This window comes from Hippocampus guttulatus, chromosome 19 (assembly GCF_054856545.1).
Source record: "Hippocampus guttulatus isolate MCC_2025c chromosome 19, RoL_Hgut_1.0, whole genome shotgun sequence".
Lineage (NCBI taxonomy): Eukaryota > Metazoa > Chordata > Actinopteri > Syngnathiformes > Syngnathidae > Hippocampus > Hippocampus guttulatus.
In genome coordinates this window covers 8,770,996-9,246,887 of record NC_141279.1, presented here as the reverse complement: position 1 = coordinate 9,246,887, position 475,892 = coordinate 8,770,996, and the positions used below count along the sequence as shown (strand labels likewise).

The following is a 475,892-nucleotide window of genomic DNA, read 5'->3' as shown; positions in this document are numbered from 1 at the left end:
CCTGACAAGGCAATAACCGTGCGATCCCGCGCATGCGGCGGGTTGAGAGCCGCTCAAACCACAACCCGGATATCATGTCAATTCATCGGCAAAGAAGCAGCCAGTTGCCAAATTTATCGTGTGTGCCTCTCGTGAGGACTGCTCCATAATTAAGTGAGCATGCTATATTACACCGGTGCAATGGGGACTAGCCTGAATAATACAAGAAAAAGGAAGAGTCAAACTACGATATTTGGTGCCAATACTACTACTACAAAAAACAGTGAGCTCTAGTTACAAAGTACAATGCGCTGAACAGGCGTCCAGTCGCCGTGGTGCCTTTGGAGCAATCTGGCCATCTTTCTAGGCCACGGGATGCTAACGGCGGGAATTGGCAGGCCGAGATAGCGGCGGAATGATTTAAGTAGCCGCCCGCTCTACTGAGCGATGAAACTTTCATGACAACTTCATGAATTAAAGCACGACGGTGGAAAACTTGAAATTTTGTTTCAATGATCGTGATTACAGTACGTGATTGCACTAATGAGCCTCTGGGCCATTTTGCGTTTCCAGTATGGAGAACATCGTTGGGCATGAGATTTGCATTTTGTTTGTAATATTTTTTGGAGGTAATATTTTTGCATTTTCCGTCTAACATGAAGATTTACGTGTAGTATTTTCTCCCAAATATCGGTGTATTTTTCTGTTAATATTTTTTTTATTTTTGTATTTTCGTAAAGGGTGCACACCCCTCTCATAGCGAGCAAGTGGCTGCGCTCAGAATGAAACAATCATATTACAACGCATGTGAAATGGGAGTCAGTAGGGATGTGGAGAGATTTTGCATCCGCTGAAGGTGATTATTTGCCTTCCATCTTAGTTTTTCAGTTCTCGAGCCTGTGGCCCATGCAGCCTGCAGCACAGATGGGGCGGACAGAAGGGGAGCGGCGACGGCCCACTTGCTTTCTGGTGAGACGAGGGGGGTGAAAGAGGGGGCGGGGCTACGCGAGAGGAGAACACCACAAGCCGCAACGCCGGAGTCACATGTTGGAAGCTAATCTGACAGAGTCTGGTGGTAAAGAAAAACCAAATCTTGAAATGTGTTCTTTGTCAAGGTGATGTTTTTTTGGAGAGCTACTGTACGTATTTTTGGGAGCCGGGGAGTACTTTGGGTAATACCGATTCAGAATTGTTCAAAAAGGTAAAGGACACCTTCCTATCTGATGAAAGCACTTTGTGTGATGAGAGGGTGAAACGGGGAAAGAAAAGATAAGGCAGCGGTTGCTTTGGCCGGCGCAGAAAGCACGGCGTCCGTCTCCGTGGACGCTTTGTCAAAGACAGCGCTTCACATTTCCCTCTTGAAAGAGAAGAGCGTCCGTCGCTCCTTCATCTGCTCTTCATCTGCCTGCCAACGGTGCCAAACTGGATCGCGATGAGTCACGCCAGAGAGGATTCTTAGCCTCACGCCAGAGACAATAACCAATTCGGGCCTTGCTCCGTGTTCACTTTCTCCTGGAGCCGAGATTGTCGTCATAGAGGCCTTATCGTGCTGCTACATGCGATTGGTGGGAGAACCCCATGAGACCCTCTGTTGGGACCAGTTTGTTTTTCAAGCAGGTTCCCATTCTTCAAATCACATTTTCATGATTTTTTTTTTCATTGTGTATTTTACATTATTTTCCAATATTTTCATTGTTAGATTTTTGGAATATTTGCACGTTTACACTATTCTGTATCCTGTCAAGAATTTAATTGACGGTACATGGACTCACTGAAGAAAGTGGGCGCATCCACGATAACCGCAGAAGGACTGAGATGAGATCCTTACCTTCACAGATTCGGTCCAGCCGCTGCCTCTTTACTTTGTGCTTGTCGGTGAGAGACATGGCCTCCAAAAAGGACGTCTCGGCAAAACGGGCGGCGGCCGACGGGGTGGTTTCGGGTTTACGACCACTGACAAGGTTCAGATGCCTCTAGTGCACTGTGGGCACTGCTCCCCGGGGCATAACGCCTCGGCACGCACACCTGAAGCAGGGGAGGGAAACAACTGATGAACAAAAAATTGTTTTGACTTTGTACAATAGTCTTGTCTTAAAATTTATCGGGGTCTTTTTCCACCCCAATATTCGTGCAACTATTCCAACTACTTTGGCTTTTTCTGGGGGGGCATAATTTCTGGTATTATTTTCAAATATTTTGCTAGTAATATATTTTTGTCACTCCCTTTACATTAAAGTTCCAATAAACCGCATTCTGACAAGAATGTACTAACAAGGAGACGGAAACCCAAGTCATGCACTCACTGAATGATTCGCAATGCATCGAGAGAAGACCTGCCGAGTACAGTATTGCAAAGAAAGTTGTGAATCCAAGAAGAGCGCACTCCCTGGAAGACACGGACAATGTAACAACACATTGAGCCCAGTAGAGGGTAGTTAATAGCAACTCACAGAGCGGAACTCAATCGAGAGGGAATCAATGCCCCGTCTCTTTCCACTTGAATGACTTTAAACAGGAATTCTAGCAGAGTGAAAATGCATCTTATTTGCTAATGGCCGGCCCGCATCACGGGCAACGGTGCACAAATGCGTGGTTGCTCGAGAGAACACCAGAAAATGAGGCAAGCTGGATTTTTTTTTAATCCCCTTGCTGGCACAAGTACAATGCAAGTGCAGGAAAAAAAACACACAATCACACACACAAAAAGGATTAATTGCTGCACTAAGAAAACTGCTTGTTCAGTAGCAGAGGCAGCCTTCCTCCCGCCGACTATACACATTTTTGTCTGATGTTAGCAAGCACGCAAGAATCAGGAATAAAACGTTGGGGTGGGAATCGTTGCCCGAGGACTTGAAAGTCCTCGGTGAAAAAAAAGTAGTCCAAAAACAGAGCCATCAAATTGCTTACAATGGGGAGGAAGCACTCTCAAGAAATTTAAGGTCGCTCAATAGCAGTTCAAAAAGTCAACACTTTTTTTTGCAACTGACATTTTCTTGCTAGCGATAGGCAGATCAATTGGGAGATATCGACGCCTACCTTTTTTCCGTACGGAACACTTTTAGAATGTAATGTCTCGGAGCCATCAAAAAGCTTCGCCGAGTCTTGAATGGAAAACATTTGTGCATCATTGCATGGAAAACGAGATGTTGGATGAGTGGCCACCGTGGCTGTCCGTCAGCGGGGGAATTGAGGGGTGAAGCGCTGGTTTCAATTAGCCACGAGCCGAAACACTTTGCGGCCTCAGTTAGTCGATTAATGGATTTAGCGGCAGACGGCTACTCGACAAGTGATCGATCGCCATTGTTGCTTGTGGTCCTTTTACCGAGTGCTGGTGAAACGCGCTTGCGGCTCTTTGGTCAGTGGCAAAACCCCACCTGGGCATTTTCAATATTAAAGAATCATCAAACGACTTGGCGGTTGCAAGATGATAAATGCGAAAGGTTTAGTCTGAAGAGGCTAAGACCTACGAGAAGTGGGGAATTACTTAGGTCGAAGATGATTGTCCCCATCGTCGCCAGAGTGATGACGGGGGTGGTATCAATTAGCCTGCAGCAGAAATACTTCGCAGCCTCATTAGTCGATTGATGGATTAGCACTTGACAACTGATTGATCGCCCTTGTTGCTTGTGGTCGCTTAAGTGAGTGCTGGTGAACTGCGCTTTGAGGCTTTGGTTTTGGATTTAAAAAAAAAAAGGGGGGGGGGACCTAAGGCTGCACAATTAATTGGGTTTCTTTTGTTGATTAATTGAAATTTCTTTGTCAAAAAGAAAGGAAATCTAATTTCAATGCGGGGAAAAAAACAGCCAAAAAAATTCGGATTACGGCTAACACCAAGCTGATTTGAGGCCATCCATCTTCGAACCAAGAAGCAAATACTGACTGATCCGAATTAACCGACACTAGCCTGTTGCAAAGACAAATTGTCCACGGGAGACGACGCTCAGCGGGCATCGGCGGATGCGACTGAATTATTCAAAAGGTCACGACCACCTGCTCGCTGCGCGGGGCCGAAGCTTACTCGCCGCGAGAGAGGCACAACGCCAAAGAAAGTCATTCGGAGGACTCATCAATTTCACCCTCAAACGCATCCAGAGCTAATTGGCCACAATTAGCTGACATTAAGCCACGAGCGGTAGGTGGCAGGGTTCTTTCCAATAAATCTCACGACGGAAGGCGACGGGGGGACAATCGCGCCGATGCACCAATAGCAATACGTCTCCACGGGTGTCAGTCAAGTGTCCCGTACCTGAGATATACTCCATCTTACGCCCGAGTGATGGATGAGTCCGGAAAATCTATACAGCCTTCTATTAACATCGACTACAACGAGGCTCATGCAAATAGTCTTCCTGTTTTTTATTCGAATAAAAGTATCCCTGCACGATACCTTTTTTTATGGGGAGACTAGTGCAGAAGTGGTTCAAAACAAATAAACAAATAAAATAGTTTGATAGCATATCAGTGGTGCAGTACAAAAATTACAATGCAAACAAGTTACAATTTAACACTAAAATAAAAAAGACTGTCAATAAAGATGATCGGTGAATCAATTCAACACAGTCCAAGTACTAAAGGCAAACTTTCTTACTGTGCAACACGTTTCTAAATACGTTCTGCAAAGGTTTTCAAGAGTTGTCAGAGTAAATTTAAAAAGGGATTTCTCAACCCAGATCCTAAATTGACCAACTTCTGATCTTTTTAACTATCCATTTGGCAAACTTTTACCACCGATGGCAATTTCAGCTGATTTAAGGTCAACATTTTTGGGCAATTAAATTGGGATGAAATCTGCAACAGCAGCAGCACTGGTGGCGGCGGCAGCGGCGGCGAGCACTTCATTGTTCATCTTGACACTGCACTAATTTGACAGTTTAAAGCTCTCGAAAGATTAAAGTGAAGTCGGATTAGAGAGGGGAGATCTTTCACGCGGAGTGGTTGAATGGGTTGCGTGTTACGCAATAGCAAATGCTTAACACAAAATAACTAAAAGAAAACCAACAACACAATCGCGGAATGTTATCAATCAATAGATGACAAATGATCTAGAAAAACGGTGTTATGGGGGAGGGGGGCAAAACAAAACGCTGTGCCCATTTTTTAGTTAGTTTAGTTAGCAAGATGCCTTAACTTGGTCATGACTGTCTCAACTGCTCAAAGTCAGCCCTTGACTTGGCCTCGGATCCTCAAAGTCTTGATTTTGACTGTGTTTCGGTTCCTTCAAGTCTCAGTGTTGACTTTGGAGTCTTGACTCGGTCTCAACCCCTCAACGTTTTAGTCTCGGCTTAGTTCCAAAGTCTTGGTCTGGACTTGGTCTCCACTCTTTCAAATAAATCTGTCAGCACTGTGCCAAAACAAAAAAGAGAAAACAGGAAGGTGTGGTCACCTGGCAACACCAACCCAGCTCATCTATTAATATCCCATGGCCGGCCGCCTCCTTGTGCACCGTAAAGTGTGATTTTCGTGCTCTGAATGAGCTGCGCAATCCGCGTGGGCAGGTAACAACTTGACGCAATTGTAATTTGCTGGAAAACCGTGCCAAAAAACACCCCAAAAATAAATAATAATAATCACGCTGCCCACATGCACGACTGGCGGCACCGGGAATGAAAGTTGCATTGAAGAAAGATATTGCAGTCCACCGAGCGCTATTTACGTCCAATCAATACACTTGCAAAGTTCCAGCAGGCGAGGTTATCTGCGCGGCAGAAGCTGGAGCAAAAAAAAAAAAAAAAAAAAAAAGCCCTGGAGCGTGCCAACTTGTTGAGCGTGGGGAAGGTGTGGCGCTACCCACTGGTACCCCCAACAGCAAGAGCCCAAGGCTCAACCCGGCTGCTTGGCCACAGCCGAGCTCGCTTTGTGTCCTTCCAGGAAAAGGTGATTCAGAGACTCCCATTGCAGAAACTGAGGTGCTTCCACTACCACTCCCACCCCCTCCACCGCCCCAACCTTACCGGTCCTCCCTGGAATGTGCCCACAAGTTCCCAGCGGGATGGTCGAGAGCGCCTGTGCTGCTGTACACGAGGTTTGTATTGGGAGCGTGCCAATTCAAACAATGTGCCGATAGAGTCCGGAGTACAAGTGGTGAACCGGGTTGCAAAACACGAATGAGGACTCACGCAGCCAGGAATGCTGAAAAGCATAATTGCAGGTGGTTTCAATGTCGGGTTTTTACGACTGAAATTTGGCAGGCGGAATAACACAATGAGTTCAGAAAGAATTATTTCACTGACAAAGATAATTTGTTCCAGGAAGCTCACATTTGAATCTTGCACGTGACAAATTCCCACCGTTGAATTTAGAAAACAGCGTAAAGGGAGTCCATGGTTATGGCGGTTCAGCGAGTTTTTCGAGATTATAAATGGCAAGCAATAAATGAGTTGGCGTTAGAGAATACGGGGTCGCGCCGCGTGAAAAGCCACGCTCAATTTCTGCTGCCATTACCGTTTTTTATTTGACTGAAGTGTTTTCATGCACTGTTTCTGGCACGCCTTCATAAAGCGATGACCCCCCCATAAAGGTAGCATTGTTTACTGTCCCAAAGTGCAAAGAATTTGTTCTCCTAAACCCAAGACCCGATTTACACCCAAGGCCCGGTGCGCCACTAATCCCTTCCACACACGTATTTTCTACAGCCCTTAAACCTGAGATAGGCGAGTAAGTTTTAGTTAGCATCCTGGCACAGCCGGAGCTGCAAATTCGCTCGTCTTTTAAGCCTGAGCCGGCTGCTTTTGAAAGAACGACCAAGCCTGTGGCACAGCTCTTTAGTGCGACCCCTGCCGATGACTACGGAGCGCCTCCTCTGCCTCATTCTTGTTCTCTCTCTACCACACGGTCCTATCATCTCAGGCTCGACTAAGACACCGTGCTTCAAGTCACCAGCACTAACACATACACACTTGCGCTTCTCACTCAATTAATCCTGGCCCAACCCTGCAGCTGGGAGATAAACGGTGTGGAGTCTCACTCAGCTGGCTTTTTCCTGCTCCTTGTTCTCTGCATGTAGAACAGCTCCCCAGAGGATGGCAAGCCCCTCCGCCACCAATCCCAAGCGCTCCTACACTAAAAGATGACGACCAGGACGGGGTCAACACAGCTTTTTTTCCCCCTACCTTTTGGCCGTGTCACTGGTGTATAAACAGAGGAAGCAGGCCTGCCAAGCTTCTGAGACAGTATCAGGGTTGTAATGGATGGGAAACCACCTGAAAGTAAAATGCAAGAGCTGAGCCGTGTTTAACATTTGACACCCATATCTTACGTTCGTGTACATAACAAACAGGAAGCATTTTAGATACGCATATTACGCACCAAAATCTGGATAAATGCCAGGTCTTTTGCTGGGATACAGCACTTATGCAGGATCCGTGGTCTTGGCTTGATGACTTTGTTGTTCGGAATCCGGAACTGATTGCAGTGGGGCGGCACGGCGGCCAAGTGGTTGCACATGTCGCGCCGACGTGTTACGCAATCGGCCATTCCCATTCAGAGAAATGTAATTTTAAAAAATATATAAGAAAAATACTTCCTCGAACACAGACCGTTGATAACTGCGACAATTTGGAATGCGGTTTTCTTTTATTTCTTGATTGCATCGCATTGGAGAGGTAATGGATCGAGACTCTGTACCGGCAGATACTCGCATACAAGGGACTTGAAGTCAGGTGCAAAAAATATTTTCTTTCCAATCCTGTGACAGTACACCATCTCTTGTTAAGCCTCCGATAATGCATCAAAGTTGTCAAATTTCTGGCTGGTCTTCAAGCCCTCCATTGGTACCTTCCACCCCGGGCATCACGCCGAAAACGGAAAGGAAGAGCTTAAATGACGATGTTGGCGTTCCCGTGACGGCTGTAGGAGTCCATTTCCCGAGGCCATCCGAGCAGAAAGCCTGTCGTAAATCGTGCCATTGAGCCATCTTATCCGGACAGACATGACAATCCTTTTAACGCTTGACACCCCCACCCCCTCCACACCCGATAATGGTCCCTCCCTTCTCGGAGCACTGCACCTGACTCCCTTTCATTTTCGTTTACAGGCGCCACTTCAGTCCGGAGCGGCTTGGATGCCGGTGTTAGAATTACAAGTGAAAAATGACCGTCAGAGTGCACTTGGCCCGACGGATTAACTGCAGAGCGAACGAAAAAGTGCTGATGGGCGACAAAAGAATAAAAACGGCGATTCATCATCGTGACACGGGGATCAAACCCGCGCGTTTCTCAAACCGCACCGCTTGAGTTATCGCGCGGCGCCGACGGGGTGGCAGCTGCAGAGATAAAGATGCCTCAAACTTGGGACTGCTTCCAATGGGGCCACTTCCTCTGCGTCTTAAGAGGGAGCATGTTCGCTCTCCTAAGATCATTTCATCAATTTTTCCTCAAACAAATGCAAAGTGGCTGCCTTTCCAGCAGCTCCTATATTTTGTTGTTCTACTTCTTCCTTTCATAACTTTGCCGCTGTGAATTGGGAATTTCTCCATTGCGAGACTAATAAAGGTTTTCTTATCTTAAAAGCCACACCCCTCCCCCTTCAAAACACACCATTGCTGCCGTGCGTTTATGCCGAGATGGCATTTCCGCTCGGCCGCGGATATCAGTGTGGAAATTAAATCACTTATTACACACACACACGTTTTGATCCTCGCTGCAACCCATTTCGGCACAAAACTAGTTGGGCCTAAATCGCGGCACACGTGAATTAATCCACAGGAACCTCGCTTACTAGCAATAGCGTTAAATTACTGTTGTGGTGCTCTTAGTTCCTCTTCAACCCATCTAGGCAGCAAATGGATGTCTAATATTAGCAAAACTCACACAGCGGCTAAAGCGACCACACTTAGTTGGCCTCCATTTCAACTTGGTCACCATGCATGTTTTCTCTGATGCAAAAAAAAAGAAAATAAAAAATTTCTCCCGATGCCAAGAAGCAGCGCACTGCAACGGCATTGCCAACAAACATGGCCGCGACCTCCTCCTCCTCGTCGACGGGACTCCCACTCACCTCTACCTGGCTCGCTCAGTATGCTGTGCAGAACCCTCTGAGTTCTGCACCCCTCAGCTTGTTTACAGCAACACTACTCGTGCTCAAACTCGACTCCAAAATACAACTTTTAAGTTGTTATGCTTTTATCACGGCATCCAAATGCCGCAAAACAGTGTGACCAACTGAAGTAAAATGTGTCCATTTAACGCAGTATGAAAGAAGCCACCCAGTCCCATAGTGATCAGTTAACCCCCAAAAAGTATTGTTCGTTAGCGCTTCACTTGCGCTGTGCGCGTTTGATATTTTATGAACGATTCGGTGAAACCAACCTATTTTCGAGTGTTGATTACTAAAGAATGGAAAAGGCTGGAAACAAACTTTTTCCCGGTGAGAGAAGCGAGTCGGAGGTTCTACAGTCACAGACCACAACATTGTGTGGGTCTGTTTGTTAAAACTCTTGAAAGCGGCTTCTGGCCATGACCGAGTCCCTTTTGTGAACTCTCTGGTATTCCCAAACACGTGATGTCTTGCGAGGTGCGACCCCCAGCTCCCATTTATCCATCCATCTGCTCCGAGACTAAACCGCCCTCCACTCGCCACACACAGAGGGGCCGGATTAAATCAAGTGCAGTGGAGAGCGGGTCCCCTATTACCCTTGCAGGAACCACTTGAGCATCTGCTTTACTAGCCAACGTCGGTTGCACCCCCTCCGTATTATGAAAGCAGAAGGCTTAAGTCAGCCGGGAGGTCAGGAGTGGGCCCCTGGATGGGGGGCTTGGTGAGCGCGACCTCGACACGGTGAGGGTAGGACGTGACCGAGATAACGGGAGGGCTCGTTTGGTCATTGTTTTACATCTGATAGAAAGTAGAGGCGGATGCGACAGGACACACAGCGCCACTTTAAGCTCGCTTGAATGATTGCGCAAAACTAGCCGAATTAACTCCGTGTATCAAGCCCGGTCGAAGGGGCCTGATCTAATTGGGGGGAGGGTCGAGCGAGGGTGGGGGGTGCAACCCAATAATTCTATCTCCCGCCATTAAAGTTAACCACTTCTTCCCCTTTTTCTCTCTCTCCCTCTCCAAAGCCATAAAGCTGCCAGGAGGACGTCTGATTTATCCCGCACCCTGGCCTGGGCTTCTGTCCTCACTATCTAGCCTCCAATTAAATTTTTTTCCGGCACCCCCTCTTTCCTAAATGTGATGAGATTGCGGCATACCAGGGCGGAGGGGAGGTGTGGTGGTTTGAGAAAAAAACGCTGACTCGGGTTCATGCAGAATTTCCTTAATAATGCCGAAACCTGCCTGCGAAAGCACAAAGAAAAGAAAAAAAATAATCATACAAAATGTGTTCCCTTGCTGCGGATGTAATTAAAAGAGTCATCAAGGCAGCATGTTATCAAACGTGTAAATGACAAAGTGACTGAAGCAAACACAGCGGAGGCATCTTAGAGCGATGGACGACCCGAAATCCATTTGTCCGCCTACCCGCCGCCCACTCGTCGCCGCTTTTGTACCTGACGCCGCCAGTCAGACAACTATGAGGAAGACCGAGGCTGAAACCCCCGGCGATGAAAGAGAAACGTTAGCAGAATCATTTGGACTCAGGCGCACGATGAGGGATCCGACTGGCTGCATGCAATGGCATAGCCGAAGCGATGCAGCTGGCAGGTCTTAACGTGGAGAGCTTCACTCGCGTCTCAAGTGTCAGACACAATTCGCCGAGACCTTCCTCCAACACAGCAAACCGACTCTCGGATGGCCTTCTTGTCATAAGCAAAAATAAAGTCAAAAAGATTCGGTTCATAATGTCTCTCTATACCAGGGGTGGGTAAACTTTTTGGCTCGGGGGCCGCATTGACTTTTAAAATTTGACAGAAGGGCCAGGTCAGCACGAGCTATGGTACATTAAAAAAAATAAACTGCATTTGTTGACAGTCCATATCAAACATCAACAGAACAAAAGCATGAAAGTACTGTATTAATATACTTTTTTAAAATGACGACAGTGTTGTTGATGACCTATTTTAGCCTGTGCATTTCTGCAGATGGGTTGTGATCAGACCAGTAGAAGTAGAGCGATACAGAGGTCCTAGGTGGTCGAAAAGATCCCGCCCCCCCTCCCTGTGTTATGCAACTTCAAGTCAATGCACCACCTGGCGGTGAAATGCCTGTCATTACAAGTCCAATTGAAATGAATGCAATCATTTACATCGAACCTTAATTGTGGACCGACCTTCGGCGGGCCGGATTAAAAGGACCGACGGGCCGGATTCGGCCCGCGGGCCGTAGTTTGCCCACCTCTGCTCTATACCTTTAGAGTCCAAAAAGTACTACGATGGCTAATAGCAAAGCAGTAATTGGTATTTTTACAGGTTGCAAAGGAGCGGTGCATTTCTCAAAAGCCCTTTGACTGAGTTCTGTGGTTTGGTCTTGATTTTCTTATTCAGTGGATCACGTGTCCGACATAAACTGAAACAAGATGTCGCCTCATCTTCGCAAGTCGGGAGGATCTTAGCTATTTTCCTCAAGTCACTCGATACTTCATCAGTGTGTTGCGAGCGTCGGCTCGATTCCCACAAGGGCAGCCGGATGGATTCTCACTGTGTCTCGCGCTGCTTCTGTGGTGGCGAAACAGAAACTATCCAAGCGAACGAGCGCTACTCGTCTTCTCCGGACACATCCGTACAAAACATCGCGCCGGGGTCCTAATGAGACTCGGAAGCCGCGCTTTTGGAATTTCTCCCACCTAATTTGGCATTCTTCACTTGAGCTGATTTTCTCTCTCGCGCTCTCAGCAGACTTCAAATCCAAAACGCTGAGGCCTAATGAAACTACACAAATAAAAAGACAAACACATTTTTCATATAGCAGCTACGACGAAAGGCTAAAAGGTCCGCAATCTAACCATGAGGTATTATCGCCAGTGTGGTTCAGCGGGAAGGATGTAAGCGCTACATCACTATTAGTGTCAAATACATAATCCGAGTGTGAAGTGAATACACGGTTGGCGCTCACTCATTACTCTGCTGACCGGCCTCCAGCAAGAGTAGGCGACCCTGTGAAAGGGGGCCTCCGTCACACTTTCCAGCCAGCAAATGGACTGAGGCCCCAAGCGGCTAATGGCATAATGAGGCCTGAGGCAGCCCAGAGTGATTTGGGGGGGGGGGGGGGGCTTGGCCACTGAGGGCGAGTTAGCTTAGCATAGTAGCGGGAACAGAAAGCCAAAACAGACACGTACGCTGGTCATTTTTTGAAACATACCGTCAGGGTTGAAATATGCAATTTATGTCTCGGGAGCAGATCCCGTAAGCAGCATTAGAAGCAGCATTTAATTTATTTAAACAAATTAAATTGGTGGTTTTATTCCTACATTTTTTTTCTACGACTGCATAAACTCTATTTACAATGTTGGTTTAAAAAATAATAATTAAAAAAAAACAATATAAAGCATGAGCAGTGGTGCCTTGAGATACGAATGACCGTTTTTTTTTTACATTCAATTATGCCATTAGAATATAATAAAGTCAAAACTGAATGACTAAAGTGTTTGACACACTCTTTATGTATGCATCTGCTTACTAGGCAATACGTGGGAGTGCAGGCAAAGCTTTCTGACAAACTTCAAATGCAAGTTTTTAGTGCGAGATCAAATCAGCTTGTACGAAGTCATGGAGCCTCATGCTGTCTGCAAAAAAAAAAAAAAAGAAAAGTAGGGCCTAAAGTTCAGCTCCCCCCCTCCCCATTTTTTGACCTACTTGAGCATGAGCACGTGGCTATGAACTCTGCCTGAGTGCGCAGGGTGGTCCCGTCTGATTTGTGGATTCACCTGGGATGTTGTGCTCTTTTGCGCGCTCTCGTTTTTGCTGTGTTTTGTTTCAAGGGGAGTCATGAGAAGTGGACCCCACGCAGGAACGATAGCACTAAACACAAAGAGACAAGAATGGGGGGGGGGGGGGGGGGCACAGTCTAGCCGGTCAGGCAGAAGTGGGCCAAGCTGGTGTTGCACTCAGGAGATGACACACATTCGAGCGTCTGACTGGACTCATTCTCTTAAACACACACACACACACAAACACACACAATCCCCCGGGTCTTACATGCTGATATTGTGCTCCACACACATCAAGCTGACTAAACAAGATGGAGAGGTGCGAACAATGTAATTGTTTTTTTTTTGACTTAGCAGTTTGATCAATGATGGTATTTGCTCAAACAGCAGCCCTGGCTGGTGAATTTAATTACCTTTGCTATGACTGATGTCACTGCGTGTAGTGCTAAATGTAGAGCTGCGGATGTCAAGTATTTTTTAGGATAGATTATTCTCCTGATGAGAATAAAAACAAAGATTTTGCAGGATGAAACAACAATAGCACACTACGTGAGGTGCAGGTATGATTTTGGTCTACTTGGGCGTCATCTTCTCTTGACGTGGGAGTCGGTGAAAGAGAGGTTAACAGCTGGCTGTTAATTGGCTAACCGTTAGCCAGTCTACATGTTGTGTGACTGGGCGTCAGTTATGGCGATGGTGGCCAAGCAAGCTTGAAAAAAAAGAAAAAGTTCATTTCATCACAAATTAAATCGCAAGAGGAAAAAAAGGAAAGGACACCGAAAACATGTGGCTTAGCGCAGGCGAACCTACTCTTTAAGGAGCTTTTTAAACCCTCCGAGAAGACCATTTTTTAAAGGCCTATACGGTTATCTCCATCATAAACGCTCTCGATCTCAAGGACCCATAAGAGGACCCGCAAAACATAACCCCAGGTGATCCAGCTGCAGATTGAGCTGTCTGCTCTCTTAACAGCAGCCAGGCTCAGGCCCAAGTGGAGCAAACTGATTACATTTCTCAAGAGGCAATGTTAGTGGCCTAAGGCCTGCCATGAGTCAAGCCAAAGCTCGCTCCACTGCCGCTTGCGGCGTTGGCATGAAGCGACTCGGACTATACTGATAAAGCGCTGAGATTCTAATTTAAATGAGCATTGACATTTTGCATCGCAAATCATACGCGTAATGCCTCAATCGCATGTGCAAGTAGGGCATGAAGGCAACATTTTGTAAACACAAACCCAATTAAAACCTACTTTTGTAATTAATTTTCCATCTCCAGGGACGACGGACGGGGGGGAGAAAAAAAAACCCCATTTGTGACTCTGTATAGATATTCGGCAGCTGCGGCGGCGTTAGCGCAAGCCGGGCTGGCGGGGCAAACACGGTCAGCCGCCGCTCTCCTCCCTTTGCGTACTTCGCACAAGCAAACTCTGCAAGTCATTACCCAACATGAGCTCATCGTTAGCGCAATCATCATTCACTGTTAAGGATTATGTAATTGCGCCATTAATCAGGGGGAGCCACGATAGCAGTACACGCAAGCTTGATAGTCACAAATGTGCGCATTAAAATAAGATGACAGTTGTAGTGCAGCGCTGGATGTACACGTCATGGATCAAGGGATACAATTATAATATTTTGAACAAATTGGATATGACTTGATATCGCCGTCATTCGCGGAGCAGCCGCAGTTGTACTGGCAAATATTTGACCAGCGTCTGACTTTGTCCAATGTTAGAAGAGGCCAGATTCTGACCTGAAGCTATCCGAGGATCTACGCTATGGCGCACATCCCAAAAATACAAAACCCGAGGAAAAAATACACCAAAGACGTACATGTAGTAATTGCCGGTGCAGATATATTAAAAAATAATTGGTAAAGGCCGTTTTGGAACACAGAAGTGTGAATCCATCAGTTCAACAAGGGGGGAAAAAAGTGGACAAAGGGACAAAAAAGCTTTTGCTGCATAATTTATCGACACGCAGGCAGCATGAATGCATCTCCGCGCAACGACCATTGCGGAAGTGCAGACGCGTCGGTGCTTGTCATCTGATTGCAGCATCTGGCATGCCTTGTGAGGACTTAATCCAGCGGTGTCACTCGCTATTTGACAAGGAGGAGAAGAGAGATGGAGGGCGTTTAGGTGGGAAAATGAGCGGCAGTGGTTTACTTTTGACCCTTGCCGTGTCTTCTAGTCCTTGTTAGAAAGGTCAGTGACACTCTGAGCTTCCCCCTGTGCGCGCTCTTCTCTCAAGCGCTCTCGAGTGCTGTCAAGAAATAACGCCGGGCGGGAAAAAATGGCGGCGCCGTAATCAGATATTTTTCCTCTGCTGCCTTCCTCCCCCGGATTGCACTTAAGGCAATGTCTTTCTGACTCGTTTTCAGAGTGGGAGAGCTTGAAAATGTATATGTCGCACCACAAAATGGGACCCGAGTGCTTGGCACCTCAGTCGCAACCTACGCACAAAGCAAACAAGTCAACGGTTTGTGGTTACAGTCGAGGTGCTGGCAGAGCTTCATAAGATTTAACGCCGGCTGCCGGGGCCCGACGCATAAGCCCGGAATGGAGAATGGCAAGAAACCTCTCTTCTATTGTGGTGCATTTCCTATGTGATGCTTGGGGAGCTTATGCATTCACCTTGCTCAAGTGACATTTAAATAAGCAGCAGCTATTTTCTTCTCTTCTCACCCCCCGCCTCCCGTCTCTCTCTTCCTCTCGGCTCCATGTCTGCCGCAATAATTTGAAGCTGTCACAAACAAATCCTCTGCGCAGAACCTTGACAAATGTCAGGTCCCATCAAAAGGGGATGACGTGCTTCAGGAAAAAAAAAAAAAAACGGGACCATGGAAACTTTTTGTCGACAAAACGGGAGTCTGAGCGCGCGCCCTATGAATATTTATGAGCGTCCGCCATTCACTTCCTCGAGACGACAGACTGAGCTGCTGATCTGACAGAGTCACCCGACTCCAAATATTCTAAGTATGGCTCAGCTCCAACTTACACCAGGTACACATTATATCAGTTGGCAGGAAACGACAAATTCTCCCCCTAGCCCCATGTTGGAAAAAAATGTCTCTAATGCTGCTTACGGAATCTGCTCCCGAAAACCGAAACTGAATCGTGAGATGCAAAAGCGGCACCCAAAAACCGAGCATAAAATGCAACAAGAGCAATACTGATCAGATGCGATTTCATCCGACCGTTTGAACACGATGAATCGGGCGGAGACTCTAATATTTTTATTTTGTGGTGTTTTACATGATTAATGTATTGTTTTAAGCGTCTGTTGTCTTATGACTAGATTTGCTCCATGTACAGCAGCGGTGGTTGCTTTCAAGTGCTCCATAAATAAAGTTGAGTTGAGTCAAACGATATATGGGTGCTTTTGCCTCATTATTTGTCCAAATATGGTCTGAATTGTCTTCAAAGTCTTGTGCAGTGCCGCTTCTTCACCCTATCTGCACGAGTTATGCATATTTTTGAAAATGGATCACATCACTGTTTTGTATATGAAATTAGCGACTCAACCTGATTTGGGGGCGGGGTTATGTTGACATTAGTACTAAAAACGATGCTGCGGGCTGACTCTGGCTCCCGGGCCAGGTGACGAACACTACAACTCAAGTCTGTCTTGCGTGCACTCCTCTTGAAGGTTCTGTGACAAATATGGTGTGAGAAATGTGATGCCCTGTTGGGAGGGCACATTTTTCCAAATGAGATCATCAACGTGCATGGATCCAAAACGGCCTTCAAGATGGAGCTCTTGTCTTTCGGTCTCTTCCTGCTGTTTGCGCTGCCATCGTCTAATCTGTGCTGTTGCAGCTGCACATTATGTCACCGAGTCCAGCGGGCCAGACTTTTTTCCAGACAAGGGTGGGGGTGGAGGGATAGTGTGGTAGTGCAAGGGGGGTTTGGGGGGGGGGGGGGGGGGGTCCTCCTTTCTCTCTTCCTTTTCTTGCACCGGGCAAAGGATCAGAGGCTTTAATATGGCTGCCAGGGAGGCAACAGCCATTTAATAACAATGCAATCGTTGCTCACAGCAGTAGTCCGGTGTCGCTCAATACGCCCCGCCGTGTGCAGATGGTACATTGTCTGCGCTAACCCAAAACATCGCCACCCCCCCCCCTCTCTCTCCCTTTGAGATTTGTTGTCAATATTTAACCCACTTCCTGACAGAATCAACAAGCAATCACACTGCAGTATTGGTAAGAGAGGAGTGATCTTGTCTTTTTTTTTTTTTTTTTTTTTTGGCGTGCCTCCCGCAGTGTTGAGGACATCTGGGGGAGGCGTTTCCATGTACAAACAGAAAGAGTTGAGAGCGCAATTGTCATCCAACCAAGGACGTAACAGGGTTTCATTAGCATGCAAAAAAAAGTGGAGGGTGGCGCTCGTTCCATTCAAATCAACACAGTTAATGTCGCCATAAGCCAGTCACCTTGCCAAGTTACCCTCAAAACTCATTCGAAGGCAATTACGCCACATTTTGATGAAAACGACCGGTATTACAGCGTTTCGCAAAGGTGGGTGTTCATTACGTGCAAAGCAGGGAAGAGCTTGGCCTTAATAGAGTGCTGGCTATAAACATCGCTCATCATCACCGGGCCTGCCATTTGATCTCCCATGGTGGGGATTGTGGCGGCCGGGCGTCTTTATTTCTCTGTGTGTTTACTCGATAATGGACTTTGCCCAAAGAGTTGCTCGCAGCGGACAAAGCCAACGCGCCTGACAGAGCGCTGATTAACGACCGAATTACAAAACAACTCCGGGTCACCTTCCTTAACTCCGTGATGGATGGTCCAAACGTGGGGATTCCGATGGCATTGGCTAATAATGGCGGCACGCCACCTGTGAGACGCTGCGTTCTCGCTCTTAAAAGATGAATCAATGCTTCCATAAATCAGCCAATACTACAATTCGCAGTCATAACACCGGAGCCGGCGATGCTTTACAGCCTGGGTGATGCAAGCGACCTTAGTCCGGCGTCTGCGAGGCCTCCGTTAGCGCTGCCCCGCTTTGTCGCCGCCGTCACGGGCAGTTTGCGAGGCTGCAAATGAGGCTCGCCATCTGTCCCACCTCGATGAGAGTTTTGCGCCGCTCTGGCATGCCTGACTTCCCCGAACGCCGCACAAATGTTTGGAGACATTACATAAGCAGCGAGACCTTCACTGGGGTCAACGGGCGAGGCAAACTTTATAGTATTTGAAAACGGAGCATATTCGACTGAGGTGAACTTAAACCGCTGTAGGTGATGCGAGCAGAATTTGCATGAGACGAAGAGCGAAGCAATTTTACGTGCACATTAGGGCACGTTTAAATATCTGACAAAAAAAAGAAATCACGTGTTTGCTGTAAAAACTGATTCCGCATGTGGATTTACCACTAGAGTTAATGAACGAGTCATGTGCAAATATTGGCACTCCATTAGCGACAACCTCCTGCTACCACCAAGGTAGAGTAGGTGCTTTAATATATAGGCACTGTGTCCTTTCTCAGCAAGCCACATTTTTATTTAATTTTTTTTCCCAAATCGCACGGTGTCTTCCGTAATTTATCTTTTGGCCAATGTTAGCTTCAGGCATCCTTTCGGGAGATTTGGGAAATTACGTTTGCTTTGTTTTGAGCTGTGACAAGGCAAATTTGTGTGGGCCATTCCGGAAGAGTAGCATTATTAACTCCGATTCTGAGAGTTAGCCTCTAAGACATAATAGGGATCTAAAGGGAGGAAGGACCTACCTTTTGCCAGGGAGTACAAAGTTCAACTTCTGTGACAGCAGCCTCGCATGAGTTGAAGCCAAATCCGGCACCAGGGGAAACAGTCAAGTCTCTCTCCTTACTGGTTAGTTGCCAGCATCAAAAGCCAAGGGTTCCGGTCGGGTCCTTCATGATGGGGATCCCGCCACACCAACCAAGTCCAGCTGAAAAGTGGGATCACATATTTTTGGTTAGCCTTACATCGAAAGCGAGCGATGTGCATTTACAAGTAAAATTCCTGAACTGACAACTGGGAAATAAGCACTCAGTCGTAGATTTAGCATATTATATATATTGATATATAGCATATTGACTCTTACCGCTGTGGCGTGCGCACCGAAGGAGGAGTCAAATATTTTCGGACCCTCATTTACACAAAATAAAATGCATAGGCAAACCTGACCACTTGTTGGAAACGAGGCTACCATTGCTTCCGCCGGTCTTGGCTTCCAGACATGATCATTAACTGGACTGATCTGCGGATACAAAACTGCTGAGCGGCACATTGCGGGAGACAAAGTAGCAGCGCAGCCATGCCGCCGTTACCATGGCGGCCCTTCACCCCCATTTGGCTGCCTGCGCTGTAATTAACCGTGCTCAGCAATTTTCCTCCTCTGTATTGGGCTCATGTTTTGCTTATGTGCATAAGAAACAGGCTAATTCTCTCAAAATAAAAATCACAGCTGAATTGCTATTTTAAAAAAATAAAAAATCACACACAAAGCTGGGGCAATGATGGCTAATAAGGATGACCCACATCCAATAAATCCACTCAGCGGTCCTGTAAACACTTGAAAAAGAAAAAAAGCCTGTTGAGTTCTTATCTCCAGAATAAAAACCAAGGGCAACACAGAGGTGGATATCGCAAATCACATTACAGGGACATGAAATTAGCCCGTCCTCTCAAAACATTTGGCCATCGCACGGTACTCGTATGACCCTGAAACCGCATTCATCTTCTTTGCGAGGGGAAGCCATAACCTCCCCCGTTTCCCCCAGCTTCTCGAAAAAGAGCGCCTTGGCATTCCTACAATGGCTCCGGTGAGGTAATTATTCAATATGATCCTTGGCTGCGCTTGCGATACCTTGTAATTTCATTTCACTTACCTCTGTTTAGCGGCGCAACGCACAACGAGGTGTCCCAAAAGACCACTTCCTCCATAAGCTAATAAAGGCCTTTTGTGCTCGCCTTTGAGAAATCCTTGGTGGATTACGCCAGAGCACATCAATTAATATAAATGAAACGTGTATGACGTTTTAAGAAAATAATCAGCCTCAATTTACGCCGCCGCTCGCCCTGATGACACGACGGCACCCACGGGGGCGGGGGTGCTCTGAGCTTGACATAAAGGCATGACCTAGTAAAGGTACTGTAGAGGTAGCCCATCTGCTCGCCGACCACATGAGGTTCAGCGCCACTGACTTGCGCTGAAGAAAAAAAAAAAAAGGGAGAGACATCTGTTTAGCAGCACATATAGCCTTATGTAAGACGTATCGCTGCATCTTCTCCCTTTGAACGGAGCTGAGCTCTCACTGTCACCGTGATAAGATATCCATAGCTCCAATTATCCTTTCACCTCAACATCACACAATCGCATCAGCTGTCAGTAAAGTGCATGTGTGTGTGTGTGTGTGTGTGTGGGACGGGGGGGTCGGGGGAGGGGGCAGATCACAGCAAGAAAGTGCAATAACTACCTTCCACTCAGCCAGACAGTTTCTCCGGTTGTGTGCAGGAGAAATGAAGACGCCAAACACCCCGAGAGACCAGACAAGTGACATGAAACATGTTTCCTTCAGCAACGTTGCCAGCGTCCATCCAATTTGTGGCGCTTACGCTAAGAGAAATAATCCCTGGACAGTCAGTCTCTTTATCATCAAGATAAAGTTTACAATACGAGAAGACCTTAACGAGAGATGCTCTTACACTCGTCAGTCCCTTAGGTTTATGAGTCAAAAGGTAGATTTTGAGTTTCAAAATTGTGTCCACAATGAAAACAAACCCTCAATCATAGCGCAACTCCTCTAACGACTTTTAATTAGCCTTACTTGACATCAACAGTGAAGAGTTGTCACAAAAAAAAAAAGAAGAAAAAAAAAAGCAACAGGTAAATATCCAATATGCAACGTATTTGACGCCTCAGCCCGGCAGGTAAGCCACCGCGCTGACACACGCTCCCTCTCGGGCACTTCCAAGAGAAAGCTGCCACCATAAATCCCAGCTAATGGTGGCCAGTGAGGGAACTTTTTAACGTGGAACTCAGAGAAGCCACCGTTATTCACCCGTGGGGGAGGAGAGAGCGGAGAAGGCGGCGGGGAGGATTTCGTTCGAGGGTTTGACTGATGGTAATAAATATTGCACGGCACCAACAGGGGTCCCTCTTCGAGAGCCGTTCAATTGCCATGAGTGATAGGTCGCTGATGGGCAACACACGGTGGAGGACGGCAGAGGGCACATTCCTCACGCAGGGGAGTCTGTTCTAAAAGCTCGACAGTAGACATTTTAAACGCAAAGGGATAAGAGGAAAAAACAGGAAGCAGGCCGCTCGTTTAACTTCTGTCGAATAACTTTGTAGGATTAACAGCCCACTTTAATGGACTTCATGGAACTGTCCACCATTTTAACTACTTCCTTGGCAACAATGGAGCTGATGGAGGACCCTTATGCATTTGACCAGTGGGGAACTTAACTGAGCCCCTATTTCATTACAGGGTCATTTAGTGGGGACCAAAATGGTCTTTTAGTTCCAGCAACTACAAATATCCAGAACCTAAAGTTACTGAGACTCTAAAATAAATTTTAACGCTGCACAACAGATAATTATTTCGTTTGCTTTCGGGATCTTAAAAGAATTTTTTTAAAAAACACCAGATATCGTTTGATCTCGAAACGGATTAAAGCCTGATGAGGCCCAAATTAGTGAATTTGTAAAGTTAAAAAAAAAAAAAAAACAGGAGTTGTCATTTCCTTGTTTTTTCATGCCTGAAGATATGGTCATTTAATATGCATCCTGTATACCACATGAGAATGCTCATTAAGGCAGCAAACGTGCAACGACCACTGTCACGCCATTCACAAATGAATGAGACATACTATTGCATGTTGTTGCAGTAGGTTTAGTTTCTGTGGTAACGACAACAACAGCATCTTCAAAAGGCTTTGAGGGGGGCTTTTTTTTTTTAAATGTTAAAAAGTTTTGCTCTCCAAAATGTAGTTCAACTTGCGGCCAAAACTAGAAGGTAGAATAAATAGAAGAGAGGTCAGATATGCTTTACAAAAATTTGTGAGTAGGTGAGTCAGTGTATAGTTGTTTCTACCAAGTGTGAAGGTTGGTCACCCCCAAGAAGATGACTAATATTAAGAGGAAGGAAATAACTATTCTGAGGATGGTAGTAGAAGACAGCAAACCGCAGCAGCCAACGCTTAGCGCAGACACTAGCTTGTTGCATAAAATGCTGCATCAAAAATCAAAACAAAGCAAGTCTCAGAGACCTGGAGGCCCTCCCTCATCATCCAGGGAGAGGTCATGGCAAGGGCATCTGACAAAACACGAGGTCAGGGTCATTTCCACATGACAGATGCGACAATTTAGCTGCTAGCTGTCTCCTCTTTCAGTGATTGGGAGCCATTTTGATTGTGGTTAGAGATGTTTGACGCCAATTTGGACATCCTGCAACAAGCGTTTACCCAAAAACCCTGCAACATATACTAATAAACAATTGTCCTAATGTTTTTATGTGTTTATAAGAGTCTCGGTCACAGTGTCATACCTTTTTAAGTCGACTTTCATCTCTTTCTGTGACTTAATGACCAGGTCAGCTGCACTTTTGAACTACAGCACTTCAAGTACCGGCCAAAAAAATCAGACAAATGAGTACTGTGGGAAAAAGAGCAACATTTTGTACTTGTCGGCTTGTTTGGCGGCTTGCGGACGAAGCCCGGCCGATGAGCTCCACCACGGGGGCCAAAGTGAGCGAGGGCTAGTGGCGGTGGTGCAGCTGGGAGGGGTGGTGGGGGGCAGAAAGAGGATGGCGTCGTTCGCTGCACGATTTAACGGCCACAACTCAGAGTGCGACCTTTCAGGGGCCACCCTTCTGACTACATTACTAACTTCGCCATGCTAACATATTGGCTATTTTCGCTGAGATGGAGGGATGGTGGGGTCAGGCTCGCCCTTGCCTCGCAACGGTGGTAATGGAACAAGGTGGCGGACACTAACGTAGGGGGGAGGCGCGCTGTCAGTCGGACCGACCCGCTGCTTCCCTCCGCGTTAAGGTGGCCGCACATGGCCGCTCGACCGAAGCCGTCTGCCCACCTCGCCGCGAACTCAATTAAAACGCCGACATTCGCTTCTTATACCTTCACGAACTGTGAAAAGGGGGAGGCAAGTTGACTTTTTCTAGGCGCACGTCGCTGTCGTCGTCGTCTTGATGGTCAACGGCTGGGGTAGCATCATCACCATCCGTAATTCAAGATTCCACTTTATTAATCCTTCCGGAAAAAAAACGGAATCTTCTCCCTTTTCTCCTTCTTGCTTTCCCGGTCGCCTAAAAGGTGCCGATAGAATACACGCCACCTCCTTGTTGATTAAAAGCCGAGTCCAAGTCCGCTTTATTTTCTTCCCTCCGCCTCTTTTTTTGCTCACTATGTGCAACTCTAGTGTGTGTGTGTTTTCTTCTCTTTTTTTTTATCAAGGCGGGGTCTTGGCTCGTTCAAGCCAATGACAGACACCAAGAATCCCCCCCCCCCTCCTCTTTTTATTCATATGGTCAAAGCATCTCAGACTCAAGCAGATTCGCACTTTGACAATCATCCTTTCCTGACAGTTAACAATGCTTTTAGTATACCTGCTTTTTGTTGCAAAATAGCATGTACTTTCACATTTTGAATTGGTGGACTGAGTAACTGAAGTGCAGTGTCATTTTTGATATGCGCGTCTGAAAGCCGTTTTTTGCTGTGCAGTTTTAGGCGAGGATGACATACAAACTATTACCACCTATCATCCTATCCATCGCGGAGGTATCGTTTGAACAATGTGTAGTGTGCACGCCACCGCCCTCGAGAGACACAACATCTGCTAATGAATTATTGACGCCATGTTTCTTTCATTTGGTGGATTTAGTCGCTCCTGCCAACTACACTGATCAATTGGAATTCTAAGGGAGAAGGATCTTCACATTTTCATCATGCTCAGTCGGCGTATCTTATCAAAATAATTTCCCACTGCATTACGGAGTTGTTGTCGAGGTCAACTTTACCCCACCCCCCTGACAAAAGCTGCCCAAAAGTGACACCCCTGTTTCCATGACTTTCTCATGACAGCTCTGTTGCAGTGACAGTTGTTCCTAAAGTGCTCCATACTTTGGAGTCGCGTCGAATAAATAGGAATCGTAATCATCCTAGTCCCTGTAAATTGAAAGTAAATACGTCTTGTAAATTTTACACACCACGGTTAAGAGTTTAACAACCCTACCAGACGTGAATGATTAAAGAAAATCACCAAGGACAGTCGTGTATGTGTGTGTGAGTGAAGCTCCTGTTCACACGCTGGCTGTCACATTGGAGTTTTTCTCCTTGCTCCTCTACCTTCTCACTGTGACATGCCTTCACTCACGACAGGCAACGATGCGCTCTAAAGCACCCATGCCAGCGCACTTGAAGGGAAAATGCCCTTTCAGGTCGGAGGCATAACTCCCGTCGCTAGTTAACTGCACGTCTCAGTTACGCCAGATAACCATCAATGGAAACTAAGGCGCTCAAATTCTTCCAGTCAGTCAAGGACGACTTACGCTCGACTCCAAATTGCATAACGTGTCCACACCCGAAATTCCGAAACACTGAAATGGTTTAAAAAAGAAAGCAAAACAAAGATTTAACACTGTATCTCCACAACTGAGCACGACATAGTTCTTAGTGCTTGCTTGTTTTTCGGAATTATCTTTAAATATGAATGAGGAAAATCAAAACTCTTGCAGTGTCTTTTGATGCTCCGGCGCAACATGCTAACGTCTCAGTGACATTCTCCGCCAATCGTATGAACTCAAGGGCGTTGCCTTCAGCCGTATGATATCTATGCCTTTATGGATGTACGCCACGATGACTCCCTCCCGCCCACTTCCCTCCTCTCATTAATATGCAAATGAGGCTATCATTGTTGCGCGCCAGGAAGAAAGCTGTCATGTCTTTGCTAGTGTTTGGATTTTTTTTTTTCCCCTGGCGAGTGTGTCTTATCTTTGTTTAGCCAAAGAATCAAACATGTAAACATCGCGTCATTAGCGATCTGTCAGCAAGCGATGGCTTTCAATATGCTCGTTTCATTGTTGCTCTCCTGCTGATGGGTGACCAACTTATTTTCATTTCCTGGAGACCCAAACACTTTGAGGGCTTTTTAAAAGTTAAGCCTCTTCAAAAAGCATCCCTGAAAACGAGAAACCTATTTTAACCTTTTTTAAAATGGGATCAAAGAGGGGGACCGATGCAAACAATCAAGGAGGGGGAGGGGGGTTGATTTTGGAGATAAGAGGATTCCGCCCGACTGACGATATGTAATAATTACAAAAATAGTAAAACATTTCATTATTTTAATTTTTTTTTTGGGTTGGTTATCACGTGTTGCATCCAAATTGGGTAAATATTTTGGAGTGGCTGTTGAGTTGATGGCCTCCCCGAAATAGCGGCAATTTCCACGGCGCGGGAGCACGTTAAAACATCCACTGATTGAAAAGGACCCTTTCCAATTACAATGCGCCATTTTCAAAACGACAAGCTGCACATGAAATCTAAGACGCCTGCCACGTTTTATGACTCTCGAGTGCTTTGATGGAAAATGCGCTTTATTATTGCGGCGACACCCAATTTGTTTCCCCCCCGGCGAGCGCTTGTTGTTTATTTTCATAGCCTTATCTTTTACTTGTGACGCGTTGTCGTTCACGAGGAGAGTCGAAGAAATACGCCGTTAACGCTCTCTCGCCCCTTCATGAATCATCACTGACATGAAAATGCGAGCGGGAAATAGACGGCGGGATACGGATGCGGCGTTAACCCCTGCGCCGCCTAGAATCAATGACACTTCCAACAAACATTCAATTCAAAGCAGGAGAGCACACTAACACACCATTATCCTCAGCTTCGGTAAATACATTTATGACTGGAGTCATATTGATTCATGTCTTTGATGAATGAGCTTGTATTGGCACCGTAACAGAGGTGGGACGTTTTCTGTTTGGAAGTCGACGATCAAACGCAGAGACATTTTGACCCTGTCGGCCAGTGGTTTTGCAAACTTCTGAGACCAAATACGAACTAAGAAAATATTTAGCTCTCCAAGTACAACCATAATGATCAAGATTGTGCTGGATATAGCAAAGCAGCCCCAGAGAGGGTTTTTTTTTTTTTTACATTCTCAGTTCTGTTTTGTCTGTACAAAAAGCACTCTGGCACCGTATAAGGGTCACCATGTTGTGAGAGGTTTTACTTCGAGCGATAGTGCTGCCGGGCAGGAGCTAACAGACAGCAGAAATTGGGTCGGAGTATGGCGAGATTGGGGGTGGCGGCGTGCTGGGACACTCAGTCTGGTGTGGAGGTACTGGACACGCACAAAAAAACAAAAGGCCTGCCTGTGCCCCATGGCACAAAATGAACGACTGTCATCTTTTCTGGCCCTCAGTAGCCGAATGCAGTTGACTTAAGAGTGCCCCACATTCACAGTTTTTGCAGTTATGAGCCATCACTCTGTAGATTTTATTTAATTTTTTTGCTTTGCCATTCGGTGTTGACACAGTTTACGCAGAACCCAGCGAAGCCAGATACTGCTGCAACTGTCACAACAGCAGTCCAAGTTTACGTTTTCAAAACGGACTAAAAACAAACACTGAAATGTCATCAGATTTGAGCCACTTGCTCCATCGCCGCGTTAAAACCAAACTCAATGGAGGACGGGTTGAAAAATGGACACCAGCCTTTCAGCACGTGTGTGGAAAAAATCATTACAGCGTGCGCGTCTATGCCAAGCCCGGGCTTGCCGACTTGTTATTGCGCCATTAATAACTTTTTTTTGCGCTGCCAAGCAGACATCATCAGGCCCGCTCGAGGGAGGCGGGAGGGGCTAAATTAAAACCATCAGTGTTACTTTTTCACCGCTTTCCCTTCCCATCACAGTTATTGTGAGTTTGTTTGACCTCCGAAAAGGCTGGGCGGCGGTGTAAAGTTTGACACGTGACTCTCACTTCCAACATATTGGTCGCGCTCCAGCAATTTTCCGCCTGTCTCGCGTCCTGAGGCCTTTTTCTCACTGTAAGTTGCCACTGACGAGCCCATTTAAGTGGGCCTGAGGATGGAATGCCATCATGTGACACGCCCTCAAATTGAAAAAAAAACCCCCGTTAAATTCCAGAGCAGATCAGTCATTTAATGGCTCTAATTCTCCCTCTGGAGTTGAAAAATAAAAAATAAAAAAACGACGAGTCTTCATCGACCTCCCTATTGCATACTGTGGGATGTTGCCACATCTTTCAGAAAGACTATTCTTTCATTTCATTTCTCTCCATTCCACACTGAGGGGAATTGACAGTGACACAAGACTGCTGCGCTGTCAGGCTCTCACACGTAGTGGAGATTCTGCTGACGCATCTTTTTTTTTTTTTGCAAAAAAAAAAAGATATATTTTTTTAAAGCAGCGAACTCAAGTGTTTTACACAGCGGAAACAGACGGTAAAGCGGGAGGAGGGACGGGGATGGCGGGGTCGAAGGATGCTCTTATTGTGCATTCCGGCCACATTCCTTAACTTTAACTTCAATTGGCCTTAACCTTAACTTTAACCAGAATACAATCGGGCAATTGGAAGAGGAAGTGCAGTGTTTTCCTAAGAGCCACCATGAAGAAAAAAAAAACATAATCAAATGACGGTGAAAAATATAGAATATTAGCGCAACTTCCATTCATCCATTTTCCGATCCGCTAATCCTCACAAGGGTGCAATTTGGTGATGCCACGACACTCAAGCCCATGAGGGACGAATTACTCGGTTTCATGATGTCATTATGGTCGCCGTGGAAACCATACACGCCGAAGGAAGTAAGCCGACGTACGAAGGAAGGCGAAGGGGCGGCACTCGTGTCAGGATTGGGAGAGGTGGCACAAAGTGTTAATCTGTGAAATTGGATGAATTTAAATTGCCTGGCAAATGGGATTAAATTGTATCGGCTGCACATGGAAAAGGGGCTGAAAGGAACGGATATGCGTGTTATGCTATTAAAAGAAGCCCCCCCCTACCCTCCCCGCTGCTCCATATACAGTACATTTCAACCGGTGGGAGGTTCAAGTGTCAGATCGAGAGAGATGCAGCGTGGGACGCCAGATGTACACAATGTAAACATTGAGCATGACCTTTGTCTTGAGTTTCTATCCCGCCCACGCATAGGTCACGCCGAGTCAGTTTAACGGCGAGGTAACCGCGAGCCAGGTGATAAGCAGACAAACGTCGTCAACCGGAAACTCACGGGTCAATGAGGGGACGATTTCAAAGGAAAACTGCAGCGCGATGGATGGATGATCACTGGAAAATCATCCACGATCTCGCCAAATAGGGGTGTCACGAAAACCAGGCCAGAGGATAAGAACTCTGTTTGTCATGAGCCGAAGTAATTAACCGGTGCCACCCGGGGTTAAAAGGTGCCGATGGTACATACTAAGCCAGTCCGAGCGGGGCTCATAATGAAATCACATCCAGGGCCCAAACGTCCCTCGCGGCTGTCAATTGAATATCGGCAAGTTGCCGCATTTTTTTGTGGCGTGAACCGTGACAAAAGCATCGGAGAAGAGCATTTGAGATCAGGCTTCTGGTTGTTTGAGTGCGCTTTCCATTTGGATATAGAGCCATTCATGGAGCCAAAGTCGCCAAAATATATATTTAAAAAAATAAAGGGCATCACTACATCGAATGGATTTGTGGCACGTGAGTCGGAAAAAAAAAGCCTCGTCGCCTCGTTAATAGTACACTGCCTGAAACTGATTTGGCCTTCAGTTTGACGTGCATCTTTTATCGGCATTATTCATGTGAGTCAGAGTACAAATGCTATTATGGGGTTTGCTCCGTTGGTAATCTTAAGGATGAATAATAATCCCCGCACCACAGCGCTGTATATAAATTGCGACAAGGGTGTGGCGGTAGGATGCAAATGAAAAACCTTCAAAAAGTGTTCGCATTCGGAGCCAAAATGGCGGGTCAAGTTTTCTCGGCCGACTTTTATAAGCCTCTCATCAGAATCGTCTTATTACTGTATATTGATTGATTTATTGATTTATTTGTGGGATCTGTTTTGTTTTTGCCTCCGCTCCAATTGTGGTGGCACGTTGATTAAAAAAAAGCATGAGGCTCGTTTACACATGTTCACCGCTGAGCAAATATTGACCTTTCCCTCTCTTTCTCTCTCTCTCGCTATGCTGGAGACATTTCTCCAAACGACGGCATCTGCTAACTTTTCCGTTTAATTTCCCCTCCCCGGCGTTAACAGAGTGTTTCTGGCACACGCAGATGGACGTCGGCGTCAAACTGTGAACGAGGCATGTCGGTTTTATGGCATCGGAGGCGATTAAGCTATAAACGAATAAATAAATGAGGGAGGGCTCATTAGAAGACGAGATTGTCTCATTTGAAGGGCGATCAATGAAAAGGGCATCGCATCATAGACTGGGAACCGTATTTCGTTACTTTAGGGCTCAAAATCGCTGCCTCGCTATCAAACAGTCGACAGAAGTGTATGATGATAGTCTAGCGATATCGAGAATGACACCAAGTGCAGACACACACCCCCCGCCCCCCCAAGGCCAGAGTAAAGATTCACTCAAATATGGGTTTATTTTCTTATTCGCCGTTTGTTCCTAAGCAGGATTCATCGGGCGCAACTAGAATTGCCCCGCAGCCATGCTGGGAACCACATTTGGTTCTTGAACTGCTTAAAATGGCCACCTTGTTATCAGACAGAATCAGCATACGAGATGCTGCGGTCTAACGACAACTCGAAGGCAATACAAACGCCTCCCAGGGACAAAGATAAGACACGTCATCTGAAAAGAAAAGGACGTTTTGGTCATTTTTGTGAGAAGAGTAAACAATGCAAGCTGTTATACCTACTGGTGGTGGTGGCGGAGCATTGCTATAGCAACCCCCATTTCCTGGTCATATCTTTAATGAAAAGGTAATGAGAGAAGCATAACAGTCCCGACTTCATTACAGCGGTAAAGATTGGGCAGTAAAAAAAAAGTCAATTAGCGTGTCCGTCATGTGCTGCGTCTACAGTCAGGAATGGGAACAGAAGGTTTCCTCTGCCTAAGCATTCAAAATGAATCTGGTCGGGTATTTTTTTTTTTTTTAAATAAATTTCTCACTTGTCACTGCTCCCAACGTAAGCCTCATTTAGCCTCACAATATTAGGTATGCCTCCATTTACAAACCTAACAATGTCATCTTGTATGTTCTCAGGGGGGACATGTGCAATTTTTTTGCTGTAACAATTGGCCAGCACCTGCTTCCATGGATAATGAGGCTCATCTTTTATTTTGTACGAAAACCGATTGCCACTTATTGTTTGACAGACTTGGATTTTTCCAAGTGGAAGCATCTGGAAAAATCTGAGTAATTGACTCCCCACCCCAAATGTTTGTCATTTTAAACAACCATATAGCTTTGCTTGATAAGTACATTTAGGCCAATGCTAACAAACAATGTAAAACACCATAGAAAGGCTAATGAATAGCATCTGTATCGCAGCGTTATAACCGTTGAGGCAACATATATTTGAACACAAGCCATGGAGCAACACATGTTGACGGATAATAGATCAGTACTTACAGACATGTCTTCTTTATCCTCGGTGAAGAATAGCGCATCTTCCAGGTAGCCACAGTGCGACGTGTGCACTGGAAGGAAGCAAAAAAAAATTGTTTAATTCTTGACATTTTATTTAGTTAAGTCATTATTGTATTTCTTTGCCCTCCCCCCCACCATCAAAGAGTACAGAAGGTGTGCCTTTGACAATCGCTGACTTTTAAGCCCTGCTCCACAATGCACGCTGGTCCAAATGAAAACAAGTCTGTAATTACATGTCCTCCCCCCGGGGAGCAACCATCAAACACCGGAATGAGGAATCTCAATCACGCCGCTGTAATTAAGCATTGTGCAGCCTCATGCGTTATGTAGCTTTTAGCCCCTTGCTAAGTAGCTAATCAAGGCGACGGATTCGCTCGCCCCCCACCACCTTGCCGGATGCATTTGCTAATTGGTCTCGGCGTATCCCGCTCCTGCTCCAAGTTGAACCTTCACCTCTTGCACATCCAAGAGGGCTTCGACGTTGTCATTTTTGAGTGGCAGCTGTGAGTCATGAATTTCATGTACGATATAAAAAGCACGAGTGCCCACATGACTTCGGAAAGTGCATCACCGCCGACCGATAAGGACGGACTGATGACATATGCCCTCCCACATGAGAAAGGAGAGCCACAGTCGACGAGTGTAGATTGCGCGAGACTAATCCAAGTGTCCGGTGAGCGCGTCTATAAAAACGTAACAGGAGGTTGCCCGCCTCGAGTGTATGATGATATAGTTTGCCTTGTTGTTTTCCATCCGCCAGGCTTATAGCCCATGCGCCCTTGGTGTCCCGCCACCCTCCCTCCGGCAAACGGGCATATGGCGCTAACAAATTGTCATGAAGAAAAAAATCCTTCCAAGCTTTGGCCGCGTTTCCTTCCCCCCCTCCCTGCAAATGGAAAGTGTCATGGAACACATTTGCATGGTGTGATGCGTGATGAAATGCTGCTGCAATTGGAACTTTGTTTTATTCACCGCGGTGGGGTAAGAGTTGTCAGAAATCAGGAGTGTCGGACAAGGAGTATTCCGCATGTCACTGTCGGCCAATATGTGCCCTCGCTCACTTGTGTCAAAGCGCTGCAATGAATTATGCACGCTTTTCACCTTGAGGGGCAGTCGGGGTGGAATGACTTCAGACTCTTTGAAGTCAATGCTAAGGTCATAATGCTCAAGTCGACGGCGATTAATCGATGATGTAAATTGACTTTTTTTCGCCCCCCCCAAAAACCCCCAAAACGTCTTCAGTCACTTTCGCCACGCTCCTCTTTTGCAGCAACTTTCCATGAAACGCATCCCGCAAAATCAGGCTGGAATCTGACTTGGGATTTGCACTCTGGCTCTCTCGCATGGAGGTCACGCCTTATTGTTAAAAGAGCGCTCTTGAAAGTTCTAACTTCCTTTTCTTCCCTTGCTTTTTGGATTTTGTTAGTCGTTTGTTTGATCTCAAGATTTGTTTTGGAGGAGTAGCGAGGGGGAGTGGAACACCCGGGTGATGGAGCGCTGAGAAATCGGGAGCGACGTCGCCACCTCGCCGGGCCGCGCTCGTGCCAGGCGTCTGTTTTGTGAGGGAGATTAATGTTGCGTCAGTCACATTCTTTGTGAAAAACGGCTCGCCCGGAATCTAGCGACATTGAAAACCGACGGCGGGGGAGAAAAAAAAATAGAGGAGCCCGGCATTTGGGGGACGCAATGCCAAATTTACTTGACATGTATGGCGTCCCGCTGTTTTCCGCCAGTCAATGCTCGCTTGCCGTCGGTGGCGTCATGAAAGCTGCTCGTGGGCGGGACGTGGCTCGGGTATGCAGCTCTACGCGCCCAACAAGGCAGGGCTTTTATTTTTTCCCAACAAGGCTTTGCTCAGGGGCATGACACATTTCTGAGGGGCTTTTGGATCTCCTGGCCTGATAATTCCTTTAATTATTCAACGCTTTGCTGGCAGATGTAGTGAGGCCATGAAAAAGGAAAAAAAAATCTTGGGGGCAGCACACACGTTGCATGAATTCCCATGGAGTGGACTCTACTCAAAAATAAAGGTGGTGGAAATTCGGACCAGATTACTTGACATTTGTGTCCAACTGTTTCCGACCTCAACTCATCACAAACAATTTGGATTTTTTATTTACAAGGAGGGGCAAAAAAATTCTGAGGTAAACTTAGCAGCGTTACCCCAAACACAAGTTCGTGCAGCATTTCATCACGAGCCACCAAAAACACGAAATAAATGTCGCCCCACCCTCCGCTCCTCCAAAGGATTCCGTAAAAATGGTGATTTGTTTTGTACCTGCGCTCATTTCCTTTGTTCATGAATAATACAATGTCTCCTTCCACTGAAGTGGAGATGAAGCGACCTCTCTTTGCCTTTCATGTGCATCCTCGAAATGCAAACCCCGCACCTGTATGGAAGCATGAGAGGGTCGCGCATACAGACGAGTGTGCGCACGGCTACCGGGGCAGCCGTCCATCCCGCCGTCCCTCCCCACCGCCACCGCAGACTCCGCTCGTGCAGATAAACAGACCCAAAACAAATGAGTCTTTGTCGAACCTTCTGCATGATAATGACACAAACGCAAACGTAGACGCTAACTGGCCATATTCTACCAGATTTCATCACGCATCCATTATGTGACCTTTCCACTCTACGTTTTTTTTTTTAAAGTCTGTATAGTTCGACTGTGACAAAGTGAAGATCTCAGCTGTCATGGTGTTTGTCTTCCTCTGAAATTTGCCTCATTTTCTTTTCATTTCTTTCTCCTTGCAGTCATTGGCGGATACCTCAGCTCGACCGCAGCATTGGGCTTGTGATCCGACTCCCACCGGGGGTCTCACACTGAATTAATAAGTGTTTCGGGTACGTATCGATTCCCCAATCAATGTCTTGTTTGTGTTGCGCCGCACTGGCATGATGAGATTGGAATGGAAACGGCACAGAGAAAAGCAACGGCTCCTTTTTCAGTCACATTTAATTTAAAGGACACCATTTTGATCGATAGTGGCAAAGAAATCACCGGTTCGAGTGGCAAATGGGTTATGAGATTTTTCTTTCAATGCACAAAAGACTTGAGACTAGCCAACAAAATTGTTTTTGTCAAAATTTAAATGGAGTTCATTTTCGGGAATAAGCCTGTCACGAAACGAGGAAAAAAAAAAAACAAGCAAGCGCTGTAAATACTTTAGGATACGTTGTATTATCAATGGATTGACTTCCAAGTACCTCTTCATCTAGTTAGCGTGAGTGCGGTCGGGTGGACGTCGCAGATGTCGAACCAGTGCTGATCCACTTCCTTGTGCGGCAGCAGGCCATTCCGCGGCAGGAAGGGGCGTCGGCGGCGATCGCGGCCGCTCACCACCTGCCAGAAGCGCCGGCCCTTGAAGAGGAAGACGGCGTTGTGTGCGTACGAGAAATAGGCAACGTCGATGTTACCGCCCGGGTGGTCTCCGCCAGACACCGGCGGGAACGCCTTTTGGATGGCTTTCGGAAAACCCGGTGCCACGCCGTTGGACTCCACGTTAAAGGCGTACACCTGTCAGAAGACGTAACTTAAGTTTACGGCCATTTCATGTTTAAATCTGCCGCCGGGATGACATCCTTACAAGGGTGTTTTTGAAGAAGTAAATGCACGAGTCCCTTCGGTCGTACACGGCCGTATCAATGGGACCGGAGATTCCCGGGAAACCCTCGGAAATCTTCCTGGGATAACGGTGGCCCTCCGGGTCCTGTCCGAAGACCTTGTCGTTGTCGCTGTCGTACTTCCAGAACCGAGTACCTGTCACAACAGGTGGTCCAGGACTGATAAAGCATCACACATTGGGAATTCTACCCAGGTTACCTCGAACATGACCACTTAGCTTAAATATTGGAAGATTTTGACAGTCTCTAATGGAGGTGAAAAGTATTGGATGAGAAAGTGGAACTCTACCTTTGAAGAAGTAGACGTCGTCTCGCTTCAGAGACCAAACGTGCACATAGGCGTCCACTCCATCCGCGGGGAGCCCCCGCCAGCCGATCCGCAGCGGCACCGGGTCGCCGTAGCGCGTCCGGTTGTTGCGGTTCTCGTACAGCCAGTACCAGCCCTGCCTCATAAAGTAGGTGTTGAAACGGACCACCACTTGGCCGTAGGGGCTCCTCTCCCGTCGGATCCAGTCGAACGCGGTGCTGAAGCGGCCCTTGCAGGCGCCTGTGGGCAAGACCCAAACGTGGGTCGAATCGAGGACTTCCCGTGCCCGTTCGAAACCTGGACGGCGGGCGATGCTCACCGTAGAGGTTCTGTATGGCTTTCCTGTCCATCCAGCCCATTTCAAAAGCAGCCTCCTGGGGCAGGTAGCTGGGCTGCATGATGGATCCGGGTCTGTAGATGTGGGGTAGCCCTAAAACGTGTCCGATCTCGTGAACTGCCACCTAAAAAAAAAATGTCCGGGCAGGATGTCAGACCCACAAAGATTGTGATCCAGGTGTTCCCTGGACACTCACCTTCAGGAGGCTAATTCCACTGCCGGTGTTAGGTGCTGTAAAATGTTCGTCGTCATCGAAGTGGATGTCGCCCAGAAACCAGGCGTGAGCAAACTCTTGACCGCTGCCATCAAACCTCTGATTGCAACCAAGATGTCTTCCTAGGTGCCACACAATTTAATCACATGATGTTCTGTAGTGTGTGGAACGCAAAAATTGTTCTGCAGTCAAATGGCTCAAAATGCCAAAGAGGCAAAAAGTCTGACAATCCGCAATCCCAAACGGGATCTTCCTATCTCTAGTTTTCCTTTGTAGAATAGTTTTCCATCAGAAAATTGTTAACCGCCAAAATAAAACTAAAAACAAACATGAAAAAAAAAAAAGCTCAGTGGCAAAAGTGGCACCCAGTTTGTGTTGAACAAGGCGTTTTGCCCCACCTGTGCCAAAGCCCAGCCTGATGTCGATGTCCTCCAGCGGTGACCCGTTGTCCTCCATGAACTGGAGCGGTGACACCTCGCTCCACATGCGGAAGGCCAGCCTGAAGATGTAGCGCTGCTCCTCGATGGACAGCTGATTGCTATAGCCTTCGCCCATCAGCCGCCACCTCAGGACGTTCTTGCTGAAGGCCACGTGGCCCATCTCGCTCAGGTCCCTCCTGTGCCGCCTGCGCTTGGTCACCAGGGCGGCCAGGTGGCGTTTCCTGCGTGTCACCGCTGGGCCTGACCGCATTTTCGCCAAGTGGTAATCCCGGGAGGAGCTTGTCGTGAAATCGGCGCGGAAATTGGTGGCGTTGGTGTCAGAGAGAGCACTTACCGTGCCGTTAACGTTCACCGGGTCTGTTTCAGAGTCATTAGCGACACGAGGGGGTGTGTCGCTTGTTGTGTAGTTGCTGTCAGTCTCATTGAAAGTGTCTAAAGTGGTGCTGTTTTCAGCATCCAGGGCCAGACTCTCCTCAAGTTCAGGTCCAGGAATGGACACTTCCATAGGGTCCTCCGGTTCCTGCTCCATTTCCTTGTCGGGGACGCCACACCTTGGCTTGTTCATGGCCTCTTTGGTGGCGTCGTCAAAAGCGCCAGTCACTGGAAGGCCAGACAGCCTCTGGAAGTCTTTAAGTGCTGCAGTCAACGCTTGGTTTTCTCCTTCTGGAGGAGGGCGATCCCTGAAATGAGGCACCGTGGTGCCCTCCTGGATGCTCGCTTGGAGGTCGTCAAGGAAATCATTATTGTCGTCGAGATCCTCATACCTGTCCCGCGTCTCCTCCCACCTCACTGGCTTCATGAAGCCGTATCTCGATAGGAAGAGCTGATCAAGACACGGATGAATCATTGTCATGGGGATTCCACTCCACACCTACGTTTGTTTTTTCATGATTTAATATACATTTACCTCTGCTGTGTATTCGTCCGTTATGGTCTGAGCTTGCTGGGCGTTGAACATCTGCAAATCCGAGTGATCGCGATGGTGGAAAAGCTTCTCGCCGGTGCTGGTCCAAAGAAGCAAAGAAGTGATCAGCTGGATGGAAGTCAGCATCGTGATGGCGTTTCAGGTCTGTTTGCCTGCTGGAAAAAAAATGTTGGCTGTGTGGCTTTATAGGACCAACCGGCACAGGTGCGCTCACCCGGACGGGGAGGGCGTCCCACGGCGTTGTGTGAAAAGCAAACACAACTTGTTAGCGACAAATTGTGCGGATATGCCGTGCTGTATAACGCTCCGGTGGTTTCCAATGGACTTTGAAGAACACCCACTTTGAAGAGTGAAGCAAAATGAATTAAGAAGACCACACAGACAACAACAACAATAAAAGCTTCACCATATACTGTCGATGAATAGAATATAATGTCCACCTAGATGTCATGGTTTTGGGATCCAGTGCAAATTAATACAATTGACAGACAAAACTAGCGAGAATAATTTCAAATGGACATTCACAGGACACTTTATTAGGTACACTTGCAGGGTGGGGAACCTTTTTCCTTTTCCGGTGTGACCAATTTACATAAAATCCGTCAAATTGAAAACACCAAAATGTATATTTTGGCAACAAATTACCTTTTGGGCTAGTGAACACACTATACTGACCAAATCTTGCGAAAATTGGGATCCTGGCAAATAATACACTATTTTAGATGTACAACATATTACAGCACACAAACAAAAAAAGATCTGTGAATAGGTGAATCCATATGTAGCAAATCACAAAAATGTACGGGGACACTAGTTACTAAATATTAGTGGCCGTCACAATTGTGTCCAATTGACGGAATCCCACACACACATTCAACATGACAGGATCCACAAAAATCTATGTAGAACCTATGCTGTGAAACGCACAGGTGCTTGGCCATTTTGGTTTCACGGTGACATGAACTGCATCTGCCTTTTTGTCCATATCTGACCATAGTCCTCCTCAACCAATTGATAACGGTTAGGTGTACCTAATAGTGTCCAGTAAACACACTTGACCGATAAAGTTCAGATGGTCATTTTAGCGCTTTGCTGATGGCCTCCGCCAGGTGCTGCGGCGTGGGCTTCTCGGCGGTGCAGCTGACGCTCAGACCCTCCGCCAGCATGGCGTCCCGCGTGGTGGGCCCGATGGCGGCCAACTGCACAAAAGATTTGTCATTTGTCTTTTTGCAGGGGGGATTAAATTGTGCATGTTTGTCGCACATCCAGATTTACCTTTATTTGCGGAAGCTGCTCACCGGCCAGCCCAAGCAAGGCCTGCAGACAGAAGTTGACTCCCGACGGGCTGAAGAAGGCCACACTTGCTGGGGGGCCCTAAGGGTGACAAGCAGGAATTCCCAACCACTGTGCCTTGATATATTGCACAACATAGCATGAGTTATGTTTGACCTGTGCAGCAAAATAGTCTGTAAGATTCTTCACCACGTCAGGATGCACGGCTGTTTGATAGACAGTCAACGTCTCGAGGGGAACCCCTAGTGGACGAGTCAGGTAGTGATCATCACAGGTTCCACTGTAGTTCAGTGACTATTTTCGATTGATACATCCTTTTTACCCATCTGCTTTAAATATATATCTACTCCATAAAAAGGACATTTTACCATTCTCCCTCAAAGCCACAGGCAGAACTTCTCTTTTGATGGAGCCACAAGGGAAGAAAAGAGGGAGGATACCGGTGTCCTCTCCTACATAGAGAAGGAAGTGTGCCAATTTGCAGTACTTGTAATTAAGGCAACTTGACGAATCACAATCCTTCGGATTAATGTCTTATTCGGATCAAGTAACTTGAATTAATCAATAGATAACCCAGCCGTTCTTCTGAAAGCACGCCACCGTACGTTCAATGATGACACGCGACAGGACTTCCGCCGTCCCCGCGTCCTCACCGAGTGGGTTCAAGCCAAGGCGGCGTACTGCAGGGAAGACAAAGAAAGAAAAAAAATAAAACTTTTTTTCCCCATCATTTTCTATTTAAGTCAGCAACAGTGAATCACGTCCTGCCACTTAGAACTACCAGGTGCCTTGTTGACAAACATGAGGAAAAGGTCTATAGGTCGTAAAAGAACAACAAAAGAAGGTGGGACACACTTCAGGAAGGCACCTAACCTGTTCGGAAACAAAAAGAGGGAATCGCAACAAGTTGTCACCTGTGCTAATGGCACCTCGCGTGTTCATGTCGGTGGCAGGTGACTTTACCTAAGGCAGCCGTCGCTTTCCCCACCACATAAACGGACTTTGCATTCCACTTGTCTTTCGCTATGCGCTCCCATTCTGTAGAAAAAGACACAAAAGCGTAGTTTTGTTCCACTTGTGTGACAGTTGTTGCATTGTTTTTCACATTTGAAACAGGGCTGGGTTGTCCATATTAAGTTCTCCATCTGTTTTCACCTTCTCTTCTGTCCCCAAGACACATCTTCACTGCTTCCACTGCTCTTGGGCTTGTAAATATAAGGCCACCATATTTTTCCGTTTGGAAAACCTTTGGGAAAGATAGGAATTGTCTTTAATGTAAGAGGACATTCAAAAGAGACTAAATTGAGCATACAAAATGGCTGGTCACCTTTTGTGATAAGGTGTTTAGTGAAACAAACTTAAACGATAGCACAGGTAGAAGGGTTGCTCGCAGGCCAACGTTCGTCATTTCCTGTGGTATTATAAAAATAGACAAGCATTAAAATATGACAAAATAATGAGGGTTTGTATTGATATTGTTTTCGTGCCTCTACCTGGTTGTAAGGATCAGACCCTTGGTCTCCATCATTTGGCTCTTTCAGAAGCAGCACGTTCATCTTGAGAAAGACTGTAGAAACTATATATCATAAATTATTGAGAATATACTGGATATTTGTGGGAAACTGAATGGAGCCGTCATAAAGAATTCAGTGAAGTGAGAACGGAGGGCGTGAATGCACACAAACCCAAACTACACCCAACTGTCAGGTTGCTGATAACAACGTAGCTTGGATATATCATTTTGGGTGATACTAACCACTCACAACTTATTCAATAAAGCCACAAAATTCAACGAGGTGAAACCACCTAGTTACATTACCCGTAACGTACCATGGCGTCTGCGTTACACTACGGTCGCAAGGATAACATTATTCTTAAAATGTTTTTTAAGACCTTTGTTGGGTTTTTACCCAACAAATGTTGCTAGCGTGATTATACAGCTGAGCACCTATAGCCCGCTAATTGTACAGGGGAGTACCATTAATTTAATGTTGACTAACGTATTTCTCCCAGGCATGACTTGTGCGTTGCAGCTAATGGGTACTTTAAAAAAAAGTATGAATCGAATTCTCTAAGACTCAAGAACAAATGTGTAACTTCAAATTGCGGATGAAGCGCAGTTTGAATAACCGTCACCCCTGCGCGATTGGTTTATCCCAAGTCGCCATTGACCCCGACCGAGCTACCGCGAGGCAGTAGGGCCGAAACACATTTTGAGCCCAAATGGCGTCTGAGTAAACAAGTTTCCTCCAAATTTTCGCGAAACTTGTAATGTGAAAAGTCTGTAACGGGGCAGTTCATTTAAATATTGAATAGTGTTTAAGTCACTTGTAAATAGGGTGACTGTTGATGCACCGCTGCATATCACGGGTGAATGCAAACCCCCTTCGTTCACGACTGCTTTATTACATTTGACAGCGAGCCATTGGGGTTCTCCGCCACGCCCACCCCTGGCGGATCGACCCACACGCTCGGTGCATGTTTGCAGCATGGCCTCGTCGGCTAAGAAGAGGGCGGTGGGTCTAGGGAAGAATCCCCGGGAAAGCGATGAAAGTTCGGACAACAGTCTGGGGAGAGACGGCGATTCCTCCAGTGAGGACAACGAAGCGTCTGAAGAGGAGATTAACGAGGTGGGGATGATATTTTAGAGTGGGCTGGGTGAATGCTATGTTGCTAACGCTAACACGGTTGTATGATAACAGTGCGTGACTAGACTTGTATTTGACTAGTTTGTGCAACTTGTAAGTGCATTAAAATAAACAGAAGTCTTTGCTATTCAGGAGGTGACGGTGGACTTCGAAGGGCACGCCGTTACGCACAACGACTTCAATGGCATCAAGAAGCTCTTGCAGCAGGTTGGTTGCATTCAAAATAACGAAAACAAAACAAAGTGTCTTAAAGTGGTGGTTTGCTGCGCTCCAAGCTGTTTCTAAAGGCTCACGTCAACACGTCAGAGATGACCGACATCATTATCCAGCAGAACCACGTGGGAAGTGTCATTAAAGTAGGTCCACTTTTAGACAAAAAGATTATTTTATACTTATTTATCCATCCAGCGGGGTGGTGCAGCCTATTCCAGCTGTCTTCGGGCGTGAGGCGGAGTACACCCTGAACTGGTCGCCAGTATACTGTATCTTTGAACTTGTCTCGACAGTACAGTGTATTATTTTTATTTCCAAGCAAGCAGAGGTGCCCGAAGACAGTGACGATGACGACCCAGATGAAGTGTTTGGCTTCATCACCATGCTGAACCTCACAGAACAAAAGGCAAGATTCTCCGTCGTCCGCTCCCAACAGTGTCGTCAGGCTTGTGTGACGTGTGTCGTCATCGTGCGCAGGGCGTGCAGTGCGTGGAGCAAGTGAAAGAGCTGATCCTGGACCAGTGCGAGAAGTGCTCAGGTCGCGTCGCCGCCGAACAGCTGGAGCAGATGCTCGGCGACACCGCCAAGCCCGTGGGTCTCCTGCTGAGCGAGCGCTTTGTCAATGTGCCGCCGCAGATCGCCCTGCCGCTGCATAAGCAGCTACAGTGAGTTGCTGAACTTACATAATGTGTATGGGGATGGGGTGGGGGCGCAATCTTAAAATGAGTCTCAATTTTGGGAGAAAGACCTATAAGTGAAAAATCCTTTTTATTATAAATAATATTTCAATGACAATATTTTTGGGTGGAGGAAGAAAACGATCCCAATCAAGTGTTCTAATTGCCTTTATCTTGATAGGGAAGAAATCTCTGAAGCGGAGCGGACAAACAAGCCCAGCGGGAAGTACCACTACTGCCTGATGATCAGCAAGACCTGCAAGGAGGCCGGCAAGGCCATTCCCGCCCCCAAGGACAAGTACACATTCATCAATGCTGAGGAGGAGTTTTTCTATGAGGTGCTGAAAACACGGTTTGGCTTGACTTGCAAGTGCTCCCGACTAGCTATTTTTTTTCCTGCTTGTGAGCTGTACTTTGATCCATTTCCCTTAATTCCACCTTGGAAAAATTACTTTGATTTGGATGATTAAGAAGGTACACTTGGTGTCAGTTAAAATTATGACAGGCAATTATGCTATCGGGCTAGTTAACAAACCTTTGCCGAGGTCAAACCTGATGTACATTTTCCAATTTCTTCTCGCAGCATGCCGTCTCCACGTTCCACTTCTCGGTGCAGGACGACGCAGACTCGTGCCTGAGCGGCCGCTGGTCCTTCGATGACGTTCCCATGAAGCCGTTCCGCACGGTCATGTTGATCCCGGTGGACCGGATCCCCGCCATCATGGACAAACTTAAAGAATATCTGACCGTGTGACGACTGGTTGCATCACAGAATAAACGGCGGGGGGGGGGGGGGGGGGGGGGGTTCACCACATCCCGGGGAAAAAAACAAACAAAATGGTCAGTCATTGTAAAGATTTAATGTGGTTATGTGAATGTGCAGCAGGATGGGGGAGGAAACCTATGGAAGGACTCGGAAATTGTTGATTATACTTTTACCATCATGGTTTTGGGACTTTTTAGAGGATTTCAGAAAATGTACTCGACTCAATTCAATTTTCTACTCCGTGTTTACAAAACTATAAAAGTCTGGTGATGATGAAGGCAAAATAAACTGGACTGATTAGTCTGCAATTAAATTTCTTACATCATGCTCTCCGAGTCCTGTTTGACAAAGATTTTGTTTTTCCGACCACTCCGTTGTACCCATTTGTGAAATCGTGTCATTTCATATTAATAAGCGTCACTGAATGGCACAGCGATCGGTCGACTGCACGTTGCCGCCGCTCTCGTTCTCGAGAGCATTGCCGCTGGCTTTGTGTCCGTCATCTTCACGAGTGGCGTGCGGGTCCAACATGTGCTGCAGGATCTCTTTGCTCTCGCTGTGGGGCAGGTTATAAAAGTAGTAAAGCGGCGCCATTTGAGTGAATCTACGACAGGGAGACCAAATGAAAAAAAACTAAGCGTCTGACGAAGATGATTTGATGGTGGCGATGAATCGCAAAGACTCACACTTGGGGTGAAATCGCCGTGACGATCCTCATCCAGTTGTTGTCTGCCAGCGTGTATTCGTGGAACAGCACCCACTCGGGCACCCCCGTCTGGTCGAAGCGCGGCCCGTAGACGGATCGCGGGTGCACCTGGGCCACGTGCTTGTGCGCCAGGATCAGGTAATTTCCTGAGCCGTCCACGTCCCGAGCCACCTTCAAGGCCGCGGCGAAGGGAGGGGGACTCGAAAATAAACATTTGCGGAGAATTGTGGGATTTGGGCAACGCACCTGCATGAAGAAGCCCGCGAGCAGGGCCCGCTTCAAGTCGGCCGAGTTTTTCCCTGTGCCAAACGCCGGTTCCGAGACGGGCAGCTCGATGCGGTTCAGCGTGTCGGTCAGCTCTGCCCTGATGCTCTCCGCCATCCGGAGGGCCGAATAGTCCAGGAAATTGTCCCGACACCATTTTTCAACACGGACGTCTGCAGGGAAAACTGAAAATCGTGAAATAAAACAAAACTGGGAGAAATACGCTTGGCTCAGAATTTGACACCGCGTCTTACACGGCTCCTTTTGGCTTCTCTTGAAGGCGTTGAAGACGTTAATGAGAGTGAAGTGGTCGCCTTCTTGGTGCTGGAATTTCCAGTGACGATGCGAGGCCTCGTGGCTCAATCCAGACGGAGGCTCCAGGAAGCAGGTCGGAGCTGAAGGGAAGAAAAACACACGAGCTGCATGTGAGTTGTGCCATAAAATAATATGTGATTGATCGATTATGATTTGGGTTACTGGCGTATTATCGTCGTGTCTTTGTAAATTCCTGAGGTCTCCGAAGGCTCCATCATATCGATAAGAGTGATTGGTGGGGAAGCAGGAAGCGAGTGGGCACACCAATCAAATTGGCGTCAAATGTATTTTTATTTTTTTTCGTAGCTGAATTCGGCAGCTACCTGAAAGCATCGCCGCGACGGTCAGCATCTCGCTGACGCAGTCGAACTCGCAGGAGGCCAGCAGCGCTTTGGCCAGCTGAGGCTCCAGGGGGATTTCGGACATGACGATGCCGATCTCGGACAGGTTGCCGTCATCATCCAGAGCGGCGAGGTAGTCCAACTCCTCCAGGGACTGCATGAGACTCTCGGGATCTGTGGCGAGGGAGCAGAAAAGCCCCCCCCCCCCCGAGAGTCAGGACCCATGAAAAGCTCCATGTTGAAATACAGAGCGAAGTGTGAGGAAGCGTATGCATAATGATTGACACCAAGATCGGCCACCGAAGAGCCAAATGGGGTAACCGGCCAATCGCGGAGCGTGAGCACCTCAACGTTGTTTCCTAACAAGACAAGAACGTCTGCGTGATCACTAACGAGTTGTCCCACTTTTCACCCGACAGTCAAAACAATGCCGGGCAGCCCGGCTCATGCCGGCTTGGGTCAGTTACGCCTCAACGGGCCCAAACAGACCGAGTTCAACGGAGAACAAAAAGGCCCCTCCGTGGGAACCAAAGCACCTCTCGCAATTTGCTTTTCCTTCCAGACAATTATCAAGGGTTTTCCCGCCAAGCTCACCGGGTCGGTCGATGAACTCGCAGTGGCCCAAACCTCCGATTTCCATCCTCTTCAGGAAGAGCACGGTGGCCGTGATGTTGAACTCCAGGATCTGCGGGGATCTCCCTGCGGGAAGTTGGCTGTCCGTCGCGTATAAACAGAGACATTTACCTGCGGTGGAAAAAAAAATTGTTTGAAACCAGGACAAGAAGTTCAGCCAGAGCACTTTTCTTCCTTTTTAGACAAGGTACAGCCTGACGAAATGAAGCCCCCCCCCCCCCCACACACACACACACTTCAACGTAGCCGCTTGCTATGTACCTGCTGGTCGGCACATCTTTCTGCGTAGTTCTGCCTGGCAACGACTGATGGGCTGGAGCACCTCGGAATTGGCTCTTATTCTCGGATTGTACACCTGGCAAAGTGAAGAACACCAACTCTGACTCGCGAGAAGTGAAAAGCGTAGGAGCATTGCAATTTTTAGGGTAGCCATTTGTAGGAGTCGGACGAGATGCTAGCATTTGCATTGTGGGCCGTGGGGAGTAAGTCACTCGCTCCAGAACCAACCTTGATGGAGGTAATAACCTGTCATCAGAGATTACCATTTTCTTCTGGACTCCGCAGTCGACGACAAAGTTGACAGACTCCGCGGCGCACCACGCATCCTCTGCGTGACGGGTGGCAAGGAAAACTCTCCTGATTTTTCGACACGTTCCTCCCTCATCTGGCGGCGGCTCAAGAACACCCCGGCCAGGAAGCAGGACCGCGGGCAGCATTTGGCCCAGGTGTGCCCCTAGTCTGGTTCCTTCTTTCTGCAGGATGCTGCGGGCGCAACGCACCTCCTGCGGAAGGAGTCAGATGTCACACTGTCCAAAGATAGCCGTGCCATACTTGCGCCAAACGGACCTCCTCCGATGCCAAAAAGACGACGACGTCGCCGTCCTCCTTGGCGCGGTGGATCTCCAGAACCAGCCTCAAAGCGGAATAGAAATAGTCTTTTTCTTCCCCGCTGTGCACCACCTCGGGGAGACTCGCCGAAGCTGAGTCCAAGTTGAGGATCGGGGCTCTGCGGAGGTGATTCCGAAGGCTCTCTGTCAGGGGCGGTGCGGTGAGGACCACCACCCGGAGTTCAGGCCTGTGCACAAGGATGTCCTTTAAAAGTCCCAGCAGGAGGTCGGTGCTCACCGTCCTCTGGTGGACCTGGTCAATGACGATCACGCCGTAGTGCTCCAGAAAAGGGTCGGACATCATCTCTCTGAGCAAGATGTCATCGCTGCAGTACCTGAGAACGTGCCCTCAAAGGTTCGACCAGGTTTCTACTACACTCGGTGTGCATCCGAACGGTTGAGTGACTGACCTGAGAAGAGTGTCGGAGCAGCAGCACGTCTCCCGGCCAACGCTGTAGCCCACCTCATGGCCGACGTTCACGTCCATTTCGTCTGCCACGCGCAAGGCCAAGTCCACGGCCCGCTGCCCGCAAGCCTGCGTGCACACCACCGTGCCAAAGCGGTAGCGGGCCGACAGGCACAACTCTGCGCACCACTGAGGGATCTGTAGATTCAAGAAAAAAAAAAAAACTGAATGGCAACATTTGCATCTGGTTTGGATATTTTAAACAAACATTCTGTTGGGACTAAATTTATAATTCACTGTTAAAGTAACAAGCGACAGCTATCATTTTTGGGGGGCTGCTGTTTTGGTGTACCTAATAATGTGTCCACTCACCTGCGTGCTCCCGCCGGCGTCAGCGTGCGCGCACACGACCAGCAGTTGCGCGCGAGCGAGCGCGTCGTCGAAACGTCGCCGCAGCGTCCATACGGGCAGCTTTCTCCTCTCGGCCAGCAGTTTGTAGTATCGCGACGACAAAGGTAAACCGTCGAAGCGGTTCAGCTCCAGCTCGTCTCCGAAGTAAAAGGGAGCCTCGCCGGCCCGTTCGGTCGCACTTTGGCACGTCTTCTGAGCATCGTTCGTGGGATTTTCGTTGCAACTCATGATGCGTTCAGTGCAAGTCCGAAATGTCAGCGTTACTGGTTGACGTGACGGAGGTGCTCCGTCCTCCCAACTGCACACGATGGTCTGTCCCGACTGACAATGAACGCCCCACCCCCGCTTTGCTGTTGCGTGCGTTCTCATTAATTACTATTCAATCAAGCATCTTTAACGCCATTATGAACGTATATATGTGTCAAAATCATTGGCAAATATAAACACGCGTTCATGAGAAATGCTACTCTTAGTTTGCTTTGGTTCATATCAAGAAAGGTGTATATATTTTTTTAAAAAAGGCTGGAATAAATGAATGTATTTTGAAATGTTTGCTGCAGCATTTCTTAAATGAGACTTTCACATAATAGTGCACCAAAAAGGAATAGACACGTGGAGAGAAGGACCCTGTGGACAGTGTTTACTGCACATGGGATGTATCAAACATTTGGCATAGAAAAACATGTGTTCACCTGTAACACACACACACACACACACACACACACACACACACACAGGGTGCTTCCAAGCACACAGACATGTGTTTTGTTTGCAGTAAAACTAGTGCATGGTCCCAACCTAAATGTTATCAAAAGTAACAAACGTTCAGTCCCATTTTAGGGTTTTTCTGTTTTTTACGTGTGATTTAACTAACAAAACAACAGGACAAGAAGAAATGACAAAATAATGCAGTATGTTTGCATGAGATATGAACAAGACAGGAAGGAGTATTCTACGAGGTGTGGCAGTTCAAAGCAGAGCAGTCATTTGCAGTCATCCACTGGCTTCAAGTTTAGTTTAGCATTGCACGAAATTTGACAGCCAGTAACATAAAAAACAAAAAATAAAGTTGGTAGAATTCACAAATGGTACTTCTTACCCAGGCTGCTGTAAGGATATATGGGGGAAGTGGGTTGGAACCAAAAAGTTGACAATTCTGACACATACAAAAAAGTCACATTTTAAAGCAAAAGTGACCCCAAAAAAATGCAACTGCGAAAGTAAAAGGTGGAACTCGTAACTTTCCCTGACGTACGAGTTTGCCAAGCTCTTGACTCAATGTATTCATATGTCAAATCCAATGTGCCCATTGAAATTATTCATTCATTCATCTTCCGAACCGCTTCATCCTCACTAGGGTCGCGGGGGGTGCTGGAACCTATCCCAGCTGTCTTCGGGGAGTAGGCGGGGGACACCCCGAATTGGTTGCCAGCCAATCGCAGGGCACACAGAGACAAACAACCATGCACGCCCACACTCACACCTAGGGACAATTTAGAGTGTCCAATTAGCCTGCCATGCATGTTTTTGGAATGTGGGAGGAAACCGGAGCACCCGGAGAAAACCCACGCAAGCCAGAGGAGAACATGCAAACTCCTCACAGGGAGGCCGGAGCTGGAATTGAACCCGGTACCTCTGCACTGTGAAGTCGACGTGCTAACCACTGGACTACCGGGCCGCCCCCATTGAAATTAATTGAAATTAATCTGTCATCTGTTCTAACCTTTAAAAAAAAAAAAACATCCCTAAGCCAAGGCAAGAGTGTTGCTCACAGAGTGGCGAATCCAACAATCTTCTTGCTTTCCTAACATATAAATGAGGTGATGACAAACAAGACAGCATGGCTGTAATTCTTGGCTCCCGATGTAAAACAATAAAAGTGCCAGGCACAGTGCACTACGTGGCGACAAATAAATAGGGATCAGATAAATAGTTCACTTGCATGTACCTGAACTCTTAGCACCAAGGAGGCATGTCAGGGCCGCCATTTTGAAGGCGGTTCCAAGTGCAAACAATTCCACCGCTGCCGCAACGTCATCATCTGCCAAACTTGACGTTGGCCATCACGCGGGGCTTGGGCAACGTGGCGGGCTGCTTGGCCACGCGTCTGATGGAAAAAAAACAAAAATGCAATTGAATAAAATGCGTCATTTCCATTAGATGCCACAAGATAGTGGGAGACTCACTTTGTCGACTGAGGGCGTACAGGTCTGGGTCCAGGTTCAGGTCTGGGTGCAGGTCCAGATCCTGGTCCTGGTCCAAGTATGGCGTGGGAGGTCCGGGGGTCTGCTGGCAGGGGCTTCTGAGGGGGGCCAGGCCGCTCCGTTTCCTGACGTGAGGACAATAGCATGAAATCCCCACAAGAGGGCGACAGAGTCGACAGGATTTTTTTTTTTTTGGAAAGATAAAATTGGGGCGGGGGGGGATTTATTAGTCATGTAATACACTCCAGTAATTACTGATAGAATCTTTTCATTAAAAAAAAAAAAAGTAATTTATTTTTAGTTGAAAAAATGTCATTGTATTTGCATCAGTTAATACGATGAAATGTATTATTTATTTACAATTAAGACTTAATTTATGGATGAATTTGTCCTTTAATGAATGAACATTAGAAATATAACCTGAAATGCCGCTACTTGGTATTTATGATTGACTTCATAAAACATTTTTCTTATTTCTGGATGCTCACCATTCTGCAGCCGTTGAACGCCACAGCCGTCCTTCTCGCCACCGCCACATGGACGTGAGGATGAAGATGAAGAGGAGGAGGCGGCGCCACCGCCGCCGCCGTGGCCAGTGACACGCTAAGCGAGAGAGGCTGGCACTGAGGCAAGCGGCGCAGGCTGTGTGACGGGTATGGCGGCGGCGGCGGGAGCTGCGTCTGTGGCCCCCGATGAGGGGGCTGTGGTGAAGATGGAGAACTGTTAACATCCAGGTAGGTCAGTAACCCATCCCAAAGCAAACATTTAGTCTCATTTTGGGAGCCCCCCCGCCCTCCCCTAGGCAGAACCTCCTGAGAACCAAGCAAAAAATAAGACTACTTGGTTGACGTCCTTCCTGATCATGTCTGCCATGTCGAAAACACATTCTCCCCATTTGTCATTTGTAAGTGGGCCACAGCTAAGCAGACCCCGCCCGTCGAAGCAGAACCACACTGGAACCTGGCCAAAATATCAGCGCTTTGTGTTTCGTTTGGATCAGGCTGTGGGAAGATGAAACTTTTTTTTTCCCGGTCATCCTCATGCGGTCCCATTTGGAGGTGGCCCACAGAGAAACGGACCCCCCCGGATTGGCAGAAACAAGCCAAAACATGAGTGCTTGGTGTTTAGACCAGATGTTGGAAGTGTACACATGAGCTCATGTGCACCCCCCCCCCCCCCACCACCACCGCTGGAGGAAGAGCAGGATGACCTCACCTGCACCACACACCACATCAAACATCCTCTGGAAAACCTTCACGACGAGAACCACATGATTCAAACCCGACTAATGTGCAGCAGCTGGAAGAGGCAATGATGGGGGGTCCGCCCTCTTGTGCTGTTCGGGTGAGTCAAGTCCCGCAACACCATGGCAGATTGAACGCCTTGAAGGGTGTTTTAAAACCTTTGGATGTGTTTCAAGTGTGTCGCTGTATCGCAGATTTTCAGTCTGGAACCGCTGACGCTAAAATGGGGATTCCTGGTACCTTGAAGATGGTGGCGCTGTGGGGCGGAGGTGGTGCCGGTCGAGACGGGGACGGCACGCTCGTTGGCTGAGGCCGCTTGGGAGTGGATGCCACGGCCGTTGAGGCGCTTACGGATCTGTCGGAAACGAGGGAGGACAAACAGCCATCAACTACAAGATAAAAAGTAACTGGGTTTGGATTAAAAAAAACAAACCAAAACCTGAACTTGTCAGTCGGGGCCTTCTTGGTGCCGGAGAGCACCCCCCGCAGACTTTTCCGTTTGATGCACACCACCACAGCGGCGGCCACCAGTGTGAGGAGCACCGCCAGGACACCCACCGTCACACGGATGCCATCTACCCTCGGGGAGGGGGGGGGGGGGGTCTTAAAGACAGCGCAGCGAGATAAAAGCAACCTTTGGTGAGTTTACCTGCCAGTCGGACGGGACCGCTGTCCACGCTGCCCCCGAAACCGGACGTGTCGCAGAAAGGTGGTGCACGGTGCGCCTCGCAGTGACAGTTCTTCTTGTTGTTGCACACCTGCCAAAAAAAAAAAAAAAAAAAAGCAAGAGGCTTATTCCCCCATCCACAGAAACGGCACTCGTCTTTATAAAAAAGACACTTAATCGTCTTTATAATTTTTAGAGGAGGAAAAGACGAAAGGTTTACCGAATGGCGCTGGCATCAGTTTGTGTGTGTGTGTGTGTGTGTGTGTGTGTGTGGTGGTGGGAGTGGGGGGAACAAGGACGACCGTCCGAGACTATGATGAATGGCATTGGGCGCTAATCATAAGTGAAACCATTACGCTTAATTGAGTGGGCTGCTTTTGGCGTCCCGGATGATTGATTGTGCGGCTCTTGAATGACTCCCGAGAAGAAAAAGTGGAGCTGCGCACTCAAGTCAAGCCATCATGGCTGTTCCGTTTGTAAACAATAGACGCCAGGGTACATCCGGAAGCGACTGACTAACATTGACCCGAACTGAAACGGTGACAAGGACGAGCGGATGACGTCGTGGTGCGCTCACCCCTCGCCCGTTGCACTTGGCGGCGCACTCGTGCACGCCGAAAACGCTGACGTTCTGGCACCGGCGGTTCAGGCACATCTAAAAGGCGACACACACGCGAGAGTCTTTGAGAAGATCAACCAAAATGGATCGTGTGGGTCTCGGTGGCTTTGGCGGGGCTCACCATTCCACCGCCGCACTTGGTCCCCGTCAACACCAGGCCCGGGTCGGGCATGTCGTCGCCCAAGTAGACGTGCGTGCCGCGGCACAGGATCCTGCCGCCCTCTTGTAAGGGGATGTTGGTTTCTATGGAGACGGCGTTGGTGCCGATGACGGGCCGATTGGCGCCCCCTTGGCATTGGATTTTTCCGCACTGGGCGTCCCTGCAAAAGCAGACGCACGATGTCATTCCGGACACAAGTCATTAAGGTGGCGTCAGACACTTTGGAGCGCCTCGTTGTTGGCCGTAAGTGCACACGTCATGCAAAGAAGGAGTGAGGAGGGGCAGGGTTTGTCCCCCCCCCCCCCCCCCCCCTATCCATTTTCCATCTTGACAGCCAGCATGTGGACTGGGGCTTCAGGCGAGCATGGCCGCTTTAGAACGCCTCATTGTTGCAACCGGTGACTTTAATCAGCAATTGAACATGTAGCCGGTTACCCTGCATCACATTTGGCAAAGGATCCTTTTGCGTCTTTGCCGCAGTTGCCGTAAGGATCGCCCGCCGAGTTGACTCTCTCGAAGCAGATGCCAGGTGCGGCCTTGGCACCTGCCAAACAGAAAAGTCATTGCCGGACCAGCCAAAGGAAGCGGCATTCGCGCTGGGGGGGGCGTCTTCTCCCTCCCTTACCCGGGCCCCACAGCGTCACGCACTGCTGCTCGTGCGTCTGGCACACGCCGTTGTAGCAATAGCCGTCCACGCCGCTGCAGGCGTGCCCGTCATGCAGGTAGACGTTGGCGGGGCAGTGCGGCCCGCCGCCTGTGCAGAACTCGGGCAGGTCGCACGAGTTGCCCGAGTCGCGGCACGGAGTTCCCGCCGGTTTCAGCTGGGAACGACACGCACGCACGCACGAAAGGGCAAGCTGTGAGCCGACGAGTCGGCGCAGGCCGACGGGCCGCCGTACCTGACAGTCGTGGCAGCACTGGCCGTGGGCGCACACGGCGTCCCCCTTCAGGGTGCACGTGGTGGCGTTGCAGCAGGGATTCGCGCATTCCTGGCCACAAAAAACACATCAAGCGTTCATTGAACAATTCAATGACGTTGTCATTGCGCGGCGATGGAAACCTCGGGCTCGCCGCAGTCGCACTCCTCGCCCTCCTCCACGTAGCCGTTGCCGCACTTCTGCCCGCCGTAGAGCACCTTGACCTCGGGCATGTTGAAGAGACACATGCCCACGCCCTTGTCCAAGCTGGCCACCAGGTCCTTCTTGCTGCAGCTGCTGAACAAGGTCGGGAAGGGATACCTGCGCCGGTGGGAAAGCGCTCTCACAATTGATGGCCGGATGTCAAAGGTTTTTCCCTTTGGCGAAGGGAAGTCAAACCAAACGGCAGTTGCTCAAGTGTGCGCCCCGCCTAGTCACTGCTCTAACAAGTGCATGATGGAGTGCGTTTCATATTGTTCCTGGATGAGATCGCACGTCCACGCCCGCCTCGGAGTTTCTTCTCGAGCTCCTCCTCAAATGACGTCTGTGTGATGGTATCAACAGATAAAGAAGAATCTTCGGAGATGTTTTTCCCCCCAAAAAAAAAAACACCATCGAGCACACGGGACACAAAGGGCGGCAGCGCATGTCATATTTCTCCTGACAAGAGATGACTAACCCCCACCGTAGGAAAATGAAAACCAAGCGTCATAAAATATTTAATCAGCCAGAAATGTCCCGAAAGAGACGCCACAGCCCCCGTCACCTGCCTATGGCCTCCAAAGTGAAAACATAAACAATTTCTCGGCACGCTAAGACGATCATCAAACATCAACAGCATGCAACGGACGATACTTTCCAGAAATGAATATGCTGGGGTTCACTGCGGTGCTGTTGCGGATGAGCAACACTCAAACGTTGACAGTTCACGGTGTGCTAATCCTCGTGGCCTTTTAAAGAAATTCAATGGTTGTTGCCAACAAAGAAGTGATAGCCGAGCTGTGCGTTTGACAACATGAATGCCTTCATCCCGGATTAAAAAGGCGCACTCCGCAACACGAAGGAATCTGGATTATTTGCACGCCAAACAAACCTCAATATTCACGTCTGAATTGTACGTGATTATTATTTCTATGTTTAGCCCTCTGCACGCGGCGGCGTATTTCGAGAGCCGACGCGCAAACAACAACGCCGGCTTCAAAATTTTAAAAGCGGCCAACTTGGAAGAAAAAGTGCGGAACAAGACGGTTTTCAGGCTTGCTTAAGTATTTATCAGTCACCGCCGAGAGATTTTTTTTTACCGACATTAAACTTGCATGCGTGTCAAAGAATAGCGGCTGGTTTCGAACGGGGGAAAAGACAGATTTTATTTTTTATTTTTACAAGAACAAAAAGAAGCCTGAAAAAAGGGTGAAATACCAATTGATCGTTCACACTGTGAACCGTGTCATCGTTTATCACGATTTCTAATCTTTGTCTTCCAGCTCAAAAGCTGCGTTGATCTCAATTCCATATTGATGCGACGGCGCCATCTACAGGGATTTATTCATCATTGCAGCGGTTTACAAACTTGATATTCAAGGACAAACAAGAGTCCCAGTTGAAAGTGAATAGGCGCATTGATCGTTCAAATGGGATAAGTTCAATTTTTAGGGATATTCGAGGGCCATAATTTAAAAATGAACGCCCCTTTCTAGCGCCTACAAACTTGCACTTATGGCGTCATGTGCGCTGTATGTGAACTAATCACTTACACACTTACCAAGACTCAACTTAGCTGCGGAATGCGAGAGCAGCTGTGGTGGTTCCAAAAAATAACTAAATAAATAAAACGGGCCTGAAATTTCATGGCCCACTTTTGTAAAAGACGCAACAAAAGCTGACGGTCGGTCGGCGTGCAAAAAGCCCGTTTGAGAGGGCCGAGACGCGCGGCTCACCCGGTGGAAGGAGTCATGATGCAACCGCCGCGCTCCGCCGTCACTCGGCAGCCGCACCCCCGCTCGGGCGTGTCGTGGTTCATGCCGAAGTTGTGGCCCAGCTCGTGGGCCAGCGTGACGGCGGCGCCCAGGGGGTTGTCCGAATGATCCTGAAAAGCAAGCGGAGGTCAAGACGCGTCCCCAAACCTGCAATGTGAAACGCCGTCGACGACCGGCCCGCCGAAATGAGCCGAGACGTGACCGGAAGTGGAATGCGTACAAAGAGGGCATACGGCGATGCGGGAGTGCAAATGATAAAGCGGAACAAATGATAAGAGTTTGGAATAAGGCTGTTAAAAAAAACATGTGCGCGAAAATGCTTGCGAGCAGACTTTCACATCCAACGTACGTTGCTCGAGGCGTGCCTCATAAAGTGGATGCCAGGTGTTTAAAAAGAAAAAAAAATCGCGTGTCATCATGTCTGCCAATTTGTGCCATTGCGGATGCGGAGAGCATGGAAACATCTGGAACGGAGCCGGAAACGTGGAGAGAAACAATCGGACGGCGAAGGGACAGAGCGGCCAGGCTTTGGTTTTGGCCGTCAATAAAAAAGTCGCCGGCCTTGTTAGCATGGAAGTTTCCGCTGCGGCGCAGCGACGGCATCCACTCGATTGCGCCGGTGTCACGTGAGGTGCAAATAAGATGACGTACCATGACGATTCCTCCGGACTGCTCCGCCGTGCACATGCTCATGATGGGCGCCATGCCGATGGTGGTCCCTTGGAAGTAGACCCCGCTGACGAGGGAGACCACTTGATCATGAGACCGTTTTCCCACTCATTCCGAGACGCAATCTACGCATGAAATCCTACAGAGGCGCTTGTTCAAATCCTGCTCAATTCTTTTGAGACCAGATTCCATATTGGCAAACACGAATGAAATGACAGTGATGCGCCGCGATCCCCCCCTGCCCCTCCCCCAAAAAATTACAACTGGCGCCCACCCAAATCCGTTCTCATCACAGATGACACAAGATTCAAGCAAGCGCCAAAAATCCCACAAAACTCTTGTCCGAGGATGTTCAAAAGCAAAAAAGTTCAACATCCCGAAGTGAAAACGTTACGATCGCAACTCGTGAAAATCCGCAAATAACCGCTGCCTTATTTTTTTGTGGCTTAGCGCAGGTAACGGCGAAATCCCACCTGATGAGCTGCGCGTTGTCGTGAGGCTTGCGAGGGAGCAGCTTGACTTTCCTCCAGTCCAGGAACTCGTGCAGGGTGGTGAAGGGGTCCTGCGTGACGGGACACTTGTCAGCGTCGCTCCAGACCTCCAGGCCCACCAGGGCCACGCGGATATTCAAGGCCCTGTAGAACTGATCGGGAGGTAGGGGGGGTTGTCATCAATCATATGAATCCTCCCTCCCCCAAGGCTGCCGATTGGTCGGTTACCTTGTCCACGTAATTGGCAATCTCGGCCAGCCGCTGCTTGACTTTCTCCAGGTCTTTGCCTTGCTTCTGAAACTGAGGGCGGCCGGCGCCGAGCCAACCGTTGAGCGTTTTAGCCAAAAGAGACATCGCCGACGCCGACGACGCCGGGCTTACCTCGCGGTTGTCGGCCACGATGACCAGCTCCACGTACTTGGTGGTGCTCTGGATGTGACGCTTGTGCTGCCAAGGAGAAATGGAGAGTTTGTTTTGTCAGTTAGCAGGTTTCTTCCTGCTTGATGCATTGATAGTATTTTTTTTTTCAAAACGATGGACCCAAAAACTCCTTTGGTAGCCTTGCCACTTGCTAGTTGACTCCGAAAACAGTTCGTTGGCGACCAGTCGTTCTCCCTCTGAGGGCACGTTGGCGCGGGACGCCTTCTTGTGAGTGGCCGAGCATTCCGGACCTCTTTCAACCTGAGCCATTTTCATCCTGATGGCCAACGTCGCGCCCTGCCTCTCATCAGCTTCCTGCTGCGCTGGGCACACGTGCTCCAAATTACAAGCCCCGCCCCCCCGGGGCCGTTACGCATTGAACTTACGAACCGGAATTGCGGGGACAAATCCCAAAGCGCTTGTTCCGCTCATATCGGCCGCATCCAATTTGTTTGCAAAAATTGGAAAAAACTGTGCATTTCCTGATGGATTTGGAGCAACATATGGTCTTCCCTCAGGTCCCGCTGCGCGGCGGCTTCTTCCATTTTTTTGGACAACTTTTTACCAGAGGGACTCTTCATGCCTCAGAGCGTTATGGGGCCGATAAAACGGATAGACGAAGCGAAATAACATGAAAAAGGTCCGTGTAGTATCACCTCAAGCAACGTGGCTTCTCAAAAAAAGGCCTGTGCGGACACATCGAGTCAACTTCATTGTTTTATTCAAAGAATCGAATAAAAATGGATTTTGTTTCGAACGCAATGTTGCGCATGTATTTTGTGCATCCGCTCTACTGTCGTGTCTGTGACATATGGGTGTCAGCGAATGGGAGTGTCGTCTTGTCTGGCCCGCGATCTAGTCGGGACGAAACTCCAATTCTTGGCCACCTAGAGGAAAATAATCATCCGCGTTTATTGTTAGATGGCCGTCAACTCCCCCGCTGAATCATCGGCATGTAATTGTTTTGCGCCATAACAAAATGGGAGAATTGAGCAAGACACTCAAGTGTTTTGAAGCGCCATATGTTTGGCGTGCATCCCGAGAAGCAAGCAAGCAAGCATCCAGGGAATGATTTACAAAAAGATGGAAATCATTTTTCGAGGTGGGGTGGAAAGTCCCAGACTTGTGGGATGTGCAGATGGGAATCACAAGAGTTGCCTGCTTTTCGCCACTGATCACGCCTGACGTCGAGTCTTGGCAGTGAAAGGGAGGAGAGAGGGGGAGCTGGGGGCCGGGGGGCGGGGGTCGCATGAGGTGGACTCGAAAAACCGAAGCGGGCGGCCTTTTGCGGGGCGAACGCCACCGTTTAGCAACATTCCCGCAGCTTTTTGTCCCCTCCCGCTGCACAATCCTAATGGCCGCCGTTCGATCCGTTGGACGACTCGGGTGAATAATTCAAACAAGCGGCAGCGTGATAAAATATAAAAAGACAGCCCCTTGAATAATTTGCAGAATCTGCAAAGCAGGAATCAGGTGAGGCGTCATTATTTCGCATCCGACCGCGGGGTTATGTGCTTTTAAAAAATGTAAAACTCCAGAAAATAAAATAATATTTCAAGACGTGGGTCGGAACGAGACGTTTTTTTGCCACTGCGGCAAAGTGGACACCGTGGAGTACGACGTTGCCGTTTGGTTCGTGAGTCATTGCATCTTGAAAATTGAGAATGAGAGGCGCAAACGTAGATAGAGGTCGATTTCGGTCATCCTTACCCTGGCGCTGAAGGATTGGAACGGGTCGCGGTCAGGCGGGGCGACGGCTTCGGACGTGTTCCAATGATGCCCGCATGTGCCGGCAGCCAAGCGGAGGTGTCGCGTTGAGTAGATCCAGTGAGCTCCGCGGGGGCCCTGGGCCGCCGGCTCAATCACGTACGATTTGCCGTCCACGGTTATCAACCCCCTGCACGCGCACAAAACAAGGCTGACGGATTTCAAATTAGGGGGCTTCAAGCCAGGGTTCGGCTTTGAAAGCAGTTGAGCGTCTTCGGGCGGCAACAAGCCGGCCGATAATCACGAAAAGGGCGGCGGACTCACTTGAGCGCGGCGTTGCAGGTGCTGAGGCTGACGTCCGAGTCTGGGCGACGCTCCACCTCGCCGTGGTAGTAGCAGTGAGCCTGGGGGAACGCCACGAGACACGCGCGGCTCGCAATTGTTTACATGAGCGTACCACCGACATCATCATCAGCATCATCATCAAATGGGAACGATGACAAGTCGGAGCAAAAGTAACCAAAACATTTCCTCCAGAAGAATAAGGACGTCATCTCCATGGTGATTAACGAATACGAACAGACAGATGGATTGCTCGAAACCCTACTTTGAAACCCTGAAAATGGCTTGAAACCCTAATCAGAAATTCTCACCCTTGCTTGACAACTCATTTGAAACTTGAATCCTGGCCCGAAAATCCAAATCTTTGTTTTCAAAGCAAACCCAAGCCAGGAACCCGACTTTCGAAACTCATACCCGAGGAGTTTGAAACCCGACCCGGCGAACGTTCAAGCCGACAAGACTTGAGCAGCTTGACGAGCCCCACGTCGGTTTTGAGCGAGGAATGCAAGCGATGCCCGCCGACAGCTGCTTTTGAAATGAAAAGCTGAGCATGTGTGCTTTAACAAGAACAAGAAGAGCTGGTGAATATTTCATCTCTTTTGACTTTTCAGGCACACTTAGTCTTCGATTCAACACTTTCACTCCACCAAAATTCCTTTAAGCGTATCCATTATGAATTAAGTCCCCCGCACCCTCACCCCCCCCCCCAAAAAATGCAATTTGTCTCTCTGACCTCATCTGACCCCCCCATTCATCAATTATGAATTTTGTGAGCACGGCAAATGAAGATTGCCCTTTTTTCGTTCTTTTCCTTCCAGTAAGCAACATGAAAAAAAGTCATTTTTACTTTCATACAAACAAATTGTCTTCTCTAAAATACACAGTTTGTCTTTTTTTTTCACTCGATGCTTCAACAGGATGAAAAATGTCCATACCACGGAGTTGTGTGCGCCTGTGACTGCAGTGCCATCACGTAGGTAATGAGTTTCTTTGTAGCCAGTTGCAAACAGACCCCTGGAATGAAAAATAAAGACAAGAAAGGATCAGCGACGACCTTAAGGAGCGTGCGCAAAAATCAATTGCACAGCGGGATCACCGAAAATGCCTTGGAAGAGGCCGCCTGGCTTCAAGGAGACGTAAATTGAAATGGAGACGAATAAAAAATCTTTTCATGATCAATAAAGTGAGCCCGAGGTTAGCCAGAGAACCATTTACACTTTCATAATCTTGACAATGCAGCAAATCAACAAAACAAATGGAACCTGCGGGTCTTTTTTTTTTCCCCTTCTTGCAACGCGCATTTGGTGTGTATGTGATGCCAGACTACTCCAAAAGTAGCTCTCGCGCAATAAAAGTGTGACGCCTTTCATCTGTTTTTCGAGCAAGGGCAGCGAAAGAAGCCAACACGCGCACGCTCATACGCGGGGGAAGAAAAACAATCGAGCATTTGTGAATATTTTCAACGATTCAATTAATTAACAATAAATAAAAACAGATGTACTGTCTTTTAATAATGTAACAAAAGAAACAAGCTAGCCCCGGGCTAACACGCCTTACCTGACCCGCGAGTTGTCATCACCGTGAAAACAGCTCGCAGTCATTGGAACGTTTTTAAGTGTGACTCACGCAATTGTTCCACATCAACAGACTCCTCGGTTTCAACCACCACGCCAACCCGCTAAGTGCCAAGGTCGTACGAGGAGAAATATCTCGCGCGCTGCGTGACTCCAGCGTTGTGAGTCCGAACCCAGCGATGACGACTAAAGGAGAAACACATGCTTGCATCTGGCCCATTTTTCACTCCCCGGGACTGGCTTTTGATGTGCAGATGATTATTAGCAGCTCTCATTTGACGGAGCGGGACGGGTGCGGACGCGCGAGTCCCACCGCGAGGCTTCCCAAACTAAATAACCTGCGGGCGAGTCTGGGGCGGGTCGTTCAGCTGTCCGGTCGGCTCGCGCCGGTTGATCGACCGGCGGCAAATATTTTCGCTCGGACGAAGAAAATTTCTCATCTTTGGGTGCTAACTGGAGAAATCCCTTTTTGTGTGACAGTTGGTCGCAATTGTCTCCCTAAACGCCGAATTGAGGAGACCACAAAAAGTCCAAAGAAGATTCCCATTGACGACAACACACGGCCTTGCGGAGGCAGACTCAATAGGACCTTCAAAAACACACACGCAGTGTCATAAAAACACATTTTCAACGGATTGAAGAGTTCAAAGTGCTCGCTTTGAGAAAAACAACAACAAGTGCTCATGCTGTGACAAGCCAAAGCGGAGTAAAGAGGGCAAACGAGCGTTCCCAAGCGTGAGAACCGTCAGGCGGCTTATGACGGAATCGAGCGCTCTGAGGAAGATTATTGGAGAAGAGGAGAGACTCGCAAAAGGATTGCAAGGGGGCTGGGGGACAATAGGCGAGATTTGGCATCCGGGAATCACAAGTTCAATCCCTTCCTGGCACTTTGTGAGCCGCTTTGAGAACCAGACGAGACAAAAGCAGCGGTGGCTCTTTGTCAGCGGAGCTCTTTTGCGCATTCGCGCCGCAGCCTCCGTCGCTGCTGTGGAAATATGCGTCTCATTTGATCCAGAGGAGCGCAAAAAGCGCCGCGAACCCTCTTGACGGCATCTCCCAAGGTAATTGTGACAAATGCGAGAGGCATTGAGTGCATAAAAGTTCCAGTGCGGATCAAATGGAAAGATGTGGAGAGGATGAAATCATTTAAAAAGTGATGTGAGCCATAAAAGCCAATCTTGGAAGGCCAATTAGTGCAATAAAAGCCATCGGGAGAGATTCACGAGGCAACGTAGCAAGCTTGACTTGTGGAAAAAAACTTGTGAATGGTGACCCTTTCCCGAGGAGGAAAAAAAAAATGTCTGGGATTGAATCATTTTTCCAGAAGCACGGCAAGCGAAGCCAGCAGCCCCGCTGGCTGTGATGCGTCTGACATCGGTGCCAAGTAGAGCAGACGATTCCCAACGATTATTCGGATCCCGACACTTACGGTAACTCCCGGAATTGCGTGTTGCCAACGGCACAACTGACAATTATTTTCAGGCAGATGCCGGAGACGCCATTGACTTCGCCCCGCCCCGCCCCCTCCACCTTCGTCACCTCTGAATTCAACTGGTCTGAGACCACCTTTGACCGGTTGAATTCTAATTCAACCTCTTGCGGACGGTCAACTGCGACTCCCAAGCAGATGTTTTAAAATAGCTGAAAAGTTTGAAGAAGGAATTTTTTTTTTTTTTTTAAAGTCACGGCACTGCAGATGAGGAGAGTTGAGCCGCTGTGGCAAAAGCCAGCTCCATTTCTTACAAGGGGCCTCATTATTATTCTTAACACCCGCACAGGCATCGCGGAGCAGAAAGACGGTCAGGCGCGATAGCCATTAGCTTCTGAGGCGACGCAATTATCGCAGTGACAGTCACCTGAAGATTGATGCGCCCGAGCCCAGCCGTGCCGACGGAAATCAATTAAGTGTCATCTCTGCGCGGCGTCCGCGAGGACGGATGACTGGAGGGATCCCAATTACGGGCCGGGCGCTGATGAATACCTCCCCCCCGTCCTCGACAAAAGGATGAAATAATGGAATCGGCGGAAGAGGCGACAACAAAAATACCCGAAGACGATGCGGAGAGACGCGTCTGTCGGTGGCCTTATTGAGTTTCTCAATTGGCTGATTATCCGCACACAACGCAGTTCATTCGCCACATTTAATTACAAAACGAGGCAAAAAAAATGTTCACGGCAATGACTCTGACCCTTGTGGAGCTGACTTATTTGAGTTAGGTGAGGCATCAAGATTGATCTCGCAAAAGGAAATTTAGTCAATCCCTCATCACTGGCGACGAATTTTCCCAAGGTTCAAGCCGGTTTTCAATATTTCATATCTGGGAACCAAAGCCAGAATGAATTTGCCTGCCAAATGTGAAATTTTGAGTGCGGTAAATAATGCTCATTACCTTGGCAGCAATTCCCATCTCAAGATGCGAGCGGATCAGCGGAGGAGAGACACTCCATCCTCCCAGATGGCCCCTTGGCTTCTGTTTCTTGCTTGTTTGTTTGTTTGTTTGTTTTTTTAATCAGACCGCCATTTGCATTGAAGAGCGACGGCCGGTGCTGCTGCAGAGATTTCCGCACGTTTGCTCAGGAGTTTACCGTACGCGCTGACAGATCGCGTCAAGTCGCGGGCGGATTGGCGCGAATCTTGAAAAGAAAGCGGCTCGGCTCAAAGTTAGCGACGAGCGCTTGCGGGAGGAAAAAAAAAACGGCCGTGAGGTTTTTGGAGGGTTATCAAGGGGACAGCTCAGAGCTGAGATGCTGCGGGAATACGATTTAGCGCCGCGTTTGGTATCAGGAGAAATAACGCAAATCCCAGAAGGGGTGGAGAGAAACAACAGAGCAAAAACCAGCAAATCCACACTGTCGTCGTCATTTGCGTTTTGCAGACGGTGGCAAAATTGAGCAGAAATCCAACTTTGGTGACAAGAGCGTTCAATGTTACATTTGAATTCAATCCGAATAATGAAGCTCTGGTCACGAGGACAGAAATTCCAGAAACATGACTCCAATCTCGAAGCAAAATTCAAAGAATGAAAGCTGGAATACAAATCAACTGTTCCTCCCTTCATGCCTTTCCTCCCCCTTTTTTTGTTTTTTGGGTGGCTTGCATTGGGTGGGCTCGGTTGCACACCCTGACCAGCCGGCGCTCTGATAGAAATCTTGAGAACGTGCAGAAAAAGGAGGAGGAGGAGGAGGAAAGACAAGCAAATCAGAGCGCGAGCAGAAGATGCCAAGTCCAATTCATTAGGGAGCCAAAGCATAAATCTTCGTCAGCGTCCGTTAAATTGGATTTTGCCGACAAAAGAGCTTTGCGGGACCGCGCTGTTTTCAATCAGCTCTCCACGTCCATTCATCTTAAGGGGCACAACGACATGATTTCAGGCCCTTTTCCAACATCAAGCAGTTAGCTTAGCATAGCTTAGCTTTCATAGCTGCTCGCCGTGACGCGAACGCAAACTTTGTCGGAAAGTGCCCCTCCGCCGCCGTCAACTTCCAAAGGATGGACACGTCATATTCATCTTTTAAATCTGCTTTGGACTGAACCAAAATTAACCTCAAGCGTTTTAAGGAATGTATTCATTATTAAGATGGACTAATCATTCATTCATGATCCAGTCTTAAGACTGCCAAAAAGGCCGGGCCTCTGGTTCCGATTAGTCACTATCCTCACGTATTCAAAACCGGGCTAAGCGATGCAATCGAACGCGATGCAACGCGACGCTGCCGCTGACCAGCATTGAAAGCTATTCCAAGTTCATGCGGGCAAAAGGTCGGATGAAGTCTCCGCTTATCTGACAACAAGCAAAAGACAAAAAGCAGATGGCCGCTCCCCCCTCAAGGCCCGTTAAGCTTGACGAGAGCATCCTCCGTCGCCCCGACAAGGTTCGGCCGGAGCTTGGCCGAGACGAGCCGCGATACCCTCGACATGTCGTGCTCAGCAACTGGAACCCATTTGAGACTCCCGTTGAAGCTCCGACATGACCTTCGCCAAGGCCAAGCCACAAGGAAAACTTGCCGGCTTATTTGGGACATTGGAGTAGTTACAATCCAGTCCTGCAGGGGGCAGTAATAAGGTTTGCACACCCCCACATATTATATATATATATATACACACACACACACACACACACACACACACACACACACACATCTTCCTGCGAACTCCGTGACAACAAATGGTCCAAATCATCCTTATGGTGGCATTGTTATTCTGCCGGAAAGTTTGGCAAAAGAAAGGCCAGAATACTCCGCCCACGCCTTCCGTCACACATGCCCGCTGCATATTTCTGCATATATTGCAGATATTTGCCATTAAACACGCGCAGAAATGCTCGGCGGGGGTCGCGACGCCGCACATTCACTTCTGAGGGGGAAAAAGCAGGCCGAAGCAGGCAAGCAAAATTGAAACAATCAGTTGAACGCATGAAATTGGATGATGAGTGCCTGGAGTGCTTTCAAATGGCGTTACGTAAGGGACAGGGGGGCTCACGCTTGCGCTCTCATTTTTCAAGCGGACGGATGGGCCGGTTCATTCATCTCACTTACAATTATTTTAATTAGACAATTGTTTCATCAAATAAATCCATCCAGAATTAACCAAAGCGAAGGGGGGGGGGGGGGGGGGGGAGCATTGCAACAAATATCAGCTTGTTGGTGAGCTGAACAAGATCGCGCTGGATTGTGCCGATTTCCGCCTTGGGGCAGCCGTCCGTTCTCGCCTGTCTGTTTTTGGAGGGGCACTTCGCACAGGTTGACGCGCTCGCTCCAGGCGCCGCGCGCCCTTTTCGCCAGCCCAAATCCTCAGCCTCCGCCCGTCTTAATGTCAAGGGCCAGACGCCTGGCAGACACTTTCCAAATGTCATGAAACAAATGCCGTCTCCTGACCAGCAAACCTCCGACGCTGCCTGTTCGCCCGAGATTGTCTCCGCTGGCCTTGTGCGGCGCCGCCAACCGAATCAATCACTCTCCAAATAAATCCGCATCCCTTCTCGATCAAATATGACTTCCATTGTATTTCTGCTCTTTGCCATGCCGTCTTGGTGATTTGAATAAACTCGGGAGTTTTGACTGTATCTTCCGCAAGCCTCGGCGCAAACCTGCTGCGCCGACGTTGTTATGAGTTCGTCTGGTGCGCTGGTGACTCGGCTCTGAGCTCCTGATGAACTCCAGATGTCCAAACACAGACATCGTCAGCTGGAGGGAGGTGCGGGGGGTGAAAAAGATTTCAATGAAAGCCGCAGACTTGTTTTCTTGTTGTTTTGTTTTGGCTAAAAAGGCCCGCTAGCAACGTTGAGTGGATGCGGCGCGAACCTTGCCGGGATAACATCAGATTTCATTTTCAAGCGAGCGCAACTGCGATCACCGCTGTTGAAAGCCGGAGGGCGCTACTTACTCGTTTTTGCGTAGCGTCAAAAGCAGTTGTCGGCCTTCCGCCTCAATCAGCAGCTTCAACGTTGTCGGGTGATTCTGCGGAAGCAACGCCCGCACGGAGGTGTGAATTGGAATTTGACATACGCCACGTGTCTCAATACGTCAAACAAAACGGCCCAAAATGGTGTCAGAAGCGGGCTCATAAATAAATCTGGCCACAAACATCATGCAGCAGCACTACACGTCGTTTCCCCGCTAGAGCTTGCGCAAGAATTCTGTCTGGAATCTCCAGTGTCCTGCTTCCACTTCCACTTGATGACACTGACGCAATAGTGGGGCGATAAGGGCGCGGCGCGGGGGGGGGGGGGTGTTTAGGGGGAGGGTGATGGATGACTTAACCCAGAGCACTTCTTCTTGTCACAGTTGACCGGGAACGAACCGCACATGGCGGCGCTGATAGCAGGCGACGCCACGCCGAAGTGCGCGCACGTTAACGCTTGCGCGTGGCAACGATGCGCGACTTGCCGCTGCTTTTTCGGAAAAGAGGCTCCAAGATGCCGAAAAGAGGCCTCCCACAGCACCAAAAAAACTTTGTCCCACTTCTTACACCAATTGGGACATGTTCTTGACGCGTCACCACACTTGGCAAAAATATCCGAGATGTCCCACGGCCAACATTTTTGGCCGATGTTTTTCGAGATGCGTATCCCAATACTGACACCATGTGGTACGTTTTCTTGTATACGTCAGTGCTCATATTTCGACTTTGGACATCATTTACAGTCAATGAAGCTTTTATAGGTTGATGCGGAGTCAACTCGAACGCGTCGTTCGTTGTGGTTTTTGCCTGACCTGCGATTGGAGCAGGTGCATCGCTTTCCAGTCCCGTCCAACGAGCTGGAGAGGTATCGTCGTGCCGCCGCCCTTCTGCTCGGCAGTGGGCCCGTGTTGAACGGCGCCGCTCCCTGCAAGAGAGAAAAGGGGGAAGCGCATAGCTCGGTTACACGAAGAGCGCCGCAGACGACGGCCGGCGAGACTTTTGACGTGCAACTTGGCTCGGCTCTCTCGATGTATTTTGGCGGGATTTATCCTCAGCGAGCGATCTCGCGGAGATTGTCCTGCGAGGAAGAATTGCTTTTGATTCTGAAGTGAACTTTGGAGAGGAAGTGAACATTCCAAACCTTTTCAAAATCTTTCTGGGATGATTATCTGATCAAGCTTTTTGGACGACATTCAGACCACCGAGAACTTTTGCTCCGGCGGATTCAGACCTGTAGCGCTCGTGTCCTTTAAGCAAGACTCGTGTTTATTTGAATGATATCTGATCCAAATGGCTGAAGGCAAATCGAGTCAAGGGTAACACCGGTCTGCTGTCATTTCTCCCCCCCCTCCCTCGTTAATAAGCCACTGCGCTGTGGGGTCGACCCAGCGTCATCCGCTGCCAGTTTTTAGTCTCCGATGAGTTGCCCCGCTTAATTGCCGAGTCTGCTTATTATCCGGCGTTGTGAACCAGCTGAGCTTTGTTCAGCGGGAGAAAAAAAAATCGCTCTCTCTGGAGTTCATCATGGTGTCTCTCTGGCAAAGCCCCCGCCCCCGCCCTACCCGTTGCGGACCCAGTGGGAGAAGGGCATCATTAGTGGTGGAATACCATCTCATCTCATCTCAGGAAGTCGGGAATACATGACAAGCTATCGGGAAGGACTGCGTAAACGCAAGCAAGATCAAGGTCCTCTTGGGGGGGGGGGGGGGGGGGTGCAGTACGAGTCTCGAACACCGCACTTTAAAGTTTCCTCAAGTGGCAAAACAGTTCATTTGTTCTGAGCGTGAAAAAAAAAAAAATCAACCGAGGAGGAAGCGCGGGTCTTATTTACGCATTCAGTCAAATAAGCGCGCAAATAAAGCCGAGCTCTCGACGCGATAAGCTCCCTTTATTGCGGCGCTGGACACAAAGACACCTTGTTCCGTTTTATATGAGCGAAATAAATCTGCGCTAGTTGGCGGACGCTTTGTACGTGGGACCGAAATGCAACTTAAGTGCGGCTTTGTGACCGTTTCGCCCGCAGACGCTGACTGCTTGAGCCTTGACGCCGGTGAAGCAAAGGTCACTCTTTCGGGATCCGATACCGCGTGACTGCAAAATACAAGCAACGGCGTGGGGGTATTTTTGGGGGTGGGGCATCACCAGGAGAGCGTCTGCAAAATGTTGCGCGTTATACGGAAATATGTGGACCCGGAAAAGACCCCGCGCAACCCGCTCGCATGAGGATTGCCGCTGAGATGCGAATGCGAGCCTCCGAACGGTGAGGCAGACGTGCAAACCGCGACATGGTGTTCTTGCCGTGTTGCCAAAGTTGTGTCTGGGAAGTTTTCCTGCATGGGATCCCCTCTGCCAAAAAAACCTCATCGTTCATCATTCCGGGTCTGCTCTTCTCTTTGTTTGCTTTTGCTTTCAACTCATCACTATGCCCTAATTTATTCCACATGCGCCTTATTTCTGGCATATTTCCTCCTTGTGATTCATAAGTGAAAGCGTGTCCTCCCGTGCACTTATTTGTATACCATGCAAAGGATTCCTGCTTTCCACAGACATTTTCTTTTCAAGAATCTGACATACTCTCAAGAGCTTCAAACGAGTGTCCTTGTACGCCTTTTTTTTTTTCCCCCCTTCCTCAAATACTGTAATCAGGACTAGTTTGTTGATGTGCCCGTATCCCATTTCGGGCTCCACGCAGGGGCCGCGGCCTCATCAAGTGCACATGAAGGGAGCGAAGCAAGCGCCACATGTGGCAGATAAGCGAACGTCGACGCCAACGCGTCGTGTCATTTCATGCCTGGCGGCGGGTGACGGCGTTGAGAGAACAAAGCCCTGCGAGGCTTTAATAAATCCGCTGTTTGGGGGGGGGACAAAGTGAGCGGCAGAAAAAGGCCGTCAAAGATGAGTTATTATTTTTATTATTGGATGTGGAAAGGTCGCAAGTAGATACCAAGTCTCTATCCTATGTGTCTGAATTGTTGCGCCAGATTCACCCGAAAAACATGCACAGAAATATTTTGTTTACAAATTTACAAAGCTGTGACATTGCAAAAAAAAATAAAATAAAAATAAAAAAGAAGCTTCAGTCCATCAGGCCATAGCTTTGTCTAATAGAAACAAGTGCTTGGCTGCCATCAAGTGGCATCTTTAGGCAATGACCAACCTTTGTGTGTGTGCCATCAATGACCATTTGTCGTAAATAAACAATCATTTTCAGTCCACTTAAGTGAAATTGGATCATCTAACGTGCTTGGGAATAGCTGATCAACTATCGCTAGCTACCGTGCCCAAACGGATTCAATCAGAGGGAAAAAAAGGCTCTGTCATGAAATGGAATCTGTTCAGGGACTGATGATTGTTTGAGGCATAATCAGGACATTTAGCACCAAGCTTCATCTAGTGGTAAATAACCTTTCGTAGTCGTTTTCTATACTACCCCCCCCCCCCCCCCCACGCCTTTTTGTGTAATGAACCCATTCACTGTCACACAAGCGGGACTTTGGCACATAATCACCGTCGGAGGGGTGGATGAATGGCCCCGCAGCCAAAAAGTCACTTCGGTCTCAGCGAGAGGTTAATATTGTCCCAGACGACGAGAGTGCCAGGTTAAGACCACCGCCAACCCCCCCACACACACACTTTCGTCTTACTTAGCCTGAGCGATGAAGGTCAGCTTCTGGGTAGCGGGCTGTGCGAAAAGTTAATGCTAATGCGCTTCCCGTGATGGATTTCATTTAGGGCCGGCCTGGAAGCCAAGCGCACGTCTGGCATCCATTAAAAGGGAAACGCTCAAATCGGAGAGCCAAGTCCTAGCGCCAGGTCGCCGCATGGTGGCGGCCTCGCAAACGTGTCGCGGTGCTCGCCAACTTTGACCGTGACCGAGATGCCGATCATCTTTGACAATGTCGAGACTGCGCTAAAACCGAAAGAGACAATCATTTGTCGTTTTGCAATTACGACAATCAGCGAAGAAGAACTGCACTGTCGGTATCCTGTCGCCTCATCAGTGGCCGGTCATATATTGTCTTGACATACAAACGTCAGCTAATTTCTGAGCCCCGCTTTCCATTATTTCTTATGCAGATGTAAAAATAAAAGATGATCAAGGAAGAAAATAGGAGGATTGTGGGTTTTTTTTTACATCCACAAAAAATTATTACATATCCAGCACTCAATGATGCACAAGAAAGGAAGAAGCGGCAGCGTTTGAGCATGCTGCCTCTGATCCGCGTGCTACTCATGAATTAATTGTCGTGTCGGATCCACGCGAGCAGGTAAACAAAACAGGCCTAAGAGTGACGGCGGAGGACGTGTCAGGCGGGGGAAGAAGTGCCCGCGGGAAACACGACCAAGATGAGGGGGAGGCACCATCAAGGCCAAACGATGACGTCTCGATGACTAAATCAGCACTGCTACCACACACATAACACAGACGCACACACTTGTCCTTGTTGCCTGCCTCTTAATTAAATCGCAGGTTTCATCAATTACAAGAGTGAGTGGGACGGTGTGGAGATGTGAGAGGTTAGACACCAGTCCCAGGTCCCAGCCCCACATCATGTCGCCGCCTACACCTTCAAGCGCATCAAACAAGGAAGTCCAATCAGCTGTTCTGAATATTTTCTCTCAGCTGGTTTTTGGGTGAGGTTGTGGGGGCGGTGTGGGAGCGAGTGGACTGGGGATTGGAGGGGGGGGGGCACAAGAAAGGGTCGATATGTTAGGAACCGGTCTCGGTATGATGCAGATAGATATTTTTTTGGGGTGTGTGTGTGGAGGGGGTTCATGGTTACATATTGTGTACACAATCATTTTTCATATAATTAAGCTACAAATGCCCCAAATATTGTCGAAAAAAATTCAGGTGCATTTATTTATTGCCCAAAATGTGAGAATATTTGAGATTTAAATTCCAACTACAGTCTTTCTCAGAGCTGTATTTTAAAAGTAAATGAAAAATGAGTCACAAAATGTTGACAATTATTTCATTGCATTATTGGGTTGAATTCATTTAATGTTATGATTTCATTCTTGATTTTGAAGATTTTTTTTCCCTTACTGCTTTCAGCTGAATATTTTTGAGTTTCCACAATATTTGCATTAGTTATGAATATTAAGTTCTCCACAGTGAATTAAGTTCTTTCTAATTCAATATTACTAATCGTTACAGGATACAGAAAAGATATTGAATGCTCATATTATTTCCCCCAAAGACTGGAGTGGAGTTGTACTGTACATCCACGACCGTTTCCATACAGAGCTCTCAGGCAAAGCTGCACACACGTTACATCGTTAACTCATGCGCACGCGCGTTCCATCCGTCTTACCTCCTGCAGGGTGAGGCGCGCTCACGCATAGACACGCTAGGAGTGCAGCCCAAATCCCAAAGTTCCCACCGGCCATGGCGCTGCCTGTGCAGATCAGTGCTGTCGAAGCGTCATCTTCATCTGCAGCATCATAATGATCATCATCATCATCATCATCATCATTCGAGTCAAATGACGTCGTGAAACGTGATCAAGTTGCAAGGGAAATCCCATGGACGGCGAGCCATTGTGAGGGAGTCTGCGAGAAAAAGGACGGCGGGCAAGTGGAAGCAAGTGAAAAGGTGACGAAAATGAAAATTCGCAAGAAAGAGAAGGACAAGAAGTGGTTTTGTATCTTGTGAGCTTGTGAGTGACTGACCATGTGCGAGACGAACTCTACATGGTCCTAAAACCCGCCCAAACCGGAAGCTGGGAAGGAAGCCAGCAAGCGAAAGTTTGCAAGGATGTTTCACAATAAAATCCATGGGCGTTTCAGTCTCTAAACAAGAAATATCCACCCCCTCGCCCCCCCGCCCCCCAAAATAAGAAAGCAAGACCATGACAAGGAAAAGTATCTTTAATTAATTAGTTTACATATCCAATGAATAACAAATAAGTGAACTAAACTTGAGTTGGACAGTGCCACCTTAATGACTTGACTTACAATTTTTATTTTTAGTTATGGAGAGTAGCCTACTAACATCCAGATGCATTAGCACCCAGACTGAAGCAGCAATACTGTACTTCAATTTCTTTTTGAGCCTTCAATCTGTGACTTTCTGGCATGCTTTTGGGGAGCTGAAGCCGGATTCTTGGGTGGGGCCATCTTGGAAATGAGAGTGGCACAATGTCAGATGAATGAATCAGGAAAAGTGTTCAGTGCAATAAAGGATCGCACCCTCTATGTCAATAATTAGAACTTAACCTTGATTTAGACCAGTATTCGTCCGATGCCTGCCTTCACTTTATTTTTGCACTTATCTGCAAAGTGAGTTAGTCCATTTTTGGTCTCAATATCTCAGCTGTGGTTCTGAGACATACTCATGTACTTTGGCTGAGCTCTGTAAGAAACAGCCAGTGTGCACTGGGACAAAGACACCATTCTAACCGGTTGCTCTTCATTAAAATGTAGCAGAGAGGTCACATTCGGCCATCTTGCCACTTAATAGCTTGGTACCGCCGCCACGGGATGGCCGTCTGCTTTGCACCACCACGGGAGCACAGCAATGGTTGATTTGTTGGCCAGGATTTGATCATCTGCCACGCAACAACAATGAAAATCACCGATACAAAAATGTACATACATAGAAAATCCCGTCAGTTCCCATTCAGTTGCTGCTCCTGTGGAGAATCTGATCCAAAAGTTTCTGAAAAACAGAAAATATGAACACGTGGAGCAATACCAGATATAAAATTAGATACACTCGTGCCCCCCCCCAAAAAAAAAGAGAGCAAGAGATTTGCCTTGAAGCAACTCTCAACACATCCCCAGCCACAAGAATGGACACCTTTGTTGCAATGTGGACAAAATAGGACACATCGTGGAGGGGCAGGAAGTCAAAACTCATAAATCTCATCGGTTGTTTATAATACTTGTGATGCTACGTAGCAGACGCTCAAATTAATGACGACCACACAAATAGGAGCATTGTTTCGACAAACAAAAATGGCTTTGTGGCATTCGAGACTGGCAAATATGAGGCAACACTACTCTCTAGTGGAAAAAAAAGAAAATACACAAACATTACAATTTTTAAAACCATCGAATCCTTAAAAATAACAAAACAAATATACTATCCCAAAACACAAATATTTTAGAACCACACGTCTGTGTACAGTAGGTGTACGGTACCTTTTTGAAAAGCTCCACGCGCTGTCTGTTGGTCAAACAGGCCTCCTTCTTCTTCTTTGCTTCCTCTTTGCGCTTCTTCACTTCTGTTAGTGGCCTGCCATAAAGGAAATGGGAAAAAAGGCAACGTTTTTTCCAACATAATATTACCTTCATATTTAATGCATACATCACAAATTCCTGACCGATTTGATTTGAGCTCCTTGGATCCCTCTCTGGATTTTGACAGATTTTCTAGAAAAAAAGAAAAACATTTATACATTCGTTGAATGTACGAAAATCTTCAAATATTCGTGTAACGGTCTAAAAATGTGAACAAAATGCACCAAACGGTGTAAAAAAATGCGCTCCGAGAAATGGTACTGTTGTAGTATTCCCCAATGACCACAAGACGGCAGTAAGTACATCCATCCATCCATCCATTTTCCGAACCGCTTGATCCTCACTAGGGTCGCGGGGGGTGCTGGAGCCTATCCCAGCCGTCTTCGGGCAGTAGGCGGGGACACCCTGAATCAGTTGCCAGCCAATCGCAGGGCACACAGAGACGAACAACCATTCACGCCCACACTCACACCTAGGGACAATTTAGAGCGTCCAATCAGCCTGCCATGCATGTTTTTGGAATGTGGGAGGAAACCGGAGCACCCGGAGAAAACCCACACAGGCCCGGGGAGAACATGCAAACTCCACACAGGGAGGCCGGAGCTGGAATTGAACCCGGTACCTCTGCACTGTGAAGCCGACGTGCTAACCACTGGACTACCGGGCCGCCGCAGTAAGTACATCTTTACTGGAAATGCTTGATCATAGCTGGATGGTTTACCCCATAAAATATACATGATAAAAATACGTAACATACATCAAAACAGGTGCTTTTATGCAAATTGTGCTTTTCTTACCTAACACATAAGTCAATCAGAGTATTTCCAAGCTGCATGGCATATTAATGAGTTAGTTCCAATTATGGTGTCCATTTTTTTTTTTTAGTAACTGTCCAATTTGCTCCTCTTACCGTTGATGGAGCGAGCCTGTTGGTGAGCTCCTCTGGGGGTGCGAGGGGCAAGCGTTTGCGAGGCTCCTGCCCTGGAGCGCTCTTTCCTTTCCTGGGCCCTCCTCGCCATCTTTTGCACGCGCTCCTGCGAGCGTGCGATGAAGCGTGGCCTGGACTTCAGCAGGGCTTCCTGCACACATCCAAATCTTATTTTTCTTTTCCCCGTGATAAAAGCTGCTTCCGAGCATGCTAAGTTCACATAGCCTCGAGATATTTCCCACAGAGGAAGTCTCTGAATAACCCGTGATTCCATTTTGGGGATAATGAAAAACATCGAGAATGAGCATAATAGCGGCACAGTGAACGCTGGCGCGTTTTGGCTGCCGCTGCTCAACCCATATTGTTTTGTGTTTTTTGTTATTGTAAAGTGTCCTTGGGTGTCTTGAAAGGCGCTTATAAATAAAATCTACTACTACTACTACTACATGTTTCTCTTTCCAATGTTTTGTTCTTTGGAAAGACACGTTTTGGTTGGCTTTTAATGTAATTGCCTATAGCTCCCACAAAACGGCAGCAAAGCATATATTTTCTGTGCCATTAGGGGCGATATGGCGTGACAAAGCGAAGCTGTTCCCCTCACTGTGACTTGCTAGGATACCACAAGAGGGCGCCAACGTAACATTTTTCTGTTGGACGCGACTTTGGCCTCAGCACAAAACGAAAGAAAATGTCAAACATTTTGAAACAAAAACACTACTAGATACTAGAAAACCGTCACTGTTTAGGTCCACAGAAGCTCAATGAAAGATGGAGATTCTTAGGTAACTACCAAACTGAGCAGAGAAGTACCGGTCCCAAAAAAAAACCCATGGTATTGCAGTATCTTTTGTAGTACCAGTATCCTGTGCAACTTGGGTCCTGTTCATTTTTTCAAATCTGTCTGAAAACAATGTGGGCCTTTTTCTCACAAAAATTCAGAAAACACTGCCCTAGCATGTAGCTATCAGCGTGATAGTGAAACATTGTGTTTGATGGCGAGTCATTGAAATTTGATTCCCTGCTCCATATGCCTCCTTGTAAATCAGCGAGTCTATGTTGAAATTTAGACGCAGTTAGACAAAATCTCCTGGACCAGTTCAATTTGGAAAGACCCCTAAAAATAGCCAAAATGACCCAAAACATGTTTTTAGGATTTTCTCACCTGGAGAGAAACAGTGGGACGGGATTTTTGAAGGTCGAGAGTGGGAGGTGCAGGTTCAGGGCAAGGCTCGTCCCGGGTAGGAACGTTGCTGTGAGCCTGTGCGCACCGTGCCCTGACTGACGCCGCCGCCGAGGCAGAGAGAAGCACATTCTTTTGACTTTCATTTACACACGGCCGGCGGGTGCGGATGGCGTCGTTCCACACCCCCGCGAGCCGTCCCCAGGTGTCGCATTCAATCAAAGGTGCCGGCTCTGGAAGCAAAACTGCGGCGCTTGCAACAATTTCAGGTCATTGTGACCGAGATCGATGTTTAATCAAGGCGGGAAGTGATTATTACATTTGAGGAGTAATAAGAGCACCTGAATCTCCCTGCGGGGAGGCGGCGGGATCCCCCTCCGAATCGCAAGCCGCTGGTTTCTTCTGACTGAGCTGCCGCTGGAGTTTGATGTTCGCGATGATGGCGGCCGCGTTTAGGGCCAGGACTTCCTCCGGAGACTGGTGAGGGTCTGCAAGGCAAGCAAAAGCCGATAAAAAACACTCACTCTGGAATTTACATTTTGCAATTTGTAGGCCTCGTTCAAGTGGACTCTCTTTTTTTTTTTATGATTTGGGTTTTTTTTTTCCTTCTTTGGGTGCATTTTTGGTTGGTCAGTAACCAACATCAGTTCTTCATGAACGCACTCACTAAGTTAAATAACAGCCTCGGCTTCTCATGAACAGCACCGAGGCTTCTTTTTGGCCACGTTGATATATCCGATGGTGCGCTGAAGGAATATTTTATTCACTGCGCATTGTGAACGAGCAACACGCTCACTCGCTGGCTTCGTTTGCATAATCAAACAAATTTGTTGGTGCGAGGACATCATGCTGACTAACATCTTTTCCCCCTCAAGGACACGAGCGAGGACCGTCATGAAGTAGCAATATTTGGATTTGTTTAACATCTCAGAGGAAAATTACACAGCGGATTTTGAGATGACAACCGAAAAGCGATGGTCGGTTTAGGCCACTTTGATTTCCATCCATCAGTTTTCTACAGCGCTTGTTCTCAAGGAGGGGGGGGATGAAATGGAGTCAGTGCGATAGTTCAAGAATTCGGGCCCTGGAGTGTTTAACAGCGGCACAAAGCGGCGGTATTTTTAGGCTTTGGCAGCCTTTGAACATGCATAGAAAAGAAGTGCTGATCCAAAGAAGCCTGTCAAACCTACCCGGAGTTTGAATGAGGGTGAGGCATGGAGTTGAGCTCCATCGGGCGGCAAACGCCTCCCGGTGGGCTTTCTTTGGGGTCTCCTGAGGGAGTCCCAAGCTCCATTTTCTGACAACCGGTCCCTCTGGTTCTTGTGCAGCAAACTCAGCAGGAGTAGATTCACCATTTTGTACTCGAGACGTTTTTCCAGCCCCGACACGAGTCGGACTTTCCAGTTGCCTCCAGGTCTCGTTTTCCTTGCCATCCGCTCCGAAGCGGTTCCTGCTCGGAGTCCCTGGACTGTAGCTCTCCTTATGCTCGATCACTTTGATGATTGCGGGCTTTCTCCGTAGGAACACGGGGGCGGAGCTGACGGTGGTCCTCTGCTCGGTTACTTTGACGATGGTGGCCTTCCTCTGGTCCATGGGATCGGCGGGCTGAGGGTTGGCGGTTTGAGGCCTGTCTGACGCGGTCAGACTGGCCGAGCGGCTGACTTTCCGGCTGCAGATGGTGATGGATGAGAATCCCACTTTGGTACGGGGGATGAGGGTGGCGGGCGTGGACGTGGTCTGGATGTGTTGCGGCTGTAAGCTGTGGCGCCTGTACGGAGCGCCACTCGCCCCGCGGGACGGATCAGGCACCTTGGACTGAGGGGAAGTCGTCAGTGGATGACATATCGGGGGTTCCTCGACTCTGGTTGGCTTCCTGTGGGGGTCTACGGGCAGAATATTTGAACAGGAACGTGAACAGCGATTGACACACAATGAATGTTTGTTTGTTTTTAAAGTGGAAGAGCGGCTACTTACCAGGAGAACGACAGTACCCATGTTGCACAGAGTCAGGTCGGCCATACTCGATTAAAGTTCTCACAGGACTCCGCGGGGGATCTTCTACTCTGGTTCTTCTTACAAGAGGTGAAACCTGATGTGGGTCTGAAAGGATCTCCGTCGGGGGTTGACCGGACTGAGTCCCTGACACCCTGTTACTATTCCAGCCTCTTCTCAGTGCTTTCCAGATTCCAGTCCTTCCCTGCTCATGAGCAGCGCAGCTTTGCTTGCCTAACACCTGAAGATGAGATTGGAGATGAAAACCAGTTTCAGAACGCCGATGCCACCCATGTCTTGATGTCATGTAACACAAGCCGCCCTCCCCCCGCAGAAAATGACCCTCGTTTCATTTATTAAGCGTGAGGTCTTGACAGCGTGACTGCTATTCTAAAGAGCGGCTCAGCTGCCTTGCCTTCCTTCGGGGTTTTTGCTGTTGATTCTACAGTCAGATGACTCCGGGCTCGACACACTCGATGCCCCGCCAGCTACGGAGGCAGCGAGCGAGACCGATGCAGCACACGGCGTCTGCGCCTCATCCCTCGCAGAATAACAATGAGACTCCAGGCTCAATAAAGAGGCCAGAAAGCAAAAGAGCGGCACGTCTTCAGAGGCCTCTGACACCGTTTATCGAGCACGAAGGAATTACTGATGCACCGTGTCCTGGCTTGTAGAGGCTTTTTGCCTCTTGTACGACACTTGTTGGACTAAAACAAATGCACAGCTTGGTTCGGATCTAATATTTCAGCAGGAACGGGAACAGTAAAAAAATGGCGGGGCGTTACAAACCAGGAAAACTACAGAACCGGGTATTGCAATACGGTATTTCGATACCGAGCAACGAAACCTCTCATACTGCAACAACTAAGATATATTTTTTGGGCTCAGACCGCCACTCTAATCACGCGACAACTTTATTGATCTTGGTCTACTTACCAAACAACCCACTAGTCTACGTGACACGTTCTAAACTTGGGGGCCTCCAAAAAGCTAAAGCTTGGACTTTTTTTTAAAGCAAAGTTCGTGTCCACCAAGCACGTTTTTCAGTAGTTTTCCACAATCCTCATTGACAGTGGTCAAAAAATGCACACATGGGTGTCAGGTACCTGTTTGATGACAGGTGACGACCGGTCGGGGGTCCGCCACGTCCCGTGCCGACTCCTCTCCGCTTGGCCCTCTACGACAGAGTGTGTCAAGGCAAAACAAATGGTTACAACGTGTACTTCTCCTTCCCGGTCTGACACATGCGCACATATATTTGTCTTACCTCGCACTCCACAGTGACAGTGTTGACACTGTCAATAATGGATGTTAGCTTGGAAAAGTGAACGCAGCATCGACCCCGTGACGCTCTTTCGAGTAGCGTTTCTCATACTGGGGTCAGCAAAATAATTGCAGGTAACTTTTTGGGTCAATTCATTTTTTTAAAAAGTGCAGCGTTAAAATCTCGAATTGTGATTTGTCCCACATAAAATCCGACTTGTAAAGATTTACTTGAGAGCGTCGTATTTCCATCTGCTGCTGCCTCTGTTGCCATGGCGACAATTTGGGGGGGAGATAACCCCCCACCCCCAACCCCTCACCCCATAGCCTCGTTTAGTTTGCTTTGGAGATGATCTGCAGCCATTCTCATTCCGGCGGGAGACAACTTTTGAAAATGGCACCACTTTTGCACCATGTGATTGCGGCAAGAAAAACACAAATAATGTGTTTTCCGTGATGCTGCCAGACGAGAAAGTGCCTCACCGCGTTCCAGCTGACTCACCCGATGTCTCATTTGCGTCTCGGCAGCAAAACCAACCCACCCCCCACACCAATCGCCCTTGCAAAAAAAAAAAAATGCAGCAGACTAATTTGTGCCTCCTAGAGAATCTTGTCATGACTCCAGCGGCGTTAGTGCCCATCCTCCCAATCTATTCCTCACACTGACGGCCCGTTAAGCTTTAGCTAAACAGAACGTGGGCGGCGCACGGGTGAAAATTGGCCAGCAAACCTGAAGCCTTATCTCGGTGGCCGTCATTTGCTCATTACCGTCAGGCAGTTGTCAAGTTTGGACGATGGGAGATTTCGATGAGGCAATTCCTTTGTCTGCATTCGGATCAGAGCGCGAAAAGCAAAATGACAGCTAGGCTGATATCGTGCACATCATCAACTAGCTTTGAGGAGGCCAAACCTGTTATTCACCTCCTCGCTATTGATTATCTTCTTTCAACTGTGCTTATATCCGTATTCCCGGTCGCCCAGGATGGATTACTTTGATTCCTGCGAGAGGTTCCGGGGGTCTTGACGGGATAATCGATGTATAAACAAGGAAGGGGGTTGAGGGATCAAACCTGGGATAAAGGCGGCCGAGTGACGGACTGCCATGCTCAAAGATTAGTGGCGAGAGGGCCCCTACTCCAATCAGTCGACATCTCGTCTTATCTTTCCGCCGCATCTCTTTTTTGGTCGTATTTTCCGGGCTGAAAAAGCCTCCTCTCCTTCAAAGGCAATCCCGCCAGAGTGATCGTGACATCGCAATGGGCAGCAGCCGCTCTCCAAACGAACGTGATTATTTTTCATCAGCCTTGAACTACGTTCCTGTTCCGGGAGCGGGATGAGCACAAACCTTGGTGCAGGCTGACCGCTCCTCGACTCTTCAGAAACGTCGGCGTGATAGGTTGTTTCAGTTTCACCTATAGATCAAAGTTGAAAAAGGAATTAGCCGCAGTCAAACGCACTTTGCGGTATGACGCGCCGTCATCTGTCACAGCATCATTTACAACACACTTGGTGAAGTCAAAACATCTGTCGGATTCAGTTCAACTGCGTAAAGAGTGTGGCCGAAGGAACCTGAGCATGTTCGACAATCAAGCTTTCACACTTGGTGGAGGTCAAAGGTCACGAGTGCTCCCAAGGATACCAGAATAAATAAAAGGTATTTCAAACTCTGATTCACCTGTGACTACCTGAGTCACAGGGCAAATGTTGCCGTTGTCCGGCAGAAGAGGCCAGTCCGTTAGTTTGTGAAAAGCAACCGATCAGTTGCAAAGTCACACACTGGGTAAGGCGCCGAAAGAATTTGCTGCACATGAAGTGGCTTTTTCTCAGGGCTTCGAGCGCAAACTCTCGCGCCGTAGCTCCACAGCAGTCGTAAACCTTAAGAAATAATGCGCAGTAAGCTCTTTTCAAAAGGATGTGTTGCAGCCGGGGGTGGAGGGGGGTGCCCACCAAGACTTCACGAGAAACAGCTCCCTGTGGCACTCTCTTTCTTTTTAGTCCCCACTTTGCAATGTTACCTTGAGACTTGCAAACCTGAGAGTCCACAAAGCCGGTGAGGATTACAGTAGCAAATCCTCCGGGGCTGAATCTTGACAATGACGTGCTTAATACTACCGCAAAGACAAAATACTCTTGAATCAAGGTACCACTTCAAATCTGTCAGAAACCAGGATACCGCCATCACCTTTGGACATTGCGTATCGTCAAAAACATGGCAACAGTAGGAGTCACTGGATGAAAAAGTCGAGTCAGTTGGACGTGAGGTGCCTATTGCCTCACCTGGGCAGCAGAGTGTGCCGAAGCATTTTTTCTTCGGTCCTGCGAATCTTCCTCCTTCATCACTCTTCCTTGAATCGGGAGCCACCCGCTTTTCACCGGCGCAACATCACTGAGTTGGGACTGCTCCTTTTTGGGCGTCTGCGAAATATGAACCCTTTCCAGATTCCCCGTGCGCCCCACGGGGACAAAGAACTCACTTTGGAGGGACTCCGGGCTGCCCGCAGAACTTCTCGTCAAGTTGCCGCAGGACGACGAGACCCCGCCGAAGGAGGGAGTCCGGTACGGTCTTTCACGGCTTGGTTCTCTCCCACGGCTGCCGCCCTGCATTCTGTGGAGTTGCTGGAGCCAGCCGTCCAGCTGGCTGCCCTCGATGGCGCTCCGAGGCCGAGCGGCTCGTCGGGAGAAACTCTCCCCCTTGGAGCTCTGCGTCTCCCAGCGGGACTCATCTCCGGATCTCCGCCAGCCCATCGGCAGGTGAGCAGCTGGCCTTCGGAGAGTCATCCGTTCAGCGGCTCAGGTAACGACGCCGAGTTCTCCGGTTTCAGGCTGTGATCAAAGACTTTTACAGCGGAGGCACTCTTTTACCGCGAGTGGACACTCTTTTTTTTTCGCTCGCGCCCAACTTTGGACGTTAGATGTACATGGTCTTCAAACAACGAGATGCCACAGGGCGCCGTCTCCAGTCAAGGCATGTAGTGTGAGGGGTGCTCAGCCGAACAAAGGCGTTACTGAGCACAAGGGAGGGAGATGGCAAGATCCAAGAAGGGGGGGTGGGGTAGTTTGTGGAGAAAACAAACACTTGTTGATCCCAGAACAAACCAAATAATGATTTTGTAACACTTTTTTGAATCCGTCAATCTGTGTTCTCATGAAACATTTGGATTGCCAGATATGCCACATGAAGATAACGTCCCAGATGATACGACTATAAATGTTATGCTATACTTTCCTAACAGCAAAAAAATGCACCCCCCACCCCCCTTCTTTGTAGACCCCCCTCCATTTGGGCCCGTCCCAGGGATCTTGTGATCGGCAGATGATGATGAGGCTCGTTTGTCCTGCAGCTTCTGTCTGTACCATGTGACCCTCGCAAAGCTGTCGGAAGAGTCAACAGGGATGCACGTGGCGCGCCTCAGTGCATGAAAGGCTGACGGCGTCAAGATTATCTTAAAAAACAAACAAAAAAAAAATCCAAGAAATTGTTTTTCACTTTGATGTGTAATGAAATTTGTTGCTTCACAAGGGACCGAAAGAGGAATGCAAATTTTCCAGAGGGCACTTTTGTTTCTTTGTACATGTTTGGGAATGTCAGTGTCATATCAAAAGAGCTGATGTAGCAAAACTAAAACAATAACATAAAACAACATTTAAAAAAAAGGGTTTTAATTATCAGTCATAAACTTCACTTTAAAAGATGGCTCTCATTGCACCAATAACTACGTGACATAAAATAATCTCACAGTAAAACAGTAAGAAATTGCCATTTTCATAGACACGTTCAGTATAGGTGCGTTTTATAATGACTTTTGGTGGTGTAAATATATTTTACTGCTTTAATTAATCTCCTCTCGTATATGAACCACCGTAAAGCTGTTGTCTTTGCATGTTTTCTCTCCTCCCAACAGTGCATAAAGCTTGTATATTGTTTTACGAGGGAATACAAGCACCCCTAAAAACATTAGCCATCTGGGGTGTGGGTGAGGCGGGAGGGGCATAATTGAGAGAGCCCTCACACAGCATGAGAACGTAATGTGCGCATAAACAGCAAATGAACACTGGTGATGTGGTGGAGTACCTTAAAACCGCACAATTTAATCGCACACTGTATTTGTCTACCAACAGTTGGGGATTTTTATGTCTCGTGATCATTGTTCCACAATAAACTACATAACCGTTTGTTGAGAAACTTAGGCCCGTGGTAGAAGAATTTATTACAGTTTCAAGATTTTTAATTGAAGAATAACAACAACAAAAATCAATAAATCAGGTATATGCAGATGATGGGTAACAATAAGGTGAACGTTTGTTTATCTTCTTTAGGTTTGTATGTTTTTATACTTGGCCCGATACAGCCTTTTGTGACAGAACATCTATTTGTTTGAATATAAAACCACCCTACCTGACCTTATCACACTGTTAAATTTTGAAGTGCAACTCAAATTCTGCCTAGCAACAAGTGAGAAAAAAACCCACGTTGAAAGATTAGAGTGATTCAATTGGTTTATATGCTACACCTGCTCGCACGCTAAAATGTGATTTCAAATGTTTAGAATAAGATAATTTATGTAATAACCCATACATTATTGATGTACCATAGATTTGATTCAATATAAAACAAAAAAGTTTAAATAAAGTGATTGAAATGGTTGCACCTCAAAGTCTGCCTATCAACAAGAGGCAATCGGACGAAAAGCGACTCCATTGGTCTACGTAAACGCACCTGCTGGATCGCTTTTGTTTTTTCCAATTAAAGAATTTTAAAAATATCTATACTTTAATATGTTAGAACCCGCTGAAATTAATGGAGAACTGCAGGTTCATTTTTAAAATAAAACGCCAATTCATAAGTATTACAGTTACGTGATTGACTAGTTGACCGCATGACCAAACCAATTTCCGGTAATGCTGTTGAATGGAGTCAAAAGGAGTGATGTGTGCTTAATGACAGAAAAATTAAGAAATATTCACCTGGTTTTCGCCGCTTGGTGCTTTTAGGATCCTTCCCGGCTAGGTGGGGAAAAAAAGTTTTGAAAAAGTTCCCGTGGTTCCCTCTAGTGGAAGAGTCAGCGGCGGAAAAAAAAACATGGCGACCCGGAGTAGCTGCTCAACTCTCTGCGGAAAGTGAGGCAAAAGTCGGGCGTTTTGCGAGCGACGGGGTCTCGGTTGTGAGGCCTCGTGGAAACGGGGGAAGGAGGTCGGAGGATGTCTCGTTGGGTGCCCACCAAGAAGGAAAAGTACGGCGTTGGTAAGTACAAATCAAAAGCAGCAACTCCATCGTTAGCGCCGTTTAGCTCTCACATAGAACAAGTTTGGGAAGGGAGGGGAACAGAAGGGACGGTGAAGCCGAACACGACCGCTACTCTCCGGCTTCTCCTTCCAGTTCGGAGACTGGAAGGAGAAGTTTTGAAGCGGAATGGCTGAAAATGAGTCTGCTTTTGCGCGGTGGCAGTGGCGGTGAAGACGCTGGGAATTGTTCCGAGGCGCGCCTCGGTTGCTGTTTCCTGTGCGGACGGACGAGAGGGGCCTGAATCACGACCTCGCTCCGCTTCCAAACTCTTCCACTTGAGCTTTGCGGAGGCAACTTTTTACAATGCAAACTTTGGCTCATTTCTGCTTTTTTTTACTACGTCTCTTTTATAATTGAGCGGTCTGACTTCACTGTTCCACTTTACTTCACGTCCCTCGACAAGGTAGGTGTGTTGTTACGTCCATGCTAATGTGATAAATCACTCCAGGATTAGCTCAATACCTGGAATGTGTCACAAATGACATTCTAAATCAGGGGAGTCCAAACCTCTTCGTTTGCGGGCCGCATACAAAAAAATGCAAGGAGGAAAAGGCCACTTTAAAATTCGTCATCTTTTTGAAACACACTGAAGTCAGTGAAGAATGTATCTCATCATTGATTTGCACGTTATTCAGCATTTCATATAGATCAGCATTTTGTCCACTTTTATACCCACAAATTGGTGATGAAAAGTTTCTGTCATCAGTGTCCACTGATTCTCTTCCAATATAAACAGCAGTACGCAGAAATAAATTTCCTGCAGTAACTGTCTTGTGATAATTACCTTGACTTAATTTTAAAAATATATGAACATTCAGGGGGAAAAAAATGTTCTGGAAGTGAATTCCTGTAGGTTAGCATCTCTGAGTCGGTATTGGTTGGCGGTCTCATCGTTGAAAGATTGGATTAGTGTTTCCGATTGGTGGTTGCGGTTGTCTGCCCCGCAGACGGCGCTCATTTGGAACAGCCGGTGACACAGCCGAGCGATGTCGCGACCGTAAGTCACAAGTCGCCCTTCACCCAAGGCAAACAATCTTAGATGCGGGTGGCTGCCAAATATGTTCGTCATTAAACCCTTACTGCTACCGTTCGAGCCATGCGTCTTAAATCATCAGCTCTGACCTGCTTCTCATGACGGATGTGACGTTTGCCCTCCTCTCACCGTCCGTTTCAGGTCCAATAAATATGGGGAAGGCTGTCTCGGCATCCCACATTTCACCGTGATGCCCGTTACTGTTCGCGACCGCCTTTGAGACACTTCTTCTTTTATCATGACACCACCGCGGTTGGTAATAGTGCAATAATAGGATTTTGGGGGGACGTGAATGAGGAATAATTGTAGCTCTCACTCACTAACTGCTCACACCAACAAGGGCACGGGCTCAGGGGTCGTTTCATTTTGCCCGCACTCACGACTTCCCCAAAAAAGCAGCTCATATTACTGTTTTGTTTTTAAAAAAAATTAAACTGTGTTATACCTTCAAACTAATAACCGACCCATGAAGGAGAAGGATGCATCAGGTGTTTAACTCCTGGGCGACTTGTCTCCCGGTTCCATGTCTGTGCCGTTTTAACAGAGCAGCGACTTTGACAGGTGGCGTCAAGGGGGCTTAACTTTGGGGCGACTCAAGAGACTGGCTAGCACTCCTTCTCCTTTTGGACAAAGGCTGCCAAAGATGCAGTGGAACCTGTGTGGCAGTGTATCACGCTCCCCCCTCCGCTCCCCTGCCGGTATTGATCCAAACAGGCCTAACATTGTCTGCCGAGGTGCCCCCGCCGCGCTTCTATTGCCGACTTGACAGATGGTCCAATGGCGTGCGCGGTGTCGGTGTGAAACGCAGTTCAACCACGTCGACCGGCATCATTACATAATTTAGACGGGCCTTGGTGACAATAATGCAGCAGAGCCGCTCGACTGTCAACTTCTATTAGGCGGCTGGTGGCGTGAAAGTGGAACCCCCCTCACCAGCCCCCAAGTTTCGCCTGATACTCTCTTTTTTTTATTTTCTTTGCCAATAATTGACAAAATAATGTCACCTTGGAAAACCACAGAAAAAAGGTTTCACACCCATTTTGATAAAATTCCTTGATGAAATTGACCCTACGAGACACTCATGCAAGCTCGTGTGACTCTCGAAAGTTTGGGTCTCACACAAGCTTGCAAAGTTTGTTAAAAGGTTAACGACAAACTTTTGGACATGAAGTGCTCGCAACCGCCCCCCCAGCAACGCTTTAATCTATCAGAGTTTTGCTCGCAAGCCAACGGGGGCTTCGACATTGGACAACCCGTCTTCTTCAGCGCACCAAGAACTAATCTCACAAGTCCGACACTTCAAGGCTGTCTATCAGCGCTTGTTGTGAAAGTCCCCAAAGCTCTTTGAAAGGAGGTTGCCTCTTATTTATTCGCAAATCAACAGGCTCAGCATCTCTTGGGCAATTGGGGTCATACTGTCAACATCAACTTAAGTCCTTGTTATTGTTGCGTTTGTCCCATGTTTTCCATGGCGCTGTCAGTCACTGTTTGGGTCCCTGGTAAAATAATTTGGGTCGTGTACGCAGAGTCCTCAGTTATGGTCCAGATGATCTACGTTTCTTTGTGAGTAACCTGCTGTTTGCAGCCATTTAGCCAACTCCACTCGCGAATGCGGAACAACACCTACGTATGGGTTTCGGCGAACAGTACATGCACGAGGGCGGCGGGAAAGCCAAATTACTTTCGAGTCTGTCGCTGATGGTGCTTAATGAGCACTTTCAGTCTGGAGCTCAAGGCCGCTCTTTTGCAGTCGAGGAAATCTCAACAGGAAGTCACCACCCCCCCGCCCCCCATCTCCTCTTGAGCCAATTATAAACAATGGCCCCTTGAAGACGTTTTTATGAAAGTGTTGGCATGATTGGGCTAAAATGTGTGAGTATAGCGAGAGGGAGAAAAGCTTCCTACTGACCCCCCCACCCCCCACCCCCTCTTCTGATCGCACACAAGCGAAGAGGAAATGTCGCTTGAGATATTAAACAAATCACAATGGATGGAGAGCTTCCAGTAAAGGCCGAAGGAAATATGATCCTGCGCAGGAAGATGAACTATGTATCATTTTGGCAAGTTGTCCAAAAAAGAAAATAAAACGGAGGGTTGCACACCAACTCTGAAATTTGCAGACTCCCGCTTTAACTTTTGAGCAAGCTGCGGTGCGAACCTGCGACCTTTAAATAGTCGTGCTTTTGCAACTCTTTCTCGGTGACTCATCCATTCCAAAGCAAACGCACTTCAAGTCGACCGCAGATCTCAAGACGAGGCCGAAGACTCTTCATCTGCATTGACGGCTTTGTAAAGACGCCGCCCCACGTGCTTTACCGAATTCTATCATCACCTCTGCCAACCTCAAAGCGTCCCTAAAACGTATGTTTGATTTTTGTCATGGGATGTTCCAAGCAAAAACTTACAAACAAAATGAGGTGATCACAAGTCAGAGGTCGACCAAAGCTGGGACATGGGATATTTCGACAGAGCATGCGGGCCCGCTTAAAAATAAACACACAGGCATTTCCTGCCATTAGCAATGGCATAATGGAGCGCTCCCTGTTGTAAAGTGACCGAACCCCTGTTCTGTTTTTTTTGTTTGTTTTTGTTTTATTTCACGGCCTTTGCCCCACGTCGGTACCTTTTGTGTACTTGAAACAAACCGCGTGCGTTTCCCGCTGGTAGCGCGGGTCTTTGTTCACGTGTCAGCAAGTGGCTCTGGTGAATTCTCGGGCCTGGTTGGGTTCTTTGAGGCCACAGAAAAAAACACTGGCGTGTATTTATTGATGGCAACCTGACACACGAGGCTAATTGAAATACGCAACTGCTTAGTCTCACACCGCCTCCAATGTTTTGGTCTTTCCCGCCGCCTGTTGATGATGTCGGCGTCAGCGTTAGCCGACGTGGGCGGACGTTGTAAACACACGCCAGTTCCTCCTTGTAAGACTCCCTCTGGTCTTTTTCAGCCATCTACAACTACGATGCCCGCGGAGAGGAGGAGCTGTCGCTGCAGATTGGAGACACGGTGCACATACTGGAGACACATGAACGTAAGAATCTTAATCTCATCTGACGTTTTCTCGATATAGGGAAGTACAATCTGTCAAAACTTCTCATTCGCTGTAAAAATTCTCCATGGGTTCCTGTATTCTTCACCATACTTGCCATGCATTTCCTATTTGTGTATGTTCTCTTGTCTTTTCTTTTTTTTCCCTTGCAGACTGGTACCGAGGGCATCGGCTGAGGAGGAAATCCAGAAAGGTGAGCGTCGGGTTAATACTGTCAAGTTCTGACCCAGTTCTTGACCCGTACATGTTTTGCATTGACCTGTCTGACCTGTGTTCCACTCTGGCAGGGCATCTTTCCCGCCTGTTACATCCACTTGAAAGAGGCCACTGTCGAGGGCAGCGGGTCAGTACTCGAGCAGCACGTTTCTGTGAATGCGCAATAACGTTGCTTTCCTGTTGGGCTGCCAGGTTCGAGACCTTTCAAATGAATTCAGAGATTTGCTTCCAGAGACATTGTACAGGTTGGAGGATCATTGCTGAAAACGTTCCAAGACGCAGGACGATGTCGTGCACAATTGTGGAGATGCAGAATTATTTTATTTTTTTTGTAATTCGCTAATCGTAAACCTTGAGATGCACTCGGGTCCCTGGCATGAGTTGCCCCTTCTCACAAGATACTGTAAAAAGTGGAGGAGATTGGTTCGCACTTTCCCTCACTTCGACATAGTTCCAAGATGCCACCGGATGGCGCCAACGCAATATTTTATTTCGGGGCCCGAGCGATGAATAAAATCGATTTTAAAAAGAGACAATACTGCCTTCGTTTTATGACATGCGGTTCCTTGTGAACAGCCGTCACCATGCTCTGTTTCGATTTGTGAGTAAACCATCGTATTTGCCTTCGGTCACCGCAGGCAAAAGGAGACGGTCGTTCCCACTGAGCTGCCGCTGGTGCAGGAAGTCACCACAACGCTGCGGGAGTGGGCATCGATATGGCGCGATTTGTACGTGGTAAGTGGCAACTTTCTTTTGTCGGTCTATGAATCTCGTGAGTGTGTTGACAGAAATTTGGGGTGCTTGCAGGGAGACAAACGCGAAATGTTCAACTCGGTCCGGGACATGATCTACGACCTGATTGAATGGCGTTCGCAAATCCTCTCGGGCACGCTGCCGCAGGATGAACTCTCCGAGCTCAAACAGAAAGTCACGTCCAAGATCGACTATGGCAACAAGTGAGGATTTGCTTGTTATCCTCTCTAAAACCTTTCTTTGATAGCACCACTCGTTAAAAAAACAACAACAACAAATAAACAAAACATCTTTATCATTTGACCAAGGCGGAGTGGTTGAGAAATAAAAACCGAATGGCTTAAATGAAGATTTAGCCTTCTTCAGTACCCATAAAGTGTGAATGTGTGACGTGCCAATGGAAAATATGATGTCGCGAGAATGATGTCAATTGCGCGGAAGGGGGATGGAATGCCGGTTGTCATTCATATTTCAACAGGTGAGTTGATTAAAAAATAGACGCGGTGGAAATTTAGTCAGAGTCAACACGGTCATGAAGAGTGTGACAGATTAATGGACTTTTCTGTAGCTGGGATTAATGACGCAGAAGGGAAAAGGATCGGGTGCTGACGTTCTTAATCACCTTTTGTGGAATATTTGGCGCCCACTACCAATTTTTTTTATTTCTACGAAGGAAGAATGTGTAACGAGAGAGCGAATTTGATCCTATTCTTTTTTTTTTTTTTTTTCCAGGTACTTGGATCTGGACCTGGTGGTTCGGGACAAGGACGGAAACATTCTGGACCCGGAGCTGACAAGCACCATCAACCTGTTTCGAGCTCACGAGACGGCTTCCAAGCAAATCCAGGACCGCATCCAAGAGGAGAAGGTGAAACAAAATCCCGGCTGGAGACCTGCAACCATGCTTTGAAGCTCGAACTCTGACTTCAAACCCTAATTTGAAACCCAAATTTGAAAAGCCAACCCAGCCGCCCTAAAAAAACGGTTTCAATGGAAATTCTTCTTTTTGCCTTCAGTCGCAGAAGCAGAATATCGACCTGAGTCGGCAGGCCAAGTTCGCCTCCACGCCGGCGTTTGCGCTCTTTGTCACGCTCAAGAACGTAGTGTGCAAGATCGGAGAGGATGCCGAGGTGCTCATGTCGCTCTACGACCCGGTGGAGTCCAAGTTCATCAGGTGAGTCCCTCGAGGAGGACACGCTGAGTGAGCGAGCCGTGGGGTATTGATTGATTTTTATTGATTGATTTTTTTTTTCTCTCTCTGGCAGCGAGAACTACCTGGTTAAGTGGTCCAGCTCCGGTCTGGTGAAGAACATCGACCAGCTTCACAACCTGCGTGCCGTCTTCACCGTGAGTTGCTTTTCAACTTGGAATGTGATCAGCGTTTCCAAACCTCCCCAAAACAACAGCACATGTATTTGTCATGTGTTTTAGAAAAATAGCGCTCCATATTTTATTTTACAAAACCCAACAGACACAATAAAACGGAACGTAAGGATTTTTATTGATTTATTTATGTGGACGTTTTGAATAGCTGTCTTTGTTTGACTGTAAACGTCCACTGGGAGTGGCAACTCTTTGCTGAATTGCTGCTTATTGTGAAGTGAGTTGCATTGCACCGCTGTGCTGTTTTGCTCAGTTGAGCGGCAGCGGTGGTTTTGCTGCTTGACGATTTGTTTCCTCTCAGGATTTAGGCAGTGAAGACCTGAAGCGCGAGAAGATCAGCTTTGTGTGTCAGATCGTGCGAGTTGGCCGCATGGAGCTTCGCGATAACAACACCAAGAAGCTGACGTCAGGCCTGAGGAGACCCTTTGGCGTGGCAGGTGAAGCCCGCCGTGCGGTCCTTTAAAGGATGGTTACCCGAAATGTCTTATCCTTTAATAGATCGGGGCAGTGGGACAAATAAACATTCAAAGTATCATCTACTGTATTATTATTATAATTATCACCCCTGGACACGATGTGCGAAATGAACGCGGCTTCCCCACTCTGAGGCCATTTTGTGTCTGTGCCCCACCAATTTTCCAATAATGCTCTCCTTGTCCCTCCTCCCTGCAGTCATGGACGTCACTGACATCATCACGGGCAAAATGGATGACGAGGACAAGCAGCACTTTATCCCGTTCCAGCCGTAAGTGCACAACGCGATCATTCTGTGGCCGGCCGCGGCGCCGCCCCCCTTCGATTCCGTTCCCCCTCCAGTCCTTGACACCTGATTAGCGCCGACCTTAAGAGGCGTGCGTTTCTCCTTTCCCCCGCTGACTCAATTAAGGCAATCTCATTAACGGGCTGCCACTCTCGCAGACAGGCGGAGCAACCTTTTGCTTAACGCCATTTTCCGCATAATTGCAAACGCTTCAACGGGGCCAACAGGTGACCCGGAATTTCATCCGTCCGCATAAATTATGCTCATTACAGCTCATCTACAAGCAGGTGCTTTATGTGTTTAAACAGACAAAGCATCAGGAAAAAAGTGCTACCTTGACTTGCTTTAATTCATTCCATGGCTAAGCTCTTAATTCAGTTTACCAGTACTCAGTTCTACTGTGATCCTTTTTTGTGACGCGGTTTTAAAACGGCGAGTAAAATTCAATTTAATGAAGGGAAACTGAATAAATGTGGTTTTAAAACAGCAGGTAAAGATCCAGTTCGATGAAGGGAAACTAAATAACGTTGGCACAATTACACAGAATAAAAATATGGAAAATAAAATGAGCAGAAATAAGACGAAATCCTTTATTTTAGGACTAACCCTCTCATGACATCAAAAGTACCCAAAAAGGAAAAGTCATTGACCTCCGCACACAAAGCACCTTTGTCCACAATCATCAACACTCGTTTTTATATTAGCACTTCAGTATCTGGCGAGGGACATTGTTCTCTTGATTATGCGGCGCCAGATTTTGCTCCAACGAGTTAAGCTACCACATTTTGTGTGTCTGACATTGTGTCCTGAGTACTTCCCGCACTTCGCTATCACCATTACACTTGTTTCTCTCAGCATCACCGGCACATCTGCTATGAAAACATGACGCCAAATGACGAGTACATAATTAGCATGGTTTTTTTTGATCGCCCAGGAAGTTTCCATCTGTGAAGACCCACCGACGCCAACTGGATGCTGTTTCCGAAACGATCATTTCTGCTTCACTGCTAATGAGCGGAATTGTGGGGGTCTTTCATTGCCCATTTCCTGTTTGTTTGTTTTTTTAACTCATTCAGGGTTGCCGGCGAGAGCGACTTCCTGCAGATGGTCATCAACAAAGTCATAACGGCCAAAGAAGTCAACCACAAGGGCCAAGGTAAGCGCCCATGATGTGTGATTGGAGCATAAAAACGATTGTATATTCAGGAAAAGCTTTTCATGCTCAAACGCAACATCGCTCTTTGTCAAGCATTGACACTGTCCCTGTACCTAAAATAACCTCCCGCGCATCTCCATGGTAGCAGCATTCTTCCGCTAATTAAGACACACGGCTCTTCTGCTAAGATATGATCACAGATTTGACACGTCTGCGCAGGAAGGAAGAACATGCAAGGTGTCTCCTGGCTCTGTCAGCAGCTGTAAAGCCCTCCCAAGATAAATCGAGCACTCAGTCGCAGCTAGCCTACCAAAAGGCTTCCAGCTAGTCTCATAACAACATGAGGCCTCTCTAAAGCCGATCAAAAGAAAAGGTTGAGGGAGATGAATTCAGTGCGGGTGGGGGGGCTTAAAGAAAAACACGCTCATTGAGTTGATCCTTCGATGCTTGCCTACGATGCGTGTCCTTTTAGTGATGGCATCATGAAAGATGCCAAAGTAAAAACAAAACACATTAAAGTATTTTCATTATTATTGTAATAACCTTTATAAATCGTTAGGCCTGTGGGTCACCCTCAAACTGCTTCCCGGCGACATCCACCAGATCCGCAAGGACTTCCCTCACTTGGTGGACCGCTCCACAGCCGTGGCTCGCAAGATGGGCTTCCCAGAAATCATCATGCCTGGTTTGTGGAACATCTTTTCCCGAATTTCACAATGTCTTGTCCACTTTTAACATCACACTGTTGTTTCTATTTGCCACAACTTCTGTACTAATTTCCGCTAGCCTACGCAGACATTTATTTGTTTGGTAAAATGATATGGATGATTCAATGTGCAATGTTGAATTCTGTTATCTATTAGGTATTTTTTAATATCACATCAGGGTGTGTAGATTTATTTTTCCTCTTTCAGTAAGCCTGACAATTGTGTTTTCCCAAATGTCACATGTGTGTTTTTCCTGTTTCCTGTACACTACAATGTTGCTGCTTGGCCACTTCCTGTTCCACTTATCTGTTGTTGCTTTCCAAAAGGTGACGTGCGAAATGACATCTACCTGACCCTGGTCCAGGGAGACTTTGACAAGGGGAGCAAGACCACCCCCAAAAACGTGGAGGTCACCATGTCCGTGTACGACGAGGATGGCAAAAAACTGGAGGTACGACATCAAAGCTGATCTAGTCAGCTAAACATATCTTCGGGTTGAAAACTTGTACGCCGAAATGTTTCCTTTTTAAAAAATATTATTATTTTATAGATATGATTGAAGGTATTTTGGTTTGCGTCGAGTCTCCAAAGCCTTTCACTTCCATTTGGACTCATCACTCCATCCAAAATTTGCATACCAGGTGCAAGATATTTTTTAATCATCTGCCAGTCCGTCCGTGTCTCGTGTCCTAATTAAGCTTTAGCGCCCTCTAGAGACTCCAGCCAGTGGCCGGCCTTTTTTTCTTTGCGCCGGATGTTTAATTATTGCCGACCCTTGCTGGGACGACACCTTTTGTACTGCAGAGGCCGTCGGCTAATAGGGCGCATGGGAGCTGTACACCCCAATGTGGGAGGAAGATTGTCTGTGGAACATAATTTACTTTATTTGCGAGCTATCTTCAACAAGAGTGGAACCTCCAACGTCAAAACCAACGACGCTCTTCTGTTGCCAGAAGGTTTTGTGATGCAGCCAAGTGACCTCTCGTCATCCTGGCACTCCTTTTTCCTTTTTTGGCTGCCATGAATCTCGGCAGTTTATAAAGTGAGTAGTGTGCCCCCCCAGTCACGTTCAACTGGGGGCCCTGTTATTCCTCATAATTGCCACTTGTCAGAAGGCATTAGCGTCGGATGAGCTCAGCGTCGGAGAGTCAGCTGGCATCGTGCGAAAACTCATCCGCTGTCGGGCCCTTGCCTCGTCGGTCCGCGGGATTTTTTTTTCCCCATATACACGCTGAACACCTTAAATAATAAATTTCTCATTTATCCATGAAATCCGCAAGGCTTTCGGGAGCTGCTGGCGGTGCTTAAGCACGGGGAAAAGGCCTGTACCCCGCAAGTGGAGCGCATTTTATTCAACAAGTGTGAACGAAACGCAGTGAGAAAAGCGCAGCCATTTTGATGATGTGCATTTGTGGCCAGGGGGCGTGTTTATTTACTCAACTGCAGAGTGGAGGAATTGGCACCAAGCCAGAGACCCATCTTTGTGTCACACCCAACAAGTTAAACACCCCCAACAACACTCCTATTGTCAGCTATGTATGCCAGTAGTTCCCAACCACTGTGCACACAAGTGTTTGTTGAAAGATTCTAAAGTGTGCCATGGTAAACGATTCAATTTCACTTCAGGTTCCCGCAAAGTGAAAATGAACATTTTGAATTTGACACATCATAGAGAAGTGAGTCCAAATAGGCTCAGCAGTTCATAAAAACATTTGGATAATAATTTTTTTTTTTTTTTTGTTCATCTGTATCTTCCAGAATGTGATTTTTCCTGGTGCCGGAGACGATGGGATCAGCGAGTACAAGTCAGTCATCTACTACCAAGTCAAGCAGCCACGGTGGTTTGAAACTATTAAGGTATTCCCTTAATATACCACTTAACGAATACAAGATGGCGTGTTTGCTGAATTGCTTACGAAAAGGTTTTTCCATGCGCTGTTGCTCCACACATTCCAGGTGGCGATTCCCATAGAAGACGTCAACAGGAGCCACTTGCGCTTCACCTTTCGCCACCGCTCGTCGCAGGACTGTGCGTACTGCTACTCATTTTTCTGCTTTCCTGTGCAAATGATCTATTCTCTTTCTTTTATTTAATTAAAAAAATTTTTGATCCGTTTGGTTACAGTGTTTAAAAAAAACAAAACTATTCCATTATTTGATTGCAACTTTTCTCCACAGAACAATCCATCTTTATTGATATACAAGGGGCAATTCAATAATAGAATCTGACTTTTTTTCTTGAACAAAAACCTGACATTGTCCTTTAAAAATATATAAATATATATTTCTTCAACTATGACTTTTTTTTTCTTGAAAACACAGACCATTGACATGACAGCTCGCCCAGCATTCTTGTTCAAGGGCGAGTTAATTCTCATGTATTTTTGTCCTTTCCCAAATGCACCTTCATATTTATGCTGGCAGTAGCTCCTCTGCTCTAAAATATGCGGCACAGCAAAGTAAACATAAATCTAAAGTGACAGCTTAACTTAAAGTCAAAAGGCAGCACACCTTCAGCACAATTGTAACTTTGATTGGCCCACAAAAGGAAATGTAGCCCAAAATGAACTCCTTTCCCTCACACTTACCTCAGCCGGATGCCGTGCACATTGCCTTCTTCTCTCCACTGGCCGCCAGCCCAACAATTATTCACTGCTAGGGCCAAACGGTCCAGCCGGAATTTATACAGATAGAATGCGCGCCACATCGGTGATGAATCACACCTGCCCCTTGCGTAAATCTACGCTTGTAGATCGTAATGGTGGATGCCGCCGCGACCTGAAGTTTCTCCAGAAAACGGGGCCTTAAAAAAAGAGGGGGGGGGGGTAAAATTAATTATCGGGTAAAAAAAAATTACCTGATAAAAAAAAATCTAGCTCCCCCCCAAAAAAGCCTTCATATTGTTGTTGTTTCGCAAAATAGGTCTTGAAAGTACGTTTTCAAGATCTCTCCATGGCTTTTGTGTCTTCTGTTTTTCTTTCCCCTCACAGCAAAAGACAAATCGGAGAAGATCTTCGCCTTGTCTTTCGTGAAGCTGATGAGGTACGACGGCACCACCCTGAGGGACGGCGAGCACGATCTCACTGTGTACAAGGTACGAGAGCAAACCAGCCCCTCCTAAAATACGCTGGAGTAGGAGATGTTGTTGCGGGCCGCTATAAATAATCCTTGTGAATTGTATCGCGCAGTCAAATTGATTTAAGATCCACTTTTGCTTGACTGTGGCCACTAATGTCATTTCAAATGTGTTTTCTTTCCTATTATTGGGAAAATGTTTTGAAGGACGTGCGCAATGAAAAAAAAATGAAACGGCGCCTCCACTCTTCTCCATTTTGCGTTTGCAAAAGGGTGCCTAAGGACATCCGCATTTGAGCAGTAACGGTCCAGATGTTGAGGGAAATTTCCTCTCGACAAACTTGCAGGCCGAAGCCAAGCGTTTGGAGGACTCGTCCTTGTACTTGAACTTGCCCGCCACCAAGCTGGAACTGGAGGAGAAGGGCTACTCCAGCACAGGCAAGAGCACCCACAACCTGGGAAACTGCACCGTCAGCAAGGACTCCTTTCAGATCTCCACTTTGGTGTGCTCCACCAAGCTCACGCAGAATGGTGAGCAACGCCACACACACGTCGCCATAACGTTCTACCTACCTTAACTTCTCAACTACCATCCTCAGGTTGCATTTTTACAAACCCAAACATGGTCGGGGGGAAAAAATCCTTTTTAGCCGTCCCCCAGGCTTTTAACTTGTTGAAGCTTTTTTTTTTTTTAATTACACGCTTTAAAAAATGTCCCTCCTATAAGATTCCCGCCCCATTATAAAGACGAGAGCATGTTTAACACCGAAGGTCATGGCCTGTGAGGCTCTTTGCGTGTTGGCTCATTGGAAGTGAACCAGTGCAGTGAGGCCGCTGGCGCGGTTCAGTAAATATTCACACGTTAATGCCGAGCATTTTCTGTTTCAATTGCGCCGCGGCAAGGTCACCTTTTTGTGCCAGAGCTATTTTATTCTTTTTTTTTTTTCCGAGAGCATTTGTTGACTTTAATGACTGCTAACAGCAGCTGTGCTCCTCTAATTTCACCACATTTTTTTAATGCGATTTAAGTATCAGCCTTAAAGAGAGAACTATTTGGTATTTTATTTTTTACTATATACAATATCTAATGAACCTATTAATTTCTGCCAGCACTCCTTAACTACCTATCTTATTGCCTTTCTTTCTTCCCAATTTCTCTTTCCAATCCTCCTCCGTCACTCTCATAACTTCTTAACTTCAAACCAACCTGCCTTCCATCCGCCTTCAGACGATACCACCTCCGTGCACTTTGGGTAAAGCTTTTGTCTTGGTTTGTTTTCCCAGTGGACCTACTCGGCTTGCTGAAGTGGCGCTCCAACACCAGCCTGCTGCAGCAGAACCTCCGACAGCTCATGAAGGTGGAAGGCGGCGAGGTGGTCAAGGTCAGGACTGGGCATTACCTACCGAATAGGGTAGCGGTTTCAAGACAGGGTTCGGGTTTCCAACCAGGGTTGGGTTTTCCAGCCTGGGGTTTCAGTGTTGGGATGACGTCAAGCCTCGTAGATTCAAAATAGGTTTTCAGGCTTGTGTTAGGTCTTCAAAGACCGGTTTCAAGTCCGGGCTTCCTTTCTGGATCAGAGTTTTAAACTCGTGCTCGGTTTTCAAATTGGAGCACAAGAATACATTTGTGAAGTAGTACATTTTTGCAAAGTTCTTGTTAATTAGGTTCCACAGAAAAACGTGCGTGTGTGCAGACTGCTGATGATTGGCGCCTTCTGTGTGCGTGTTTGCTGGTGTTAGCGGCGCTTTTCATATTAGTAAACTTTTCAGCAAGGCCGGCTAATACATCTCACTCGTCTGCCTCCGTATGACAGACAAACACGCCGGGCCCTAATGTGATTCATCATGTTTATGTGTCGCCAGATGGATTTGCAGTCAAAAAGAAGGAACGAAAGAAGCAAAGAAAGCTGGCTTTGTTGTAGTTATGGGATATGAGTCATGGAAGTGTTGAAATTAAACACATGCTGGGTCTTGGGTTCAGGCTTCAAACGAGGGTAAGGAAATCAAAGTTTAGGTTTGAAACTAGGGTTTGGGCTTCAAAATGGGGTTCCCGGCCAGGGCTGGGGTTTAAATTTTAGGGTTTAAAAGGGATTTCAACAACATTTTCAAACTAGGATCAGGGTTTAAAATGATTTGTTCCAAGTATGAGTTGAAGACAGGGGGTTTTCAACAAGGGCAAAGTGGGCTTTGGACACTTTGTGGCACATTGTGTCCTTTTCAGTTCCTGCAAGACACGCTGGACGCTCTCTTCAACATCATGATGGAGAACTCGGACAGCGACACCTTTGACACGCTCGTCTTTGACGCCTTGGTGAGTGAGAAACCGGAGAACTTAGAATTTTGGCACTTATGTAGAATTTGCTCTTAAATGTCAGCCATTGCTAATCGAGGTATATCGAACAACACATGTAAATCAGGCCCAACTCAATGGGCATGATGTGCGTGACTAAGAAAATGCCCCCCATCTTCTTTGCTCAGGTGTTCATTATCGGGCTCATCGCCGATCGCAAATTCCAGCACTTCAACCCGGTTCTGGAGACGTACATCCGCAAGCACTTCAGCGCCACGCTGGCCTACACGTGAGTTGGATGGCGCCACGAGGGAGCGACGCACGGATGACACGCCGTGTGTGTTTGGGCAGGAAGCTGACCAAGGTTTTGAAGAACTACGTGGACAATGCCGAGAAGCTGACGGAGCAGCTGCTGAAGGCCATGAAGGCCCTGGAGTACATCTTCAAGTTCATTGTGCGCTCACGGGTCCTTTTCAACCAGTACGTGATATCCAGGCTCTCCTTTCATAACAACAATGATGATGCTGCAGTGTACATTAAAAATACTAAATGCAAACATGACATTTACACAAAAATATTACTGGTATCAAAAAGATGTTAGGAAAGAGCACAAAATATTACAGCAAAAAAAAAAAAAAAGTATTTTTTTAATCTGTTCAATAATTAAAAGATAATACCAAATCACTGCAACAAGATTTGGTAAAATAATACCAAATATGGGGCAAAAAAATAAAAGAAAAACTATCAGTGGTACTCTTCTGAGTTCTCTATTCCTATTCTGAGAGCATCATGAGTGTAGCGCTGATGGCTAACTGTTAGCTGTGCTCCCCTGGCAGGCTTTATGAGAACAAAGGAGAAGCCGACTTCATGGAGTCTCTGAGGCACCTCTTCACCTCCTTCAACCACATGATGAACAGCAACTCGGAGAATACGGGCATGGTGAAGGTATTTGGATGCCTTCTGATTCCGATGCTCTTTGTTTCATCCTTCGCTGCGCTTTCTTTGACTGTCTTTTCTGCGTAAACTTAGTGTGTGAGGACTGCACAAACGAGCCGAATCATGCTCTTTGCTAGCCCGTCAATGCTGTCTCCCATCGTGTGTTAGCATCGAGCTAGTTATTTGCTTGTTTTATATTTAACACTAACTGCGAGTGGCACTTGACAGTTCAAAAGACTGAAAGATTTGTTCACTATCTGCCAAACTGCTGCTATCCCTCGGCATACATGGTCCAAAAAAAAGTCTTGGGCTTTACAGTATGTGCAGTCCAGGCTTCCCTAGATGTCCCTTTCATCACTTCATACTATTTGTTTGTTTCTTCTGTCTCTGTGTCTTTTCCTCCTCTCAACCTTGACTGTCCTGTGAACTGCTGCTCCTCTTGGCTTTTTGCCCTTTAGCTGCTCCTCAAGGTATTTATCTCATTTCATATAGCTTTAGTGTCAGCCATTGCAAATTGAAATGTAAATCACCTTTAATTCAGTTTGTCATCAAAACAGGCTGCGGAGGCCAGCTCGAATATAGCCAATTGAATCCGAATGTAGCTTGACATTCTTTTCCTATGACGGCACTTTGTTCAAAGTGGCACGAAATGGACATTTTTTTGACCAACAGTTGTGGTTGTTTGTCTCCAGGGTGCTGCACTCAAGTACATTCCCACTATTGTCAATGACGTCAAGCTGGTGTTTGATCCTAAGGAACTAAGGTAAGAAATGTCATACCTGAACATCCCAGATGCAAAACCAAGACGGCATTCGCCAATTTGTCAGACAAATAATCCCATTGATTCAGTCGGCCGTGGCGCTTTTCAGCTCCCTGCACTCTTTAGTTTCCTTCCACTCCAATGCGCCAACAGCACGTCTTGAGCCAATAAAGCTTTGTTAAACTCTGCAAATATTTGCTTCGCAGTCACTGGAGTCACAGACCTGGGAAATAAATACTCCAGTCAATCAGCAGCCGGCTCTTTGTAAATAAAACACAGAATTTGGAGTCTGACCACCTGCTCTGCAAATATATCAGGACATGGAACGATAAATCGTTCAAAACTTAGATGTGGCGACGCAATATTAAAGCTGCCGGTGATCCGTGCTTTGCTTTTTCAGGAACGGCGTATTTGAAGTATGACAAATAAATATTAGAAAAATGCAAACATTTTCAAAAAAATAAAATAAAAAGTAGACAAAATAGATTCAATAGAAGTACAAAAGGAGGTGGTCAAGGGGCTCCTAATGACCTTTGTTCTTTCTTCATTTCCACAGCACGCTGTTCACGGAGTTCATACTAAAGGTTCCTCCGGGTCGCCTGGTGAAGCAGAAACTGGACTGTCTGATCGACATCGTCCACAGTGATCTCTTTACCCATCACGGTACGAAACAGTAATGGAATAGGTCACGCCACCTGCCTGCGGGCTCACTCGCTAAAAAGGCCATCAGCCAGGGGTCTGTTTTCTCTTCTTACCACAGCAACACAGTGGTGAAAAATAGTAAACCCGAGTCCGCGCTGAAGTTTTTGCTTTTCGGAGATAGTCATCGAAGCTCGTTTATGTCACCTGTAAAAATCTGCATTTCCCCTTTTTGTCTGTGTGTCATGGAGTAGGGGTGACAAGTACTGACGTTATCATTTTCGAAAATGTACTTGGTAATTTTCCGCCTTGAGTGGTAGGATCTGAAGCCGTTTTGCACTGCTCGTACAAGACAGTGTTTTTGTACCTTGCTGTTCTGTGTAAACTGCAAGTACACAGAAGAAGGTGGTGAAACATTTTCTGCTCTCTGGGTGTGGTATCAGAAGCCCCTTTTACACTGCATGTAAAAAGATGGCCTTCCCCCCTGCCTTTTCCATGTTGCTGTTCTGTTAAACACCTGTGTGTCAGGGATTTCCTTGATGCCGGGTTGCGGGCGGAACACCTGTTGTCATGTTTCCAATTCGTCTGGTAAGTGCATTGTTTACATTGAATCCCCGAGCTCGGAGGAGGAATCCATTCGAGAGCGCCACCCGTCTGCATCGACATATGCCGCGCCACCCCCCCAGCCACCATTGGCGACTGTTTTGCGCTCTCCGCAGATTGCCGTGAGATTCTCCTGCCTCTGATGACGGAGCAGCTGAAGTTCCACCTGGAGAGGCGCGAGGAGCCCAAGGCCTGCTGCCAGCTGCTCAGCGACATCCTGGAGGTGCTCTACAGGAAGGACGTGGTGAGGAATGCCCGGGTTCAGGCGCTCCCTGTGGGCGACCCCCCCAAAAATAATCCAGTTTTATTGCAAACATGCTGCGCTGCCAACTGTAAGTTACCAGGAGTTACTTTTGTGCTCATGTGTTGCTCACCTGTATGCAGGGCCCCACCCAGTGGCATGTGCAGATCATCATGGAGAAGCTGCTTCGGACCGTGAACAGGACCGTCATCTCCATGGGACGAGACTCCCCCCACATTGTAAGTCGACATTGACGTGCACACACTCTAACTTTCAGAGGTTTAAGACGGTCTTACTTAAAACGGAATGCTTTCACTCACAATTTCACTCAAAGAGGTTTCGATCTATGGAGCAGACATTTTTTTTTTTTGTGCATCTTATCTTCTTGCATATGTCTGATCTCCAACTCATTAGACGATGGCCGATGCCTGGCAGCAACGTGTGCAAAGTATAAATACTCTGCACAATTTGCATGACTTTAATCCGTCTCCCGAGCAGTCTCCAAATAAAAGTACTTTTCATTTGTTCCCTCTTCGAATGCCGTGCCTTATCTCTGACGTGCGGTCTGCCTTTGTTAGTTTGTCATCGGACGTTGACAAGAGCGGATCATCAATGTGAAATTATAAAGTGCATTATTTTATTTTTTTAATGGAGGAGTTTTTGAGGACACTCAATATGACGCGCTTAAAATACAGCTACAGTGACTTATTTCCCCCCCAGAATGAGAAATAATGTACAAAATCCATTTTTGCCTGAATTCTCAATGGTAAAAATAACCAAGAGCAGCTGTCCTACTGCATTTTGCCCTTTTGGGTATTATCCGAAACCCCTTTCTATGCTGCCAATTAAAAGCTTGAAGTTGTTTCCCGCTTCGCTTTTCTTTAAAAAAGGCATTCACCGAATGGAGCTTGCCATTTTTATTCTAGTAATGCATTGCGACTTGTGTTTTGCCAATCGCTCTGCATAAAATGCTTCCTCCACAGTCTGGAGTCGGCCATGGACTCCCTCTACTGTGTCCTCTCCCAGCTTTCCTCTCCGATTCATTGCCGTCCAAGACTCTCTGCCGGGCCTTGTGTTGTGCAAATCTTAGGCGATAACGCCATTGTTCGCCGGCCAGTTTCATTTCCTCGTTCATTCAGAGCCCGCTGAAGTGGCCGTGTTAATTAGCCAAAACTGCCGGCCCGAGTTGAAGATCCACACATTGAGCGCGGACACAAAAGGCTGCATGTGTAATGTCATCACTTTAGATGAACCGCTTTTCATCTCGCGGACACTTTGCATGCTAATATGGCCGCCGGTAAACAAGCTTCGCACCGGATGACGTCTTGCTGTTGAGACCTTTGCCGTTGGGGCCTTTTGATCCCGCAGCCCCCGATACTGGGTTGGCCCACCACTTTGCCCGTAAGGCAATCAGCTCTCCTGCGTGCGGGTTGTATTAAACCATCCCTCTCTTGCGGTGCGCATTCAATGCAGGCTCCCTGGTTAATGAAACTCCTCTGCCTGCCCGTGACCACCCGCGGTGCCACCTAAGTGTGTAATGCTGAGCGATAGGGCCTTCAAGTAAGCATAAATCGATTGTATTGGTCTGTCCCCACGTGCTGTTTTGATTTTACGCATTATGAACCAATTTATATTTAAATGTATTTATTTTTGACAATAAGAATAGAAATAGTTCAGTTTGAGTAAGCCTGTTTTGTGAAAAACGTAATGCTTAGGTTCAAAAGAAACTTGTCAACCATGTGCAGATTAATTTAGCCACTAAAGAGAAAAGAAATTGGACCACAGAACGTTATTTACAAGTGTGAAAGTGGCCTGGAGCCTTGCTAAAATGTATTTCCTTTTCAAATCAAGGGGTTCTGCCTTTGAAACCGCTCCCAGAACCGTTTAATCATCAGTCAGGTTGAATTTTTATTTTTATAATTTTTTTTGAGCAGCTTTGGCAGTAAGCGCGGCCGTCATCTCCAACAGCGGTCACAGTATCCCGGCCGCTGACCTTGTCCCACTGAGTGGCATCCTCTCCCGTTTCAATTTATGCATTAGTGTTCTACTCCGTTTCCCTCCGCTCACTCCTCAGTTTTCCCTGGCGCTCGGACGGAATGTAGATGAAGCGGCGTCACGCAGACGGGTCGCCGCGCTGCCCTTCGGATGATGTCGAGCTGGATATTGCAGTGTTGCAAATTCACCATTCATGTGGGGAACATAACCTACCATCATTTGCTGAAAAATTCGCTATTTGTGTCTTTTGTGCCTTAGCCGAAGCCATGTGTAGTATATAAAAGTATTGCTTTGGCGCCATCTGTCACATGACCACTTAGCATCTTTGAAGAGCGAGTAGTTTGACTTGATTTTCGTATTACTAAACGGTGCTTGTTCTACACTGCCACGATCTCGTGTTATTTCAATACGTCGCCTTCCTGGATTGACATGCTGTTTGTTGTTTCCTGCGTGACAGCAGGCACTGTCACGTTTTCACGCCCCCAAAGCCCACAACTCCCCGCCCCCCAAAAAGGAAAACTTCCGTTTTTAGATCTTTGCCTCGCTGCCTTTTTCTCTTTTGCTACTGAACTCAAAGTGCTGCAGAGCCAAGAAGCAGAGCGAGAAATGGCACTGCATCGTAATCAGTTGCTCTCCCGCGTTCAATCTCTGAGTGTCTTTTTTTTTTTTTTTTTTTTTTTTTTTAAAGGCCCTGCAACAAAATACAGCAGAATAGAGACTGTTATCCGGTGTTTATCACTTGCGATTTGTAAAGGATACAGAAGACTTAATTGGCACATTTAAGAAAAGGTTTAGAAGCCTATTATGTTGTGTATAACAAATGCCATTATTTTGCACGGGGGGGTGAGTACATCTACTTGATTTGGAAAAAAAAGTAAATTAATTGTCGCTCAAGAAACCTGGCCTCGATCAAGATGTACTGTCAAATTTTAGGCCCCTTTCCAAACTGCGTTTCATTTCAAAAATTCAAGTCCATTTGTTAGGCGCGGAGGAGTCTCGCCCGGTTTGTGTATATATAATTTGTAAACCACAGTAATGACTCGCAGATCCTCATAGATGGCAGCGTTGTCACTTTGCATTCGGGTTCAATATAGCCTTTGAGTAAACGATAAAGATTAGGCAGCGAGTCTCGCTTTATAGTTTCGATCAGGGAGGGGATAAATGCCAATACCCTTGGAAGTCAGACAAGTTTTGGCACCTCACACTGGAACAGAGTAAACATGATGCAGAGCAAGATTGGAGATACCGTTTTTGGCACCTGATAGCGAAAAATGCAAAATGATGTTGAATGAAACCAGTGCAACATCATTTGGCTGTCTGGACAAATAATTCCAAGTTTTGTAGGTGTCTGCTTTTATTTTTTCATCGTTTGCATATTAAATTGTTTATTTTCCTTTCAACAGTATAAAATACACAGTATTGCACATAGTAAATCAATTGCACTTTTTTCAAGATACAGATAATCTCGGAGGTTTCTCTCAAGTGCTAATCATAATGTTAAACCTACGGACAAGGTTGGAGGTGTTCCCCGTAAAGTTGGGAGTAAAATCGTCCTGGCACTTCCTTTGTGCACTTGAAACTACTTCCTGTTTGTTGTTGTTTTTTTTGTGGCTTTGTAACTCTACAATCCTGTTCACAAATGGATTTTTGTTTGATAGGTATCAGCTATGCCTATTTGTAAAATCGAAGTAGCCCTATTTGATGTTATGTATCATATCGTAACCGTCAGAAAAGGTATTTATAAGAAATGCGAATGCCTTGGCTACAGTGCATGTATATTTTTATGATCTCCGAGCACCGTGTGGAGTCGCTAAATGGATGTTCATCTCGGGTGTAACGGCACACGCGTTTCGATTTTTGGGTAGGAGCAAACTCCCATGCGGAACTTATTAGGGAAGGGGGGCAGGAAGTGTAATTGCAAGCAAAAAAGAAAAAAATATTTCAATAATATGTTAAATGTTGATTTCTGTTTTTGTTTGTTTTTGGTGAATGCAGCCTTAAAACCAAGGTAGGGATCCAAACTGAACTTTTGACGTACCGTTACACCTCTAGTATTTATAGTTGGGATGGAAGTTTAAAAAAAAAAGACCAAAAGCACATTGATTTGTCTTTGAAAATGCAGTTGTTTCTTTTGAAGCAGTTTCAGTCCTGCTAAAATGCGAGGCTACACTGTACATTCCGTTCAGGTTCGGTTTACCACGGCAATACAATCAATCGCATGTAGTCGCTCTTACCCTTCAATGGTGTTCATTATTTTCAGGGCTGGAACAAAAATATACATATATTAGAGCCTCGACTCCATTTTAAAAAGATGATAGTACGGTAGCTTAGTGGCATTAAATGTGAACAGCCCCCCCCCCCCCCCCCCCAATTTCCTAAATATATTCGGCTAAAACTTTAAGATCTTTTTTTCATACAGCTATAGATAAAAATGTCCTTTGATGTCCAAAAATGCCATTAAGAAAATAAGTTTCATTTAACAAGACTCTTCTTATGTACATCTCCTTCAAAGTTAGTCGAGAAGTCAATGTGACATTTGAGAGATGGATAAAATTGATCGTAGCTTTCTTCCTTGAGACGGTATGAACAGTTTCACGCGTGAAAATAGTCTCTGTACTTGGTGGGGGAAGAAGTGTTTCCTGAACTGCGTTTGTTGTGCTTTGCTGTATGGTGAGAGGCAAGCCCATGTAGTCCCGACGTGACCCAAGTCCGGAATTTCATTAGACGTCAGCTTCGAAAGGAGCTGCTCATCACATTTTGTCAAAAGTGTGTCCCCGCCCCCTCAGGTGCGATTTCACTCCCAGTTTGACGACAATTACTTCCAAAATGGCTCCAGGCGGAAGTTCCCCGAGTTAGGAAAGCGTGACGTTCTGGCTCTCCCCCCGGCCCCGGCGATGCATTCACATGAACCAAAGTCTCCATCGGGCGTGCTTCTTGGACTCGGCTTTGGACTTGCGCTTGGGCGTGGATGTGAAGGCCTCGTGGGGGTACGGCAAGGCGGGGAAGTGGCTGTCGTCCGAGGGGCAGAGTCTTTTCATGAGAGGCTGCAGTTTGTCCTCCTGCTGCTTGAAATCCAGCTCCACACTGTCAGCAAAAGGGACGGAAACAGATTAGCCACCTCGGAAAAAAGGGCCATTTATGCACAACCAACCAAATGGGTGACTTGAGTACAGCGGACCCTTCCACGCAGCATTCGCAAAATTGATTTGGATGTAATTTCGAGCAGGGATTTAGTGGCTCTGTGCCTTGAAAAATCAGTCAAGAAGCACTAAATGGCTGGCAATTTGGCAAACTCTGTTTTGAAAATGGCTGGCAGGGAATCAGTTAAACTTCACACTGGTTGAGGCTGGTAGATTGTGAGTTACCTGCAGCAGCCATCTTTTTTTTTTTTTTATTAAATCCTGGCAGGCACTTGACCGCTAGCTTCTGCTAAATGGCGGGCTGGGGAGGACCGAGATTACAGCCTCGCTAAATGCGCTGGCACTTTTAATCTCACGGAGCGTCCTCCGGTACTACCAGCACCCGGATGGCTTGATGAGGGCCGTGTGGGGGTTGCAACAGGCTACACTTGCATAACGGCTACAGGATTTGATTCGTGATTGCTGGCTGGCTGGCTGGCTGGTGTGAAGGTGAGCTTGGCAGCAGGCTCTTCTGACACTTAGATTTTTTTTTTTTTTAAGATATTAAAAAGGGAGGGATGGAACGCAATCTTTTACCTGAAGTTGGCAGTTTCAGTTGTCAAATTTTAGACAGATGCCCACACGCAATGACAAGAACGACAGTGGTTTGAAGTAGGTGTTGTTTGAACGTGCCCTGGAAATGGCCAACATGATTCTAAAATGTCCGCGTTGAGCCAAAATGGATGACTTCCTGCGGCGGTGAGGCTATGCTCTCAGCACTTTGCATTTTCCCCCCGACTCAGGCCTTTTTTTAAATTCGAGGCTGAGACCACCGCAGTAATTGGCAATAAATCACAATCGCTTAATTAGTATTAAGCGATAAAATTGATTTGTGCCTGATTAATCGATGGGATGATCGGGGGAGGCCTCTTGCTCTTGCTTAACCTTCAAACCTCGCTAAATTCAGATCTGGGTTGCGCGAGTGGTCGACTTTCAGCTTTGATTCCCCACGCTTTTATATTTTCAGTGTAGCCCGCTAAAGGTTATTGACGCAGGCAGCAAAGTTTGAAGTCGGAGCTCAAATTAGCGCGACGTGTCGGTCCGGTGTGATCAATGACGTGGTGTGTTTTGTCTGAGGCTAATGAGGATTTGCGGCTATTGCCGCCAAAGTATTTCCGTGTGGCCCTTTCATCGCTCAAAAAGCCTTAATTGCGTCTGTGCCAAAGCATCCGAGAGGCACGTTCTCATCCATTGCTGCCGTTTTCTGTTTTCCTCCTTTTTCTTCGGGGATCGCTCGCACGTACCCACACACGCGTACGCCAACACTATCGCCATAATAGGCTTTTCCTTGCTCTTCGGAGTAAGCCCATAATACTGTTGAGACCGTTGTTGCTCACCATCTGTGGCTACAAGTTATTATTTCCCTGCATGGACAGAAAAGTCCATTTAAGCTCATTTCGAAAACGGCTATTTTTATAGTAATTAATTCGCCGGCGGCCATTTACATTTATAATCCGCGGCCGCTCTGCACATTTGCATAGAATTGCATTTAATCCCACCCTGGGTTTTACTGGTGTCAGGTCGCAGTTTGTTCGAAGCAGCAGTTGACCACTTGGAAAGAGTGAGTAATTAGGGGAAACCTTGGATGCATCTAATGAGATCATTAAAATGATTAATCTACGAAGAGAGAATGTTTACATGAGAACATTCAAGTAAAAGCAAAGGGGTGTTGTTTGGAATGGCCAAGAAATCTTGCTGCAAGTGGTCACACAAGGATTTGTTTGAAAAGAGCCCGCTGAAAAGATCATCAGGACAGTTCAGTGAAAGATTTATCGGCTCTCATCAGCTCAGTTATCAGTGTCTAAATGTCATCAGGCAAGCAGACGTCCCACACACCCCCAAAAATTGTAACGTATAGTAAGGCGACGCTGTGGTCCACAAAGACATGCGGCAAAATTCCATGACCGTGGTTCAAAATCTTCTCATCTGCCTCATTGACTTTCCGTTCGGTCTCTCTCCTCCCCTTCCACACCTTGAGGTATTACATCACCCGACGATATGCCACAGAGGCCACTAATCTTTTCATCCCTCGTCTCGCCCACTCCCGATTCAAAGCCGCGCACGTTTGTGTGAAAAAGTGCTGAATCCCTTCCCGTCGGCTGCGCTGCCTGAAGGCGATAACGCATTCAGGCGATATGGTTCAGGGATCTTCAAAAAAATAGGGGGGTGGGGGGGCTGGGGTTGAGGGAATTGAACCTGGCAAGGGCGGCTGCGTTTGCGTATTCTGCTTGAAGTCCTCGGACTCGGATGCGGTGCCGTGGGTCTGCGTTTTGATATATTGATTATGTGCAGGGTGTGTGGCGTCCCCTCCCTTCTCGCTCTGTTCTCGTCATAATGAATTGCCTTGGCCCCAAAGACCAAAAGCATATTTTATGGGTCCCCACATTTATTAACATGGACCAAGCGACTCCCATGCAGTACGAGTCATTCCGGGTAGGACAAGACGAATGCGCCACACGTACGAAGTTACTCGCATCGCACTCCGGGACGATCCGATTTCTCAGATTGACTCCAATCGCAACGCAATTCGATTCTCTCTGTTATGTTGTCGTGATGCAATATACCCGAACGATGATACAATTCAACATAACCTTACGTTGCTTCAGTAACAATCCGATTTCGCCCAACTCAAATGCGCTTCTCCGCAATGACTGTACGACAGCGATTCTACCCACGCGCACTTTGTTTCCCGTCACGGCTATGCTTCCGAACCGGGCTCTGCTTTCCTCCTTCTTCTTGTGTTCTTCCACCTCCGGAGAGGTAGCTTTCATGGAGATGGAGGTAATTAGATTGCCTTTTAATCCTCCAGCCTGCATCAATGCTTTTGCTATATTTGAGTCTGTGTCCAATCGAGATCATTTTCTCAAAACCAACGCTGATTTCGAGACTGGGCGCAGACCTTTTAAAAAGGAAACCCGGGTACATTGGGGGAGGGGGGGATTCTGTTGCTCTGCATGTCATTGGGAGACCAAGTGTTTTGCAGGCTTGTCGCAGATCGAGGAAGTGTTTTTTTTTTTTTTTTTGTTTTGTTTTTACGCCAATCAGCGTGACTTGATTTATACCCGGACGTATCCGCTTGCTACTGTGCTGGAAAAGTGTATTCTTGTGTTTAGTCACATCAGTCTTCCCCATTGTTGGCAAAGTGTTGTGTTATCGAATGGCGCATTATGCTGCTTCTTGGCTCATCCTGAGTAATGGCTCGACATAAAAGACGCACATTTATAAATCAATTGCTACGTCCCTATCGGCCAAGAATATCTATGAGAACGCTCAGTATTGAGTTTTTGAAGTTTGTAAGAGGAATCGTCATTTGTACCCACCGCAAAGGTTAGCGATGTTCTCCAGAGAGTCGCAGTCTGTCTCTACTCAAGCAGACACAGCAGAGAGATGAAGAGTAAGGATCGGAGGGAGCCGGAACGTGACTTCCCCGGGCCAAAATCGCACCAATTTCAACATGAAACGCGTTACGGACTCATTCAATGACACCTCGCGAGCTTCCGTGTCACTAACTAACTTGTCCACAGTCGTCACGCTGCTCTCTTTCTGTCTTTGACATCAGCGCCGTAATCCGGCTCATGTCGCACTGCCGCGCCAACGCTTTCAAATTATGTTCACCTCCGGGGAAGTACGTGATTTTATTTTTTTTTGCATGCCTGACTTGACGCACGCAAATCTCGCATGACCCCACACGTTTTCACTTCAAGCCTTTTTTTTTTTTTTTTAAAGTCAATGATTGTTGAGCGAGGGGGGGGGGGGGGGGGATAGATCACTGCAACCCCTAATGTTAAGCTCTCGGCCTCGCTCCGAAAGGCAACTTGTAACTCAAGCCTCAGCTCCCGCATTTGACCCCAAAACATGAGCCCCTTTATCAAACCTCAAACCCTGACCTCAAATGCCAACATGCATCTTTATCTCAAGCATCTATAAAGTCGCAAAGCGACCGGCAGAAAGCTCCGCAGGTGCCTGCTCACAATCCTGCTAAGACGTGCAGCACTGCGGCCATCAAGGACTGAAATTTGAGACCTGTGCTTTTCGGGGGTTTGAAAGTGTGCAAGGAGGCCGAGTTGACTGGACACCCTGCCCCAACCCCTCCCTCCTATCCTTCACTTTCCATGCTCCCTCCTTCGCTTCCCCGCCAAGGTCCTGTCACTTCCACACCTGCTCCTTCTCCCCACACCCCCAAGCAGGAACGATGGCACATTTGTGTCTTTGACGGGGTCGCGCCACTGACCTGTAAATAATGCATGCGCTGTTCCGGCATGTGTCGCAGTTGGCTGTGTCCTGTCCGGTGCGATAGGAGAGCCTGCGGGGGGAAGGAAGATGAGAGTGGTGAGTGTGTAATAATTACAGGCCTTGTTAAGCCGCTTTCTCGCCAGCGTACGTCTCCCGCTCATTAGCGGGGAGTCACGCCGCCCCGCTGAGCGTCCGGCAAGCGCGAGAATCGGGGGTGCGGGGAGGGGGGGCAAGAGCCACGCTTCGCTGATTGAGAGTGGAGGTGACTCTGCGTGCTGCGCTAAGGGCTAGCTTAATCAAAGCCTGACCACCCGATTGACAACATTAGCTCACAATTACACTCGGCTCAGAAGGGCGCAGAAGCTAATTATTTTCCTACGCTGTCATTTCGTCTTTTTATTATTGTTCTTTATTAGACGGCGAGAGGGAAGGGGCTAAATGTCAGGCGGCAGTTTACCTAAAGCCACATTTGCTCTTTTAATACGTTGACTTTCTGTCTGCACAATTCAGTTCTTTGTTTCAGCTCGATGTGTCATCAACTGAGCGTTCACAACTCTTTGGATGGATTGGAATTGATTTGAGATTGAAGCGAAAAAAGGGAGTGCACTTCTTGGCCGCAACCAGTACAGGTGCTGTTGAGTCAGTCTTGTCTAATTTTCTGCAAGATATGTCGTGACCTGTGTGACGTTAGGCCGCGTCCACCTAATTCAACACCGGCTCCGGAAACAGGAGTTCAGAACAAAGACAGAAAGATAACACCCTCATCCTATTTTTCGAACAAAGCCGACCACTACCTCTTATATCGCAATTAAAATTTCCACAATCCCCAAGTCCACTTCTCTTGTGTTTAGGCCTCGTAAAGAACATTTTTGATGCAATCGAAACCCTTTGAGTACACCGCAGGCTCAATTCTTCCTCAGGCAACAAAGCACTTCTATTGCTCCCTCCGCTCATACCCAGCCAGAAAGATAGCTCCCATTTTATGTGGGTTTAATGGGATGTTTCGCTCACATAATATTCCATCTTGAGCACTGCAGAAGGGGTTTACCTCTATTGTGTGTGTGAGAAGATATCTCCAAACTCTTAAATGGAATGTTCGACATTGCTGTTTGATGACCCCATCATCTCTTGCCGCTTTATGACCACGTCCGACGAATGCGTTAGCGATCGCATTTAGCTCATCATGTCTCCTAATCATTCTCTCCGAGGTGCTGCGCCAGTCAAAAAGGAAAAAATTAAACACCGATCATAAATTCCCCGCTCCTTATCGAATTCTTTTCCCGCCATATGCTCTGACAGATATATCGGGGGGGGGGGGGGGTGGAAGCCGGCGTGGTATTTCACGCCATTGCGGTCGGAGAACGGGATGAGCTGAAGGTGATGTTTTTGAGCGTTAATTAAAGGCGACATATTTTGGAAAAGTGGCTTTTTAATTGCTCGTGTACACATATTTGGGTCTCTGCCTTTCCAGTGACACGACCAAGTAGATAAGTTGTATTGCATTTTTTTAATGTTGTACTTGGCGGCCACTCGCGCAAAGGTCCACATTCGGACTTGGCAAAACCATCATTTCTGAGCCAAAAGTGTTTTTGGCTGCACAGACTAAGTTCCGAGAAGCGCCACTTCGTTTCATTACTTGGTAGCAGTTACTCGCATAGCCGCTGCAGCCTGACAAATCCGTGTGGATGTTACTGACGTCTCGACATTGCCAAAAAAAAAGGGAAGGCATGGAAGCGGGTCTCACCAAGCTTGTCGGTGAAATTCAGGTTTGTAAAGTACTGTAATGACTAGGCGGGGACTGTAGATGGCGTCCCAGCATCGTTTGGGATTTGCGATCAGCGCCGCTTTTGTCTCCTTTCATTTGGATTTTAATTTTCGTCATCGGGAACGCGGCATTGTTGGGAAAGTGGGAATTACCAAAAGTTAACCGACACCACATTCTGCTGTACAAACTCGTCATTGGAAACATAAAAGCCATCCGTCACCCAGGATTTACGCTCTGCAGTCGTCATGGTAACACAGTCTGCTGTAATTCTTCCTAGAGTTATGATTACCGAAGCAGACATTTTATTGAGACCCTCCTTGTTGTAAGTTGTGGGGGGAAAAAAATTGCACTTTTTCTCCCGCAAATTAGAGAACGCCGTAACGGCATGCCTCTATTTGTAAATTATTTTTTATATCGATACAGAGATACAAAAACAGCAATCTGGTTGCCTCCAAATCCACGCAAACGACCGTCGCAGCCCGTCTCACACTGAGCTAATAAGACAAAAAAGCGCCATTGTTGAGCAGGTCTTCCATGCGGGAGACTGAAAGCAAAGGCGCCATTAGCCTTATATTGAGCATATTATATATTTTTTCCCCCACCTTAAAAAGGTCACTGTGCGGGTGGGTGTAAAAAGCATGTACGCGATTCTTATTAGACAAGACAGCCACGGGACTTTGTGTTTTATTGAGCTGGTCTTGTGTTCACTGATGGCAAATTTCAAGAGAGAGCGAGATTTCGGAGACCTTGTTGAAAGTTTTGCACGTGGAGATCGATGGCGAGACTAAATGGCATTTCCACTTTTCCTCTCACAAAAAAATGAACAGCTCCCTTAGATGAGCGATTTGTATGCCAGTCCACACCTCAAAGTATCTGATTGCCCAGGGCCTCGCAATTCTCTCATCAAATTGCCCCCTTTGTTGGCCTCTTTTCTGATAAACAGTCCTCTATTTCCCAGCTGCCTCGATGTTATCTGCCTTTTTTTTATAAACTGAGTAGCCATTGAGCCACAAATGTGCATTTCCGAGGTCTGCCGGCACGCGCCGTAGACTGCTTGACCATGACGTCGTGCGTACTTCCAAGTGGCAGTAGCGACATCAATTGCTTGGAAAGAATGGCCTTCATTTTAACAGGTAGATTGAGTCCAATTTAAATGCGGTGGAATTTCAGACATAGTTAACGATCACTGAGAGAATGGCAACGTTTTTTTGGGGGGGGGGTGTCCACTTACCCCTCTCTGTGGGCCTCCCCCTTTTCCAGTTCTTGGATCACCCCCAGAAGCACCTTGATGGTTTCCTGGCTGGAGCTGATGAGGTTTTCCATGGCTTGAAGCTGTGCTTTAACATGCCCGTCCTGATCCACAGGCACGATTTGCTTACAGGCCTCCTGGTCAGCCGCCGCCATCCTTTGGGGCTTGTCGGCGGGATGACGCTGCGCCTGCGCGGCGCAGGCTCGGCCGGAGCGCGGCAACGTTTCGCTCTGCGGCCCGTCGGGCTGCAGGCTTTTCTTACGCTTGTGCCGTGCCGACAGGCTCTCCAGGCACTCCACTTGGGTGAGGGAGTTCCACGCAATTGGCCCGGTTACCTTGGAGGCCCTTTCCGGCAGGTTTCGCGAACACGGCATGATTTCCTCGCGATCGAGCGGCCGCCTTTCTCCCGGTGATAATCCCGCACCGGCTTTGGATGCTACGCTGCAGAGCTGGTAGTCCGCGTTGACGGCGCAACTCGGCGGCAGCGCATCGCCGCACGGGCCGTCGGGTGCCGTGTGCTGCTCCACCGTAGCCACGCGCTCATTTGTGTGGAGCAGCGCTTTGGTCCGCCAAACTCTGCTCCCCCCGCGGGCTCCCTCCTCCTCCTCCGCCTCGTCGTCGAAACACCGCGGCGCATCCGGCTTCACCTCCACGACAAAGCCGTTATTCTGACCTCTGTACGTTTCCGCGGGCGCCGCGTGCTTCAACGCGTGCCCTTTCTTGCGCTCGAAGGGGAACGTCTGGTAGCGCTTCTTCAGGTCGGGGGACGTTTGCACCCCGGTGCTGCGCGTGACGTTGGGAATGGATCGACGGGCCGGAACGGTCATGTACTTGCGGTACGCCGCTTTGTAAGAGAGAGGATTCCCGTCCTTGGCCAACTCCGCCTCCCTCTGCTCGTTTTGCGCCTCGCAGATATCCTTGAAACGCACTTGCAGGGCCTTGTTGCGCTTCCTCACCTGTCGGCTGGCGTCCACAGAATACTTGACTTGCAGCGCCAGCGAGGCAGTGGGTAAGGGTGCCACCGCCGCCTCCGAGTCAGATTCCGAGTTGGTGAGCATGTATCTGCCGCCCTCCTTGCTCACCATGGTTCCTAAGAGGCGTGGAGAAAGATAGGGAGTCATTTGGCGCTAATGACTGGGGCTTAGTCAGAAAGCTTTGTGTATTACAGCCACTTAAGCCCAAGTAACGGGGATAAACCTGCATAATTATGGCAAAGATCACAATTCTTAGCCTCGCAATTGCCTTGCTTACGAAACTAAATTTGCTAATCTCGTTAGAGCTCCTTTCAATCTTGTGCCGACCCTTTCTTGAGCCATAGCGCATATTTTACATTCGAAAAATCTCACGCGAGACCAAACTGCCACAAAAATTGTTTGTGTCGCCTTGTCAGCCGTGAGTGCACGTCGGAGAGAAGGTGGAAGGGTGCGCTATTTAAAAAAAAAAAGTGAACCTCTTTAGAGTGCCTCATTGTCACAGCACGAAAGAGCGCAGTGATGACCGGAGGCTCAAAATGTTTTTGTGGCTCAAACATGTATGTACAAGAAATATGCTGGCGAAAATAACTTGTTGAATAGCACAAAATATCCCTCGCATCCCTTCCTAAATTAAAACAAAACAAAACCAAAAAAATGCAAGAATAGCCGGGAGTCTTTGGTAGTACCCAAATGTGAAGGCATTTGTTCAGAATAATCTATTGGGGTTGCTCTGTAATCCCATTCTCTATGAAATCTGAGACTCCAATTATTTTGGGGGTCCCTTAATCCATGAAATCATCCAATCCATTTCGTGCTTGTTTCGGTAGCCGCCAGTTGCTCAAGGCACTTTGGCATCGACAAGCACTCCCTCAACTCACGATGGCATCACGCCATCGGTTGTTGTTAACAAAAGCCGCCTCTTGTTTCCTTCGCTTTTAATTGTCTGACCTTTTCCTTTCACTCTCAACCCAACTTAATGCAACCTGAGAAAAAGACGACTTGTCTGGTTTGACACATAAAAAGTGAACCCTTTTAAGCCACGTTCCAAAAATGTGTGTGTAATGGACATTTTATGACTTTTTCTTTTTTTTTGACTCTGTGATACCTCCATCCCCGCCAATAGCAATGTGGGACTTTATGCGCATCGTCTTGAGACGTGAACGGCGCTCCCTTCTCCTCAAATTTGCAAGTCGGTGAAAATTGTGTTTTACTCGACCTGCCAGCACAGCGCAAAACTAAATCCGACCTGAGAAGAAGGTAATAATTTCGCATTTCGCGGGCTCCTTAACTCCTGACACAAACACAGTCTAATTTCTCGCCCGCTGATTTACAACAAGCAAACAGTCTGCAATCTCATATAGATGTTGAATCAGACAGGGCAATTATTTCCCCTCAGCTTATCTTCCGTTGCTGTCGCGCTCTGTCAACAGGAAAAAGGAGGCCCCGTTCAAAGCGCTCTGTTTATTTACCTGCGAGCCACACAGAAAGAACGTTGCGCCCTCCGTCGCATTACCTCTCCGGCTATTTATCGTTGAATTATGCATGGGGAGGTTGGGGGGGCATCTTCTTTTTCTATCTGAACAATCTTATTGTCCACAGGCCGAAAGAGCCACGCCACGCCACACGTCCGCAGTCTCCTCGTTGCTGCAGCACTGTTTCCTTGTTGCCCTCAATCTCCAGGCATAAAGTGCGTCTCTTGAACGTGCTCTCGAAATGAGGTCACCGCCGTTCTGAATAGCGAGACGCAATGTTCGAGGTGAGGGACAATTTGAAGTGTCACCCCGCTCGGAAAAATAAGAATTAAACATGAATGAGCCTCCGCGCCCTCCCGCTCTGACTACATCGTGAGCTTCTTTTTGCCTCTGATCCTTTTTTGACATTTTGGCACCACTGCGAGCTCTATAAATCCTTATATTAATGTTTGAGAGCCCCCCGCCCCGCCCCCTACTGTCGGCCTCTTGCAGAAATCGCATGATTCATCGTGCGAAGCGTCTTCTTCTAAGACTAGACCCCTTTTTCTTGATTGGGGATGGGGGGGGTCTATCTCTCGGCTTGCTTGTCAGAGAGACGTTTCTTTACAAATCCAGATTCCCGCAGTAAAACAATTAATTGCTCAGTTATGGGAATGTTTTTTTTTTTTGGGGGGGTGCACATACTAATTTAACACGCCACACTTTGAATTCCGATATAGCCGTCGGCCCAACCCTGACTCAGCAGTTTTCCGCGTGACAGTCGTCACTGCGGGTAAACTCGTAAAGGGTTGAAATGTCAGCGCTCAGCATTTCCAACCCTGGGGCGAGTGAATGTTTGCCACTTTTTTTTCTTTCTTTATTACCCCAGACTAATTTTGTCTTATCTCTCGCGCTCCATCGAAAGGGAAAATTCATTAATGTTGTGTGCGTAGCAAAAAGCGCAGAATTAATTAATCACTGGCAAATGTGGCTATACATGTCAATGAGGGAGAAGCAATGCAAAGAAACTTTCTTGAAATCTTTGAGGGACTAAAACAAGCAAAGCAATTGGATGACAATTCGATTTAACTATGATGCCAAATGAAAGACTTTCTAGAACTTAACCCTGAAGGACACCCGTTTGATGGACTGTAACATTAGCCTCCCAGACGAGGGCGAACCATCAAATATGCCAAATAAATTGCCATTTTGAGCCCCCCCTTCATACGAGGCATGTCTATCATTAGCAGACCCACAAAAAAGTCTCTCGAAGAAGGCATGTCCAAAATGACACAGGAAGTCAAACAACTGAGCCGTTTTCAGTGGACCTTCCGAAACGAACTCCTTGAAATTTTTATTCGATTGCTCCCAAATTTAAACCACATCTCGAAATCTTCCAGGCGCAGCATCATGGTGTATTTTGGTGACTCGTGATAAAACATCGACTTCTTAACTCAACTCCCCGAGGTCAAAGCTTGACCAAAACATCTTGCGTGTGATGAAGGTTGCTGAGATTTGTCGTCGGAACTGGCCGGCAGCCCCCCTTCCCATGGCAGTGGCCCGTCGCCGCTTGTAACTTTGATTAATGTTGCGACTGCAATAAAGGCAGAGAAAATCCAGCAAAAACACGATGGCCTCGATGCCTCGATCCGCCGAGGAATTCCCACTCTCCTGCCGTGACAATTACAGCTGCGAGGCTGCCCGAACAAATGAGCGGCGCGGCGGCATGATGGAACTTCCCTGTAATCCTGCTTTATCTCGCCTTGTTTTGTCTTTCTCCCTTTCCCCCTTGTTTCTGATCTCATAATTACAAATGGTTACGAGTGTTTTGAAACATGTCGGATCCGCCTCTCAACCCTTTCGTGCTGCCTGCCTCAAATTTGATTGCAATAGGAATACCCAATTGTCATTCCTTTCACCTCAAGTTCTGAAATTGACAAATACAACATTGCGGACATATTTAAAGACCGTGCGGTATACGTATTAAAAGGTAATTGCTGACTTTTTGCAAAGACTGGGAGCTATGAAGAACTGAATTGTGAGTATGTGGCATTCAAGAGTTTTTCACCGTCAAATATTTTCACTTCGGATCAGCAGCTGACTTGTTAGCCCAGTAGCGTCTGATGGAGCCAGGCTTGATGGCCAGGCGGCCGATTTAGAGCGCCTTGTTGTTGGCCGTGAGTGCACGCATGTCACAGAAGGCAAAAACATATTCGATCCGTGTAGAAGAGGAATGAAATGCCAGGGTTAATAGGAGACTAACTCCGCGAGGGGTTCAGGAGCGGTGGGGCTGCAGGTTTACTCGGTCGGGATGGTTCGACAGCCGTCACGGCCAAGTGTGTTTTACAGTTCCTGATGGAGCCTCGCCGCTGTAGCGCGCCGCCAGTCTCCGGCCGGAGTGATTGACTGCAAAGGTCAGCGTGGAGGCACCATCAGCCGAGTGCCGCTATGGAAAATCCTTTGTGAGTTTAACGCCAGCTTAATACCTCTCAAGATTAAAAGGTGGCTGGAAATCGTGGGATTTTAAGGGATTGTTTTTCTGGCGGTTATCCCTCTGACCGCCTCGCAGAGCTGTTGCCAGGCAGCATCTTCAACATCTTTTTTTTTTTTTTTTTTCTATGCTGCGGTGAGGACTAGATAACAGAAGTGCCGTTTGAAGGACGTGCAAAAGCCCGTCACCTCTTCTATTGCAATCCCAGTCACATTCCGGCTCAACGCTTCAGATCAGATGAGGAACTTGGCAGTGGTGCCAGGGTAGGAGCTCCTTTGCATACCTGTTGAAGGCACTCAACAGGATTTATTGACATCCTTGCAACTCCTACCAAGTTCCTGACACCATTTTTTTTTTGTTCTAAAGTGCACTTCCCTAAAAGTCTTGTTTTGTTTCATGCATAGACTACTCTATGTTTACTGTGGCAGCATCCATTTTAATCCCCTCTGAGTGGAATTTTCTTGACTTTTCCCCACTGCCTTTGCTATGTGTTTGTTGTTTACTTTCCCCTTGCACCCAAGTGTGCCTCTGCTTGTCCTCTTTGAGGACTTCGCCCGTACGGGGATCAAAAGCGTCCACGCGGCTGCGGAGATCAAATCTCGCAGAAGCCGCTCTGTTCACCACGATGCGTTTCCTTGCCCTGCCCTCTCGCTTTTTTTCTTGGATTTGTTCCTTTTTGAAGAGGTACAGTGTTCTGGTCTTTTTGTTGCCTTCTCCAAAGCCTCTGGGTAACAGGAGTTTCCACCACGTCATGGCCAACAATTGCGGGGCGACGCGTGTGAATCGAACACAGCAGGGCGGGAAATGGAGGAGGAGTATGGTGGAGGATGAATCAGATCTTCTTCAGTGTGGGTCTTCCCCTCGCTAATGTTTCATCTCCTTGCGCTCGTGTGTAGGCGCCGTTCACACAAGTCACGGGCTGGATTCGGTTCCACCTTGCTTCAATTTCGTCTTTGCTGTGAGCACTCATTTTTGAAAATCAATTCGAAGCCATCGCTTTTTCACAACTCTCTCTGCTGCGCATGAGGTGCTGTCCTTTCAAGCTGCGGGTTGGCCCTCTTGAGTGACCAGCGGGAGGTTAAAGATAGACTCTCGAGTGACATACAAATGACGGCGTGTCGTTTCTACGTAGATGCAGGCATCCCCTTTTCACCCGTTCGCTACTACTTGGGATCGCTGGAAAGCCGCGGATCACTCTCATCATCTCCATCGCTCTGTGGATGATCTCGAGGGAAGACCTTCAAAATATGACTTGACTTTTCTTTGCCACAAATCGGTGGAGCTATTCTCCCCTTCCCTGCATTTTTCTGCTTCTTGACTTGTCAGTGGTGAGCTGGTGTCTTTCCCAGCTGACACCCTGGATTGGTCACCAAATACAGGGAGGAAACCAGAGCGAACCCATGTCACGACACAAAGCCAGAATCCATTGACCGCAAATCAAAGTCCCTCAGATCTCGACCATGCCCCAGGGATTCTTCAACTACTTTCCCCCCACCGAGGAGACTCACCTCAGTCAGTCGTGCAGCGCTGAGGGAAAAGATGATTTCCCACTTGCATGCCCACCGGTGGGCGGTAGAAAGGCGACGCCATGGCAGAAGTTGGCAGGGCGGGCGGGCATACGGCAGAGTCGGGAGTCGTCGATGCACATCGGTGTCCTGTGATGCACCGTCCACTCAGGCCCCCACCCGCCCCCCCTCGACTCCCCTTTTTCCTGCCCGCGTGACGACGGCAGCAGGGGCTCCTGCTCGCTCTCCCGCACACACACACATGCATCCATGCACACCAACATGCAACGGCAGCGTCCTTACGGGTAGAATCTCCCCAATGCGCTTCCCCCGCTGCCGCTGCAGCCAGCGCTGCTCCTCACGCTCCGGCTTTCCCCTCGTCTCTGCATGCAAGCGTCGGAGTTGTGTGAGGTGGAGTGAAAGTGCGAGAGAGAGGGAGGGAGAGAGAGAGGCGAGATGAAGGGCTCGGAGGGAGGAGGGTAGGACACGACATGTTGAGAAACTCCGAGTTGAGGCTTTTCAACTTGATAGTTCAATGTGTTTGGCAATACGTTTGCATTCAGTCTTCAAGAACGGTTTGTTTTTAAACGTGTGTTCGACATACATGAAATACATTTTAACGGATTGTTTTTTTTAAGCCTAGTTTTTGATTGACCTGTATTTTGTGGCTTTGTCACTGCGGTAGATTTTTCAGACATCTGTGCTTGAGTGTATATTTTCCGATGTTTGACTTTGAAACCGAGATCTGTGCATTTTAATTCTTAATTTGTCACTTAACCCGGAGCTGATTGGGTCGTTGTAGAATTCAAAAAACAAACAAACCAGACATTTTTTCAGTGCCGATTGTGTTATTGATCCCATCTTTGACTCTGAACTGACCTCGGATTTCCCCCGAGCACTTGACCTTGGAGCACGCAGGTGATCACCGCTCAGGGTTAACGGCTTGTCTTCTAATGCACTGACCCCCTTCAGAGATTCATTTCTCAGACTCAAGAAAAAGCTTTGCCATTTGCTTTTTTTTTGGAGCTCAGCGATGTGCTTGTGTAAGCAAACTGTTTCTCCGCTGGGTAAACCGCTGGAGTGACTCCTCTCTCTTCCGCTATTGATTTCATTAGCTCCGAGCCAAGCCCTCGTTGGGCGGAGGGGGGGGGGGGGGGTCTTCTTCGATGTCCTTGTCGCCCCGCCTGTGTAGCGCACGCAGAGCCGCGGGGTCAAAGGAACCTCCTTGCTGCCCTACCGCCGGCCCTGCTGGGATTGTAAATTGATTTATGGATCGCCTGCTTTGCAATTTAGAGAGCCGCCGTTGCCTTCTGACGACAGCAGCACGGCACGCGCTCAGATCAACTCCTGTCCGAGCTGTGTTTGAGCGGCCTTGCGGTCAATCACTCCGCCTCCTATCAAACATGCCCGCCGAGAGTTCCCTGGCGCATCCATGCGCGGGACACAGCTTTTTACCATCCCAATTTGTCTTTCCCACCCTGTAATCACGTTTTCTTTTTCTTTTTTTCCCCCCATTTCCACGAACAGCCCCCAGCCCCCTCCCAATTTTTCCCCCTCAAGCACGAGGTGGTTATTGAGCCCCTCGGGATGCGGTGATAGATGTCAGCACTCAGCTTTGCTTTATTGTCGCTCGGCGGGAGAAATCAACTAGATCAACACTCGAGCTCGGTGGGCGTCCATTAGATGATTGACTTGGAATGTTTGATGGATGGGTTGGAATAAAGGACGGGGGGGAAGTACAGTTTGTTTGGGTTCAGTGTGGGTTTGGACAGCAGGATCCATTTCATTCCAAAATTCAACGCCTGTTTCTCGGTTGGTTTTGGTGAGCTGGTTGCTTCTCTGATTGCTAAGTCACCTCGTCAATTGGTTGGTTTCGGAAAGTCGTCAGTCAGTTGGCGAGTTGGCCACTTGATTTGTCGGCCTGTTGTTTGTTGATTTTGATTGGCGAGTCAGTTACTTGGCTTGTCGGTCGGCGCGTTACGTCACTTGGCACGACTGCAAAAGTGTCGGGGGCTGGGGGGGAGGGTGCTCTCGGAGGTATCGCCATACATAGCCTGCTGGCGCCTGAGTGAGATTCCTCCTGGTGATGAGGTGGGGGAATATGCGCGGCTCTGTGTGTGAGGGGGGGGGGGAATAACAACAATCAAAGACTTGTTTGATGACAAGCTGTTGCGTCTTCATTTTCTTTGCCTAATTGCTAGATCCAACGTGTAGAGCTGGCATGAAGGCCACGCGGTAATTCCCGCCGCATTTGCTTTATTGATAAAAGCGGCGCAAACTTCAAAGCCTCCTTCACAAGTCCCCTCGCTGCGCACTCTCGCAACCAGCAACAGGGTGTCCTGCCGCGACTGCTACTCTTCCTTCTCAGCGGGAAATCCATCCGTACGATAAGGATCGCGCGAAGCCTCGACGCGCGGCTTGCCGTCAGGCTGCAGCCAGCACGAGCCACTTAAGCTAACGGGCGTGCGCTGGCCAATCTGACATTTGATTTTATGCCTGTTATGTGCGGCCCCCTGACTGATTCATCTGCGACCGGCCAAACAATTGCCGCCGGAGGCGCCGGGATCAGCTGGCGAGTCCTAATTGTCAAATTTAAACAGAGGTGAGGGACCTGGCGAGCGAGCGGCCCGACGCGCTTGCTTTTTCCGAGAGAAGCGCTGCCAAGAAAGTGTATCCCGGCGCTGTCACCCCGCCACAATTAAGATCTAAATGCAGAACGGGAGCGCATGCTGCGCCAGATGTTCAGGCGCCGTGTGCAGAAAAGAGATGTGAGGTGTGACGGCAAATATTGCAGGGACGACGCGGTGCCTTCTCAACGTGGAAGGAGAAGGGCGGGCCCAAGGGCTCATCTGTCTGCTTTTCTACAGAGACAAACCTTCTGGAAAACCTTACTTCGACTTCTAATGGGCACAAATAAGATGAATTAGTCAAGAGATCCCATCTCTTAATTTGGCTTTGGTAAGAATAAGATTCATTCATGTCATGAGGTGAAAGCAGCTTCAAGGGCAGAATTTTGGGAAGATTGTCTCGTCTCCCCACACCGTTGACGTTTTGTTGTTTGAAGTAGCGTGCGGCAAAAGTGCGTCGTGTGGTTTCCAAAGTTTTTGGCGGCGCAATTGCTCAGGAAGCTACCCGAGCCGCATACGCCATCCCGTTTATCACGCTGCTCATCGAGAGCTCGCCGCCGGTTTAAAGGACGCCTTCTTATCTGCACTTAATTTTCTCCTGATTGTCTCCATGATGTACGCAGCCTCTCGTCAGCGGTACAAATCATGCAAATTATTATTCATATGGGTTTCTAATTGCGAGCCACATCATTTCTGGCCTATTTAACTCTTAAGAGATCCGAGGGACATTTCATGCCATTCTTTTTTATTTATTTATTTATTCAAGCCATTGGCTGTGTTGAACAAACTTGACTAGAATTTTGCTGGATTAAGATTTTTTTTATGGTTCTAATTGTCATGTATGCATTTAACTGAGTGGTGGCTATTGAAAGGCCGTCAGCATCAAGAGTGTCCTTCCAACTTTTTGGCTGGGAAGGCTCTGTCGTCCATCCGTTCTTTTTGAAAGTTCCGCTGCAAAAACAACATGTCAGCAATCAAGAGCGAATTGAAGCCGGCACGTGACGGGCATCCGAACGCCTCCCCTCCGGTCGGTCGCCTATCTTCGCCGTGCAGCGGCGCGAACCTGAGCCAGCTGGGGGCGGCCCTTAAGGGACATCACGGGCTTTTCTAATCAGCCGAGACAGGGGGAGGCCGGCGGGTTAATGAGATCGGGCGAGCGCTCCCCCGCTCCCAAACTCCCGTCCAATCAAGTCCGCAAGCCCATCGCAATTCCGACCGCTTTTGACCGAACGCACTCCTTATACTTGTTGTTGCGCAGGGGAGCTTCGTGGCCAGCATGACCGCCACGCTGAGGCAGATGGACGACTATCACTACGCACATCTGATCAACACCTTCGGCAAAATACGGAGCGACGTGGTGGTGAGTGCCAGTACGAGTGTACGGAGTCACAGAACAAATGATGCGTCTGTATCTCAAGGCGCCGCGGTCGTCTCTCTGAATGGCTTTCGAAATCAGATCGGATTGCCCAATCCGTTTGCGTTGGTCGTCGTCGTCATTGTCGGAGGGGAGCGTCGGCACGCCCTCACCTACCGGCGCAGTGCAAGTTGAGCACCGAGAGCAAACTCTGTGCCCTTGACCGTGTTCTCCTGCGAGGCCACAGTGAGGCTGCTGGCAAGACAAACAATCACGGCGAGGAAGCTGGAATCTTTGCACAGATTGATTGTTTCTCTCGCAGCCATAGCCACATTTCAAAGATGTCTGCAGCGCATGTCTGTCATGAAGATTCTCCAAAAAGTCTCAGGAAATCATGTCGGAAAAGCCGCTGCAAGTCGGACATTTTGGTTCCAATTGGCAATTTTAGAGTCAATTTTGACCATTTGCAGCAGTCCTTCAAAAATGTACTTGCCATCAAAATTTCGTCTGATTGCTACCAATTTTGTGTATCCGATACTGGATTGACTTGTTTGTGAGGAACAGATAAAAATTCAGCGCCCAAACCTATTTGCACCCGAAACATTCAATTTGGTTGGTGCAGCTTCCATGCGTAGACCCTCAAAAAAAAATCTCAAGAAGCCATGTCAGAAAGGACACAAGACGCTCAACTTGCAAACATTTTGGGTTTGGTGTTGGTGGAGCATTTCAGCAAAGTTTGGTCATTTGCCGAAGCAATGTAAACTCAATTTCCTCAAGGTCAATGCTTGACCAAGCATCGCACACATGAAGCGAATGCTTAAATTCTGCCTGACTTTCTTTTCCAGGACTTCCTCATGGAAACCTTCATCATGTTTAAAGACCTCATCGGGAAGAACGTGTACCCCTCGGACTGGGTCATAATGAACATGATGCAAAACAAGTAAGTGGCGCGCCGCTGTGGCCTTGAGAGTACCAATGCTGACGTTGCTAAGGAACAGGAGTCAAAAGTGGGTTAGCATAGCTGCGCGTTGTTCCCCCCCACCCCACCCCACACCTCATCCCGATCCCGCCATGCAAATAACATCAACACCAGGCCTCGGCAGCAATGCGGCAATCAGATGAGCAGCCAGTAAACAGTCGCATGAATTATAAATGCTAATCGCTCAACTTTCAGTCCTGCCATTTTTCCTGACTTGACTGCTTGTCGTCTTTTATTCATTGTCAACCTGGCCCGGTGCCCGCCTGGTTGAAATATAAAACAAACAAAAAAAATCTGCGGTTTATTCAAGCGCTGCTTGTCGCGTGAAGTTAAGGCAAGTCGTCGAAAGGCGGTTGTTTATTTCATATTTTTCTCCTGAGCAGTTAATCTATATTTTAACCGCGGTTCGCCAACTGCTGCTGTCACCTCTTATCGCCTCCAGGTCACACAGGGACGTGAGCGCGACTTTATTTTGCCTTAGCGGCCACAACTTTCAGTTCAGACGCAATTTGCTTATTCCCTGGCGTCCTTTTAAAAACGAAGCGGTTGGCCAAATTTGAACCATCTTTAGCGGGCCGCTGGTGAAGTTTTGACGTTTGATGACAATTGGCCGTTTGTTGTTTTTGTGCAGTTGCCACCCAATTTGAACCAGATATGCACGGCAGGCGGGTCATCGGAATTTTCGTCATTCGGCGTCGGCGAAGCAGGGCGGCTCAGTTCGATGACTCGCTGTAAGACGCAAAGCTTGACGATCCATCTTCTCGTGATGCCGATCCATAAGCGCCCCCGACTCGTACGCGCGTCCCTTCTCTTTCGCCGTGTATTCTCTCAATTTGCTTCCCGAACAAGCTACAATGCAGCGTAGCCGTGTCGCCTTGTGCAAAATTACTTCTCGCCGTTCATTAGACGTCCAAGTGTCCCTTAGGTAACCTCGTGTCTTTGTTTGTTCTCGCGCTTAATTAGCAGACGTCGGCTTAAGCTTCCTCACCGGGATAGGAAGATTGTGCAACATGTTTTTTTTTTTCTTTCTTTCAACTTGTAAGCCAACATTTGTTTGCCCGTTTTGCCCAGTCGGCTGAAAGTACTCCCTCGCAGGCTAGTTTTGATAGTTCAGTTGCCGTGCCTCTTTATTGCTGCTAATGTGCTGACTCACAAAGCTACAGTAAGTCGTCGTCTTCTTCATAATCATCATCATCATCCTCTTCGTCACGTTCCCCTTTCGTCGTCCATTCGGTTCCCACAGCACTTCATTAGCAGATTGGGTTAGAATTAGAATAACGAGCGCAATGAGTTTGCAATGTTGCCACTTGTTACGAAGGGAATCATTTGAGCTAAATGCCGCCTCGTCGTGACATTTGGCACAGAAAATATTGAGTTTTCGCATCACCTCTGGAGAAAGGCGACAATCCTTTCCGTTGGCAGTTTTACAATTCGATGATGCGAGGCATTTGCGTTTTCATCTTTGTCTGCGCTAGCGGATCGTGCCGGCAAAGTTTGAGAACGGTGTTGTCACATCGGCGCGAAAGTAGCGTTGCAAGCGTGTCGATGTCTAAACGGACGGCGCGTTCATCATGTGGCTGAAATGGAGCTAATCGCCTTAATAAATTGATCTGATAACTAAGCCTTGTGACCTTGCCGTTATCTCTTTGCACACAACTTCTTTCCTAGCCGGCGTACGACGGACTATAGATGGGGGGGGGGGGGGGGGGATCATTCTCCAAGTTGCTCCCTGAACTCAATTAGCAAGTATGATCGGCTGATAAATGTTCATTAGCATACGTCGCTGCAAGGGGATGGAAGGTGGTTGTGGAGGGGGCGAAGGGGCCCCCCGACATACATTGAGGATTCAAAATGGCGGCCATCCATCTGCGATAATGAGGTGATTTCTACGACGGCGGCACATTGATTGAGTGTATTCATCATAACGACGAGGCGTGTGTACTGTATCCAAATGGCTCTTAATGCCGAGGGGCGGCTCCAAAGCTCTCAAGGTTCCTTCCGACTCGGGGGAGGCTTATTCGTCGCGCTGTTACCTGGGCGACCGGGACGACTTGAGCTGCGTCTCTAAGTCAATGTAAAGTAAAAATAGACGTCTACTAGATTTGACACGCCGTCGTGAATGTTCCTCTCATCCATTCTCAAGCTCAGTTCACCGAGCAACCTGAAATTTAGCAAGTTTGAAATTTTCATCTTGAAGCGGCTGCACGGCTGAAAAGGTTTGACCGAGGCTCCGTGACGATATTCAGTAAATCTCGAGGCTGCCTTTCAAACGGTCTTTTTGGAGCATTTCCATCATCGTGATGGCAAGAGTACATTCTATTTTCGGCCACCTCATTAGTTGTGTGTTTTTTACTTTTAATTAATGGCAGGATGCGCTCACGGTGGAACTGTCCTCCACCACCACCACCCCCTTTTTTTTTGCCAATTACATGTCGGCGCTCAGGCGACCTGCCTTCAAACACACATTCAAGTGCCGAAACTTATTACTGAGACTGAAATATTATACCTTCTCCTCCTGTGGTTCAGTCTTGATGAATATTTGTATTGTATAATATTGAGGGGGGTTTTTTTCTTTCATGTCCAAAGCTCCTTACGGCAACTCTCAAGTGTATTTTTAGCCACAGGTACACCATAGAAAATGATCCTACCCAATTCCTCCAACTTGAGCAGTTGTCATTAAAGTGTAAAAAGACTTCTAAATGAGGCTTCAAGCCACTCCCAAGTTTAAGGTTACTGTCAAGCTAAACATAAAACGAAGTGAATTAAAAGCACATAGCTTTGCTTTAAAGTCCACTTACAAAAAAGGTCAAATGTGGAACGCGCCTCAAATCTGTGGCAGTTGCAAGACTTTTTCGTTTTCTTCATTCTATGTGGATGTTGCTAATTATTTCTTTTAATCAGCCCCCAAAGTATTAGCTTCTCTTGCCGGCATGTCTATCACCAGTAGACCCACACACAAAATAAAGTCTCAAGAAGCCATGCCTGAAAAAACAGAGGAAGTCAACCAAAATGTGTTGCGGGAAGAGTCTCAAAATTAACGGCATGGCGCCTGTTTGCGTTTGTCTATTCTCCTTCCCCAAAAGCACCTTAAACGTCCTGTCTTAATATTTCCCCGCTGGTGGGGTGCAGCCATTGGAAAGCAATTTTAGCATTAACCCCGCCGTTAAGTATATCAGCTATATTGGCATGTGCACGGTAGCATAAAATTGAGTGAGACGTGCACAACGACAGGCTGGTAAAAGTCTTGAGCGCTGAGCTGGGCGGGATTTTTTTTGTGGCGTTCCTTGACAGGTGTTAACCTTTGCCAGTCATGATTAAGGTGACACTTAATATGTGTGGCACACCAACGCCAGATATGAATCATGTATCGCGTCCGTATTGGCGTTTGTACGCGTTCAAGGGCAGTGTTGGGCAACATGAGATTTTAATGATCCAACACGGTCGTGTGGTTCAATGGCCATCTTGAAATTCCAACCCATTTTTGAGGAGGTCCCAAGTCTTAGCTGTATCTAATATAAAACCCGGTGGACTGCTCCTCATTTTGTATTTATATTGCACTTAATTGAACGGTGTTTGTTTGTTTTTTCTTCTTTCTTCTTTCTACCTACATTCTTGCTGCTGGAGGCTGTAAATTTCCCCAGTGTTGGACAAATAAAGGATATCTTATCTTATCTTCCACAAAATCATCCGTTTTACGACGGACATTTGTCCTCCTGAAGATTTTTTTTTTTTTAATTTTTTTTTTTGCGGGATGAGCCGTGGCAGGGCAGGGGTGCGTTAACTAAAGTCTCGCCCAGCCTTTTAAAAGCTCCGTGCCGCTAAAGTTATTAACTTTTAATTGCGGGACATCACAGCAGATTAGTTAGTCGGACGATGTTGTCCCTACACGCTTTCTCCCGCCCCGCAGTCCTTCTGCTGCGCCGTCTGGATGCCGCGAGCTGCTTCGCTCACTCCACTTGATTCATTTATAGCAAAGGTGGCGGGGAGGGAGGAGATTATATCAGTCCTTTGAAAAATTTGCCGGCAAAAAAAATTACAGGGCAAAAATTACTCCAGCTACTTTTCAACATTTTTTTTACATTCTTTTCAGTTTGCTACTTATTTACTTTCCTTACGATACTTGACTTACCGGTACTATAAATGTCTTGAATTGATTAGATTCTTTTTTTTTTTTTTTTTTTTTTTTTTTTTATAAAGGTTGTACTTTTAATTTTGTGAGGCACAATGAGTTACCTTGAAAAAAATGTTTATCGGTCACATTCATGATAGAAAAAGTTTGGAACCTAACATTGGAACCGGGAGAGTGAGGTAGACTTATTTTTTTCAATTCACTTGTGCTGATTGGTCAAATTGCCTTGGAGTTCAAAGGGGTCCGTTTGACTTTGGATTTGCTCAGTGGGGTGTAACATGCGCTTTTTAGTTTGTTGGCATTTGCGAGACATGCCACTCACAATCGCTGTTGGCTCTTTTGTTTTACAAGGCAAAGTAGTTTCACTGGAAAGTGACCTTTTAAGGCTGCATAAAGGGGAACAAAATGCGATTATAAGTATGTGAGTTTTTTTTTTTTAAAGTCCATTTTTTAAAATACCATTTTATGGTGCACCCGCTTATCAGATGTGAGCGCCAAACACTTTTGTGCACCGCTTATCTGCGCAGGGTCTTCCTGCGGGCCATTAATCAGTATGCGGCCGTGCTGAACAAGAAATTTCTGGATCAGACCAACTTTGAGCTGCAGGTAAGAAATGAGCTCCTCGGCACCTTGACAAAGCCGTCAATGTCTGAGTGTTTATTCAAGCCCCCCTGCTGTTTGTACAAATCCTCCTTTTGCCGCTCTGCCTCACATCTGCTTTGTTTTGTTTGTTTCTTTGATGCGTGAAGCTGTGGAACAACTACTTCCACCTGGCCGTGGCCTTCCTCACGCAGGAGTCGCTGCAGCTGGAGAACTTCTCCAGCGACAAGCGGGCCAAAATCTGCCACAAGTGAGTCGACCCGGGCCGGCGCGCGTGCAGCGGTCACCTTCGGGTCTGCTCTTGTTTCAGTTGCATGACTGCGCTAATGTGAAAATATAAAGCCTGCTCTTCCTCCCCACCCCACACCCTCTTTTTTAAAATGATTGTATTATCCAGTTTCATTGGAATATTTTGTTCAGAATAACGCAATGAGCTGAGTTGACCCTTTTGATCCCGCTGATGCCTCCAGGTACCAGGACATGCGGCGGCAAATCGGCTTTGAGATCCGGGATATGTGGTACAATCTAGGTAATTTCACAAGCACAATGTTTTGTTTTCGGGGCTATTGATCATCGTCCGCGGTTCCCCATTGCAGCCGATAACTGCTGTCAAATGGGGAAAATGTACTTGAATGGGCTTTGTGTTGTTGTTGTCCAGAGAGGCACAAGTGGGAGCTCATTAGAATTCTTTACCTCAGCACCCCTGAAATGCTCTCATCTTACTGCTTGACCAGAGCTTTTTACCGTATGCCTCTGTTTTGGTTTGTTTATTTTTCCTTCCATTTGACTTGAAATGATGTGTCTCCCAATCCCCAAAAAGGGCCCCACAAGATCAAATTCATCCCTGAGATGGTGGGTCCCATCCTGGAAATGACGCTGGTCCCCGAAATAGAGTTGCGCAAGGCCACCATCGCCATCTTCTTCGACATGATGCAGTGCGAGTTCCACTTCACGTGCAGCTTCCAGAGGGTACGTCAGGGATTCATTTTTTTGTAGCCTGCGAAAATGTGTATTTGGTAAATGGCTACCCACTCTTCAGAAAAAGATGCCAAGTGTGCTTGCTTCATCCCGGTTTGATTTGACTGAAAAACAAAAGGAATTTTCATGTATTTATCCGCACAGCACAGCACAGTGTTCATTGAATTGAAGCATGCAGTCATGCCCCAAAAACTGTTGATTTCTTTAAATTCTTTTTAATTACGACTGCATTATTATTTTTTTAATAGCATACAATCAAATGCGATCACGAGTGCTATTTTTTCGCATTGAAAGAAAAATAATATACGGCTGCTGCACTCCAATCACACGGGAGTGAGGCGGGTGTCTCAAACAGGAATGTGAGGGATAATAAACGCTGTATAGCCGCGAGCTGGCTTGTAATTGGGCAAATCTCATTTTGTTGTGTTGCGCTGCGATTATCAACGGTGGCGCCGCGAGCACCCTAATGTTCTGCCTCGTTACGGCATAAAATGAAGCTTTTCTGCATGAGGGGAATCCACTTTGCGCCGCGCGCATAGGCACCTTTAAATTACCGTACACGGACCGTTTCAACGTCATAACTTATCACGCCGCCCCATTGCAGTTTGAGAACGAGATCATCACCAAGCTGGACCACGAGGTCGAGGGCGGCCGCGGGGACGAGCAGTACAAAGTCCTCTTCCAGAAGATGTAAGTGCGTGTCGGCGGCATTGCGCCTATAGATGGCGCTGAAAGGCTAACACTCTTTGGTGCCCGTCTCCAGTTTGCTGGAGCACTGCCGGAAGCACAAGTACTTGGCCAAAAGCGGCGAGAACTTTGTCACTCTGGTGGTGCGTCTGCTGGAGCGTCTGCTGGACTACCGCACCATCATGCACGACGAGAACAAGGAGAACCGCATGAGCTGCACCGTCAACGTGCTGGTCAGTGACACGGGGAGATAGACAGACAAACAGATACGCGGGTAGATGGACACTACATGCACGCTTTTTCTTTTCATCGGAAGGGAAAGAAAACACTGTTTTAAAAAATAAATGCATGTATTGATATGACTGCGAAAGTCCATTTTTTTTGTCGCATGACAAAAAATATAATAATAATAATCAGAAAGCAAGGAAACGTGATCGTTTCAATGTATTTCCAAAATAAAATCATAAGCCTATGAATATGTATGTATGAAAATGGATGACTAAGTATCAAGTTAGTATGAATAAAATGTAAGATTAAAAAAAAAATGCATTTCAAGTTTTTGCCTGATGGTGTCCTTTTCCTCCACAGAACTTTTACAAGGAGATTGACCGAGAGGAGATGTACATCAGGTAAGCGCTTCCGTCTTTGATGACACACTTGTGATTTTTAAAAACTAGATATAATGTACAAGTATACATAGATATAAATATATTTTTTTCTTCTTCTTCTTCCCAAAGGTATTTGTACAAGCTGTGCGACCTCCACAAGGAGTGCGACAACTACACGGAGGCGGCTTACACGCTGCTGCTGCATGCCAAGCTACTGAAGGTACATGGTTTTTTTTTTTTGTTTTTTTAAATGCTTTTTTCTTATGAGGGAAAAAATGGACTCGGCCCACTTTAGCTCTCAGCGGATCATTTGTGGCCGCGCGGATGGAGAGGTCAGCCGTGGATCAGCAGAAATCCTTTTAGCATGTACATGGCGCACTCCGGCTGTCGGCGAATCAATACGCAGCAGCAGCAGCGAAATGGATCGCATTTGTTCTCGGGTTGGAAGCAGTCGAACATGGCCACCATTCGCTTGCCTTGATGATGAAACTTTTTTTTTTCCCCCCCAGTGGTCTGACGAGCCGTGCGCCGCCCACCTGACCCAGCGCGACGGCTACCAGGCCGCCACCCAAGGCCAACTGAAGGACCAGCTCTACCAGCAGATTATCAATTACTTCGACAAGGGCAAGGTGAACTGCGCCAACGCACACACTTGGTTGATCGGAATGCGCCGTGTGATCGCCTGCTCTTGTTAGATTGTTTCGCAAACAGGGATTTGTTTGTGTGTGTGTGTGTGTGTTTGTTTGTTTGTTTGTTTTGCAGATGTGGGAGGAAGCCATCATTCTGGGGAAGGAACTCGCCGAGCAGTACGAAAATGAAATGTTTGACTTTGAGCAGCTTAGCGCATCCCTGGTACAGTAATATTTTTCATTTCTTTTGAATAAAATTGCCCAAATATGGTTGTACCTTGACTCTGGGGGGGAAAAAAAAGGAGTTGAGACAACCGCAAACATGAGCTTGGTGACGGAACGTTTGACATCCACGCATCCGCTTGCAGCGCAAGCAGGCGCAGTTCTACGAGAACATCGTCAAGGTGATCCGGCCCAAACCCGACTACTTCGCCGTGGGCTACTACGGCGTCGGCTTCCCGTCCTTCCTGCGGGTGAGTTCATGAGGCCTGGCCACCGGTTGCTATGTATTGATGTCAGTTAGTGTTTCATTTTCGTGTCTATACATGATGTATTTTTTTGACTCGTTATTATTCCACAGACGTTCGCTGGCCCGTTCGCTTCACTCCGTCTTCGTGATATTGCTCGTGCACACCATTTTGTCCTCTTATCTCAAGAGTTCTGGTGACTTTAGTGGAAGCGGCGATGTCTCACACACACACCCCAAAATAAAGAAAAAGTCCCCAAGCGTTCGTGAAGGTCCACTTTGAAGAGCGATTCTTCTTGTGTCGCGCTTTGATTCTTTTCATGTGTCCTCACAGACGGCAAATTGCGCCCCTCTCAACTTCGGCTCTGTGGAAACGTCTTTTGTCTCGCTTTCGCCTCTTCGCTCCTTCCTCCCTCACGGTAGCTTTTTGACCTTGTCGGAAAAGTAATCACCGCCGATCGTCTCCGTGAGGTCGTCCTCGTCCGGCTGACGAGTCGCCGACGCTCCCGGTCAAGTCGTACAGTGCCGAAAATGAAGTTGGCAACTCTGTCGTAATCGAATAGTGAAAGTTACGTTCAAATTGTTACAAGAATAAAATTGGTAACGTAACCGGGATGAATATTTTCAATTCAAGTCACAGCAGGAGCGACGTTGAAGTTACATAATTGTTGTCTTCATAAATCAATATCAATGAAAGTGGTCATGTCACCAAAATGAAACAGAAAGGAACAGGAATGAAGTTTATTTTCACGCCATATCCTGTAGTAGCACAGCCTCGTGTCGCAAGGTTATGTGACGGCTGTGTCGTTCCCCCCCCCCCCCCCCCCCCCCCAGAACAAAATGTTCATCTACCGCGGCAAGGAGTACGAGCGCTGGGAGGACTTTGAAGCCCGCCTCCTCACGCAGTTCCCCAACGCTGAGAAGATGAAGACCACCACGCCGCCCAGCGAGGACATCAAGAATTCCCACGGACAATGTATCCACCATCCAGCCACTCATCCGTTCAATTGTCGTCCCCCCCCCCCCCCCCCCCCCCCAGAAAAAAAATGTACAAATATTTCCTTAATGTGTCTGCGTGAAGACGTGCAGTGTTTCACGGTGAAACCCATCCTGGATTTACCCGCCAAGTTCCAGAACAAGCCCGTGGCCGAACAAATCCTCAGGTGGGCGGCGAGGTCAAGAATGTATTTGCAACCAAACTCATTGAGGTCGCAGGGTTGATTTTTATTTCAAAACTTCAAATTAACAACCTTGATGAGCACTTTTCCGCAGATGTTGTTTATTTGCCTGAATGTCATCCTCTGGACATTAAAGACCAAATGACATTTTTTTTTTCTCCCCCTTGATATGTATCATTGAAGGTGGCCCTTTTGCACGCGTGCGTTTGCCCGCTCCGCTCGCGCTCGCGTCGCTGAGGCGTATAAATTCCCTCAGATGCGCGAGCCGCCGAATGCATCAGTGGGCATAATTAAAAGGGGATGTTTACCCCGTGGAAACCTTTCTGCAAACACACCTGGACCGCAGCTTTTATCGCGCGGCTGCAGGGCCGCCCGCCCCTTCGGTCGCCTTATTTGCTCCCCGCCTGATTAGGATGCGCCGACCCCGGTCTCGGTCACGACGGCGGCCGGCGTTCCGAAAGCGAGTGTCTTCTGACCTGCCTTTGACCAAAGTGCCTCTTGGCCTGAATCAGGCCGGCGCTGCGTTAAATTTGCTCCGTTAATAATCTGTTTATTAGATGAAGAAATTCACGCCACGCTTTCCCGCATCACTTGGGTTCTTCGGTAATGTGATTAAAAGGCGCGGAGACGGCCAAGAAGGCCTCAGTCATCTGATGGGCACCCCCCCCCCTCCCCCGCCCTCCAGCGTGAGACGTCTCGTGTCATTGGTGAATCATTTGCTCTTCTGTCTCTCTTCCAAAGCTTCTACACGGTAAATGAAGTCCATAAATTCCAGTATTCCAGACCGGTGAGAAAAGGCGAAAAGGACCCGGACAACGAGTTTGCGGTAAGTCATTGGATCGGTTCAATTCTCACTTTGGTGCTTGTCGAGAGTTGAACTCGTGACAGCGCAGCCGCAGTCAACTTGCCGTCCTGTTTGGTTTTGTTTGTGCGCGTGTGTGTTCAGAACATGTGGATCGAGAGGACCACGTACACGACGGCTTATAAGCTGCCGGGCATCCTGCGCTGGTTCGAAGTCAAGTCGGTGTGCACCGTGAGTAGTGGCTCGTCCCGAGCGCCACCTCCTAATCTGATGAAGATGTTCAGGCCCGCCGATCGATTGGTCGCGATTAAGCGATTTGGACGGCCGTATTGACGCCATCACGAGGGTGCTGGAGACGTCCCCTTGCTGTCAGAAAAATCGATTCAGCTGCCTTTTTTTTTTTTTTTTTTATCATGCTCGCTTACGGAAAGCGTAGCGACCAACGCCACTCAAAGACGATAGAAGCGCTGGTTTTTGTTTCGCTCTCTCAATGGCTTGAAAAAAGGCAAAGTTTTTGTTGAACATTTCCAACCCCAAAAAAAGGATTTCAAAATTGTAATATTTTTTTATTTTTAAAGTGCAAATAAAGTAAATGGCAATGTTACTTGCCCCCGTCACTCCCCTGATCCGTTTGCGTGCGCTCAGGATGAAATCAGCCCCCTGGAGAACGCCATGGAGACCATGCAGCTGGCCAACGACAAGATCAGCAGCATGGTACAGAAGCACCTCAACGACCCCAACCTTCCCATCAACCCCCTCTCCATGCTGCTCAACGGCATCGTGGACCCCGCCGTCATGGGGGGCTTCGCCAACTACGAGAAGGTAGGCGTGACTTATTATTTTCTTCTTTGACTTACAAGCCAAAGAAAAACTCTTGAGAGCCCATAAGTTGTTTCCCTATGACAAAACATCTTTGATATTTTTTAATTGGGCTGGACTGTATTAATGTCATTTCTGTTCATTTTTTAAATGGATCCCCCAATATGCCAGTTGTCCAACGTGGCCACGGGTGCGAGGGCTCCCCCGCTCATCGTTGCTTGCAGCTCTCGTTACCCGATTATTGATGTTGTCAGGCTTCTCCTCCACATGATCCAAAATGTGAACAATTGCTGAGTGTGCGTCCTTCCCCCGCAGGCCTTCTTCAACGACAAGTACACGCACGAACACCCGGAAGATCTGGACAAGATCGACAAGCTCAAGGACCTCATCGCCTGGCAGGTGCAATAAATATGGAGAACGATAAACAAACAAAACAAATAAAATATGGAGAACGTCACTTTGAAACTGGCTGGTAGAGAATAACCGGGGACCGAGTGTGGTTTGGAAATGGCCTGAAACGCCAACCCAGTCGCCACTTTGATTTTCAAAGTCTCAACCAAATTCGGGCATTGCGCTGAAAGCTCTTCAACCTTGAGCGAGTGAGCGGTTGTCCGTCCACACGCTCCACAAATAGCCGACGCCTTCCTCTGCACACGCAGCGCGTTGCCATGCCGCCACTCGGACGCGCTCAATCATCCTCCATCATGCTCGCTCGGCTCTATAAAAAGGCCGCCGACGGGAATCCTGCCACGCATCTTTGTGTCTCCCGCTTCTCGCGCCGCCTCCGCAGTGTATTCGTCTCATCCTTCTCAGGACAGCGTTGAGCTGTCCGAATCGTGACGAGGGTGATGACGAATACATACAGTATGTATTACTTTGAAACATGGCCGAATGACGTTGCATGTTTTGGCATCGCGCCGTTGCGCAGATCCCGCACCTGGCCGAGGGCGTGCGCATCCACGGCGAGAAGGTGACAGAGGCGCTGAGGCCTTTCCACGAGCGCCTGGAGGCCTGCTTCAAGCAGCTCAAGGAGAAGGTGGAGAAACAGTACGGCGTCAAGACGCTGGTGAGAATGGAGCGCACGGGTTGGCCTGTCAAAGAACATGTCGTCGTTAGAATTCATATTTTGGTTTCAGGTGGGGGAAAATATTTGGAGCTTTTTTCACAGAATGAATCTCTCGCTGAGCTACATTTGAATAGCTCTGCATCATTTGAAGTGGAAAGTGTGTCAGATAGCCATCGGCTGCAAACATGAGCTGGAAAATACAAAAAGACCACAGCGCCACCCTCTGGCAGAGTGGGACAGCTACAATGAAAATCACCCAGGGTCCAGTTTTATTCCAGTCTTATTTATTCGCGGAAATTTTTAAATTAGCCTATTTTAATCATGCAAAATACTCTTGTGTTTGAATACTATCATCGTTGTCGATTTTCTGGTCTTTTTTTCTGCTTATTCATGTATAAATATGACAATGAATCTCAATGCTTGTGTCTTTTTATGAATGGCGATGGCCTCCCCAGCCGGCGGCGGACGAGCGTCGCGGTTCTCGACCTCACTCGATGGTTCGCTCCTTCACCATGCCGTCGTCGCAGCGGCCTCTGTCCGTGGCCTCCGTCACCTCCGTCTCCTCGGACAACTCGCCGTCCAGGCCGGGATCCGACGGGTAACTAGCTCCAAAGTACTGGCAAGCCGACGTGGATTCAAAAGTCAATTCCTCGGTCGGCGCGGCAATCATTCATTGCGCATACCCGGAGGTTCAATTCAATGTGCGCCTTGGCCACATGGGGGCAGTATAATGCGGACGTACGCATATACTATACAAGGAGCTCAGTAAGCCGCAGTAATATGTCATTCTTTCCTGAGGATAAAAAATGTGCCCGTCCAAATGTGTTAATCAGCCATTAAACAAGTCACAAATTAATATAAATCCTTTTTTTTTTTTTTCCCAAGTGCAGTCCCAGAAGAAAATGGCTTGTGATGGTTCTTTTCATCTTTTGCGTTGTTCCAGTTTTGCCCTGGAGCCTCTGCTCCCCAAGAAGCTGCACACCAAGTCCCAAGACAAGCTGGACCGCGACGAACCCGAGCGCGAGCGTCGGGACAAGAAGAAGGAGAAGCGCAACAGCAAGCACCAGGAGATCTTCGACAAGGAGATGAAGACCACCGAGATCCCGCTGCAGCCCGCCGAGGCCGTCATACTTTCCGAGACGGTATGGAGCGGGTCCTGGAGGACAATGGTCCGTTTCTCAATCCCCGATGCATTTTCTGTTCTTGCAGATCAGCCCGCTGAGGCCCCAGAGGCCCAGGAGTCAGGTGCTGAGCCAGATCGTCGGAGACCGTCGCCTGTCCGTGTCGCCGGGACCGCCCGCCACCTCGTCGTCCAACTCATCCTCCTCGTCTTCCTCGCCGGGACCGCCGCCCATCACGCCCCGTAGCAAACTCTCCTTCAGTCTGCACAGTGAGTTGTATTGTTAAAAGTCACCATCAACACAGATGGCTTCAGACTATACATAGATGGGGGAATGAAAAATTGAGCTCCCGTGGTTTCTGGTCAGGCGTGGATCTGAACGGGGTTGCCTGCGGCGACAAGGTGGACGTCCCGCCTCCGCTTCCCGTCAAAGGCAGCACGGCCGATTACGGCAACCTGCTGGATAATCAAGACTTGAGCGCCCCAACCGCCACCACGCCGCCGCATCAGCGGGTACGTACCAGTTCAAACGCAAAATCACAACACCTCCATTATTTTTGTTTTTCTTCTACCCCGAGGCCGACACGTTCTTTCGTGACATTCTACGTTCACGTTATGAAATGAAGAAGCTAATTTGGAGAAACATGTGAGCGTTGTCAATGAGCTGTTTTGTGCTAATGAGGCTTGTGTTTGCGGCGTAGCATTTACCGCCGCCGCTCCCCAGCAAGACGCCGCCGCCCCCTCCACCCAAGACTACCAGGAAGCAGACATCCATCGATTCGGGAATTGTACAGTAAGCGTAAAGACGCAGACAACCGAGACCGCCACAAAAAAAAAAAATGCCGGCTGCTGCCCCTTAAGACAGACACACGCACACACACACAGAAACACTCGAAGATACACACATTCCTGGCACTCCTCGCCCACGCTGACAAGATGAATACCTCATTGCAGACCTTTTGAGTTTTTACCCTTCAAGTCATCGAGACTTTCATCAACTCGAATGTCCCACTGTGTATGTACAGAGGTTTGTATATATGATTTTTATTTTCTGTTTTGTACGTGATTGTTTGAATTAACGCATGATTAGATCACACGAGGCATTTTTACAACTCGAGAAACAAAGCAACCAAAAAAAAGGCTTTCGAGTGACTTTACTGGTGAAATGTTTGGCGTGCGCAAAGCGGTTGACTAAACACGCGTCTGATTTTCCATCATGAACTGCTCCAAATTCACTACTGACAACACTTCTGAATAAACATTCACAGTGTATGAATTTTTCAAGCAAAAACATATCTGCTGCCTCCTTATTTTCACCACTCACTTAACACCAGTTGGTACTGATTTCATTTTTTCCCCAGTTTTTATATGTGTGACATGGGCGTCATCCAGCGATATTTTCTTCAGTTGTTTTCCACGGGTGCCTCGAGACATGGAGTGACCTGACTTTGAGTTTTTCAAGATACGCTGACTCAAATGAATGCAGAATGGGAAACGCCAGAGCCAGGCAGGAATTCAAACAAGCAAAATTGTCCAAAGAATAAATATCATAGGGCAAGTCTCTATAATTTTGTCAATTTATCGTGACGTTTTATGGAGAGGGAGAGAGAAATTAGCATTAATGTTATCATCTAATTGTACTTTATTGGTGCTGTAACTAAGCAGAGAAATTGAACCAAATCCCAATTGTGTGAAATACAGCCAATTTGTACAACGTGTCTTTTAAAAGTTTTTTTCTATTTTATTTAGCACGTTTCTTTGATGGTGACGTTATTATAATGGCTCCACTTTGGCGACGAGGCGCAGTAAGGAAAAAAAACGGACTAAAACGTGAGGCTCCCTGTGCTAAATGGAGATGGTATCGTCATCAAATGGAGATGGTATCGGTGCTCATTGAAAGGCAGATTGGGCCCGATTGAAAAAGAGGAGGTGTGACCGACCCCCTTTCAGAAAAAAAAATCTCCCCGGGAGCTCCACCTGGCCCCTTGCCCATAAATACGCCCCCCTCGCCGGGATGGGAGTTCACTTGAGTCGGGAGCGCTTCGAAGGTCGTGTGGTGCCGGTGGTTGTTTCGTGTGGGATAATGAACGCCTTTGGACCGCAGCAAGCCTCCAGCCAGCAGAGCAGCAGCGGCCACCCCGCGCACGACCTCCTGGACATGGCCGTGTACTGTGACAACTACGGCGTCTACCAGCACCAAAACCTCCACCATCTCCATCACCCCCAGAGACCCCCCAGCTACGGTTTGAGCGACTACGCCGCCCCGCCCACCAACCCCTACCTGTGGCTCAACAACTCCCCGGCCTCGACCTACCTGCCCGCCGGCTGCGGCGGAGGAGGAGGAGGAGGGGGCGGTGGTGGTGGTGGTGGAGGCTCCACTTTTTTGCAGTCGGCTGGCTACGGCTCCGGCGGCCAGCGGCAGCTCCTGGCGGCGCCGGGCGCCGACCTGGGCTGGTTGTCCATCTCCAGCCAGCAGGAGCTCTTCAAGATGGTCCGGCCTCCGTACTCGTACTCGGCTTTGATCGCCATGGCCATCCAAAACGCGCAGGACAAGAAGCTGACCCTGAGTCAGATCTACCAGTACGTCGCCGAAAACTTTCCGTTTTACAAGAAGAGCAAAGCCGGCTGGCAGAACTCCATCCGGCACAATTTGTCGCTCAACGACTGCTTCAAGAAAGTGGCCCGGGATGAGGACGACCCCGGTGAGTGCCGCTCGTTTTCACGCGTTTATTGACACTCTAAAAAGTGGCCCGAAAACACACGACGTATATGTTGAAAGTCACGGGTTTACAAATTGCTCTCATCTTATAATGAACGACTGCGCGCAGCTAATTTCAGTTTTCCAGTCAATATTGAAAACGTGTATTTATTTCAGCAATTCCGTTTCCTTTGCTCCTCTCAGGCAAGGGCAACTATTGGACGCTGGACCCCAACTGCGAAAAAATGTTCGACAACGGCAACTTTCGGCGCAAACGGAAGAGGCGAGCCGAGATGAGCACCGCGGCCGACAAGCCGGACTCGCTCGCCCGGCACAAGCTCTCGGACACGTCCAGCTTGCTGAGCTCGCCCCCGCCCAGCCTGCGCGGTTCGCCGGCCTCCACGGAGCCGCGTTCATCGCCGCCCGACTCGGCCGATCACAGCCCGTGCTTTGCCGGCTTCGTGGCTGGCGTCAACACGCTGCTGACGACCGGAGCAGAGGCCTCATCTCGGGCCCCGGAACGGGACTTTGGCACGGAGTCGTCCCAAGGTCGGGAGGGCACGTCCGGACTGGGTTCCTACTCGCCCTCCTTAATCTCTGACAGCAGAATGAACTATTACAACCTCAGTAATCATTTCACTGTCAACAACCTCATGTACAGCCGGGAAGGGACGGAGGTTTAACGCGGACCCATCTGAACACGGGACTATAATTATATACAGTCTATTGCGTGGAGGAAAAAAAACAAAAAGTCCACAATGGTGTTGAGAAATCACACCTTTGAAGTCAGACACTTGTCCTGTAGAAGGAGAAAAAAATGTACACACATTATTTTTTTATAAGAAAAGTGACTTGTATTTTGTTTTATTTAAACTCACATTGACGTTTGAATAAAATCCCTTTTTTTATTGGACTATGTGCTTCTCAGTGTTGTCTGCATTCGCAACTCTCATTTTTTTTCTTCTCATTATTCACCTTCTCCCTTTTTATGCCCACCCCAAATAAAAACCCCAAAACCCTGCCAGGTTGTCTACAGTCAAGTGGCTGTAAGTCATCAAAGTGTGTAAAACGGAGACATTTTCCGCCTGTCACCCCCAATCGGCCCTTTGAGCGCCACCCCGCCCCGGTTCACAAGTTCAGCTTTTTGTTTCCAGCTCGTTTCACGTGGACCTAGGGAGGAACATTTGTACCTGTCCCCCACCCAGCTGTTCCCGAACATCACACGTGAAGCCTGCTCACTCCTTTACGGAAGAGCGTCCGACAATGCGGAATCAAAGGGGAGCAAAATGGAGGAAACGCTTCTTGTCGGCAGGATAATTGAGTGCAGTGAGGCGCTGCGTGAAAAGGAGAATGAATTGAGAAGCACAATGACCGCTTGGCATCGGGAATGCTCCCCTCCTGGGCTCCGATGAAAATATTGCCATCTGAAGATGTGGGAACAAACCATCCAGGCCCTCGCCCCCACCCATCCCGAGGACACCTTTTGTGCCATTATCTGGGAACAAAGCGCAGTGTCGGGCAACTTTCCAAAGTTTGCACCCCGAAAATGTTTATTTCCGTCTGCTCTCCTCTTCATCGCTTGGTTTAACTTTAATGTCCTAGTAAAGTGAAATTAGTATCTTGTAAATTTGACACAGCACAAAGAAGGTTGTTAGCAACCCTGCCAAAATAGGAGTTAAAAAAAAATAGTAAAAATACAGAGTGAGGCTTTAAAATTGTGAAAAGTCAAGCAGACGTTGCGGGCATGTCCGCTGCAGAATGTCGCTGGGCTTTTTCAAGCTGCAACAATGAGGCGCTCTAAACCGGCCACAGCAACACAAAACCCCATCCATACTGTGGCTGTCATGCCGAGAGGCTATTTTTAGAACATATTCTAGCTTGCTCATTTGCATTCTCTCTGATGTCGGCGTATGCACGGCTGACAACGAGGTTCTCGAAAGCAGCCGCGCCAGTGCAAAGCCCCAGTCCACATACTGGTTGTCAAGTTGGCCTTTAAAAATACAAAAACAAAGCATATCACATCTCCTCGTCTTTTTTGTGTGAGATGCACACACTCATGGTCAACAACAAGGCGCTCTAAAGCAGCCATGACTACCAAAAATAATCCACCCTCCACTTGTCCAGTTTTCCTCTGTGACTTGGGCATACACATTGCAGACAACGGTGCACTCTAAAGAGCCTATTTGAAGGCCAAATGCACGTATCCGACTACATTGAAGAGGTCTCTGGCCGCCCGCAGTAAGCGGTACATGTGGTGCGTTGAAGACATGATGACAGCTCCAGGACCAGGGAAGATCTGTAATATATGTATGACTGCAGGGGGTGGGTGCGGGAGGGGCCGGGTGTCTGCGTGAGTGACAGGTGAGGAGAATGCCCATCAAAGTGCATGACCCGATTGGGTTTCATCACTTTGCTTAATCCAAGGCCTGGAAAATGGATGTATCAGCAGGACATGCACATTTTTTGATGTGTTTATAGGCACTTCACTCACTGGCAATGGACCCTTTGGTGTGTGTGGGGGTGGGGGGGGGGTAGCTAATGTAAATTCATACATTAAATCCATTTTTGATTTATAAAAAAAGATTAAAAACATCACATTCACAACAATAAATACTCCCCAAAGTTTTTTTGAAGTTGTCACCCCCTCACCCCTGTCTGAGCATAATTGTTTTTCTGTTAACACACACACACATTAGGGAATCGTCGGGGGGTGCGAGAGGACAGTTTTGGGGAGGATGGAGGGGGTTCGGTGGTGACAGCACACAGCTTGAAGCACCTGCACTCTGTCATTGCCTGCTCGTCGCAGACAGGAAGTGGTGACAGATGACACAGGAAGTAGCTCCGCACTGGAGTGAGTTGGGGGCGGTCGCTGTGGGTTCCTAGCCGGAAATCTTGGTGGGGGGGGGGGGGGGTGCACGTCTGACTACTTTGAACAACAATGTGGAGTTTCACCTGCTTCCATGCTGCACTGAGTGTGTGTATGTGTGATAGTGCCTCCCAGGAGAACCCCCCCCCCCCGCCACCTCCCCTGCCATCAAAACAAAACTCCCCTCAGGCCCTAATGAGACCCCCTACCTGCTCCTCTATTATGAGGGAGAGACAGCAGAGGGAAGACAGACTCAGGCTCAGAGACCTGGCCAGACCCTGCCCCTTCTACAACCAGTGCCCCCCCCCCATCTAAACTTTGGTTGTACAAATGTTTTCCTCCAAGGGCCACAAAGACATGAGTCATGTATTTAAGACAACCTCACAGATTTCTTTTCAATCTGCTTAGCGTAATGCTAACACACAATGCAAAATCACCTAGACGGGCTAACGAAACTAGCATTGGTGTCATGATCTTTTCACCGTTGAAGCAACCAACATTTGAACTCAAACGGTGGCGCAACATGTGGACATGGGTCCTAGTTTGGGCCCCCCCCACCCCACCCCGAGTGAAGCGTCAAATGCGGCCTAGCAGGGAGCCCTGTAAAGTGCTCCCACTTTTCCCTGTCAACGTTTGACTTTGAGTCCCTGTAAGCTGCTGACGATCTGGGGCCTGAAGACCCGAAATGACAGGCTTTCAACAGACTAACTCCGCCCCCCCTGCCCCCTCTTCAAAATGCTCTTTTTGTGTCGGCCCCCTAATCTTTCAGTCCACTTCAAGCTCCTCCGACTCACTTCTAACACACCTGGGGGAGGTGCGTGTGTTCGTGTTTGTTCATGCGTGCGCGTGTGTCCGCGTGCATTTGTGCCCGTCTGTGGCAAAAGTTGAGATGGCACCATCATGAGCCCCCCCCCACCACCTCCCTCCAATGTCTTTTGAGCAAGACAAGCCATGCAGGCAATGGTTTGAACGCTGATTTCAGCCTTCTTCTCTTCCGCCATTGTTTGAATGTGTTGAAAGTGTCACTCGAGAAGTTGTTAGGTGAGCTCAGTTGCTTGGAAGGTGAGAACCCACCGCCAGCCGCCATTTGCATCTCAACAGCAGTCGCTATGCTCATGGCGCTCGTGTGCCTCAGTTGCGCGGTGGCGGCAGGCGGGACGCGCCTGCACTGCGAGGCGGTCTCGGCCTCCGCTCACGTCGAGGAGTAAATCCTTTTCTTTACTACCCACCAGTGGTTGGTTGGCGCACCCCCTGCCCCACCGCAATACCGGGGCTCCTACCTCATAAAGCAACAGCATGATGAGATTTTTTTCTTCTTTTTTTAATAAAGCTGACAGCATAATAGCCCCATGTCCAGGTCTCTACGTCCTGCCACTATATTTAAGCGTTCATCTCAGGCGCACCTTCAATAAAGAGCACAATCAGCTATAATGACAAGGCGGCGCCACATAATGACGCAATCCGAACGCTGTCAAATTAAAGTGAAGCCTGCGCGGATTCCGTCGATGGCCTGGAATGGAACATTCCTGCGTTGAGCGATTGTGTCACACTTAAAGGATTGCTACGCTTTCGAGGATGATGGTGAGCGTCGGTGACGAAGCGTCGCAGTCAAGCGCCGCGTTATGAAGCCGTTTCATCGGAAGAGATGGCGGGCGGGAGAAAGCCGGCAGGAGGTGCTACGGATTGATTACAAGTTTTGACAGCGCCTAAAGTTTCCGTGGCCGTATTTCACGCCGTCACGCTCACCTGTACTTGACGTTTTACGTCTGCACGCGTTCAAGTAGCCAAGACGCGCCGGGATAAATCACGGGCGATGAGCACTACTCAACACGTTCCCATACGGCTCCGGTTTTATGGCGTCTCCACGGCTTTTTGATTTTTCCTACTGTAATCTGGTAATGCTGTGTGTTTCACGTTGAAAAAGAAGAAAAGGTTTATTTGAATTTTATTTGAAAAATTCCGAATATTTTACTCATTCAATTTAAACTTGTGAACTTTTCTTGGGTTTTTTTATTTTTTCATTTATTTTTTTTGGTTTTGGTCATTTTTAAGTCTGAAAATTTTCCGCATAAAAAAATAAATCCCTCTCATTTTATTTTTTTAAAAAATGTTTAAATTCAAACTAGAGTTGGATCATATATATATAAAAAAAACAGGTTCAATTTTGCAGAGTCTGAATTTAACTTCAATTTATAATATTACTAGTAAATATGTCAAATTTAAAAAAAACCTTGAAAACTAGCTATTTCTTGTTCTCCTATCTGTCCTTCTTATTCGCTTGAAGATGTTGGCGCTTTGAAAGCTGCCGATTACACCGCCGACCAAGCTTTTCGCCCTTCGGCTGCACGCTTCCACATTTTACGGCCGCGTCCAAAAAGTCGCGGCTCTTAATGCTTGGGAAGTCATCTGCAGGAGAAGGAGGAGAGAGGAAAAAAAAAAGACAGAAAGAAAGAAACTCGACTAAGTCCCGGAGGAATTTCCTCCCCGGGGGATCCCTGAGTGATGTCCGTCTCCTCCCAGTCCATCACGGCTGAAACTGGATCACTTGACACTCGCTTAAGTGACTTCAGTTCCTCGCAATCCTGCGCGCCGTCGCTTCTCAGGAACTTGTTGTTCTGGGATTCGGGAATTTGGACCACAACAAAGGGTCAGAATACCACCTCCCCTCCCAAAAAAAAGACGTCTTTATTTCTCTTACCTCTTCCGATAAGTCAAATGGACACATTTAATATTTTTACTTTATTTTATTTTATACCATTGAAAGTTTTTTGTTTAGTCATTTTATTTTCTAAAATATTTTTATGATATTTTCTAACACAGCTTGGATGGGAGTACCACCTTTCTTTTATTTATTTTCTTTTTAATTAATTGGATTTGACGGAATATTTTTGTACTCAATTGTATTTCTGTGGTCGGGCGAACTAATTATTTCTTGTATATTATGACATCGCAAAACTTAAAACATTTAGTTGAAGTTCCCAACTTAAAGGGGATTGCCTTGAAATTTTACTGGGTGTGTAATCCTCTTTGTTTTATGTTTAGTTTGACAGCAATCTTCACCAGGGAGCTGCATTCAACCTCTTGAAGTTTTTTGCTCACAAGTCAAAGCGAAAAAGCGGTCAAACGACGGCTCGTATCTTGAAAAATGTATCAGTCAGGGTCGAGCTGCATTTTGCTTCGGGTTGTTGCAAAGGAAGGAAGGCCGCAGATAAGACTGTCTTCACCCCGTGCGTCACCTCATCACCTTGCCGTCGCGTGTCAACGACGGACGGAAGAAGCGAGCTGGGACGCAAGGGGATGGACGCCGGGTGGGGGGGGGGGGGGGGGGGTTCACACTGACGACGCACACTTAGCATTCGAGCGGCCGGGCCCGACTTGTAGCGGGGTCGGGGTGGGGATCCGAGGGCGAGTGGGTTGTAGTCGCTCACCCCGGGGCGACACTCGGGCCTCCGCCTCGGCCCCTCCATTGTCATCAGGCCCGACTCTTCATCCGCCGCGCTTCCTGCCGCCGCATTCTTCCTCCCTCCGATACCCACACCAGCAGCGGCGCGGGACGAGGGGTAACTTGTAACTGCGTGAGCCCCCCGCCCGCGTCAAGGGTGATGTATGGAGCGCGGTAACACGACGCCTCGGATCCTGACCGCAAGAATAGGGGCCACGTGTAAACACTTGGAGCGCCGGCGCTCCCGTTTCTTTCCTCGCAGGATTGGCCGCCTGATGAGGACACAAAAAGACATCCGGCAAATCGGAGACATTTTTGGCACACTTACCTCAAAAGATTCAAATTGTCGTTCACACTCTGTTTATTTTTTCTCATTACAAAATACTCTGCACAAAATAAATGAATACATACATAACTAATCATGTTTTTTTTCCTCTCTCTCAAAAGGTCAAATTTTTGTTCTCGCTGCACCTTTTCCCCGGATGACTTTCTTCTTGCTTCTGATAGGCTGTTGGACGTCCACTGTGGGCCTCTAGCGCCACCTGTTGCTCTGGCATGCACTTGACAGCCTCATCGGCATACCGTGACACCAATGCAGCAGGATCATTTTGACTTTTAAATTGGGGGGGCCGGGACCGGGACGGGAGGGGTAGCCGAGGCGGGGGTCCGCCACGTTTGACTAATTGTGGAGCGGGGCCCCGAGGCCGAGCTGCGACCCCTCAAGCTGTCAGACGCCGTGTCTCCTCGCCCCCTGCAGGGCGCCGCCATTGTTGAGGGGCAAATGCCTTTTTGTCTCCATCGGCCTGCAACCTTTTTAGGGGCCACGGAGACATTTTCCAGGGTCTGGTTTGAGAAGCGCTGGCTCCGGAGGTCAAATGCCCGCTTCCGGAGCCAAATGTGGTTCCAGGATTGAGTTGCACGCGCTCATTTGTAGCCGCTTGATGGACGGAGCGGCACTCGGCACTCTTAAAGGAGCCCTGCAGGCCTCGGCTGCGTCCAGCCAGGTCCATTGGAAGGGATGATTGACAGCTTTATGGCTCGGCTTCTCGGAGCCATTCATAAACATCAGTCGGGGTGAGGGGGGTTCGCACTTCTGACAGAAGCTGACAAGTAGTAGTGGAAGTGCTTATCAGGTGTCGCCTTGCATCATGGGAAACAGCCAAAGACCTGTTAAATATTTACTTCCAACAATTTGTCTTACTTCGATTTTGTGTTGTTGTTGGGGTTTTTTTTCATTTCGTGTGGTTGCAAACATCAACAACGTTGCACTTGCTGCATCTCTTGGCGCTTTAGGTACCAACGTTGTCTTTTATGCCCTCCAAACACATGGAAAAGGTGCTGCACTCTGGCTTGCTCACCTCGTATATCTTTGCCATTCATCTTAATTTGTCACTGAGGGCTGGAAAGGAGAAGGGGGGGGGACATTGGGAGGGGGGGAGAAGTAATTGCACCCCTGCTGCTCCATTATGGTGTCATTCCTCTGTTAACAGGCGATAACATCTTCTCCAAAGCACCTGAAGCCAAATCTCCACTTTACCTGCGTGGCCCGGACACACACACAGACACACACACACACACACACACACAGATGAAAGAAAGCCAGACCAGCGGACTCAAAGTGGACCGGAACCCGTTCAACTGTTCTTGTGAGTCCAACAAGCCTGATGGATGGATGAGGCGGGGGCAGGCCAGCACTTTCTCTGCTGATTGGCAGGTGTGACGGATGACACACACACACACACACACACACACACACTCAGACGCGTCGTAAGCATAGAGCTCAATTGGCGCCATTTGACCCGACGAAACCTGAACAGAACGCTTGTCGAGTGCAAGGTCATTTTAAAAATGAAAATGTATTTGATCATGGGAGCACAGGCAAACTTGACAGATGTTATTATCCAATCTTAAAATCTTGTGTACTTTAAAAAAAAATAAAAATTTGAGAAGCGTTCATGTCGCAAAGTGTGTCAAAATATCTCCAGTGAACTCGCTGTACTTAATGGAGTGTCTCCGAGTCTCTCTCTCGAGTGAGTGTTTCCCCCCCACCCTGTGACCGCCCCCCTCCCCAATCCTTCCCCAATCCCTGCCACCTGCCCTGCAGCTGGAGGTGTCCATTTCACAGGGCGGGGTCACATTTCACACATCCAAAAAGTGGCCCTCGCTAATCCTATCACATAAAAGTGTCTTCATTTAATCCCGAAAGCATCCAAAGAGGAAGAGATTAGCGGCCATCTCTGATTTTATTCTAATGATGTTTGCAGGGGGCTTCACTTTCAATGCTGCCTTTTTGGGGTGGATGGGGGGGAGCGCTCCACTCTTGAATGACTCTCCTCTCATGATGAATGAGTTGCGAGATAAAAACGGCTCCCGCGGCGGCTGTTTGACACTCGTGGATGCTAAAGTGGTCGAGCAATGAAAGAGATGAGACTTTTTCCGACGTGCGCTCGGCTTTATTTGCAGATTGTGACCGTCAGACAGCGTGAAAATGGCGCACCCAAATGAGCACAATATCATTTGAACAGTGGAGCACAAAGAACAATTAGCTCGTGGCGCTGGCCAAGGGAGCTAATCCCAGATTGCAACTTTTTTCCGTAGCCAACCTTCAAAGACGGACGATGCAATGAGCAAATGTTTCGAGTCAAATGAATGAATAGTGCGAAAGGCTAAAAAATTTGCGGTACTTCAAGTTTGGTGCGGCCGCTTTAGAGCGCCTTGTTGTATGCCGTTAGTGTGCACACGTCAAGCACAGAAAGACAGAAGAGCCGTGGGGGGGGGGGGTTATTTGAAAAAGTCAGACTTGAGCGCCACCATTCGATCGATATGGCCACTTTAGAGTGCCTCGTTGTAGGCCGTGAGTGTGAACATCACTGGGGGAATAGCGAAAAGTAGCATCGATTTTTGTTGTTGTTTTTATAAGTTCAATTTGATAGCCGGGGTGTGGACCGGGGCGTTCAAGCGCTCCTCGTTGTCGTGACACAGAAGAGTTGAAAAGTTTGATTTGACAGCCAGTGTATGGACAATCTTGGGGTTGGCGTGGCCGCTTCAGAGCGCCTCGTTGTTGGCCATGAGTACACACAAGTGACAGAGAGAAGGCAGAAGAGAAGGGGACGATAGTGCAACACTATTAACCATCTTTGACCCACTTTGTCTTAACATTATTGCACTTAGTTTGGCTTCATCCTGCTTCATTCAACATCGTCCTGGCTTCCAACTGCCATATCAGCTTTGTCCTGCATTTATCCTACCTTAAAAAAAAAAAGTGGCATGTGAACAGATGACTAATTGCCACATCGGCAGATCAAACGGGGGCCCGCTTCCCGTTTCCTCTCGGCCGAGTGCACATTCTCCGAAACATAATCCATATTCACCCAAAAAAAAAAGCAAATTGCAAGGTCCCTCCGCAGCTGCCTTGAAGTGCGAGAGGCTCTTTGAAGGCAGTTAGCCGGCGTTACGAGAGCAACGTAAAGATGGACGTGTCCAAACAGGGTCCAGGTGACCCAGGTGAGTGATGGGACACAGGACACTTGAGCTCCCCGATGCCATGTCAGCACCAGCAGCTGGGATGAGAAAAATCGTTGCTTTGACTCTTTGGCCCATCTCCTTTGTTCGTTTGTTTGTTTGTTTGGTTTATTTTTTGGTCATATTTTCATATCTATTTCAAATAGTAACTGACGACAAGGACTTGCGTGAAATTCTTATCTGCCTGGTTGCTATCTTGCTATTCGTTAGCACATTGATAGGCTAGCTAAATGAATAATAACAACATTTTGTCCATCCACGTACATTCTCATTACAAATTCACACTCGCTATTTACAGTTCATACCCGCATGCAATTGGCCGTGAAAATAAGTTAATCGCCGTCCCCGCAGTTCGGGAGGGTCCTAGTACATCATGATCTCCTTGGGGGCGTCCTCGGTGGGCCGCTGCTGTTCACGCCGCTGCGTGTACGCGGCGTGGTCGTACATGTAGATGAGGCCGATGGCGAGCAGCGAGAGCGCCGCGTACGGGATGAGCAGGTAGTAGCCCAGCAGCATCTTGGAGGACACGATCTTCAGGTCCACCTGGACGTTCTCGGAGAAGGTCCTCACCAAGTCCTCCGCCACCGTGGTCACGCTGAAGTTGACCACGAAGACGACCAGCGCCAAGACGGACAAGCACGCTGGAGGCATGAAAAAAAAAAAAAAAACCTCTTCAGCCAGGCAAAATTCATTTTCAGGTTGTCTAATAATCGAATCAAATTCAACAAAGTGCCGAGTTGTTTAGCTGCGCGGCGTGGCTCACCGCTGATGGCGCTGCTGGCGTAGATGCCGATGGGCCCCATGTACGTCTCGTAAGGGTTGCTGACGCTGTTGTACAGCGAGATGAGGATGCTGACGGCCGAGCACAACAGACACAACGCCAGCAGGCACAACGTCACGCCGTGCAGGACCAGCGGGACGCCTTTGGTCTCCGTCAACTTGGGGAACACTGCCAGCACCACACCAAAACATTTCTTAGCATGTCAGACAATGTTGCGATTTTTTAATGTAAACTCTGAGCATGTTAGCATTTGATCCATCCTCATTTGAAATAGAACTCCATGGTGGACAACCAAAAACTTGTGGAAGTTTGCCTTAGTTTTTTTTTGCTAGTCCGCTACTCCATTTTGCAATTTGTTAGCATATCAACTGTTAGCATGTTTCTCAGATCGCAGATCCTGCTTGATCAGCTTTTGTTGCTTTCTCTCCTCATCTTATATGTTACCAGACCAAATGACTTATTATCTTTACAAACATATCAACCTTGGAAGTCAACGGGCGGTCCGAAAAGGGGACAAAGCTCCTGTTCGAATCTGCCGTCGAAGAGCTCCAGCGTGACTGCGGCCGAGCCGTTGAAGATGCCGCTCCCATCTCGGGCGCACTTCATGCCCTTGGTGGCCCACGCCGTGGACATGGCAAAGCCCAAGATCCCCACCGATATGCAGGTGACCAGCGCGCTGGACAGGAAGTGCAGGGTCTTGGTCCTGGATGGCATAGCGACTGCGCTTGGGTCTGAAAATGAAGAATTGTGCGTGTGCGAACGTGTTATCTTCCAGGGCGGAGTGAAATGCCGGCCATAAACCAGCCCTGGTTATGACTATGACCTTTGATTATTCCCTGAAATGAAAATGTGGTTGCCTAGGCTACTACAACGTCGTCCTGTTCGGATCCGCGCAGGGCCGTCCGTGTCTACAGAGAGATTACAAGCCAATTTCTTGTATGTCTCTGCGACACTTTTCAAAAAGGCCCGTGAAGTGAGCCGATGATTCGTTGTCCGAAACCCTTCTTAAAGGGTCGGGGGATCCCCGCCTCAAAGTTGAAGTCCTCTTTCAGGGTCATAAAGCACAATCGAGGTGAATGGTTTACTTTGGTATGCACGCCCTGCCTGGAAGAGCAAGCCCTCAAGGTGTTTGGGAATGAGTGAATGTATGTATTTCACCAGTGAAATGAATACAAATGCCATTGGATCCGTTCCAAGCTTCCAATCAAGTGGCTGGAATCTTGTTCAATTTTGATTGACACTTCCACAACAACATACTCTATTCTTTTTCTATTCACATTTACATACAGTATATAATAAAACACATACTAGAGGTCGGTGTGGAAAAAAGTCCTTTATTTTTTGTTATGTATTTATTTTTTCTTTTGATAGGATTTATACAATAAAACATCAAGTAATCCAAGAAAAAAAAGTCATTGAAAAGATTGCTTGTCGTCATGGTCACGTGTTAAAGCCACCAGGAAGTCCATGCCGATACGCCGGTTGTTGCAGTACATCAATGGCCAGCAAGCGGCGCCGTTGTTCGCGTTTTGGAAATGGCGGATGATGGCGGCCACTTGTGTTCGCTGGAGTAAACACGGGCTGACTAGCTGGCTTGCTGACTCCTCCTTTGACGCTGAGAGTCGGCCACGCCGAATGCTCCCACGGTCGCCTCGCCTTCTTTTTTTTCCGCGTCCCTCCGAGAAACTCTGCGCTCCGGGCACACATGTTGAAGCCTCCCAGGTGAGTTGAATTCAATTTGCTCGCTTAACTCGTCGTCGTCGTCGTCGTCGTCAAGTAGCCTTCGCGTACCGGGGAGCTTTTTTTTTCCTGCCTTCCACCTGTCTGTGACGCTCTCGGGGCGCTTTCGTGAAATGTGGATTTTACATCCCACATAAACCATATTTTGGATTTTCATCAATCCGTCGTAGTTTTTGTCCCCCCCTCCGAAGCCCCTGACCCGCTTCGTCATTGTTTTGTACTCTAAAAGCACCGAAAATACGGACGTGTGTTTAAAGTTGTCGTTAATGTTACTCGTGGCCCGATTAATTTGATTCGTGCCCCCCTCCCCCCGAGACGCCAGTGGTGAGCTGTCAGCATCCTTGCCATTATCTGCTTGAGAGGTTCCCCCCCACGAGTCACTGGAAAGTAATATTATTAATCCATGATTTCAATTGGAGCATTACCTGACTGCCACGGAGGCCATTTTAATAATTAGAACCAGGTTTTGCCTCAGAAATTATGACTTGTTTCCAAAATGGATTGGAGCATGCAAATACTTTGAAAATGCAGCATCAAGATACACTTAATTGTCGTTTCAAGAATAAAAATAACAGATATTGCAGGGCAACTAACTTGGTACTCCAAGAAGAAACAAAATGTTTCAATCAATACTGCAACAGGTGTTTATGGGACAGTGTGTAAAAAAAAAAAATGTTGACAAATGTTGGTGTCATTTAAAGAGGACAATATTGGAACACGTTGAGGGAGGTTTAAATCTAACAAACTACTCACTTACTGCCTATTTTGCCATTCTAGCTAATTTTTTACACAGTTCATGCTTTAAGCCAATCGACCTCATCCACTCCTCACTTTCTTCAGCCCCATGATTAGAATAAAATATTTTTATGACTTAACTGCATACCCTCAAGCAAAAACTTGGCTGGCGACTTAAAAAAATGGACAAATTGAGGCACTCTTAAATCAAGGTGCCACTGCACGAGAACACACCTTTCCCCTTATCCATCTTTTTAATCAGCACAGTCTCTTTGTACAAGTTGCGTTTCCAGACGCCCCACATGAAAGCCTGGGTCACGTGAGCAGCTCAACATGCAGGCAGGAAGCGGATTGTATCATCATGCGTCGTCCTCCCCGGAGAGAGGAAACGCCTCACTCGTAATCACGCCTTCCTTTTTGCATGACCGCATGTGAAGAGTGTGCGTAAAGACCACGAGAAGCGGCAAAGCACTCTGGGAGTTCGCAATACATATGTGTGGATGGGGTTTGTTAGCGGTTGGCATTATGTTCCAACGCCAGAGTGCCACTGCATGTCACCTTTGGTGATGGCATCAATTTCACACAAGCTGCTGACGTGATTGTTAGCTGCCGTCCGCTGCGGCGGATCAATTACCCGCTTTTAAAGTCTCCTCAACAAGATCAACTTCGTTTTGATTGAAGTGCCTTTTGCTGTTAAAGGCGGTGTGTTCTTGCTACTTGGAAACATAAAACAAGACAGTCGTCAAGTCCACTTTATTTATCAGAAATGAGGGAGAGGAGGAGTGGCAGTTCAACGGACCAAAATGTGAAATTTAAAACCAGTCAAGTACGTCTCATCAGCAACAACCTTATTAATGACAAATTTGATGTGTCAATTTTGCAGGATTCCTGTGGGGAACGTAAACAGGATTAAAAGTTGGAATTGGAACCCGCTCAGGTAAAATCAGTCTTGATTGTGTAACCATGGCAACGGTGGGGTTTCATCCGTTGACTCTGTGCCGACTTGCGGCATTATGATGGCGTGTGCGGGAATCTGTCTGGCCGGCCATCCATCAGCGCGGCCCGTTGCACCGGCAACACGTGTGCTTGTTTTGAACGGCCGCCATTTTTTCACCAGAGAGCAATTAAAGCCTCGGGTAGTAAACCGACCCCGTAGCAATAAAAAAGATCTTCATTCCCCGTTTGAATGCGTCTGGACTGAAATGCGCTGCGGCGTCTGTGAGCAAAAAACAAAACACAACAAAAAAGCTCGCGAATCAATTCAAAGCGACAGATCGGCCGGTTATTTGACTGGAATCCAAAATGATCCAATCGAAAGGGATCTGTGAGTTAATGCAACGGTTTACAAACGTCTTTGTCAATCAATCTACCGCTGTCGTTCCAGATTTGAGTTTGTGATCTGTCCAATCCCATCTAATTTGGCGACAGGGATCTTGGGGTCGCTCAGTCCCCCTTCCTCCCCCTCCCCTCTTCAATTTGGTAATCACTGTTGACCTTGTTTGAAATGAGTCGTCCTTTTGTTGTCCGCCAGGAACAAAAACCGCCATTGTCTCCCGGCTGCCGTGCGAATAATCTGCAGCTGTGCAGCCCGGCCTCGAGATCGCCTTTAATCCAGATTGGGTATTAATGACTGTCTAATCCGCGCAGCCCCCCCCCCCCCCCCCACCCCCCGAGGACGCTCAACATGGCGCCTCCGTTGTTCCTGTCAGTGATGGACTTTTGACACGGCTGGTTTCCCGGTGACACGTCGAGGGTGGCGGTGCTGTCCGATGCCGCGATTGCAGTCTCGAGCTACTCGATCTGCGGCAGTGATGCCCTGGAGGAGGGAGGCCCAAACAGTTTGGGTGATTTTTTTATGCCCCGCTGCCTAACTTGTGTCTACATTCCTCAAGGCAGGCGTGTTATCAGTGCGTGCCTGGAGTCAATAAAACCTTACAGGCAAGTTGTAACATGTTTGCGATTGAAGCAAAAACCGGAAAATCAAACTCTGACCGCGCCATTGCTCGCCCCTTTAAAGCCGCCTCTCGGCAAAGTGAGGAAAATGCCCGGTACAATTTCAGAGGTGAGCGCGGACATCAATTTAGCGGAGACTGACAAGTGGAGACACGGCCGCCGTAAATGTTCTAGGTCATATTTCCCAAATATGGCATTTTAGCGAGCCATTTCCTCCCGCTAATCTGGCTTAGTGTGCTGCCGAGCGGGGCCACGTGTAACGTCAATGTTTTTTTTTTTTTTTGGGTCGCCGCGCATGACTGGATGACTGCCGCGGAGACGTCCTGATTCCCAACTGTTTCCTGTTGGACGTAGCCTTGCGCCTACGAGCCAGCATTCAAATCCTCCCTCCGTTCTGTTTCACCACCATTGATAGAAACCCAAACAACAGCGCAGCGACTTGGTGTCCCAGTTCCGTCTCAATGCAACATTCAAACAAAATGTACAACAATGCCAATACAAAATATCCATGAAGTGCAGTTTTCTTTCTTTCTTTTTTATCTCACCATCCTCGCATTCAACACTCTCGTCTACATGACTTTGAATCTTCTTTGTCGCAGTCTGGCCAATTTTACCCATCCAGTCTTTGGTTACACATGCATGCAAAGGGGATGCGATCTAAAGTGTTTCTCTTCCTGCTTGTGACTCAGCTCGCTACAATGACAAAGTCACCAGGGGAGGAATTCCCCTTCTTAGAAGCAGCCGAAGGGGTACGAGAGCTTGGACTTCACTCTGTCCCCCGCGCAGAGCGTCTGACCCCGTCTGGCAGAGGACGACACATAAAAAACAAACAAAAAAAAGCCCCCGCCTCCGATGATGTGTTATTCCCACCGTATTTCCCACAGGTCCTCGTGAAGTACAGCGGCCATCTAGCACGTCCATGCATGGCAGGTAGATAAACACCCACACATCCACGAGTGAGTAGAGAATATTTCTGACATGAATGCTGTCTGAGACAGCTTGAAACCCCCCCGCCCCCCGCCCCAACATGACCTGCACTAGCATTCGCTGGAGGCAGTTCAAGTTTCATAGGCGGTTCAGATCGTTGGAAAATTTGGATCCACGGCCGAGCAGGTACTAGAAATGGTCCCATGTCCTTCCTGCTTTTGGCAATGGAAAAGCTCTCGTGGCCCGTAGGTAGGGTGGCGTGTCATTTGTGCAGTTGTGGCTAGCGAGCGCGATGATGTAATCGACAGCTGTGGTCTCTCGGGCCGATAACATCCAACAATGAGAGCCAAATCCTCAACGCTGTCCAGTCGCTCTCAAGGTCACTTCCTGTCGTTTTTTTTTTTTTTTTTTTTTTTTGCTTACTTCCTTTCCCTTCACTGCATCCTGTTTACCACAACACGAAGCGCTTTTAGACTACCTGTTCAAGATTAAATTCAGAGCCGTGTCTTGGAACTGCGTTTTGAAGAGTAAATGTTAGCGTGCACCCGTTGCCACGGTCTCCACTTTGCTGCCGCGCTGCTTTTATTTTACTCGCATCCCTCGATCCCATTTGAATTCGCCCCTCATGCATATGCATATTTTGTATTGGTATTGTTGTTTAATAATTCAGAATCAGTTCAATCCAATTCAACGAAGAAATTCTCAGCGTAACACTAGATTCTAAAAATAGCCGATATCTGCAGCCGATTTGAATGTTGTAGGCTTGTCACATTCATAATGACGCATCCACAGCGTCTTTTTAAATTTTTTTTATTTTTGGGGCGGTTTCCTGTCATACTAATGACAACATGCTGGAATGTTTTGACTCATGCCTTCCTCAAAATCTATTTCCAATAATGCGTACTGGGCTTCCCATGCCACCACTCGGCGCTCGTCCTCCGATGCGGCGAAGAGAGCCGTTTGTGCCTCTTTCAGAGTCGGGTTCAAAGGGCACTTTGTAAACACGCCGATGTGCCGGACTGATCGTCGCACGGTGACTCCACATTTCCTCTGGGAGAAGTGGCAGTTTGTGTGTCTCACGGCTTATCTCTATAAACGGATTTGTTGGGGGCACTCGCATGTCTTCGTTTGATGCGTTAATCTGATTGACCGCAACCCGAGAGTCGAGAAGGTGTCCAAGTGCGTCTGCATGTTTGTGTGACACCTTGGTGTAGAGGGACGTGACGACGGCGGCGGCGCTCAAAGAGCCAAGAGCTGTTTGACATTTCTCGACCGCACACATGCAAAATCTCCCCCCGCCCCCCTCATCCCCCGGCAGCAGCACCGCCGCAACCTGCAGACCACATGTGTTACCAACGGCAACGAGACGTTGTTGTTCACTGCTGTGACCTGACATCACCAATCAGGAACATGGCCAAAATGTGAAAGCAGAGCCTCGGCAAATGGATGCTCGAAAGCCTGAAGAGAAATATCAGACCTTTAGTCACTTGCACCATGTGGAGAAGGACCCTTCGAAGGCATGATGCCCTCGCGTGTGCTTCCTTCACACGCCTTGTGTCTGCTGACCTCTTTCTTCGAGAGGGAAGGCATGCCGCACATTTCGCACATTCATCCATCACCGCAGAGAGAGAGGCAAAAACGTCAACCCCCCCCCACCCCCACACCCCCAGCCCCGCTCTGTAATCCGCCTCTTCTGCGCCAGTCCGTATCCATGGCAACCGCTTGCCACGCTCCCCGCCACTTTTTTTTTTCTTTTGGGTGTTTCGATCAAATAGAGCAGCGTGGATGAGAAGGAAGATTTCCTTGCTGTGCTTTCAAAAGTTTAGAGTTGAGATTGTTTTTCAGGTGCATAAATTGTGCCACGCGCAGCCCCGCCCACCCCCACTGTAGCCTCATTCCGGGTTTCTGCCGGGGAGACTCTGGGATTATGGATCAGATGGCGACCAGTTGTGGACTACAAACAGACTCGTGGGATCAAATTGAATGTGATTGTAATGAGGCAGAGGGGGGAAGCTTGACGTGGAACTGGGCTACAAATCTGGGATGATTTTGTTATTATTTTGGTTTTTGCAGTTGGAGCCACAGTGGCAGGGTTGAAAAAAAACAAAACAAACAAACTTGTTGAACTCTTCGGGCTAATTTGAATGTCGCCTCCTCGCCGCATTTACGTCGTGTGACCATCTTCGCCATTTTATGAGGCTCCCCTTGGAGCTAAACGACATAATTATGCAGCAACTGTCGCCCACAGGCATTCTCTCCTCCTCGCCGCAGTTCTCTTTGAAAGCAAACACCAGTTCCTCTTGTCATAGAATTCCCTCCTAGAAATATTTTCAACGTTTATTTCCCAATTGAAATCAATGGGAACATCAACTTGGAGGCAGTTTATCTCAAACACGCGTGGAGACAGTCACAGCTGCTCAGTAACTTGCAGTTAAGCTGATTTTTTTTTCAGAGGATAAAGAATATGTGCCACAGTCTTATATCACAATGTGTAATTCTCTTTGTTTGATGTTTATCTTGAGAGGACACTTGGTGCTTGTTGTGAAGCGAGTTGAGGTCACGCTTGTATCTGAAATTTTTACTCGCAAGTCAAAGCACAAAAAAAAGAAATCCTCCGATCAGAAGATTGTACCACAAAAAATGTCAGTTGGGTATAAACAATATCAATACGATATGTCGTTTGTATTTGCGCTTAGCCAACATATTCGTAGAATGTCAAGGGTTCCGTGAAACACGGATGACCCAATGAATCTTTTCTGAAAGCCATTCTTTCTTCTCCCCGAAACTTTAGGTGGTGCACGTCCCTTTAGGGCCTGCAGAGTTGCCTCACCCGCTTCCAGGTCGGCCGAGGACCATGTGACCACCGGAAGTCTTCCAGCATCATGTGACCTGTTATGGAAGTCAGATTCGGCTCGCTTTAACAGGCACTGTCTTGGGTAAGGCTGTTTTCCGGTTTTCCTCGCAAAAAATACATCATTGAACTGGACTGGAAAACACAACATGGCTCCGCTCAATTTGCATTTTGTTTGTTTCAAAAATTGTCAGAAAAAATATATAATAGCTAACTTGGCAACGCTAATTGTGCTTCCGTAAACTCGCTCTAGCTGCAGCCATGTTGCTGGCGGAAGCAGTGAATATGTCGATTGTTTTAATCGTTGATTTCTGCATTGTACTTTGCAACCGGTAGAATAAAAGAGATGGGGCGTTTTTTAAACAGTAAAAGTCATCCGCTCAGACTCCCCCCCCCCCCCCCCCCCTTTTGGGCCTCGTTTTTGTCGAGGTGACTCAGATGTGCGTCTGTGATAAAATGAGCACCAAGGGAACACCCAGCGACACTTCAGGAAAGAGGACGGATGGCGATTTGTGTGCGTTTGTGCCGCGTTCGTATCTTATATAGATGAGGAATTTTCGGTGTGTGCGTGTGTGTGTGGCTGTCTCGCTCCCATTTCCCCTGCAGCACAGCAGTGTGCTTGACAGGAAGACCTGACATGCCGGTTGGCTGCAAAGGACAGGAAACTGTGTGTGTCGCACAGCAGATGGAGGACGCCGTGTGCTTACACTGCACAGTTACGCTCACGCCACACACACAACACACACTAGTGCACGCACAACTGGCGTCCATAGAAGCAAGATTGCGTTTTGTACCAGAGGCCTTCTTCCTCAAGATTCACTTCCTTTGCACATCCGGCTACTGTTTTCCGGTCAACTACTTTTGGGAGCTCCGAAGAGGCTTTTTGGAAAAGGAAACATGACAAACGTTGTCAGAAAAACGATACTGACACCTCACACTATACAACAGGCGAAATAAGATGGAGGAATGAACGTTTGATGTCAAAGTAATCATGTATTTGCAGAGATTTCGCGACTAACGAGGCGTGGAAATTTTCCCTGGCGTTCGCCATTCGCTCCGTCAACTCCGTCGTCTTTTCTCGCCGTCGTCACCCACACAGTTTCCGCTAAGTACTCCAAACACATTCATACCAGCGTACTCTCGAGTGTGAGGTTGTCTCCACGACTGCCAACGTCGGCGTTTCTTTGCCTCGCGGTCGACGGGACGAGCCGCGATTCACACCCTCTTCTTTATCTGCTACTCAAAGCTGCGTTCTCAAGCGCTACTTTTTACCGGCGCTGTGTTTTTAAAACACAATTTGTCTTTTTACAATTGCTCGTTCTTCCACAGAATGCGGGGAGAGAAAAAAAAATGCGCTGAAAATGCGCCATTGTCGGCAAGTGCGATAAGGAAGCAGGCAGCGGGCTTTGCTTAATCTGGGAGATGAATCGCGATACTGTGTCTTTTTGCCATGGCAACAGCAATTGTTTGCCCTCAAGTCACATGACCCCCCCCCCCCCCCCCCTCCGGTTGGCCAGAGGTGCTTTTATTTATTTTTTTCTTCTTTCCAAGAGAGAGGTTTTGTCAAACAAGCTCCCTCAGCATGGGCCCTTCACTTTGACCCCCCTCTGGTCCCCACGTCGCCTCCTCTTCTCCTTCGAGAATCAAGAGGCTTTTTGTTCGGCGGTGGCGGCGCTTATCGCTCTTTTCTCCACCGCTGCCCTCCCTCCCTCCCTCCCTGCCTCCGTATCTCGCTGCATGCTTTGACTCAGGCCATGGACGCATTCTGTTATTGCGGAGGATGGATGCCACGACAAGTGGGAGTTTGCCCCAGTTGAAAATGCCTAAATATAGATATCGAGAAGAAACTGTTGGATGCATTTTTTCTCGTCAACTCGTCTGTTTATGAACAAAAACGCAAAGATACGGTCGTCCTTCGTCTTATCACGGGTCGCTTTTTTTCAGTTCTGTGAGATCACTGATTCGTCAGTCAAACTCATTTTACGCGGTCGATTTTTCAATCGTGCAAGATCTATTCTTAGGCCAAATAATTGAGGGATGCTGTACTTCCCGCCGTGTCCCTCACTCCAGCTTCCGGCGTCCCACGTGCCTTCACGCACCGTAATTGCAGGTCATCGCGGCGGGCTCGCTCGTAACGACGCGCGTCACAGCCGCCGCTTTGGCAATTTTCAGCCCGGTCGCCACGCCTCACCTCGGGTGCTACGCGTGGCTCGCGACGATTGCAAATTGGCTCTCCAGAAGTGGGAGGAGAAGTTGGATTGGCTTTTTTATGAGCGACGGGTGACAATTTCCATTCAAATCGAGAAATGGGACTTTTGTCAAACACATGGGAGGTATTTTAAACCCTAACGCGCTTATGTATGCACACGCGCAACGTGGATGATTAAGCACGAGCAGAATGATTCCTGACACGTGCGTTTGTTGTTGTTTTCATGACAGTCTGGAAGCAGATTTGGTGCATGTAATGTGCAGGGGTGTAAATCTGTGGATGATTGGGGGGGGGGGGTGTCAAGCTGTTACGTACTCTGCATGCAGACACGGCAGTTTGTCAAGCAGACGCTAATTTCTCATCTGTATTTTATTTGCTTTACTCGCCACGTGCAAGCGTCCATGAGCGTGTCACCTCGTGCATTTCGCTCATGCCTTCCAAGATTTTGAAGGTGGAGCTGACGGGTAGGTGGGGGCGCAGTTGATACCGCAGCTCGCCAGCCGGCGGCTCGCCAAGGTCATTAGAGTCGAAGCCCCTGGGAAGGAGGCGGGATTGATTCATGGACAGTGTGCAAGGGAGCGCAGCAGGGCCAGCGACCCACATAGGAGCGCTTCATACTGCTTCTTCCGATGTACGAGTGTGACGGTTCTGGTCCTGTTATTCGCTTAAAAACTCCCATTCGCTGTTTTGTGCTCAGTCGAAATTCCTGTTTGATAAGATCATCGATTTGGTGCCACCTTGCAGTATTTTGGCGCCAAGGAACTATTTTGAAGTGAGTTGCGGAACTCCATCGGGTGCCTTGTCGACATCTCGCGTCTGCTTTAAGGCAACTGTAAATCTTTTCAAAGGGGCGCCGAATTTCTATTTGTGGCAGACATCGGTCCTTGTCATCCATGGAGAACAGGCCACACTGGATCCACCCTGACAAAATTTTTGGCGATTAGCATCAGGCAATATTTTAGTGCTTGATCATTCCGTTTTTTGTGTGTGTGTGTGTTTAAAGATGCACACCCAATCGAAAAGGAAACGAACTGTATGAGGTCACCTCAGGTCGCAGACAGACGCGTCCGAATGGGTAAACAAGCAGCTGGCAGTTGGAGGCTTTTCCGAGCACATCGTGTACCTTGACTGCAGGCTCCTCGCATTCCCCGCGACACCCACCGCCCACATTGCGAATTCCCCGGCCGATGTATGCGAGGAGACAGGGACGCTTTGTGCCCGGCGAAAACCACGTTCGGCTGTTCTGGATGCCGCTCTTGCGCGCAGGAAAACGGTGCGCTTTTGAAGGCGAGAAAGACCACCGTTTGGTCTGGGTGGCGCTTTTTTTTGTTTTTGTTTTGTTTGTCCTGAGTCACTCTGAATCGGAATTCTCACACTGTAATGAACAAAGACGTAGGACAAAAGGCTTTGATTCACATCCATTTTCTATTGTGAAGGCACGGCCGCGCTGCGTGTTAATCATACATATCGTTACTCGGGATAGCACGATGTCGATGTGTTATTAATTTATTATCCTAACGTGAGACGTGCGCTGTATGGCCGCCTGACGCTGAAAAATGAGGATGGCGCTTTATAAATGGCAATATTGAGGATATTCCGGAAGGGAAGGAAGACAGACAAATTGGCTTTGGTCAGGACACGGAGTGAGGTGAGGCAAAAAAGTGTTAACAGACGAAGATAAGTCGCTCGGCGGGTGGGGCGCAAAGACAGCCAGTTAAATCTCAATTTTGGGACTTTCCAGTCGAGCGTATGACATCATGAACCCTCCTGAATGCGCAACCTTCATCCAGGGCTGTTGGAACTTCCCGGAGAGCCTCACGAGAGGGAGGAGGGGGATGCCGAAGCCAAGATGAGAAGGAACCAGATGAGGGTCTCGGCTCCCGCCTCCTCCGCTCTCCTCTTTAGAATGCCGTCCTCGGTCTTTCGGCGGGGTCTCCTCGCATGTGGCGCTTTATTGATGGCCCCGGGAAGTGTTATTGACGGGATACTTCTGCTCCCTCGCTCAGCCGCTGCTGACTCCGAATTCCTCCGGCGTCCCCCCCTCTTCATGTGCCCCCTCACCCACACCCCGCCGATCCCCTTTTTACGGGCTGCCGCGGCGCGGCCTGGCAGCTCACCGCAACGCGAACACCTCATTGATTATACACTCGGCCCTTCATCTTTTTCTGAGCGCAGCTGCTGCGCACACCTGCAGCCTTGAGGTGATGCCCTTTCTCCAGCGGCTGGAACGCGTCGTGACTTTTTAGTGCTCGGGAAACACGATGAAAGCTCTCAAGGTCTGTTGCGTTTTAAGTCCTCGGCTGGCAGCCGCAGCCCTTAAATGTCGTGTAGACTCAAGATGCTTAAAACCGACATTGCGAGACGGTTTCGCTACCTTGTGCTGGTGCGCATGGACACGTTCCACTCGTTTTATTGATTATTAATCATGCGCAGCTCACGTGCGCATGTTTCATGGAGTCTGCTTTCCTTACAGCCTAACAAGGAGCTAACATTTGCTCCTTGTTAGCTTATTTTTTTTGCCCCGTTACCTTGGGATACACGCTTGTTTCAATTAACCTGCCATGCCTGTTTTTGGAATGTGGGAGGAAAGCGGAGTGCCCGGAGAAAACCCACGCAGGCACGGGGAGACACATGCAAACACCACACAGTGTGGCCTGAGCCGGAATTGAACCCGGCACCTCTGCACTCTTAGGTCGACGCGCGAACCGCTCGACACCGGGCCGCCCGGGGGACAAAAAGTCAGCTATTTATTGTAATTGTTCATCTTGACTGCTTTTCAGTTGCGTTTTCTCAATGAAAAGAAGCCATCCCGCCGGGCCTTCGCTTCCAAACGTTGCGCAATTGCGCCTCCTTTTGGCCTTTTACGCAAGCGCGGCTCGAATGAATGAGCAGGATATGAGCGTATCGCTCCATTGTGACTCCTTCTCACTGGATGAGCACATTCCTCCGATCTGAATGGGGCTAGTCTCCCTTTGGCGTTCCCATGCGGGGAAATTTAATATCCGTCTTGTTGTTGTTTTTCCCCCGCAGTCACAATGCTTCTGTTTTTGGTGGCAACCACAACATCATCGAATTTGAGCAGCAATGGCAACCACACACAAGGTGAGCAGCACACGAGTCACTCATCACTCTACCCCGTTGCAGTCATTTACAGCTTAACAATGCGGTTCGTGTACCGCTTCCTAAAGTTGGTAAACAACGGGCGCCAACGTACTTCTGGGTGACTCTCCACGACCTCATCTGACTTTGAGCGCTACCAGATAGACCACAAAAGTTTGAGCTTTTATTAGGATTGCCTTGGAATAATTATACTGAGCAACCCAAGCGTACGTGACGCCTCATGGTGACAAGCTGTCTAGGTGTGACTCAAAATGTGCTGAAGCGAAGTTTATTACCTCCGTGTTGGAGGAGCTTTTGATGAAGTATTCGCACACCTTCCTCCTCAGAGGGCGTTCCGTCCACTGGCCACCACGTCCTCCCCACTGTCCTGGTCCTGTCCCTGCTGCTGCTCATCGTCGTGCTGCTGGCCTGGTACCTCCTCAGGTAAACGCCACCCGGCCGCAACAGAACCTGAACACAAGATGGAGCCTTTCACACTCAACGCTGCTCTCAGATATGACCTCATAAAAGCAAACAGTCATGACATAATCAAATCGAAAATCAATTAGTTTGTGTCCGCTGTCTGCAGTCTATGACATACGTACGGATACATTCTCGATGAGAACGTCTCAAATACTCTCACCTCATCAGTACGGCACTAATATTAGTCGTTCTTCGCATAGAATGAAGAATATATGACTCTGCGTCTGTCCACGCCTGATGCTGCTTAAAGTGTTAAAGCACCGCGACATCAATGTTATTCCGCGTTAACGGACTGAAAGGCTAAGTTTCGTAAATCCAGTTCCCACTGTTGTTCTGTGTTTGGACTGAGTGGGTAGTAACAGGCAACCAAATGAATCTGAACAATTCTGTTGTTTTCAGCGTATTACTGAACCATGTCGACTCGATTGTGACTTAGTACATTGGAAGCGAAAGTATGCGGCCTTTACATATCGAATCTATAAACAAACGCCGCTGTCTTACCCCTCCTCCTCGACCGTGGGCCCTCACTGATTGGCTTGTAGCCAGATTCCGAGGCAGAGCTCCGGGTGACAAACACTTCCTCCTCTAGTCGCCGAGGCGGAGCCCGAGTCAGGAAGCGGCGCTCATTGCCTCCCTCTGACAGCCAAGCCAGCCAGTCAGTCAGTCAGTCAGTCAGTCAGTTGGTCGGCCGCTCGTTAACAGAGCAGAGTGAAAGAACGCAAAAAGGCCGTCTTCCCAACGCGTTAGCTCATGAGAAAGACGACCTTCTCCAGCTTCAGATGGTAGGAAGTTTTATTTTTTCTGTGTGTTGTATGTTTTTTCTGGATTTGCTTTGATTTGAACGGATGCGTGTTCTAGGTTAAAAAACCAGAGGAAAGCGGTGGTCACCACAGTCGACAAGAAGCTACCGAATGGCAACCTGGAGGAGCAAGGCAAGTGAAAGCGCTTTAGTGTGATGGAAGGGAAGAGAATGTGACAAGAGCAGCCGCTGCGTGACTCTCTCACATGGCTTCATTGTGGTCGTCCTTGACTTCCTGTCGCCAACTTGACAAAAACACAGCGACACGTTCTCGCAATCATTTTGTCGGACACAGACGCGACGGTGGTCCTCCTGCCCAGATCCCCCTCCGCCGCCAAGAACTACCCGCCGCTCGCCGTGGAACACCTGGAGGACGAGTACAGGCTGCGCTCGGCTGACGACGGAAAGCTCTTCCGGGAGGAGTACAACGTAAGCCCTCTTGAGTGCTGTCTTTGTCACGGAGGTCCTGCGTCTATTTGCTTGTCTTTTATGAGCGCAAAGAAGGGGCGTCGTGCTGCATCGATGACTCGAATATCACAAATAAACATTCATACACGATGGCCACAACTCACTGTTAGCCCGTGAACAGCTAGCAACTCTGCTTTTCAAGCCATACACACTCAAAGTCACCACTTGAGTCCCTTTTGCCTCCCCGTCCCCTGAGTGCTGTTGGTACGAAGTAGGGACATGGAAAAATGTCAAGGGACCTTCTTAGACTAACACTAAATATGGAAAACTGCCAGGCGGACTTTGTCTCCCCTTTCTCGTCAGTGCTGTTTATACAAAACAGTGACTTCGGGGGGGCGGGGGGGGGATGCTGCCTTTTGACGGTTGTCTAATGCGAGGCTTTCAATACAGCAGTGCAGGGGCGCCTAATTCTTTTTCCAAATCGGCCAAATGAGAAACTGGAAAAGTTGTCGAGGGTCAACACGAGAGCTGGCGTTGCTCTCCCCCATAATCGCCATGACAATCAAAAATTCACTCGGGTCACCTGTGTAGATCTGATTTCCAAAGTGGTGCGACGCCGCCATCTACAGGGACCGGGTTTGTTCACGAACCTGAATTCAATGACTCTACTGGGGAAAACTGCTGAGACTTTTTTTTTTTTTTTTCCGTGACTCATGCATACATCCTCGCATGAAAAATACCCCTTTCCTCTTTCAGCATTTGAGTCAGTATAACGTTTCGTATGTGACTTTTATTTCGCGTGCGCCGCTAATAGAGGAAGCGCACACATGAACGAACGGAGGAGGTGCGATGGGTGCTCGTAGCAGAGGAAATGACTCAACTGGAATAATCAATGCAGCGCAGCTAAATAGTCCATCGTCTGTTTTTAGTGTCGCATGCACGTGGGCTCAATTGACATGTCGACAATTTGTTTGGACAGTCGCTGCCGGGAGGGCGCGCCCAGGGAACGTACGAGGAGGCCAACAAGGAGAACAACAAGGACAAGAACAGATATCCCAACATTCTTCCCTGTGAGTATTCACGGCGCCGGAAGTGGATACATTTAAACGAAAAATATATATTTGATCGGGTTGTTTGCATTTCTGTTTTGACTGCCCCTCGTGAAATGCAATCTTGAAAGATGCGTGTTTGGTCGCTGCGTGCTAAGCTAAGCTAAGCACACCCCGGGCCTGTGACGTATTTGACTTCATTCTTGGATGTTATAATGAATTGAATTTCGTCCCTCAGATGATCATTCCAGGGTGGTGCTGACTCAGCTGGAAGGATGCCCCGCCTGCGACTACATCAACGCCTCCTACATCGACGTGAGCGGAAGATAAATCATCATGTGACTTTTTAATTTTTTTTTCAGCTATTTGACATGATTACGCATGTTTTCCTTGAACAGGGCTTCACCATAAAGAACAAATTCATAGCAGCACAAGGTACGTTGATGTTCACTTGATGAAAGTTACTTCAAACAAACAAAGCAACGAGATTTTGTTGCGCCAGGTCCAAAGGAGGACACGGTAGCCGATTTCTGGAGGATGATTTGGGAGCAGAAGGTGTCGACTGTTGTCATGCTGACCAACCTGAAGGAGAGGAAGGAAGTGAGTGGTCATCACGCAGCGAAGCAGGTGGCAAAACGGCAGCGAAAAAGGGGCTTCCGAGTCCCAGAAATTCCATTAGGATCCGACCCTAATTTGGACAAGCTAGAACTAAGATTCTTTGATGTTGTGATTGTCAAGAGGAATAGAAAAAGCGATGGTGGAAAATGAACATTCTAAGCGCTCTCAAATTGCGATTTGTACGAAATGGAAACTGTTGTCCATTGCCGCGTAGGACAAGTGTTACCAGTACTGGCCGGATCAGGGCTGCTGGACCTACGGGAACGTGCGCGTGGCAGTGGAGGACTTCACCGTGCTGGTGGATTACACCATCCGCAAGTTCTGCATCCAATACGTACGCTGGCGTGAGCACCAAACGGCTCATTCGGCGCTACGCTCGCCACGCCGACACTTTTGTTACGTCCCGCTCGTAGCAATCCAGCGACGCCGGCAAGATGCTGCGTTTGGTCACGCAGCTCCACTTCACCAGCTGGCCCGACTTCGGCGTGCCCTTCTCGCCCATCGGCATGCTCAAGTTCCTCAAGAAAGTCAAGGCGCTCAATCCGGCCTTCGCGGGGCCCATCGTGGTCCACTGCAGGTACACGAAAGGCGTCGCGCTTCCAAATATTCGTCTGGCTAATATTCAAAATAGAGCCGGTCAAAATATGAGGCGCAGGTCTGTCCGACCCCAAGTACAAATCAATGTACAGTTCCATTCATATCTCTGACGGCATCAATCCAAAGTTGACGTGCCCGATGTTGACCCCTCCCCCAGCGCCGGCGTCGGTCGGACGGGCACGTTCATCGTGATTGACGGCATGATCGACATGATGCACGCCGAGCAGAAAGTGGACGTGTTTGGCTTCGTTTCGAAAATCCGAGAGCAGCGTTCGCAGCTCATCCAGACGGACGTGAGTCGGGGCGCCGCCCCAAAGCGTCTCTCGGTACATGCGGCCCGGCGCGCGCGCGTGGTCAACGTTCACGCAGACGGTCCTCGTTCCTTTCCGTCCCGCAGATGCAGTACTCGTTCATCTACCAGGCGCTGCTGGAGTACTTCCTGTACGGAGACACGGAGCTGGACGTGTCGTCTTTGGAGGGACACCTGCATAAGCTGCACAACACCTTCAACCAAGGCGACCGCGTCGGCCTAGAGGAGGAGTTCAAGGTAAACTGGGAAGAAAAATAAATAAATCAGCCCTCTGACGCCTTTTCCACTGATTGACAGAAAGTTCAGTGGACATGCTGACAGGACATATTAGATCAAGATTGTCCGTTTTGGTTGGAAGCCGACATTTTGGGGCGGATTTCGGTGCTGCTGCTTATTTGGAGGATTCTCCATGTTGTGTTTGCATCTCAGAAACTGACCAATATGCGTATCATGAAGGAGAACATGAGAACGGGGAACCTGCCCGCCAACATGAAGAAAAACAGAGTGCTGCAAATCATTCCGTGTAAGAGAAGAGGAAGAGGAGGAACAATCGCGCAGAGGAAATGCAATCTTCTGTTTGATTTTGAAGCGTTTTTTTTTTTCTTCCTTCCACCTTTAGATGACTTCAACAGAGTGATTCTCTCCATGAGGAGAGGTCAGGAGTTTACCGATTACGTCAACGCATCCTTTATCGACGTGAGATCCTCTCTGTGATGCATGCCTCTACCTGAGCACTTCTTTTGCTCTTTCCAATAAATGATTTTTTTTTCTCTCTCTTGTCGACAGGGCTACCGGCAAAAGGACTACTTCATTGCCACGCAGGGCCCGCTGCAGCACACGGTGGAGGACTTCTGGAGGATGGTGTGGGAGTGGAGGTGTCACTCCATCGTCATGCTGACCGAGCTGCAGGAGAGGGAGCAGGTATGCCGTCGTCGTCTGAGCCGGTCCAAATTGACGACCAACATATTGCGTGTGCGTGAAAAAGAAACGTGACGTGTGTGTGTGTTTTCAGGACAAGTGTTACCAGTATTGGCCCAGTGAGGAGTCGCAGACGTACGGCGATTACAGCGTGGAGATGAAGGGCGACGCCTTGTGCGACGCCTTCAGCCTACGAGACTTGGTACTCACCTTCCTGCCGGTAAGAAGGCTTTTTCATCATTCGTGGCAAACAATTTTGATTTGGTCAAAATAGTCAGTCAATCAGCTACTTCAATTCCTCTTGACACGGCTTTCTTACGATAGGAGAAGGTGACGCGCGTGATCCGGCACTTCCACTTCCACGGCTGGCCCGAGGTGGGCATCCCGGCCGAGGGGCGGGGCATGATCGACATCATTGCGGCGGTGCAGCGGCAGCAGCAGCAGTCGGGCAACCATCCCATTGTGGTGCATTGCAGGTACACGCACTAGAGGGCGCCGCGGACCTTTTCACAATGGTCCGAAACGGTCGCCGACGGGTTACAGATGTGGCAGACAATTAAGAGAAGTCCGCTGAGCTCAATTCAAACTGATGGCAAAACCTTTTTGGTGCCGCGTGTGGCGTTAACGGCCCCGTGTGGCTTTGTAGCGCCGGCGCCGGTCGGACCGGTACGTTCATTGCACTGAGCAACATCTTGGAGCGCGTCAAAGCGGAAGGCCTGCTCGACGTCTTCCAAACTGTCAAGAGTTTACGAATGCAGAGGCCGCACATGGTCCAGACGGTGGTGAGTACCAGCACCAAATCTATTTTCATTTGTAGTTTGTCACTTTAAAAAAACTCATTCAGTCCAAATGCACTGTGGGTGCATTTTTTTTTCTCAATTGAAAGACCAACGTGAGTGAAATCAAACAACTAAATGGATTTTTTTGTTTGTTTGTTTGTTTGTTTGTTTTTTTGTGTGTGTGTGTTTATGGCTGACAGGAGCAGTACGACTTCTGCTACAGGGTGGTACAAGACTTTGTGGACATTTTCTCTGACTATGCCAACTTTAAATGAGCTGATTCTTTGCCTTATCAATGTTGTCGTTGTCCTCTTTGTTTTTTTTATTTCTCTCTCTAAAGCCGGTTGCTAAACTATATTTTTTGCTATGCACTTGCCCTAACATCAACTAAACCTCCGCCCGGCCTGTATTATATATAAAAAGAATTGTACATGGGTTAAATAAAACAAAGTGGTAATTTATATTTTGCAGTATGTATGAGAATTGTCTGATAAGTGCAGTTGTTATTATTGTATAATATTGTACCTTGCAATGTTTATGTCCATGTAATATTTTTTAAAGTTGTAAATGTATTTATCTACCGAAAGCCACCTTTTGTGTGTGAACTTTTTTTTTCTTTTTTTTTTTTCCCCTGGCATTTTTGATGACTGCGTGACATGTTCATCAAGTCCTCAAATATGATTCAGGCTTTGTTGTGTACCTCGCACACCTGCCGCATTTAAATCAAGAAAAAAAGCACATAAAACTCGGCCTTTTACAACCAAAAACTTACAGGTACCGGTAGTTTTTTTTTTGGGTGCTATTTTTTTTTTTTTTTTTTTTTGTGAACACTAACTTTACGGACTATTAATTCAAACGGAAAGAAAAGCACAAATTAGAATGCAGTAAGAGTCGATGATTTCAAAAGTACAACCGCATTAAACTCAACTTTGGGAAGAATTTCATTGGACAAACTTATTGTCTGTCTGTCTGTGTGTGTGTGTGCGTGTGCGTGTGCGTGCGCGCATGCATGCATGCCGTTGACATGTTTCTCAATGACAACAATAGTCATTCCAAAATGATTTTTTGTTGTTAATACTTCAAACCAGCTGAGGGCAGTGTTGTTGACTTTTCAGGGGGCCACTTCTAGTGCCTTTCTGCCTTCATAATGAGCATCTTGATTTCGTTAAAAAAGTGCGAGTTGTTGGTGTGATGGCATTTGAGTTTGCGGTGAAGCTTGAATCCTGACAGTCTGTCACAATTTGAGTACGTGTCCAACAATCCTGTTTCTTATGTTGCAGAGCATCGAAAAGCTTCTTTGTGGACTCCTCATAACACTTCCTCAGGGTCCTCATTGCCACGGTAACGCGCCACCAGCCCCCCCCCCCCCGCCCCAATTGAAGGTCAGCCGTGTGTCTCGAGGTCGTATGAATTATGGATTAAGCCCGCTGTTGTCGCTTGATCTTCTATTTTCGAATTTCTTTCCGCTCGCGATGCTCTTGGACTTTCATTGACTGCAAACATCATTGAAGGTGGCATAGCTGACATCTACGGTTGCGTGGCAACGTCTACACGACCCCAGTGTCATACTCTGCACCCATTGAAATAAGGCACACCCGACCGGACAAAAAGCCCTAAATGCTTCCACGCTTTTGGAGCCGGGAGCGATGCAATAAATAAAAGGGGGGGGGGGGGGACATCCCGACTTTGGTTCTTCAGGCGACATGCTGCGGCGCGGCTCCCGCAGAGCGAGTAAAGTGGCTTCTCAGATTTGTCAGGGTTTGTTCATGGTCGCAGATGTTTCCCAGCCGCTTGCAGACTTTTCTTGCTGCAAGGGAATTTTGAACATATTCAAAAATGTTCTCGCAGCAAGGAAAAAAAAAAGGGGGGCTTTGCGGACGCTATGCGAACATTTGCAACCTCGATCGAACCCTGAGGAACTCTGACGTGAACGCGCATTTTGCTACCTTCGCCGGCAGTCGCAGATGATGCCTGGACGAAGTGACACGTTGACTGACTCATGACTAATTATGTAGGCGGGGCCTAATGCGAAACAAGTCGTGGTCCAAGTTTCGGGAAGCCCTGTCACGACTTCCCAGAAGTGTGGGAGCTATCAGTAGCGTTCTGCTCCGTAGCAGATACATATGATCTGTTCTGTAATTACATTTTTTAGCTTTTAGTGCAAAGGAAAGTACATTGCCCTCGTAATGCGATATGAATATTTTATGTGATATTAATTTTTGTTAGGTGATACTAGGATCTTAAGACAGATGCTCTTATTGTGGCACCGTCGGCAGCAAACACCAAGTGAGTCTGACAAGCCTTCCCGGGGTCGCTTGAACACATTCAGACCTCCCCCAAGGCTTCTGACATGTCACACATCAAATCAGAACTGAAAAGAGGAGATCCGGGGAGACGTGTGGCGTCGCCTTGACATTGCGGCCGAATGTGCAAATCTAAAGCGGCTCCGGACTAAACGGTGAGTTTGCCAATGCAGCTTCAGATGAGCACATTTTGTTTCAATGCACCTTTTCACAGGTCGCATTTGACTTTTTTTCCTTCAAAACACCACTGACACCTGGTGCGCTCACGTGACGGACGCGCACTCGTCAGTCATCATACAGCAGGCCAGTTAAGTTCTACCCACACTCCATCACTTCTTCACCCGCTGTTGTGAAATGTTTCATTGAGATATTCTCACGCGTCGTCTTCTCGTCTTGGTATAAAATGGCCGCTCCTGTTTGTACTGTATTGCAAGCTAACGGGGCAAGTCGGGAAAACACTTTTTTGCATGTGTGCGCGTACTGATTAGATGGCTTTGACATTTAAAATGCCTTCAAACCCGCTCTCAAATATTTGGATTGTCATCAAAAATAAACAGGCTCAAGTTAAAACGCCTGATGGGAAATTTGTCGATTCCGTGGCTTACAAAAATGAATCCCAAATGCTCTCACTTTGTTGAGCTTGGGTTAAACAGGCCTCACTCTGTAAAATGTGGTCAAAACTATGACTTCGATTGCATTGATGGAGGGAGAAATTGACGATTTGCCCTCCCAGTGTGCCCTAACACTGCCCCTCTACTGGTTTGCTAGGGCACAGCCCCACCATCGTATTCCTGTTGACACACGATGTTTTTTTTTCCCCCCCACCAAAGTGCCATTGTTAGATATGCCCCATGCGAGAAAAATGTTCTTTTTAAATTTTTTTATTATTATACAGTCCCACAGCTCGCTTCACATGACAATGAAGCGCATTGTCACAAACAAGCCCGGAACCCTCGAAGTTCCTGCGGACCTTGATATGGCCGTGGACTCAAGGTTTTTCCCATTGGACTGGAATTTAGTTGCATAACAAGTCACACTGCGCCCACCCCCCGCCTCCCACTTCCATTTTAAATGGGCGGTGATAAGGCTGATGATGTCCTTCGCTTTCCAGGATTTTGGTGCCTCGATGTGTGTGCCACCTTTTACAGAGAAAGACAGTGAAAGCGGGGAGGGGGTGGGGGAGGGGGGCGGAGCAGAAGCAGATGGAAAGTTGAGGAAATGAGGGTGGGGATGAAGGTGTAGGGTCTGTCTGAGGAAGAAGGAGGGGGTTGAGCAGCAAGTGCATGTGAGAGAGTGAGCGAGAGAGTGAGAGACAGGAAGAGGAAGTCGTGAGAGAGAGAGAGAGAGAGGCTTTAAAAGAGCGAGAGAAGGGGATAGACACACAATTGTGTTGCTGCTGAGATGTCTGCACAAAGAGGTGAGTGCACTGATAACACAGACAAACACAAGGAGGTCTGTGTGAAAACAGGTGCAGTGTGTGTGTGTGTGTGTGTGTGTGTGTGTGTGTGTGTGTGTGTGCGGCTGAGTTAATGGCCAGCTTTTGTTAAATCAATCAGATAATTGCTTGACCATGCTGGGTGTGTGTGCGCGCCTGTGTGTTAGTTTTAGTCACGGTCGCACTTGTGATTTTGTACTTGCTGAGTGGGGAAAAAAGTCACATTTGTTTTTTTTTTCCTCTTCACGAAAAGAAAGTGCCACTGCACACCCACTGCAGTAGGTGGCAGTGGCGCTGCTATGAGTGTGAGCGCAAAGCTGTTTTGTTGTTGCTGTTTTTGCCGTTATTCTTTGCGCGTTGATTTGTATTTTGTTTTGGGTTTCTTTAATGTTAGGCTCACGGATAACAATTTTACAGACAAATGTTATTTATTGTTGCGGAGGAGAGCTGGGGGCAGGTGGGGCAAATATTTTCTTCTTCCATCTGTCTGCCATCCACCAGTCTATGGAGCCATTTTGTTCCTTCCAACGGTCACCTACAGGCTTTTCTATGTGCCTCGATACATGGACCAATTTGTCTGCCCATCTTCCAGTCTCGCATCCATCCATTCATCTACCCATCCATCTGCCATCAAAGTCTCTCTCTGCCTTCCCATCAGTCTGTGCACTGATCTGTCCATCTAGCGTGCATCCATTCTGTCATCGACCCTTTTAGGTTCGTCATCGTTGATTCAAACTGCTGTGCTAAAAATGGATTGCTTTGACGCTTTGGTGTGGAAGCAGAAATAGATGACAAAACAACTGTGGGGTTTTTGGGGGAGGGCCCAAGCATATGAAGGCCATTTCGCTGATGAGCGTGGCAAAGCGAGGCATGACTTGAGTGAGTGCACTGAGTTCATGTACGTAAAACCGTCGAACGATTTGACAATCTTTCTTGATGAACCTGCAAATGTGTAAAGAACCGCAGGCAGACCGTCTGCAGTGTGTGACTTCCTGATATCAGGACCGGTTTTTTTTCTTTCTTTCAAAGTTTCACAGTGGTGTCCTGCCCTAAATAAACCTCCATGCAGCGTCTGACTTGACTTGGGGGCGGGGGACCTTGTGACACACTTGACCTCTTGCTCTTCTCATTTCCCCTTTCTTCACATCTCCTCTTCTTCTTGCCGTCGCCAAACTTCCTCTTAGGTCCCGGCAGATTTCGAATTTGGTGCATTCAAAGTAGCCACAATTTTTTTTTCCCACCGCCTCCCTCCCTCAAAATTAGTAATACAAAGTTAGTTTCATCAAGGCCAAATGACGCCAATTCCAATCAGCAAGCAGCACTCTCACAGTTTTGCCCACCCCCTCTACCGTTTTGTAGAGGGGGTGACATAAAATTGCAGCTGACATTAGCATTTATGAATAATTAGGACTTACTCAAAAGTTGTGGCATTGCTCACTTTTCAGTGCACGCTGGATGTACTGGGGAGGAACTTGCGTAGAAAAAAAATGGAGGAAACAAAAGAGCGCTTTTATGAATGGCTCCACAAATTTGCAGGCTAGTCACACACACGCACGCACACACAGAGGGAGACGGGCAGGGGATCCCGATCCGTCACAGTTTGATGACATCATCTGGGTGCTAAACAAGAGCCAAACAAGGGAGTCCCCCGCTTCCTCCGCGCAGGCACGGCTGCTCTCATTGGTTGGCGGGGGTGAAGGTGTCGCCATGGAAACCTTGAGGAAGGCGGCGGGTTGTCCATTCCAAACTCACTCACACGCACACACAGTGGCCACTTGTCATGGTGGAGGGCTCTAACCTTCTCTCGCTTTTCTTTCACTTGACTTGAGTCAACAAAGCAGGTAAGGAAGCGACACTTTCTCATCTTTCTCAGTTTTTTTTTTTTCTCCTCCTTGTGCAAACAGCACACCGGCTATATGCGTGTGTGTGTGTACGGGTGTGCCTTTCCCCATCAGTAAACAGTCGGAAAGCCCTAAACACACGGGAAAGACGTGGAAATCCGGCGTGTTTCTTGGCATGGTAAAAAAATATAGCAGGCGTAACCTTTTCTGTTCATGTTTAACAACCGTGTGTCAACTCAACATCCGCTTTTAAGAATTTACTTGCATTCATTTGGGACGAAAAAAAGAGCTCAATGCCTCGGTTCGTTCAAAGCAAACGATCCCATGATTTCAATAGAATTTTGTGTTACATAATACATCAATTATTTTGTGGGATTTCATATACATGGCGTCACTTCAAACACTATCATATCAATGACGCAACCACCAAATTAAATCCTGTCAAATTCTTATGAGGGGATGCACAGTCTGCCCGCTTCCTCTCTTTTGGTGACTCGGCTCCAAAATTTGCAGGCACGCACAGGCGCATCTGGGCGCGAGCTGGTTTAGTGCTAATGCTAACTTCTCCTTTTTTGTACCCTCTGACCTCTGCTTCCTCTCCGTCTGGTGATGCACCGCCCCCACCCCCAGTCATGAAGGAGAAGAACCCGTGGCACAAGTCCGGGATTGTGATTGTGGCGGTGATTGCCGTGGTCGCCGTGGTCGCCCTGGTGGTGGTCTTGGTGGTCCAGAACATGCCCCTGCCACAAAAGTACAAGGTAAGATGGTAACGTCTACCACTTATGAACAAGTGCTAAGCGTCGTCATCGTCTTGTCTTTTATAGTTCATGCAGAGTACCCGTAAAATTGTGGAATTAATGCTGGATGCTAAGGTCGGATCTTAATCTGGCAGGTTTTGCATTACTTTTCTGGCATTTGTACACCAGATTGGGTCCATATGAATTCATAGTGACAAGTGACAATAACTTTTTTTTTTTTTTTTAGCTCCATGTATCTTTTATTGACCACGTGGTATATTCTTAACCCTTGTGTGAAGTCCCTTTCCTGGCCAGTGAGCCACGCGGCCGCCAAGTTGCCAAGGGAAGCGTCCAGTTTAGTTGCAATACAACTTCAGACTGTTGAGTAGCATGTAAAACAAAATAAAGAGAGCTATAATGGCTGATGATGTCATGACTTGACAATCCCTGGCGTCACATCTGGTCTACATTAGCAACCCCGAAGCTGTTTAAGTAAACACTTGCAGTTGCACTAAACTGTTTATCTGCGTGTCTGCAAATGCTCAATGAATCATTAGTCACGCTTCGAAGTATCAGCGCATCCCGCCACCACTCCCCCGACAAGCACACATTCAGAAGATGTTTTCAGCGGGAATTTATTCCCCCCCCCCCAACAGTATGGGATTGTACTGGACGCCGGCTCGTCGCACACGACTGTCTTCATTTACGAGTGGCCCGCCGAGAAGGACAACAACACAGGGCGAGCTGAGCAGAAACACTCCTGCAATGTCAAGGGTAGGCCGACGCACTTTTCACGCATCGCTGCTTAGGAGGGTTTGTTTACATTTCAAAACCATTTTTGGTACTTTCACTCGGGTTAGAATTGACTGTTGTTGGGCGATTAAAAAAAAAAAATTAACTCAAAAGGAAAATAGCATTGGGTAAAATGGCCCAATACAGCATCTCCAATGGTTCTATGCCCTTTCGACAGTAATTTTGGTCACCTTAATATCAATTTTAAGGTAAAAAAAAAATTACGAAGATGCTCAAGCAGTTGTAGCAGCGCGCTGACTTGACTTGAACTAAAACATGAATGTGAACTTTCCGCGTTGGCAGGTCCAGGTATCTCCAGCTACGCGGGGACGCCGTGGAAGGCCGGCCAGGCCTTGCGGGAGTGCATGCGGGAGGCCGAGAAGAACATTCCCAAGAAGCGACACGCCCAGACGCCCCTCTACTTGGGAGCCACCGCCGGGATGAGATTGCTCGAGTAAGGAAGGACGCCATCCGTTCAGGCAGGAATGTCCCCCGCTGTCAATTTTGCTGCTTTCCTGTGAATGTGAAGGAGGCCCTGTAGTTTTTCAAATCTTTCACACGAAATGATTAACCAGCCATCGATCGATGGAAACTAACGCATTAGTTTGTTTGTGCGTAGTTTACAGAACAGCTCGGCATCCGATGAGGTGTTCCGGGCCGTGTCGGAGACCCTGCAGACCTTCCCGTTCTCCTACCAGGGCGCCAGGATCCTCAGCGGCCAGGAGGAGGGCGCCTTCGGATGGGTCACTGTCAACTACTTGGACGACCGCCTCAAACAGGTCCTGACGCAAGTCCTCGTTGAAGTCCAGTTACTTTTGCAGAGGGGAAGAAAAACATTTCTCGAGCACTAGAAAAAAAAAGTCACCAGATTAAGTCGTAGCTTTTATTGCGTAATTGCTACTACATGTGTTCACATGTGGTTCGTGATTAGTTACTCAGTCATGGCTGTCATGTTTGTGGATCTCGTTTGTTGTTTATTGGCCAAGTTCTGCCGCACATCTGACTTTGCTGCTTCTGTGTGTGCACGACTGCAGGGTCTGAAGACCACAGGGGCCCTGGACCTCGGCGGGGCGTCCACCCAGATCAGCTTTGTGTCCAAAATGTTTGACGGCAGCGAGTCGCCAGGCAACTCAGTGACCTTCCGGCTATACGGAAACGACTACAACCTTTACACACACAGCTTCCTGTGCTACGGGAAGGATCAGGCCCTCAAAATGGCGCTGGCGCACCAAACTCAGGTAGACGCCCTTTCAGCTCCTTACTTTTTTTTTTTGCATTCATTCATAAGACTTGTAAGGTCAGAGGCATGGCTCATTTTTGGTTCATTTTAGTCATCGATTTTATTTTGAGCACTGGGAATTGTTTATACAAGAATTTATTTTATTATTATTATTTTTTTAGCTCTAAGATAAAAAGAATGTTGGAAAAAAAAGTCAGGTTTTGCCGAGTCGAGTCGGATTTTCACCGAACAATAATGGTTCCCAAAAAAAGTTACTTTTGTCAAGAGACCTTATTTTTGTTTTGGATGATTTTCACTTCCATTCCTCGTCCTCCCCCAGTCAGGTCCCCAAGCGATAAAGGACCCGTGCTTCCACCCTGAATACGTCGAAACCAAGGAGTACTCGAAGCTCTATGACAGCCCCTGTGTGTCGGACAGGAAGCCTCAGGGAGCCCCCGCATTTTTCCAGCACACGGGAATAGGAAACTTCCAACAATGTCAGGACGTAGTCCGGAGCCTCTTCAACTTCAGCCAATGCAAATATAGCCAGTGCTCCTTGAACGGGGTCTACCAGCCACCTCTGCAGGGGGGTTTTGGGGTAAGGAGGCTCTGGAGACGAGCACAATGTGTAAACATGGCAATGGACAAACTGATAGAAATCTAGAAAATGTTCCGGTTAGGCTTCATTTGGCTGACAGTTGGTTCTAAATTCTGCTGTGAAATTTCTTGGTAAACTTTAGGATTTTATTGAGCAATGTCTAGGTCCTGAGAATGCAAATCAGCCCCAAACCACAGTTGGCATCCATTCTTTTACGTCTCCTTGATTATTTTTTTTTTTGACAGAGATGTTAGCATTCACCAAAGATTTATATCAGTCTTTAGCCAACATGCTAAAATATGGAGTGACGTGAAAAAAAATCTCAAATTCCTATCAAATGAATTAGCTCAAATAAAGCCAAAGTCCTGCTGTGAAAATGATGATATATTGCACTATACATTTGCAACTTAGCACATGATTATAAAAATGGATTTTGAATGTAAGTCATTGTAGCAGTGATTATGCTTTTTAATATTTTGTTGGTGTCTTGTGTGTGATGGTAGGCGTTCTCAGCTTACTACTACATCATGGACTTCTTCAACCTCACAGACACGTCCATCCCTTTGGACACAGTCAAGGAAAGGATAGCACGCTTTTGCGCCACACCCTGGCAGCAGGTTAGCTATATGCCATATATACTGCCTGTGTGTGTGTGTGTCTCCTCACTCTCTGTATATGTGTGGATATATATATATATATATAATGTAGACACACACTTTTACACCCAGGTGAAGCAGCAGAATCCAGGCATCAAACTGAAGTATTTGGTGGGGTACTGCTTTGCCGGCACCTACCTCCTCACGCTGCTGACGGATGGATACAACTTCACCTCCGAGATCTACTCCAACATCAAATTCATACACAAGGTACGTTGCCCTTATTCTCCTCTTGGATAAAATGTATCCCGGCCCTTTGTAAATAACCATAGAATATGTAATCTCCATTTTTGCAGCAGCGCCCCATTTTCATGCTCCCCTTAGTCTCATCTGGATAAAATGTTTGATTACTGTGGTGGTGAAAAAAAAGAGAGCATCCTCAAAAGCGTGCTGATGAGATCACTTATCCATCGTGTGCTTCCCAGATCAAAGGAAGTGACGCGGGCTGGACTCTGGGGTACATGCTCAACCTGACCAACATGATTCCAGCCGAGGCTCCCAACGAACCGCCGCTGCCCTACGCCGGCTACGTGGTCATTGTCATGGTCATCGTCATCTTACTCGTGGTTCTCTTCTTGTTCATCGCGCACGCCATCAGGCCGAGCTGCTCCAAGCGGCCCCGCGTCGTATAGCCGCCCGCCCTTCAAAGGACTACACATGAACCTGTACATGAATATATGGCTGTACAAATCAAATAGCCCACCGTTTATACACACACTGATTCCTAATAAGTATTTTAATCCTTTTTTTTTTGGGGGGGGGGGGGGGACAGATCCATGTAATGTACAAAACAGTATATGTGGCTTTGTTTTGAGCAGGTTAAGTGAGCCGTACAGGATACAAAAGTTAATTGCTTCAAGGGTGGGATCAATTTCATTTCGTAAATCAGATTTCTGTGGTGAACAAAACAAGATGTTATTTTCAAGCTATGGAAGTGCATCGATTGTCCAGCACTACCTCGTTGAGAGCATAAATATGTTGCCCTCTTGTGTTCAAATCCATATTGCACATGAAAAACAATGTGCCTTTGCAAAGTTAGTCACAGTTTTGGATTTACACAACAATGTTCCTCACTACCTCTTGTCGAAACTAAGCTGTAAAACTGACTTTGGTTATTGGAATCGTGTGTTTTTATCAGCCACACTTTTAAGGAAATGATTTTGCACTTTGTTTCTGACTAAAGTAGACCTATTTGGTTTAACAGTGCGACATTGTAAGACTGCTTTTTTTGCCTTGCTTTTCAGTAACTCATGCAGAATCTTGGCAACCTCTTGGCAGAGGTGTGCTGTCAATGGAGTACCACTTGGTCATATTTCTGGTTGGTAAATGAAGTGATGTCAGGCTACAACGTGCAGGTCGGTGTTTTGGAATACGAGGTAGTGTCATGGCGCACTTGCTCTACCAGCCCCCGTTTTGACAGGAAGCGGGAACTTAGCAGCCCTTCCTTGGCATTCACGCCCCAGCTCTTATCAGGAGGGAAAATTCTGACAAGGGAAAAAATAAAAAAAATCACAGTGCTTTTCCAACACCTTATCAGATTTGTGAAAAGCATTTCCTAGCCTGTTACCTCAAGTCAAGTGTTCCGCTCGCTATCCATTTCCACGTCAAAAGACCACATTGCCATGAATCCGAGCAACAGAAAGGTCCATTTCAGCCGGTCCCTCAAAGAACATGTAAACTCCGCCCATTGCACAGCAGGTAACCATTTTCCATCGTGCTAGTTGAGCTTCCCGTTGAGGCTGGGCGCAAGCATGTACGGCACCGCCGGCCTGCCGCCGTCCCGCACGGTGTCGGTGTGCTCCGAAACAGACGGGATGACGTGGTCAGACGCGTCGGCGGTGTGTTCCCGCTCGATGATGTTGGCCGTCTCGGAGTCCAGCTCGCGCAGGTCGTCCCGGTAAAAGCGCTGGCGCAGGCGCTTCATCTGTGGCAGCTCCACGCACGTCTCCATCAGCACCAGATTGCACACCAGACCCATCAGCAGATACACTGAAACACGCCCACGCGCACACACTTTAGTGAAAAACTTAATAATAAAACCTGTTAGCAACCATTTTGTTAATATAAGCAGTCGTTGAACTATGGAGGCCACAAAAGTAGTAGATTTAATAAAAATCCTCTAAACAAATAAAACGAATTGATAGAACCCTGATCTGAAGCTAATCAAGTTTTTCTGATGGACTTCTATTTCCATGATTTCCTTTGTCTCAACAGATTGGCCTGTAAATAGCCCAAATCGGTGAGAAATTGACCTATGACCTGACTAAATGAGGCTCCGCCTCACAGTTCAACGACTCATTCGTAAAATAAGAATTGGCTTTGGGGCCCCAGGCACAATAACAACCCCCAAAAAAGAAGGTCTTTTCAAATGCTTGATTGCAGCGGTGACGCGTGGCCTTACAAGTGATGACCAGCTTGTAGAGGTCCCGGTGACGGTCGTCCTCCGTATTCTGAGTCTCTCCCGGGACGTAATCTCCGAGCCCGATGGTGGTCAAGGAGATGAAGCAGAAGTAGAGGGACTCCAGAAAGTTCCAGTCCTGCTCCACGGTGAAGAAGATACACGCCGGGATGATGAGGACCACAAGGGTCACCACCACGATGAGGGCCGCCGCGTGGGCGGCGGCGAACTTGGCCTTGGACACGGCCCAGCGGCGCGGGAAGTGGGCGAGGGGACGGCGGGTGACCACCACCATGATCCTCTGCACCACGGCAGAGAGGAAGAAGAGGGTCAGGGGGATTCCCACCACCGAGTAGATGATGCAGAAGGCCTTCCCTTCGTCCGACAGAGGAACGGTATGGCCGTAACCTAGACACAAACGCAACTGTTACCATATGACTTAAAAGTGGAAGCTCACTCGCTCAGTCAACTTGATGAACAAGTTATACAAGGCCTTCAAAACTGGGCAGTGTGTGGTTGTTAATAAATGTCATACATCACATTAGAGAACCATAAAAAAACCATTAAAAAATTGCTTTGACCTTTAACTGACTCTCTTATCACTTAAAACAAATGTTGCGTTTTGGGACCATTTTCGCCTCTAAACCTCCTTTCTCCATAAAACGTGGAAGTTGAGGGGTTTGTTGTTTTTATTGGATAGCTCTACTTTACGAACGACAAAAGGAGAGATGGAATCCTTTAATGCAGTTTATTAAAAGGGAAAAAAACATCTGCATCTCCGAACGGATGAACGAGAACATCTGGATGAACGAGAACATATTTTTCCGGTAACACAAACACTTCCTGGTTTCCTTCAGCCAATCAGACAATATCAACATCAACTTCCATCCATCCATTTTCCGAACCGCTTGATCCTCACTAGGGTCGCGGGGGGTGCTGGAGCCTATCCCAGCTGTCTTCGGGCAGTAGGCGGGGGACACCCTAAATCGGTTGCCAGCCAATCGCAGGGCACCAACATCAACTTGTTTAAGCAATTATTAAACGGAATACAACATAGGTAACTGTAACACAATATAATGCTAAAAAAAAGAAAATAATTAATAATTTAACATAAGCTTACAAAAGTATCACCGACAGGGCCTGTAAAACGTTTACACACCCATGTTCAAATGGCAAGATCCCAATGGCTTGTCCCGTAAGGTGTGACTCCAAAAATGTCAGCAACGACCGACTAGACTGTTTGAATTGCTAATCCTGAACACAGCCACATGCCCGGTTATGACTTATCACTTTGCAACCACTCACTTATTTTTACTTTCCTTTTCAAAAGGATTTCGTGTGTGGTTGTGGATCGATTGGGGGAAAAATACTGTCATTTATTTTAGCTCAAAATGTATCCCTAATCATTGGTCAAATACAATATCATATTCGTTTACATTACGTCCATCGCTAGTCTTTTTTAAGATCAATTATTATTCAATGGCCTCTGATGGGTGGCGGTTTTGTATACATGAGAGTCCCCCCCCCCCCCCCCCACACCACCCCTTTCCAGTGTGGTCGCCGCTCGAGCCCAAAATGGAGCGCTCGAGTGGGCTCCTCGAGTTTCGCCAAGGCTCACCCGTGGTGGTCAGCACGGTGCTGGTGAAGAACAGCGAGGATATGAAGTCCCAGTTGCGGCGGCTACTTTTGCCCAGCGCCGACACGCCGTAGTTGCTGGCCTCCAGCGCGTGCGCCAGTAGCTGGCGCAGGCTGTCGTCCGACACGCACGTATTGTTGGCCAGGAAGTCACGGCGACTCGCCTCCAGCTGATCGCGGAGTCGGACCTCGTAGGGCAGCTCCACGGCGGAGAAGATGCCGGCGCCGACGAGCAGGTAAACGGCGTAGGTGACCACCAGCAGAACAAAGTTGAGCCCCGGCCGATGGTCCTCGGCGAAGCGAGCGCAGACGCCCCCCATAGCGTGGAAATGGACACGAAATCCACCGCGGAAATGAAAACCCCCGCGGGGGGGGGGGGGGGGGGGGGTAAATGGAAAGAGCGAGCGGCGGTGAAGACGAGTGATGTGTTGGTCGCGAACGAGACGGTACAAAAGTAAAACTTTTGCAGTTAATACTCACTATTTTTGTTATGATGCCGCATGTTTGATTGTTGTTGGTTGAAGTTTAATTTTGTTGCTTGTTTATTGTTTGGAGCTTTTTTAATGTTCAATAAAATAAGAAGAAGCCATTTCTTTGCTGAATAATTGTTGCTATTTGCAGTCAGTAGAGTGCAATATTTAGTTCACCAAGTCATTTATCAAAATGTATGCTAAATTTGTCAAATATTTAAAAGAAAATCTAAAGTTCAAAGAGCTGTTTGAGAGCCAAAAGGAGCCGGCTCTTTTCACTGAGCCGAGCCAAATAAACCGGATCACCGAAAAGAGCCGAAAATCCCATCACTGGTGAAGACTTTTTCCTGGTTCATTACATCACCGAGGAGGAAGAGGAGACGTCACTTACCTGTACAGGTGCAAATTTTAAAAGACAATTTGACTCTATTAACCGCAAGAAAACAATTTTTTATTATTGCATCCTTGCTTTACGGCTGGTCACTTTGGTTTGTGAGTTTTGGTTTTGTTATTTTAGGCCGGTTTCAGTCATCACATGGCGATTCGAGCAACCGTCTGGAACCGGTTTAACTGGGTTTGTTTGAAATCACAACAATGGACAGACAGACGGGACACTTTATTAGGTGCTTGCACATCCCAAACCAATCAATGTCTTGCTCCTTGTTTTGGCCACAAAATAAAACCAAATTATTCAAATCTTGTACAATAAACCCTCACCCATTGTCAGTTTTTTGTCTCACAATCAAACTACGTTAAACTGAGTTGAAAAGGTTCACTGAGTCAAAAGTTGTGCTTTGCCGCCATTCTGTGGCAATGGCCAATAAATGTAACTTTTAAAAGGCACAATATAGAATAAATACCGAGATGTTTATAGGCGACGAGGGCTCTAATTTTCATGGTCTCTGTTTTTGTCAAACAAATTCTCCCCCGCTATCCCAAAATTGACATTTTTTGACTGGTCGGATTTAGAAAAAACACCACAAAAAGGTGCCAAAACGGCGAGGTAATACTGCGATATATTTAGTTATGGTCACAAATGAAAATATACGATATCCGAACCGCTAAGTAGCGAGTGAATTGCAATTTGGGATTGTGCAGGCGAAGTTTACCTATTGAAGTTTATCTTGCCTCGAAGTGACCACAAGAGGGCACTGCATACCACGTTCCCATGGTCTCAGTTGCCAAAGAATGCATTTTCATTCCCATATGGCAATAAATAGTTATTTACACTTGGAAGTTGTAAAAGTCAGCAAATGACCTTTGAAACACAGAAAAGGGGATAATGGACCAAATGATGGCGGATGGTTTCTCTTGTCCCAGCAAACTTAAACGTCAGTTATCTGAAGGTGGAAAGCAAAATTGCAGAGATGTTCAGAAGTCAAGATGAGGCAGGATTTGTGGTGATTTGTTTCTGTACCTCTGCACTCGTATCTGAGGTCAGAGAAGAGCACGTGTTCCTGGGAGAAGACAAACATTCCTAGTCGCCCACCGGCCAGCGTGTGGTCGTAAACGGCGCCCGAGTCCGACAGGATCTCCCTGCACTCGTACACCACCACCCTGTGCGAGGAAAAACATCGTATGTGCAGAAGCTTATTTTGCTCCCCTCCAAGGTTTGTCCATTTCGTTGCTCATTATCGTCGATCGTTTCCAATCACAACATCGGTGTGAATCACATTTTTCCATACCTGATGAAGCCCGTCTTAGGTCTGTGGATGAGGTGCATGCGGTACGCCGTGTAGTCCTTCCATCCCGTTTTGTTGGGATCGTGCCACAGTGTCCGGACCTGACGGGAGAGAAAGCACACGCGTGTTTTGTCGGAGCTTTTGAAGCATGAACACACACGTTCTTCTGGCGCGATTGAGAAAAACGGCTCAGTGGCTTGACATGAGCCCTTTGCCGTCTACCCATTCCCCATCGTAAAAATGTCTAGAAAAGAGTCGCTGCCTGGTTGCGGGTGTTGCCGGTGTGCCACAGGGCGTTGCGCAGGTATTCTCCCGGGCCCCGTGCTGGAGTTGACCAGTTTAATGGAGAACCCCGCTGTTCCGAAAGCCTTGGAGGGCTTCTTTGGAGAGCCTGAGACACCTGTTCTCAGAAAGAAAGTTGGTGGTTGCTTTGATTGCTGCTACGAAGAGCATAGACAGTGAGCTAGACTGCTATCGAACTCTCACACCTGTTTCCACATGACAACGTAGAAGCATCGACTGGACTGATAGGCGAAGACGATGCCGGCATAGTCTTCATCCCGATTGGTGTTCACGTAAAACGTCACGCTGAAGTCCACCGCGTTGAATTTGTCATATCCTGTCCAAACATTTGACCATTATTTCACATTTTTACAATGGTGTGATTGGAATTTGAAGGCGTCGGGCTGAGGCCGACCCAAAGCGATGCCGGGGTCCGAGTTGGCGGCCTGCAGCAGCTCAGTGCCCTGGCTGCGGATCACCCACAGCGGATCTGACTGGGCGGTGCCTTTCGGGTCCAGCAGAACCACCTGAAACTTGCCGAAGTCTGTCGACTTGATGTCGGGGTTGAGCGGACAGGGATCGAGCGCGTCGGGAATGTTGTCGTTGTCGAAGTCGTTGAAACAGGCGTCTCCGCTGCCATCGCCAACCTCTTCATTAATCAACTCGTCAATCACGAGCCGGACTAGATCTCTGAGGCCATGCCATTGTCCCGTAGGCCCCACCAAAATCTTCATTAAATGTGCACTGCAATGCTCAAAGCATGTCAGAGAATTACATCGGCTCTTAAAGTCAAAGGGTTGACAAGAGAGCAACTCGAGATTAGAGAGCTACCTTGAAAGAGGGGGAGAGAGAGAGAAAAAGAGAGATCGAGGGAAGCTGTCGCTTCACTTCATTTGTGTTCAGTTGGACACAGTCAAACGGATATTGATTGATAAATAATTAATGCTATGAGCTGATCGTATTGCAACGAAAGAGTACTTTCACTTCATTTTTGTTGAATTAGGCTGAGTGTGTGAGTGAGTGAGTGAGTGAGCGAGCGAGCGAGTTTATCCAGTCAGTCAGTTCAGGGTCAGTGGAAAAGCAGAGAGACAGTAATCCAGTTAACAGGCCATGATCCTAATATTCTGCACATTAACCGAAACATGCAGGCTGAAGGGGGTTCTGGGAAATGTATTGCCAAATAGGCACTTGACAGTAGCTGGCTGCATACAGGACTACTGTATAACACATTAGTGGGGATGTTAGTTGAGTTTATTATCAAATTGTGATGAAAATTGCACAAGATGACTCTTTGGTCTTCTAATACTCTGTTAAAGGCTTGATTTGTTGACCTGCTTTGAACCACTGCTGCACTAGACGTAGTCAGGTAGAAACGTACTGTATCATGTTTTGTTAAAAAAAAAACAACAACTTTAGATTAAAAAAAAGACAGTTGAGACAGTTTTGATGCGCTCTTTTTTATTGTATTGTATACTTAGAACACTTTTGTCACCTTTGGTTTGGGTAGTTTGGGTCAACTCTTTTGGGGCGCTGGCGTCGTGCGTCATGACGCGAACGGGGTGACGCAGCACCTGCCGTTGAGGGTCAGCGCGAGCGTCAATGCGGAAACGGCGGCTTCCAGCTGGCTTTACTCGACTGTACCTGTACTCAATTAGCGGTGACACACTTTCCCGCCCTGGACAGATCACTTCCCTTCTGCCCTGTGTGGCCGCGTGGATTAAGCCGTTCCAGCTAGCAAAGCGCTTCCATGACAGTACCTCGGCTCTTTTCTCTGTGGCAAACATTCGGATATGACCGTGGTTGGTACACTTTCCGCCGACCCCTCCGTGTTAGTTCCTCAGAAGGAGCTTGTCTACAATGGGCTGCTGCCGTACTCCGACCGGTTGGACCGAGAGGCCTCGGGGCTTTTGGCGGACATCAAGTCAAATCTGTCCAGGGCTGTCCTCCTACGGGAACTTTGGCCCGGGGTGGCTTTCTGGTGCAAGAAACTCTTGTCGTAAGTGACGAAACTCGGTATAGTTAAAGGTGATGAGTTTGGCAACAAACTAGAAGACTCTAATATTTAATATTTGGAAAATATATTTTCATAAAATGTTACTCTGTATTGGAGTACATGCGGCCATTTTCAATTGGCATGACGAACAGGGGGCCATTTAAAAGGGGAATTAAAATTGCCAAAATATGATTCTCTTAATCCCCCCCCCCCCCCCCCCCCAGAATAATGACAATTTCAAAGGTATTGTGTTTGAATCGCGGAAGCCTGAGATTGAACCTGTTCATTTGAATCAAGCGGCCCTCCAGGAACTGAGTTTGACACCCCTGACTTAGTCTCCTAATAGTAAGCTATACCTTGAGGGTGACATAAAGTGACATCCAACATATCCTGTACATGTACAAGAATGTCATCTTTGACAATATGGCTTAGTAGCACCTGATTGACTTTTCAGTGTGGCCCACCCGTCGCCTGACCCCACCTAACCTCACCTACTTTCGCGTCCTCGCAGGTTCCTAAAGCTCTATGGCCGGCGGTTCAGCAAGGACGACCACATTCTTTTCATTAAGCTGCTCTATGAGTTGGTGACTCTGCCTGGGCTGGAGCCCCACATGATGCAGAGCTACGCCCGGCTACTTATTCACCTCCTCAAGTGGGTATCACAAACATGTTCTGCTTTTGTCACTTGGCTATTTTTTCGCAAATTGATACGATTGGTCCTTTACTTATACTAATTATGAACCAATCTGTCAAAAATATCTTGAGAAATTTAACGACACAAATGACATGCTGTATTTTCAATTTTCTGAAAGACAAAAGCTGCAAGCATTCTGTCTGACAGCGGCGATATTTTGCCTACAAATTCAACTTAAACAAATAATAAATTTACTAATGTTCAAATGACCTGGGCTATTGGTCCATTATGAAAACTAAATGCGGCCTTGAGCACCAACGTTGGCCCACCCACTGCTCTCAAGTGAGTTGTCTCCAGTGCGGGCTTTACACACACGCAACGATGCCCCTTAAATCAGATGCCAGGACCACGTCAACATTCATCACTTGGCCTTTGTCTCGAGGTTGTTGCCGCGACGACCACATCCATCACTCTGCCATCGCATCTTCACGTAAACGTCAATGACTCAATTGGAGCTACCGCAGCTCGCAGGAGAAAGATGGATGTTGTGTTTTAGTCCATTGCTCTTCCACCTTATTGTGGCTTATTTTCCCAAATCTTCCCAATGAGCGTCTGCTCCTCATTTGCTGGACAGAAATAGCTGTGGGTCTGGCAAGCTTTTTATGAAGGATTTATATAGTTAACTACAGGGGCAGAACTTGGCAAATGAGCCCAGCACAGCCTGAGCAATAAGCCATCAAATTGTATGCATATTTAAGATAAGATAAGATATCCTTTATTTCTTATTTTATATTTAATATAAAAGGTAATATTTAACAGTGAATTACATTTTTCCCCCCTTTAAAATTTCCATTGAATTCATCAAGGAACTCCTTTGGACGTTTATAGATGGCAACTGGAATCCACCCGTTTACTGGCACTAATGAATATATTAATCACTGACATTTTTTCTCTCTTTCACCTTGTTTGTGAAATTCAGGTTTGTAAACAGGTGTAATAACTAACAGTTGCGTGTAGATGGCAGCGTTTTGAGTAAAAGATTAAGTTTCGGGACTCAATCTTATCGAGTAGTTTTTGAGGGAAAGAAGTGCCAACAAGTCGGACGTTTTAAGATATCCTTTATTTGTCCCACACTGGGGAAATTTACAGCCTCCAGCAGCAAGAATGTAGGCAGAAAGAAGAAAGAAGAAAAAACAAACAAACACAGTTCAATTAAGTGCAATATAAATACAAAATGGATCAATCGCAGTGCTATTTCCAGTTGTTTTTCACATCAGTTTTGGCACCTCATATTCAAACACAGCGTGTACATGAATAGTATAAGCCATTGACATTCAATTCGAGTCCTGCGGTGAGGCAGCATATCTCACGGTCTGTTTTTTAGTTATACCTCTGGTAAATAAACTATTCTTATTTCACCAAAAGCCCTTCGTCAGTCTCAAAATACTCCATTTTCAAAATGGCTATCAGTCTATAACTTTACTCCATATTTGTTATGTATTTGGATTGTTAACATTTGGCTATTGTTCAGAAATAGAAACGCACTTGACGTCCTGTCATCGCGCCAAGAAAAGGCCAGCAAGGGTGTAACAATTTTCCTGGCCAAACAGGAAAAAGGAACTGCTTTCAAGGGACGACCTCCAATTGCCATGGCGACCGCTCCACCAGCTCTACGAGAAGGTGGTCCACTCCAAAACGGAGCATCTGGGACTCGTCTGGTTCCCCAAGTGAGTTGCGCTAACTGTTAATGAAATGACATGACAGTGTTAGTGTGTTTTGCCGTTCCCGTTCAAATCAAATGGGCTTGGTCTTTGTTTAAAGTGCAGTGGATCACATCCTGAAGGCTTTGGTCAAAAGTTGCAGACCGTAGGTTTTTGTTTCGTGATTATCACCCTCAGCATCTTTTGGCATGGCCTGAATTCAGCAGTCCAGTCCATGTTTTCTTCTAGGTACTTCCCAGCGTCCTCCACCAAGGAGATGCTGGATGAGTGGCGCCCCCTGCTGTGCGTGTTTGACTCGGTCATGCAGAAGGCCATCAGCACCATGGAGCTCTTCCTGCCCACCATCATGCCCCCTGAGGAGCACGCCCAAGGCTTTCGGTGGGTTTCGCCTTGCTTGTTCTCATCCCCAAATTCAATTATAGGAAAAATATATTGAAAGGTTTTTTTCCCTTTTTTTCTTCACTTCCATCCATTATTGTTGTCATAAATATTAAAATTTAAATGAATTCCCTCATGTATAATTGGACAGGGGCTTGGTTGTTGTCATCATTTTAGAGCGCCTCATTGTCTTGGCGTGGAAAATCTTTGCAATGACTCTGAGATATATTCCAGTTACCCGGGGCTTGATTGACAGATGACATTTGAGTGGGGCGGGGTTTCAGCACATTCAGCGAACACGCCAACAGCAGAAAAAATTGATTGATTTGTTGTTTCCTTTTTTGAAGCCTTAATTTCCCAAATTTTATAAGCATTTACATTTGGCTGGCTGAACAATTATTAACTCTGTCCGTGGTGTCTGAAATTTAGACAGCGTATTTATTTTCACTTGACAGAGAATCGGAGGCTGTTGGATTGCTTGCTTGTAAGCCTTCTAACAGATCTGAGCATGCGTCATGTATTACAAAAACCGCAGGCTCCGTCAGCACCTTTGCACCATAAATAATATTCTGGCCATCAATCACGCTTCCCTCGGTCATGTCGGGCTAACAGCTGGATTTCTTGGAACACCTCGAGCCCCCCCCCCCCCCCCCCCCAATCCCAGCTACCAAGTTGAGTTCCAGCTCCTGGCAGCAAGCAACAAGATCTCTGAGTCAGTTTCTTCACCGTGTTTGGCCTTTACAGAGACATCTATCTCCACCAAGTCTTGGAGCAGCTTCCTGCAGTACATCACTTTTAATACTCTCCTTTTTTCCGTTCTGCTCCATTGTTGATAATGTCGTGTGTGTCTTAATATTTTTACCAAATGCTGTGCAGCAACCATGTTCTGGCTGGCTACCTTTAAAAAAAATATTTAGAAAATATAATTATAATCAAATAAAAAAAATTCATGATTGCTTGTTGGTTGGTCAAATTTGTTGAGCACAATGACAGCGCTCCACTTTGCCTTCATGGCAAATCACCACTTCATTTCATGTAATGTTTATTTGTCCGTTTCCCAGGCTGTGGTTTGATGAATTGATGGAATTTTGGCTGTCGGTGCAGAATCAGCCGAGCTGGGAAGGGGTGAGACAAAAACACACGCACATGTGCACACTTGTCCCGTTTATGTGCAAATGCAATATTAATATTCATATTGGTTGCGATTTATGTGCTCATTTCTTTCCCATAAACCTGTGAGGCCTCTGAAAATATTTCCATGTTATTTGAGCCATGAATCACGTCGCCTTTTACATTCCTCGAAATGATGGAGTCATCTCCTATGATGCGCATGCTCGTCAGACTGATTGTGAGTGCTTGTGTTTTTTTGTTTTGTTTTGTTTTTCCCTCGCAGCACTTGGTGAACCTCTTCGCTCGCCTTGCCAACGACAACATTGGCTATGTTGACTGGACCCCGTATATCCCCACAGTAAGTTTTTACTGGAACCGTGCAATCACTGAATCAGGTTCCATCCGTCTAGCAAAGGGTGTTTGTCTTTTGTGTGTTTAGATCTTCACCAGGATCCTGCGCAGTCTGAACCTCCCCGTGGGTGTCAGCCACATGGTGGGGCTGCGCTACCTGACCAACTCCTATGACATCGGACACCTGGTGCTGTGGATCACGGCCCTGCTGGTATTCTCGAGTTGAAATTTATTAGTGATGTTAGGCGTGTCAAAATTAATCGGCTCATCCACAACTAATCGATTTCTCAAATTAATCGACAGCCATTTTAACCATCCAAATCCTCTGAACAGTATTCTCTGAGTTTTGTCATCCTTCATAAAAGCAAACTGATTATCTTTTTATGTAATCAAATAATGTTCCAAAGTAGCGCCAATTATTCGCACTATTCACGGTCAGCCTTGATTCCTATTTCCTACGACTAGCGTATTGTATTACACGGTGCACTTGAAATTCTCTCGATTTAGAGTGCACTCTCGTTAATCACAAATTGATGAAACTTTGTGAAAAAAAATATGACTAAGTGGGAGATGAATGCGAAGGGCTCTCCTGTGACACTTCGAAGAAAAAGGACAGGGAGAGCTAGCAGGATGACGTAAATTTGCTGGAAGTTGGACCACTAACTTTTTTTTTCTCTCTCTCTGATGTGCAGGGTGGACCAGGAAATCTGGCACAGAAAGAGTTGAGCCGCCTGTTTAACAGCATCGCCTCCTTTTATCATCCTTCCAATCACGGTCGCTGGCAGGTTAGCAGCTACCTCAGAAGCTTGCACATGCATTCAAAGTGGTAACTGTTACTCTGGTTTGATTTATCACCTGTCATTCGAAGCGTGGCTCATTCTCGGCATCATAATGACGTGCGCACAACGTTTGCCGGCCGTGTGGCTCTCTGGCCGCTGACGCTAAAATTGAGTGTGTCCGTGCGGAAACAGTGTCGCCTCATGCGCCTGCTCCAGCGTCTGCCGGCGAGCGTGGTGCGCCGGGCGCACCGCGAACGGCACGCCGCCCCCGGCTGGATCACGCCGGTGCCCGAAAGTCAGCGACTGACCGACGAGGACCTGCAGGAGTTTACGCGCAGCCTCACAGGTGCTGCGCTGCTGGCCATGTTCAGGTACTGTCCAATCTGGCGGCGTCACGATTCAAACTTTCAGTTGTGACAATTTCCTGACACTTGAAGGCAATTTAGTGGTCATTGATAATCAAATATAGTTTATCCGCATCTAGTGGATATGAACATTTTCAATGTTTGTTTTTTTCTTCATAATTAGGACTCCAATTTGGTTTTGATCTGGATAGGAAATCTTATTTCAAATGAAATAGTTTATCATCAAATGTAATAAAATGTAACAGATTAGGTTTTGTTTTTTTTCTTCACACAATTGAGTCTAATTTGATGTGCAGTAAGACCGGCAGTACGGACGCCGCCTTCGCCCTGCAGAACTTGGCCCTCCTCGCACCACAACTGGCCATTCCTCCCGTGCTCGAGAAGTGAGGCTTCCAATCCCGCTGACAAATTTGTACGTTGGCTGAAATGCGACACTTCCACCTGACTCACACGTGCCTTGTGCAGAACGTACGCGGCGATGGAGACCCTGACGGAGCCCCACGCCCTCACTGCCACGCTCAGCTGCATGATCGGCATGGCGCGGAGCCTGGTGGCCCCCAGCGAGCACTACCCGCAGGGCCGCGCCCACGTGCTGCCGCTGCTCATGGGCTCGCTGCAGGGCGTGGACCCCAACGACTTCAGCAAGTGCATGGTGGGCGACCGCGTTTGATTTGGAATTGAACATGAGACCACATTGACTCTGGCGGCTGCTTTGCAGATCACCTTCCAGTTCATCACCACGTTCACTACGCTGGTGCCTTTGGTTGACTGTTCGTCAGCTCCAGCCCGACACGGCCATCTTTCAGAGGTACGCCACCGATTGAGTCACCAGGCACAACCTAACACCTTTCGCTACCACTTCTTAACTTTCTTGCGCTCAACAAATGAGGGCAGATTCAGAAAATGTAAATGTCCTGCGAGCTGCATTTATTGCCATCAAATCAACAGATAAGCAATCATAGGTGCGTCTCTCTTCTGCTTTTCAGATGGAAAAAGACTTGTGTTTTGCTTCCGCTGAGTTTGAAGACTTTGTCCTGCAATTTCTGGACAGGTAGCATCAAATCAGACACTTGTCGTTTCATGTTTGTTGTCTCGAGCGACCACACCCAAATTGGCTATGTTTTTTGTTTGTGCAGGTGCTTTGCTGTGATCGACAGCAGCTCTCTGGAGCAGACGCGGGACGACACGGAGACGGACACTCGGATGCAGCTGGAGAGCCTGGTGGAACTGGGCCTGTCCTCCACCGTCAGCACAGTCCTCACGCAGTGCTCTACACACATCTACATGGTAACACGCAGACACACACAGCGACACACACACAGCGTAACATCTGACACTTTTCTATCCTATCGTGTTAGGTGGCACTGCAGAAAGTGTACAACTTTGCCACCTCCAACATCTTTGAGACGTGCGTGTCAGGCAGGATGGTGGCTGACATGTGCAGAGCGGCCGCAAAGGTGAGTGTGTGCGTGTGTTAGGATTACTGTCTGGCTGTCTGTGTGTGCGCACGCATGTTTTAGTGGCTAGTCATCACATTTACAGAAAATTTCCGTCCTCAAAATACCAAATTGCTATATAATTCTTGCATTTTCAACACCTTTCTTGTCTTCCAGACTTTTCTATTCAATTTGCCTCCTGTTTTGTTGACTGATGCTTTCTTTTCTTTTTCTTTCTTGTGCATCTCCATCTGCTTTTGTGTGTCTCTGTGTTTGCCTTTTCAGTGTCATCCTGCTGAATCTCTTCGGCTCTTTTTCCCGCATTGCTGCAGCCTCATTTTCCAATTTACTGAAAGTCAGTGTAACATTGTATGTTTATATATATATATATATATATATATATATATATATATATATATATATACACGGTTTGAATTGGATAAAGCTTATTGACAAACATGCTAGGTCAACAAGTTTTCATAATGCTGTCAGCACTCGCTGGCTGTGACTCAAGTCTTTGCTTTAGCACATGTTCATTGTCAATGTGACACACTGCACATTTAACCATAGAGGAAAAAAAAAACAATCAATACAATGCAATTACAAAAGTACTGTTCAGTCAATTTGTAGTGCGATTATTTATTTATTTTAATTGGAAATTAATTTTGGGGCGTCAGAATACAAATGAGACATTCTGCCCATTGTCTCACTGCTGTGTGAGTTTATCTAATATATATTAAATATATTTATGCTCATTCTAGATTCATTTGATGAAACTGCCTCTGGTAAATCCGTAATTAGAAAGCTCAGCAAATGGTAGAGAAAATCAATCTGATTTTGTGTATGTGTGTGTGTAGATGAGGATCTCCAGGGTGAAGAGGAGTTGGATAAGGAGCTGCTGTGGAACCTCCAGCTGCTGTCTGAGGTGAGAGCGCGCATGTGCATGTGTATGCGAGGCAGATGTGCCGCCCTTGGGCATGCAGAGAGATGATGTTTTATTTCTGCTGAAAGTTTCTGATATTGCTTGAGAAAGATGGAAGGCTAGTGCCAGGGGGAAAAAAAAAAAGATGACTACGCGACATTTCTTGCAGCGATTCCCCCGGCGCGCCACGCTCTCGTAAATATCGGGCCACTTTGTCGCTAAGCAGAACATATTGTTACCTTCTCTGTTGTGTTTTATTACTCCTGGGAGAAGAGCGAGCCAAACGCTATGACTTACTGCACTGTTCTACGATGTGTTTGTGTGTGTGCGCGCGTGCTGGTGTTTTCAGGTGATCCGCGTGGACGGCGAGCAGCTGTTGAGGTATGCCGGTGAGCTGGAGCGCGTCCTGAGCACATGCGTGCGCCTGCGCTGCAAACGGGCTTACGCGCTGGCCTCGGTCCTGCTGGAGCACACGCTGCGCTCGCTCTCTCTCATTTACCCCACCGAGTATCGCAGCACGGCCGGCGGCTTCCCTGACGACCTCCCAGTACGAGTGGGTCGCTCGCTCACTCTACAAAAATGAACTTGATAACTTAATTATCATTGGTGGTTGTACAACTGCTCGTTATTGTGATGTTTCTCTACATCTGATCACTCATCTAGAAACATACAGTATTTTTTTTCCCAACATAGGAAAGCGCCTATAGTTTATGGTTCTTTGTCCAGGACTGGGGTCGGCCCGGTGATGTTGGTGCTTTGGGTGTGTGCTGGCACGTCCCCAGCCCGGAGGAGGAGAACTTTGTTTTCCAGCTCTTGTCCCGCCTGCTGAAGCCCGAGCTGGAGCGAATCAGGGGCCACGTCTCGGGAGACCAGCCGATGAGCAGGTGTGGAAAAAAAATATTTTGAGGTGTTGAGACAGAATTTGATTGCGTCCATTTTGAACAATTCATCAATAAATGAATGGGTTTAATCACAGTTACCTATTTGAAGGAGCATACATAACCCTTTCCCCGGGGTGTAATCTCTTTGTCCACAGAGAGGAACTGGTGCAGAGCCTTGCCATCGTGCAGCACTGCCTCCTCGGGGCGGGCAGCTTGCTGCCCCCTCTCGATGGACCTCACGTCGCCGACCTGTGAGTCTTGCCCATGCCGACACGCGCGCTTGAAACACACGCAGGGCCTCAATGCGGGGTTTCTTAACTCTCTGCCTGGCTTCAGAGTGCCCTCCATGGTGAACCTGGGGGAGTTCAAACTGCACATTGGGGTGGAGTACGGTGAGAAAGTACATACAGTGCAAATGACGGCTGCCCCTGTGTGACCTCGCTCATTTTTCGCCCCCTTTGCTCGTATAGATGATTTGCGCGAGAACTATCGAGCGTCGATCTGCCGCACCATGAGGCTGCTGCTGCGTAAGTGAACACGCGCACGCAGAAAAACACACCCGCACACAACCTGCATGCTACTGTAACGTGAGCTTCCTTTCCCACAAATCAGATCACATCCTGGAGCACACAGAGGATGACATCAAGTCACTCTTTGTCATCATTAAGGTGCTTTGTCTCGGTTATTACCTGCCCCAAGGCTGGTATATTTCTTTTGTAGTTTGTTGTAGTCCAAACTGAGTTGTGTTTTTCTGTCTGCAATTCCATTTCATCCATTTTTATCTGAATGCAGGAGGAAACCCAAATTCTAGATTTTAGCCATTGGGATTATGGCAGGCGACAAAGCCATGTTGAGGGCCCATTATTAGACTTGAAATGTGTTCCTCTGTGGCCTCTGGAACAAAATTCTGATCAACTCTTTACGGCTCGTGACCGCAGATCATCAGCGACATCCTGTTCTTCCGAGGCACGCACAAGAAGGAGTTTGACTCCCGCTGGAAGAGCTTCACGCTGGTCAAGAAGTCTATGGAAAACCGGGTGAGCCAAGATGCCAAGGAAAGCTGTCGCCAAAGCCTTTTAACGGGGAACTAACGCTTTGCTTTTTTGTTATCGTTTCTGCACAGCTTTACGGGCAGAAGCAGCACATTCGGGCGCTGCTCATCGACCGGGTCTTGCTACAGCATGAGGTAAACAAAGATGCCATCAAAAGTAAAACTGTATATTAAGGGTTGGACTTGATTATTTACTGTGAAATATGTCATATGACCTTTTCCATAAAAAGATGAGGACACTGGTGGTGGAGGGCAGCGAATACAGAGAAGTCCACCAAGAGCTGCTGTGCGATCTACTGCTGCTGTCAACTAGCACTTACAGCCAGGTACAACGTGCACCGATGCAAACAACATTCATACATCACATTTTAATGTATATTCTAGCTTTATTCCAAATTGGAATCAACCCCCCGGCAGGTACGTAGCAGGGCCCAGAATGTGCTGACCACAGCGCTGGGAACCTACAGCTTCTCATACCGAGACCTGATTCCCCGAATTGTGCAACTCTTGTCACCGCAACACGCTGCCGGCGCGCAACAGCAATTCAAGGTCAAGCTCACACGCACTTCATCTTTCCAGTTTGGTGTTGTAGCCCTCTTGATTGTTTTAAGGCTTATTCCCTTGTAATTTTTTGGCCTAGGTTTCACAAACGTCCTGAGTCTAACCCCAGTTTCACCCTCAGGGAGCGCTGTACTGCCTGCTGGTGGCGCACAGCGGCATGTGCTTGGCGAGCCTGCGCGACTGGGATTGCGTGGGGGCTGTGTGGCCGGCGCTTGTCCGCTGTGGACTTTCACCCGCCACGACCCTCGATGAGCACTCTGTGGGCCAACTCCTGGACGACATCGTCGACCGGATCCACCGGCAGCACGACACCATCGGCATCTTTTTCACCGTGAGCAAGCCTCTTTCTGATTGCATTCCTTTGTACCTCATTGTGCTAAAGCGTGCGCCCCGCACATCTTCAGGTATCTGAGAGCTGCGTGGAGATAGCCAAGAAAATGGCACCTTCGCATACTTTGTTGGCACCCTCGGTTGAGGAGCTGAAGGAGGGGCTTCAACGCCAGCGAATCAGAAATGTTGTTAATGCGCGGTAGGACAAAACAGTTGCAATTCATATCTCATTACTCATAGTCATCTAGACAAAAAGTCATATCGTTAATAACGAAACGTTATTTGCTTGTTCAGGAAATATGAGAAGCTGGTAAATGACCTATTAGACTGCCTTGAAGACAGAGAGCTGTAAGTGTTGCATGTGGACACTGGTTTTTAAACTTTTGAGACAAAGTGGATACGGAGTGACTTTGATGATACTTCATAGACATTCTCTCTTTCTGTCCGGTGCTCTAGGCCGTGGAAGTTTGAGCACACGGCCGCAGACTTGCTGTCACTGCTGCTGAGGGATGACCACCCGCTGCCGCCGGACGCCGTCCTCTATTTCACGCAGAGCCTCATACACGACTCCATCAGCATACGCAAGGTCTGCCGTCATCTACATGTCACAGTATACCAGCTGTTAGAAAATTTTGAATGGTCTCTTGGCCTCTTGGGGCATCACAGTCATAGATCAGTTTTTCAGCAAATTGCCAGGGTCGAGTGCCATGCAGAACAAAAAACGCCAACAGGGAAATTTGTGAATGGGAGCTGTGAATAATCGGCGAGCTTCACTGTACAGTTTACAGTTTTATATTCAATATGATTTTCTTTCTCGCTCAGGTGGCAATATCTGCAGTGGCGGGTATCCTGAAACAGCTCAAAAGACCAAGAAAGAAAGTAGCAGTCAAGCCGTCTGACATTAGTGAGTAGAAGAAGAGTACACTTGTTGGCCTCATGGTGTTCCTAATAAGGTTTGCATGGCACTAATGTGCCACGCAGGTGCCGCTGTTGATCTCTTGGTGCAAAGGAGAGCCACAGCTGCTGATGCAATTATAGCTGTTTATCGAAAAGGACAGCCTAACACACACACATTCAGAATGAAAACACTCATATGAAGCACATATCTTATCTTATCTTATCAGACGAGGCCGCGCGCGCCCCTTCAAGGCAGACCTCAGACATATAAATACGACAGGGTGTACAAGTAATTACACTTTGGGAAACAGTTTATAAATTTATATCACAAGCTTGTTCACAGAATAAATTAAACTATTATGTCAAAGAAGCAGTGTTTGAGTTTCGAATTGAGGCAACTCGGCGTTTAATTTGCGCACGCAGACGAAGTGGGGGACCCGGATGGCATGTGGGCTGGGGACCGCCAGGCCAACGGCTGGCTGCAGTACCGCACTGCTGACCTGCCGCTCAACGAGAAGACGTGGGACTCGCAGCTGCACGTGGAGAAAACGCACGTGGGCTACTACTCGTGGCCGAGGTGAGGAGGAAACTGCCGTCGGCGGCGTTGATTGGAGGTTTGGGGAAGACGGGAAGGAACGTTTATGTCTTTTTAACAGTGACGGCGCGCTAATGAGATGGAGCCACCGCATGGCCCGGCCTAGATATTATAAGCCTGACTGGATGACTTACAGCCTGGCCCAGATAAGACAAGTACAGGGGCGGTACTTCCTGTCCCCGTACGCGGGCAACTTGCTGACTAATGGACTTTTTCATTCATCCATCCTCGCCTCTTATCCCCCAGACAGGATAATGCCTCGTCCATGTCTTCTGCCTTGGTGTTCTTATTTATATCATAGGGGATAAAAAAAAAAAAGTCCACATCCGTTTACAATGGCAGATTTAAAAAATATATATATCTTTGGGCACTCAAAAATAAAATGAAAATAAAGATCAATACATAATAAAGATAAAGAAGGGTCTTCCCCCCCCCACCACCCCCATGTGTGGCATTTTTCTGTTTACTATTTGGCATCACGGTGTAGCTTCTCTGTCCTTTCTAGAGAAATGATGATCTACGCTCCTTCGCAAAAACTAAAAGATGATCTGCCGTATGAAGAGATGAATGAGGTACGCATGCTTGCATATAAAGCGGAAGAAATGTCTCATAATTGTCATTCTTATTTATTTTTTAGGCAGAAAAGATCATCTTTGAATATTTCTCCGACCCTGAGTTTATCGAGCAGCTTATGGATTTCCTCTCACTGGAAGAACGCAAAGGCAAAGACAGCTTCAACCCGCGGCGCTTCTATCTCTTTAAGGTACAACTCGTAGTTTGGGCCGCGGCCTGAACACGAGTGACCTATGCTGGTTATTGATCGGCAGGGCCTTTTTCGCAACTACGGCCACGTCTTCCTACCGCTGTTGTGGCCGCACTTGGAGCAGCTGGCCGCCGACCCGCACGAGAGCTCGCAGCGTTGCGTTTGCGAAATCGCCGCCGGGCTCATCAGAGGCAGCAAGCTGTGGAGTTTCAGCAAGGCACTGCACACGCTCGTCGTATATGCTGCATATACGCGACTGTGGAACCAAATTGTTTCCCATATAGCAAATAGATTTGACATGAGTAAACGTTATGAGATTGATTCCAGTTAAACATGAAAGTCAAGCTCGCACTCTTCCATTTGATAAGACCACTCAATATTAATTGTGAGTTTGTGTAGGTGGACATGCTGTGGAGCGTTTTGTGCCCGCTGATCAAGATGGCGTTGACCAACATCACGGTGGAAACGTACACCGATTGGGGCACCTGCATCGCCACCGCATGTGTGAGGAAAAACACCAACATTGCCCCTTTCTTCATTTGATGCGAAAGAAATATAACCCCAAAATGTCCATAGGAGGGTCGCGACCCCAGGAAGCTCCACTGGCTATTCGAGTTGCTGATGGAAACGCCGCTCATCGGCGAGGGGAGCTCTTTCCGAGACGCCAGGTGCTTACTCGTTCACGTCGTCGTTGGCGCTCTGTTGCAATTTGTAACCTCGTGCTTGTGCGCCTCAGTTTGCTGTACGTGCTTCAAGGCGGCCTGGCCCAGCAGCAGTGGCGAGTGTCGGAACTCCTGCACAGGCTCCTAACTTACCTGGAACCCAAACTCACACAAGTGTACAAGAACGTACGCGAGCGCATCGGCAGGTAACGACCACGGACGCGGACCGTACTTGACACGTCGTGATAAGTGATACACTAGATGTGGATACAAGGTTGTTAAGGTACATAATGTCGTCATGTCGTGCTATGCTCAAATGAACCCAGTATTTATTCATTTCTCAATCGATTGACATGGCGTTGACGTTTTTGTCAATGTCAAAACATGTGCTATCATTACACGACATTTGATAAAAAGGGAAAGATAGTTGCATCTGATTTGCATGCACTGTTTTTTTTCTATGTCTGTCTGAACTTGTGTTCGTTCTTATTTCGTTTTCTTTTCCCCCTCCAGTGTCCTGACCTACATCTTCATGATGGACGTGGCCCTGCCCCACACGCATCCCACCACCTCCCCCCACGTGGCCGACTTCGTCACCCGGGTGCTGGAGCGGCTCAAGCCCCTCACGTCCGAGGCAGAGATCCACAACCACGTGCACGAGGAGAACGCCCTCGAGACCGCCGACGACCGCACACAGCCTGTCAAGCTGCTCAAGACGGGTCGGAATACAGATTTTTCCTGCGTCTTGCAAAACTGAGCAAAAAAATGCAACAAAGAAAAAAAGAACAACAAAACTATTACTACAGTACGATAAAAAAAACAAACAAAAAAAAACATAACGAGTCGTCAGGTGGGAAGCTTACAAAAAGATTTTACAGGCCTAATTTTAGCCCGTGCTCCCGGTCACAAAGTGCTGCAGTATGCATTAGAATGTATTAATCATGGTCACTACAAAAATAGACTACATTAAAAAAAAAAAAAGTGCTATCGGTCCGTTTGCCTCCATTTTATGCGGGTTGGATTACAATCCGATTTAATGATGCGTAATGTGAGTTGAGTTCCCTGCACCCAACAGTTTGCATATTGCTGATTAAATTGGATTAATTATATTTGTGCAGAGTCCATAAAAAAGGTCAAAATATTCATCTATTGAAGTAATTTGATTTGTTTTACATAATTTACATTGCAAAACCTAAATGTACTGTTTTTCTTAATTATACTGTACAATTCAATCCCAAAAATCAGATTAATTTATAAAAAAAATAATTTATTGTAGCACATAGTTTTATCTTTTCTTAGTCGATTATTTATGTTGAACTATACTGTTTAAAAAATATTTTTTTCGATGTAAAACAAATCCTCTCCTTTTTAAAATTAAAAACCAAGATAAAAAAAAATAGATGCTACAACTTCTACTTTTCTAGAGCACGTCTGAATTCGCATTTACGGCAGAAGCATGAAAAAAAAATCTTTTAGAGGTCCGAATGAATACTATCGACTGCCGTTAACTCAATTGTTGCTTTGTCAAATGATGATGAATGCCGTGCTGTGGTGAAGGCGTCCCAGTGAGGTCACCGTGGCAACTTTACTTGATGAAATTGCTTTTCATTGTGTGTATGTGCATGCATGCGAGTCTCTTTCTATTTTTTTTTTTTTTTTTTTAGTCCTTAAATGGCTGATGGCGAGCGCCGGGCGGACTTTCACCACGCCTGTTCAGCAGCAACTTCAACTCCTGCCTCTGCTCTTCAAGGCAAACGCACACGCACACGAATGCGTGCACACAAACACGCAAAGAGTCCTAGTGCAACGTTATTACCCACTCCATCTTACTTGGCCATTAGACTCCATTTCTCTCTTCATTTACTCACAACGCTGCCACGCTGCTGTCACCCTACCTTTCCGCACCTCTTTCACTCTCACTCTTTCTCATTCTGTCTGTCATTCTCTTTGTCTCTCGCCCCGCTCTCACCCCTCCCCGCAGATTGCCCCGGTGGAGATTGATGAGAGTTATGATGAGATGAAACAGGACGCTCGCACATGCCTCTCTCTGATGTCCCAGGGCCTGCTCTATCCGCAACACATCCCTCTCGTCTTGGCAGCCCTGGAAGAGGTCACTCACACATGAGTTTTTTTTTTTACATTTTATCTTTTGTGTGTGATTTAATTTGCCTTTATATACACTGCACCAATAGATTTTAACTGTCCTGATAGGAAAGTGACATCTAGCGTAATCTAGTTGCTCTTAAAAAATCATTAAAAAAAATCTTTGCCTCAAGTTTTGATGTTTTGCCATTTTCACACAATGTCACAAATGTGAATGTCTGTTACTGTCCTCCAGTTTGTGTGTGAACATGTATGAAGCCCTACAGATTATTCCATCTGATAAATTTATGAATTATGTGTCGCATAGCTGGTCGAGAACGGCCTCGTTCTTCACGCTCCCGCTTATTAACACACTTTGACATTTGAAGGTTCTCTACATGAACACACAAGGTGATCGGCACTAGATATGGACGTGGTGTCTCTTGGCAAACGCTAACAGGCGCATTCACGTTTGCTCTTACAGATGGCCGGTAGCAGGTCGTGGCACGCGCGCTACTCGGTGCTGACCTACCTACAGATTACAGTCTTCTCCAATTTATTCACGCTGCTCAGTGTGCCCGTGGAGGTGCAGCGCATCCGCAAGCTGGTGATGCGTCTGCTGCTGGACGAGCAACTCGAGGTGATGTTAAAACCCCCCCAAAAAAACACTTGTTCTCTGGGCAGTTGCGAGCACACCGTGTCCTTTTGTAGACAAATCTAATTTTAAACATCAAAAGACACTTCACACAGAGTTGATTGACTGGTAATATAATGGGACATTTTTTTTTATTTTATTGAAAGCAATAAAAATGGCTGTGCTTTCTCATTTTGAATGAGTGGAGAGCATGTGTTGATCTCAATCACATTAAAACCGTCCAAGTCGATATTTTCAGCAACTGATACTCTAAATTGTTCCTAGGTGTGAATGGTTGTTTGTGTGCCGTGCGATTGGCTGGCAACCAGTTCAGGGTGTACCTTCCCCCACCCCCGATCCTTTCACTAAATTGATGCCTGTCCTTTGCTAAACCTGCTCTCCTGTGTGTAGGTGAGGGACATGGCGGGCACCACCCTGAGTGGTTTGCTGCAGTGCCACTTCTTCCCTCTGGACCGCAGTCTGCAGACTCAACTGCAGACGCTGAGTCACACGCGCCTATCCAAGGCCAAAGAAGAGCTGGCTTCCACGGGTAATCACACGCACACAAGCAACACACTGCTACAGTGTACACAGTTCACAGGTTTGAGGACCAGAGTTTGATACCTGTGCTATAAGATCAAAGGTCACCAACCTTTTTGAAACTGAACAAATTGAACATGACTGCTGCAGATTTGGTGCGTCGGCACGCGGGAGTATTGGGCCTGAGTGCGTGCATCCTGTCCAGTCCTTACGACGTCCCCAAATGGATGCCGCAGATTCTGATGGATCTGAGTGACCACCTCAACGACCCGCAGCCCATTGAGGTACTTATTTGCCCGTTAAAAAAAAACAAAAAAAACAACAACCAAGAAACGATGACTTGGTGGGCCACTTGAGGTGAGTCTAGTGCCCCGGGTCTCGGATGCACACAACGTGATCAATGAGAGTAAATAATAAATGAGTGTGCCGGGCCAGCCAGAGATAATCATTCAGTGGTTCATTTTGCTGCAAAGTCAAACGCAACGCAATTCAGTACATTTTAGACACCAACCCCACTTCATTGGAGAGGAAAAAAAAGTTTTGCAGGTGCCCGGTTTGGTGTCGATCTTTTATTCAAATGAATGTGGCCCATCCATAACTCATGAGTACATCTTGACCCATTGTGATCGCCATTTTGTGCTCTGGATGCGTGTTTTTTTTTTTCTTCCACCCTCTAGCCCTGCGACACTAATTCCAAGGCTTGCACGTGGCCTTTTAGCATCAATAAATGAAAAGCCTACTTGTTAGTTTTTAATCTCAAACAGAAGTGTTGCTACAAGGTTTGCTCGAAAGACTGAGGTTTGACTGTTATAGCCTTAAAAGATCCCCCACCCCAAAAAAATCAGCTTACCAATTTTTTACATTTTTCCCCCCTTTGCTTGGAGAAGAACCAAATGAGGATGAACCCTTTCTCCCGATATCAAACAAACATTTCAACTGTAGACAAATTATGTCACCACAAAATTGGAGGCCTGGATGCTTATTGGACAGCGGCAGGTTCAAATAGTTCTACTTTTGAGTAAGCCAGTTTTATTAAAGTTGGATTGTTGTTATGCTTCAGTGCAGAAGGAGCTGGCGAGCCACAAAGATCATCTTGTGGTTTTTATGTATTGCATCGCTGGAGTTTGAGAATCACTCCCGCTTCCCGTTTTGTTGTGGATCTCCACAGTTGGACATGTGATTTATTTGCTTTCAAGATGACGGTGAAGAAGACCTTATCGGAGTTTCGCCGCACGCACCACGACAACTGGCAGGAGCATCGGCAGCGTTTCACCGACGACCAGCTGCTGGTGCTCACTGACTTGCTGGTGTCGCCGTGCTACTACGCTTGAGTGAGAAAAAAACCCCCAACAATGCTAAGAAGTGTTTTGTTTTTCCCGCTGTCTGTTTGTTTGTTCGAGTGAAATTTAATGAAGCTGTGTGCATCGCTGCTGGGAGGCCGCCCAGTGACTCAACCTCCACCGTAACCAGATGAAGACAGGGACAAAACACTACCGAGGAAACTGGTTAGGGTTCATCTTTTAAAAGTAAATATTTAATTGTCATACTCATTAGAATGCCTCATGTGAGATACTGTAGTCAAGGTGTAACATAGCATACATGTTGTTTGCTAAACACCAATATTTAGCTTTGTAAATATGTATGCAATGATGTTATATCTTAGCGTAATTGAAATGGTGTACATTGCTTTATTACTAAGCTTTGCTAAAACGCTCACATTTTGCAAAAGATGTGCTTAGCAGACTTCAAATATATCATTCTGACCTTACAAATACTCAAATCCATCTATGATATCTGTGTAATATGTCTGCAAAAAAAAAAAAGTACAGGTACTTTGATGCGGTTCTGTTGAATAAATTGATAATCTGCAATTGTGCCCAGAGATGTCCTCTTTAAGTCAATGTTGCAGACAGTCCGTTGGCTCAAGTGCTCATCTTGCAAAAGAAAAGTCAGCATATCAAACCCAAGGTCCAGGTAAGGCTAATTTATTGTTTTGCATGTATAAACAAACACTTGAAGCTCCGTTCACAAATGTGTGTAATCCTGTTGAAACCCACAGGAACATGAGTGATTACTTAACTCCAAATATGTGCTCAGACCAGTTTGTTGCCAACTCAACTTTGTACTCACTGGTTAACTCAAAAAAACCCCCAACCCTGCGTAAACATGTGTGGCACAATGAAATGTAGCAATCTATTACCCTTTCGGGGGGTTTGTCTGCCATTTAATTTTTTATTTTATTTTTGTAAAGTCATCCTGTTTCCTGTCCATTTACATATACTGTACTCGACTTTTCAAGCAGTAGAAAGGGCAGCTTCCTCTTGGTCTGTTAGTTTGGCTTTAGGCAGCCACATCTTTTTTTTTTTTTTGCTCTTTTCGGTTTGTGTGTGATTTTGCATCGCTCCTCCACTTCCTTTTGTTCAAGAACACATTCAGGTAGCTTATTTACTTTGTGCTCGATATTTGCCACCATTACACAACACATGCAAACCCTGAGACTGATAATCAAATATAATACAGTAGTGCCTTGAGATATAAGTAACCCGACAAGTATTTCAAGAGATTTTTTGCTTCAAATGCAAGATGTGACGGTGAACCCAATTCACTTCACAACACATAGCTGTATGGCTGATGGTGAACTTGTTATAATTAGGATGATGATTTGGGGGAGCAGTCTTCCTCTAGTCTCTGGCGTACGAGCATCTCCAAGCGAAACAAGTGCGCGTCCTCATCCTCGGGCAGGATGTTCCTGACGGCGTCGGCCAGCTGAAAGAGATACTCCGTGTTCCGGCCGCTGGGCCCTGTGGAGCCCACGATCTGATTGGCTATCTCCTCCAAGGGGGCGGGACCCAGATAGTCGGGGTTGTCCTGCGAGCCAATGTAAAGTAGGGTCTGGCAAGGCGGCGGTGTCAGCGGCGGTCGCGGGTTGAAGGCCACAGCCATCACGCGGTAGCCGCCCTTTTCTCGGTGGTCTAGTTGGCGCTTCACTTCCTGCTCCCGGCCCGTGGGGAGCTTGTATGCCACTCCCCAAACACGACCCTGATAATGATCATAAATAGGGTTGCAAACACAAACAATGCTACGAAATGACCAGAATATAATTATGTTGTTTTAATTACACAATGTGTAAGGCTCTTCGTTTTAGGATTTTCTATCTACTGTTTTTCGACCTCCAATTCTAAGAATTTTATTGTACTTTTCCAGAAACGACATGCAAAAGTAAGGCTAACTTACACAACTACTGTATATGCAGCAATATTCAAAGATATGCATCACTGGCCTCTTCAATGCAGATTTTCTAAGCGTTATCGCCTCCCCCAGATGAGTGGGAAAAATTATCTCCCATCCAAGGTCGCGGTGTGAGGCGTCATCCTCGCTTTCGTTTCAGCGGGATACGAGATAACGTCTTTTTTTTTTTGTGCGTGCTGTGACCTTGGAGCAGTTTGACAAGGGAGCTCTTTTGTATGCTGCTCGGGTCAGAAAATGCGCTCATACAGTGACAGCTTACAAGGTAGTAAACGTTAGGATCATCAGACGCTAATTGGCGTTTTACGGCTGTATAACGAGGCGTTGTTTCATTAATCTTCATCTGCTATGATAGTACAGGTGAAGGAAAGCTGATGTCATAAACATCGAGGATCTGGCCTTGTGCTCACATGGGGGAGGGTGGGGGGTGGAAAGACTAACCTGGGGCTCTTCTGCTAAAATGGCAAAGATTCACTGCTTCATTTGATTTGATGTATTCAAATTTGGACTGTTTTTAAGTTGTTGTTTTTTAACTACTGTATATCACCAAAAGTTCATTTTCTGATCAACTGTATCTGTGAAATAGGCATTTTATTTCCACACAGGTCATTTTGATTCGCTGCCGTTTCCTTACCTCAGGGTCCTCCACCAGTGTCACCACGCGACCCGGCTGTGAAAAGAAAAGGTCGATGTGTCGATTATTTGATTAAATGAATTATTTTTTTAATCACCTTTTTTTCAGTATGCTTGAGAAACCAGCGTCATGGTGCATTTACGTCACTTAACTTCCACTGAAAGGAAACCGAGTTATTTGATGTTGGCTAAATGTGAAATTTGTCATGGGAGTCTGACAGACGCACTCATCACTAAATTTTTTCCTCAGAACTCGAGAGGGGAAAAAAGCGACCAAACTGTGGCAAGTATCTCAAAATAATTGTCAGGTAAGGCACTTGCATCTCAAAGCAAAACTCTTATCATTAAACACATTTTTACATTTCTATCAAACAGTGGTTGAGTCACTGTAATGAAATTACAAATATAATTTAAAAGTGAGAATGAATTATGACTATTTTACATTGTACGAATGACACGTAGGTGTTAAAATTAACAGAAGGAAATTTCCCTTCTGTCAAGTTTTCAAACTCAACGTGGCCTTTGAGGCTTTTCCTACCCCTACTTTTGCCTTAATATATTACATCCAGTAGTGTAATTTACAGTCTCTTGACAGACTTAATGTCAAGCTACTTTTTGTGAGATGATGCAACATGACGTTAAAGTGAGCGAGCATGGCGTGTAAAGACGTCAGACTCACCTTCCCCGGCACTCCGCGGTGGTCTGTGCTGCCCTGCCAAAAGCGACGACTGAAGCCATTAACGTAACCGATTCGCTTCTCCTCGTAGGGAAAGTCCACCTTCCAAATTAGCGATCCGTAGCCAAACACCCACATGACAACCCCCCAAAATAGCCCAATTACGCTGTGATATTAAAAAAAATAATTGCTTCAGTGGCTACATACGGGGTCATAAAATCATAAGCAATATTCCGGACATTACAAAGCCGTGTGTCGCGCACAGGTCAAGGTCGAGGCATCTGGCGTTTCTAAATCCGGTTGCGTTTCACGATTAAAGGATCAATCGTCGAGGGGAAGCTGCATTTTTAAGGCTTAGCACCCTCTAAAATCGCTACAAGTAATTTATAAATTAGGCACATATCAATTACCGAGGGTCATTACAGACATTTTCTATGCAGTGCGCCGCTCAACGCGAGTGGTTTTTGTTTTATTTTGAAGTCAGCTCCGTCACTGCAGGAAACGGAGCTCAAGCTAGAGCTAACAAGCACCTGTCGATGTGCGACATCGCCGACGACAAGCATCGTTTTTTTTTTTTTTTGTCGCCGTGCTCACCCGTTCTATGGTGTGTATTATTAATTCGTCACTTTTTCAGACCTCATTGCGTCTTTTAAAAATGTCTCCCGTTCGCTAAGGTCGACTTTTGAATCTTTTTATAGCGTCAGTGCACAGTGGCGGTTCTGGGGGGGGGCCAACGGGGGCCAGTGCCCCTGTAGCACCGATTCTGGCCCCCCCTCCGAGCGCAGATTACGCAGTCGTGCCGAGTGGCCGACGCGAAAGGTGGAACCAAAGCGCGTGATTTAACATTCTAGTCGGACCCTTTAAAAATGAGCGGGAAAATGAGAAGCAGTCCGCAGAGAAGGAAATTACCACGACACGAGTGCTATTTGCGTGTGTGTGTGCGTGTGTGCGCGCGTGTGTGTGCGTGTGTGCGCGCGTGTGTGCGCGCGTGTGCGTGTCTGTGTGTGTATGCGCGTGTTTGCGTGTGCGCGCGTGTGTGTGTGTGTGTAACTTTTTTAGTCTCCCTTTTTATTTTAATTTTTATTTAACAGGATCAATATATAAGACATTGCCTTTTAAAATTTGGATAATTATATCCATGTAAAACATTAGCTTCAGTGTATTTGCAATTTTTGTCCCCGGCAGGCTGGTACCATATCATCCCCTGGCTTGAATATTCTCAACAGACGTATTGTTACGCTTGCAGACATTTTAGCCCTCCTAATAATAATAATAATAATAATACATTTTATTTATAAGCGCCTTTCAAGACACCCAAGTCTGAAGAAATAAAAAGTCAAATAAGATTTCGAATCTGTCTTTTTAGCCCTGGGTTGAATGTGCCCCCCTGGCCCCAGCCCGGCCCCCTCAGTGAAATTGATCCAGAACCGCCCCTGACAGTGCACCTCAAACATAACTGTTCCCTATGGTCATTTCAGCGCCCGGACACCAGGGGTCGTTGACTTTTCCGTGAATTACTAACAGGTGCCCCCATACGTATGTTTTTCCCCCTCATATATTATCATTTAGAAGAAGCATAGTCTGCCTTTTTCACAATCTAAAAGTTGTCAGGTATCTTACAAACATGTCTGTGGCATGCTTTTCCCTCAAACACTCAAAATATATCAAGATTCTGACAGAATCTTTCTTGCCATGGTGAAATTAACTCGTTTTAGGGGCTGTCTGTCGAGTACAACCGAGCACCCGAGTCAATGAAGGCTGTTTAGTGCCACAAAGACAGAAATTCCCCAAGCCATTCAAGTAAGTGTTTTTCACAAGCAGTTCACTTGTGGATGCAGCATTTCATCACCAAAACACTTGTCAAATAGTGTACCAATGTGGCAACAACGTCGTCCCACACAAATACCATCAAGCCCCATGCCAAAGGCCAATCTGAACATGATTGTAACCGTATCAGAAGGAAGTGGAAGAATATTTAATGTAAATTGTGTTATTTATTCCACTTTTAAAAGACATTTTAACATTTGAACCTCCGGCATCTACCCAGCTAACCTCGTTGATTTCATGCTGCTACTGCTGAAATTAAGGTCAGGGATGGGGGTGGGCTTGATAAATGGTCCTCCAAAAAAAAGTCCAAAAGCCAAATGCATGCCAAAAAAAGACACTCTTGATCCTCTGACTCCCATCTCGGCAAGCGTTGATCCAAATGTGCTCTCTTGACATCCCTGAAAGGGCGTATTATGACCATGTAACACCGTAGTGAGGCGGATGCATGATAAAAAGCCAATGTGCGCGCTCTCCACTGACTACGCTGTAGGTAAACTACAAAATGTATCAAGAAAGAAAAGATGGAACATTTCTGAACTGAGTCTTGTAGGATGTGTCACATTTTATTTCCGTTATCGCATCAAGTTATGTGTTGAATTATGGTGAGTTATAAAATACAAAATATCCACTAAAAACCAACAGGTGTATATGTCTGAGGGAACCTATGCAAATGTGGGGAATACACAAAGTTCTTGGGACTGTTTTCAAACTACCGGTACCTTGTGAAGACTGTCCCATGAAAAATACACATTAGTTACCCTGCAGCCAAAATCTCGAATGTCAAGTGACATCTGTGGTGGGAGCTACTCCATCCATTAAGCAACCAGAGAAGCTGACGAGCACAACAAATGTCGCGTAAAAATTTTTTTTTTATTTGTTTTGTCGGTGTGTTGCAGCGTCCGTGTTTGTTAATACAAAGCTGTTGTGTGCAAAAGAGATTAGTGCTGATCTTAATTTGTTGGAGAATAAAGAAGCGTCGCCTGGCTTTCTCTCTCCGGCCGATATCAGACAGAAGAAGCTCCGTCAGCAAGTTAAATGATTGATTTTCTTTGTCATTTAATTTTTAATGAGCTACAATACAAAGCAAAATTGGGGTCATTGGATCCTGAGTTTATAAAACGTTTTAATTTATATTTTCAAGTTGTTTTTCCTCCTTGTTATATTAGCTCTCATAATTTAATTTTATCTGTAATTTACTTTATCTGTACATGCTATCATTTGATATAATTGTGTTCTTTACATTTAAAAAAATCCATAAATTCCATATATTCCTCCTGCATATATTTAAAAAAAATTATATATTTACATGAAGAGAGAGAGCTGTTGAGAGATTCGTTGTCTTCTCATCGTGTTGGTCTTTACACCGTAAGTGAGGACGCCTTCACTGTAGGCTCTACTTATCTAATTAGTTGTGCATTTATGTAGATGGTGAGTGTGTGTGTGAGTGTTTTCATGACAGCGCTCCTGCAGATCAATGATCCCAGTTGCTAAGCAACCAGCTGATGGCGAGGATGACGAAGGAGGAGGAGAGCGAGTGAGCAAAAAGGAAGACGCGCAGAGGCCTGGAGAAGGAGTAAATGGACGATAGGAAGTAAGAGTGTGTGTCAAATCACCAGCTCGCGTGTGTCATTGTGTTGATACTATGGCACTAGAAATAGAACATGGCGCTGCCAGGGTGACGCCAGCAGCTGATTGAATTATCTTTATCTTAAAGCAGGAACAAAGTGCTTAAGCAGGGGAAGGAAGGAGGAGGAGAAAGAGGTGGTGGTGGTCGGGGGGGAGCAGAAGAATAACACTGACGACGCATCTGGAAAGTCTTTTTGAATATGAGGCCACAAGCTTGGCGCACCTCTGGTCAGTTTTGTTCAACCCCTCATCAAAGAACTCAGTATTTACATTGGGAAAATGAGGCGTTGACAATACTCTCCGGGTCCATTTCACTTTTCCCACTGTCATTATTTTACAGCCATACTCTAAGTCAGTTTATGCTCGTGTGCCATTTAGGCTACTGTGAGAGCGAATATAATTTTGCACACACGGGGGTAATTTTCACTTCTTACCAAAAAAAAAATGGCTGTGCACTGTTTTTTACCCTCACTTTTAAATAGATTTGCAAGCATATATTTAAAAAAAAAAGTTTTTGTAGTTGTCATGATGGGGTGTTGGGTGAAGAATTTTGCGGAATAAATGAATTTAATCCATTTTGAAATAAGTAACATCATGAAATACAGTAAACCCCACTTATTCGGGTTTGACGTGTTCAATTTTTGACACTGAAATTTTGATTTAAGAGTGTCATATCACAAATTGTGGGTAAGTTACACTGTATGTATAGAGATGCTCAGAGAACCGGGTGGGAGGGGGCGGAGGAGGGCTGTGTATCCCAGGGGAGGCCTCCGTGACTGGGTTAGAATAAACGCCAGCAGCCATGGAGGCTCTTAAACTTTATGGAGGGTAGAAAATGGACAATTAGCATCTCCTATGTTGTCGCCATAGTAACCCTCCTTTCCCTGCCCTCTCTTCCTGAACTGTGAGCCCCTTTCAGGAACACCCCCACCCCCACTACCTCCACCACCACCACCCCCCCTTCCTTGCCACACCTTAAGGAAACTTGCTTTGTTGAGTCAATGAAATCTGTGATTGTGCTTTTTCTCTCTTTTCCTTTGACTGTGTTTTACCATTTATTCGTGATCTCCGCCTAGGACATCCATACTGTATGTACTGTATGTACTGTATGTATGTACTTCTAAGCAAATCATCAACAGCGACCAGCCTTCTGAAGGTTGTCATGCCGACGCAGCAGCTTCCTTGCAGCTGTGCTCAGGGTTAGTTTTTTTGTGTGTGTGTGCTCACTTTCAGAGCGGCTCATAAACAGCCAAGCCGATGACCAGCAGTATGTTGTCACCTCTTAGTTTGATTTGGTCTCTTGTTGAACAGTCACTCTCCAGCTGCTGGTCAGCCGATCAGTGCTACTTCCTGATGAGACCTTTAATGACACAGGGATGGACAATGTGTGTCTGTGTGCATGTCCAAGTTAGTGCACATGTGCTAAAGCTACAACTTGCAATCCTTAGATAAGGACAGCCCGTTGCTATTGTTATAAATGAGCAAGAGATTGCAGTCAGGTGACCTCTCTCGCACGCACGCGGGCCCACATGGCTGTTTGCACTATTGGCAAGCGGAATTAGTGAATGTACGAGCTACACAGAAACTCATTATCACGCGATTAGAGGCAAACCTTCCGTTTAATCTCATTTAGGACGAGGTGGCTGCCCATCAAGCGCAGTGGCACTAACTCAGGCCCGCGTGCACACATGCGCACCCCTTTCACAGCAGGTGTGTGCGAGTGAGATGCCCCTCGTGCCATGCTTTCATGTTTTACGCATGCTGCTTCGTTCTATCATATCAGCAGCCCTGCAGCCAACTCATATGTGTGAGTGTGTAGCGCAGAAAACTGACACACACATACGAAGTGTGGCTTGCTCACACTCAGGCTTGCATGCACAAGGATGCTGATGGTTGAATTTTTATTTGGGGCACTATATTCCAACACATTACCCTACCCCCATCCACACACACACAAGCACCCATACACTATATGTGATATGTGCACAGTGACCTTCTCATTGCAGAGTAGGCGAAGAGTCAGGGGCCAGTGGTTGCTGTCAGCTTGTCAAAGGGAATGACGTGAATGCAAGGGGGAGGCTGGATGATTGGATGGATGGATGGATGGATGTCCATTTTAGTGTTCCAAACGGGTGGAAATTTTCATGTAAATATCTGTGGGAATTTAAGCTGTTAAATGTTGGAAAAACTCCAAATTGATGATTAATTGATGGCGATAAAATGGGGGTTGCGTCTAATTTATCGGAGAATTATCTACTTAAGTGCTGGGTTGAAAGCGCACTGCCCCGAATGCAGTCGGTTTGTGCATCCTTTATGCAGTGATTTACGCTGCTCTTGGGAAAACATGGAGGAGCGTTATTTGATAACACCTTTGGCTCCAAAAGGTCAACTTGGTCTGGGGAGGGCGAGGACGGAGAGGAAAGCCAAGCAGTTAGTTTGATGAGGGGTGTTGGTATGTCCATTGGAAATGCAAACGGTGCTGATGCTGAGATTGTTACCATAGAAATGCCCGCTCCCGCAGTCCCCGTTTCCCTTTTCCCCCCCTCTCACACATCAGATCGCAGCTCCTCGGGCTGGCATTTAACGTCGGCGCGGCTCTCCGTGGTCTTAAATATGCTTAATATCTGCTTCACGGCCGCGCAGTGTGGTCACACAGATGCTGTTAATCAGCCCTTAATGCCTCGCCGGAGTAAATACGTCCACATAAGCACGTATTTGCCCAAAAGGGCGCGGAGAATGCCGCTATTATTGGAGAGTGTACGCGTGTGTTTGATTGTCTTTTCACAGGAGACAAAGCGGCCTGGTGCCAAATTTCCTCAACATGCTCGATAAAGGTGAGTGCTAAAGCAGAAACAAAATGTGGCCGAGCTGACACATGATTAACTTCAGTGTCACCTTGACCCAATCAGTCACATTCAGTGTTCTTCTCCAAATGTACATTTTTTATATTTAATAAATAGCAGTGACTGGGGCACGGAACATTTAACCCATTCATAAAAAAATGCCGATGACGCTGCTTCCACCTAACACATTTTTTCATTTGCCTTTGGAATTACCCGCCCGATCCAGCAGTTGACACCGTTTTCCCTCCCCCCCTTACAACGTACATTTTTAGATTTAATAGAGAGCCGATCAGCCTCGATTTTCCCTTTATGTTAAACCGTTATGTTGCTTTTCATGTGACCTTTTCATTGCTTCCTTGACCTATTCAAATGGAAACAAATCTGTTCGTTTTGTGTTGTGCTCATTAGCAAGCTTGCTCACGATCCTCATCATTTGAATCAAGTGTGGAGGAGCAGGGACACCTCAACATATCGGCCCTCGACATCCGACACCTGTTGCTTTGTACGAGTAAAGACAGACCCAAGAAAGCGTGTCGAAGACAAGCGAGCCCAAAGGATCATGAAAGCGGTTTGTGGCACGTCGCATCACAAAAATAAACATTGCTGTGGTCACCTGACTTGGAGAATTGGGAGGTAACCGATGCTCACGTTGGTGTTTTCGTCGGCGGGCACACTTGGGCTCAGCATAACGTGACTATCTCCGATTGCGTTTCGGCAGACCATGGGCGTTTTCTATTTAACGACCGTCATCGCACCTGACATTTTGTTGACAGAAGGAAGACTAGACTTTAGACCAGGTGACATCACAAGTCTTAGCTGTCTTATAAAAGTACTTTGCACGTGCCAATGTCCTACAAGGACTTCCGCAAGTCTGTTTCTGCTTCCGCAATGTAGACTACGCCTCTCGCTGAATTCAAATTGATTTGGACGAGCCGCTTCGATAGGCCAGGAATCAAGTCGGCTCTGTTCACTCCCACAATGGCGCAAACACCCAATTCTAGCTGCGGATGTCTTCGAAAATAGCAAAAGAGAGAAATCTCCATCCATGCGCATAGTTTAGGACTGCACTTGGCACTAGACTTGTACTGGGCACGAAAATCGGGCTGTGTCTGTCTTTCTCACTCTCTTTCACTGTTGGTCATCCGTTTCTCTTACCATCTCGCTCAAAGTTGCGCTTCTATCACTTCTCTCCATCTGTCTCACTCTCCCACTATTTTTTTCCTTCCCTCTGTCTCTTTACGTTCCGCTCTCTCTGTCTGCATCCGTCTCTAGCTCTGTCTCCCCTCTTTCTTTTTCAGTTCTGCTTCTCCAATCTCTCACTCTCCCCCTCTGTTTTGCGCATGTGTCGCTCCCTCTCTCATCTCTCACGTGATCATCTCTCGCCCTCTCCGTGCGTGTGTGCGCGTCTTTCCTCTCTCTCGGAGCATTGATCATCATCTGACTGCACCTTTTCCTCCTCCCGGGAGTAGACGGAGAAACAGTTCGTCGGTGAGGACATCCGTGTGGTCATTTGTGTGCGTGTGTGTGCGTGCGCATGTGTGTGTGTGTGTGTGTGTGTGATTGGAGCGGCTCTCGAACTGCCGCGTTAGCCACCCGCCAAGCAAGCACCGACCACCGCCTGCCGTGCAAGCCGCGGTGGGGTTCACCTCCGGCGGTGGCGTGAAAACGGGCGAAGTGGTGGCGGGGGTGGACACCATAGGATGCTCGCGAGGTAAGTGGACGCTTTGCTTCCGTTCTAAAATCATACACATGAGAAATATATATTCCACGTCTCTGTTTGGTGGTTGAAAAGGGTAATTAACGTGGAGCTAGGACACGACGAATGAATCGCAGAGAAAGGGAAAATGGAAGCAATGGCCGCAAATCGACAATCGATATTTCAACCGCAGTCGTTGCCGCCGTCTCTTAAGAACAAGCATGTCGCCCCCCTCTTCTGGCTTTATTCATCGCATACGTGTGTGTGTGCTAGACGATTTGTTAATTCGACGATAGTCATTCGCCGCAGCACCGCTTTTGTCTTTTGTGATCAAACCCTAAAAAAAGAGAAAGCGGGAGACAAAAAGGCTTAACGGTGCCGCAACATGTCGTATCGATCCGACAGCCACACCAAATCAAAAGGTAGTTTTGTAAAGAGGGGGTTCTGGAATGCTCTCTGTAGCCGTGAGAAGACACTCTGGGTCCAATCTGAATGTAATTGTAAAGTAACTTGATTGTACCATCTTGCTTTCTCGGTAGGTGGCTGGAGAGTGATGACAAGGCACACCTGATCCCCCCCCCTCCCACGCACACACTTGCAACCGTGCCCCTACTGAATAAGGAGGACTAGGAGGAGAATCCTGCAATGACTGTTATTTCTCTCTATTAGAAGCGTGTGAGCAGCACACACACACACACACACATCGGCGCTAAGCTCCGTGAGGAGTTTCCTGCAGGGGGGGCAGAGGGCCTGATCTAGGCCACCAAGATGGAGTTGGCGCCCAGCACAGGCAGACGTGCTCACCTGGCACAAGACTGAGAGAGCTTGATGCAGTGAAAGATGAGAAAAGGAGCTTCGGCGTGAGCCCAGAGCACAACCCAGGAGCCAGGGTCTTCGACATAGAGCGCAATGAGGCTGGCTGTCCAGCTCTAGCCTCCGCCCCACCCCCTTCCCCACAAAGTGCGTGCGTGCGTGCGTGCGTGTGTGTGTGTGTGAGAGAGCTGCACCGCAAGCGTGTGTATGAGTGTGATGGCCATGTGCGCCTGGGCGGCGGCCCCTCTGCTCTTCCTGGGCCTTTGCCTGTGCAGCGCGGGGGGCCAGGCCCAAGGCGAGGTGCTTGAGTTCGGCGGCGTGTCCAGCCAGTGGGGCCGCTTCCCCGTGTGGAACGCCTGCTGCGAGAGCGTACTGAGCTTCAGCCTGCGGACACACAGCCAAGAGGGCCTGCTGCTCTACCTGGACGACGAGGGCTTCTGCGACTTCCTGGAGCTGCTGCTGCTGCGCGGCCACCTGCGCCTGCGCTTCTCCATCTTCTGCGCCGAGCCGGCTGAGCTGCGCTCGGGCGTCGCGGTTAGCGACGGCCGCTGGCACGCAGTGCGCGTCAGGCGGGACTGGAAGAACACCTCTCTGGAAGTGGACGGGCGGCTGGAGGGTTGGGCGGAGGTGAAGAGCAAGCGGAGAGATATGACTGTGTTCAGCCACACCTACGTGGGCGGGGTGACGGCCGAGCTGCGCGCCTCGCCTCTCCGTCTCACCGCGCCGTCGGTGCGCGACCACCCCGCATTCCGCGGCTGGATGGGGGCGCTGAGCATCAACGGCTCGCTGGCTGCGCTGGATGCCTCCGAGGGCGTGACGGTGACGGCGGGCTGCGGGCCGGAGCACCAGTGCCAGAACGGGGGCGTGTGCAGCCTCGTCGACGACCGGGCCGTCTGCGACTGCTCTGACACCGGTTACCAAGGCAACGACTGCAGTGAAGGTAAGCTTCAGGAACCCTGCTGACCTCTTGACATGCATCTCATCACACACGCAAACAATGTCACAAAATCGCACACGTTCCAAATGCAGTTAAACAAAATTTGATTAGAAGACAAAGGTGCTCTTCACGAACCCAAGCAATCTTTCCCATTTAAATAAATGGAAGTGGAATTAGTTCTAGGCCCAGAATCAACACACACACACACACACACATACATTTTTCACACCACTGCAGCTTCTCTCGGTGTCTGTGGACCGGCAGCCTTCACAAACATGACAAGCGGTGCATTCTAATGCTGCCGTAAATGGATTTTTTGTTGCCGTGCCGGCCAATTATTTAATAGGTGGACCTTCCCTCCATGATCGTGATTCCCAACAACGGCGGTTGCCGTGGGAGATCATCGGGTGCGCTGCGGGAAATGATCAAATTATAAAGCTTGAAAATAATGTGTTCTGACACTCAGCTCCGTCGGACTTCATATAAAAAGCAGTAGTAGAACAGTGGCATATTTCTTTGTTCATGAAGGAAAGACTAGCATGTTTACATTGACACTTTTCTTTTTAAGTCCTGAACAATAATTTGTTCAATACAGACCCATGAGTCTAAACATGCTATTCTGATTAATATTGCGTATGTGGTACTGGACTTAAGCCGTGAAATCCATCCCTCTTTATCCATTACAAGGGGGCGGCCATTTTGCCACTCGCTGAACTGAAAACGACGTCGCAAACTGAGATGACATCATTTCTCTTCTTACTTTTTGTGACATTTTTGTTTGGCGGAAGCCCAACAGATTTGTTGATGTGCCTTGCCATAATAAAGGTTGGGAAACACTGCAGCCTGCCTTTGTGAAGCGTAGCCATTTGCTAGTTGAAGCGGAAGATTCTGCTCATTCTGTGACCGTCTGAGTCTTAAACGACGACCGTACGGACACTTCCGATGGCCAGACTTGAATTGGACTTAGTTGAAGAGGCTGAAAATCAACGCCACTTACATGCCTGTCACCTGCTAATGCATTCCCATCGATCCCGCTCGGCCTTCGCCCCACACCCAGAACGTAACTGAACAGCCGATCTTTTGGCCTGCCAATACTTTGAACGCTTTGCGGCGTTTTAAGACACCTATCTGAGTGCTCTCGTGCTCTTGCACGAGATTAGACTGAGCCAGTTACAAGTCATCAAATACTTAAAAAGAAAAAAAGAGCAGACTCCCATTGAAACGAGAACAGCGCTTCGGAGAGGCCTAACAATCGTCATTTGGATCTGCACCAAATTGCATTGCGATTCATGTATTCACTCAGAAGTGAAGAAGAATGTGAACAGAGCAAAAACCAACTCAGAAACAGACGGGGACAACAGAGGTAAATATTATGTTCTTCACTGGATGTTTTCTAGTGGCCCCTTGTTTAATACGGTCAAATCAGCCTCAGGCCAAAACAAGTGCCACTATAAGGAATCTTATTTTACGGTGAGTACTGCATATAGCGGAAGGCAGCCAAGGCCCTCCAGCGACTTTTGATCCTGCTCACCACGCGATTCCAAAAAACCCCAACAAGCCCCCGCTCCCACTTTTCACGGCAGATCTTCCAAAACCTCACACTTTGCCTTTTCTTGTTCAGTGGCATCGGCAAAATAGCTTCGCAGTTCGTTGTTTGATCCAGTTTGGGGAATTACCGACTGGATATCCCCGAAAACATGGTTTGTATTACTATTGCTAATTTGAATTGATGAATTCAAGTGCAAAAGCCAACAAGCGCCATTTGGACAAAAGAAAATAGAGCCATGCCTACCTAGCGGAATGCCCATCACGTAAAACCGTTCAGTTATCAACGTTTGATTTCACGAACCGTCAATTGCCAGAAGCATTTTACCTCCGCTTGCGTCACATCCACCAAAGCCATGCCCAAGTCCATTTGTATTTCCATCATCACGTGCTGTGCATCTTGAACCATGCCGCTGCTAATTGAGCTTTGATTGAGCTTGAAAGTGAGCACAAAATATGAGAACTTTCCACTCTGTTGTCTTGGCTTCATTGCATGAAACAGTTCCGGAGAGATAATGAATGTCATGGCTGAGATTGGTGATATACGATCAGTGCCGCAGCTTCTACGAGAAAGCCTCCGCCCGTGTTGGTCGCAATCAAGTGTGTCTATCGGATGTACACCTTTTGAGCTTGCCTATTTCGAAAGAAAATTAATTCCTTTGAATGGTGTGATTTTTGCGGACAAAGACGTCAGTTATTTGGGAAAGACAATTTCAACATCAACTTTCTAAATGAGCCTCTAAATTGTCTTGTCTTTCAAAGTAGCATAGCGGTACTTCGACTTGAGTTCTCCAACTTCCCAGATTTCCAAATTACATTCGGAGAATGAAATTACATAGACGCCGACGCACTCGACAAAAAATGTCAATATGGCCGATTGTCTCTGAGAGGACTTCACACCTTCACACCCCTACGCACTTCCCTTTCGACACCCCCCGCTCCCCCACCCTCTCCCTTTAAATTACCCAGAGCCTTTACACAGACTGGCCAGTGTTACCATGGAGACAGCACTAATAGGGGAGACCTCCTGCCGGCAGCGTATCTCCGTCCTTGTGCTTCCTGTCCCCATCGCCATTCCTTTGCCCCCCCCAATTCCCCGTCAGTCCTGCTGCTGCCTAAAGTTTTCGACTGTTTCTAATCACAACTGATGAGCAGGTTTTCCTGAAGAATTACTGTTGTCAACAACATCTTTTGGTCAAAGCAATCGATGTTCTCCTTTGTCCAAAAAATAAATAAATAATCCGCGAATGGCGAACCCACAAAAATATGGTGGTCCACTGTAATATCACCGATTTTGATTTATCCCCTATTTGTTGCGAGATGTTTTATTTAAGTGGAGATGAACCGAGGCACTTTTGCTACTTAATTAAAATAACATCACACTGTACGTAATGTTATCTTCAGCTTTACAGATGCCACACAGACAAGCGCATGCTGTGTGAATGACTGCAACAAGTGGTGCTTTCAATTACGGGTATTAAGATAATTACATCAGACTAGTTGGACCGCCCGCTGTGTTTTACTATTTGCCGTGAGGCGTCTTTTGTTTTTGTTTTTTTAAATCAAGTGAAGATGAAGTGAGGCGAGGGTTTCATCATTTCAAAGAATTTAAATCTTATTTTGTGTTGTTTCTGTTTGCGAACTGGGCGTCCGCGGCTTTATTGACTAAGTGACTGACTGACTGATATCCGAGAAACCAGTGGTGGCTAGTCAATGGGTGTGAATGCGTAGTTGCAGCGTTGAGTGCCATCTTTGCGTTTACTCGTCGAAAGGGAGGCCGAGCATTGATCAATGGTCCTGCAGAAGCTCGGGAATTACATGCAATCGCTGCAGTTACACACACACACACATTCAGGACGACGTGCGCATGCGCGGCCACGGAGAAACACATTAGCACGTTCCGCAAGGCTCCGGTATTAATCACAGCAGTCGTGCGGCTCTTCTGGCAAAACGCAAGTCGACGTACATTTTACACCCAGGCTGATATATACCGTACGGCGTACAACGGCTACTTTTAATGGCCTCTTTTATTTGCATACAGATGGATTCACATTTCTATTGCGATTGATGTTGCCGGCGGGAAGCGATATCCTTGCAGCAGGCGCGCTTTAATAGTGGCCGTTCCTTTAAAATGGATGTGGGGGGAGAAAACAATCCCCTTATGTCGGCAGTATGCTCAGAGGTTTCATTTTGTTTGTAACCTTTGTCGCACTCTAGACTGAGAAAACAGCTATTGTTCCCGTTGCAAGTTTTAATTATGCGAATACCGTATTTTAGTACGTGCAGGGGTTGGTGGATTTCCGGCTGACCTGTGCTAACGTCAAAGCACCGCTTGGCAACGAATGTCAAAGCCGCGGTATGTTCGATAACGAGCGCATAAAGAGTCGTTCCTTGAGGTGCTTTCACACAAGCAAGGTTTCCAGTTACCCAATCTTCTTTTTTTTCTGCGAATTGGCCTTTCTGGGAAGAAATCTGTTGATGTTAAACTCCGGGCCAGCTGGCACGGTTCTACCCAGAAATCTTGGCTGAGACTTGTCTCGGAGCGTTACACAATCCAGCTGTAATGGAGCAAAGAAAAGGGTCCCGTAAATGTGCATAAAGATCTAATATGCAGAAAAGGTCATTTGGTTCGTCTGCAAATCGCCAGGGAGATTAGTCACACAGTCCAAACATTTCTTTTTAACTTGACCGGAATGCTTTGTTTTCATACGGGCAACACAGAACCTATCAACACTTCTTTCATATAATACAAGCAGCAATCCACAAGGGGGTTGACTTTTCGTCATGTTTTGTGCTTTTGACACGGGGTCGGTCTGCTTTCAACGGCATTCTGTTGCTACGTCGGCGACTTTCGGAATGTGTCATTCTGTCCTCTTCTAGTTTTAATTTGTCTCAACCAGTGCGGTTTGTTTTGAAAGCTTGTTACGCTCATTCGCTGCATATTCCCTTTTTTTTTTTTTTTCTTTTCCACTGTGGGCTAAGAGGAAACGAAATGGGCGAATTATCAGCCATGGGCCTAAACCACGCTCTCAATTATTACTTTGAGCGCCTCGTTGCGTGTCTCCAGTCAAGAACTCCTCGGCCACATTTGCATATGCCAGCGCGATAGCGGCGCGTCTGCCAAACGTGTTCTTCTTGCTCATTAGCCAACCGCTGGCCTGTCGCTCTGAACGAGGTGGCGAGAAAGTCATTCGAAACGAACGTGAAACTCAAGTGAATGACTTCAGTGGCTACTTGAGATTTTCGATGTACTCGGACGTTTTAACACCATAAAGGAATACACTATATTCTTGACACTTTCATTCATCTGCAAGACTGTTGACAGGCCCTGAAAGGTCAATATCGATTTTTTTTTTCTTTTTTACCGATTGAAAATAGAGAGATGTTATTAATGCACTGAATAAGAACATCGTTCAATTTTTCTCAGTTGATGAAAGCAGTAAAATGTGTCGAATGAGTAGATGCATGAAGTACTGCGATGGAGAAAGCCATCATATCACCAAACTCAATTTGCAAATAAAAGTATACATTTTGGTAGCTAAATGAAATTAACTACTGTATTGAATGTCCACATGTGAAAGCTTGCTCACAGACGCTTTTTGAATAGCGAGGCTTCACCACATTGCGATATTGCCAATGTCATTTAAAAAAAGAAAATAAATAAATCACGTATGGTGGCGGCAGATGATTGACCGACCCCAGCGCGCCCCTCCGGTCAAGTCACAGTAAACCCGGCTCGCCTTGTCCTTGAGGCCTCGCGCATAATAAGCATGCTAATCGCTCCACCTGTTCTTGCCACGCGACTAGCACAGGGGCACAAACACACATGTAAATACATACACACATGCTCCAGTGATAAACACACGCGCACAATGTCACGCCGGTGTTGAACCTTGCATGCCCCTTCCTGCACTGCGACTCCATCCCTTCCTGCAATTTCACATCATTATAATGACATCATCATTTGTCTGCGCACGTGTGCACTTGTGTGTGCGTGTGTGTGCGCGTGTCTATGCGCAAGCCCATGTGTACGCATGCTATCTGTCTCGGGGTGGGCTCGAGGGAAAGGAAGCGGCCTCAAGGTAAGTTTGGAGGGTGACTGGCTCTCCAACCCTAACCTGCAGGTAGGAACGTGTACAATGGTGCTCTCTACCCACAAGTGTGAGAGGAAGTGAGTCCACATGCTTTTTTCTTTTTTTTCTTTCTTATTGCAGCTATGCGCGTTAGTGTGTGTGTGTGTGTTTGTTTGTGTGTGTGTGTGTGTGTGTGTGTGTGTGGACCAATCAAATGGTGGCGTCTGCATGCGCGTTGCCGCGGTAACCCCAGATCGGTGTGCATGTACAGTAAGTAGTAGCCATGGTAACCCGACGACTTAGCATGCATGTTAATGAATGTCTGTCTCTCTCTCTCCTCGCCTGGCCGTGACACCCACCACAGAGCACAGCTACACCCCAGGTAGGTCGCCCTGACGCACCCTTGATCTCCTCCAGCTGGTAATGCTGACGCCGTATTTCCTCAAATAGCGGGTGTTCAGCACCGACGGATGCCAGGCGTGCGGCCAGATAAATGGCTACCGCACCTGAAATAGTGGCAAGACAACGCCATGTGTTTTCACTGTAACACTTTACAGATGGCAGGCGCCGTCAAAGCCGAAGTTAAAAGTACATGGATTTGTACCTTCTGCATTTGAGTCAATAAGACAAAGCCAACCAGGCACATAAGCAGCGTACTCCAAAGAGGCCAGTTGCTGCATGCGTTTTATTTAAAAGAAAAAAACCCCACTGTGGTACAATAAAGGCTTTGCAAGTTACAGTAAATTAACACAAATTCAATTGAACTCTTTCAGGCACAGCGGTTACTGCAATGGACAGTTGATCATGTTATCAAATGTAAAAGCCTTACTCCTCACAGGCACCAGGTAACTTCCTCCCGTGGTTCAATAAATGAGCGCAGATTAAACGGAATTAGAGCCTTCCTCTTAATAGACACTTGTTGTGGGCGAGTGGACAGAAATGATGCATTGAACTCAGTAAGCACCTTACCCCCAATAGACACTTGGTACTCTGCTCTTGAGTAAGTGAGCCAAAAGGAAATGCATTTGTAGAAATAAGCGCCCTTCTCCCTGTGCAAGAAGTGCATTTGTCTCAGGGAGTGCCTGACTCCTAACAGACAATTGTCCAGTAAGTGAACACAAATTAAACCCATTTGTATAAGTAAGCGCCTTACTCGTAGTCCTTTGTAGTTGGCTAAATAAGCATAAAATGCACCTTACTAATAATAGACATGTAATGGTCGCTACTTTTAAGTAAATCAAGACAAAGCATGCGCTTTGGTATAAATAAGCACCTCACCGCTAATCAATGCCATGCTGTTGAGTAAGCAAACACAAATGAAGACCATTTGTCTCGTTTTAGCGCCTCACTCCTAAGAATCGCCCACTATGTGAGGAAATGCAGCATTCATTGCTTCTCTCGATCTATCTTCCTATCACATAGTCATCTGTATTTTCAGTTGCTCATTCCTTCTCTTTCATGTATAAAAGTTCAATTGCACTGCTTTGAGTTGTTTTTTTGTCTTGTTTTTTTTTAACTACGTCGTCATCCGTCATTGTTTTGGGTCTCCGACCTGGCCTTACTCGAAATGCACGGTGTGGCCATATAAAGGCTTAAAGCCGAGCCGGTAAGTGCCGCGTTTCTCTGTTTCAAGGTGACATGTTGTTAGACGCGCACTTAGTGCCAAGTATCCCATTAGCAGTCGGCTCTGGTGCTGCACCGGGACGAGTAAGTGTGGATGCCTCAGCGAGATCTTTGTAGTTGTAGTTGTTTCGACGCACCCGTCTAGTTTAGCGTGCCGCACGGCACACTTGACGCCCCCCATGATCCTTTGCTGTGCTGACTGTGCTCTTGTCTTCCTTTAAGGTCTGGCACACCTGATGATTGGCGACCAAGGTATGGGCTCTTTTTATTTCACTTCCTCTTGTTACTCTGCTACATACCAGCCACCCCCCCCCCCATCCCCCCCCCCCCCCCCCCACACACACCTACATATGAGCCCACCCCCCACCCTTGACCCAGCCATCTCCATCTTCATCACCACATGGCGCAGGGAGGAAGTTGTCTCTCTAGGCGCGGAACCAAGGTCAGTTCTTTCCTGTAATTGAGGTTTTTCCTCCGCTGCCTTCTCCCTTTTAAGCGATGCAGTGGAAACGATTATTGGCTTTTTAATTGAAGCCCAAATGGATGAGTTGAGCGTTGGCGCTGGAACTCATAAATACGGCTTTTCAAGATGATTTCAGGGGGGACGAGGGGGAGCGCAACTTCTGGCCAGCTCACTTAATTAGGTACAGCAGTGCGTCACCTGGTCGCCTTGTACCTCGTTCAGTGACACGGGAGCGCCTTTGCATTGCTTGCCTGCCTGAGATGCTTTTTTATATATGTATATTTTTGGGCCTTTATGCTTCCACCTCTGCAGTCGTCATCATGTGTGTGTGTGTGCGTGCATGTGTACGTGTACACGTGGACAAATGTGGCAACTCTCCCGGTATGGGCATTCATCCCCGTGTTTTTGCCGCCTTTTCATCGCCTTCCCATGATGCCCATACACTTGTGTTGGGGTTCTGGGGGCGGGTGTCATGTCTCTCCGAGCAGATGTTCCCGCAGTATATGAAAGCAATTCCGAGTTAGTCTGCTTCCCCCCTCCCCCTCTTCTTTTTTTTGAATGCGGCCCAAAAACAAGTCCCACTGACTCACAATGCCAAATGTTTGCATTTTTTCCCTTCCCTGTGCTGTCTTTGGACTGCTCACTGTGTGAATTTAGGAAAGCTGCGAGGTATTTCACTGATTTTCCCTTTTTGTGGCCCTCAGTGGTTTTGCTATGCAATGCACTAATACCATCAACAGGGGTGGGCATTCAGCCTGTTGCGTATAATAATGGAATACCCAAAACATTACTTTTTTTTTTTGCATGTTTAATATTTTACTTTTAATAATTAGTAAAAATTATAATAATTAGTAAACGATGAATTATAATTAAACAGTGCAAATAAAAGAATTCAAATGATTTGACTGTTACCGTTATCTAATTTACACCTTTTAGACTCAAATGTATTTTTTTATTTATTTGAAACCTAATCTGCCAATCAGCTGTCGTAATCCAACGTTGCCCGTGAGCAGCAAAGTTTGCCCACCACTGGTTGAAACTTTCCAGCTCATCGCTTTAGTGGTATTAATATTTGAACATGCAGGTAAGCTGCTGCTGCATGCGCGTGCGCATAGCGTGCATGTGTGAAGTTGCCCATACGCGTGCGAATGATTGGGAGCGCCGTTCTAAACGGTAGGTGCCGCGCCGCATGACTCTGATGAATGCGCTGATTGGCCCACATGACCTCCCCCCGTCCCACTGCGACCTTTGATTGGACAGGTCAACGTGATGACGGTTGCCACATCTCCGATACGAAACGCCCGGTTCGATGAAAGAACTGGAGGACCGAAATAGCTTGAATGCCGCGCAAATGACGCCCGTAATCAGCAATCACAGCGTCACGATTCAAAAGCTTTTTTTCTGGTTTTTGGATTGCCGACTGTATTTGAGTGCGTGAGTCGTGTGCCGCCGAGTCCTGGAGAAGAGAGTGCCACTGAAAGCGAAATTCCTTCATCCTCCCCTGCATTTTGAAATACTTGAACCAGGGCTATTTTAGTTAATGAAAAGAAAAACCAATATAAAAGACAATTGTTTTTTTTAAAAAAGATAACTAACCGAAACGAAATCGATCACTCCAATTATTTAGGGCAAGCTAGCAACCGTATAAAAGTTGTGCTTTTGTTTTAACTCGTCCTGAGTGTGAAGCCTAAATGCCACACGTGGTCCATAAGGGCGTATTGTGCCGTGTCGGGCGTACTGAACGCTACCGGCTTTTAGGCTGGTCCCATCGTTGTTGTGTAACGTGGCAAACTAGATCAGACCAGTTTCTTGTTTGGTGGAGTAGAACTTTTCTGCAGGGTTCCGGAGCCTCCTCCGCCTGCTCTATCTGCGACCGAACACACACGGCCGTGTCTGTGCGACGCGAAGGTCGTAAAACGGTGCCGACGGAGCCTCGCCGAGGTTAGCTGGGCGTGAAGAGGCTTTCTGAGGAGCCCGCAAAGCCCAAATGACTTTTTTTGAGTGGGGGGGGGGGCTGAGTGTCTTTGAAAGATATACGGCACGTGTGTCTGCGAGCGGGAGAAATTGAGGAAAAGGCGGGGGAACCGCGGCGGTGATAAAGCCAGCCGGCTCGCCTCCCTGTGATGCGCGGCGACCGGCGGTATCTGCAAAGGCGCAGCAATGCTGCCGTCTGCCCTGCGGGGCGTCGCTCCTTTGGCCCCGGGGGATGACGGCCCTGATGGCGTGTCCCAGACTTTCTCCTCCTCCGTATAAAACATTGCTATCTTTCCGCCGCGGGAAAAAACACACCACTTTGAGTGAGGGCGTGAAAACGCTCGCACGACAGAGAGGCAGCCTAAGTGGATTTTTCATTTCATTTCGCAAAGCATCAAGAATCCGCGCATCATTTCTTCTTTGCATTTTCTATTGGCAATCCAAAATTCCAAAGCGACAGCTTGTTATTTGTGTTTAAGATCATTTGTAGTGCATTGATGCGTTTTATTTCTTGAGCATACAAATGGCGCTGCTTTTTTTTTTTTGCTTTTTTTTCTTAATCGAACACAAAATAATGCCAGCTTGTTCACATTTCATGGTTTGCGTTTTGGTTGACTGATTGCGAAGCAGCGGCCTTTACTTGTCCGTCTGTCTGGCCGGGGAATCGTCTGCAAAGTTTTCCGGGGTCAAGCGGCCATTGGAGCGGCGACTCGGAGCGTCTCCAACAGCGCCTTGCGTGTCATTGGCTTGTTTATCGTGATAAATTTTGCGTGCTACCTCTAGAGTCCGTTTGTCCGGCTAATAGCGCTCGTTGGTGGAGGGTTCTCCACATCAAGCTGCGCGCGGCGTAGTGAAGTGGTCAGCGAGGTGACCTTTAAACGTGTACATGAAGCGGGGAGACCAAATGACACACGCGCGCTCGACGCTGGCACACAATAACCTTTAAAGAGTGCCTGCTGAGTAGGTGAGAGTGTGTGTGCGCGCGCGCCCGTGCGTGTGTGTAAATATGCATGAGTCAGACTGCCCGCACAAATTCTTCACGGTCAGCAGACGAAAGGCGCGGGAGCGAGGATGAGGTGCGTGCGCGCCGGCCCGTTGTGCGTGCCTGATGTGAGCGTTTGCAAAGCTCAGGGGAGGCGGCGGGTTGTGAGTCATCGCTTGTGACACATAAAGCGTCGGCAAACCGAGCCAACCCCCCCCCCCCCCCCCCTCGCCCCCAACACGTTTGTCTTGTGACGAGCGGAGCGCACAGATGGACGGGCGCTTCGCCGGCGCGTTTGTGTCAAAATCGGCCTGTTGTCTTTTCCTACCGCCTCCTCCTCACTCCGGGACACACGCACGCACACGGAAAGCTCTTTGCTGACTCCGCCATATGCCCGCGCGAGGCCGGTAACAGGCGCCAAGACGCAGAGAACCAGTCGGTACCAGTAAGGTACAACATGTCCTGTACCTCTTACTCATCCTTATCCCGGAGGGCTCATAAAAGTCGCACAGACCTGATTCAGGTTTCATAAGATTCAGCTTTGCTGAGGCTCAAAGGAAGAAAAATGGTATTCGTCATAGAAGTTTTCAGGCAACCTGTGGGAAAATGAAAATTAAGTGAGCTAAGATACAAGCTAGGCGTCATTAAATAGATCTTAATACTCACTCACTGCCACCATTTTGACATTTTCAAGATCCACAGGATGGTAAGTTCAATGATATATATTTACAGGCCAAATCTACCGAAAGAAAGAAAGAAGTTTGATTGTGACTTTTTTTTTTTCCCCCATCACATGACACTCTTTGGAGCCCAGTATGAGTCACCCCCGCCCCCACCACTTCAGAACTAGAAGGGCCTTTGTTCGTTTATGGCAAGCGGTCCGTTTGCGCGTTTATCCGAAGTACTTGATTGCGTCGAACTTAAAGTCGGCTTTAAAACAAATCTCACCAAAAGTCAAAACACTGAAATCATGCCGATGTCGTACCGCTGCCACACGGCGCCGCGGCTAAAAGTACACCGACGCGACACTCGCACGAGTGAGTGAGCAGCGGCTGAGAGGAGGTGTGAGGGCATTCCGGTGTTAAAAGGCCGAGTGTGGACTGATGGTTCGCTGTGATTTTTGCAAGTTGAGGCTGTGAAAATAAAACTGCCAAGACAGAGCGGTGCCCCCTGTAGTCATTGAGACTGCTGGCGATAGAGCTCAAACCCGAGCAAAAAAAATTTCTGAAATATGCCGTTGGTGAAGATGAAAATGAAATATGTATAATTTGCATTCTCCTCTGTTTTTCTGGCAGAGCGATCCTTTCCGTTATAGTCTACCTGTAGCCTACGACAGCCACTCGTATGTTATTCGGGCTCGTATGCCAGCGAATGTTAATGAGCCTGATGTGAAAGTGGTTTGGTGGTGTTGAGTCATTTTGATGACTCAATACTGTTGCTTATGTAACATGGGCTGGTGATTGTGCACATGCTAGATGCATTGCGGAGTTGCTTTATGATCGGTTCTGTTCGTTTGCAGAATGTCATCATTCGCAGCAGGGCTCGAATTCCCATGTAGTATTGCAGCGCCATGATCGTACTACCGTTTTTTTTTTTTGGTTATTGTTTTATTTTTACAGTCATTTATATTGCATGGGTTCAAGATGTTGTACATGTGAGATTTTTTAATCGCAAAATTCAGATATTTTCTCGCAAGGTGTCATTCTTGTAACAGTTACAAGATTTTTTTTGGTGTCATTTTTATGAACAAGCATACATCGTTAATGGGCGGCATACAACCATTTAGAGGCACCTGTAGATAGACAGCAGCCATTGTGGCGCCCGTTAGTCGGGGGGGGGGGGTAGCAAAGCGATGGTGAGCGCAGATACGGCTGGAGAAGGTCGGAGACACAAAAGGGAGACAGGAAGTGAGATTAGACTGCAGGGATTCTCTCTCCTTGGACGCGGTTGGGATTCATCAGCGATGCAGATACCTCCCCCAAGCTGCTGACGCACACACTCACTCACTCACACTCCTATTGTCTTTCACACGTTTTTTGGATAGCCTCATTGCAGGGTTTCTTCCACTTGTTCCTCCACTCGCTTATGTGTCACCACAAAGCTTTTTTTAATTTTATTTTTTAGATTTCACTGCATCCACAATGCTACACTGAAGCCTTTCTGCAATCGACGATTCACTCCAGTGCCCCATCTGGCATTTGAAGTTCATTTCTTTGCTGTTTGCCAGAACGGGCACACACACACCCACACGCGCACAACAAAAACTCAATTATTTTTGGCGCTTGTCTGGCATTAACACAACTGAAATAGCCGCGGCATCCATTAAGGACCTATTTCATTTCCCCCCTCACAGAAAGAGGTTGCTTATTATTTGCGAACAAGACGGCTTCATCAAGTGTGTGTGTGTGTGTGTGTGTGTGTGTGTGTGTGTGTGTGTGTGTGTGTGTGTGTGTGTGTGTGTGTCGTATTGTACAAAGCATATAGCATCCGGGGCTTGTGTGTGCATGTGCGCGCATGTGTGACTAAAAAGGATGAAAGTAGCTGTGATCTTATCCCACTTTAAGACAAACACATTGTTCCGCCCGCAGACATTGTCATGGAAACAAGCCGGTTTCCCTGGGTACCGACGGGGATGCGGCCAAAGCGGGGGGGTGAACGCAGATAGAGACACCCCCCCAAAAATACAAAATGGAACAAGAACTCAAAGATTTAATACGCCGCTAAACGCACCACGTATCGGAAGAAGCCAACCTTGAAATGCGCAAGACTTGGTGGTATTTCTCAGCTGATTTATGCGCCCGCTGCCTTTTCCTCCATTTGGTCCCTGTGAGCTACAGTCCAGAAGCCACTGTGAGCTCGCCGCGCCTCAGTAGATCTATAGATCAATAGAGACGAATTTTAGCACAAGTTGTAACCCACCAAAATGGGAGGAAACTGCATGCTTGACACATCAAACAGGCGACGTCAGTGAAGTAAAGAGCGAAGCATCGTAATATTGTTTCCTGGCTCAATTTATCACGTTCACCAAGTGTTTAAAAGCGATGACCGGCCGCCGCCAAAGCTCATATGCTCATTCCCGCTGCTGTCCGCTTCAACCTGTGAACATGTAAAAGTGATCGGCACAATATTTCGCATTTTATTGACACTAAATGTTGAGCTCCCGTTACGAAATGCATCACCTCAACAAAACGATACCTCGCGTAATCAGCATCTTTTTGACTGACACGTTAAACATCCAAACGACGGCGGGAGCAAAGACCGCTAAAATCCTCCTTCAAGCCATTCACGCCACGCCCCCTCCCCCCCACTGGCACTACCTTGGTCAAATGACAAGTACGCTTTCGTGACGCTTTGCACCGAAATGGTGTTTACGGTGCAAAATGTGCAGCCAACGTATTAAAACAAGTCAACCTTGAAATTCACAGGAAGCCCCTGAGCCCTTTCTTGTTTTTCTCAACCGATTTTAAATGCCCCTTGCGGGGTTTTTTTTTGGTCACCGTGCCGCGCAATCAAGGAAGCCGCCATTACCCGGTGAATCGATACGGATTCCTGACGGCGGCCATTTTAATCAGCGCCAATCAGCGTTACTCACTTGTGTCGCCCGTCGGCAAACTGAGTCTTCTTGGCCCTGACAACAAAAAGCTGAAATTAGTTACTTCATGGCCGATGAGTAGTTTTGTCTTATAACACATTCAATGAGCAACACCAAATGAGTGCTTTTACTTTGGCTTTGGATTGCCTGCTGTGGAGATGCCACAAGATGGCAGCAATGCATCTTTTTCCTGTTAGATCAGACTATGGCCTGACTTTAAAAAAAAAAACAGAAAAACTCCTCGCGTCACGCCAACATATTCCTTGGCCCTAATATGTCACAAGAGGATGCCGAATAATCCAGTTTGTCATGTATTTTTTTGACAAAAGAACATGAACATTCATTATTAGGGCAAGTGTTCTAACATATCGGTAGTTCGTGTAGCTATTTTTACACATGAATGCCACTTAAAAGCCCCTTTTTATATAAAAAGTTTTGGTATAAAAAAAAAAAAGTCAGCAAGAGCCAATCTGTCCAGCGCCGCAGCGACAAGCCAACATCCTCTCGCACGCAGCAACGGGTGAGTCGCCGCCGTTCTTCTCGGAGAGCAGCTGCCAGTGACTGACTTCTGACAGCTTTGATTTTTATTTTTATTTTATTTTTCCCGACAGTTTACCCGCCTCGCATACATTTACATACATTTGCAAGCCATTGCTCGTATATCTGTTTGCGCTAGTTAAGCGGATAGTTAATCCACCTGCCGGTTATTAAAGAAATGATGCCTTCGACAGTGTGTGGGTGTTTGTGTTTGTGTGTGTGTGTGTGTGTGTGTGTGTGTGTGTGTGTGTGTGTGTGTGTGTGTGTGTGTGTGTGTGTGTGTGTGTGTGTGTGTGTGTGTGTGTGTGTGTGTGTGTGTGTGTGTGTGTTGGCGGCTGATAGCAAAACTGCATCGTGGGCTAAAAACGAATGGAGGGTGGTGGGTGGTGTAGTGGGGGAATTGCAGCGTGCTATCTCCACAATGACAGGGGCGCTTTGATTGAAGCCCGCCGCACTGGGATTTACTGTAGATGGAGCAGAAGTTTCCCCCCCCCCCCTCCCTCCTTCACCTCTTCATCCATCCATCCATCCTTTTCTCTCCATTTTGTTGGCCGGCCCGCTGTCTTATTAAACACCCCCTTCCCAAACACACCTCGCCACCATCAGGTATGGCGTAATGTGCACTCCCCTGATGTGCGCCCAGCCGCCTCTGTCCGCCATTTTGATTCAGTGCAGCTGTCTGTGATCATGTACGCCTCACTCGATCACGCCCCCCCCCCCCCCCACCCATCCCTTAAAAAAAAAAAAAAAAACACAATCACTCGGGTGCCAGGGAAACGGGGAGAAATTAGACTGAGACAAAGACATATGATAAACAATAGAACGCGGCCGAATTAGTCGCCTCGACAAGTTCCGGAATGCCCAAGTTTTGCAATTGGTGAATTTAAGGAAAGTTTCTGGTAAATTTCTTTGTAATGGTAAACTGGATTATTTTGAAAATACAATAATCCCTCTTAATGACGTGTGACTTTAAAAGGCAAGGCATGGAAGTCAGTGTCACTGAACATATTGTAATGTGTGTTTGCATACACGTGCCCTTAAGAGGCGGGGCCTGATGTGGGAGGCGTGTGATTTCCGTACGTCTACGTTAGTGTCTGAACGTGAGCCGTGGCTGACGGCAGCATGTGCGCGATTGTGCGCTTTGTGTTCACTGTTCTCCCAGCATTTACTAAACTGCAAAAAAAAAGTGTTTCGGTTCGGTGACTTTTCACACGTGACCTGAGTGAGTCGAGTCCAGAAAAAAACATAAAAAGTGATGGCTTAAAAAAATAAAATTATCAGAGTAAATAGCAGGGGTGCAAACGACATTGTGGGGGGGGGAGCACTGTAGATGGTTTGATTTCCTCCCCTGTGCACCTTTGCTTCAATTTATTTTCTGTACAGCTGTCCATGATAACGTGTGCTTCCCTCAGCCAACCTCTCTTTGTCTCCTGCTCTCCATGGAGAAAAAAAAAAAACACCCAGTTGCCTTGGAAACGGTGAGAAATTAGCTGGTGGAAAAGACGAACGAGACAGAAAGCTGCGAGTTGCTTGTTAATTTCCGGGATGCCCGTTTATGGTTTGATTTACTCGGCTGATTTCAGAGATCTGTTTCGAGTTGCGTTCTGCATGTTTGAAGATTAAAAAACAAAACAAGCGAGAGAGAGAGAAAAATGTGCACAGTCTGAGAACTGCACACTTTGCCGTTAAATTGGTTTTCTCCATTGCGGTTTTCATGTTTGTTTTGGGCACGTCATGCTTCATAAGAACTGCGGTGTCGCATGAGCGTGATGAGCCTCATGTGACCTTTGTTTGTGTTAAATGACTGAATTTTACAAAGCTTCACGATTGTGTTGATGCTTTATGATCCTCTCTACCTTAAGAGCTTTTCTGACATCTTGTGGCAAATATATGCAATTCCATTATGGGTGGCCGTCAGTTATTTGGGGATTTTTGCCCGCCGCGGCGGGACTCGTCCCTATCGCCCAGCGGAATGCACTGGTACAGCGAGTTGTTGTAGCGAGTTGATCTGCGATTGGATGCATTTTCCATCCGCTTCATAGCGTCTTTTTTCATGGCCAATCCTCGAAAGTGCTCATCAAACTTTTATTGCCACGTTCCTCCATCACTTGGATGGTGGATGTAAAACGGCGATTTAGCTTGGCCCATCTGTCCAGGACACACTTCTGATTGGAGCTCATTTGGGAGAATGCCTCAGTAGGAGTTTGTCAAAGCTCTGGAATTGCTTCAAAATGGCTGCTTCAAACCCAAATGGCTGGCCTCCTGTTGAATTTTGTGCATGGGTCCTTGAGGCTTTTAGTGTGTCCAGTTACGACAGATATGCCCTCCCCATTTGGTGCGCTTTATTTTTTTTGTCTTTTTTTTTTAGATATATATAATTTTGTCATTCCTTGTAAGGCAGCATTTCCTTCCCAAGTGTTTTGTGTCTTACTGTGTTCCCACCAAGCTAATACTGACTCACTGGATTAATCCGAGATGATCCACTCACAGCGAGTGCGTCAGGTGTGCCAAAAATGTGTGTTTGTGTATGTGCGTGTGTATCCACATATGCTCTTCCATATGCTGCAGACGCACTGTGATGTGAGGATTTGCAACAGGAAGAGGAAGTGTGAGCGTTTCGGGGTCATCGAGCGCCGGGGATGCTTTACGCGCTCTGTTGTTCGCGGGTGTAAATTTGCCGGGGGAACGGAGAGGCGCGCCACACGCCGACCGTGTTAAGACACACACACAGACGAACGATAGTCAATTAATATTGCCAGTCGGTAATCGCACAGCGCGACTAGCAGGCGACACATTGGCACTTCATCTTTTTCTACTTCTTCACGTTAAAGGAAGACAATTTGCCATAATTGGGCTTTGAATCGTGACACATTCTCACTGGCGCCCCCTCGCCTCGCCCTTCCCCCCTCTCATTATTCCGTCCGTTCTGTGCGGCCCAATTTCCATTCGGGCCCGCTTCTCCGGCTCAGCCGTAACATGCTTTTCCACTTGACTCTATTTATGACACGGCCGCCCCTCCTTTCGTCCTCTTACCCTGGCCCGACCCGTATGCAAGATGGCGGCTGTGCCGGATGCACTGGAAAACACGTCGCCCTCGCTTGTGTATGCAACGCTCGATGACTTTTCGCGCACTTGTGCGTGCGTGCACAAGCCCGAGAGCTTAAGGATGATGAATTGCCAAACCTTGGGCTAATGTCCTTGGGGGTCACCAATGGCGTGCCAGGCAAGCTGCCATTGGTCGACTCCACGTGGTGCGGAATTCTAATTGGCCGCTTGTGCTGCGCTTGGCCGCCGTTCTCCGTCTTTGCGGCGTTTGATGAGCGGCAAAGGGGAAAGTCTTGCGTCGGCATGTCATAACTACACTTCTTCAATTCATTTTTCCCATGGTCGATTATTATTTTCTGTTTAGGATGATTTGATCTAAATATCTATATGTAAAATATTTTTAAATTTGTACTTATTTTTAATATTATCTTGAGTATATTTTGTAGTTCAAAATATTTTTAAAAAATACCTTTTTTAGCACGTCAAACGCGAGCATCAGACGCGTGGTTGCAGTTGTTCCCCCAGCGACATGTTGGCGAGAGTGGCTGTCGTAACGGCTCGCGACTCATGTCGCACTGGCGTCCCGCTCCGCGGAAGCTGCAAACCCACACGAGTGATCAAAGCTTGTTTACGCCGCACTATGCTACAATTAGCGCCGTAGCACCGTGTGTGTGTGTGTGTGTGTGTGCGTGTTTAATTCGTCAGTGCAGATTTGCTTGACAATAACAAACATTGGGAGCTTCTTAAAAAATATTTTCCCAGCTTTGTGTGCCTCGGCTAGTTGTGATCAACACCCACCGTTTTGTCACCTCGGAGCAAAACGCGTGGGGGGATAAGGCGACACGGCCCGGGAAATGTACTAATCACTCTCATTATCTTGTCAAATGCAATTTGTCGTCTTTCTTTTTGCAATTTTTTATATCGTAGAGATTAGCACTCAATGAGCAAATGCAAAACAAAAAAAATCTACCGCAGCGTTAGGACTAAAACCACTGGTCTATGTCAAAGAAAAAACAAACATGTAAATAAGTATGGCGGTGATCCTGAGTATTTTTTTTGTCCTCTTCTTTTCGACAGCACGCGAGGAGTACGTGGCCACCTTCAAGGGCTCCGAGTTCTTCTGCTACGACCTGTCGCCCAACCCCATCCAGTCGAGCAGCGACGAGATCACGCTCTCCTTCAAGACGCTGCAGCGCAACGGGCTGATGCTGCACACGGGCAAGTCGGCCGACTACGTCAACCTGGCGCTGAAGAACGGTGCCGTGTCGCTGGTCATCAACCTGGGCTCGGGCGCCTTCGAGGCCCTGGTGGAGCCCGTCAACGGCAAGTTCAACGACAACGCCTGGCACGACGTCAAGGTCACCCGCAACCTCAGACAGGTAAACGCGCAGCCCCGTCGTGCACGCGCTTCCCAACGGCAAACCTCAGCGCTCGCACGGCACCGACCTCCGCCGAGGCTTTTCGGCCGTCGCTTGAATTGATTGTTGAGAACTTTGTCAAGTGTCCGCAATAGGTTTTAAGAATACAATTTATGAAATGTATTTTCATTATGCAATAAGCGGTTCTTGTTATTCAAAGCAAATGCCAAAGATTGCTTCAATCGTGGTGCCTGGTCTACAGCCGGCACCATGCAAAGAAAAAAATGCACCAAAACGAAGCAAAACAATCGAACGAGTCATTTTTCAAAAGGAGAATCGTACCCAGGTCACAGAGTCTTAAGTGTAAATTGAGCCACGCGTCAAGTTGTGACTTCCCATCCATTTTGACTGGCAGCGTTGATGACGCAATCCCAAGCCTCGGTAATTTGCGGTGCAAACCTCCAACATGGTATTTCCACGCACTGTGTATTTGACTTTGGAGCAACACGGTGAGTTCTGCTTGCCGCCGGGCACACGGAGGCCCGACAAAGGGCCGCTAACGCTCACGTCGAAGCTCCGCAAAGTAGTCTGTGCTCCACGCCGCCAATGTGTTGTTAGTTTTCAGCCGTCCTGCAGCTCTCGCAGGTGAGTGCTTCTTCTCATGCAACCGAGTGAGTGAGTGACCACTACTACTAACGTGCTGTGACTACTAACTTGTTACTAACCTGCCAGCAGAACTAACTAACACCATCCATGGAATGATTCATACTACTAACCTGTGCCCTTCTCCTAGCGAAAAGCACTCCTCACCAGAGGGCCTTCTTTTTCGAGCTCCCCCCCCCCCTTTTTTTTTCCTTTCCTCCAATTCCTTCTGTTCACAATTTTTGATTTGCTTTCCTTTCTTCCCCCCTCTCCTACAAAGCACTCAGGCATTGGACACGCTATGGTAAACAAACTCCATTGTTCGGTAGATCCCATTCTAATTGTTTCTTAGTTTGGCTTTTGCCCTCCCCCCGTGTCTTATTTCCTTTTTACAACAGCAAAATAAGTAAGCAATGAAAGGATAAGTGCGGTTGTTAAATTTTTTTTCAAGCTTAAGAAAAAAAAAACAATCTCTTCCTCACCCAGCCCTCGCCCCTCTCTCCAAGACTTTTTTTTTTCGTTATTCCCACTTTTTCGTCCATTACCGGTGTTTTTTCCCCGCCTCATGACATCTGATTGGGTCACGCCTCACCTGCATGCCAGTGTTCCGCCTCCTCCTTTGCATGCACAAAAACCGACTTCCGACTTTGCTTTTTCTTTTACGGCCCAAGAAGTCGGTAGTGCGAACCCCTCGTGGAATCCTTCGGTTTCATAATATACTTCCAGTGAACTTTTGTTCGGAGGGAAGGGGACCTTAACATGCCTGAAATTTCATCCGTTTTCGCAAATATTCTGCAACTACGTATTTGAGGGTATGTCTCCTCTTTCAGAGTCTCTTCCATGAAAGTTCAGGTGCGGGGAAAAAAAAATCAGCTCCCGTCACAGGTCTCAGAATTACACAATTGGATGGACATGTTGACCAGAACAAATTACACAATTTGTACTTTGAGGAGCAAAATTGAAAAGGAAGTATGTCATATTAGGCTTCAAAAGCCATTTTGGGCAAATTCCAGAGCTCATGCTTTGATGAACAGATTGTGCGGTCATGTCAATCACAACCAAAATTTAACAGTGGGACAGTTTAAGTTGAAGCTGCCACTCTTCAAACAAATTTGGCTGAATAGGCTCCGCTTCGAAGCAGGTATCCAAGAAAGACAGGCCAGAGCTAAATCAAATATGGCGTCAAATAGGATTGGCATTGACAAATGGGGTTCAAGGGCCCGTTCAGCGCTGCCTGTATCTTGAATTATTTTTGTTTTTCCGGTCTTCCCAGCTGCAACTGCATGCTTCCCATCACCCCGTCGCCCTCTTTGCGCATGCGGAATGAGCAGCCACGCCGCATGTTTGTGGAATGAGCTGTGACCCATCCAACGCACGTGGGAGTAACTGTGTGTGTAGTAATCCAAACGTGTGTGTTCGTCGTCATCCGAGCTGAAAATAAAATACCCCACCCCCAAGATGGCAAACCTCCCCCACTAACAACATCATCGCAACTAACAACACACTGACGCCATCGCAGCTAACTAACATCATCAACCCTGACCTCGGTACATCGACACTACTGACGAGCACGAAGAAGCCTGCCGACTCGACTAAAACCTTCCACCCTGCGCTGTATACAAACAGTCGGAATACTAACGATGACCTTCAAGTGACCGAATTGGAGCCTGTTGGATGGCAAAGGGGACCGCTCGCGCGTCGAGCGAGGCAGGCTGTTAAAAGTTGTATTGGCGACGGGACAAAGAGCTTTTAATGCAAAGGTGGAGTCTGCGTTTGTCGGGCAATCTTCCATGATTCGTCTTTGTGAAGGCGTCAGGTGACAAAGTGAACCTTGTCGGGGACACGAATATCTGCCAGAGTGCTAAATGGCTTCTCGGCCCCAAGATCAATAATGGTTCCAGTGGTGTTGGTTCAGTCCACTGGCACGTCCTGGTTAACTTGTTGCGACGTTTAGTTTGGTCAGGGGGTGTCTGCCTCAACGGGACTCGCCGTGGTTGGATTGACAGTGAGGAATCCTACTTCTGGCACCGTTTTTCTCACAGAGGAGTTTCGCTGCAGATCGATTAGTCTCTTGGGTTGAGAAAACCTTGACAGTGACAACTAAGAGGCAGGCTAGGCAGATCTTTCCATCAGGGCTAACCATCCTGTTTGGCACCTCACTCTGAGGAGGAGTATTGGTTTGAAAAACCTTGACCGCGACAGCTAAGAGACAGCCACGTCCTGGGTGGGTCGAGGTTGGAACCTTGACCTTTCTTCGTGCCGGCCTTAAAACCAAGGCCAGTAACCTGACCGCAACGCCACCGATCCAAGATATTGTCGCCAGAACTGGCGTGACAGCCCACTCTTATCACACTACCCACACCGGCGACCGCGAGGTTTCCTTCCAACCTGGAAAACCTCACGAAACAACAGACTCACCTCTGACACGGCGCGCTACATGGAATGCAGAAACACACAGGGTTCCCCCGAACCAATCAGGCCATCCTTCCGCCACAATCACATTTGGTTGCCAGAGTAACGGGGGGGTAATTTGGCTGGTCTGCGCCTAGCTAACGGCTAGCTGCGCCTTTGGCTGTGAGTATATAGCGTGTCCTTTCCCTGTGCTTTGTTGTGTAGGTGACCATCTCGGTGGACGGCATCCTGACCACTACAGGCTACACCCAGGAGGACTACACCATGCTGGGCTCCGACGACTTCTTCTACGTGGGTGGGAGCCCCAGCACGGCCGACCTGCCCGGCTCTCCAGTCAGCAACAACTTCATGGGCTGTTTGAAAGAGGTGGGGGAGGTTTTTACGTTGCCAAACTGTCGCCAAGATATCAACGGAGCAAATAAGCAAGATGCTTCATGTCTAATGCGTCTAAAAACAAATGTCTGGATTCACTTTTCAAGCTCTTCAAACCGTGCACGCTACTTAAATGATCTATTTGTATGCTCCTTAGCGGAGTTACATCTTCCATCTGAGCGATTCAGTCTCTGACGATAGCTTCCGCGTCCCTAGACGGGACTAATCCTGTCACAAATCTCTTGGACTTACATCCCTCATGCAGCCGCACGTCGCGTTCGCCGCGAAATTGAAAAATAACTCCTGACGTCCATGTAAAAACATTCTGAGAATTCTCTTTCACCGATTTCCAGTGCTTTTGCGGGTCTTTTGTCTTAGATGAAGTCTGGGCTTTAGTTTTTCCAATTGCATAGCATTCAATCCTGATCCTGAATTAAACAGATTTTCATCAGTGGGTAGTTGTGGCTGGGGAAAAAAAGAAAACAAAGTCCTCTAATGTCCAATGACGATGTTGACTGCATATGGTCACTACCGTGTCAGTTGCTTCTATTTCCTTACCTCATATTTTACAGACATTCTCTTCATCGGGGGAAAAAAAAAAAAAAAAGCATGTCCACAAACAGAGACACTTCCAACTGGCTGATTCTCACCAAAAGTCCCAGACACCTTGCCAACATCAGAGAGAATTGCTGATGTGGACTGTCGTTGAGGGACTCGCTGCCGCATGCTAATTAGCCCGGCAGCGACTCACGTGATTCTGAAACACAACCCGTACTGAAGAGACATAAACACACGCACGCCGAGAGTGTGTCTTTCATTCACTTAGCAAGCGAGCGGCGTAAACAAACGAGGCGACAGATGACGTGCCAAAGAGAGAGCTGGATGTATCCATTAAGATGGATCGCGTTTAAAGCGGGCCTGCGCAGGCACATTTCCATATTTAATATCACCACGTTTGGGGTTGGAGGGTGATTTTTTGCATTTGGGGAAAAAAAAGCTTAATCGTTTACTATGTTTTCTTTAATTTTGTCGACTTGCGTTTGGCTCATTGTGCTTACATATACTCTATATTCATTGTAATACTCACGGTAAATGCATTGCATGGTTTTCTTGAAATTGCTTGACAAATACGTGTCGCGGCAAATGGGTAAGAACGTGTCAAAGGCCTTCAAAGCTGAAGGAGGCGGGTGGAAGGAGGAGCTCCGGGTTAATAAAGCCGAGCCTGTCTTTGCGCTCGTCGCATCAGAATGCTCGGCACAAGCGCCGTCTTCTGCTGCTCCGTCAGAGAGCGTTCTGTGTCAAAGTGCAGCAGGAAGAACACAAACCACCGGCCTGGCTCGCTTCACTCAAAATTGTCACGAGCCAACAATACTTGAAATTCAACGAGACATGTCATGTATTCCCCCACACACTATTTAAAACAGTCCCCAAGTGTGGTTTTCGTTCATCAAAATACACCAGCAAGCCAGAATTGTAGAGTGTCTGAAAAGTGTTCTATTGAAGCAAACCTGCAGGATATACACAAATGTAAGTACTCGTGCTCGCTGTGAAAAAAAGATTTTTTTTAAAAAGCGGTATGGGTGGTATCCTTGAGTTCAAATCCACTTCCTTAGGGGCTCACAAAAGTCTTTTTTTCGGTGGCCGGTTCTGACGCAGGGTGATAACCGGAGAGCACTCCCCGACGAGTGTTTGAAATGACTCCCAAGAAGTTTTTCAAAATAAAAGGTTCCATCTTTTGGGATTCAAAAGTGATTTCATGTTACATCCTTTCTCCTCATACCCCCTTAAGTCTCTCTCTCTTTGTCTCTTTTTTTTTTTTTTTTTTTAAATCCCCCGAAGGTGGTGTACAAGAATAACGATGTGCGGCTTGAGCTGTCTAGACTCGCTAAACAGGGAGACCCAAAGATGAAGGTAGGTAGACTCAGCCACCTGGTCTTATCTTCTTATACAACTGCAGACTTTTCTTTATTGTCCCACGGCAGCTTTAAAAACGCTCTCCTCTGGCTAAATGGAATTATTTCTTGAAATGTTGCCACGGGCGCAACCTGCTGTCGTTTCAATCTAAAAAGGAGACATTTTGCCACTAATAAGCCCATTTTAGAGTGCCGCCCCTTTAGCGATGATTTTTTTTTTCTCTTTTTCAAAGTACATCGAGTGACTGACTGTCATGGCCTTGTATGCGGGAAAGGAGAGACCATTTCTGATGCACTATTTAGCCGTGGACTCTTAATTCCCCCCCCCCCCCCCCCCCCACAGCTGTCTGAGTTTTGTTTTTTCCAATATACATGTAGTTAGTTTTTTAATTTATCTATTGATAAATCTTTGGTAACGTGAACTCTTTCCTAGTTAAATTTTTATTTTTTTTGAGGAATATTTGTTAAGTGCAACAAACAAAAAAAAAGGCCACTCAGCATTGTTCTGTAAACTAAACTATAATTCCCAACCGCCTGTTTGATCGTCTTTCTTCTGTACGACAGAATTAAATACAGACGGAAACATTTTTGCAATATTTATTGGTAGGTTTTTAAACGTAAAATGTAGTTGTCTTCTTTTTGTTTTATTTGCTGAGCAAAAATATTTTTTCTATTTAAGTTTTACGTATTTTGTTTTTGTCTATAATAACCTTGAGTTATCGTATACTATAATATACAGTATAATATACTGTGGAAAATAGCACGCCATTATTATATGGTCTCTCGATATCGCAAATTTTCACTTATCGCGTGTGTGTCTGGAAAGTATCCCCCGCGATAATCAGGGGCTTGATTCTACTCCATCTTTAAAGACTTTCTCCTCTCGCTTAATGGGATTATGTTGTTCAAATGTGGCCGCGAGCCGAACCTGGCGTCGTTTCAATCCCAAAAGGATTGCGTTTTGTTCGCGATAAGCTCGATGTGATGACTCATTACTCCGATCCGCCCCCAGGTGAGCGGCGTGGTTTCCTTCAAGTGCGAGAGTGTGGCCACGCTGGATCCCGTCACCTTCGACACGCCCGAGTCCTTTGTGGCGCTCAGCAAGTGGACGGCCAAGAAGGCGGGCTCCATCTCCTTTGACTTCAGGACCACCGAGCCCAATGGCTTGATGCTCTTCAGCCATGGGAAGCCCCGGCATATGCAGCGCAAGGACCCTCGCACGCCGCCCACCGTTAAGGTGAACGCCAGGAAGATTATTCAATCAGAATAAGCAACAAGTGTTTTTGGTCTTATTTTTTTTTTTACATTTAATTCGGTTCTAATTTGATTCTGTCCCGCTGGCCGTTCAGGTGGATTTCTTTGCCATCGAGATGCTGGACGGCCACTTGTACCTGCTGCTGGACATGGGCTCAGGAACCACCAAAACGAAAGCCATCGACAAGAAGGTCAATGATGGGGAATGGTACCACGTGGACTTTCAGAGGGACGGACGCTCAGGTACTTTCCCGTGTGTCTTATTTCGTTGAACTTGAATAGGCCGAATGTTATTTCGATTTGCCAAATTTGAAATGTTCTAATTTTTCCCCCCAATGGATTACTTGCCAAATTTTATTTTAATTGAATTTGACTTTAGTTGCCTTTTTTGTTTCCCTTCACTGTATTTAGTTGATGCATTGATTTGATGACCCAAATGTATTTGACTTATCTTGTCCTTATTCTACTTTCCCTGCACTAATTCACTGTGCAAACAAATCAAAAAGACGTCCCCCCAGTATCCATAAAGTACTCTCATGCATATCATGTGATAAATGAGGCAAGATGGCAGAATAGATTCGGGGATGGGGGAGGTTGCGGCGGCGCCCGCCTCTCCCTCGCTCGTCTCTTCTAGCGCGTCACTTTTTGGACGGCGCCGTTGGCACGACGGGGCCCGAGCTAAAATTTGTCCGCTTTGCCGCTCCCCTGTGATAAAGGCAATAATCCCGTTTGTCTGCCCGTTGTCTGTTGTCGGAAAACAAACGGCAGCTGATTGAATCCGACACTCCAAACAATCAATATGCACTCGCATTGTTTATGACTTTGTAATTGCAAACGGCGCACTCGCTTTTCTCATCCCGCCCTCGTTACTTCTCAATTGTTAGCGGCGGCCGTGACTAACAATAAACCGGCCATGATTTATTGATGACAAAATGGTGGACGGTGCTCGCTCGCCGCCGCTGCTGATGATGACTCACAGATGAAGGGTGCGCATTTGTGTCACTTGTCGTCCGGAGGACTGCAAAGAGAGAGGCGAGATGATGATGACGACGACGATGATGATGATGATGATGGCGGTGGCGGTGGCTGAAGGTCATTGCGGTGATGTGTGTGCTGCATTCAGGAACCATCTCGGTGAACAGTGTGAGAACGGCGTACACGGCGCCCGGTGACAACGAGATCCTGGACCTGGATGACACGCTTTACCTTGGGGGTCTTCCCGAGGACCGCGCCGGACTCATCTTCCCCACGGAGGTGCGTCAAGATAATTTGGGGAGATACAGATTGAAAAAGACTCCACTCTACTCAGAAGAATTAGTGGATATTAGTGGATATCTTGACTTAACGTACGATTGACACCCCCCCCCCCCCCCCCCCTCCCGCCTGCCTCAGGTGTGGACGGCGCTGTTGAACTATGGCTATGTGGGCTGCATCCGCGACCTGTTCGTGGACGGCCAAAGCAAAGACATCCGGCGGCTGGCCGAGGCCCAGCGTGCGGTGGGCGTGAAGCCGTCGTGCTCCAGGGAGCCGCCCAAGCAGTGCCTGTCCAACCCCTGCCAGCACAACGGCGTCTGCCGCGAGGGATGGAACCGCTACGTCTGCGACTGCTCCGGCACCGGATACTTGGGACGCTCCTGCGAGAGAGGTGAGCCCCAAAAACAAACCCCGCAGCACTTACTAGCCAATCAGAAATGTTGTTGTTGGATAATTGGATTATGTACACATGGAATACAGAATGGCAACATGGGCAAAACCCCAGTACCCATTAAAAAGAAAAGAAATTAAAAAAAATCATTCTTGTCAAGATTGATGAGAAAATGGCGACCCATCTGCAGCAGCCCTTGGTAAAAATAGCTGCGCTTATTTTTATTCGGGGGCATAAAAAGAGCGGCGAGATCGGAGCGAGGGGCCGCAGTAGGTAGGAGCAGCGCAATCGATGCGGCGGCGACCGAGGCGCTGGCTCGGAACCATCTCGACGTGACAGCAGGTGAGGGGACCACGGGAGGGAATCTCGGCAGCGAGATACGAGGGAGCAAAAAAAAAAAAGAAGAGCAATGAATTGAAAGAGGGAACAGCACCGGTGGGACTGATTCAGCCGGAGAGATGGAGTCAGACAAGAAGAAGCGGCGGCGATTGTCGCTGGACTCGAGAGTGTTTCTCATCCCAAGTGTGTGTGTGTGCGTGTGTGTGTGTGTGCGTGTGTGTGTGTGTGAGAGAGAGCGCGCATTGAGGGGTCACTAACTGCTGCGTCGCTGGATTAAAGGAAGCACAGATGGTGAAGCAGATGGAGAGCGTGATTGGCCGTGTTTACGCCTTCTACCTGTGGTTTCTTCCTCCCTTTTTTCTTTTTTTTTTTTACATCCTCCATCGCTCCCTCCCTCGTCCTCCTCTGCCGCTCTTTGTTCCACCCCCTCTCTTCTTAAACGAAACACCGCCACCGATGTTTACTTTCCAAAGAGCGGACATGTTTCCCGTCACTGCTTCCTCTTTGAAAGATGATTGGACGCCGTGATCCGGCACCGGCCTTTACAGGCAGTGTGAAAGGGGTGCAAAATTGCACAGTTGACTTGGCGAATTGATGCGATGTTTGTGTGCCGTCCCTACGGAGCAATGCATCAAAAACGCTGGCGTTTATCGGTGCTTCTCATCCTGCAGTGGTGCCTTGAAAAAAAACAACATATCAGAATCACATAATCAAATTGAATAATCAAGAATTGAACATTGGGTGCGCCACCATAAATTAATTGCCGCTCCTCTTGGCGTGTGCCACTTGGCCACCGAGTGGGGCCAGTATAATAAAATCATGCAAACACAAATGAACCGATAGGGAGTGATGATTTGATATACTTTGAGCCAAAGTGTGAAGTCAGGACACAGACGTGCGTGGCTCTTCGTCCTCGTCCGATGGTCTCTGTGGTAACAAAAGCGAAGCAACCGTAATCAAAGTGGATATTACATTGCCAGTCAAAGCCAATAGTGGCGACCAACAGGATGTGCTGCTCTTCCTTTCTCCACCGCTTTTCACGCGAAACCACCACCTTCATCTTCTTCTTGGTCCTCGTCTTCTTCTTGCCTCAGCGTTAATGAGGCTTCATTTGCATTTTAACTAACAGCTTCCGCCTCCCTCACTTAACTAAACCCTCCTCTGTTCACACATAAATTTGCTCACTTCTTCTGACACACACACACGAACACTTTCTCCCTCCCTCCTCTCATCAGTATGCATGAGCCTCCCTCTCTTCCTGTTCTGTTGTTTTTGCCTTGGCTCCTGCCGTCTCCCGCGGAAACAGGAAGAGCGAAGGGGGTAGAAAGCAAAGTAGGAATGGAGAGAGAGAGAGCGAAAGAGCCATCGCAGAGGGAAACAAAGAAATGGAGAGAGCGTGTTTAGCCTCGTATGTAATTGTCCAATAACGAACGTTGCCTCCGAGGTAAACAGTTTAGAAGCTGAGGATTGGCCCCAGCAGGTAGCGCGGGTGAGGACATGATGATATGCGAATGAGTATGCAAACGAGTGCGCAGATGGGATCACCTGAGCTTGTTTCACGGTGGCCGCGGGCTTCGGGCTGCCAGCGTTTCTCTGCCACCGCCGCATATTCTGATGCAACCTGATCACCGAAAGCCGGCAGCTAGCCGATGCTATTTTTAGCCGGGTGGGGTGTCGATTCAGCCATGCTATCTGTTGTGGCAGCCTTTTCTATATTATTGAGAGTAGTTTCTCGAGGAGAATGCGTACAGAGCGCCAACATGCAATTGTGTCATTCGGAGTTTGAAAACGACCTGAAGCAATAAGCTGCACGCCCCCCCCCCCCTCCCTTTTTTTTCCTTTTTTTTTTCGAATGTTCATGCGATTGTAAGAAGCCAAAAATCACGATTTGATTTTGATCGATTGCCCTGCCCGGGCGCAGCGAGCCGCATCCGTGCCCTCCACGGCTGACTCTCACGCTCTGCCTCCGCCTCTCCTCCGTCACCCGCAGACGCTACCATCCTGTCGTACGACGGCAGCAAGTTTATGAAGGTGCAGCTGCCCATGGCCATGCATACGGAGGCGGAGGACGTGTCGCTGCGCTTCCGCTCCCAGCGGGCCTACGGCGTTCTCATGGCAACCACTTCCCGCAACTCGGCCGACACCCTGCGCCTGGAGCTGGACGGCGGCCGCGTGCGCCTCACCGTCAACCTAGGTACTCGCACGCACGCCTCCTCCTCGCAATTACCATCCAGGGAAATCCGTGTCTCCGACTGGGATGTCGTTACATGTTCAGTAATCAGACGCTGTTCAATATGAATGCTGCCAATGACAATGAGTCTTCAAATTCATTTGCAGCAGTCATGGGTCTGATGTCACAGTGGAACCACCTCATTTATCTTGGAATTTTCGGTCCGATTTTCACTATGGCAAACATGCAATTCGTGTCGTGAGCCACATGCTGCTTCAGCAAGGCCAAAGGCATGATCTGTTTTGTTTTGTTTTTTGTAATGCGCTGTTCTGGTAACTTTTAATGGTCCCACTGTATGTTTGAAATTCCACTAAGGCCAACAAAGGTTAGTTGTGGTGTTTTCTTTGTTCGTTTTTGTTTTGTAATAATGTTGAACAGAGGGTCCGAGCTTCAAGCTGCACTCTCTGCTTACTGCCAGTGGACCTGTGCATCCCCCAGCAACACAAACACAACAATTTGACCACATCGCAATTCACAAAACGAAGCTGGGGTACACACATAGCGACATTGCACACGAGACCAGGAAATAAAAAAAAGGTCTTCCAAATGTGGCATACTGGAGATAACCCCCACAGCATACCACACACGATCATGTCAGCCGTTGTTGCGAGACTGACCGGTGAGAGGCAGCGTGATGCCAGTGGGCAACAATGAAGAGTAAAAGAAGAAATGGATGCTTGTCATTTTTATTGTGGCGAGTGACTTGAGACAAGATACTCAAAGCTTCTTGATTGGAAAATGCTCCAGTGATCCCGATGGTCGGTCTGTGTGTACCCCTCTTAGCAAAACACGTCTCATAGTGGGGCACATGTGTGGGTCTCTGGTTGTCTGCAGCCACGTCTTCTCTGTGGTTGACGCCACGCGACACATCGAGTAACAAAAAGGGACGGGGGAAAAAAAAACCAAACAAACGAATCAATCCAACAAATGAGTCGATTTGTTGTACGACTCCGGCCCGGGCGGCGACGACACGGGCGCGAGACTTTCTGTGTGGCCGGCCGTCCTGTCGGGTCGTCGCCCGAGCCCGAGATTTGCAAGGCGCTGGCGGTGTGTCGACGTGTGCGTCCCCAGGGCGTGGAGCCCGCGTGCGCGCATGTGCGGCATTAACCCTCTGCTCTGCTCTCCCTCCAGACTGTATCAGGATAAACTGTACCGCCAGTAAGTCAGCCTCCATCTCACATAACCACCTTCTCATCCTCTTTTTCTTCCTCTTCCCAATGTGTGTTCACTCATCTGAAAGCAATCTGTCATTCAAAGAGTGTGTATGTGTGTGTATGTGTGCCCGGCCTGCATTGGTCATCTGGATATTCCGGCAATTTCCCAGTGGGGCCCGTCTTTTAAATGCGCTTTAAAATCGGCAAATAAAACCCATTTGCAACATGTAAATCTATTAATGCTTTTTGTTGTGGTTGTTGTTGTCGCTAAGAGTGTCACTAAGTCACACGTGCGTGTGTGTGTGCTAGTCGGCCATTTTAGCGCAGTGAGGGACTGTTGGAATGAAAGCTTGAGTTAATGAGCTAACGTGCCAGTACAGCACGTGAGTTAATGAAAAATATGTGCCTGCATCTCCACGGTGGGGCGGGGGGGCTTTTATTTGTTTGCGGCCACATGAGGGATGTTAGGGTGCGTGCGTGCGTGTGTTTGGCGCTTGCGACTTTCCCGTCATGCTGCTGCAAGTGCAGTCGAATCCCAGATGAAATTGAATTCCCTGGCGTGGCGTTTGTGTCTGTCACGACCACAGAGTGAGGAAGACAGGGCGGGGGGAGGGGGGGAGACGAATGCTCCATGACGGCAACGAGGCGGTGAAATGGACGACCGCAGTTGCCATAGAAACGGCGCTAGGTAGCCACACTGCCCTGCATCCAATCTCTGACGGACAAATTTTAGACACGCTAATCTTCAGTCAGCACCTGTGCCACACTTTCTTTTTGTGATGTAGTTTGGAAAGAGTTTTTTTTCTGAGACTAAAGTTCAAATTTTATGAAAATTATTTGGTATTATCAGGAGAAAAAAAAACATTTTTTCAAATCAGAATGAAGGCAAAATTTTACACTAATTTACTGAAGATCAAGTTGTACTATGAGTGGGCAAACGCTCTTTTGATGAACAGAAAGATGTTATTTCACAAGACCGGCCATGCTGGCGCAACGCACCACCCCCCAAAAAATGTGTGCGAGCCTGTGCCTGTGTGCACGTGTTTGTGTATTTCTGGGTGTGCTCTCCCCAGCTTGACACAGATCACTGCATCTCCCTCAATCGTTTTTTCCCATAATGCATTGCAAGAACCAAAAAAAAGCACCCACGTTGGCGCATGTGTGCGCGCAGGCACACACACACACACACACGTCCGCGATCATATTGACTGTCTCTCAATCTCGCACGGTGTAGCGCAGTGATCCATGCTAACTGGATGAGATGCTCATGCCTGGAGCACAGCTGAGTCTCCTCCGGTGAACGAGCTGCACAGCACTACACAACGCCGCGCAGCGCGACACAACACCACACATTCGTTTTGCAGCGAGCGGAAATGGGCAACACAATCTCGTTAATTGCGTTTCTGTGTTTTGCACTTTCACTCGCCACCTGTGTTCTGTACGTGAGATTGATTGTGTGTGTGTGTGTGCGCGCGCGTGTGTCTGTTGCGGTTTGTTTGCGATGCTTGACATTTCTAGCAGCCGATTGGGTTGTGGTCCCCCGGCCCTCCTCGCCTATTGAAATCAGAAGTTGTTTCATAAAATTCATAGCATATTGGCACCTGTGGCGAAAAACTACATTGTCCACAATTTTTACTTCAATTAGTAAGTGCTCTTTCATGAGCATAAATATATAATATTGCGAGGTTTTTAATTGTATTGTCATTGCACGTTTGTGTTTTCGAACACATTTTTATGGAAAATTGCAAGACGTGCCAAGTTTTGTGCCCGGTATGGCGTACTCAACTGTTTGGTACTTGTACTCGGCCTTCGCAAGTGGTACATGTGAGGATCCCTACCACGGTGTTACGTGTGTGTATGCATGAATGATAGTTAACATTTTCCGCAGCAGGATGGGTTGAGGTCAGTTTACTTCTCGCCCGCCTCCCCTGTCATTACCGCCCATAGGTCAGCATCGGCAGACTCAATCCAACCACCGAGGCTTAAAGGGGAGGGGGAGGGCAGAAGCGCATGTCGGCGGGGTTTCGGGGGTGGCTTGTGGTGGGCGCGCTCCGCTGTCGAGCTTTGGCGGGTGGGGATGGCGCGACTTGAGGCTGTCAACTGCGCAGCGGACGAAGGCAGATTGGGAGCTGGCGTGGGCGCCTCAACACCAAGGAGAGGTCCGCGGTCGATGCGCTGTATGTGTGCGTGTGCGTCTAGTGCCACCATCAGCTTGGTTGGAGTACTACACTAGAAAAGACATGGGGGCGTTGGGTGTAAATATATATATTTTTAAAAGCAATGTTGTTTAAATACTTTTTTTTGAAGGAAATGAGAAAATGAAGAATCTCGTATGGCATGAATATTGTGATGGTACAAGAAATTTTTTTTTTTCGGACATCGTGGGCTTAATTTAACAAGAATGGGTGGTAATATGAGAAAATACAATGGCTATTATTTTATGAGCATAACCAAGACATTTTGGCACAGTTGCTCCACCACGTGGTTTGTTGACATACTGCATTGGAAGTGAAATTCAAGAGAGAAGGAAGCTTAATTGATGTACATGTCTGCGGGTGTGAGATTGCATCTTCATTTTTCTTTTCCTCACCTTCACCAATCCAGCCTGCACGGTCTTCTTCTTCTTCTATCTCCGTCCGTTTCTCCCTGTCTCGCATCTCTTGTCTTGTCTCTGCGGCGCCTCCCTGTGTGCATATGTGTAACGGTGCTCTGGGCTATGTGTAGGTAAAGGCCCAGAGACCATCTTTGCGGGCTCGGGTCTCAATGATAATGAGTGGCACACGGTGCGGGTGGTCCGGCGCGGCAAGGGCCTCAAGCTCACCGTGGACGACCTGCAGCCCGTCGAAGGTAACCCGCCAATCAAGTGACTTCATTTGCACTACTTGGAGATACTGTGAGCCTCCGCTATAGAGAGAGATATCGATACATAGTTAAAGATACACAAAGGTGTGCTTCGCTGTGCATATATTATTACATGCCCATGCAAAATGGTTTGTAATTGCCAAAGCTTTCCACAAGAGGGCAGCAAAGCACTTCTTTTCAGTTAGACAAAACAATGTCCTGCCTCAGTGATCGAGGCGGAACAGATCTCAGGCGTGACTCTGGCCACCCCCAGGTCAAATGGCTGGCGACCACACGCAACTGGAGTTCCACAACGTGGAGACGGGCATCGTGACGGAGAAGCGCTTCATGCCGGCCGTGCCGTCCAACTTCATCGGGCACCTGCAGGGCCTGGCGCTCAACGGCATGCCCTACATCGACCTGTGCAAGAACGGCGACATTGACTACTGCGAGCTCAACGCCGTCATCGGCTACAAGAGCATCGTCGCCGACCCGGTCACTTTCCGATCGCGCTCCAGCTTCGTCACGCTGCCCACGCTGCAGGCCTACTACTCCATGCACCTCTTCATGCAGTTCAAGACCACCTCGCCCGACGGCCTCGTCCTCTTCAACCGCGGCAACGGCAACGACTTCATCGTGGTGGAACTGGTCAAAGGGTGAGCATTCGCCGCCGGGATACAATGATCAATCGATGCAAATAATCAAGAGAGTAACTGATTCTCCAAATGTATGTTCTTTTGTTTTGCTCTTGTAGCCTGCTAGTTTGTATCATAATTTTCATGTGATGCCAATGTCTGCGAGTGATCATCTCCCATCCTATTTCCATGTTGATTTCGACTGACGTCACACATTGGGTGGTTGAGAAGAAAGCTAAAATCATCATTCAAGTCACTGTTTGGCACGCTCAAATATGTCAATGTTGTGTTTTAACGAATGGTGACATCAGAACTTTTGCCACTGTAAAAGTACATCATGGTGAACGTTCTCGAATCCTTTTTTAAATCCTTTAGATACCTTCACTATATCTCGGACCTGGGCAACGGGGCCCACCTGATCAAGGGCAACTCCAACAGCCCCCTGAACGACAACCACTGGCACAATGTACACATCTCCCGCGATACCAACAACCTCCACACCGTCAAGATCGACACCAAAGTCACCACTCAGACCACCATGGGCGCCAAGAACCTCGACTTGAAGGGTACGCCACCTTCAAGCAGCTCAACAAACCTGACTCGTTAGTTAGCCCTTCGAAAGTTCGAAAAATAAGACTGTGGGGAACTCTGCTTTGAAGATGCCGGAAGTCTTCATTCGGATGTTCATTGAAAAGCTTCTGCATCAAAACTTGCTTGACAGTGACGAGTCCAGAAAGCCATCACTCATTGACTGTCCGTGTGTCTCCCGCCACAGGTGACTTATACGTCGGGGGCGTGTCCAAAGAGATGTACCGCGACCTCCCCAAGCTGGTGCACTCCCGCGAGGGCTTCCAGGGCTGCCTGGCCACCGTCGACCTAAACGGCCGGTTGCCCGACCTCCTGGCCGACGCGCTGGCCACCGTGGGGCAGGTGGAGCGGGGCTGCGAAGGTGAGCGGGCCGCCGCTAAGCGTTACGCGGCGCGTGGGCTTCCATTCTTTTTTTTTCTCTCTCTCTTTCCGTTGTCCATTCAAGTCATCCTCTGTTTGGGGGGGGGGGGGGGAGAAATTTAACCCACTAACCCAGGGGGAAGGTTGTGTCATCTTTCTGCACTTGACAAGCATCTGTGTTCATCGACTAACCATCTAACTTGGTTTGCTTTTTGTTTTGTTTTTGTTTGGCCCACAAAAGTTACATTGATGAAAGCTGACTTGCAAGGTATCTCGCTTTTTGTGTGCGCTGCACATACCAGGGGAGGGCAAAGATGGCCCGTGGGCCACATACGGACCGCTTTGTCCTTCAATAACAACAATACGCCGACTTGTAACTTAAAAAAAAAAAAAGATTTGACATACACAGTGGGCCAAAAGTAGCAATACACGTTTACAGTTTTTCCATTTTATTTTCCTTTTCATTTGTTTTCCTCCCTACGATCGTCCTTCCTTTTCCTCACTTGCTTGCTATTCTTCCTACGTTGAAACCTACCCTTTTTCCTTCTTTCTTTCTCCCAAAATACATCTCTCCGACCTTCCTTTTTGCATTCTTTCCTTTTTCTTTTTTTTCTTTCTCCTCTCATTCGTGTTTTTGATTCCTTCCTTCCTTTCCTTCATTCAAACCTGCTGGTCCGCCTTCCTTCTTTGCCTCCTGCCTTCCACTGCAAACTGACTTGATTGAGCTTTCCTTCCTCACCTCCAACCTTCCCTTCTTACAGTAACTGACTCATTCCTTCCTTTCTTGCTTCCTTACATTCTTCCTTCCTTCTGTCCTTCATTCCATCACATTTCCTGTTTTTCATTCATGTATCTTTTTAGCCTTCCTTCATTCTCTAAAACCTGCTTTGCTGCTGTTTACAAACTGAAGTATGAAAAAATAATCATGAGAATAATTAAGTGGAATCAAAAACTACTTTTGGCCCACCCTGTACATGTTGCATTGCTCCATATTTTCTAAATATCTACATTTCAATTCTTGTTCGTTTCTTTTTTCTTTTTTTTTTGGAATGAAATATTTCAGGAATAAAATGAAGAATGATCATTTATTAGAATACACTACTTGTGTTTAAATCTACAAATGCCATTTTTTTTCCCACCTCAAATGTGGCCCTTGAGCCGAAAGGTTTGCCCGCCCCGGCATGTACGTTCGCTTGCGTCTGAACTCCCCAGTGCTGTGCAGTCTTGTGTGGATCCCGGTGATCCCGAGTCGAAAAAGGTCCCAGGTGACCCGTCCTCTCTTGAGTCGTGACATCCGCACCACCGCCACAGTCAGTCAGTCACAGCTTGTCCCGGGATGACCACAGCTCCACCGCAAACAGCAGCATGCCATCTTCTTCCGAGTCCCGTCCCGTCCTGATCATTCCACATGAGCTGTGGCTAGCATGAGGCAGGAAGAGAACGGCGAGACAGGAGACCACCGGGGCCTTTAAACATAACTGTTATGTTTAACTCCTCCTGCTGTCCTCATCCGGACTCACCACCCGCATGCTCTCCATTTTGGACTCTTTGGGTCTGCCGCTAGGCCATCTGTGCCCGCTTGACACCGCGAGCCCCTTACATTTGCCTAAGCATACCCAAGACTGACTATAGAAATAATCCACAGAGTCAAAAGTAGTACGGTTAAAGTCCCTGTAGCCATCTTGCCCGAAAGACAATAGAACAGAACGACTAGAAAAAGTCCATCATTATTTATTCACCAAAACTACGCGATAGGAATGAACACAAAAAAGGAAAAATGGCGTCGAAATGGCCTAGGGTGAGTACACGTCCTGTTTGGTTCACTTTGTTTTGATGCTGGCCCACACCCTCATTTATGACTACGGCAACAGTCACAGACCTGAACAATACCTGACTGTATGAATGAACTGTGCTGAATGTACTTATGGGTGTCATGAAAGTACTTATCCTCGAGATGAAATGACCTGTGCGTCCCCAAACCGCGTGTTCACTGCAGGTCCCAGCACAACATGCCAAGAGGACTCGTGCTCCAATCAGGGCGTTTGCCTGCAGCAGTGGGAGGGATTTACTTGCGACTGCAGCATGACGTCATATGCCGGACCGCTCTGCAACGATGGTGAGCCCGCCCGCGACACTTGGTAGTCTGCCCCATGTTTGTCTGTTCAACACTGACGATTTTATTATTATTTTTTTTTTCCCTTCACGCCAGCCGGCACCACATACATTTTCGGCCGCGACGGCGGCGTGGTGGTCTACACGTGGCCCCCCAACGAGCGCCCCAGCACACGGGCCGACCGGCTGGCCCTGGGCTTCAGCACGCAGCAGAAACACGCCATCCTGCTACGTGTGGACAGTGCGTCCGGCCTGGGAGACTACCTCCAGCTGCAGATAGTACGTCCTGTAACGCAAGCGTTTCGCCCATATGTGGAATTGAATGGTAGAAAATATTTGCGTCCGATTAGCACGCTGAAATTTTGTCTCACGCCATCAAGTGAGAAATTGGCCAAGCGACAGCCGGAAAGTGCAAAAACCGGTATGTGACTCATGTGTGTTTTGCGCAGGACAAGGGCAACATCCGTGTGGTGTTCAACGTGGGCACGGACGACATCAACATCGAGGAGAGCTCCAAGTTCGTCAACGACGGGAAGTACCACATAGTGCGCTTCACCCGCAGCGGCGGCAACGCCACGCTGCAGCTGGACGACCTGCCCGTCATCGAGCGCTACCCCTCAGGTAAGCATCGGGCGGGCGCGCCAATTCTGACCGCATATTTGCCTTTTTTTGCTTGATTTGAAACTTTTTAAACCATAAAAGTGTTATTGTTTATGCTTGATCCATAGCTAGGCCTGTTAAATAGTGTTAAAAGGTAATATTTAATTCAGTGTTTTTTGTCACCATTAAAAGAGTATAATAACATTTTTGGGAGACAGTAAAAAAAAAAAAAGTTTAAAAATCATGTCCTATGGTTAACTAGTGAGAAAAAATAAGGAACAAATGTTGTTTTTCTTCTTCCCTTTGTCCTGTTCTATTCTATTTAAAGTGCTAAATCTTTAGGTAGTCGTCTAAAATCAATGCTTAATGCTAGTTATTGTGAGGTGTGTGTCCTGTACATGTAACTCTGTAAGAACCAAAGCCAGTGATGTGGCAGCTGTAACGTTATTTCCCTGTGCTCTTGCAGATGTTAACCCCTGAAATGTCTCTTTAGATTAAAGCCAATGAACAGAGAGTAAGAGTCCGCTCAGTGGAAACGTCTCCGCCTGTCAATTGGCACCAACGCAGCCGCCACCGCTGCGACACACTCCATACCATAGACATCAAATGCACAACACTCAGCCCTGCGTCAGTGTCGCCGCCGTATTGGCTGTGGAAATGTGGAGGAGTGAAGCTGTTGTACTCTCAAGCCCAGATCTTTTGACTCAATTTTGACTCAAGGACAAGATTTTTAAAAAAAAAACAACACAGGATAAAATGTAACTCAGCCATCCACATACCGCCCACGTCAAAACATCCACAAATCACACAGGATTCTGCACAGTTATGGTATGCTGGCTCCCTCTAGTGGTGTATAAAAGTAACGCAGAATAACTGTTCAAACTGTGCATAATGTTACAGTGGCTTAAACTTTTGTGGAATCCAGGAGAGTGCATTTTTTTGTTCAGTTGCATTTAAATTTTAGGTGCAATAAATTTGCAGTTAATCTTAATTTTTTGTTCGCAAAATTTTTAGGTGTCTTTTTTTATTTTTATTTTTTAATATTTATGGGCAATTCATTTTAAATGAGTCTTTTTTTTTTCGTTTTAGTTATCCAGATATCTCTATATATCCTCGGGTGTGAGAATTGGTGAATGAGAAGCGCGATCTTGGTGGACTCAATCGTCACTTTCTGAAATTTTAGTCCGTAGCTCACGGGGACATCTGACACATCCAATATGGCGGCCGCAGTAACGCGGTGGGGCTCCGGCGTATTTGATGTCTGTGCTCCCGTCCCGCTGCCAGCACGCCAAAGTCTGTTTGCCCCCACACTAAGCATGAGCGGGCCGTTACTTTCTTTTCATTGCTCTTCTTTGTGTATCCAGCTCCTGTGCCACGATTTTGGGATCTGCGTAATTACTACTGTGTTCTCATCTCTAAATTAAAGGCAACATTGATAACGAGCGCCTGGCCATCGCCAGACAGCGAATCCCCTATCGGCTCGGTCGAGTAGTTGACGATTGGCTACTCGACAAAGGTAAAAACCCTGATTAAAATTCCTTAAAAGCTTTAAAACAGTTCAATATGATTATTCATACATCTCTCTATATACAGCATATACACACACATATATATATATATATATATATATATATACATCTATTATCTTGTGCACCACCGATTAACATTCTAAAACTCTTAATCCATAATTAAGTCTTTAAAAGCTGTCGTGTGTAATAACTGTAGTGCCTGTTGTTAGTCTGTACCTGAATAATATCAGGTTAAAGGGACGATGGAGAGATTTAAATGCTGATAAAACTGATAAAAGGTGCAAGGTAACTAATGTGTTTTTAGCTTGCTTCTTCCCATGTGACAATTGTGTAATCCAATTAAATGTCCAGACTTGACGTCTAGCAGCTGCAGTTTTATTCGTCCTAAACGCAAGCAGTGCAAGTAGCCTCTAGTCCCTTTAACAGCACTTGACAATATTGTGCATGCTTCTCAGCGCTGTCCACCGCATCTGTCTTGTCTGTCGGCCCATCACCATGGCAACCATCTGTGTCCTTCGGCGGCCCCTTCCCGTCCTCCTCTTCCTCTTGGCCCTTGGCTCTCGTCTCTCTCGTCCATGGCTTCTCTGCACATCGCTTCATCTCCGTCATCCTCTCACCTTGTCTCGGGGGCGTGCGGGATTGTGTAACACTCAAACCTTGCTTTTGTGTGTGACTGTGTGTTTGCGTGCGTGTGCGCTTTCTTCCACGGTGTGCCTGCGTGTGTGTGTGCGCGTGCGTGTGCGAACGGACAGGTCGGCAGCTGACCATCTTCAACAGCCAGACGACGGTGCGCGTGGGCGGCGGCGGCGAGCGGCGCGCCGGCATGTTCCAGGGCCAGCTGTCGGGCCTGTACTACAACGGCCTGCGCATTCTCAACATGGCGGCCGAGGGCCACCCGCACATCCGCGTGGAGGGCAGCGCCCGGCTGGTGGGCGACATGCCGTCCTCCTCCATCACGCCGCAGTCCAGCGCCGCCGCCGGGAGCAACCGCTCTGACTCGGCGCCCGCCGCCGGGGACGTCAGCACCACCACCGCCAGCAACAGGAAGCAGGGCGCTACGCAACAGGTTAGATTCGTGAAGCTATTGTTCCAGGTCAAATTTGGCCCATGTTTAGCAAAACGGATTCAAGATTCACCAATGCGTATTCAGTCACTGAAATTAGTGGTAATAGTTGTGATGCTGAAACTGTGGAAGGAGAGCTGTCTGCGTTCCCACCACATTTCCGCAGAACCATGCACCACATCAGAGTGATGGGTGGGGCGGTATCTCCAAACAGCGAAGGAGGGAAAATAACATAAGAATGATTGACATATCGAAACGTGCTCTTCTTTTTGACATTGATGAATTGTGAAATTCAACACAAACGCTGCCGTCTTTCGGAACAAACTCAAGACAAATCCAAATGTTTGCGCACGTGCGGGCTGCTGGCAAGCCGTCTGCGTGTCAGTGCAGCTCTGCGAAATAAGGTCTCACTGCTGCACCGGATGAATTTTTCTGCAAGTTGCCATAGTGATAGCAAGCCCCCCACCCCACCCCACCCCACCCGCTGCCTGCTGCCCACCCCCGGTGGAATCGCTCCTCTGTGCACCCACCGCCTGCTTTTATTCAACCATAAATAATAAAACGCCGCCAGCTTGGCCTCAGGCATCAATAATGGATGACAGCGCTGTCACCCGTCAGTCTCCGCCCGGGCGTGCCAACTTTTGAACCCCGACGTCAGCGCTAATAGCGGGAGTGCTCGGCGGGTAGCCGTCATGAGAACTGGGTCGCATGCTCGCTGTACTGCGCCAATTTTACCCCGGGAAAAAAAAAAAGCATTTGTCAACTTGAAGCAGCTCCTGCCGCTTGTTGCTTGGCAACACACACATACGCACACACACAGGTGGAGCGAGTGCAGTTGCAGCATCTTTGCATCACAGTGAGAGACATCTGCATGAAAAGATTGGACGCACGAGCTTGTGTGTGAGCATTCTTTTCGTATTCTGGCATGATGAGAGGCAGCAAAAAAGCCGATTAAAAATGTATGACAGGCGAGGAAGAGTGAAGAGGAGCCGAGCGGCCGTTGGAGTGTTGATGCTGGAGGCTCACAGTCACACGCAACACCCGTTTGGTGCTCAGCCCCGTCAGAGCACATCTCGCGCCGCGTTTTGACCGGACGTTTCATTCATTGGGGCTTCTAACAAAATTGACTTGTCACGTCAATTATGCTCATGGAAAGGAATTGAAATGTCATGAATCTGTTCCATGGGGGGGCCACCGAGACCCGCCTCTTAAAGGCACATGCACGCGGCTCTCTATTTTGTGGTGGTTCTGGAATGTTCAGCGGCTGTGACTGGGTTTTTGGGGCTCAGCTGATGTAGACGACCCGTCTTTTCTTTTTCTTGATATTTTGACTCTGGTGTATTGGCACTGATGGAGCGAAAGCATGTCCTCTGATTGGCTGTTGGGAGTCAGCTGATGGAATCAGGATTTTTAATTATTATTTTTTTATCTTCTTTTCTTCCAAGCTCTCGAACATCTTCCGGAGCTACTTTTCAGCCTTTCTTACTTTTCCCTGTTATTTATTTTAAAAAATAAATTAGCATCCATCACCCTCCTCCTCCTCCTCTTCGTCGTTGCCCTCTTGCCTCCCCCTCCTCCACATCGAGCCGCGCGATTGGCTGCGTGTTCCTATCTCACCATCTGCGCTCGTAGAGCTCATTTCTTTCCTCTCCTCCTGGTGTCGGCGGGCACTCCTTTGTGTTTGTCCTCCTGCCACTCATCCATGGGAGCAATGGAGCCGGCGGCGTGACTTTCTGCGGCAGCCAATCACCTGGGGGGGTTTTAAAAAAAAAAAAAAAGAAAAAGTGGAGTGACCATGTGTGAACTTGGCAGTCAGGGAGGCTTGGATGGTCGCTGGCACTGTTCGGCGGCTCAGGTAGAGATCTGGTGTTTTGAATTCTGCTCAACTTGCGCGGTGAGACACAATATGAAGGCTGACGTTTGTCTACCTCGGTAAATTTTCGATTTGGCTTTTCGTGGCAGTTGATGAAAAAACAACTGATCAATTCAGTCTGCGCAAATCTGTTTTTTTTTTTTTTTGTCTTGGCTTGCTTCCATTTCATGACAAGAAAGCTTGATATCGTAAAAAATAATTGTTTGCTCATTTTTGGGAAGGGCAGAGAGGGCATGGACGGGTCACCACGCTCGCTCGCACTCACAGAATTAAATTTGCTATCTGCTCCGAGGTGAAAAAGGCATATTGTCATTTCTTAAAATACGTATTTTCCACCTAAACGTTCAGACCACCGAACCGATCGTGCTTGCCAATTGGGTGGTGATGAGATCCTCAGATGAGGCTTGAGTGGTTCACGCTTTTCACACTCAGTGGGCAGAAATGATTGGAAAAGCAACCAAGGGAAAAAAAAAATTCTTCCGGGCCATAGTGCATTTTTAAAGTTGCTTTTTTTTTTTTGTGTTCTCAATAATTTTCTGTGAGTGCCAGAGGGCTTATGCAAAATGGCACTACGCACCGGTTTGATTGACTTTGTGTTGATATTTTGGACAATTTTTATTCTTTGGCATTTAATAATCTTCTCGTTTGCGTGAGGTGCTCAGTTACCGCCGTAGTGTTTCACTTGTCATAGAATTGTTTGGTTGCAAGTTTTTTTTTTTAATACAAATATTTACTGTACTTGGGACTTTATAGCTGTGTTTGCTTCAGGTCGTGTTTAATTCTATGTAGTAGAAAGGACAATTGCCAAACTAAAGCCATTAAAGGCTATTAAAATTGACTTAACCGAGTATTAAATTCGCATTTCTTGACAAACGGACAATGCATGCCGTAAAGTGAACCGAACCCTAACAAAAATGTTTCTGGAATGATTAAAACAGCAGTATTTGAAATCACTGTAACCCAAATTGTATTTTTAATGCTCCAGTATCCAACGCATACTTTGTTGAACAAATCCAAATAGTGATTGAAAATTTCACTCCATCCAACTGTGACGTGTAGAGTATATCAAAATTCTTTTCATGCATTTTACGGAGCATGTGCCTTGAATGTTGGCCTGCTTTTCAAGCAAATTGTAAGACAGGCTATTAGCGGGGAGGATGCAAATGCACTCCAGAGATTACGTGCGCTCCAGCTTCATTTGTGATTTGCGCGTGTTTTTCCAAGGCTGATTTTCAAGACGAATCTCCATGAAAGCCCCTCTATTGTTCAGCCGTGTCACTCACTCCCTTCTTCCGCTTTTATCCCGGCCGGCATCTACTGCAATGCATCACAATCCAATTTTAATTTTGCACTGCACACACACACACACACACACACACACACACACACACACACACACACACACACACACACACACACGTCTCATGCTTGTGAATACACCGGCGTGTTTGGTGCTGCATCCCCTCCTCGCTACTTCAAACCATTAGAACCACACCCACCCGCCAACCTTCATTCTTTTTTTGGGGGTGGGAGGGCCGGCAGGGGAGGCAGCCTGTAGTTGGCGTGCCATGGCAACAGGAGCAGGCAGGGACACGGGTATTGGTGGGGGTGGGGAGGGGGATCGATCTGGGTTAGAGGTGCTGAGCGTTAAAGTGGGGCACGGCCGTTGCTTTTACTGTGGAAGCAATGCAAACAAGCCGAAGCCCGGTCGTTTACGGTCTTATTACCTCGGCCTTTGGTGACCCAGGGCACGTGTTTACATTTGAAAAATAGCACTCTGCTCTTAGGAACCGCGAAATTTTAGAAAAAATTCATCTGGTAAAAATACCCGCGCTACAAGCGAAAAATGCGAGGCCACAACACAGCCGTACCCGTACGTTCACTGGTCACCATCTGAACTCGTGGTGACAGGATGTTGTGACCATCCACTGCAGTATCTGTGGCGTTAAATGCGTGTCGCCCCTCAATGAGAATGAAACGTTGGCACTCAACTGGCTGAAGCGTTCGCCACAGTGCATTTGAAGTGACGGCGTTAGTCTGGGCCATCGGCGGGTGGCCTGACTATGCGCTTGTCTTGACTTTGTTTTGTGACGGATCAAAAGGGCACAAAAGTGTGATGAAAAATATCCCGCAAATATGGAACCGCGATGTAGCGAGACAAATATGAACAAAGCGACTGCACGTTTTTTGGAGTTGCTCTCTCACGGTTCGGAATCACTGGTGTCACGAGCCTTTGTGTTTTGATGATGAGACGAGAGCGATAATAAGCATCCGCCTGCGCCCCCCAGGGGGAGCCAGTAATTGCTTCCCGCGCAGCCACAACGGGGAACCGCCAAAAAAAAAAAAAACATTTCCGCTAATGCTGACCTTCTCTTTGCAGTCGGCGGACGACATCCTGGTGGCGTCGGCCGAGTGCCCGAGCGACGACGAAGACATCGACCCGTGCGATCCCAGCTCAGGTGAGCCCCCCCCCCCCCCCTATCCTGCCAAAAGCCTCCACCACCCTCCCATCCTCACGCGTGTCTGTTGTTTCACACGCGTCCTTCACTTTCCTCTTCTTTTTTTGTCGCCACAATGAATTATTCACAGGCTCCTTTTCCTGGTTTGTGCCTGCAGGCATTACCTAACACCTCGCCCGCCCACGTGCCTCACTTCCTCTCATCCTCCCTCCTCGTTGATGCCTTTCTGCTCCTCACTTCTTCTTTCTCCTCTTTCCTGTCGTTTTTCAGCCCGAGAGGATTTGCATGCAAATGATTTTGCGTTTTATGCGCTGGCACGCAGCAGTGGCACATTTTGTAGCCGTGCTGTGGTCATGCCAGATCATTTATTACCTCAAATTGGCAGCTCATCTCACCCGCCAAGCAGACGTGGCATCTGTAACGCTGATGTTGGAGTGCCGTACTTCAAATCGAAATCACGTCCACAAAAAAGAGGAAAAAAAGGCTTTTTTTAAGACATTGTCCGCCGCCTTGTGTATGCCACAAAAGCATTTGGATTGTAATATGGTTGTCCGCCTTCCCCACCAGCGCGTCCCCCCCTCCCCGAGGTGAAGGTGTTCCCCGGCCCTTCGGAGGTGGTGCGCGAGAGCAGCAGCACCACGGGCATGGTGGTGGGCATCGTGGCGGCGGCGGCCCTCTGCATCCTCATCCTGCTCTACGCCATGTACAAGTACCGCAACCGCGACGAGGGCTCTTACCACGTGGACGAGAGCCGCAATTACATCAGCAACTCGGCCACGCAGCCCAACGGCAGCGCCAAGGACAAGCCGCTTGGCATCACCAAGATCTCCAAGAACAAGAAGAACAAGGACAAGGAATACTATGTCTAACCTTTATCCACATATAAACACTACATATATATATATATATATATCTCCCTAAAAACTAAAGGCTCGATGTACATAAATAGGTATATTCTTCCTGATAAAACACACACACACACACACACACACACTTGGACGATTACTCAACAGTACACACATTCAAGCACAAACATGTACACAGACTGCATTGAAGGGACAAAATGTACAAAACGAGATGAGCCCCAGGACCAGGCTCCTTTTATGACCCATTGCAAACCATTCCAGATGCTCCACGGAGATGACAGCATGACAGCCGCAGTCTGCGCCCAGGAGAGAGCCGAGGGGGTGGAGGGGGGGGGGGGGGGTCTACGTCGCTTCACAGTGTCAGTCGTCAATTTTTGGGGGACTTTACAATCCATCTGCCCCTCCATTTACCGTTGTGCTTGTCCCCATTAAGGTCACAGGTGTGCTGGAGCCTCTCTCAGCTGACTTTGAGCAAAAGGGTGATGATTTGTGATTGGCAGTGTTGACCAGGTTGCAATTTGCCCCAATTATCAGTGTGTGTATAGCCCACAATCTCTTGTAGCCCCATGTTAGCACTGCGGCATATATCGGACTGATTGCCCTGAGTGCAGCGACCCTTCCATTCATATCATCTTCCTTCAAGACAAACATCAAGTCGACGACTGACCTTTTTTTTTTCCCCTTTAAGGACACGAAGCACATACCGGAGAAAGTTGGCGCACGTATGTGTGTGTGGAGCGGGAGTAGCCAAAAAAAAAGGAAAACATTTTCAAAAGCAACAAGATGATCCAAGTCCTTTCAAGTATCTTCCCGACAGCAACAACAACAACAAAAGGAACAAGCACATGAGCGACGAGACGGGGAAATCAGGGTGCGGCTTGCGAAAGCCGCCAGATGCTTTGCTTTTGACACAAACTGTGCGAGAGATTTTACCCCTGGGAGACTTCACATGCTACCTACACACTTAACATACTGTACGAGGACCTGCACTTTCTTAAAAAGAAGACAACAATGATGATGAAGGAAGTACTGACTCTCTGGGGGAGTTGTTTGTCATTGCACGTCAAGTTGTGGATTTGTACCGCAGACAGGCGGAGGAGACGCCGCCGCCATCTTAGATTCCCATCGCGGAAGGAACGAAATGTTCTCCACGGAGCCTGTGGAGAAAACTTGGGTTGACGCCATTGGCGCTTGACTCCTTTTTGTCTTGGTTTTCATTGTTGTTTTTTTCTTCTTTTTTTTTTGTGCCCCCGCCCAAAACCCTGAATGCGATGTACTGTGTTACCTTGACTTACAAATCGCATTCATCCTCAAATCAGTCATGTCTCAAATCAACTTTCCCCATTGAAATGAATGGGAATGCCACAATCCATTGTAGCCCACTAAATAAGACCCACAAAAATTTGTAGCGCGTTTTTTTGTAATGCATAAAATATTACACAACATACATATTGTCCACTTCTTTTCAGCACTCGCTTTCTTACGGCCCGCGTTTATAACATTTTGATTTGATTGAATTTTTGCACAAGAAATGGAAAATGTCAGCCCAAATCCCAAGAGATCCATGTACGTAACCCACATGAACCGATAGTGCCGCCATCTGGTGACGGAGTGTCAAAAGCGCAATCGTACGTCAAAGCCAAGCAACAAAATCGCAGCGCGACAACCTTTTAGGCCGCGACACTTGTAAGTCAAGGTACCGCCGCGTAACGGTGCCATGATGCCTGTTTTCCAGTTCTTCCACGCCATGCATGCCGGCAGAACGCAACCCAACGAAACGCAAAGGTGTGAGTGAGATGACCGTCGTGTCCGACCTGCCGTCTTTCTTTTCTTTTTCTTCCTCCCTGCTTCATGTTCTCGCCGTCCCGCCACGTGGCTCCTCTTCTATCTTCTTCTTCGTCTTCTCCACTCCAAGCGTCCGCCGTGGGTTCTCCCATCGACCATGCTATGATTTTTCTACATGTCTACACTTTTTCTACGGTATATTGCGTTGCTTTTTATTGTTACGGTTCTTTGATGAACATAAAAAGTGGAAATTTATTATTGGGGAAAAAAAATAGTTTTGAAGATTAATGAGTAAATAAAATATTACCCAAGTGAGCTGGCGTGCGTGCGTGCGAGTGTTGACTGAACACTTCCTTCCACTTCTTTTGCTTTCTGTCTTTTCATTTTCTTTTCCTTCTGCTTTCTTTTGTCTTGGCCTTAAGGCTTTTTGTTGGTCGCCATCTGTGGCAACCTTGACCGCAAGCAGCTGGGACCGTGAGATTTTTATTTGATATTTTGTAAAGTTGGCAGGCCGTGCAGTGAATTAATGGACCTTTGGTGGAATTTTATCCAACCTAATTCTCCTCAAGAACATCACAAGGCAAATTACGTTCACACCATAAAAATGCAATTTAACAGCACACAACTATGGTGCAAAAATTGGCTGTATTTTGCTCTGATCAACCAATCAGGACGGAAATCTTTTGGGGGATGTCATTCAAGGACAGCTCGCTGGCCTCGGAAGGTTGAATTTGAATTGTGATTGCTTCAAAACACGTCCCGCTGCGAATATAGTTGAAGTTACCTTGGCCCGGCACTAGTGATCGTGAATGCCCTTGGGCAGATGAGATTGGCATGGCAACTCGTTGAGACTGAAATATAATTGGACCAAAAAATATATATAATAAAGTCAAGATTCATCCATTCCCCCTCTGGAGCAAATTTATTTGGATATGTTCCAGCCTTGTTTAGAAAATGTGGGGAAAAAGAAGACTGTCGCGTTCATATTTTCCTCCACACTTTCCCCTTTGCACAAGTTCACAAGAATCAGCAATATTTTAATCAAGACGCTCATGTCATCATGCACACACGCACACGCTGCGGCACATCTCCTTTGAAACGATCTCCTCTTTATGCATCCGCGCGTTTGTTCGAGAGCGCCGCTGCATTTGAATCGCGTTACTCGCGGCCGTCTGTGTGTAGGCGCGCACAGGGCGTCCTTGGAAGCAAACGGAACATTTTGTCAGACGCAACATGTCCTGCTTTTATTGTCGACTTTATTGCTTCAAGTGAGACACAAAACGGTCCCGTTTTTCTCAGTCCCTTCCCCAGTGTTGCCTGAAAGCGAAACAACACCAGCCTGTCGATCAGAGAGCACGGACCTCCCCCAAGGCCAAACAGTTTCTTATTTGAATCTTCGCCCTGTTCAGAGTTTCGTGTTCTACAGCGAGTGGAGAAATGTTACTTCCATGCCCACACGTCATGGCAAACACTTGAAAGGAATGACGAGTTCGCATCAGCCAACTGTCTCGTATGTGTGGTTCAAATTCACTCCTATTTGATCGAATGAAAAGTTTAGACAGTTGCGAAGAAGACATCCACAAAATCATATCCGCCCCCCCCCCCAAAAAAAGTGATTTTATTATGTATTTCTTCTATTTGCTTTGTAAGTTGGTGATGCAGAGGGAGGGACGTGAGAACAACCCACCCACCAACACCAAACCTTGTGTTTCTTATCCCACCTCATTCTCAAGCCGGAGTGTTTGCGGAAGATGTCCTCACTGCGTTAGAGTGACGAGGACAAAGACATTTGACAACAATTGCCGTGTTGGATGAGGCGGATGATGATGATGATTATTATTTTGACGGTCGTCACGATGGGGGTCCAAATGAAGGCTCTTTCTCAACAAACTGTGGACTTGTGTCACAACATCCACACGTCAGACTTGGAAATCCCAAGCGGCCTTTCCTCCTCCACGCAATGCCTGTGAGTAAACACACACGCACACACACACACACGGTTTAAAGATTTCTGTGGATGCATATATATGCAGCTTTTTTGGGGGGGGGCACCATTTATGCTTTTTTTTTTCTTTTGTATTATCTTTTCTAATTGTTTCTAATTTCACCCACCGCAGCATCACAAAAAGTATCTTTCTAGTCCACATGAAAAATGTTTACAAATTGACTCATTGATTTATTCGGGAAATATACGAACCACAAAATGATGTCATATTTAACAATATATGTGGTCTTAAAAAAATTAAATGACTGTATATAGGACAGCCACAATCGGTCAATCCGCACACACATATTTGCACCCCTTTGTTGGTGCAAGTTGCCCGGCTGGCGATGTGTGTGTTCCTTCCAAGGTCAAGGCAGCAGCGCAGGTGTGAGCCGGCGCAAAAAAAAAAAAAATGTGAAGGACAAACCTCCCTGATTGCATGCAACACACACACGAAACGACATGAAGCAGTGATCCAAGTGTGTGTCAACAGGGAGGTGAAGAGGACCCGAATTCCCGTGATCCGTGGCAGTGCCTTCACTGGCCTTCACAATCTCAGGAGAGTGTGAGTACGAATGACATCTTCTTTCAATCAATCATGACAATTTTGGTGGAGATAATACCCCCCCCCCCCAAAAAAAACATGAAGAAAAAAAGCTTTGGGAGACTTTAGGAGGACACAAAAACATCTATTTAATTGACAATCAATTTAGAAGGAAGCCAACCAAAAATGATGCAATTTTTTTCCAGATGGAGGCACACACAAAATGCTTTGAATCAGTCGTGAGAATTTTGCAGGGAATCATAAAGAAATCTGCACTCATTTGCCAGCGAGCGTGTGCAGAAAATGCTTTTCGCCAGTCATGGGAATTCAGCAAGAAATCAAATTGCCGCCAAACACTCCAAAAACATTTCATCAATCATAATAATTAGTCTGAAATCTTACCAAAATTTACTAGCAAAGGTTTTGTTGGCTTTATGGAATTAATGACACGGCAATCAAAGCATTTTTAAACGGTGGCTTTTTTGGGGTGGTCGGGGGGGTGGTCAAAAATCCGACTCAATGTCGAGCATTTGTGCTCAACCGCAGGCACATTGTTGACAACGACGTCCTGAAGACTGTGGCCGACTTTGCTTTCTCCCGCCTTCCACAGCTGGCCAACATGTAAGCGACACGTGAGCCATTGTTCTGTATTTGACTTTGATCCGCAGTGTTTTGTCTTTGTTTGCTGAACGGGGGGTACACTGAAAGGCGGCAGGCCGGTCGCTGAGCTCCAGTCTGACCAGGATAAAGACAATGAAGTCCCGTGAGACTTGTGTGCGCTGTGTAGACACCGCAAATATTTTGGATCTAATCGCAATCTCTGCCAAGGCCAAGCGTGTCCGGCTGACTCGTTTTATACTTGTGCTTGATGATGCTATTCCACACCTGCCCTGTAGATGGCAGAAGTGTGTCTGCTTTTTGTCCCCCAAAATTTAAGCTAATAGTTACATCCCCCCCCCCCCCCCCCCCCGTTTCTCGCAGCTTCATCTCGCAAAACGCCGTGTTGGAGTCAATCGGCGCCTTCGCATTCTCGGATCTCCCCGAACTCATTGAGCTGTGAGTTCTGCTGCCAATGTTGCCGTGAAGAAAAAAAATATATTTTTAAATCAATTTAATAAAAAACATGGGTGTAACTGTTTGAAGTGAATGAATCTCGTTGTGCTATTCTGCATCTTCCAGGACCATCGCCAAGTCCAAACATCTGACATACATCCACCCAGATGCCTTCAAGGACCTCGTCAAGCTGCGACGTCTGTGAGTTGCCATTAATTTCCCAGCTCAAAACAAGACACACACACACGCACACACACACACAAAAATTACCCAGAAATACTCTCACTGAATAACGCAACATGGGTTTTTGAGCTGTTTGGAAAAAAAACGCCTATTTTGAGTAAGTAATTCGGAGAAAGTACAAGTCTCTGTTCTCCCCCCCAAAAAAAAAAAAGTACACACATCACTGCAGCAACGTTTTTGCACTTGGTTGCGCTGTGCCCTTTGCAGGATCATCTCCAACACGGGAATCATGACCTTGCCTGATTTCTCCAAGATGCGCTCGGCCGCTGACTACTTCGTGCTGTAAGCGCGTAAACACACTTCGGCACTTACTGACATTTTTGGATTTGAATATGCGTTTCCATTCATTGTGCGTTGCCTAGCGACCTGCACGACAACAGCCGCATACAGAATGTACCCGCCAACGCCTTCAACGGCGCTTGCACGCAAGCTATCAGAGACATGTGAGAGACTTTCCTTCATTAAATTAGGTGCACTTTTACCAAGCCAGACATATGGAAAAAAGCGTTTGAATCTCTGCAAAGTATAAATTTTCTTATTAATTTTTTTGAGCGCTATCATTTTTATTCTGACTAGATTTCCTCAAGTTGGAGCTGCAAAAAAGGAGCTCCAATAAGCATGGCTGAGCCACACAAATACGCTAACACATAAAACGTGGGCTTTCTTTCTTTCTTCTTCTTTTGGCCTCGTGTTGGTGGTGACAGACGGCTGACCAGGAACGGCATCAAGACGGTGGCAAGAGACGCCTTCAACGGCACAAAGATGCACAGATTGTGAGTCATAACGAAGGAACATTTTTGGAGCCATGAACTGAATCATAATCACATTTCTCTCGCTCTGTCTGTGAGGTCGCTGAAAGGCAACCGGCAACTTAGTTACATCCATCCAAACGCCTTTGCGAGTTCCAGTGAGTTGGTCTTAATGTAAGCGTGAGTCATCCCAGTCAACATGTAGACTTGAGAAAATGTACATTGCTGCCTTGACTTTCAAGTTCGTTCCATGATCATGCTTTGAAATCAACCGATTCAGACCACATAGATGTCCCTTGGCTTTTTAGTGACATCTCGCAAACAGCGCTCAGCTCACTGCCGGACGCCATCTTGGGCAACCTCCACAGTCTGATTGCCGAGTCTGCGGTCCGCCTGAAGAAATTTCCTCCTCAACAAGCCTTCGCCAAGCTGCATGAGGCCCGCGTCACCTACCCGTCGCACTGTTGCATCTTCCTACCCATGCAAAGAAACAGGTATGCATGTACGGATGGATGGATGGACAATACAGTACATACTGGATCACCGTACCCTTAGTTCTTTTTAGTTCCAAGCATCCGCTGTGCTCTCTGCGAGAGGCCCGCGAGAACGCCGCTTTCTTCTGGGACCACTGCTTGGGGAGCTTCAACGTCACCTGCACCCCGGCGCCCGACGCCTTCAACCCTTGCGAAGACATCATGACCTCTGCCTCGCTGCGGGGCCTCATCTGGGTGGTGTCCGTGCTGGCTCTGCTCGGAAACGTGGTCGTGCTGCTCGTCTTGTTAGGTAACACTGTCGGCCGTCCACCTAGTCTGTCTAGCGACGCGCACAGTCAGAGAGATTTACTGGACATGTAGTCGAGAGAGCTTCAGACACTCCACCACTAAAGGCAGCAGCAGACAGCACAACAGCATCTGGACATGATCAGTTCATGTTGGTTACCTCGCGCAGTCTCAGTACTGTGTGTTGTTGCGTTCTTACATTGACTGCTTTTGATGCTGGGATTTTGACACAAATTATAGTTTAAAAGTATTTAGTTATGCATCTATTTATGCATGTAACTAGCCATATTATACAATAAAAGCATTGTCTAAATTGTGTGGTGGTTAAATGAATTCATTACAACTTACCGACCCTTATGAAGTCGTTGCTTCCCTCCTCCTAGCAGGAGCTCCTTGAAGGTGTCAAGAGCAGCATTGTTGTTGTTTGCACCTCCACTAACGAAGTGCGTGCCGCTGTATGGGTTCCACGCAGGCAGCGCGTCCAAGCTGACGGTGCCACGCTTTCTCATGTGCCACCTGGCGTTCGCCGACCTGTGCATGGGCGTGTACCTCCTGGTCATCGCCGCCATGGACACGCTGACCCGGGGGCACTACCACAACCACGCCATCGACTGGCAGACGGGCCTGGGATGCGAGGCCGCTGGATTCTTCACAGTGCGTATTTGCCGTGAGGCCACTCGAGAAAACAGCTTATTTTGTGGAGGCTGAAATAAATGAACGGCATTTTCATTCGCGCGTCAGGTGTTTGCCAGCGAGCTGTCAGTGTTCACGCTAACGGCCATCACGCTGGAGCGCTGGCACACCATCACGCACGCCCTCCGCCTGGACCGCAAGTTCCGCCTGAGACACGCCTGTGCGGTCATGACGGCCGGTTGGATCTTCTCCTGCCTCGCCGCGACGATGCCCACGCTGGGCGTCAGTAGCTACAGCAAGGTGAGATGCGCACACATCAGCCACAACATTAGGTACACCTGCCATCGAAGACAACATATCATTACGCTCACTTTTGATTGACACCTGAATGTTTTTGTGTTTCAGTGTTTGTTTTTGTGGTCGTAGTTTGCAGGAAATAATAGAATAACAATGTACATTTTTATCGACAAATTAAAAAGCATTTTCATTGCATTCTCAATTTTTTGATTGCTTAGAGAACATTTTGAGATGTTTGTTTACATTTTGTAGCATTGTGAAATATTTTGGGGGGAAAAAAAGATAAATTTTCCCATTGGAGGGTGTCCCTAATCGAGCGTTCGATGGACAGGTGAGCATCTGCCTGCCCATGGACGTGGAGTCGTTGTGGTCGCAGGTATACGTGGTTTCTCTGCTTCTTCTCAACATGGCAGCCTTCGCGTGCGTGTGTGCCTGCTACCTCAGCATCTACCTGGCGGTGCGCCACCCGTCGGGCGCGACCGCCCGCGCCGACGCCCGCGTAGCGCAGCGCATGGCCGTGCTGGTGTTCACCGACTTCCTGTGCATGGCGCCCATCTCCTTCTTCGCCGTGTCGGCGGCACTCAAGCGGCCGCTCATCACCGTGTCTGACGCCAAACTGCTCCTGGTGCTTTTCTACCCCATCAACTCGTGCGCCAACCCCTTCCTCTACGCCTTCTTTACACGCGCCTTCCGCCGCGACTTCGTCCTGTTGGTGGCGCGCTTCGGCCTGTGCAAGGCGCGCGCCCACGGCTACCGCGCCGACAGCTCGTCGTGCCAGCTCAAGAGCGGCCCCGTCAACATGTGCTTGACGTCGGCCGGCCGGGGCGTCGACAGGTGACGATGCAACGTTAGCTACACCTTGGCGGTTCCATCACATCCGATATGTGATGGAAACGCCTTTGAAAGGACAGCAGACAGACACTGATGGATTGATTAACGCTTTATTTCCAACTTTTTCTAAAGAGCAGAATAAAACATCTGAGGGGCAATTCACAGCTGTGTTTAGACGATCTCTGTTGCGTGCTCCATCCGGTTGCCAAACGAATTCACCGCTGGGAGGCATAAACATGAACTGAACTGTGACAAAATGGGGGGGAAATACAATTACACTTTTAGAATTCATATTTGCATATCACGTTGAAGAATAATGCCATTCTCATAAGCATAGTACTGCACATTCCATATTGTTAAGTGTCCGTATGTTCTTTGAATAGCACCATGAAACACAAACTCATTATTAACAGCGTTGGTGTTTATCTTATGTTACATGTACCAATTGCAAATGTATTTATATGTTCTGTTGTTATTATAGCCTTTATAAAGATGCTTTCTTCAAACACATATGTGCCTGAGCAATTTGCGTTCGTTCGTGCGTGCATGTGAGTGTGAGAGAGCGAGCTGTCGTTATCGTGAGGCATTCACGGGCCAAAATCAGCTGATATTTATTCTCCTCCTTACAGCAGCATTTCAACACCGCTTATCCTGAACAGGGTCGCGGTAGGGTGCTGGAGCCTCTAACAGCTGACTTCGGGCGGAAGGCAGACTACACCCTGAACAGGTCGCCAGTTAGTCACAGGACACATAGAGAGACAAGCGACCATTCACACCCACATCCATACCGTCACCGAGTGGGAACCGATCCCATAATGCACGGACACAAGTCAGGTCAGTGTACCACTGCACAATCAGTGTTGTTTTTTGCAATTCGTGTATGTTGCCATCTGTTTTCACGCCATTCGCTCATTTTAATTGCACCGTAAGTAATAATGTTTTATTGCTGCATTTTGATTGTCTCGTGACACCGTTATTAATCTAATATTTCATGTTTCTTATCGTGCTCAGATACGGGAAACGAAATAGCAGCTAAATGTCGACCCCAAGTGGTCAAATAAAATACGAGAAGTTAGCGATTTGATCGTTTTAGTGCAGTAAAAAAGGGAATGAAAACTCCCAAATGGGCGGTGAACATAAATAATAAGCATTTGGACACCAATTTAGTGATTGATTGACCAAAAAAACATAATTGGCTAAATTACATTTTTCTGACGAATGTCGTACGTCAGTACTAATCCTCGACGTCATGAGCGTGTTTCTCGTCTTCGTTTAGAAGGATTTAAGTAACTACAGCAATAAACTCGCATTCCCGTTGTTTCATTCAAGTGTCTTTTGACGAATTAATAGAAAAACAATTTCACTGGACGATACCGGAAATTAAATTATCGATTTCAAGTCAGTACTGTGACGCAGTATGCTATCTCGCGAAGATGAATGATGCGCTGCGTCATTTGTCTATTTAAATTAAAATAGTTTTTATTGTATCGTCCTTTATAAATAAATACAATTAAAAAGCTTCAGTATATTTACTGTACAGTATTTATTTGTCAGGCTGGTTAATTCTCAACGCCAACAGTATGTCGAAAAGAAGTCTCCTTCATAGGCGTCACCCGATTGGCCGGCGCGTGGGAGGAATATGAAAGCTCCACTGCGATTGGCCTAAGAGGTCATGGCTCATTTTTTTTCTCGCGATTGTTTCCCGTGTGAGTTAATGGCTCCTCCTGCTACAGACGGAGACGGAGCTGGCTTGAGCGGCGTTAGGGGGGGAAGCAGGAACGCGGCAGAGAAAAACGGCCAGTTACACCCCAAGTATTTGCGGTTTCTCTGTCGCAGTTGTCTCGCTGTAACCCGAGAGAGACCGCCCGGGCTCTAGTACGGAGCTGAGGGTTAAATTTAGACGCGTCTCGGCTCGAGGACAGCTCCGTGTTTTTAACCAGCGACCAACTCCCCAGATGAACTCCGTCAGAGCCACCAACCGGAGACCCAGGCGAGTGTCGAGGCCGCGCCCGGTGCAGCCCGAGCGGAACAACGGGGACAGAGGTAAGACAAGGCCCCCCGTTGGGCTTGAGAGCCGCGTCGAGCGGGACGGCGAACTTCCCGAGGCGGTCCCGGCGCTCGACGCCCGGTCCCACTAGGAAAGACCGAGGCTTGGCTGTGTATAGCCTAGGCCAGGCCGCGCTTTGTTTAGCTTGACTGTAGCGCGGCTAGGCTACAAGCTAGCGGAAGGTTGGGGTGGGGGGGTTGTCTCCGCTGAACGTAATGCCTCTGTAGCCAGACGGCCGACGTTTCACTGCCGATATCGGCCCTATTATCTCGGCTTGTGCTGGAGGGAGAAAGGGGCTGTCCTTTACGGACACCCTCGCCATGCCCCCCTCCCCCTTCGCTTTCTGTGTCGCCGCATTCCCAGCTGTCACTAACGATTCCGAGGATGTAAATCTGCGGCGTCCCGCAACACTGCCATCTTAGGGGTGGAACAAAAACATTAAGCTGCCGTCATTGGGGCGACGACGCTCGGCTAACACTGCGCCAAAACCGCCGCACGGACACGGGTGGACGTGGCTTTGCAGCTGATTTGACAGTGTCCATTTTGTGCGGGGGTTTGGAGACTTTGTTGCCCCCCCTTTGCTTGCTTGCTTCCTTGTTCTGCGTGCTAGCCGCAACAGCTAGCTGCATTTGTTTACACCGCGAATTTGACTGCTACGCACTTGGCTTTTGGAGCCTTTAGCCTCGCCTCCTACCCCCCCCCCCCCCAAAAAAGTGCGGCCCGTTTTCGTTGGGCTGCATCACAATCGTACTGCTCACACAGCAGCAAAATGAAGGTGTGCGTGATAGACACCATCACAGAATTATCAATCATGACCAACCTTTGTCTACCTCACATGAGCTACTGTATAGGAACTTGACGCAAAAATGCTCTTTTTTGGACATTCTTAAACACTGCAGTTCATGTTCTGTACCGCACCTTTTGTTCCACCCAATGTGTGTGCGTGTTATAAATATATTGATGATGTGTGTAGATGAGGAGGCTCCCGCAGCAGCTGCCGCAGAGATGGCGATTGAGGAGTCTGGTCCAGGAGCTCAGAACAGTCCTTACCAACTCAGACGCAAGACGCTGCTCCCCAAGAGGAGCGCCACAGCCCCTGCCGCTGCCTCCGCCTGTCCCAGCAAGGGCCTGATGGAGGTTTGAGCTTATTCGTCGCAGCGTATGTGAATGTGTGTGTGTGTTTTTGTATGTGTGTGTATCAGAGTGGTGAGCTGGACTGTCCTTCTCTGCAGGGAGCGTCCACGTCCTCCACAGAGGCCTTCGGCCATCGGGCCAAGAGAGCGCGCGTATCCGGTAAGAGCCACGACTTGCCAGGTTTGTGTCTTTTAAAATTCGCTCTATTTCATTCGCGACGTTGCCGTCATTTTTCCCTTTCCTTCTGACACTTCGGTGTGGTCCCATTGCAGCGGCACCAGCAGAACAATATCTGCAGCAGAAGCTCCCCGACGAGGTGGTCCTGAAGATCTTCTCCTACTTGCTGGAGCAGGATCTCTGTAGGGCGGCGTGCGTTTGCAAGCGCTTCAGCCAGCTCGCCAACGACCCCATACTATGGTGAGTGGATACCACTGATGGCTCACTTGATTGTAATGTGGCAAGCTGATGTCTGTTGCTTTTTTGGGGGGGGTGGCGGCGGCGGGGGGTGAATCTCCCAGGAAGCGTCTGTACATGGAGGTGTTTGAGTACACGCGTCCCATGTTGCACCCAGAGCCAGGACGCTTCTACCAGGTCAACCCTGAGGAGCACGAACACCCCAATCCCTGGAAGGAGAGCTTTCAACAGCTGGTAAGTGGCTCTTCTTCTCTCTGTCTAATGGTATCTTGTTCTGTCAAACAAGGAATTTTTTTTTAAGTTTAAAAGATGGCGACGACACTTTTTCAGGCAATTGCAAATACTAAAGTTAAAAAAAAAGTGCTGACAAAAACAAAACTGGTCATGATTATCTCGATGGTTTCATTAACCTGCCATGCATGTTTTGGGAATGTGGGAGGAAAGCGCAACACCCGGGAAAAACCCGCACACCCATGGCGGAGAACATGCAAAGTCCTCACAGGATCATGTTTCACTGACACAATTGTGGGGGTTGGGTTCTGTCTCAGTACAAAGGTGCCCACGTAAAGCCGGGCTTTGCCGAGCACTTCTACAGCAACCCGAGCAGGTACAAGGGCAGGGAGAACATGCTGGTAAGTCAGATGTGTCCTGGTGGTGCTGTTGTTAGCCAGTGCCCCAATACTTTTGACCATTAAAAAAAATTCATGCCCCCTTCAGTACTACGACACCATTGAGGATGCGCTGGGCGGTGTGCAGGAGGCCCACTTTGAGGGGCTCATTTTTGTGCACTCGGGCATCTACACGGATGAGTGGATCTACATCGAGTCTCCCATTACCATGATTGGCGCTGGTACGTACAACGGTTACACTTCAGTCCTATTTATATTTGTGAGAAAATTAAAATTTGTGGGTTTTTTTGGGGGGGGGGGGGCTGGAAGTGATGAATGTCATTTCAGTTCATGCAGACAGGCAAAATTTGATGTGAATTTACAAGCCTGGTCATGGTATAAATGAAACTTGTAAATCAAAGTTCCGCTGTAAATAGTGCCTTCTCCTCGTCGCCCTCAGCGCCCGGGAAAGTGGCGGACAAGGTTGTGATAGAGAACACCAGAGATTCGACGTTCGTCTTCATGGAGGGCTCGGAGGACGCATACGTTGGCTACATGACCATAAAGGTAAGACAGATATCGCTGATGAGAGGCACAAACTTCCTTCCCTCACACCTTTCCAATAATTCATTCTCCCTTCACTCCAAGACAGCTTCAGAATCTACTTTCTTCATCGTTGACTCCATTTATTTCTATTATTCGCAGTACTTGTTGGGAGGGAAAAAAATTAAGTGTCTCTTTGCGTTTGGCTTGCTACTCTTGGCTCCCTCCTCAGTTCAACCCTGACGACAAGTCGGCGCAGCACCACAACGCGCACCACTGTCTGGAGATCACCGTCAACTGCAGTCCCAACATCGACCACTGCATCATACGCTCAACGTGCACAGGTAAGCGGCGAGGCGACGCTCCACTCGTCCGCAAAGCCGTATTGGGAAACGCTCCCCTATCCACGACGTCCGATCTTGCTTTTCAGTGGGTTCCGCCGTGTGCGTGAGCGGCCAGGGAGCATGCCCGACCATCAAGCACTGTAACATCAGCGACTGTGAAAACGTGGGCCTCTACATCACGGATCACGCGCAGGTAAGCAAGCGCTCCTCGAAAAAAGGGGGTTGGGGGCAGGGGGGCGGCAATGAACGCTAATGCGCACTACGCGTCATTTCAGGGCATTTACGAAGACAACGAGATTAGCAACAACGCACTGGCGGGCATTTGGGTAAAGAACCACGGGAACCCCATCATCCGACGCAACCACATCCACCACGGGAGAGACGTCGGCGTGTTCACGTTCGATCACGGCATGGTGAGCAAACTTGAACGTGCGCACGTTGGGCCCGGGGAGTTGATTCGTCCCTTCAAGTTTATTTGTCGGGGCGGTTTTTCAAAGGAGATTTTGAGCAACTTTGGTCGTTCAAAGTGCGCCCGTGCCGATGTGCACCGCTTGCACCAGCAACATGGCTGCGAACAGAAGAGGCGCAAAAGCGGTGCAGCGTTGCCAACTTAAGTGATTTGGTGGCTATATTTAGCCAAATTTCCATCCTGTGACTTGATTAGCTCAGCTTTTTGAAAGTCCTCACTGGTAAACATGATAATCTAAAGAGCTATTTAAAAACACAGATCAATGCTAAAATTACAGGTGCACACCCAACAAAAAAAAGAAGAAGAGAAAAATGTTAATGGCCTCACCATATTGTTCTGTGGTTGCTGTTGAACTCAAATGACCATTTTTTGCAGCCAGTCTCAGTTCGAATGAGTTTCCTTCGTCCTCAGCGTTTCCGGGTTCACCCTTTGAGGGTGTAGAAGAAGCTCAGTCATTCGGGGGGAGGATGAAAATTTCTCCTTACGGGCTGAAGATGCGCGGCTTGATGGGCCTTATCGGCCGGCCCTTGCCCACTTTCTCATTTGATGGATGTACGACCTTTCAGGGCTACTTTGAGAACTGCAACATCCACCGGAACCGCATCGCTGGCTTCGAAGTGAAGGCGTATGCCAACCCCACGGTGGTGCGCTGCGAGATCCACCACGGCCAGACGGGTGGCATCTATGTGCACGAGAAGGGGCGGGGACAGTTTATTGAGAACAAGATCTATGCCAACAACTTTGCCGGTGTGTGGATCACGTCCAACAGTGACCCCACGATACGGTAAGCAAGGGCGGGTCCCTCGCAGGCACGCATCCAACCCACGAATATGACAGTCCGAAAGTTGATGTGCTGTGTTGCCAAAGCGACGTTGACCCTTTTTGTCGCCAACACAGAGGCAACGCCATCTTCAACGGCAACCAGGGAGGCGTGTACATATTTGGCGATGGGCGGGGTTTAATCGAGAGCAACGACATCTACGGCAACGCCCTGGCAGGAATCCAGATCCGGACCAACAGCTGCCCCATCGTGCGCCACAACAAGATCCACGACGGCCAGCACGGCGGCATCTATGTGGTAAATGTGCTTTTTTTTTTTTTTGTACGCGTGTTTCTTCCCTCCCTCTCTTTGTATTAACGCAAAACATTATGACCGACCGGCAGCACGAAAAAGGCCAAGGAGTGATCGAGGAGAATGAGGTGTACAGCAACACGCTGGCCGGCGTCTGGGTGACCACAGGGAGCACGCCCGTCCTGCGCAAGAACCGCATCCACAGTGGCAAACAGGTCCCCCCCGCCGCACAAGCATGCAACTACACTTTGGCAGATGCAGTGCTTGATATGTGAGCGAGAGAGCTTCGGCTTTGGTAAACCTCAGGTAGCGCCAGCTACATGATAAATTGTGCTCTGAGAAAAGAATGCGCAAATGTAAGTGGCGGTCTCGTGTTTGGATGATTGGGTGGTTTCACGGTGTGGCTATCTTGACTGACTGACTGATTGATTTGTTTCCACGTGTGTGTGTGTATTGGATTCAGAATTTTTGAGGCTGTTTTATTTTTATTTTTTCTATAGGAGGGAGAAACATCGTGTCAAGATGAGCAATTGGATTCATGGTGCCGCCGTGTGGTGTGTTGCAGGTGGGCGTGTATTTCTACGACAATGGCCACGGCGTGCTGGAGGACAACGACATCTACAATCACATGTACTCCGGCGTACAAATAAGGTAACCTTCGCTTCGAAACAGGCAGGCTGTAATATCCATTGTCTATATTATCTGCAAGTCGGCTTGGGCTTTGCATGTGCGGTAAGGATTTTTCATCTTAAGTTTAGGGTTGGCAAGTAGAGTAAGGTTTTAGGTTTTGCTAGTTGGGTTCAGGTTTGCAAGCGAAGTGATGGTTTCCCTCCCCCGGCCCCATCGATGAGGACAGAAGCGTGTTGGCGCCATCATCTGGCCTCTTTAGCCAGTCCTAAACGTTTTTGCTCTCTGCCGTGCATGTATGGTGTTCCCGCCAGGGGCGGTTCTGGATCAATTTCACTGAGGGGGCCGGGCTGGGGCCAGGGGTTTTGATGGGGGGGCACATTCAACCCAGGGCTAAAAAGACGGATTCGAAATCTTATTTGACTTTTTATTTCTTCAGACTTGGGTGTCTTGAAAGGCGCTTATAAATAAAATTTATTATTATTGTTATTATTATTAGGAGGGCTAAAATGTCTGCAAGCGTAACAATACGTCTGTTGAGAATATTCAAGCCAGGGGGTGATATGGTACCAGCCTGCCGGGGACAAAAATTGCAAATACACTGAAGCTGATGTTTTACATGCATATAATTATCCAAATTTTAAAAGGCAATGTCTTATATATTGATCCTGTTAAATTAAAATAAAAAGGGAGACTAAAAAAGTTACACACACAGGCACGCACACGCGCGCACACACACACACACGCAAATAGCACTCGTGTCGTGGTAATTTCCTTCTCTGCGGACTGCTTCTCATTTTCCCGCTCATTTTTAAGTGGCGCAGCGCACTAAAGGGTCCGACTAGAATGTTAAATCACGCGCTTTGGTTCCACCTTTCGCGTCGGCGACTCGGCACGACTGCGTAATCTGCGCTCGGAGGGGGGGCAACAGGGGGGGCCAGAATCGGTGCTACAGGGGCACTGGCCCCCGTTGCCCCCCCCCCCCAGAACCGCCACTGGTTCCCGCTGTCTTGTAAATACGATTTCATGCCGTTTGTTTGTGGTCGCCAGGACGGGCAGCAACCCGAAGATCCGGCGCAATAAGATCTGGGGTGGACAAAATGGCGGCATTTTGGTCTACAACTCAGGTCTGCGCAACTTATCCCCGCCATATCTGCTCAGAGCACACACAAACCCGCGCGTCTGACCCCCGTGTGCGCGTGACACGCTAGGTCTGGGCTTCATCGAGGACAACGAAATCTTCGACAATGCCATGGCGGGCGTGTGGATCAAGACGGACAGCAACCCCACGCTGAGGCGCAACAAGATTCACGACGGCAGAGACGGCGGCATTTGCATCTTCAACGGAGGCAGAGGTACCGCCGCCTTTGGCGCCGCGCCACACGTACGTATGCACGCGCCTCTGACAATCTGCCACGCGTGTGCCCGCATTCAGGCCTGCTGGAGGAGAACGACATCTTCCGCAACGCTCAGGCGGGCGTGCTGATCAGCACCAACAGTCACCCCATCCTGCGCAAGAACCGCATATTTGACGGCTTCGCTGCAGGTCACCAAAACGTCAAGCGCCGTAACCCCCTCCTTGCCAATGTCCTGTCACCGTCCCCCACCACAAAGTGCCCCGCTCGAACCTGCCCTCCTCCCTGCAGGTATTGAGATCACTAACCACGCCACCGCCACCCTGGAGGGAAACCAGATCTTCAACAACCGCTTCGGGGGACTTTTTCTGGCGTCGGGCGTCAACGTCACCATGAAAGGTACAATCGCTTGCCCCAAACATCATTTATGTCTCTCTCCCAATGTGAGGGATCCCGCCCTCCCTCCCCATTTGATCCGAAAACCCCTCATGTTTTAGAACAGCAATTTTTTGGGGGTGGAGGGGAATGAAGTCAAGCTTTGTCGTTGTCAGACAACAAGATCAACAACAACCAGGACGCCATCGAGAAAGCGGTGAGTCGAGGACAGTGCCTGTACAAGATCTCCAGCTACACCAGCTACCCCATGCACGACTTCTACAGGTGAGCAGAGAACATTGCCGTCTTTGGTGGACTCTGCGCTCGGCCCACTTGACGGCGGCGGCGCCTTGTCGTCCAGGTGTCACACTTGCAACACGACAGACAGGAACGCCATCTGTGTCAACTGCATCAAGAAATGCCACCAAGGACACGATGTGGAGTTTATACGCCACGATCGGTGAGGAAACGTCGACGAGACAAATCGACATGTTCGGAACTCATCACTTTAAAACTCCTGTTGAGTAGGAGCGCAAAGCTGCCACATTTTCAACATACCTGTGATGAACCTCAAATAGTTTCAGATGCTTGAGTAAGTTTGTTTTTCTTCGTAAGAGAAGACTTTTGTCGTGCCAACTGAGCCCAAGCACATGAGCAGCCAGTTGTTGCCAGAAATTTCTGCCGCTCATTCAATCCCCAATTCGTTCCCGAATCGCGCTTTGGTCAGTTTTGGTGGGAGCATCTGATGCTTGATGTCATTTTTATGCCCTATTTTTTTTCCCACTCGATGCCTGTCCATGGTCTCCGTACAGTAGATAATGAATTTTGCAGGAAGCTGTCATGACACAAATGCCCCTGGGGGGTACTAGAAGAACTGAATTTGACTCGCAGTGAATCTGAGGTACTTTGAAGCAGTGGCAGTTGTGCGCCGATGTGCATTTCTCATGGCCACACCTCCAGTTTGAAGAGGCTGTGCACATTAGTTCAACCGCGTCTGGGTTATTTTTATTGAAGCCTCATGTGAACTCCCTGCAATTGAGTTGCACCGGGCAGATCACCATGGTGGGAAATGTTGTAATGATGAGTTGGGGTTTTTTATAAATTTTTAATCACACAAAAAGAGAAGCATTTGAACAGGTGGGAACACCTACGTAGCATTGTTGACGTTGTCATGGCGCCCCTCTCTCCACTCCAGGTTTTTCTGCGACTGCGGCGCGGGCACATTGTCCAACCCGTGCACGCTGGCGGGCGAGCCCACGCACGACACGGACACTCTGTACGACTCTGCGCCGCCTATCGAGTCCAATACCCTGCAACATAATTGAACAACGCGGCGAACTGGACTGGCGGAACGATATCGCGCACACAAGCATCAACGCGTCGCACACACATACACGCAGAAGCCCACCCCAAAGAGACGCTGAGATGTGCGGCGCAGAAGGTGAGGAAATGCAGGCAAAGCTCCACAAGGGGGAGGCAGAGGAAACACTTAAGATTCCTCGCACCTGTGTGTATGCTTTGGTGTGAGGGGGAGCACTTCTGCTATTTTTAAGAAGAAAAAAAAAAGACATTCTGATCAATGGGTTTTATTTCAATGCTTTATCATGTAGTTTTGTATTTCAAAGCAAAAAGCTGACTGTATTTGAATGTCTTTTATTTTATTATATATTATAATTATTTCTTTGGTTAGCGTCCTGTCCTGTCTCCTGTCCAACCCACTTTTCAGCGGCTGCAGGTGATCCCTGGTGAGCCAATGCTCAAGTTCTTTCTATGAAAGAGAATCTGGTTTAAACATTAAGGAACCCTCTCTCTGTGTTTTGGCTTGATTGGCAGGTGAGGCAACTCTGCCCACTCTTGTACAAATTTGTGTGTGTGTGTGAACAGTGTTCTGTGGAGAGGGTTCGAATAGAATGCTCCAGAGCTTTTTTTTTTTTTGCTTTGCTTTATACTGGACCACCAAGACTTGATCTGCAGCCCCCCCCCCCACTTGAATTCGCACCCCCTCCGACCCCAGTGTATCGTGGTGACTGTGGCTCCTCATGCAGCCTGAATCGTATGCATGTACCATAACATCTAGACTTAATATATTGTGAAGTATTCTATAACCATAATGTAGATGCTAGTTGGAATAAAAAAAAAAAGGGGGGGTACACGTTTTTCCCCACTTTCTTTGGAAGGCAAAAAAAAAAAAATCAGGAAACTGGCCTTTTGTAAGAAAATAAAACTATTAGATCTGAGAAGTCTTTTCTTGTATTTAGTGGTGTGTGTGTGTTTATGTGATTGAAAAGAGGAAGTGAATGTGAAGATATGCTGGAAAAAAATCCCAGTGAAACGATCGTGGCTTTGCTTACGGACAAAACCCGGGCTCGAACTTGGGTTGACCAGTATTTTGGATTTCCCAGACGTTGTCCCTGACAGCATTTCTCATACTGACCAGGTAAGGGCGAAAACGTGGCGCCTGAAGACGATGAATATGTAACGAGAGCCGAGTTTGTCGTACTTTATGCCAGGTTAATCACTTAATTTTTCGGGGCGCTGAAAGTCAAGCAATTTCTGGGGTAAGCCAAAGCAGTCACCCTGGCGGGTCAACGGGTGGCGCTCGTGTGCAAAACACCGTGGAACAAGCAGCGGTAGAAGAAGGTTGGCTCGGATTGGCCGACGTGACGTCAGGCTAGCAAATGAATTGGAGTCAGGTGTGCAGAGGGGCAGAAATCGAGCGCGGTGCACAGCTGCGGCAAGATGGCGGCCGAGCGAGCACACGAGCAAATGTTTGTCGCTTGTCGTCCTTTCCCACGATGTCCTTTTGTTTGTTGCCCGATTTGCAGCGTAGGAGGTTGGACTGCAGGACGCCACGACCCGTTCGCCTTTCCCTTGATGTAGTACATTGTGCTCTTCGTTTCTCTTGCCACGTTTTCAACTTTTTGGGGGGTTGTTTTAAAGTTGGCCAGCTTTTTTTTTTGGTTTTGTTTTAAATTGTTGCAAATGACAAAACCATTGTCTTTGTGCTTGGGAATTGAACGATGAAAGGTTTTGGTTTGTTTGTTTGACCAAATGTTTGAACATTTTCTGACAGGTGGTACGCATTTATTTCTCCGATGCATATGTCTGGTTTGATGAAGTTTAATGTCTTGGTCAAAAATGTTTGGCTTTTTTCCCCCCCTCAGCCAATATGAGGAAGCCCAATTGCATGTCTAAATTGCAGGTTATTCACCAATGTCCTTCGCTGTTCTATAAAAGTGAATCTTATTGTGGAAGCCTGAATCGTTTCACGAATGCACATTTTCAGCCCTTTCTGCTCCAAACACAGCCCAAAGTACATCTTTATTCGTCCACTTGCGGGCTGCGAGAGGCAACAAGATCCATGAGGCGAGAGTAAGAGAACCAACGGTTTGAGTCGTGAAACCTACAGAACCCGAGTGTTTTTCATTTTGTTTTTTTGCAGTGTGAAGTCTCTATTTGGGGCAGGATGCGCCAGCGAATTAGAGCAGCATGAAGACGAGAGCCGGACAAAAGCAGTCTGCGTGCTTTGGAGGGTGGAAGAGGGGCCCGATGAATTGGAAGAGCGTGCGGAGGTGACGAAACGCATGGCAATTGAATTAACGAGGGGCACCTGCAAAAATGTTTGACTTTTTGGGTTGCAGGGCTCACATGGAGCTGAATGGGATGAGAACAAGGAGCAGTTCAACAAACGAAGCGAGCGGCGCACCGATGAGGATCATCTGTCCACGGGCTGCCTGGAAATGCTGAACAGGAGGGGCCAGAGTATTGAGCTTTGCGTTGTGCCTTGTGGTCGGCGTGGGTTGTCGATATCTGATGGTAACGGTGGCCGTGGCGGGCGGCGCGTTTGGAGCCGGCGGTGGGACCCGTGTCTTTGTGGGGACTCGAGTGCTCTTTGGCAAGGCGTGTTGGAGATGGTCAGCTAGTTGTTTGGCTTGTCTGGATCCGGAGCAACTTTGTGGCGATTGTCAGTTGGGAAGCTGCTTTGTGGGCGACAGTGTAGGCAGGCTCGTTTTGCTGGATGAAAGAAGGGTCGAAATGTCATTAAACACACGGCCAAGAAATGCGTGAGTGGCGTCAGGCTAACAATGTTTTTTTCTTTCAGGGTCAGCTGTCGATGCTGAACAGAAGGCAAGGCACGCTCCGCAAATCCACGTTTCACCCCGCCAGCAAATAGTCACATTTTGAATACGCCTATATTTATTTTTAAAATCATTAAGTATTTAAAAAAATGTACATATAAGTTGGTTAGTTAACATGAAGGAATAAAAGGTTGATTACATTTCTCATGACATTTGGTTATGATCAGTGATACACGTTGTGCATTATTTGTTAGGGTTAGTGACAAGCACAGCGCAGCATTGATTGGTTAGTGCGGTACAGTACAGTGAACACAAATGCATTTCCCCTTGCCGGATTCGAACCCTGGATCTCAGGTGAACGAACCCGCGGCGAACCCTTTCGGCCAGCGGTGACCTGTCCAGCCCGTCGGTCACTCATGTGGCGTTTTTGCATGCGCACAAACGTTTTGTATTTTTGGAGGCTAAAAACGAGAAACGCCAGAACGCCTCGCGCTCAAGAAAAGCCGGTCCTCGTGTTTGGTTCAAATTGGCTCGGAAAACGACGACCCTTGCTCAGTACGGCAGTCAGAAGAACTCGAAGGGGGATTTTTCCGGGTCGGGGGGGGATGTGGGACGAAAGCGGAGTACCCGGAGGAAATCCACGCGGCCACGGGGGGCCCCCGAGGCGGAGTCGGAGCCTGCACCCCTGCACCGTGAGGTCGACGCACGAACCGCTTCCTCCCTCACCGGGCCAAGTTACGCGTACACCCTCCCCAATGCTTAAAGTAGACCATTTGACCGCCCTCGTCACTTTGGTTCAAGAACAAACGGAAATAGCCGACAGGTCGCCCCATCCAAAAAATCCAATGTCGAACCGACGCGTTGCTGCCTTGAGAAGGGTCCGGCTGCCATCCTCCTCGCCGTCGCCTCCAACAAGCCTGCTGCCGCCGCCGGAAGCTGCAACTGCTGTTCGCGTGCTGCGCCGACGACCGACTGAGATTTGCGCAACTTGTTGAGAGTTTTGTGCATGTCATTGACAACAATACCAAAGATGCTGAAACATATTTTATTGAATTGGTCGTTGAGGGGCTGACAACGTCCCCATCATGCATTCGCGTTAGTGAGTGCACACCCAGTGAGTGAGTGAGAGAGCGGCGGCGACAAACACCCGAGCGGTACAACGTCGACATACTCTCCCTTGTAGGTTTGGCGAGTCCCCACAAAGACACGGGTCCCACCGCCGGCTCCAAACGCGCCGCCCGCCGCTACCATCAGATATTGACAACCCACGCCGACCACGAGGCACGCCAAAGCTCAATGCCCTGGCCCCTCCCATTCAGCATTCTCTGGCAGCCCGCGGACGGATGATCCTCATCGGTGCGCCGCTTGCGGAACTGCTCCTCCTTCTCATCCCCAGTCGGCTCCATCGTAGGCCTGCAATGCCAAAAATAAAAAGACATTTCTGCAGGTGCCCCTTGATGAAATGGCAGTGCGTTTTGTTACCTCTGCACGCTCTTCCGATTCATCAGGATCCTCTTCCACCTGACAAAGCCCACAGACGGCTTTAGTCCGGGTCTGATCTTCATCCTGCTCTGCTTCATTGCCATTTCGCACTGCCAAAAGACAAAACAAAAACCCGCCTGTGTACATGTACTTCCTCCCCAACGCGCAAGGTCGACCACTTGAAGTCACTTCACATTTTTATTCAAGGACAAAAACATCGAGAAACGGCTTATATCTTCCCCCGCGGCCCCCTCAAAAATAAACATCTGAAAATACTTCACAGTACACAATGGAAGCATCGTTGCCTCGAGAAGGCTCCGGCCGAGCCCTGCAAAGATGACCATCGTCAGACCGGCGCCGCCTGTTGATCTCTTCGCCGCGTGAGTGTTTTGCCACCTTTCGACCGGTCTTTTCGTCCGGCTCCTCTTTCAGGCCGCTTGGGGTTTTCTTCTCTCTCACCCCCGTTGCGCTTCTTTGGCGTGCCAAACGGCTCCCCTTTCCCCCTGCAAGTATAGAAATGCAACAAACGAAGCGTGCGCGCAGCTCGGTCGGCGACGCCCGTCCCGCCTGCAAAGTGTCCACAACGGGAAAAGGATCGCCAAAACCTACGTCGGACCGCCGCCAACGGGAGAATCGGATCACGGACCGGGACGATGCAAACGTGACTGGAGCAGAAGAACGCAAACAAACAACCGATGGCTCAGACAGAGAAGCAACAGAGACCAGGAAACGGCGCACGGAGACTCCCAAAGAGATGAAAACTTTTGTTCTTGCACACGTGGAATTGATTTCTCCAGACCCCGCTCTGGACGGGAAGGGGACAGGGGTCACGCTGGCTTCAAAAAATAAATAAATGGCAAACGCAAAGCTTAAAATGAATTGCATACACAAGTAGAGGTAAGACGTGTCCTTTATAAAAAATATAAATATATATATCTCGAGCCCGAGCAATGAACTTGATTTGCAGGCCTGAGCCCGAAATTTCACATTTTATTTGTATTTTTAGGAAAAAACGCAAAGCTTCTTAAGGTTCAAATCATGGACCAATTTTAGCAACGAAATAACGCTGAAACACAGAATAGGAGGACAGACAAAGATCCTGATGCGCATTTGCTTAATTATGCAGATAAATCCTGCAGCCCACGAAGCTTTAAATTGAATCATTCAAATAAATAGATGAAATTTTTTCTATAGTTTTATTTCAACCAAATTTAACATCAAAGTTTCAAATTTCGTTGTCTGCAATTTGGTGCGACACGTGCGCAAGCTCAGCGTCTGGCCGTCTGCGCTCCCGTTTAGTAGTTAAATCGTAATTGCATTACAGCGGCTTCTCCGTTTTATCCAAATTGTTTGCTTTAAAACAAGTCTTCCTTCGTTTAGTATTCGCACATCGTTTTAGTGTACATTTATTTTTAAAAAAGTCAGCGAGAGAGAAGCCCGACCCGACCCCGAAGCAACGATTGACATTTTCGACCCCAAATTCGGTTGGGCCACATCTTACCTCTATACACAAAAACACAAATGTCGTCAAAGAGTCCCATCACTAGCGCATTTTTCACTTGGGTGATTCTTACGCTGCAAGTCATGAAGGGATTTTTCTCCCTTCATGACTTGCAGCGTAAGAATGTCGGCCAATTAAGAGTGACGGAACAACAACAACAAAAGACAATCACATGACTCGTCGTGCCTGAAGTCAACCGCAGGCTCACCGCCGGCCGATCGGGCGCGCGTGAGACGGCTGCGTCAGTGGGAGTCGGAGTCGTCGAGGCCGGAAGCGCCCCATCAGCCTCTTTGTTGGGACCTTGGGCCGCTCGTCCGTCTTATGTACAGCAGTGAGATGACCACCCACTCGACGGCCGAGGATAGAACCGCCGAAATGCCGTGTCGTAGGTTGTCGCCGACGGGCACATCCAGCCGCACCATGCTGACCATCTCTGCCAGCACCATCCGAGACAAAAATTCAGGTAAAAAATGGGGGGGGGGGGGGCGGCGACGCTGCCAAGGCATTTTAGGTGGCGGCTGGAGATTACCCGGGATTCAACTGGACAGGAAGGCGGCGAGTTGGATGGCTCCACTGTTTCACTTCAAGAAAAAAAATAACCTCAATTCAGCAAATAACGTTTGTCGGCTTCGCATACTTGACAGTTTGACGCTTTGTCCACCGCGCGCAACTGGAAAAAGAAAACTCATGTTAGCGGCGTGCCCGTCACCTAATTTGCGACGTACTCCTTACCCTGGGCCGAGATCCTCTTGCGACTCCCCTCATGCGGTCCGGTGCCTGCGCGACCCTGAAACACAGACAAAATGGTTTTCCTTGACGGTATGACAGAGTCCTTCCTGCAGCCCTGCCTACACTGTCGCCCACAAAGCAGCTTCCCAACTGACAAGCACCACAAAGTTGCTCTGGACCCAGACAAGCCAAACGACTAGCTGACCATCTCCAACACGCCTTGCCCAAGAGCACTCGAGTCCCCATAAAGACACGGGTTCCACCGCCGGCTCCAAACGCGCCACCCGCCGCGGCCACCGTTCCCATCAGATATCGACAACCCACGCCGACCACGAGGCACAACGCAAAGCTCAATACTCTGGCCCCTCCTGTTCAGCATTTTCAGGCAGCCGGTGGACGGATGATGCTCATCGGTGCGCCGCTTGCTTCGTTTGTTGAACTGCTCCTTGTTCTCATCCCATTCAGCTCCATGTGAGCCCTGCAACCCAAAAGTCAAACATTTTTGCAGGTGCCCCTCGTTAATTCAATTGCCATGCGTTTTGTCACCTCTGCACGCTCTTCCAATTCATCGGGCCCCTCTTCCACCCTCCAAAGCACGCAGACTGCCTTTGTCCGGCTCTCGTCTTCATGCTGCTCTAATTCGCTGGCGCATCCTGCCCCAAATAGCGACTTCACACTGCAAAAAATAAAAACACTCGGGTTCTGCATTTTTCACTGCTCAAACCGTTGGTTCTCTTACTCTCGCCTCATGGATCTTGTTGCCTCCCGCAAGTGGACGGATAAAGATGTACTTTGGGCTGTGTTTGGAGCAGAAAGGGCTGAAAATGTGCATTCGTGAAACGATACAGGCTTCCACAATAAGATTCACTTTTATAGAACAGCGAAGGACATTGGTGAATAACCTGCAATTTAGACATGCAATTGGGCTTCCTCATATTGGCTGAGGGGGGGAAAAAGCCAAACATTTTTGACCAAGACAGTAAACTTCATCAAACCAGACATATGCATCGGAGAAATAAATGCGTACCACCTGTCAGAAAATGTTCAAACATTTGGTCAAACAAACAAACCAAAACCTTTCATCGTTCAATTCCCAAGCACAAAGACAATGGTTTTGTCATTTGCAACAATTTAAAACAAAACCAAAAAAAAAAAAAAAAAAAGCTGGCCAACTTTAAAACAACCTCGCAAAAAGTTGAAAACGTGGCAAGAGAAACGAAGAGCACAATGTACTACATCAAGGGAAAGGCGAACGGGTCGTGGCGTCCTGCAGTCCAACCTCCTACGCTGCAAATCGGGCAACAAACAAAAGGACATCGTGGGAAAGGACGACAAGCGACAAACATTTGCTCGTGTGCTCGCTCGGCCGCCATCTTGCCGCAGCTGTGCACCGCGCTCGATTTCTTCCCCTCTGCACACCTGACTCCAATTCATTTGCTAGCCTGACGTCACGTCGGCCAATCCGAGCCAACCTTCTTCTACCGCTGCTTGTTCCACGGTGTTTTGCACACGAGCGCCACCCGTTGACCCGCCAGGGTGACTGCTTTGGCTTACCCCGGAAATTGCTCGACTTTCGGCCCCAGTGATTAACATGGCGTAAAATACGACTTGTTTCTCAACTTTGACAGCCTCCGCTCGTCCTCGTCCACCCGCTGCGCCACACGCCCTTCCACAGGATCATGGAAAACTCCAACAATTTTCTCGTGATGGGTCCATGAGGCGGCATGAAGCGTGTTGACACGATGACGCACTGTGTGTATCCTGTGTCGCTGACCACTGACACCTGCTGGACTGTCAAAATCCCTGCAGGCAACCCATTTAACAGACTGATTTGATGACAAAGTGTATCCAATATAATTGACATCAATACATTCATATTGTATGATTCATTCTGTTTGAATCATGTGAAAATTATGTGAATGAGGATGCTGGTGGGCTTCGTCTTCAAACATCTTTTTTTCAGAATAAGTTGCTCCAGTGTTTCAGATTTTTAGTCTGTTGCGTTCCTTGCATGCCATTTCCCCTGCTGTGGAGAACACACGCTCACCTGGCACTGATGATGCCGCCGTACAGAGGAACTCCTTTGCGACGTGGGAGAGCTTTGGAAAAGTAGTGCGTTGGCTCTTCCAATATAACAGAGGGTCTTGACTGCGTACAATATTCCCCTCTGCCAGGTACCGCTGGACCTCAGATGTAGCATGTGCTGTTGCACTTCTGATTCAAATGAACAGGTTCAAAATCAAGCTTCCGCAGAGCTTGCTGATGATGCGATCATTTGAATCGGGTGTGTTGCAACAGGGAGACTTGGAAAACATGCAGGACAGCGGCCCTCCAGGGCCGGAGTTTGATACCTGTGGGTTAAACAGCATAACGATGCATTTGCATGCACGTTTACGCCTCGCAAATCGTCAGTGAGACTCTTTAAATGCATTCGAAATTAATAAATGTTTAAGGCGCACCATGTATACAGATAAATTCATGTGGAAAGTTCAATAACCGCATGTCCTGTTTAGACGGGTGTCACAAATCTGAGATGACCTCATAAATATCATACATAGATTGGAGAAGTAAGCGTTAACAAAAAAGAGAGAGCGAGAGAGGGGGAGAGAGAGAGAGCGAGAGAGAAAAAAAAGAAAGAGAGCGAGAGCGCGAGAAAGCACAAGTTAAACTGGCATGATACGGACGCGCCCAGTGGTGACTTTCCACAAGCGACATGGCGGCCTACGTGAGACGGATGCACCACATTTCTCTGCACGTCTCCAATGTGGACAAACTGGCCAACGACTTCAGTAACAAATTCAAGTTCAAACTGTTCGCGACCAGGCTGACGGAGAGGACCCGGCAGCTCGCCTTCAGGACCGGATCCGCCGTGTTTGTCGTCAACGAGAGGGCGAACCGAGGAGACTGCGGCTGGCTCAACGTCGAGCCGCAGCCGCCGGAGCATCACCAAGCGGCGGGGTGCCTTTACGACGTCGCGTCGCACCACCCGGTAGACACGGCGTGCAACGTGTGCTTCGAGGTGGACGACGTTCACCGCTCGTACGAGGCTCTTCGGCGGATGGGCTGCAGCTTCCCGGTGCCGCCCACCACCGTGCGGGACCACCAGGGCCAGGTCACCTACGCCGTGCTGCGCTCCGTGGTGGGAAACGTGTGCCACACGTTGATCGACAAGAGCGAGTACCTGGGAAGCTTTTTGCCCGGCTTCCTGGTGACGGAAGGCGACCAAGAGAAGCAGCACCGCCCTGAGGCTGTCACTCACGTGGACCACATCACTTACGCGTGCGCCACCGGTACCAGCCAGAAAGTCCTGAGTTGGTACCAACAACTATTTGGCTTCCAGAGGTTCTTCATCCATCGGTAAGACGTCCTAAATGGATTAGTTTCAATTAGACTTGAGTTAATTTGATGAAGTCTTTTTACTTCCAAATGTAGTCACAGAACAAATGAAACGTGAACCTGAATGCATCACTGTATCCTGGCTTAATGGCAGCCATGCCACATCTTGCTTCATCTACGTTTGCTCTTACTGGACGGTCGTCCACTGGTCCCTAAAATGACTGACACAACACCAAAAAGTGCACGTGTTCAGCGGCGTTTGGTTGCGTCTCCCTCCCAGTTGATGCAATGTCAATGATGTGTGCGTGGCATCTTGGCAGAAATGACGAAGCAGACAGCGGCTTTGTCATCAACCAGAAGGGCATCGGCCTCCGCCTCTCCGCCATGGAGTACTGGAAATGCGGCGAGTCGGGCCTGTCGCTGCCCGGCGCATGGCAAAACGAGCCCGGGTGCAAGTTTGTCCTCGCCGAATCGCTGCCCGATCAAGGTGGCGACAAAAGCTGAGCAAATATTGACACGGCGAGTAAGATTGATTAAATGTTCTTGAATGTCAATGCGATCTTGTGCTTCCCTGCAGGCAGTAACCAGGTGAACACTTTTTTGGAGGAGCACCAGGTGGCGGGGGTCCAGCACATTGGACTGTACACAGGCGACATCGTGGAAGCGGTGCGCAACATGGCTGATGCCGGCGTACGCTTCTTCTCTCCACCGCCTGCCTACTACACTGAGGTTTGCATAAACACCAACAGGCGAAATGTACTGTTCCATCCATTTTCGACCGGGGGCAACAATTTAAGCAGGGAAGCTCAAACTTCCCTCCCCCCCAGGCACTTATTCCAGCTCTTCCCGGGGGATTTTGACGCGTTCCCAGGCCAGCTGCAAGACATCGTTTCTCCAGTGTGTAAAATGTTCCTACAGTGCTAAAACATATAATACTCAGAACAAATAGAAGTGCTCATGGAATAGACACTTGAGGTACACGAGTCTGTTTTTTTTTATGCTTGTTTGATAGACAAATACCACATGTATGACTGTTGATACAGTATAGGAAGGTAAACCAACGCATGCCGAATTACGTTTGCATGACGATTATATGTATTAGCGCTATAGGAACAGTTAAGTGCTCATACATGTATAAACAAATACTAAACAGTGTGATAAAAGCAATACAACACAGTAAAATCCCATCATATAAATGATCCAAAGGATTTATTGTAGGGGGGGTGGGGAGTTGAATTCTGTAATAAATCCCTGTTCCTTGTTGGGCAACTAATTCTCTTCACTAAGTCCTCGTCACCTTTTGTCTTTTAAAACTTGTGCATGACCAGTTGGGAAAACTGCGAGAGATTGAGGACGCGGGACAGGACGCCCAGAAGTTGGCGCAGCACGGCGTTCTTCTGGACGCCGACCCACAGATGCAGGCCTCGTCGGCCCGCGAGTCACAGAGGTGATCCATCATCTTATTTGATCTCATATTAGGGCTGGCCAATTAATCAAATATTATCGATCTTTTAAAAACTTCGATAATCGATCGATTATCGAAGTTTTTGGACAGGTGTTTCTTTTTCCCCCCCTCACACTTTTTTCCCCCCTAAGTCGGTCGGGTAGCTCAAAGCTGCTTACACCAGGGATCGCCAACATGGTGACCAGCAGTCACTATTTTATTCTCAGGCCACATCGTCCAGCACTACTGTATCTCCTTTCGGCAAGCAAACAGTCCTCAAGCTTAACGTCCCCTCCCCAGGTACCTCCTGCAGGTGTTCACCAAGCCACTCTTTGCCGAGGACACCTTCTTCCTGGAGCTGATCCAGCGCCGGGGGTCGAGCGGCTTTGGCGAGGGCAACGTCCAGGCCCTTTGGAGGTCGGTTCAGGTGTACATGGATGACGAGAAGCTGGCGGGCGCTCAGGAAACCGCCCCGCAACAGCCACGTTAAGAACTTTGAAGCATGCACAGCGGAAGGGATTTTTTTGAATGTCTAGCAACAGGGCACACCTATGAAAGAGAGAGCACAGAAGGAAAAAAATATATTTTTTTGTTCGGGTATTTTTGCGGGGTTTTCAAGCAATGCATAAGGATCGCTTTTGAAGTAGAATGTTGTAAATTAATGTATTGACATATTTATTCCGTGGGACCGTGTTGCATTACGGATCGAAATCAATTGTTAGGAGCAAAATACACTTCCTGTTAGTGTACATGCTTCTCCAAAATACAAATTAGACGTGTTCTTCTTCGGTGCGGGCGTTTTTCTAAACTACTGTTCGTTTTCCATGTGCTGGTTTTATAAAACCTCTACGAGACACTGTGTGACCTCTTGCATTTCTGAAAATTAATCCGTTTTAAACAGCCACTTATTTACTTGCCAATAAAAATATATATATTATACACACACAGTACATGGAAGTAGCCATATAACACACACAAAAAGCTTCATAATTGACTAAGCTGCAAACATAAGTCATTTTTTTTCAGAGGGTAAAAAAATATTTGCTTGTGAGTAGAGTTTGTCTCTCGACATGTCTTGCTCCACTGTTTGTGTTCAAATATGTTACTGTAGAACACTGGACTCCTACACACTCAAAAAATACATTAGTTGTACAATGTGTGTCGAACCCCCCCCCCCCTTTGTGGAGTGGAGGAGGACAAACTGTTCATCAAGGGGGAGACAGATCAGGTCCTGTGACAAGAGTATGTGAGCCAGCTGTCAGAGCTACAGGTGGTGTACACTTGTCCTAAGGCCATAAATCACAAGCTTCCTGAACTCGCAGTCTATTTCTGATGAGTAGACACCGCCCCCTATGAGCTGAATAAACACAATACAAGTGTGAAACAAAACATTCAAAGATATTTGGAACCCCCCCACCATCCCCCCTCAAGCAAGCACAAATCCTGTCTGCCCTTTAACACAAAAGGCAGACAGTCTAGAAGGGGGCAGATGGAGGGGCGGGGGGGATTAGTGACACTTAACAGATGTAACTCCTTGATGACCGAAAGGGTTTCACCCAGGGGTGTGCCTCAGTACCCACCGTTTCAAAATGAGCCAATGCCGGGCTGATAGGCAAACTGCAGCGGGTCCAGTGACGAGCTCACCAGGGGTCGCAGGTAGGCGAGGACGAGTCTCTCCAGCGTCTTCATCAGGTGAAACGTCAGCGCCACCGGTCCGTAGCTGTTGAGCTCCTTCGGGTGGGGAGGTCTTAGGCACTGGGACCAGGCACGACGTTTTCCACAGCTGTGGAATTCTGACAAGCTTCAGACTCAGGTTGAAGATGTGCTTTTTAAGTTTAACATCAGAATCGAGCGCATGATCTGTACATTGTGAGGCGGATGTGCCATGTGTAGGTCACCGTGCCACCTTGATGCATATTTTAACAAACTTTCTTTAAATTTAGTATGGAAAAATACATGGAAAAAAATTCACCACAACCGTTATTAAAACTGCTTAAAATAACTCTTACCTTAAAAATGGAATATGTCCATCTTTCAACATTTTTTTAAAGTTAAAGATGACTTGGGAAATTATGCTGTTAGTGAAGCATTATTGCAAAAAGAATACTTCCCTGCCAGTGTCGATCAAAAATGAAAATTGTATCAAATTGAATGACTGGTGCTTGTACCCCATAGTATTATGGATGAAATCTACTTCCAAAAACATTTGAAACAACAGCCAGTTTGTACAGTGAGAATATTCTTACTTAAAGACTATATGATGTCGGTAGAACAATGTCAAAGGTCACTTCCTGGACATCTGTTTGCCATAAATGTATTTCTTCTTTTTTTTTCTATGACAGACCCGTTATTATTCGAGTTTAAGAAAGACAGATCTCAGTATTACCCCCTCTGGTTCACATTGGTATGGTAAAGTTATCAGGTTTCAAGTTTGATTTTGTGGAAGCACTTTGGTGTACGTGCGTGTGCGCGTGCAAAACAGATTACTTTTCATTACAGCACGTCCGGATCGATCCATTAAGTTCAAGGAACATTATTTTAATATACGCTTTGACTTTTCAACAGCGTTGGAAATATGAGTGTTTCATTTAGAAAAGTTAAAATTGCATGAATGTATGACGATGAACAAACGCATTGCTGTTCACATGTCGAGTTTAGCGGTGGGAACGTCTTGCGACGCCCCTCCAGGCTGTTCGCGAATGGTCTCGTCCACTATGTGACGTCACTAGCAATGTTGGACAGTAGAGCGTTGGACTTGAGTAAATGTTGCACTTTACACTACTCCTCAGCGAATTACTGGCTGCGCGTCTAACGCTGGCTTTCTGTTTTTGTTCGTTTGCTTCAGAAAAAGCACATCAGATGCCAACATGATCCGGCTACACTGAAAAGCAGCTAGAAGGTAATGTTAGTCCGTCTCAAGCTTTGACTACGTCAAAACAGTCAGAAATACGAAATGTGTTTACTAACTTGTTAGAGCGCTTTAACATGCTCTTCAGTCGTCACGGATGGTGATTGTTAGTCAAATAACTTTATGGCTCTGAAAACGTTTTCCTCGACCATGTTCATCTATCTTTTGTCTGTGGTGTATATTTCTTTTAATAATTTGCACACATTCAACGACATGTTTTTTTCTTTCACGCGAATTGTCTCCACTGAAGTTTTTTTTTTAAAAAAACGACGTATTCCAATTTCACTTGATGTAAGTTCAAGCGTACCCTGTTATGAATTTGATAAGATAAAGTTGAGATCCCACATGGGGGCGCAGTGGCGTGCAAAGGGGTGGGGCGAGTGGGGCCCAGGCATCCACCTGAGGGTGGGGGTGTGTGGTGTCCGCGTGTGCGTGCGGACCGCAAAATCACTTGGGCGGGTCTCAAGACCGTACAAATCTACTGCGGTTGTAACAATCCAAAATGTTCCATCCCGCAGCAATTAGTCATTTTTTTCTGAGAAATAAGTTCGTTTTGGTTTTTATACTATATTTGGATTTTATTCCGGAAAAAAACATCTTTGTACGGTCACGAATACACCAAATGTTCTCTTAGTTGTTGTTGTTGTTTTTTTAAATAGCTTTTTGGTTCAATGGAAAAAATTATTTACCAAACCATTTCCAAGCAATACATTTTAGAACTGCAATTGCAATACCGTGAAATTGTGATATTTTTGCTCATGGTTATCATGGTGTCATACTCTGATAATGGCCTATGCTGAGGGGAACCAACATGGAATACAGATGTTTTTAATAGGGGAAAAATGGGAAAAAAAGTAGTTATATGAACTGTTATTTACTACGTTATAAATCCGGACACGTTGTCGTAAGTCAGATATATTACTACGGATTGGTTGATAAAGTTTGGTCTAATCCAGGGTTTTCAAACATTGCCATAAGAGAATTAATTTAAAGTTTAGAACCATCTTAGCATGCTAATGGTGTCTCTTGACGTAGGGAGCATTTAAAAACGTGTCAAAGTAAGGGAGGACCGTTACCCTCAAATGTGGTTGTCTTACGAGCACACCATAACCAAAACGTGAAACACGCGCTGCCGTCAGTTATTCAGTCACGGTGGGGCTCAAAGACACCCCATGATGTGACAATACATGTGGAAAATATTACACTTCCACTACACATTTGACCTTTTTTTTAACAAGCACAGTAGATCCATTTCCGAGCGGATGGCGACAGAACCTCGTGTTTGCTCTGTAGCCTGCGTGTAACATTCTGTGGGCGCTCGCCATGCCAATTTTCTTTGCCAAACTCAATTCGACTTTTGTGGGGGGGATCTCGGCTGTTGGGGGAACTGGTGGTTGTGGTTGCCGCAGGGACAAACCGGAGAGTTCTTTCTAAAGAGTTGCAGTGGTCTTGCCGTATGATTCTGCACATGATGTACGAACGTAAGAAGCGTACATGGTGTGGCTCTGCTTGTACAGTACCGTTTTAGTGGAAAAGTTACTGCCCTACGTGATGATGCAGTATCAGCGGGGTAACAAGCAAAGCTAGCGTTTCCCCTTCCGCACTGTTCCGCATGAAAGATACCGACACGCAACAGTCCCAATGTCGGTAGCGTCATGTTGAAATGGATCTGTACCAAAAATGCGCTTCTTGCGTGGGATGTGCTTCTTGCGGAATTGTAAGGTAAGCAAAACAATTTATAGGAATTGGATAACAGGAAACCTGTTCTTGGAAAGAACTAGAAACAGTAATCTGAGAATCTGATGTCTTGTGTTAAGCCGGTTCTTAAGCAGCTACATTTGGGGGTCTGCTCTGACGGGGCAAATTTACAGGATCTCCGTGTGAAAGAGGCGAGCGCGCTTCTGACACGTTCCCGTGCGGTGCGGCTCGGAGGATGTTTGTGTTTTCAATTGTTTGCCCTTAATTGCTCCTGCGCTAGTGTGTACAGTTGCCGCGATTATGTGTGTCTGGAGGTGGGGAATAATTAAACAGCGGGCCCCCTTGGGAGCGCGCCTCTGCTTGGCAGCCATGCTGAGTCTTTGTGTTTATGGTAAGCGGGCAGCTGCAAGCTGGACGAGACCCCCGGCCCACCCCCGTGACCCCTCCCACTCTGCTGAGTTCATTTCATTCATAAATGGACAGAAGTGAACGTACCCTACTTTGGTATGTTTGCTTTGAGTCCCGTCATCCTGGCACCTGCCCTTTAATTAATAACAAGGAAGAAAAAGTTTGGCCTTTGGGTAAATTACCACAGCGATTAGGCATCAGGAAAAAAAAAACTGGTTCCAACCGTCAATTAGGTGTTTCCTTTTTTGACGTGCTTTGTCACAACACACCCTTCCACATGTTAGGACACAAGACAACATGGCAAGCTACAAGCAGTACGCCACGAGCGGTACTCGCATACTAGTGAACGTCTTTGTGAGGTGCTTTCCACCTAAGTCACGCGGTGTTCCTTTCACTTTCGGCGAAACAGACTTTATGATGCAGTGAACCCTCGCTATTTGCACGAAAGCAAATATCTGCTGATCATAAACTGTTTGAACGTGTGAAGCCTCAACTGATGTTACGTGAAGGACATTGTAAGTCGCTTGCAAGGGAAGACGCAACGCCGGCCGCAATTTACATTTCAACGAGTTGATTGAGCTTTAAAATGTTTTTGTATTTTTATTATTTTTTTTAACCAGCTGTCTAGGGGTTATAGCATGGATTAGCATTAGCGCTAATTGTCAGTCAAGACCCAAATCCTGATGTAATGTTTGTTGGCTGGGGGATTACAGTCTAGCCAATGTATGGACAAGCCGCTCTAATTGGGGTGTATCAGATTTTGCGGCCCCCTTGGAAGCACCGCACGGGAAGTGTCTGAAGCCCAACACTTTTAGTAGATCTCCATGTTTGGGTTTGTTTTATATTTGTAGAAGACTACATTAAGTAGTGAATGGGGAAAATGAATTCTTATGTTGTATCTATTATATTTTTAATCACGTCTTCATACTTTTTAATTTAACGTTATCTTTCTTTGGGCACAGTCAATTGAAATGGTAGCATGCATTAAAGCAAATCATTTTTGAAACAATATTAAGCCTGATCTTTGCTGACAAGATCAAGTTGCGATCATTCGTATTACACTTGAACAAATGCAGTCATAATTCAAATAGATAATAAACGGTATGATCATTACAATTGTATTATTTCACATCCATCCACACCCTGAACTAGATGCCAATCAATCACAGGGTGTGAACATAAACAACCATTGGCATCCCCATATAGTATTGGGGGGGGGAACTTGGACTGATGCTACAAGCTAATGCTACACAGATTTTCCATGTCATCCATCCAGCCTCGCCGAAGCCACTTGGCTCTGTGGTACTCGGGATACTTGCATCCTCCACCACCAGGAAGGTTGTGTGGATAACCGCAAGGTCGGCTATTCCTGGCCACCCCCCCCCCCCCAAACACTCTGAGGATTCAATTACACAACTTTGACCCTGTGGATAACTTTCTCTCCTGCCTCGTTTGAACGGCTATGAATCGTCCGTTTAGTAGTGTGACAACAAAACAAATGTCGCACGAACTGATTTTTCCTAATGAGACAAAAGCTCGAGTGCGTTAGCACATCCGCATGGGAAAAGATGCTCGGCAAAAACACTCAACTGTGCGCGTCTCTCCCATCAGGATCGGCGGCCCGAGGAGTGAAGATTCGCCATGGCCCGCTTGACTGACTCACTCCAAAACGGCTCAGGACTGGGATGCGCGTCGCAATGGTGATCATTTGCAAGAAGAGGCCGGAAAAGGGCGGCGAAAATGTAACGTCGAAAAGCACACATTTGGGCTCGGTGAGTGAGCGCTCACTGTGTGAACTTGAATTCCAGCTCGAATTTCGACATCCACCGGAAACTGGTCAGGCAAGATGGTGGGACGGAACTGAAATTGAGAACATGAGAGGCTTTTGTTGCCGTTACATTGAATTGCATCATGGCTCATTATCATCCTCCGCCAGATCTCACCGCGGTGTTTCTGTCACCCGCTCTCCATTTACTCCACTCGCAGGCACAATAGAGTCGTTCAGCGTCCGCCACTCTGACTCATTTTGTAAATCACGTAGGTGGAGGGGTAGAAGAATTCCGTCCTGCCCTCTGGGCCACAAGAAAATGAAGTCAAGACGCCGGCATGATTATTCTGCTCTTATTTCCACAGTTCCAGAGCGAGACCATGAGCCAGGGGACCGCTCTCTTCTCTCGTGAACTCACGGGTAAGAAAGAAAGACGAATATGCGTTGACGAGCTGAGAAAAGACAATGCTGGTGAGGGTTAAGGACAGACAAAATGAATGCACGTTTACGGTGCGCTATTTTCCACCACATGACTCCTGAGAAATGACCGAACGTCCCCTGGTGAGCAAGCTACTTGTGTCGCACTCAATCACATGACTAAACGGCACAAGTCATTCATACATCCCACTGATTGTGCAGCATCACGAGACGCAATTAACCGGGCTCTTGTCGAACTCATGGTTTTGAGAGAGAACAGGAAGTGCTACTCTGCAGCCCCGGTCATTGATTAATACCAAAGGAGTAAATGTTGCCAAAGAAAAGTCTTCACGAGGCCTTAAGAGTTGCTCGGTTCCTCAATCACATGGGTGAATCATTCGAATCAGGATTCACAAGTCAGGTTTTGACGGGAAATGAGCTTGGCACCACTATTAGCTATGAGAATCATGACATCTCGGTGTTTGGACAAGTTTACAGGTGAGAATCCATTCAGAAAGAAATTGTGTGTGGCCAACGTGTTTGCAGATACCAGGGGATGGTGCGAAGTGGCACACGGCCGCGCCGCGGCGCAGAGTCAGGTTGGCACGAGCCTGGAGAGCCTCTGGGACATCCTGCCTGAAGTGCACCGGAACACCTCCCAATGGGGCTGGGATGTGGGCTGCACGTCCAGCGCCATCAGCAGCCTCCTGCAGGACCTCAGCCTGACCGAGGCCTCCGCGTCATCGCCGGCGGCGGCGGCGCCGCCCAGCAAACGTCAATGCCGGTCCCTCTCCTGCTCCGACGAGCTGCACCGCTCCACCTGGCGACCTCAAGGATCCAGAGTGTGGACGGCCGTGGAAAAGAGGAGGTGCCACAGCGGCGGGAGCGTCCGTCGCGGCGGAATCACTCCGACGGGCTTCCCGGCCATCCGGCGGAGCGCCAGCATCAGCCTCAGCCTCAGCCTGCCCGCCGCCCTGGCCCGGCCGCTCTGCCGCTCCAACGAACGGATCCCCGAGCTCCGCGGCCCTTCGCCCGTCAGCTCGCCCGACTCCACCCCTGAACCGGAGCGCCGAGGAGGGCCGGGGGGTCTAGCCCGCAGCTGCTCACAGCCCTGTGTCCTCAATGACAAGAAAATCGGTGTCAAGCGCCGGAGGCCGGATGACATGCAAAGGCCCTCGCTGGACCTGGCAAAGATGACCCAGGTTGGTGTTAACAAGTAAAACATGTGGAATTGCGGCCATACTCGTTCCAGGGAGTTGGCAACTCCTCAAAACAAGTTCCAGAACCCTGCACACTGGGTCGTGACCGACTTAACTGCGCTTCGCAGTGCTGGCTGGCCCACTGACTGAGGCAGTGTGTCATTTACCCGTCAATGTCAGGGACCGAAACAGCTGCGGCAGAGGTCACAGTAGCGGGGCGTGGTTGTAAAGGGGTATTGATTGGGGGTGAATTCAGCTAGAGCAGGCGGGTGGTGGTGGTGGCAGTGGGGGGGGGGGGGGGGGGGGTAATCACTGCAACAGGCCAGGGCGGGCTCGGCGATATAATTGATCAGCGTCTGTGGGCTGCCAGTCAAGGTCAGAGCAGATGATGAGACTGGTCGAGGTTTCACCAGCGCGGGGTGATGGAGGTTCTTTCAGGAAAGTGGGGTTGGGGGGGGGGCTCACACTCAAGTCTCCAGCACGCCTGTTCGCTGCTTACGTAAGCCATCGAGGGGCTTTCTGGGCTCCTTTGTCCGCCGCGCTCGGGCGCGGGGCAGCTGTTCAGTCTTCTCCGCATTAAAGCGTAAAGATTGGATCATCCCAGTGCGGGCAAAGCTTCTCGCTCCGAGTGTTCAGCTGTCAGGATCCTGGCATCCGTTCTACTCGAGGTCCTTTGAAGGTTCTCCTGCATGTACTGTATGCAGTCATTGTGCGAAGCCCGCTAGAAAAGAGCGCTGAACAATCAGCATGCTTCATCTATGCATAAACTTAATGACACTAATAATGACTCGTACTCATTCCCATGGAAGTGCACCACGAACATGAAATTCATTAGGCTATTAGCTGTAATGTACAAGGGGTCCGTGCCGAATCATTTCACAAAGGCGGTTCCTGTTTTCCATCCATCTTTGCAGAAACTTCCAAACTTCCACAGCCTCAGCTGCCATGGAATCTCAGGCCAGCGTAGACGCAGCGAGGATTCCTCCGCCAACAACGCTTCGGACGACGTTCCGCCTACGACGCAGCACGAGCCGCCTGGTCTCAACATCCAGGAGGTGGAGCGGATCTCCACGTACCGCAAAGATAAGCTGCCCCCGTGGACGGGCCTTGGTAGCACCGGGAAGGACGGCCATCTGCTCGGAGGAGAGCTGGACATTGAGCAGATCGAGAGGAATTGAGACCGACTTGAAAGTCTTACAGACAAAGGAAGTTGTTATGCACTCATTTTTGGAGGCAGTAGTCTTAAGCCCACCCCAGTCGGCAGGGGGTTCCAAATGTGTCTCAGGAGACAAGGCAATCAGGAAGCGTCAACTCTGTGAAATTATTCGTCTTAACAATTTTTGCCGCTAACCCTTCATCGCTATGTTAGCGTTTGGAGAGAATTTGCAGCAGGTTTGTACAGATTCCCAGAAGCGGGCAAGTTGGATGACCCAAAGCACAGAAATGCACACACGGGAAATGACTCAACCCACAAAAGGGAAACGTGGCTTCGCTCCAAGATCGATGCAAGATCCGTTCTGACGCTAATCGCATTAATATTTTAACGATGTGTGACTACAAGGTGATGTAAAAACACGAGCGTATTTCTATATGAATAAAAAGTTTCAAACGTGCCCTCGTGCGTGTTTTCCTCCACTTTTTTTCTTTAGCGACCGGTAGTTAAAAATACAAACGTATCGGAGCCAAGCTGGGGCCTCTGCGGGAGAGCAACTGAAGTTTTAAAAAGCGATTTTGTATTTAATGCCACCATGCAAACTGACCTAATTAAAGACAAGCTACGGCGCACTTGATGAATCTGTGTTTGTGAAGCCGACCGAACGAACAAGAATGATGTCCGGGGTGATAATTGCGGCTGGAGTGACGGAGCTAAGCTGAGATGCCCCCCCCCCCGCACCCCTCATCCCACGCGGCCTTCTCTGCAAGGGGCAAACAAAAGGGTCTTTTTTTTTTCTTGCGAGGAGCCCGGTGACGTGCGAGGCGCTTGTGTTATGTGGGCCATGTGTCAGCCCCGCTTGCTAACCTTGCACCGACCCGCCACGCAAGCCCCCCAATAACAACAAAACGCTTCACTCCGTAATTCATTCCAGATTGCACATTCTGATCAAACGTGTCAGTCATCATATAACGATACAGTGACGTACAAGTTCCCCATTGTGTTACAAAACCCTGCCATGCACTAAGACTTAAATTCTTCTTTCAGAACGGAAACCTTGTACGGCCGCCTGAAACATCCTGCGCCTTGTCGGCCGGCCCTTTAATCAGCCGTGTTGCAGCAAGGGGAAGGAGACCATGTTCTAATAGGAGATAACGGTGCAAAGGGAGGATGGAGGGAGGGGCGGGGGGGGGGGGGGTTCCGCAACCACCCCTTAACAATAAAATGGTAGTGAAGTGTTCATTGGGGGCGGGGCACACGCGGCCTTATCACATGACAGTTGGCCCTCCACTCACTCTGACTCAGATCGTGCTCATGTAGTCAAATCTACAAGTCAAACGCTTTCTTGTCGAAGCGCACCGCAAAGTCTTCAGTCAACTATGAGCTGTAGTTAGGTTGGGGAAACACAGCCTTCAAATAAAATGTCAAATTCTTGGCACAAAATTACAAATGACTTCCACCATGCTCCCTATCCACATTGTCATAACGGAGGGAATATCGAAGGGGAGCAGCAAGGTGGGCAAAAACAGTTTGCACATCGGCCACAGAATTCTGAGTTTCAGGGTATAGATCTGGGCCCTGACCTTCCATGTGCGGAGGTTTCATGCTCTCCCCATACTTGCACGCGAAGTATCGGTACGCCGGTGCTCAAAAGATTGCCCATGGTCCAGTGCAGGTGTGCAGAGTTTAGTTGACATCCTGGTCAAGGGCAGAGTGCGCACACACACACACACACACCGCTAAATATTTCACACTTGCTAACAGCCTAAGGTGCTTCTTTCTAGGATTTATTGCTCTTAGCTACGTCTGCGCAATCTAAGGAGGGGCCGGGGAGTCCCCACACAAGAACAAAGATAACGCGGCTTAGTCAAAAGGTATTAAGGGGAGGCGCCGGAATGGAGGCGGTCTGACAGACACACTCCAGACTTTGCGCTGTCCGTCATCTTAGCATCTAAAATGAGATCATCAGCTTAATCGTGAGCTTGTGGAAGGAAAGGGAGAACCATATGGGGTGGGCAGAAGGACAACAAGAAGGGAAAAAAAATTGTCCATAAATCTGTGAAAAGTCTCATTCCAATTGAATGGCGGCGCGTGAGGCCAAGAGGGAATAAAATACTGAGCCAAATACAGAGTTCAACAATGTATGAGGTGTTTGAAAAGCCGCAGCGGCTGCGAACGCTTTGCGGTCGGCTGCTGCTCGGGTTTACTCCCCAATCAAAAGAGGAGTGGCACTTTTGTCCTTCAGAGCGTTTCATTACCTTTAATTGCCCAACAACAGTCAAGCTTGTGTCGGTTCATGAACCGCGAAGACCTTAATCATTTGTCAATGAGGCTTTTGTTTTTTTTGTACACTGAAACCTGCAGGGTAGCGGCCATCGAAAAATTGTTTCGGTTTCATTGCGGCTGCCCTGCCCGAGCCCAATCTCTCACCAGTTTCCCGCTTCTTGTTGAGGCTAAGAGCGAATGCTAACGAGCCGTTGCGAGGAGAAGGCGGCCGGCCGTGACGCCGATGACGGTGAGACGCTTGAAAAGAACATCCCAGGGGCAATTGGTCACACTCGGGTTCCGTTTGTTGTCTTGGCGTGCTGGCCAGGTTCCCGTTCCCAGATGTGAAGGGGGGGGGGGGGGGGGGGGAGTGAATTACAGGTAGACAACAACAAGGAGCTCTTCACAAATGTCAGAGATTGATGATGACCGGATCATTGATGACTTTATTGATCAGAACAAGCCAAAATCCATGATATGGACAAATGTTTTGAGGCAAGCCTACTTCATGAATCCCTCTGGGGTTGGGTCTAGACTCTGTAGTTCCTTTCACGCCGCAAAGTTTTTGTCTGACAGAAACTGTTTGGAGAATGCTTCCAACTTGGTGGAAACGAGCCTTTTTTTTCTGTGGGTTTGAACATGATGGGATGGGTTCAAAAGAAATCAAGAGCACAGACTTCAAGGCTGTCAGACGCTGTTTGGCTGAACTCGAATGCGGATTAAGTGGGCCCAAAAAAAGTGGAAGAGAAAAGAAGCTCTCAAGTCCCAATACTTTTTTTTTTTTGGTCCTCTTGGTAAGCACGGCACTAAATCCAGACTATTGCGAGGCGAGCGTTTATTGATGCGGCCGGTATGACACTAAACTCCACCCCAGGTAATGAAACCAACGTCACTCTGGAACGGCAGCATCAGTTTTTTAGACAATTGTGTGTACGCAAAGCGAGACGACAGCCGGCAAAAGTGACGGGGTTATGTCAGACGATTCAATGAAAGGAACGACTCGTTGGCTTGATTGAGCCCAGTTGTGACACTTTCACACGGAACGAGACTATGACCTACTTTCGGATTGGATTCTTATATGTGGGAGGGGGTTGGGGGGGGGGGGGGGGTCGGGTCGTGTCATTGATCGTTCTACGAAAGCAACAACAAGTTGACTCCATCAAGTCCAATCTGTACAGACACACCGTACCGTACTGTGATCTGTGATCTGGTTTTGGAGGTCCATATCGTGGAGAGTTCCAATAAGACGGCAAAAGCTCAGGGCTTGCCCCTGCGGCTGAGAATCACGTCCACAGCCTGGGCAAGGTGGTCGACAGTCCCATCCGCAGTGACGGTCGGGTGCTGCTGGTCGCTGGGCCTGAGGAGGACCCAAACAAGAACAGTTGATGACAGGGCGTCGACCGAGAAATTCCGGTGCTAAATTGTTCCCGGGGGGGATCGCGAGCGCTCACGTCAACAAAGTATGCGGACGCCGCCAAGCCTGCGGGAGAGTGCGTGTTTTGGGCTTCTGATCCGTCGGGCTCAAATGCAAAACTGCCTGCAGGCAAGTCGCAAGCAAACCCCGGGGATGATTAAAGCTACAAAACATGATGATTTACAGTATACCATTTTTAGAGTCAAGCCCTTGTTAAAATTGCAGGTGTGTGTCCGATACGCCCATCCCGCTGTTAAAATGTTTAAGGGAGCGCACCCCTGTGTTCTACATGTCACAACAATCAAGTCACCATATTCGTCATACAGTTGGTTTCAAGATTCTTCCAACTCTATTTCCTGTCTATACACCAGACAACAACGTCCCATATTCTTCGCATAGAGGGCATCACGACGGCTAAAGTCACAAAGGAGCTGCAAGTTGGTACTGGCTGAGTCCGACACATGACAACAAAACAAGACATCATTAAAAAAATCTTTATGCCGTTTCTTTTATACACACGGGAAAATTCTGGCAAGTACTGACTGTGTCTTTCATGTACAGTGTAGGACAGTGACACAAAGAAGCAGTTATTTAAATTATATATTTTTTTCTGGGGATAAAAAATGAAGTGTAAACATTTCCATACCAACAAACTTGCAAAATGTCTGTTCATTTGTGTCACTGTCCTGCACGTGAGCGCGATCTTCCGTATTCTTCACATAACGGGTCGAAAAAAAAAAAGCCAGAGCAAAGTAACTCTCGTGTCTTTCATGTGACAATAATGTGAGCCACTATGACTATTTTTGTGTTATTCTTTTGACATCCACGCCGCTGTAAAACGGCGGCTTTTGTGTGGGCAAAAAACTCATTTATGAAGCGGAGGCCTCAATATTCACCCGCCTCATCCTGCGTCTTGGATCGAGCCACAGGTCGGAGTTCCAGATGGGCTCCGGGCTTTGTCCCCCGGCGCCCTCCCCTCCCCATGTGCCGAGTGCGTGGCGCGCACACACACACAGCCATTAATCCTGTGCTTCGAGAGCTCGCCAAGGCGCCGTGGCAAATATTTGTATGCCGCCAGAAAGGAGGCCGGGCGCGGGATTTTGCAAAGAGATGCTATTGAATAGTGAATAGCAGGGGGAAAGCCGCTGCCATGTGTTTGCGCATGGCTGTCAGCCGCCGGGCATTTTGGGTTACGTGAGCTGAGGTGCAAATGGTCCCGCTGCTGCGTCTCCCCATGCGGCCTCGCCGACGGATTGACTTCACAAAACATACAAACACACAAAAACAGGGCTGCTCGAATGCCAGTTTTTTTTTTTTTTTTTTTTTGGAGGAGTAGAAAATTGGTCAGGGAGGGCCCTGCTGCGACATTCAAAGACGCGCAGCAGTTTCTGGCAAGTACAGGCTGGGGCCCGACATGTGACAACAATCTCCATGAATTTCATACAGTGGGTTTGAAGACTTTGTATACACCACTGTGTTTATCTTCACGTGCGTGCAACCATCCTACATCAGACTTTCAGTTGCCACGCATCACGTCGACAGCAACATTCAAGAAGCTGCAGAGATTTCCGTCCAAAAACAGGCTGCTCTCCACATGACAAATGTCTCAGATTTTCTTTCACACGGCCGCCAGGTCATTCAACAAAAGGCCGCCCGCCAACTTGAACGACTCGCGCCCACTCATGGCAGTGAATGATCGACCGGAGCGACAAGACGACGCGGTGAACGACTTCTCCTTTGCTAGGTGAGTCTCGCTCTCGGAGATCACAATGACTTTTGTCACCATCACGTGAGCAACTCCACGTGACGGCAACTGGACGTTCTGACCACAATCTGTTGTGTCACGCCAGTCTTAAATGGGACCTGAAGAAGCCCGTGGCGAGCAGCGGCGGGTGCCAGAAGCTAACGTAGCGGCCGCTACTTTTCCCTCAGCGGTGCTTGTCAGACAAGTCATTCTGGGTGCAAGTCTTTTCTGCTGAGAATGCTCACTGCATACTTCACGGTCATTGTCAGCGGACATTCTTCTTCTATTACCGTGGTTTCCTCATTGCCACATAAGGCAAAACGGAATCAATGCTGGCTAAAATTAGGTACAGGCGACTTGACGGTAAAAACTGTTTGCTCGCCAAACTTCACTCAAACTGCATTTGTGCTCAAACATTTAAAGCAACACATCTGCCTTGTCCAATCTTTTTTGAATCGCTAACGTCACATCGATAATCAACGAGGTCAACACTGCATCTTCAGAGGACCCTGTTGTCAGCATTTTTCAGGACAGGCAAAGCTCGCTGTTAACCGTAGACGTCAGCCAGGTGCAGATAAAAACGCCACACAGTGACGTGCTAAACAATTTCTCAACGCGCACGCTCGGGGGAGCAGGGGCGATGTGGTTCGGTTGCACCTGCAACCCAAAAATCCCTCAACGCTTTTTCATGCCCGCATGGCCTTATTGCTGTGTGAACAAGATACACCCAAAAAAATAAAAAATAAAAAATAAAAAGTAGAAATAACGCCGGCCTTCGCCGAGGGGGAATCCCGTTTATGGCGCTACGAGACAGCAACGGCGAAAAGGAAAACAGTCAAAAGCCTGCCAAAGCTGGATGGAAAAACACTCGAGTCAGTTTGTTGTGGAGAAGCGAAGGTTTTTCAGAGCGCACCAATGAGGGCACGGCTGGTGAGAAAAACACCGTTCGCACCCGCAAGAAAAACGAATCGTGCCCTTTAAAACACCACAGACTTGCGATAACCTTGATGCTCAGCCAAGCCTTGTGGGCAAGTTCTATTTGATACTTCTCCAACAACGCCAACCATTTTCGAGGTGTTTTACATTTTTAGGCAAAAGGGAAGGTAGCTTCTCTGTGACATCAGAAGTTTTTAAGAAACCGTAAAATACAATCTCCTGCATCGGGCCTCTCAAAAGGTTCAGGATGAGGTAAAGAAAGACAGAACCGTCTTTCCACTTGAGCTCTCCTTCCCTTATAGTCATGACACGACTGACTTGGGAGCGCAGCGTTATGGCAGCGCAACGTGACAGATGCCGTTTTCAATCTGTGGGCTCCACACGCTCAAGTGAGTTGTCAGACAACATCGACTGGAGTGCAAACGTTAAGCATCTGAAATGGTTTCATAGCTCTCTCCGGTTTGGTGAGAGCCACCTGAGAGCGCCACAGGAACCAGGATCCTCAAACTGACAAAATCACGAGGAAAGCTCTTGTGTTCCTTTACGATACAAAGAGCTCAAGCTGAACAAACAGGACTTCGGGAGAAAGCTTCAGTTTCTCACTCTCGGGTTGCTTCAATTTTGAAGAGAGGAATTTCTGAACAATATTCTTGGCGTTTACGCAATTTTCATTCATTCCAACACCCCTCCGCCGAAGCCTTGGCTTTATCTCTTGTATCCACTCTTTTTAATAAAGTTTTCCCTCATCTAAATCCCTATTTAGACAGGAATTAGCAACGAGTACCTATCCAAACACCAGCCAGATTTCACAGAGGTCAATTGTTGGACCCGGCGTCCCCACGGCTGCGTCTTAAGGCCACGGCTTTTGTTTGCTTTGGGATACACCGTTATTCTAATGGTTCACATTACGATGGCAGAAAATGTGTGAAAAACGGTAGTTTGACATCGTATAGCAAATTCAGCCGCTCGATGTATAACAAATCGTACGATGAGGCACTGATGGATACAGTCGATACAGAAATTGAGGCTTGACTCGGTGCACGCAGACTGGACAAAAAAGCTTTACGGACGTTTCCTTGACTGCTGACGACTTCCGTAGCTCTCCCCCTTGCGCCAATATCGTAACGCGTAAGAGCGTTTCAGTGCAGCTCGGGGAGTCCCGAGTCACACACAATTAAAAGGGGAAAAAAACTGCAAGAGCAACTCAGGCCCACTTTCCCCCCACAGAGAGTGAACTGTCTAATGGTAATTGGGGAATCCCCCCCCCCCCCCAGCCCCGTTGAAGCAGCTAAGGGGCTGTTCTTGTGTTTGAGAGGTAGTGTTTCAGTGAGCCATCTGCGGGGCTTTCACTCTTTTCCTTTCTTGGCCAATCCCTCATGAATAGTACACCCGAGGCAGCGTGAAAGGGGTTTCGGATACGACCTGCGATGGTACAAAATTGCCATTGTGCTTTCCAATTCCATGTCTGTGCCATTCATACACAACAACAGAAAAGGCTCCATTATAAGTCTTAACTTCTTCAGTGACGTATCAATGATTGTCTTTCGATAGATGAATATTTGTTAATCGCTGTAGAGGGGGGATCATATAATTCTTGCAAAAACAGTGTGACAGATTCACAACATAATCTACGCATGACAAAACAGCGTCGTCGCTGTTTTACTGCGTTTGCTAAAATCGCAGAAATCAACCGTAAGAGCTCAGTAGAGCCACATTTGGTTCACAGTCACGATAAGTCCATGTGTTTGCAATATTTGGAGCATTGTGAGGGACAACAGACTGGCCAAAGTGCTACACTTGGAATCTGGGAAAAAAAAGGAAGCAGGAAAGCCTGCAGCGTGAGAGTGCAGACGGATCTTTCAAGCCGATAATGTCAGTGGGAATATTCGATTTAAAGCATAGGATGCAAATGTTAACAGCAGAGAGAGACCAGCTGGCGGACAAGAGGGACAAAGCAGCGTTGTTGGGTCTGCCAGCTAGACGAGGCCATCGTTGCCGAAACGGATTGTGTTTACGTTACGCCCATAGCTGCCAATTCCACATCAGAGGGAATAGAGCGGAACAACGTGGATTAGTCTGCGCATTCATTAGCATCACTATGACAGTGCAGCCAATATAGCCGTTACGCAAGACATGTTGAAACATATGTATTGAAACGTTCCGTTTGAACCAGAAGAGGAGACAAAGTGCCGGGTCAACAAGTAAAATGCTTTTTTTTTTTTTCCATCCTCCGCCCAGGCAGTTTTGGGATGCTGCACGACCAAAACGCTCACGTCGGTTGAGTCTCTCCCAGAGGCGGAGGCGACACAGAATCCAGCCGGACCAGCTCGGAAACACTGGCTTCAGCTCTCACGTGCAGCCAAGCGTGGTCCGGCAGGCGTTACGATTTACACTGTAAACTGTCTTGCAGGCGGCGGCGATGGCGGCTGCTGTGTGAAAATGTTTTGTCGTGCGCTCTCATCGTGCCAATCTCCAACAGGAATCCACAACCGGTTTTTGCTTAACTTGCATGCCCACCCCCCCACCATCCTTTTGTTTGTGTAGGTGTTCCTTATAAAGTGACCTGCTAGTCCTAAGTGTCTTATGGGAGATCTGGCCTCACTTGCCAATTCATTCAAAATTGCATCATGTCACACTCATAAATCTCCGAGCGGATGATCATACTGAACGTGTTTCCGGCGTTTAATGGCCCCGTTGGAGGTTGTAATTCCTGGCGTGGTTCAGATCAACTAAATTTCCCTCCATTTTCATAAATGGGTTGTACGTTGAATGAAAAGAGACTTTCGTCAAGGAAACAGATTGTCATCTCAAAAGGCCTCTTAAGCGTTCAGTCATATGAGTTATTATTCGCTGCAGGAATAATAACACTAATGGTCATGTGGACGGGAAAAAAAAGAAAGAAAAAAAAAAAGGTGCAGCCTTGCATGTACAGTACATGTGAAACTGATTTGGGCCTCCAATTTAACACATGCAGTTGTGCTTTTTCTCTCTCGAGCTTTGTCAAACACATTCAAGTCAATTTAAGAAACGAGTTCCTTCTGGAACAAATCCTTCAAACAAGGTAATCCCGTCAAGTTTGTCTCATTAAAAGGTGTCGGAACGCCCACAGTATGGAGAGAAAGTTATTAAAAGGCGTAAGCACTCGGCCATTTGAGCAAGGACTGGAATATTTCTAGTCAGGGTGTTCAATTAATTTGATTGTACAAGGTGATGCTTGTCATGAATATGGACTTTTTTTGACAGCAGATTGTTATTAGTCATGCTATTTGTATTGTACAAGTCAGCGGTTATGATGAATAAATCATCTACGGAGCGCTCAGTGATATAATAGATCACGTCCTGACTCTAATCCACACAGCCGCGACAAGAAGCGTCTGTGATTTGTGTCTTTTTTTGCTGGCCTGGGCTTGGCTGGCCTATTTCAGGCGCTCTTTTTTCCTTCCAAGCTTGATGGGAAGCAGAGGTTTGCGCGTCATCTGCTCTCCACTCGAGCCACAAAATAATTTTTATTTTTTTAAATAATCATCCCCACATCTGTAGTTGCACTGCAACTAAGGCACCCAAGCAGCCTTCTACCATAAATATGTTGAGATTCAGTTGTGCGGAGAGGTATTTTTGGAGACGTCTCAATAAAACGGACAAATCTTTGACCCAAAGAAGGAAATTCGAGAAGAAGCAACTGGTGCTTAGCGCCCTCCATTGACAAAAGGAGGCATATCTCCCAGGGGGCTGGTCTTTTACATTTTGTCGCAATTGAACAGCTACCAGAGTTGTTTGTGATGAATAATCATCAGTGTCATGTTTTTTATTTTCGGGTACTATACTGTAATTTACCAACCTGTATTTTCCCGTTCGGACTTGCACGCCTTTCATTCCGACTTGCTGGGCGCCGCCAATGTCGTTCACCAGATCATCACCTATCATCACCACCTACCGGTGCAATAAAAATATATTGTTGTAAAAAAAAAAAAAAAAAAAAATCAAAACAAGACGGTCCCTCAATGAGCAGAAATAACTTGTAGAGATGAAGGACATCACATGAGAGACAAGATTCAAATTATATGCGCGGCATGAGTATTTTGCGTGTCTGCTTCGACCCACCTCGTGTGGCTGGAGCGCCATGTCGTTGAGGACGCTCAGGAAGAACGGAGCGGACGGCTTCCCGATGACCTCTGCCTCCACGTCACAGGCGTACTAGATTAAATCAAACGGGTGTGAAACCTTTTTTTTTTCTTTGCAATTGCGATTGGCTGGCAACTGATTCAGGGTGTCCCCCGCCTACTGCCCGGAGATGGCTGGGATAGGCTCCAGCACCCCCCGCGACCCTAGTGAGGATCAAGCGGTTCGGAAAATGGATGGATGGATGGATGCAATTGTACTTTGTCATCCATTTTTTTAATGTACTGTGGTGCCTCGAAATGACGAGCTGCTGTTGTTGTTGTTTTTTTTTAAGTCACAAAGCTCTCAATCGTATGCACTTTATAAAAACAAAGAATGTTAGGAAAAAAAAAGTTTGGGTATGATGATGACAAGCAGGCCCATCTACTGTGGTGGCCGCTCTACCTCCAGAGCCTTCATGTAAACTCCCACATCCAGCTTCAACCCGTCTGTCTCCTTGTAGTACTTTCTGTGGCGAGAGAGAGTGAGGTTAACCACTCACTGTATGACACGATGAAACAAAGTAAAAGAGAGACAATCACATAGTCAATCGTGCTGGACTTTTCTACAGACATGGCACCCATTTTAACGTCGCAAAAGCTGTGACTTATGCTTGTGGTGGAAACCAGCAGTACTGTCATCCCGAGGACAGGTAAACGATTACCCTTTGCCGAGAGAGAACAGGGTCGGCTTCTCCAGGCCGATCAGAACCCTAAACGCCTCATTCATGTTGGCGTAGGAGAACTTTTCAGCAGCGTCGCCGATCACCACGCAATTGGGATCGCTCTTGTCTACGCCGTCAAACTCGGGCATGAGTGCTGTTGGGAGAGAGAATATGTAATATATATTTATATGAGTCTGGTTAAAATAAAACATTGAGAACTACAGTGAAAAAACTCAATTCTGATCACTCTTAACTTTTGAGTGCAGCAGCGAGACAACAAATATATTTCCGATGATAACGCATGAGAACCTTTAGAGTACAAATAAGCACTGGCGTATATCAAGGTTCTGGTTCAGTTGCAATGTTAACAGTTCTTCAATGCACTTTTCTTTTTCCTTTCAAGCAACCAAGATGATTCTGACTGTGATGCAACCTATGAAGCTGGAGATGATGACAGTACCTCAGGTGATGCCAAATTTTTTGAGAAAACACAATTTCTTTTAAAACAAGTAACTACAAGCAAGAACAACTGGCATATACATCCAAGATATGACCCCCCCCCCCCAGATTCGTTTGCTAATCAGTACAAATGAAGACTCGACTACTTCGTGTATGAACAGACAATACCGTCGTACACCAGCAGGTGGGGCCGCAGCCCCCTTTCCCTAAGCACAGCAATGGCTGCAGGTGCAGGAGAGAAGACCTCACTGACACAAATATCAAATCCCAATCTTTGAAGTTTGGCCACAAACGTCTCTCTCACTGCTTGCGTCTCGTTGGTGCAGAATCTCAGCTTCAAGTCGGAAGCTTTGAGCCTTCGCAAACACACAAAAAGTCAGCGAGAGTATTCAGTGAAGAGATGCAAAAAAACCCGGGTTCAAATCAAATGTGTGCGTTTTCTGCAGTGCCGCTCAACACTCACCTCCTCACGGCCTCGACGGAGCCGGGAATGGCCACCCCGTCGCCCTCCCCGCTGTCATACAAGACTCCACACATGTCCAGTATGACACCTTTTAAACTTGTTGCGCAGCTAGGCCATCCGGTGTCCGCCATGACGAGACGCCTCTTCTTTTGCGCATGCGCGAGAGTAGCATCAATCAACTCCTGACAGTCGCGCTGGAACAGTGTTTCGAAATAAACTCGTTTTTCCGTTTTTAAATTCAAATTTAAAAATATAATAATGAAAATGTTTTTAAAAGGGAGAATACGAGCCTAACTGGTGGTTTCGCAATCACGGCGAATATTACAACATGGGGGCGTTTCCTGTGACGTCGCGTTTAGTATATTTCCATGCTTGACAAGGACTCGCACACCGAAATCCGACCTGCTCTAACGCCGAACATCGGATAAAAACCCAAGCCCCACAGACACACGACACGCCTCAAGACGCTCCCGAACTACATTTCACCTTGTTCTGGTACTTGTGCTTTGTTCTCCATCTGTCCAAATGCGCGTTTTCCGTTACACTTGACAGCTAAAGTTAGCTTAGCTACCGGGCTAATATAATAATATGATCATGGATAAGATATTGACTGAAATAGATATTGCATAACATAAATCGACCAATTGGCAATAGATATTTTTTTAAAGCAGAATGCTTTGACGCATGCATCAAGTGGGGGCGCGTGTTTGGAGGCTGCTCCCTTGCAGCCTATCATCTTTCAGGGGCTGGTTAAACTGTCCAGTAATGCCAAAAAGGTCAGGATGATTATCTACTGCAGTGTTTAGAGTTTAACTACGTGAGAGTAATTCGGGAGCAAAAGGAAAATCCAGTCAAGGGACCTCCACATCAATAGCATGCCGTCAATGCGCTTCCTAAAGGGTAAGACATTTGTTGTGCTTTGAAAATGTGGAATATAAACCACGGGTTTTAGTGTAAGGTGGCACAGATCAGTCACACGTTACAACAGAGGACTGCCATTTAGTCGCAAATTCGTTATAACCTTGTGCTTACCAGGACAACCTCATGACAGAGAAAAAATGCAGAGAAATCATATCATCCACAGTCAATATTTCACAAAACAAAATGCACACACCAACCTTGTCTAATGCCCTCAAAATACAAGCAAGAACAAATTTAAGAGAAACTGAGTGGAGCTGAATTTACTCTAATACTGTTTTCTTTGCCGTTTGTTTGCTTTTGTCACTTCTGATGTGTGACGGAAAAGTGGTTAGGACTGCACGACTGTCCGTGTTTTATGTTATGTGTTGTGTTTATTATTTTACTTTATGTTAACTGTTTTGTTAAGCGCTTTGTTACAGCTGCCGCTGTTGTGAAAGCGCTATATAAATCAGCATGTATTGTATTGTATTGTGGTTGGCTGATTTGCAAGCGACCAGCCAATCAGGAGGATCAACTGTCAGCGGCGGCTTATGCCGTTTTGCAGGTTTAAGCATTATGAAAAGGAAAAAGATACAATAACAATCTCAATTCCTCACATGCTTGACAACACAATTTATAAATCCAACTTGATTTAAATTGCAAAAGAATTGTGAGCAGCAATGATAAATGTATGCATTATTTGGGTACATTTAAATAAGATAAGAAAAGATAAGATATCCTTTATTTGTCCCGCAATGGGGAAATTTACAGTCAGAGTTCAGAAAGGAAAATACTGGGTAGGGAGAGGGAAATAATTTGATTGAATAAATCCCTAACTCTGGATGGTAAGATAAATAAGGACTTTTTTTTTTTTACCATTTTCACTGGGTGGTGAAGGAAATGCACACTGTAAAATTATGTGCTGAACAAACAGCAACAGAACAAACAAGCATTGTTGAACAATGCATTTGGAGAGCTCAATGGGGTTGAGCTCTCCAAATGCCCATGACAGATGAAGCGTTTTGTAATTGCTTGATATCATATTTTGACAAGTCTGTCAAGGAGCCAGTGGCATTGTGGTTTTGACACTTGTTTTGTATTGTCAACGGTGTGAAAGGGGACTCGCTGTTGTTCAGCAGACCCGAGTGAGCACACCGGCAGTGTTTGCACAAAGCCAGGAATGAGCTTATTCCCTTTCAATAGCGCCGCTTTTGTCGTGTGATTGCTTCCAGTTTGACTGGGAAGCAGGCTAACGGATTCGCACGGGGAACAGGATCAGCCAGTTACTGCTGAATATCCACATAAGCCTCGACCGTGTCTGCCTTTTCTCCCCGAAGACGCAACCACACCAGGATGAAGTCACTGATTTTCCAGTTGGGTCGCAGCCTGAGGAGCTCTGCGCCGCTCGGCGCCCTCCGTGGCGTCCACTCGGCGGCGCGTCCCGGCGTCACGCGCAAGTTGGAACACCCGCTCACCCCCGATGAGATTTACGCCCGCGAGGAGAAGTACGGCGCGCACAACTACCATCCCCTGCCTGTGGCGCTGCAGCGGGGCGAGGGTGAGCTAACGTTGCGCCCCCAAAAAAACTTAGGGCATGTTACAAAGTCTTTTTGGACACAAAAGCGAGAGACTGGGTCTGGACTTACCCATTTAAATCATTGTATTTATTTCCAATAAAAATACAATTTCCAACTTGAATTGATTTTTCCCTCACTGACTTTCTTGTCATTGGCGTATGATAAGAAAGGATCTTATGTGGGAGGCAATTAAGAGAATTAACGGTGCTCATCTATCCATCCATCCATCCATCCATCGGTACCCCATACCCACGAAGCACCCCCCACAGAACTCCCCGAGGGACACGGTCAAACGCCTTCTCCAAGTCCACAAAACACATGTAGACTGGTTGGGCGAATTCCCACATACCCTCGAGGACCCTGCTAAGGGTGTAGAGCTGGTCCACTGTTCCACGGCCGGGACGAAAACCACACTGCTCCTCCTCAATCTGAGGCTCGACTTCCTGACGGACCCTCCTCTCCAGCACCCCTGAATAGACCTTACCAGGGAGGCTGAGGAGTGTGATCCCTCTGTAGTTGGAACACACCCTCCGGTTCCCCTTTTTAAAAAGAGGGACTACCACCCCGGTCTGCCAATCCAGAGGCACTCTCCCTGTTGACCACGCGATGTTGCAGAGGCGTGTCAACCAGGACAGCCCCACAACATCCAGAGCCTTGAGGAACTCCGGGCGGATCTCATCCACCCCCGGGGCCTTGCCACCGAGGAGCTTTTTAACCACATCGGTGACTTCAACCACAGAGATAGGAGAGCCCATCTCAGAGTCCCCAGGCTCTGCTTCCTCCAAGGAAGGCGTGTTGGTGGAGTTGAGGAGGTCTTCGAAGTACTCTGCCCACCAATTCACAACGTCCCGAGTCGAAGTCAGCAGCGCCCCATCCCCACTGTACACAGTGTTAGTGGTGCACTGCTTCCCCCTCCTGAGACGTCGGATGGTGGACCAGAATTTCCTCGAAGCCGTCCGGAAGTCGGCTTCCATGGCCTCACCGAACTCTTCCCACGCTCTGGTTTTTGCCTCGGCGACCACCGAAGCTGCGTTCCGCTTGGCCAGTCGATACCCGTCAGCTGCCTCTGGGGTCCCACAGGTCATAAAGGCTCGATAGGACTCCTTCTTCACCTTGACGGCATCCCTTACTGCTGGTGTCCACCAGCGAGTACGGGGGTTGTCGCCACGACAGGCACCAACCACCTTACGGCCACAACTCAGATTGGCCGCCTCAACAATAGAGGCACGGAACATGGTCCACTCGGGCTCAATGTCCCCCGCCTCCCCCGGAACATGGGAAAAGCTCTGTCGGAGGTGGGAGTTGAAACTCCTTCTGACAGGGGATTCCGCCAGACGCTCCCAACAAACCCTCACAATACGTTTGGGTCTGCCAGGACGGACCGGCATCTTCCCCCACCATCGGAGCCTACTCACCACCAGGTGGTGATCAGTTGACAGCTCCGCCCCTCTCTTCACCCGAGTGTCCAGAACATGCGGCCGCAAATCCGATGATACAACTACAAAGTCGATCATTGAACTGCGGCCTAGGGTGTCCTGGTGCCAAGTGCACATATGGACACCCTTATGCTTGAACAAGGTGTTCGTTATGGACAATCCGTGGCGAGCACAGAAGTCCAATAACAAAACACCACTCGAGTTCTGATCGGGGGGGCCGTTCCTCCCAATCACACCCCTCCAGGTCTCACTGTCATTGCCCACGTGAGCATTGAAGTCCCCCAGCAGAACAAGGGAGTCCCCAGCAGGAGTACTCTCCAGCACACCCTCCAAGGACTCCAAAAAGGGTGGGTATGCTGAGCTGCCGTTTGGTGCATATGCACAAACAACAGTCAGGACCCGTCCCCCCCACCCGAAGGCGGAGGGAAGCAACCCTCTCGTCTACCGGTGTGAACCCCAATGTACAGGCACTGAGCCGGGGGGCAATGAGTATGCCCACACCTGCTCTGCGCCTCTCACCTTGAGCAACTCCAGAGTGGAAGAGAGTCCAACCCCTCTCGAGAGAACTGGTACCAGAACCCAGGCTGTGTGTGGAGGCAAGTCCGACTATATCCAGTCGGAAATTCTCTGCCTCACACACCAGCTCGGGCTCCTTCCCTGCCAGAGAGGTGACATTCCATGTCCCAAGAGCTAGCTTCTGCAGCCGAGGATCGGACCGCCAGGGTCCCCGCCTTTGGCTGCCGCCCAGCTCACATTGCACCCGACCCCTTTGGCCCCTCTCATGGGTGGTGAGCCCATGGGAAGGGGGACCCACGTTGCCTCTTCGGGCTGTGCCCGGCCGGGCCCCATGGGTGTAGGCCCGGCCACCAGGCGCTTGCCAACGAGCCCCACCTCCAGGCCTGGCTCCAGAGGGGGGCCCCGGTGACCCGCGTCCGGGCAAGGGAAACCTTGGTCCATATATTTTTGTCATCATAAGGGGTCTTTGAGCCGTGCTTTGTCTGGCCCCTCACCTAGAACCTGTTTGCCATGGGTGACCCTGCCAGGGGCATAAAACCGCAGACAACTTAGCTCCTAGGATCATTGGGACACACAAACCCCTCCACCACGGTAAGGTGACGACTCACGGAGGGGCGGTGCTCATCTCTACATTATTTTTAAGTTGCTGAAGGTCACAGAATTCAAAGTTTGCAGCACTTCTATAATTTTTGGAAGCGGTGCTCTTTGCAGGGAGACGCTTTGAACAACAGAAGCGGCAGAACATACAAATCTGCAGCGAGCTGAAAAACGGGATCTTTTCTGCCTTCAGGAATCTTTGTTTGGGACGTTGAAGGCAGCCGCTACTTTGACTTCCTGAGCGCCTACAGCGCCGTGAATCAGGGCCACTGCCACCCCAAGATCATTGCAGCCCTCACCGCCCAAGCCTCCACGCTCACGCTGACCTCCCGAGCTTTCTACAATGACGTGCTGGGCGCCTACGAGGAGTACGTCACCACCATGTTTGGTTATGACAAGGTTTTACCCATGAACACCGGTAAGGGAAAAAAATGCGAGTGTCCGTTGGGTTGGGGGGGGGGGGGGGGCGGGGACTGAGAAATGCTGATGGCAGTCTTTGTTGAAGGTGTGGAAGGCGGCGAGACGGCCTGCAAGCTGGCTCGGAAGTGGGCCTACAATGTGAAGGGAGTGCCCAAGAACAAAGCCAAGATTGTTTTTGCCGGTGAGTGAAAGATACTGAGCGTACCGTTACACCCGCAACTCACATGCGTAGCTTGGATTGTTGTCCTTTAATAAGGACAACACGATCGCAGCAACACAAGGTCACGTTTCGATAGTCGCCAACTCGATATGACCTAGTTGGAACGGATTGCTCGGCACATTCACGCACCGGCCGCCGATGGCCACAACTCACGCCGAGCCGCTCATCGCTTGATGAGAAAAATATTCTCTGTTCCATCTTTCTGTGCCAGATGGAAACTTCTGGGGCCGCACCCTGGCAGCCATCTCCAGCTCTACTGACCCCAGCAGCTACGACGGCTTTGGCCCTTTCATGCCCGGATTTGAGCTGGTCCCCTTCAACGACATTCCCGCACTTGAGGTTTGGTTTTAGATTCTAGCAGACAAAATAAGAGAGGGAGCTGAGGTTTGTGTTGTTTTAGTCCCGGGGATTTCCCCCCGATCATTACCGCGACTGCTCACTTTTTCTGTGTAAAGAGAAAGGAGGCGTGGTCATGTTCTGTTATGTCACATCCGTTGCAGAAAGCCCTGCAAGACCCGCACGTCGCCGCTTTCATGGTGGAGCCCATCCAGGGCGAGGCGGGCGTGCTGGTGCCCGACGACGGCTACCTGACCCAGGTCCGAGAGCTGTGCACACGGCACAACGTGAGTTGTTGTTTCGACTTTCCCCATTGCTGTGACGATTCATCATGCCAAGTAGCGTCGCCAAACAAACTTGCAGTTGGTTATTGAAATAATTCGACAACGCTACTTACAAAAAGACCGAGGGAAGCATGAATTTAGTTGTGTGGAAAAATGTCTTTCCAGGTGTTGTGGATCGCCGACGAGGTGCAGACAGGTTTGGCGCGTACCGGGCGGCGTCTGGCCGTGGATCATGAGCAAGCACGTCCGGATATTGTCATTCTGGGAAAAGCGCTTTCGGGAGGAGTTTACCCTGTAAGCGTTTTTTTAAAGTTTTATAAACAAAGCCAAATTTGTATTCATTATTTTTGCTGCGCAACGTATAACGGTTGCATTCGCGTCAGGTCTCTGCGGTGCTGTGCGACGATGAGGTCATGCTGACCATCAAGCCCGGGGAGCACGGGTCCACGTACGGCGGGAACCCCGTCGCCTGTCGGGTGGCCATCGCTGCCCTCGAGGTCAGAGTTCAAGTTCATTCAAGACCCGCATCATTTATTTGCATGGGCTCCGATATTTTCTCAATGAAGAACTTGAAGCGATTCAAAAAGCTCACTGAACTCTGTCGTCAAACAATATATGAATGACATTTGCTGGTCCTGAATTGCTTTAATTCAAAAATGTTCTTTGTCATTTTTCTCAGCAATGATACTTTATTTGGATTAAAATTTTAGTTCCATTGCAATTATACTTGTTACACACACAACGCTTCCCGCAGGTATTGGAGGAGGAGAAGCTGGCAGAGAACGCCGAGCGGATGGGACAGCTGCTGCGCTCGGAGCTAAGGAAGCTGCCGTCCGACATTGTGACCACGGTGCGGGGCAAGGGCCTACTCAACGCCGTCGTCATCAAACAAACCAAAGGTTAGCCGCGCCATTTGGCCACGTTTGTACCAAGAGGGACGCTGACGAGCCGCTTGCCGCCCCGCTCAGAATACGACGCGTGGAAGGTGTGCCTGCGCCTCCGCGATCACGGCCTGCTGGCGAAGCCCACCCACGGCGACATCATCCGCCTGGCCCCGCCCCTTACCATCAACGAGCCTCAGCTGAGAGAGTGCATCGACATCATCCACAGAACCGTCGCGGCGCTGTAAAAAGTCCAACTAGCAGTCATGTGGCATTGCTTTTGTTTTCAGTGAGTCGTGCCCCCCCTTTTTTTTCTTTGTTTTGTCCCCCCACCCCCCATTACATTTTTAAGGGCGCAAGGGCAATCAAATGAGCCGTTGAAGGCCGACCTCCAAATCTGAACATAAAGCAGGAAAAGATGTCAAGTGAATTCCATTCCTTCCGCCGTATGAACATCTATTTAAATTAAAAAGTAAAACTACGAAGACTTTGACGACGGCCGAGAGAGAGAACATTTTTGCACAATGATAATGTCACCTAGTGGTGTTGAAGACCTGTTGTTCTAATTCATTGTTTAAAATAAAATTGAAAAATATTATTTTACTACTTTTCCTTCAAAGATGGAAACGGCGGCATGAAACTGAAAGTTTTTTTGTTGGACTATGAAGGTGTGCAAGGGGTGCACACAGAAGCACGTCAAGGAGCAGAATTTAAAACTAGTTTTTCTTGAATAGTCATTTCATTCTGGTGGATGGCACTTTTAAGTGAGCAGAACGAGGGTTGCATCTTATTTTCTTTTCCAAGGCCAGGCTTTTGTTACGTGCAAGAAAATAAATGCAATAAATTATTGCAGCCATTCATGGTGTGGAGTGAGTTGTGCAATTTCGCCAATGAAAAAACAACAACGAAATTACAATAAAGTAAGGAAATTCTGTAATGACCAACACTACCACTAGGCGGTGTGGTGACCTCACTGGACGCACGTAAGGCAACGTGGGAACTAGCTGTTGCAGTCAGTACATTAGAGGAGTGTGGAGAACTTAATTAGTTGCACTGGTAAATGATGACATTTTAAAAATATTTAATGTTATGAGCATTAAAAAATGAATACACTTGGTCGTAACATTTAGACTTGTGACAGTCTCCATTTTTATTCTTCATCAAAATAAAAAAATTGGGTGGGCTAAGATCTGTAGTTGTCTTTTTCGGAAAGGGAGGCCTGCAGAAGAGGACAACAAAAGGGCCCAGTGTCTTCAATCAGACAGGACAGGAGAGCTCATTATTCCGCATGGCAGCCAGCCGAGCGAGGCCTCCGCGTTTGCTTGTGAAATATGAGAGGAATCCGAGGTTGGCAGCAGCGTGCAGGCTTTTAGCAGCAGGTGACACAAATAACGCGAGCGAGGCCCCTCGAGGCTCGGAGGATGCGTCCCTCTCGGCACGTCGCAGCCCCCTTTTCCGACAATGAGCTTTGCTTTTGGCAGGTAGCATGAGAGGTTGGGCAACGTTGAGGACCGCAAACTTTGCCTGTGTCAAGACTTGCTCGGAGGTGTGCGCCATTTGAGCAAAGGGATTGGCGCAAATCTCTTCATTAATCAAACAAGTAGGTGGAGGGGAACTATTTCCCCCCAAAATAGCTCAACTGAGACTGAACGGGGAAAAAAGTGATCATGAAACCCTTTCTGCTCACATTCCGTTTTAGTTTTTGTACTAATTTTACTGTCGCAACAAGTGCGTCAGCTCAAGGCCAAGAGTCTCATGCCGAAGGAAATCGCATCATTGGTTATTCCGCCCCCCCTGATAAATGCTTACTCTTGACAAACTGGCCCAATGGGGAAGAGGACATCCCTTAAAATTGAATTCAGAAAAAGATTTTATGACGTGGGATCAAATTAGACAAGCTCCACGTCCACGTAAATGGAATACCGAGTCATCCATTTTTCCCCACGTGCAACCGATAAATTACACGAACGTCACTATTGCATTAAGTTCACGACGTCCAAGTGGACTGATAAATGGCACATCATCTTGAAATAGGATTGCGCGCCGACTATTTTTCCCATTTGAGTTGCCAGTAGGGAATAGCTCCACTTTAAATGGATGAGGCTCGGCGTGGCCATTAGGAGGTCACGTCTCCTCCTGGGAAAACTTCCAATTAGCACATTTGACACGATGCGCCCAGGTTTGACGACAAGCGTGGGTTTGGTGCGCAGTGAAAAGAAATGTACGTCACACCCTGACAATGGAGTTGAAATGACAAAGTGACATTATTCAGAACATTCTAAAAAGATTACAACTTCAGTCTCGAAATATATGCTGAAACACAAAAATTCCTTCACTCATATCGGATATTAATCAGAACGCCACGTTTAGACTCGTCAGGGCGCACTGAACATTGTGTCAAGAAAACGTTTGACTTGACTTGCCCTTTAATCATTGTCGGTTGACATGTCAAGCTACAGCCACGAAAAACAAATCCTGTCGTTTCAAGCGTTCCAGCTGGTGCACCACACCTCCTAATATAAGTTTTTGGGCGGGGCCTCCCGTTTCACTTTCCCGTCGGTCAGTTACAAGCGACAGACTCGCGAGGCTCTCATGCGGCCGAGCGAGAACGCCAAGACTGCCGCGAAATCCGAAACATTTCACCGTTAAAACGAAAGCCGCAGACAGGCGGGCAGATCCTGAGCCAGAAGCGTCATGAACACAGATCACGCTCACAGCTGGAGACGGGGGAAGAAGAGGAAGGTCAAGGGCAAGAAGGAATTGTCAGCTTCCACTTTGAGTGGAGAAAGAAAGAAAGAAAGAAAAATCAAGCCGCAGGAAACCGATGCCTAAAAACAACGGCGATGATTGTGGGAGGAAAAGGGATAGTTTTGAGGCTGGAAGGTGAGACGGGCAAAGCCGCGCTTTGGGCTCGCTGCCACCGAAGCTCTCAAGTGTCCGAAAAGATAAATCCCCACCATCGTCGTAATCATCCATCGACTTTGAAGGCGGATGGTGTCGACAGCGCTTGTCCTTGCTCCAATAAGTTCAGCTGCAAACCCGTGTAGACTTGATAAGACTTCATCGAGGCTGCTGGGCAAATTTTAGTCCTCAAAAGGAGACACGGTTGACTTTTAAAAACAAGCAAAATGGGCTCAAAGTCATTTGTGAATCCGCAAGTAATTGGCACGCCTTGGAAGTGTCATGAAAACAAACCCGGCATTCAACAAAACAAGTCCACACTTTCCCTATGCTTTCGCGCTCTTCTATTTTGTGTCCCCTCCATTCGCCTCCTAATGACTTTTTTTTTTTTTGTCCCTACTCATTGTAATTACTTGTACTACTAATGGAGGTGCATCTGTATGCACGGGACAGCACCGGCGGCATGATGAGTTCAGTGACACTGGCGAAGCCGCCGCCTGCTCGAGCAGTAAGCGCTCAGCTATCAGGGGAGACGGGCGCCTGGCGGACGACACGGTGGTGAGCCACTTTGCCGCTTGCTACCCCGGCGCGCGTGCGAGGCCGTGTGATGTTTCACAATCGAGCTTCGTCGTCCATGCGTAGCAAGCAGCTGGACCTGGCTGGTATTAGTATGCCCCCGCTGTCCCCACAGCCACAGAGCCGACGTTCAAATAGAAGCCCAGCCTGCTTTTTAATTTTGCCAGCGTTTTAAGAGCCCAACACGGGGTGTGATACTCGTGCGAGTATTCACATTTGAGCACTCACGATACAGAGCACTGATACACATTAATCCAAAAAAAAAAAAAAAAATGTGAACAAAGACTTTTCTTTCTAACGCAGATGATGATTCATCAATGTCATTCTGACGCGGTCAAAACAGCACAAGGAATTAGGGGTTAATCTACGACCAATTTTTTGATGATTTATAGCTGCAATCGTTGCCTTTTAAGCAAAGCCTGCTCTGTTTTCTTTTTGTTTGTTTGTTTCCTCACGCGTTGCTCTTGGTTGCTGGCATCTTTACAGGGGACAACAAAAGGAAAAAAAACAACAACAAAAAAAAACTTAATGGCATCTTTTTGTGCATATGGGGTGGAATTTCCCCATCTCAAAACACAAAACCACATGTGCTAATGGAGAACACACAAGGAAGAGAAGCCACCACCCCAGTGGAGAAGCCCAAAGCCAACATGGCCGTCCGAGTTGTTCTGAGAAACTTTTTACACGAGGAGAGAAAAGGCCACGCTCTGCTGTCATGGAAGAAATGGGCCAACATCCCAGCGCATGTCCAGGTTGGGTCAGAAAAAAGTAGCTCGACGCTTTTTAAGATTTAAGATATCCTTTATTTGTCCCACACTGGGGAAATTTACAGCCTCCAGCAGCAAGAATGTGGGTAGAAAGAAGAAAGAAGAAAAACAAACAAACACCGTTCAATTAAGTGCAATATAAATACAAAATGGATAAATCGCAGTGCTATTTACAATTGTTTTTCACATCATTTAATTATTTTTATTATTGTTGTTGTTGTTATTTTTATTCAGCAGCCTGACAGCAGTCGGTAGGAACGAGCGTCGGTATCTCTCCTTCTTGCAGCGCGGGTGTAACAGTCTCTGGCTGAAGGAGCTACCTAGTGCTGTCAGGGCGGGCTGGAGAGGGTGGAAGGGACTGTCCATCATAGCTTTTAGCTTAGTTAGCATCCTTCTGTTGCCCACCTCCTCCAGAGTGTCAAGGGAGCAGCCCAGGAGAGAACTGGCCTTCCTGACCAGTCGCTCCAGTCTCTTTCTGTCCTGGGCTGAGATGCTGCCTGACCAGCAGACAATGCCATAATGGATGGCCGAGGCCACCACCGAGTTATAGAAAGTCTTAAGGAGCAACCCCTGAACCCCAAAAGACCTCAGTTTCCTGAGTAGGAAGAGTCGGCTCTGTCCTTTCCTAATCAGGGTGTCCGTGTTTGTAGACCAGTCCAGTTTGTTGTTCAGAAGAACACCTAGGTACTTGTAGGAGGTCACCCTCTCTATGTCCATACCCTGGATGTTCATCGGTGCTGGTGAGGACTGTTTCCTGCAGAAATCCACAACCAACTCCTTAGTTTTCCTAGGGTTTATCTGGAGGAGATTCTGCTGGCACCAGTCCACAAAGTCCTTCGTCAGTCCCCTGTACTCCCGATCGTCCCCCTCTGTAATGAGGCCAACAATCGCAGAGTCATCGGAGAACTTCTGAAGGTGGCAGTTTGGAGTGGCGTGTCTGAAGTCCGAGGTGTAGAGGATGAACAGGAATGGAGCCAGAACAGTCACCTGCGGCGCTCCAGTGCTGCAGAGAAGCCTGTCCGACTCACAGCTCTGCAACCTCACTTACTGCGGCCGATTTGTGAGGTAGTCTATGATCCATGCTGTGAGATGGTGGTCCACTCCGGCGTTCTGCAGTTTGCCTCCCAGTAAGTTGGGCTGGATGGTGTTGGAGGCACTGGAGAAATCAAAGAACGTGATTCTCACAGTGCTCCCAGCCTTCTCCAAGTGTGACAGCACTGAGTGGAGGAGGTAGATAATGGCGCCTTCTACGCCGATGCCAGGCTGATAGGCAAACTGCAGCGGGTCCAGTGCCGGGCTCACCAGCGGTCGAAGGTGGGCGAGGACGAGTCTCTCCAGCGTCTTCATCAGGTGAGACGTCAGTGCCACCGGTCTGTAGCTGTTCAGCTCCTTAGGGTGGGGGGTCTTGGGCACTGGGACCAGGCACAAAGTTTTCCACAGCTGTGGAGCTCTGCCCAGCTTCAGGCTCAGGTTGAACATGTGCTGGACAATGTCACACAGCTGGTCAGAGCAGGTCCTGAGGAGCCGGGAACTGATCTTGTCTGGACTTGCTGCCTTCCTCACATTCATCTTCCTCAGTTGGTTCCTCACCTGCTCTGTTGTGACGGACAGGCAGGAACCAGGTGACAGACTGGGTTAATGAGAGCTGGTAAAAAGAGGAGGGGGAGAAGAAGTCCTCAGTGAGAGTGGTTGGAGTTGGTGGTTGGGGGAAGGGACAGACGACTGGTCGAAACGGTTGAAAAAACGGTTCAGTCCATCTGCCCAGTCCTTGTCCTTCTCAGTCAATGTCTTCGGGCTGTCATGGCCTTAGATGGTTTTCAGGCCCCTCCAGACACCAGTGACATTGCTGGCCTGTAACTGGTCTTCCAATTTCATCCTGTATATCTTCTTCCCCTCCCTGATCTTTCTTCTGAGCCGAATCTGCACGGCCTTCAGCTCCTCTCTGTTTCTCGACATAAAAGCTCTCTTCTTCTCCTTCAGGAAGACCTTTATGTCGGGATTAATCCATGGTTTGTTGTTGGAAAACACCGCACAGTTCTGGTGGGTACGGTGTTCTCCTCACAGAACTTTATGTAGTCCGTGATGGTGTCAGTGAGTGCATCAATGTCCTCCCCATGAACCTCGCTGAAGAGTTCCCACCTGGTTGTGTCGAAGCAGTCCCGCAGAGCATCTTCAGCTTCCGTGGACCAGTTCCTGACCATTCTGGTCACAGTTGGCTGCCTGTGCACCAGGGGTTTGTACACAGGCTCGAGAAATACCAAGTTGTGGTCTGCTCTTCCAAGAGGTGGGAGGGGGAGGGGTTTATATGCCTCCTTGGTATTGGCATAAAACGAGTCCAAAATTTTATTGTCTCTAGTGGCACAGGTTTTTGAATGAACTTACAGGAAGACAGAAACATGGATGGGTGGAAGGAAAAAAGAAGGAAGCGGGATGGAAGGAAAGGCGAGGGCGGATGGAAATTTGAACAGGGAAGAGAAATATTGCAAGTAAAAAAAAAGAAAGAAAGAACTAACTCACGGTTCATCCTGTTTTCATCACTTGCTAACCGTCTGTTTGCACGAGCAAAGTCCGAACCGCAGTCACAGTGGACTGAGCGGAAAGCGCACGCGCTCTGCGGCGCTCTCGCCTCGATAAGTAAACCGACTCGGACGTGAGTTTTGGGCCTGTCATAAAGTTCATCTACGAAATGGGGGAGTACGACATGGCCAGAAGAATCCCGCGTTGAACTTGGGAATGAGCAGCCTGGGAAAATGGGAAGACTGTAGCAGCTGTTGCGGCGAGGAGGCAGGTGAGCCAAAGGAATGTTGTCAGGAGGAGAGGAATCACTTCTGGTACCGCCGTACGGGTCGGCATGGACTTCTGGATGTCCAGGGTGGTGAGCTCATGTCCTGCACTAACACTGGTCACTATTCATCGGGAGGCGGCTACCGATGAATAGCGTCATCATTCAAACCAAAATAAAGTGGACATTTCGGTTGTTATTTTATGCTGTGTGAATATAAGGAAAAGTCTCATTTTTGCAATAACGTAATGGTCTGGGGGCGGAAAAAAATTCAATTGACAAGAATGTCGTAATGGTATGACGAAAAAGTAGTACTGAGAGGCAAAAATAATAATAATAATAATAAAAAAATTGAGTTTGAGAACCTCTCCGGGAGCCGTCACCTTACCGTGGTGGAGGGGTTTGTGTGTCCCAATGATCCTAGGAGCTAAGTTGTCTGGGGCTTTATGCCCCTGGCAGGGTCACCCATGGCGAACAGGTCCTAGGTGAGGGACCAGACAAAGCACGGCTCACAAAACCCCTTATGACAGACAAAATCGATGGCACTCAGTTTCCCTTGCCCGGACGCGGGTCACCGGGGCCCCCCTCTGGAGCCAGGCCTGGAGGTGGGGCTCGTTGGCGAGCGCCTGGTGGCCGGGCCTACACCCATGGGGCCCGGCCGGGCTCAGCCCGAAGAGGCAACGTGGGTCCTCCTTCTCATGGTCTCACCACCCGTGGGAGGGGTCAAAGGGGTCGGGTGCAATGCGAGCTGGGCGGCAGCCAAAGGCGGGGACCCTGGCGGTCCGATCCTCGGCTGCAGAAGCTAGCTCTTGGGACATGGAATGTCACCTCTCTGGCAGGGAAGGAGCCCGAGCTGGTGTGTGAGGTAGAGAAGTTCCGACTGGATATAGTTGGATTTGCCTCCACACACAGCCTGGGTTCTGGTACTAGTTCTCTCGAGAGGGGTTGGACTCTCTTCCACTCTGGAGTTGCTCATGGTGAGAGGCGCAGAGCAGGTGTGGGCATACTCATTGCACCCCGGCTCAGTGCCTGTACATTGGGGTTCACACCGGTAGACGAGAGGGTTGCTTCCCTCCGCCTTCGGGTGGGGGGACGGGTCCTGACTGTTGTTTGTGCATATGCACCAAACGGCAGCTCAGCATACCCACCCTTTTTGGAGTCCTTGGAGGGTGTGCTGGAGAGTACTCCTGCTGGGGACTCCCTTGTTCTGCTGGGGGACTTCAATGCTCACGTGGGCAATGACAGTGAGACCTGGAGGGGCGTGATTGGGAGGAACGGCCCCCCCGATCAGAACTCGAGTGGTGTTTTGTTATTGGACTTCTGTGCTCGTCACGGACTGTCCATAACGAACACCTTGTTCAAACATAAGGGTGTCCATATGTGCACTTGGCACCAGGACACCCTGGGCCGTAGTTCGATGATCGACCTTGTGGTTGTATCATCGGATTTGCGGCCGCATGTTTTGGACACTCGGGTGAAGAGAGGGGCGGAGCTGTCAACTGATCACCACCTGGTGGTGAGTAGGCTCCGATGGTGGGGAAAGATGCCGGTCCGTCCTGGCAGACCCAAACGTATTGTGAGGGTTTGTTGGGAGCGTCTGGCGGAATCCCCTGTCAGAAGGAGTTTCAACTCCCACCTCCGACAGAGCTTTTCCCATGTTCCGGGGGAGACGGGGGACATTGAGTCCGAGTGGACCATGTTCCGTGCCTCTATTGTTGAGGCGGCCAATCTGAGTTGTGGCCGTAAAGTGGTTGGTGCCTGTCGTGGCGGCAACCCTCGTACTCGCTGGTGGACACCAGCAGTAAGGGATGCCGTCAAGCTGAAGAAGGAGTCCTATCGAGCCTTTATGGCCTGTGGGACCCCAGAGGCAGCTGACGGGTATCGACTGGCCAAGCGGAACGCAGCCTCGCTGGTCGCCGAGGCAAAAACCCGAGCGTGGGAAGAGTTCGGTGAGGCCATGGAAGCCGACTTCCGGACGGCTTCGAGGAAATTCTGGTCCACCATCCGACGTCTCAGGAGGGGGAAGCAGTGCACCACTAACACTGTGTACAGTGGGGATGGGGCACTGCTGACTTCGACTCGGGACGTTGTGAACCGGTGGGCAGAGTACTTCGAAGACCTCCTCAACTCCACCAACACGTCTTCCTTGGAGGAAGCAGAGTCTGAGGACCCTGAGGTGGGCTCTCCTATCTCTGTGGTTGAAGTCACCGATGTGGTTAAAAAGCTCCTCGGTGGCAGGGCCCCAGGGGTGGATGAGATCCGCCCGGAGTTCCTCAGGGCTCTGGATGTTGTGGGGCTGTCCTGGTTGACACGCCTCTGCAACATCGCGTGGTCAACGGGGAGAGTGCCTCTGGATTGGCAGACCGGGGTGGTAGTCCCTCTTTTTAAAAAGGGGGACCGGAGGGTGTGTTCCAACTACAGAGGGATCACACTCCTCAGCCTCCCTGGTAAGGTCTATTCAGGGGTGCTGGAGAGGAGGGTCCGTCAGGAAGTCGAGCCTCAGATTGAGGAGGAGCAGTGTGGTTTTCGTCCCGGCCGTGGAACAGTGGACCAGCTCTACACCCTTAGCAGGGTCCTCGAGGGTATGTGGGAATTCGCCCAACCAGTCTACATGTGTTTTGTGGACTTGGAGAAGGCGTTTGACCGTGTCCCTCGGGGAGTTCTGTGGGGGGTGCTTCGTGGGTATGGGGTACCGAACCCCCTGATACGGGCTATTCGGTCACTATACCACCGATGTCAGAGTTTGGTTCGCATTGCCGGCAGTAAGTCGGAATCGTTTCCAGTGAGGGTAGGACTCCGCCAAGGCTGCCCTTTGTCGCCGATTCTGTTCATAATCTTTATGGACAGAATTTCTAGGCGCAGCCGAAGCGTTGAGGGCGTCCGTTTTGGTGGCCTCAGTATTGCATCCCTGCTTTTTGCAGATGATGTGGTGCTGTTGGCTCCTTCAAACGGGGCTCTCCAACTCTCACTGGAGCGTTTCGCAGCCGAGTGTGAAGCGGTTGGGATGAAAATCAGCACCTCCAAATCTGAAACCATGGTCCTCAGTCGGAAAAGGGTGGAGTGCCCCCTCCGGGTCGGGGGAGAGATCTTGCCCCAAGTGGAGGAGTTTAAGTATCTTGGGGTCTTGTTCACGAGTGAGGGCAGGAGGGAGCGAGAGATCGACAGGCGGATCGGTGCAGCGTCTGCTGTGATGCGGACGTTGTATCGGTCTGTCGTGGTGAAGAAGGAGCTGAGCCGAAGGGCGAAGCTCTCAATTTACCGGTCGATCTACGTTCCAACCCTCATCTATGGTCACGAGCTATGGGTCGTGACCGAAAGAACGAGATCCCGGATACAAGCGGCCGAAATGAGTTTTCTCCGCAGGGTGTCCGGGCTCTCCCTTAGAGATAAGGTGAGAAGCTCGGTCATCCGGGAGGGGCTCAGAGTCGAGCCGCTTCTCCTCCACATCGAGAGGAGCCAGATGAGGTGGCTTGGGCATCTGATTCGGATGCCTCCTGAACGCCTCCCTGGTGAGGTGTTCCGGGCATGTCCCACTGGGAGGAGACCCCGAGGAAGACCCAGGACACGCTGGAGTGACTATGTCACCCAGCTGGCCTGGGAACGCCTCGGGATCCCCCGGGGAGAGCTGGAAGAAGTAGCTAGGGAGAGGGAAGTCTGGGCTTCCCTGCTAAAGCTGTTGCCCCCGCGACCCGGCCCCGGATAAGCGGTAGAAGATGGATGGATGGATGGATGGATGAGTTTGAGAAGATAATCGGCAGCCTCTGTGTGCCTTTGAAAGAGCCCAAGGTAGTCATCTGCACACAGCTGATAAAGACACTCGCAGCTCATTAATATTCATGAGGATGCATTACTAATTGTGGATAATCCCATGGGTGTTTTTATATCTCTGTTTTTCGTCCCACCCATTTTCGGTGATGTTTGCAGACGCTTGAATGACAGAAGTCATACGCTGTCACGCTGAATGGGATGCCGCAGCGACTCAACTGATGAAGCAAACGCATGGGGAAAGGGTCAGAATTAAAGCTGGGAGCAATTATTAGCGATGCAAAGTTTTTTTTAAAGGGTCCAAATAATAATAATAACAATAATCATAACATAAAAATAATTTCTGCAAGTAGCATTCGTACACCTGAGCAGACTATGATGTGGAGCGAATCTCAAACGTACTGCAGCTGCAAAGTAACCCGAGTGTGGTGATTTGTTATCCGCGTTTGCTCGGAGGAGGCTTGTTTTGTTTGGAACAAAATCTCAATTTAGTGTCGAGGAGGCGGCGGCGGCCGCCGCTTTTTCCCCAGGAGGCGTGGCCTTTATAATGCCGCTGTCTTTGCTGCAAGGCACAAAAAACAATCAACCCAAAAGGAGCTGCAGGTCATTTTGATTGACCGCCTGCTTCCAAAAAATGGCACCTAGGCTATTTTACCTCTTTCGGGGCTATGCAGAGGAAAACATGTTGCAGAGATCGAAATGATGACATTTTCTCCATATTTTTTCAACGATATGTATAAAAAAATGCAAGATAGCCAATCAGAAACACAAACAAAGTCGTTTCTGGAAAAGGCGCAACATCATCAAAAATGGGCAATGGAGGAATAGCAATATTGCTATCCTTTGTTCGGTCTACGCCATTACATAGTGCAGGTGATGGGATATAAAAGATGGTACGTTAGCACGAGAACGTTACAATATGTCAAGTATGTTATACAGTCAACGTGAACAGACTGTACGAAGCACACGTGGCTGTAAAATGCCCGCTGCGCCCCCCTTTTCCGACTCAACCCCCCGCTCCATCCAAGAGGTTTGCTTTTCCACTCAACTCTCCGGCACCTCGGTGACAAGCTCCACGATATATTTACCCCCCCCCCCCGCCCCAATATGCGCAAATTCCTGAATAACAGATAATCGACTGTTATGTTCAGCGCTGACGAATGCTTCCTATATTTATAGTGCGGCCTTAAAATAGCTCAGCGGGTGACCCCTTCCACTCCGCTACATGGAGCAGTTGGGAAGGGTGGGGGGGGAGTGGTTCCCCCATCAAGAGTGAAACACTGCTCTTATTGTACGGCCCTGGAACATGACCTTCATTTGTACAGTCACGCTGTCAAAACCCTGGTATGCGAACGTGACATCGCACGACTTAGCTTGTCGCATGCTAAGCAACGCAATGGATAGCATCGCATAAACTAGCGTTACACAGCATAACGTCGGAAAACAGCATCGCACATCCAAATGACAGTATAGCAGAGCCCTTGCATTTCCTGCTTATGAATGTGGATGAGTCTTATTAAATGCGATTGCGCGAATGAATGGAAGCGCACATCTGCGAATTCACACGGGATCGGGGTCATGATGTAGTCATGACACCGCGCCGCCATCACACGCAATCCCTGGAACCAAAACACTTAGTCAAGCTCAAGCCCGGACCACCAGACACCCACCCACCCATCCGTTCCGACCCCCCGCGGCACTCAAACCAGACATAGCAACAAAATACTGACGGCAAAATAAAGACGACTCGGGAGAGTCATTCTAAGTCTGAAATTCCCTCCCAAACTTTTTTTTTTTTTTTTTTTTCAATAAAAGCTGAGATCACTCGAGCCACACAAAGAATCATATGATGAAATGGTGGAAAAATCTATACAGTGAGCGAGAGTGAGGTAAGCAGCCCCCCTCAGGGGGCTGCCTGCTTATTGCAATAAGTGCAAGCAATAATAAGAAATAATGCAAGTTGACGCTTACTTGAAAAGCGTCCAGAAGCGTGTCCTGAATAAAGCGCACACAGGCACACTCCAAGGTATGGGGGGGTGGGGGGGAGCCCATTCATTCAAACTGGATTAAAAGAAATGCTTTAAGTGTATTATTAACATATTTTTTTTGTTGCAGGAAAAGAAGTAACATTTGTTTTGTATATTTTAAATCTGTTTTGTTTAAAATCCCAATCGTTCTTGAGATTTATTGCTTGATTTAAAGTATTATTATTTATTTTTTGTATCTTTGGACAGGAAAAAAATTGCTAATTCTTCGTTTGGTCATTTGGGTATTAACTGAACTTTTGGTAGGTAGATCTAGATTTTTCTTTTATCAACAGAATTCTAATGTGCTGTAATTTTCTTCCTTTCATGAAATCGTACATAAAATTCCCGCGAGCACGGGCTGCATTGATGGATGCGGCGGCGAAACGGCACCCGCACGTGTGCCAAATAAATCCCCCGATGGAGCACCCTGCTTTTGTACTAAAATCCACGAGGTTATGTTACACACAACATACCGCCGCGTATATCCGGACGCATGTATTCGCTGGCTAAGTGAGCCATACGACAATTGCACACGTGGCCTAGAAATCCTCGCTTGTCTTAACGGGAGCGACGAAGCAGCTTTTGAGCCGTGGCTGTCTCGCTGGTGGCAGTGGCGACTCCCCTCCCCCGCCATCGATTCTCCACAACATCACAACAAGCCAAGCATGATGGGGGTTGGAGGGGCAAGACGATGACATTTCCACATTCACGTTTTCCTAATGAAGTAACGTGCACATGTCTTTCATTGAACTATATAACGCGCATCTTTCAGGAAAATTGTTTCAGTTGTTTGTAGGGATGAATATGTATCTGTAGTGTACGCAAGAGCATCACAGCAGTTTGTGCGTTTCATTCACGTATGCAAGACTGCTACAGTAGCGCGTTTGATCGTTTTAGTAGTGCGTGTGAGTGTTTCAGTAGTGTTTGTGTGAGATTATGTATTTTAATGCTACCTGAGCCTTCCTGTAGTGCACGTGGGAGTGTTTCAGTAGTAAACGTGAGAATGTTTCAATGGTTTTTAAGGACGAACCGTTTTTTTTCAAACCCGTGCAAAAGCGTTTTAGCGTATAATTTTGCAGTTGCGTCTCCTTTCGACCAAACTACAGATGAAAATACATGTGTGCATGATGGAGAAGATATGTAATAACATGGTGTGTGTGTGTGTGTGGCGGGGAGCAAAGTGGAGGGTGGGGGGTTGCCTTTGGGGGGGGGGGCTGCCCCTGCCCCCTCCCTTTCATCAGAGAGGAGCCAGAGGGAGAAGCAGCGAACGAGCGCGCTAGTCAGTGTTCGGAACACAGGCAGGCAGGCAGGAAGGAAGGAAGGAAGGACGAACGGAAGGAAGACAGACGAGCAGCATCAGCTTGGGCTCATCGTATGCTTTCACACAATTCCATCACAGTGGATTGTCTCCTCTCAGCACAAATCCCGTGCGGGAATGGACACCCGTAGCGCGGCGAGAAGTTGCTCGACCCCGGCGGCCGCGTAACGGGGCTGCCGGCAACACATGGTACGTTTCGCGCATCGCCTTCTCCCATTCAAACGTGCTTGTTGACATTTGGGAGAGTTGCGTGCTGCTGCAGCCAGGCGCCTTTCCAAGCCTTTCGCAGGCTTGACACGCACGCCCAAGTCAAATGCAGGGTGGAAAAGTTTTGCGGGCGCCCCGCTCGGGAGGCGGGCATAATGTCCTCCTTTCAGAGCGCACCGTCGATGCCTCGCCACAACAAACTTGCATGCGTGCGCGTGCGTGCGCGCACGCTTGCAGCTGGAGCCCCGTCAAATGAACCCAAGAATACACTCGCAAGTCGCGTGATAAGTCACCGTTTGTTTGGGGGCATTGGGGGGACGGAGGGGGAAATTTTCATCCATTTCCATAAAGCTTCCTTACTATAGAATTTTTTTTTCTTCCTCCTGGATAAATTTCCCAATTTACGACACTTGGCTACAGACAGTGTGAACGAGGCACTTTAAGTGGTGAACGATTGCGAGAATTGTACAAAGGCCGCAAATTTTGTGTGCGTGCGTGTACTTAGCAATTACAGCAAAGCAGCCTTTGCATTGAAAAACAATTGGAATACAGTTTTTTTTTCCTTCTTTGAAATTAGACGCATAAAAAAAGGGGACTGGTGGTCAGACAGCAGTGAAAAAAAAAACCTGCTTGTGCTCTTGCTTTCATATCAGCATAGGTCATCTGTCGTGTTTATGGTGCTGTTTTTTTCTTTCTCTTCTCATGTGCTGATCGTTGATTACAGAGTCAAGTGATCAGAGCGCACGCTTGCTCTTTAAGAGATTGCGCGGTGGCAGACTCCTAATTATGATCACGGCTGTAAACACAAAGTGCGTGTGTGTTGTATTTCTCCACAAAGCGGAACAGCTGGGAAAATTGAAAATGCCCCCCCCCTCGCCTCCCCTTCCCATAAAGACATCTCACAATTTGTCAGCAAACCCACACGCAATGCTTTGGCTTATTGTATAGTATATATATGAATTTTACGCAGTTAACAATAATATAAGAACAACATGCGGTTGCGTGATCGCAAAATAACACGGCGACTTGTCATACTTTCCTTTGCCTATTCATGTTCTAAAGTTAGATGTTGAGTTGCAGGCGCATAATAAGTTCGGCCTGATCAATTATTCATGGGAAGGAAAGTCTGCAATTATTTTGCATGCGTTCTCGCTAAAACATGTTTTTTCCTTCCTTAGCTGCCGCAATTGTTTACGCTGATAAAGATCCCCGTTGGCCTTCTAGCGTCGGCCTCACGCGAGATAAAAGGATGAATAAAAGATAAGCGGAAGCCGAGCGCCGAACGGGGAAGCCACCTGAGCTGCCGACGCGCAAAAACATCGAAGAGTGGATAGGAAAAGTCTACACACCCATTTTTAAATGCTAAGAGGCTAACAGAAAGAGTGAAGACGCCTAGGGGGAATTTCTGGCAAGTACTGTCTGTCAACAAGCTCCGATTTTGTTTTATTGTTTTTTTTTTAAATCACAAAAATAGAACAGGGGTGTGTATACCTTCTTCATCCACGGGACCTTTGCCCATCATTACCAAATGTGGCCTTCCCTATGCGTAGAACAAACTTACGCAAAATGTTTAAATCCAATGACATCGCCATCTCAAGGCCCGGCATTAAAGCATTTCATGTACGTCGGGCTTTTTATGTTAAGGGATCTCAGCGGCGGTGAGCAACAAATCCAATTGCCGATATCACCCCCCCCCCCTCCCGCCTCCTCCCATAGCCCCGGATTAATTTCACGCTCGGCTCGTCAGCTTTGCTCCCGCTTCATTTGACGCCTTATTCGAAATTGATTTCCTTTGTTGACACACTTAAGACGCGCCATTTACACTCGTCATTCTGCTCTTTTTGTATATCCCTCAAAAATCTGATCACGGCAACCCTTTTCATCTCTCTGCTTGTTTATGGTCAGCAAAACCACCCTTCTTGGTCGCCAGCTCAACTTTTACTTGTGGCGAATTTTAGTAAGTATCGTGGAAGTTGACATTTTTGATTTGCTCTCACGGGCCACATAAAATGATGTGGCGGGCCAGATCTGGCCCCCGCGCCTCAAGTTTGACACCTGTGATCTAGGCTATAGTATTGATATATTATTTTTTTGAAAGAAGTAGCACTACAAATAAAAATATTGGGATTTTCAAAAATGGAATTTATGATAGTTATCGTTGCCACCAGATTCTGAATCAGAATTCCAAACTCTCAATTTTGCGACCATGAAGCGTACAACAGTTTCGATTCAAACGTTTGCTGCAAATTTGACTTTCAGCAACAAATTTGGCTGCAGACCCTCACAATGGGTGGGGCTGCATTTTCTGTTTTCTACCATTTTCAGGCGGCGCGCAATGTGTTCAACTCCCACCCAAAATTACAAAAAAATATATATATATAAATAAAAAATCAAAGTTCCTATCTGACTAGTTTCAGCTGCTCCTCGGGCTCTTTTTCATCGATAAAAAAGCCTCTTCGCCAAGCTGGGAGGGGGGGGGGGGGCGGGTGGTACTTGTTATTCCTCTGCCTGTGCGCCTGCGTTGATGTGGCAAGATGGCGAGGTAAATGACACCGCCTAAGCGAGGATGAGGCATCCTCTTATCGGCCCCACAGATAAGGGGGATGGGGGTGCACCTGTGAGGGGAGTGGAGGGAGGTTGATGAGTCACCTCCGCAGCGTTTCTTATCGCCTGATGAATGAGCACAGGTGGAGCGGCACATCCTCGCTACATCACGTCTGCATAAGCGATTCAAACCCGTGTGTTCTTGGGTGTCGCATTCACTTATCGCCATCATCTTGAACTATTTTTTTTTCCAAGTAGGAAAAAAAAAAGAAAATTATTTCTTTGGCCCATTCCTGACTCTTGATCCTCGTGAGAAATATGATTCTCCGATAACACAATCCCGCATCCGACCCACATCGGCTTTGTTGGAATGGATGTCCGGCCAAAGCCCGACCCCCCCCCCCCCTTTGGAATCATCCCACATTTCCTTATCGCTGCTTCCATATTGCGATTGCGTGCAGCAGGGGAGGGGGCGGTTGGAGTTCAGCACTAAAATATTGCGTGGCCTTGGGAGTTTGTGCTGGCAATGGCCAAAGGGAGACCAAAATTGCCACTTTGAAACAAAATGGCAGACTACCTCTGCCTTTCGGGGATGGCGTCATGAGAATGTTTTCAGGGCTCCACTCATGATAGACATGTCTATCAAATTCCACAAGACTTGGTGAAAATGACTTCAGGGGCTGACACTGAACAACATTGTGAGTTGCATTACTCAACTCAGAATGTGACCTTTGAACCAACATGGAAGACCTCCATAGCTTGTCGAGACTTTTTTTGTGGTCTACTCATGAGAAGACATGCCGACTAAATGTCATGCTGCTGAGTAAAATTGGCTTCAGGGGCCAACATTTTACATTTTGGGTTGCATTACCAAACCGAAAATGTGTGCTTTGCAGCAAAACGGCAGACATCCTATGTCTTATCGGGCGTAGCTTTTTTTTTTTGCGTGTGTGTAAATCTAATGCAAGTCAGGGAAAATGAAGAACCCCATCCTGTGTAGATATTACTGAGAGCCGTGATATTTTGAAACACCATCTGACTTTGACAGGCGTCAACCGCAAGTGAGTCATTAGCCTGTGTCAAATCTGCTAAACCGGTTCTGCTAAGCCGGTAGAAATGGCGCAACTTCCTGGTTTTGTCCCACTCGTTCTGTGGTTTCCACCAATGTGGCTTACGTTAAGCTGCGTTTGCATCAATGAATTCCGCCTGTGAATGACATACATCGACCCTTGTTTCGCTTCCTGTCAGGGAGCCATCGGCGGATGAGGTGGCGTCTTGTCACCATCCTGTCATGGACGGTCGTCACCTAAGCTCCTCCAAACTCTGGGCTCCCGCCGCGAGGCAGCAGTCGCGGACCGTGACCCACATGGACTACAAGTACACCCTGCTGGACTCGGGGGGTGACGACTATCGCAAGAGGCCGCTACTCCTGCAGGTGGACCAGGCGCCCATGAACCTGTTCGCCGTCCTGCAGGTGAAGCCCGAGCTCCCGAGGAGGTGGAGCGCCCCCGGCTGCTTCCGCAAGGTCCGCCTGTGCGGCGTCCTCCTCGGCGTGGCCGTCACGTTCGTCATCATGGCCTCGTACATACTGACGGGGGAAAGGAAAGATCTCCTGCTCACGCCGTCGCCTTATCACCACTTGGTCAATCCCCCGGGACCCTTTGCTTTCACCCTGTCCTCCGTTAAGGACTACGCACACCTTCAGCTGGTGGTCAAGTCCATCGTGTCCAAGGTGGAGTTCCACGGTGCCCGACAGCTACCGGAGCTCAAGGCTCTGGTTCGCAGTGAGCAACATGTGAGTAACCACCTCGAGTCAATCTGGGATTCATGGGCAGTGTTAAAAAAAAATAAAACTTGCTGTTGGCTTTAATGTTGATGATTTCAATTCTACCGATTTGATTCAAATGCCGTGTACAAAAATAAAACTATAATCGAAAGGTCATGTATTTAAGGCTGCCGTCTCTAACACTCAGCGGCGTCTTCGATTGGCCCGTTAATTCAAACGATAACGACTTCTGCCTCGGCTGTTTGCGACATAACTCATTTCTGGTCCGACACGCGAATGAAAAGGAGGGCGGCCCCCACGTGGGACGATCGATATCCTGCGTCCCAACGTATCTGGCCGTTAATTGCATTTGGAGGAACTGGCGTTCGGCTTTGTCAGGCTTTTGATCGTGAGGAGAGTGTGAGAGTTGCCTGTGCTGCAACACTTTTTTGCATTATTAGCTCTCTAAGACGCAAATATTGATTACACCAAGGTTGGCATTGAAATTGGTCAATACTTGTGCAATGCGATACTTTTAGTTTCAGTTGAGGGCTGATAATTCAGTACACCTTGCTAAAACTTGAATTTCTCGCCGTCGCGCGGCATCACAAAGAGGAGGGTGTGGCTAACTTTGTTAGCTTAGCCGGCCGGCCTTTTGGGGTTAGTTTGGGGTTTCCGGTGCACGGCTTCCATCAACCTCCCTGGAATACAAAGTGTCGGACCTCAGTTGGAGCCTCTTCCGACAGCCTTAAAAATTCATCTTAAAAACGACAAGACAACGGACGCAAAGATAACTAACGGCCTGATTCAGACGTTGCTAATTTCTTGCAAATTTTTTCAAGCTGTGAAGAATTGATGATCTATTTTTTTTCTCTTTCCAGATGTTTTCAGTCATCCCGCGCCAATTCCTTCCAGGTTTCCGCAACCCCTGCTGGTACGAGGAGTATGCGGGCAACGTCACCTCAAACCCATACCGCGCCAACTTGTACGCGCACTACGCACGCCGCTTCCGCGCCGTCTTCCAGCACTTGAGAGACACTTTCCGAGAGCACTTGCGGAGCAGCGACGGGAAACTTTACCGCATCCGCTGCCTGCCGTATTTCTACATCATCGGACAGCCAAAGTGCGGCACCACGGATCTTTACGACCGCCTGCGGCTGCACCCCGACGTCAAGTTCTCCACCTTCAAAGAGCCACACTGGTGGACCCGCAAGAGGTTCGGTGAGTTCGCCGGATGCTTGTAAACGTTAAGGCAGCCTAGATTTAAACCCGAGATAATTAGTAGCGTAACATGAGATAAATATATCATCAACTTACAAAACATGGTCCCCAGCTGCGTTCTGCTCGAGAAACTCGAGTCACATGACTTGACTTGAGCCTGGCTCAAGTCACCAATTTTCGTGCATGCGACTTGCTTGGCTAAAATTGCCGACAGGCTGCACCAAAAAATCTTGATTTGGGGGCACACAAAAATCGGAATATGACTCAAGACAAAGAAGTGCCGAAATTCACTGCTGACTTGGTGCCAGTTTTGATTGGGCGCAGTGAACTCAGGCAGCCGCTCAGCGGTCCGACGGAAGCTCGATACGCCGACGTGACGGCGCGCTTCAAAACCGCGCTGACTTGATTACGGAGGCAGACGAGATAAATAACAGCGAGTTGAAAGAGGCACAAGCTCCCAGGCGGTGCAGTGATTATAATCTCTTAATGCCGCCTTTAAGAACAGCTGCCGCGCAAATCGCAGAACGATGACTCAATTTGCGCGCCAATTTCCCACCACACGAGTGCACGTCTATCCTCCTCTAAATGTTTTTTTTTATGCGTGCGTGCGCCTTTGAGCTGCTTTAAAGCAGAAAAAAAACTTTTCAAATAATTTCACTTGCATATTGTTAATGTTGCAATATTCCAGAGCAGGGCCGAAATCGTATTTTTTCCAAGCCTTTTGATTGCACCCTTGATGACGCTCAAGCTCACAAAAACCTTATGAAGGCATCGATCACTCGCAGCGCAATGCTGAGCTCAGCTAGGAGGGAGAAAGATTTGCTTTCATCTGTATGACTCCTACTCATGTTTATTTATTTATTTATTTATTTGTAGTCCTAGCAAAGTTCCCGTGACGCTACACTCATCCTTTAGTTGTCAATTCACGCCAGTTTTTTTTTTTTTTGGCACCTGTGGGATTTTGGTCCTTCTACATTACTTTGAGTAATCTTATTGATTACCGCCAATGCGCAATGCACAAATCAGTGGGATGACAAATACCGTCGTTGGATGCAGAACTCTTGAACTGGTCACGTCATTAGAGTATAACTGTGTGAAGTGAATTATAATACAGCACTTATTAAAAAAACACCAAGAAGGCAGAAGAGGAATGGGACATGATTGTTTTTGAGAGTTGAGGTAACTAACTCGCTTCAAAGCCTTCAGGAACCCATCATACAGCCCTTTGACATTAAAAAAAAGATATCATACATGATATTCATGGCCATGATATTCAGCAGCGGCACTGATGCCGCTCACCATATCCATCAGTAGGAAAAAAAAAAATCCCGCATGATGATCAAAAACCAACGAGATGAAACAAAGATTGATGGAATGGGAGCTATGCGCTTCTTAGCGTCGCCCGCCGCCATCCCACCTTGCGAGTAACATGTGACACTTGGAATAATGATGCAGCTGGGGAGCATTTTCCCAGAGTCCCCCCCCCCAACCCCCATCCTCCCCTCCACCACCACCTTGCTAAGTAGAACGAGGCGCTGTACGGCGACACTCGGGGCCCCGCTCATTATCTGCGTATTGCACGCCCACTCGAGAGTGCTTTGCTGTTTTACCTTGCGTACTGTCATTAGAGCACATTGGCTCAGATGGAACCACATTTGCCCTTTAACAGAGGCACAAAAGCACCGTCAACTGAGGGAGCGCTAGCGTTAACATTTAGCATTTAGAATGCACTTTTTTTCCCCCCCTTTGCAGGGATCATCCGTCTGAGCGAGGGCTTCCATGAACGCTACCCGGTGGAGGACTACCTGGACTTGTTCGACCAGGCCGCTCACCTGATCCAAGGCAGCTTGGCGGCTAACAACAGTGGGACGCCGAGTCGGCCCGATGTCATCATTGGTAATATTGCGTCACACTTTTGTGGGAACGCCGGGTCAAATATTTGCCAAGTTTGTCTCGTGTACAATAATTTACAGTTGCACAATACAACCTCCCTGAAGCAACTAATTAGCTTCCAGCCAAGCAACAAATTAACCCACCCCCGAACCAAATAAGCAAAAACAGCCACCAAATTTAGCAACTCAGTGCTAGAATTTACTCCCCCAAAAAATGTACTTGCCGCTAACCATGCAACAGACTAACCAACCAATCAACCAAATAAGCTAATTAATATGCATCTCGCTAAGCAGCTAACTCAATACGCTCCTTGCTTAGCCTTATCCAAGCGCAAAAGAAATCACGTCGCAACTATTGAGCGCAGCTGAGCTGGCTCGTCCCGTTTTGTTTCTCAGTTTAAATAAATAATCTGTGGCGAGGCACCAAATCCCCCGATCAGTATTCACACGCCGTGCCTCAGGGTGTCTCCGGCCAGAGTGGCGCGCCTCTGGAAAGCCGGTTTGCCGCATTGCCGCCTTCAACCCTCCATGTACATGAGCCCGCCTTTGACTTTGGATAAGTGGAATAATTTGGATTTCAAGTTATATTTTTTGTCGCATTTTTTTTTTTTAAGAAAAGGGTTCCTTATCTATCAATTATGTTCAACAGTTCGAGTCCTAAATTTATCGTAGAACTCCAAACCTCCAGAGGGGGTGATAAGGCACATTTATGTGGTTGCAAGGAAGCTTTTACTATTTCTTTTTTTCCATAAGCGCATTCGCCCTCCGAAAATTCACAGCTGTCCACTTTTGTGTTTGGCAGGCGAAGCCAGCGCCTCCACCATGTGGGACAACAACGCCTGGGTGTACTTCTACGACAACGCCACCACCGGCGGGAAGCCGCCCTTCCTCATCCAGGACTTTGTGCACGCCCTGCAGCCCGACGCCCGCTTCATCGTCATGCTCAGGGACCCGGTGGAAAGGTGCGCAACTAACGGTTGACAATTGTTTCCCAAGGTAAAAGTCGATGTTTGCAAATGTCTTATTGTGATTCAGGCTCTATTCAGACTACTTGTACTTTGGCATCGCCAACAAGTCAGCGGAGGATTTCCACGAGAAGGTGTCCGAGTCCCTGCAGCTGTTGGACGGCTGCCTGGCCGACTCCACGCTTCGCTCCTGCGTCTACAACACCAGTGTCCACAACGCCATGCCCGTGAGTCCCGCGCCACGCCACACTGCAGAGCTTGGCGCCGAGCGTTCTCAACTCGAGCCCGCCCCTCGCGTCTGAACCCCCCTCTGTCCCAGTGCCCCCAGAACAGACCGGCCCATTACGGGCTCGCCACGCTCCACCAATGGCCTAATTGCCCATCCGCTAATGTGACCTCATGCTTGCTGGAGCATGCAAAAATGCCTTCCAGCTGTCCTCCTCATCCTGTGAGAAAAGTTTGAGGTCCAAACGACGGCGCGTTATTTATTTTTAGACAAAAGGTCAATCTAATGTCATCACATTTTAATAATAAAGAAAATGTCTTCATATTGAGAAAATGAAAACAATATTTTGGGAGGAAAAAAAGTTCATGGGTGGTTCCACAGCACTTTTTTTTGGTTTGTGCAGGTGCGACTGCACGTGGGCCTCTACGTCGTCTACCTGCTGGACTGGTTGAGCATCTTCAGCCGTGAGCAGATCCTTGTGCTCAGGCTAGAAGACCACGCCTCCAACATGAAGTACACCATGCACACCGTTTTCCGCTTCCTTGGCCTGGGTGAGCGTGTGCGATCGATATACAACGCGGCACGTTAATCAGCCGGACAAGCGGCACGCAATGTTGCAACTGCGTTGCATTGATCGGAAAAGTGCAAAAACACGGGCTCAGTAATTATTAGCTCGTACAGCAGAAACCCGTAAGGGATGAAAATATACTTTCGGTGGCTATTACTCAGTAAAACATTCAACGTTGGGCCAGTAGTCTATATTGAATACAGACAGAAAATATTATACAGTCGAACTTTGAGATACAGTCATACAGGGGTACAGTACACAGGACGGTCTCAGGTCCTCAATCAGCTGCAGTAAGTCGCTCTACACAGAGGATAAAATATATATGCCAGCCCGTATTCAACTGATGCTATTTGGTGGCATATCTATTGCGTTTCGCATTCTTTGTTAGCTTTAAAGCTAAATGGACAGGCAGTATCCAAAGCAACGCAACTGAATTAAATAGACACATAGTGGCAATAAAATGGTTTTTTTTAACAACTTCATTTAAACAGCTTTATTCTTGGACAATATTGATTAAAAAAAGTTTTACTCTTCAAAATATACAAATTGCTTCCCAAAGGATGCCCCCCCACTCCCTAAAAAATGTATATAACAACTTTATTCATGGATAATTTAGACATTCTTTTTGAATATGAATTTTTACTAGCCTCAAAGCATTCAACTTTTATAAGATTATGACATTTTATCCAAAAATAAAAATTTGACTTTTTGACTGTCTTTCCCCCCCCCCATAAAATTTGTTCGGTTATGGCTCTATCAATGACCATGACGATTATGAAGTAACTTGCGCAACAATACCCTCTAGTGGCAATTTTAATTCATTTTGTACCTGAAAGGACTCTTTCGTATTTTGTGGGAACGCACCAACAGGGCCACTGAGCCAGCCGATAGAGTCGGAGCTGAACAGAAGCCCCGCTTCCAACAGCAGGAGGCCGGCCGACAAGGACCTGGGCCCCATGCTCCCCGCCACGCAACACGTTCTGCACCATTTCTATGCGCCTTTCAACCGCAAGCTGGCTCAAGTGTTGCACAACGACGCCTTTCTCTGGGACTCCAAACCCTGACCCTTGACACCCGACCCATACATTGAACCACCGCTATAAAACAAAATCCCCAAGGTAATTGACACCTGCCCAAAAACGCTTGTAATTGCATGCAGAAGCCACAAGACGGCAGCAAAGCATTTGCTGCTGTTTTTTTTAATGTAATCATCCAATCATTCGATTATCATTGGCATCGGCTGAAAAAAAAAGTACAAATCTGTCGGCCCGATTTAACTTGTAACACACATAACCCCGCCCCTCATTCTAGCTCAATAACCACTCATGTCATCCTCCTCCTCCTCTTCAAATGCCCATTTAATTTAATTTAAATTATTTTAAGTTATGAAAGCAACAGAAATTAATCAAAGATGGTGAAAAGCACAAGTGTGTGTGTGTGTGTGTGTGTGTGTGTAAGCGACCTACCTGTTTGTCCGAGAATGTACAGTATAAAGAATTTTTTTCAAGAAAAAAAAAAATCCTGTGTGGTCCTTTTTCAACAGAGCACATTTTTGCGGGCTAAAATAGTCTATAAATAATACAAACCATATCTTTGTTTCAAAATGCAATGTTCGGAGAAAAATACATCTTGAAATAATTGTATTAGCCTCCTAGCACAGTTGACAGACAGTTGAAAAAAAAATGTTGTTGGAAAACAATTTAACCAACCACTTTTAGAATAGGATGGTTTTTTTTTTTTTTTTAATGACAGGGTCAATATTGCTAACAGTAAACATATACCTCTTTTTGCAGAATACTGACCATTATTCTCTATTTTGGCTTTTATTTTATCTCCAAAGGAAGTAACAACTCATAGACATATCTGCTATACATTTTTTTTAAAGACCAGTATTAACCATAAAACATATGAACACAAAACACAACTTGACTTACCTTTTAAATGACAGGGGCAATATTGCTAACAGTAAACATATATTTCTTTTTGCAGAATACTGACCTTTATTCTCTATTTTGGTTTTCATTTTATCTCCAAAGGAAGTAACAACTCAATAGACATATCTGCTATACTATTTTTTTTAAAGACCAGTATTAACCATAAAACATATAAACACAAAACACAACTTGACTTACCTTTTAAATGACAGGGGCAATATTGCTAACAGTAAACATATACCTCTTTTTGCAGAATACTGACCATTATTCTCTATTTTGGTTTTCATTTTATCTCCAAAGGAAGTAACAACTCATAGACATATCTGCTATACTTTTTTTAAGACCAGTATTAACCATAAAACATGAACACAAAACACAACTTGACTTACCTTTATGCGATTGGAGTTGCTGGAAGTGAGGATGTCATTTTAGCTCACGTGCGGGATTCCCAAAAGCAGTTGCGCTTTTTGTTGAGGCGCAGATGAACGTTCCACATTTGTCGTCCACAGTCCAAGTCAGCAGACGTTTTACCTATTCATAGTTGAATCCATAAGTATCACAAACAAGCTGAAACATAACACGATCTTATCTTCACCTGGTTTGGAAGTGTACTCCTCATCCCTGTCACCACGTTCACTGAGATAGCGCTCATCACGGTCCTCGTGCGAGGTCTTCGCTTAGCAACGATGGCTGGAAGCGGTGTTCATTTGAAAGCTCACCAGAACAACTAATGAACAGAAATTACGTTTACAAATCACCACGTTATTTGGTAACAATAACAAATGCTCAATACAGTGTCAGTTTATCAAGAAAGTGCGTCCGAGTGTTGAAAGCCTTCTATTCGAAGCTAGCTTTGAATAGAAGGATGCCGCCTTCATTTTTCGCTCCACGGAAAACTAACGAACAGATATTACGCTTATAATTCAAAACGCGTGTCACAAACACAATTTACCTCAACAATGGCGGCGAAGCAAGAGTCGAGATTTGCAGTCAAAAAAGGTATGGAGCGTCCCCGAAACAAGAGAAGCTAATGCTAGCTAAACGTTCCTAGCTACCGTACGTTCACAATTAGTCGACAGGTATGCACGTAGGTTAGTCTTTTGATGACGTCATGCTACGGAAACTCCAATTAAACAAAATATTTGAACCCCTAAATATGTGATGCTTGTGGGATACTGCGTGAGTGTGTGCGTATGCGTATGTGTATTTTCTTTCGCGTTTAGTGATTCAATTTACATCGAAATTCAAATATCTGTAGAGTTGTAAAACACAGATGATGATATCAAGGTACAGCTGTTTTTAATTATAATCTGCAATATGGGTTCCCGATACTTTTTGTGCATCTGCTCATGCTAGACATCCATCCATTTTCCGAACCGCTTGATCCTCACTAGGGTCGCGGGGGGTGCTGGAGCCTATCCCAGCTGTCTTCGGGCAGTAGGCGGGGGACACCCTGAATCGGTTGCCAGCCAATCGCAGGGCACACAGAGACGAACAACCATCCACGCTCACATTCACACCTAGGGACAATTTAGAGCGTTCAATCAGCCTGCCATGCATGTTTTTGGAATGTGGGAGGAAACCGGAGTACCCGGAGAAAACCCACGCAGGCCCGGGGAGAACATGCAAACTCCACACAGGGAGGCCGGAGCCGTAATTGAACCTCTGCACTGTGAAGCCGACGTGCTAACCACTGGACTACCGGGCCGCCCATGCTAGACATTCCAATCAAATTCAATGGCTTAGTAAATTTAGTGAAGAATGTACCAAAAGTTATTTATTATTTTTTTTTAATAGCACAAAAGACAAGCCCGTAGACAGTCAAACCATGTGTTTATTATCTATCCATCAATGTAAGTAATGACTGTCATTCCCAAGCACAATCTTTAATTGTTGCACAAGTCTGTGAAGCAGCAGGAAATTGTAGAGATGCCGGGGCTGGCTAGCTGCCTGCAGTCATAGAATGACCTGCAGCCTCGAACGACGCTGGGGTCTGTGGGCAAAAAAAAAAAAAACATATTTGAGGGGGGAAGGGAAAGTCATTGCACCCATGTCGAAGTGTCCTTGAGCAAGATACTGAATCCCCAGTTGCTCCCGATGCTGCGTCATCAGCAGCTCAACCAGGTAACAGTGTAAAGCGCTTTGAGTACCCGAGGTAGAAAATCTCTCTGTGACAGCCATTTAACAATTGAACACCGGAACGAAATACTCACAGGAGCCATCGTGAAAGATAACTGTGGCACAGTAATCTTGGAAAGGGCTGCAGGTCTCCTCGAATTGGAAACAACGATGCCCTCCTGAGCAGTGACACTTCAGGGCCTCGCCTGGACAAAGAAATTGGTTTTTAAAAAGCGCAACCCAACACGATTTAGCATGAACGAAGCACAGCACAGTCACCTTGGCTAACGACCAAAAAGACGAAAAGAGCAAAAAGGATGCACTTCATGTTGTTCAAACGATGATCCGACTGGATTGTTGTTCTTCCCAGCACGGTCTCCTTTATATGCAACCTTCCAACCGAAAAAGTCATAATCTGACACATAAATAGAATAAATGTCATTTTAATCCAGTTTTTATTGATTTATTCATTTAGGAAATGACTTTCTAACACAATAGTACACAAACATGTGCCAGAGGTTAAGAAAAATCCAATAAAATAAACATACCTGCCGGTACTTTATCGCAACACACGGTTAATGATGAACCTCCAAAAAAAATACAGCATGAAGCAATGTCGTGGTGATTCCCAGCTTTTCAAAGGTCATCTGATACTTTTCTTCCTTCAGCACTGTTGAACCTTTACTACTTTTACTCTTTGGTAGTTCTTCTTGTGGACTTCTATTGGGATTTTGAGCAGTGATTCTTGAGACTTTTTTGTGGGTCCACTCATGATAGACATGGCGACCAAATTTTATATTGACAGCAGACATGGAGTTAAGCGGCTGACTCAAAAACCCTCCCGAAACATCCAAAAGCATCCGAGCAAACCAAAAAGGCTGATTTCCTGAGTCTTTTCAGTAATGGCTTCCTGAGACTTTTTGGTGGGTTTATGCATGATAGATGTGGCTACTGAATTTCATGTTGCTATGAGAAACTGGATTTAGGGGCTGAATTTTTTTGGGGGAAAGCCCCACGATGAAAAGGAAAACTGTAGGAAACAGCGTTCTTCTTCTACGCTATGAAACGACAAGCAACAACAATTTAGAGGGGTGGGGGGGGGGTGTAAATATTGATTGCGGAAAAAAGCACAAAAGACAAGCTTGTAGACAGACAAACAATGGTTTTATTATTCATCCATCAAGGTAAGTCGCGAATGCTATTCCGAAACATGAACTTCAGCTGTTGCACAAGTCGGCGTTGCAGCAGGAAATGGAGTCGACAAAGGGCTTGTCGAGTATACTGCATTCATAGAACGAACCGCATTTTTTCAAGTAGTTTGGAGCTGTGGGCAAAAAAAAAAAAAGGTTTGTCCCCCACGCTGCCTGAATTCCGATGATGTCATCTACGCGACGTGAATATGACAACACCTGAACTAAAAATACTCACATCTTCCATCGCTATAGGTGACGCTGACACAGTAAATTTGGTCAGCGTCGCAGGTCTCCTCATTTCCCGGACAACTATGTTGTCCTCCGCAATGACACTTGAGGGCCTCTCCTTCAACAAAAGAAAACTAAAAGGTTTTCAATCATTAGCACAAGTGCCCACGTTTGGGTGTGAACGAAGCGCGACACACTCACCTTGGCTGACGAGCACAAAGACGAGAAGAGCAACGAGGACGCACTTCATGTTGTTCAAGCAACAATCACACCGAATTTTCCTTCCTCGCCGTGCCCTCCTTTATATGCAAGCTTTCTCCCTGAAATTTGCCCAATGTGGCGTTTAAGCCAGGTGAATATTAACACGTTCCCCGGAATGACTTTCTTACACAACAGTAAACAAACATGGCCTCCATTTTCGGATTCCGCTTTCTCCTCACAAGGGTGGCGGGGCGTGCTGGAGCCTATTCCAGCTGTCTTTGGGCAGTAGGCAGGGGGCGGGGGCACCCTGAACTGGTTGCAACACACCATTGACTCTGTCACAATAAATGTGCAGCAACTTCAAATCAACAAAGACCTGATCGTGATCGATGAGGGACTGGCTAAAATCGTTGCCTTGTCCGAAGCTCGGATTCATGGCACAGTTGTGCTTTTATGGAAACACTCTTTGAAATGAATCTTGTGGCCTGCCTGTGCCTCGGTTCACTAAAAGTTGGTGAACACCATTCTAATGGACTCCAATGAGTGCCTAAACCCTTGGGAAAAAAAAATAGCACACAAGGGAAGCCCATAGACAGCCAAACCAGGTTTTTATTATTCAAGCATCAACATAAGCGTTGTCGTGTTCTTCTCCGACATCAGCGTTAATTGTTGCACAAGTCAACGGTGCAGCACACAGCCGTGGAGATGCCGGGCCTGTTCATCAGTTGGCAGTTATGCAGCGTGCTGCAGCCTTTAAAGTAGCTGGGGGCTGTGGATGAAAAAGGAAAAAAAATGGACACACGGCTCGATACCGGCGCAGGTAGAAGCCGAGCGGCCTTCCGCTTTCGAGACCGTTCGCGCTGGTCACCACCGGCTGGAGCCGTGACATTAAGTCGGCAGCGTCGGGGGTTCACAGTACTTTTTAGAGAGAAGAATTCCGATTTTTGGAGGGAAAAAACAAAACAAAACAAGCGGACTATTACCAGAATTATTCGTATTAATTCAGTACCAAATGTGGATTTTTTTTAATAGCAGAATTAAGGTGCATTTTGTTTTCCAAAGACTAAAATCAGAAAATGCAAAACGTTTGTTACTTTTTGAAAAATGAAAATAAAGTATCTTTTAAACATTAAAAACAAATGTGCAATATGACAAAAAAGCTGCAATTTTAACATTTTTCAAAAATGAAGTCATGAGTATTAGAGAAGGAAAAAAACATTGCAAGCAAGCCTGACAAATATATTCCTGAGAACAAAAAAAAAAAAAACCCAAACAAGTTGTATACTTAAAAACATGTTCAGAAGATACCCCCAAAAATGATATACTTTTCTGAGAAATGTAAATATAAAAAAATAAAAATAAAGTAGCAGTATTTTTGTATCCAAGAAAAACAGTCCTAATCTGACTATCATTGAATATTCTTTTGGGGAGAAAAAAAAATTAAATTTTCTCCCCTGGAGTTGCCCAAATGTGAAAACAACATACCTAAGTGGGAGATGTGCCCCAAACAATTCACACGCATCATACGACCTACGCGAATTGAATATGACAACACTGGAAGAAAATACTCACTGCTGCCGACTTCAAAGATGACGCTGGCACAGGCATCGCTGGAAGGCGTGCACACTTCCACCGGTCCGCTTGGACAGTGCCGTTTTCCTCCACAGTAACACCGCAGGGCCTCACCTAGACCAAGGGAGAAAAGAAAAAAAAAGTTTTACGTGAGCAAAACTAAACAGGCTTTAGTGTGAATAGCGCACACGGCACTCACCCTGGCTGACGAGCACAAAGACGAGAAGAGCAACGAGGAGGCACTTCATGTTGTTCAAGCGACGATCCGACTGGATTGATGTTCTTCTTCCTAGCGCGGTCTCCTTTTATGTATGTGCAACTTCCTTGTTTAGGAAATTACTTTTTGACACAATAGTACAAAAACGTGGACTCCGGGTCAACAAAAAGCAAACCAAAAAAAAATAATAAAGTAAACAGACTTGATTGAAACACATGGTTGATAGCGACCTCCCCGCCCCCCGAAAAATACAACATGAAGCAATGTGGGAACGTTTCAAAGATCATCAGCTACTGTTTAACTTTGACTGCGTTGACTCTTTGGTAGCAATCAGACCAAATCTCTTGGTCGAATTCGAATTGGCCCCGAGAAGAGGTATAGAGACGAATTTCAGTACATTCAGGAATAGTTACCGACTTACAACATCATCGGGATGTTCATTTGGTGTCTTTTATTTTATTTTTTATTTTTTTGCTGCAATGATGTGATGTAATGCAATCCACCCTCGGGGCGGTTGGACTTTGTTTCACGCGAGCGTATTTGCAATCGCGCTTGCTTTCCACAAAGCGCGTGTGGCTCAGCGAATGCAAACAAGTCCATTTGGGAAGCTTTTCCTTGAGAAAAAGAATATGTTGACCATGCGAGGGCATAAAATGCAACGTTTCGGGGGAAGAAAAAGTTTTGTTGTAAACTGCAACGGCCGTCTCATCATTAAAAGCACAATTAGAAAAGCCTTCTTTGCATAGAAATGGTAAAAAGCGCAGAGTAGCGTGAGGGCCTCAAGTGAGGCTAGACGGCCTTGTGGGGTTCCTCCAAGTCTTTTCGTTGGTGGTGTTGGGGAAACACTGATTGAAAAAAACAAAAGCACTTTTTTAATCCGCGAGTTCCGGAAACCACGACCGCTCGCTACTCTGCGTCTGTACGCCAACGCTGGACCTGGACGTGCTTTCGCGTTCTCTGCGGCTGCCCGGCAGGCACTCCTCACCGTGGTGGTTCAGATCGAGACCCGGGCGGTCCAATCGAGGTGAGGACAGGATCGGTAGCGGGGATGTGCAAGCGGGGATCAAAGGGGGATGCGAGTCGTGAACGAAACATGCCACGTCCTCGCGTGAGGTTTGCAGCAGGCCGAGAAGGGGGTAAGAACCGCCCGGCGGGAGGTTGGCGAGGGGGTCGGCATCGGGGCGCAGGTCCAAAGCGGGCTGGGATCGGCTGATGGCGGTCGGACCCGACGTCCACGTCGGCGCCGCGGCCAAGGTAGCCTTCGGGCACCGGGCGGTGGCCGGGTGGCCCGGCTGAGCGGGCGCCCCCTGGTGGTGGAGGTACGAATTCTGATGGGCGTTGAAGTGAGCCTGGAGGAGGTGGACGATGCTGCGCAGGCCGTTGGCCAGCTCCGAGACTTCTTGGTTTAACGAGCCCATCTGCGCGGAGGACAAAAGGGAGCAAATCCGCTTTATGGCACTTTCAAATCCGCGGGGACGCCGCCGCCAAGTGGAAAAAGGCGCAGCGCTGGGTTGTCGTCGGGTTTTGTTCGAAGGGGCGTTGAGTCAGCTCTCTCGAGAACCTGGCGGATTAATGAACGCTCGCTTTGCACCACTCCTTCCTGAGCCCATTTGCAGCTGCCTGCGTATTTTGATTATTATTATTTTTTAATTACCTACCAACAAATACCGGCTTGCGATCCAGTATAGGGGACACAACACAACTTTGCCCACAACGAAAGACAATCTATGAACAAACCACCCCTGGTAAGCCGCCTCTTACCTTTTGGTGGAGTTGACCGATACCCTGCCGGACTTCCTCAGTCTCCAAGAAGAGATGGCCGCTCACCCGCGTGGAATCTGCGGGAATACCGACAAGAGTTTGGAGCAAAATGAAAAGGTTTTGCTTCGCATTGCAACATCATCATCATTCTCGTCCAATCTGAAATTGAAGCAGAAGCGGCCAAACTGCAGCGGCACAAGGAGGCAGCCGAGCGAGCGCGGGCCCCTGACCGGACCGCCAGATGGCGTGCAGGCGGGCGATCGGCTTACCTTGGGCTCCCCCGCGACCTCGTTTGTCCCGTGGCCCGGCGTGCTCCGCGTTGAAATGGAACACGTGCCCGTTGTCCTCGATGCCGTCCACGACCCTTGAGCCAAGTCACGAGAGAGCGCGTTCAACTCGGACTCCGGCCAGCAGGTCACTCACCGTTTTCTTTTTGGGGGGACGCTAGCCCCTATTAGTCACCGAAAAAATCTGGCGGCACCCTACTCAATCAATTCTTTGTTGAGTTGAGAGATTCATTTCCACAAAAATAATCCTCATCAATGAGACAATTGAAAAGCGGGCTAAATGGACGGCGTGAGCATACCTGGGACTGAGGTCGGGGGGGCCAAAGCAGGAGACGGTGGGGATGAGGAGCTTGGGAGGTTTGCGCTCCTCGCCCGACTGGAGGGCGGAGGAGGCGCGCTGCGGGTTGGCCGGAGTCTGAGGCGAGGGGGGGGCGGCGGCGGCGGCGTCGGGCCCGAGGAAGCCGCGCCGGAGGTTGGGCGAGCGGCAGCGTCGCAGCGCGTTGAACTGGCGCAGCTCGTCGCCCAGCAGGTTCCCCAGGGAGGTGCGGCGCACGGGGCTGCTCAGGTCGGGCAGCAGCAGGTTGCGGCGCGATCGCGCCGACGGCGACGGCTGGAGGCCGTCGGACGAATTCTCCTGCTTGCTCGTTTCCGCCAAGGGACTCGGTCGCGCTTCCTAAGGCGCGCAAAAGAGGAGAGGCGGATTCAAATGGGCGACTTTTTGAGACATTTTTACTCCAACCGGAGAAAGAAGAAAAGTCAACATTAAAATAAAATAAACAGCAATATGAGAAGAAGTATTTGACTTGAAAAGAAATCCATCAAAAGACACACACACACACACACGGACTCACATGTAGGATCCTGGGCGACCTTGGAAACCTGCCGAGTCCCTGCAGAGAGAAGAAAAAGGGGCGAGGCCCTCAATTTACTCCATTTGCATTTTGATTATCGTCAAAAAAAAAAAAAGGTTCAAACGAATCCAAGTTGAAGAAGCATTTTATCGGACACTAGGGGGGGGGCTTGGCGGGAGGGTAGAAACGTTTAGTGGCGGCACTGGTCATTTTTTCCCTCGAAAATTGTCCCCGGAGCGATGCAGACTTGTTATGATGACGCACGGGATGTGAACGGAGCATCCTGCGTTATTGCTGCAAGTGACCCACATTGGAAAAGTGCCTTTGCAGGGACTTCAAAAGTTGCATTTGCTAACATTTGGCAACACGGTTTCAGCGTTAAAGACAAGTAGGACACGTTTTCTTTTCTGAGAATACTGCGAAATGATCTTCTCAGCCAGAAGTAACTGCAATTCATGTGGAGTTGATGGACGGACATGCTAGTTCTGTTGAATTGGCTTTCGGACCCTCAAAGTGGTCTCAGCGCCCCACATTTTGAAAACCCCATTCGTGAGACATCAAGGCAACTTCCTATTTTTTCGACATCGCGCGGAGAGGCGCGGTCATGAAACGCCGCCGCCGCGCCATTCGGACGGACGGCCCGCGCCGCCCGCCCACCAACTCATCTCCCTCCGGCAAGTTATTATGAAACACCAGCTTGAAGCCAGGATTGAAGGGTTTTCCCTGACTCGGATAAATCCTAAAAATAGCCTTCCATCTGGCAGATTGGACTGCGATCCTACGGTCTGTTCCCTTGACAACGTTTCATCAGCCTTTTTGGACGAATGGCTGCAGGATGTAGACGGCGTCCCGGCGCGGCGTCTCCCGCTCTTCAACGCCAATGTGGCGGAAAAAGCGTCCGGCGCCGCGTCATTTCGGTTGCCCTCAAACTGCGGTGGCGCGAGACAAGTTGGATGACTTATAAAGGCACGAAGCAAAAATAGGCCAATGACTTTTTTTTTTCTCCTGCCATGATCCAGTATGTGCGGTAATTGGGCAGTACCTGGTCCTGGCTGCCCTCTCGCAGGTTGTAGGTGATGTTGTTGTGGATGTCGGAGGCGAAGACGCTGGCGTACTCGGGGTAAAGGTGAAGTACCTCCCTCAGACCGCGCACGCTGACGTACTGAAGGTCGCAGTAGGTGAGCGCCTTCACGTCCGCGTTGGTCTTGATCACCTGCTCGCTCTCCGGCAAGTCGCATCCGATCAGGTCGCCTTTTCCTGCCCCCACACCCCCCAAAAAATGAATAAATAAACAATATAGAACAGGGAGCCAAGATATTAAGCGACATTCAATGGTGCTCATGATGTGCTCCGATGGCTTTGTTTTATCCGGTTTCAAGCAGTCAATCTCAACGGCAGTCCATTTAAAAAGTTTGGGCGTTTTCCTTTTCATGTGAGGATACTTACGACGGCCTCCTGGCTGCGGGGAATTTCGGTCAGATGATCCGGAACGTTCCATCTACTGTATGTCAGTCAGGCTGCGGCATCACTTCATTAATTTATCGATGTGCAACACAAATTGGCTGAACGGACGCGGCGGGGATCTATTTGATCTTTGTAGCTTAGGTTACCCAGAGGAACTCAACAAGTGCGGGTTATACGATCCCGACCACGACGCTTTTGGCCCACCATCGCTATAAATAATAAGCGGGAGCCCGGGGGGGGGGGGGGGGCCTCCGATTGACTACCGCTGACCTGAACTGAAAGCGTTTCGAAAAATAGCGTTATAACCCTCGAAGAAATGGATCTCACAACCCAAACAGACAATGTAGTCATTCTACCAGACTCCCCTGCGAAGAACAAATACGATTACTGCAATTTTCGGAGGACTTTTGGCTGGTTGCCCGTCTCGCCAGATCTTTGGTGATGCCAACAAATAGCATGTTTAGTGTGCTGTTTGGATCCTTTGACCAAAAGTTATGTGAGCACAAAAGGTGTCGCAGCACATCTAGACATGCAATCTAACACTACAAATATAATACAACGGCTTGGATTTCTTGAGGCAGATGCCGGTTCGGATATGGGGCAGAAATTATTATTTAGCGGAGTCATTTTTTTAAAAAATTTGTAATGGAAAAAAAAAATAAACACTTTTGTAGCCAGAACGATGAAGGTATGAATTTACAAGCAGCAGTGGCGACAGCGGCGTGTACGAACCGAGTATGGCGAGCACCACACCGTCCTTCAGGACCTCGAGGGATCCGGAGCAGACAAAGTAGTTGGCGTGCAGCGCGTCGCCCTGGCGGATGAGGTACTCGCCGGGCACGCAGAAGGACGTCTTGATGTGCAGCGAGAGCGAGCGCAGGCACCCGCGACTGGCGCCCTTGAAGACGGCCAGCTGCAGGATGTCCTTGTTCAGGTGCGTGGCGATGTCGGCGCGCAGCTCGTCGGGGAAGTCGTGCAGCAGCTGCGCGTGAGCGTTTATTAGGGCCGTCGACAAGTGTAAAAAGAAGTTAGCGGAGTTCCGAGAGCAAGTCGGTCGCGCGGGCGGCTACCTCGTTCGCGTCGATGCCGTTGTTGACAGACCAGGTGGTCTGAAAGTACTCGAGCATTCGCTGCTTGAGCTGCTGGGGCAGCGCGTGCACGCGAATAAAGTCCTTCAGGTCCTTCATGCGCGTGTGGTAGAGCGAGCGGCGCGAGTACATGCGCTGGATGATGGCCGTCACGTTCCCGAACACCAGGGCGTGCATCAGCGCTGCGGGGAGGATTCACCGTCAGTCCGCGGAGGGGAGAGGGGGCGGGGTTCCGATGCCGAGAGGCGTACGTACCGCCCACCAACATGGTGCAGATGGAGAAGATCTTCTCGGCGTCGGTGTTGGCGCAGACGTTGCCGAAGCCCACGCTGGTCAGGCTGCTGAGGGTGAAGTAGAGGGCGGCGATGTAGGCGCTGCGCACCGACGGCCCGCCCGCCGTGCTGTTGGCGTACGGCGTTTCCAGACGCTTGCCCAGCTCGTGTAGCCACCCTTGCGACGCGTCCAAAAACTCGGGTCAGTGACTTTTTTTTTTTTTTTAAATATGACTCTTATGTTTTTGTTTTTTGTTCAACAGCCCCAAAAACATTTTTTGAAAAATATATTTCAAATAGAAATTATGAAAGGACATTTGAAGCACACGGACCGATTTCCCAGGTGTGGCTGGTGTCGAGCTCCTTGCGTCCGATCATGTACCAGATGCAGGCCATCCAGTGGGCCAGGAGGGCGAAGACGGACATGAGCAGCGTCAGCACCATGGCGCTGTACTGCGAGTAGCGGTCCAGCTTCTGCAGTAGCCGCAGCAGCCGCAGCAGACGCACCGTCTTCAGCAGGTGCACCAGTGAAGTCTGCGGACGCACACCAAAGATAAAAAAAAAAAAGAAAGAAGAGCTTTGGCTCTCCTTGCCCACATGAGAGAGCATGACAGGAGCTCGGTCGGGTATCCTCACCACGGTGATGTTGAAAGCGTAGAGGAGGTCAAAGGGCAGAGCGGCCACCAGGTCCACAAAGAACCAGGTGGTGGCGTAGTGGATGCAAATGGAACGCGACTGGTACACCACCTGACCCGACTGGCTCACAAAGGTCGTGCGGAAGTTCAGGATGATGTCTGCCACAAAAAAAAAAAAGTTCCCGCATGATGACTATGATCTCATTTCCGCATTTAATCCCAGTTTGACGAAGGAGCACGACGAGCATCATACTGGCGGTGACCTGTGATGAAGAGCATCTCGACGGCGATGTCGCTGACGATGGTGGAGCGCGCGGCGGCGGCGGCGGCGTTGTCGTGGTACGGCGTGAAGCTGACGTTGTAGGGCACCGTGACGGCCACATAGAAGGTGGCCAGCAGGATCAGCCAGTCCCACAGCGCCTTGGACACGCTGTAGTGCAGCAGCAGGAAGCGAGAGCGCTGCACCGCCGCCACCTTGTACTCTGGCACCGAAAGCCGATCCATCATGTTCTGACGAGCGCAGACACAAAAAGGCAACCGTTCGCTAAAACTGGCCTGGCCAAACTTTTGGACAAAGTCAGGAAGCGAGTATCTCTTTGAATGTGCTCCATTTTAGTTTGAAGAATTTAAACGCCGACGCCATTTTTGGGGGGTGAATTTAGTCAAATGATTTTGTTTCTTTTTTTTTATTGATAAAAGCAACATGCAATTTGGTGGATGTGTCTATCATGGATAGACCCACAAAAAAAAGCCTTTTGGTTTGAAGCAGAAGGCTTCGGACCGTCATCAACAGCTGCTGACTGACACTCGAATGAGCGTCCGGGCCGTGTCGAGAAAAGCTGCTGCCGTTTTTTCCCCCCCTCCCTCCCCTTTGACACTCTTCTTTTTAATTTGCCTTTCATCCCAGATGTCGCGGCGCGAGGCCGGTGATTGGGAAAAGGCCGAGTGCGGCCTGGTGAGGACGCAGCACGTCATTAAGTCAGGAGGGAATAAAAATTCTCAGCAGGCTTTGGGGGAGAAAGTGGAGAGCTAATTCTCTGGCGTTCACACATTGGGATGGGATGTTTTTTAATTGAAAATGGAGCAAAGTGCAAGTATATACATACAGTAGATACAATAGAATGTGCCACATTTTTTACTCCACTTCAAGAGGACGTTGTGCTGCTCCTTCTGATGTTTGCTGAGGGCATTAGAGTCCAAACGGACGGCTATACATGGAGCCTGTCAAAACTCCTCATTACGATTGGTTGTTCTTTCCAGAGGATAAAAAATATATGCATGTCAGTCTTGCTGTACTATCAGTCTACATGTGTTGCCCCACTGTTTGTGTTCAAATGTCCACAGCGTAAACACTAAACGCTTGCCTGCTGAGTCCATTTCATCAGTGTTGCTCAACAAAACGGCAGCGTTTACCATCCCGTCACCTAACTGACCCCAAAATATTTTGGATTATGATGTGCTGAGGTATTATGCAACCATAGAAGCTGAAACCTTATATTTTCATGGCTATTAAAAGAGTGTGTGTGCGTGTGCGTGTGTGTGTGAGCGTGAGCGTGAGCAAGTCCTGTTTTTGTTTTTTCTCCAAAGAGGTGTAGAAGCAGACCCACGCGTATATGTGCACTGAAAGAAGGATGGAGGAGGTAAGGAAAATAGAATATGGGGGGGGGGAATAAATGGAGCGCGGCATCGTGGGAGGACGGTGGCATTCGCCAAGGTGTCTGACAAACACAACCCACAGACACGACTCCATTCAAAACGTCTTTGGCCGCATCCTCAATCGGTGGTCAAATTTGAAGACAACAAAAAAAAAAATATGCATGATGTTATATTGAGGGGGTAGTATTGCACAAACAACCTCCCAAAAATTTGAAATAACTGTGGCAATATTTTAAACACAGGTATGCACTTATTTGTATTTATTTCAGATTTCTGCAGACACGTTTGTATTTTATCTTCATTTGCCACGTGTGCAGAACGCGTTTGTGCGGCGGCGGCGGCGTACTGACCCCGCCCAGGTTGACGTCGCCTTTGGGCCGGCGGGAGAAGCGGCTGGTCAGCTGGTGCAAGACGGCGCGCCCTCGCTTGCGGGCCTCGTTCAGGCGGGAGCCGCCTTTCCTGCGCCGACGCTTGTCCTCCTCCAAAACTAGCGCGACAAAACGCACCGCGGAGCGAAACATGCTCATACGCCGACAAAGTCCAAAAAAGCGCCGATGCGGATTTGCCCGCCCCTGCCCTCAAAAAAACACGCGTCTACCTTCCCTGGTGCTGTTGTGCCGACATTTGCCGTGGCTCTCGGTGATGTCCTTGAATGAGAAGAGGAAGAGGACCATCTCGCCCTTCTCGTTCTTGATGGGCACGATGTCCAGCAGGCACCAGAAGGACACACCTGGCACAAAATAAAAAAATCAAACAGTCGAGATTCTTGAACTCGAAATGGCAATATTCGTCTATGCACATCGGGAGTGACGGTATGCTTGTGAATGAGTTAAAGGACTTTATTTTTTTTCCCCGAGCTGCGCGCCTTGGCACCGCGTACCGTCCTTCCTGTAGAAGTGCACCTGGGCCTGGTACTCGTGGCGTCCCTCCAGGGCCTTCTCCATCTGCTGGGCCACGCGCTCGCTGGTGTCGGCGCCGTGCAGGAAACGGCAGCTGCAGTTCTTCTGCATGACCTCGGTGCGCGTGAAGCCCGTCAGCTCGCAGAAGCCGTCCGAGCAGTACACGATGGGGTAGCCGCGCTGGCCCTGCGCGTTGCCCAGCAGGAAGTTGCTGTCTGATGCACGACAGGGCGGTGGGTGGGGGGACAAAGGAAAAGCAAAGCACGCTCCGGTTAATTCTTCTTGTCAGCAAAAACAAAAATTGAGATTCAATTAAAGAGTTGATTATGGCAAGATATCGTATTTTATTTTGAAAAAATAAATCACAAATTTGAAAACATTCCGAATGTTCAAAAAGTGAATTTGAGACGACACGCCACGACTCTATTTTTCTCAATTTGAAGTGAAAGTTCGAATGTTGTGTTGCGATCATCAAGAACAACAAATAATGTCTCTGAAAACTTGGAATTCATGAAAATGCAACTATTTTTGTCATTTAAAATTTGATGTGACTAAAATCGAATTTGACACACTAATAATCTTTTTTTGCTGATAACGCAAACTTGTTTTTTTTTCTTCTTTATCATTTTATTCCTTTTTCTTTGTATTTCTTTTTCGGGGAGGGCTGGAACGGATTAATGGCATTACTATTCATTTCAATGGAGAAACATGCTTTGCAGTACGTCCATTTCTAGTTACGTGTGGTCACGGAACCAATTCAAGGTAGCTCTGTGTACTAAACCTACTAAAAAGACGACCGCTAATGTTCAGTAGATCTAAAGAGTGACCCCAAACTTTCTCAAAGCCAACAGTTTTTAATGTGCCTGTGACATTTCTTACTGCGGCTTGTATAAATCGTTACAAATGTAAAAAGAAGAAAAACAAAACTATTCTTCGGCGATCATTATATAAAGCGTCTCACTGGGCCAACGGGCTGGAATTCATTTTTGGAAGCTTTCATGACGTGTTTTTGCCTAGCCTGTTTTTTGTTTTTGTTTTATTTATTCTTATTTTATTGACGATATGTGTACCGCGTTTCCCCAGTCTGAGTCAGCCTCCCGACAGTCTGATGGTCTCGCCTCACTCTGGGCCCCTTTGTGATTGTTCCTGGTTATGAAAAGGACACTTGACGCGGTGTCCAGCGGAGATTTGGGAGTGCGCCTGGTCCCGCAACGCTCAGCCGTGATGCAGAGACGTCTAATTGGAGCAAATCTGCGGGGTGCCGTGAGGACTTTATTGCACCGCACTTGACAAAAGCTGCTTTTTGATGGGCTCGGTGCTGCGCGTCAAGAAGCAATTGTTTGAAAAACAAATATGATCCTGAATAAATGCGCGTGTGTGTGTGTGTGTGTGTGTCAATGTGACTTGTCTCCTCACCGCCGCTCGCTCGTCTTGATTCTTGATGCAAAATGGAGCAGAGACACTGGCGCCAACTTAAGCGTCAATCTATCGTCTAATTGCTTTTCAGAGTAAGTTTTGGGCCTTTTTTTGTGTGTGTTTGTGTGTGTGTGTGTGTGTGTCAAGCTCCAATCGATAGTTAACGACAATTGAATGCCTTTGGCGAAAGAAAATTAATTAAAATTTAAATGGCGTTTTTTTAAAAATTTTTTTAATGAGAGCACTAAAACAGAAAAGTTAATGAAGCAGCCTATTTGGATCAACGTGAACCATCTCGTGGCGGTGTAAAAATATGCAAAGAAGTGTGTGTTCGTGTGTGTGCCGGGAGCTAAGAGTGACACGTCTGAGCCGCTGTTGTGACATTTGCTGCCGCCGAGTCAGCACTTCATCCATTTTTTGAGGGGGTCGTATCTGACATACTGCATTTTCCACCAAACGATAACCGCTGTGGTTTGCCATATACAGCTCAACGTACCATTTTTCAAAATTCATGATTTCCTGTCATTGTCTGCTTGATGAATGAATTTAATGCTACGCCTCAAATAGACGACCAACGCTTGGGATGAATAAATAAGAAGTGGGGGCCACCATAACACAGACATGGCATCTGTAAAGCTGCGGTGAAGCGTGGACTTTCGTTTCCACTCGAGATGTTTCAATGAATCAATTCACTTCCCAGCCATTCCTTTTTGTTTCTGCTATCTGTGACCAACCGGATGAGCCACAATGCCGACTGTTTCCCACACAAGAGGTGGCGACCTGTCACCCGGGCGACAGGACGGGAGCTATTTTGAACGGCGGGCATTTTGGCTCGGGGACGAGGATGTAGCAGCGGGCATTTTGGCCTTTGCACCGCACTGCAGCGAGCCAGCTGCGACCGTCGTTCTCATACGTTTTGGATTGAATGTAGAAGAGTCATGGCAAGGTTGGCAAATGACATTTGGTTTTCCTGGGGGGCAGTTATGATGGAGCCCTGCGAAGTCTGCCTAGCAACAAGGCAGACGTCAGAGAAATTCTGTCGATTTGCTAGTGGGCTAAAATGACTCAAAACAGTGAGGTAAACAACCGCAAATGCTCACGGCATAGGACAATATGGCAAAATTGCATCATATTTCACCACGAATTTAGCATGGGCCTCCGAGGGTTTGCGGCGACAGAGGCTGGGAGGGGAGCTGAAACAAGACACACGACACACGTGCGCACACGCACGCACGCACATCCCCACGGCCGCGGCCTACAAAGAGGCACGCGCTCCCTCGAGGAGGCCGCGGCTACAAAACAACAGAGTTGCGAAGCAGCGGCTTAACGTGATCACCAGCGTGGCCGCTTGGGCGCTAAACGTTGGAGGTCAGACGAAATAAGACCATTCTGGAGGCGGGGGGCAGAAGCCCAAAAACCGCATCATTTCGCAGTCATCAAGTACGCATAGTTGAAACTTGAGAAGAGCGCACACCCTAAAATTATTTAAAAAAAACAAAATAGCTGTCATTAAAAAAGTGTTTGGACATAAAAACAAACAACTATTTTTCGGTATGAATGGCAACAGGTGGATACGCAAGTTGATTGTAACTTCCGCCACCTCGTGGAAAAGCATTTGATTGTTCTGCCTGTCACGATACGCCGCCGGCAAAGATAGACGAACCAAGAATATTGAAGCCATACGGGAAGTAGCGAGCGCTTACGGGTGCCGTCGAAGCGAGTGGCGATGTTGTCCAGGAAGGTGTTCTGGGGGGCCAGGAGCCCCTTCATCACTGGCATGTTGAGCCCCGCTTCGGGGGGTGCGGCGTCCAAGTGGGGGTCACATCATTCCAGAGGCGTGGTGAGGGGGGGCTCCATGCGGGCGGCGACACCAGCGGTCCGCCATTTGATCGGGAAAAAGGGTGCCGAAAAGAGCCCCCATCCGAACAAGGAAGTTCCGTGGCAATCCCTCATCGCATCTTTGCGCTCTCCTCCTTGCGCTCCTGCATCCCGCTCCCTGTGAGGCGGCGACCAATCAGACGCTGGCTTCCTTCTGAGAGCGAGCAGAACACACAGAGAAGTGGGGAGAGAGCGAGCGAGAGAGCGAGAGAGGGAGAGTTGAGGAGCTGACAGAAGCCATGGAAGCCGCTATCAGCACATGGCTTTTGTATTCAGTGGGTAGACGGATGCTTTCTATTGTGTTCTTCCCGCACGGGAATCTCAGTGAACCTTTTTTTATACTGGTCATTTTCCATAGTGTGTTCCGGATCAATATTGACACGGGCCAAGGGGAACTTGATTCTCAAAAGCGGAAAGATGAATTCTAGAGCATCTACCTGAGGCACAATCAGCAAAATAGAGCTGAAAGTCCATAAAAAAAATTTTGGGGCACAACTCGCCCTCTCTGATTGGTGACTCCTTGGATGGGCTGATGTTTCGTCGTGTCTTAGAGCTGACCATATTTGGTCAACTGTGTCTCAACGTCATTTTTTGACGGTGCCACTATTGCATACTTTTAGTACGGATTATTCCATCGCATAATCAAATACAATTTGACAAAACCATTTTTTTTCTCGGTTGCTTTTTATGAACCAATTATTATCCATATCGTTTGACACGACAACTTTCAGAAAAGAACTTTCACGGTGAAAGAATAAGATTTATGGTCATTTTATTGCGTAAAAAACAAATGTGTCTCCTTCCACAGCTGCTCCGCCAGTATTTTTTTTTAACTCTCAAATCAGAGCCGTTTAAAATTCGAGCTTGTGTTATACCCCATCCCACCACGGACCCGCAGCCCCCCTTTACAGCATCCTCGTGACAGAATTAAGGCTCCGCGGGCAGAAAAGCCGCTAAGAGCGGATTACGCCGATAAGCCGGGAGATGTTTTTCATGACGACTTGATTCTTAACACCCCAAGTAACACGTCCGACAAGTCAACAAACAACTGGCAGCCGACGACAGGTGGAAGCGTGCCCGCAGGTAGCCGTGATCCGAAAAAGAAAGACAATAGTAATAATACAAAGGTGTGAAATCGTATAGGAAAAGAAATAACACAAAAATACCTCCCCAAAATCCAGCTGTTCAATTTTGACAAGAAATTGAACACATTTTTGTCAATTTTTTTTTTAAATTGACAACAACCCTCCCCCCCACACAATACATACAGAAGAATATTGTCAGGATCATAAAGCATCAACACAATGTATCTAGCTTGCACACCATCATGACCCCACGTTATGAACAAATGACTACAACTGCAGCGTACTGAGGACTTGTGAGTGTCATCACGTCCCTCAGTATGTCTTTTACTGCCCCTAAGTGGCCAAGGAAGGAGCAGCACAATTTCCAATGAATCTGAAGATGGCTGAAGTCGATAAGTTTGATTGAATCGTGTAATTACGCTGTGAAACCGCGATGGTTTCCCTCATTGAAGGGTTCCGCACGGCCATTGACAACTCGGGCGCGTCCTCCATTCTAGACTATCGGCGCTTTGCACTCGATTGACAGGAGGCAGATGTGCGCGCGCTTAAATCCTTCAAGCACGAGAGGCGAGGAGAGAAATTCGACAAATACTCGCTTCCTCGCTGACAGCCTCCAGCAGGAAGCAAATCTGAACGGGGGCGGGGGGGGGGGGGGGTAGAATGCACGAGAAAAAAAAGTGTGTCATTCATATGAATTGGAAGTGGAGGCAAAAAAGTTGGCAGGGGAACGAGCGCGAGGCGCGACAATGTCAAATGCGGACAGAAAATAGGGCGACGCTGCTAAAAATATGAGGGCACATGCCAACTGGGAGACCTGCAAGCTGTGCAAGAACAACCGTGGCACACACACATTCATACATACGTAGGTATATATGGACAGAACTGATTTTTGTGCAAGTGATTGTTTTTGTTGCATGCGATTGGCTTGCTTCGTTTGCACTGAAACTAACGAAATAAACACACACCTTTTTTCTCAACTCTTTCATGAATTTTATTTTACATTTAATTACTGTTAATTATTTATTCACCCTAACCCTAACCCACGTAGGCACTGCATGCGATAAACCCGATACGATACAAAGCAGATAGAAAGGACAGTCTAATTACTGTTGGACGGGTCGTTGCTGCCACCTAGCGGTGAGTATTGCGCGCAGCAAAATAAGAGTCACAAAGGATCGCGTATGGGCGAGCTGAGGGGGGGTGGGGGGTCATTGAACAGACAACAAACAAAACAAGTTAGCAGAGAATGCAAACAAAATGACATTCTGTTGAGATCGGTTTTTGTGACAAATTTCAATTTAATTTAAACAAATATTGAAAGAAAATAAATGTTGAAAAAACTTGAACAAACAGGAAAAAGAATAAATACTGCACTTCACTGTACTTTTTATGATTATTCGATTTTGGAAAAACACAAAGTGACACTCCGATACAGTCCTTGAGATCTTGATCGGTAATCTTAATTGTTATTTGCTTGTTTGTTTCTTGAAGTGAATCAATGTGAAGTAGCCATTTGGGTGGGTAATAAGACTTAATACAAAATGACTGTTGACAAATGTGGGCGCAAAACATCTCCAACATCAACACCGATTTTGAATCGTAACACGACGCGCGAGTGGAATTATTTTCAGAGGATTTTTATCCCTTGTCCGAAAGTAAGGAAACATTTTCACGTTGCCAGCTACAGGTGGGCAATGGTGGGTTTTGCACAATTCATTGTTTGTGAGCGGTTCAGAAAATGAAAGCGATCTTTTTTTAGTGTCCACGTGAAGTCTGATCCTCTGCAGTTTCACAGGCGGGTTGAGCGGGTCATCACACTGTTTGTATTCGCCCTCACAAAAGGCGATGGTTCTCTTTTGCATGGCGTCTGGGGAGCAAGGGTCCCCCCACGCCACGCCGACTTCCCAGTCAGCGTTCTCGCCCACGTCCACATCCCACGTGTGCGTTCCCGTGGCCAAAGCGCAGCCGAGCACAATGCTGCGCTTGACCCTCTCGGGGTTGTTTGGACGCGGCTGCCTTCTTCCCAAACTCACGCTGGTCAGATCTCCAGACAGGCTGAGTTCTGGGCGGGCCGTGTTTGGGTCCAGAATGACGGGACTGTAGGACACCTTCTCCTTCATTCGTTCCCACACACTGAACTTGAGGTTGCCCACGTGCTTGGCTTCGTCCAGCAGAGCGCCTCGGAGTTCTTCGGGCCTGTCAGGCAGCTTCTGGATTCTGGTCATTACCCTCTTGAGGTTCTTCAGGAAGGAAACATGGGCCGAGGCCGACTTCAGCAGTGCCTCCGCGCCGCTGATCGTGTCGGAGAGAGCGTTCCTGTCTTTGTCGAGTGTCTTTAACTTCTCCTTTACCGCCCGAGTCTTCTTCTGCTCTTCCTCCTTCACGGCAGACAACCTGGCTTTCTCCTCGATTTGAAGGAACCGGCGAAGCTCCGCAAAATCCTTCTTAATCTGGATTTCCACCTGCTCCCTTTGGGTCTTGATGTACGCCGCGTTGTCATCGCAGTCATTCCTGATCTCATTGTAATCGTTCAGCCTTTTCTTCGCATCCTGCAGGCCCTCCTGGAGTTTGTTTTTGTGACATTTCGCAACTTTATTGATGAGATGGAATTTGTGGCCAGCGTGGATTTGTTCATCTTTGCATCGGAGGCACACCGGCTCATTGTGCTCCGAACAGAAGCGGGTGAGTTTCTCTTTGTGCAAGCTGCAGATGTCCTCTGAAGCCACCGAGGCTTGCGGAAGGGTCCGAAACGCATTCTGCGACATGTTTCGGGGTGGATCCACCGATCGAGACTTTTTCCCACAGACTGGACACGAACTATCACCTTTCTCCTCCCACCACTGTTGCACACACGCACGGCAGAAGCTGTGACTGCACAACAGCACGACGGGCTCTTGAATAACAGCCGAACAGGTCTGACATCGGAGATCGTACTCAACGCAGCTCGCCATGGGCTTTGCGAAGACACCGACTCAAGTCTCGGAGCTTCCACCGTTCACTCCTCGGAGACTCGCAGTGTGTTGGCTTCCGTCACGTAGAAGTTAATTGACGGACGTCAAAAAAGTCCACAAGTGCACTTCCTGCTTTGGTGTCCTGATTTGACCATGTGGGTTGTCTGTTTTAAAGTAAAAATAATATTGGTTTAAAAAAAAAAGCAATGACAAATAAAGAATGCCAAAATAAAATGAGCTTTTATTACAACAATAGACGAACAGAAATGGTGTCCTTTTAGCTTGCTGGCTAATTCTTGAGTGTGAGGGAACGGGGAAAAATAAAGACAAAAAGTACCCAAAAAGAAAAAAACATTGCAGTGGCGGCAAAAAAATAAATAAAAAATTTAACACTTGGTTACCTTGCAACTTGACAGAAGCATGATTAACTTTTTGGGGAACTCGTGAAACACAAGCGAGAGCTTCGAACGAGCCTTCAAAACAAACACAAGTCGAAAAGAGTTGTGTTCCCCCATCAAGAGAGGCCCTACTCCGCTCGACGACGCTCCACTCTCACGAAATCGGGCCTAAACGGCGCACTGACTGAACATTTCCCACCGGTCAAACAACTTTGAAGATACTGATGAATTTGCGCTGCAATTAACCGCTCAATCTCGAAGGCGGATTCGATCGCTTCCTTCAACCGGGGTCCGATTCTTCAGTAACTCGGGCTGCTTGTTAACTTGTCGGCGCCGCCGAAGTGCGCTCGTTCGCTCGACACAAACACGTCAACTTACGGATACAGAAATCAGGGTGAATAAATCTGGACACTGCGAACTTACAAGGAGTCCAGCGATGCAGACTGGAAATTGCAGCGTCGGTCTGCTCTCGTCTGTACGGTAAAACGTTTCGGCTCCTGAGCTCGCCACCCGCGCGCGATCCGTTCAAAATGACATCCGATGGGGAAGGGTATTTTGCGGGGGGGGGGGGGGGGTGTTCCGGAATGAACACGTCACTTCCGCTTATATATCCTGAGTCACTCTCACTTAGACCTATGCGGGTACAGCACTTTCGCTTCGCCGTCGCCTCTCTTCTGCGAGCGAAGCATTTTGAAAACAGTCTAGTTGATTAATTTACTTTTTAATCATGGCAAAATGCATAAATGTAAGTTTATGGGAAAGGCGCCCAGCTTTTCCGTTTTCATTCACGAGTTCAAACAGTGTATTTCTCCCATGAGGAATTCTTTGAAACAAAAAGCAATTACAGTATAACTATTTCTGCTTGTGTTGAGTTCAATATTTTTATGTCACTATATTTTGAATGTGAAGAATTTCAGGCGGCACGCGCTTGAAAGTAACACCTGAAAGTCAAATGTGTGTCAGTGATTCATTTGAACACGCACAAAATAAATTCCTTTCACCCCCCACCCCACTATTTAATAACAGAACAGGTTGGGGTGAGGATCAGAAATGTCAAGGCCGCCGCAAAATATCCTACCTGACATCAGTTGCTGCAACTGTCAGAAATATGTAAAAATCCACAAGAGATGTATAAATATAGAACAATAATGCACATTTACCTGAAGTACAACTTAGTATGCTTGTAAAATTCTTCATTTCCTTCCTAAAAGTCTTATTCAGTTCATTTCCTTCTTCAGGAAACTGTTCTGGTCAGCAAGAACCGGGCATCCTCCTTGCGCCGCAACACCCGCTGCATTTTGAAGGTGTTGGCCGAGGTGAGGGAGGAGCTCATCATGCGCTGGCGCAGTTCGGCGAAGGCGCCGCGGCCCACCAGCTGCACCCTCGGCGGCCCGATGCTGCCTTTGATGCGGAACGAACGGTACACGGCCGACGCCCGCTGCAGGCACACGTCCAGCTGCGGACCAAGACACACGTTCGATTCCAAAATCACACTTGAGTCACTCAACGGGGAGTCACCTTGTGGCGCTGCTCCTCGCTGAGGTTCCTCACACCCGTCAGCTCCAAGAAGACCTGGTAGTGAGGGTCGCAGCTGCCCACACAATCCCCTGCGGCCCAGAAAAAAAAAAAAAGACAAAAAAAGTGTGCGGTCGCTGATGTGCAAATCACGTATCATGTGAATGAAGCGAAAATTCAGAAAATTAGGCAAGAGCAGTCAACAACAAACTTGTTTCACTTTTAAGAAAAAAATATGCATAAAAAATGCATTATGTAACAAAATATGATCGTTTGCAAAAACATATATAACATTCATCATCTTTTAGTTGCCGTACCCATAATCCCGCTCTCTGCGCAGCAGTAGTCAAGCAGGCGAGCGGCGGGCCACTGCGCCACGGCTTCCTTCAAAGCGTCCAGGAACAAGGCCTCCGACAATTTCTCGCCGCGAACGTTCAGCATCTGACCGCGCCTGCGAGCACACACGCGCTTCCTCAAGCGCACTGCTCACCATATCGGGTACACTCGCATTGTTTTAGCTGCTGAGCCCACTCCAAAAATCTTTTCGCACGTTACACTGAAAGGCTCCCGCTCAAATTAGATGTGTGCGGGTGTACCTCATGAATTGGCTGACCTGTATTGAAACTCCACAATTGGACATTGGTGATGGAATCCCACCACTTTCACCACGTCGCCGATGCGATATCTGGAACCGAGAAAAAATAAAAAGCAACCACAACATTTTAAATCCCTCTCCTGCAAAATCGGAGTTAGTCCACGAGAGATCTCATTGGCTCCTTTTAACTCCTTGGTTCCCGTTTCTACCGGGGAGCCCACCTGAAGAGGCCGGCGGCGTTGGTGACCACCAGCTCGTAGTTTTGTCCCTCCTTCACGTCCTCCATGAGAAGCGTGGCCGCCATCGCCGCCACCTCGTCCTCCAAAAGGCTCTCTGGTAGGAACTCGCAGAACATGGAGCGAGGACACAGCAGGTAACGCCGGACGGTCTCCTCGGGCCAAAGGTTCACCCCAATCAGACCTGCATGGGGAATCGCGCGATAAAAATAAATCATAATTTCACAAGAAAAACACACCAACGTGGGTGTGACAATCTGGACAGTTACTGAGAAAAACAATCGACATCACTTTGAAGAAAAACTTCATTTGACCTTCAGTGGCAGCGTAGAAGGGCGAGTAGAAGGGGATGCCGCTGCAGCAGTTGTCCCTCAGCATCTCGCCGTAGATCTGATTGGAGCCAGAATCCACGGCCAGAATTAAGTTGAGGCGGGGCCAGAGGCGTCCGGCGATGCCACGGAAGCCAGCCCCGAAGTCTGCCCGGAGCTGAGCCGCCCTCTCCGGGTCGGGCCGGGTCAGGGCCTCCAGCTCAGCCCTGACGTGCGGCTCCAGATGGAGAGCGCCGCTCACCGTCCCGCGCTCCACGTCCTCCGTCAGCTCCTGCCAGCGCTCCTGGAAGGTGCGAAACAATGTTGAGTCCTCACTTGCACGCGCTGAGGGAAAATGAGGGCTTCCACCACGGGAACCTTAAATGGCTGACTTGGTATCAATCATCAATATATTGCAAGACTAAGGAGCGGTGAGGGAAATACATTTGCAACAAATGTACCTGCAAAGTGGAGAAGGCGTAGAAGATGCTTGAGGCAAAGTTGGACTCGAGCGTTCCCACGCTGGGATCTTTGAGTGCAAAGAGGAGATGCAGGTATAGCGCGTCCTTCTCGCTCGCCACCTGAAGTCACAGGTGCAACGTCACAAGCACGGAAAACTAACACAAAACAACAAAACCAAAACGAGCATCATTATATAAGCACATTGACATTATACGATGGAACCTGGAATCTAAAAACAAGAATCTTTTTAAGTGGAAAATTTTCCCTGCAAAAAAAGTTAGATTACGAGGGAATATTTTGGAAAGCACAATACTGTGAAGTATCCTTTTGAAAAATACAGATCCCACGTCATTCACCTGGAAGGCAGGCGGTGGTGTGGTGTAGAGATGGAGCATGTGACGAGAAGAGGCCGGCGTGGATGAATTGGGCCCAATGGGAATGCCGGCCTCCGATTGGCGGAACATCGGCGTGTAGAAAAACTTGGTAGTGCGCTGCAGGCTGTCCGTGGCCGGGAACGCTCGCCGCATGGTGTCCAGGCACACCGCCACACCCTGGTGAACAAAATCAGTTCTTTGAGTCAGATCCAACACACACACACACACACACAAACTTTGGCCTATTGTCAATTCTCCTCCTGATCTAGATCTGTGGAGACTATGCAAAGATACTCCAAAAAAGAAATTTGTCCTGAAAAATAGACATCAAAGAGTCCTGTTATGTGACAGGCTACCTGAAGGAAAAAGTCACTGTTGGTGTCCTTGGTGCTGAGGAGCATGGCGCTGGGCCCAGATGTCCCGGACGTCATGGCCAGGACTAGGGGCTTCTCTGCGGTGAGCACCCTCTCCTCCCCAGATGCCACACGACCCACCAGGTCACGGTAGTGCTCATACGTGGTGATCGGGTGATGAGTGCGAAAGGTGTCAATATCTGAAATAGAAATGTTTGAAAGAATTGCATTGTGTACGAGTTGGCCTCTAAACCATACCACAGTTGATTTGTCGCGTCACTCGTGTCCACTCACCTTTGATAGAAGCGAAGTCAAAACGTTTCCCATAGAGCGTGTGCTCGTTTTTCCGGAGGCGGCTCAGCAGCGTCTCCTCCTGGGCCTTCCTCACGTTCAGCGTGTCGGCCTCCAACTTGGCCCGCTGCCACTTGCCCAGCCAGCCCACGGCCTTGAAGGCTCCGTACTGGCCGAGCAAGCTCCCCAGCGTCCGGCCTTCACCTCTCACCTTGGACCGGATGTCCCTCAACAGCAGCGACACCCCCATCAATGCGCACACGCTGACGGCGGCGGCGGCCACGGCCGGAGGACGAGGCAGGGCTGCGGGGAAACGTAGTTACACAAACAGGGGATCACTAACAGAGGAAGGAATGGCCTGCTGGTGACGCTGTTGTGCCGTAGGAGACATGACCTACCCTCAGTTTGGACGAGAATGGCGACGGCGGCCGATGTCGCCGACAAAAAGACCAACACTACGGCTTGAAAAGACGACATAACCACGCTGCAATGTTTTATTCGGGATCACATTAGTCGTCGGGACGAATAATAGCCGTCAAGGAAAAGAAGTTTGACAAAATAAGAGCGCATCCCCAAGTTTCCTCCAAGTCGGCCATCATCAGTTGTCTTGCCGACTTCCGTGTTTTGAGGCTTGTTGCATTCACGTGCCCAGGAAAGAGTGGTAATCGCGAGAATGAGGTGCATTTAAAACCCTTAAGTAAAAGTCTAATTTCAATTCAATTCCTTAACAACACATGGAATATTGGCGAATTTCCTCCTACGTTCCAAAAACATAGAATTCCTCATTTCGAATTTTCTTTTTTAGTAGTGCAGCAGATACAAACGTCCCAAAACATCTATTTTATTTACAAACCTATTGACAATTGTGCTTTGCTCTGTGAAAGCAAAAATCAGACCGAAAACAAACAAATCAGGCTTCTTTTTTTACTGGCTGGTGATTTTTTTTCACGTTATAACTTATTATTACAGTGTTTTTATGATTCTGAATCATTAACATGCATAAAAATACAAGTACAGACCACAACATTGGATTTGAAAAAATAAAAGGCACCTGTTCCCATGATACAGGCATTTTTAACCTTACACAGCCACATGTGCATTCGTTCACTCGCTTGGGTTTCATACCGTGTGATGGTGTTTTCTTCCATTTTGACTTCCCGTCGTGGCCAGGCATTCCTATCCCATTGGGCATACAGCAAGTCCACTTGGGTTTTGGACAATCACGACAACACGATACATTCACCAGGGCTCCTCCGCAGCATACTTCACACACTTGGAACCATTAAATACAACACAAAGTCTACAGTCAAGTGCCCATGATAGCAAACATGCAGTACAGTCCATAAGAGTGACATTGAAACTCACCATTGTCTGCCTCATTCCAATTCATTCACATTTTTTTGTCTTTGACATGCCGCCAAATCTTCTATACATGTTTGTCACAGATAAGGAAATTCTGCATGAACGCATGCAGGTTTAAAAATGAAATAACCATCTACGCTTGAGAAGAAATCTCCTTCAGTAGACTTACTTGGACCTTCCACACACATCCCCTGTTGCTTTAGAGCACTTTCCCCCTACTTTATTTGATACCTAAAAATTGAAGAAAAAAAATCACTTTTTTTATTAGACCCACTGTGAGAAAGTATGTCTAAAAACAACAAGAACAACAAAAGAATCAGTAAAGTATCATTTGACTTCACGGCTGCTAGAAGACAATGCAGAGCCGGCTCGCCCATTAGGCAATGTCGGCAAATGCCACACCGGGTCAGCTCTGCAATAATGTGACAATACGAGAAAACAATTCTACAGCGCTCTTTGAAAGGCTTCTTTAGTACATCCCATTCATAATAACGAAGGTGAATCCCGATTGATTTGACAGGTTAGTGTAGGGAGCAACGTGTACTACTAGACTAGATTTGAGTGCACTTCTGCCCTCGATGGCTACTTTGCCCACTTTCTGTGGATGCTTTCTGTAAAAGGCAGCTTTGCCTATTGCTATATATTACAAAGTAATGGAGATGTAGCGCGGCAGGGAATAGAGAGAGCCTTTTTGTTTTCTTCTAAACGTGAAGGCACTTCCGGGTAGCACCTGGATTAGTCGTATTTTCGAAGTAACAAGTAAGAAGCCCTTGTGTCGGAGGGGAGCCTGAAGCAACGAGGTTTGAGGGCCTTTCGGGGTCACAGCAGGGAGAAGCCTAAAATGTACTGCAGCAGTTTGTTGCGGTTGGCCTGAGGTAGGAAGGTGGGGCTCAGCTCCAGCGTGGTCACGCGTTCCTCTCGTCGCTCCTTGAGGACCTGGAAAGAAAACGAACGCCGTCAGTCCCATCAAATTCCAAGAAAGGTGAGCTTTTCACTCTCATTCTGAATATATTTTGATTACCCCGAGATCCTTGAATGTTCTGACTGTGTTCTTCACCAGGTAATGAGTTGCACTTTCACCTGAAGAAAAGAAAAGTGAATCATGAAGACACAAGAAGACAGAAGGACAAATGATCAAAATTTGGATTGCAGTACAAGTTGGAAAAAAAAACATGCCAACCTAATATTGTCAGAGAGATTAAGTGAAGGGATTATTATTATTTTTTAAATTAAATGATTCAAAGTGCATTTGCCCGCAATCACCGTAAGCAGCAATTCTCTTCTCGGTGCGCGTGAGCAGGTATCTGAAGAGGCGCTGCGTGTACTCAGTCTCGGCCATGGGCTGACTCAAGCTGTGCACAAAGATGGCGGCACCGCTGTAGGCCTCCAGGACGGAGCTGAGGAGCCGTTGCAGGAACACAAAGAACTCCTGGTGCTCTGCCGACAGGCTCACCTGGAAAGGGAAACTCAGCAAGCGTCAAGTCGTGTTGTTCGTTGCTATCTAATTTCACTACTTGTGCACTCCCCCAAGATGTCTGCCTTAAGTGGACGAAAAAGCAAACGAGAACCTTGAGGTAGCGATCCCGCTGCTCCTCCCCAAAGTCGCTGTCCTCGTCCTCCTCGTCGCTCCTCCAGGAGAGCGGCTCGGGAAACCTTTTGGGCCACGGTTCTTCCGTCGGACTGGGGCTCAGTTCCTCCTGGTCCTCCTGACACACAATAAAAAGCCATCAGGGCGGAGAGTGCCATGGTGCCAGGAATTGGGGGTCCCTCCAAACTGACCTCCGCGACATAGAGGACGCCATACTGGATGAGGCGGGTGATAGCGTCGAGGAACACCTGGTATATAGTCTGGCACGGCTGCGGGGTGGAAACAGGGTGGGCTTGACTGTCCGTTCAATGAACAATCGTACGCTTGAGCCCGGCCCGGCGGTGCACAACACTTACAGAGGCCACGGCCACCTCGTTGACCAGGAAGTGCGAGAGGCCGGCGGCCTTGCGGATGAGCTTCTCTTGACTGAGTGGGCAGTCGGCGGCTCCGGCACTCGGCCCTTGTTGCAACGCGAGCGCCGACGACTCCGACTCCACCGCCTGCTCCCGCTGAAGGGACAGGATGCTGCAGGCTGCGTGCAAATTCAATGACACCTCAGGCGAGATCGCGTCGGGGATTTGCGTCATTAGAATTCAATGAATACCCCCCCGCCCCCAATTAATGTCAAAATAAACAATTTCACATTGAATACATTCATTGTTAGTCAAATGAAAATGTGTTGACTTGAATAATTGGTTGAACATGATTTTTTTTGTTCTACAGTGAAATTATTTTACATGATATGACATTTGAAAAGCGGCCAGTTGGAGCGACGACGTACCGACGATGGCGTCGGGGATGAAGACGTGGAAGAGGCCGTTGCTGTAGAAGTTGAGCTCGAAAAGCGCCGGCACGGTGTGGCTGGGCGCGATGGTGAACTCGCCGTTGCGGTTGGCGCCGCCGGTGACGGCGATGCAGTTCTCCAGCAGGTGCAGCGCGCGCATCACCACGTCCTCCGAGTTGCCCGAGAAGCCCAGGTCAAAGTCGCGTGACAGCACCTCCTCCTTAATGTTGAAGAAGTCCTCCACCAGCTTGGACAGTGCAACGCCCTGCGGGAAGGAACCTCACGTTTCGAAAAACGTACGGATGCTGGCCAGACACATGCGCCATAGTTCCTGCAGGGGGCACTAATGCTTAAAATTGCTCATGAGGGAAGGAACCTGATCTCTGGGTCATTATTGTGCAGTGAGGTCTTAGTGACCTTTGTTCCACCTTACTTGGTGGAGGGCACCACAAGGCAGGGCAGGCAGGAGGTAGACTAAAATCCCTCTTCCAAAAAAAAAAAAAATTAAGGAGCAGACGTACCTGTCGGTGTCGGTAGAGCAGCAAACAGGCCACGATGTGCGTGGACATGATGGCGGATGACTTGTTTGCCGCTACATGGGGAGGATAGAAGGAACGTTGAACAACACAGAAACAGACATGGTGGTGGCGGCTTGGTGCTCATCGCCTCAAATGGAGATGTGAGAGGCCTTAAAATTGTACAACCGGTGCCAGCTGAGCTGAGCAAGATGTTAAAAAAAAAATCTGAATACATCATACAAAATAAAATGCATTCTGTGGGATTATACATCTTGTAAGAAAAACGTGAACCCTTGGAGCGATTTATACATTGCTCCTAAAATGTGATCTTCATCTAATCACAACAAGGCCACGCAAAATATTCACAAAAGGAATTCAGAACAGACATAGAAACGTAAGGTGTGAGGGTTACTCCAAGTCATCGTACGCGTCGGTCCTTTGAGGGGACGAAAGGCAGCGGTAGCAGCAGAACACCGGCGCTGGCGCTGCATTCTGGCCCCTCTTGGGCTCACCCTCTACCTCCTCTGTGTCCTATTGGCCGAAAACAACATGCCATAGAGCTGCGGGTGCTGTGATTGGCTGCTGGCTATGAGAGGGAGGGGGGGGGTAAAAAAATAGAAAAGGGGGAGGAGGACAATGCAGCTGACCGAGCTGGGGGGAACCGGTTTCTGCTGCTGCTGCTTGCTGCTGCATAAAGCACACCTTAGGACGTGACATTGGGAAGGAATAAGATCCACTAATGAAGAGAGGCAGCCTTACTGAAAAGAACGTGTTTGGCCAGGTTGTTAATGAGCTGTCGTCGGCACAAGTCTTCGGGTAGCTCTCTGTTCTGGTGGCCCTCCTCTTGTCCTTCGAACAGCTGCGCGTCGGGCCTGAACAAATTTTAAAAAAGTGTCATAGAAAGATCATTAGCCGTTTATTTTTAAGGATGTAGTCCAAATTAACGGGCAGCTGCAGTGGGACTGTGAACTGAAATGACCCCTGGGGTCTCAAGTGCCGTGCGCAAATGTCAAAAGACAGCGCCTGCTGCGAGGAAGTGGGAAGAAGGCGGAAGAGGGGGCCATTTTGGAGGCTTTATTTGAAGGCACGCAAGAGGAAGAGAGTTGCACTTACTGCGCGTCTATGATGGTGGGCATCAAGGCGTGCTCGAGAGACAGCGGGGGTGCAATGTGGCGGCTTCTCTGGCTGTCCAGGTATTCCTGCGTTCAACGGGTGAAAAGGCTCACAATCAATGAATCAGTCATATTGCGATGTGTTGCTTTACTTATATGAAATATATTTTGGCATACGAAGAGGGACCTAAATGATTGCTAAACATTCAAACGGCAGTACAAAATGGCAAACTCGCTACAGCGCACGATGGAGAGAATCAGAACATAGCCATACAGTGTGATGTCATTTTTGATTGATCGCCTTCGACCATACCCGTCACAGACGTGTTGAAAACAAGGACCCTCTCACCTTGAGGGAAAACGGCTGGTTGAAGTCGACACGGACGCAGCCATAGTTCTTCCTCAGCATCCTGAACACGCCGCACGCTATTCCCCACAAGCTCTCGTTCTTCTTGGGCTTGCCCTGCGTTCACGGAACAGTTCAGACATGGCCGCGCCGGCCACCCCGAGTCGACGACGCCGAACCAGCGGCCTCACCAGCTGCTCGCTGTTGTAGTTGCCCTCGATGATGCGGTCGTACGAGATGCCCACCGGCACCACCAGCACGTCGCCGATGGAGCCTGCGCGCAGCGCGTCCACCACGATGGACAGCATGCCGGCGCGCGCCGTGGACGGTTTGCCGCTGCGGGAGCGCGTGCCCTCCAGGTAGACCTCAAGGAACTGCTGCTGACGCAACAGCTCTTCTGTGTACTGGAGAGACCACGTTCGATCACGTGAGGATGAGAAGATAGACGATGCAACAGGTAAAAGCCAGTGAGAAACAAAACATTTTTGGCATTCACCAAGTCTCTTGTGCTCAAAATTGACAATAAACGCTCGCATAGTCGCAGTTCGATATTCTTGATTACACAATTTGTTTTTCTCAATCGATAATTGTACACATATTTGTTTTGAATCAGATTTTACTTGAAGGTCACCAAGCCGAGCTAAAACTGAGCACGTTAAAACCACCCGCGTCCAGACTTTGGACACAAGCGGTGTTGTGTAATCACATCCTTTCACAGCGGTCTAAAGACATTTTTGGAGGTCCGGGGGGAGGTGGGTGGGGGGTGCTTTGTCCCAAAATAGACCGCCGCCTTGGATTCAGCTGCAAAGACCAGAGGCCCTAACAGCATTTACATTGTGACGCAGACTGTTAGGTTTGATCATATTGCTGAGTAGGTGCTGTCTCGGTTTTATTTTTGTAGCGATGAGACATGATGCACAATTTTGAAGGTCAAACTACACGAGTTGGTTATACACACACACAACTGTCCAGAGCTGATAGCACTTATCTTATTGGCTCAACACGCAATTACTTTGGCAGGTCGATGTGAAGTGCAGCATGTCACAGACAAGGAGCAACTCTCAAACAAATGCATTCATTCTAAGCGCAGTTTTCTCGTGTGGAATTGCATGCAGGGTGAACTAAGTCAGGGAGAATTTTTTTTTTATATCCTGTTAAATGTACTGCAGGGTGACGTTTGGAGTGCAAATTTGCATGGACACCCCAGGAAGTAAGTCCCAAGACTTTTGTCCACATGACAGCAGCTGACTCACAGCATATAGGAGTGATCTGTACAAAATGTCTTTCTTGCCGTCCACGGACTCCTCCATTTTCCGTCGTATGAAAAATCCTCCCAGCTTTCGGATCAGGGTGCTGAAAGCACAAAAAAAAAAAAAAAAAAAAAAAAAAAAAAATGGTGCTTGTAAACCATGGGTATATTCACTTCAGCAAACGCGACGCGAGGCTCACCTGAGAATGGGAATGCTGAGGTTGTTGCCGGCGGCGATGTGCGGCGCTTTGATGTTGTGACAGAAGAGGATCAGCGTGATGAGCAGATAGTCGATGTGGGACTTGTGGACAGGCAGGAAGACCATGGGAGCGCCGTGCTGCACGGAGGCCACAGACGACCAACAATTTGCGGACTTCGATTATGCTTGACCGATTGAATTTTTTTTGGGGTGTGTTTCCTGACCTCCGCCGCTGCTTTTTTGACCATTTCCAGCTGGCCCTTGTGGATCTGAATGCTCCAGAAGAAACCATTAAAGAGCCTCAGGAGAACCCATCCTGTCAGCCTGGATCGGAGCGTAAGAAAAAAGTTGGTACTGCATACCTGGTGCCATATGAAGGCAGTGACAACTGCTTTCAACACAACAGTGCGAGCGAAGTGAGCGTTGGGTGTTTTTGACTTAACGCCACTGTTCCCCAACACACATGTACCTGACGAAGGCGGGCGAAACGCTGGCCACCATCTGCTGGAGGAAGCGTCGGGCTTTTTGCTTGACTTTCCCGACGGACTTGCTGCGCTCACCGCCGGCCTCGTCCGAATCGGAGGCCACGCTCAAGATGGCGCTCTCAACACTGATACAGAAGAAAAAGTTTATTTTTTAATAGGAAACATATTTTGGGATAACGGACAACTTAATGTCTTGCACCTATTAAGGTCTACAGATCGAGTGGACTACCTGCTGCTGTTGAGCACGTTTTCCACCACGTTCCGGGGGAACATGTCCTTGTGAACGTCTCGTTCCATGACAAAGAGGATGTAGCTCAGTTGCCGTGCCAACCAGCCACGCTGCCTGCAGACGGGATCAAAAAGGCACATGCTCACAGTACAGCACATGTGAGGTTTACTTGACACTTGTACCGCAGTAGAAAGCGTACCCCGAATAAAGGTTTTTTGATCAAAGCAGCAAATTGACTTGGCTTTATTGGATTCGGAGAAATTTGTTTTTGAGATGAGGAAAAACGTAAACGGCGTCGCATTGTGTTCCACTTGGGAGTGTCCGCACTGTACAAGCATCGGGTACATTTGGAGTTGAACTGACACGTGCGACTCCACCGACTTTCAATTATTCAGCTGCCTACTCCAATGTGTCACACAATTCACGCCACATGTTTCCACTACTACTGCTCTATAGAAGCTTATTCTGGAACCAAAATCACCTCAGGGTGGCTTTCAAAACGTCCCCATTTCACCCCCCCCCCAAAACAAAATTGAGATATTTGAGTGAACGCCATATTAATTGTATTGCACATAATTTATGTGTGAAGAGCAAAACTATGTGTACTGCTTGCAGGCAGGGTGGACATTACTGGCTGATGTTAGCATTTTATCAGCACGTGGTGGACCTTCACTTTGCAACATTGACTCGCAGCACGTACCTGGTGTGGGTCTCGTTTATGTAGATGACGTTACGCAGGCCAAGCGATGGAATGCTGGGGTTGAATAGCTTTTCCTGTGGTGACAATACAAATGAATGAATACGTGTCTTTTGAGTGAGCCCTTCTGCCCCACTGTGATGCGACAGTCGGGCTAATTAATGCAAGAATTATATAAAGAAACAGCACTCAGTGTGCTGCAGTTCTACACAGTTGCAAACTAGCATAATAAATGTAGTCTCCAATGCCTGTTGCTCCTGTACGTCAATTATGCTAATGGTTACGTGTTAATTGCCGTCAGCGTGTAAGGTTACCCAGCTCTGTGGTGTGCAAGAGTGGCAGCAGCGGCCGACGAAGGGTCTCTTCCTGTTTAGAAGACCCTCCTTCCACGTGGTGGCCACGCAGCGCAGGACTGACGGACTGGTACTGCGATCCTTCAAGGTCAACAAGACACAAATATTATAAATAAACAAGATAATGCCCATTAAAAAAAATTTGCTCTGATGTCTTGAATGAGCTGAATTCTTTGACGAGGGCACAATTTCAGATCGGCTAAGTTTACAAACACAGGTGGATTTTTGAGTCTTACGGAGTCGTCATTGGGCCGCTTCCAGCGGTTGCACCACTGCTCGCCGTTGTTGACCTGCAGAAGCAAGCCGTCCGCCAACTCCATGGCCTTCAGCGGCCTTTTCTTCTCGTCCCCTGTGCACGCAGCCACCCTCTAACTGGACACCTGGTTAGAACGATAAAAACACCCACAATTGATTTCAATTGATGTTCTCGAGTCACAGTCCGTTTGAACCACTGAAGGAGCACAAATATTTATTTGCAAGGCTGGCCTTTTTATTCCCCCCGCATTGCTTGCCACAACGTATGCACACGCCTGCTTGGGAAATAGTGTAGTGAGTCACTTTCATCAATGGATGCTGCCCACCGTCTAGTGTGCGTGTTGTGTTTCAGCGCAAGTGCTCGCCGCGCACACTGATGAGTGGGCTTTTTTTGTACGGGGTCATTGGCCGAGAGTACTACCCGCTATGGGGTGACTTTGTTGGGAGCCAAACAAAAGCAAGTGAGGAATGAGAGGCCGTGGCCATTGAGTAACAGTGGAAGGTTGTTGCCACGTTGCTGTAGACGTCGAGAAGAAGCAATAGTCCAGTTATTGCTTCAGCTCAAACAATTAGGTTTTAAAATTTAAACAATACCTACTTCCACCTGTGTTCAATTTTCAAGATTTTTCCAAAATTGGTTTGAAATGTGGGCTTGTGATGCTCAATTTAATACTGATGTCATCTGGATTTTTTTCCAGGGGGGCGGGGTTAAATTACTATACTTAATCATATGGATTTTTCAAGGGCGCGTGTTTAATGCATGAGACAGATGCACCTGTAAAACAAGCCAATTTCACCTTGATCTTCTGAGTACTTTGATGGAAGCATGCCACAAACGTGATGGAGACACCTTTTAAATCATGAAAGAATAGTCTTCTTGTTTTGACACAATGATGATCGGGGAGGTAAACAAGGGGCAGTTGAAGCCCCCTCCCTTACGTGATTTAATAAATAAGCAGGTCAAACTGTTAAGTGACAGATGGAGATGCAAATAACTAGTCGCACAGACAACAATGGCGAGCTGGACGTCTGGCCTCACACTACTGCATCATGTTAAGCGGAACCGGTATTAGCCACGATGCTAACCGGGATAACCTTAAACTGGTTGAGTTGGGAAGACACTGAACAAGCTTAGCGGGAGCACTTTAGTCTTTATTTCACGGGGAACACGGAGGTAACACGACTTGATGCTACGTCGGATGAAAGTTGCTCAATTGCGGCCGCCAACGTCACAAAAGATGGAAGAAGCAACCGGCAGCCTGTTTCCATGACAATGACAGCACGAGACGACCGATGGAGGGTTGCTAGCAAGGCGTTGGGGGCTCGCTTACCTTCAGTGTAGTATTACGTCGACTCATGTCTCAAACAAACGTCTATTAAAAATCAAACAACAACGGAAAGTCCTACTCCACAGAGCGTGGCCGCCGTGAGTGTTGTTGTGGTACCGTTCTAACGTGGCCGCCGCAGAACACAGAATGCGGCGATTAAAGCCTTTCGTCCATTGGAGCAAAAAGCTTCAGGCTGCTCATTAATATTGACAACATTCACTTAGCTCTGATTGGCTGAGGCCAAGTCCAATCCCCAATTGCAGGAATGCCTATCGTGAATATTTATAAAGTACGTTCATTCATGCGGCGCCACCCATCTTTGACTGCTAATTTACAATTCGCTGAATATTAAACGCGACTGCCACCTTTAGGTTAAATTAAGAACTACACGTTTTACGATGAGGTTCAATCAGCTGTCATCTTACGCCGTCTTGCGGTGAAAAAAAAGAATTGCATTCACGTCGAGCCGACCACTCTGCCATGTGTGGGAGATTTGAATAAAATGCTCCGACTTAAGTACGTTAATGTCGTTGGCAACACTCACACTAGTTTGTTTCTATGTTAGCGACTAAAGTGCTACTTGTTACAGCTTGGCCGAAAATGACGGGTTTATTTCGCCGTTTATAGCCAGGGATGTGCACACGATGTCCCTGACGACGGTTGAGTGGTTCCGACCGCACCGTCCGGTTTCCCTGCTTTGCATACTCTTCATCAAGCTAGCTGCAGGTATGAGGTAAGTTTGCCGTTCCACGTCCAGATGTGGATCATTTTCCTAAGCAAGCGGTTATCAATGACCTATTTCAAACACTTCTTTAGCATTTATGTGAATTAAAGCGTCATGTTCGACAAATGTATATTCTGGCCCAGCGCTAACAAGTTGGTGAACTTCCCAGATATGTCTGACGTCACAACACAAAGCTGAACATTTCGAGACGAAGCTGACGTTTTCAGTTTACAGGCCCAATTTCAACTTCGATTTGCTGTTTTATATCTTTAGAGACAAAGGCATTCAAACTAGAAGTCTGCTCAAATTTTAATTCACCTGACAAGGCATGCAATGAATGATACCAGAGTTCAACAACTGAGTTGTTACATAGATATGTATTTTTTCCATTGTGAACCTTCAACTTCATCAAAGCCAGTTTGGAATAACGACCAAAACAAGCTCGATGCCACTTGGTGTCATATATGAATTGGGGTGGAAAATCTCCATAGGAAGTTTGGAACAAATCCAAATTGGGTGGAATAAAATAACTTGTCAGTCAGATGACTGCGTTTAATAACATGCCTAATCCAACTTGTTTCCCAAGTATGCTCAGGCTTCAGAAGCGCTTGGCGTCCAGCGTCATGGGCTGTGGCAAGAATAAGGTTTGGTTGGATCCCAACGAGACTAATGAGATTGCCAATGCCAACTCGCGTGAGTTGTTTTACTGGCCAGGTTGTAACCTATTTGTGCCACCATAATTCTTACAATACGACGCGACACGACAGGCCAGCAAATCCGCAAGCTGGTGAAGGATGGCCTGATCATCAGGAAGCCTGTGACAGTGCATTCCCGTGCCCGCTGCCGCAAGAACATGCTGGCACGCCGCAAAGGACGTCACACGGGCTACGGTGGGCTATTTTTTTGGCCTCATTTCCATTATGCTCGAAAATTGCAAGTGTCTTTTTAACATTCCATACAAGAATTTTCAAACAATAAACCGGCCCTCGAATAAAACTGTAAACTCGCTTTCTTCCGCTTGCAGGTAAGCGGAAGGGTACCGCCAACGCCCGTATGCCCGAGAAGCTGATCTGGATGCGACGCATGCGCATCCTGCGCCGTCTCCTCCGCCGTTACCGGGAGTCCAAAAAGATTGACAGGCACATGTAAGCGCTGCTTCTTTTTTTTTTTTTTTGGTCAATTCCAAATTCGTTGAGCTTAACCCGAAATTGCCTCTCCCTGTCCAGGTATCACAGTTTGTACCTAAAGGCCAAGGGTAACGTGTTCAAAAACAAGCGCATCCTAATGGAGCACATACACAAACTGAAGGCAGACAAGGCTCGCAAGAAGCTCTTGGCGTAAGTTATTTCATTTCATGAAACCCTCACGGAATCCTAGTAATATTTTGTGCCATTCGGGTTTGGACGTGTCCAAATGAAAATCATTGAAAATGTCATTTTTGGTGTCGCCCCAACGAATGAAATGCAAGTAAGTGTGTTCTCTTTGGTCCAGCGACCAGGCCGAGGCTCGCCGCACAAAGACGAGAGAAGCTCGCAAACGCAGAGAAGAGCGTCTCCAGGCTAGGAAAGAGGAGTTCATCAAGAATTTGGCCAAAGAGGATGAAGCCGGCAAATAAGCGACCACATCCCACTCAGCTTTTTGTTATGAATAAATTTGGGTTCACGTTACCACATGCTGGTCAGTGTCTTTTGTTTTTAACGTGTGGAGCTTAGATTTTAAATACTGTTGTACCTCGACTTACAAGTATCAACTTTTTAAAGTTGCAAATAGAACGGATCGATTCCAGAGGTATCAAGGTACCGCTCTGTGAATAAATCTGTGTTTTGAGCTGGATGCCAAAAGGTGGCAGCATAGAGCAGACGATAATTTTTCACTCTGGAACTTAAAGTCAAGTTCCAGCAGCAGGTTGTCATTAGTTATCTCAAAAGGTAAGATTTACAAACAAGGTGGGCATGTTAACATCCTCATCCATGCTCGGCCTTTGAAAAAAAATCCACACGCCAGTCGTACAAAAGGGTCACGGGATCCAGTTGACAAATACAAACATCCACCTTGGTGAATGAGTTCAAACCTGCTTGCACAGTTTAATCCGTGAGCCCTGTTATTTTAGTATCAATAGAAATAAAAGGTCACATTGCAGCCTACGTTTATGGTGCCGCCATATAAAAGCAATCTTGCATGTAAAAATAGCCGTCTCAGGTAAAGTAAATGAGAGGCTTCAAGACGGAGGGGGTGGGGGGGGGGAGGCCATTTTTACAGCTCTCCTCATCTCATTTCTTCATTACTGGGAGGTGCTGCTGTTTCCCGGAGCGTGAGGCTAAATGGGATTAGACGAGGGGAAGGAATATGAGCCGCTGTTCATTACTACACTCAGCCATCAACGCACACGGAATCAAATTTTCCACATGCAACAACAATACCGGTTTAAAGCTAACATTAACCATCACTGACCCACTTAGCTATTACTTTGCTATTTTTACATCCGCTCTAATGCAACAGTACCTTAAATAATACATGAGTCAGCCATCGCTAAACGCATTAAAATGCTAAACAAGTTAAGCCGCAACGCGATTCATTTTCACACTTTCTGCAAGTAGGCTGCAGAAGTTTAATTAACAGCAGGGTGACAAATGTAAGACGAATTCCATTGTTGTGGCCATTTTTTTTTCTCGTTCACTGTGTGCACGCGCTGCCGAACTGAAGCGACGAGAACATGAATTTCCATTTGAGGTGCACACGGGGTAATTGAATGCTGCAGAGAGGGGAAGAGATGGAAAGATGTGATGAAAGGAAGGAGGCCAAATGTGTTTGGAGCAGAGTCATTTGAATTTTGTGGTTCAAGGCTCCACCCACATCCTACGAAGTGGGGATTAAACTCCTTCGCCATCTGATCTCTCTGATTCTGATTTGGGCCCATTTGGTTGAGGACTTGGTTAAAGTACGAGCTCTGGAAGGTGACGCAAATCCCCCCCTCCTCCCCGCTCTAAAAACTCCTGAAGTCACCCGAAGAACATGCACAGGTGACTTTGCCTAGATTCGCTTTGCCAATTCTCTCTAACTTGAATGCAGCCAGCCTGTCCGAAAACAAACAATAGAAGCGCGTCAAATTGCCGTGTCGGCGTGTGGAGATATATATATATTTAAAAATCCAGGCCCAGAAAAGCGCTTAGGCGGAGGAGCTGAAAAATTCATATCTACGCGTCGGCAAATGCGTCCGTGACACAAGCCGCCGAGAGCACAGGAAAGAAAGAAGAAGAAGAAAAAAAGTAATACCTTTCTTTGCGACTTAATGGATTTTCAAGTGCACTTTTACGGTTCTGTGTGTTTGGAAAGCACAAAAGGTCAGCAAAGTGGCGAACCGGGCTGAAAAGATGTTTGACATGAAGTCCAATAAAAAAGGAAAAAAAAAATCATACTTTGGCAGACACATGTTTGTATTTCGTTGTACTCTATTACTATCTTACTGAGTTTGTAAAAGTCTGGTTGGTTCATGTCTAAAAATTTGTAACCAATGTATTGTACAAATGATTTCATTGTCAAAGCGGAACCAGAAGCGCGACTATGGGAGAACCTTGTTTACTCAGACATTAGGGAGATACAACAAAAGTTTGTTGTTTTTTTTTCTTCTTCTTTTCTTTTGACTCATTTGTGAGTCGCAGCTTGGAACAGAGATAAATCACCCTCACGCTCCCTGGAGTCATTAAGAGGGAGCATTAAAGATAAAGAAGCAAGCGTCTTGCCAGGAGCACTGTCCTCATTAACCTCCATGCCTCAAAGTACAAATACTTTAGTAGCTTTTTCAGGCATCTGTACTTCACAATTTTTTACTCCTACTCCCTACATCTGAAGACATATCGGTTCTTCCTGCTCTTTACTTTTCAAAGAATGACCCTCCAATTTGTAAAACAATCCCACATACTGTATATTGAGGTGTATTTTTTCTGTTGTTATCAGTTGCTGATTTTGCACTTTTCTTGCTAGTCAGTTCACAGTGGAAGCATAGCTTGTACTAACACCATTGTTTTTGTTTTTTAGATATAATCCTGGGTCAGGGCAGAAACCCTGCATCTTAAAAATGTTTTAAAAAACGTACAGTAGTGACATAATGAAAAGGAATCAAACCGGTTTCGCTTCAATTCACTGGCCATTGTGCTGCTCCTTTTGATGTGCGCCTTGTCCACCGGGAGGCAGTGTAATACAGACCTATAGGGAAGGACATGAGAATAATGTTAGTCATATTTCAGAGGATTAAGACGAGATGCATGCACAACGCTCATCCCATAGTTAAAATTAAAAATCGTTCCAACAGTGGCTTGCATCGCCCAAAATTCGTGAGCCGGGTCTCAAGGCGCTGACGTCTACTTTTACACACTTAATATTCATACTTATACTTAATACTTTCGCCAACTCTGCTCGCCCGTGACCGTTTTGGGGAATGGAGGGGGCGACAACATCAAAAAGGGTGAGATGGAAGAAAACTGCTCTAAGCAGGTGTGGAGGTGGGCGAGCAGAGGGTTGACTTGCCACAATGTGCCACACGAGCGTCATCCAGCTGCAAACAAACAAAAACCATCTGCGATAAGCGCTGACTCAGCCATCTGGAACCGCCCGCGGCAACGTTCACCCCAACTTTAAGGACACGCTCGAGTAAAGTACATTGAACCCACGCAAATGTGCAGTTTGGCATTCACACTCATTACTGTTTTTGTGCACGGGTGGTATTGCTTTGGTATCATCTGAAATGAGTTGAGGAGCTTCAGATTTAGATCCAAGTAGTTCTCTGGCTCCCTCTTGTGGCACGTGTAAGAAATTATAGTCCAGAATAAACCTTTTCAGGAGGAGTTGTGTAATGTTGGGAATCGAGGGGACTATTAATCATAGTATATCCCCATTAAAAAAAAAATCTTTTTGGGGTTGTTGTTTATTTTCCACCAAAGCTGCAGATCGAAAAATGTCCTCCCTTCTCAACAAACACATGTAATCAAGCACTATTTTTGGCACTCAATCTTCCTCTACACTTTGCAAAATGGACGTTTTGTTTGCCCGAGCTTTCAACGAAACAAGAGTGAACGCGCCAAAGGAGACGCCGGCCTGACATTTCGAGCGTACCTCAACAAGATGAAAAATGGAGACCATTTGAGTTGATCCCTCCGTTTCTGTATTTATTTTAGAAATGACTCAAAAAATATTGAAATGCATCGTTTTCAAACACACGTGAAAATAATTACAGTACACATTTGATTGTGGGTGCCATTTCGCATCCCCTCCAGTGACCAAAAAAAAAAAAAAAAAAAAAAAAGCTGTAAAAGTGATAAGATGCCAGAGCAACTTGATGTTCTGCCACTCCCACATCTTTCCAAAATCGCATTTCTTCCAGTTTGATAACAGAATTGGGTCATCATTTGAGAAATTGCGCCACAGCAGGCACACTGACACACGGTGCCAGTGTGGTCAATGGCCTGCCAGCAGCTTTTCCGCTGCCAATGACTTTTATTGGGAGTTAATTGTATTACTTGCGCTCATTACGAGCAGGCGACTCGGGGCTTCTCGGGATGGAGGCGAGGGGGAACCTAAGTGTGATGGATCCTCCCAAGGTCTGCACAGAAACAAATGGACTAACAACGTTGGATAAATGCGAAACATCTTCTGTAGGTTAATTAGATGGCTTTCCGTCACGTTTGCTTGCAGGCTAGCCGAACATTTTGTACCAGGGGTCACCGACCTTTTCGAAACTGAGGCCTACTTCTTGGATATTGATGAATTAATGTGAAGTTGTGACAACATATAGCATTTTGGACTAGTGGTGAACTAATTTTACAGTTCCTGCACGGGCTGTCAATCGACTTGTCAAACAAATGACGACACACACAAACGGAGGGTTCATCGCACTTTATTGGGCAACGCCGAAAAGTGATATGGCCTGTCAATAAATGGTCCTGAGCCCAAGTGTGTGTTACTGTACGTGTGTGTAGACAAAACAAAGCGAGCGACGACATGGGCTGTGCATAGTTTTCTGGCTTAGTCGAGTAAATAGATAAAGAGTGCAAAGTGTTCACTGGGCTTTACTTTTTCCACATTTTGCTTTGCAAACTGCAAAGAGGAATCTGAATGAGTACTTGTCAGACGTGTCATGGGAGAAACTGGCCAAAGATGCAGTAGGCATGCCAATGAAAACTGTAAGTGATGCTCTGCAATTGTTGTGATATCAATGCACTGATTAGTCGCTTCCTGCATGGCTTTACTATTCAGAGTAGCGTGTCACGAGAAGGCTGGCCATGTTTTATTGCTTTGATGCCATTTATTATTGTTTTGTTTTTTGTTTTTTTTAAACGTTGCGCTCCCGAGAGATGCTACCTTGACAAGAAACGGTCACATAATGTGACCATACGTACAGTATGAGTACAGCAGATAAGGCAAATTGGAAGTGGTGAAATTATCATGTGACGAAACTACCAGAGGTGCATCTGCGCGGTGACAGTGTCAGTCGCGGAAATGACGAGAGAGCGGTGCAACGTAGAACTTCCAAAAAGTGGAACGCCCCGAGAGTTGGAAATAAATTTGGAGCAAAAATTGGAATCAAACCGACATCGCATGCAAAATCTCGTAAGGCCTCAAGGCAGGGCAAATTATGGTCCACTCTTAACATTTGACATTATAAAGGAGTCCTACAATAAAGCCGCATTATTGTTTTTTTCCCTACAACTGATTAATTAAGATGTATGTGTTCATTTCTTATGTTATGAAATACTGCAAAATGCCATCGTATAATGAATAGCATGTTGTGTGTGTTAACCATTCAAGCTAAGGATATTTAATCGCAAACAGTGTGGACATACAATATAAAAATAGTAACGGGCATGTATTGTTTGTCCTCTGCAAAAAATGATAAATATGACTGCAGTTTACTGTTTATATATAGCTATCTCAAAGTCATAAATAGCATGTAGCTCACGGGTAATGACTACCTTCAAAACGATGAGAGAAGCTCAGCGTTCCACTTTGGAGGTTCCACTGCATCTGAGATTTGACGGGAAAGTGTCACAATCTTTTTCTAACTAATATCCATTTTTTAATGATTATTATCAGGCACCCATATTGAATACAGGACTGAATGCGTGACACAAAGTCTCCCCGTAGGCTCCCTGCAGCCCTATCGAGCTTTCCCAGTTAGCGGTGAGGTAGCCTGACATCTCTTTTGCTCCCCCGCGATGCTACATTTCCCACATTTGCGCTACATCAAAAGTAGCCCTGAAGAAAAGAAAACAAGACAAGCTGTTATTACCTACGCCAGCTGTTCATTTTATGGCCGTCGGCGAGGGCGTTTTGAGAGGGGTTGGGAGGGAACCATTCCCGAGGGTTCCTCTGTCAATTTCTGCTAATTATAACAAGTCAAGTACTATTATTATTATTATTATTAGCCGGCGTCATATTTCAAACAAAATGTCCACCGGCACTAAGCCTCGCTTCTTGCCACTGCTCAGCCGCAGGAAGCCGTCCGTCTCCTCGTTCTTGCCCACGCAGATCTGCGGCAGGAGAATGTGGGGCGGGGTGGGGTGGGGGGTGGGGGGGGGGGGGTGTAAATAATCCAGGATTTGGGAAGGATGGCGAAGACGATTATGGGCAAGGAAAGCGGGAATAGGTACGGTCGAGTGATTTGGACAATGAAATGGCCAAAGAATGGGAATCGGATTGAGAGGAAAGGTGGATGGGGGGGACAGAAACGATGGGATATGCAGGAGGTTAACAACGGGGATGAGGGGTGGCGATATGGATAACGGATTGGGAGCGAGACAGGGCAGAAAACAGAAAAAGAATCATTGGGGGAAAAAGGTGGCTTTTTCATTCATGAGTTGGGCTGAATCACAACGCAAATGTGCCATCTTCTGTCACTTCAGCACTTTCACGCATCCATTTGCATACATTGTTGTTAATGCGTTCGCTCGGTGTGTGTGTGGGGGTGCGTGCGTGCTCACCTGGGCCTCTTTCACCGTCATCTGGCCTTTGTCTCTGTTGCCGTGGAAACCAGCCATGACCTTCCACACTCGCTCGCCAGGACGCACTCGCTGCACAAAGTTGGCAGGGAAATATCCCACCTTGCTGCGGCTTTTCCCCTGATGATCAAGCACAAAAAGGCACTCTTATACTTTTACAGGGCAATCACCAGACACGATACTTGTGATCATTTTAGAATGAGTCGGTGAAGCAGCAAGTGGCTCATTTCGGTACTTTTGGTTCAGAGTAACGGAGAAAGAGGGTTCAGGTTAGTGGCACATATGGTAAACTTGTGACTGCATACGTTTTACGAAACACGGACAACCTCCCCCCACCTCCCACGCTAACCAGGCATCCTCACACCCACGCCCATTGAATTTCAAAGGCAACCAGCAGGCTCTCAAGTCTCGCCGCCTCGTTGGACTGGAGGAGGCTTGACTGATTGCACAAGTGCCAGGATGGCGTTTGCTCACAAAAGGGTAATGGGAGGCAAGAACGAAGATGACGACGATGCTTCCAAACTCACCTTCCACCAGTCCTCATTGGAGTCATCTGTGACTTTGACACGATCGCCGGGCCTGAAGGATAAACCGAAGCAGCAGCTCGCATGAGCGGAAATATGATCTTGGGTTCAATTAGGGCTGAGTGGTCCATACATGAAATTCATTAAGTTGATGAGTCAAACAGATTTCTTCTTCTTACTATTATTTTTTAATTAATGCCGTTTCCATAGCTCACGATAGAAAAGGTTCCACAGAAAAAAATGCAATCAGGCGAATTAGTGACTCGCTAATAAATTGGTTGACTTCTTCCTGTCCCGCACGTCACGGAAATGTTTGTCTCCTTCCCAGTATCCCACCCGCCAGGTCTCGAGGGAGGTCGCCAGGCCATAGTTCAAGCTACCGTTATTCAAAATAATAATAATAATGATGATAACTACATACATAAATACACTAATACCAATGACAATGAAAGAACTGACTGTAGTTCCAAATCGTTGTTCTCCTGAGGCAGGAACTTGTAGAGAGCCACGTAGGTGTGCATGGAGTGGACTTCCACACGCTTGGGAGTCTAAAGAAAATCACACACACATTACTTGGAGAATAAGAAGAGAGAAAAGGAGAAGGAGCAAAGGAAAAAAGACAAGGAAGAATAGAAGAGGAAAGATAGGAAAGGAAGTGCGAATGCACACCTTTAGGCTGACCCGCTCTTCAGAATCTGCCTTCTCGCTTTCGGGAGGGGTGAGCACTGGACACACACACACACACAATGAGGAAGAAGAAAGACAGATGTTTAATTTTGTGTGTGTGCATGTATGGACAGAGCGTTTTGAAACAACTTAACCCACTTCCTGGAATGGATTCCTCTTCGGCGATTGGCTGATTCTCCAGCTTGTCTGGGAACTTCTCAGCCTGTCGAAGCAAATCATTTGTGGTAGGTTCGGCGCGAATCCTCGACCGATGCATCTTTTTGCTACGCGTAAGCCAACCGAAAGTCGGCTACCTCGTGGCAGGGCGACTCGGAGATGCTGCCGAAGCTGCAGCGACTCATCTGAGCCAGCGACGTCCCGTAGCGCAGCGCTTCGTACACGGGGTCCACCGTGGCGCGGTCCACCTCTGCGAGATGACAAACCACGCAGCGCATTTGACATCTAATACCTGAAACAACGGCGGCGACCGTTCCACCAGACAAACACCTCCCTCACTCACTCACCATGCACATCAGGAGTCTCCCTGACGACGCCCAGCGACTCAGTGGTTAGTAGAGGCGAGCTGAAGTTTCGCTTAAAAGCTCCCGTCTGAAGAGAGACGGCGTGCGGGGGAAGACGACAGGTGACAGGTAAGGTCTTAAGTGATGGGAGCGTGAAAAGAGGCGGGTAGAGTGGCGTTGGCACATTTGTGTGCATAGATTATCAAGCGGCTAGGTGAAATGTTAAAAGAATGCATGCAGCCACGTCTGCTGCCTAAATGGGTTTGCAGAGGGACTCAACGTCATTGAATGATAGAAGATGAAGAATTGAATGATGAAGAATGATACGTTTGCCTTGGGCCCTGCAATTTAGACCTGACTGGTTTGCTGCCTAGTTGGGTTGGCAGAGGGAATCAAGAAATGAAGTAAATGTTCCATCGTGGCTCCAACAACATGTCATGCTAATGCTAGGATGCGACATGTGATGTTGAACCATTAAAGGCATGCTGCACGCTGCAATTCAGGCCCGACGTTTCCACCACTGTTCAGTGCACCAGTGGGCAATCTGTGCCGGTAGATTTGACCTGTCAATCACAGACGGTAACATTTCCAGTTCACTCGATCTAACATTTCGGACATTTTGACTGCAATTTACCACGACAACATCAGACCAACTGGCAGCAAAGTTACAGAGTAGAAGTCACCCAGCCATAAATAGTCGCGCTGCCGTCCCTTAGGGGGAGCAAGGTCACCCCCGAAGATGAGCGCGATTGGACTGACCACAACCCCCCACCCCACCCCAGCCAGCACCAAATCAAAAGTGTCCTAAGGAAGACGACAACAATAGGGTGCGAATCGTTAACACAGATGCCAGAGGTGTCATCGGTTGGCCAGATGGCTCCAGAGCATCTCCATGGGGGCCTGCAAACACCGCATCGACGCATTCCACAGGGCTCCTGTCTACATTAGTCTTATTATTTTTGTTTCATGTGTGATCAAGCGCGACTAAAAATCACCACGCGATCCAAGGACAAACTGCAGAGGATCAGTGCGAGCTTTATTTAGCACGAGGAATATGTCGAGAATGCTCGTCAGGAAAGCACAAAGACATTACAAAGGCCTGTTTTCTCACCTTGAAGTCGTTTGGTCTTCTAATAATAGACACATACAGTGAGGCATCAACATTGGGGGTGGGGGGGGGGGGGGGGGCTGGACAACTGGCTTACAGGCTGAACGTGTTGTGGAAGGAATGAAAAGCAAGCGTCCAGGCGTTCCGTAGTAATTCAATGCTAATCATAGAAGAAAGCAAAGTTCGGCGTGCAAGCGCCCACAACTAAGGGCCGATTCATTTGAAAGACAGATTGAACAAATTTGAGGTGACGTGCATGCAAAATGTCTCTTCCGTATCCCTGCAGGTCATTATTTGAGGCCAGGCTGGGCTCAGCGGGCCTCTTTAATGAAGCCGCTGTTCTTTACGTTGAATTAACACTGATGCCACCACAGCAAGAATACACGGCGGCTTTATTGGAGCCTTATATTAAAAAAACGATGACTGGCACACTCCGCTATTGAACATGAGCATGCACCTGGGTGCTGTCAGCGTTTATTTCTTGGTTTATTTTAGACCTTCGATGATGTCCAGTGCCTTAAGTTGCCAATGGTAAAACAAACGGACTACAAGCAGGAAACAAAATCTCAAATCTCCTTTACGGCTTTCTGCAAGCGAGCCTCGCGAGTGAAATGACAAGCGTGTGTCACTACTGCGGTTGTAGAAAAAACCTTTTATGTGAAATAAAGGGTCCAAAAAAAAAAAAAAAAAAAAAAAAAAAACCCCAGCCCTGCATAGGATGAATATTTGATCTGTATGTTTCAGGCTGAAGTAGGTCACACTCATGACTAGGTAAGCACATTTCCGAGTGTGCTTGCTCACCGTGAGACTCCCCGGCAAGTTATGCGGCTGATTCCCGAAACGTCTAATCCCCGCTTTGATGAGCGCGCAGCCATCCAAAAGGACAGTGACGACGGCTTGCTTCCGCGCCCTCAAAGGCGCCGAATTTCATACTGAATTAAGCCGGGCCAGCTGGATGGGGGCAGATATTGATTTCGTGGCGGGGAAGCGATGGGCTGTAGCGTCGTGAGAAGACGGGAAAGGAAGGGTGAGAAAAGCCGCTCGATGTCGAACAATTTAAGGTGAACTCATTTATAGTTTTAAAATTATTATTTTTTTTACCTTTGCCGACGTTTCACACGCCGGTCAGTGTCTTAATCGTCTTTGCGGGGCAGCTTATATTTGCACTGAAAGGGGACTCACTGATCCTCTTTGTACAGGACAACCCCCCCCACCCCTTGTCAGGCTAAGCCCATTAGCCAGACTCCAAGGCCAACAACTTGAGAAACCATTAAGGCATCCAGATGCTGCTGTGGCGTTCCGCGAGTCAGCGCGCACGCTGCCGCGATTAACCATGCGAAAATATGCATCCACTGCCAGGCGGATTACTGTTACCGCAACCGAAGAGGAGAACTGCTTGAATGAGTTGCAGAGGAATTCGAAGCAAGAAGGAAATATTCCTGTGTTCATGTTAGAATTGGAAGTTTACGTTGAACCAGGCACAAGCACTGCAATCCGGGCTCGACCAGTATTTTACGCTACTGCTACAACATAAAGATTGGTGTGAAAACAAGAATTAAAATTTAGGCCCGACTAGTTTTCTGGTTCGACGGGTCGCTGAGGAAGTCAAAAACACACACGTATGTTCCCTAGTAATTTCCGAAACATGCAAAGCTTACGGTGGAACGCAAAGTTTGGCGTGAAAGTATTCATACCGGCTGCAATTCCGAACAGATCTGCGAACGGGTTGCAGAGGAAATGAAAACACAAAGTCGATTTTTCATCGCTTCCCTACCTTGCCATAGCACGGCTGCTGAGACAGCTCCGACGAGCACCACAGGTGAGCCGCTAGTTTGCAGGCTTTGCAACGCAGGCCTTGCTTGGAGTTGCCTGCGTGGACATTCACATCGCTTATTCAATTACATTACCAGAAATCACACCGGTAGACTGACGCGATGGGCCTGAAAGAATGCAGATGGCACTGGAGTCAAATGAATCAGTGCTGCTTGTCAAGACGCAGTGTCAACACAGTGAGATTTGTGGACTGACAACGAAGCACAAATGGAGGAAAAAAAAAAAAAAAAGGACATCTGGTGTCGAACCATTCACAAGTACAGCAAATCATCCGTGAATCATTAGCTAGATAAATTGGGAGCGAGAAATGTTGTATATAAGTGGCCATCACCTTGGATCACATGTTTGCATCGCTCGCAGCTGGTCGGCCTGCGGAAGACGTGCTCGTGGAAACTGTGAGTCTTGAGAGGCGCTGCGGACGGCGGGGCCGGAGACTTGAGCTGAACCTTGGCGCTCAGAGACAGCGAGGGACTGACGGAGGGCGAGCGCGACAACTCGGACAGTGACGGGTTCGGGCTGACGGCCGGCGAGAGAGCGGGCGACCGCTCGTAGGCCAGGGGTGACTCGGACAAGGCGGGCGGCGGCGGAGGCGAGGGAGCGATGATGAGCGTGCAGGGTGGTCGCGAGTCGCCATTGCTCCGATGGAAGAAGTTGTCCACGCTTTTGCTGCGCATCACAGACTTGAAGGACAGCGAGCGCTTCAGACGCTGCAGCTGAAAGGAACGTGAACACGTTAGCCGACAAGTAAGAGATGGCAATTTATTGCCTAAATGGGTTGCAGAAGATATCGGAAGAACATTGCTGATCAAACAATATGTGGTGCTAATGCTGGAAAGCAAAGTTTGGAGTCAAACGATTCAGTTCCGTAAATCAAACTAGATGAGTTTCTCGCCTCGACGGGTGGCAGGTGAAATCAAAACTGGAAATATATTACCAATTAAAGAATATCGAATGCTAATGCTACAACGCTCGGTTTGGTGTAGAACTATTTACAAGTCCTGCAATACAGGCTTGACTAGTTAGCTGCCTCGATGGGTTGCAGACTAACTCAAAAGCTGAAAAGCTTCAACAACACCCAACACTAATGCCTGAAAGCCAAGTCTGGTGAGGGCCATTCAATTCAAGCACTGCAATCCAGCCCGGAGATAAATGCTGACTAATGAGCCACGTGCTGCTTCACTAAATCATTTTTATGACAACGGTTCGACATAACGACACGCATGAGTGCATTTGAACGAAAGAGCAAGACAAGGACGGGGATGGAGGGGATCAAGGACATGAGGACATTTGCCTCAAAAGCCCCATTTTCAAAGAGCGTTCGCTCTCAGTCAGGCTTTTTTCTCTCCTTCCATCTCCATCACCCTTGTCCCCCCCCCACCTCCCGACTTCCTGACTTCACAAATTTGCCACCCCTTGCGAGCGGACACCAATCGATAGGCCTTTTAAAAATGCCCTTTTGATTGGGTTCATTGAGCGGGCCCGCCCGTCTTGGCACCGGACGCAGCGAGTTTATCCGCAACACTGCCTCTTTTCATCTCGTCACGGCCACAGAAAAGGGCGCTGACGAGGTGAACACTTATTTAGCCGTCTTGGTGAAGCAGCATGTGGCTCGAGCGCTCAAGAATGTATTTGCATTTGCTCCAACCAACGATTTTAAACGAGTTTAAAATCCTGGCATGGAATTTTACCAGCGACTATCTGCCGCAAATGATGAGATAATCTCGAGGTGAAGCAGCATGTGGCTCATTTACCGATTGTTGGTTGTTTTGTGGCATTTAATGAAACACTGAGCATTGCGCAGCATTGTGTAAAAAGTCCAATCGATATATCTCGGGATACAGCGGCTCTTCTTCCTTTTCTCGGCGTGCAGACGGCAATTAATGTGAGCGATGAAGATCTGCCTCGGTTGACCCAGTTTTTGCCGGTGTCGTCGCGTGGGAAAAAAAGACACAAAACGCTTTCTTGTTCTTATAAAAACAATCAATGGCACAAAACATACTCCTGAATGCAAAACTAAACAACCAATCAAATCTTAAGTTATGCTCTTATCCTCAGCGGAAAAAGTGCTTTGCTCATGCTGGCGTTTATTTTTTTTTTTTAAAGAACAGAACAGCCGCTGCACATGTCACATCGAGGGAGTTCGCGGAAAGTGCAGCGCTTGAATTTGAAGTCTCTGAAACTCCTCAAGAGGATAAGAGAGCAAAAGAGCAAGGAAGCAGTCACAAAGCTGCCACGTGAGCAAGCCTTCTTGCTGCACTCGGGCCACTGCTGCCGCTTGATCAGCTGCAGTCAGCTTATTTGTGCGAGCGAGCGGGAGGCTACTTGTCGCTGTTGACTGCATTAGCGTATAAAATGGAAAGTGCTCAAGTAGTGGTGGTACCGAATGAAGCGACATTATATTCACTTGTTTGGAAATCCACAAAATCGGAAAGAAAAATAAAATGTGTGCGTTAATTTCCTTGATTGTACCATGCAGTTTAAATTAAGTGTTCATGAGGTAATTTTTCATGCATGCCCATGCAAAAGCTCTGCGGTTTGCAAAGAAGGTCGTTTGCGCGCCGATCCGGGCCCTGGTGGCTGGTTGGAGGCACGCCTAATGAGGTCACCTTTGATTTAACACGAGACTAATCACTTTGCACGGTGTGAATCGACGAGAGTGGACCTGGCATGAAACTATGCGTGGCAGATTACAAAGCCCCCGCTGTGACGCAACGTCCCACCTACTCACATGCAAACACAGAGCAGAATGAATGAGCAAAGTGGACTAGAGCAACAGCAGGCAATTTGTGCTTCGTGTACACCTGATCGGAAAGTGATCCCCAAGGTGGGGTTGATGATGTACATTCCCAATCGCGATGTAGATGTTCATTAAAATAACAAAAATTATAGTTACTGTATCTGCAGGCTATTGCAAGGGACCCATGAGAAAAATTTCCATTGCTGTGATCGCAGCTACCTTTTTTCCCCCCCTTTGCCTTCCCACGAGTACTCGCACACACCCACTACTCAATCATTAATTTATCCCAGAATTCTTCACAACAGCCTATTTATAGAAGCCTCGGGCAAAGACCAGTCTCTGTGCTCATTTCCCCCCCCCCCCCCCCCCTCAAACAGGCTGAAGAACAGGGAAGGATCTTGTCGCAAAAGAGCACAAGAATAAAAACAAGGTGGATGCTAGATTTTGGGAGGGGCATTATTTGTACAGTAGGTCGCTTTCTAGTATTCTAACTAAAATAGCAGCAGTATTGTTCTTGCAAGAATTTGATAGCATTCCATACAAAAGTACACTGAACCAAATGGATTTTTTATAATGATTTCAAAAGGCAGATAGATTTTGTTTCAAATCACATCGGCACGAAACAAGCTTTTCTTTTTAAGTATCTTGAGCTTTTATATAGTATCGCTACAGTGACCGAGTAGCGTTAGCACGATGCAGAGGTTTCGGAGAACACGTCCAGTCGGCCCGTTTGTTGTGAATTACGAGCTCAGGCCAGACACGGCAAACTTCTGCTCTGGGATTGAACCATAAATTCAACGGCCACCCTACACACACTGTGTCGTCTCAAGGCAAGCACAAAACAACAAGGTCACTCGCCAGGATCATTGTGATTTGTTGCGTTTCTTTGACAATGACTTGTTGAAGGGCGTCGGCCTCGTTGTACAGATACAGCACACAATCACACAATTTGTGTATCAGCCGCAAGACCATGCAAATGTGCATTTTTTTTTGCTGTGTTTCGAGCTTCAAAATGTTGAGCATAGGCACTCAGCAAATAAATAAAACAGAAATAATGTAAGTTATTAATTTTTTCTGTGCCACCCAATACCAAATGACCCAGGGACCGGTACTGATCCGCGTCCTGGGGGTTGGGGATCACTGATTTACAACACTTAACCATTGAAACATATTTTGGGGTGGAAAATGAGTTCAAATCGCCAAGATGAACGCAATATTCATTCTTGACAACGTAAAGTTCACTGGACACCTAATTAGGAAAAGATGCCCATAAGCCCCAACAGAAACAAATGGGCAAGGGGGGCGGGGGGTGCAGGTGCGGTTTTACCTTGGACTCTGCTTGGCTGGGCACAGTAGCCGGTGCTCTCTGGAGGTCCCGCCGCTGTGGCTCATTCTCCTTCTCGCTAATTTCCGTCATGACGACTGGAATTTACAACCCTCAGTCTTTCTTAGTCGAACGGGAGAGAAGATTGGCGAAAAAATGGGGCGAGAGATGACCTGCACATGGCCAGGAGTCGTCCAAGTTTGGCGCCTTTCCCTCGGCCCAAGCTCCTCATTCGAACGACATATCCCGTCAAAAGTGTCACAGTTGTTGACTTGAATGACAAGGCGTGAACATAACGTGCCTGCTTACGCGTTTGAAGTCCAATTCGATAGCCGGGAACTTAGTGTGGACGCCGGCTGGGTTCTTTCTCTCACAGGTCGACCACTTTGCCGCTCCACTCTTCGACTGAAAACTACAAGCGCGCTCTGTGACGTTTGATTTCCTCGTGACGCAGCGCCTACCTCGTTTACGATTGGTCAAAAAATCCCGCGGAAGGTCCATACGGAAGATGTGAACCGGAAAGTCCTTTGTCAGCCTCTGATACAATTACGCCCCCTAGTGTACAAGTGGCAGAGCCAGAGTAGAGCAAAAGGTGCTTTTCTCAAAACCAGCTCTCCTCGACTTTGCTGCTGCTGTCAATAAACACAGAGAGGTAGTTAAGACATTTTCACAAGTTCAAATCTTTATTGAACATGTAGAAATCAGGACCGTATCCCCATCCCCTCTTATTAAAATCTACAGTCAGCTTTAACACAAAAAGGTATAGCGAGACTAATGTCAATTTCTCAGAAAATGACACCTTTCCTCATTAAAGAGTCAACCAGAGAGTCTCTTCAAACTAGATTGCTAACCAAAACAGCTGCAACTATCCTGGCCTGCGGAAATATGTACAAACTTCCCAAAATAGTGACTGGTGTTTTTCTTCTACTTTACATCAGACTAAAAGATGATGGGATTTGTATGACAGTGTAGACAATACTTAGTCTGCCATCCTAATCCCAAGCAAAATGGCACGTTCAAAATCACACGTAAAAGATGTTCTCTTTTCAACTCAGGGTCCGAATATGAATAAATAAAGTTCCATGGGGTTAAAAGTGTAAATAATAAAAGTACATAATATGGAAACCTCCAACATGAAATTACACATTGCATCTTGTACTGTTTATCCCAAAATAGTGACCTTTGTGTATTTCTTTTTGTGAGTAATAAAAATGATATATTTACAAACTGTGATATTAAAGGTTGCCAGTGAGCGCCGAGTCCATGAGGTCGTCATCTTCGTTCCTCATGTACATGGGACTGGACCGCGAGGGCCGCTCAGAGGCAAGCATGGACAAGGAGGACTCCGAGGCCGAGATGGGCGAACGGGACCAGCTGTCCGCCTTCATCGGGTGCGACGACGGTCCACCTGACATGGACTTCTTCTTCTCTTTGTCCCGTTCCCTCTCGCGCTCCCGCTTCTTCTTCTCCTTTTTATGCTTCTTGTGCTTCTCGCCGGAGCCCAGCGGGACAGCGCTCATATAGTCCTGTTGGGCAGGGAGCGGTCGCGGCGTCTGGTCGTCGTCAGAGCTCGGGCTGTTCTGGTGGGACTTCTCGGCCACCGAGCTGCTGCCCGACTCGCTCTCGCTGTCGTGGTTGAGTGGCGTGTGGCCAGGCGAGCGGCTGTGGCTCGGGGATGAGCGGTCGTGCTTGGGTGTGGAGCCGCTGAACAGAGGTGAGGCCTTCAGGCTGCTGATCTGCGGCCTCATGGAGTCGCCGGGGCCTTCGCCGCCTTTCTGCAGGGTGACTTTCGCCTTGATGCTGGGTGAGCCTCCATCAGGCTTGCTGATGATGATCTTGGCTAAACCAGACCCGCTCACCCCTCCTGTTTTGGGGTCCATCAGCTTTTTATCCCCACTCGCCCCCGCTGAAACGGACACTTTTGCCTTTCCTTCTTTATCAGACCTCTCACGCTTGTAGTCCCCGCTTTGGGAAGATGCGGCGTGCTTGGTGGTAACCATGCTTGAAGGCGGGGTATTGACAGGAACGTTGCCGGCCGGGGCCCCGGGACCAGGCGGGCCCCCGGGCGGTCCAACTTCAGAACCGTCCTCACCCACGCCGCCCACGCTTTTCAATTTGTCAATAACCGCCGTGAGGGACGGTTTCTTGTTTCGACTGGGGGACTTTCCTTTGGCGTTTGGGTTGTTGGCATTGTTCTGGCCGGCTCCCCCACTGCCGCCGCCACCCCCACCTCCACTACTCCCGCCGCCGCCACTTCCACCGCTCCCTCCGCTATACTGAGAGCCCCCAGAAAATACCATGGAAGCGGAAGAAGTAGAGGAGCTGGAGGACGAGGATGTGGAAGTTGAGGGGGTCCCGCTCATCGGCTTCTGGGAGCTCAGACCTCCCCCGGAGGAAGACTTGGACCCTCCGGAGCTGCCACCTCCTGAGCCCATTGGGGATTTGGCCTTTGAGGAAGGCGGGGTTCCTGGTACCTGGGACTGCTGTATTTTCATGGGCGAAGACAGCTTATCACCAGAGGCGCTGGAGCGAGAGTGAGAAGGGGAGATGTTGGGCTTGATGCTGGGATTCATAAGCGATCCGGGAGGCTTACCGCCTTGAGTTTTTATCTTGTTACCAGTGCCGAGTCCACTTCCACTGCTTCCAGCACCAGAGAGTCCATGTTTTGTGATTGGAGACGACCCCGGTTTGGCAACACCCACCCCCTGAGAAGAAGCCTTAGAGTGGGAGGGTCCAGTGTTGATCCCCGTACCGCTTGCTGACTTCGAGCTGCTGCCTTGCGCCATGGAGCCTTCCTTGGATTTGATCTTCCCAGAAGAAGAATGGGAATGATGGCTTTTGCTGCCGCCAGCGCCCCCGGTTCCTCCCGTCCCGCTCGAGGCCGAGCTGCTGGACGTGTAGCCGCTATGGGAGGAGGTTTTCCCACCGGTTATCGTGCCTTTAGGGATCTGAATTGTAATCTTGGGAATGGGAGGCGTGGCGCCACCGGGTGGCGTCTGTGAGCATCCTGAACTTCCCGGAGATTTGGAGCCTCCTCCACTCAAGCTCCCCCCGGAGCCAGAGCCGCCACTGGGAGGTGTGTACGGCCGTCCGCCTGAACTGTGAGAGGGCGACTTCCCATCTGGGTCCAGCTTTTTTCGTTTGGGCTGCTTCTCTCTGGATTTGCCCTCGCTGGAGGGAGTCCTGCTACGTTTCACCTGTTTGCCCTCGGTCGACAGGCTTCCCATTCCCGAGCCACTGCTTCCGCTGCCGCCATTGTCATCCTTTTGCCGCATGAGGCTCTGTTGTTTGACTTTGGACTCTGCGCTTTTGAAATCAACGCATGCCGGCCCCAACCCGATCATGAGGGGGCTCTGCGAGCCTCCGAAATGAGTGTCTCCCAAATCCGGAGCTTGCCCAAGAAGCGGTTTGCCAGTGCCGCTGTTGCCTCCGAAAAACATTCCCATATCAAAGGAGTCTTTCAGCGAGGGCTCCGGGGTGTTTTGCCTGTGCGGTGTGGGATTCTGGGGCGTACCTGACGGAGTATTCTGCTGACTGCTCCCGCCAAAACCCTTGACCAGATCCATGTCTCCGTCGGCGCTCGGTGAACTGTCTTCAAAGCAGTTCTGGGAGATGCCGTGGCCCGAGTTCAGCAGGTCGGGGTTGAAGTCAGTCGCATCTGTGAAGAAATTCGTAGAGGATGAATCACTGGTGGGTGTGGCCGCAGCCTCGGCAATCAAGTCGGCAGCGTCGGTGAAAGGGTTCTCGTTGCTGTTGGTGTTGAAAATGTCTGCCGAGTCAAACACAGCGCTGCCCTGTCCTGAGCTGGAGGAATCCCGAATAGGGGTCCCCAGCGGGCCCGCGTCGTCACCACCCCCACCCATTGGATGCTGGCCTCCGCTGCCGGCTTTTCCGGTTTGCTCGGGCAAATCTGACAGAATTTCCGTGATATCCGGTCCGATGCTGTCAGAACTAGAAAGGCGCACCATGCGGGGCGGTACGGCGCCCGCCGGGGGCTGGGCCTGGATGTGACTTGGCGGATAAGGCATGCTGGGGCCAGAGGGCGGGGTTCCGCATTGGCTCGGGGCCGGAGTGATGCTGTGGGGGGTGTCCAAGCCGTCGCCCGGCAGATTCACGTCAAAGATGGAGTTCTGAGACGCATCGACGTCCATTGAGAGAAGCTCGCGGTGGAAATCGTCCTCATGCGAGACTGCGTGGTGCTGATGGTGCGACATGGAAGTTGCCTGTTGAGATTTCAGGCCCAAACCACCTACGGCTGCTCCCACTGCACCAGGAGTCCCGGGCAACAAGCCCCCCTTTTCTGGGACTCGTGGCCGCTTTTTCTTGCCTTTCGCACCTCCTCCGGGGCAAGTGGCCCCCCCCATGCTATCGGTACGAGGTGATCCGGAGGATGAATTCTGTCGCTCGAGCGGACTGGAACCGTACAGGGCGGCAAAGTCTTGCGAAGGGTTGTCTTTCAACAAGTTCATAAGCATGGGATGATTCTTGGTGTTACTCGCAGGCGATGACGTCGGCGGCGGAGTCTGGTGAGGCGGCGGCGCGTTCTGCGAGCTGGGACTTGAACCGACACTTCCCGTTATCTGCAGAAGGCTCGTCAGGATTGGATTCTGCGTCACTTTGCTGAAGTCATCCGCATGGCCTTGACCCTGCTGCTGCTGCTGTTGCTGCTGCTGTTGCTGCTGTTGTTGAACCTGCTGTTGTTGGCCGGCTTGAGTTTGGCACTCAGCTACTTGTTTTTCGTTGCGAGACATCCCAAACAGTGAAGCGATCGACCCGGTAAAATTAGGCCCGCCGGGTGGTCCTCCTCCAGTGGGGGTGCTGCCGCCAGTGAGTCCCAAGAGCCCCATCGGATTTGTCGCATCTCCGCCTGCCATGTTGTAGGCGGGACTGCCGGAGGGCGGCGGATTATTTTTCACCATGGTCTCCACCGTCTGCGCAATCAAAGACAGGGCCGGAGTGTCTGCCTGGATGGTCTCCGCTTTCCTCCGGATGGCCCGCATTGTCACAGGAATGGACATGCACCTGAGACAAGAGGAAGAACAGAGAGGACGGTTCATTCGAAGATGAGGTGTATTTATAATTCATGGAATTTTATTGAACCAGTTATTCAGTGAAACAAATATATCCAATAGTTTATTTTACAAATATTTGATGTGCAGTACAATATAGTGTACTGACTCAATTATTAAATGAGATAAATTTATTAAAAAGTACGAACATTTGAATTATGAAATTATCAGGAAAAATTATTTAAATGAATACAAAGACTACAAGACTTGTAATAATGCAAATGCTTGCCCATTCCTGAAGTAAAACATTGACAATGGTACCAAAACAAGCTTTTTTTTTAATGTATCAAATACCCTTACCTCTGGACCACTTTGGTAATGAAGTCATCGGTGCAGATCAGCGCGTCAGACAGTCCTTTATATAGTTTGCAGGACACCTGTCTGGAGTCCAGCACGTCCATCACAACTGGGAAAAAAAAAGATGCATTGAAACATCGTGAAGACCGCTGTCGGTAGGTGGGGCCTGCTCAATGATCATTTATTATGAGATAACAGGAAGTGCAATGCTCAACTCAAGGGGAGATATGAGCAAGAAGAAAGTAGCAGATTCAAGATCAGTAGGCAGGGGAAATAGGCACGGCTTCTGTTAAATTGTGTGAGAACAAGAGCTTACCGCAGACTAACGATTCATTGACGGGATGCTGGAACGAGACGCTGAAGCTCGAGTCGGTCAGGGGGCAGACCTCAAACTGCAGCAGGCCGATGCTGTCTGAAGGCCGAATTAAAAATAAAAGCGAACGAATCGGCATTCCTGGCTGACCGATTCTGGTTAAAATTACACAACCCCCCAAAAGAAAAATTGCCGGCTACCTTCGTTGATGTACGTCCGCTTCACACAGCTACCAATCAAGGTGTTGTAGGCTGCCTGGTGCCGAATGATGTCCAGCAGGAGGGGCACCTGAGCCGGGTGACGAAAGGGGATTTTGCTCACCAGGGCACCTTGCAAGGAATGACCGTCCTGCACCGGAGCGTCACCGTTCAGGAAGTAGCAGTGCTGCTGGTCTGGCAGCACCTGTTAGAGCGCAGAGAAAATCGATTGAGGTTTTTTTTCTCCCTATGTCTGATTCAAATCGATTTCCCCTCCCCTTCCGGCGATTCAATTCAAGTAGAAAAATTGCCCAGCCTTACGTCCGACAATATGTGTCTGGATGCATACTAGAAGCGCTTACCGAGTAGAAGTGCATGTTGTGTGAGGGCGGCAGGGTGGCCGCCCCCTCCTCCGGGGACTGAAGTTGACTCTGGACAATCAGCTGGTAGAGAGCAGACAAGCTTGGGGTGCTTTCAAACACAGGGATAGCTGTAAAACACACAATTAATCCAATTATCCATGAAACGGCGATTTGGTGCTTGAGGTGCCTCAGAAACAATGGCATAATTTCCCAACAATTCACCTGTAGCGTTGCCCAGTCTGTGAATGAAGGACTGGGAGAACGGCATGGGCCGATTCATCTTGAGGAAAAAACAAGCCGGCAGGTCCACGCAGTTGGAGTTGGTCACCGTGGAAAAAGAAGGTGTTCTGAAACAAATCCAAAATGAACCACCGGTACATGCCACTCATTGAAATTAAAACCGATTCTATTTTGTAACGGTATATCCTTTACCCCTTGTTGTCCACGGGGTGCGATCCAGTGATGAGCGGCGCAATGGGGAGCTTGTAGGTGTTGGCTGTTCCCTCGATGGTGACGGAAACGCTGACGCCCAGCGAGCGTGCGACTGTTGTACGGAGTCAGTTTTTCATTCGTTAAAAAATACAAAGTGAAGCTCAAAAGCAGCTGACTGCAAACATCCTCCAGTGGCTTTTACCGTTGCCGTCTGTCAGGTTGACGTGCACGCCCATTCCCTCCTCGAAAATGTCATACGGCGACACGTAGCACTGGAGGGTGACAAGATGGCCGCCGCTCCTGGCTGTCAGCAGGCCCACGTTGCCGAGCAGGATCGTCTCGACGGCGTTGGCGTTGGTTGCCAGCCTACAGGCGGACAGAGGGGTGAGAGCAATTTTTAAAAAATGAAATAATTCGACGAGAGTGAGTCGCAACTGGTTGATCCATCGATTTTATCACAGTTTGAGGAGACGCTTAGTACTGAGAAGCAAAAGTTACAGTAATATGAAGGGAAAATATCCATCAAAGAATAAACTTTTATTTTTATTCTGTGGAATTTGGTCCTCAGTAAAACTCAAGGGGGAAAAACACTTGCAAATAAGATAAATAAAGCAAATCCTACAAGCTGAAAATAAAATAAAAAGCAAAAGTTGATTTGAGTTACAGTGGTGCCATGAGGTATGTACCACTTCTCAAACAACTCCAACCCTTTCGCTTAGCTATGCAATTGAGGCAGGAAAACTGACCGAAACATGTGCATCATCTTGGTGAGATCCAGCTCCAGGGACTGCAAGGCAATATACATCTTTGTTTTCAGTTTACTGTAAGGCAAAAAAAACAAACAAATGATAATCAAAATGGATGACGACACTGGGAGGAGTTAAAAAAAATAAAGAAAGAGACATTTCAAAACGCACTTGTCTCCAGGCAGTTTATACAGGTCAACCAGTCCCTTAAGATGCTTGGAAAACTCCTCAAAGTTCTTCTCCCTTGTTCGAAAAAACATGGACGAAATTAGCATATTCGTTCAATGATAACAGTGGCAAATTATAAGCTCACCTTAGATGTTGAATCAACTCAGGGCAGCTCTGTTGAAAAACAAAAACGTTCATTTTGATCTGACAGCATCTTCAAGAATGTTTAGGTGTTGGGATCAGCCTTACCGTGGGGTTTTCGCCCTGATGAGCAACTTTGACGTCCACAAGCTGGCCAGCGCCGTCCAGTTGCACCTCCACGTAAAACATATCCGAAGTGATGTAGCACTCGGTTCCGGACGGGCTCAGATGAGAGCCCAGCCTGGCAAAGTAAAGAGCACAAACCATTGGAATACATTTCCTGTGTCTTCACGGGAAGTGTGAACACTCACATGTTTTGTCTCGCTATGGACTCGAGACGATCTGTCATGGAAGGCAAAGATGAAACTGAAAAACAGAGGGAAAGAGAATCAGTTAATATTGTTGGCCCTGAGGCCCAACCAGACAAATGTACCGGAATCTTTTGGTCGCCAGAAGCAAATGTTATTGGAGCCTTTGTGGAAATATGGCTACAGATTGTTCAGGAAATTTTTAGTACCCACAATTTAAAGAAGCCAAAACCAAAACTGAAAGTGGAAATGCGATGACAGTCCGTTCTGGTTTTCAAAGCTGCTTTGAAAAGGTGTCGGTCTCACCTTTGAGTGCCCTCTGAAGGGTTTCCAAACAGGTGAGTAGCAGCTGGTGACTGGCGGCGTTCATCATCCCGCGTTTCTCCTACAGAGCAAGCAAGACAAGGCACACTTGTGGGGGAAACCGCTGCTCAGTAAAATAACTCACAAGTTGAGGCACTTGTAAGTTAAGAATACTCATAATAATGTAATGAGTGTGCCTCACCATGGCTTGACGCACCACCTTGCTGGTCTCCTGCCACGGGCGGGCCGCGTTGTGTTTGGCATGAAGCCTCTCCAGCAAAGCAACCATGCGACTCTGCTTCTCCGATTCTGGAAAACAAACATGGCGCTTTAACTTTTGGAAAGGCAATTTGTCCATGTTAGCGCGAGCAAACTGAACAATTTTCATCTTTCGATTGGCTGGCTTCCCTCACCTGTACATGTCTATATAGGAAAAGAGCTGTCAACAGACAAATTCACCAATTAAGCCAAATTTGACTGCTCATTTTAAGATGTGAAATAATTGACCATTTCATGAATATGTGTTCATTTATTATTATCAATTGTGTTTACATAACAGAAACACTTATTTTACCATTACAGTATTATGTAAAGACAATATTGAACTGTAACAAGTAGGGTCGCCATTTTAATTAATTGCGTTCATTTTCCCAATTGAAAGACCTTATTGCACAGCACTACATTAACTACATGATTTAAATTATGTAGCATCTCCATTTTTTCCTGGACTAACTGTACATGACTGCAACCCGAAATAACTCACACGCTCATAAAATCAATTCATGAAATGCTTTATTAACGCAACACATGCACATTTGGATATCTCCATTCATGAACTGCACGTTTTGGAAGCCGATGACTATGTACAGTATTAGAACGTTACAAACAAAACAAAGAAGCATATTATCCAACCGACCTCGGTGGGGGAGAGTGTCCGAGTAGGAAAAAGACTGTAAATGTAGTTACTGTATTGCTTCCACCTATCCGCACACGAATAAAAAATGAATACAAATACTTTCCTGAGGCTAAATCGTGTGCTAACGTCATGGTAGCCTCTGCTCGCGAGCTTAGCCAGACTAACCAAAGGGGCATGGCAGAGTGTAGAGTGTAGAGGGGAGGGGGGTGGGGGGCACAGTACACCACGCTCACCGGTCACCTCTTCGGTTTTCACCCGCTCCCCGTGAGGCTGAACCCCTGCCGGCGGAACCGGGACCGAAAGTTCCGTGGCAGGACTGCGCTGCATCAGGACAGCAGGCACCGCCGCCATTGTGTCCACTTCGCTATTCATCGCCGATCCCGCCTCCTCCCCCAACAGCTTCAGGACCTGTGCAGGCTTCCGTACTTTACCGTAATGCTCATACCAAACGCGCAAACAATATTGACGTACGTCGTCGCTTTTTGGGATGCACACTAATATTAGTTATCCCATGTAGAAGAAAAAATGTTGTAGGCCTTTAAGTGGTAATGCATGTAAATTGTTTTTGCAATCTTTAGTCCCTAGCCTAAATTATTTGGGAATTAAATGCAACTAAAAAATGAAAACTAAAACTTTTAGTTCCAGTAAAATTTGATTTTAGTACACCAAAACAAATGTGCTTGAGCAAAAAATTGGAAGGGCGGCTACAGACTGTTCCTGCTCCTTTTAATCCCTAGCGCCAAACGTAACTCAAATTTAAAGTGGAAACGTGCGCCAGGTGGCGCCCGATTGCCACGAACCAGCCGGTTTGGTTCGGGTTTCTCTCCAGCGTGACCCCTGAAGCATCTCATTCATCCACCCGTGGTGATGAGTGCCGCCTTTTTACAATGACTTTTTTTTTTTTTGACAGGGAGGTAATTAAGCAAGTGGATGAGACGACGTGGGAAGGGGCGCACCTGAGCCCAGTTGAGCAGCTGAGCCTGTGCCAGCCGACGTGCTCACGACTCTCCGGGGACGCTTTTGCCACCACCCATTAGGACCTGCCCGTCAGACGACGCACCGTGCCGACAGTAAGCACAAGCTTATTTGAAACCAACACTCCCTTGAAACCCAAACCCCTGCTGTAAAACCCCATTTGAAACCATGATTTGACTCGAGAAATAGGCAGGTGGCATCAGGCCATACCTGTCTTAGTTCAAGGTTGCCAAGACCAGAAACCAATACGCAAGATTTGCTTGAAACCCAGTCTTGAAACCCTAATTTGCAACCCTAACGGAACTTGTGAGCCCATGGGCATTTCGTGAAGCCATCTTCACACACCTCAGCCGAGAGGACCCCCGTGCTTGCAGTCAACAGCCACCAGGGGGAAAAGGAGGCTCTCTTTTGTAATTGATGTGCCCCAACAGAGCTGCAATTGGCACAGGAAAGACGCGGCGACGAGTACTGGTGCCAACACAAGGGGACTGGGAGGCCTACGGAGGGCTGAAGGCGTGCCCATCAATCAGACTCTAGTTCCCCTTAGTGTGCCAACCAGAAGGGGGGGGGCGGGCACGTGCCCGGGCCCCAACGCCCTCCTCTCAGTGCCAAGGGATGAGGGGTGGCACACGGATGGAGACTGGCACCAGCCTGGACTAATCCGCCGGGTGCAACAGCGCCACCGGGACTTAGTCAAGTTCAACTGCCGACGCTGGTCCGCATCCAAGTTCATTTTTGGATGCCATTCCCACAGTTTGAGATTTGAAGCTCAGGCGTTTATTTGGTACAGTGGCCAAGTCTTGATGCCCTGATTTGAAACCTGCTTGAATCCTATGTCTTAAAATCCAAACTTGAGCCAGTCTTTTGTGCAGGTGTCACCAACTCCGGTCCTTGATGCCCCCATCAGGTCATGGAGGCCCTCAAGGACTGGAGCTGGTAACCCCTGCTTGAAACTTTCATTTGAAAGGCCAACTTAATGCCCTAACTCTAGCTTGAAACCCTAAACTTAGCCCCCTGATTTGAACCACTAACCTTGTCTTGAAAGCTTTGTGCCTGGCATATGAAGCAGAATGACGACATCAGCGGATATTAAGAGCATGCATCAGTCATTGTGGGTTTTTTTTAAAGCTTTTTGAATGTGCTTCTTTTTCTCTCCATAAAAGTTGGATATCAGCGAGGAGCCTGAGGCCTGGACACGGTCCAGAAAGCAGTGCGGTATTATGAGGGGGGGGGTAGGCTTTCTGCTTCCGTGGCGCCGTGTGCCTTGAAGTGTAAGGGCAGATGGGAAGAGGAAGCGGGAAGACAGGGAGGAAAGGAGACGAGAAGGAGGAGGAGGAGATGGGGGGGCCCTGTAGGACCATTTGCGACGAGGCTCATTTGCACGGCGCCACTTAATTGGCTAAAACAATTAATTAATGTGTTGGAAAGTTGGCAGCAAAAGTTCATTTAAAAGGGTTTTAATATGCAATTAGGGAGAAGGCGGCCAGCGAGAGAGGAAGCACACGCGCAGGAAAGAGAGAGGATGAAAATATCCTCTCTTTTTTTTGGGGTAGTGCGGCATACAGTATTTAGAAAAAAAGGGAGGCGAGGGGAGGACGAAGTTGACGCCTATAAATGGAGTTTGACAGCATCCTGTTGTGAGCACGTGACATTTAGACACATTATGCACCCCCCAAAAAACAACAACAACCACAACAACATCACCCCCCCCATCTCTTTTTTTTCCTCTCACCCGCGTGAAACATCGCATGACTAATGAGCGGAGCAGGTTGAAATCCTGGGGAAGATGTCCTTGGAAGACGAATGCATTTTCAGCAGAATAATTAACTTAATTAACAAATCCGCATGCATATTCATCAGCCTATTAATGTCTCCTCTGTGCTGCTTGATGAGCAGTGGGGTAATAACCGCCTCATTTGCATAGACGGGCCCGTTCGCACGACGCCCCCTTTTAAAGGCGCACCGCGGATGAGCGGCTGGGAGAAAACGCCAACTCCTCCCTAAATCCGAACACCAATCCTGGTTTGAAACCCGAATCCAGGCGTCATACCAGAGCTCTTCTGCGATGGGAGAACTTGTTTTCAACTACCTGCAATTTGTTTAGTATCAAACTGTTCCACTAATAAAAGTCTTGACACAATCACAACTGCTGTGCTAAATAGACAAATGAACTCCATCTTGATAAATCACGCGATGCCTACAAAGATTTCCTGTAAACAGTTGACCAGAGATCTTCAATTGGAACGATGTCAATCGGAATGACAGAAAAGTCTCCACGTACACCTGACTACTAATTTCAAACCCTACAACCATTAATTGAAACTAGACTGAAAACCTTATTTGAAACCCGAACTCAGTCTGGAAATTTTGAATTCATAACCCGGGCTTGAAACCCTCCTCCGCAATCTCCCTTTGCCTTTACAGGCATATCATGTGGCCAACGGAGGGCACATGATCATCTCCATCTTCCTCTGCCTCAACTCTCAAGGGGCCGAATTTGTGTGTGGGTGTGTGTGTGTGTGTGTGTGTGTGGAGGGGGGGGGGCTCTTGTGGGGGTCTTGTTGGCATTGCTCCACTCCTTTCTTCTCCAGTGCCATGCTGCCGTGTCAGTCGTGCATGCGTGCCGCTGTCTGCTCTGCACGCAACCTGGCGCTCCTAGCAACGCCACCTCGCTCGGCGCACACACGTGCCACATGGCGGCCCGGGTGGCGCACGCGCGCTCACGCGCACGCACGCCTGCTGTGCTGTTTACTGAGGCTTCATTTGAGGCGTCTGTGCGAACACGAACCCGCGCCGTGAGTGTTACTTGAGAAGGGAAACAAAGGACGAATTTCAAATGCAATCAGCCACCGAGGGTGGAGAAAATCAAAAGCATTTCAAGTCCTAATTCGAGTTTGAAACCCTACTTGGGCACACTAACTCTAATTTGAAACCCTAACGCAGTTTTACACTCACCCCAAATCCTACTTTGACACCCTAAACCTAGTTTGAAGCCCTAATTTGAAACTGGAACTTTGTCTTGAACCTTTTAAACTGATTTGAAACCTTACCCTGCCTTGAAACCCTACCCCAGAGACATTCTTGAAACCTCAATTTGACACCCTTGACCTTGTTTGGAGCCCTAACCCAGGCTTGATACCCTAAATTCAAACCCTATGGAATGGAACAATGACTCTGGCTTGAAACCTTAATCTGAAGGTCAAATCCACTCTTCCCAGTATCCAGCGTCCGTTTTGCTTCCCTCTCATGCCAGAAGAGCGCGAGAGGAGCAGGGCTCCTCGAGGCGATTGAGACGCGCGAAAGGCATTAAGCGGTGTCACGAGGAAATTAAAGGCCAGATCGTTTTCTTAATCAGAGCACAAGCGCCCTGGTTAAGGAGGAATTAGGTGGACAGCTGCTGTGTGGCTCCCTCTCTCGCTCCCTCTTTCACACTTCTCATTTCTCATTTATTAGGGTGGAGGCCTTCATTTGTATATGAAACAACATACAATTTGTTGTCATGTAAAATTGAGTTCCCAATAAAAAGCTCTCCGAAATGAGATCTTGAGTTACAAATTTGAAATCCTGGTGAAAATGGACTTCCGACTTAAGGCCCTGCCACCGGTGTGATCAACTGACACGAGGTGGGCACACACAACGTTTTACAAGCCAAACCCGTCGGGTTACGAGGCAGAAAATTATTTTCAAATGAGTCTTTCCAGACCAGGTTAGGGTTTCAAGACATAGTTCTGGTTTCATGACAGGAATAGATTCAAATAATAAAAAATAAATACATTATAATAACAAGAAGAAGAATACCTGTCTGTGAACAAAATTGATCCCTGTCTTGAAACCGTAATTTGAAACCATAACCCCATTTTGAAACCCTATCCCTGTCTGGAAATACTCATTCAAGAAAATGATCCCTGTCTTAAAACCCTAATTTCAAACCCTAACCCTATGTGAAAATGAATTTGAAAACCCTGACCCATGCAGGATTGATCCCGAAACGCTGTTTTTGCAGCCAAAGACTGTCTGGAAACACCATCATCTTTGAAGCCATCACCTTGAAACAGATGTGAAAGCCCAACTCGAGACCCTAATTTGAAGGCCCCATAGACACAGCTAACAAGAAATAGTCCATTTAGTTTTGAAGCCTCCATTCTGGGCGTATTCCAGGGCTTTTCCTGGGGAATTTGGTGTCGGAAGCAGGTAACCTCGACAGACGGGCGACGCTAAATTGCAAAGATTTTTTTTTTCCCCTTTGCCTAATATGGGAGGAGCATGGCATCAAATGCTGGCTTGGGCGACTCGCTGTGAAAAGCGAGTGCTGGCGCCCTTTGCTTGGCTGCTTGAATTCTCTTCAGGAGCACCAAGCGAAGACCCTTTCCTCTAATACGGGCCATCAAACAGCATGCTGGTGCCTCACTGGAGAAATTGCTTTGGTAGCGTTCCAAGAGTGCCACTCATGGCCCCCGTGGCTGACAGATGAGCTGTCGCCGTGGTTGCGCGCTTCCATTTACACCTGAGGAGATGAGAGGAGCAGCTTCGGGGAGGATTTGTCGAAGTCTGCTCACAAAAGTTCACGTGTCACTCCACTTTTTAGCCAAAGCGAATGCAAGCGCATCCATTTTCATTTGTGGGTTAAATCAGCGGAATGAACCGGAATGATGCCCTCGGGCGCAGGTGCCAGCCTCTGTTTGGACACTGGACGCGCATTCTCCCCATTAATTATCTGGGGGAAAAAATTAAGAGACTGCGGTGAAATGATCAGTTTTTCGGCTCTCGCTATCGCCAGGTAAATGTTTGAATATCATGAGATTTATTCTTTCAACGACTGACAACTTATCTCCCGATTTTCTAACACACAGTGGTGCCATCCATCCATCCATCCATCATCTACCGCTTATCCGGGGCCGGGTCGCGGGGGCAACAGCTTTAGCAGGGAAGCCCAGACTTCCCTCTCCCTAGCTACTTCTTCCAGCTCTCCCCGGGGGATCCCGAGACGTTCCCAGGCCAGCTGGGTGACATAGTCTCTCCAGCGTGTCCTGGGTCTTCCTCGGGGTCTCCTCCCGGTGGGACATGCCCGGAACACCTCACCAGGGAGGCCCTCAGGAGGCATCCGAATCAGATGCCCAAGCCACCTCATCTGGCTCCTCTCGATGTGGAGGAGAAGCGGCTTGACTCTGAGCCCCTCCCGGATGACCGAGCTTCTCACCTTATCTCTAAGGGAGAGCCCGGACACCCTGCGGAGAAAACTCATTTCGGCCGCTTGTAACCGGGATCTCGTTCTTTCGGTCACACACAGTGGTGCCTTGAATTCGAAATTCGTCAATAGGCAACATCAATTTTAGTGGTTCTTCACCGATGATAAAGAACACATGTTTGTGAGTGGTGTTACATTGTCTGTCTACGTGTGTTGCACCACAGTTTATGTACATTGTTTTAAGGTTCAATAACACCGTCACAGTGATGCTATTTGTTAGCCCATTTACTGCGTTTTGCTTTTTGCGCTAGGATTAAGCAAAGCAGCTTTCGGCAAGGAAAAGTTAACGCGGCTCTGTTAAATGCATGCACAACGTGTAAACCACTTTGATGTTTGACTGTCCTTTTCAAGTGAACAAAAGTCTACACACCAAGGATAGATAGCTCGATAGATATGACATGACACAACTAAATGTCAAAATGTACGTTTTCTCTGTATCGAGTATAAAGACAGAGTTGATCTTGGATAGTGTGTTTGTGAGCGGGGGCGGCGGAAGGGGGGGGGCAACACAACAGATGGCGTGCCACGCTGCGAAAGACATCGGCTGCCACGGGTGGGGATGGGGGCTTAGGGGTGTTAGGGGGGCAAGTGGGGGCAGATAAATGAAAGAGGGTGGAGGGGATTTTTTTCCCCCATCGCGCCAATGGGGATGATGAGGATGAGGAGCAGGAGTAGTTTTTGTGTGTGTGTGTCACACATAGAGTTATGCACATATGAACATACAAACACACACACACACCTGCACTCTGCTAGTGGAAAAGGCTCCACGCGATCATGCTAGAAATTACTTTTAACCCAGTTGTTGTGATGAACAACAAATTGGGATGGTCACGTCACATTAATCAGCCTGCGGCAAAATGAACATGTGTGAAGGAAATGTAATCACTCTGCTTTTGTTTTTTATTCCGTCGCAACGAATTTACTATTTTGTGTGCTCAGCCGAGAACTTTAAAAAGAAGACAAACTGTTTGTGCTGCGTTTTCTTAAAAAGAAGGCAAAATACTGACGTTGCACTGTCCTAAAAAGAACAACGTATGCATTTGCACTTATTGAAAAAGAAAAACTATGAATGTAGCACAAAAAATTGAAAAATAAACGACTGTACCGGTACTGATATTGCACATTCTGAAAAATAGCACTTGATTGGGCCCACCATTTAATTCTAACACCAAATAAAACCTCAAAGGAAGAGTTAGAAATGTTCCTGATCGATATAATAACAACTTATGTGGAATCATATCTATTTTCTATGTGTCTAACTTGAGTGTGGCTCTTTCTATATGAAGTGAAATGCCCCGCCACCCCCGATCACCCCCACCGCTGCTTTGACACACACCAGCCCGGTTGGTAGACGTATATGGTGCTGCCTACTGAACAGATGTTGTGGAATTTAACATGCAAAACAAAAACACTACTAGGTTCAGCACACACACACATGAACACCCCCCCCCCCCCCCCCCCCCAGCTGGCCTCACCATCAACGTGCCATGTGGCGCTTGATTCCCTCTGGCATTCCCACTCTGGCAACTCGGCCGCGTCTGGCAACTGGAGGGACGAAGGCACATGCACACACACGGCGTCCACTATTCATCGCCACACGCTCTTTCTGCACGGATGCAAAGTAACGTCGTGTTATTTGCGAGCCTTCGGACGCGATCTTTTGCTCCAAGTTTGAATGTGTACGACTGAACGGAACCGGTCGGGCGTTGGCGGGCGCGTGCCACCCTGGCAAAGCCGCTTGGGATCGCCCAGCAGAATTCCAGTTACCATGGTGATGTCCAAGCTCATTGGTAATAGAATCTCAATTTGAAAGAGATTAATTCAGGGGGAAAGAGTTGATTTATTCATCCTGTCGGATGCTGACGGACCCCCCCCCCTCCGGACCCCCCCCCGCACACACACACATTTACACCGATCCTCCGGCTCTGACAGACGCTTATTACCTCTGCCAAGGAGCTTGTGGTTTCCGTCACCTTGTGCTTGTTACTTTCCTTTTTGTTTGAAAAATGCAATCATTGTTTTTCTTCTCTTTCAGAAAGTATCACTCTGATCGTCTTCATTTTAAGAAAGCTCAACGACAATCGTTTTTCTTTGTTGGAAATCCAACCCGGATAGCTCGTCTTCATTTCAGGAAAGGACGGTACATTCATAATTTGTCCTTTTTGGAAAGTACAAAATAAAGCGATTTAGATACATAATTAATTAAATCGGCTTTATGATTGTTCCCACAATTCTCAAGTATTACGGGGGGGTCGCTTGACAAAAGGAGGTTGTTTCATTTAGCCCCATGAGTGGACAGATGTTGCTGTGACGCTGATGATGGAAGTTCTCCACAAGCAACAACCAGAATGATAAATTCACAATTACAGCGCATCATTCTCTTTGCACAACTAAATCTAAAGACTAACAGAAGACTAACGGCCGCTGTCCCCGGCCAGCAGTCACGGCCACCGTAAAGGACCTATTAGTCCTTCATTTTGTTCACATCTGACTCCATCAATCCTGCCTAAGACGTCTCCCCTCCCGTGTGTGTAAATCTTGTGAGCGCTCGAAAAACACTTTGCGAATGCTGGCGTCCCGTTAAAAGTGACTCCGTCGCTAAATTCATAATTGGACGAGTGTTGTCGCTATACGCCGCATACATTCATTTATGAGCGCATATGCATGAGCATATGTTCAATACCAGCATGTCTCTACGCGACCCTCACGTCCCCCCCATATCCCCCAATTCGGTGCTAGAGTGCCCCCCAGCACCCTCACGGAGACCTCCTCTCCTCTTCGCTCCTCTTCTGATAATCTTTTAATCCAGAGAGGCGTGCACTCCGTTCCGTTGACTCGCAACTGAGACACACTTGACAGAGTCATCATAACACTGCCGAAAATATTGGCGTCCATTCCAATTGACGCCGTGCCTCACATGAACAAATAAATGCCTCAACCCAAATAACAACCCCAAAAAAATTGTGCCTTCTATTTCAGAAAGTCCAACATCATCAGTTTGAACAACGGTGAGAAGTGCAACTCTAACGGTTTGAACTAAAACTGTTCCATTTTATGACATTGCATTGTTCATGGCGAATTGACTGAGCATGATTATGTTTTGTCATTTCCGAGATGAGAACTCGTGACAACAGACGGCGGCCAATTAAGTGAAATCCGTGCAAGGTCAATCTCACTTTCAGGTCAAAGTCGAAACCTGCAGCGGGTGGCGACTGAGGCGTCGAGGACAGCGATTAAAGTGTGTTTGCGTGTGTGTCTGTGTGTGTGCGCGTGCGTGTGTGTGTGTTGAGAGCATCTGTGTGTTTGAATTCAGTGACAGATGTTCATTAGTCTTTGACAAGCCCGCACTGCTCACATCTCGAAGCAGTGAAGGCATGAACATAAGGGGCGAGAAAAAACATCACTGCCTTTCGGAGATGTTTTTTTTTTTTTAATAAATATCTTTTATTTAGTTTTGGCTAAAAATACATTTTTTATCAGTTATTAGCTTGGGTCTAACTTGCTCATCACTTTTCCCATTTAGACCGAATCCGGTTCGAATGAAACCGTGGAATTTAGAGTTTTACATTGACAGCGTTTTCATTGTAACCAGGTTCCTTGTAAATGGCAAAGACAGTTTATTGACGTGAATTCAGAGATATGTTTCGAAATACACGCTTGAAGATAATTGCTGAAATTGTCCAAAGGATGTTACTGAATTGCGGAAATGCAGCATGAAACTGTTTTCTCCATTTCAGTTTTACACCTCTTTTGGCTCATGTTAGCCATGCTAGTTAGCCATGCAGTCCGCCTCGGCGACGAGTCTGACGGATTGATTTCGCCAAGTGTAGACAGGCTAACTCCTGCGTGCAAAAGTTCACGACAAGACAACTCACGCAAATGTGAGTTCGTATTGAGCAAATGACCTTTGCGAACAGACACACTTCATGAGCACGCTCTCTATATTCTTGCTGTACTACACTGCAGGACCAAGAAACTTATTTTTAAAACCGCGGTATGCCTTGAAACTGGTAACTGCCTCATTCGTAGTTACCCTTTAGTTTATGGACTAGCTGGTAGCTCGTGCCTCTCGGCGCGCCATGGAGAGCCCCATCGTCACCCGTCGGAATATATTTAATGCCTCTCATGTCGATATTTTGCAGGAGCCCGAGAAAGGCTCATGATACGAACGGAAACATTTTTAGTTTTACACACATTGAATGAAGTGTCTCAAGACTTTTTGTCCATGGCTTGCGCATTTGAAAAGGGAGTTTTTAGAAAGAGAGTTAGTAGGTGTGTGTGTGTGTGTGTGTGTGTGTGTGTGTGTGTGTGTGTGTGTGTGTGTGTGTGTGTGTGTGTGTGTGTGTGTGGTTTGATGAATGTGAGCAGCCAATAGCAGAGAGCCAGCAGAGCCTGAGGCAAGGGTGTGATGTACTGGGAGAAAAAGGTGTGAGTGGCAGTGACTGCGAGGAGAGAAAGGTGATATGGAAAGTGTACGTGTAATTTGGAAGAAAGAAAAAAAACAAGAAAAAGAAGTCGAGTGCAGTGGGATGATGCTGGAAAAAAAACAAGAAGAAGAACAACAACAAAAAAATGGAGGCAATGAGCTGGACTGAATACCATCTGACAGGTCCAGCTGGGAGTTTGCCCGCCCGGCAGCACTGCAAAACCCCTCAATATGGCCGCCAATTACTGCTGCCCGCGTGACCGTGCCATGGCGGCGGCGGCGGCAGCAACTGCTTCGCCCAGCATCCTCCTCACTTGCCTCTCCATCACCCTCCCCAGTGCTCATTGCCTCACACTCCCTGAAAGATAAATTAAAAAAAAAACAACACTCCTGCCATCTGTGCGGCAAAACACCACTGCATAATAGACACTCGCAGGCCACTTCATTAGGGACACCCGCACAAGCTCTAATGAGCTCCATGACAGCAGCCGCAATAAGAAGGTAAACAAAACACTCGTTTATGAACATGTTTATTCTCTGTTGCATCGACGGAGCACTGCATCCTGTATTTCTGCAAATGATCAAACAGGGGAAGGGGGGCTCATATCAGAGGGGAGGCATTACTTTCTACTTGACTTTCTACTTTTTTGTTTGTTTGTTTTGACATTTGACACATCGAAACTGATGCAGAGTAAGTATCATTTAAAACCCCCCAAAATTTCCAACTATTATGGAGAAAGCACAGAAAAATGAACATGGGACCATGCAGTTTGCCAAGTGGACACACGTTGAAACTGCTAGAATGCACTTTTTACCTTTAACACGTTTAGATATTTTAATTCATTTGAGGCGCTTATCTGCTCCTGTTTAGGTTAGCAACAGAGCAACGACAACACGAGTGACGATCAGGACAAAAAAGGATTTTAGAAAAACAGAACACGTTTCCTTTAGATTTGCAAGTAATGAAGCATTTCGAAGCTTTTAGATTGAATGCATGAATAAATTGGAGTCACAGCAGCTAAAGCTTTAAACAATCATTCCGTCACCCATTTATTGATCTGATCGTAAGGACACTTGCTTCAATTGTTTGCAAGGTTCCCGATGGGAATGAAAGGCGTCTACTATTTCGTCTCAGGTGACAACTCAAAAGTAGGAATGATTGTGGTTTGATTTGTTTTTCTTTTGCAGGGATACACCGAGTTAACCTTAAATATGAAGATAGCATTATAGCAATCCCCCATAATTTGGACATAATTTCGACTAATACCACCAAAATTACTGCAATGCAATCACAGTGATAATATGATGAGTGTATTGGTCCAGATGGAAATTAAAGCCTCTGTACTATGACACAAAATGAACAGTTCGCTGGGTTATTTGATTACATTATGCACGGTATTTATTAAGGCATTTTACACACATCCATTTTAACAAATAGGCTTGAACTAATTGATTTAATGGTGATTAAATCCATATCACAATTTGAGTGGGGGGGGGGGTAAAAAAGGAGAGGCCTCCGTTGCCAAAAGACAAAAAGACACTATTTCCATTTATATGACACATCCAGCCAAATAAGTGTAAAAAAATAAAGGAATCATTGCATATTATGAACGAGTCCAACTACATTCTTCTGCATGCATGAAATAAAAAAAAATCGAAATGCAGTTTTGTTGTTTGTTTGTTTTTTTTCATCAGGCTGTGCAGGAGTAATGAGCAGATGTTGGTGGAATTAGCAAAGAAACACAGGGGCCCTCCCACAAGGGCCCGTGGACGTTTGGCCGAGTTGCGGCGTGCGTGGCTCGGCATGGCGTGGCGCGGCAGCTGCGCAGGGGGGCCAGCGTGCACGCCTGCTTGGTGGACGTGCTCGCTGCGTTCTGGTGGTGATTTGGTGCGAATCGCTGCCACCTGTATCGGCGCGCAAAATTCTCATGGAGGATGCGTTGCAGAAAGGGCATTTAGACGCACTCAAATCGCTTCAGAATGTAAATGTTCCCATCTTATAAACTAATTATTCACTGATTATTCAATCAAAAAGTCATTTTTTTAATGTGAAGATAGTTACACATAGACGTTGTTTCTTCTGCGTGGTAGGTGCTTTTATTTCCCTCGCACATAGCACACATGAGTGGCTCATATTTTTATTTCGGCCTTTTTTATAAACTGTCTAAAACGGCAAAACATCACACAAAAACGTTGAAGTCATTGTCAGGATTATTTTCCCATTTTAATATGGGCTGGCCATTTTAAAAGCCGCTATATGCGCATTTTTAAATTCACTGGTTTCTTGATTATTTTGGCAGGTTCGGCGCTTTGAAATATGACTTTCTGAGTCATTCAAAATGAAAATTCAGCTCGTTTTTTTTTCTTTTTGTTTGTGGTTCAAAAGGTGGAACATCTGGTGCGGGGGGCAAAAAGGCTCTATATTTATTATAAAGGGTCTTCACTTTGTATCAGGTCATGCACGCGCCATTTTAAATTCATATTTATGTGTCAATGTTCACTATCTTCATTTGTGTGATTTTTTTTTTTTTTATTGAAAGAAAGAGAGTGCGCCTGCAGAGCCTCGCACACTTGATCAGCAAGGCAACATATGGAACCACGGGCGGTGGTCCAACATGGCGCCCGCACGCTCTCAGCGTTATCATCATTATTATTAGAATATTATTATTATTATTATTATTATTAGAAAGGATTGGAGAAATCACCAGTGGTAGACCTGTACACACAATCAACATTGTGATTCTGCCGTTGTCCGAGCCTGGAAAAGCAGCCTCCGTGCAGTGTTTGAAAGTACAGGAATAGAGAGTATGCAAGGAGCAGGTGCTGAAATAAATTTATATCATGTTCAAATTTTCACTGAAATGTCCATTTATATAAAAAAAGAAACCCAATTAAACAGTTAAACATGTTTTATTGTGTTCCCCTGAAGATGGATTTTCTTTTTCTTTTTTTAACCTGTGCAAAATAGACTTCGTATAAATTAATTTGAGGTGAATAATTTGCCCTGATCTTTAAAATCGGGGGGCGGGGGGGATCTTGACAACTCCTTTTAATAGTCTGCTTTTTATTTTATTTTTTTCGGGGTAGGGGGAGTAATCCATAGAGAACCCATTGTGTAACGTCCCAGTGGCTTTTCCTCACCACGCCTTTATGGTGGTGTAACCTGCAAGAACCTCAATAAATAGAAAATCAAATCTTTGAATAATTTAGTATAATCTATTTTCTCGTTGTAAATGATTTTGCTTCAACTGTTTGAAATGAGGCAGAATTCGAGGGTGGGTGCACATCCGTATAGATTAGAATGACGCATAAAACAATTATAAATCTTGTTTTATTTGTGTATTTCGTTTATATTACACGTGTCCGGTCATTTAGCACACACGCACGCACTCACACACGCACTCACACACACACACACACACACACACACACACACACACACACACACACACACACACACACATACGCACGCAGACACGTATACATACATACGCACGTACACCGTACCGCACAATGAACAACATCATGTAATCGGATTACAGGAGAAGATAAGGATTGTGACTCAATTGAGTCAGTTGTGGAAAAAGGCGCTGATGTCCTCGTAGGGGCCCACGGCGCCCTCGTGGTGGCCCTCGTGGAAGGGGGGGATGTTCTCGGAGTGCGCGCCCCCGCCGCGCGCTCCAGAGGGGCCAAACGTCAAACCGCGTCCGGCTCGGGAGTAATGCATAGAGGAGTAGTGATAGTTCCGCTCCGCGTCGAGCTCCTGTTGCTTGCCGGACGCGCCCACGCCGACGCCCAAGCACCCCGGCGGGCTGCGCTGGCCCTCGTAATCCGGGCTCAGGTAGTCCGGGGAGGCCCCGCCTGGAGCGTACGCGGCCTCGAAGCCGGAGGCGTACGAGTGGCCGCGTAGGTTCAGGGGTCCGCCGCCCGGGCCTTGGTAGTTGGGGCTGGCGAGGCGGCACCGGTACGACGACGACGACGACGACGAGTACGGGTGCAAGGAGAAGGGTGAGCCGGGCATGTGGAAGCGCCCCGCGTCCGGCTCGGTGAGGAAGTTGCGCGTGTTGAGCTGCAGGCAGCCGGCCACCAGGTTGGTGGTGGGCTGCGAGAGGCCCTTGCACAGCATCTGCACGTAGCTCACCACGTCCGGCCGCTTGCCGTTACGCAGGATCTCGCCCAGCGCCAGGATGTAGTTCTTGGCCAGGCGCAGCGTCTCGATTTTGGACAACTTCTGCGTCTTGGAGTAGCAGGGCACCACCTTGCGCAGGTTGTCCAGCGCCGAGTTCAAGTCGTGCATGCGCGTGCGCTCGCGGGCGTTGGCCTTCACCCGGCGCACTTTGGAGCGCTCCTGGCGGGCCGCGCTCGTCTTGCGCTTCTTCGGACCGCGTTTTTTGTTGCCTTTCTCCTCGGGCCCTTCATCAACACCGCCCTCCTCCTCCTCCTCCTCCTCCTCCTCCTCCTCCTCCTCGTCCTCCTCCTCATCTGCCATTTCGGACTCGGCTCGGCTGCTGCTGTCGCACCCGCGCGCCTCGTCCAGATCGTCCTCGCCGCCGAGGTGCTTCTCATGCTCGCTCTTCACCTTAGCCACCTCGCCGGGGGTGTCGGCCCAGTCTGCCGCCAGCCGCTGGACGTCCGGTAGTACCTCACTGAAGAGACGGCTCAACATTGTCACCTGCAACAGAGGAGGCGGGGTCCCGCGCGCGGTGTTTATATCCAGTCTATGATGTCATCTTCATGGGAAAAAAAAAAGGCTGGAAATGGATGAGCCATGTCACATGAACCATGTGATGATAATATAAAGTTGAAGAGGCCATATTATTTGGGATATCTGCATAGCATGTGACAAAAAAATATTTTGTTGGAAATGCATGTCTCTTCTCACATTATTAGGGACACCTGCAAATGGGATGAGGCGATAAAAAGGAATGCGTGTGCCGTGCCATATTATTAGGGACAGAGGACAACATGGCCTGAAATGCAAAATGGCTGGAAATCGATGTTAGGTCACATTATTAGGAACACGTGCAGCATGGGATGAGAGAAATGTGATGCATGGGTGAAGGTTGCACAGAAAAGAGAAGTCTGGATCACCGGCAGTATGGCATGAGACCCAAAATGGCCGGAAATGGATGTCTCCAGTCACATAATTAGGGACATGTACAACATGGGATGCAACAAAATGCCATCGTCCGCCCACATTATTAGGGACACTTTCCGCACGATGAGACAAAATGGCCGGAAATTGATGTGTCACATCATTAGGTACACCTGCAACATATGCTGAAACACAAAAAAGGGGTGGGCACCGGATGTGTTGGGCCATATTACAAGGTACACCTCCAACATATGATGGTCCACTAAAAAAATGAAAATGGATGTCTCAGGTATTAGGTAGCCTTCACCTACAACATGGGATGACAAAAAGAAAAAAAAAAGAATGGATCGGGACATAGAATTAGGTATGAGTGGAATGCACATGACACAGACGCGCACACGCAGGTGTTCCTAATATTCTGCCTGTCGTTTCAGTATGTCAAATAGTCAAATCAGCACCTCTTTGACAGTGTCGATCAAAACAATCATATTTGGGAAGGGCGTGGCATGGCGTGCAGGTGTACCTAAAGCTCTGACCAATGAGCAGAACCTGCAGGCCCCAAGTTCACCACCCCTATATATAAAATAGTTTACATTTTTATTCTTAAAAAAAAAGTCCATGCACTATTTTTTTGTTTAAAAGCTGCGATCCACACAATTTAGAGCATGGTTTCCAGTAGATGATGCCAGGGCAAGATATGATTTATTTTAGCATGCCGAGCGAGGACCCAAATTTAAAAATTGAGCTGAAAAAAAAGTTTTCAAAGAACCCTGATTCGATTCAAAAATGTTAATTTTGTTTTGAATAATGCTGATTTAGGTTATTGTTACGCTTTTTTAAAAAATCACAAATGCCTCATGTTGGACTCCATGCTATTTATTGCTTATATTGAAAATGAATTGAAAATACACTCTTCAGCATATGAGATGCTATCAGTTTTGTGGGGGGGGGGGGTTTCCTCACCTTTTTCCACCTAAAATAAACACCCTGCAATACACGCTGGCGTATACTTCGCCAATTATCCCGCGTGTAGCCCAGAGATTTCGACCCGCTTGGTGTTCAGATGCACAAACACACACACACACGTCTCTGTAAAGCTGCCAGCAATGAGGATCCATGAACGACAAAAAGATGCCCGCGTGGACGAGTGACAGGATGGAGGTGGACACAAAGAACTATTTTAGAGGAACCTACCTGGGTTTTGTTTACACCATGTCGACGACGCGTCGTGCAGGGCAAAGAAGAGACTGCCGTGTGGTCCTCGCTTGTGCGCCTACCTCCCTCTTCCTCCTCTTCCTCCTCCTCCTCCTCTTCTTCTTCTTCTTCTTCTTCTTCTTCTTCTGCAGCCACCCTGCCTCTGTCTGCAGCCCAGACGCGCGCAAGGGGAGGAAGCGCACGGGTGACTTGCGTAGCGAGGCCGTGTGATGCCAGGCCCATATGGCTGGAACGTCATTGGCAAGAGCCATCACATGAGAGCCGCTGATTGACATGTGGCCGCATTCACAGAGACTGCCCCCCCCAACACCTCCCCCTGGGGCGGGCGGCTGGGTGGGGGGATGAGAAGAACTCGCCATCTGTCAGCGGGCACTGAAAGGCAAAATGAAATAAGCTGCAAGTGAGTGGCTTCACACTGGTTCTGTTTTAGAGGGAAAAATGGGGTCAATCGCAAAAATGTTACATGTAATCCCATCATATGCATCCACTTTAAAGCATTCCGAGCAAGCCATAGTAGAGTCACACCTGATTTGTGGGGTGTGTGGAGGGGGGGGGGTTAATCAGATCAATCAATTCAAATTTGAGTTAGGGGTTTTAGACAGGGTTAGGGTGTCATGTTAGGGTTCCAAACTAGTGTTTAGGGTTCAAAGCCAGGAGTAGGGTTTCAAAGAAATTGGGGTATAAAACTAAGGTCAAGGTTTCTAGCCAGTGCTAGGTCTTCAAGTCTGGGTTTGATTTTTAAGACAGGGTTAGGGTGTTTGTTGAAGTCGAGCACTCATTTCAGCACAATTACGGCAATCAACATTCTGGTCAAATGAACACCTTGCTAATGAGGGTTTACGATCGTTAAACGATTCATGGCTGAAATAATTCCGGAACAATCCCCAAGTTCCCACGTGGGGAAGCGGGAACAACACGGGAACAGACGACACAATATGGCGGCCGCCCCAAAGCCGGGGTGTCGCGGCGCGATCGCCTAAACGAGTCAATTGAACCGAGCTAAAGCGGTGCCCTCGCAGACGTGCCCGCTTGCCAAGCTTGGCACGGACGGCCACCAGGAATCGCGGACGGGGGCCAAAAGACGAGAAAGGGAAAAGAATGCAAAACTAGACAAAGCCGGAATCTTATTTATTGGGATATGTTCGGGGAAAGTGTATTTTGAAATGCTACATCCAATAATGATAACCAGCACATTTTAGCAATTAAATTATTCATTAAATGATTGCCCATTGATTGTCTGGCGACCGGTTCAGGGTGTCCCCGCTTGATGCCCGAAGACAGCTGGGGTGGGCTGCAGCACTCGCCACGACCCTTGTGAGGATGGAGCGGATCAGAAAATGGATGGATGGATAAATTATTTCATGATAATCCGACCAAATGTTTTATACATACCCTTTAGAAAATACCTTCCACAAACCCCATGATGGATGCTTAATTGTCAGGCCATCACCACTCTTCTCTGTAAATGTGTACGACATAATTCGAACAGGTTCTGAAGGAATGCTTTAGTACATGGGGAAAAAATTGCCATGTATCTGGTGGCGCAACCCCAAACACAATTTTGATTTTGTAATCGTTTTCACTTCAAGTCGGTAGTGGTCAATGACCTTTCTGCCACTCGGAAGTAGGCACATCATTAAACTGTTCACAATGTACTCGTTTCATTCTCCTGCTCTCTTTAGTAGTGGCTGACATCTAGTGGACATAAACTGTTAGTGTGACTCACTTGGCTTTAACATTAATTTTGGTCTCAATTAATTTGGGTTTCAACTCAAGGCAGGGTTAAGGTTCGTCAATGGGGTCTGGGTGTCATGTTAATGTTTAAGACTAGGGTTACAGTTTGAAATTAGGACCTCAAAATAGAGTTCGGCTTTCAAAATTCAGTTTAAAGGGGTTTAAGAATGTGTTGGAGGGTTAGCGAGGGTTAGTGTGTCATGTGACAGTTTCAAAATATTTGAAATGATGGTTTGAAGATACGGGTTTTGATTTCAAGTGGTTAGGGTTTAAAAATTGGGTTTCATGCCAAAATTACGGTAAAAGCTGGGGAGTTTCAATTTAAGGTTCTGAGGTAGACGAAGGGGTTCAAATTAGGGTTTTAAGACCGAGTTATGTTGTCAATGCTGGGTTTCACATCAGGGGTCGGGTTCACCATATACACAAATGTTTCAAAATGAATATAGTGATGCTTTATTGGCAATTTTTTCTCCTACAGGTATGCACCTTTTATGCCACACCAAGTCTGCCAAGCAACAATTGGGCGTGCAAACGTCACGTGACCCGGAAATGAAGCAGGCCGTTTCCGATGGGCAGTCAATTACCGATGTCGCGGTGTGCCATCTAACTTTTAACATTACTGTACTCCTGTCGTGAAAGGCATTGCGTCTTGTATCTTCTTTGCGGTTGGGTACGAGTTCCACGAGGAAATTAAACCCAGGAGACTCGACCCTAAACGAGAATAAAGTAAGGCAAGTACTCAGGTACCACCTGTAGCGGTTTGTACGGCACCTGTTTTACTAATTGCTAAATGCGACTTGTTTGGAGTATGTTGAAAACGTCAATAGATAAGTTACATGAATCCGTCTGAGCTTTGCAAGTGAATTCTTTGTTTGTCAGTAAACCATTGTTGCTGCTGTGAGGGTTATTATGACTATTTTTAAAAATTTTGGAAACAACCGAGGGGCTTGGAATCTTCCTCGCCACTTCGCTGAGATGTCGCGATATTTGCGGCAACTGTTGGTTGCGTCATAAGCCTTCGCACGAACACGCGCCGCTGTGTTGCTTCGTGACCGAGTGTGCATATGTGGGAGTGGGACTGACACGAAGAGACGGAGATTGGAATTTTTGACAAGGGTTTGGAGGCTTGTGATCATGGAGCCCCTTCTGCCTGCAGGGATCGACACGACGAGAGTGGAGCGAGAGCCTGAGGACAGCGATGCCAAGAGGAAGATCCAATTCTCGGTGCCTTCGGCGGTGCCCATCCAGCTGGACCCGCGACAAGTGGAACTGGTGAGAATCATGCAGGGGAGCACAAGGCATCTATTATATCACATTAGAGTTATCATTTTAACTCTGATTGAAGTACAAACAACCTACATCAATCAGAGTTAAAATGATAAATTCAAAACATTAAATATAATGATAAATCAGAACTAAGTTGATAAATAGAGAAAGGTATATAAATATCCATTATGAATTTAAGAGAAAATTGACACAAGAGTGTCAGGGTGTGGAAGTATATAATCCCGATACAAACCAAAAGTTGTAAAAATATCACGGTTAAGGGTAAAGTATGAGCCTTAATGGAGACTTCTTTCTTCTTACTTTTCTGATTGATATAAAAATGATTTATTAGATACAATCACATAACGGGGTAGGACTAGATAAGTTTTTTACTTCTTCCTACTCCCTTGAACATAATAACTGTGTTGAATGAAGATTGATTTCTTTCTTTTTACTTTTTTTATCTACCTTATTTTCTGTCAAATTATTACTGTATATATGTTTTATGTTCAATAAACAAACAAACAAGAGTGGATAGATGGATCTAGATGAATTTAAAAAGTGTCCCATATCATAAAACGGAATTGATGTCAAAACAACCGAATAAAACTGCAGCAGTAATGGTTCATTGAGTAGATAGAAAGCCTCAAATGATATATCATTAAAGAATCATGACAGTCCTAAGACTCAAACCTGTCGTCTTTGAAATGGCAGAATCGTGATACACCCCTACCTACTCTCACAATTTTTGCCTTCAATCCAGACATGAAGTTATTGTGTTATCAAGCATAATATATTTGCTTGAGGATGATAACAATAATGATGAAAAAAAACATCAGCCTAAATTGAAGCCAAACGTCTTGACCAAGCCTCCTCTAACTGCCTGTCATTCGACTGCTTTTCCAGGTGATGGTCATCTGACATGAGTGAGCAAAAGTGTGACTCTGTTCAGTTTCATTGTGTGAGGCATCTTTTGAGGTATGGTATTAATTTATTCCAGAGGAAGCACCATCAGTTTAACACAGCACGGAGTCTATTTGGAGTAGGCTCCGACTACTCTTCATCAATCAAGAAGTGGCCTTTTTTAGTCCAAAACTGCATATAAGTGAACTTTGTGTAACCTTCGACTGTATTTTGTCAGTCATCGTGTTGCCCTCTTATCCCCGCACCAAATTGACTGCTACTTACATAATATGAGGAGTAGAAGAACTCCAGTTTTTTGATGTATTACCATCTGTTGGTAGCAGAGTATGGACAGCAGTGGGATTAAACTGAGCCGTTGAAGGTTGACCTATAGCATCTCTTAGAAGTGATGAGGCATCAAAAGGAGTGGAGGAGGAGCTGACATGAGGGATGAAGCCTCTCCCCCGTTAGAAATATTAAAAATGAGATTGTACACCACACTGCCAATTTCAGATGCAGAGCAAAAGTAGGTGATTTAATCTTAGTCTTTCAAACAGGTTGAGATTTTTAAAACAGGGTTGGCATTTCAAATCAGGATGACAAGGTCAGGTGTTAGGGTTTCAAAAAATGGGGTCCAGCCCAGGCAGGGGTTGTGTTTCAAGATCGTGTTCCATGTCAGGGTTATGGTTTAAATTTACGGTTTCAAATTTCGTGTCGGATATCAAAACAGGGTTTCAATCCGTAGTTATTGTTATTGGTTGGGGTATCAAACTAGCGATAGGGTTTCACGATAGGGTTTGGGTAGGTTCAGGCCAAGTTTAGGGATTTTACAGTGTCGTGAAGTTTTCAACTTCATGTTAGGGTTTAAACTAAGGTCTCAAGCTTCAATTCTGCTATAAAGGGCCCTCGCAATCCTGGCCATGTTGGGAGACTGGAACAGAGGAAAATAACCCTCTAAAATATAAATGGTTTTGCCAGGCCTGATGTCTGTGCAAAGTAACGCGAGTTTTCATCTCCACGAAATGAGCACGAATCCAACACATGAGAGAAGCAAAAGCGGAGATGCCAAAAAGCCGCCCACGTGTCAAACCCACGCTCTTCTCTGCGATTGGTCGACGAGCTCTCCTATATTGCGGCAAACTGTCTTATTTCCATAATGTTACAAAACATCAGTGATGACGACTCTTCAGCATGCTTTCACACTCTTCGGCTCGGCATGTTCTACCAACCAATATCCTTTGTTGAGAACAGCTGCTACAATAGGAAGTGAAGTCCATTTTACATTTATTCAATTACATAACTCTCAGCGGTTGTTATGACTCACTCTCTTTTGTACGAGAGTGTGAAAAATGGTTAGTAATGCTAACCATGTGGCCTTGGGACACAGCAACAGAGCCTTCGTTGTGAATGACTACTCGTTTTTATCAAGCAGGAAGTGAAAGGTTTTTCCCTGGTCTGTGCTTAAATGGAAAACGATGAGGCCCCAAAGCAACCCCCTACCAGGGCAAGTTGAGAGAACATTTAGAAGTGTGTTCCTCCAAAGGTGAGTCAAGGCCTTCTCCATGTGTTCAGATTCGACGTCGGAGGCCCACTCCCGCCACCCTCTTCCGACTGACGGACCCACCGTCGCCTGAAGATGACACTGGGTCTCATCAGGTACACTAGTTTTGCACCATTTTGTCGTGTGTCTCTCCAGAGTGTATTGATATGTCCCGCTGCCCCGACCCATGCCACCTGCAGTGGTCAGTCGGAGAAAATGGGGTCCTGAAGGCGAATGCTGTCAACAAGATGCCAAGCACCTACCAGCCGCCCTCGCTTAAAGGTCAGTGGGCTTGCAAGGCCTCGGTGCTCCACATTTGTGTCGTACAATTATGTAACAATTGTAGTGGTCTACATCTGTCCCAAAGAAACGCGTGTGTGTGCGTGTGTGTGTGATTTGAGATTAGAAGCAGAGGCAGCTCTGGATCATCCGGGATTATGAGATAGACACAGCTGCGGCAACACGGCCCCCCCAACTGAATGTCATAATAAGAAACTGTTTACAATAAGTGCTATTGGTGATATTGAGCATGGGTGGGGTTAAAAACAACAATTGGATATGAGTGGTTGAAATGGCCTGATCATCAAGGTTCGGACGCCATCTCTTGCTTTGGTATTGGCCCGTGCAATAGTGTAAGTGCAATGCTGTGTTCCACTGTAGTTAGACGTAAGGTTGGTTGACTGTTGGGATGAGTGCCGGTACATGGAATTGTTTTCTGGTGAACTTTAATGGAAATAAAAATTTCAGCTGTACAGAGAATGGCCCAAGCGCACCTATCTTCCATAGACATGAGCTCTGTGGACCAGGACGACCCACCTTCCAGAGAGGAAGAGGAGAATGTAAAGAGCACGCAGCTGGACTCGGGTAAAAATAAAATAAAATTAATCATTAAAAAGTCAGATATGGAGACAGGTTTTCATTAACCCTTTACTCTATGGGTTAAATGTGCACTTTTTGACATTTGACTACAACAAAATCACATTCAATGTCATTCTTTTTTCGAGAAAATTATGATAACTCATCCTGACGTGACCCAAAGTGCACAAAAAGCAATGGACCCAAGAACTACGAGGTCAAAGGTCAAAATTGACCCGGAATGTCCATTGTGTGGAAATGGAACAGTCTATAATTGTTTTCTCAATGCCATCATTTCTCGGCAGATGCTGGAACGCAAAACAAAGCGCAGAGGGATCCGTCACTGTTAGGACCCACAGAGGAGGCCGACGTTGGAGACAAAGTAGAACGACGGAAGATCTCTTTTGCATAAAAGCATGGACAGGAGGTTTGTGTGCATGGATACTTGTAAATGTCCTGTAAATACAGTATGTGCAAGAACATCTCAGTCGGTGCTACAAAGTGGTGTTTAAAAGAACCCACAATAATGTAACCAGACATTCTTGTCCATTTGATGGTACAAGTGATGGTTTGCCTATTGGGCTTTTAATGTGCTTCTCCTGTATAGTATAGTAGTATTAAAAAATATGCTTTGTGATGGTTGCTAATAAAACCTCCGTAATGGCTTTTGAAGCATATTATGTAGTGTCTTTATTAAAAGACACGGAAGACTTTGATTTACCAGTAAAGGAAGCTCTTTTAATAGTAGTGTTTCAAAACAATAAAGACAAAAGGAATGACGTCACTTCACTATACATAGATGCAGAGGGTGCATACATGTGCAGAGTATAAACACCAATTGATTTTTCATGAAAATAAAACTGAAATACAAGATGTAAAATAGTACCGTTGTGCAATAATTCCTTTTGAATATCTAAGTTCATTTTTAAATACATGAAATTACAGTTTTATACCAGTAATCAGGTTTTATATATTTTTCCATAAAGATTTAATACATGCAGAAAATAAAATATGTTATCATTGTATTGTGGACAATTTTAAAAGTTGAATAAGTGGAGAAAGACTTGGCTAACTTTGGTTTTCCTGTAGTAGCTCTTTTAGGACTGCAGGGTGTGATGTGTAACCACATAACAAAAGGAGAGCCTCTTGTCCATCTGAAAATAGAACTCAATTCAGCAAAGGCACATAGAATGCAGTTGAACAGCACATTTTGGACACACTCATCATCTTTCAATCCTTCTTCGCTTTTGCAAAAAACACCCCAGTCACATCATCCACCCCCACTCTCATGTCCTGAGGCAGCGTGTAAACTTCCAGCCGGATTAGGGTGTAGCCGGTCTCCTTCAAACTGGTGCACACCTCCGCCTCGCCGAGTGGCACTACGGGGATCTTCACCCCGGGCCCCCCGAAGTAGAAGCTCTCCCCCAGGGCTCCGATGAGCAGTAGGTGGCCGCCGGGCCGGAGCAACTTCCCGATGTGGCCCAGGGCCCTGGTGAAGGCGGCCAGGTCAGGGCTGACACTCTCCAGGCAGAAGCAGGACACCAGGCAGTCGGCCCCTGCCGAGGGGAGGACGCGAGGGTCCAGAGGCTGGGGACGGTGCACATCGATGGGGAGGATGTCGGTGATCGCCTGACGGAGCTTGGCCGCCTTCTCTGTCCATGCCGAGGCACTGAAAGTGACAATTGAAATCCTGATCATTTGAATAAGGTGTGTTGGAGGAGCAAAACATCTCAAACGTGCAGGTTAGCAGCACTCACGGCCGGGTTTGGACACCCCTGGCCTCAATGAAACACTTCAACATACTTCCTTGACACCAAGATAGCACCAGATGGCCCCGAAGCAGCAGATTGTATCAATATAAAATTTCACAGAGAGTAGTTGAATAGTAACTGCATTCATTCACGGGATTACTGTATTTCACATGAAAAAATGATGTCATTTAATACCGTCGCCCCTCCAGCTTGCAGACGTGCTGCAAATAAGGCGTCCAGTCCAGGCTGCAGGTCTCGTCACCCTGCAGCCAGCGCCTCAGCTCCTTTCGGTTGGCCTCCAGGAAGTCTGTAAGAACCACCTCGTTGAACACCTCGCAACCGCTCAGGACTTGGTACAGGGTGGGTCCCGAGCCGATGTCCACCAGCAGCTCGCCGCTCATGTCACCTTAGCAAAATGTCAGATGTGCGTTTATATAATACTTACTGTTCGTCGGGGTAACAGACCAAGCCGTAACCATATCCGTTTTTTAGCATCTACGGGCAATTCTAAGCCTTTTTCTGTTGACCTCAAGTCGTTTTTCTGCTCTCTGTGGCAGGGCTCCGTCCCTATCCCGCTGTAAAATCCAAGCTATGGTCACAAACCTACTAACCTTGACATTAATTCAAACTTGACTTACCGCATTACCCTTACACTAAATGTATTAAAAATTATTTAGATTTTGGCAAGAAAAAAATAAAAATCACCGGATGTGTGAGAATGCCGGCATGTGTGTTGCCGTAAACGCAAACGTACCAATGACTTCTGAATCTGCTTCCCTATTCGCCAATTTATTGCCTTTGCGTTGATAATACATGTTCAATAATACTTGCCGTCAGCCTACAAGGTTGGGACCAGCATCTCGGCAATGTGCCCCAGAGCCTTACCTTCAGTGAAGGCTCTATGCAGACACGCCAGTTTCCACGGCACAATGCTGTCTTTCCGATCAAAGTCGGCCCGCGGTGGCGTGTAGTTGTATTGTAAATATGCCGCCGGGTCAAAACGCTGGTAACAGGCTGCCATGGCTGCCACGCCATTTTCTGTCCCCGTTTGCTCCATTCTTCCGCTGCGGATACAAGTCGGTTCACTTGCGAGCTTCCAGGTGCACCGTTTACCCGTTTGGAGCCTCCTTATATAGCCGTTTTGTTATGGGTGTACCTAGGTCTTAATTTTGGGGACGGTCGTGTTGAATCCTGATAGGGTGCGTTTGTGCTTTCTTTCTCTGCCCTCAAGCACTGATGCCATCAGATTAGGGGGCTTTCAGCAACACTAATGGATGCATCATTGCTTTCAGGTCTTGTAACCACCCTTCAGCAGGCCTCTATCTTCACGATCAGTCCAGGTTTGCCTTTGCCTGCCCACGAGCAGATCACGGCTTTGCCTCTTTCTTCGAGATATCGCTGTATATGCGGGGCATCCATTTTTGTATTCTAGTGGTTATTGGTTACACTTCAAGTCCCCAGGCCAATCCCTGACGGATGGAACTACCGCGTTCCCAAATGTACTTCAAAATATTCAGCATACATAAAAACAAGGCACACATGCATCATTTGTGTTGCTTGGACTCATTCTGCAGAGTCATAGCCAACCAATATTCACAGTTGGTAGGTTGGAGTCCTATTTATTGCGGGGGTTAAAGGCCCATGTTAGACTTTGAACAGCGCAAGCAACCAAGGACAGCTGACAAAACACAGTTTGAGCCGCTGATTCGATTAATTTAACACCTATTCTCAGTGTAAGCAGCAGCTGAACTGCTGTGGAAAATTGCCACGTTCTCTTCAAACTGCTTTCCCCAGGGGTCCCTTGACACCTCGTTCATCCCCGGCAGATGGACGCACACAGTGTCGCAGTCTCAGTATTTGGAATGTGGAATTTTGCCACATGTCAGTTTTAAAATTAGGTTATGTGATCATCTCCCTGGCATCACTTTTGAGAGCATTTGCCAGTTCTGTGATGAAATAACTCAAAACTATTCATATATCCGAATGAAAACAAACGGGACAACCCGGTCACCTCTGCTTTGTGGTTTATTGAAAAAAAACCCCCAACATTTGCTGAAGCATTTATATTCATTGATAATCAGCAAATCCTTCATCCCAGGAACCTCGGTAATGTCATCTTCATGGTCGTCTTAGTTTCTAACACGAGGCTCTTTGGAGTTTTGCAGTCGAACCCTCCTTCCTGGATGTGCAGTGAGCTTCCTTGCTCAATCTTTTTGAAGGGCCCCCTTACGGTCTCTGGTGGCAGCCTGTGACTGATGGCCCCCGAGAGGAAACGCTGCAGGAGTCGCCTGGCTTCCCAGTATTTCTCCGAGCGCTCTGCTTCGGTCACTGTGGGCCTGGAGGAGAACACAAAGAAACATGAAATCGATTGTTCCTCCTTCACATGGACTCACCTATCCAGATCCAAAAAGCCTAAATCTCGCTACATATCCTAACTCAAATTTTAATCTTTACCCCTTATCCGAACCCAAACCACAAAGTTTAACTCTAGCCCGAAACATACCCTAAATTCGTAACCCAACCCTACCCAAAGCATAGACGGATATTTTTGCATTTTTCAAGGGGTGCAATGGCGGCCGTGATAGCACAAAACACCATCGAAAAGAACAAATGGTCGGTTGCTCACCTTTGCACCCGAGACACACCGAGACTGTGCCAATGAGCCGAGTAGGTCTGTCCTCTCAGCCAGTCCTCCTCCATCAGGCAGCAGTCCAGCGCGCCACCGACGCCGCTCATCTTTACAGAGTCGGAACCGAACAGAAATGCCGTTGTTAAATTTGATTCAACTGTGAAAGGCTTACTTTTTCTCCTGCACCCACTGAGTGCGCCTGACAGAATGTGGTACAAGTGTCGGGGCAGGGTGGGTGGAAGGCGGATTAGCGCCCTGTTTACATAGTTGTGCGTCTGCGGTTATTTTGGTGACATGCCAATGTGAAATACAAAAGCACGGTAGGGCCGACGTTCTGAAAACCTCTTTCCATTATGCCCCGGGATAGTGAGCCCATAGTTTTCATCGAGGAAATGTTCCAGACGCAACTGCAACTCCCCCAACAATTGTGATATGCTGTGTGGAGAAATCATGCAACCAAAGCAATTTAGAGAGAAGAGAATATCTCAAAATGTTACCACACTTTGTGTTAGTCCGTGCATTTTTATTAGTATGGCCTTGGAGCATCACGGTAAGCAAGGCTCAGCTCCTCAAATGGACAAATAACAGATGACGAAGTGCAGATAAAGAGCAAAAAGTGGACTCGAGAGAAAACAGGGCCGAAATAATGGAATAACGTGCATTTAAACCCAGAGACGATTGAGTTATGTTGCACGCTGAGGGACAGGTGGCGGGGAGTCCGCTGTGCTTGGGGCTCTCTGCGCTCGCCTTTACCTTCACCTATGCAACTTTTCTTTTTTCACTAGAGAGTAAATATAAAAGATGCACAAGTCACGCTTTTGTTTTCAATACGTAATCAAATGGCAAAGTCAAATTGATCAAAAACTAAGTACTCTCATATCCCTTTTTTTTTATGCAGTGTTCTGTGTAGAACTTTTAGAATTCTTTCATGTTGTTATTTTACCGATCCCGCATTCTATAATTTATTTATTCTTCCACTGACCTTCAGGCGGTGTAGAAGGCATTTACGGTATTTACAATGGCAGGCGCCACCTTTAAAGAGCACGGAAGCCGAAAACGGCCACTTTCATCCGGCGTTTTGTGTCAGGATGGGGAGGGAAGGGAAGGTGAGGGAGGGCCGAACCCACCAACATCAGCCTCCACTTGGTACTAAAGTTGCCATAAAAGGGTCAATAGCTCACCGACAAGGTGGATTATCATCAGCAGTGTAAGTACGGACACTCTCGCACTCTTCACTTTGTGCCTGTGTCAACTGATGCCAATTGAGTTCCTGTGGATGCTCTCGCAGGTGCTGTAAATCTGTGAGAAACTGTCAAAAGTCGGCATGCTGCTCCAGAGGCTGCGTTCCGGGATTCAGCTGGGCCCCCACAACCACTGTTGGAGGATCACCAGGACGCTCTCACAAGGCAAGCGAGCGGCATCCCAGATTCTTGATGTTGAAACGGGAGGAAAGACGTTTCAATGGGAAATACCGGTACCTTCATTGCCAGCTTTTCAGTGTATGTTTGCGTCGAAAGTTTAAATCTTTTTACATGATGCACATAAATATTCTCTTCAAGTGTCAGATGGTCAACCTCACGCTTCTGTTTCTTCTTTCGGGTATACCCTTATACTCCGTACTCATTCCAAAGGTCGCCTTAGTTCATACACCCCCAGGGTTAAATAATATCCTCGTTTGACTTTGCTAAATACTTTTAACCGGTTTACTTAGCGACAGCGTTGACGTTGTGAGTAATAAAGTTAAGTGCCTTAACTGAGTGAGTAAACTGCTCGTGGTGAACTTTTTCCGCCTGTTGCACACCTCTTTGTTCCCGAGTGATGTCGGCAATTTTTTGTGCTGATGCGGCTGTCTGTGCCTGACCAAGATTACAGATCCGCGCGAATGGGAATGGGTGCTCAATGTGTTCGATCATAAAATATTATACAGTCGATGCCGTAACAGTGATGGGACATTAAATGTTAAATATTTTCATTTCATCAACTTTCCCAAAAATGCGCAAAAATGACATTTTGCATACTTTATTGCTGTCAACTGACAAAATGGGTCATATTTGACCAAGAAATAAAATAAGAAATCTTATTTAAAACAAAAATGTAGAGTAATCGCTTCATCTCCACTATATTCCCTCGGGCCAAATGTTTATGTCTTCTTTTACTATCCTACTGCATATAATATCCATTGCGCGCCTTACTGTGTCTGAAGGCAAAGTACGGTAATCATCTTATGTTTACCAAGATAACAGCAGAATGTGGGTGAAACTATATTTTTACTATTTACGCAAGCCAAAGTAACACCCGTCCCCACCTCTGGTCAACATGATTCTTTTGGCATACTTTTGCTTCCCTGTTGTTCGCCCTCCACCCAGGTCCCCGGAGAAGCGGCCCCTTCGCCCACCGCAGCGAGCTCCGTCACGCCAAGAGGATCATGGTGAAGCTGGGCAGCGCCGTGGTCACCCGAGGCGACGAGTGCGGCCTGGCCCTGGGCCGGCTGGCGTCGATCGTGGAGCAGGTGAAAATTTTGCTCAAGCAAATAATAAAAAGTGTCCTCCTGCATCCTCCGATAGTTTTATGAGCAGTCGTAACAAGATGACAGCCTCCGGCGAGGAAACGTAGTGTGCTCGAGAAACATATCACACAAAACACCAAAAATGGGGAAGGTGTCCATCAGGATGAGGGTATTATTTTGGATCATTGTAGTATTCTAAAAAAAAAAAAAAAATTCATTAAAGTCTGTGTCAATGTAATTGTAGTTGTAATTGTATTGTTAAAAATCTGTTTATTTCTCTTCATTTTGTTCTGTTAAGTTGCAGCATCAGAACGCGATTGCTTCCCAAAGGAGCAGTAACTCCTCCGCTTGAACTTGACGCTGTACGTGGTCCACAGGTGGCGGTGCTGCAGAACCAGGGCCGAGAGATGATGATCGTCACCAGCGGGGCTGTGGCCTTTGGCAAGCAGAGGCTGCGGCACGAGATCCTGCTGTCCCAGAGTGTCCGGCAGGCACTGCACTCGGGACACAGTCAGCTCAAAGACACGGTCACTGAAATCATCTGTTGCGCTACCTTGACTTACAAGTGCGTCGATTCAAAAATTTGCCATTTGAACGAGCTTCAGATACACCGCCGCTAGATGGAGTCATTCAGCTACGCATCATCCGACCACCATCAGTGGTTTCCTCGCTTTGCCAACTTGTGGCATCTTTTGGTGATTACAAACCACTCTTTCTGTGGTGTTCAGTGACAGTAAGGTGACAGTTTGCCTTTACATTCTATTTTACTATGTGTTTAATACAAGACTACTCTTTTAATTTCATTCATTTCAAAAGGAGCAGCCGATTTGAGACTGAAGTTCTTTTAAGTCAAGCTACCGCTGTACATTCAACACATTAACGCAAGCGAATGTGAACATTTATTTATTTTTGGGTTTTTCTGCATTGTTCTTGCAGTCGTTGCCCGTGTTGGAGGCCCGGGCGTGTGCGGCCGCCGGCCAGAGTGGCCTGATGGCGCTGTATGAGGCCATGTTCTCACAATACAGCACCTGTACCGCACAAGTACTCACTTCGCCTCCTTAAAGTGGTGTGTTGTGGGGAGAGAAATTCCCATGTTCCATCCTACCTTCCTGCACAGGTTCTGGTGACTAACCTGGACTTCTATGATGACCAAAAGCGCCGGAACCTGAACAGCACTCTGCGGGAGCTGCTGCGCATGAACATCGTGCCCATCGTCAACACCAATGACGCAGTGGCGGCCCCGCCGGAGCCCGACAGCGACCTGCAGGGGGTAAACGTGGGTAACGATGTCAAGGGGTGGTCGAAGGGGGCACGCTTGGTGATGGGCGCGAGCTGGAAAAATACGCGACACTAGCACAGAGCAAAAAAATCTATGACAAGGGCTGTATGTTCCCCTGCAACCCGTTGAGGCAGCAAACAAGTACGGCCTGAATTGCAGAACTTAATCAATTGGTGGATATTAAATCTTGCTTTTCTAGCTATTATATATCTAGCTATTCAGCATGACGTCTCTGATCCACTGGTGAAAGGACACTTTGATCCTCTCCTCTTTCATCTAGAACTGCTTCAGACAACAAAGTGTATGCAGAAAATTGGTGAAGATTGCACGACTGTCTGTGTCCTATGTGTTGTGTTGTGTTGTGTTATTTTGACGTCAAAATGGCGCCGCGAGAGTGGCTGCCTTTCCAGCAGCTCCTATATTTTGTTGTTCTACTTCTTCCTTTCATAACTTTGCTGCTGTGAATTGGGAATTTCTCCATTGCGAGACTAATAAAGGTTTTCTTATCTTATCTTATTAAAGGCTGCTTATTTCCTCTGCCACCTACAGTATGTCGGCAGCAAACTAAATCTTGAGATGGGGACTTCTGTTTCATTGGATTTATTTGTTGTGTATTTATAGCAGGATGATCTTAACTTGATCACGTACTGTACGTGTCAGGACAAACTTTTTGAATCAGCTCTTTTACGAGATCTGAATAAATAGGCTGACAGCATGTTATACTCTTTTTCCTGCACTTTAGCAAACATTACATTGACTTCCTCCATGACAGCTCAGTGACTGATGTGTGCTGACATCAGCCCATTTTTTTCCCCCCTGTAGGTGATTAGCATTAAGGACAACGACAGCTTGGCGGCACGGCTCGCTGTGGAAATGGAGGCTGACCTCCTCATCGTGCTGTCCGACGTGGAAGGTATCTGTCGCCACGTCAACACCACTTCGGAACTACTCTTAGGCAGTGTCAGTAGTGCGTGGGCTTGACGTCTACAAGAGATGTCACGATGCCCCAACGTCACAACACAATATTTTCACAAGAGGAACATCGCAATGTTTATTGTATATGTTAAATTGCTCCATGTACGGCACTTTGTATGCAGCGATGGCTGTTTGAAAGTGCTCTATAAATACAGTTGACTTGACTTGACGATACAACACTTATCACCTTACCCCTGACCCTTTTGATTATAAGGACTGTACAACTGTTGCCCTGGAACCGACGACGCCAAGCTTATAGATATCTTCTATCCTGGAGACCAGCAGTCCATCACTTACGGAATGAAGTCCAGAGTTGGAATTGGGGGCATGGAGGCCAAAGTAGGTGGAAACGTGTGCTCCTAAAATGGCCTGGAATCATATTTGCACAAGTCAAGTGATTTGTCTAAAAGTGGGACCTTATTTCCACACTTAGCTGTCTGAGCTTGTCAGTTTTCCTGCCGTGCAGGTCCACTCGTCCATCTGGGCACTACAAGGGGGCACCTCGGTCGTCATAGCCAGCGGCACGCATCCCAAAGTTACGGGCCACGTCATTGCCGACATTGTGGAGGGCAAAAAAGTGGGCACGTTCTTCTCGGAGACCAAGCCGGCCGGTGAGCGAACATTTTTTTTCCCCTCCAACTCCTCACCTGCTTTTTACACCAGTGCTGCTAGCTTCTGACTTTGCCTCCAGGCATGACTGTTGAGCAGCAAACAGAAGTGGCACATACCGTCTGGAGAAAACTGGCATCACTGAGTCCGAAGCAGGTAGGAATTCTAATTCTGTGTGTGTCTCAATACATGTGTCCAAAGCTGCCCTTTGTGTATGTCCAAGCATCCCAGCACATTGTCCAAAGCTAAACTTCCTGTGTGGCCAGGCGTACGAAAACTTTTGTCCATCTGCTGAAGCTCATCCATATTTGCTATTTGATTCCTTTATTAACACTGACATCTTATGGCAGAGTGAGGTATTCCAGGACTAATTTTTCTTCATGTTTTTAGAGGAGCGATATCATCGGCCACCTTGCAAATCTTTTGATTGACAGGAAAGACGACATCCTGTCCGCCAACAAGATGGACGTGGATCTGGCCGTCAGCCAGGGTAAAGCAAACTGGAGTACTTTTTGGAGTCATATCACTTCCTGAAGTTATTCCTCCCCGAAGGTCAGCTGTCGGCTGCCCTGCTGGCGCGTCTGATCCTGACTCCTTCCAAACTGGACAACCTGGCCGTCGGTCTCCGCCAGATTGCCTTGACAGCCCTGGACTGCGTGGGCCGCGTCCTGCGCAGGACCAAGTTGGCCCACAAACTGGAACTGGAACAGATCACCGTGCCCATTGGGGTCCTTCTGGTTGTCTTCGACGAACGCCCAGACTGCCTGCCGCAGGTGACCCCAACATCGGGAGAAATTGAATTTAAGAGATAACAAACTGGACAGTTTTTGCAAAACAGAGCTGATAAGTTCAATAAACACGGCAGCACAAGACATGGAGACTTGGAGTGACCAATACTAGTCATAAAGTAAAATAATTTGCAAGGAGACCCCACACAGGACTTAATCTGAAAGCCTGTGTGTGTATCAGTAGATGCTACTGTTTTGGTAAGCAACATATTTGTATTTCCTGTTCATGTGAATTGTGATAATTACAATAATGACCTGTCCCCCCCCCAATTCAGTTAAAAATTGAGGCGCTCATTCGGTGGGAGGCTTCGATTTGTTGACTGCCAAAGTTGATGTCGTGTCTATTTCCTCACTGCAGATGTCCGCTTTGGCTATCGCCAGCGGCAACGCTAGTCTGCTGAAGTGCGGCAAACAGATGGCCAATACCAATCGCGTCCTCCACCAGCTCACCCAGGAAGCCCTCGCCTTGCATGACGTCACACAGGCCGTGCAAATGGTATGGTCAGTTTTATTTGTTTGCTTTGATTGGCTAGAAAAAGAAAAGAAGGCTCAAAGTCAGACTTACACGTATTTTTTATTGAAAAGAACAGTCCATTTATTGTGCAAATTGTGTGATTTAGTTTTCATTTTAATGTATTCTTTATTATTATTAATTTCTTTTGAAATTCTTCCCATTCACCATTTTATTTTATTTTACGTCTAGCAAATTTTGATGTTGATGTTACCATGGAAACGGGAGCCTCACGCTCTTTCTTACCAGGTGAGCACCTGTGAGGAGGTTCGGGACCTCTGCCAACTGGACAAAATGATCGACCTGATTGTCCCTCGCGGCTCGGCCGAGCTACTGCGAGATATCCGGCGGGCCAGCAATGGCATCCCAGTGCTGGCCGATAGCGAGGGAATCTGCCACGTTTATTTGGACGCCCAAGCCAGTGCCGACAAAGCACTCAAAATTGGTAAAGATTGTGGAAAAGTTGGAAACTTTGCATGGCAATGAAGGAAAATAAGGTACGTTTCATGGTGATGAGGATGATGATGTGGTTGCAGTCCGAGATTCCAAATGCGACGACCCGGCAGCGTGCAACTCCATGGAAACGCTGCTGATCCACCAGGATGTCCTCGGGATGCCACTCTTCAATCAGATGATTGACATGCTGCGCGCAGAACGAGTACTGAGTGCACACACACACTATTTGCCAACAGCCAAAGCCATTTTTTTAATTTTATTTTTTTTGCTATGGAGAAGAGAAAAAAAAAATCACAAAATGTGTTTGCCATCTAAAACATTTTGTGATGTAATTTTTATTGGGTTTTGTCTTTTTACTCTCAAATCTCCACCAATGAGTGATTGATTGCCACATTTCCCGTGATGGTGTTGTGAGCAGGTGAAGATCTATGGCGGCCCCCGCTTCGCCTCCTACCTAACGTTCGGCCCTCTGGAGGCACGCTCGATGCGCACTGAGTATGGCGACCTCAAGTGCTGCATCGAGGTGGTGGACAGCGCGCAAGCCGCCGTGGAACACATCCGCAAGTACGGCAGCTCCCACACGGACGTCATCGTCACGGAAAACGGTACACCCAGCGCAAGCGTGGCCTTTGCAAAGGCATTTCATAGGGGAAAAACACGCACGTGTGTTTGTCTTGCATTCAACAAGTTTTGAGTGGTGTCTTTCTCATCTGAAAAGCAAACAAATATTTGATTTTCAAAAAAGAAAAAGTCTAAAAAGAAGGACTTTTCAGCGGGCACAGCGGAGTGGTTCCTGCAGCAGCTGGACAGCGCCTGCGTCTTCTGGAACGCTAGCTCCCGTTTCGCCGACGGCTACCGCTTTGGACTGGGTGAGTGCCGCATGACTCCCCTGTTGTCCGGCAGCTATTCCTCCTCTTCCTACTTTTTTTTTTGTCCGCACAGGAGCAGAGGTGGGCATCAGCACGGCGCGCATCCACGCCCGCGGCCCCGTGGGCCTGGAGGGGCTGCTCACCACCAAGTGGGTCCTCCGGGGGGAAGGCCACGTGGCCGCCGATTTCAGCGAGTCGGGCACCATGGAGTTTCTCCACGAGAATCTGCGGGAGGGCCCAGCCGAGGAACGGCAACAGCTGAGTTGAAGAAACCTTTTCATTCAGGTGACTAGCTTGTCAGTTTTGCACAGCAAATTGTGGAGTGCCCTAAAGCTTCACAGGAGTTGTTATTCTTCCCTCAGTGGGGAATTTCCATGAAATTTACACAAAAATATTCAACATATCGTCGCTCTCCATTGAGAAACATCTGTCTCTAAATTGTTTTTAATTATGATTGAATCAAAACAAAAAGAAAAACTATGGTGATGTTTTTTTTTCTCGAACAAATTGTTTTCTTCGAACTTGAAACATAAATTAATCATTTAGATGAGTTCAGTGTTTTTTTTTAATATGAAAAGAAGGCATGCAGGTTTATCATGTGGTAATTTGAAATCTTTATTTGAACCTGATATACACACACCTTATTGTTTTTTTATCATAAAAACAAACAAATGTGGAGTTCCACATATTCCATCCGATGAAATTCAAAGGAAAATGTACGGAAAAATGCAGATCTTCATCAATAGTATATTCCTTTTTCTCATCTTTATCATGATGAGCTTCAATCTGACTGTAATAAGAGTTGTTGAACTTTTTTTTTGTCCTGCTGATCACAGAATTTACACTGGAATTAAATCAGACGAAACATGCACAGAGTGTAATCCCTATTTCCATCGGGGACTTGTTAGAAAATGATGGCTTCTTAAATGAAGTCTCTCCTTGAATATTATCATCGGAGCATCTAAAAAAAAAAAAGCCTTAAAAAAGAATACAGTATTTGGATATTTAGTTTCAAACGCGGATTTGGTCGACACGGCCGCCGTATCGTCCCGCTTTTCCCCCCAAATTAACGAAGGGCTCAAAAGGAAAGAAGTGCGATTGATGTCTTCGCAAGCATCGGGCCCACAGGGGAATTTCCCCCGTTGCTGCTGTGAGTGGGGCGAGAAGAGAAAAGATGCAAGACAATACTACAGAGGTTTAATTATCCGGCCGTCACAACTGAAAAAGAGACAGAAGGAGACTTCACAATGGGAATCACAGGATTTCTTGCTCTTTTTTTTTTCTCCCTTCTTATCACCTAAAGAAGTCCCGAAAATGCACTACTTTACCCTTCAATCAGCTCCACGGCACCAAAGAGGCACAGACAAAACCCCACAATTTTCTCCGTTCAAAAGGCAGGAAAAAGTGGAGCGCACGTCCTCTTTTTAATTGCAGACTACTATTAAAACATACGGACCACATTCAAGTGTTATGATAGGACATTGGTGGGAAAACTTTCAAAGTTTTTTCCCTCATGCCAACTCATGAAATGATTGAAGTTAGTCTACATTTACCATTTAAAAAAAAACATTTAGAGTGGCCAAAAGAAGTTAAAACATGTGACAATAAAAGAATAACACGTTTGCGCTCAACTCATTTTGTGCTTGGTTACGGAGTCCATTTCCTCCCACTTATCTGGGGCTGGGGTCGCGGGCCCGGGAAATTGGTTTTATATTGTGTGCTTTTATTTTGAAGGTCTAGTTTTTGGCAGGATGTGTTACGCTGATGTTGCGCAAACGGTGCCGAGCAGACTGCGATTATTGATTGCTTGAAGTTATTAAAAGGTGGCATTTTGGAATTTCCCTCGACATCTGTTCAATCCTTTATACACAATTTACAAAGTTGTTAGATGAATTGCGTGATTGTCATTTTGTGCTTATTTTCATTGGAACAATAAAAAAAATACCATATCTACTATAAAGGCACAAATGTACTGGACATGCATGCACACATACCGTATATGTATGTATATGTCAATCTCTCAGAGAGAGATAAGATACGATAGGAAAACCTTTATTTGTCGCACAATGGAGAGAGAGAGATAATGTACTGTATATTTAGGTATGTATGTATGTATGTACACTTCTTTCACTGACGTGGGACATTTAACTTCCGAGTTGATCTGACATGGTCCACGGGGCGGATATCCACGCCGCCACAGCGCCTTGTATGAATCCCATCCATCCATCTAAAAAGTCAAAGCGCTTGACGGGTGCACCGAATAAGGCGGAAATCCTTTAATTGGACATAACTGGGGGCCAAAACTCATATTTTCTCTCGCAGTTGATCTTAAGAGACCCTCAAACGTGCTCCATTCTTTTCCTCCTTTCCTTTGCAGTCAAGAATTAATGCTCAGAGTGATTTATTCATGCGAATCTCAGCCAATTACGCAGTGCTTAATTAACAATTTCAATAATTGATATTTATTTCTGAAAGAGGAATCTCAGGCTGATGTAAAATGCATGAGCAGCAGTTTTATTTTTTTGTGTGTGTTGGTTCTGAGCGAGTTTCGCGCCTGCTGGCTCGGGGCTAATAGCAGGACACTTTGACGGCGTGTCTTTGACGCGTGTGATGTGGATCTAACGTGGACGTCTTTCATGGCGCCATGTGATCTGCTAAAGACGCTAACTTGTTGTACATCCGCTTGTAGCCTATCGTGCTCTTTAATCGCAACGCGACCTCCAAGAGAAGATGGAGGCCGCCGCTTGCTTTGATGACAACGGTTGACTATGTGCCAGCAAATGCCACCCCCCCCCCAAAAAAAGGAGAGATGGATAACTGAATCAGAAATAAAACAATTCGTTCTTTAATTTGGAAAAAAAGAGAGATTTTACTGTTTTTTTAATGTCATTATGAGCTTTACATTGAAAGACAAAAAAATAAGATGACAGGTTCTGAAACTTTCATTCAATTGCGTCACTTCCGGGAAAATATTATATTTAAGAGGAAGTGAATGTGAAAATATTGTGCTGAAAAAAAATCCCGAGCGAAATGATAGAGGCTTTGCTTATGGAAAACACCCGGTCTCGAACTTGGGTCGACTCATCTATTTACTTTGGATTTCCCAGAAGTTGTCACTGACAGCATTTCAACGTGGCGCCTGAAGGTGCCAAGAAGAATGGATATGTAACGGGAGCCGAGTTTGTTGTATTTTATGCAATGTTAATCACTGATTTTTTGGGGGGGCGAAAGTCGAGCAATTTCCGGGGTAAGCCAAAGCAGTCACCCTGGCGGGTCAACGGGTGGCGCTCGTGTGCAAAACACCGTGGAACAAGCAGCGGTAGAAGAAGGTTGGCTCGGATTGGCCGACGTGACGTCAGGCTAGCAAATGAATTGGAGTCAGGTGTGCAGAGGGGCAGAAATCGAGCGCGGTGCACAGCTGCGGCAAGATGGCGGCCGAGCGAGCACACGAGCAAATGTTTGTCGCTTGTCGTCCTTTCTCACGATGTCCTTTTGTTTGTTTCCCGATTTGCAGCGTAGGAGGTTGGACTGCAGGACGCCACGACCCGTTCGCCTTTCCCTTGATTCCCTTGACATTGTGCTCTTCGTTTCTCTTGCCGCGTTTTCAACTTTTGGGGGGGTTTGTTTTAAAGCTGGCCAGCTTTTTTTGTTTTAAATTGTTGCAAATGACAAAACCATTGTCTTTGTGCTTGGGAATTGAACGATGAAAGGTTTTGGTTTGTTTGTTTGACCAAATGTTTGAACATTTTCTGACAGGTGGTACGCATTTATTTCTCCGATGCATATGTCTGGTTTGATGAAGTTTACTGTCTTGGTCAAAAATGTTTGGCTTTTTCCCCCCCTCAGCCAATATGAGGAAGCCCAATTGCATGTCTAAATTGCAGGTTATTCACCAATGTCCTTCGCTGTTCTATAAAAGTGAATCTTATTGTGGAAGCCTGAATCGTTTCACGAATGCACATTTTCAGCCCTTTCTGCTTCAAACACAGCCCAAAGTACATCTTTATCCGTCCACTTGCGGGCTGCGAGAGGCAACAAGATCCATGAGGCGAGAGTAAGAGAACCAACGGTTTGAGTCGTGAAACCTACAGAACCCGAGTGTTTTTCATTTTGTTTTTTTGCAGTGTGAAGTCTCTATTTGGGGCAGGATGCGCCAGCGAATTAGAGCAGCATGAAGACGAGAGCCAGACAAAAGCAGTCTGCGTGCTTTGGAGGGTGGAAGAGGGGCCCGATGAATTGGAAGAGCGTGCGGAGGTGACGAAACGCATGGCAATTGAATTAACGAGGGGCACCTGCAAAAATGTTTGACTTTTTGGGTTGCAGGGCTCACATGGAGCTGAATGGGATGAGAACAAGGAGCAGTTCAACAAACGAAGCAAGCGGCGCACCGATGAGCATCATCCGTCCGCGGGCTGCCAGAGAATGCTGAACGGGAGTGGCCAGGGCATTGAGCTTTGCGGCGTGCCTCGGTTGAGCGTCGTCACCGCAGGTTGTTCTGATGGTAACGGTGGCAGTGGCGCGTTTGGAGCCGGCGGTGGAACCCGTGTCTTTGTGGGGACTCGAGTGCTCTTTGACAAGGCGTGTTGGAGATGGTCAGCTAGTTGTTTGGCTTGTCTGGATTCAGAGCAACTTTGGTGCTTGTCAGTTGGGAAGCTGCTTTGTGGGCGACAGTGTAGGCAGGGCTGCAGGAAGGACTCTGTCATACCGTCAAGGAAAACCATTTTGTCTGTGTTTCAGGGTCGCGCAGGCACCGGACCGCATGAGGGGAGTCGCAAGAGGATCTCGGCCCAGGGTAAGGAGTACGTCGCAAATTAGGTGACGGGCACGCCGCTAACATGAGTTTTCTTTTTCCAGTTGCACGCGGTGGACAAACTGTCAAGTATGCGAAGCTGACAAACGTCATTTGCTGAATTGAGGTTATTTTTTTTTCTTGAAGTGAAACAGTGGAGCCATCCAACTCGCCGCCTTCCTGTCCAGTTGAATCCCGGGTAATCTCCAGCCGCCACCTAAAATTCCTTGGCAGAAGTCGAATCGTACCGTCGTGTCCTTTGCCGCTGGGCCACGACGGACACTTTTATCCTCGGCAAGTCAAAGCCGGAGCCCCGAGGCGCGAGCAGTCCGACTTTTGAGGATGTATGGAGACGGAGCGGCGGTCGGCGCCAGGTCACCGCTGGCCGAGAGAGTTCGCCGCAGATTCGTTCACCTGAGATCCAGGGTTCGAATCTCGGCAGGGAAAATGCATTTGTATTCACTGTACTGTACCGCACTAACCAATGAATTCTACGCTATGCTTGTCACTAACCCTAACCAAACAACCGTGTGTGTCACTAACCCTAACCAATTAAAGCTGCCACAACGTGTGTCATTAATCCTAACCGAATGTCATGAGAAATGTGAACGACGTTTTATTCCTTTATTGTAAATTAACCAATTTACATTGGTTAATGTAACTATAGCATGCATACATACTTTAAAAATAAATACGGGCGCATTCAAAATGGTCTACCGTACCTTGCGCTCAGCATAGGCAGCTGGACGAGGATTTGAACCGGAGTCGTCGAAAGCTACCGTGAAGCGTGACTGACAACGGGGGAGGATGGTACTGTATTCACAGCAAATAAAATGAAATTGCACAAGAGCCCAACTGCCCCAGGCAGAAACGTCACCAGCCCCCCAATACGTTTATTCGAGTCATGGCATTTTCTCATTCATTCTACATCGTCATTATTTTACACCCCCCCCCCCCCCCACAACAAAACACGTTACGCGTCCCCAATGCTTAAAGTAGACCATTTGACCGCCCTTCTCACTTTGGTTCAAGAACAAAGAAACGGAAATAGCCGACAGGTAGCCCCCTCCAAAAAATCCCATGTCAAACCGACGCGTTGCTGCCTTGGGAAGGGTCCGGCTGCTGCCGCCGCCGCCGGCCCGAACGGAAGCTGCAACTGCTGTTCGCGTGCTGCGCCGACGACCGACTGAGTTTTGCGCAACTTGTGTTTCATGACATTTCGACCCTTCTTTCATCCAGCAAAACGAGCCTGCCTACACTGTCGCCCACAAAGCAGCATCCCAACTGACAACAGCCACAAAGTTGCTCCGGATCCGGACAAGCCAAACAAATAGCTGACCATCTCCAACACGCCTTGCCCAAGAGCACACGGGTCCCACCGCCGGCTCCAAACGCGCCGCCCGCCACGGCCACCGTTACCATCAGATATCGACAACCAACGCCGACCACAAGGCACAACGCAAAGCTCAATACTCTGGCCCCTCCTGTTCAGCATTTTCAGGCAGCCGGTGGACGGATGATGCTCATCGGTGCGCCGCTCGCTTCGTTTGTTGAACTGCTCCTTGTTCTCATCCCATTCAGCTCCATGTGAGCCCTGCAACCCAAAAAGTCAAACATTTTTGCAGGTGTCCCTCGTTAATTCAATTGCCATGCGTATCGTCACCTCCGCACACTCTTCCAATTCATCGGGCCCCTCTTCCACCCTCCAAAGCACGCAGACTGCTTTTGTCCGGCTCTCGTCTTCATGCTGCTCTAATTCGCTGGCGCATCCTGCCCCAAATAGAGACTTCACACTGCAAAAAAACAAAATGAAAAACACTCGGGTTCTGTAGGTTTCATGACTCAAACCGTTGGTTCTCTTACTCTCGCCTCATGGATCTTGTTGCCTCTCGCAGCCCGCAAGTGGACGGATAAAGATGTACTTTGGGCTGTGTTTGGAGCAGAAAGGGCTGAAAATGTGCATTCGTGAAACGATTCAGGCTTCCACAATAAGATTCACTTTTATAGAACAGCGAAGGACATTGGTGAATAACCTGCAATTTAGACATGCAATTGGGCTTCCTCATATTGGCTGAGGGGGGGAAAAAGCCAAACATTTTTGACCAAGACAGTAAACTTCATCAAACCAGACATATGCATCGGAGAAATAAATGCGTACCACCTGTCAGAAAATGTTCAAACATTTGGTCAAACAAACAAACCAAAACCTTTCATCGTTCAATTCCCAAGCACAAAGACAATGGTTTTGTCATTTGCAACAATTTAAAACAAAAAAAGCTGGCCAGCTTTAAAACAAACCCCCCAAAAGTTGAAAACGCGGCAAGAGAAACGAAGAGCACAATGTCAAGGGAATCAAGGGAAAGGCGAACGGGTCGTGGCGTCCTGCAGTCCAACCTCCTACGCTGCAAATCGGGAAACAAACAAAAGGACATCGTGAGAAAGGACGACAAGCGACAAACATTTGCTCGTGTGCTCGCTCGGCCGCCATCTTGCCGCAGCTGTGCACCGCGCTCGATTTCTGCCCCTCTGCACACCTGACTCCAATTCATTTGCTAGCCTGACGTCACGTCGGCCAATCCGAGCCAACCTTCTTCTACCGCTGCTTGTTCCACGGTGTTTTGCACACGAGCGCCACCCGTTGACCCGCCAGGGTGACTGCTTTGGCTTACCCCGGAAATTGCTCGACTTTCGGCCCCAGAATTACGACTTGTTTCTCACCTTCGACAGCCTCCGCTCGTCCTCTTCCACCCGCTGCGCCGCACGCCCTTCCACAAGATCATGGAAAACTCCAACAATTTTCTCGTGATGGGTCCATGAGGCGGCATGAAGCGTGTTGACACGATGACGCACTGTGTATCCTGTGTCGCTGACCACTGACACCTGCTGGACTGTCAAAATCCCTGCAGGCAACCCATTTAACAGACTGATTTGATGACAAAGTGTATCCAATATAATTGACATCAATGCATTCATATTGTATGATTCATTCTGTTTGAATCGTGAAAATTATGTGAATGAGGATGCTGGTGGGCTTTGTCTTCAAAAATCTTTTTTCAGAACAATACGTTGCTCCAGTGTTTCAGAATTTGAGTCTGATGCGTTCCTTGCATGCCATTTCCCCTGCTGTGGAGAACACACGCTCACCTGGCACTGATGATGCCGCCTACAGAGGAACTCCTTTGCGATGTGGGAGAGCTTTGGAAAAGTAGTGCGTTGGTTCTTCCAATATAACAGAGGGTCTTGACTGCGTACAATATTCCCCTCTGCCAGGTACCGCTGGACCTCAGATGTAGCGTCTTCGAGATGAGGGTGTGCAAGTAGGGTTTGGTTGGCCCGGCTGGGTTCTTTGTGACATATACAATTATTCAGGTAAAGTTGAGATTCCTGACCATTGGATTGTCGGGTATTTGAAACAGCTCGGCGAGTATGACGCCAGTTTTGCAACTTGTGAAGGCTGTGCCCTCAGATGATCTTCCACTTGGAAAGCCAGTGGGTCTTTCAGGGGCGTGACACGATTTAGATTTATTCATTCATTTATTTTCTTTTTTTTTCTCAAACATTTCTACGCCGCTGCCTCAAAGTGCCAGGAGCCATTCCTGTGATTAGCCGGATTAGAATGAAGGCGGCGAGTCTTCTGGGGTTGGATGATCCTTCTTTTTCAAGGCTGACTGCTTCTCCTTTGTGGGCCTCGCAGGCAGAGCCTTTCATGCCGCGACCTGCCAGCGGATCTCCAAATTGAATCAAAAGCCGCGCTGATTGACACCCATTTTGAAAAGGCGACCATTTGATGTGCAAGGTGAGCGGCGGTACACGGGGGCGGGGTGGTTGAGTGGTGTTTGAGAGGGGGCTGGAGCTGTCTGTTTGACTGACTTACCGGCGGGAACGGCTGGCAGGAGCGGATGCGGTCTTTGGCGCCCATCCAGCTGCGCGTGTCGGGATCGCCGGTCAAGTCGGCCTTCTCGCGAGCCACTCACAGTGACCGTCGTTCGCCCGAATGGAGTCGTGGTGGCCCAAGCGGCGGCAGGTGCCAGCGCCAGCCCCGCAGGCGGCAGCCTTCGTCGAATACGACCTGGAATGCAAAGTGGAAAGCGGCGTCCCTTCAGGACAGCTGATGCGCGGCAGAAAAAGTGTTCAACTTCGCAGCGTTGAAATTTAATCGCCAAGGCTGTCATGAGGAGAGGCACACCGAAAGTTTCGAGAAGTCAAGTCTGCCATCTTTGTTGGAAGGTGCGATGGGCTCACTTGCGTAGCCCGCAGCGTTCGCGGCGTCAAGCCAGACGGGACGAGCGCGTTTCCACCGGTGGTCCTTGCGTGCGGATGAAAGGGACGGTGGGAAGGTTGGGGGCAAGGGTGCAAGTCTTTGTGGAAAAGCCCAAGATTGTTTGGACTCTTGAGCTAATCGCCGCCAGCGCAAACGGGCCAAAAAGCCATCCCGCCACCAATCGGCGCTTCACACGGTCCCGCTCCGTGCCAGAAAGGTCACTCTGGTCTTTTAGCCTTTCGCGGCAAAACAAAGTGCGCACGCCGCTCTCTTCGCATCGGCTTTTTGTTTTTGCTCTGCGGAAAGAGAATCGCGGCAAAGCTTTGGCGCCTTTTCATGTTTCATGTTCTGCGCGCATTTCCTATGACACAAGCAGATCGCTCCGAGCCTTTCATCACAGCGCGCTGCCTAATGGCGGCAGATTCGCGCACACGCCCGATGCTTTTCTTTGGTGACTTTAAACATCCGCGTTTATGTCGAACGTATGAGAAAAGACGACGGAGACCGCTGGCTTATGTGCCGTTTCTTTTGAGACGCTGCACCGAAGTACAAAAAAACAAAACACTGTCGTCATCATCACCCCGACCGACCACGTGACGCAACCTCGGCAACTCCCCAAATGTTCATCGGCTACAATCGCCTCCCCTCCCCGAAGGCACTGTAACATCACATAGCGCGTTGCCTCGCCTTCTTGCTTCTTCCCGGCTTCCCCCTCGGAGAAGAAGAAAGCCCCCCGCTGTGGAGCATAACACACTTCATCTGAGGATGACGGAAGACGGGGGGAAAAGGAGAACAGGGAACAGCGTGATAGCGGCGGTGTTTGGGGGGGGGGGGGGGGGGGCGCTTCATTTGTGTCCGAGGTGCCGGCTGCTGCGCGTTGGCGTGTAGCCACGCGGGAGGATGATGACACCGTTAGCCCAGAGGAGGGGCTGTCAAGCGAGGAGGCGCTTGATTGACGCGCGCCCCACCGAGCGAGGAGAAACTCGGGCCGACTGCGACGCCGGCACGAGTTACTTTCATCCGTGCGCCTCACAAAAGAAAACAGACCGTGGTTCCTCAATCGGGTTCGGGAATGTGATGTACCCGACGACTTTTATTTCATTGTGTCGTCATCAAATGCCATCCAACCATTTCGTACCGAATATATTCGTCATGTCTGTTTTTCAACGGGTAGTCCTGCAAAAGGGTCTCGCTCAGCTCATCTGTGAAATTCAAAGCGTCAACATACGGCCAGAGATGGTGGCGCGGCGTCGCTTTGGATTGGAGATGAGCGCGGCGGAAGGTCAATGTTGGGCAGCCAATCTTGTCACATCGATCATGCAAACACTTTGAAAGTCGCAGTACAATGTGAATTCAAGTTCTTTTTGTTTGTTCATGTTGATGGTTGTCAGTAAGTGCTTGTTTTTTTTCTTCTCTTCTCTCATTTAAAATAAAATAGCTTCAACCCATCGTAATATCGTTCATGAGACATGTGACAAAAATCTTGAGATGACATTTTAGCGAGATTGCGCAGCCCTACCTACCTAGTGAGAGTCGGGTAGCGCCGCGCCAGGTGGGACAAGATGACGCCGTTCGTGGAAGGAATGGTGAATGCCACAGAAAGCAAGCACTGGAAAAAACAAAACAGGTTAAGTATTTCTTTGGCTTCTTTGCATCAAGATGAGGGGGGGGGGGGGGAAGAAAGCGCTGCGAAATGGCCGGCAATATGAGGAACTTTGCTTTTGGAAATGGCTCCCAGTGACCGAGTTCATGGCCATTCACATACAAAAGGTTCAGAGGTCAATTCGGAGTCAACAATATGATGCGAGCACAAAACCTGGGCTGTGCGACGCAATAAACGACCAACTAACTGCCCCCCCCCCGAACTTAGTTCAACGTAACAAGCATCCTAACTCCGGTTTGCAGGCCACTTTTTGTCAATTGGCATCCCGACAATGAGACGGGCGTTGGCGATGTACGATTCGCACAATTCAAAACAGACACACGGGGCGACCCCGGCGTATGGAACAAGTGTCACCCCAAAAATGTTGCCGCGCAAGATAGGAGAGCGGCTCCTCTCGCTCCGCCGAGGTGTAAACAATGGCTCCCCGGCACGAGCGGTCGGCTTAATCTGGCGATGGGGGGAAAATACCCCCCCCCCCCAAAAATCCCCCAAAACAAAACTGCGCCGGCCAAGTAAGCCTTCCCAAATGAGGAGCCGGCGAGCTCATCCTAACCGTTCTTTGTCGCCCAATCTGCAGGCGTGCCGCCGCCTCTCTTGTCACTGCCAGTGCTGGAAAGTCTATCGGGAACGGCAGGCAGGCAGGCAGGCGGCGGCGGCGCTGTGAGCCTGTGCCAGGGCCTCCGGATTTGCCGCCATGTGTCTGATGTGCTCCATCGTATTTTTTATTTTTTTTTGCTGGGGGGATAATTAAAAGAGGAAGCGGTTTGTTGGAAGAGCGGGAAGCAGGCGTGAGGCGCTTGGACGTGGCGAGCGAATGCATGCAGCTGTCAATTACGCTCACTGCAGCTCTTGGAAATTTGCGGCAAAGCTTCACTTCATGAAAAAGCCCATTAAAAGGAACCCGACGGCTCTTTTGGCATTCGCTGGCGAGCCTTTCGCGCCATGTTCGTTGCTTAGTGCGGCGCGTCACATAGCTGACTTGGAGACTCTTAAGTGGCCGTAGAAATGTCAAAGGTTGGTTTCAATGAACGACCTTCGCAACAGGTGCTCCAGTTCAAACGAGCAGTTGATGGGTAGCGCGTCACGTGGCGAGTGCCTCCCAATCAATCACTTTGGAATCTCCAACATCATGTGAACAAACCAAGTCCGCCGCGTGGCACCCCCCCCATCTGCTCCATAGAACTTGGGAGTCAACTTAGCTCATGGCTGCAATCATCTCGAATCAGGTTGGACGGCCGCTTTCGGAGCTTCCGCTACCACATCAGGGAGCTACGTGAGGCGTCGCGCCACCGATCAACGGCCCGTCCGAGTTGAGCAGAGCTGAGTTCACGGCTACCGATCCTCCGCGTGACTCGCAGGCAACTTTTCACTCACCCTGCCATCCGGGTGCCTTTCAAACAAATCACGCTGTTTACTGACACATGACGAAACCTCACCTCCGAGTTTAGCCCAGTCGGTCCTCCAGAGGGCCCCCCCCCCCCCCCATCCATCCCTTGCACGCCGCCTGCCTTTCAGCTCTCTAATCACATGTGACGCCCTTGTTCGCATCTTCAAATTTGTCATCAAAGCAAATGTGTTCTGACAACAGCAAGTGACAAGCGCACCAGAGGGGAGGTGGAAAATCAGCTCTTTTTTTCATTGCACCGCCTATCAATTATTGATCATGTTACCCACCAGCACTCCTGCCCACCTGCCAACCACTCCCGCCCCGCTAAGTTATGCTTATGATGAACTACATCCGTTTAAAGGAAAGAAGAAGAAAAAAAAATAGCCTGACTTTGATTGACTGCCTGCACTTTTTTTTTTTTGCAGCTTGGCAACATGAAAGTTATTTTTCATTTTAATAGCCAGAGGCCATTTGAAATTTATTTAGAGGAAGCGCGTCGTCCTGTCCCGGCAGGTAGAGCGGGGCAGCGGGGACAACCGACACCTCCATACTCCCAAAAATTAAAGGGGGGGGGGGAGAGGGACTTAACATGAGCAAAGCTCATCACGAGCTCCTGTATAAAAGTTTTAATCGATGAAAAGGGCAATTTGAGAGGTTTTAGTTGAATGTGTCTTTTTCTTTTTCCCTAAATCACAAATACAGTATTTGCAACGCACGAGTCCACTAAAAATCGGGTTTCGTTTCAGATGACAGCGCTCAATTTTGATTGGCATCGGAAGAGACGCACGCATGGAACAATCACTTTTTTCTTTTGGAGTCGTTTTGGAGCTCGTTGGATTGCATCATCCCGAAAAGCGCCTCTATGAGCACTTGAGAGTGACACCTGTTTGATGGTGTCACTCACAACCGGGCACTCTTATCTTAAATTGTGGATTTTTTTTTCGGGGGGGTGGGGGGGGGGGGGTTTGTACGGGATGTGCTCCTCGAAGAGCAATACGAGGACATTTTCTTCCGACATAATCACTTCAGGCCTTCAAAAAAAAGACTTAAATGTCATGACAATTGGGTACAGTTGCTGTAACCTAATCAGATGTCTGCTTCATGTGGACACAAATACCTTTAAATTGTTGGAGGGGGGGTCCCCAGGATTGAAAAAAGACATTTGAGCATTAATAATGCAACATAAGCACCTGCGCCTAACGATCAAATTACAATAAAATCGACTCCAAAGCGAAATCGGCGTCTTTCAACATACCGCGAGTGTTTGAATGATTTTGAATCTGTTTTTTTCCTGCCCTCGTCTCACAGCAGGTGCGCGTATAAAATAAAAGCGCGGCATTAGAGGAGTTGAAGTGATGACATTAGAAGGCGGCGTCCTAAGGGGAGCCTTGCGCGCTGTTTGAAATGAGCTTCTGACTGCGCGGCAACAAGAACGAGAAGAAGCAGAAGCCCAAGCAGCTGCCGCCGCCGCCGCCGCCGCCGCCGCTCCTCACGCTCAAAGAAGAAGAAAAAAAACCCCACATCTGCCGTGACTTTATTAAGCCTGATAATAAATGCTTTAACTATTCATGCTTCAACTTTTTACCCAGCTAGCTTCAGAAAAAAAAAGAGCAAACACGTGAAGTAAATATGAAATAAATGGCTAAAGTTTTTGGCTCATTTTAAAGGAAAGCGCTGATAAATCACACCTTTTATTTTCCTATTTAAATTTGACTTTGCCTTTTATTTTCTTCATTTTTTGACACTATAGCTAGCCGTCTGTCCGTCCACATATTTTTAAATCAAACAAATTTAAATATTAAAGTGTAAGTAAAAATAAGTTTTTACTTTTAGCCTATTTCGCACCCATGAATAACTTTCCTTTATTATCATCATCAGTCGATATGAATAACAAATCTGAAATATATACATTTTCTATTTCAGTAAAAAGCTTGGATTGATATTTAACATGAAAACACACAAATTTCAAATACAAACATGAACAACTATGCATGTGGTTTTTTTCTCTTTAAAATCAGATGAAACTGACAAATCCTTTCCCAACACTAGAGGGCACTGGAAGCCAAAGCAAAAGCTTCCATAACAACTTGCAGTTGTTTTTTTATGGTTGCCTCTTTTTCTTTTCAACAGCAGCCATGTCTCTGTTGCAGCTTGGATGTGCATTTGTTTGCTTGCATCTAAACATTTGTCACACACACGAGAGCTCGATGTGTGTGCGTGCGTGCAACAGAAACAACAACAAAAAAGCCCCCCAAAATCACTCGAAGACTGACGTGACCCGCGTCCCCCAGCACGCAACCGCTTTCAAAGCCAACAGTCAAAAGTCTCAGACACGCACGCGTCATGCTTTTGTAGCATCGTGTGCGCGCTCGCGCGCGTTTCTTTTTGCGCGCAGGACCGTGGAGACGGGGGCTGTGAATGTCGGGGCCTGGCGCGGGAACGGCCCCCTTTGGCGGTTGTGACTCGTTTTGTACTGTTGTTGCATTTGGCCTTTTCAAATGTTCTTCCGTCTTGTTGTGAAAACAGCACGGTTGCCATGTTTTGTTGGGTTTTTTCTTCCTTTACAGATTGTACATTTTTGTCTGACGACGACGGTGATATTTTGGGCAGCCCTCCAGGAATGCTTTCGTTTTTTTTTTTTATTGCCGTATATTCTTAGGTCAAACAAATGATATCATTGACATCCTGTGGCCCTCCAGATGTTCGAAAATCCAGCTGCACTGAGCAATTTGCAATTTGGTGGACACATCTATTACGATAGGATGCAGAAAGAAAAGTCTCGAGTAGTCAGGCTTGAAAAATCACCGGAAGGCTGCCATTTTGATTTCGAGCTGACATTTTAGTGGCATTTTGGTCATTTCCAGTGAGCTTTGAAAGTGAACTCACCTGTAATTTGGGGAAAGCTCATCTCTTAAATCCAGTTTCACTCGGCAACGAGAGATTTGGTAGGCCCATCAGTTGCTCAAAAAAAGTGAAGAAGCCATGCCTGAAAAGACACAAAGTTGAGCAGTTTGCTTTGAAGCAGACATGATCGGGCCATTTTTGTGACTCACTCGCAGGGTCGTTTAAAAGTTAACTCGTCCGAGGGATTTCATCCCATTGCTGCCATACGAGACGGATCATCAGCACGACATTCGGCTGAATTTGAGTTTCCATGATTGTGTGTGTGTGTGTGTGTGGGCGGAGCATAGCACACCAAGTTTGATGACTCACCATAAAAACGGAGACGCTAATAACTCGGCTTCAGCTGCACATCTCCCGTTTGGCGAGTTCCTCTGAAGAGGCCTCTTTTCTCCTTTCTCCGCTTTCCTACTGGGACTGATGAGCAAAGGAGGTAGAAATCAAGCGTGGGATTAACAACCGCACGCTATCTTCTGCCTTAAATTTGAGAGCGAGGCCTCCGAGGAGCGGAAGGAGCTCCGGATTTCCCGCTCCTTGAAGACCAACAGCGGCGCCTCCACTCAAGGGAGCCGAATTAAAAAAGCATGACCATCTAAATCCCGTCATCAAGACCCACATTCTTACTTTTAGGGGGGAGCCCTCCTCCCTGCCCTGCCGTTGTTTTTTGCAGCTTGTTGTCGCCGGCGCCGCTACAGCCACTTTCAAACGCTCGCCTGTCAGGCGTCGCCTTTGAGGCCCCGTTTCAAATGTTCCTACGTACGCGTTGTCACAGAGCCATCGAGCCATGATTGACGGGGGGGGGGGGGGGGGGGGGCGTCCTAGAACAACAGCGGGGCTCGGCAGGCAGGCGTGGTTGTCGGCAACAAAGGCGAGGAGCCACAAGAAGGAAACACACACACAGAGATAAAAACTGCTCTTATAGCCGTTAAAAAAAAAATTGATGGGAGAAATTGTCTGGAGGAGGCGGAATGCAGTATTCAAAGTCTTCCCATTAGCACGGGTCAAGACCAACAGAGTAAGCTGCCGCGCTAAAAACATGTCACGCGGCGCCGCGACGGGATGCCGAACAAGCTGTTGCGACCTCAAGTGGGACAAGGAAGTCCTTCCAGAGATGTCAACTCACGCACACACACGTTCCCAATACAATGAGAGCTCACGACAGTTTCAAAAACAACTATTTGAGGGTAAGGTATTGATTTCGTTACATTCTTTTTTTTTTTTTTTCTATTTGGGGTATTTCTCCATCAGTTTGCCCAACTAGCCGAAGCGGGTGATAAAGGTGAACGCAAGCGTTATTGTGGGTAAGGCGTTAATTTATTCTTTCTGTCGACGCGTCAAGCGTTTGTATTTCTTTGGCGCATCTTTTGTCCCAGCTAGCGTCACGCCGACGCGGCCCTCCGTGCCAACGCAACGGGAGGGCCAACAAAGCCACCGGCGGCGCCTCTCCCCGTCGTTACATAATTCATGTCAACCATATTCAAATAACACTTATCACGTCGTCAATCACGCCGCGTCGCGCCCGTAACCTTATAAATTAGTAAGAGCCGCCGCGTTTAGTCATTCTGTTTGACAACACCAGGAAAAGGGGACGATTCCGCAGGGGAGGGAAATCAAATTCCACACTTTCGCACAGATATTTTTCCCTCCACGGAATGCTTAAAATGTGGAGAACTTGAGTTTGGGCCACAAAACCGGGAAAACATTCTGTGACAACATGGACTTATGCAACCTCAAAAAAACAAACAAACAAAAAAAAAAACATGAGCGCCTCTCCGCCAAGCGAACGACCCCGCTCACGACCTCCGTCAATAAACGATTGTGACAGGCCGCTGTCATTTGCATGCGCACCAAAGTGACACCGCAGCGCTTTAGTCTACCGAGACGTCTAGAAGGTGTTTTTTTTTTTTTTTTTTTGGGTGCAATGCAAGACGGAGAGGGAAGAAGGGCTTTCATTTAGAAAAGGTGCGCTTTGTCAAGGCGATCACACTGCGTTCCTGCAGGCGATCGCAGCCTCGGCCCCTCGCTTCGCTGTAATTAGGCGACAGACGAACAATGAAGCGGCTTTGCCCTTGTCTGTTTTTTTTTTAAGGTCATTATGGAAATGGTTGGTGTTGACAAACATGAAAGGTGGCAGACATTTCTGTCTCTTTCTTTCTTTTCAAAATTTTTGATGTGACACATCGGCTCTCGGACAGCTTAATGCTTACCCTCGGCAGGTGCCGTGTCAATACAGAGTAGCGATCGATCCAAGTGGGCCCGTCCGAGGGGATTGTGACAGGAAGGCCCCAGAAAGAGAAGAAGGGGAGGGGGTATTAGCTGCAGATAAAATAAGACTCACTTTTTTCCTTTTTATGCAAAGGTCATTTTAGAAATGGCAAAAAAAAAATTTGGATAAAAGGAAAAATTGATGACTGAAAATGAAAAATGACAACATTTATGCTGTGTGTGCGTATAACATTTTTTTCCCAGATAAGTAAACAATATTCCATCAAAAATTGGCTCCTAATCCAGAATCGGCAAATTTTTGTTTTGTGGGCGTACAACAGACCTGATAACGGTCTAAAAATGTTTGATCCAATGTCTGGAAACGGACTGATTTTTCTGTCTTATTTTAACGTTTAATCCGAAAAACTTTTTATCCAAAAAGTAGTCCCGGAAAGTTTTTTCCCCTTCAAACAAAAGTCACGCTGAATATTTTTTTTCCTTTTGTCATCTGATGAATGAAGAAAAGGTTTTTGGTTTTTGGGCAGGATCCACCTTCTTTATTATTTGATCCCTTGGAAATAAAACAAATTTTATTTATCAGTTACGCACTCTGATAAGCAGCTTGGGTTGCAATGCTCGATCCGAAAAATAGCTCCAAAAGATTTTTTTTGAATACAAATAATATTCCAAGAAAAAGCATAAGGCTAGATGTTTTCTTTAATCAAAAAAAACAATCCGATAGACTTTTCAAAGTTTTTTGTACGAGAGGACAAAAAGTTGCCAAATTCAGATGAAAAGGTTTTTTTTTTAATCTGACGAACACGGCAAATGTCTTGTCGTGCACTCCCAATAATTAGCTCGTGCGGAAATGTTGAATATCAACGTTGTTCAACGAGCGCCCCCAAAAAGCGATACGGGGCGGTTTAATCTTCAAGTTTTTTCCCTTGATAACAAACTTTGACCTATATGCTTGACGAGCGTGAGCCTTTCGAATGAAAACGTCGAACTTTCTCCCGAGTCAACTGACGACTTGTGACGCGAGTTCAAACCGACAAAACCAATATCCTCGCATGTTTACTGTCACCGCGACGCTCGTGGAAATGACAAAAAACAAACGTAAAAAGAACAATTAAACCCGCAGCCAGGCTAGCAATTAGACTGTCGTGAGTTCTTTTTTTCGTTTTTTTTTTTAAAGTTTGACGCCACCGATGTCGCACTTTAAATTAAAAACACAAAACAAGTTTGATCCCTGTGATCTATTTATAAGAAGTCGGAAGACTTTGTGTTCGCTCCACGATATATCACAGGAAGGGCGGGGTGTGTCAATGGGGGAATGGGGGGGGGGGGTAATTGAGGAAACAGCCCACCCGCAGTCAACCTTTCCCACCTTTGTCTCGCAAGTCTTGTGACTTCTTGACAAAAGCGCTCCTTTCTGGGAGGGGCTGGTTGAGGTAGCGGCAAGCGCTAATTGCGCGGGGAGACTTTTTAGCGCTGCTAAAAGTTGGGTTGCGGCAAGGGCCGCGCTAATTGCTTCAAAACTTTGGCGAACGGCGGGTGCCGACGGATGCTTTTGACAGGTTGCGCTGAGACGGCGGCAAAAATCGAGGAAGCCTGAGAAGCAGATCAAAATTAAACAGCTGCTTATTTATTATTTTTTTAAATCCCCGGCTAATTTATGTACAAGTTGTGCGGTGCTGCCGTTTTTTTTTTTTTAAAGCTTGCCAGCTCTCAATTAGCGTGCAAGCCTCAGGGAGCTAATTAACAAATAATTAATAAATTCCCTCAGAAAAGGGGGAAAAAAAAATCCCTGACATTTGCAAGCCACTCAAGATGTCTCCACTGAGTCTTATGGGAAATGATTGGGGGGGGGGGGGGGAACAAAAGATGGACCCTCCCCGTGACCTTTTATCGAGTGTCCGATCAATATCACGCCAGGGTCGGCGTCTTTGAGCTTCTGACAGCAAAACAGGATGGGAAGGAAACACGCAGCGAAGAGGGTGGGCTCAAGAGTTTGTATGGGGGCGGGGGGTGTCCAGAAAGCAGAACATTTATTCCTAACGACCTATTCTTTGGAGGGTGCAATTTGATTTGGCACCGCTTTGAACTGTATGGTAAACATGCGAGTACACTGTCGTTTCTTGACGGCAATTACTGCTTTCCTACGAACTGAGGGTGTGGCATCATCTTATGGCGTCTCAGAGCGTTACGGAAGGAGCGCAAAAATTGAGAATGCGGATACATTTGTGAGTAGACAACCACATGTTCATTGTATTGGATTTTCAGAGCTAACGCCGCTAAGCCTTCGAGCCGGGTCGTGTTTTTAGCTCTGCTAACACTTACCGAATGGCTAACTGTCATCCCGCATTAGCCGCCGCAACAAGGGTCGGGCCGAGCTTCGCTTGGCAACTCCTTGGCCGCCCCCCCCCGACGGTCAAACAGGGGCCACCTGGCGGACCTGCCCCCGCCCCCCCGACTCCTGCACCCTGGCAATCAAATAAGACAAAGAGTGAGATATCAGCGGCTGAAGTCCCATTAAAGGCAACGCCGGCTCATCACAGGCGGCGGCGCAGCGCATCGATCGCCAAAGCGTGTTAAAAAAAGAGACGAATGCGAGTCAAGAGGGGATCTGAACATGCGCCGACCGGCGGAGGAGCCGTCCCGTTTGTTCCCTGGCAGCCTTGGACCGAGGCCTCTGTGACCGCGGCGCTCTCCGGCGGCCCCCCGCGGGACGGCTCCGCTCGCCCGCTTTGATGAGGAGACAAGGCGGGGAAGGTTATTTGTGCAAATATGCCGCTCCGACGTCTTAATCTTCCATAAGGTGATCTTTGCACGGGGTGCGGGAAAGCGGGAAAAGAGGAGGCAAGAGAAGAAGAAAAGAGCAAGTGTACTTGCGAGAGCGATGGGAACTCGAGTTCACTACGGGGGCGGCAGGAGTCAACCCCTCCCTCCGCCATCACCACCCAGCCGCAAGCCGCGGGCCTTTTTTTTTCTCCTTTTCCCTGCAACATTAAAAAGCGGCGAGCAGTCAATACGGAACGTAACTCACAGAAAGAGCAAGGGAGGGATTTCAAAAAAAAAAAATCCAATAATAATAATAAAAAAAAAAGACAAGAGGAGCGCAAAAGGGTTAGACAACACGGCGAGATCCGCGTGGAAGCTTCATTGGGGGTGGCAGTAGGAAGGGGGAAGCTGGAAGGAGAGGCGAGTGCACTCCTGCTGCCAAGACACAAAGTCACGCTCAAAAGACACTCGCCCCAAAAAAAATAAAAAAAAATAAAGCGAAAAGTGCACGCAGCTGCTGCCAGGTGGAAGGAAGCATGGAGCACTCCTACCACAACGCTAAAGCGGTCTCTCCGGAAATGCGAACACCAAGCTAAGTGGTGAGAGCAAAGTCCAAGCCACCGCTGCAAACTATTGCAAGGCAGCAGCAAAGCGCACACTTGCCACAAAAGAAATTTTGTCGCCGGACACGCGAGGGAAAAACAGCTAAGCAGAGAAAAACGCCCGTGGGACAAATTGAAGGCCGGAGGAGAGCGCACGCTTTCAATGCAGAAGTTTGAAAAGTTTTGATTTGTTATTTTTTTAGAGCGGGCTATTTTGCTTCTTATGTTGTCATAAGTTCAGGTTTTATGAGTCTGAGTATTAGTTTCATCCATCCATGATCAGAGCCCACTTTTTCCCTCACGGCGGTCGCGGGTGTGCCGCAGACCGGGAGTTCGGGTTCGCCTCCCTGCCAAAAGATGACACCAAAGTTGCGAGGGCAGAGCCGCACGTGACGTGAAGGCAGAGGGGGGGGGAGTGGCAAAGAGACGCCGGGACGGAGCCGAGCGGCGAGGAACGCATGCTCGCCATGCTAATGAGCGTGGCGCGCAAAAGGAAACTTTCAAACATTCGCCGCTCGCGTTTGGAGATGTGAGGACTTGTTTACGCGCGGCGCATTGTTCTCAAACACTCGGCGCTCTCTCGTTGTCTTTCTGCGCCGCTCGCAAGTTCTTTCAAACGTGAGCTCTCCCAAACACTCGACACCTGGCTGGCTGGCTGGCTGACTTCAAGAGCTTCCAATCATCGCACACGTCTGCACGCCTCCATCTCATTTTTTTTTTTAATCAGTTATTCAGCTTTGCGCGTTCCAAGCAATCGGGGAAGACATCTGTAAAACAGGGAGGGGGAATAAAAGGGGGAACAGGTGTGGGACGATCGGTGCAAAAACAGGTGGGAAAAAGAAGGGCCTCTGTAAATTCCAGAAGTCATGCGCCTCGGCCTTCGCTGGTGAAATTACGGCAGCAAAAAAAAAAATGCAGTTTACCTCCCTGAAGAGTAAACTGAAGGGAGATACCTCCAGAAACAAACAAGAACTAAAAGGGAAGGCCTGCAAAAGCATTTCAAAGAGTGTGGCGAAGTCAGCGGCTTGATGCTTTATTTTTTGCAAGCAAGGCGGAGGCCACCAAATATTCAATTATTATTATTTTTCACTTGAAAATAATACTTTGTCTGTTCCAATACTTCTGGTGACTTGATAAGTGGGAGAGTCCAAATAAAAAGAGAAGGGCCGGGGGAATCTGTGTGTAGGTAAGTCCAGGACAAGTGTCTTTCGTGAATTTTAGCCTCCAAGATGAATTGTCTCATTCAATCTACATTTCTTCAAAACAACTTTGGGGGGGGGGGGGGAACTTCAGAAGAATATTCTTACGCAACAGCCAAACAAACGAAGACGCCTTCCATTTCAACTCCCATTTGTGGCCATCCCCTCCCCCCGCAACCCGTTCCAAAACCCGCCGATGACAACAAGTCCCCACAAGGAATGCGAGAAGATTAAAAAAAAAAAAAAAAGCGTTTACGGCAAAATAAAGGGCCGGCGGCACGTGACGAGCCTTTAAATCTGGGACAGCGCTCCCAAAGAGCAAGGCGCGCGCATCAGTTGCGGCAACATGAAAGCGCCAAAGAGTTTTTAAGCGCGCCAGCTGGGAGTCGCAGAAGGGAGGCCATTAGCCGCATTGTGCGTTTAGCGCCCGACGAGTCTCCTACCCGCGTTTGAACAGTTTTTTTTCCCCTCCGCTGTGGACGCTCAGATTGCCCGTGTCAGTACTGATTTGTAGCTTGAGACTGGAGCAAAAAAAAAAAAAAAAAGCACCCAAAGTGTTTCAAGCGAGAACACGGCCCATGTTGTTTTATTTTTGAAAGGTTGGGCTTTCATGTGGAATTTGTCTCCGGGTGGAATTTAGCCTCGTTTTACGTCGGTTACCGTACCGTTCAGAGCGGTGATCTCCGTCCGGTTTGCATCGCCTCATCTGAACAACAAATGTGTTGCCGAGCAACTTGCAAATAGCAAAGTTCGAAAAAATAAAGAATTTAAAATATATATATATGTTTTATGTCAAACTAAAAATATTTTAAGATTTTATTTTTTAGATTCACCCAAACAATTTTTGTTTTGAACACAGTCCAAACGCTACGCGTGGGGCATCAAGGATTGTGCACCTCACATTCTGCCTAGCAACAAGCAGAGGACACATTCCGATGGTATATTTGCGCTCCTGCAAGAGGGAGACCAAAACAAATGGCGCTGCTGGGTTATTTGGGGAGCCTTTCACGACCTGACAGGTGAGCCGATGCAGGCCCACGCTATCATTAATTTCGCTGTTAAAGTGTCGATTGGTCAAGTGTTTGTCCTGAGGCTTATCACACACGCGCGTAAACAATCTCGCAGCGCCGACTGGACCATTTAGCGGCAGAGCGAGACGAGAAGGCCGTTATCGGCGCTCCCGATAATAAATACCTTACCCTACAGAGGTAATGCCGCGGGGCAAATAGAAAGATGCTATCTCCGAGAGCGGATCATGGAGACGCCTGCATCCCGGCAGGCTTCTGGCCGAGGCCTTCGAATGGGGTGGGAGGGGGGAGACACTTTCATTTTCCCCAATTGCAACTTGACATTTGTCACACTTTTCCTATCGACTCGCTTTATGATCAATAATAATCGCCGGCCAGGAAGATTAATTTCGATTGAGAGTCAAACTGCTTTACTTGAATTATGGAGGAAAAGCTTTGAGGATTTAAAAAATTAAAAATTGTACTGACTACATGAAGGCAGGGTCAGTCAATAATTTTTTGACCAATATTATATTTGTCTTTTTTTTTAGATAGCAAAATATGAATTGAACAATACTAGATGAAAAGCATATTATAATAATATTAAAGTAGATCCCTCCATAGTTGTAAAATGAGCACATTTTTGTCATGGATATGTCTGAAAATGGCCACAAGCCTGTTCGGGGAATTTATATTTATCCATCGAATACAATCAACGGTGTTTTGACATGATTTCACCAACTGGTTTAAGACGCTTACCTGACCGGATACGCGTGCGATGCTCCCTCCTAGCAGGTGGGCTTCCTTTGTTCACCTGCCCTTCAGGATATTTTGGGAGAAAAGGTCTCTACCTGCTCAGTGATTCATCCCCTTCGTCCAACGTCAAACGTTTCGCATGCCAACACTCATCTGGTGGAGCTGGGGGGGTAAAAAAAAAAGGAGGGGGTAGGTGAGGAGCACAGCTGTGTAATTTCACCTATGCAACTTTTGGGAGAGTAAGGGTATGCATACAGGGCAGATTGAATGGTTTACTCTGACCACCCCCCCCCCTTTTTTTTTTTTTAAAGTAGAGCAAGTGGGTGTGTTTGTGAGGCTGACAAGAGGTGAGTAGTGAAGACCAAGGAAGTTATGCGCCCATTTAACCTGCTGGCCAATTCAACAGTTTATTCTTAGCAGCTTTTGCGAGTGGGTCAAGGCGGCGTGTGCGAGCCAGACAAGCGGTGAGTAGAACACTTGGTACTGAGAATGTCCAACAACAACTAAAAAAAACCCCACCACTGTAAAATCCCATTTTGAGGGCTGATTGTACGGCAGATGTACAACTATGAGTTGATTGCTTTTGCGGGTGGAGCAAGTGGGTGTGGAATGAATTAGACATGTAAAGTTTTCCACGGCAGTGTTTTCATCAGTGCTGGGGGATGTTTAGGGGGGAGGGGTGCTGCTACATTTGTCAGGATTTTTCTTTTGAATGTCTTTGTTGTGGCAAAACAAGAAGAAAAAGACCAAGAAGGAAGAGGACATTTAATGATGACGCCTGCGGTCTCCAGAGTCTAAAACACAGGCGACTCCATTCAATTATGCAAATGAGGGCCTGCGACTGCAGCTTCCGCCGTCACTTTAATGACGACAACACACACACACACTGAGGAGACCGTATTTAGTTATTTGGAAGTTAATTGTGTTGGTCATTAAAAGAAGTATCAGCTGTCATGAGGATCTCACACACACACACACACAAAGAAGAAAAGAATGTAAGTGTGTATGTAGTTTGAATCTTCTCGAGACCCAAGCAGTGTGGGAAGACTGTTGGTGGTTGGATATGGCAGGGATTGGGGGGGGGGCAGACATCCAGACACTAACCACCAGGTGGCAGAAGAGCACAAGGATGGAGAAGACGCTCACTCACCACGCTGAGCGTGTCCAACAGCCGTCCACTCCATTGGGTACACTCAGGGCAATCGAGACTGGAGGCAGCTTGGAACATTGGAAAAAAATGGATGAAGTAAGGAGGTACCACCAATAAGTGCGTTTCCAAGAAAAATGCCCCCACTAACAAAAAAAAAGAAGAAAAAGTACTTCAAGGGACCAGTTTGACCACATTTGCTCTAAAGCAGTTAGCATTGCAGCTAACGCAGGTAGCATGTACGCTTGAGCACGGAAGATGACAATAGCTTTTGCATTTGATTTGCAACGCTGTTACTGTCAGTAGAACGCAAAAATGATATTTTTTGTTACAGTGAAATTGTACTTTAATTCCTCGACTGCTACATGTGCAGTTGTCCACATGCAGTGATCCTGTTTGGCCTGTAGGTGAACTCTCATCGGGCTACATATCAAAGTGACAACATCGTTCAGAAAAGTGAGTGCCCCCCACCCCCACCCCTCTTCCGTCTTCTCCTGCTTTTGTGTTCTTTTGCTTTGTCTTTTGACTTGATGACTGCACAATGGTCGCCGTGAGCGCTGGCGACTGAAGACAAATTAACTTGGGAATGATTGCCACATCAAAGCGCTGCTCGCCGCGCTTGTCGTTTACGACTGCGGGCCATCGCGGGACGGACGCGCGTGCACACATGAGGAAAATTGCGGGCGGCTATTTTGCTTCTCGTGCGCCCACTTGTCTTTTGTGTCTGGCTAATAAATAATGACCGGCAAGACGTTGAGGCATTCAAGGGCAGGATTGATATGGAAAGTATCCATCCATCCATCCATCCATCTTCTACCGCTTATCCGGGGCCGGGTCGCGGGGGCAACAGCTTTAGCAGGGAAGCCCAGACTTCCCTCTCCCTAGCTACTTCTTCCAGCTCTCCCCGGGGGATCCCGAGGCGTTCCCAGGCCAGCTGTGTGACATAGTCTCTCCAGCGTGTCCTGGGTCTTCCTCGGGGTCTCCTCCCGGTGGGACATGCCCGGAACACCTCACCAGGAGGCATCCGAATCAGATGCCCAAGCCACCTACCTCATCTGGCTCCTCTCGATGTGGAGGAGAAGCGGCTCGACTCTGAGCCCCTCCCGGATGACCAAGCTTCTCACCTTAGATATGGAAAGTAGTGATGCTTTAATATTGACATGAACCATACCAATAACACGACAACATACAGTGAGCAGTACCTTGATTTAGGATTTGTAGTGATGCCGTGACCTCAATTTACTTGTTTGGTGGTACCTCAACTTGTTTTTGGTTCAGAGTTGACGCTTGCACGACTTTTTCAAATTCCTCAATTGTTGGGTTGAATGAGAAAAAGAGCAGAGAAATTGAGGTTGTGAAATGACAAAGAGTCACAGTCACCAATGCACTTTCAGCCTCGCAACCAACACAAAAACAACATGAAAACACTCCAAAGGAGCTCGGGTAAGCCACGAGTCACACCCAGATGTTCGCACTGGAGGGAAAAAATATATATAAAGCTTTGTCATAATATTGCAACTTTTTTCCCATTGGAAGAAATCAACTTTATTCTCTTGCTTTTTGTGGATTTATTTAACTAGTAAACTCTTGAGATATTTTAGTATTTTTATTATTATTTTTTTTTAATATTCTCATTATTTTTGGTTCTGCTTTTCTAGTATTTTATACACTGTCAAGAAAAAAGGCAATTCTGGTTCTAAACTATATGTAATTTTTGTTGTAAAATACATTTTTTTGGTTCAATTATGAGTTTCTAGAAAATAAATCAGACACTCCCAATATTATTTATCAAATAAAAATGTGACTATACTCTTAATTTGGCATCCTTTATTGTACAATCAGACCTCATTGTAACTTTTTTCAGGTTATTAAAAAGACGTTATTTGCCAATATAATTTAATTTGAATACTTGTATATGAGCTCTGTCAACTCCAAGCTATCCAAATGTCTGTCCAGGCATCATCCAAATCTCTCCCAAGGGGGATGATCTGACAAGGGATGATGATGTGTGTGTGGGTGGGTGTTGAGGGTGAAGGGGGGGTCCGGCCTTCTTGACAGTATGCAGCACTCAGTGGGACACGCACACAAGCACACACAGCTCACTCTTTGGTGTGTGGAGCGCTAATGATTTTAAGAGTCTAATCAAAGGTAGCTTGATATGATGTGATGTCACAAGCAAGCAAGAGGGAGGAAGCGCAATGATTCGTGTTCCATTCGGTGCATGCAGCACTTTGATTTATTATTTTGGGAAGGGGGGGGGGCTGTTCATCAATGCTGTCACAACATGATGGATAACTTGCATTTTTGGGCTTTGTTTTGGCATTTGTTTATTTATTTTTTACCTTGCTTCTGGTTTATTTTGGGCCTTTAAAAAAACGCATGATCCCAAGAGAAATACATATCTATAATACCATCAGGAATATCAATATAAAAAAAAGCATGCTAAGAATTTAATCAGATGATTATAGACGCCCCCCCCCGCTTGCTTTTGAGCATTTAAGTATTTTTTTCATTAAAAAATGTTTTTTTTTCTCCCAGCTCCTCCATGGTACCTTGTCATACGAATGCCCTAAAATGTAACTGTAGATAGATCTTTAAAACAATTGTAAATAGCACTGCGACTTATCCATATTTGTATTTATATTGCACTTAATTGAACTGTTTTTTTTTCTTCTTTCTACCCACAATCTTGCTGCTTTAGACTGTAAATTTCCCCAGTGTGGGACAAATAAAGGATATCTTCATCTTAATCTTAAATAAATCGCTCGACAGACAGTTAGTTGGCAGCAAGCTGGCTAATTAGCCAGATAGCTGGCTGCTAGCTAGCTAGCTCGCTGACCGGATCGCACTTTATAACTCGATATACAAATA

At 47.7% G+C, this 475,892-nt stretch overlaps 38 protein-coding genes and 3 long non-coding RNA genes across 84 annotated transcripts in view; 17 read left to right on the top strand and 24 right to left on the bottom strand.

Annotated features, from left to right (window-relative positions):
• Positions 1–1,856: 1,856 nt before the first annotated feature.
• On the bottom strand, positions 1,857–36,588 carry mmp21 (matrix metallopeptidase 21). Of its 6 annotated transcripts, none has more exons than XR_015104074.1 (11): positions 36,443–36,588; positions 36,229–36,325; positions 35,280–36,144; positions 34,864–35,003; positions 34,650–34,791; positions 34,313–34,570; positions 33,987–34,159; positions 33,607–33,916; positions 30,381–30,448; positions 18,516–18,697; positions 1,857–2,004 (listed from the first exon to the last, which is right to left on the bottom strand). XR_015104074.1 is itself a non-coding variant. In XM_086138564.1 (8 exons), exons 1-7 carry the CDS (start codon positions 36,370–36,372, stop codon positions 33,611–33,613), a joined length of 2,028 nt encoding a protein of 675 aa, XP_085994690.1. In that variant the 3' UTR covers positions 33,338–33,516; positions 33,607–33,610. The 6 variants fall into 6 exon arrangements, 2 of the variants coding, with proteins under 2 accessions (XP_085994690.1, XP_085994689.1); XR_015104071.1 differs by having other exon boundaries at positions 36,229–36,398; positions 36,461–36,585; XR_015104072.1 differs by having other exon boundaries at positions 36,229–36,401; positions 36,461–36,584.
• On the bottom strand, positions 36,468–39,513 carry uros (uroporphyrinogen III synthase). Of its 2 annotated transcripts, none has more exons than XM_086138566.1 (10): positions 39,033–39,513; positions 38,867–38,950; positions 38,695–38,785; positions 38,503–38,577; positions 38,145–38,219; positions 37,908–37,991; positions 37,696–37,781; positions 37,522–37,620; positions 37,278–37,445; positions 36,468–36,586 (listed from the first exon to the last, which is right to left on the bottom strand). In XM_086138566.1, the coding sequence occupies exons 1-9, from the start codon at positions 39,093–39,095 to the stop codon at positions 37,323–37,325; spliced, it is 780 nt and encodes a 259-aa protein (XP_085994692.1). In that variant the 5' UTR covers positions 39,096–39,513; the 3' UTR covers positions 36,468–36,586; positions 37,278–37,322. The 2 variants fall into 2 exon arrangements, with proteins under 2 accessions (XP_085994692.1, XP_085994693.1); XM_086138567.1 differs by lacking the exon at positions 36,468–36,586 and having other exon boundaries at positions 36,761–37,445; positions 39,033–39,106; positions 39,370–39,504.
• Positions 39,514–39,798: 285 nt separating this feature from the next.
• bccip (BRCA2 and CDKN1A interacting protein) lies at positions 39,799–41,873 on the top strand. The gene is made up of 7 exons (XM_086138409.1): positions 39,799–40,169; positions 40,320–40,394; positions 40,463–40,543; positions 40,720–40,806; positions 40,878–41,065; positions 41,259–41,415; positions 41,661–41,873. The coding sequence occupies exons 1-7, from the start codon at positions 40,029–40,031 to the stop codon at positions 41,829–41,831; spliced, it is 900 nt and encodes a 299-aa protein (XP_085994535.1). The 5' UTR covers positions 39,799–40,028; the 3' UTR covers positions 41,832–41,873.
• Positions 41,874–41,882: 9 nt separating this feature from the next.
• Positions 41,883–46,313, bottom strand: dhx32a (DEAH (Asp-Glu-Ala-His) box polypeptide 32a). Of its 2 annotated transcripts, XM_086138408.1 has the most exons (11): positions 45,768–46,313; positions 45,400–45,593; positions 44,949–45,324; positions 44,645–44,884; positions 44,364–44,457; positions 44,064–44,213; positions 43,452–43,643; positions 43,068–43,208; positions 42,796–42,986; positions 42,530–42,720; positions 41,883–42,447 (listed from the first exon to the last, which is right to left on the bottom strand). In XM_086138408.1, exons 1-11 carry the CDS (start codon positions 46,173–46,175, stop codon positions 42,261–42,263), a joined length of 2,364 nt encoding a protein of 787 aa, XP_085994534.1. In that variant the 5' UTR covers positions 46,176–46,313; the 3' UTR covers positions 41,883–42,260. The 2 variants fall into 2 exon arrangements, with proteins under 2 accessions (XP_085994534.1, XP_085994533.1); XM_086138407.1 differs by having other exon boundaries at positions 42,796–43,208.
• A 116-nt stretch (positions 46,314–46,429) lies between these two features.
• Positions 46,430–69,836, bottom strand: adam12a (ADAM metallopeptidase domain 12a). 3 transcript variants are annotated; one of them, XM_086138406.1, is made up of 23 exons: positions 69,516–69,836; positions 65,010–65,122; positions 64,180–64,253; positions 58,158–58,236; positions 57,205–57,284; positions 56,884–57,070; positions 55,135–55,200; positions 54,982–55,053; positions 54,736–54,905; positions 54,245–54,329; positions 53,555–53,703; positions 51,761–51,938; positions 51,600–51,689; positions 51,326–51,521; positions 51,136–51,244; positions 50,662–50,860; positions 50,499–50,576; positions 49,904–50,012; positions 49,694–49,829; positions 49,495–49,609; positions 48,499–48,711; positions 47,993–48,135; positions 46,430–47,913 (listed from the first exon to the last, which is right to left on the bottom strand). In XM_086138406.1, the coding sequence occupies exons 1-23, from the start codon at positions 69,589–69,591 to the stop codon at positions 47,844–47,846; spliced, it is 2,787 nt and encodes a 928-aa protein (XP_085994532.1). In that variant the 5' UTR covers positions 69,592–69,836; the 3' UTR covers positions 46,430–47,843. The 3 variants fall into 3 exon arrangements, with proteins under 3 accessions (XP_085994532.1, XP_085994529.1, XP_085994531.1); XM_086138403.1 differs by having other exon boundaries at positions 51,326–51,689; XM_086138405.1 differs by having other exon boundaries at positions 49,700–49,829; positions 51,326–51,689.
• A 219-nt stretch (positions 69,837–70,055) lies between these two features.
• Positions 70,056–79,782, bottom strand: c19h10orf90 (chromosome 19 C10orf90 homolog). Of its 2 annotated transcripts, XM_086138038.1 has the most exons (12): positions 79,086–79,782; positions 78,154–78,220; positions 76,652–76,722; positions 75,528–75,786; positions 74,744–75,436; positions 73,895–74,041; positions 73,536–73,651; positions 72,356–72,524; positions 71,529–71,577; positions 71,347–71,440; positions 70,799–70,861; positions 70,056–70,320 (listed from the first exon to the last, which is right to left on the bottom strand). In XM_086138038.1, the coding sequence occupies exons 1-11, from the start codon at positions 79,584–79,586 to the stop codon at positions 70,823–70,825; spliced, it is 2,205 nt and encodes a 734-aa protein (XP_085994164.1). In that variant the 5' UTR covers positions 79,587–79,782; the 3' UTR covers positions 70,056–70,320; positions 70,799–70,822. The 2 variants fall into 2 exon arrangements, with proteins under 2 accessions (XP_085994164.1, XP_085994163.1); XM_086138037.1 differs by having other exon boundaries at positions 70,056–70,861.
• A 2,091-nt stretch (positions 79,783–81,873) lies between these two features.
• Positions 81,874–137,869, top strand: dock1 (dedicator of cytokinesis 1). The gene is made up of 52 exons (XM_086138036.1): positions 81,874–82,050; positions 86,074–86,157; positions 86,328–86,368; positions 86,463–86,518; positions 87,030–87,126; positions 87,199–87,347; positions 87,877–88,012; positions 88,161–88,318; positions 88,410–88,491; positions 88,829–88,964; positions 89,200–89,272; positions 90,364–90,443; positions 91,003–91,128; positions 91,477–91,601; positions 92,909–93,007; positions 93,107–93,179; positions 94,141–94,244; positions 94,573–94,756; positions 95,510–95,607; positions 96,447–96,536; positions 96,704–96,804; positions 96,867–96,995; positions 97,352–97,460; positions 98,144–98,214; positions 98,768–98,874; positions 99,570–99,697; positions 99,838–99,933; positions 122,422–122,523; positions 123,363–123,457; positions 128,153–128,231; positions 128,375–128,475; positions 128,696–128,754; positions 129,046–129,194; positions 129,808–129,893; positions 129,967–130,123; positions 130,479–130,519; positions 130,628–130,718; positions 131,008–131,127; positions 131,261–131,350; positions 131,496–131,600; positions 132,428–132,569; positions 132,675–132,756; positions 133,513–133,597; positions 133,718–133,804; positions 134,219–134,395; positions 134,708–134,791; positions 135,321–135,458; positions 135,914–136,056; positions 136,402–136,600; positions 136,668–136,848; positions 136,946–137,091; positions 137,280–137,869. Exons 1-52 carry the CDS (start codon positions 82,008–82,010, stop codon positions 137,373–137,375), a joined length of 5,610 nt encoding a protein of 1,869 aa, XP_085994162.1. The 5' UTR covers positions 81,874–82,007; the 3' UTR covers positions 137,376–137,869.
• insyn2a (inhibitory synaptic factor 2A) lies at positions 104,082–118,907 on the bottom strand. 2 transcript variants are annotated; one of them, XM_086138040.1, is made up of 4 exons: positions 118,540–118,907; positions 112,098–113,205; positions 109,100–109,171; positions 104,082–104,773 (listed from the first exon to the last, which is right to left on the bottom strand). In XM_086138040.1, exons 2-4 carry the CDS (start codon positions 113,198–113,200, stop codon positions 104,590–104,592), a joined length of 1,359 nt encoding a protein of 452 aa, XP_085994166.1. In that variant the 5' UTR covers positions 113,201–113,205; positions 118,540–118,907; the 3' UTR covers positions 104,082–104,589. The 2 variants fall into 2 exon arrangements, with proteins under 2 accessions (XP_085994166.1, XP_085994165.1); XM_086138039.1 differs by lacking the exon at positions 118,540–118,907 and having other exon boundaries at positions 112,098–113,236.
• A 140-nt stretch (positions 137,870–138,009) lies between the features above and the next one.
• Positions 138,010–140,109, top strand: foxi1 (forkhead box i1). The gene is made up of 2 exons (XM_086138041.1): positions 138,010–139,280; positions 139,481–140,109. The coding sequence occupies exons 1-2, from the start codon at positions 138,593–138,595 to the stop codon at positions 139,957–139,959; spliced, it is 1,167 nt and encodes a 388-aa protein (XP_085994167.1). The 5' UTR covers positions 138,010–138,592; the 3' UTR covers positions 139,960–140,109.
• Positions 140,110–149,469: 9,360 nt separating this feature from the next.
• clrn3 (clarin 3) lies at positions 149,470–150,601 on the bottom strand. The gene is made up of 3 exons (XM_086099355.1): positions 150,370–150,601; positions 149,870–150,055; positions 149,470–149,747 (listed from the first exon to the last, which is right to left on the bottom strand). Exons 1-3 carry the CDS (start codon positions 150,599–150,601, stop codon positions 149,470–149,472), a joined length of 696 nt encoding a protein of 231 aa, XP_085955481.1.
• An 829-nt stretch (positions 150,602–151,430) lies between these two features.
• ptprea (protein tyrosine phosphatase receptor type Ea) lies at positions 151,431–169,952 on the top strand. Of its 4 annotated transcripts, XM_086139065.1 has the most exons (23): positions 151,431–151,609; positions 153,246–153,299; positions 155,200–155,245; positions 158,034–158,178; positions 163,333–163,404; positions 163,749–163,845; positions 164,743–164,816; positions 164,979–165,112; positions 166,071–166,161; positions 166,379–166,455; positions 166,539–166,575; positions 166,643–166,740; positions 166,973–167,092; positions 167,172–167,335; positions 167,513–167,648; positions 167,753–167,902; positions 168,095–168,188; positions 168,285–168,361; positions 168,452–168,586; positions 168,678–168,803; positions 168,908–169,059; positions 169,230–169,365; positions 169,563–169,952. In XM_086139065.1, exons 5-23 carry the CDS (start codon positions 163,338–163,340, stop codon positions 169,635–169,637), a joined length of 2,040 nt encoding a protein of 679 aa, XP_085995191.1. In that variant the 5' UTR covers positions 151,431–151,609; positions 153,246–153,299; positions 155,200–155,245; positions 158,034–158,178; positions 163,333–163,337; the 3' UTR covers positions 169,638–169,952. The 4 variants fall into 4 exon arrangements, with proteins under 4 accessions (XP_085995191.1, XP_085995190.1, XP_085995192.1 ...); XM_086139064.1 differs by lacking the exon at positions 155,200–155,245; XM_086139066.1 differs by lacking the exons at positions 153,246–153,299; positions 155,200–155,245.
• Positions 169,953–172,907: 2,955 nt separating this feature from the next.
• Positions 172,908–180,149, top strand: entpd1 (ectonucleoside triphosphate diphosphohydrolase 1). Of its 3 annotated transcripts, none has more exons than XM_086139070.1 (10): positions 172,908–173,082; positions 175,572–175,699; positions 176,335–176,452; positions 176,774–176,924; positions 177,090–177,249; positions 177,505–177,708; positions 178,030–178,287; positions 178,791–178,904; positions 179,016–179,153; positions 179,369–180,149. In XM_086139070.1, the coding sequence occupies exons 1-10, from the start codon at positions 173,067–173,069 to the stop codon at positions 179,573–179,575; spliced, it is 1,494 nt and encodes a 497-aa protein (XP_085995196.1). In that variant the 5' UTR covers positions 172,908–173,066; the 3' UTR covers positions 179,576–180,149. The 3 variants fall into 3 exon arrangements, with proteins under 3 accessions (XP_085995196.1, XP_085995197.1, XP_085995195.1); XM_086139071.1 differs by having other exon boundaries at positions 172,921–174,941; XM_086139069.1 differs by having other exon boundaries at positions 172,921–175,699.
• LOC147190140 (potassium channel subfamily K member 1-like) lies at positions 179,701–183,336 on the bottom strand. The gene is made up of 3 exons (XM_086139072.1): positions 182,960–183,336; positions 181,345–181,749; positions 179,701–180,932 (listed from the first exon to the last, which is right to left on the bottom strand). The coding sequence occupies exons 1-3, from the start codon at positions 183,294–183,296 to the stop codon at positions 180,661–180,663; spliced, it is 1,014 nt and encodes a 337-aa protein (XP_085995198.1). The 5' UTR covers positions 183,297–183,336; the 3' UTR covers positions 179,701–180,660.
• Positions 183,337–184,047: 711 nt separating this feature from the next.
• Positions 184,048–186,295, bottom strand: LOC147190139 (thrombospondin-1-like). The gene is made up of 6 exons (XM_086139073.1): positions 185,826–186,295; positions 185,617–185,747; positions 185,391–185,528; positions 185,132–185,229; positions 184,864–185,003; positions 184,048–184,786 (listed from the first exon to the last, which is right to left on the bottom strand). The coding sequence occupies exons 1-6, from the start codon at positions 186,142–186,144 to the stop codon at positions 184,779–184,781; spliced, it is 834 nt and encodes a 277-aa protein (XP_085995199.1). The 5' UTR covers positions 186,145–186,295; the 3' UTR covers positions 184,048–184,778.
• Positions 186,296–186,375: 80 nt separating this feature from the next.
• Positions 186,376–212,679, top strand: LOC147190137 (proteasome activator complex subunit 4B-like). Of its 6 annotated transcripts, XR_015104139.1 has the most exons (50): positions 186,376–187,406; positions 187,915–188,055; positions 189,648–189,764; positions 189,859–189,903; positions 189,987–190,136; positions 191,198–191,261; positions 191,530–191,604; positions 191,686–191,808; positions 192,290–192,382; positions 192,569–192,747; positions 193,038–193,124; positions 193,207–193,393; positions 193,460–193,549; positions 193,728–193,792; positions 193,878–194,028; positions 194,100–194,198; positions 194,463–194,532; positions 195,035–195,102; positions 195,449–195,652; positions 195,826–195,983; positions 196,136–196,231; positions 196,317–196,372; positions 196,451–196,507; positions 196,593–196,648; positions 196,919–197,017; positions 197,104–197,166; positions 197,262–197,357; positions 197,449–197,580; positions 197,714–197,923; positions 197,997–198,121; positions 198,217–198,270; positions 198,379–198,508; positions 198,745–198,826; positions 199,243–199,396; positions 199,920–199,986; positions 200,052–200,177; positions 200,242–200,394; positions 200,577–200,681; positions 200,754–200,845; positions 200,914–201,045; positions 201,353–201,558; positions 202,504–202,589; positions 202,821–202,949; positions 203,406–203,561; positions 203,967–204,105; positions 204,246–204,379; positions 205,292–205,621; positions 205,977–208,026; positions 208,225–208,282; positions 211,948–212,679. XR_015104139.1 is itself a non-coding variant. In XM_086139054.1 (47 exons), exons 1-47 carry the CDS (start codon positions 187,201–187,203, stop codon positions 205,424–205,426), a joined length of 5,442 nt encoding a protein of 1,813 aa, XP_085995180.1. In that variant the 5' UTR covers positions 186,376–187,200; the 3' UTR covers positions 205,427–205,966. The 6 variants fall into 6 exon arrangements, 1 of the variants encoding a protein (XP_085995180.1); XR_015104137.1 differs by having other exon boundaries at positions 208,225–212,679; XR_015104138.1 differs by lacking the exons at positions 208,225–208,282; positions 211,948–212,679 and having other exon boundaries at positions 205,292–205,600; positions 205,977–206,069; positions 207,947–208,068.
• On the bottom strand, positions 206,065–208,797 carry chac2 (ChaC, cation transport regulator homolog 2 (E. coli)). Its single transcript, XM_086139074.1, has 3 exons — positions 208,654–208,797; positions 207,976–208,011; positions 206,065–207,134 (listed from the first exon to the last, which is right to left on the bottom strand). Exons 1-3 carry the CDS (start codon positions 208,786–208,788, stop codon positions 206,745–206,747), a joined length of 561 nt encoding a protein of 186 aa, XP_085995200.1. The 5' UTR covers positions 208,789–208,797; the 3' UTR covers positions 206,065–206,744.
• Positions 212,680–212,829: 150 nt separating the features above from the next.
• LOC147190136 (neurexin-1a) lies at positions 212,830–266,571 on the top strand. 6 transcript variants are annotated; one of them, XM_086139055.1, is made up of 25 exons: positions 212,830–216,657; positions 217,182–218,395; positions 224,375–224,392; positions 225,856–225,885; positions 237,304–237,605; positions 238,507–238,530; positions 240,843–241,004; positions 242,850–242,921; positions 243,936–244,160; positions 244,273–244,420; positions 245,301–245,431; positions 245,570–245,822; positions 248,152–248,355; positions 249,523–249,549; positions 252,270–252,392; positions 252,661–253,042; positions 253,397–253,587; positions 253,797–253,970; positions 255,966–256,085; positions 256,179–256,360; positions 256,531–256,702; positions 258,108–258,197; positions 258,963–259,276; positions 263,527–263,605; positions 264,173–266,571. In XM_086139055.1, the coding sequence occupies exons 2-25, from the start codon at positions 217,663–217,665 to the stop codon at positions 264,472–264,474; spliced, it is 4,458 nt and encodes a 1,485-aa protein (XP_085995181.1). In that variant the 5' UTR covers positions 212,830–216,657; positions 217,182–217,662; the 3' UTR covers positions 264,475–266,571. The 6 variants fall into 6 exon arrangements, with proteins under 6 accessions (XP_085995181.1, XP_085995182.1, XP_085995183.1 ...); XM_086139061.1 differs by lacking the exon at positions 212,830–216,657 and adding an exon at positions 225,601–225,616 and having other exon boundaries at positions 218,305–218,395; XM_086139056.1 differs by lacking the exon at positions 224,375–224,392.
• Positions 266,572–266,731: 160 nt separating this feature from the next.
• Positions 266,732–273,879, top strand: fshr (follicle stimulating hormone receptor). 2 transcript variants are annotated; one of them, XM_086139063.1, is made up of 14 exons: positions 266,732–268,222; positions 268,734–268,805; positions 269,331–269,405; positions 269,766–269,840; positions 269,964–270,038; positions 270,288–270,362; positions 270,443–270,523; positions 270,785–270,853; positions 270,929–271,003; positions 271,138–271,323; positions 271,395–271,612; positions 272,081–272,262; positions 272,350–272,541; positions 272,870–273,879. In XM_086139063.1, exons 1-14 carry the CDS (start codon positions 268,068–268,070, stop codon positions 273,374–273,376), a joined length of 2,037 nt encoding a protein of 678 aa, XP_085995189.1. In that variant the 5' UTR covers positions 266,732–268,067; the 3' UTR covers positions 273,377–273,879. The 2 variants fall into 2 exon arrangements, with proteins under 2 accessions (XP_085995189.1, XP_085995188.1); XM_086139062.1 differs by having other exon boundaries at positions 268,608–268,805.
• A 1,196-nt stretch (positions 273,880–275,075) lies between these two features.
• LOC147190134 (F-box only protein 11-like) lies at positions 275,076–284,597 on the top strand. Of its 2 annotated transcripts, none has more exons than XM_086138753.1 (22): positions 275,076–275,412; positions 276,390–276,553; positions 276,649–276,709; positions 276,823–276,967; positions 277,069–277,198; positions 277,513–277,596; positions 277,682–277,814; positions 278,033–278,139; positions 278,348–278,459; positions 278,546–278,652; positions 278,735–278,872; positions 279,495–279,712; positions 279,826–280,006; positions 280,093–280,215; positions 280,566–280,651; positions 281,678–281,754; positions 281,839–281,982; positions 282,063–282,173; positions 282,274–282,381; positions 282,534–282,642; positions 282,719–282,817; positions 283,553–284,597. In XM_086138753.1, exons 1-22 carry the CDS (start codon positions 275,325–275,327, stop codon positions 283,680–283,682), a joined length of 2,655 nt encoding a protein of 884 aa, XP_085994879.1. In that variant the 5' UTR covers positions 275,076–275,324; the 3' UTR covers positions 283,683–284,597. The 2 variants fall into 2 exon arrangements, with proteins under 2 accessions (XP_085994879.1, XP_085994878.1); XM_086138752.1 differs by having other exon boundaries at positions 276,649–276,730.
• Positions 284,598–284,899: 302 nt separating this feature from the next.
• On the top strand, positions 284,900–287,007 carry LOC147190133 (uncharacterized). Its single transcript, XR_015097458.1, has 3 exons — positions 284,900–285,729; positions 285,800–285,929; positions 285,999–287,007. It is a non-coding gene; the product is annotated as an uncharacterized LOC147190133 (long non-coding RNA).
• Positions 287,008–287,465: 458 nt separating this feature from the next.
• Positions 287,466–292,802, bottom strand: LOC147190132 (uncharacterized). Its single transcript, XM_086099277.1, has 7 exons — positions 292,196–292,802; positions 290,695–290,824; positions 290,152–290,626; positions 289,949–290,000; positions 288,224–289,852; positions 287,919–288,028; positions 287,466–287,849 (listed from the first exon to the last, which is right to left on the bottom strand). Exons 5-7 carry the CDS (start codon positions 288,260–288,262, stop codon positions 287,687–287,689), a joined length of 312 nt encoding a protein of 103 aa, XP_085955403.1. The 5' UTR covers positions 288,263–289,852; positions 289,949–290,000; positions 290,152–290,626; positions 290,695–290,824; positions 292,196–292,802; the 3' UTR covers positions 287,466–287,686.
• A 59-nt stretch (positions 292,803–292,861) lies between these two features.
• hpdl (4-hydroxyphenylpyruvate dioxygenase-like) lies at positions 292,862–295,782 on the top strand. The gene is made up of 5 exons (XM_086099273.1): positions 292,862–293,505; positions 293,805–293,971; positions 294,062–294,213; positions 294,813–294,931; positions 295,229–295,782. The coding sequence occupies exons 1-5, from the start codon at positions 292,862–292,864 to the stop codon at positions 295,416–295,418; spliced, it is 1,272 nt and encodes a 423-aa protein (XP_085955399.1). The 3' UTR covers positions 295,419–295,782.
• A 1,873-nt stretch (positions 295,783–297,655) lies between these two features.
• Positions 297,656–304,939, top strand: fam53b (family with sequence similarity 53 member B). The gene is made up of 5 exons (XM_086099275.1): positions 297,656–297,827; positions 301,554–301,714; positions 302,076–302,130; positions 302,674–303,329; positions 304,241–304,939. The coding sequence occupies exons 2-5, from the start codon at positions 301,628–301,630 to the stop codon at positions 304,502–304,504; spliced, it is 1,062 nt and encodes a 353-aa protein (XP_085955401.1). The 5' UTR covers positions 297,656–297,827; positions 301,554–301,627; the 3' UTR covers positions 304,505–304,939.
• On the bottom strand, positions 303,092–350,871 carry lhpp (phospholysine phosphohistidine inorganic pyrophosphate phosphatase). 2 transcript variants are annotated; one of them, XR_015097456.1, is made up of 10 exons: positions 349,803–350,871; positions 349,597–349,738; positions 316,583–316,776; positions 316,288–316,475; positions 315,661–315,814; positions 315,402–315,465; positions 314,940–315,032; positions 314,677–314,768; positions 307,934–308,101; positions 303,092–303,238 (listed from the first exon to the last, which is right to left on the bottom strand). XR_015097456.1 is itself a non-coding variant. In XM_086099276.1 (9 exons), the coding sequence occupies exons 3-9, from the start codon at positions 316,711–316,713 to the stop codon at positions 308,002–308,004; spliced, it is 822 nt and encodes a 273-aa protein (XP_085955402.1). In that variant the 5' UTR covers positions 316,714–316,776; positions 349,597–349,738; positions 349,803–350,871; the 3' UTR covers positions 307,171–308,001. The 2 variants fall into 2 exon arrangements, 1 of the variants encoding a protein (XP_085955402.1); XM_086099276.1 differs by lacking the exon at positions 303,092–303,238 and having other exon boundaries at positions 307,171–308,101.
• oat (ornithine aminotransferase) lies at positions 316,948–324,605 on the top strand. 3 transcript variants are annotated; one of them, XM_086099270.1, is made up of 10 exons: positions 316,948–317,077; positions 318,820–319,040; positions 321,802–322,026; positions 322,114–322,209; positions 322,460–322,587; positions 322,749–322,871; positions 323,034–323,162; positions 323,252–323,365; positions 323,623–323,767; positions 323,837–324,605. In XM_086099270.1, exons 2-10 carry the CDS (start codon positions 318,836–318,838, stop codon positions 323,995–323,997), a joined length of 1,326 nt encoding a protein of 441 aa, XP_085955396.1. In that variant the 5' UTR covers positions 316,948–317,077; positions 318,820–318,835; the 3' UTR covers positions 323,998–324,605. The 3 variants fall into 3 exon arrangements, with proteins under 3 accessions (XP_085955396.1, XP_085955397.1, XP_085955398.1); XM_086099271.1 differs by having other exon boundaries at positions 318,715–319,040; XM_086099272.1 differs by lacking the exon at positions 316,948–317,077 and adding an exon at positions 317,123–317,482.
• LOC147190128 (carbohydrate sulfotransferase 15-like) lies at positions 330,634–348,784 on the top strand. 4 transcript variants are annotated; one of them, XM_086099267.1, is made up of 8 exons: positions 330,634–330,781; positions 341,885–342,431; positions 343,283–343,622; positions 345,375–345,518; positions 346,317–346,476; positions 346,550–346,706; positions 347,109–347,256; positions 348,144–348,784. In XM_086099267.1, exons 2-8 carry the CDS (start codon positions 341,928–341,930, stop codon positions 348,335–348,337), a joined length of 1,647 nt encoding a protein of 548 aa, XP_085955393.1. In that variant the 5' UTR covers positions 330,634–330,781; positions 341,885–341,927; the 3' UTR covers positions 348,338–348,784. The 4 variants fall into 4 exon arrangements, with proteins under 4 accessions (XP_085955393.1, XP_085955390.1, XP_085955391.1 ...); XM_086099264.1 differs by having other exon boundaries at positions 330,720–330,868; XM_086099265.1 differs by lacking the exon at positions 330,634–330,781 and adding an exon at positions 333,660–334,785.
• Positions 350,872–351,023: 152 nt separating the features above from the next.
• Positions 351,024–353,162, bottom strand: LOC147190126 (uncharacterized). The gene is made up of 7 exons (XM_086099255.1): positions 352,948–353,162; positions 352,754–352,864; positions 352,548–352,649; positions 351,874–351,896; positions 351,605–351,740; positions 351,421–351,531; positions 351,024–351,200 (listed from the first exon to the last, which is right to left on the bottom strand). Exons 1-7 carry the CDS (start codon positions 352,994–352,996, stop codon positions 351,094–351,096), a joined length of 639 nt encoding a protein of 212 aa, XP_085955381.1. The 5' UTR covers positions 352,997–353,162; the 3' UTR covers positions 351,024–351,093.
• A 376-nt stretch (positions 353,163–353,538) lies between these two features.
• On the bottom strand, positions 353,539–354,881 carry LOC147190125 (uncharacterized). The gene is made up of 3 exons (XR_015097457.1): positions 354,719–354,881; positions 354,520–354,633; positions 353,539–353,716 (listed from the first exon to the last, which is right to left on the bottom strand). It is a non-coding gene; the product is annotated as an uncharacterized LOC147190125 (long non-coding RNA).
• A 140-nt stretch (positions 354,882–355,021) lies between these two features.
• On the bottom strand, positions 355,022–371,908 carry kcnh4b (potassium voltage-gated channel, subfamily H (eag-related), member 4b). 3 transcript variants are annotated; one of them, XM_086099260.1, is made up of 17 exons: positions 371,801–371,908; positions 366,769–367,097; positions 363,631–363,864; positions 363,349–363,480; positions 363,101–363,237; positions 361,358–361,604; positions 360,792–361,253; positions 360,443–360,637; positions 360,170–360,369; positions 359,832–360,081; positions 358,678–358,892; positions 357,636–357,674; positions 357,084–357,457; positions 356,767–356,861; positions 356,498–356,574; positions 355,722–356,154; positions 355,022–355,581 (listed from the first exon to the last, which is right to left on the bottom strand). In XM_086099260.1, exons 2-17 carry the CDS (start codon positions 366,842–366,844, stop codon positions 355,526–355,528), a joined length of 3,222 nt encoding a protein of 1,073 aa, XP_085955386.1. In that variant the 5' UTR covers positions 366,845–367,097; positions 371,801–371,908; the 3' UTR covers positions 355,022–355,525. The 3 variants fall into 3 exon arrangements, with proteins under 3 accessions (XP_085955386.1, XP_085955387.1, XP_085955385.1); XM_086099261.1 differs by having other exon boundaries at positions 355,022–356,154; positions 360,792–360,993; positions 361,096–361,253; XM_086099259.1 differs by having other exon boundaries at positions 355,022–356,154.
• On the bottom strand, positions 369,023–371,923 carry LOC147190123 (E3 ubiquitin-protein ligase TRIM35-like). The gene is made up of 2 exons (XM_086099268.1): positions 371,801–371,923; positions 369,023–371,143 (listed from the first exon to the last, which is right to left on the bottom strand). Exon 2 carries the CDS (start codon positions 370,977–370,979, stop codon positions 369,609–369,611), a length of 1,371 nt encoding a protein of 456 aa, XP_085955394.1. The 5' UTR covers positions 370,980–371,143; positions 371,801–371,923; the 3' UTR covers positions 369,023–369,608.
• A 159-nt stretch (positions 371,924–372,082) lies between these two features.
• On the bottom strand, positions 372,083–376,142 carry ghdc (GH3 domain containing). Its single transcript, XM_086099263.1, has 11 exons — positions 375,910–376,142; positions 375,515–375,814; positions 375,224–375,420; positions 374,850–375,044; positions 374,493–374,612; positions 374,038–374,335; positions 373,709–373,907; positions 373,506–373,577; positions 373,210–373,343; positions 372,896–372,984; positions 372,083–372,833 (listed from the first exon to the last, which is right to left on the bottom strand). The coding sequence occupies exons 1-11, from the start codon at positions 375,986–375,988 to the stop codon at positions 372,612–372,614; spliced, it is 1,905 nt and encodes a 634-aa protein (XP_085955389.1). The 5' UTR covers positions 375,989–376,142; the 3' UTR covers positions 372,083–372,611.
• Positions 376,143–376,421: 279 nt separating this feature from the next.
• gpam (glycerol-3-phosphate acyltransferase, mitochondrial) lies at positions 376,422–386,333 on the bottom strand. The gene is made up of 21 exons (XM_086099262.1): positions 386,020–386,333; positions 384,670–384,813; positions 384,395–384,514; positions 384,084–384,157; positions 383,384–383,497; positions 383,139–383,279; positions 382,894–382,993; positions 382,671–382,807; positions 382,475–382,574; positions 381,413–381,625; positions 381,225–381,338; positions 380,877–380,962; positions 380,523–380,635; positions 379,767–379,837; positions 379,243–379,510; positions 378,818–378,993; positions 378,653–378,730; positions 378,442–378,579; positions 378,137–378,326; positions 377,895–377,953; positions 376,422–377,809 (listed from the first exon to the last, which is right to left on the bottom strand). Exons 2-21 carry the CDS (start codon positions 384,751–384,753, stop codon positions 377,693–377,695), a joined length of 2,493 nt encoding a protein of 830 aa, XP_085955388.1. The 5' UTR covers positions 384,754–384,813; positions 386,020–386,333; the 3' UTR covers positions 376,422–377,692.
• A 244-nt stretch (positions 386,334–386,577) lies between these two features.
• LOC147190120 (large ribosomal subunit protein eL19-like) lies at positions 386,578–388,407 on the top strand. Its single transcript, XM_086099418.1, has 6 exons — positions 386,578–386,749; positions 387,327–387,433; positions 387,508–387,630; positions 387,765–387,885; positions 387,967–388,077; positions 388,232–388,407. Exons 1-6 carry the CDS (start codon positions 386,661–386,663, stop codon positions 388,353–388,355), a joined length of 675 nt encoding a protein of 224 aa, XP_085955544.1. The 5' UTR covers positions 386,578–386,660; the 3' UTR covers positions 388,356–388,407.
• A 4,207-nt stretch (positions 388,408–392,614) lies between these two features.
• Positions 392,615–403,834, bottom strand: LOC147190119 (SH3 and cysteine-rich domain-containing protein 2-like). Of its 3 annotated transcripts, XM_086099424.1 has the most exons (12): positions 403,618–403,834; positions 403,448–403,542; positions 399,715–400,096; positions 399,325–399,419; positions 396,446–396,530; positions 396,236–396,348; positions 396,081–396,144; positions 395,925–395,980; positions 395,715–395,803; positions 395,259–395,310; positions 394,714–394,851; positions 392,615–394,263 (listed from the first exon to the last, which is right to left on the bottom strand). In XM_086099424.1, exons 2-12 carry the CDS (start codon positions 403,535–403,537, stop codon positions 394,165–394,167), a joined length of 1,263 nt encoding a protein of 420 aa, XP_085955550.1. In that variant the 5' UTR covers positions 403,538–403,542; positions 403,618–403,834; the 3' UTR covers positions 392,615–394,164. The 3 variants fall into 3 exon arrangements, with proteins under 3 accessions (XP_085955550.1, XP_085955549.1, XP_085955551.1); XM_086099423.1 differs by having other exon boundaries at positions 403,448–403,834; XM_086099425.1 differs by lacking the exon at positions 395,259–395,310 and having other exon boundaries at positions 403,448–403,834.
• A 266-nt stretch (positions 403,835–404,100) lies between these two features.
• med1 (mediator complex subunit 1) lies at positions 404,101–413,071 on the bottom strand. Of its 2 annotated transcripts, none has more exons than XM_086139126.1 (16): positions 412,930–413,071; positions 411,983–412,089; positions 411,784–411,862; positions 411,481–411,535; positions 411,278–411,410; positions 411,174–411,202; positions 411,032–411,103; positions 410,861–410,935; positions 410,317–410,480; positions 410,115–410,226; positions 409,905–410,029; positions 409,683–409,810; positions 409,324–409,525; positions 409,127–409,222; positions 408,814–408,919; positions 404,101–408,466 (listed from the first exon to the last, which is right to left on the bottom strand). In XM_086139126.1, exons 1-16 carry the CDS (start codon positions 413,066–413,068, stop codon positions 404,680–404,682), a joined length of 5,409 nt encoding a protein of 1,802 aa, XP_085995252.1. In that variant the 5' UTR covers positions 413,069–413,071; the 3' UTR covers positions 404,101–404,679. The 2 variants fall into 2 exon arrangements, with proteins under 2 accessions (XP_085995252.1, XP_085995253.1); XM_086139127.1 differs by having other exon boundaries at positions 412,937–413,047.
• A 13,583-nt stretch (positions 413,072–426,654) lies between these two features.
• Positions 426,655–429,908, bottom strand: LOC147190117 (neurogenic differentiation factor 2-like). Its single transcript, XM_086099560.1, has 2 exons — positions 429,632–429,908; positions 426,655–428,014 (listed from the first exon to the last, which is right to left on the bottom strand). The coding sequence occupies exons 1-2, from the start codon at positions 429,872–429,874 to the stop codon at positions 426,914–426,916; spliced, it is 1,344 nt and encodes a 447-aa protein (XP_085955686.1). The 5' UTR covers positions 429,875–429,908; the 3' UTR covers positions 426,655–426,913.
• A 2,489-nt stretch (positions 429,909–432,397) lies between these two features.
• Positions 432,398–436,729, top strand: LOC147190116 (protein phosphatase 1 regulatory subunit 1B-like). The gene is made up of 5 exons (XM_086099462.1): positions 432,398–432,658; positions 435,128–435,211; positions 435,296–435,377; positions 435,843–435,959; positions 436,256–436,729. Exons 1-5 carry the CDS (start codon positions 432,521–432,523, stop codon positions 436,360–436,362), a joined length of 528 nt encoding a protein of 175 aa, XP_085955588.1. The 5' UTR covers positions 432,398–432,520; the 3' UTR covers positions 436,363–436,729.
• Positions 436,730–437,180: 451 nt separating this feature from the next.
• pnmt (phenylethanolamine N-methyltransferase) lies at positions 437,181–438,786 on the bottom strand. The gene is made up of 3 exons (XM_086099461.1): positions 438,587–438,786; positions 437,897–438,107; positions 437,181–437,619 (listed from the first exon to the last, which is right to left on the bottom strand). The coding sequence occupies exons 1-3, from the start codon at positions 438,756–438,758 to the stop codon at positions 437,181–437,183; spliced, it is 822 nt and encodes a 273-aa protein (XP_085955587.1). The 5' UTR covers positions 438,759–438,786.
• Positions 438,787–439,708: 922 nt separating this feature from the next.
• LOC147190114 (uncharacterized) lies at positions 439,709–440,633 on the bottom strand. Its single transcript, XM_086138188.1, has 2 exons — positions 440,328–440,633; positions 439,709–440,037 (listed from the first exon to the last, which is right to left on the bottom strand). The coding sequence occupies exons 1-2, from the start codon at positions 440,435–440,437 to the stop codon at positions 439,791–439,793; spliced, it is 357 nt and encodes a 118-aa protein (XP_085994314.1). The 5' UTR covers positions 440,438–440,633; the 3' UTR covers positions 439,709–439,790.
• Positions 440,559–453,692, top strand: aldh18a1 (aldehyde dehydrogenase 18 family, member A1). 5 transcript variants are annotated; one of them, XM_086138187.1, is made up of 21 exons: positions 440,559–441,537; positions 441,619–441,740; positions 442,707–442,839; positions 443,214–443,363; positions 443,773–443,877; positions 443,954–444,106; positions 444,938–445,028; positions 445,305–445,429; positions 445,557–445,701; positions 445,782–445,855; positions 446,090–446,189; positions 446,252–446,472; positions 446,846–446,983; positions 447,248–447,443; positions 447,535–447,656; positions 447,873–448,059; positions 448,228–448,323; positions 448,397–448,608; positions 452,448–452,577; positions 452,647–452,812; positions 453,061–453,692. In XM_086138187.1, the coding sequence occupies exons 2-18, from the start codon at positions 441,655–441,657 to the stop codon at positions 448,588–448,590; spliced, it is 2,316 nt and encodes a 771-aa protein (XP_085994313.1). In that variant the 5' UTR covers positions 440,559–441,537; positions 441,619–441,654; the 3' UTR covers positions 448,591–448,608; positions 452,448–452,577; positions 452,647–452,812; positions 453,061–453,692. The 5 variants fall into 5 exon arrangements, with proteins under 5 accessions (XP_085994313.1, XP_085994310.1, XP_085994311.1 ...); XM_086138184.1 differs by lacking the exons at positions 440,559–441,537; positions 441,619–441,740 and having other exon boundaries at positions 442,701–442,839; positions 443,954–444,112; positions 453,061–453,115; positions 453,260–453,692; XM_086138185.1 differs by lacking the exons at positions 440,559–441,537; positions 441,619–441,740 and having other exon boundaries at positions 442,701–442,839; positions 443,954–444,112; positions 453,061–453,115; positions 453,178–453,692.
• Positions 453,693–468,018: 14,326 nt separating this feature from the next.
• The window catches only part of LOC147190112 (uncharacterized), an 8,258-nt gene continuing 384 nt past the window's right edge, over positions 468,019–475,892 (bottom strand). The window contains exons 1-6 of the long non-coding RNA XR_015103978.1: positions 474,224–475,892; positions 474,072–474,145; positions 473,025–473,092; positions 471,878–472,036; positions 469,556–469,679; positions 468,019–468,528 (exon numbers count right to left, since the gene is read on the bottom strand). The exon at positions 474,224–475,892 is cut by the window's right edge and continues 384 nt beyond it. This is a non-coding gene — a long non-coding RNA (uncharacterized LOC147190112). The remainder of the gene's footprint in view (positions 468,529–469,555; positions 469,680–471,877; positions 472,037–473,024; positions 473,093–474,071; positions 474,146–474,223) is intronic.

Excerpts from the sequence above, each read along its gene's own strand:
- LOC147190140 (XM_086139072.1), bottom strand. The coding sequence starts at position 183,296 with ATGGGGGGCGTCTGCGCTCGCTTCGCCGAGGACCATCGGCCGGGGCTC. Across the intron at positions 181,750-182,959 it reads CACCGTGCTGACCACCACGG|GTTACGGCCATACCGTTCCT; the intron begins GTGAGCCTTGGC and ends GTTTGTGTCTAG. Across the intron at positions 180,933-181,344 it reads CTACAAGCTGGTCATCACTT|TGTATCTGCTGATGGGTCTG; the intron begins GTAAGGCCACGC and ends GGCGTGTTTCAG.
- LOC147190114 (XM_086138188.1), bottom strand. The coding sequence starts at position 440,437 with ATGAGCGGCGTCGGTGGCGCGCTGGACTGCTGCCTGATGGAGGAGGAC. Across the intron at positions 440,038-440,327 it reads GGTGTGTCTCGGGTGCAAAG|GCCCACAGTGACCGAAGCAG; the intron begins GTGAGCAACCGA and ends GTTCTCCTCCAG.
- oat (XM_086099270.1), top strand. The coding sequence starts at position 318,836 with ATGAAGTCACTGATTTTCCAGTTGGGTCGCAGCCTGAGGAGCTCTGCG. Across the intron at positions 322,210-322,459 it reads AGCCAAGATTGTTTTTGCCG|ATGGAAACTTCTGGGGCCGC; the intron begins GTGAGTGAAAGA and ends TTTCTGTGCCAG. Across the intron at positions 322,588-322,748 it reads ACGACATTCCCGCACTTGAG|AAAGCCCTGCAAGACCCGCA; the intron begins GTTTGGTTTTAG and ends CATCCGTTGCAG.
- LOC147190126 (XM_086099255.1), bottom strand. The coding sequence starts at position 352,996 with ATGAAGTGCGTCCTCGTTGCTCTTCTCGTCTTTGTGCTCGTCAGCCAA. Across the intron at positions 352,865-352,947 it reads CTTTGTGCTCGTCAGCCAAG|GAGAGGCCCTCAAGTGTCAT; the intron begins GTGAGTGTGTCG and ends CTTTTGTTGAAG. Across the intron at positions 352,650-352,753 it reads CACCTATAGCGATGGAAGAT|CTCCAAACTACTTGAAAAAA; the intron begins GTGAGTATTTTT and ends TTTTGCCCACAG.
- ghdc (XM_086099263.1), bottom strand. The coding sequence starts at position 375,988 with ATGTCGTCTTTTCAAGCCGTAGTGTTGGTCTTTTTGTCGGCGACATCG. Across the intron at positions 374,613-374,849 it reads CACCACCGCCTGCCTTCCAG|GTGGCGAGCGAGAAGGACGC; the intron begins GTGAATGACGTG and ends CTGTGACTTCAG. Across the intron at positions 372,834-372,895 it reads GCGAGGAGCAGCGCCACAAG|CTGGACGTGTGCCTGCAGCG; the intron begins GTGACTCCCCGT and ends CTTGGTCCGCAG.
- gpam (XM_086099262.1), bottom strand. The coding sequence starts at position 384,753 with ATGGAGTTGGCGGACGGCTTGCTTCTGCAGGTCAACAACGGCGAGCAG. Across the intron at positions 384,158-384,394 it reads CTTGCACACCACAGAGCTGG|GAAAAGCTATTCAACCCCAG; the intron begins GTAACCTTACAC and ends TTGTCACCACAG. Across the intron at positions 381,626-382,474 it reads ACAGATCACTCCTATATGCT|TACACAGAAGAGCTGTTGCG; the intron begins GTGAGTCAGCTG and ends TGGTCTCTCCAG.
- LOC147190128 (XM_086099264.1), top strand. The coding sequence starts at position 330,795 with ATGTTGTCAGGAGGAGAGGAATCACTTCTGGTACCGCCGTACGGGTCG. Across the intron at positions 345,519-346,316 it reads TCGGCCCGATGTCATCATTG|GCGAAGCCAGCGCCTCCACC; the intron begins GTAATATTGCGT and ends TGTGTTTGGCAG. Across the intron at positions 347,257-348,143 it reads TTTCCGCTTCCTTGGCCTGG|GGCCACTGAGCCAGCCGATA; the intron begins GTGAGCGTGTGC and ends ACGCACCAACAG.
- LOC147190120 (XM_086099418.1), top strand. The coding sequence starts at position 386,661 with ATGTCCCTGACGACGGTTGAGTGGTTCCGACCGCACCGTCCGGTTTCC. Across the intron at positions 387,434-387,507 it reads GATTGCCAATGCCAACTCGC|GCCAGCAAATCCGCAAGCTG; the intron begins GTGAGTTGTTTT and ends GCGACACGACAG. Across the intron at positions 387,631-387,764 it reads AGGACGTCACACGGGCTACG|GTAAGCGGAAGGGTACCGCC; the intron begins GTGGGCTATTTT and ends TTCCGCTTGCAG.
- pnmt (XM_086099461.1), bottom strand. The coding sequence starts at position 438,758 with ATGGAGCAAACGGGGACAGAAAATGGCGTGGCAGCCATGGCAGCCTGT. Across the intron at positions 438,108-438,586 it reads GCATAGAGCCTTCACTGAAG|GTGACATGAGCGGCGAGCTG; the intron begins GTAAGGCTCTGG and ends CATTTTGCTAAG. Across the intron at positions 437,620-437,896 it reads TGCAAGCTGGAGGGGCGACG|TGCCTCGGCATGGACAGAGA; the intron begins GTATTAAATGAC and ends TGTCACTTTCAG.
- fshr (XM_086139062.1), top strand. The coding sequence starts at position 268,068 with ATGAGGCGGATGATGATGATGATTATTATTTTGACGGTCGTCACGATG. Across the intron at positions 270,524-270,784 it reads ACGCAAGCTATCAGAGACAT|ACGGCTGACCAGGAACGGCA; the intron begins GTGAGAGACTTT and ends TGGTGGTGACAG. Across the intron at positions 271,004-271,137 it reads TCCAGTGAGTTGGTCTTAAT|TGACATCTCGCAAACAGCGC; the intron begins GTAAGCGTGAGT and ends TTGGCTTTTTAG.
- LOC147190134 (XM_086138752.1), top strand. The coding sequence starts at position 275,325 with ATGAACTCCGTCAGAGCCACCAACCGGAGACCCAGGCGAGTGTCGAGG. Across the intron at positions 276,554-276,648 it reads CCAGCAAGGGCCTGATGGAG|GGAGCGTCCACGTCCTCCAC; the intron begins GTTTGAGCTTAT and ends CCTTCTCTGCAG. Across the intron at positions 276,968-277,068 it reads GCCAACGACCCCATACTATG|GAAGCGTCTGTACATGGAGG; the intron begins GTGAGTGGATAC and ends TGAATCTCCCAG.
- LOC147190119 (XM_086099423.1), bottom strand. The coding sequence starts at position 403,537 with ATGACGGAAATTAGCGAGAAGGAGAATGAGCCACAGCGGCGGGACCTC. Across the intron at positions 395,981-396,080 it reads AGAGGAATCCATTCCAGGAA|TGCTCACCCCTCCCGAAAGC; the intron begins GTGGGTTAAGTT and ends GTGTGTGTCCAG. Across the intron at positions 395,311-395,714 it reads AACAACGATTTGGAACTACA|GCCCGGCGATCGTGTCAAAG; the intron begins GTCAGTTCTTTC and ends TTTATCCTTCAG.
- foxi1 (XM_086138041.1), top strand. The coding sequence starts at position 138,593 with ATGGGAGTTCACTTGAGTCGGGAGCGCTTCGAAGGTCGTGTGGTGCCG. Across the intron at positions 139,281-139,480 it reads CCGGGATGAGGACGACCCCG|GCAAGGGCAACTATTGGACG; the intron begins GTGAGTGCCGCT and ends TGCTCCTCTCAG.
- LOC147190139 (XM_086139073.1), bottom strand. The coding sequence starts at position 186,144 with ATGAAGATTTTGGTGGGGCCTACGGGACAATGGCATGGCCTCAGAGAT. Across the intron at positions 185,230-185,390 it reads CCGGCAACACCCGCAACCAG|GTCCGGACACTGTGGCACGA; the intron begins GCAGCGACTCTT and ends CTCTCCCGTCAG. Across the intron at positions 185,004-185,131 it reads CCTAAGACGGGCTTCATCAG|GGTGGTGGTGTACGAGTGCA; the intron begins GTATGGAAAAAT and ends TTCCTCGCACAG.
- LOC147190136 (XM_086139055.1), top strand. The coding sequence starts at position 217,663 with ATGAGTGTGATGGCCATGTGCGCCTGGGCGGCGGCCCCTCTGCTCTTC. Across the intron at positions 245,823-248,151 it reads GGGACGCTCCTGCGAGAGAG|ACGCTACCATCCTGTCGTAC; the intron begins GTGAGCCCCAAA and ends CGTCACCCGCAG. Across the intron at positions 256,703-258,107 it reads CATCGAGCGCTACCCCTCAG|GCAACATTGATAACGAGCGC; the intron begins GTAAGCATCGGG and ends TCTAAATTAAAG.
- dock1 (XM_086138036.1), top strand. The coding sequence starts at position 82,008 with ATGTCTCGTTGGGTGCCCACCAAGAAGGAAAAGTACGGCGTTG. Across the intron at positions 88,965-89,199 it reads GAGACCCTTTGGCGTGGCAG|TCATGGACGTCACTGACATC; the intron begins GTGAAGCCCGCC and ends TCCTCCCTGCAG. Across the intron at positions 90,444-91,002 it reads AGTCAACCACAAGGGCCAAG|GCCTGTGGGTCACCCTCAAA; the intron begins GTAAGCGCCCAT and ends ATAAATCGTTAG.
- LOC147190117 (XM_086099560.1), bottom strand. The coding sequence starts at position 429,874 with ATGGGCCTGGCATCACACGGCCTCGCTACGCAAGTCACCCGTGCGCTT. Across the intron at positions 428,015-429,631 it reads ATGGTGTAAACAAAACCCAG|GTGACAATGTTGAGCCGTCT; the intron begins GTAGGTTCCTCT and ends CCTCTGTTGCAG.
- aldh18a1 (XM_086138187.1), top strand. The coding sequence starts at position 441,655 with ATGCTGCTCCAGAGGCTGCGTTCCGGGATTCAGCTGGGCCCCCACAAC. Across the intron at positions 444,107-444,937 it reads CCGACAGCGACCTGCAGGGG|GTGATTAGCATTAAGGACAA; the intron begins GTAAACGTGGGT and ends TCCCCCCTGTAG. Across the intron at positions 447,657-447,872 it reads ACATGCTGCGCGCAGAACGA|GTGAAGATCTATGGCGGCCC; the intron begins GTACTGAGTGCA and ends TGTTGTGAGCAG.
- uros (XM_086138566.1), bottom strand. The coding sequence starts at position 39,095 with ATGAACGTGCTGCTTCTGAAAGAGCCAAATGATGGAGACCAAGGGTCT. Across the intron at positions 38,951-39,032 it reads GGTCTGATCCTTACAACCAG|GAAATGACGAACGTTGGCCT; the intron begins GTAGAGGCACGA and ends ATAATACCACAG. Across the intron at positions 37,992-38,144 it reads GTCGCGTGTCATCATTGAAC|GAGAGGACACCGGTATCCTC; the intron begins GTACGGTGGCGT and ends TTCTCTATGTAG.
- dhx32a (XM_086138407.1), bottom strand. The coding sequence starts at position 46,175 with ATGAGAACGCACGCAACAGCAAAGCGGGGGTGGGGCGTTCATTGTCAG. Across the intron at positions 45,325-45,399 it reads TGCTCCGACACTCTTCTCAG|GTACTGCAGCGATGACATCT; the intron begins GTCAGTCACTCA and ends GCACGTTCTCAG. Across the intron at positions 44,214-44,363 it reads AAAGATGTGCCGACCAGCAG|GTAAATGTCTCTGTTTATAC; the intron begins GTACATAGCAAG and ends TTTCCACCGCAG.
- entpd1 (XM_086139069.1), top strand. The coding sequence starts at position 175,496 with ATGCTAACTTCTCCTTTTTTGTACCCTCTGACCTCTGCTTCCTCTCCG. Across the intron at positions 176,453-176,773 it reads ACACTCCTGCAATGTCAAGG|GTCCAGGTATCTCCAGCTAC; the intron begins GTAGGCCGACGC and ends CCGCGTTGGCAG. Across the intron at positions 178,288-178,790 it reads CTCTGCAGGGGGGTTTTGGG|GCGTTCTCAGCTTACTACTA; the intron begins GTAAGGAGGCTC and ends GTGTGATGGTAG.
- LOC147190123 (XM_086099268.1), bottom strand. The coding sequence starts at position 370,979 with ATGGCGAGCTGCGTTGAGTACGATCTCCGATGTCAGACCTGTTCGGCT.
- lhpp (XM_086099276.1), bottom strand. The coding sequence starts at position 316,713 with ATGGCGGACACCGGATGGCCTAGCTGCGCAACAAGTTTAAAAGGTGTC. Across the intron at positions 315,466-315,660 it reads CTGTTCTCTCTCGGCAAAGG|AAAGTACTACAAGGAGACAG; the intron begins GTAATCGTTTAC and ends CTCTCGCCACAG. Across the intron at positions 314,769-314,939 it reads TGGCGCTCCAGCCACACGAG|GTGGTGATGATAGGTGATGA; the intron begins GTGGGTCGAAGC and ends TTGCACCGGTAG.
- mmp21 (XM_086138563.1), bottom strand. The coding sequence starts at position 36,372 with ATGCTGACTTCCATCCAGCTGATCACTTCTTTGCTTCTTTGGACCAGC. Across the intron at positions 34,792-34,863 it reads GTGGAATTAGCCTCCTGAAG|GTGGCAGTTCACGAGATCGG; the intron begins GTGAGTGTCCAG and ends TTTTTTTTTTAG. Across the intron at positions 34,571-34,649 it reads AGCCATACAGAACCTCTACG|GCGCCTGCAAGGGCCGCTTC; the intron begins GTGAGCATCGCC and ends TCTTGCCCACAG.
- c19h10orf90 (XM_086138037.1), bottom strand. The coding sequence starts at position 79,586 with ATGACTCTCCGAAGGCCAGCTGCTCACCTGCCGATGGGCTGGCGGAGA. Across the intron at positions 76,723-78,153 it reads AGCGGTCAGCCTGCACCAAG|AGGGCCAAGCGGAGAGGAGT; the intron begins GTTTGTGCTCAT and ends ACTCTGTCGTAG. Across the intron at positions 73,652-73,894 it reads CTCCCCGCAGGGAGATTCAG|TCAGGGCACGGTGCGCACAG; the intron begins GTGCTCTTATTA and ends CGGCGGCGTCAG.
- kcnh4b (XM_086099259.1), bottom strand. The coding sequence starts at position 366,844 with ATGCCAGTGATGAAGGGGCTCCTGGCCCCCCAGAACACCTTCCTGGAC. Across the intron at positions 363,481-363,630 it reads GCACTTCTACAGGAAGGACG|GTGTGTCCTTCTGGTGCCTG; the intron begins GTACGCGGTGCC and ends ATTTTGTGCCAG. Across the intron at positions 361,254-361,357 it reads CGAGATGCTCTTCATCACAG|ACATCATCCTGAACTTCCGC; the intron begins GTCACCGCCAGT and ends TTTTTGTGGCAG.
- adam12a (XM_086138403.1), bottom strand. The coding sequence starts at position 69,591 with ATGGCCGGTGGGAACTTTGGGATTTGGGCTGCACTCCTAGCGTGTCTA. Across the intron at positions 55,201-56,883 it reads TCCAATCCTTCAGCGCCAGG|CACAAGCGTCACATCCAGAG; the intron begins GTAAGGATGACC and ends TCTCCTTGGCAG. Across the intron at positions 49,610-49,693 it reads GCCCCGACTGACAAGTTCAG|ATCCGTAAGCGCCTCAACGG; the intron begins GTTTTGGTTTGT and ends CGTTTCCGACAG.
- insyn2a (XM_086138039.1), bottom strand. The coding sequence starts at position 113,236 with ATGACTCCCTATCTTTCTCCACGCCTCTTAGGAACCATGGTGAGCAAG. Across the intron at positions 109,172-112,097 it reads GGGGAGGCCCACAGAGAGGG|GCTCTCCTATCGCACCGGAC; the intron begins GTAAGTGGACAC and ends TTCCCCCCGCAG. Across the intron at positions 104,774-109,099 it reads AGCGCATGCATTATTTACAG|TGTGGAGCTGGATTTCAAGC; the intron begins GTCAGTGGCGCG and ends TTTTGCTGACAG.
- med1 (XM_086139126.1), bottom strand. The coding sequence starts at position 413,068 with ATGAATAGCGAAGTGGACACAATGGCGGCGGTGCCTGCTGTCCTGATG. Across the intron at positions 411,536-411,783 it reads CCTTCAGAGGGCACTCAAAG|TTTCATCTTTGCCTTCCATG; the intron begins GTGAGACCGACA and ends TCTGTTTTTCAG. Across the intron at positions 410,481-410,860 it reads AAGATGATGCACATGTTTCG|GCTGGCAACCAACGCCAACG; the intron begins GTCAGTTTTCCT and ends GTCCGCCTGTAG.
- LOC147190116 (XM_086099462.1), top strand. The coding sequence starts at position 432,521 with ATGGAGCCCCTTCTGCCTGCAGGGATCGACACGACGAGAGTGGAGCGA. Across the intron at positions 432,659-435,127 it reads ACCCGCGACAAGTGGAACTG|ATTCGACGTCGGAGGCCCAC; the intron begins GTGAGAATCATG and ends CCATGTGTTCAG. Across the intron at positions 435,960-436,255 it reads GAGCACGCAGCTGGACTCGG|ATGCTGGAACGCAAAACAAA; the intron begins GTAAAAATAAAA and ends ATTTCTCGGCAG.
- clrn3 (XM_086099355.1), bottom strand. The coding sequence starts at position 150,601 with ATGCCATCCAGGACCAAGACCCTGCACTTCCTGTCCAGCGCGCTGGTC. Across the intron at positions 150,056-150,369 it reads ACCGCCCGTTGACTTCCAAG|TGTTCCCCAAGTTGACGGAG; the intron begins GTTGATATGTTT and ends TGGTGCTGGCAG. Across the intron at positions 149,748-149,869 it reads CGCCAGCAGCGCCATCAGCG|CGTGCTTGTCCGTCTTGGCG; the intron begins GTGAGCCACGCC and ends TCATGCCTCCAG.
- fam53b (XM_086099275.1), top strand. The coding sequence starts at position 301,628 with ATGCGCGTCGCAATGGTGATCATTTGCAAGAAGAGGCCGGAAAAGGGC. Across the intron at positions 301,715-302,075 it reads AAAGCACACATTTGGGCTCG|TTCCAGAGCGAGACCATGAG; the intron begins GTGAGTGAGCGC and ends TTATTTCCACAG. Across the intron at positions 303,330-304,240 it reads ACCTGGCAAAGATGACCCAG|AAACTTCCAAACTTCCACAG; the intron begins GTTGGTGTTAAC and ends CCATCTTTGCAG.
- LOC147190132 (XM_086099277.1), bottom strand. The coding sequence starts at position 288,262 with ATGGTCATCTTTGCAGGGCTCGGCCGGAGCCTTCTCGAG. Across the intron at positions 288,029-288,223 it reads TCGGCCGGAGCCTTCTCGAG|TGCGAAATGGCAATGAAGCA; the intron begins GCAACGATGCTT and ends GTCTTTTGGCAG. Across the intron at positions 287,850-287,918 it reads AATCGGAAGAGCGTGCAGAG|GCCTACGATGGAGCCGACTG; the intron begins GTAACAAAACGC and ends TTGGCATTGCAG.
- bccip (XM_086138409.1), top strand. The coding sequence starts at position 40,029 with ATGGCCTCGTCGGCTAAGAAGAGGGCGGTGGGTCTAGGGAAGAATCCC. Across the intron at positions 40,170-40,319 it reads CTGAAGAGGAGATTAACGAG|GAGGTGACGGTGGACTTCGA; the intron begins GTGGGGATGATA and ends TTTGCTATTCAG. Across the intron at positions 40,544-40,719 it reads ACGTGGGAAGTGTCATTAAA|CAAGCAGAGGTGCCCGAAGA; the intron begins GTAGGTCCACTT and ends TTTATTTCCAAG.
- hpdl (XM_086099273.1), top strand. The coding sequence starts at position 292,862 with ATGGCGGCCTACGTGAGACGGATGCACCACATTTCTCTGCACGTCTCC. Across the intron at positions 294,214-294,812 it reads CGCCTGCCTACTACACTGAG|TTGGGAAAACTGCGAGAGAT; the intron begins GTTTGCATAAAC and ends GTGCATGACCAG. Across the intron at positions 294,932-295,228 it reads TCGGCCCGCGAGTCACAGAG|GTACCTCCTGCAGGTGTTCA; the intron begins GTGATCCATCAT and ends TCCCCTCCCCAG.
- ptprea (XM_086139066.1), top strand. The coding sequence starts at position 163,338 with ATGCTTCTGTTTTTGGTGGCAACCACAACATCATCGAATTTGAGCAGC. Across the intron at positions 167,649-167,752 it reads CGCAGCTCATCCAGACGGAC|ATGCAGTACTCGTTCATCTA; the intron begins GTGAGTCGGGGC and ends TCCGTCCCGCAG. Across the intron at positions 168,804-168,907 it reads TGGTACTCACCTTCCTGCCG|GAGAAGGTGACGCGCGTGAT; the intron begins GTAAGAAGGCTT and ends TTCTTACGATAG.
- chac2 (XM_086139074.1), bottom strand. The coding sequence starts at position 208,788 with ATGTGGGTGTTTGGCTACGGATCGCTAATTTGGAAGGTGGACTTTCCC. Across the intron at positions 208,012-208,653 it reads ACCGCGGAGTGCCGGGGAAG|CCGGGTCGCGTGGTGACACT; the intron begins GTGAGTCTGACG and ends TTCTTTTCACAG. Across the intron at positions 207,135-207,975 it reads CACTGGTGGAGGACCCTGAG|GGTCGTGTTTGGGGAGTGGC; the intron begins GTAAGGAAACGG and ends GATCATTATCAG.
- LOC147190137 (XM_086139054.1), top strand. The coding sequence starts at position 187,201 with ATGACCGTGGTTGGTACACTTTCCGCCGACCCCTCCGTGTTAGTTCCT. Across the intron at positions 197,581-197,713 it reads GCGCGCAACAGCAATTCAAG|GGAGCGCTGTACTGCCTGCT; the intron begins GTCAAGCTCACA and ends TTTCACCCTCAG. Across the intron at positions 203,562-203,966 it reads TGCTGGACGAGCAACTCGAG|GTGAGGGACATGGCGGGCAC; the intron begins GTGATGTTAAAA and ends TCCTGTGTGTAG.